Below are 576,716 nucleotides of genomic sequence, written 5' to 3'. Positions count from 1 at the left end.
GCACATCAGTGACCTGTATTGAACAGTTAAATGCAGTGCAGCATCTAGTAGATCCTTGAGCAATGTGCGCTTCAGCTTTCAGTTTTGTCTGCCACTAAGAGTTATGCTTGCCTCCTTGTAATGGTCCCTCCAGGCTTGAAATTAGCCCAATTTACGCCACTGTGTCTCAGTCTTGATGCTGCAAACCAGCTAGTTTCAGCACTCCCCGCTACGGAGAAGCCATACGGCAGAGCAAGCCAAGGACATAAGCGAATATAAAAGTTGTCAGCTTACATGACCAAGTAGTGTTGTGTGTAATGACTTTAGCCCGACATTGTTAACGCTGAGGAGGCTGCCTCCGCCATGCTCGATAAAAGTAAATAAAAGGCCAGATAAAGTGCTGATGGAATGCAGTGTGTGTGTGTGTGTGTGTGGATGCAGAGGTATAAAGTTTGCCATCAAATCATTGGCTTCTATTACAGGCAGTGTTTAGCAACAGAGACACCCTCGGCTCCATTCACCTTTTAAGACTTTCGGTGTGTCACTCTGACTCTCATTCATCACTCCACAGGCACTTTCTCATGAGTTACAAATATTGACTCAAAAAATACACTTTTGATCATCTGTGTATCCAACTCATATTGTCAATTATTTATTCATATGGTAGCTTTTTCCTTTTATATTATTTTCTATTATTCAATACTTTGGTGCTTACTCACCATTCTCATGTTCACATTTGATCAGATCAGTTTAGTTTAAACAAACTTCCGGGTATTGTGTTTTGTTTCAAGAGTGAATTGGTGTAATTTGCATAGTAACTGACTCTGTGATATTATGCTAATGTTTGTTCATAAAAAAAATAGCTTGATACACAGCAATTATGTGACAAGACACATCTAGAATATAGTACAATATTTACATACTCACAGAAGGGAAAAGGAAAAACCTGTAGAAACAGTTATCTTCCACATTAAGCTCACTAAAAATAGTCTATTCTTTTTTTATTCTGTCGTCCCATTACTTCCATAATAATAGCCAAAAAGTCAGATCATTTTTATGTTTGTGTAATGAATGTGTTGTTTTAAAATCACGCCATTCATGAAAAACACACCGCACACAATCAGACGCTATCAATCACTCCCTCAGTCAGATCAGAATAATCTTCTGCAGTTACATTTATATTCTCTTTCAGTGGTTCTCAAACTTGTTACATCAAGTACCACCACAAAAAAATACTTGGCTCACCAAGTATCACTATAATGACATTAAAGTACAGTTGCGGAGTGGTCATAATAAATGAGGCCGTTGGCCACTGTAACATTACGCATTGTTTGAACATAAAGGGCTCTATTTTTGTAGACTCTGCAACGTGCACCGAAGCACAAATAGTTCGCATCTTGATATTTGTCCCAGCGTAAAACAATCGTCGGCGGGGATATACTGTAGATCAATGAGGTCAGCGGACATTTAAGTCGTCAGCAATTTTCACCAGCTCATTCTGTATTTATAAGGGTATATTGCTCATGTTCGATACAACAGTCGTGCATGGGTGGGGGTAGATTCATGTCGTCCCCAGACATATTTAAATCCGGAATCCACAACTTTTTTTTTGTTTAAAAAAAAAAATAATAATCACCCAAGCCAATACTAGAGGAGATGGCAAAATGCTTATTCAGCCTGTCAGCTCCTCTAACATCTCGCTGTATTCTTCAAAAGTAATTTTTTTTTATATTTAGTGAATGCCCGATTAATTTCCCGCGCTGGCCCAGTTGGTGGCGCACCGAAAATGACGTAAGGAAATGACAGCATGGAAATGAGGCATTTTGCCGAACAATGGGCAGAGCGTAGTTGTAAAACGCTCGTTAAAAATATTATTTTGCATTTCTGTAGCATAAAATAGTCAGACAATAATAACTGTGTAAACGAAAACAATAATAAAAATTGCCCAAAAATGAAAATCTACCTCTTTTCGAGAAGCCGTTGGCTGCCAGCAGCGGTGTGGGAAGTCACATGGTGACCCAGCACTCCTCTCGTTGTGATCTGTTTTTTTATTTGTTTCATTGATCTCATTTCTTAATGCGTGTGTAAGTTAACTTGCTAATGACAAGCACAGAAATTTAAATTGTTAGTAAATTGAGACAAGATTATCATTATTTCAGAATTTATACTTTTTGTAATATTTTTGTTTGGTGATGTGCTTTGAGATTTTGGGGTACATGTGACTGCATATATGTACAGTTGTACTCATGATTTTACATACCCTGGCAGAATTTGTGAAATGTTTTTTTTTTTTTTAAATATGACTAATGACTGAACAACAACCATCATTAATTTCTTTATGGTTATGTTTTGTTCACTGATAATGCTTTTCTTAAATACTTGACAGTTTAATTTTAGTCCATTAAAATAAAATTAAATGTGTTTCACCTGGACCTGGATGTTTTCTTTAAGGAGTTGTACCCATCTTACAAATTCTGCCTGGGTACTCAAACATATGAGCACAACTGTGTGTTTTCTTATTTACGAAATAAAGGTAAGGTTGTGAATTTCAAAATAAGATCACGTAAATAAAAAAAGTATTATGTGTTCAAATAAAGTGCTTAACTTCGGAATAATTCTTTTTTTTTTTTAAATAGCAAACTACAGATAATACTTCATGTTTTTGATCATATGGATAGAAGCAAACTCATGCACTGTAAAAATGCATTATACATAGGTAGAAAGGTTTTGCACAATTTTGAGGTCAACTTTGGGGATGCGCATTATACCCAAGAAATTATGTTAATTAGGTCCACAAAAAGAAGCTTTTTTGCAGCAGTGGGAAGTTTAGCAAATATGACTGCATACGACAACCCATGTGAGAGGTTGAGGCAGTGTTGCGTGAAGAGTTAATCTAATTCATTAAGACTTACATGGCATATTTGCTTGACTGTCATTTTGTGTTTCCAGGGGCAGCTCTGGTGGTTCCACATCACAAAACAACTGACTTCCATTGTTATGTAATAAGATGTTAAATTAGATGCCTATAATCACCCAATCTAAAATCCACGGGCACAAATAACCCTAAGTAAGAGTTGGTAAGAGTTAAGAGCTTCACTCGGTTGATTTTTGGTTTTGTGTTAGGAGCCAAAATTTGAGTATGAGCGCCTTCCCCTCTTTAATGTTTCAGATCATAAAACAAATGTAGAATGATTGCAACCCTAGAGAGGATAAGCAGTATGGAAAATGGATGGATGGAACACTTACAAGGAGCCACTGTAGGCCAAAATTCATACCGAGATGCTCCCACGCAGCCTAACAGGCCAATGCAACTGCAGTTCACTCACAAGTTCACACCACTGAAAGGCACACACACGACCCTACATTTGTTGTGACTTTCAACTTCTCCCAACATACAGAAAGTACACTTTATTAAACTATTTTGTTGATTTACATTATTTTGGATTATGTTTTTTTTAATATATATATATAATAAAGTGAAATGTTTTCTCTATTAAAATGTAACCAAAAAATTGTGTTTTGGGGGTGGCTGGAACAGGTAAATGGCATTTCAATGAATTTTAAAGGAAAAAATTGATTTTGACGTGAGTCCATTGAGTTATGAGTTTGGTCACAGGATGAATTGAACTTGTAACTCACAGTACCACTGTATTTATTTACCAAAGCAGTGACAAAATTCTTAAATCTTTTTAATGAGTGAGTTTGGTGAAAATATAAGGTATTTTGTTAAATGGAGACAGAAATGAAACAATAGTGGAGAAAGAGAATTCTCTATCAGAACTTTACATCAGCGAAGTCTTATGATCCTGCTAATTCAGTGGTAATACGTCAAGTGCACACTATGTAGTTGCATCGGGAGCGGCCGTGGACAAAATCAATTGACAGATTCTACTGGATTTTTGTAGCCTAGATAGGAAAATAATGGACATCTTCTCATACATCCCAGCCATAACGTACAGGAACCTTCAATGCTAACGGAAAAGGAATCCATGAAGTAAAAAGTGATGGACTGTCATCTTTATCTTTTACCCCTAACCACTTGATGGATACATGCCCAGATGATATAAGCTAAAAAGATTAAAATGACTGTGTTTACCTACTGAAAGCCAATATATCACTTGCAAGATGACAAGATGACTGCTATCATTGACGGGTGCCCTTGGAGGCCCATATTGATAACAGACTCATTTGAAAAGAGCATGTTGAAGGTCTGCACCACCCACAGGCATACTTTTCACATGAAGTCACAGTTTGTACTCACTTTTAAATCCCATCCTATAAGGCATCCAGAGATGCATAATGACAGTGTCGTTTGGAACATAGTCTGAAATACAAACTCATCCTCCGCCGACTGCTGTGAGAGAACCTGAACACCTTTTCCTCCGCTCCATTTACTCCCAAGAGTTGACTCATAACAGAAGGGCAAAGAAAATAAAGTTTCACCCCTGTTCATATCCTTGGCTCCAAGTGCAAGTTTATATGATAGATTATAGGGCTCGCCGCATTCATTTTGCGGGGTCTTCTTTTATTTCTTTTGTTTGTGTGTGTGTGTGTGCACATGCGTATATGTGTGTGTGTGTATGCCTGTGTTTGTGTGTGCATGTGCACATGTGTGCATTCAGGCATGAATTCATGTGTGATATAAATCATTATTATATAAAAAAAGAATAGACTGCAGTTGTGTGGGTTGTTCTGCTATTATTACATACAAACTTCACCTAATGGATAATACTTTTGAATATATTTTCACAGTCATCCATCCATCCCTTTTCTGGACCGCTTATCCTTAAGAGGGTCGCGGGCGTGCTGGAGCCTATATCCGAGCTATCTTCGGGCAAGAGGCGGGGTACACCCTGAACTGGTCGCCAGCCAATCGCAGGGCACATGTAAAAAAGAACAACCATTTGCACGCACATTCACACGTATGGGCAATTTAGAGTCTTCAGTTAACCTACCACGCATGTCTTTGGGATGTGGAAAATCGGAGCACCTGGAGAAAACTCAGGCAGGCACGGGGAGAACATGCAAACTCTACACAGGCGGGGCCGGGATTTGAACCCAGGTTCTCAAAACTGTGAGGCAGATGTGCTAACCAGTCGTCCACTGTGCTGCCTAAAATTATTATTATTATTATTAATAATAATAATAATATTGCTTTGGCATATTGTACTGAGCAGCCAGGAAAGAGATGTATGCCACTTTCTGATGTTCCTCTTCCAATTCTCAGGTTGTCATGACATTTAAGGTAAAAACAAACAAAAAAACAAAAGTAGAGGGTAGTTAATCATTTAAATGCTCATGACGCTGAAGTCTTTCCATATTTGCTTAAAACTCCTGAGCAATCCAGACTCACATGACAACAGTGGTCTGAAGTCCATGTTTCTGTTCACCTTTATACATGATGAAATAGAGAACATTTTTGTTGAACTCCTAATTGTCTAAGTTCTGGGGTGTGCGGTTTTGGTGGCTGCTTCTACGAGCACATACAATATAGAGAGTGTCCCAAAAGTTACGATACACTCAGAAGTGGGTGGTAAGGTGATACATTTACTCTGTTACATTTACTCCAGTAACATCTTGGATAAATTGTACTTGTCAGAGTCGTTTTAATGAAGCATAGGTTTTACTTTTACTCAAGTATTTATGTTAAGAAGAAATGGTGCTTAAACTTTGTTAAAATAATCTACATGCTGCTCGCTACTTTCCTTTATCAATAATTGCGTGCCCGATCTATTTTTAGACTTTCGTCGTGACATCCGTGCGCGACTCATGTTTACATTACAGACTACGAAAAACAACATTTTTTAACATGCAGCGTAGTTTTGTCACTGCAAAAACTTGGATATTTCAGCCAACTTCCAACTTGACAAAAAAACCTTGCAGTAAGTTGCAGATGTTTTAGCTGTTGCTTTGGCTATGCACATGGCAACATTAGCCCTATTTTATGGTCACAAGTAACTGTAAAACATGCATTTTCTGGGGTACCTTCTGCCCTTCCCCTCTATCTTTCTCTGGAAGGCCCTATGCATGTGTTGTTGTTTTTTTCAATTAAAAATTGAAATTGTGGCAGGTGAACATGAGTTTGAATGTGCTCTGTTACTTCTGAACACACAACACTAGTGCAACGAGGTTTTTTTGAAATTTATTTTATTCAAATTTTATTTAATCAGGTAAAATACCAGTTAAAACTGAACATGTCTTTTGCTATGGTGGCCTGGATAAGAAGGCAGCAAGTTAAATGTCAGGTTCAAGTCAATCACATTCAAGTTTATTTCGTTGTTTATTTTCACCTCCCCTCACAAAAATTAATCAGGTTAGTTGTAAAAATTCTACGTCGCATCAATGGTAGAAAAAGTTCTGAAATGATTTATCTTTGGTCAAAATTATTTTTCAAACCAAAAACCTGGCATTTGAACATGGGTGTATAAACTTTTTATATCCACTGAAGCTTTGTTTCTGTTTTTGTAATCTGCCTGGTGAGTCCACGGTATTGTGCTCTTTAACAAGGAGAAACAATATAGTATAAGACTATTTCTTGGAGCTGAATTTACCTTAATTTGTTATTTTACATTTGTTATTTTAAGATTTTATCTTGCGTGGCTGTTTTTTTCCCCCCATAATGAGTCACTTTGATTGGCTCACAAGGGTTTGTGTACAGTCATGTGACTGCCTTGTGCCGTCTGATTGGTGAATTGGAGTCAAATGACACTCGTGATCATGTTGGATTGGCACAACTGCGACCTATGCGGAAGTCGAAGATGAAGTCTAAAAATAGATTGCGCATGAAAATAATTGATCTATAAAAGTAGCGAGCGGCATGTCGATCATTGTAACGGAGTAAAAGTATCGATTCTGCGTCACATAAATGCTCAAGTAAAAGTAAAAAGTACGGTGCATTCAAGCTACAATTTTACTTGAGCAAATGTAACGGCGTAAATGCAGCGCATTACTACCCACCTGTGGTATTTCATTTCAGGTATCATTCGGACAGACATGAGGCCATCACCATTTGACAGCTTTGGCTTTGCACTTTTTGATAGCATATCATTCCTTTGCCCACGGTTTATCACTCTCCTAAGCAACCGCTGAATCGAGCTTTTGTGGATGGGGATTTAGAGTGCAGCACTCCAGATTGACTTTCCTTGGCTTCGCGCGAACGCTTGCTCTAAGAGTTAAATGTTTTCATCAGTGGTTTTTGTAGCAGGCCTTCTGCTGCTTGGTTTGTAAAGACCAGATCCTGTTTCGAGAAATTTGCCATGGATAACATAATTCTACTATGGGCTGGAACAGTGTGACAGCCAAGTTTCTCAAAATGACACTGAGCTGCACTTGGAGACAGAAAAGCTTCTTACCAGGTGGCAATTTTGTAAAGCTGCTCCAATATCAGTTGGCTGGCCATGGGCAGGGGAATGTTATAATTAATTACAAGAACTGCAAAGCCTAAGCTATCAAATGCTGATGGCCTCATATCCATCCGAATGATACGTAAAACAAAATAAAAGTTGTATACTGACCTATGAGACACCCTATATATATATATTTTTTTGTATTTGATGACTGAGGAAATCTGAACCAGTGATAATATATATGTATATATATATATATATATATATATATATATATATATATATATATATATATATATATAAATTCTTTTTTTGATGTTGGAGCATGATGGATCTATTTAGAATCACATTATGGACCTTTACTCACACGCTGCTGTGTAATAAATCAACATTAACGTTTTTGAGTCTTTCACCATGTCAGTTGGCAGAGTGTCTCACTGCTTGGGATGAATAAATTTTTTAATGAAAAAAATGCAACCAACACTGGCTTGAACCTGAGGCAGAAAGACAGTTGCTTGGTCTCACTAGTGTGGTCATCCAATGTATCCACTCCAGGCGTGTCTTCGTTACCAACTGAGCGGGGAAAGACTGTGTGAACCTATATTAGTGGTATTAAAATGCAGCCGCTGAAGGAAAGAAATTGCATTGACAGAAAGCTTTCAAAAAATGACGTTCTGCTTATTGCAAGATAATGTTTTTCTATGGCAAACAACCATATTTTTGAGGTGATGGCCCTTGCTTTCACGGCAGCATGTCTCCTTCAATGGCCCTTTCACAAAGCTCTCAAGTATACCTCGACAAAACCAAGAGGGATCCACACTGAAACCTTCATGTTAAAAGACAACCACTCTGCCACCTGAGCAGAGCAGAGTAATCATACTGTAATAAAGGCCAACCACATCAGGTGGATAAGGGAGTCTGTGTGTGTGTGCGTTGTGTGTATACATAAATGTTAAGGTGAGTGCCGCATTGATATTGGGGGCATCCACACACACACACACACACACACAAACCATTGCTCCCACCATCGTAATTTTGAAGCAAAGAGCGAGAAAAGGTGACAAAATTACGTAACTGTTTAACTATCAAAGCTGTGGGTGATTGATGGGGGGGAGAAACACCTACTTACAGCCGTGCAGCGCGGTAAACCAGCTACTGACGAAGTTGAAACTTTCCATTGTCAATATTATTTAAGATAAGTATTGTAAGTCCTTCGCTGAGTCAGACCTTAACCTCCATGGCCAATTTACTTCGGTATGAATAATTAACCCACAATGCATTGCGCACTTAACACGCATTTAAAATTGTATTCTTAATGTGTAAATAAAAACAACAATCAAATGCATTTTTTACAAAGGAATATAACAAAAATTGTGTGTTGATAGTGAAATTGTGCATTTCTTGCACTTTTATGGTACTGTACCGTCACTGTGCATTGTAGAATCAACAATCACCTCCCAATCGGTTTCTTCCACTAACTGAGAAATCAGGATTCTGTGAGAACGATTAAATGCTATTGAATGGCTGTACTGCGCTTTTTTGAGTCATCAACCACAAATCAGTACTTGCACAATCCAAAGAGCAAGCAAATAAGTGTCTGGAGCATTTTCAGTACAATGAGTTCATATATCTGATTTTGAATAGCCCATTTCATGCATACTATATTGTGTAATGTGTGATCTATGGAGTACTTTGAACTGGATTAGTTGTAAATTAGTGTTTCTACAGATTTGTGCCCAGTAATCAATGTCAGTGGACACTGAGAGGTCTTTTATATATTTTGTGACTGGTAAATGCATTAAATTAGTACTTGAGATTAATTTGTATACTTTTGAAAGGAGTTTTATGTTTTGTGGAAGTAATTCTACTATTTTCTGACCCAAAACGGGTAGTTCTAAAGTATTCGCGTGTATTGAGAGTCTTTTTAGGATTGTTGTTCCAACTTTATAGTATTGAAGGAAGTTACCATCTCTAATTTGAATTTCTTGGAATAAGTCTTCACGTGACGTGAATACATTATTTTAGAATAAGTGATGTAGGCGGTCAATTCCACTTTGTTCCAATGTGCTGCAGTAAAGGGGTGTTTTGTCAAAATCAGATCGTGCCAGATTGGGGACGAATAATCTGGTGCTAACTGATATTGCGTGGTTTCTAGACTTTTCCACCAAGCCAATAAAGTGGCAGCAATAATCGGATTCTTAAAACAATTGTGGCGTTTGAGATTTGCGCTGATAAATGAGAGGTCTGAAAGTTTGGTGCTATTGCATTCTATCTGTTCTTGTTCCAGCTAAGATTGTTGTTCAGCATTAGGATGTAACCATTTAATGAGGTATTGTATTTGGCCAGCTAAGTAATAGTGTTTGAAATTGGATGCGTCAAGTCCCCCTTCTGGTTTACCTTTCTGAAGGGTAGCTAGGCTGATTCTATTTTTCTTATTTTTAGAGTAAAATTTTTAAATGGCAGAGTCGAGCATTTGGAACCATTTTAACGTAGGCTTGAATGGGATATTTGGAAATAAATAGTTAATTTGTGGTAACGTTTACATTTTTACTGTAGCTATACGTCCTAAGTGAGATAGGTAGGCTGTTCCAACGTTTTAAATCATCAAAAAAATTTTCCAGTAGAGGCATGGGTGAGTTGTACAACGTTGCAATCCAGTGAATCCTGTATATGAGTCACCGAAGCCAATTTGTGAAGTACATCAAAAAGAAAAGACCAGTTAACTTTGTCATAAGCTTTTTCTGTGTCTAGTGACAAGGGAAGAGTTTTTAGGTTATTACGCTGAGACATACTTATTAGGACCATCAGTCGCCCGACATTGTTGGTGGAGCTCCGTCCTTTAATGAAACCTGTTTGGTCAGAATGTATTAATGACGGGAGAATTTTTTCTAATCTGTTGGCTAAAGCATTAGATATGATTTTGATGTCCGTATTAATTAGTGACAGCGGTCGGTAATTAGCTGGAAGAGTGGGGTCTTTCCCTGGTTTCAGTAGTAATTTTATTGCAGCTGTATTCATATGGCTTCTAAACAGGCCTTCATCTTTTATCTCTATCACCATTCTGAAAAATAGTGGTTCTAGTATACACCAGAAATGTTGTAGAATTCAGTGGAAAACCCATCATTGTCTGGAGCTCTTCCTGTTGTCATATCGTTTAAGGCCTTATGTAACTCTGCGAGGGTTAATGGGGCATCTAAAAAAACTTTCTGAAGTTAATTGTGAGATGTTTAGGTTATTCAAAAAAAGTTTCAAGTTTTATTCGTCTTATTATGGGATGAATATAAGCTACTGTAGTAGTTGTAAAATATATCATTAATATCCTGTGGTGATTGAGTACATTTGCCATTTGAATCTTGAACAGATGTAATTAGTGTTTTTTCTTTGTTACGTTGAAGTTGGTTTGCAAGACATTTTCCTCATTTATTATTGTGCTCAAAATTAGTGTATCTAAGCTGTTGTAGTGGGAACTCCGTTCTTTTTGATAATATACAATCAAGTTGTTTATCATAAAGTTGGTTCCTAAGTAGGTCTGTTGGATTCATTCCGTATTTCTCTGCGAATTGTTTGATTTTCATCTCCATTTTCAAATATTTGTTCTTGTTTTTGCTTGTAGGAAGAGTATGAAATGATTTTGCCTCTGATTTCAGCAATCCCTGTTTCCCAAAGTAAGGATGGAGTATAGTTGTGGAATCATTCATATCTAGAAAATCTTCCCCTTACTTCCTTACAAATATATCAAACCCTGGATCTTTCAGTAGAGAAGTATGAAAGCGCCAGGTTTAGAAGGTATCATGTTTGATTCAAGTTTGATGCAGAGAAAAATTGGAGCATGATCGCTAATTATTATTGGATGTATTTTGGAAGTGCTGTTTTGAACAATTGAGCTATTTGTGAGAAAGTAGTCAATTCTTGAGAAGGAGCGGTGAGCTGAAGAAAAGAAAGTGTATTCCCTTTTTGTATTTTTTTTTTATCCTCCATATGTCGGCGAGTCCAAAATCATGCATATATTCGACTAATATTTGGGAAGACTGTGATTGGAATTTTTTTAGTTTGAGCAGTCTATGGTTGGATTAAGTACTATATTAAAGTCCCCACCGATAATAACTGTTGAATTAGTTTACAAATTGGTCAGATGTGAAAAAAATGTGTGAATAAAAGTTAGATCATCAATTTTAGGAGCGTATACATTAACTAACCATGTATACTGTAACTGCACCATCTATACGTGTGTGGGAAAGGTAGATATTTCTCAGAAATATTATGTCTAATGGGAACTTTCTGTGTGGCTGGTAATATGAAGTTGTGTTAGCAAGTATTATGTATTGAGTTATTGAACGTGTTGTGTTGTATATGACTTCAGCATAGAAAAACCATGGAACCGGAAGACAAGGTAATATATCAGTGAGTTAAACATATAAGCACAGGTAACATACGAATACATGGGCAGGGAGGAGGGAGTGAGCATTCGGAAAGTGGCGGAGCGACGATGGTATCTTGGCGTCAGCAGAGAATGGAAAAAAAATATACAAATATAATCAACAATAATCCGCCCCATAATAAGAGAAAAAACAATAGATGAGGAGTAAATTAAGACTCGGGGTTGCTAATCTGATTTTGCAGCGTAGCCGCCAAAATTTCGTCTGGGAAATCTCGCCGACTCTCGCGTTGTCAGAGCATGTCGCATCTTCCAACCCGCACCTTCCTTCCACCTTCCCCTAATCTAAATAGGTTCCTCACAATCTTCCTCTGGTGAACATTACCTTCATCATCATTGACCACCACGCAAAGAACACTAAACTGGCGACGTATTCAAAAAGAGGCCCCTACAAGATATCTATTTGCAAAATCGTTACATGTGGAGATCCGTTTCATGTTGAGATCCCTGATCAAATTTAATTAGTCTCCCATCCTTCCTTCAAGTTTCCTCATGTTGTTTTCTCCTTTTCTTCCTGTCACATGCGTTGAGTACTTTCTTTTTCTCATTGCAGCCTTCTAGCCCTCGGTCCCTTGGCACTCCGTCAGACACCTCCGAAGATAGTTGTACTCGTGGTGCTCAGTGATTGCTTTGCCCTGACATCAGTGCAACTGTCACTGCTTATGAAAAATTAGCTCTCCCTCTGCATGGCCCACTCCAGTGAGCTCGCTCGTCTGCCTTCAGTGGAGCTTCAGTCTGTTGTTGTTGCTTTGTTTTGAAAATGGGATACTAGCCTATGCTTTGAATACTAATACAGAGGATATTTTAGTGCTGTACCAGCCTGAGGTTTTCTTTTTGTACTTGAACACAAAATAATTGTTGAGGGTGAAGCTTATAGTAAATGGAAGACGTAAAGATAGTGTGGACATTGCAGTGGAGTGAGAATACCAATCCTTTTATGAGATATATTCCACCTATGACTTGCAATTTATAGTGCTGTGCATGAGGCAGACAGCATCTTATACTCTCTGTTCACCTCCTAATAAGTAAAAAAATAAATAAACAAAAACAAACTAACATGGTTTAAACCCTGCACTTATAGAGGACAATATTCTATGTTCTAATAAAATATTATATTTTAAAAATCTGATCAAATGTCTATAATCTCTATGATTATGAATACCGAAATGTTCAATGACTGTGTATATGTCTAAATGTCTCCTGTTTGGCTAGCAACATTTTTATTAGTTCATCAAACTGTGATAGTGGTCACACCTACCCAGGTGCTTTAAAATAATAATTGCAAATCATTTTGGCCATTTGACGTGCACAAATGGCCCGCAACCCTAGTGAGGAGAAGCGGCTCAGAAAATGGATGGATGGATGTGCACAAATGTCTTTTGGTCACTCTTTTGCAAAACTTGAATGGTGAGGACACTTTTTTCAGTGTAAAGAGCTGACGTTATACTTTTTTTTTGTTATCTCCTTTGAACAACAGAGTGTCATAAAATTGTACGATGTGGGGAGGTGAAGCCTATCCCAGGTGACTTTGGGCGAAAGGTGGACTACTAAACGTAACTGGTTGCCAGTCAGTCGCAGGGCACATGTTGACACTGACAACCACTCGCAATCATAGTCACACCGTCACTGAGTGGGAACTGAACCCACGCTGCGTGCACCAAAGTCAGGCAAATGCACCACTGCACCATCAGTGACACCTTTACACATATGACTTCCAAAATATCCTTCTCACCCAAGTTCCAAACACCTGCAATTGAACACACATTTCACCTTTGTTTCCTATTGGCCTTTGATATGACTCAACATTATTGCAATTTTGCTGACATAGTTGTTCTGGTTATTTTTATTATACAGTGTATTGGGGCCACACGGAAGGGAAAAACATAAAATTACAAGACAAAATGTGAAATCATACATGAATAAAGTGGTAATATTACATGGAAAAACAGGACAAAGCTGCAACTTTAGCAAGTGAATGTCAAAATTCTCACACAAACGTAAACACCTCAGAGTTTCTCTCTAGTGATCTATACGGTGTAATGAAGCACTTTTCCAGACATGTTTTGTTTGATTTTAACAAATTATTCAAAATATTTTCTGTTTATGTGAGAAGGGGTGGTGCCATTGTGTTGTCATTGACAAAAATCAGCAACAATTACTGGGGGATAGAAGGGTGCAGCAAAAATATTTCCCTGTTTTGAGCCGTTATTCAAAATGTGAATCACTGCTCACATTGTGGTTGACTCAGATCAGTGTATGGAAACAATATCAGCTAACTGCAGGGTGTAATAACCTTACACCACATATGGGTACAGTAGAAACACTCTTACAGTTGCTCAAATACTATATTATTGATGGATCAGGAAATTGTGCAGGATATGTAGCTGCAATTACTGTAAGTAAAAGGTAGTGAGTAGCAAAATATTACCCTCTGTTTTAACTATTATTATTAGAATCCTGTCAGTCATTGTTGACACTGTCGATGATTGCTGCAAATCAGTGTATAGGAAACATTATCAACTCACCATGGAATGTATTCACTCGCAAATTACCATGTGACAGAGGCCTACTGTGCAAAGAAAAGGCCTTACACCATCAATTTTTCACCCCAAAATGAAACAATAAAATATGTTGGATTGCTTGGACTCAATTAGAACAGGTTTTTGCTTGTTTCTATTTTGTTCACCTGCCCCTGTGTATTTCTGTTTTTGATTGTTCCCAGATGGCGAGTGTGGGGATGTGAAGCAGGGCGAGGTGCAATAGAAACATTCATCAGTTCATGCACTATATAGTGATGGTTATTAGGAGCAGTGGCGGTTATACACCCCCAACTTCCCACACACACACGCACAGAAATAAAAATTGCATTGTAATACTTGTAAGAATAAATCAATTACAACATTATTAAAATATTTAGACAGAACTGATATTGCAACAATGCACAATATAAAAAGGTAGCGGTCCACAAACGTTTTACTGCCACTGACCGTTATCAGGTTAAGACATACTTTGAAGGAGCGGCATAGAAACAAAAACAAACCTTTAAAGACATACCAAACCATTACACTTTTATTATTGTCATCCAGCGTGTTGTAATTCTCCTAAATTACATGAAGCCAGTGCCTGAGCAAGATGATGAACATGATGGAGATGAAATTTAAAAATTCATTTTCAAGGCAGACTTAAAAAATAATAATAATACAAATTGGACATTGGGCGGATACGTCAGAAATGCTTGCAGCTGGCTCGCTTGTTTCAACTCCATGAAGGATTTATTTGCCACTTCCTGAGCGGTGGGCTGTCATGATGATAATTTTATTTAAGACGATATATTTTCCCCAAAACTATCATGATAAATAAGGATATTGTTGTTTTTTTATGCCTCTGAAATCATAAAAAAATAAGGCCCACCCTTATTATTTTTTATTATATAGTTTTTTTAACTTTTAAAACAGTATTATTATTATTGTTATTGTTACTATTTCCTTTCCTATTTCTCAATTCAATAGTTTTTTTGTGTGTACAGTGGCGGTGTATCTCAGTAGGCCAAGAAATGTCACACACTGGGCCCAGGTGATCTTCAGAGGATAGCTAGAGAGTTGAGATAGAACTTAAATGTGGAGTGTAAGTCTTTACAATGCATTTAATGATTGTAGTGCTACATTGCAACAAATTGGTGAACAAAGGTATTGAATGATAGATAGATGGATGATAGATAAATATTTTATACGTTCTGTGAGGAAAATTTGATTGTCACACCAGCAACGTAGCCGTCATCAATCTACTGTATATACCTTGGTAATACCCGCCATCTCGTGGTGACAATAAATAGCACATCCATCCATTTTCCATACCACTTATGCCTGGATCAGACTACAAGACAAATTTGGTCTTTTACGATTACACTATGTCAGACTACTGCCATCAAATCTTTCCATATCTCGGGCAGACAGTGGTAACACTACACGAGATGTATTCTGCCACCACCGCATCCCGTCTTTTACGATCACTGGGCTTTATCTTGTCAAATCAAACACTGTCGGAGAGGCGGAACCAGAAAATGTGACACCAGTCAACGCTACCAGATAAACTCATTACCATGGCGACGACAACAACAATGCACCACGTCAATGTATTGTGTCAGGGGGAAAAAAAAGAACAAAATGAGAAAAAACATTTGGTGGTCATCACCGGTGCTCGGGAGAAGAAGTTCATTCAAGGAGTGCTTGAGGTATGTTCACGTACTTTTAGTACAATACAGCTCGCAAGCAGGCAACAAAACGTTATGTAGCCTAGCAAGATAGTGCTAGCACTACGGCTGTACGTAAACATGTCGGTGTTCCGTGGAATCATGCGCTAAAGCTTCAGTAAACATTGGTTTGTGCGCGTGAATAAATGGTGACAACGGCAAGCAAGGGAGGCGATGCGCCGGTCACAATACGCAATCCTGTTGGTCAACGTCAAGGTGCGCTGTCGGAGAGTTGTTGTTGATATGTCAGAAGATATCCAAAAAAAATCAGACTTGCTAGACTTTTTATTTTGGCATCATTGAGGCAAATTGTTGTTCCCGACAAATTATGTTGGGCCCGATCTGGGAAATCGGCTGCGATAGATAATCGGGGCAATATTGGGGCTAAAATCCTGTAGTCTGATCTAGGCATTGTCCTCATCCAGGGTCGTGGGTGTGTTGGAGCCTGGGGTGTCGGGAAGGGATAAGAAAAAGTGAGATGTTCTCACGGTGATTCCTCGAAATGAGCAAGGTGAATGGCACTGTTTGGTGGGTAACGAGGGAGATGATTCGGCCATCCAGGGCTGTGACTTTCTACGGGGACGGAAGTGGTTGGGGAGGGATTTGGAGCTGGTGAATTATTGCTTCATGAATGAAGTTGTCATTGGCACCGGAATCTATAAGGGCAGTAATGGGAGTGTACTGAGCAGAAACTATCATGCAAGCGGGAATGGTCATGCGAGACGGAGAGCTTGAGGGAATGGAGGTTTGGCTCACCACGACGCTCTCGGTCACTTTTTACTTTTACTTGAGTCATATTATTCTAAAGTCACAGAACTCTTACTTGAGTACAATATTTTGCTACTCTACCCATCTCTGATCATGACATAACCGCCAAGTCAATGCCCCACGTAGGCCGCCACATAGGTACTGGAGGCACGTCTTTTGGAGTTGGATCTATTTTTTTTTTTGTATATCTGTGACCCGGAAATAGGTCAGTTGCATTCTCTGCCTGCATTGCACCACAATGCCAGTAAATAACAGCGGCCAACATCTAACCTTCTGTGTCCCTCTGATGAGCTCATTTCTAATCCTATCCAGCCTGGTCACTCCTAGAGAGGTCGTCAACATCTTCATTTCCACCATCTCCAGCTCTGCTTCCTGTTGTCTCTTCAAGTGCCACTGTCTCTAATTCATACATCATGGGTGGTCTCACCACTCTCATAAAGTTTGCCCTTCATCCTAGCAGAGACTCTTGTGTCACATAAACCACCTGCCACCTTCCTCCACCCATTTCAACCTGCTTGGACCCATTTCTTCACCTCCTTAGCACACTCGCTATTGCTCTGGATTGTTGAAGTAGTTAAAGTCCTCCACCCTCGCTATCTCTTCTCCTTGTAGCCTCACTCTTCCGCCTCCACACCTCTCATTTATGCACATATATTCTATCTTACTTTGGCGGATCTTCATTCCTCTCTTTTCCAGTGCATGTTTCCATCTTTGTAAATGTTCTTCCACCTGCTCCCTGCTTTGACTGCAAATCACAATGTCACCACTGTTCTGCTGCCCTCATACATGTCCTGTACTATTCCAACATACTTCCCTGCCACTCCAGACTTCTGCATGCAGTACCGCACTTCCTGTCCGGGGACTCTGTCATAGGCTTTCTGTAGATACTCAAAGACACAATGTAGCTCCTCTATAGTTCCCACAATTCTGCACATCACCCTTGTTCTTCAAAATGGGCAGCAGCACACTTTTCCTCCATTCCTCAGATATCTGCTCACCCACTAGAATTCTGTTGAACAACCTAGTTAAAGACTACACAGCCACCTCTCTCAGAGGCTTTCATACCTCCATGGGTATGTCATCAGGACCAACTGCCTTTCCATTTTTCATCCTTTTAGTCCCTTTCTAACTTCCCCCTTACTAATCATTGCTACTTCCGTGTTCACCACACTTGCCTCTTCTACTCTTCCTTCTCTCTCATTTTCCTCATTCATCAATTCCTCAAATTATTCTTTCCATCTATCCAGCACAGTACTGGCACGAGTCAACACACAGTATCTGACATTTTCATGCACATTCATCTCTAGCCACCAGATATTTTTTAAGCTCAGCTACGAGTTGCTTGTGACTCAGCATATGCCTAGTTTTAGCACTTACCTCATTGCATTTATTGTTTCTTGTGTCCTCCTGGTTCTAGTCACTTGGCTAATGACCCTTCTCATCTGTAAAGTTTTGGTAATGTCTTATTGTATCAATTTGGGTTGTATTTTGTCGCTAGGCATTTGTGTGTTTTCACTAAAAGTAACAGTACTCTGCTCTGAGATCCGTCACACAAACTCAGAACCTATAACAGTAAGTAAACTATCTGAAATAATCTTGCACATAAAACCCATTGTTTTCCCTATTTTTACATACAAAGTAGAACGTTAAAAACTTATAACATGGGCATGTTATATAATTACAAAGTCATTGTCTCACAATTACAAATTACACACAATTAAATAAGTACCATTCCCACGTAAATGGGTATTGTTGCTAATAATAGACATTTAGTCACTCGCAGATTTTAAGGAGTGTCAGTGACAAACAATGTCATGATGTGTTTCACACATGACCTTCGCAAGTGTTTGAAAAGGATCCTCACCATGTCAGCTTAAACAGATGATAGGGGGATTGTTGTACATTAATTAAAGGTCCCTGCTTCACACCAGTTATTGTCTTCCAGACAGCCCAAGTCCCTGTTGAGGACTTATCAAAGTTTCACCATCATTTCAAGTTTCCTGACACATCCATTGCAGAGACCACTCATTTTAACCTCTTCAAGGCCAGTCAAACAAGCAGGAGGTGATTATGATGACCCCTCAAGGGACACCTTCACCCAATCAGAATCAGAAATATCTTTATTTGCCAAGTATGTCAAAAACACACAAGTAATTTGTCTCCAGTAGTTGAAGCCGCTCTCGTACGACAACAAACATCCATTTGACAGAAAATATTTTGAAAGATAAAAACACAGTATGGTGAGTCACTGAGCAATGAAAGGTTACAGGTAATGTGGTAATGCTGATACAATGTTTTTAATTTTTATTTATTTTTATTTTTTTACAATTGTGCAAATGATGCAGAATCCTCTAGCAATTTAGAGCAGTTTGAAATGACCAATAGAGCGATAATCTGATACAGTGACCATTGTGCAAATGGTGCAGATACTTCTCAACCACGAGTGGCCAGTATTGGTCAACAACAGATATGCAAACAGTGCGGAGTGATGAGACTACTACAGTGAGTGCACAAAAAAATTATAATTGGCCTGACTGACAACAATCTGAAGACAACAATTGTTACAATGGAATTGTAAGTGAACTGTTCAACAAGTTAATGGCAAGCGGGAAGAAGCTGTTGGAATGTCTGCTTATTTTAGTTTGCGTTGTTCGATAGCGCCTACCTGAGTGAAGGAGCTGGAAGAGGTGGTGACCAGGATGTGGAGGATCCAAGAGGAGCTTGCACACTCTTGTCTTAGTTGTTGTCAATTATGACTTTTGTTCCAATCTGAACCATTTGAGTTCTGTGTAGGGTTGGGCATCAAGAATCGAGAACCGATTGGAAAAGTTCTCCCCGAATTGTTCAAATTTAAAAATTTTCAGTTTCAATGCCTTGTCCGCCGACCCCGAAGAAGTGGCAAAAACCAACGAAGAAGCGGTGAATATCAACAAAGAAGAACGCGCACGAAGACGTGCTTGTGCCCGACGGCAGCGGCGGCAAACAAAAGTGTGTCTTAACGTTGTTAAAATTAATGACCAATCGCCACAGTGTAACACTTGGAATTAGATTATATTGTGCAAAGGAGCTGGCACAATGAACGACTGGTTAGCACATCTGCCTCACCGTTCTGAGAACCAGGGTTCAAACCCGGCCTCGCCTGTGTGGAGTATGCATGTTCTCCCTGTGTCTGCATGGGTTTTCTTCCACATCCCCCCCCACAAAAAAAATAACATGCATGGTAGGTTAATTGAAGACTTTAAATTACCCGTAGGTGTAAATGTGAGTGTGAATGATTGTTTGTTTATATGTGGACTGTGATTAGCTGGCGACCAGTTCAGGGTGTAACCCGCCTCTCGCCCCAAGATAGCTGGGCGAGGCTCCAGTTTGCTCGCGACCCTAGTGAGGATAAGCGCATCCCCAAAACATGCATGAATTGTCCGCAATGAATGAATGAATTAATGTGCAAAGGAGGCTTTCACGATGTGTCGCGTCTGACACGAGGATAAGCCTACACCGCGTGGAGCTTCATTGAAGTCAACTCTCAGTCAATTAGATGAGTGAAACAATAAATCTATGTCAACATGTTGTCTATGCCAACATTGAGACAGCTAACAAGGTAAACGGTTGGTCGGACTTTTGCACAGATGGTTTTTCGTGTTTATTTTCGCTTAAACTTCACTGTAGCAACTTTACATCACAATAAATTGGGACAAAAGTCAAATAAACGTCTCACAGTATAACAAACACTAACCTTGTGCCTCATCTGTGGGTAAGGTAAGGAAGGAATCAATGTTTTATAGTATCTGGTTCCATCCCCAAAAAATAAAAAAAATAAACAAAGTTACTTTTCGTGCCAAAATGCTGAGTTTCGGTGCATACCCTTCAAAATAAAAGGCTACAAACTTAAAACAGGAAGTCAAGTTAAAACTTGCACATATAAGCCATTTCACATGATAAAACAGTCTGAAATAACAATTTTAACAATGCTATACTTAACTTTTAGCTGAAACATTAATTAATGAATATTAAGTCAATTGTGTTAGTTCCACACACATTGCCTTTTAGTTCATAGATTTGATATTGATACTGGTTATGAAGAACCCCAAGTTATATGTTAATTTTAGTGTAAACTGCAGGCTACTAAGAAAATCGATGTTCATAATTTGGACACCCTTTATTTAAACCATGCAAACCTTTTTGACCCAGCCCCCTAAAAGAATCGGAATCGAGAATCATTTGGAGCCAGAATCGAAATAAGGAACTGGAATCGGGACTGGAATCGCAATAAAGCTTTCAATTGGTATGCTTATATGCTGCTTGGACGAGTCTATGTTTGGAATACATGCATTCTTCTGAACTTTTAAGAGACTCAATTAAAAAGTAGCCATAGACGTGAAGGTGTGTTGCTTATAACTTATTAACATAAAGTGAGCAGACTTTGCAGTCTGAACCATTCATGGCCATTTTGACAGTGTCCCGCTAGCCTGAAGCCGCTTCAGATCGCAACTTGGGTCTGCTGTGAGCGTGCTATGTTACACAAAATGTTTCCAATTTGATGTTGGATTTTTTGGACTAAAAATATAAGAGAGGTGATAAATTTACCTGACAACTCAATGAGAATGGTAACATGATGTTCGTGGTTTGTGTTCTTCCAAGCTTAGCCATGCAGCCGTCCGTGTACAGGACACACATCACCGTTAAAAATATTTAGCCTTGATTTGAAGTAGAGTGCTGTCCACTTCCTTCTTTTTAACTTTTGTTGCTAACCAAAGTTAAATAATCTGGCCAACAAGCAATAGTAATCTTCTTTAGCACGAGGCTGCTGTGTCCTGCTACAAAGCTTGTGAGAACAATGTACACGTGAGCAAAACATTGACTGACTATTCGGTCACACCTCCTGTCACTACACTCTCTGATTGGCTATTCTTGTCTTGCCGTGCCCAGTTGTAAAATAGTGTTTAAAATTAAATTAGAAGCATTATATGGGGCTAGATATGGGTGATTTTCTCCCCAAAAAGTCATTTTAATAATATTCTACTGTCGGTTCATACAGTTTAAACATAAATGACAAAAAGTGTTTGTTTTTTTTTAACTGGAAGTTGTCACTTTAACGATTTGTCTTCATTAGAGTCACGCCAGCGGCACGGTGGACGACTGGTTAGAGCGTCAGCCTCACAGTTCTGAGGAGCGGGGTTCAATCCCCGGCCCCGCCTGTGTGGAGTTTGCATGTTCTCCCCGTGCCTGCGTGGGTTTTCTCCGGGCACTCCGGTTTCCTCCCACATCCCAAAAACATGCATGAATTGGAGACTCTAAATTGTCCGTAGGTGTGAATGTGAGTGCGAATGGTTCTTTGTTCGTATGTGCCCTGCGATTGCTGGCAACCGGTTCAGGGTGTACCCCGCCTCCTGCCCGATGACAGCTGGGATAGGCTCCAGCACGCCCACGACCCGAGTAAGGAGAAGCGGCTCAGAAAATGGATGGATGGATGGAGAATCACGGCATGTTCGTTGGGTGGAACGTTAACTTTTAATAAGACTGGACAAAACCAAAGGCTGGTTTTATACACACACAGTGCCACCAGAAAGTAATCACACCCCCTCACGTTTTACACATTTTGCTATGTTAGACTTATTCTGAAGCTGATTGGAGTATAGTTTTCTTTAGAAAAAAAAAATAAAAATCTAGATTTAAGTTAATATGTGAGTCAATGCAGGTGAGTGACTAATTTTGCCAATATTGTGTGTGGGGGGGGGAATATATATATATATCCATCCATCCATTTTCTGAGCCGCTTCTCCTCACTAGGGTCGCGGGCGTGCTGGAGCCTATCCCAGCTGTCATCGGGCAGGAGGCGGGGTACACCCTGAACTGGTTGCCAGCAATCGCAGGGCACATACAAACAAACAACCATTCGCACTCACAGTCACACCTACGGGCAATTTAAAGTCTCCAATTTATGCATGTTTTTGGGATGTGGGAGGAAACCGGAGTGCCCGGAGAAAACCCACGCAGGCACGGGGAGAACATGCAAACTCCACACAGTCGGGGCTTGAACCCGGGTCCTCAGAACTGTGAGGCTGACGCTATAACCAGTCGTCCACCGTGCCGCTATATATATATATATATATATATATATATATATATATATATATATATATAAATACACACTGTATACGGTATAAGGCTATGAACATAAAGTAGGTTTATGTGCTGGCAAAGGAATCATTGAGTATGGGAATAATGCTTGTGCAATGGGAAGGAGAGTTCTCTTAAAGGAGCTGCTCACTGGTGCAGAATGTCCTTCTCACACCAATGAATCATGGACTTTGATACAAATGATGCTAACCCTGCTCTTTGGTCATTACAACTCTCTTGACTTAACATGCCCCAGTGATGCATGCTATACCTTGGTCACCAGGGAGGACACGGCAGAACACAGTGAAACATGGTGCATTTGATAAATAGAGGCAGCTTTACATGGTATGACTTGTTTACAGGATGGCCATCACAGACAGAACCCCAAGAGAACATCTGTGAGATCATGCTGACAAGCTGCAAAGGCAAGACAGGCTGTGGAGACGAACATACCTCACCAACACTGTCACAGTGGGGCAGTCCAGACATGTGATGGTATCGCTATCGCTAAACATTTGTCAGTGATAATGGAATAATAACAAGCTGTGAAACGTTTTTTTCTTTCTCTTTTTTTTTTTAAAAAAAAGGGAATGTGTTATATTTCATGCTGCCTTCAATGTCTTTGGTTAAGACAGTCATATAAACATTTTGTTGGACAGAAGCTCAGCTTGAAATATTTCCAAGGGAGAAGGCAATAAACAAGATTAAGCAGGCTGACTCTCCATACTTATAGGGTTCCGAAAGTGGCACTAGTTCCATTCTGCAGTTGGAGTGGCCGGACAACGCACGTGCTTTAAATCAGGGGTACTCAATAGGCCCAGGCCACACGCGGATCGCCGGCCGCCTAATTGTGGCCCCCAAACTGTTACAGCCCTTTCCAAGAACAGACGAGATTGGTTGTTCTCATAGTAGTATGGCCGCAGGCCACACTTCACTTTACAAACAGTAGCTCAGTGCACAGCCGAACAGCCTTTTCATTGGGTATTTGAGGCTTGGAGCATGAGGTAGGCGAAGTCACGCTTTAACTCAAAGATGTTTCCCTTAAAGTTGTGGTTGGGTCAGCATGTGTAGACCAGGACTTTTTTTCCATACAAACAATAAGCAAACAGCCTGTAGAGTCGGTGCCAAAGTCATTCATTGTTAGGGTTGGACATCATTTGAATTTGAGCGATTCCAGTCTCGATTCCGGTTCCAAATGATTCTCGGTTCTTTTAGGGGGCTGGGTCAAAAACGTTTGTATGGTTTAAATATAGGGTGTCGAAATTATGAACACCCATTTCCTTAGCAGCCTACAGCATAAACTAAAATGAACATTTTACTCAGGGTTCTTTGTAACCAGTATCAAAACTATGAAATAAAAGGCAATGTGTGTGCTCAGCTAAAAGTTAAATATAACATTGTTAAAATAGTTATTTGCAACTGTTTTATCATGTCAAATGGTTTATATGTGCAAGTTTTAACTTGACTTCCTGTTTTAAGCATTTCTTTTATTTTGAAGGGTTCACACTTTGGCACAAAAAACAACTTCACACGACAGAGGTAAAAGCGAAAGTAAAACGAAAACGAGTAATGAATGGAACCAAATGCTCAGTAAAACGATTCTTTTACCGACCCACCGATGAGACACAAGGTTAGTGTTTGTCATACTGTGAGACAACGTTTTTCTGAATTTTGTCCCAATTCATTGTGATGTAAAGTTGCAAGTTTGACCATTGGTGAAGTTTTAGCTCAATGTTCAGCTTGTAATGCGATTGCTTCTACTTTCTTTCCAGTATGGTAAAGTAATTTATATTTCATTTTTAGGTCTGTCATCAGCTCTTACGTTGGTTTGAAGACTAAATTAAACGTTAAAAACCATCAGTGCAAGAGTGCAACCCACCATTTAACTTGTTAGCTACCTCAGTGTTGGCACAGACGTTTCCCTTGACTTGACTGAAGTTTCGTGCGGTGTAGGCTGAGCCTCGGAGCAGGAGGGAACACGTCAGACTTCTGCACATCGTGAAAGCCTCCTTTGCCCAGTATACGACGTGCCTATGTGGCAGCCATGTAGGAAGGGGCGACATTCTCATAGAAGGCAATGCATGGACATTGAAATTAAGTCGTAACTTCCTAATTTCTCAACTGATTTTTATGATGGTTAGTAGGCTTTACACGATCAGGATTTTAAGGGCATGTTTACGTCCAACCGTTCGTGATACCGCTACCTTGCTAGGCTACATAACATTTTATTGCCTGCTTGCGAGCTGTATCATATTAAAAGTACGTGAACATACCTCAAGCAAGCTTTAAACAAACGTCCTCTCCTGTGCTGAGCGCTGGTGACCACCAACACACGTTTTTCCCCATTTTGTCCTTATAATACAAAGTCGGTGCGCTCTACTCGTGTTGTCGTCGCCACGGTAACGAGTTAATCCGGTCACATTTGAGTGGACAAGATAAAGCCCAATGATCGGAAAAAACGGGATGGGGTGGTATCGGAATACAAGATTTTATTGCAGTCGTCTGACATAGTGCAATCGTGAAAGAGCAAATTTGTCTTGTAGTCTGATCCGGGCATTACGTGTTGTCTGTCTCAGGCGTGTTGTCTGTTCTACACCACCGACATGTTTTTTTTTTTTTTTTTAAATAACTTCATTGGCCGTCAGATATTTACAGTAATACGTCAAAAGACACGCGACAAGGCTAAAAATGAACTAGCCTTTGGATTCAAATATACTGTGCACGCGGCGATGTGGAGTTAATGTCTTTTGCGGTGCTGATCAATGATGTCATTGATCGGATCAGCAAATTATGACATTAAAGCCGATCAGAATAAAATGCTAAATATCGGCCGATACCGATCAGCCGATAAAAATCGGTGTAAAGTCTAATGGTTACTCTTTTGTCAACGCCCAAACCTATACTATCAGTGCACAATATTTGAAAAATGCCAATCAAAAAATGGTTAAAAGAAATGTGCAGCAACAGAGCAATTCAACTCTCAAATCACAATGTCACAATGTCCCATTTTCTGAATTTTTTTTCTGAACAGAAGAAGACAACTTTCATTGGATCAGTTTGTTGTGCCAAAATCAACCAATGAATTAGAAAAGAAACAGACAAAAGAAAAACAACAACACCTGAATCAGAATTTCCTTATGTTATTATGAAGGAAGCCTCTTCTTCAATGAGGAGCTGTGTGATCAATAAACTGTTATTATTGTTATTATTTCTTTATCATAGTGTTTTCAGTTATTTCTATTATTATTTCTCTTATATTTATTTTTAACCATAAACTGATTAAAATAAATAAATAAATAAATAAGTAGAACTTCAACTTGGAACTGGAACGGATTAATTGCATTTCCATTCATTTAAATGGGAAATGTGGTTTAGGAACATTTTCGGGTTACAAATGGGGTCGACGGAACAAGTTCGTAACCCAATGTTCCACTGTATATATTTTCTTCTGTCTTGTGGGTCTTTGTGTTTACATTTAAAAAGAAAAAGAGTTCTTAAACACATCCTGATATGTTTGTTTTGGATTCATGACACGGGTCATGTTTTCTTTTTATTCAACTATTAATTTTAATTTATGTAAAAATGGAAATTTTATTTTTCTTGGTATTTTAGTTGTTTTTAATGAAAAGGGCATTGAATGTTACAGTATTATTGCATGTGACCTGACCAACCTCACTCAAAGGATCGTTAACTCTTTGAAAAATCTATTTGAGTCCCTTTAGAATTTGTATTTGAGTAACCCTGCTCAAAATGAACACTGTCAGGGCGACAGGGCTATCGTCATTCAGATCCGATCCACAATGTTTTATCGTACAATGTTGGACATTATCCCCCAAATTTGCAGAATCACCATGATGAATTGGGTTGCTATGATTCTGTTTCTTTGCACGTGTTGACTGTTAAAAAGCCTCAATCTCATGTATTCATTCATTCATCTTCCGTACCGCTTATCCTCACAAGGGTCGCAGGTGTGCTGGAGCCTATCCCAGGTGACTCTGGGCGAGAGGCAGGGTACACCCTGAACTGGTCGCCAGCCAGTCGCAGGGCACATAAAAACAAACAACCATTTGCACTCACATTCACACCTACGGGCAATTTTGAGTCATCAATTAACCTACCATGCATGATTTGGGGATGTGGGAGAAAATAGTAGTACCCGGAGAAAATGCACACAGGCATGGGGAGAAAAAGTAAACTCCACACAGGTGAGGTCGAATTTGAACCTGGGTCCTCAGAACTGTGAAGCAGTCGTGCTCACCAGTACTCCACCGTACCGCCAACCTTAATCTTATCCATCCATCTTCTTCCGCTTATCCGATTCTGTTCATTACTTTTATGGACAAAATTTCTTGCCGACCTCATGTATAATAACATTTTCCAGATCACACTCATGCAGGTATGCAAGGAGAGATTCAGTGTGAAGGAGTGCAGAGTGCCGCACCACTTGGGCTTGGGTGATGGGGTATGATGCCTTGCTCAAGGGCACCAAAACAATAACCAGCAAGCAGACTAGGATCTCTCTAACAACTAGCTGCCATTTTTACATTTTCTGTTCGTATAGTGGTACTCAAATCTGTGGCATCTGACTCCAAGTCCCACCGCACCACAGCTTGAGAGCTATACAGTAGTTTAAGTCAGGGTTTTCCCACACATTTTCTGATGAAGACCCAAATAAAAGTGTGTGTTTCCTCCAGTATATAACAATATACCACATATTGCAATGTATAACCACAACAGCAACACATAAAGGAATAAAAGAGAAGAAAAAGGCAAAGAAAAGCCTTGCTAAGAAAGGTGACCAATAGCTTAGAGGGCTGGTAGAGTTTCAGAGATTGTGAGGTGAGAAAAAACCTGCAGGGGGTGACTACATCTGCAATATTGGTTGGGACAGCAGGGTGACACATAATTTGAAGCCTAACTGCTTCATTACCAAAACTTTGGTTTAAACCAACTTAATTAGAACCAATGCTGGCTTGAATGCATTTTTTTCAACCACATTCTAATAGCAGGTACTGATCCTCCTAAGTCTTCCTGCATTGATCCAGATTCTAAATCTTATATGAAGCTGCAACATCTGTAGTCACAAAGTACCCTTATGTCATGTCAACCGCACCACCGACCACCATCACACCTCTGAATTCTGGATTGACCATGGACATGATGTAAGATGCATCTTCAAACTACAAAAGATCAACAAAGCGGCAGGCCCAGACCTTGTGTCCACATCCTGCCTCAAAGTCTGCGGGGACCAGCTCACTCCAGTCTTCACACAGATCTTCAATAGATCTCTGCAACTGTGTGAGGTACCATCCTGTTTCAGACGCTCCATCATCCCAGTCCCCAAGAAACCTGCAATCTCTGATCTGAATGACGATAGCCCTGTCGCCCTGACATCTGTGGTCATATAGTCCTTTGAACACATTGTGCTGGCCAACCTCGAGAGCGTCACAGGACCCCTGCTGGACCCCTACAGTTTGCCTACCGAACAAACAAGTCTGTGGAAGATGCAGTCAACATGGGCCTGCACTTAATCCTAGAACACCTCAACGGCACGGCGACCGACGTGAGGATCCTGTTCGTGGAGTTCAGCTCTGCATTCAACACCATCATCCCCAAACTCCTCTCCTCCAAGCTTCTCCAGCTCAGCGTCTCGCTTGCCATCTACTGGTGGATTCACAGCTTCCTGACGGGCAAGACACAGCAGGTGAGGCTGGGGGATACCACCTCATCCACACGCACCGTCAGCACCGGGGCACCCAAGGATGTGTCCTCTCTCAACTGATCTTCTCTCTCTAAATGAACGACTGCACCTCAACGCACCCAGCTGTCAAACTCCTAAAGTTTGCAGACGACACCACAGTCATCTGCCTCATCAAAGAGGGTGGCGAGTCTGCATATCGACAGGAAGTGGAGGGGCTGGAGCTTTGGTGCAGCTGACACAACCTGGAGCTGAAAACGCTCAAGACTGTAGAGATGATCATAGACTTCAGGAAGCATCCTTCGCCACAGCTGCCCCTTACGCTGTCCAACTTCCCTGTGTTCCTGGGAATTACAGTCTCTCAGGATCAAAAGTGGGAGACCAACATCAACTACATCCTCACAATGGCCCAGCAGAGGATGTACTTCCTGCGGCTTCTGAGGAAGCACGGCCTGTTGAGGCAGTTCTACACAGCAGTCATCAAATCAGTCCTGTGTTCAAACTTTGACTCCAACGGACAATCAGGACTGCTGTTAAAATTGTTGGTACCCACTACCCACCCTTGAGGACTTGCATGCTGCCAGAACTAAGACAATAGCATGCAAAATCATGTTGGACCCTCACATCCTGGTCACCAACCTCTTCCAGCTCCTTCCCTGAGGTAGGAGCTATCGATCAATGCAAACTAAAACAAGCGGACATTCCAACAGCTTCTTCCCTCTTGCCATTAAATTTCTAGAGGCAAAGGGACTCTCTGTAATGTGTTTTTAAGTCAAAATGGCTGTCTATTGTTGTACTACAGCGGCTCCAACTACTGGAGACAAATTCCTCATGTGCTTTTGACGTACTTGGCAAATAAAGAGGATTCTGATTCTGATTCTTGCATTTTATCTCAGATTATTCAGTTAGATTTCATCCTCCAGAACAAACATTCACCTGCACCTCAGTCGTTTTATGAATTTATGCATAAAGCAGTACAGATTCACAAGATACTGTAGCATGTGTCGATGTAAAAGCAAGACTCCATGCAGTCACAGCACATTAGGTGCCCCCTGGGAGCAGTACCACCCCCCCCCCCCCCAAAAAACAAAACAAAAAAAACAAAACAAAGCTCATCTAGACTGATCACAATACATCAGCGAATGCTGAGTTACTGCAGCAGCCATTTGAGTAGATGTGTGATCTTGGCACATAGGAGCAGTTTTAAGGCATCCAGTGACATCATTATAATGTTGTGTGCTTACATCATGACGAATCAGCAGCATTGAATGCAATCCTATTCGTGTCAGCTATCTGAAAAGCAACCCTGCAGAGAATGAAACTGAGATGACAAGCCAATAAAATTAATTTTTTCTATCTATGGTCTGTGCGTCATGTTTTTGCAAATAGGATTTGACAAGTAGTTTTCCAAGGAATGTCAATGCCTTTGCTGGGTCATGGAAGTGTGGAAAATATTTAAATTTGTGCCATTGTGGTATTGACATGTTTGGTCATTATACTGCTTTAGTGTGCCTCCAATGTGTGTGTGTGTGTTTTACGTATATGTGTCATTCTACGGATGTGGTGAAATGTTACAAGCAATTATTAACGGCAAAATACATTACAAAGCATCAAATATTAACACACAAAAGTATCATCAGTAATCAGGGATAAACATCCATCCATCCATTTTCTGAGCCGCTTCTCCTCACTAGGGTCGCGGGCGTGCTGGAGCCTATCCCAGCTGTCATCGGGCAGGAGGTGGGGTACACCCTGAACTGGTTGGCAGCCAATCGCAGGGCAGATAGAAACAAACAACCATTCGCACTCACAGTCATGCCTACGGGCAATTTAGAGTCTCCAATTAATGCATGTTTTTGGGATGTGGGAGGAAACCGGAGTGCCCGGAGAAAACCCACGCAGGCACGGGGAGAACATGCAAACTCCACACAGGCGGGACCGGGGATTGAACCCCGCTCCTCAGAACTGTGAGGCTGACGCTCTAACCAGTCGGTTAACCAGTTATTTTGCAATAAACCATGTAAACGCATTTTTGTGGTTTTTGACCAGCGCCGAAGTGTGACATTTTAGCAGTCATCAACGGAAATAGGGACAGTGTGAAAAATATCAGCAAAATCATGCAACCACTTCGCCAATATCTGCTAAAAGGTTGCGTCTACCACTCAACAGAAGTTAATGACATTCCACGGCGAGATTTCTTAGAGGCACTTATTAGAAATAGACATCGTGCTCGTAACTTTGTCGGTCAAAACGCGTTACAAGCAAGCGGCCACTCAATTTCATAACTGTAAAGAAACAACGACCCTGCTAAAGCTACTGCTCCTGTGACACGAAAACAGCCGCGCGTGTGTTTATAGACCAAAAAACAACAGCTTTGTCATGTAGCTCTTAAATTGTAGCTGCCCAAATTTAGATATGTGTAGCCCACTTCTAACTTGAGAAGTGAGAACACACACACAATCACTAAGTCTGGTCTGGTATTGACCGCTGCTCTCCGTTATTACCCCATTCCGTCAGTTCATTCTGTATTTTGGTTATTCCGTTAAAAGTTGCTACTGAAAAAAAAAAAAACATCTGAAGGATACAGACATTTAATATGCAATTTATTAACATTTAACATGCTCTAATTGTTCTTGACCGTCAATTCCTTTTTAAACTAGTGTACCAAATTTTATTTACTGCCCAGCCGAAATGTGCTGTATTTTTGAGTGAATGGATGATTGAAAGAGAGTGGCAGAGAGCTCACAGAGACACTCTTTCCCATCTTTCCAATGGGTGACTGAGCCTGTGATGGAGGATATGGACTGCTGCTGCAGAGTCATCAGTCAAAGACTTGATAAATGAATATGTGGGATGCTGTGATGAGGGAATTGAACAGAGTAAGAGAGGAAATCTGAGCTTTCGCTTTGGGTTCACGGGTCTACCTCCCCATTCTTAATGAATCATGGCGTTGATGTGTGAAGGAAACAGAAAATGTGCCATTTAGGGAGAGAAACTATCAACCTGTGCTGTCTTATCCATTGTCTGGGATTTGAGCAACAAAATCAATTTGTCATGACACTTCGCCGATACAAGTAATTCCCTCGTTCTCTCCCCTCAGCTTTTGTCTGATATGCGCACCAAATACAAGCCCTCTGCTTCCATTTTGGACCAGACTAACACATGCTTCATGCTCATCTTTCATATCTAATAAGCATACTGCACACAATATGTTGTTGCTGTGGAAAGTCGAGCCTGTTTGTCCAAGAGAAAGTAAAAATCTGGCAATGCGGATTGACGGTCATAGTCCAGGGCAACATGTTTCATGGAAATGTGCCTCATAATGTGTCTCCACACAGTACTTGGGAGGAGGAGGAGGGAATTTATTATCAGGCAAGAGATCCAGTCATGAAGGCCAGCCTGACAGTTTTCCCTCGGTTCAATCAATCACGTATCCTCCGTAAAGAGGCACCACCACAAGGGGCTCTCCGAGGCTTTGCCAGCAGATTAGTCACAGCCAAATCGCATTTCTCTGCCTGCACCAGCACAAAGATGGAATGTTGAAGTAAGCGGGAGGGAAGAGCAATAGGTGAAAGGTAAGTAAATGTAAATGATGGAAAGTAAGAGGAAGAAGAGAGAAAGGAGAAGGCGGAAAAGGATGTTTAGTGGCTAAATTATAATTATGACAAAAAGATACCCAGAAAAAAAAGCCTGAAATCTAAACAGGTTAAAGGCAAATCTACTTAACTAGTAACCAGCAATGGTGAGATACAGAAAAAGAGACTTCATACGGGGGGCACAACCATTTATACTGCATATTACTGTTTCACTCATACATAATTAATAAACGGCGGCACGGTGGAAGACTGGTTAGAGCGTCTGGCTGGCAACCAGTTCAGGGTTTACCCCGCCTCCTGCTCCAATGATAGCTGGGATAGGCTCCAGCACGCCCGCGACCCTAGTGAGGAGAAGCGGCTCAGAAAATGGATGGATGGATGGATAATTTACTAAACATTATAGACCACCTAAAAGATGATATGTGGTTGACATGGCAATGACAGAGACTCTGTCTCTTACTACAAGCCACTACGGGGTTCGTGTGGACGTTGTCTCGTGGGTGCTGGCCTTCTGCTTCATCGATGGGGGTCTCCCACCGCACCATTCGACAGTCGCACTGTCTTCCTCATTTTCCCACATCCGTCCTACCATTTTCTGTTCTCTCTTATCTGGTTCTCTTGGTGAGTTATTGCATGTCCTCACTGGGTGCCCCCCCCAACCCCCGATCTACAAATAACTGTTGTAATGTTACTTGTGTTTAAATATCTAGACTGTCTCACTATTGCTGTGGTTCTCACCCCTAGTCTCCTTGTCCACTCTGTCCCCTAAAGCCCTTTTCTGTCCGGCTGCATTTTCAATAAACATCAGATGAAAAAAAAAAATTAAATTAACCAGAGGGAGTATTTCAAACTCCCCTGTTGGACAGCAAAACTGTTCCAGCACAAAGGCATACAGATCCACCATTCTGCAGCTGAACAGGACGGGTTTAAAAAAAAAAAAAAGTAGTGGGTGCTGGCTGGCTGCCTGATGGGCCCGACCTGCGGGAGCCATGCCTCTTAATCACTCACCCAGCACACACTCACACCACTCACTGTAAATATTTTTCTCACTGGTCACATGTGGGCACACATACATATCCAGGGGTTCCTGGGGTACTGGTATGGAGTCGGGAGGGTGCGCGTGTCGGACCGGGTTTCGGCACGTCAGTAGTTTCCCTGTCCGGGCGCCGGTGAGGGGTGGGGGGGGGGGGGATTTGGCTGGGGGGGTGTCATTGGGTCCCTGCGGCCTCTCCGGGTGGCCGGTTGGCGTGGTGCCTCGGTGGGGCCAGCGGACCGCCCTGGGTCCCTCGGTGTGAGACGTGTCCCGTCCGCCAGGGCTGCTCTCGGTGGCCTCCTGGGCCCGAACTCACCTCTCGATTGATTGGGTGATGTCTTCAACCACCGTGTTGCAGGCACAGCAATTACCGGACACTTCTGTCAGTCTTTGTGCATGCAAAACGGTGTCAATTCACTTGCATGTGTCTGCAGGCACACAACCCTGGGGCTTTTTCGCTGGGTGTGGGGTCACTCACTTATTGCGACAAATAACTCATCAATATGCGAATTGCTTGGGTATCCCCTCACTCACACTCTTGTCCTACAGACTTTTATAATTTACATAGTCAATCCCAATACACTTCAGTAGTACAGCCGGGTTCACGATCCTTGTCCTGCATGCTTCTTCTCCTGTCCTATCTTGTCCTGTCCTTCCCTCACAGGGTGTAGCACTACTGCCCCATACAACACTCATCTGTTTCATTGTTCTGGATATATAAGGATTTACTTTTCTCATCTTGTTTCCAGTTAGTGCTTTGTCTTTTGTCTTCTTTTCTCACTCCCCTCAAGAAACTTTGTTCTGTTCGACTGATCGTCTCTGATTCTCAATAAATATCAATTATAACACGAAGAAAACCACAGCGCCAGCTTAAAAACTCCACTGAGACAGTAAAACTGTTGCGGCATTAAACAGATACAGATCCTCCATTCTGCTTGGCCTCAAAAAAAAAAAAAGAAGTTACTCATTAGCTACTCAGTACTTGAGTAGTTTTTGTTCTCTGTGTGTGTTTACTTACTCTTACTCAAGTAATTTTTTGGAGGGCTACTGTTTACTTTTATTTGAGCCATATTTTTCTAAAGTAACAGTACTCTTACTCAAGTACAATCTTTGGCTACTCTACCCACCTCTGTCCATCACAATAAGAATTTGTTGAGTCAAATTTTACATATCCTTTTACTTTCAGTCTAACAATCTTTTCTACATTTACAATGCAAACACTTCACTAAATATTATACATTGTTAAATCAACCTTTTATACATTAATTCCATAACAACTATGAAAATGCTAATAGTATTTCGTTGCAGAGAAACACAGTTGGAACTGCAAAAACTGATTTGTTAATACAAGTTGTTTGATTTTATTCTCTGATTTAAAAAGATTGATTCAAGAACATGTTTTTAAATAAAGGTTTTGCTCAACAACTTTTCATTCTATCCAGCTTCACACGTTACAGCATAATGTGTTCAACTTTGGTGGTTGTACTTTATATAAGCATGCTGTTAAGTGTTGAGTGGATAAGCACACATTTGACAATCATCTTAAAAAGTGCATTAGGGGGACTCAATAACTTTTTTTTTTTTTTTTTTTACAATTGGTGAAAGAGCCATGTTGTCTTCTGGGACCACAATTAGAGCTATGCCATGCACAATAAAAGGTCTCTCATCTTAAATGGAAATGGTTCTAATAGACCATTAATTTCCCAACTAAAAACCACTAATGCAACAACCATAATGTCTACATTTATACAAGGCAAATAAAACTCATAATTCTTCAAATTGTGCACTTTTCCAAGTGAGAATCCCCAATAATTGTTTAATGAAGCAAAGAAACGTTGTCCTCCCATCGTTGCGCCCTTCACGGCTTCTGGGAGAGCCAGCTGGCCTGGAGACAAGCACTCTGGTCAGGATGCAGCCATGGTGACGAGATTCCTGGGGAAAGCTTTGGGAAGCAGAATGTGCCGCTGGCAGCTGGGAGTGAGGAGCTTGACAACATGTCATGGTCCACTCCAGCACCATCTGGGCTTACAGTTCAACCTGGAAGTTTGTTTTATATCCCTATTTTCAATTGTTTTGTGCTTCATCGATAAAAGTAACAAACAAAAACTTACAGTATTTTTAAAAATGTAAATTACGTAAGATACTTCTTGACAAAATGCATTTCTGCATTTCGTCTTGTTCCCCCTCATAAATATCTCCTCAATAGATGTTTAGGTTCCAGTCGTCGGGGCAAGTCTTGGATTGCGATGTGACGGATCAGATGGTCATTGTTCTCCACCTGCTACCTTCTTCTGGTCATATAATCTCTCTTTTCATTGCTCAGGGGAAACAACATTCACTGCCTTTGCAGCTGTGGCCATGTACCTGAATGATGTTGATTAACCAAAACAGTCATTGCATATGGAATTTGGAATGCAACCACAAGCACGTATACACCTACATTCGTTAAAACTCAGAAACATATTTGTGGTGTGTGAAAGCTCATGTCCACAATATACTGTGTTTGATTGGATGTTACATCTGCAACGTTGCAACGTCTTGCACCATCCATCCATCCATCCATTTTCCGAGCCGCTTCTCCTCACTAGGGTCGCGGGCGTGCTGGAGCCTATCCCAGCTATCATCGGGCAGGAGGCGGGGTACACCCTGAACTGGTTGCCAGCCAATCGCAGGGCACATCGAAACAAACAACCATTCGCACTCACAGTCATGCCTACGGGCAATTTAGAGTCTCCAATTAATGCATGTTTTTGGGATGTGGGAGGAAACCGGAGTGCCCGGAGAAAACCCACGCAGGCACGGGGAGAACATGCAAACTCCACACAGGCGGGGCCGGGGATTGAACCCAGGTCCTCAGAACTGTGAGGCTGACGCTCTAACCAGTCGGCCACCGTGCCGCCACGTCTTGCACCAATGATTTAAATTTTGTATTGCCGCAAAAACAGCAGCCAATCACTGATAAAAACAAGATGCCAAATGCCGTACACTACGCGAGAGTTCTTTCAGGTTCTCCCGTGCTGCTCGGTGTGCAGTGGACAGTAAATTGACAGTTACATAATTAAGATTCACTTTGATTTTGAATCATCATACTGTTGTCAAATCTGCAATATTATTTAACCATTTGGCAATTTCAACGTTTCAAACAAACCCAGTCTGTAACCGCTCGGATTGCAGTGCCCCCCTGAATTCCCTTTGCAAATGTTTTTTTAGATTAATCTGGACTGCAGGCTAGTACGAGTACTGCACATGCACAATTGAAATTACCAGCCCAAGGAGTCTTTTTTCAGTAGCTTTGAGCAACAACCAAAGTACCAGCGTGCTTTGAGGTAAACATCCTTTCAGGTCTGCAAACACAACAAAAGGTTAAGGACCAGGTTTTATGTCATGGGCTTTGTCCATCCGGTTCTCTGGAAGGGTGCATTATTAATGAAGTTTAGGTATTGATGTAGTGTCTTTAATCATGCCAAGGAAAGCAGATCAGTCTGTTCATTAATTAATCCTCAGGTGGAGAATGCTGACCCAGCCCAAACTGCCAGGTCCATTATTTTACCAATATTAATCTTTCCATACTATCTTCTCTATCTACTGATGCACTTATTCGCACCCCATTACTCGTGTAAATGTGCATAGCCATACATTTATGAAAAGACACATGATATTCCAAACACGTGTACTACTAATGGCTACTGGAACAATTTTTTTTCATTTTCTTTTTATAAACAAGCATTTCCACATTATTCCCCAAGGGAGACATTTTTTGTTAAACTCTATTAACCTCTGCATTGAGCAGAGTGCAGGTTCATAGTCTCGGCCACTTAAGTTTGGGCATGACCTTACTTTGGGCTTATAACTGACTAATGTGCCATGGCTTGGCTGCTCTCCAGTGCAGATTCTTATCTACCCAATCAGCCCTGAGTGAGAGCAAATAGGACAAGGAGGGCAAGACCAAGTCATGACTTTTCATACTTTCCAGGATATAAATCTATTTCTTCATTAGCTGTATCGGCACATGACAATGCAATGCATTATAGCCCTGTCTTAATTGGACCATATGCATTATAATTACAAACTATAGTCTACTATCCATTTGTTTTTTACTGCTGACACCGTTCAGGGTCATTGGTGAGCCGTCACCTATCCCAGTTGCAGTGGCGGAGCTAGACTTTTATCCTTAGGGTGGCCAAGGCTATTTCAGGGGATCCACAGACTATGACAATGAATTTGTTTCTCGACCAATGAATTGCCATTCGAGTCTCCAAATGTTGCAATGTACATACTAAGCACACAGGAGATGAGGTTTGTGTGGGGAACTAGACCACTGTAGATGTAAGTTTAATATTCAAACTTTCAGCTACTCAGTGGTTCCCAACTGGTTTTGCCTCAGGACCCAAAATTTTAATTAATCATTAAGTCGCAACCCAAATTTTCAACATTCTTTAGCAACTCAAATATATTTTACAAAAAAATAGACCAGTAATACAAAAGCCTTTATGCACTGCTGAAAACATGAAAATAGTTGATATATATATATATATATATATATATATATATATATATATATATATATATGTATGAAACATGAACAAACATGAAATATGAAATATAAAGGCACACTTTTCATGAAGTAAATAAAAAGGCAGACTTCTTTTTTTGTTGTTGAAAAAGGCAGACTTCTTGAATCAAATAATAAAACAAAACAGACAAAATACTGAAGTAAAAAGGCAGAATTCACATGAATTACAGGTAGGCTATATCTATTTTAAACAAGCTACACTGGTGATACTGGTGAAATTACACATATCAAACTGAAATATAAAGGCAGAATTCACTTGAATTACATTATTTGACCTTTTTAAACAAGTTACACTTGTGATGCTCATTAACGGCATTTTTGTGATGTCCTCAACTCCTGAGGTTTTCGTTGAAAGCACTCCACTAGTTTGTCTTAAATGTGTTTTTAGCTAGCCTGTTGTGCAGTACATTATGCATGAAATAAGATGCTGCATACAAGAGGAAAAAAATGCAACAGCAACACTTGACACTGTAGCGGTGTCAGTTTTAAAGCTTTTAAACAAACATATCAGTATACCAACAGTTTAGAGACATAACAAAGGGCAAAACATGAAGGATAATCCCCCAGCCTCCTTCACGTTTTATTTCATTTAAGCCAGCAGAGCATGCTGGCCGATTGTCTGCTAGTTTCATTCCTCTAAAATCATTGGAGGAACACGTAAATATAAGCAGCAACCCGAATTAAATATAGACGTTAATGTGGAGTGGCTGTTGGAAGCTGACACTGGTCATATGTAGACGCCATGAGATGTAATCAGAATCAGAATCAGAATACACACAAGGAATTTGTCTCCAGTAGTTGGAGCCGCTCTAGTACGACAAGTCAATTGATAGAGAACACTTTTGCGACATAAAGACATTGACAAAAACAGTCACTGAGCAATAAAGGGTTGCTAGTTATCTGGTCATGCCGGTACAAATGTATTTGTTATTTTTTTGTGCAAAAATATGTCGTCTAGCACGTAAAGCAGTTTGAATGAATGAATGACTAATATAGCAATAGTCCGGTGCAATGACCATTGTGCAAAGGGCGCCAAGTCTTCAAGGAATGTATGCAATTTAAAATGACTCGTAGTGCGATAATCTGGGACAATGTTGATGGTGCAAATGTTGCAGATACTCTTCAATTAGATGCTACTCTGGCATGAGTGGCCAGTATTGGTCAACAACAGATATGCAAATAGTGCAGTGTGGCGAGACTACTACAGTGAGTGCATGAGTAATATATAATTGGCCCGACAGAAATGTGACAACAAACTCATGACAAAAAAAAAACTTGTCCATGTGCCCGTGTTTGTGTGTTCCAGCGGGCGAGAGAGACTGGCACACTGCACTGGCTGCTTATTGAAACACTGCATGCGCTGGGTGATAAGTTTTCGTTTTTACCGCCATGAGATGTAACTTAATGTTAACTTGAGCTTGATAACCGTGGCTTCTAGCAAAACGATCTCCGATCTGAACACAAAAGTGATTTTAAACAGTGACTCATTAGGACACGACCGTAAAACTTTCTTCAGGATGAGGTCGTGACGTAGACTGGCTCTGGGGCAAATCCTCTTCTTCTATTGACATTCTTCTACTTATCCTGTGGATTACAACTCCTTGTGGTACATAGCGCCAACTACTGTACAGGAGGGACTTAGCAGTCAAAAGTCATCACAGATTTCAAAATGCAAACGACCTCTTTCGACAAGACGTGCAGTGCCGTGATATGTCAGTCATCTGGGGGGGAGGCACCTGGGGGTCCAATCAGATTTCGGCGGGGTCCAGTGATACCCCAGTCCAGCACCTGCCCAGCTGACACACGCCAGAGGAGGGACTTGGGTCTTCCCTGGGCCAAGTTCTTCCACGAACCCACCTTGCATGTTTTTGGAATTCTTGTGGAATCTGAAATACCTGGAGAAAAAACACAAAAGCACTCAAAATTGTGCAAAATGTTTTTCTTTTCCCCCCAAATTGTGCCATTTAATGAGATGGCCTCTCAATATAATGATCCCTTCAATATCACAGTAGCCTTCAACCTTTGTCACAATGTATAGGATTTTTATCTCAACTGCATATCATCAATACTGCGCATCTCAGGTTTAATTTTTGTCTAGGAGTAATTAACCCCCCCACCCCCACCCTCTTCACACACACACACACATACACTTATTCCCAAAATGAATAAATACAAATTTAAATTAAAAAAAAAAACATCTAAGAAATAAGATCCACATAAGTATACATAGCCCTTGCTCAATACTTTGTTGATCCACTTTTCATAGAAATTAAATACTTTTTGAATAGGATGCCTCACCTTTCTTGGCAGCACATCTAAGCTCCATCAGTTTGTATGGGGATTGTCGGTGCACAGCTATTCTCAAATTTCTCTAGAGATGATCAATTGGATTCAAGTCTGGGCTCTGCCTAAGCCACTCAAGGACATTCACTGAGATGTCATGAAGCCACTCCTTTGACATCTTGGCTGTGTGCTTAGGGTCATTGTCCTGTTGAAAGACAGACATCGCCCCAGTCTCAAGTCAAGAGTTAATCATTTGACTCTGTACATTTTTGCAATCATCTTTCCCACAGTCCTGAATAGTTTCCCAGTTCTCCGTCCTCCCACTGAACAACATCCCAAAAATATGATGCTGCCACCAATATGCTTCCCTGTAGGGATGGTATTGACAATGTGATGAGTGGTGCCTGGTTTCCAAACGTCATGGTGCACCTGTGCTGTTAGGCAGAGGGAGATAAGCTACTGGACTAGTTCTAGATTCAATAAGTGGTAAGACTAGCAAAGAAAGTGCCAGAGACGAAGCAGTTTGAACATGAATGAAGTTTACTTATATCAACAAACAACACAGTGGACAATATGACAATTAACATAAAAGTTTGGGTAGGCTTTACACGATCAGGATTTTTGGGGCCGATCACCGATCAGAGAGTTTAAAAAAACGATAACCAATCACCGATCTGATCACAAGATGGAGGAATGTCTCTATTTACTGTATATACTTGTGTACTTAATTGCTCAAAAAATTATATTTACAATAAATAATGTATCTTTGTTTATCTATTTATGCCAGTGAGGCATAGTGACAGACAGAACAAATGAATGGTCTTCTATTAGATGGCAGGAAGTAAATACAGTAATTAATGTATCCACTTTTTGTGAGATTTTTGTTTTTTGGTGTGCCGTGAGATTTTTCAATTGTAAAATATGTTCCTTGCCTCCATAAAGGTTGGAAATCACTGCTCTAGTCAGATCGTGTATTCTAATCAGTCAGGTCAAACCAACATGACAGAAAGAATGGCTGCAAACTTAATGTAATTAAATTATTAAAATTTTAATGAAATTACTTCACCCACACCAAAACTTTAGAGCATGATTCGACAGAACGGCGGCATGTTTACGTCCAACCGTTCGTGCTACCGCTAGCTTGCTATGCTACATAACATTTTATTGCCTGCTTGTGAGCCGTATCATATTAAAAGTACGTGAACATACCTCGACCTCGACCATACCTTTCAAATGTCCTTTTTTTGACAAAAATCCCAAGCGTCCACAAGCAATGTGTGTTGAGTTGCACACACAGCACTTTCAAAGTTCCATAAATCCATCCATCCATCCATTTTCTGAGCCGCTTCTCCTCACAAGGGTCGGGGGCGTGCTGGAGCCTATCCCAGCTGTCATCGGGCAGGAGGCGGGGTACACCCTGAACTGGTTTCCAGCCAATCTCAGGGCACATAGAAACAAACAACCATTCGCACTCACAGTCATGCCTACGGGCAATTTAAAGTCTCCAATTAATGCATGTTTTTGGGATGTGGGAGGAAACCAGAGTTCCCTGAGAAAACCCATGCAGGCACAGGGAGAACATGCAAACTCCACACAGGCGGGGCCGGGGATTGAACCCGGGTCCTCAGAACTGTGAGGCTGACGCTCTAACCAGTTGTCTACCGTGCCGTCCCCATAAATCCAAATAGAGGAAAATTCCAGTTCCTACCGCGACCTTGGTGGAGCAACAAGTTTACATTGAAGGTGAAAGCACAATTAGTCCTGGTAGCGGTCCTAGGAATCGCAAATCCATTGGTAGCTCGCCACTCGGAATCACCGAGATTCGTGTCTGAATCCAAAGGGTTTCTCTAAGGGGAAAAGACCTGCCCAAAACTTGTCCAGTTAACATTTTTAATCCTTCAAGGTTGACACCCTTCCTCTGGTAAGGGTCAATAATCAAAGCTCTTCTTAATAGTCTGACATTGCAATATTGTGCATACAATCATGTCTGGCATTCAAGCCAAAGAGTTCAGTCTTTGCCTCATTACACCTGAGATTTTGTCTCTTGTGGTTTAAGAGTATATCAGGTACCTTTCGGTAAACTCAGAGGTGGTTTGCCATGTGCCTTTTACAAAGGAGTGTGTTCCCATTGGGCCACTCCACCATACTGTTCTATTATTTTCTCTGAGGCACGCTGGAGCGCTGGAGACAAATTCCTTGTGTGTTTTTGACAGACTTGGCAAATAAAGATGATTCGGATTCTGATTCTGATCAGTCACCTCCCTGACTAAAGCCCTTCTCTCCCAATTTCTTAGTTTAGACAGGTCGTGCACTCCAGGAAGTCTTCTGGTGGTTACAAACTTTAATTAATGGATAATAGAGGCCAATCTGTTCATTGGGACTTAAAATCAGCACCAAAAAATAAAAATAAATAAATACAATCCAGTACCCTCCCCCAGATGTGTGCCTCATGCAGCGTAGAATTCTGAGGGGAAGAAATAATTCAATACATTTTGGAAAAGGCTGTCACATAACAAAAAAAGTAAAGCACAGTAAAAACTTACCGCATGCATTACATATCTACATGTAATTATCGCCTCCTAAGACAAACAGAACCATTTTTGTTCCTCTCAGCTTCTTTCAATGAATCAAGCTGAAAACCATTATTGTTATAAGGATAGCAAGATTTCTTTCTCACTCAAAGTAAGTTGCAATCTAAAAAACTGGGCTATTCGACATTTAGAATTAGAATCAGAATCATCTTTATTTTGCCAAATATGTCCAAAAAAACACACAAGGGATTTGTCTCCGGTAGTTGGAGCCGCTCGAGTACGACAACAGACAGTCTATTGACAGAGAAGACTCTTGAGACATAAAGACATTGAGAAAAACAGTCGCTGAGCAATAAAAGGTTGCTAGTAATCTGGTCATGGGGAAGGAGAGTTCATTTATTTATTTATTTTTTGGGGGGGGGGGGGGACAATTGTGCATATTTCTCATATTTCAGCATGTTATCGTCAGGTAATGAGATATTGTTGTTATATTTTTACACTTTCTTTCCAAGCCAGAATTAGTTCCAGAAAATGTCACGTTGTACGCTTTATGCATGAGTGCACATCACATTTAAATTCAGATTTGATTCAATAGGCCTATATGCACTCCTGACTCCCAAGGTAGAGAAGGAACACCCAAGAGAATTTAATAAATAGGATTTGAAGAACTGGTGTTCATTTTACCAAGAAATGTTGATGAAAAAGAGTGTGAGTAATGCCCTCAGGGAAAAGATGAGGAGATTAGACAGAAACAAAGTTGCTCTGCTGTTGAGTGGGAATTCATAGCAAAGTCTTATTTTATAGTCTGAAGTTACAAATCTCTCGAGGAAATTCCTTAATCGCTTAAGAAATGCAACGCTCTGTGTGTCATCCATACTGTATCTCGGTTAGAAAACCAAAAGATTACACAAGGTGGCACGGTGGAAGACTGGTTAGAGCGTCTGCCTCACAGTTCTGAGGACCGGGGTTCAATCCCCGGTCCCGCCTGTGCCTGTGTCTGTGTGGAGTTTGGTTTCCTCCCGAATGGTTGTTTGTTTATGTGTGGCCTGCGATTGCCTGGCAACCAGTTCAGGGTGTACCCCGCCTCCTGCCCGAAGATAGCTGGGATAGGCTCCAGCACACCCGCGACCCTGGTGAGGAGAAGCGGCTCAGAAAATGGATGGATGATTACACAAAGATGCCAATTGTAGTCTTTCCTAACTCACATCCTCCTGCTTCTCCTGAGCTTTTCACTGCCAGACATTGTGTATATTCTCTATAGAATGTTCACAATGGTCTCCAGGGTGCAGAAGAACATACATGAGCATACATCTGTCTTTGAGAAAGAAACATCATAATCAGACCACCTCAATGCCAAAAAGAAACCCCAGACATTCCACTAATAGAAATGTGATCATCCTTATCGAGCCTGAAGGGTGGTCCGCTAAATACTTTTTCTATGCTTTATCCTTATAATTTGCTCAAAATAAGGTCATCTGTGACTGAAAGACCTACATCTTGCAACCTACATCTTGCACAGCTAAGACATGTAATTAATATGACTGCAGATATTAAGGATAACGCCACCGTTGCATAAAATATATAAATGAAATGAACAGAAAACAAATTAAAAGGGCCACAAAGTCAGAAAATAGAAAACTCATCTTACAATTTTAGCAGAATAAACTAAGATTCAGTATTGTAAAACATCCCATGTTATGGAATCAGATTCTTGGAACAGAATAACTAAAGTGATGAAGAAAGTATAAAGTACAGTATGAAAAAAGGGGATACTTCATCTTCTAAAGCATACCATATCATGTGTCATACATGGCAGTATTCTGACAAGGATATGCATGACTTCAAATCTGCTCACAGATGCTGACAGAATTAACAAGATGAATTGTAGGCACGGTGACCGACTGGTTAGAGTGTCAGCCTCACAGTTCTGAGGTCTGGGGTTCAATCCCCGGCCCCGCCTGTGTGGAGTTTGCATGTTCTCCCCGTGCCTGCGTGGGTTTTCTCCGGGCACTCCGGTTTCCTCCCACATCCCAAAAACATGCATGCGAGGTTAATTGAAGACTAAATTGCCCATAGGTGTGAATGTGAGTGCGGATGGTTGTTTGTTTGTATGTGCCCTGCGATTGGCTGGCAACCAGTTCAGGGTGTACCCCGCCTCCTGCCCGATGATAGCTGGGATAGGCTCCAGCACTCCCGCAACCCTTGTGACGATAAGCGGCTCAGATAATGGATGGATGGATGAATTTTAGGGATTAAACGGGTATACTCTTTGGTCATATTCAGCCCAATGCAACAAAACTGAAAGGTGCTTCACAGTGTAGATGGAAAATGATCATGAAGATATTGCAACTTCAGACCTTTTAAAGGCAAATAAATGAAATGTTTTGTGGCTGCAGTAAAAGGCTGTCAAATAATTTCTATAGCGTGAGAATGACTTCAGGAAATCATTAACTGCAATAATTCCATTTAAGTGTTAATAATTATACTTTGAGCCTCTGAAAGTTCAGCAATTTGTATAAAATGGCTGTGATTACTAAATGGTAAATGAAATATTCTCATGAAGCATCTTAAATTCTACGTGGAAGTCTATACTATAGTTGCATCTTGATTGTTTTATTTCAAATGCTTTGTGTTGGTAAAAATAACAGAACTCTCCTCCCCCACACAAAAAAAAAAACAACAAAAAAAACTCTTGGACCGTGTATCTATATCTCTCTTACACAAGCAAACCATACCATAGTACTGTGACTGGTGTCCGGGTAAAAGGGTGCTTCAAGGTTAATGTAGTTTTTGTTGCATCTGTCCTATCTTCCTATGTAAGTGGTTGTCGCTCTATCATTTTCATATTCAAAAAAAACACTAAACGTAAAAGCCTAGTGTCCTTGGTATTTTGCAGTCTCCAAAGGAAATCTGGAAAATAAGTGCTCATTTTTATGCTATGTTATAAAATTTGATAAAGGTTCATGTGATTTAAAAAATGAAATGTGATGCTGCCTTTTTTCCTTACTATTGCACCTCGAAATGAACAAAGATGAAAAAGAATGTATTAATTTGAATGTGCATAAATTCCCAGTTGCTGTGAATTAAAATTAATGTATGTTAACAATGTCATTATTAATTTAAAACTGTTCAAATCTGTTTTTGATTCCCAGTTATGCTTTAGCTCTCTGATGTTCTTTGTTAAACAGGATACATGTGCAATATACATGACTTTGACCTATTTAAGATAAGCACAGAGGAGGTTAAAACAAATAACGTGAGCAATTTTGTTTACTCAGCTCCTTTGCTGTGCTCGGCACCTGATTGGGAATGATTTCTTAAACATCAACAACTTTCAAACTGCCTTTTCCAGCAATACCAGTCTTACTAAAGACCTCTTTTGTCCCTCCATTTTCATCTCATGAATGTTCGCCTGAAGATCAATTTCACCACTTAAAAGCAGCAACATGAATGACTAATTTAGTTAAGGCAACTCAAAAATCAAGACTTTTTAAAGTAGCATGAACCAGGATTAATTTAACCTGTTCCAATGAATAACTTATTGGGCAATTAGTGGTAAATCAAACCCCTCTACTTTTCTTTTTTTTTCCGGCTTTTGGACAGCTGTACCCATCCGCAATTTAGGACAGTGTATGTGGAAACATGAAATTCCTCTTGTTGCTTTTCTTTCTGTCTGCATTGGCACCATTGGCAGCCGTGGCCCAATGGTTAAGATCATCACCTGCCACCGTGGGGGACCTAGGTTCAAAACCCCGACTGGACCATCCGCCAACATCCCCCGGACTCACGGCTGTGGTGTCCTTGAGCAAGACACTGATACCCTGAAATGCTCCCCGGGCGCTTCAGCTGCCCCCTGCTCCAGTGTGTTCCACTAACATGTGTATGTGTTCACTGTGATGGGTTAAATGCAGACAACAAATTTCGTGTGCATGCATGCATGTTCATGACAATAAAAGATGATTCTTCTTCTTCTAAAGTTATGGTCGTTGTCATGATTATAAATAAACATGATTAAAATAAGCAATACATGTCAATTTTTCGTGTGCATGCATGCACTTCTATGGTCTTGAGTTGGGTTTGAAAAAGCACATGATGTAGCTATCAGATTTAAGTTGCTAATTTCTACCAATATATGCTATTTGCTCAAATGAAACCCCATTTGTTTGAATGGAATATAATAGATGTTTGTCTCAAAAGCACCCCTAAATAAACAGCATGTAATTGAATCATTTGAAGCATAATCAAATGTCTAATATCTCAGCTGTCTGTTAAGTCATAAGCCACCATCATGCACCATGATGTTATGAAATGTTTAATCTCAGAAAAAGGAAGGGGTCCTCTCACCATTGCACTGCATCCTCTACACCTATGAGTGGAGGACCTCACAACCGAACTCTCACCTCACCTCACAAGTTTGCTGACAACACAGTTCTCCTGTCCCTTCTGTCCGGGCCCCACTCAGTGGTGTTAAGTGGTGTGACACCGCCAGGAGAGGCTGGTGATTATTTCCAAAAGCTTGAGCGAGCTAGCTGGAGTTATTCAAGGATCCTGTTTGTGGACTTCAGTTCTGTGTTAAACACCATCATCCCTGAATGCCTCTCCTCCAAGCTCCTCCAGCTCGGTGTCTCTCCTCCCATCTGCCAGTGGATTTACAGCTTCCTGACGGGCAGGACGCAGCAGGTGAGGCTTGTAGAAACCAACTCATCCACACAAGCATCAGCACCAGGGTTGTGCTTTCTCTGCTGCTCTTCTCTCTCTACATGAACAACTGCCCGTCAATGCACCCAGTTATCCAACGCCTGAAGTTAGCAGATGACACCACAGTCATCTGCCTCATCAAAGACAACAATGTGTCTGCATATTGTCAGGAAGTGGAGCGGCTGGTGCTCTGATGTGGCCAACCTAGCGCTGAACTCACTCAAGACCATAGAAGTGATTGTGGACTTGTTAGGTATGTTAAAAAAAACACACAAAGAATTTGTGACTGGTAGTTGGAGCCACTCTAGTGTAACAACAAACAGCCACAATGACAAATGATACATTTAGGACATAAAACACACAATGAAGAAACATAGAGCAATTAAGGGAGTCAATAATGTGTTAGTGCTGATACAGTGACAATTGTGCAAATGAAGAGTCCTCAAGCAATTTAAAGCAATTTAAAGTGACTATTAGTGTGATAATAATCTGGTATGCGAAGGGTCCAAGAGAATTTTGCCTGCCCCTATCCTAGTGCTGGCAACATGCAAGTCCTCAATGGTGGGTAAGTGGGTACTGATAATTTTTCCGGCTGTCTTGACTGTCTGTTGCAGTCTGTTTTTGTCCTTCTTTGTAGCAGCACCAAACCAGACTGTGATGAATAAACACAGAACCGATTCCATGACTGCTTAATAGAACTGCCTCAACCACTCCAGAAAAAGATGTGCTTCCTGCGGCTTTTGAGGAAGGACATCTTCTACTGGGCCTTTTTGAGGATGGAGTTGTTGGTCTCCCACATCAGGTCCTGAGAAACTGTAATTCCCAGGGCCTTGAAGGTCAGGATGGTTAACAAAGGACATGTTGGACAGCATGAGGGGCAGCTGTAGCAAAGGATGTTTTCCGAGGTCCACAATCATCTCTACATTCTTGAGCATGTTCAGCTCCAGGTTGTGTTGGCCGCACCAAAGCTGAAGCCGCTCCACGTCCTGTTGATACGCAGACTCATCACCGTCTTTGATGAGGCCAATGACTGTGGTGTCGTCTGCAAACTTTGACAGCTGGGTGCGTTGAGGTGCAGTCATTCATGTAGAGAGAGAGAAGAGCAACGGAGAGAGAACACATCCTTGGGGGCCCCCAGTGCGTGTGGATGAGGTGGTGTCCCCCAGTCTCACCTGCTGTATCGTGCTTGCCAGGAAGCTGTACATCCACTGGCAGATAGCAGACGAGATGCTGAGCTGGAGGAGCTTGAAGGAGAGGAGTTCAGGGATTATGATGTTCAACGCATAGCTGAAGTCCACAAACAAGATCCTCACGTAGGTCTCTGCACCGTCAAGGTGCTCCAGGATGAAGTGCAGTCCCATTTTGACTCTTTCACCGACCTGTTTGCTCGATAAGCAAACTGCAGGTGTTCCTGCATGGGAACTATTGAAGATATGTGTACTGGAGCGAGCTGGTCCGCACAGACTTTCAAGCAGGAGGGAACACACGTTCCGGGTCTGCTGCTTTGATCCTTTGTTGCTTGAAGACAAATTTCATGATGGTGATGCAGTTGGGTGGGTGTGGGGTGAGAAAGTGTCCTTTTCAAATCTGCAGTAGAAGGTATTCAAGTTGTCAGCCAGTCCTTTATTGTTCTCCGCTTGCGAGGACAGTCTCCTGTAGTTGGTTAAACATTATAATCCTCGCTAGACTGACCCAGAGTTGTTAGCAGAAAACTCATTTTCTGCAAAATTTCTCTTGACGATGTTAATTTCCTTTGTCAGCTGGTTTCTGGCCTCATTGTACAGGGTTCTGTCCTCACTATGATACGCATCCTCTTTGGTCTTTGGCGAAGTTTGGCAGTAAACACAGCTTGCCATTATTCAACGTGTGGAATGTCTTTGTTGGTTCACACACATCTTCACAGAAGCTGATATACAACCCCCAATTCCAATGAAGTTGGGACGTTGTGTTAAACATAAATAAAAACAGAATACAATGATTTCCAAATCATGTTCAACCTATATTTAATTGAATACACTACAAAGACGGCGGCACGGTGAACGACTGGTTAGAGCGTCAGACTCACAGTTCTGAGGACCCGGGTTCAATCCCCGGCCCCACCTGTGTGGAGTTTGCATGTTCTTCCCGTGCCTGGGTGGGTTTTCTCCGGCACTCCGGTTTCCTCCCACATCCCAAAAACATGCATGAATTGGAGACTCTAAATTGCCCGTAGGTGTGACTGTGAGTGCAAATTGTTGTTTGTTTGTATGTGCCCTGCGATTGGCTGGCAACCAGTTCAGGGTGTACCCCGCCTCCTGCCCAATGATAGCTGGGATAGGCTCCAGCACGCCCGCGACCCTAGTGAGGACAAGCGGCTCAGAAAATGGATGGATGGATGGACACTACAAAGACAAGATATTTAATGTTCAAACTGATAAACTTTATTGTTTTTAGCAAATAATCATTAACTTAGAATTTTATGGTTGCAACACGTTCCAAAAAAGCTGGGACAGGTGGCAAAAAAGACTGAGAAAGTTGAGGAATGCTCATCAAACACCTGTTTGGAACATCCCACAGGTAAACAGGCTAATTGGGAACTAAAAGGAGCTTCCCTGAAGAGGTTCACCTCTTTGTGAACAAGTGCGTGAGAAAATAGTCCAACAGTATAAGGACAATGTTCCTCAATGTACAATTGCAAGGAATTTAGGGATTTCATCATCTACGGTCCATAATATCATCAAAAGGTTCAGAGAATCTGGAGAAATCACTGCATGTAAGCGGCAAGGCCGAAAACCAACATTGAATGACCTTCGATCCCTCAAGCGGCACTGCATGAAAAACCGACATCAATGTGTAAAGGATATCACCACATGGGCTCAGGAACACTTCAGAAAACCAATGTCAGTAAATACAGTTCGCCGCTACATGCGTAATTGCAACTTAAAACTCTACTATGCAAACCAAAAGCAATTGATCAACAACACCCAGAAACGCCGCCGGCTTCACTGGGCCCAAGCTCATCTAAGATGGATTGATGCAAAGTGGAAAAGTGTTCTGTGATCTGACGAGTCCACATTTCAAATTGTTTTTGGAAATTGTGGACGTCGTGTCCTCCAGGCGAAAGAGGAAAAGAACCATCCGGACTGTTATGGACACAAAATTCAAAAGACAGCATCTGTGATGGTATGGGGCTGTGTTAGTGCCAAAGGCATGGGTAACTTATATATCTATGAAGGCACCATTAATGCTGAAAGGTACATCAATTCTTACTATAGTGGTTTGCAGCTGAGTGTAAAGCGGTTTGCATACGAATCAGCATCTTCAAATCTGAGGCCACGGTCCTCAATCGGAAAAGGGTGGCGTGCTCTCTCTGGATTGGGGATGAGTTCCTGCCTCAAATGGAGGAGTTCCAGTATCTTGGGGTCTTGTTCATGAGTTCGGGAAAATGGTGCGAGATATTGACAGGTGGATTGGTGCAGCATCTGCAGTGATGCTGACTCAGCATTGGTCTGTCATGATGAAGAAGGCGTTTCACTGAAAGGCGAACTTCTCGATTTACCTGTCAATCTACATTACAAAATTTACCAATGGTCATGAGCTGTGGGTCGTCACCGAAAGAACAAGATATATAAACGGCAAAAATCCTCTGTAAAGTGTTCATGCTCTCAGTCATCCGGGAGAGGCTCAGAATAGAGCCGCTGGTACTCTGCATCAAGAGGAGACAGATGAGGTGGCTTGGGCACCTGCTGAGATGTTACGGCATATGCCACCGGGAGGAGGCCCCACGGAAGCCCCAGGACCCTCTAGAGAGGCTTTTTCTCTCAGCTGGCCTGGGAAGGCCTCGGGAGCCCCTGAAAGAGCTGGAAAAAAGTGGCTGGGGAGAGGGAAGTTTGGGCTGGCTCTGCGACACGACCCTGGAGAAGCGGAAGAAAATTAATGGCAAGATGGATGATTGGATGGATGCATGGATGGAGGGATGGAGGAATGATGGATTGATGGACAGACTTCATGATCTCAATCTGCATGTTTTTATTAACGAAACTTCATTAAAAAGTCAAACATGCAGTATTTGCCTACTCCGTTTGTCTGTCTGCCATCTTGTTTAAATCGTACCTTCCTGTGAGGTATAACTGCACCATATTTGGTCAAAATTTCTAACACGTTTCATGAAATCATTAGCATGTCTTTCATGTCAACCAATTAGAGCAGCGCCACTGATTGGTCGCAATGGATTTCAGGAAAAGTAATTACTATCATATAGTAAGCTAATTTGGAGCTGGTCTCCATCACAACTACTGGACATTGTATCAGGGCTGCTGTTTCGGCACCCTGAGTCCAGCCCTTCAGTGTGTGTGTGTGTGTGTGTGTGTGTGTGTGTGTGTGTGTGTGTGTGTGTTTGGGGGGTGGGGGAGGGTAGGGGGGTTCACAAACTGCCTTCCCTCTCCTCTCTGCATCTGGGTCTAACTCGCAACCCGAATCCTGACACATTGTCACAGAAGATGTTATCTACATGAATCTACTGTATGCATTATTTATGTTTGATATACACGGGATACATCTTTTTTGAAAAGCACACTATCCTAATTCACATCACCTGTCCAAAGTTTTTTTTAGGTTGAAGCTAATGGTTGAAGTTCTTGTAGTCACTAAATGATTGAACAAGTGGTCGACAGCAGTCTTTTGGTAAGAGCATGTGCATGTTCAGTGAAACAGACATTTAAAATCCTGTTAAAATAAGACCCTATCACTGAAGCTGATGCAACCAATGCCATTGACTCATTGCTTCATTGCATCATCAGCACTTTTGCATAAGAAGGCTTTCGTTGTGTTCACACATTGGTTGTCCAGGAAATCAAACCAGTGATCCATGAAGATCTGGGAAAGAGATACACAAAGGAACAGGACGAGAGTATCTTTTACACAGCCTAAAGTCCCAATCCTATGGTTAAAGTGCTGCATTCTCAAAAGATTAGAGCTTGTGGCCTTTTGTTTTGTGCGGGGGGGGCGCGCCGGGGCTCGGCATTTTGCCGCGGGGGTGTGCTTCGCATGCCGCCGGTGATTTAATTTAATTAATTTATTTATTTATATAATAAATGGTTCCTTTACTGGGAGTTGGGTTCCTTTCCCGATTTTCACCCATAGGGTATGGGGATGGTGTTTGTGGTACTGTGGGCGACATTTCTGTGGGTTTTGTCCTGGTTCATTGTGGTATGAGGTTGCTGCGGTGAGTTTTGGCTCGGTGTTGAGCTTTTTTTATTTTTTATTTTTGTCGTCAGCGCTTGCCTTGGTTTGGGGACTGGAGTGGATGCTGAGGACTGTCAGTGTGGGGGGTTTGCCTTTTTGGCTGTCTCTGTGTTGGCATGGACGTGTTTTGTTGTTCCGCTCACCCGGTTGACTGGGAGTTGGCATTGCTGGGGCTCCGTGCGGTGTGGGCTGGGGCTCTGGGCGCGTCGGGCATTGCACGTCGTGGGGGCCACCTTTGAGCGGTATGGTCTTGTTCCGGGTGTTGCACTGGAGCGGCTGGTCATTGACGCGCTTTAGTTCACCGCCACGGGGGCGTCTTCGTGCGCGCTCTTCTTCATTGCTTTTCATTGCTTCTTGGTTGGTTTTCGCCACTTCTTCTTCGGGATGGACGGACTGTGGGCGTCGGGGCTGGAGGGCGGGGTTTTTGGGTTTGGGCGATTCCGGGGCGGTTCCGGGGCGATAACTACAGGGGGATTACACTCCTCACCAACCTGATAAGGTCTATTCAGCGGTGCTGGAGAGGAGGGTCCGTCGGGAAGTCAAATCTCAGATTCAGGAGGAGCAGTGTGATTTTCGTCCTGGCCATGGAACAGTGGACCAGCTCTACACTCTCGGCAGGGTCCTCGAGGGTGCATGGGAGTTCGCCCAACCGGTCTGCATGTGTTTTGTGGACTTGGAGAAGGCATTAGACCGTGTCCATCGGGAAGTCCTGTGGGGGGTGCTTCGGGATTATGGGGTACCGAACTCCCTGATACGGGCTGTTCGGTCCCTGTACGGTCAGTGTCAGAGTTTGGTGCGCATTGCTGGGAGTAAGTCGGACTCGTTTCCGGTGAGGGTTGGACTCTGCCAAGGCTGCCCTTTTTCACCGATTCTTTTCATTACTTTTATGGATAGGTTTCTTTGCGCAGCCGAGGCGTTGAGCGGGTCCGGTTTTGTGGCCTCAGTATTGCATCTCTGCTTTTTGCAAATGATGTGGTTCTGTTGGCTTCACCAAGCTGTGATCTCCAACTCTCACTAGAGCGGTTCACAGCCGAAAATCAGCACCTCCAAGTCTGAGACCATGGTCCTCAGTTGGAAAAGGGTGGCCTGCCCTTTCCAGGTCGGGGATGAGATCCCGCCCCAAGTGGAGGAGTACAAGTATCTTGGGGTCTTGTTCACGAGTGAGGGAAGAATGGAACGGGAGATCAACAGGCGGATTGATGCAGCGTCTGCAGTGATGCGGACTTCGGTCCATTGTGGTGAAGAAGGAGCTAAGCCAAAGGCAAAGCTCTCAATTTACCGGTCAATCTATGTTCCTACCCTCACCTATGGTTACGAGCTGTGGGTCATGACCGAAAGAACAAGATCCAGGATACAAGCGGTCGAAATGAGTTTCCTCCGCAGGGTGTCCGTGCTCTTCCTTAGAGATAGGGTGAGAAGTTCGGTCATCCGGGAGGGGCTCAGAGTAGATCAATGTTCAAATTCTGAGGTTTTCACTGTAGTTTTGAGTATTTGCCCCAACCAAATTCTAAAAAGTACTATTATGTACCACTGCATATTAAGAACATCTCAATGACCGTTGGACTGAGCATCCAGGCTCCTCTCAATAAACCCAGCTAATCTTCTTGGCTTTTATGATATTTGATTGATACTTGAACATACATTATTTTGCTTTTCAAGCTTCACGTTTTTTGTTGGTTTTTTTTGTCACTTTTGGTCCAGCGATAAAGAACACTGATGCCATACATACACTTACTCAGTAATTTCTTTCTTTTCTTTCTTTCTTTCTTTTTTTTTGGAATACTTACCAAGTAAGAGACTCCTCTTGAGAACCTTTTTTGAAACCAACAAGGCCATACACAACCCACCATGTGCTACTTGAATTGTATATTGGAGGTCTCTTGCTTTATGATTCACTCCATTGCTTGGTGCAAATGATCATCTTGCATTGTGCCTAATTGATAGTTTCCCATTTAGCAGAGCTATCATGTGTGCCTTTCAGTTGAATTGCGCATGTTGCTGCAGTTAAAAGGTTAATCAAATGATCTTTTCTGTATTTAATGCTTGGGGAACTTTGTGACATGATGGGATGCATGAATACACGCACATCACTTTTAATCATGTGCATGTGGGAAACTAACACTCATCATAGCTGTTTGTTATTTAAATATATTTAAATTTGTAATTGGTTAAGATTGATGTGCATCTATTAACTTTATGGCAGCTGGAGTGGGGGGCAAAACAACCCTCAGACACTCATATGGTTGTTTAATATTATTAGTATGCTTTTAAAATGCATGTTATAAACCCTTAAAAGTAGTTTGTAAGATCTAACAGATTTATTGTCAAACTTAAAAGGCCAAGGTGGAAAGATTTTGGTGTGTACACCAACACAAAGGATTCATGGCAAAGAAGAGTTTAAAAAAACTTTTGTCCCTTAGTGGAGATAATAATAGCATCGTGTGCATTTTAACCAAGTATTCCATGTAGCTGTGACAGTAAATGTCATTTAAAGAACATATGGTATTTGTGCTTGTCGTTATTTCTGTTAAATGTGAAAAGAGCTTCAAATATTCAAAATCCATCCGACGTTCTACTTTTCTCCAAAGCTGCCTCCATTCTCCAGTGATTCTAAAATTGGAGCCCATTTCTGGGCAATTGTATTCAGGTCCAAAGCTGAAAAGGGCTGGCATATGCAGTTGCCCTCGAGGGACTCTTTTAGTGTTGGCCGTCTAATTAGGTGTGGTACCAGCTTGGCTCACCAGTATTTTCACATATGCACATTCACCAACCAGACAGTGAAGCAAATTTCAACCATTACTTGAATTAAGTGTTTGGGGTTAAAGTGCAATGGGCAGACTCTGGGAGAATGCGCTAGAGAAAATACAGAGAGCGAGCAAGAGGGAGAGAGAGAGAGAGAGAGAAAGAGAGAGAGTGAGAGAGAGAGAAACAGAGATAGAAAGACAGACAGAGAGAGAGAGACAGAGAGATTGCATGAAGCGTCGAAAAACAGTGTACGGTAATCAGGGACGTACTGGGCCCAAAAGTCAACCTGGGAATTTAGATGGAGAGGGCCCTGGTGAGCACAACTGAAGACTTAATTTGTTTTGTTCCTCTTGCCTTGGATCGAAGTCCCGAATACTAACCAATGAGCGGTGACCGTTATTTTAGGTCTCATCATTTTTGCTGTATACACTGTATGCATAATACAATTGCCTACCCAGTACAGCAGCCTACCGGTCTCTACCGGTCTGGTTATTGCTGTTTCCTGGCTCCATTCTCTTCCTTCTCCCCCAATAAGACCACCACATCTTCCTCCTCCTCCTTGTTTTCCAAGACCAGCACCATCTCTTCGCTGATACCATGGGGTCACCCATTCCCTCAATCCTTCACCCCTGATGCTGCTGCTGCTAACAATAATAATAATAATAATAATAATAATAATCAGTTACTGTATGTTCTTAATACAACAAAGGCAATCCATGTAAGAAAATGCCATAAATCACACACAAGCACACACGCAGACCACGCTGGAGGGTTTTGGCTTTCTTATATCAGCGTAATCCCACTCATTTGTTCACATACTGCATCAAATAATTTGTAAATTTTCCTGAATTGCTTGAAGTATAAATCCCAAAGTCAGGTCACGGAGAACGGCACATGTGGGTGACTGGTTAGCACATTTGCCTCACAGGTCTGGGGACCGGGATTCAAATCCCGGCCCCACCTGTATGCAGTTTGCATGTTCTCCCCGTGCCTGGGTGGGTTTTTTCTGGGCACATCCAAAAAACGCATTGGTAGGTTGATTGAAGACTCTAAATTGCCCGTAGGTGTGAATGGGAGTGTGAATGGTTGTTTGTTTCTATGTGCCCTGCGATTGGCTGGCGACCGGTTCAGGGTGTACCCTGCCTCCCGCCCGAAGATAGCTGGGATAGGCTCCAGCAGCCCGTGACCCTAGTGAGGATAAGCGGTAACAGGAAATGGATGGATGGATGGATGGATAGTCTGTAATTATGTTTTGTTAAAAGAGGGCTGTGTGTACTGGAACGTATACAGGAATTATTCCATTAAAAACAACAATGACAACAAAAAGACACTTGGAATGGATCGAAATTCCCAATTGTCACCCTGCCCCAGACTGGAATTGAACACAAGTACCATAACCTTTAACTTTAGCTTGTCTTTGTCTTTATCTATTTGTTGCGATGGCTGTATTTGGTAATCTGTTTGATGGCATTATTTGGAGAGCTCTGACCATGGGATGTTTTTTGACTGGCTACTGTGAAATCATTTTGAAGCTTTGCCAGACATGTGAAATTAAAAAGTGTATCGTAAATCCATGTTACATAATTTTTTTTAATTTTGTTGGTCACTCGTGGTATTTCCCACTCAGTGACTGTAGAAATGAGGGTCAATGGTTGTCTGTCTTTGTTTTCCGTGCCATGTGATTTACTTGCAATTAGTCCAGGGTATAATAATAATAACAATGATTTACTGTAGTCACTGATGGTGTAGTGGTACACTCGCCTGACTTTGGTGCGGGCAGCGTGGGTTCAGTTCCCACTCAGTGACGGTGTGAATGTGAGTGCGGATGGTTGTCCGTGTCTATATGTGCCCTGTGACTGACTGGCGACCAGTTCAGGGTGTAGTCCGCCTTTCGCCCGAAGTCAGCTGGGATAGGCTCCAGCGTCCCGTGACCCTAACCAGGATAAGCGGTGTTGAAAATGGATGGATGGATGGATTTACTGTATATGTAAATAGCTTGTTTCAAGGATCCAAGGACGTAGTCTGCCTTTCACCCAAAGTCAGCTGTGATAGCCTTCAGCTCCCTACGACTCTGAAAAGGGATTCATGGATGGCTGCCACTTTAATACTGTATGTCTCAAGTCCATTTTGTCATAAAAGAAGAAGAGTGAATATTTGGCATGAAATCAAGCTTTTGTTAATGTGAAGTGATTCACCTTCCAAGTAGACAAAGCAACCATCCTCTAAATGTTTAGCGCAGTGTTGAAAAGCACAAGCATGAAGTCTGCTCATACAGTAAGTATTGTGAAGCCTCTGTGTAATACAGAAATGTACAAGAGCTGTGTGTGCTTAATACTAAAATAATGCTTGTTTTTAAACTTTGTGACTATATTAGTCACTTTTTTCTTCAGGGTGGGAATTTAGAGTAAGCCCAAGGCAAATATGCTTTTGAATTCAACTGCCTCCTCGGATTGAAATCTAATGTCCCTTGGTACATCTCCTTCTCATTTATCATACTAGCCAAGTGAACCATATAGTAGGATCCTTCATGAATAAAAATGTCCTTTGGGAATTTACTGTGTCAAAGAATACAAAGGTGCTGAGGGGGGAAAAAAATCTAACAACTCTTTCACTTGCAATCAAATAACCAAAAGCAATGTACACCATGGATTGTTCATTAATGTGGTTTGAACAATTCATTTGTCACTTACCTTTTTATAAAATGCCCGGACAATCAGTGTATTGTATGTTCATTTGACATTCAATTGAGAAGAAAAAATTGTTTGCACTGTACAGTATATCACAATGAGCTAAGCTAAACATGTTAAAATACTACCTACCAGAGGTGGAAGTTGGTCACACAGGTGTATGTGCGATTCACAAGCAAGTCTCAAGTCATAACCTTCCCAGTCTCAAGCAACTCCCAAGTCACTGTGGGGAGAAAAAAAAATCAAGCAAGTCGCCACAAATTTTCAATTTCAAGTCGAGTCAAGTCATAACTTGGTTTAAGCAAGTCGCAAGTCATACAATCTTGCTCCAACAAAACAGCATATTGGAGTTGTAATAAAATGTTTTTTTTTTCAAAAATCATAACACTAAAAAAAGTATTCATACCTAATAGAAGTTAAATGAACAACAACTGAGATTATTATTGATTTAATTTCTTGCACTGATTTGTTTCTAAATTGTATTTTCAACTGAATTTAACTCAACTTTTCTGTTTACTTTGTGGTGACAGCCTTGTAACTCTTACGGTTCTTAAGAGAACACCATTAAACAAAAGCCATATATAATGAACATTTTCACAACATTTTTCACCTTTAATGTGATTCTCTTTTGGAAAAAAAAAATGGAAATTATTTCGAGAGAAGTAAAAATAAACAGAGATAATGTGGTTGCTTTTGTGTGCACATGTCATAACTAGGGATGTGGCTGTTTTCAGAATTAAACAATGTAATTTAGAAGCACTGACCGTAGACTATTGCCAATTGTTATTAGATAAAAGATTATGTTTTATATGCTGTGGTCTCAATTTTAAAAAACATGGTGTAGACAGCTTCATCACAGAGCCGACACAACAGATGACAGCTAGGATAGGGTCCAGCACGGCCACGACCCTAGTGAAGATAAGCGGTATGGAAAATGGATGGATGGATGGCACTTCAATAAACACGTTCAGCAGTATAAAAATTATATTAACACAAAGCTACTCACAATGTGTACTTACTAATGGTGGAACGCACTTTTGTCAACTATTTTTTACTGTGATCGTAATGCAAAGTGATCCGATACAGCACCTGGCATCTTCTAGCGCCGACTCTTTCGGCATGCCCGCAAACGTCTCTGCACCTTTTTTTTTTTACCTGTACAACTGACCGCTAGCTACGCCGCTTCACTTCTTCTAAATTCAGCAGTTGGCCTTATATTTTAGGCGCTACTTTTTGCACTAGAGTGAACACTGCTTCGCCTCATTAATAAATGAAAGAGAGAGAAAAAAGAGAGACTTTTGTGTGATTATTAACTGAAACAAAAGGTTCGGACAATTATCATAAACTGTAGTTACGTTACTTAGCTGTACAAAAACATTCAAAATCACATCATTTTTATTTTTAATCGTCCCAAACCAGCCTATGAAACAATGTTTGGCCAGCTAGCTAAACTGTTAAATTAGCTTACCTGAGTTTTGTAGTGACGGATGAAGTTCGACGTCGTTGTTGTTGTGCGTTTAAAGCAAGAGTTGCAAGAGATGCAGTTTGCCATCCTCTTTTTGTAGACTTCATCAACAAACATAATATAATAACTATCCAAATTGTATCATCTTTGGAGCTCCTTTCATCGGTCTTCATGTAGGTGGTTACGTCACACTGACAAGTGCGCAACAACGCAGAATGTGTTGCCAGTTTGGCGGAAATTACCCAAAATGCTTCTTTCTTTCATAAAAAGGCAAATGGTCATAATTAGAATGCAGATTTCCAACTCTAAACAAGATGACTTGTCAAGTTATGGAGTTCAAGTCAAAGTCAAGTCAGGTCTCTTGGCTACCAAGTCTAAAGTCAAGCAACCAAGTCGCATGTCATGAAACTGGCAACTTGAGTCGACTCGAGTCAAGTCATTTGACTCGAGTCCCTCCATCTCTGCTACCTATAGTAGGTAGATTAAGGTTTGTCCCCAAAGTTTAGTTTTTGTCACAATGAAAATTATATTAAAATCCAATCAAAATGAAGGTTGAACAGCCTCCTGTAATGGATTGTGTTTATGGGGTCCACTGTATAAACAAGCTCAGTCATCTTGTCATCAAATGCTAAAATAACTTGTCCTAACTGTAGGAGGAGAATAGGAGCAAAAATCCGAAGAATAGCTAGCTAGCTTCTTTGCTTTTGAAAGGAGGTTGAGGTCCCAGCCAGCGAGGATTTCCGGAGGGAGAAGCGGCATCGTCCAGCTGCACCCAACCATAACCCATTGAAGAGCCGTGGCGAAGAGGCAATTCTTCTTAAAAGTGACACTATACCCTCAAAGTACACTTCAAATAAAGTTTCCCTAAATGGTTTGGTTTTTCAGGTAGTGATCGTCTATGTTCGAGGGTTTGTTTCTTTTACATTATTTAACACTACAAACACACAGCTTAACTACTTTCCTTTCTTGGCAGTGTGAATTTGCATATTACCAAATATTTAGTTCGACCTGAAACATTTAGATTTGACATTTAAAATGTATGTTTAATATTTATATTTAACATTCACTTTTAATATTTATATTTAAATTTATATGTATATTTAACATTAATATTTAGATACTTTTTAACATTTAAATATATATTAGATTTGATATATTTAGATTTGAGATTTAGTTATTGAATTTAATATTGCATTTAATATTTTATTTTTGATATGGATTCAACATTAAAGTTGACAAATATTGTTTTAAATGTGCAGAAAAGTGAAAATTCCCACCAGTTTTCCAGTTTTTTTTAAACGCTGTTTGAAGCTAAATGTGACAAAATGTTGCTCTTATTTTAATTGTGAGCCGCTTAACAAACGGCACCTCGTACCACCTAAAAGTTAGCATTCTAAACAGTTGGTCCCTGCAGAATGTGTAATATCCACAGTGTGGGATATTTATCCATTTCAATCTGCTTATCTGGGGTTGGGACAGCAACCGAAGCAGTGAAGCCCTCACTTCCCTCTCCCCTGCCACCTTGACCAATTATTCAAGGTGGATCCCAGCCTCGACAGCCAGCTTCGCACCCTCTCTAAGGGAAAGCCAGGACACCCTGCAGACGAAACTCAATTTAGACACTTGTATCTGTGATCTTTTTCAACATGTGGAGTGTCCAAGTAGAAGTAAAAGAATCATTCATTCATTCAGCTTCCGTTCCGCTTATCCTCCTATTATGCATTAAAACTAATCTGACAAGTACAATTTATCCAATGATGTTATTTGATTAAATGTAACGGAGTAAATGTACCACCTTCCTACCCACCTCTGGATATTACACATTCTGCAGGGACCAACTGGATGAATGGATAAATATCCCACACTGAAACACTGTATAGTGTTGGTTTGAAAAGGAGTAGGAAATAGTTGAAACTTTAAGTAGAGTGTTTGCTAATGTTCTTGAAGGTAAATCTAAATACATACTACATTTCAAAACTGATTGCTTTGAGAGGATGCAACATTTTGGTCAATCTCTGGCCATTTTTGTATAGGTCCATGTCCAAGTAACATCAGAATAATGATTCTGAAGTGAATTGTGCCTCCAGTACAAAATAAATCACACCGTTATCAATCACTACGCTCCTGCAATTTTTTATGGGAGGGTTTACAAAAAAATAGAAAATATCCCAAACAGTCTACGATAATTTCAGTTGCAGCAGTAGGTTTGAAAAAAAAAAATAATAATAATGGTTGTGACAGCCCACCACTACCCTATTTCAGGAATAATAACTACTATTGTAGTGCCAATATGACAAAAGTAAGATCAATTGTAAAGTTTCTTACAAAACACCAGAATACTGCAGCTCTTTTGATTCAATGTAGTGTGTATATCAAGAGGAGTATTCCGTATCGAAGAGAGAGGAAGTCTTCTCTCCTTGAGAAGAGAAAAACCAAAAACTCATCAGTACTAAGGATTTTCTTATCATAGCAAAGGAGTCCAATTTACAGTCAGGAATGTATGAGGTGGAGTCCAGGTTTCGCTGCTGAAACATTCTTTTTTTTTAAACAGCAACACCTTGAACCTTACCTTCTTTTTGGTGGAGAAATGAAAATCCTAGGCAAGATGACTGTGTAAATTAAGGTCAAATGTTAAATAGATGTGATGGCTTTGCTTGGACAACTCATATGCTCATGACAGCAGTTTCCAATTTCACTTCCAATTTTTAGTTGAGAAAAATGTGCTTGTCGCCAAGGATGTCTGTTTCAATCAATTCATTGTGAAGTTGATGTCAGGTGTGAATAACTCGTTACCGTGAGATTACTCAACGCTTGGGAAGTGTGTAGTTCAGCACATCATTCTGGAATGTATAGAAACCCTACAGTTACATAATTAGCTTTTATTAACCTTCACGCCTTCTTCGGTTTTTGTTCGGGAGCAAGGTGGATCCAAATAGCCATCGAGCCAAGAGGGATAAAGCACTGGGATTTTTTTCTTTTTTCATGAATAGAGTGATTGTCGTAGAACTCATGGGTCAACCATTTTAACTTTTTCTTCTTATTATTATTATTATTTTTTTTACATTTTACAAATAGAAGTTATTTTTTGCACCTGACAGTTAAAATGCACAAAAACCTTTACAGTTAATATATGTACTGTATAATGCTAACAGTTTTCTCCTACAAGAGATGCTTCCAGGGGCTCCCACCGTAGCCTGATTTTACTGCTCTGTGTATGCATGTATGTATTTTAAATGGATTACGTCGTTAACTGGTAAGAAAGAGATTCCAAGACCAAATTAGGTTGAGTTGGCTCATGTCTGATTATTAGCAAATCCAAATGTTAAATAAAATGGTCAGCAGTATTCTAATGTTATACTTAATAAAAAAGACATGCATGAGTTGAAATGTGTGTAAAATAAAAAGAAGCCAACAAGTTGTTAATTTGACATTTTCTTTGCCTCGACGGGCCTTTTTATGGTGACCAGTCATCCGGATTCCATCAGATGCCCTATGATGTTGCTCATGCCTTCTCCTCCCAACCCGCTGTGAGCCTCCTTGAGGGAAAAGTCTAAACAAAATGAAGAGGCTGTGGGAAGACATGGAGCCCAGCAAGTCACAGGTCAATGTGACCAGAGGCAAAATAAACAAAGACTGCGGCATCTTCATGGTGATGTTAGTCCATACATAATTAAGCATCACATTCTTGAGGATTAAAAGGAGCGTGAAAATGCATCCGGCTTTGCAAGGAGCTTCTCATGCAGCCAAAAGCTATGTTCATCATAAAATCTTTAATGTTTTTAATAGGCATCACCCACCATTTGTCTCAAGATAATCAATGTGAATACTCAATGAGGAAATATAAAGGAAATGTCAACTGTGTTTAACTTCAAAGAAGCTAAATTTTTTTCTGTATTGTATAATATAATATCATACTGTATGATACATTTTCAGTTTTAGCTGTGTTTCTCCAACTATTGCTTTTGTTGCTAACGGCCAACATGTTAGAATGCACTCTACAAATGCATTTAGTGCTTTGGCTTGATAAATAGTCAATTGGAAGTTGAACTAAGCATTGAAAAAGCACTCTTGAATTAATACATTATTGTCAGTCAAAAAGAGAATGCTATGGATTTAGAACTAAATTTGCTTTCTTGTTTTTAATCTCTTGATCTCATTATTTTGGATCATTATAATATAAATGATGCTTTACACTGCACTCAAAAAAACAGGATGTAAAATTGTAAAATAAATAGAAATGATCTAAAATTCATGGATATGTAAACAGTTCCCCCTGTTCGGTTCATGTTCTCACAGTAAAAATTCGGTCATGCGGCTTCGATCCGTTTTCCTCGCCGTGATCTGTTGGAGGAGCCTCAGTAAGCAACTCCCGGCATTCCGTACCGGTAACGCACGCAGCTGAGCTCAAGAGCTAGACCCACCACAAGTTCAATTGGCAGGAAAGTTACGAGCGCACCTCTTTTTATTTTATTTTTGTGCATCCTTTTTCTTCAACCAAACCTGCCTCCGTGCCTCCCGAGACAACTGAGACAGACCACCCCAAAGACCCACGGATCTACGGTCGTGAGTAGGACACCGCAATCGTTGCCAGAATGTGCAAAATTAGTGCCTTATAATTTTTGGGAAAATAATAGCTTCACACAAGTCCCAACTTTGTACTCGCTCAACACAGTGCAACCTATTCACGCTCATTTTTAGTCCAGCAACACACGATGTCCTATCTTCCCTTTTCATTTCCCCTTAGTGTTATTTTCTTTTTGTAGTTAGACCCCTCTGTGTGTTTCCCTATCGATCCCTCGTAGATTTCATTAAATATTCTACAAAATTCCCCTTCTTGTTGTGTTTTGTGTGTCTGGAGTTCAATAATGAAACCTCTGTAATCTAGAATTCATCCATCCATCCATTTTCTGAGCCGCTTCTCCTCACTCGGGTCGCGGGCGTGCTGGAGCCTATCCCAGCTGTCATCGGGCAGGAGGCGGGGTACACCCTGAACTGGTTGCCAGCCAATCGCAGGGCACATAGAAACTAACAACCATTCGCACTCACAGTCATGCCTACGGGCAATTTAGAGTCTCCAATTAATAATCTAGAATTCATATTTCCTAAATGTAGCAACCTTCAGATTATGAGACTGATAAGAGGTTATTCGTAAGGTGGTGCCCTTTACGAGACAAAATTAGTTTGATTGTGACGTTAAAACGTAAATCGAACCCAGGCGTTCACCTTCGACAAATGTATTCCTTAAATAAATTACGTTTTATCCAACGCCAATATACGCTACAGTAACCTACAGATTTCTGCCAAACTGCCACTTCTTTCGAAGTGAGTTGAGTCACCTGCCACCATACACTGCTTGTATCTCAAGTTTGCACTTGCAAGTCAAAGCAAAAAGTTGTCCGACCAATGGCTCGTATCTCGAATAAAACGCAATCCGGGTCACTTTGGCTATTTATACCAAATGTATTGTATTATATATTATAATACACAACAAAACAAAAAGTAAAAGACATAACACAAATATGAATGAAACTGTCAAGCCAAGATGAAAAATGTATATATCATATTTTCTTATCAGTTTTTAATACTTGGAGCCTCAAAATTTCCACTTAAATTATTTGTTGTGGTGTTAAAATCGTCCATGTATCCATTTTCTGAACCACTTATCCTCACTAGAGTCGCGGGTGTGTTAAATCCTCTCTGTAAAGCTTTTGCCTCTCACCTATTCACAAAGACCAAATAAAATAAGGAATAAGTGTGTTGACCCCTGATGGGACAAACCGAGAGTCACAACAACGACAACAATATAACTGGCTTAATTAAGTGTTTAGACTGATGAAAATATATGCATATTCACACATATCAGTTTTGCATAATTACTTGAGAAAAATATTCAGTAAACATTACACATACCCATGTCTGATTTAAGTAATCAAAAACTGGATATAATTATCCTCTCACCTGAAGTGTGCCGTGTTAAAATTACATTGGAACCATCTTTAAGCATTAAGGAACAGAAAAAAACAAAAGCAATGTCTTCATGCCAACACTTTGCTACTGCACTTGGCCTTTTTTCAAAATTTTCTAGCAGGGTCTTTTGTCAGTGGGTGGTGAAGGAGACTCGACTTTTCGGTGCAGCTCATCTTTTTTCAAGCTCAAAGTGCCTCTTGGGATGTGTGGTAATGTCGTATTTGAACAAATTGCTTGTGTTGCTGCGTTTTAAAACTGTTGGTTGGCACTTGGCACCTTTCCGTACCTTTAGAGAGTTGTGTAAAATAACACACCATGCTTTGCTTTTTGCAATTTCCCCTGGTACGTCGTGCAGTCGTGCTCATAGTATGTGAAACAGACCAGGTCAATACACCACCATGTACTGGGGTGAATCGGCATACAGTAACAATAGTAACATAGTAACTTTCTAAAACAGTTGAAAGTAATCAACACACCCCCAATTCTTATTTGCTAGTTCAGATCGATGTTTAAGGAAATTGATCCCAAATAAACAGTGTGTGACTATCGATACATAATTTGTTACCACAGTATTGAGACGACCATCACTAATGCTAGAGTGCTTTTGGAACTGTAGCGTGATAAACTCTTGCAGGAGGGCGGTTAAAATGATCTAAAGCAGGGGTCGGTAACCTTTGTGACATGGAGTGCCAGTTTGAAATTTTCTTCTCAACGGGTGTGCTATATGACAGAAAAGACAAAAAAAAAAAACATTTCTAACATACCTACCTACAATCAGCTTCCCATGCTTTGCAATGTAATGCACAATGCGATAGCTTGCTTCTGTCCCATGATTTTTAACAGTGGCAACAACTTTGAGGGAGCTAGCTTGTTTACCAAACCTGTACACAGCATGTTCAATTGACTCTGCTTTGTCTGCTTGGTCTCTGAAAGTCTTCTCATGATTTGTCCTAGTTTTTGCCTTTTTATCTGTAATGCGTGAGTCTTCGGAAATGTAGGCTACATCGCTGCGGGGATAGTGCGCGGACCTGTCACTCAAGCCCGTGTGCGGTCAATGCCCATATTTGGAAGTGCTGACGTATGAGCCTACAAGGAAGTCGTAAGACTTTCCCCGCCGACTTTCTTGTGGGCTGTTTGTGCTACATTTGCACTTCCTAATATGGGAATCCGCAATGGCTGAACCAGCGGCAGCTTTCTTTGCGCTTTGCCGGGGACCTTTCATACCGAACAAGTGCAGTGTGAAAGGGGCTTAACATCCAGCGTGCCAGCCAGTGTTTATGCCATGGAGTGCCACCCGTGGCACACGTGCCAAAGGTGGCCAACCCCTAATCTAAAGGGTGCAATTGTGAAAGTACCCTTAGAAAAAAAAAGAGTTGAATTTTATAAATCCTTTAAACAAATCTCAGAGCCACCTCGTCCACCTTGGTAGAAAATACATTGTTTCGCAACTCGACCCTGTTCAAACTAAAACTTAATTCTTAACTATTGCTAATACCTAATGTAAAAAAAACTTTAAAAAGTTGGATTGCATTTTTTCCCAGCAGCTCATTAAGCAGGAAAAGCCAATAATGTCCCACCAGCACTAGCTGCAAGACGTGACATGACCACAAATCCTAGCATCGCCTCATGACTATCAATTCAAATTTCTCCAGAAGTACCACACTGATTAAATCATGTGAATGCAATAAAACAATGTCGTGCTTGAAGTACAAATATTAGCAAGAAGCTGTTGACACTCCCTTTTACACTTTACGTTGCACTTCGTTCTGTATCAGGGTGCCTTTATAAGTGATTGAATGGTGTTCTTTCTGTGAGCTGCTGATGTGAATGTGGCTATTGCTGTGAGATTGTGTGTCGCTTTCGTGCTGCTGTGACGGACAGACTGTATGGTGTGATTATTGATTTTTCGTGAGTCATACCATTGAGTGCACGCTAACTTCAATTCAATCAAACAACAATCAAATCCTCGTTCAAAAGATTTTGTTGCTGTCAGTTTAGGCTTAGTTTTTGCATATGGCCTTGTAGTCACATTGTCCTGCCATTTAGTAGTTAGCTAAGATTTGCATGTCTTGAGAGATACAATGAAGCTCCGGATATTCGCAGTTCAGCATATGCAAATTCACCCAGGTTTTATTGTATTTTTATTGTCTTTTTTATTTTTATCCTTCATTATTCCCTGAGCGGCACGGTGGAAGACTGGTTAGAGCGTCAGCCTCACAGTTCTGAGGACCCGGGTTCAATCCCCGGCCCGGCCTATGTGGAGTTTGCATGTTCTCCCTCTGCCTGTGTCGGTTTTCTCCGGGCACTCCGGTTTCCTCCCACATCCCAAAAACATGCATTAATTGGAGACTCTAAAGTGCCCGTAGGTGTGAGTGCGAATGGTTGTTTGTTTGTATGTGCCCTGCAATTGGCTGGCAACCAGTTCAGGGTGTACCCTGCCTCCTGCCCGATGACAGCTGGGATAGGCTCCAGCACGCCTGCGACCCTAGTGAGGAGAAGCGGCTCAGAAAATGGATGGATGAATGGATTATTCCCTGAAAAACTTGCTTATTTACTGTTTTTGTGCTCAGGCCATAGACAAATATTGCTTAGGCACCATCTGGTGGCAACTTGGTGCCAACCATCTCTGCTGAACTTAGGGGAGGAGCTTAAAGGTAAGGTATGCAGTTTTCTAACTGGTAGCAAAATTTTAACGTAGCCTCAATTTACTGCCCGCTCCCGCGTGTCTGTGCCCAAATAGACACCCTCAGCATAGCACGCCAAGGATGCTACATTGCTATCATGACATTTTCAATGATGGAATATTGCCAAACACAATATGTTACCAGTTTGGTGTTGTGTTTCGTGGAATGTAAAATAAATTATAATAATTAAATTATAACAGATGTGATAAACTGAACTGACAATCCGGTGAGATTGGTGATGTTGGCAGTATTTTTCCAAGCCCAGCCATGCAGCCGTCTGCATAGAACACCACCATTATACTGATTATTATTATTATTATTATTATTATGATACTTGATTTGTCTCGAAATCCTTTTTTTTAACGTTTGTTGGGAACCAAAATTAAGTAATCTGGCCAAGAAACTATTATAGTCTCCTTTCGTAAGAGGCTACTGTGTGTCAATGTGAGGCTGCTTGTGTACGATGCGCATGTGCTCTTGGGCTCTACAGTCCCTGATTGTCTATTCTTGTGTTGCCGTGACAAGTTTTAAAATGATTAAAATTAAATTTCAGGCATAAAATGAACAAGAAAGAGATTAATTTTCAAAAGATCTCTTTAATAGTATTCTACCGACAGGTCACACAGACAGTTTTAGCATATATGATAAAAAAGTGTTGTCGTTTTTAAAGTTTCATTTTGTCCAGCCATAACTTTGTCTAATAGAGGAAGAGTACTTTGCCCCCATCTCACAGCATCCATCCATCCATTTTCCATACCGCTTATCGTCACTAGGGTCGCGGGCGTGCTGGCGCCTGTCTCAGCTAACTCTGGGCGAGAGGCGGGGTACACCCTGAACTGGTCGCCAGCCAATCGCAGTACACATATAAACAAACAACCATTGGCACCTGTGGACAATTTAGAGTATTCAATTAACCTACCATGCATGTTGGAGGAAACCGGAGTATCCGGTGAAAAAACCCACGCAGGTACAGGGACAATATGCAAACTCCACACAGGCGAGGCCGGATTTGAACCCGGGTCCTCAGAACTCTGAGGAAGATCTGCTCACCAGTATTCCACTGTTCCGTGAATCTGAGTGCAAATCACCACCTCACCTACGACCCCAATGAGGATAATACAGTAGGTACGAAAATGATCCCATGGTTCTCATCTTGCAATATGCTATAGAAAGTATGTGCATTGTGTAAATTGATCTGCCAGTTTGGTGACTATTAATTGTTAATGAAAGTGCAAGGCCGAGTGTGAATCACAGGATGTTGACATCTGATATCGGTTGTCATCTTTTAGCGCATGTCGACTTGTTTCTGTTGCGCTTCACTGGATACTCATTAACACCCATTCATCATTTAATTGTCAGGTTTATTTATTCGTTACATACAGATTATAGATTACATACATCACCCCAGAGCATGTTGGGCTCACCTGTAAATTGCTGTCCTATTTACAATGCGGTTCAAGGGATGTCAACATAACTTTAATGTCAAGCAGAATGCAATTCAGATGTTGCCATTTGGGTGGTAGCTACTCGGGTTGCACATTTTACAAAAATCCCTTGATTGACTTGAGGGAAAAATGATTAGTTGTTATTTTTAGAATCTTATTTTCAATAAAATGGAATAATCTATCTTTGAATCCTCTGAACTCTTATTCGATTTCTGTCAGGTCCCCTGTCTGCATTATCATTCTCAACCTGCCTCCAGCCCACTTCCTGTCTCCATCCCTTCTATGCCTGCTTCTGATTTTGTTTTCTGCCTGCCTGGACCTTGCACCTGGTTCTCTCCAACTGTCCCCGACTGGGGGCCTTCTCCTCCTGCCAGAACTATCCGCCACAAATCAATCAACTATTCTGCACCATAACCTGCTGCTGGTCACTCGTATGTGCACCTGCGTCCTCATCACACTCATAGCTGTAAAATTTCAGTGTTGTATTGAGAAGACACTTTTTTTTTCAAAGGCAGGACCAGCCTAAGACTGCTGGACAACTACGCCGTGCGGTCAAACCCGATTGGTCGAGACCATCGTATAAAAAAAATAATTGCGGACGCACCCCTGCACATTGAGCAACTGGATATAGGGGCGCCCTGACCAGGGAGCCTGTATAGGCGTTTAATGCTGTATATAAGTAGCTGGCACCATGTCCAGTGTCGGTTGTTGAATCACCTTAATAATGAATAATAGCACTGCATCAGAAATCATGAGTCTGGGGTCTCTATTAACGATAAGACCTCTTTCTGGTTGGCTTGGCTCAAGTGAACCAGATCAGACTCTGAGGAACCCAAAGCCATAAAAATGAACTGAGTTTATCACAACTAGCAAGCACATCTGCCTCACTGGCTGAGGTTCTGGGTTCAAATCTCAGCCCTAACCTGCCTACTTTGTGGAGTTAGGGTTAGGTGACTCAAGATACTGTAGGTAGGTTTATGTCCATGATCACATCAATACAGTTTTACATAAATGTTTTTTAACCCGCAAACTGTTGTTTGATATCCTATTTAAGACATAAAGTTTGTAAAATGCATGCTCTTTGTTCTGTTTTTATTTAACCTCATTCAACCGTCTGTGGAATATTTCTTTGTTTGTGCAAGGAACTGAAATAATGACAAGATCCAAGAGGCTGCAGGTAGCTAGAGTCAAAGGCCATATCAATGTGAGTTATTTTGTCAGCAGTTGCTTGTTTTTTATTTATGTATTTTTCTGATTGTTCCAAGTCACCTCTGACAGCGTGGTGTGAAAAATAGTTGATTTTGTATTTATTTAGTCTTTATTAAAAAAATATGACCATTTCTGAAAATAGGCTTACTTAAAAGTGGCAAACGTATGACTCCATAGTCCTCTGAGAGGCAGGGCACTGCTGCCAAAATAAACAACAGAAAACACACTTTAAATCATTATTACTGGTAACAAAGAGGGTCATTTAAAAAAAACAACAAAAAACAATTGGATAACTGTGACAACCAGATCTCTGAGAGGCATATTTCTCCATAAACCTAAGAGTGATGCAAATTTTTTATCCAACATAGCTCATAACACCTACCTATAATGACAGAACCTCTTTCCTCCATGTAAGTCAATAAATTATTCATCCTCTGGCAGTGTCTCTTCTATTATTGAAGACTTGCCCGATGGCCAGTGATGGAGCAAACAAACAAATTTGAATTTCACAGTATGAGGCACAGTCAAGATGACACTAAATAAGTCGTGCTTCCATAAATGGTCGTAGGTAAAATAAATGAATAAATGAATAATAATAATAATAAGGCACGGTGGGCAATTGGTTAGCACATCTGCCTCACAGTTCTGAGGACCCTGGTTCGGGTTCGGCCTCGCCTGTGTGGAGTTAGCACGATCCCTACTACTCGACAACGCACGGCTAACAAAGTAGGCAATTCCTGGTTGCTAAGCAACCTGCTAAAAGTAGCCATTTTAGTTCTCGACATCTGCGGTGTAACTTTAAACCAAAATAGGCAGGCCATAACCACGCTGTCGTCTGTGCTCCTAACGGTTTATGCTCACACACAGATTACTAGCATGTTGATGAACGACAGGCTATAGGAAATTGCTCCCTTGCTCGACAATTTAACAATAGATAAAATTCTCCCACATCTGGGACCCCTCAGCTTAATTGAAATTATTCGGTCTACGGTCCTGACAGGCCCCACTAATCCGCCCCACCTCGGGTTTTTCCTTCCAATCTCCACAGCTCTGCCCGTCAATCCTGAGTTCCGAGGAAAACTCTTCCTTGCCTCGCTCATTCAGCGATGCTCTCAGAGATGCCACTTGGCATATTGAGGATTACACTGGGTATAACCTGCTGTCTGGCAGCGACGACAACCAAATTGTGATTTCTGAGTTTTTCAAACAGCACAAATTTGAATTTGACCCCAAAAGGCTTGAACAATTTAAATTTGAAAGAACTCAGGCAATTGGCATGACCAATGCTAAGACACCAGAGCCCCTGTTTGCACATGCACCTGCTCTGCTACAGACCTTAACTTCAACCACTACATGATTTTCAGCATAGCCTCCCTGCTCTACCAAAAGACCCAGGAGCTGCGGCACTGCTCAGAAAAGCACTCCAATGCTTACCTGAGGTCTTCCGGTAGAAAGGAATGGCTGAGCTCGAAAATAACCCAGCTCAAACCGTGTAGGAGCCCCCCCCCCTCTGACTTTACCGGACATCCTTGTTTCCTCTTTTGCTTAGTCTAAGTTTTCTTTCCTTCGTCCAGACTAACACACCTGTCCTTCACCTTTTCTTTTGGTTTGCTACTTGTACTGGTGCACATTTGTCTTTTTTCTTTTTTTGAGACTCCCTCTGTTTCGCTAGGAAGGAGCTGGGCTGAATTGTTTTTCTTTTTTTTCCTTTTTTTGTTCTTTTCCTATTTCTAGAGAACGCTGCAAAGACGCTACATTAACGCTCGTGTTGGCTTTTTCTCTTTTTCTTTCAACTGTGCAATCGCCTGACTTCACCACACACCCAAATTGACATCTACAGTGGGTATGGAAAGTTTTCAGACCCCTTAAAATTTTCACTCTTAGCTATATTGCAGCCATTTGTTAAAATCCATCCATCCATCCATTTTTTGAGCTGCTTCTCCTCACTAGGGTCGCGGGGTTTGTTAAAATCATTTAAGTTCATTTTGTTCCTCATTAATGTACACACAGCACCCGATATTGACAGAAAAAAATGGAATTGTTGAGATTTTCGCTGATTTATTAAAAAAGGAAAAAGTGTAATATCACACAGCCATATGTATTCAGACCCTTTGCTGTGAAACGCATATATTTAACTCGGGTGCTGTCGATTTCTTCTGATCATCCTTGAGATGGTTCTCCACCTTCATTGGAGTCCAGCTGTGTTTGATTATACTGATTGGACTTGATTAGGAAAGCTACACCAATATATATATATATATATATATATATATATATACATATATATATATATATATAAGACCTTAATGCTCACAGTGCATGTCAGAGCAGGTCAAAGGAACTGCCTGAAGAGCTCAGAGACAGAATTGTGGCAAGGCACAGATCTGGCCAAGGTTACAAAAAGATTTCTGCTGCACTTAAGGTTCCTAAGAGCACATGGCCTCCATAATCCTTAAATGGAAGACGTTTGGGTCGACCAGAATCCTTCCAAGAGCTGGCCGTCCGGCCAAACTGAGTAATTGGGGGAGAAGAGCCTTGGTGAGAGAGGTAAAGAAAAACCCAAAGATCGCTGTGGCTGAGTTCCAGAAAACCTGTCGGGAGATGGGAGAAAGTTCTAGAAAGTCAACCATCACCGCAGCCCTCCACCAGTCGGGGCTTGATGGCAGAGTGGCCCGACGGAAGCCTCTCCTCAGTGCAAGACACATGAAAGCCCACATGGAGTTTGCTAAAAAACACCTGAAGGACTCCAAGATGCTAAGAAAAAAGATTCTCTGGTCTGATGAGACCAAGATATAAATTGTTGGCCTTAATTCTAGTGGTATGTGTGGAGAAAACCAGGCACTGCTCATCACCTGTCCAATACAGTCCCAACAGTAAAGCATAGTGGTGGCAGCATCATCTTGTGGGGGTGTTTTTCAGCTGCAGGGACCGGACGACTGGTTGCAATCGAAGAAAAGATGAATGCGGCCAACCTTCTCCAAAGTGATCAGGAACTCATATACGCTACTGTAGTGTATATTAGTCAAATAAAAATGTAATTAATTTAGGAGAAAAGAATAAGCCGGAAGCGACGCTTGCGTTGCTACCTTTTTATCAGTCTCGTAATCTGAAGGTTGCTACACTTTATGAAATTTTTAGTTCAAGATGACAGAGGCTTACTTAAACTCAGAACACACACAAAATACAACCAAGAGTGGAATTTTATAGTATATTTAGAAGAAGAAGAAGAAGAAGAAGAAGAAGAAGAAGAATCATCTTTTATTGTCATGAACATGCATGCATGCACACGAAATTTGTTCTCTGCATTTAACCCATCACAGTGAACACATACACATGTTAGTGGAACACACTGGAGCAGGGGGCAGCTGAAGCGCCCGGGGAGCATTTCGGGGTATCAGTGTCTTGCTCAAGGACACCACAGCCGTGAGTCCGGGGGATGTTGGCGGATGGTCCAGTCGGGGTTTTGAACCTAGGTCCCCCACGGTGGCAGGCGATGATCTTAACCATTGGGCCACGGCTGCCCCCATATATATAGACCGTGTATTTTTTTTTAAAATCATTTTGATTTAATGACATTTACAAGGGATCTAGAGGGAAACACACAAAGGGGTCGAACTAAAGAAAGAAAATAACACTAATAATGGTAAAAAGAAGGATAATAGGCGTACGAAAAGGGAAATAGAACATCGTCTGTTGGACTAAAGTTGAAAACGCACAGAGGCAGATTTGGTTGAAGAAGGGAAAAATGTAGAAAAATAAAGCAAAACAAAGGAGGCGGAAGACGGAAAATGGTTGTCCGTCTCGCCTCCTTGGGAGAATATGACCATCTCTCTTCCTGCCATTTTTGTGGCTCTCTGGCAATTTCAGAGCGATCACGCTTGGCTGGAAGCGGACCTGGTATCTTAGTAACAGCTGCTCTGATCACCTAGCGGTGGCCCACGGATAGGCTGGGATCGCCTTCGCGGTTGCTGAGCCGTGTGCCCGAACAAAGAAAGGTCACGGGGATGGGGTGGCCGAAGGCCAGCCCATGGCGGGCTAGATGCCACCACGACAAGCGCTAAAAAGCCAGAGGAGAGGGAAAAAAAACACACGAGAAGCAAAAACACACGAGCACCAGGGTTAAGTACCCCAGGGGCGTGTCGAAGAGGGACGGAGAAGACCACACCCATCAGCTTGAATTTTGTCTACAAATTTGATAAAATGGGTTTAAAACCATATGTTAATATAAAATAACCTCAACTTGGTACTCTCTTTACTCAGAGGTCAAGCATATCAGACTGACTGTCCCAGCAATTGTTCCTATTCAGAGGTGGAAACATCTGGCCTTTGATGCTTGGGAATTCAGACTTCGAGGGTAGATGTTAATTAGTTTAGGGTCCCCGAGGAGTCTTGTTGGGGAAGTCTCACAGCAGGGCGGCTTCGAAGGATGCAGTTTATCACGCCTTAGGGAGTCACTGTGTCACCTCAGTTTGCGGGGAGCATGTCCACTACAAAAAAAAAATAAAATATATATATATATATATATATATATATATATATATATATATATATATATATATATATATATATATATATATATATATATATATATATATATATATATATATATATATATATATATATATATATATATATATATATATATATATATATATAGCGGCACGGTGGCGGACTGGTTAGAGCGTCAGCCTCACAGTTCCGAGGACCGGGGTTCATTCCCCGGCCCCGCCTGTGTGGAGTTTGCATGTTCTCCCTGTGCCTGCGTGGCTTTTCTCCGGGCACTCCGGTTTCCTCCCACATCCCAAAAATATGCATTAATTGGATATTCTAAATTGCCCGTAGGTGTGAGTGCGAATGGTTGTTTGTTTGTGCCCTGCGATTGGCTGGCAACCAGTTCAGGGTGTACCCCGCCTCCTGCCCGATGATAGCTGGGATAGGCTCCAGCACGCCCGCGACCTTAGTGAGGAGAAGCGGCTCAGAAAATGGATGGATAGATATATATATATGTATATGTATACATGTCAAAAGTAAACCCGTATTCTTTTGAAATAGCAACATTATTCTCATAATTGTATGAGTATTCTGTGGTTGCAGTTTTGTCTCAATACTCAATTGTTTTAGCGACGAACCAATAAAGCAATGTGTGAATTGTTTTGTGTACTCAGTGTAATGATTTCCCTGGATATTACAACATTCTTTATCACACCCAAAATTTAGAGTATAGTGCGCATATTGTTATGGGGTGTCTGAGCACTGGAGTTATTCACCATGAGCCTTAAATGAGATGCAGATGCTTTGTGCATATATGCACTGAAGATTAATTCAGCAGCACAGTGGAACAGTGGTTAGCTGTGTCTCCCCTACAGTAATGTGGCATGCCTTTTAGTTTAAATAAATTTGCCAGACCAGTCTGCACCAAGCTAGGCATTCCGGTGCAGCGAGGGCGTGTCCTCGGCGATGCGCCTGATGGAATGACAATTTGGGGGCAGAAAGTTGATCTAAACTTCTAAGTCCTGGTGAAAGCTAGACCATTGGTCTAACACGAGTTTGGTGAATTTGATCGGGGAATGACAGGATCCACTTTGATTGGCGGCGACTGAAGTCAGCTGTAAACACTCCCACAGTTACGCCGCTCGCCGCATGGAATTTACAGCGTTCACAAAAATAGGGCCCCTGTGGAAACAAAGCAACAAATAAGCGCAATGTGTGAAGGTATCCCATCAAACATATCATGACATGAGTAGATCCAGGCAGTGACACGTTTTAAGCAAAATCAGGCATTGTCCTAGAGCCTACCTACACTCACAAGCTGTTCACCACTATTACACACACATACACACTTACTCAGAGCCAACATGACAGCTTGGCCCTGCGATGCAGAAAGTGATAAGCTCATCTCCAAGTGTATGTGGTGCAGGGGAAAAAAGAGAGAAAATGAAAATGAGAAAATGAACGAAAGAAGGAAATGAGAGCAGTGGAGCCAGAAAAAAATGATGGAAGGGGGGAGCGAGGTAGGGTGGAGGGCTGAGGTGGAGGGGGAAGGATAAGACAGGATAGAGAGATAAAATGAGAAAACAGCAAAGCTAGCATGGGACATTGAGGATTGAGGACCTGAGCGAGAACGAGCGGATATTGAAGATGAGTAAATGATCCTCATTTGGACTCTGGCGCGTAATCACAAAGTACCACTTGACAAGAGATACAATTCCAGGTCTGCCATTTGGAATACGAAAACTGAGACATTTGGCATGTAATGAAGACCCTGTAATCTGAGGCCTAACTGCCAATGTGTCAGCAGAAAATATATGCATGGTCATAAATAATCTTTAGCTAATGCGTCACCAAAGAGTTTCAACCCCTCCCATCTGCTTCACACCTCATAGCTCTGCACCACCGACCAATTTCCCAGCGCATCGATTGGTGGTCAATTCCAGCCTGGGAGAGAGATGCAACTCTTCTTCTCCATGGATTTTTATGTCACGATGACTGACTGCAAATAACCACTCCACCATCATGAGCCTCTTTCCTAAACACACTTAGCACTCAGATGCAGTTATGTGCTTTATGGGCGGTACACATGAGTTCTATGTGGCCAAAATGAGACCAAAGTTTAGGGGGGAAATATGTCGCTTGTTATAGCAATTGTGAAAGGTTAACAGTGCGTTTAACTATGCACGATAAGTTCAGCTCATTAAACCTGCCTGTGGCTTTCCTGGCACATACATTATTAGAAGCGGACTTCTAAAATGATGTTGTGCACTTTAATTTGTATTTTTAAATGTATGTTTTGTTTTATAATGCAACCTATACAGCAATTAAGCTATGTCATTGAGATTTAACCAAAATACTTCAACACAAATACTTCTTTGCATTATTTTGTGCTATATTTTTTACTCATTCATATGATTATACCCATACACGTTTGTCCTTCTAACACCAGAGATGATAGGAGTTAATTAAGGATTTATTTATTTATTGCTTTATTTTCTGCAATAGTCCCTAGGCATTGAGTCTAGAGTAGACCCAGTAGATCCAACTGTGGTGTAAAAAGCTTGCTGTCCGTTTCCACTGGCACTTATACAATACTGGAGTGGAACTGTATAATACTGGAACGTCCTGATTTTTTAAGAGTCAGACGGACATGTATGGGATTGTTTGGTTTTAGGAAAAGTCTATATTTTACTGAGAGCCATTCTAGTCTTTCTTGCTACGTGTGTAGATCAGTGAGAACACACACTAATGACAAGTTAATTCCGAAAAACAATCTGACCAAGCTTCACACTGACATAATTGTCATTGGACCAAGCAGCAGACTTTGAGGAATTACCAGGTGGCGGCATGCTTGTGTAAAACGTACAGTTTAAGATTAACATGAATGTTGCCATACCAGCATTTTTAGCAGAATAGGACATTATACCTGTAGAATTTTCATTAAAGAACAATAACTTCATGGGGCTTTTCCTGAAAAGGAAAAAAAGGTTTCACCTGACTTTGTGGGCAGCGTGGATTCAGTTCCCACTCAGAGACGGTTATGAATGTGAGTGCGAATGGTTGTTCGTATATATACAGAATGTGCCCTGCAACTGACTGGCGACCAGTTCAGGGTGTAGTCGACCTTTCGATGGAAGTCAGATGGGATATGCTCCAGCACCCCACAACCCTGAACAGGATAAGCAGTATTGAGAAAGGATGGATGGATGGATGGATGGATGGATGGATGGATGGATAGATGGATGGAGGATGGATGATGGATGGATGGATGGGTGGATGGATAGATGGATTAAAAAAAGGTTTGACTTTCTCCTGATTAACTTTATCATAAGACTAACTAGATTGTCCAATCAGCCTCCGAATATTTGCTTTTTGTTGTCTTTCCTAGATAAGTATGTGAAAACAACTGTTAGGTGAACAAAACATCTAGCTTGTCATGTTGGAATATTGTATGTCCGAACAAAGAGGAACCTGACAAGGGTCCCCACTTTCACCAATACTATTTGCAATATGCATCAAACCACTAGCAACCGCTATACGTCAAAGTGATTGTATTAAAGGCATCTGCTCGCCAATGGCAGAACACAAAATCAATTTGTATGCAGATGACATTCTTCTTTATTTATAAAAACCAAAGTCATCTCTTCAAGCCGTCTTTAATCTCATAAAACATTTTCACAATTATCAGATTACTCTATCAATCAGACAAAATCGACAACACTCCCAATAACGAGCAAACTCGTGGAATCCTGCAGATCAAATCCCAGATTACCCCATTCCGATAGGAAAATTTTAATATTTAGGTACCAATATTGCGCCCAAAATAACCAGTCTAAATTACACACCACTTCTGGGAAAAATCTTAGCTTAAAACGCTAGAATAATTTTTCTATATCAATACTGGGAAAAATAGCGACTAAACTGTAAACTATTTATTCTCAATGATTCCATTTAAACCCACATTAAAATGGTCAGGGAACTGGCAGTCATAGTAACGGGGGGAGGTGGGTTTACACTAGGCTTATGGCAGTGCTCCTGTGGCCCCTCTGGGTGGATGACTGCTCGGGGTGGGGGCACCCCTCTCATGCCCGGTGGCTGCTCTCCCCTGTTGGGCGTCCCTATCCACCCTCCTTCCCACTAAGCGGGGGACACTGTCTCGCTTTCTGGCTGGGCGGGGACTGGCAACATTGGGAGGCCCTGTGGGTTAGTGGGAGGTGTCTCACTTTCCTGGGGGTGGGGGTGGAGCAGCAATGGCTGACGATTGGCTGGGGGTGTGGCTTTGGGACCCTGTGGCTTCCTCCGGGGTGTGGTTTTGATGCGCCTCGGTGGGGCCGGTCAACCACCCTTTGACCCTCAGTGTGGGTGGTGTCCCGACCACTGGGCCGCTCTCGGGTGGGCTCCTGGGCCCGACCCCGCCTCTCGGCTGGGTGGGGTGGGGTCCTCAGCCCCCGCGGTGCAGGTGCAGCAATTACAGGTCACTTCTGAAGGTTAATGTGCATACCAGACAGTGTCAGTTCACTTGCACATGTCTGCAGATATTCAAGTCTGGGACTTATTCACTTGGTCTGGGGCCTCTCACTCATTGCAATAAATAACTCATAACTATGTGAACTTCCTGGGTACCCCCTCACTTGGACTTTCTTTCTAAAGATGTTTAGAATTTACATCGCCATTCCCACCGCACTTCAGTTGTACACTTGGGTCCACTATCGCTGTCCTGCATGCTTCCCCTCCTGTCCTTGTCCTGTCCAGCCCTGTCCTATATTGTATTGTATATTGTTCCGGCATAATAGGGATACAGATCCTTCTTTCTGCTGGACCTGACAGCCGAACAGGACGGGAAAGAAAAATAATATTGTATTTCCACATTTAATGTTGGATGGAGACAGTAATGCAACACTGTTCACTACATAATCATCAATCAATCAGTCCTTCTTTACGATTAGGCAATGTCAACCTCACTGTGAATTCCTTTGAAAGCCTCTCTCTATTTACTCATCCTTTAATGAACTGTCTCTCACCCCACCAAAACGGTCATTGATTCATTAGCATGGCATTGATGCTCATTCTGCCAAGGATGGGGTGGGGGCTGGAGCCAAGCCAATAAAACAGACCTTTTGAACCCTGTAAAGGTCTCAAGTCTCACACATGGCTAACACGTGGAGTCAACCTTTCACACTCACATCTTCACTTACCGGCAATTAAAAGTCATCAGTTAACTTACACTGCATATTTTTATGCTGTGGCAAGACGCCTCAGCAAATGGGGAAAAGTGACTTACAGAGAGAAACAGCAGTAACCACTTCAACACCAAGTTGACCTTCAAAATTTATTTTTATTTTTATTTTTTTAATTAAGGAGGAACCTGTGAAGTCAAATCCAATCAGTTCTGTGATGCTGGTCACTTTACAATTTAGAATTAGAATTAAATTTTCCTTTCAGCAATAGTAAAAATAGAAATGATCTTTTCAAGACGATGGCATTTAGTAAGTAAGTAAGTATTTTTTTTACTCATGTAGCACTTTTCACAGAGAGGATAAAATACAAAAAACAAAAAAACAAACAAAAAATCATTTTAATTTAACTGGATATACAGTATATCATCACTTTCAGGCAGAAACCTATGTGCAAATTTGGTCAATAATATTGGTCAGTCTCCACTTGGGTGTGTTATTTTTACAAAATATTGACCAGTCTAAAGTGTTGAAATGGCTTGCTCTCTTTGCTCTCTCTCTCTCTCTCTCTCTCTCTCTCCACAAAGCAATGTTAAAGACTAAATAAACATGCTGGGTTTTTGTTTTCCTGAAATGTGATGGTTTTGTAGATGCGAGGATTGTCAATTCCTGGTGGAATTACTTGCTGAAACATTTTAACCGTTTTTAAAAACGTCAGCAGCAGAGCCAGCTTTTAGCTCAAATGGGAGTGCATTGCACAATTTGGAGACAATGCTCCATCATCTTTAGTTTTTAACTTTGTGGGACAGACAGTAAGTAAAAGGCCGTCAGCAGACCACAGTGACGTAACAGCACGATGAAATGACAAGAGATCCACTACGTATGGAGAAGCCTGACCATTTAGGAATCTATAAGTGACTGTTCAAATTCTGTACTGAATCCTAAAATGAACAGGGACCCATAATGCAAGCGATGTGGCTGAACAAATGGGATCTCGACAAAAACCTAGCTGTAGCATTCTTAACTAATTGGAGACGTTCTAATGGAGTTTTGTTAAGACAGGTGAAGAGAGAATTGGAATCGTCAAGTTGTGAGGAGACAAAAGCATGATCATTTCTAGTTCAGAATGGCATAACATTGACCTAAGTTGAGAAATATGTATGAAGTTGGAAAAAAAAAACGTCATCAAAACCCTGGTCGAATATGACCCCAAGTTTTCTCAAGCGAGGGCGCACATTTTTAGTGACCCTAAACAGGCAGAAACTTTAGGAGGTAAACAATCTAAAGCAACACTCAAGTCTTTGTTTTCACCGCATTCAACTGAAGCAAGTTGCAAGGCATCCAGTCCTTAGTTGCAGTCTAGCAATCATGCAGTGCGCTTATCTCATCAGCATTATCAAAAGATTTTTCGCTTGTACTTAGTACTTTTGGTTGGTTGGTTGGTTTTTAAAGGTTGTATCCAGGGATGATGGGCAATAACAATACAAATGTATTGAGAAAAAAATCCAGCATTTGCTTAGAATACTTACAATTCACTTTGAATAACATTTAAACCACCATAAAATAATCAGTTACAACAGAAATATAAGTCAAATAAAACACAATACCCATAAAAAAAAAAAACAAACACAAAAAAAAACATACCAACAAATCATACGTGTGACTCACCGTGGTGCATGTGCAATAGTTCATAAAAAGTATTTTTCTAAACAGACAGGTTTGTTTCATAACACATTTCGCACATTCCGATTAGTTTTTGGACGGTAAAAAATAATTCTTAGTTATACAGTTTTAACTGTACAGTACATGCAAGGGAACAGTTAAAAAGTGAAAACTTTTTGTCACTAAGCAGACATTCCAGTAACTGATTTTCATCAGACAGCAATGTTATGTTTGATGCTGGCAGTTTGTTGAAAGGCTGTGTGGAAACCTGCTTTGCATTATAGAGTGAAAAGGCTCCTTTGCTCTTTAACCCGCGCCAATGATTTAGGAGGGCTGGTCATGCTCTGATTTCATTAAATTCATTAAATGCGCTTCAACTACTCCCTTGCTTCATTAATGAATCAAAGAGGTAGGTTAAAGATAGAGCTATGCTAATAGGTCGTGTGTGAGACAGGAGGAAGATTGAGGTAGGCATGGAGTGTGAGAGAGCGAGCGAGAGGTGCTATGAGCAAGCTGGGGGAAGCGAGGTCGGATTCAGAAGTCGTTAAGGTCAGTTAAGATGAGGTCCCCTGCTGGCTCCGTGACATTCAGGTCATCATCACAGAGCTGTGAGGACCAGAGAGGCGGTAAACAGCAACACGAGTGCCTGAGTGGGTTGTGTAATGATGCCCTGCTTTTTGGGATCATCCGAGTTATGTGGCGCACAAATGCTCCATGGAGGATATGGTACTGTGCAAAATTTTCTATAAACTTGCAAGTGCAATGTTCATTGATACAGTATTATGTTTAAAATAAGGAGATGTGTGTGCATGTACAGTAAATACTTCACGTCCACTATAAACATCCATTCATTTTCTATATGACTTTTCCTGTTCAGGGCCACAGGTGAGGTGAAGGCTGAAACCGGTTGACATCAGGTGATAGGCAGACTGGTGCCCACTCAATCAGACAACTATTCAGGTGAGTAAACCATTACAGCATCAGTGACTACACGGTTGACAGATTCTCTGAATTTATTAGCAATGTTACAAACGACTTGACATTTGCAATCAATACTTTTGGCAACCAACCGCATGAACCGATCCATGATTCTAAAGCATGTTTGGTTTAATAACAGTGTGGGGAAATTAAAAACAGAGGCACAACTCAAACAATGAGGTAATCTATTCAGTTTGTAGCTCTAAGTTGTTTCTATTGAGTCCTAGGTCCTAAGGAATTTTGTTCCTTCACTACAATACGAACCCAAAAGAAGTCTAAGCATGCATAGAATAAAAAATGATTGCAAAAAAAAGCAGAAATATTGACTTTTAAACAACCAAACAATCAGTATCCATTTGCAGAGTTGGCACATCATGTTACTTGATTTTTGTGGTTTGAATTTATTAGGGTTGAGCAATATACACTCTTCTGGAGTACTGAAGCGGTAAGGCCAATTTCTTTGTTTTTACTGTCGACTGAAAACATGTCAGTTTGATGTAGAAAGATGAATATGAGACAAGGGATCAACATTTCAAATTATTCTCATTTGGATTGGATACACCACACCAGAGGCAGGTAGGAACTTGTTACATTTACTCCGTTACAATTTCTCATTTCTCAACATTTTGGATAAATTGTACTTGAATGAATGTACTTGTCAGAGTAGTTTTTCTATCATACTTTTACTAGAGAATTTATGTTAAGAAGAAAAGGTATTTTTTTTCTGCGGTACAATGATCTACGTGCCACCCGCTACTTTTATCAGTTATTGCATGTGCGATCAATTTTTAGACTTTCGTTTTCAACTTCCGCGAAGACGCCGTTGCACCCATTGGCTTACATTGGTTTCTTTCACACCATTAGCCGCAAGTGTGATCGATTTTGAGTTGCTACTGTTTATGTTGCGACAGCTGTGCTTTATTTGTTTTTCACTTTTGCTGCATGTGCTTAACATGATTCAACACAAGTGCATCAGAGTGCAAAAAGTTCATTTTCTACACGAACTAGTACAAAGCTGAGTTCACCATTCCAAAAATGAACTACTTTCCTTCATAGTTCATAATTCAAAATTTGGAAATAAGTTCACTGTTCCAAAAATGAACTAGTTCATAGTTCTTTTTTTTTACATGATATTGCTCACGGACTATTACCCTTAAAATACTGGCATTTCATTTGCTCATTCTTGCCACCCCAACAGTCCATACTAGTAGCCAGCTGCAGCTTTCACCCTGCAATATCAAAAACATAAGACAAACAAAATATTTTATCTCCTCTATTCTTATATAACAAAACAAAATAAATTCCCTATTATGACAATGAGATTACGCAGTTTTTTAACTAAAGCATTCTGATACAAATAATAATTTTCCTTGTAATCCATTTTTACAACGGTGTACTGCATTACAAAATAACCAGAGAACACAATCCCATTTACACAGTGCCCTTGAACACACCTCACACACGCAGGCAACTGCGATGTGCATGCCAAATGTAAAACATGAATGGTGGTTGCCAAATACAGCGTTTGTCCACCGACATATGGAGGCTCGTATATAATGTGTCCAGTTGGGTTTTGTCCTGGAAGTTCCCAGCAAAACCTGGCACTCTTGAAATAAAATGAACTTTCGTTTGAAAACCCTTCTTTGGCACCAGAATGAGCGCGTTCTCAATAACGTTCATCAGACGGAAATGAAGTTCAGTTCACATTTGCCCAAAATATGAACTTTCATTCATTAAACCCGTTCAGGTACAACACTGGTGGCGGATGTGTGTGGACATTGGATTTAACATGAGTTTTAATGTGCTTGGTTACTCCTGAACAAAGCCGGATCCCATTTTTAAGAGGAAGTGCACCTTTGTGCAATCAGATTTATTTGTATTTATTTTATTTAACCTTTTTTAACCATGTAAAAAAAAAAATACAGTTGAGACCAAGACCTGGCCAAGAAGGCAGCAACTTTAACCTCAAGTCCAAGTCTATCCAAGTCATCTATTTTCACCTCCCCTCTCAAAAAGATACAAAAATAAATCAATTGAGTTGTACAAATTCTAGGTCACATTAATGGTGGGAAAAAGTCTGAAAATGATTTCTTTTGGTCTAAATTCTTTTACAACACAAAAAACCTAGCATTTAATCAGGGGTGTGTAGACTTTTTATATCCACTGCAGCTTTGTTCCTGTTTTTTTTGTAATCTCTGCCTGGTGAGCCTATTGCTGTTTAACAAGTGGAAACAAAATAGTATGACCATTTCTTGAAGCTGAGTTTGCCTTAATTTGTTATTTTTTATTATGGTTTAGATTAAGTGATATTGTTCAGCAACGCCTGAATTTGCAGATGCATATTTTATTTAGTTATTTTTATTTTATTTGATGTTTAAAAATAAATAAAAATAAATCAGAAGTACTCAGTTACTAAGTACTTGAGTAGTTGTTCCACTGAGTACTTTTTTACTCTTACTCAAGTCATTATTTTGAGGACTACTTTTACTTGAGTCATATTATTCTAAACTAACAGTACTCTTACTTGAGTACTACTACTACTATATCCACCCCAGCACCACACATTTTTCCTGTGAGCAAAACCTTTGAAATATGCCACTGCCAGGTGTGTTTTGTTTACCAGGTGTCTTGTGTGTTATAATGATACAAACAATAAATAGTGCTGAATGTCATTGCTCAGTTCAATATTTGAATCATGCATGTGAAGACTAGATTTACATGATAATACAGTAAGAGATGTAAGATGGCCAAAGACAGTACTGTACAACCATTTGGAATGTCCAGAAAAAGAAAGGCCTTTTTGTCTTAAGTGGTTGACTCCTTTCACTGCTATAGAGAAAAGATGTTATCTCCAAAGAACGCAGCCTCTACAGCTTTTCTCACTCTCCATCCCTCAGCGTCCTTTCAATGTGGGAAGGGAATACTACTGTTTTATTCCACCCTACCCTGCAGATCCAACACAAACCTCTGAATCTGTAACACCAGTGTGCTGTTTAAAATACAGCAGCAGCTAATCTTAATCTTGCCAACATTATGCTCTGTTTTAAAGAGCTGTATGTCACACAGACAATGAATCGGGTGACAGCTACATTAATGTTACTCTACATGCAAAAAAAGTAGTAAAAAAATAAAAATAAAAAAAGAATACGTACTTTTCCACAATCCCAAAAATTTGTGGTTATTTGAATCACAATTCTTTTTTTATTTTAGTTGAAATGAATTTCAATATGATATTTTTTATCTGGTCAATAAGGAAAAGGAATATGCAGAAATCCAAAAAGTGAAAAAGAATAATAAAAAAATAAAGTAAGGGAAAATACGTTATAGAATATAATAGAGACACGAAAGAGAAAACCTAGAAATAAGCCATTTTCTCATATTTGGAGAGAGGCTGTTGCTGACCAATTATAGAAAGAACCTGCCACTGTGAAATGCATTTCACAGGTCTGCATCCATTCACACTTCGAGCTCTCCACAATCATTCTATTCTTCATTTAATCTGCTATATTATAAATATACTACTCATTTTTGAACATGCTTATCATTCATGATATTGATGCTGATCATCATTAAAAAAAAATAAAAAAAAATTTGAATTCCTGATTTTGTGGGTTTCATGAGCTGGAAGCCCAAATTATGTAAAAATAAACAAATAAATACTTGATATTGTTTGAATTGTGGGCCCTGAATCTATAATCTATGAAAGTTTAACTTTTTGAATGGAATTATGGAAATAAATAAACTTTTCCATGATATAAAAAATGTTTGGTAAGGGTCTGTAGTCTACTCAGGAAGTCATAAAAAGACATGATTTTTGAAATCCAATTCAAACTTAAAACAACACAATTCACACACCGTCGTAAAACATTTTCAAGATAGACTGCAGTGTGTGTGTATGGTGAGCAGTGCCCACCCCGGGCTTAGAGTGGGGTCAAGGGTCCTTCAGGAGGCTTATGTATGGAGGCCCAGTCAAAGCAGTCAAAAGTATAAAGACATGGAACAAATTAATGATACAGTGCTCACCTTGGTGTACAGCAGTCGCTAACCGTGAAGAAAAAGACCTGTTATGAAGTTGTTTTATTTGTCATGTTATAATAATAAAAGTGCTTACAAAACACAATACATGCATGAGTGCAAGAGGGGAACTTGAATGGCTTTTAATAGTCTGCAAAGTTAATGTCTTAAAGTGTCTGCTCAAAAAGGATGGGGGGGTGGGAAAGGGCATTGGTACTGGAGTCATTGAGGAAATTGTTGATCGTGCAAAACCCACAGAGTGGACCAAATATGAAAAATACATAAGATAGCTTCTATACTGCGTTCACAACTGTTTCTATATACAGTTTACTGTTGGTATAGACGTCTCTGATGAAATACATCAAAGTTGTGTGCTTTTCTTTTGGCTTAGCAATTTCTTTTTAAGATGAGTGTGACCATTTGTGATCATCTATCCACATTTATTCTGATGTCCACCAGCATGTAATGGTTTCTTACTGTGCAATATATATTATATATTAATATACGTTAAGTTTCATGGAAATCACTGGGGAAGTCTTTTCCTGATCCAAATGTACAAACAAGCAAGAAGGAGGAAAACTACGGTCCACCTCTTGCCTTAGTACTACTTACTCAGTAGTGGTCAAAATGGAGCAAGAAAATGTTCAGTTCACAAGATATTGTCATATTTGCTTTCCTTAATGAGATGAAATATTTTTACTTACTGTATTTTCATTAAACATCATATTAAGACAAAGTACAGATAGTAGTTTAATATCAGTGTGGTGTCAGAAATGTAGAATACTTGAAACCACCCTGACCCATTAAATGAACAAAGCGGCAGTGACCAACCCTCAGAAGTATGCATTAAACAACTACCTGCAGAAAGTGGAGGGGATAGTTTTAATGTACAGAAAGGAAAAGTGCATATCTGGCACATTTGCATTGACACACGGTATGTAAATTATGCATACAGCAGTTACAAATTAAATGTCACAATGGGAAAAAAGCCAAAACAGTTTTTAAGCTTGACAGAAATCATTATATGCTATGAAGCTAAACTCCATCCACTGTCATGATGCTTTTCGGGCTTAGCACCCAATTTGCTTATCACCTCCGGCTGTTTAAACCCATAATGGTCATTTTCACCATCTTCCAAAAGTTTAATGGGGATTTTAATTAATCCACTGTACATTCAAAGACTACATTACACAGAGCAATAGAACATGGAGATCATTACTTGTTAAGATAACCCATTTTAGGTATCACTCCATTTTAAAAAGTATTTTTGCAAACTGGTCCAAATTCCATCTCATTAATTCAAAACATACATGCAGACTTGAAATCAATATGGAATTGACAATGTCATTTGGTATACAGTATGTAACTCATTATTCACATATTTCCATATAACCTACCCCTTTTTTGTGCTTTAACAAAGTAGCTTGCATTATTGAATCCATCTTCATTTCTCTCAGGACATCCTATTTGAAAATTCCTGTCCCTGTTGAATTTTTTTGAATAAAATTTCCATTGTTCCAGCATTTGAATTGGACAAAACCCACATTATGGCCAGCCAGTATGTTGAAACCAATACCCTGGCTTACTGCCACACGGGACGATGTAATTTAAATTACCCAACAGTATGACTACAAATGAATACATGTTTCTCTGGGAGATTTAACTGCTCAAATCCCTTGTGAATTGTTAGGTATTTGTCTAACCATCTAACACATTTCACAGCATAGCAGCATCAACTTTAGAAGACATTAAAAGATAAATGAAAGGGGGAAGGTTTCATGGCTAAATGTCTGGGGAGAACACTGCAGTTGACAACGATGTAGTAACATCAAACACTTTCGTGATTGTCCACACAAACAGAAACAACCCTCACAATGACACACGAGGAGGCATGAGATGTTCTTCTTTTATTATGGAACCAATTAGCTCATGCATACCGCTAACAGACATCTTCATGAATTTTACATAAATCTCAGGCCTCCCTCTGCTTCCACCCACCAGGCCGGAATCCCTGGAGCAGGCGAGCGAAATGCTGGAGCATGAGAATCACTCAGGCATGACAAGTATAAAATCACATTTGCAATGTTCCATATGTATACCTATAAGCTTTGATAAAATAATGCTCTGTACTAGCTTGTTGATTTTCTATTGGAAACAAGTGTTGCACCTACGGGCACGTGGAGCCCGTACTTAAGGGTGCTCAAGCCTCCCGAGAAATATTAGTGGTAATAATTACGTTTTGTTATTTTCTAGCATTATCTTCTAACCTTGAGAGGCAGAGAAAGTGTGTTGCACTCTTATTTCAACAGCATGCATGGCAGCCACTACTTGTATAAGGCCCATAATGCAGTGCAATAGCTGGTGGGTAGTCACAGAGCTACTCTTTAGTGCTCATATAGGTCATTTAAATCGGGTTTAAGTGGTGATTTTTGAATATAAATCAGTAGTTCAGAATGCAGTGTAGTGACTCTGACCCAGTTGCCAGAACCCCCCCCCCCCCCCCCCCCACCTTGATAAACTGCCTTCTTTCAAACGGCCCTGCTGTGAGACTGCCCCAAGGAGACGCCTCATGGACCATAAACTAATTAACATCTACCCTTGAAGTCTGAACTCCCAAGCATCAAAGGCCCCCAGATGTTGCTGCTATTCACCTGTCTGTGAATAGGAACAACTGCTGGGACAAGGCGACACCCACTGGCGTCGAGAGGAAGTGCAAAGTCGATCCCGGGGGACTCTCATTTGATGTTTAACCAAGGATAAATGTATGTTTTGATATTTCTCGAACTCTGCAGAAATCTTCCAAATTTGTGCCTTGATGTCTGTGTCAGTGTGTCAACTTTACAAGCGCAATTGCCAGATTTTGAGAATTGTTTGTCTTGATTTGACCCCAAGCAGCATGAAATGTGATTTGAACCATAAGCAGTTGTTTTGCCAAAACTAAAGTATAAACAGTCAGTCCGATATGCTTGATCTCTGAGTAAAGAGAGTACCAAGTTGAGGTTATTTCATATTAATATATGATTTTAAACCCATTTTATCAAATTTATAGACAAGATTCAAGGTGATGGCTGTGGTCTTCTCCGTCCCTCTTTGACACGCCTCTGGGGTACTTAACCCTGACTCCCACCCTCTCTCTGGCTCTTGTGTTTTCTACTCTGACTTCTTAGCTCTTGTCTTCCACTGCCACCCCTCCCCATTGCCCTTTTCTTTGTTCGGCCATGGGGATGGAGACCCGGCTCCCTAGCCTTTGTGGACCGCCGCTGCTAAGCCTCCGGAACAGTGGAGCGTATCTACCCAGATACGCTCCCAGCCAAACGTGAGTTTTCCGAACGTGCTAGCGGACCCCGGCAGAGAGAAACGGTCATAGTCTCCCAACAAGGTGTGACGAACAACAATTTTTCTTCTTCTGCCTCTTTTGTTTGTTTCATTTTTGTGCATCTTTTTCTTCTGGAACCAAGCCCATCTCCGTGCTTCTGAGAGGCGCCCAGAGAGAGACCACTCCCAGAGACCAGTTCATTTACATTCGTGAGTAGACACGGCAAGTGATTGCCAAACTCTACAATATTAGTGCCTAATAATTTCGGGGAAATTACTAGCGTCAGACAAAATCTCAACTTTGTCCTCTCTCTCTCTCTCTCTCTCTCTCTCTCTCTCTCTCTCTCTTGTCCGGAATGGACACGTTAAACGCTTGTGTTTCCCACTTTAGTCCAACACACGATGTTCTATTTCCCTTTTCGTACCCCTGTTTTCCTTCTTTTTGCCATTATTATTGTTATTTTCTTTCTTTAGTTAGACCCCTTTGTGTGTTTCCCTCTAGATCCCTTATAGATGCCATTAAATATACTATAAAATTCCACTCTTGGTGGTATTTTGTGTGTGTTGTAGTTTAAGTAAGCCTCTGTCATCTAGAACTAAAAATTTCATAAATTGTAGCAACCTTCAGATTACGAGACTGATAAAAAGGTTTCTCGTCACTTTCCCTACATTTTATACATATAAAAAGTGACATGGTTCCCTTTTATTAGATAGAATAGTTTGATTTTAATGATTAAACTTAAAATTATGCAAAACCGGAAGTAACGCAGGCGTCGCTTCCGGCTTATTCTTGTCTCCTAAATTAATGACATTTTTATTCAACTCATATACGCAGATTTAAAACACACATTACTGTCCATATTTGTTGTCCTAATTGTGTGGCTAGTTTGTTTTCAGGTATCTCATATGGCGAGGGTCAAAAATCATTTGGGGAAGCAGTTGTTTGTTAGGTTTAATGTTTCTTTTTAACCATGAAATTTAAAGCTTTATTGTCAAATGACTATACACATAAATTTGAATTGTTTTTCATAGCTCAGCATGTTAAACATGGCTGTACAGTGTATAATAATGTCTGTGACTTCATTGTAAATTATTACGATTTACTTCACTTTAGCTAAATTATTATTATCACTGTCTGAATTGCCTAATTGGATTGATTTTCAAAGTAAAACTGGAATTTGATATGAAGAAATAGAGGTTATCTGACACAACAGAGGTTTTCAGAGGTTAAGAGGCACCAATTCCACTATTCTTTTCTTTTGTAGTTTCAAACCGATTTGACATCATTTTGGTCGACAGTATTGTTTTATTAATGTAATGTTGAGCTTGTGGCTTGCACAATTTAATGGGTTGGTGCTCGTCAAGACAATTTTAAATGTAAATCAATTGTGTGTTTTTGGGTTATCGTGGTGGTTTTCATGAATTGCTGTAGCAGCCTTCAATGCCCCAAAATAAAATGGAATTTAAAAAAATGAGGTGGCACGGTGGACGACTGGTTAGAGCGTCGGCCTCACAGTTCTGAGGACCCGGGTTCAATCCCCGACCCGCCTGTGTGGAGTTTGCATGTTCTCCCCGTGCCTGCGTGGGTTTCCTCCCACATCCCAAAAACATGCATTAATTGGGGACTCTAAATTGCCCGTAGGTGTGAATGTGAGTGCGGATGGTTGTTTGTTTGTATGTGCCCTGCGATTGGATGGCAACCAGTTCAGGGTGTACCCCACCTCCTTCCCGATGACAGCTGGGATAGGCTCCAGCACGCCCGCGACCGTAGTGAGGATAAGCGGCTCAGAAAATGGATTGATGGGGTAAATTGACTGTAAATTGCATTGCTTGGTTGAATTTGGAGGTCTATGACCGGAAGCAGTGTACGTGTGCAAAATGCAGCTGTAACTTCCAATGCAGTCAGAAGATATTGTCGCCTCTAGAGAATAGTTTACAATCCATTTCTCATTTATCACAAAAGAATTCTATTTGTGCGATGGTAACAGTAAATGTCTATTGGATTTTCACTGCTTTCTCATTTTATAGTTCAGGTTGAAATACTGTGTGCAGAAATGGGTGTGCTGTGAACATTCCAGGCTTGGGGGCTGATAGCTATTCAACGTGCTGCAGTCCCAATTTTACATAAAATTGGGACTGCCTTTGTTGTTGATGTAGATTCACAAAAAGATGCATGCAATTTCCATCACTCAAGTAGAGTTGCCGAACACTCAGCACTTTGTATTATTTGGTTATATGCAGTCCATATATTGGTCAACAAAAAATTATTATGTCTAATTTATTGATGGCTTACATTGTACTACACTGACACGATCTACTTATGACCATTAATGTTACTGAAATATTTATTTATAACATTGCTATTGGAAGTGAACTTGGAATAGAAAAAAAAGTATGACATTATGTTTGAGGTTTTCTTGGATTCTATGCTACCAAAGTGGTTAGTTCTTACAACACCACTGATTACCACACAACCAGGGCTTGACATTAACTTTTGTGCTCACCAGCCACTGTGGCTAGTGGGTTCCTGTAGTAAATAAGTAAATATACATTTATGGATGGGAGGGTATACAGACAGAAGATTTTTGCCAATCGCATGATTGAAACACTGTCGACGGGGGACATCATTTTTGACGTAATGTGTACAACCTGCCAAAGTGGCTAGCTGGAGTGGTGGTTTCACCCGCACTGCTGAAATTCACCCACAATTGGCGGGTTGGTGGATGTTAATGTCAAGCCATTCACCTCCGGTTTAAGCACAATATTTATAACAGAATTAGCAAAGTTAAGGTGAAATCATTCAATATGACTTATAGGTTGTCAAGCATGCCATTTCACCCCTCTGCTGCACAAATGCAAAGATGAATATGATGCAAAGATGAGTATGATGCTTTCAACCCAGGACATCAGCTCCAAAATATTTCTGGGATTGGTATAGCTGTTTTTAGCGTGTCTACTTTTTTGTTAAAAGCTGTCAAGATTCACAAGCACACAAATCTAAAGTGCTCTGCAGCGCCACTACCAAGCAACTTCATTTTGGTTTCACTATAGCCAGTATGAAACGTAAAGCAGCACTTAAATCCAAACGTGTGTTTATAAATCTAGAGAACAACTGGCTGACTGCCTTGTGTTGTTTTACGCCAAAAAATTACGAGGCCAAGACATCCTATCCTTTAAACAGTACCAAATTAAATTTTTTAAAGCATCCCAGATAAAGCCAGCCAAGCTTTTGGGTGGCTTGATCCAAATATGCAGATTTATCAGTGCAGTCTTATAAACTATAAGCACACAAATGTCACACCAATGATCAGATGATGAAATTAATCTGAATTAAAAAGAAAGATTTTTTTTTTTTTTTTTTTTTTTTTACAAAAAGTTATAATTGGTTTTTGACATGGACCCCAAATGATAATAATGCCAAAGCCATGCATGTGTTCTCAACTAGAAACCCACACATCCAGAAACACACTGGCACACAAACACATCCAAGGCGAAGCGTGGTAGAGTGCTAATAGGCTTTGCTGACGGCTCTCAGGCTCACCTCCATCAGAAGGATGATTCCTGTCACATACACAGCCATCCAATGTGGCATTTAGACCTTTATTTGACCCGCCAGAATTAAAACTATGAGTCACGCAGTGGAAATCTGTCCCTATTCGCTGATTATATTCTTTCGTGTATCTCTCATGATACGCAAAGTGAAAAGACATAATGGTCAACGGTTTGTTTCAACAGAATCAGAACCAGAAGACGACTGGTTTTTGCTCGCTTGGTACTATGGCTGCAGTGTACAGTTGGCGTCTCCATTGAGTATGCGAGCTTGTTGTTGGATACTCAATGGCGACCACTATATGTAACATTCTGCATTTTTAACATTTTGTTCAGTGATTCTGTCACGTATCACAAGAGGGAACCAACGTATCACTTCCTGGTACTTGTACTACTCTTTGAGAACCGCTGATCTCGGTGAACATAATGACTTTCAGAAAGTGAAGGGGAAGTATACATATTGACCTTTACACACTTTTTATCTTGGTTGACTAAATCTACTGCAGTTTCCATCAACAAAAAATAAAATAAAACTAGACTAAAACCGGCGGCACGGTGAACGACTGGTTAGAGCGTTAGCCACACAGTTCTGAGGACCTGGGTTCAAACCCCGGCCCCGCCTGTGTGGAGTTTGCATGTTGTCCCCGTGCCTGGGTGGGTTTTCTCCGGGCACTCCGGTTTCCTCCCACATCCCAAAAAACATGCATGAATTGGAGACTCTAAATTGCCCGTAGGCATGACTGTGAGTGCGAATGGTTGTTTGTTCCTATGTGCCCTGCGATTGGCTGGCAACCAGTTCAGGGTGTACCCCGCCTCCTGCCCGATGACAGCTGGGATAGGCTCCAGCACGCCTGCGACCCTAGTGAGGAGAAGCGGCTCAGAAAATGGATGGATGGATAGACTAAAACCAAAACAATTGAGATGACAAACTTATGACTATAAGTCAACTCCATTTTAGTCCAAAGACTGACTAAAACAAAATCTAAATTTGCTGTCAAAATTAACACTGATTGAAAGGCACCAAGCCTGCTCTGGATAATATGTGGCAACAGGCATGCAAAGAAGCCTTCAAAACTGCTGTCACACATGGAGACAGTGGGAATTTCCGAAATGAAGGCCACCGATACGAAAGTACCGCGTAGACTGGATGAGTAACATACTTGTATTATTTGGGTGTGATTGTCTCACGTTAAACCGACATGGGATCGACTTGTGGAGAGAAATTAAGTTTTTCATATTTTTTCTTTTTTTATGCTTGTCTGTCAAAATATTGCTTTACGCGAAACCGTTTCAAAAGGTGAGGGACTGCTGCACTACAGTATGTCATGATTTATGTACAAAAATATTCCTTGTTTAGTGTTGTTTTGCCAGTTAACATTTTGAATCTTTTTTTTTTCAATTCATCCATTAATCAATCCATTAACTTCCTACTGCTGATCCTTTTTAGGATCATGCAGGAGCCTGTCCCAGCTGACTTTCAGCAAGAAGCAGGATACACCCTGCACGGGTCATCAGTCAATCGCAGGGCAATGTTGTTGTTGTTTTTTTTTCCACCCTGACCCTGAACAGAATGATGGGCGGACGGACAGACGGATGGATAGATGGAGATGATTGTGAGATCGCCTCATTTTGTCTTCGGGCTTGTGTTACAAATGCATAACACACCGTCGCCATCCCATAAACATCTATCCATGCATCCATCCGTCATCTTCAATACCAACTTGTACTTTTCAGGGTCACAGTAGGGGATGGAGTCTAGCTAAGCTGACTTTGGGGGCATGAAAGTCAGCTGTGAGAAGTGCTACACTTCCAATGTGGACCAACATCCTCAAATCCAGTCAACCAAGGCATAAATACAATTTCTTATTTGCAGCACAAAGTGACACAAAGCGTAGGTGTAGTATTTAATTTATGACCGACACTGTTGTCATATTCTCTCACTTCATCAACTGTGTTTTAGACACAAATGTACTTCCACCCATCTGTGCACCCATGCTGTTATGTTTTGTCTTAAAATTGGTCATGGTCACAAATATTGGAAATGCTTTCCTAGTTGAATAATGTCACCAAAGGTCAGTAGCATCCTCTTTGGCAAATCCTGTTCCTGCTGTGATCTATCTCAAGAGAAAAGTAGCCCACTTGTAAGCCAACAAAGTTACTGATCCGTTGCTTGTAGAAACTCTTTCTGGCTGAACTGTCACTTTGTTCACGAAAGCAGTTTTCTCAATTCTTGAAAATCAGGCATCAGAAACAGAGGAAATGACTAATGCTTCACTGACGCCAGCATCATCTCACTTGCTTATGTATTTTCTGTCAAAAAAGTCCAAAAATTCCCCAGAGCCCAGTCTGTGCCTGCTGCCAAGTTTTCTTTGATGCACCATGCATCCTACACTCTAACCCTTTAGATTTGATTTTAATCTGTTTTCATTTAACAACCAAACATAATCTCTCTAGTATACTGTACTAAATTATTCACTTTCGTACCGCTTATCTTCACAAGGGTCGCGGGCATGCTGGAGCCTATCCCAGCAAACTTTGGGCGAGAGGTGGAGTACACCCTTAACTGGTCGCCAGCCAATCGTAGGGCACATGGAAACAAACAACTATTTTCACTCACATTCACACCTACGGGCAATTTAGAGTCTTCAATTAATGCATGCTTTTGGGATGTGGGAGGAAACCGGAGTGCCCGGAGAAAACCCACGCACCCACGGGGAGAACATGCAAACTCCACACAGCCGGGGCCGGGATTTGAACCCCGGTCCTCAGAACTGTGAGGCAGATGTGCTAACCAGACGTTCACTGTGCCGGCACTGTACTAAATTAACAATGTAGTAATGCACAGACTGGAGTGTCTTTGAAAATTCAGCTGGCAGCCTGGATGAATATACGGACACTGTCACATCCTATATCAGTTTCTGTGAAGAGGTTTGTGTTCCAACAAAATCATTTCGCACATTCAACAACAATAAGCCGTGGTTCACTGCTAAACTTAAGCAGCTTCGCCAAGCTAAGGAGGACGCATATCAGAGCGGGGACAGGGCCCTGTATAATCGAGCTAGAAACCAGCTGACCAAAGAAATTAACATTGCAAAGAGGATCTATACAGCAAAGTTGGAAAAACAGTTTAGCGCAAACGACTCTAAATCAGTCTGGCATGCATTCCAGTCGCTGACTAATTACAAGCGACGATCCCCCCAAGCTGAGAACAATAGCACACTAGCCAACGACTTGAATACCTTCTACTGCAGATTTGAAAAGGACAGTTTCACACCACACACCAACCCGGCCGCACCCGCGACCACAATCACACCTCTGACCTCTGCGTTAACCATCCATGAACAGGATGTGAGACGCATCTTCAAACAACAAAAGATTAACAAAGCGGCAGGCCCGGACCACGTGTCTCCATCCTGCCTCAAAGTCTGCGCGGACCAGCTCGCGCCAGTCTTCACTCAGATCTTCAACAGATCACTGGAAATGTGCGAAGTTCCATCCTGCTTCAAACGCTCCACCATCATCCCAGTCCCCAAGAAACCTGCAATCTCGGGTCTGAATGACTACAGGCCTCTCGCTTTGACATCTGTGGTCATGAAGTCCTTTGAACGTCTTGTGCTGGACCACCTCAAGAGTGTCACAGGTCCCCTGCTGGACCCCCTGCAGTTTGCCTACCAGGCGAACAGATCTGCGGATGATGCAGTCAACATGGGACTGCACTTCATCCTAGAACACCTCGACAGTGCAGGGACCTACGCGAGGATCCTGTTCGTGGACTTCAGCTCAGCGTTCAACACCATCATCCCTGAACTCCTTTCATCCAAGCTTCTCCAGCTCAGCGTCTCACCTGCCATCTGCCAGTGGATTTACAGCTTTCTGACGGGCAGGACACAGCAGGTCAGGCTGGGGGAGGCCACCTCATCCACACGCAGCATCAGCACTGGGGCGCCCCAAGGTTGTGTCCTCTCTCCGCTGCTCTTCTCTCTCTACACGAACGACTGCACCTCAGCGAACCCGACTGTCAAACTCCTGAAGTTTGCAGATGACACCACTGTCATCGGCCTCATCAAGGACGGTGACGAGTCTGCATATCGACAGGAAGCGGAGCGGCTGGAGCTGTGGTGCGGCCGACACAACCTGGAGCTGAACACGCTCAAGACTGTAGAGATGATCGTGGACTTCAGGAGGCATCCTTCGCCACAGCTGCCCCTCACGCTGTCCAGCTGCCTTGTGTCAACCGTCGAGACCTTCAAGTTCCTGGGAATTACAATCTCCCAGGACCTGAAGTGGGCGACCAACATCAACTCCGTCCTCAAAAAGGCCCAGCAGAGGATGTACTTCCTGCGGCTTCTGAGAAAGCATGGCCTGCCACCGGAGCTGCTGAGACAGTTCTACACAGCGGTCATCGAATCAGTCCTGTGTTCTTCCATCACAGTCTGGTTTGGTGCTGCTACAAAAAAGGACAAACTCCGACTGCAACGGACAATCAAAACTGCTGAAAGGATTGTCGGTACCCCCCCTACCCACCCTTGAGGACTTGCACGCTGCCAGAACTAAGACAAGGGCGTGCAAAATCCTCTCGGACCCTCCCCACCCTGGTCACCAGCTCTTCCAGCTCCTTCCCTCAGGTAGGCGCTACCGATCAATGCAAACTAGAACTAGTAGACATTCCAACAGCTTCTTCCCTCTTGCAATCAACTTCTTGAACAGCTAACTTACAATTCCATTACAACAAGCTGGCAATTTTTTGACTTGAGTTCGTTGTCACATTTCTGTATTATGTATTACTCGTGCACTCACTGTAGTTGTCTCGCCGTGCTGCACTATTTGCATATAGTGGCCACTCATGCCAGAGTAGCATCTGCTCCATTTGCACACTGATTGAGGAGTATCTGTAACATTTGCACAACCATTGTCCCAGATTATCGCAGTACTCGTCACTTTAAACCGCATACACTCCTTGAAGTCTCAGTGCCCTTTGCACAATGGTCATTGCACCGGACTATTGCGATATTAGCCATTCGAACTGAGGACTCTGCATCTTTTTGCACAATTGTTGTTTGTTGTTGTTTTTTGTCAATGTCTTTATGTCTCCAAAGTGTTCTGTAAATTGACTGTCTGTTGTACTAGAGCGGCTCCAACTACCGGAGACAAATTCCTTGTGTGTTTTGGACATACTTGGCAAATAAAGATGATTCTGATTCTGATTTTGATTCTGCGGTCCAGCATGTTGGTTACAAACTTTTTGTTTTTTATCAGCGGCAGCGCACATCACAGCACCTGTGCAGGGGTTCAGGAATGAACTTGTACAAAATACCATCTTAATATACACAATAATTAACGCAGTCATTAACACAGTAATTAACACGGCTGATAGGAGGTGGCTGAAACACATAATTCCCAGGTGTGACATTGGTTATTATGTTATTTAGTGACTGAGCGTGGAATCGTAACTCTTTGGATCTTTGCTTTTTATTTTGCTCCCTATTTTTGATAAACTGTAGAGCAGATACAGACATGGAGCAGTGTCAAATGAGACCAGGGAAGGGCAAAGGTGCTTTCATGTTTGGCCTTTGTCTCTCATTCCTCGCCTGCGTAGACCAATAACAAGCTCTTTAGCCACAGGTGCTCTCCAGGGAGGCAGATCTGAAGACCCTTCATCTCAGCACACTGGACATTGTTCCCTAGCAGTGTAAAACATTCACATACTGTAGTACTGAAGATCAAATTGCAATCAAAGCACCTGCACACTCGTTTACCTACTATATCTGTCAGAAAATATATATTTCAAATCTAAATGACAAGTTTTCCCCTTTAGAGTTACAATTCCTCTCTCAGTCTGTAAATAACCATCCTTTTTCCATACCGCTTATCCTCACATAGTGCCGCCTATCTCAGCTGATTCTGGGCGAGAGGCGGTGTACACCCTGATCTGGTCCCCAGGCAATTGCAGGGCAAATATAGACAAAAAAATCATTCACACTCACATTCACACCTATGGGCATATTAGAGTCTTTAATTAACCTACCATCCATGTTTTTGGGATGTGGGATGAAACGGAGTACCCGGAGAAAACCCACACAGGCACGGGGAGAACATGTAAACTCCACATGCACAGGAAGGCCAGAGCCCGGATTTCACAACCTCTGAACTGTGAGGCGGATGTGCTAACCTTTCGTGCTAACCTTTCGTGCACCGCCCTCTGTAAATAACCTTAAGACCAATTTCCCTCCTGGCCATAAAAAAACCCACAAGGAATCAGGTCAGATAAGTAGGGAGGTTGCTCCAGCACAATGATGTTCTTCTCGGATGCTCAGGGCATTGTAAGTAGGTACGTTGTCATGGTAAAGCGGCCACAAAGTGTCCCAACCCTACTCTCGCCACAAGATCTCTTTATAGCTGTGCTGGTTCCAAGCTGAAGGGGAAAACTTAATTTAATTTGTTTCTGAAATACTAACTCTTGAACGACACCAGTCCTGGAACTTTTCTATACCTATCCACTTATTCTCACTTATAAAGATATTCCTTCCTATAACCCCAAATCCAATGAAGATGGGACGCTGTGTTAAACATAAATAAAAATAGAATACAATCATTTGCAAATCATTTTTGACCTATATTTAATTGAATACACTACAAAGACAAGATATTTAATGTTCACACTGATAAACTTTATTGTTTTTAGCGAATAATCATTAATTTAGAATTTTATGGCTGCAACACATTTTAAAATGAGAGTAGTATCAGGTTATACCACTGCTCATTTAACCTGAAGAGATGTTGGTTGCACTTTCTTTTCACTATTAATGTTGTATTCATATTATGTCTGTTGAAAAACAACATCAGAAGTGGCAGGTAAACCTGTTAATTCAAACGGAATATATATTAGTTGCACTTTAATTAATTAAAGTGTGAATGCATTTGACATTAATTGTTGTTTATTATTTATTTATTATATCCATAATTAAGTTTACCTGATTTCCTTTATTGTATCCGTAATTAATTTTACCTGATTCCCTTACAAGAAACAGTAGGATTCCATGAAATTTCACCTGCACTGTCCAGTATCACATTTCACAATCAAATGAGTAGAATTTATAGCGAAAAGGTTACTGGATCGATTCCAAGTCACTGAATCATTTCGGATCCGTCTAAATGAAGCAATATCGTCCTTCAATCGAATCGGCAACCACAAAATGTGATACAAATTGAATCGTTGTAAAAAACGAATCATTACACCACTTCTACTTACGGTATCTCCTTCAACTGACCTACAACTGTACATCTAGCCGAGTTTATCTACAAATACCGAGCTTCTTCCATCCATACTGATCTACTTACTGACAAATACCTGCCCCACTCTCCCAACACAGTCTGACACCTATACATTGGTCCGTCATGTCAGTTTTGTTGCATTTAGTTACATTTGGTCACAATTTATCTTGTTACTTCTACCAGCAGTCACTTCATCGGTAAACACAAATGAGCCTATTTGATCAGCAGTTATACATGCCCAGGTCATAGCACTAGCATCACAATGTTTGATATAAGATGTGGTATGCTTTGTATCATGAGCTGTTCTTTCCCTTTAGCTTCTGATGCTTTTGAGAAAAGTGTTCTTTTTCGCCAAGGAATGGATTTTGTGATCATCTGCTTTTGTTGTGTTAATGTGACTTACTTTGAAGAATAACAGTTTTAAAGGCAAAAGCATATACAATTCTTCAATGGTTATCTAAAATCAATAGGGCATGCTTTTCATTTATTGAAGAAAAAAAGTGAAGGTAAAAAGCCTCACAAACAAGCAGCAATTGAATGTGGTTGCAGTGAAGCATTTCCAACAATGAAACCCTGAATTTGGTGATTGATGTCTACAGGCTTCAAACTTTGGACAATTACTGACTACAAATAATTACTAGTATTAAAAATCATATGGTTTATTTAGTTATGAGAATTATCCCTAGACCTTTTTTTATGAAATCCCTGAAATTGAAGAAAGTCTACCCTCCAGTTGCACAAATCCATTGTGGTGGCATATCAAAGCAACATTATAAAAATGGTCACTGTCCAAATACCTCTGGACCTAAATCTGTAAACCATGTGGCATTTTGTAGCAAAAACTGGTTTCGTTGATGAAATATTCATTTATAAGGGTTTAAATGCTATATTGTCTCTTCTACGGTATATGATGACTGAAAGCTTGAGCCCCGCAGATATTTCGATTAGACTTGCCACTCTATTTCTCACCAGTGAAAACTTTCTAAATTCCACCGTTCTAAATCTATCATTGTCTCCTGTATAGAATTTTCGGATTTACCAGTTCTGAAAAGATTGACTGGATCTGTCACAGAAGTTGAGAGCTTTTATTGCAACAGATTCACTGAATAATGTCATTCATTGAAGGGAATAGAAGGACTTTAGATGGATTTTTAAATCGTGCACCTTGTGAGAATTGTGTTATGCAAAGAAGGCTCTGAACAATATCAATATTCAGAGATTGAATAGACTAGTGGAACTGATCTATGATTATTATGGATTAATGACCCGGGTGCAGAACTCACTGTGTAACTAAGCGAGGCCTCTGCTGTCTTTTTCATACAAGTCAAGTTACTTTAAGGAGAGATACTGATATTCTCTGAGACTACCAAGGTGCTGTCTGATCTCCAACCCCAATTGCTCTTTTACTGAAATTCACAGGGAGGAAGGAAACTGGACGCTCAAACCTAACCCTTAGCTCCAGCTACTGCCGGTGCCCTTACTTGCATACTTGCTTGGGCTATTATGGCCTTCAGCACTTTCACAGCTCTTAGAATTCACTCTGCCACTTGTAACGGATTTCCACTTTTTTCAAAGGTGGGCACCAGAGGCTTCTCGTAGCTGGCGGAGGGGTATAACCACATGCTAACAGGTTGACCTGTAAATTGTAGGCCCGTTCCTTGCAAGCTGACCGTCTTCAAGGCAGTGTAATAGGATTTATGTGTTAGAGATAAAGAATAACTGAACATTAGAGCTGCTACATTGTACGTCACCAAAAAGAGGATTTGGATTTAAACACCATCCAAATAATATTAACTAGATATTAATTTAACTCAAAACAAACAGAGGATTGTTTGTTTTGTAGATTTTCACATTACTTGACACTGAAAGATAATTAATTGTTAGTTATTGCACGTTTGTGTTGACTGATAATTACACCACAGGAATGAGGAATTTTTGGATAAATGTTGTTTGTTCACACCTTGAGAACTCTTCTGAAAATAAAATAGTTAGCTTAACAACAGACTAACTGTAGTTTCACAAATATCAACATTTTATTGACCCCTGAGGAAAATTGTTGTAATTTTTAACTCTGCCTTGTTGATTTTAGCAGGGTTAGGGGCCCCTACGTCAGGCCCCTGCTTTGACAATTTTTGGTCACAGTCATGTGCTCCGCCCTTGCACGGATGTACTGACAGACCCACACCGACAGTACATGCTGATGTCACATGAACCAAACAGTAGTTTTGGTTTTCACTAAACTAGTACAACTTGTTTTTATTTACGAGGAACTGTCTCTATATGAGAAAATATTTACATATCCAAAGCATACCAAAATGTGTATACAAGGTGTTATTAAAGGGGCCGAATGTTGCTGCATTGCCCTGCAACATTGTTTCTTCTGCTTGTTCTCTGATTCTGCTTTTAAACCTTCATTAGACCGAGCTTGTACTTTCCATTCGGTCTTTGTGGTGTTGCTTGTTTTCTTTTATAAATGTGTTGCGCAGTAGTTTCAAGAGCACTATTAACACTAACTGTGTGCAAACAAAATAAACCTGTCAGTGTTTCACAGTGAGTCGCTTGACACGGAAAATAGTTTCACCAGCTCGTGTTGAAATTAATTGTATTCGTAATTGTTATAACCAGGTAGGTTATGCTATACACTGGTCAACCTCCGCTATTTTGGGATCTTTAAATAATTTTCGAAAAAAAGGGAATCCATCCATCCAGACTTGAACCACTAAACTCAGAACTGTGAGGCAGATGTGCTAACCACGAGTACACTGTGCTGTCCCATTGGAAACATTGATCGTGGCAGTAGCGATGTGTCCACCGCATGCATCCCATGCACAGATCTGAACACTAATTAACAAGTGTAATTTGGCCATTGAATGATTTAATGAAGTGCTGCCTTCCGGTGTGAAAACAAAAAGGCTTTAATTGTCTTTATGGGTGCACAGGTGCGCTTCGCCCTCGCTTTTTTCTTTGAAAATAAAACAGAGATTCAGGTCTCAAAAAATCTGGTTCCCCGGTCGTTATGGTAACGCAAAGCCATTCTTCCGACACATCCCGCAGCAGAGGGGGTGAGGCAGGTTGGGGTGAGCGGTGGCTCGTTTCGATCACGCTTTTCGTCTTGCTATCCCTGATACCCTTTTGTGGTTGCATCATGAAAAGCCAAATAAAAAGGACAACACACTCAGTCAATCCTCCGTCATAGGCCCAATGATATAGCGTTTCCTCAACTTTCTCAGTCTTTTTTGCCACCTGTCCCAGCTTTTTTGGAACGCGTTGCAGCCATAAAATTATAAGTTAATGTTTATCTGCTAAAAACAATAAAGTTTATCAGTTTGAACATTAAATATCTTGTCTTTGTAGTGTATTCAATTAAATATAGGTTGAACATGATTTGCAAATCATTGTATTCTGTTTTTAACACAACGTCCCAACTTCATTGGAATTGGGGTTGTACAATGATGCATTACTGCATGCACAGTTGCATGTAAGCATTGTGTTTGCGTCCCTTTTATGCTGTCATCCCAATTTAGGCATCTATCTGTCAACGTTCACATCAAAGCGGCCCTGATGGGTCTCACAACCTATCCTCATAACAACAGGAGATGTTGCCTTATTAAAAAATAATACGAGCTGTTTCTTGAGGCAGAAAATGTCTAGAGGAACATCTGTGAAACAAGTTGTTTATTAAATATGTAGGAGCAAGATTCAAAATTCCTTTTTGCATGGGATGGCAGGGCTCGAAAGAGAATCCAGAGTGTGGGCCCCCAAGCTTATTCAAGTGCTGCCATCCTCTCTATCTGACAGCCAAAAGAGAAGCAACCCCTCTCCATCCTCCTTATTTCCACTAGTCTGGAGGGAGAAAGCCATCTTAATGTTCCTATCACTGTCAGAAATTAGTGACTCAGGACATTTTCCTGATAATTTAAAAAAACAAGTGGCACAGCATTACTGTTTTGTTTTTCTTCAAAAATAAACTGAAGTATAAAAGCATTTGTGTAGGATAAAGAGTTCATTAATGCTGTTTTTGTTCTGAAGAGGCGACCCCTGGAGACGCCCCAGACAGAAAAAAAATGAAGCGGGAATGGTGGGACCTCACCAGTATTGCTGCAGTCAGTAGCTTAAAGGAGCTGCATTTCAAAAGTTTCTTTACTGCATTTCAATACAATTTTGACTTATTCGTGAGAATTCTTACATAAACCAGACATTGTCTCATAGAGCTTCTCGGAAAAAAATTATGCAATTTTACAACCGGTACAAGAACAGTGAATAAACGTTTTAACTACCATTGTCTTTTTAAGCAGTTTCACACAGTGTCCTTTGATTATTTAAAAACAAACAGAAAAAGCTGTTATTTAATATTAACTAGACAATGCTGTTGTTTAACATGAAAATATTATACATTTCCATCATCATTGTATTCCTCTATTCTGTGGTTACCATGGTCATCAATATCGTATATATAAACAAGATTTATAGGGTTCCTCCGACTTATTGACATTTCAATGCTGCAGTGGAAATTTTTGTTGGTAAAGTACTTGACATTGTTGTTATTTTGCTCTAAACAAAGGATTACTATCTACTGAATTGACTCTTTATTTAATGAAGAAAATGAACAAAACACCCCAAATTATTCATACTCTGGCCAAGATAAGTGCAATTTTATATTATAAATGGCTATATGAAAGATTTCAAGAAGCTTTGTTAAACGACATTAATTTACAAAAAAGATTACTCTTTTCATTTGTTCTATATTTTGTCAAAAAGTTCCATGTCCCAAATACTTCATGCGCTTTGTTACTCAAGTCATTCAGTGCAAGATAGAATGACCACTGAACAGCATCATTTAGAATGGTGCAATTTTACTGGCTTGCCTGATTCTTTGGAGCATAATAGAAACGGCAGCACCGCGCTTGGAAAAAACTTTAATAATATACGTTTTGACTTTAATTACATGCTGAACAATGACTTAAAAAAAAGAAGAATGAACCCTGGATATGAGTGCACCATTTGACATGCACATGCTCTAGTCTATACAGCCAAAGAAAGGAAAAATAAATATTTACCTCAAAGACAAGTCAGTAGATACCCATTTGTTAAAGATGATTTTACTCACACAACACATCTTCTCTCTGAGGATGAGGGTGACCCTATCTGCAGACGCTAACATTTAATAGAAATTGCACACCAAGCTGCTGCCTGCAGTGTTTCAATGCTAAAATACACACAATGGCAAATGTAGGCATTAGCTTCCTGTTGGGACTAAACAATCACATGCAAATGACGAAAAACATCAACAACGAAAAAGGCAATCTCTGTTTTCCAATTTGACTCCAAATTGGAATTTAAGAAGGCCCCAGTGGCCATGTTGAGCTTGTTGTTATCAAAGGCAGAACTTCCACGCTGAGTCACACAGGGACGTGTGCTTTTCACATTGCTTTGAAGAGAGTGAACACATATGGGCTGTATATTATCGATATCCATACAGAGTGCAGAGACAGATGCTCATGTTTGCACAGTACTATTTCCATTTAAAAAAGGTGAAGATGTCATGAAAAGGAATGAGCAATAGTGTAAACATCTGAAAGAGTTTTTGCTCTCTTTTGCGCCCAGGATCTGCTGCATAAAAATGTGGCGTGGGTGCAAAATGTTCCCCTGGTGTTGACACCGTTCAGATAGGGAGATTCCAATAAACACAATAACTTTCCAAAAGTCTGGTAGCCTTTTAAATTGGACGACTATTTTTGGATCACAACAGAATAAATGTATCCAGATGAGTTGTCCATCCATCCATCCATTTTCTGAGCCGCTTCTCCTCACTAGGGTCGCGGGCGTGCTGGAGCCTATCCCAGCTGTCATCGGGCAGGAGGCGGGGTACACCCTGAACTGGTTACCAGCCAATCGCAGGGCACATAGAAACTAACAACCATTCGCACTCACAGTCATGCCTACGGGCAATTTAGAGTCTCCAATTAATGCATGTTTTTGGGATGTGGGAGGAAACCGGAGTGCCCGGAGAAAACCCACGCAGGCACGGGGAGAACATGCAAACTCCACACAGGCGGGGACGGGGATTGAACCCCGCACCTCAGAACTGTGAGGCTAACGCTCTAACCAGTCGCCCACCGTGCCGCCCAGATGAGTTGTCTCAAGGCTTTTTTTTTTCAGGTATGTGGGGACTTATGATTGAAGCATTTGGAGTTTTTCATTGGTCTGCTTCACCTTTTGGACCTTGAATAGCATTTCTCAGCAGTGGTGAATTGAAAGGCTTCATTCTGAAGTGCTTAGCCCTGGTATGCTTGACCAGCTGCCTTCTATTCCTCCATCAGTCAGAAACATTTGGCCAGGCGTGTGTGAAAACCTCTGTTATCACATGAAGAGTTTGCTCTCTAACCACAGGACATGTCCAAGCACATTATCATCCGTCACACTGTCCCATTTAGGATCTTTTCCTTTGAGTCACAGGAGGATTCCAAGGAAACAGGCAAATGCACTGATTGGCTCTTGCATGCTGATGGGATGCTGTTGGGAATCTGCACTGAATGTTGCCGTTGGTGCAGTTTTCGCCACCACATTACACATCAGCTGCACGCTATTGAGGTTAATAGTGCAGTTTTACTGTACAGTGGTAATACATTACACACTTTTTCGAGGGTTCTCTGGCATGAAGCCAATTTAATACATATCTAGACCCACTGGTTGGAATTCGATTCAAAGACAATATCTTTAAGGGTGGAACAGTTCGATATGATTCGGTTCAGTGATTCAATATAATGCGATAGTTAACATTTGTTGATGGAGACAATCATAAAGAACCCAGTTCTATAAAATTACATTATTAAATGACCACACATCAAAGTCCAATTCAAGTCAAATCACTTTATTTATTTTTACAAATGGACAAACAACGACTGAACATTTTGTTGGGTCAGAAAATTAAATGTACATACAGTACATAAAAACAACATACTCAAATTATCATAACTCCTTCAGCTTAGTCTATGAATTCCAGAGGTAGATAGAGTGGATAAGGGAGACTGGGGTAAAGTGAATTTTTTTTTATATATGCTCGCCTCGAGGTACGTCAAAATGATGATGCAGTAAAATGTACACATTTCCCATTAGTTCAGGGTGTTTCCTCACAATGGAAATGACAAGAATGTATTCAGGACAAAGGGCAATATGATATAAAAAAGTGATCTTGTGTCTCACTTTACCCCAGGTTTGGGGTAAATCAAGACAGACAAGGGAAATCCATCCATCCATCCATCCATTTTCAACACCGCTTATCCTGGTTAGGGTCGCGGGGCGCTGGAGCCTATCCCATTTGACTTCGGGCGAAAGGCGGACTACACCCTGAACTGGTCGCCAGTCAGTCGCAGGGCACATATAGACACGGACAACCATTCGCACCCACATTCACACCGTCACTGAGTGGGAACTGAACCCACGCTGCCTGCACCAAAGTCAGGCGAGTGTACCACTACACCATCAGTGACACCAGGGAAATCAAGGGGGTAAAATAACCTGCTTACTTTTTCCACTTTCATCAATTGTTTTTTTTTCCAAATACTGTACTGGAAATATTGATAAAACAAATACAACACAATGTAACTCCAAATGTTTTACTTAACATTCAAATGTCAAATGTCATCAAAGTTAATTCACTTTAATACAACAATTGATTAAATTGAAAGCAGAAAACTGACTTTTACATGCAAAACAAATAAAATAATTGTTGGTGAACAAAACATGCTTACCACAGCATTATGAGGTCATTTTCTTCCTGGCTAAGGTGAAATGGGAGCTTTAAAAAATGTGGTCAGATGACCACAAATTTGTATCGTTTGCTAGATACAACCATTGTCTCTGAACAGGTTATTGTGTCATATTTTGTGTTGTGTTTTATAATCAGCAATTGACAAGCATCCAATGCCAACTATCTACTGCTGGCAGTTTCCGTGGAGCATATTTGACATGCTCTGATCATGTACACTGTATTCCAAATTATTGTGCATATAGACATTTGACTTTTTGTTTTCCTGTGAACATTTTTGTATATGTAATACTGTATGAGGATTCGACAACAGCAAGGAGGCAGTGGGATAATGTTTTGGGCTGGAATAATGGGTTGGTCTCTTTAGGGTGCCTGAAGGTGTCAAAATTGCCTCTGCAAAATATGTGGACTTTCTAACTGCAGCAAAATAATTATTGTGTCATCCCACACGGAAATGAGTATACAGGGAGGGAAAAAACTCCTGTTGTGGCCACGATCCTCCCCTGACCTAAACCCTATTGGGGACCTGGAGAACATCCTTGAAAGGAAGATCCACAATATGTTTGTGGATGGCAGTATACATTCTTGCAGACTCAAATTAGATATAGGCAGAAACTATCCATGGGCTTATAAATTCAAGGGATGAGCAAGTTGTGATATTGGAAGTGGGGTTGCTATGTCAACATGTAACTTAATCAGTTAAAACAAAAAAAATACAGATTTTTTTGGTTGACATTGCATTTTAATTTCAACCTATTGTTATTTTTTATACTATTGCACGTAAATTGGTACTGGCGGAACAGTGGACGACTGGTTAGCACATCTGCCTCACAGTTCTAGGGACCCGACCGGGTTCACCTCCGGCCTCGCCTGTGTGGAGTTTGGATGTTCTCCCCGTGCCTGCGTGAGTTTTCTCCAGGCACTCCGGTTTCCTCCCACATCCAAAAAACATGGGTGGTCGGTTGATTGGAGACTCTAATTTGGCCGTAGGTGTGAATGTGAGTGCGAATAGTTGTTTGTTTATATGTGCCCTGCGATTGGCTGGCGACCAGTTCAGGGTATACCCCGCCACTCGTCCGAAGATAGCTGGGATAGGCTCCAGCACGCCTGCGACCCTAGTGAGGAGAAGTGGTACGGTAAATGAACAAACGAATTAATTTGGGACTCGTCTTGTGATTTATTTTGCAAAACTGTCCTAATGGTAGTTTTGTTCAGTATGTAAACCACACCAACTATTTAGGAATATATAATGGCATAATAATTTGCAACACAGTGTAAAGTAAAAGTTTAATTTCTCTCTGACATTTTAGTGCAGGCATCTGTGTGAATCCTAAGATGTAATTGTGAAATCATTAAAAAGGTTATTGTGGCTAATGAAATTGATCAGAGTTGCATTTTTTTTCCAAATCAATATTCGAACAACGCTTCATTGGTGTCTCATTAGTTTCTGTTACTTTTCCTTTTCATTGCTCATAGATGCCTCAAAGTGAGCCATATTTGTGTGTTCAGCATAGATTCAGCATTATCACCCTCTGTGGGACCATGCCCCAACCATAATACTGATTGATAGCACCACTTACAAAATGCTAGAGATGCATTTAATGGGTAGTCCAACATTTTTATAATTAAAGGAATACCTAAGTGTCTTACCCTAAGCTCTCTGCGCTATTAAATGCGGCCAGAATGGAATCGTAAAGGGATGTAGTGGAAAACAAATAGCAGTCTAAATCCATCAGTGGACAAAGAGAAATGATACAATTGTCCTTATTCCTCCGTATGTATGATCCCATCACAATACGGTTCCATGATTGTGTGACACAAAATAGCAGATGTTCGAAGTACAAAGATGTAGGGAGATGCAATAACAAAACGTGTCAGACACAAGGAAAAATAAGGTTGAAGAAGATTTAATAGATGAAGAAAGTCCAAAATGTATCCGTTTTTTTTGGTCATAATTTAACAGCTTTCCAATGTATATTTTGATACAGTGCAAGTGATTTAAATGGAAAATAAACATGGCTAGAAAAGCTCATGGCGGCATGATGACCAACTCGTTAGCACAGCTACCTCACAGTTTTGAGGTCCCGGGTTCAAATCTGGCTTTCCTGTGGCGAGTACTTTCTCCCTGTGTCTGCTTTTCTCCGGGTATGCCGGTTTCCTCGAGGTACACTGGTTTTCTTCTCATCCCAAAAACATGCATCGTCGGTTAATTGAAGACTCCAAGCTGTCCGTTGGTGTGAATAGTTGTTTGATTATACTGTGTGGGCCCCGTGATTGGCTGGCAACCAGTTCTGCGTGTACCCTCACTCTCGCCCAAAGTCAGCTGGAATAGGCACCACTCACACTGAAACCCTGGTACTTACTGTATCTTACAAGGAATACACACACGCTGCCCGATTCTGACTTTTGGTCTTCTCGTACACCTTTTTTTTAAACACTTCAGCTGGTTCAGCTCATGCTGACACAGTGGTAAAATGGTCAAAGTCATCACCTCACAGCAAGAAGGTTCTGCTGACCGTGGAGGTGTACGACGCTCCATTTGTCAGTTTTGCAATTGACTGCTGATCTGTCAGCTGCTTCTACAAGATTTTTGTATCCGAGCAATGGGTTGTTGAAAGCTTTTTCGTTTAACTTACATGTGCGTCTTTTGTGGACACAATGCAATACTTTTTCACCAAAAGAGGTACTGCTGTAGTGCCATTGCACAAGTTAATTAAGTTATTATGTAGTTCCAACTCCATTGTTTGACTATGGAAAGAGTTCTATTGTCACAGGAAAACCTTTATGCTGGCCAACAGCCAAACATTGTTCATTATACTGAAATGCTTTAATGTGAAAAACAGTTCCATAATCAGATTTGGCAAAGTTAAAAAAAAAAAAAAAAAGTGAACAGGTGAGCTAGTTGTTAAGTCAGTGTGTTGTACACTTGTGCGTGCATGTGTTTGTGTGATAACTGGAGTCAAGATTTATTGAATATGGAAACATCACCTGCTGTGTGGTCTATGGTACATGCAGGCTTGACTCCATTTCTCTGTGGGAAGCTGCTGATGCTTTGGACTTGACCTTGTCGTGGGGGTCCCACCATCCACAGTTGTTGTCATTACTCATTTCGATAGAATTAGGCACTGCGTAACATGACGGCAGCATGCTGGGAAAAATGAATACCAATAATATTCCGAGCATAGGCAACATTTGTTGTGGTCACATAGGCACTCACAACGGGTCAGTTTAATGCGGTGATACAAAAAGCCTAAGGATGTTGCTACAGAGGCAAACACGCTACTCACACGAATTGTTAAGCTAATGAGGAGCAAGGTAAGGACATATTCTGCTTTGCTCTCTCAGGGCCTCAGTGTTGGTGACGGATGTCAGAGGGTCAAGCTATTGTGGCTTGTTGCTGCATGGATGCATTATAATTAAACCTATGTAATCGCATTTAAAATGCATCATCTTAATTTCATTTATACTGAAGCCACAGCCGCTCCTGATGCTGCATCATCAGTAGATGAATGAGGTGAATGTGTGAAAGTGATTATGGTACCTTAAAGGTAGAAAACTACTCTACAAGTGAAATCATTTACCACTTTGCTTGTCATTCAAATGCGAGAAAGCGAGACAGCTGAGTCAAAGATATAAAAAATGAAATGGTGTTGAGAAGATATGACCATTTTCCACAATTGGATGAACAAATTAGCATACAATATATCTTTGTTGAAACGTACTGATGACTAGCTGTAATTATACACCAAGCAGAAAACTGTTTTTGCTCTCAGCGTGTCTGTGCCTTGTGGAGAATTTGCAGGAAAAGCTGTAATTTAAATTTTACATGATTAGATATTTGAGTATTCTTTGTCAAGTACGTATTCATATCAAATGTGCTGCTATATCCTTAATTACTTGAGAGATTTTTGTCAAAATGTGGAATCGCTCCCAAATGCTGTGAGGTTTCATTACACCATGATACACACATTCAAGACACCCTGTGCTGGAGTAGCAAAGCACCCCGAGAAAATAACAGAGCCTTCCTTACGTTTCACATTTGTGTGTGCTTTTCTTAAAAGGCTTCATTTCAGCATCAGAAATCTCAACACTCAGTCCATTAAAACCAAATGATAGCAATCTGCTTTCCTCTTGAATGCGCTTTGTTTCTTTCTTCCATCATCTCAAATACAACACAAAGTCAGTTGGGGAGCTATGGTTGAAAAAATTGACATGTGTAAGTCCAATGTTATAAATGATGCTTTCATTGGCTGCTTGGCTACATCCAGTACATTTAATAGGACACGCAAGAAAACACAGCGAATATAATTATTCGGTATATAATTCATAATTCAAGTTCAAATTATGGGAAAGTCTGACATGTTTTGGCTCACTTCTGCATTGACTCGGTGGCACGACAGGGGGTGAAAAAGTCTTATGACTACGTGAACGGACTAAATCTAAATTCATGTCTCCGGGTTAGGGGGGCATACATTTAACTTGCTCCCATTGTGCTGGCAACTCACGCAACACCACTGTTTGTCTGCTCAATGTTTTTGAAATGACTTCAACATTTTCTAAAATTACGCAACAGGAATGATTTCCCTTTTTTCAAATCTAACTGCCTTTTGGGGTTTAAATGATGGGCAGATAAAAACATGGTTACATTCTTAAAATGAGTTTTCAAATTAGTAGATGAAATGTATTATTAAATGCATGGTACCTGATAAAATGTGACACCGAATGCAGCATTCATTCATGCCCTGCGGAACAGGAATCCCGCACGGCTTTCAGCATGCAACTCATGGAAACCGTCTATAGAAAGTATAAAAATTCATGTTGTGAGACAAGTTTCATACTTTTCATTCTTGTGCTTTTAGCATACCTTTTCCGCATTCACCTCTGCCAAACGCCTCCATCGAAGAGACTCCATTTAAAAGCCGACATTAACGAAATAGTTGCTCAGATGATAATTGTGTCGATGATGGAGGAAATAACTCTTCTACCCACGTACCTTGGTCTCTTATATGTGATAGAATTGTCGTTTGGATCGTCCACAAGCTCGGGCATAACAAGGAGGTCGCGCTCTCCTTCCCCATTCAATTACAGATGGACGTAAATCAAGCTGTTATTCCAGACAGTTTGGGCATCTGCTGACCGCTTTATTATGACCTTGTTCATATTTGCAAAGGGTACTTTTCCGCTGTTGCCTCTGGATTCCTTGCCCTGTCTGAATTAAACAGAGACAGTGTTGGCTCATTAAGGTGCCATCTGGTGGAAAGGAAAATGAGGAAAGAAAGCGGAGCGTGCACCTCCAACTGGGTCTAATTATCTTCCATTCACAAACGGCAATGGATGACATCGACTTGAAGTTGTTACATGAGAGAATGCTAATGACACAATGGGCTTTTCATTCTTTTTCTATGAGCATGGAACATTGCAATGTCGACAGTTTCAGGATTCACATATTTTCAGCCCTCCAGAAGTCAGGGATGCACTTTTTTGTACCACTCATAACACAATGTTGATCATATTTGAATGCACTGCTAACATGCCGCCAGCGTAGAAGAAAAGCAAAGAAAGTAGCAGCTTTTGACCCACTGAAATCATTCAAAATTAAATCAGAAAAAATAGAGGTGAATCTAATGTTACCACAATGCAACATACATTTGGAACCTGGCCTTGAATGCTCCATTTGTTAAGATCTGACAAAATCCTGCTAATTGTTTTATTTAAGTTTAAAAAAGAAGAAGCTGTCTTTACATAACTAGAGCAGACTGCAAAGGCAAAAGCTGCATCTTGCTCCCTGGGATTGGCTGGTGAACAGTCAAGGGGGTACCCTGCCTCTTGCCTAAAGTCAGCTGAGATAGGCTCCAGCGCACCCACAACTCTAAAGACAAGCGCTATTGCAAGGTTCTCCAACCCTCAGGCCGTAGAACGGTGCCAGTTGAGAATTTTTTTTTTTCTATTATTGATCAACATTGACTGAAAGAAGTTTTATTTTCGCCCAGGCGAGACGCTTCTGACGCTGTCTCTTGTTCAAGAGTGGTTTGACACAAGGAATGCGAAAGCTGAAACCCATGTCTTGCATACGTCTGGGCCTGGTGGATCTCGAAGCACTGACTCCAGCTGCAGTCCACTCTTTGTGAATCTCCCCCACGTTTTTGAGTAGGTTTTGTTTCCCAATCCTCTCCAGGGTGCGGCTATCCCTATTGCTTGTACAGTTTTTTTCTTCCACATCTTTTTCTTTCTCACCTGTGCGTTGTTTGTTTATATGTGCCCTGCGATTGGCTGGCAACCGGTTCAGGGTGTACCCCGCCTCCTGCCCGAAGTTAGCTGGGATAGCCTCCAGCACTCCCGCGACCCTTGTGAGGATAAGCGGCTCAGAAAATGGATGGAAGGATAGTTGTAATTATCCATCCATCCATCCATTTTCTGAGCCGCTTCTCCTCACTAGGGTCGCGGGCGTGCTGGAGCCTATCCCAGCTGTCATCGGGCAGGAGGCGGGGTACACCCTGAACTGGTTGCCAGCCAATCGCAGGGCACATAGAAACTAACAACCATTCGCACTCACAGTCATGCCTACGGGCAATTTAGAGTCTCCAATTAATGCATGTTTTTGGGATGTGGGAGGAAACCGGAGTGCCCGGAGAAAACCCACGCAGGCACGGGGAGAACATGCAAACTCCACACAGGCGGGGACGGGGATTGAACCCCGCACCTCAGAACTGTGAGGCTGACGCTCTAACCAGTCGGCCACCGTGCCGCTGAGTTGTAATTATGTATACCAAAAATTTTTTACAAACATGTAATTGTCGTTATTTATAGCGTATAAGGCGAGGGATATAACATAATTTCTCGTGTATAATGCGCATTTTTTCACCGTAGAAAATGTCAAAAAACAATGGTGCGCATTATACATAGGTATAGGGGAAAATGGAAAAACACCCTGCCATTTTATAAATGTATGACCCCATCTGGAGGTTATGAAAAAGCGGTACATGTTAATTTCAATATGCCACTGCCACCTACAGGTTATGAGAAAGGTGTACACTTTCATTCTAATATGCCAGCACCACCTAGAGGCTATGAAAAAGGTGTAGCCTATACTTTCATTCCAATATTACAGTGGTACATATGACTGCATAATATGTACAGTTGTGCTCATAAGTTTACATACCGTGGCAGAATTGATGAAATATTGTGTTTTAAAATACGACTGATGACTGAACAACTAGCATCATTCATTTCTTTATGCTTAGTTTTGTTTGATGATAATGCTTTTCTGAAATGTTTGACAGTTTAAATTGAATCTTATTAAAATACAACTAAATGTGTTTCACCGAGCTCTTTGTGTTTTCTTTAAAGAATTGTACCCATCCTAATCAAACAATCAAACATATGAGCACAACTGTGTGTTTTCTCTTTTACCAAATAAAAATAGGGCTGTGAATTTCAAAATAACGGTAAATAAAAAGAAAGTATTACGTGTTCAAATAAAGTGCTTAACTTCAGAATAATTATTTGAAAAAACTAACAAAATACAGATCATATGGGTAGAAGCAAAATCATGCATTGTAAAAATGCATTATACATAGGTAGAAGGTTTTTCCAGAATTTTGAGATCAACTTTGGGGGTGCGTATTATACATGGGTGCACATTATACATGAGAAATTACGGTACTGGTATTTAAAATACAGAACTAGCATTTTGTGCACTGTGATGTCTGTGCTTTCATCTTTGATGAGGGTGTGCCAAGGTGCATTTTTAACATTACACACCGTCTCATCCTCCACTATTTGATTGATTGAATTAAAAAATCCAAAGGCATAATTTTTGCTACACCAGCTTTCTGGTATACTCAGGTACTTTGCCATGTGATTGTGAATTTGTTGAACCGACAGCAGAGATGCATTCATGTTGATGGCTCGCAGAATATTGTCGATGACTTGCTCTGGGTTCGATTTGTTTACCAGTGTCAGCTCGTTCCTCTTCTCTCTGTCTTTGGCGCTCTCCCCCAACAAGGTACTGATCCCCATTCCGATCTTACATCTGCGTACAATTCCAACTGCTTTCAAATGACTTTTGTGCTGAATGTGACGGTTGAGGTAGTCCAGCTTCCACTCTGTCCACACTTTTACTTCCGAAAACTCGCTTGCTACTTTGGCTTCGCAACACTTTCTGCAGACCAGACCTTTCTCGCTCGAAAAAGAGAAAATCTCATCCAGTTTTACCGCTTTTTCTTCTATTTGCACATACTCCGACACCCATTCCATCTTAAAAGAACACCATTTCTTTTTTACTTTGGCTAGGTTTGAGGATATGTCACTGCCCGTTCGTTTCGCCATTATTATCGAGGGTAAACATAAGAAGCGTGTCTAGCTCGTCTTCGCTCTACGTTGACCGCTTGGCGAGCTAAAACACTGGTGGCGGGCGGCGCATTAGGACGCTGTCATTGTCAACAACGTTGACAGCCTGCGTAAGTATGTATGTGAATTGTGCCATTGGATGTAGCACCCAGTCACCCCTCACTCATTGAATCACATTGCAAAATAGCACAAACTGAATAGTTGTATGTTCTACTTTCAATTCAGGTTGGATTTTTATTTTTTGTGCACAACGCAGAATGTCTGTGCGCAGAGACCACATCATCATTGCGCAATTGCGCACACGCGCAGCTTGGAGGAAACAGTGCTTGGCACCTGCACACAGTGCCAAAACTACCTGTGCCTGGTTTAAGGACCATGGTATCCCTGTTCTTGATTTGACAGCAAACTCGCCTGACCTCAACCCCATAGGAAATCTATGAGGTATTGTGAAGAGGAAGATACAAATGCAGACCCAACAATGCCACGCTGCATTGCTGCAGTAATTCAAGCAAAAGGACCCCCGACTAAGTATTGAGTGCTGTACATGCTCATACTTTTCATGTTCATACTTTTCAGTTGGCCAACATTTCTAGAATTTTTATGTGTTTGTCTTAAGTAAGATTCTAATTTTCTGAGATACTGAATTTGGGATTTTCATCAGTTACAATCATCAAAATTAAAATAAACATTTGAAATATATCAGTCTGTGTGTACTGAATGAATATAATATACAAGTTTCACTTTCTGAATGGAATTACTGAAATAAATTAACTTTTTCATGATATTCTAATTATATGACCATTACCTGTATATATAAACAGGGAAGTGATTCATGACAGTGGAGTTATTATGTGGAGTGGAAAACTGCAGCATAATATCACTCATTCTGAATTTCTGTCGAATGACCAATGAGCAGCCAGTATCAGGCAACGTCATGCAGGCAAGGGAGGGACTGAACTCAACTGAACTGAATGTACTGTCAGCCATGAGTGACTCGAACTTCGTCGTTCGGAATCCGCCAAGGAGAGATGTACTAGTACGAATGCGGTGAACTGTCCTGCCATGAGTGACTCATGCGGAATTTCACTTCGTACTATTATGCAGAGTGATTTGTTTGCGCAAAGAACGACGTATTACGCAGCGAACATACTCATATGTGGTTTTAACCGTTCGTCGTCATGGGGATAGCTTTCACTAGCATAGAGGCTAATGTTGAGTCAGTCAAGCACATTAAAAAACAAACACACATATTTCAAATAAATCTAAATTAATAATAAATGTACATATGTAAACATACATATCATCCCCTCTGTGTCTCTAATGCGATTATTAAATATCCCACATTCTGGCTGTTTAGACCTGCATAGAGTAACTCTCTAACATGGACGAAAAAGTGTCAATTACAGTTTCTAGAAAAGACCACTCAGACAGCTACTTCTGTTTGACCCAGTTTTGTATCCGCCTTGTCCATATTTGGCTAAGACCGCCTCCTTTCCTCTGATTGGTTGCCTCTGTGTAGAAAATCCACTTGTGACAGCACACGTGTTTGTTATGTTGACAGCGCTGCCTCGGGAGCGGAGAGGTAGGCGGAGTTCTTCACTCGTGCCATAGCGAAGCTCGAGAAATCCAAATCACCTGATTTCAGGCCGCTCGTCTGAAACACAGGAATGTGTGGACGATTTGAATTCATATTTTGCATGTTTACAGAGGCACCACAGAGCCAATATTACATCCCAAATACTAGAAACAAAGTTGCACCTTTAAAGTTTTTTTCTAAATAATAATAATAATACCGTAAAATAATAAAACACACACATACAGTATGTATATATATATATATATATATATATATATATATATATATATATATATATATATATATATATAATGCAGCCCTATGGGGCGCACAAGCCAGTGCAAACTGTAGGCCGGTCCCAAGCCCTGCTAAATACATAGCGTTGTGTCAGGAAGGGCACCCGGCATACAGGTAAAAGGAGAAGTGGAAAGTCGGTTCTTAGGCAAAAAGAGAAGAAGATAGCACAGAGCTTTAGAACTGAATGGGGGGACTTTGAATATTGGAACTATGACAGAAAAAGCTCCAGAGTGGCTTGACATGATAATGAGGAGAAAGGTTGATACATTGTGTGTCCATGAGAGAAGGTGGAAATGCAGTAAGGCTAGAAGCTGAGGAGCAGGGTTCAAATTATTTTACCATGGTGTAGATGGGAAGAGAAATTGAGTATGGGGTTATTTTAAAAGAACAGTTAGCTAAGAATGGCTTGGAGGTGAATAGAGTGTCAAATCGAGTGATGAAGCTGAAACTTGAAATTGAGGGTTATGCATAATGTAATTTGTGGCTATGCCCCACAGGCAGGATGTGACCTAGAGGTGAAAGAGAAATTCTGGAAGGAGCTAGACGAAGTAGTTCTGACCATCCCAGACAGATAGAGTTGCATTTGGTGCAGATTGTAATGGACATGTTGGTGAAGGAAACAGGGGTGATGAAGAAGTAAGGGGTAAGTTCGACATCCAGGAGAGGAACTTAGAGGGACAGATGGTGTTAGACTTTGGAAAAAGGATGGAAATGGTTGTAGTAAAAAAAAAAATTCCAGAAGCGGCAGGAACATAGGGTGACCTACTAGAGCGCAGGTAGAAGCACACAGGTGGATTACATTTTATGTAGACGCTGTAATCTGAAGGAGGTTACTGACTGTAAGGTAGTGGTAGGGGAGAGTGTAGCTAGACAGCATAGGATGGTGCTGTACAATATGACTCTGGTGGTGAGGAGGAAGATGGAAAAAGACAAAGACGGAGCAGAGAACCATGTGGTGGAAGCTGAGAAAGGAAGAGTGTTGTGCGGCTTTTCAAGAACCGGTGGAGAGGAGGAGCATCCAGAAGACTGGACCACTACAGCCAAGGTGATCAGAGACACAGGCAGGAGAGTACTTGGTGTATCTTCTGGTAGGAAAGGGGAGAAGAAGACTTGGTGGTGGAACCTCAATGTACAGGAAATTATACAAGGAAAGAGGTTACCTTAGAAGAAGTGGGACACTGAGAGGACCGAGAAGAGGAGATGAATACATGGAAATGCGATGTGATCTACAGTGAAGGTAGAGGTGACAAAGGCCAAACAAGAGGCATAAAATGAAAAGTATGCCAGGTTGGACACTAAAAAAGGGAAGAAAGACCTTTCCAGGTTGGTCAGACACAGGTATAGCGATGGGAAGGATGTGCAATAGGTTAGGATGATTAAGGATAGAGCTAGAAATATGTTGACTGGTGCAAGTAGATGGAAAGATGGAAAGAATACTTTGAGGAGGTGACAAATGAGAAAAAATAGAGAGAAAGAAGTAGCAATGGTTAGTCAGGGGGAACTCAGTCAGGCACTAACGAGGATGAAAAATGGAAAGGCAGTTGGTCCTGATGACATACCTGTGGAGGTATGGAAGCACCTCGCAGATGTGGCTGTGGTGATAGAAATGTGTTGAGTAGTGAGTATATTGGTAGAAGGATGATGAGGATGGAGCTGCCAGGCAAGAGAGCTAGAGGAACACCAAAGAGAATGTTGGAAGGGGAGGATGCAGGAGGCTTACATGTAACAATATTCACAATACCGCGATATGGTTGCGGTCTTGTCTTGGTAAGAAATAAAGACCTGTTGTGTTTCAAATTTAGTTTTGGGCTGGCTATGCGCAGCCACACCGCTGAGCCAGGCTGCTCGAGCCAGACTACTGTGCTCGGAATAATCTTCCAAACGAAATGCAATAACAGTAATCACTTTTTGCGTAACTTGTAATGTAAGGCATTATGGCAATCTCCGTAAAACAGCATTGTACCTGTTAGTAATGCCTCTTACCACGCATTGGAAAATTTTCTTCAGTCACTTTTTGGACTTACAAAAAGCATTTTTGTATTCAGCCCATATTGAGTGTTTCTGTCTTGGTCCTGCCTTCTTGCATGGTCTAACTTGACTGGAATTTCAGTAACTGATGATGCGTCCCTCGACAGATGTTAACAACCCAAACTAGTCATGATTTCACTCAGTTTGGCTCTGACATCGAGACGTTTGTGTACTGTAACCTGAAGCATGTGAGTAGAGTAGTAGTTTCTTCATACTTGTGACTCTTTGACAGCTTTCCTGATAACGTACATTAGCTTGCATCCGAACGAGAAAGAGAAAGTGATATTGTACGCTGCAAGAATATTTTTTCCCCATTGTTACAAATCCTAGATCAGACTGACTTGCTGCAGTGTATCAGCCATCTGCTCTATGATGCAACTCATCTGTGCATTTTTGTACAAATGTCTGCAGAGTAAAAAATTAAATAAAACACTTATTTGGACTTATCGGCTAACAGATTGAATTGACCATTTTACCTTGTTGGAAAAAAAAGTAAGTTTTATGAGTAAAAGGATGAGTCCATTGTCTTCTCAGCTGTACCACAGTTTTAAAAGAAATCAAATTCAACTTCCAATTTGAGAGTTTTCATGTTGTGTTCACAGTTTGTGTTGGAATGCATGCTCATCATCATCAACGTATGCTTCTTTGTTTTAATCCTCCTCCTGCTGTAGTTGTTTCACTACATTAGACTCAGTTGTCTTTTATGACAGATGTAGTGAGGTCAAAACCTTCCCTCACTTTTAGAAAGAATGGTGATCACACCTTTATTGTTGTCGACCGGTACAGTTGTTTCTCTTAAATAATACAATTGTGTTCACTTCGGTTGACATTTGTCAACGTGTACATTTACCTACTGTATATATTTAGAATAAGTCACTGATAGTGTAGTGGTACACTCGCCTGTCTTTGGTGCGGGCAGCGTGGGTTCAGTTCCCACTGAGTGACAGTGTGAATGTGAGTACGAAAGGTTGTCCGTGTCTATATGTGCCCTGCGACTGACTGGCGACCAGTTCAGGTTGTAGTCCGCCTTTCGTCCAAAGTCCGCTGGGATAGGCTCCAGCGCCCCGTGACCCTAACCAGGATAAGCGGTGTTGAAAATGGATGGATGGATATATTTATTCATCCATCCATCCATTTTCTGAGCCGCTTCTCCTCACTAGGGTCGCGGACGTGCTGGAGCCTATCCCAGCTATCATCGGGCACGAGGCGGGGTACACCCTGAATTGGTTGCCAGCCAATCGCAGGGCACATACAAACAAACAACCATTCACACTCACATTCACACCTACGGGCAATTTAGAGTCTCCAATTCATGCATGTTTTTGGGATGTGGGAGGAAACCGGAGTGCCCGGAGAAAACCCATGCAGGCACGGGGAGAACATGCAAACTCCACACAGGCGGGACTGGGGATTGAACCCTGCTCCTCAGAACTGTGAGGCTGATGCTCTAACCAGTCTCCCACCGTGCCATATTTAGAATCATTGAAATGTATTATTTCTATTAATTTGTGTTTTCTATCAAAAGACAAGAAAACGTAGAATGTAAGTGGATGTCAAAGCAGCAAGTGGTCGAAAAACGTTTGAGTGGCTGTTTTATCCATTCTTCCATTGCGGGGTGCTGGAGCCTATCCCAGGAGGCATCGGGGAAAATGCGGACTCCACCTTCCATAGTCCGCAGGTTCTCGCACATTTTCTATTCAGGGTCCAGTACTCCGGAATGCCCTACCCGTGCATATTAGAGCTGCTGCCTCAGTAGAAATGTCTAAATCCCGACTTCAGACTTATTTCTATTCTTTAGCATTTAGTTGAAGCGCATGTAGGTCTGTTTGACTGCCGCTGGTCCTATTTCCTCCACTTTCGTCTCCTGCTCGGAGAGAGGGCTAGGTGACGTTGACCGACTCTGAGGCTGTTGCTGTTTGGGTTCTGCACAGACCAACTGGGACAAGATGTGAGGTGGGCCACTTCCCCCAGAGTCATTGCCCTGGAGAATTCTGCTCCGACCGACCGGGTCAGGTCCTGAGGCAGAACCACCAAAGGCGTCTACCCTGCGGCGCCTTTTCTCTTTAAATGGACTCGTATGCCATCTAAATGAACATTGTATAACATCTTGCCATCTTATGAACATATTACTGTCATGGTCTGTGTTTTGGTTTGTGTTGTGTTTAGTTTTGTTCCTTGTTTTCCTGTGTTCCATCTTTGTCGTGTGCTCATTTGGTTGTTGTGTCCACCTGTTCTCGTCTACCTTGTGTCAACCAATCAGCTCTCTCCAGCCACTCGTGGTTGTCCAGGTGTTCCTCGTTCTGTCGTCAATCTGTTTGTATTTAGTTCCCTGTTTTCTTTCAGTTCTTGTCGGTTCATTGTCGTTGTCACATGTCTTTGCAGTATGTCATTGTCAGGTGTCATTGTCTCTGTCTGTGCCATGTCATAGTTGCCAGTTGTGTCGTTCAGTTATTTCACCAGTCATGTCTTGTTTCTTGTTTAGGGTTTAATCAAATGTTTCTTTGTTACTTTGTGTTTAGATTTCTGACTTTATTAATTTAGCATTTAGACTTTTCCATGATCCTTGTTTTCCTTTGTTTTTGGAATTAAATATAATTTTTAATATACTCCTGCACTACTGCGTTGCCTCCCTGCTTCCCTGCACTTGGGTCCTCCATGTTTTTGCCTTGCCTTCCTCGCCTTCGACCACCCCGAATGTGACATGTACAGGACCAGACAATGTGATAAATGTTGCCCACTTGACATGATTGGAAATGGTTACGACAATGGCTGCAAGAAAAGCTTTCAGCTGTCAGTAAAGCACATTTTGTACGAGGTAAAAGCTGAAAAAAATGCCTTGTCAATACACGTGAATCAAAATGCAATGCATATTAATATTTTTCATACATTCTGATTATGTAGTTCGGATTTTATATGCACAATAGTCATCCATCCATCCATCCATCCATTTTCTGAGCCGCTTCTCCTCACTAGGGTCGCGGGCGTGCTGGAGCCTATCCCAGCTGTCATCGGACAGGAGGCGGGGTACACCCTGAACTGGTTGCCAGCCAATCGCAGGGCACATAGAAACAAACAACCATTCGCACTCACAGTCATGCCTACGGGCAATTTAGAGTCTCCAATTAATGCATGTTTTTGGGATGTGGGAGGAAACCGGAGTGCCCGGAGAAAACCCACGCAGGCACGGGGAGAACATGCAAACTCCACACAGACGGGGCCGGGGATCGAACCCGGGTCCTCAGAACTGTGAGGCTGATGCTCTAAACAGTCGCCCACCGTGCCGCCGCTCAATAGTCAAATGAATGTAAATCTTTTTAGGTGTAATGAGCGGAGTAGTAGCATTATGAGGCGACGCTACAAATTTTCCACTGAATGAAATATCTTTTTAAATGGCCTTGGCGGGGAGCTGAGCTTGGGCTGCCTACGGTCAAAGTTACAAAAAAGCTACAAGGCTCACTTTGAAGCCATTTCTTGGAGGGGTGAAACACAGGCCAAGGGATAAGTCATTAAATTTGGGGGCGTTTCTCTTCTGCAGGTTACACACAAGGCCATTTTGCTAGAGAGGATAAGGTTTGGCTCATAAAATTATATGCCCCCATTCTGAATGATGAAATTAATAATGCACTACAACAACTTCACAACTTATGAACTCCTGTGGAAAATATTTCCAAGAGTAGTTTTCATTTTCTAAAGTCCAGAAAAATAAAATGTATCTCCTTTTCACACAAATTAGGACTAAAAAAAAATTATCAAAGCAATTGTTACTAATCACTCATCGAGCCTTTTGAGATCCTCAAGGAAAACAGTTAAAAAAACCGAAATTATACAGAGGAATGAAACCAAATAAAGATATAGGGCAGTGCGATTAGAGTGAGTAGGCAATCTTGAACAGGTGACTATTTAAAAGTGGTGAAAGAGACTGAGTTTTGGAGGTCTGGTGGCAAAGAGTTCCAGAGCTGGCGAGCAGAGCTTTTGGCAGGTGGGACAGTCAGGTGGATGGAGGAGGAGGAGGATCTGAGGGTGTGGACTTGAGTGGCGATGTAGAGGAGGTCAGATATTAGATAGATAGATTATGCTTTTACGATTTGAATGTGGAAATGTTAGTCTTAATTGTTATAATGTTAAAGAGCTTTTTAAAAGCTGGAAAATGCACTTTTTGTGGTGGCAGCTGGAGTTTTACTCAAGTCTTTATTTTCCTGAATTGTGAATACAAAAGGTAAAAAAATTAAAAAACAAATACACCAAAAATTATTCTTTGACCTAATAAACACAAAGCATTATATATGAGTGAACTGTAATTGAAAGCGATAAAACTAAAAGTTTATTTCAAATATTATTCGTAAATAGTATGCTAGGTTTTTTTTTTTTTTTTTTTAACATTACTTGTTAAGCCTGATGAAGGTGAACTTTTTCATGTCAATTTTTGCAACCATTTTGTTTTGTTGTTTTATGATGTTTATTTGTTCAATGCAAGTTTCTTTTAAACATACAAGGATGGTGCAGTTTATTTTTCCTTTCTTGCTACCTAACTGTACACGTCAATCGTTTTGTATCGTTAATTTCACACACCTTTAATGTCCAATTAGGTACTACATTAATCTTAGTACACAGGACCCTGCTCATAGTACTACCACCACAAAAGTGTGAATACTGTACATTAACTACACGGGACAGGTGTTACATAACATAAACGTGTATGGTAGATGTTGTACTGTAGATTCCTATGATATACTGTATTGTCTGTTCATATACAGGCTGCCTGTGCTGTTTTGACAAGCCACAAGGCGTGTGCGAGTGGCGACAGATTCCACAGAATCTGATATAAGGGGGAGGATAGCAAAATGGATAAATGATTCTGGAAAATTGTGATAATGCTGTCGCGCATCATTCTGTCTTGTACACTATCTTGTAGACGTACATGCTGTTGTTGATATTGCGGAGGTGGGACTCCCCTTTCCAAAGCCACCAACACAATTACAGCGCAAGAACAACACACCAGGACCCACAGTTAATTGATCTTGTGAGTAATGATAACTACTAATTACTGTATAATAAAGTATTTTGAATTTAACAGAATAACATACAGCACAGTTAAACACAGTAATCACAATGTGCACAAAAAGAAACTTGTTGAACAGGGTAATCTGCTTGCGTTAGACGCTGGTCGTTTTGTGGTGATTGGGGACGAGCACTAGGAAGAGACATTTACTCCCACAGTTGGTGACTATTTCTCATGTCACTTATTTAAAGAACCAATCATTGTAAATCTTAGAAGATTGTTTTTGTTGAGCGATTCAGCATGCTGGAGAACCCCTGAAACATACACCATCGAGAAGAGGAAGATACCAGTTGCTGAGGCAGATTTTTGTTTGTTTTACGTCGTCACTGAGGAATGTACACACGAGGAGCCTGCAGGTTTTTCGTACCGTGCTGGAGCCTATCCCAGCTATCTTCGGGCGAGAAGCGGGGTACACCCTGAACTGGTCGCCAGCCGATCACAGGGCACATACAAACAAACAACCATTCGCACTCACATTCACACCTACGGGCAATTTAGAGTCTCTAATTAATGCATGTTTTTGGGATGTGGGAGGAAACCGGAGTGCCCGGAGAAAACCCATGCAGGCACGAGGAGAACATGCAAACTCCACGCAGGAGAGGCCGGATTTGAACCCGTGTCCTCAGAACTGTGAGGCCGATGTGCTAGCCAGTCGTACACCGTGCCTTGAAATACATTTATTTTTATGTTTAATTGTTTGTGCATTTTTTATTTTTCATATAATGTGCAGCACTGTGTGTGCAGCTGTGGTTGTTTTAAAGTGCTCTATAAATAAAGTTGAATTTAGGAACTAAAATTGGTAATTTAAAATATACAATTTTGGTAAATTGGTAATGGAGTAGTGTTTAAAAAGCTGAGTTAAATAGATGTGTGGAATACATTTTTAAACTACTTATCTTAAGTTACATTCAATTTAAATGTTCTATGCCATTCCATTAAGAGCTCAAATACAACTACAGTGTGGATGGTCAATGAGAATGTGATTACCCCCCCCCCCAAAATGTTGAAGTTCTGCTGATAAAGTTGTCAGAAATACACTATGTATGACTTTATTTTATTATTTTGTCGGGATAACGTATTTAAATTGCATTACTAATGTATATTTTAAAGCCTAGTGTTTATTTGATAAGTCACCTTACCTTTAAGTGCAATGCAAAAGCTCACCGTACTTTTAAGCAAAAAAATAATAATAATTAAATACTTCGTCTATGTTTTTGGTATGATTAGTTTTTGTTTGAGTAAGAATGCTTACACAGGATTGTAGGATTTCAGGATTTTATTAGCTAATTTCAAGTAGCCAATTTTAGAAAAAAAGATATACTAGTTTTAAGATTATCTGCCTTAATTTTTTGCTTAGAATATTTTTTTTTTAATCTTATTCTAAACAAAATACAAGGCCATTTCATTTTAAAATACGTTTTAATCTTATTTTAAGATTAAATTGACTTGCTGCTTAGAATAAGTGTTGTAATGGTATTTTAAGATTTATGTCGATCTAGATATTTTGCTTATTTCAAGAAATCTAGGTCAGTAAAATTCACTTACTGCACTGGCAAACAATTTCACTTGTTTCTAGTAAATATACACTAAAAAAAAGTGTATTGATCTAGTATTAAGGAGATGTATTGTTGCAGTGTTTATACAGTGGGGAAAGTACTCATGCCAAAAAGCATACGCCCAAGCCCTCTTTCATCGCGGGGCTAGTTTTAGCCCAGCCCGAAAAATCTGGCCAGCTGAGATGGTGAAAAAGTGTTTTCATCTCAACGATTCAGTACTAAATCTTAATGTGTTTCGAAACAAAAAAGGAAGATGACTTCAGTGGAACTTTAAATGAGAGTGGAGTTCAGCGGCGACTACTAAGTAAACATGCAACCAGGAAGTTCAGAAGACAAAAGATGTTTCTTTTCCGATGCAGTCTGTCATGTTTCATTTACAGTACACAAGATGCATGCACACAAGGATTACTGCATTTACAGGTAGCCAGTGTCACAGGAAGGAATTAATCCCTCCATTAACTGGACTGTGTAACAATGTGTCCCTTTCGGCCCTGTTTCCTAAATACCGAGTACTTTGTTGTGGCACGGATGCCTGACGCATGTCGTGTTTAATAGCCATTAGCAGCACAATGAGCACACAAAAAAAGAGCTGTATTCATTTCCAGGGACTGAAGCAATGCATTTTGCTAAAACACATGATATATCATCCTCGTCGATACTTTTGATTTCAGATCAGGGTTGTGTGAAGCGAAGACTGGAAGGTGCGACAACATGCCTCCAAGGGCTGCATGGGAAAATTAATGTGTCACACTCTTAAACGGAACTAATTCACAGTGGCGTGGAGTTACAGTCATGTCTCAGACAAGCTCATTCGAGGCATGCACTTGTTTTGGAGAGCTGCTGAATGCCGCGGACATTCTCGGATTTCTCGCTTTGCAGACTGGGCGGTGTTTGCAGCCTTTCAGGCCTCCCGTTCTTAGCCTCCATCCCTGAACAACGCAACAGACTTAAGAGGGATCGACAAGGACTTCATTGGTCAAAATGAGATTATGGGCCTTGACATAGTCAGCAGTTGACTTTGAGACCGTGACACCAACGAGCCGTAGCTTACGCTGTTCATCATACGGATGGTGGTGTAACAGACAGTGGTGTGATGAAAGTAAGACTCCATAGTACGAAGGCGGACTATGAGGCTACTCAAGGGCATTCTATGCAGGAAAAAGTCAAAGGAAAAATAAAGAAAAACATTTGTACATTTGAATTGATTTCTCAAAAGAGTTCATATTCATCCACATGTAAATATTTGTACATTTAAGAGCCATCGGCGAAATGATATGATGGGAGTCATACGAGGAGCATGCCTTTTGAGTTTGAAGTTTGAAGATCTTCATCTCAAAGCCACATTTCAACCAAACAGTACCGTTCACTTGAGTTCACCACCGCATGGTTGAGTAAATCCTGATCAGGCTGAGCTATGTAAACTGTGTGACACGATAGCAGTAAAATAGCATGTAACTCTTCAATGAATTAACAGGTGTCCACTGATCTTTAAATGTCTTCAATTTGATTTTCCACAATTAAGGCCTTAATTATCCCTAAAAATGACACTTGATCCTTTAATCCACCATTCAAAAGTCAAGATACCACAGACTCAATTAACATCCCTGCTTTATCTGCTTTGCCCTGTCATGTATTGCACAAATGTGTAATTACAGTTTTTGCAGTAACCATCATCAGCATTATGGGTATTATTGTATGTTAATGTGCACCTGCAATATTTGATATAGCAAGTCCAAAAACGTGCAGAAAACCAAGAAGCTGTAACATGGGGAAGAGAAATAAGCAAGTGAAATAAACAAGCATATCAGCGACACACACGCCTCTCTCATTGGGCCTCATTTGCGGAATATTCTTGAGAAAAAAAAAATGTGTTGTTCAGTCCCTCTTAGCCTCTTCTATGAACAAAAGTAAGATGTCTTACACGCATTATTGGAGAATCAGATTTGTTTGTTTTACTATGCGTGCGCCTAACCTAACCACTCCCCGTGACCCTAACAGGGAACAGCGGTATAGAAAATGGATGGCCAGTTGGATACCCAAACCACTTTGGAAAAATAAACTGTAGAATATTTGTGTCAAAATGTGATGCATGTACCTTTGGTGTATTTCGATGCCAACTTTTGCGATGCTCATGTTGCTAGTAACACACCGTTTGAGTTTGTCATAAAACAGTGGATCCCAAAATGAGTGTGAGGTAACATTTCAGGGAGTGAGAAGAGTTAGGATTGCGTTATGCTACTTTCAGTATTTCTTCACCCTATCTTTCTTGTTAATTATTTTTCCTCTGGGGGGGAAAAAGCCCATTTGAAGTGGATAACAGCGAAAACCCACTCTCAATACTCTTAATTGAACTTATGGAGCAGCCAATTTTGGTCAGTGTCTCCGATAACACACTTTAAACCTGAGCATTAGTCTGTAACACTGAGGCCAACTCCTGTTTAACAGTCTCGTCTCTTGATTTAATAGTAGCTGGTGCTTTCCTTTTTGTTTGTTCTTGGATTTGCAAAATAAAATAAAAAAATAAAAATCAGAATAACTGCAGAGATTGAATTATTTTGTGACAGGAAACTACCCATTTCCAGTGAAGTGTGCAACGCAGCAACAAACAGTATGCTGGGTGATGCAGCTTGGAAGTGTTGTGTTCTGTAAATGGAATACTAATAAATAAACATGAACCTTTGAGGGCAAAGTTGAGGGATTTATTAGCGATAAAGGAAGCGTATGCATGGATTTTCGGAGCAAACCACAACTAGTCAAACCACTCGGTTTAATATTTATACGCTACACAACTTTCAATCAAGGTTATCATAGTTAGTGATGTCATCATTAAATATTTTTTTTAAAAAAAGGCAACAATTAGATAACGTGCTTTGGATTAAACACTGTAGAAGGGACAAGGGAACTACTTAGATGCTGACATTTCTGGGTATCTTAAACAAGTTATTATTCCTACTACAACTGGTTACATTTCAAGTTGAAAAAAAACAAGAAAAAAAAAAAGAGGTACCGACCCCAAGAGTCTCTTCTCTACAGCACAATCCAGGATTTCCGTCCAGACTTTTTAAATGTGTATACAAGCAGTCAGTCGGCACCATGTTAATAATAGGAGTACAATATCAACTGCCATCATTTTTTAAAAACCTCTTCCTGATATGTATTCTTAATAATTCCATACTTTTATCACAGTTTGGCTTTCACATGTTAAGCTACAATCAGATTGATAAATAGAGTTACTTGTGTGTGTGTGTGTGTGTGTGTGTGTGTGTGTGCTAAGAGACCCACAGTCTTCACAGGAGCCCGAGTGTGGCAGTTGAATATGTACTGTCATCCTCCTGAGGTGTAAAAGAGTACACACGCAGGGAAAACAGGTGGGTTAACATAATGTAAATCTTTTCTTGGGTGTTTTCCTTCTTCTCTTTTTAGAATGAGTCCATGGCCTTGAATTCGCTGAGGGCTTGGACAGGGGAGATGTGTTTCTTCTGAGAGCCACGTCGCACGCGAGTCTGGCACTCCTCCGGCTTCTCCCTTTTCACGAGCGGCTTCTTCTCCGGAGCCTTCATGCGCCAGGACACCACGGGTGAGTTGACGGCGGCCGTCCCGTACACCTTCTGGTACTTGGTGGAGGCCACGTATGAGGCTTTGACCGTCAGCACCACGGCGTTCATGAGGTTCTTGGCAGCCTGGATGAGGGAGGTGGCGCTATCCAGCTGCAAGAGAAAAACACTTAAGGTCAAGTCTAATGAGTCAGTTCTTCGGGACGTTGGCTCGTTTTGAGCATGAGGAAGTATTAACGCTGCTAGGTGGAAGATCTTCGCCGCAACTGTCAATTAAGTTGGATAAAACCAAGTGCTCGTTATATGACGTCTTCCTTTTGAGGCTCCTAATGAGCGGAGGCAGGGTCAGGTGTACTGTTTCCGTCTGTTTTGTTTGGCTGACATTTAAGGGTCACCGGCCAGTGGGCCTCCTTGGACCACATGCAGGGACAAGTCAACTGTTTAGTTTTAATGAGTGTGGATTCCAGTCAACCACCATGAAAAGGTTCAAATCTCAGCAGGACGCGCACATCCCACGAGATAAACATGTATATGAAAGTCCAAAGAGATAATGACGAGGGTGCAGGGAAACCCAAAGATCAGCAGATGAGTCTCTCTTAATCGAATTAGACCCAAAAAAAAAATCATTGTTGACAACTGAAACAAAGTTATGTTGTGACAAGAATGAATTAATAAACTGATTTGATTGCAGACTTGGGCAAAGTATGGCCCAATATATATATATATATATATATATATATATATATATATAGAGCGAGCAGTTTAAGGATGTTTTCTTTTGTCATGCATTTTTCGTTGATTTAATTGTTAGTAAAAACAAACAAAAGGATTACATGCAAAAAGATGATATTAGAACATGCGATGTGATTTATTAAACCTGAGATGATTTGCTAGCTTTGTTTTTAATACCGTGTCTGAAAAGCAGGTGCAAACTGTACAGCTCTGTATAACCATGGCAAGGATAGACAAAACGAGAAACGACAAGGAGAATGGACCTTTTCTGCTTCTGTAAATGTTTTTGGAATGCCAGAAATAAAAATTATTGTGACACATTGTCTTTTCAGCAATTAAATGTTGATGCTTCTGATAGCTCTACTGCTGTGTTCACACCCGACGTGAATTGGACCAATCATGCGACGTGATTACATATAAGGTCAATGCAGTTCACGTGAATGGGCGTGAATCCATGGCGGGCGGCGCGTATGACGCGTTTGAAGCGACGCGAGTGGTGCGAACACACGAATATTCGGCTCCTTTGCCCATTTGCTTGCCGTTGGCAGATTTGAACTACAAGCCACAAATCGCCATCGAGAATGGTGAGGACAGGGCCAGCCAGGGAGAGGGCACGTGCCACTGGCCACCGTGGTCGCTCAAAGTGCTTTGTACGCGGCCGCTAGTCGCAGGCTGGCGCGGCTGGAAAGGGGAGTAATCTAAGGGAAAAAACAAAACAATAATAAGAAATAAAAAGGAACCAACCGGCACCTATGTAGATGAAAACACTCATCCATAAAATCCAAACTATTGGGGTGATTGTTCTGATATTTTCAGAGTTGGAAGTGGGCATAAGTAGAGATGTTCACATAAATTTCGGTCATGATTGATAGTGGTTTTCGCCAGATGTGAGAGTTGGGGGCCGGCGGGCTAGGAAGGGCAGTAATTTAAGGAAAGGTGAAAGAAAAAAAAGGCACACCGCCTTCAGATACAAGCACGGCGAAAAACCCCTCCTGAGGACCGAGGTTGGAGGAGCATTAAATGTGACACAAATGAAGTGAATGCATGTTCAGTGTGTATAAATACTCCAGCAATCAAACTCGTGCGAGGGACGCGGTGACACGAGACAAAATGAATTTTCGCATCAGGTGCGAACGTAGATAAGGTTTGACTTGGAGCCAGTCACAAGAAGGAGTCATGCCATAACAAAACTGCTTTGAACTCTACATTTCCTTGCGTCTGGGTCATTTCAGATCACTGTGACAATCGGTGTTGGCCTCTCCCAGAGGAGCGATAGATTTATTTTCTGTAACTCATTAATATGTTTGTTTGGCTCTTCTGTTAACACTTCCAATTCCATGAATTCAAAACTCCTTTTGCGCTTGCGGGGATCTGCCAAATTTTCCAAGGTGAAAACCATAAAGGCTACACAAAGTGCAAAACCCTCTTTTTAATAAGGCGGTCTTCACCACTTTTACACCTGTTGTCAACAGTGAGAGAGCGAACATGCAATTTACCATCTGCTAATTGGGATTTTAGTAGATCAGGCCCTATGTCATTAAAATGCACAGTTTGCTAATATGTGCTGATTTGTTTTAAAATTGTTCTTTAGTGATAAATTGTTAACATGCTAAAGCAAAACAGGCTAATTGAACACAAGTTGAACAATGATAACAGAGTTCATGATATAAAACGCCTCCCACACATTTGATCGAGTATTATTCGATGAAATTGGCTCAGAAACAACTGCATCAGTATTCATTCGCAAGAGCTATCGCTTTGGTCCTCTAACCTTCACTGTGACCTTGACCTGAATGTAGTGGGAGGGCTGCAGCACAGCGTATAAAACACTGCTTAAGTGTAGTGATGGCCCAAAGGTGGCACTGAGGAGTAGGCATACTTACCCCAGACACAATGAGCTCCCCGCCCAGGTTCTGCACTTCAGCTTTCACTTTGCTGCATATATTGAGCTGATGACAGTACAGTGCGATCCTCTGTAGGTAGGCAAGGAGATCTTGTTTGCAGGCTGAGTCAGGACACTGGATAGTAAAAAGAAAAAAATAATAATAGTCACGAGTTGCCGCTGGCTTGTTACATAGCAGGCACGTGTGGGATGAAATGCTTTCCATTGAGGGGAAACTCTTCTCTGACTTGTTCTGTGCACCACAGTGTTGACATTGCATTTTGGTCGTGCAAACAATGCGGCTGGGATTGAGGTTACTTAAAACGTCATATTGCCAACATGGAGCCTATCATATGTTAAATGTGCAGCAGGCTAAAGTCCTGTTGACATCATGCCACTGTTCAGTCACTCTGTCAATGACTATTAAAGTTAGCAGGAGAACTTTGACCTTGCCGTGAACCTGATCATGACCTGAAATGTTGTCCACATGACGCTTTCATCAGTAAAAAGCTAAAAGGCTAAAGAATGTGTCAATATCAAGTGTTTTTGTGCAATATTTGGGTACGTCATTTAAAAGCAATCTCTGCAGAATCAAACAAAGGAAGCATCATATCTTGCCTCACTTGTAAAGGGAACTGATTTATGCGTGTGCTTTATGATTTAAAATTAGGTTACATATTTATATGCTATATACCGTATGGTTTTGTATGTATTGGGCAGATGGCTAATCCGTATGGCTGTCAAAAATGATTAAGGCCAGAATACATTAAACACAAATTGGCTAATTGACAGAACGTAATCTATATATATTATAACCTAATAACATTTTAAACCCATTTTAAAACAGCATCTTTTTTTTTCTTTTTTTAATCTCCGGAAATATAAGTTTAATTGTTTCCATGTTGTGTCCAATTGAAAGCAGCAAACTATTCAGACAAAAACAGCAGGGCTTCATCATTTTGCCAATGATAACTCGGCAGTACACCACACTGAGGGAAGTCAAGATGATGTTGATGCCAGGCAGTTTGTTTCTGTGGCGGCGTGATGAAGGACAGCTTCGGAGGAAATTGGAGTTCTGCTGCAGCGAGACAAAGAATCATAAAATACTGATTCCTGCTGATTCTGATGAACAACAGTCTGCACCTACAAGGCTCGGTAGCGATATTACCGGTGGTAAGTCTCGCCACATTAAGTCCTGTGACTATGAATAAAGATGAGAGAGCAACTGGTGCAACAGCTGGCCGCCTGTTTCTGTAGCAACGATGTGTCTACAGCTTTAAAAAGTAAATACTTTTTAGCACATTTAATGAACATCTAAGCGGCACACATTTGCTTCATCGTTTTATCACCTTACAATGTTTGAGCATATGTTATTCTTTGGGTTAATAAATACAATCTAGGTAAGTATTCAGCAGTCCTCCAACAAACATGTCCGTCTGACTTGTTTGATTGAAAATAATGATGAGCAAAGCCATACTGTTACAATCCGGCTCCTTCTATTGGTCACTGCACCACAAGTGGACTGTAACAATGAAAAGTCGATTTATTTATTTATTTATTTTTTTCTACATGCAGCTTTGTCTTGATTCAGATATCAATATTTAAAGGCCTCTTGGTCCTTCGTCCACAAAGTTTGATGGAAATTGGTTGGATAGTTTTTTGTGCAATCTTGCCAACTCCTTTTGGTGGAGGTTAATATACCTGTACATTTTGACCAGCAGCAAAGAATCTGAAAATAACCACATCAGGTCTTCAGCTATCACACAGTTTGCAAATATTACTTGATCTCTATTCTGGAATTCTTCCAGAGTCTTGGCCAACTAAGCCCCTGGTGAGTTTTGAACTGCATCAGCTACTCCAACACTGTGAGCATAACTGGGAAACAAGAGCCTACTTTTAGACATTTAATATTAAACAGGCCTAACTAGAGCATTCAGAAGCACTGTGTGGGGAAAGGCACAGCTTAGCTTGTGGGCTCGGGCAGTCGGGGAAGGAAAACATATCGCTGTGATGTGAGTACACCCCCACCAGTACAGTTTCCTGCCCACTCACTTTGAGCATTATCAAATGAACATGCTTGAGTCCTTCATTCAAAGTGCACTATACGATGAAAAACACAGTTGTTTTTTTTTAAACCTACAAGTGTCGTTTGACGTAATGGTTTATGTTGTTTGCAGCAAAGACTACTTTGAGAGCAGTCAAGCAAGGGGCTGCCAGGAGCTTCCTGCAAGTGTCTGAATGTAGCCGGGAGTGCAGCTGAATCTCATAGAGCAGTCAGTGAGGCACAAGGAAGCATCTCCTTGGGCGTGATCACTGGTAACTGCACTTAACACTACTGGCACATGAACACTTCAACACATACATATTGCTGCCTCAGGCCTGTTTGACGCACACATGACACAATTGTTCCCGTTTGTACTGTTGACTTACAGTCCATTTTTACCACAGGCTGCCTGTCGAAATAAACACTATGGCTCATTGACTTACCAGGCACTCTTTGTTAGTGCGGTAAGTTGCTTTCTCATCAGACTTTGCCTCTCTGAATGTTTTAGAATTATTGAGTTTGTTTCAGGCTAGAGGCATCAGTTATGTTCCTTTTGTAATTATATTTTTGTGTAATATAATGAACCGAAAACAAAAAAAATGTGTTCCTGGTGGATAATTCAGGAGTATGGTGTGAACTCTGGTGTCCAAACGACTGAATCTTCCGTGTGTCCTTCCTCTTCTTTTCCATTGTAATTATAATACGTACACATACGTACTCTTATTTATATTTCATGTCAAAAAAGCATTAACACAAAATCAGCATAGCTGTTAAAGACAAATTGAGTGTATTTGAAATGAAAGCAGAGTGACAGAAAATATGCCTTCCAGCTGACTGGACCACTGCAGTGATGTTAAGCTGTCACCTTCTTTCGTCAACAAAGCAAGATGTTTTTGAATTTGGACATCCAGTATCTGAGACGAAATAAATACTGTATGGCTGCTAAGTTATATACAATACAAATTTTTTTTCTAGTGGAGGTCCGTGTAAGATTTTAGTTTCAGTGACTAAGCAGACATTATATGTTTATTTTTGTCCTTTCTTGCTATGTATCCTCATCTGTTACAGTGACACATTTAGGGATGACCATATTGCTCAACCAATGAATGACCAGCAGTGGTTTACTTTACCCATATACAACCCCAATTCCAATGAAGTTGGGACATTGTGTTAAACATAAATAAAAACAGAATACAATGATTTGCAAATCATCTTCAACCTATATTTAAGCCACAGTCTGCAGTCCAGACCTGTCTCCCATTGCAAATGTGTGGAGCATTATGAAGCGTAAAATACGACAACAGAGACCCCGGACTGTTGAACAGCTGAAGCTGTACATCAAGCAAGAATGGGAAAGAATTCCACCTACAAAGCTTCAACAATTAGTGTCCAAAACGTTTATTGAATGTTGTTAATATAAAAGGTGATGTACCACAGTGGTAAACATGACCCTGTCCCAGCTTTTCGGAACATTAAATATCTTGTCTTTGTAGTGTATTCAATGAAATATAGGTTGAACATGATTTGCAATTCATTGTATTCTGTTTTTATTTATGTTTAACACAACGTCCCAACTTCATTGGAATTGGGGTTGTAGTATAGTGTCGATACAGTGACCGGTACAAGAAATATCTCGTACCTAGCAGAGATGGGGACTTGCGTTATTGAATTGGACTCACTGTTTGATGACTTGTGACTTGACTAGACGAAAACTAAAAGCCTTGAGAATTGACTTGGACTTGAGAGTTATAGACTCGGGACTTGACTTGAGACATGATGACTTGAAAGAGTTTATTGTTGTTCATTTTATATGTTCTGTACCATCTAAAATTAATTGGTTACAGTATGCAAGTGCACGCTGAATGGTTTCATGATTTAAGGATTAGCCTGACATTCAGTCAAACCCCTCCCTCACCACGGAGAAGCATGCCCTCTCATATCAGACCAGCGACACAACCACTGGAGGGAGAGGGGTGCGGACGTTTTGCAATAAAAACTACAAGTGTTATGTAAAATGGACAGCCAGACTAAAAGATGTCCAGTAAATAGCTGTAGATTCTTAACCTGTTCCAAAACACATTCAATAGCTTGCTCACATTAGCTAGATATGATCCAAAGTTCAGGGTTGCTGACGTTCAGTCATGACTCTCGAGTAACACGTAAACATGATTTGAAATAGTTAACATTTGAGCAGTTGCAGTGGAAATGGTTTTAAATCGGGGCAGATTTCAATTAAAAACAGTATAGAACATGGAAAAAATAGCTAACTTATAGCTAAAATCCACAACATTTTTTTTCTTTTTTGTTTTAAATATTTTCACCCCAGCCAATACTAGAGGAGATGACAAAATGCTGATTAAGCCTGTCAGCTCCTCGAACATCTTGCTTTATTCTTCATTAGTTAATTTTTTTATATTTAGTGAATGCCCAATTCATTTCCCGCGCTGGCCCAGTTGGTGGCCCCCCAAAAATGACGTAGAAGAAAATGACGGCAGTAAGGCATTTTGCCGAGCAAGGGGCGAAGTGCAGTTGTAAAACGTTTCGGTAGCATAAAATAGTCCTACAATGAAATAGTCATACAATAATTACTGTGTAAACGAAAACAATAAAAATTGCCGCAAATGAACAACACCTATCTCTTTTCGAGGAGCCGTTGGCTGCCAGCACCGGTGTGGGTGGTCACATGGTCACAACCCAGCATTCCTCTCACCCTTGCTGATCTGTTTGTATTGCTTTTGTTGATCTAATTTCTTTTAACATTTGTGTTAACTTAAGTTAACTTGCTAATGACGCAGCGATGTAGTTTGCGAGAACTGGTATCCACTTGATTATAACTTTGAGTGTTGTAACGCTGCTGCCGCTTCACCACCTGTCGTGACGTGGAGAGGTTCTCCCAGCCAGCTGCCGCGACTCCCTGAGTCAATACAGTATGTTAAAAGATGCTTGCTTATTTGAACGGCAGGTAAGTGGCACAAACGTACGTACGTATGCCGCCCGTGTACATGTTGGCCACAGGCTTCCCTTTTTTATCCACAGGTACATTATAAATATAGTTAATTATTATTGTAAAAGGCGGCACGGTGGACGACTGGTTAGAGCGTCAGCCTCACAGTTCTGAGGTGCGGGGTTCAATCCCCGTCCCCGCCTGTGTGGAGTTTGCATGTTCTCCCCGTGCCTGCGTGGGTTTTCTCCGGGCACTCCGGTTTCCTCCCACATCCCAAAAACATGCATGAATTGGAGACCCGTAGGCATGACTGTGAGTGCGAATGGTTGTTTGTTTCTATGTGCCCTGCGATTGGCTGGCAACCAGTTCAGGGTGTACCCCGCCTCCTGCCCGATGACAGCTGGGATAGGCTCCAGCACGCCCGCGACCCTAGTGAGGAGAAGCGGCTCAGAAAATGGATGGATGGATTATTGTAAAACACAATAATACGTTGACTTTCTAAATGTACGTTATTTGAATGGTTTAAGGGGCATCCAAAAATGTATGTGTATGTCTCCACATTAATAGGTACTGTAACACTGTAGTGGTTAGACAACGTAATCGTACACTGGATATTGAACTATTGACAGTTTCGATCATCTGTTTTATTTACCTCGCTAGTTTCAACAGCTATACTATACACTACTTTGGTGTATATTCATCCACGAGGAGTTAGGAGAGGAGCAGACGGGGACAGTTGGACTCGGCACAGCCTACGTCATATCGAAGCGATTTGTTGTAATGCTGAATTCCAGCAGTAGGGGGCGCCACAACTCACAGATAATAGCGAGATAATAGAAAATTAAAGTACATGGTCTAAATTAGGGCGGCACGGTGGGCGACTGGTTAGAGCGTCAGCCTCACAGTTCTGAGGTGCGGGGTTCAATCCCCGTCCCCGCCTGTGCGGAGTTTGCATGTTCTCCCTGTGCCTGCGTGGGTTTTCTCCGGGCACTCCGGTTTCCTCCCACATCCCAAAAACATGCATGAATTGGAGACTCTAAATTGCCCGTAGGCATGACTGTGAGTGCGAATGGTTGTTAGTTTCTATGTGCCCTGCGATTGGCTGGCAACCAGTTCAGGGTGTACCCCGCCTCCTGCCCGATGACAGCTGGGATAGGCTCCAGCACGCCTGCGACCCTAGTGAGGAGAAGCGGCTCAGAAAATGGATGGATGGATGGTCTAAATTAGCTTTTAAAATGAGGTAAGTTTTAAGTTAAAAACATTAAATGGTATAAATATGGTTTTAAAAGTAAATTAATGAGTAAACATTTTAAGAAAGCTCATCCAAAAAACATTCAGATCACATTTTGCATGTGAAACAATTTGTAAAAAGGAAAAGAATTGAGATATGCAAACAGATGTTGCCATTTTGTCAGGTTTTTTTTTAAAGGAAGAAATAATAATAAATTGAAAAAAAGTCAAAATCCAATTTTGATCAAAATTATGATATTACTATTATTATTGTATACCTACATGATAATTATTGAAGTAGTATTAGAGAACCTACTGTATGTCTGTTAGGGAAGGCGCAAATATCATATGATTAAAAAGAATTGCTGTTTAATTCCAGTCACCTCTCCCAAAAAATAAACGCATGGTAATGCAGCCTCAGTCTGAAAAAGGTGCTCTCACTGAATGAAATGCAATATGAAATACTGAATGTGAAAATAGGCGGAAAATGAAGCATTTCAAAGGTAAAATGGGTTGAGGTGCCTCAAGTTTTTTCTATGTCAAGTGCAGTGCTTAAATGACTGTGGAAGACCCCCTTGCTTTGGAACACTGCCGACTGCTTCACACATGCTCATCAATAGGCCTGATGTGGAGTCATTGTGACAAGGTTTGTTACTTAAGGGACCTGTCTGAAAGCATTGGAGCTGAATTCTAACTGTCAAGGCCCAGTGCTCCCGACAAGTACAGGTTACACTCAATAATGTGCAAATGCAAAATACATGTCGTCTACATGTGGAATAAAGAAGTAAGTAAGTAATCAAAGTTATGTTGTTGGTTACATAATCACATGAACGCGATAAAATGGAACAGTGGTGGCTTTAACTGCAATAACCTTTTTTTTTTTTCTTGAGATGGCAATTTTTTTTTTCCATGTAGGAAATGGAATGAGGTAATAAGTTCTTGCAGTCACAGATAGATGGATATTATAAATGTATGTTCTGATTGACAGTTTAACGATACACATTTAAAGGTAGGAGCACAATTAAAAATAATGTTAGGAGACAGATATTTTTGGCTTTTCTCCGGGCACTCCGGTTTCCTCCCACATCCCAAAAACATGCATGAATTGGAGACTCTAAATTGCCCGTAGGCATGACTGTGAGTGCGAATGGTTGTTTATTCCTATGTGCCCTGCGATTGGCTGGCAACCAGTTCAGGGTGTACCCCGCCTCCTGCCCGATGACAGCTGGGATAGGCTCCAGCACGCCCGCGACCCTAGTGAGGAGAAGCGGCTCAGAAAATGGATGGATGGATGGATTTTCAAATCCGTTTCTACCTATATTCAATTGAATACATTACAAAGACAAGATATTTAATGTTTGCACTGATGAACGCTGTTTTTTTTTTTTTTTTTTTTTTGCAAATATTCTCTCATTTTAAATTTGATGCCTGCACATGTTCCAAAAAAGCTGGGTCAGGAGCAATTTAAGACTGGGAAAGTTGAGGAATACTCCAAAAAACATTCCACAGGTGAAAGGGTTCATTGGAAACAGATGAGTGCCATGACTGGATATAAAAATAGCATCTCTAAAAAGCCCACCCGAATGCGGAGGGAGGCTACCCTCTCGTCCACCGGGGTGACCCCAACCTACAGGCGCCAAGCCGGGGGGCAATAAGTATGCCCGCACCTGCTCGGCGCCTCTCACCGTGGGCAGCGTGATATGCTCTGGAAAGCAGGACATTGTGACAAGAGGGGAACAGTGGTGCTTTTCACTCGCATTGCCTCTGGCCAATTGAGTTGCTTGGCACACTCAAAGGCCAATTAAAGGGACATTCATTCTGCTCGGAGCTGACAGCAGGTTTGTTCATAAATAGAATATTAATGATATATTTTTTATCAATTGGTTTTATAGCCGGCACTGGTTAGAGCCTCTGCCTTACAGTTCTGAGGAATGGGGTTCAATCCCCTGCCCCGTCTGTGTGGAGTATGCATGTTGTCCCCCTGCCTGCGTGGGTTTTTTCTGGGCACTCCGGTTTCTTCCCAAATCTCAAAAACATGCATGGTAGGTTAATTGAAGACTCTAAATGTCCGGTAGGTGTGAATGTGAGTGCGAATGTTTGTTTGTTTATATGTGCCCTGTGATTGGCTGGCAACCAGTTCAGGGTGTACCCCACCTCCTGCCCAATGAAAGCTGGGATAGGCTCCAGCACTCCTGCGACCCTTGTAAGGATAGGCGGCTCGGAAAATTTATGGATGGATGGATGGTTTTATAGCCTGTATGTTTTTATTTAGCAATACTGTTCTCAACAGTGTCAATTCAAGCAATGCAGCCACTGTTTATTTCCAACACAAATTATTTACTAAATCCACTGCTGGTAAAAAGAGGACAAAATTTATTATTACCTTAATATAAGACCTACACTGATAAAGCTGCCATGCCTTTACAATGTAACAGCTAAGTATTTTATTCCTACTTATCAAAACTCCATCCAAAATAAATTGGCTCAAACATTCAAATGTCATTTTGTGGCTCTCAGTCATATACTGTTACATGTATATGGTGACCTAAGGATTTAGCTCTAGGTTGGTTCTATGCCAGGGTGAGGCCAACCTGTATGAGCACAAATTGGACCAACAAGCACTGGCATAAGGGGTTAAACCTCTAAAGCTGGCCTGGCCAACCCACGGCTCGCGAGCCTCATGCGGCTCTTTAACTAGTTTCATGCGGCTCTTCAGGAGCTGTCACATGACATGCGTCAAAAATGCTTGGCTGGCGCTGTCATTCACTCCCCCTACAGCTGGATGGCACACTGACCATGTAAGCCTGTTTGAGTGACGTCAAACGAGCGACGAGAGAATCTTTGGTGTGACATAATTTGTGTTGTAAACAATTTCCGTCAAGTTACCTCTTGAAATGGCAGGGAAAAAAAGCACAGCCAAACGAAAATATGAAGAAGAACACAGGACGTTTTTGCCAGAGTGGGAGAGTTTATATTTTTTTTGTTAAACGTAATGGCAAGCCGATCTGCCTTATATGTCACGCAGCATTAGCGCATTTCAAAGCTTCAAATCTTCAGCGTCACTTCAGCTCACTCCACCCTAACATCGAACAGGAATTTCCAAAAGGGACTGAACTTCGCAAGAACAAGTTGGTCGCTTTGAAAAGCAAGGCAGAAAAGCAGGTGCAGTTTTTCAAAAAATTTACAAAACACTCGGAGACAGTAACGCTTGCATCATATCAGCTGGCTTGGAAGCCAGACTGTTTGAAAGCCCCGCTCGTCACAGATGAGGCTGTGGCTGAGTTGGAGATGATCGACCTTTGTGAGGAGGATCAACTGAAAGCTGTTTTAAGGGAAGGGACCGTTGAGTTCTGGAAAAGTGTGCCAATTGAAAAATACCCCAACATCAAACGAGCTGCGCTTAAGATACTGTCCATGTTTTGGTCAACGTGTTTTCTACCCTGAAAACATGTGAAATCAAAGCATCGATCTGTTCTGACTGACACTCATTTGAAATAATTGCTTAGAGTGGCAACAACAGAATACAAGCCAGATTTGAAGAGGTTTGTTCAAGATAAGGAATGCCAGAAGTCTCACTAAGCAGCATAGTAAGAGAAAGATCTTATTGAAAATTATTCTATTATTGTTTGTGGACTTGCTTGAACTGAGAGTTTGTGTGTGAGAGACAGTGCACACAATGTTAACTGTTGAAAATTACTGATATTATCATGTTGGTGTGGTTATTTTCATTAGATCTGGCTGAGCAGAGGTCTGTGTATGCGTGCATACATGATTAAAAGATGATGTTCATGTGTACCCGTGTATGTGGCTCTTTGCAGTAACACATAAAAAAAAGTGGCTCTTAGTCTCTGACTAGTTGGCCACCCCTGCTCTAAAGATTGCTCAGTTCTAGATCTCAAGATGTTATTGGGGCCAGTGTCACTGCATGAAATATTACCGACCAGACTTTAGCAGCGTTGATATTGTGAGGTTTATTTGATTGAGGAAGAGTTCAGTCTTGAAGTAAGTCTCCCTCCTGAAATGTTTTAGTTTATTCCCCATCATATCTTCAAAGAGTCTCATGATCACATCCATGGTGATGCAAATGACACTCTGCTATATATTTCAGGGCTAACTCAGGTGCAATGTTTACACTTAACAAAAATATAAAGTCACCAGGAATGCAGGACACAGCAGGTGAGCCTGGGAGACACCACCTCATCTACATGCACCACCAGTGCCGGGGTGCCCCAAACATGTGTCCTCTCGCCGCTGCTCTTCTCTCTCTACACGAATGACTGCACCTCCACGCACCCGGCTGTCAAAGTTCTGAAGTTTCCAGGCGACAACATGGTCATCGGCCTAATCAAAGACGGTGACGAGTCTGCTGGAGCTGTGGTTCGGCTGACACAACCTGGAGCTGAACACGCTCAAGACTGTAGAAATGATCGTGGACTTCAGGAGGCATCATTCGCCACAGCTGCCACTCACGCTGTCCAACTGCCCTGTGTCAACCGTCAAGACCTTCAAGTTCCTGGGAATTACAGTCTCTCAGGACCTGAAGTGGGCGATCAACATCAACTCCGTCCTCAAAAAGGCCCAGCAGAGGATGTACTTCCTGCGGCTTCTGAGGAAGCACGGCCTGCCACAGGAGGTGCTGAGGCAGACCTACACAGCGGTCATCGAATCAGTCCTGTGTTCTTCCATCACAATCTGGATTGGTGCTGCTACAAAAAAGGACAAACTCCGACTGCAACGGACAATCAAAACTGCTAAAAAGATTGTCGGTACCCCCCTACCCACCCTTGAGGACTTGTATGCTGCAAAAGCATGCACAATCGTCTTGGACCCTCCAAATCCTGGTCACCACCTCTTCCAGCTCCTTCCCTCAGGGAGGCGGTATCGAACAATGCAAACTATAACTAATAGAAATTCCAACAGCTTCTTCCCTCTTGCCATTAACTTCTTAAACAGTTAACTGCAGTTAATTCCATTGTAACATGCTGCCAATTTTGTCTTGAGAATGTTGTCACATCTTTGTCGGGCCAATTATACATTATTCGTGCACTCACTGTAGTAGTCTCGCCACACTACACTACTTGCATACCTGTTGTTGACCAATACTGGCCACTCATGTGCTTGAGAAGTATCTGCAGCATTTGCACAACTGACACTGTTCCAGATTATCACACTACTAGTCACTTTCAACTGCATACATTGCTTGAAGTCTCTTCAGCATTTGCACAATGGTCACTGTACCAGACCATAGTTCTATTAGTCATTTCAAACTGCTCTAAATTGCTAGAAGACTCTGCATCATTTGCACTATTGTAAAAAAAATAAAATAAAAATGTATCAGCATTACCACATTACTGGTTACCTTTTATTGCTCAGTGACTGTGTTTTTATGTTTATGTCTCAAAAGTGTTCTCTGTCAATTGACTGTCTGTTGTCGTAATAGAGCGGCTCCAACTACCGGAGACAAATTTCTTGTGTGTTTTTGACATACTTGTCAAATAAAGAGGATTGTACAGTTGTACAGACGGTTCCACGACCCCTGTCCTGCATGCTTCCCCTCCTATACAAAATACCTATTGCTCTCAAATATTGTTCATCTGCCTAAATCTATGGTGATTGTGTCAGATTGTTGATTGTGGTCTGTGAAATGTTGGTCTTCTCTTTAATGGCTGTGTGGAGTTGCTGGACATTGGCAGAAACCGAAACACGCGGTCCTTGCGTCCTTTACAATAGGTGACATGTCCGTTGAGTATGGTGGCCGTGCAAGATATAGGATGTTTTCAGCTTCCAGGAATTGTGTACAGATCCTTGTAACATGGTTGCATGCATTATCACGCTGCAACATACAGTAAAACTGCAGGCACAAGGGTCACAGGTTTGAGTTCTGCTACAGACAAAAAAATTTAAATGGCAAGTAGTTGTTGGAGAGAGCAAGTCTGCTTGCTGGTTACTGTCGAGATGACCTTGACCAAGGCCTTGCCCTGCCTCCACTGTTCAAGTGGTGCAGCATTGTGTATTTCACTCTGAATCTATGTGTATGGGTGTGATTTGGTTCTTAGAGGTGTGAAAGAAAAAGTATACATCGTAGTGTAAGTTTAATTGGAGTTTGCATGTTCTCCCCGTGCCTGCGTGGGTTTTCTCCGGTAGGTTAATTGACGACTCTAAATTGCCCGTAGGTGTGAATGTGAGTGCGAATGGTTGTTTGTTTATATGTGCCCTGCGATTGGCTGGCAACCAGTTCAGGGTGTACCCCACCTCCTGCCCGTAGATAGCTGGGATGGGCTCCAGCACTCCCGCGACCCTTGTGAGGATAAGCGGCTCAGAAAATGAATGGATGGATGGATTATAATTAGTAAATAAATAAAAATAGAGAACGCTCAAAAGAGAATAGAATAGAATGTACTGTTGTTCATATCTCGGTTTTGTGGTGTAAATTTTCGGTTCAAGTCCTATACATTGACTCTCAAGAAAATCAATCCTGTCTTGTATACAGTATATTGTATTATTATTATACATTGTTTTTATTAATTAGATATATATCTTTGTTTGTCTAGCTATGCCAGTGGTGTTTAGTGACAGGCAGAATAATTAAATGCTCTTCCACTGGATGGTAAAAGTTACAATAAACCTGTGTATCCACCAGTTGTCAGTCATACAAGTCAAGGCTCCCTGAAAACTCAGCTTTGTGTCCAAGCCGGATTATACACTAAGTACATTTGTGACTAAATTGACACAAGATCAGAATTTTAAGATTCATACTTTTTATGATTTCTTTGTCTGGTTGTTACCGTAAGATTTTTGTAATTTAAAATACTGTAGGTGCCTTGGCTCAATAAAGATCACTGAACACTGATCTCCCGTTATTTCTTGTGTATAATGCGGAGCCATGTCTAATGCGCACCCCCAAAGTTGACCTCAAAATTCTGGAAAACCCTTCTACCTATGTATAATGCATTTTTACAATGCATGATTTTGCTTCTACCCATGTGATCAAAACATGAAGTATTATCTGTATTTTGTTAGTTTTTTCAAAGAATTATTCTGAAGTTAAACACCTTACTTGAACACACAACACTTTATTTTATTTATTTGCTCTTATTTTGAAATTCACAGCCCTACTTTTATTTCGTAAATGAGAAAACACACAGTTGTGCTCATATGTTTGATTACCCAGGCAGGATTTGTAAGATGTGTTTCTTCTTTTAAGAAAACATGAAGGACCAGGCGAAACACATTTAATTTTATTTTAATGGGATTCAAATTAAACTGTCAAGCATTTCAGAAAACATTAAACAAAACATAACCATAAAGAAATTAATGACGGTTGTTGTTCAGTCATCAGTCATATTAAAAAACAAAAACAAAGCAATATTTCACAAATTCTTCCTGGGTATGTAAACATATGAGCACAATTGCACATATATGGAGTCATATGTGCCCCTGTCATATTGGAATGAAATGTAGTCTCCACCTTTTTCATAACCTCTAGGTGACATACTAGAATGAAAGTTTACAGCTTTTTCATAACCTCTAGATGCCGGCATACATTGCTAAAATGTGAAAGTCTTTTTCATTTTCTCCTATACCTATGTATAATGCGGACTATTGACTTTTGACAATTTTTGGGGGTTAAAAAATGCGCATTATTCATGAGAAATTACGGTAATCAATCTCCTAAATAAAAGATCAAATTATCAAATGAGTCTTATATGATGCACATAGACTGACATGTTTGTACAAACATAGTGATTTCCAGCGAGTTGTAATCTCTCCAACTCAAGATCTCTGGTTTATGAAATTAATGACTTGTAAATCCTTTTTATGCACCAGAGATTTTGTGTTGGAGAGATAGATTCGATACGCTGGCCTAGCGTTTGTCTGGGATGTTATTTGAGCAATGAAAGGCACTCAAAACAGGTATTTGGTGCCAGTCACCAATCTCTTTAAGTTCCTGGCGAGTGTAGCAAATGTTTGCAGAAGCGAGTGCATAAACAAGGAAGGAAATAGTACAAAAAGGGCACGGAATGGGGGGGCGGTATGCTGCTACAGTGATATTATGAATCCCACTTGACCCTAGTACCCTAGTACGAGGCAAGACGCGCCCCGTTGCAATATGCAAGAGACTGCTTGCATCACTGGAAGAACATGACACAAATGGTGTATCCTGCCTAGTCGACTACTCAAGTGGGAGTCAACGTGACGCCGCAACTATGAGCGCCGCCATCTAGGCTAGGATTAGCGCTATTGTACAATTCGGCTGAATAGTAAATGAGAAAAAAAAAAGAGTTGCGCTTGCCGAACCATCCATCCATCCATTTTCTGAGTCGCTTATCCTCACTAGGGTCGCGGGAGTGCTGGAGCCTATCCCAGCTGTCTTCAGGCAGGAGGCGGGGTACACCCTGGACTGGTTGCCAGCCAATCGCAGGCCACACATAAACAAACAACCATTCACACTCACATTCACTCCTACGGGCAATTTAGAGTTTTACAATCAACCTACCATGCATGTTTTTGGGATGTGGGAGGAAACCGGAGTGCCCGGAGAAAACCCACGCAGGCACGGGGAGAACATGCAAACTCCACCCAGGCGAGGCTGGGGAATGACCCCAGTCCTCAGAACTGTGAGCCAGATGCTCTAACCAGTTGGCCACTGTGCCGCCTTGCCGAACCAAACGGGGAAAAAAAGTATAATTTCATTACTTTGAGGCAAAGCAAAAACTGCTGTCTTGTTTTACTTAGAATATTAAATACAAACCTCAAACTGACTCAATAGATTTCTGTTTTCTCTGACTTACTTTTTTTAACCTTTAGTAAAAAAAAAAAATAAACATCCAAGCAATACTGTGTATTACAGATTAAATTACTTGATTACATTTGCCATGTATTATGCAGGAGCAGCTTTGTTGGCAAAATATCCACTGCACTTGTTCCAGAATATTTTAAAATGTTGATGGTAGCTCAAACATTTGCTTTGCGGTAAATAAAACAAAGCTAGTTCAGTGATCATGAAGCAACAATAATTTCCCCAAGAATTTACTCGCTAAAAGCAGTTGCTATTTTTGTAACAAGAGCTCGCCTTAATTGTTCAGTGAGTCTTGTGCCTAAGTCTATTTTCACTGCTTATTAGAGGTAGATGAAATGAACAACATTATGCATTACCTCCAGTGGTGCCAGCACTTTAACAGCCTTCCCACTTAATTTGTACACACATATACACAATGAACACGCCTATTTATTTTTCCTCCCACCTTCCCTAGGCACAGCACTGATTGATTAGATATTGAAAGTGGTCTGTCAGCATGTTTTAGAGAGGTACTCATCTGATAGTGGATGCAACACCTCAGCTATGAGCTAATTATATTAGAGACATAGCTTGGTTCTGCTGTCTTGCTCTTAGTGTTGGCCCCATTGGGACACAAAGTCATGTAGCAAAGCAGCCCACCACGACAGTCTGGCATGTCAATTCCCACATCAAAGATTACCAATTGCTATGCACACTTACTCCAACTCTATATTTGCTTCACTGACAGCTGTAATGATGTCAGGAGTGGCTTTAAGACTGATGGAAATGATAAAAATGGCAGGCAAACAGAGTTGCACGGCTACCTGATCAGCGACAGCACGGGCCAGTTTGTCCATCCTGGATCCTGCCTCTGCAATCTTTTTGGCTGCATTGATCACATCAGAGGAGTTCTTGAGAGGGCCTTTGCCCCTGGGAGGGAGGGGAAAAAAATGAAATGCAGTTGCAGAGGACATCCAGAGTAAATGCTATGACAAATGTATCTCGCTCCTATGTCTTGTAAGCTTGAGGATATTGAGGATATTGGGAACAAAAACTGCAAGCTTTCAGCAAACATAAGCAACAAGACTTCAGTAAATACTAAAAGATGATCTAATACAAGTCTGTTGTCACAGTCACAGTATAAAGAAACAAAGCATTTCAATAGTACATATTGAGTCCAAAACATTAACCCCACCACAAAATACATTACAATTACAGTGGAGAAGAAAAAAAAAAAGCCTCTAAACGAAGAACTTCAGAATTCAGTCCAGCATCATGCAAGTCGGCATGCAACATGTCAGCAGATCATGTAAGACCTCAGTTAGGTGAATATCAATAGATGTATTTTGCTTGTTTAGTTATTTTGTGGCATGGTCGAAGAAGAGCAACATACACTGGATGTTAAGTCAGGCAAGTGAGTGATGCTACTGAGATGGTCAAGTCAAGAAAATGCTACCATTAGCTAGTTGCTTATAAGCATTGTGAAGGTTAAGGTAGAGTGTTTTATTGTGTTCAAGTTTTACATGAATTGTGGTTAACTTATTTTTCTGATATATGTTTGGAACAATAAAGAGGCATGGTCGACAAGTGGTTAGCACATCCGTTTTACAGTCATCTGGCCTTCCAGTGTGGAGTTTGCATGTTCTCCCTGTGCTTGCATTTGTTTTCTCTGGGTACTCCAGTTTCCTCCCACATTCACAAAACATAAATGCTTGGTTTCATTGAAGAGTAAATTGTCCTTGTGAGTGAAAATGGTTCTTTGTCTATGTTTGTATATATGTGCCCTGTTATTTGCTGGCTACCAGTCCAGGGTGTACTATACCTTTCGCCCGAAGTCAACTGGGATAGGCTCCAGCACACCAGTGACCCTAATGAGGATAAGTGCTATAGGAAATGGATGGATGGAACAATAAAGAATGTTTAAAAAAATTAACGTGTTTAAGCTTCTGGATTGTAACTCAAGCGTTATTCTGTCATCATTCATCATTAAAGATAAGAGAACATTTTATTATTTTGATGTTATTAAAAAAATTTCATGACATTTTAATTCATATTGGCTTTATATACATTTATTTTTTATATTAGACTCATGACGGTAAACCAGTTTCTTTCATCATTTCTATTTGGATTATCTATAGTTCCAATATAACCAATGGGAAATATTTCCACTGTGAAGAAATCTGAGGTCAATCAATGCCTTGTTTGGTATTTCAATCAATGTCCTTTAATTTGAAAAAAGATCATCATTTCGTCTTTAAAAAGTTTGTATTCATCTAACATGTATGGGTTTCAGTAATTCCCCCAAAACAAAAAAATTTGCAGGATTTAAATGTTAATTTTGTAATCTGGATTGAACATAGTCTGTATGTAGAGTATAATGGCTGTATTGCAACTCGCAAGAGCAAGTGGACTTGTTAGAGCCTTCAAGTGCAATGCTTGACACATCAATGTTCGTGGTGAAATGAAAAATCCAAGGGAAGGGAACAATAAGCAAAACCGCGGAGCTGTGAAGGGCTGTTAAATTATATTGCTTTCACCCGTCACTTGTTACCTGGTGAAGTCTGTCATTTCCATCATGATCATACACATCTGCTTGGCAAGCACAATAATATCGTTGCCGTTGTCATCCCATTTGGCCACTTCTGCGTCAAGTTTGCACTTCTCCTGTCTGAAGCTCTCTACCTGCTCGGCAATCTTGGCCTTCTCCTCCTGCGGAAGCTGCGCCATGATGGCCTACAGAAAAAAAACACAATACTTTACACGCAGAAAACAGGTCCTTCTGTAATAATGAATCTGTCTTACACATTGGCTTAGAATGAGGAAAATGCCAGAGGAGAACAATTTAGGTGAAGAGGGGAGATAAGGATAAGGAGCAGAATTCAGGAAATGGGTGAATAGGAAGAGGGATTAGTGAAAAATAAAATAATATCGAGGAAGAATCAGCTGTAGCAGCATTTGTTCCATTTTTATGTTAATAAAGTCTCCCAAAGTCTGTGTTTCATAAAAAAATTAAGTTCTAAACTTTACCTTTAATGATTGGACCTTTTCAAAACCCTTGACATCCTATACCCACAAAGAGCTAATCTGTCTTCTCTTACACTTTTACTCTGCTATGCGGATACATTTGTTCTCCAAGCGGCCTTTAGGGGCAGGTCCAAAATTGCATAAATCTCGTGGCAAGGTCATAGATGCAGTAAGAACCCTGTATTATTTGGGAGGTAAATGTATAATTATCTCACGTATTAAACCAGACGATGAATAATTCATTTTTTTCAACATTATGTCTGGGAGGTGGGAGTACCCTCGTTTCCATTTTTCGATTATATTGACTCAGGAAGCAGAAATAAATTAGTACAGTTCAGAAAAAAAGCTACGCTTGTTTTTGAAACCTTATCTAATATTAATGGTCCTGCAAGATTTTGTATTCTTACTGAAATAGTCACCCTACGTTTAAATTTGATTTCCTCGCAGCAAAGCTGTTGTGTGGGGGTGCCGGGTGAGCTCAGTGAGAAAGTGCATCACTTGGTTCATGACGCCTGCTAGAAGTGTTAGGAAGAAAAACTAAACAAAAAAATAAAAAATAAAAAAAAAAGCAAATGCCTTGTCCGGCAAGTTTTTTCTTTTTCTTTCTTCAAATAAATTCGTGCGAGAAAAAAAACAGAACACAGAAAGATGCATAAAACAGATGCAGCGTCAATGAGCACTGGCCTTGTGATCAGTATGTGTGCACAGTGCTTAGCTTGAAATAAATAAATAAATATAAAAAAAAGACAGAACAGCATAATACAAACAAACAAAATTGAGCCCCTCAAGACCTGTTTGAAGTTCCGCGATTACTGATGCCAAAACACACAAAATCAGTGTGAGTGTGATCCTTTTAAATAGTATGCTGGGTGAGAAAACTGCTCAAATCTACATCATCTTGACATACATTGCATTGCAAGTTGTTTATTGAATGTTATCATTCTACAGATACATACTCCGATTATTTCATCCTTTTCACACATCCCTCAATTAAACCATGTGTTTCTGTCTCAAATCCTAACCACACAACCAGATTTCCTACATTCAAGTTATATAATATTTATTCATATTGAAATCTTAAAATTACAGGCACGTATGTGCTTAAATCGCAGGTGTTCAGTTCCCATAATGAACGTCTTACTTTGTTGCTACTGTGCACTGATCACCCAAAGAGCACTTTTGATTTCACTCTGTTACTCAGATATAAACTATCATTCCTTGACCTTGAAGTTCATACTGTATATATTCAGATTATGAAAATATCAGTCTTGGAAACAAACTTCATTGTAACAGTAACCAGTGCTCAGTCAACACAAAATTTTAAGTAGTTAAAAAGTAGTTAGTGATAGTGATTCACATCGGTTACATTATGGCTCGTGGTGTGGGATTCCCACTCAGTGTCCCATTCAGTGACTCACTAGTCATGTATTATTGTTAGTGATGCAGCAAAATGAAAATTCTTGGCCGAAACCAAAAGCCGAAAATAAGAAACTCAAGTCCGAAAACCGAGAGCCGAAACTCCAAAATAAATTATTATGAGTGCTGCCACCCTGTAGAAATTGAATTCAGGAACAAATTGTTTGAATTTCCCTATTTTTTAAATTATGTCAAAAACATGCCAGCGGGACAGTTATTGCAGTATCTTATGTAATAGGAGGGAATCTGCATAATATTTGGTTGCGCAACATAATCACTAGTCTATAATTGCACTGTTCATAAATTATTCATTTATTCATTCATTTTCCGCCGCTTATCCGAGGTCGAATCACGGGGGCAGCAGCCTCAGCAGGGAAGCCCAGACTTCCCTCTCCCCAGCCACTTCATCCAGCTCCTCCGAGGGGATCTCGAGGCGTTCCTGGGCCAGCCGAGAGACATACTCTTGTCCTGGGTCGTCCCTGAGGTCTCCTCCCAGTGGGATGTACCCGGAAGACCTAACCAGGGAGCTGTCCGGGAGGCATCCTAATCAGATGTCCGAGCCACCTCGTCTGGCTCCTCTCAATGCGGAGGAGCAGCGGCTCAACTCTGAGCCCCTCCCGGATGATCGAGCTTCTCACCCTATCTCTAAGGGTGAGTCCGGACACCCTGCGGAGGAAGCTCATTTCGGCCGCTTGTATCCGGGATGTTGTTCTTTCGGTCACGACCCACAGCTCGTGACCATAGGTGAGGCTTAGATTCTTCTTTACCACAACAGACCGATACAAAGTCTGCATCACTGCAGACGCTGCAACGATCTGCCTGTCGATGTCCCTCACTCCTGAACAACACCACAAGATATTTGAACTCCTCCACTTGGGGCAGGATCTCATCCCCGACCCGGAGAGGGCACTCCATCCTTTTCCGACAGAGGACCATGGTCTCAGATTTGGAGGTGCTGATTCTCATCCCAGCCGCTTCACACTTGGCTGCGAACCGCTCCAGTGAGAGTTGGAGATCACGGCTTGATGAAGCAAACAGAACCATATCATCTGCAAAAAGCAGAGATGCAATACTGAGGCCACCATACCGGACCCCCTCTACGCCTCGGCTGCGCCTTGAAATTCTGTCCATAAAAGTTATGAACAGAATCGGTGACAAAGGTCAGCCTTGGTGGAGTCCAACCTTCACCGGAAATGAGTTCGACTTACTGCCGGCAATGCTTACCAAACTCTGACACTGGTCGTAGAGGTACCAAACAGCCCGTATCAGGATGTTCGGTACCCCATACTCCCGAAGCACCATGTGTTTTTCCCTCAGCAACCACCAGAGCTGCATTCCGCTTGGCCAACCGGTACTCATCAGCCTTAGGAGTCCCACAGGCCAAAAAGGCCCGATAGGACCCCTTCTTCAGCTTGACGGCATCCCTCACCGTTGCTGTCCACCAAAGGATTCGGAGATTGCCGCCACGACAGGTACCGACTACCTTACGGCCAAAGCTCCGGTCGCCCGCCTCAGCAATAGAGGCGTGGAACATGGTCTACTCGGACTCAATGAAACTCCTTCTGACAAGGGATTCTGCCAGACGTTCCCACCAGACCCTCACAATATGTCTGCCACGTCAGACCGGCATCTTCCCCCACCATCGGAGCCAACTCACCACCAGGTGGTGATCAGTTGACAGCTCCGCCCCTCTCTTCACCCAAGTGTCCAAGACATGCGGCCGCAAGTCCGATGACACGACCACAAAGTCGATCATCGAACTGCGACTTACGGTGTCCTGGTGCCAAGTGCACGTGTGGACACCCTTATGCTTGAACATGGTGTTCGTTATGGACAATCCGTGGTGAGCAGAGATGTCCAATAACAGCCCACCACTCGGGTTCTGATTGGGGGGGCTGTTCTTCCCAATCACGCCCCTCCAGGTCTCACTGTCATTGCTCACATGAGCATTGAAGTCTCCCAGCAGAATGATGGAGTCCCCAGCGGGAGCGCTCTCCTTCACCCCCTCAAAGGACTCCAAAAAGGGTGGGTACGCTGAACTGCTATTTGGTGCATATGCACAAATAACAGTCAGGACGCGTCCCCCCCCCATCCGAAGGCGGAGCGAGGGTACCCTCTCGTCCATTAGGGGTGAACCCCAATGTACAGGAGCCGAGCTGGGGGGAAATAAGTATACCCACACCTGCTCGGTGCCTCTTACTGTGGGCAACTCCAGAGTGGAAGAGAGTCCAACCCCTCTCGAGAGGACTGGTACCAGAGCCCAAGCTGTACTTCTCGACCTCGCACACCAGCTTGGGCTCCTTCCCTGCCGGAGAGGTGACGTACCACGTCCCTAGAGCCAGCTTTTGTAGCCGGGGATTGGATCACCAAGGTCCCTGCCATCGGTCACCGCCCAACTCACAATGCACCCGACCCCTATGGCCCTTCCCACAGGTAGTGAGCCCATGGGAAGGGGAACCCATGTTACCCTTTCGGGCCTCGCCTCCGAGGCCCACCTCCAGGCCTGGCTCCAGAGGGGGGTCCTGGTGACCCGCGTCCGGGCAAGGGAAACCGTTTTATTTGTTTTTAAACATCATAGGGGTATTCTGAGCCATGCTTTGTCTGGTCCCTCACCCACGACATGTTTGTCTTGGGCGACCCTGCCAGGGGCATAAAGCCCCAGACAACTTAGCTCCTAGGATCATTGGGATATACAAACCCCTCCACCGGCTTCAATATTTATTTTATTATATTTATTGCATCAACATTGTAATGGTGGACACATTTGCAGCCAAATGTTTCGTGCTACATACATTTATTTTAAAAAATAGCAGTGGTAGTGGGTTTTCATTAAAGACAATATTAGGACATGGAGCTGTATATCCAGGAACACAACTTGTCGCACCACTCTATAGTTTGGCTCTGTTATAGGTGTTCATCACTTAGCCCTGAGGTGGCAGCAATGCACTAAATGTGCCCAGTCGGCCAGAAATCGAGAAGAAGAAGAGACAAAGAAGAAATGTTGTTGAATGTATACTGTGTGATCTGTAAATAAAGTCAATACAAAAATAAATACAAGACTAATTTTCGACAATGCCACATCGACCAAACCTGACCGTCCAGAACTGGTAGCTCAGACAGTGATGGGCCGGCCCACTGTGAAACTATTTGCGTTATTGCTCATGCAACAATGCTAGCACTTAATGATCACGTAAACAAACCCCCATGAAGCACTTTCTATTTCGTCCGTGATCGGCAGACGATCTCCTTATCTTCCTGCCTCATTCACGGAGTGAACACAAAAGCGCATGCGCTTCACCTGCCAGGAAAAGGAATAAATATCTTGTGAGGGATATGTTTAGATGCATAGTGCCACTTTGTACTGGATTCAGTTGTGATTAATCTGTTCTTAGTAAATGATCCCATTAGAGCCTACTAAAACAGCAGTGTATTCATAGCCTTGGAAAGAAAGGAATTATAATGAGCCACGATTTGTACCTGGTATGTGGTGAAGTGTGTGTGTGTGTGTGAGGGGGTGGGGGGGGGGGGATTAGGTGCTAGCATGATGATGGTAGCCCCGCGGTTCCCATAATTCATTGCGACATGCAGATCTTAATTATTGCAGTGATAAAGATGTTAACCTTTGTTGTTAATGTGTGTTATGTTATGTTACCAGTAGTTTGTTGAATGTGGACCTTATTTAGCTTTCACTTTTATTTAACCTTCATGGTTGATTTATGTTGCACTACGTCATTATCAAACTTCAGGTTGTGTGTAGTACAATGACCTCGCAGTCAATTCAACCGAATAGTTAGGAAAGCTTTGTGCATTACTTGTTGATAGCTAATATATTTATTGTCAATCTATAATGTATTCATGCGTATGCCAGTCGCTGCATTTGCTTGTGGCATAACATCTCTATTTTATTATTTATTTTATTTCGGTGGCAAAAGTGTTTTAGTTTGATACAAACCGAAAATGCATTTTTAGGCCATTTTCTGCCCAAACATTTTGGCGGCCGAAGTTTCGGAGCATCACTAATTACTGGTGTGCTGTGAAACAAAGTAGAGCTCTGACTAGTTATGTGTCGTTCGCCAATGATTCATTCAAACAAATCTTTTGAGTGAATATGACTCATTTGTTCGTTTCTCAGTTCAGTTGAGCTCAGCTGCGAGCATGGTGGCTGAACAGAGATTTAGAATTAGATAAAGATTGAAAATAAATTTACAATAATAATAACAAATGGAGCGGCACGGTGGACGGGTGATTAGCACATCCAGCTTAAAATTCTGAGGTTGGGGGTTTGAATCTAGGCTCCGGCCTTCCTGTGTGGCGTTTGCATTTTCTCTCCATGCTTGCGTGGGTTTTCACTGGAAACTCTGGCTTCCTCCCACATTACAAAAACATGTTTCTTAGGTTAATTGGATACTCAAAATTGTCCGCAGGGGTGAATGTAAATGATTGTTTGTCTATATGTGCCCTGCGAGTGGCTGGATACCGTACCGGTGTCAAGTCAGTTGAGATAGGCTTCAGCTAACCCGTGACCCTAGTGAGGGTAAGCGGTACAGAAAATGGCTTTACATCTATATTTTGCTTTTTTTTTTTTTCATGACTGTGTAACATGCAATCAGACTAAATTTTTCCTATTTTAGGTCAATTAGGATTACCAAAATTATTTCTATTTTCTAAATGCCAGTATACTGAGAGGATTTTTTTCTAGACAAATATGTACAATAAACAATACAGCCATGCTCAAAAATATTGGTAACCAGGGGGTGCCAATATTTATTAGCAGGACTGTATGTACACATACCGTACATACTATTATTATCCCCTATGTGCCCCATGAATCGGGCAGGAAGATAAGAAGAAAATCTCCCTCTCCTATCCATCCATCCATCCATCCATTTTATGTCATCATACTTGTATAGTGCTTTTCAGGACACTTAGACGCTTAACGCAAATGAGATAATAATAAACAACAGTGAGAGGGGGGTAGGTGGGAAGTGCGGGAGGCGGTGTTCAAGCTGCGGTCAACCACAAAGACAGGATCCCGTCCACCAGGGGCGTAATACAGACAAATTCCTGGCGGGAGCCAGGGTGGATGCAGCAGGGATGGTGAAGGAGTCCAGAGCCTTCCACCGAGACGACGCTCTCCGTGGAAGGAATGCCTCCAGGAGCAGAGCCTGAGGAACCGCACGGATTATGGTGCAGTGTCACGACCGATGCCGGAAACTCGGAAAAGAGCCAACGATAGAGATGGACGGTGACCGCGACTGATGGGTGGAAGAAGGTTGGCAGGATCCACCGCAGTGGGGCAGATGTTCAGAGGTACAGCGGCTGAAATAAGTATTTAACACGTCACCATTTTGCTCACTAAATATACTTCCAAAGGTGCTATTGACCTCAAAATTTCATCAGATGTTGGGAATAACCCAAGTAATCCATACATACAAAGAAAGTGGAACAAATGAGATCAGAAATTAAGTTGTGTGTAAAAATGTAAAATGACCAAAAGTAACACATGAAAAAAGGGAAGTCCTAATTGATGGCCTACAAAAAGGTCTCTCAGGGTGTGAGTCAAGACACATCTCATGATGGGTAAGAGTAGAGAGCTGTCTCAAGACGATTGCAAACTAACTGTTGGAAAACATAATGATGGCATTGGTTACAGGTGCATATCTAAGCTTCTGAATGTCTTAGTGAGCACGGTTGGGAAGCCAATGGAAAGCCAATCATACCACCATAAATTTGCCTCGATCCGGTCCTCCTCGCAAGATTTCTGACAGAGGAGTGCAAAGAATAATCAGAAGATTTGTCCAAGAGCCAAGGACCACCCGTGGAGAGCTTCAAAAAGACCTGGAATTAGCAGGTACTGTTGTCACAAGGAAAACAGGGAGTAATGCACTTCGCTGCCATGGCCTGCATGCACGCTCACCACGCAAGACTCCATTGATGAAAAAAAAGCATGTCAAAGCTCGTTTAAAGTTTGCTGAACAACATTTGGACAAGCCAGTTAAATACTGGGAGAATATAGTCTGGTCGGATGAGAGCAAAATTGTGTTTGGATGCCATAAACCGGTTCAGGGTGTACACCGCCTCCCGCCCGAAGATAGCTGAGATAGGCTCCAGCGGCCCGCGACCCGAGTGAGGATAAGCGGTAAAGAAAATGGATGGATGCCATAATGCACACCACGTTTGGAGGAGAAATGGCACTGCACATCACCCTGAAAACACCATAGCAACAGTGAAGTTCGGAGGTGGGTAACATGATGGTGTCAGGATGCTTTTCAGCAAATGGTACTGTAAACTTCACATTATTGAAAGAAGGATGAATGGGCAAATGTACCAAGACATTCTTGACAAAAATCTGCTGCCATCTACGAGGATGATGAAAATGAAAAGAGGGTGGACATTTTAGCAGGATAATGATCCAAAACATACTGCCAAGGAAACTCTCAATTGGATTCAGAGAAAAAATAAATAAAGCTGCTAGAATGGGCCAAAATCACACCAAAGCAATGCATATGACTAGTTTGTCCATAGAGAAGGCTTCTTGAAGCTGTCATCGCAAACAAAGGCTATTATACAAAGTATTAAAAAAATACCAGCTGTTCAATACTTTTTCCCTGTATCCTTTCACATTATTACACACAAATTAATGTCTGATCTTATTTGTTCTACTTTTTTTGTATGTGTGGATTAGTTGGGTTGTTCTCAACATCTGGTGAAATTTTCATGTCAATACCACCTTTAGAAATATATTTAATGAGAAAATTGGTGACGTGTTAAATACTTATTTCAGCCGCTGTAGTTGCTGTTTATTTAAAATCTCCCTACATTTCCTAGTCTCCAATATTTGTAAACTCTGCAATATGAAAGAAAAAAGGCAACTCACCGTCGCTCAGTAAGTGAATATGTAACAGAGTGATTGTGACCTTTAGGACTGACTCATGAACTGAATGATGAAACAATGAACGAACGTCTTTGCTGCAACCAACGTTTGGCATCAATTATTCACTTAACGGACAATTTTACATTGAACAGAGGGCTGCTGGTGTCATAATGGCAGTGGTCTGTTGAGAATCTCTGGTGTGAAAGTTTTTATGTTTTAACTGACAACTAAAGCAAGTAAAGAACCACAAATAACATCTAATAGTGTGACTTCTAAAAGGGAGAAAAAGTGAAACTAGGATTCAAACGTTATCTTCTAAATTTAGGTATCGAGTCTGGGAAAGAGTGAGGGAATTATTTGGTACTTCAGCTCACTTTGAAATTAGTGTGACAAAAGAGAAAGGAGGACAAGAGCGAAGAGCTGACAACAAAAAATGAGAACGGCAAGGTAAACGTGAACCAAATGGGACATCGGGGGGAGTAGCAAGGAACTGGGTGGAACCCTCCCTCGCTCCCTCCTTCTGCACTCTCTAGAATTCACTTATCCTCAAATCCCTTCCCCGACTTCACTGATAACAACAAGGAGCGGGCCTCGAGAGCTTAACATAGTGGCAAATCCAGCCGAGGGAGTGCCAATACACTGTGAGTCAACGTCCTCGGGGATTAGAGTGCTTTCCGGTTTTCTTCACCGAACACAGCATCCCCAAATGACTTTCATTTTGGTTTATTTGAAATAAATTGCCCAGAAAGTGGAGAGTTCAATTTTATGGATGACCTATCAACACTGCGATCCAATCAGCGTACTAAGTGATGTTGCAAGCGTGCTTACGGGGTGGGTGGAGTGATTCACTGTATTATCCATGCCGTGTTATAGGAGCAGCATCTACTGTATATCTGCATCTGCTTAGAGAAGACCAAATTATCCAACATAAACAAGCGTTTCCATCTCATTGTACATGATGGCTTCAAACACATTACGGATAAGTAGAACAGCAGTGTCAAGGGAAGAATCACATCAAATCCCCACAGGTAAAGGCTCCTGGGACTGTCCCGGAAGTGATTAGATACCGTTTCTTTCTACAGTATGCGAAACACATTCAGTAAGCTATCATATGTCTTGTGTGTCTGGCAGGCCGTAGAAGGATCATGACTGTAAACCTCAGTAGGCGCATGTCGGCCCCTATGACGGAAAGGGATTATGTGTCCTCTTGTCTGTTTCAATATAAACACATTTCAACAGTATGCACTTAGCATTACCATGAGAGGGAAGGGAGCGTTGTCCTGACATGACAGGCTGGGGCCAACTGGGCACATCACCAGTGGTTTGCAGCAAACACATCTTTTATGGATGTGCTACTCTTCTGCATGTGTAAATGTTTAGCCTCTGAGGGCATAAGAGTGTCTAATGGCGGGAAACATAATATCAGTTAAGACTGTGAGAGGGATAAGGCCACAAGTATTGTAATGCAAATTAAAGTCTACATTGCACACATTACTTTTGATAATGCTTATTGGCTCAACGTACACATATGTACAATAAACCATGCATGTGTACAGCTGTTGCACTGAGCCACGAACCACATCACTCTTACATCCAACTTACTGTATGTCACAGCCTTTACACCAACAAGCTATGACAAAGAGACATGTTTTGACTTCAGACTACTCCCAAAATGAGCTGCCCACTCATAGCGAAGCTGCCTGCCAGGAAAACTAGTTTGGTGCTGTGAAACAACTTTGCGTGGCAGAGCTGGTGCATTCAAGCTCAGATGGCTCGACAATGTTACACTGCAGGAGCCTTAGTGGGAGTGTACAGTACATACAAACGACTCAAAACACTTCACACCCCGGACCCCCACAGACTCCCTGGAGCTACATTTGTGATCCAAATGCCAGGCTCTGTCCTTTTGTTCCACGGCTAAGTTTTTAACTTGCTGATCTTAAAACATTTTGTTTTTGGATTCCTTGGAATAGTTGAACTAAATAAATTAAAAGACAAAACTTACACAGGTTTCTGCACAGTATCAATATGAGTTTTACATGGCACAAAACACCACAAAACAACAAGGGATTCAATGGTGTGATTGTAGTAAAAAAAAAAAAAAAAATAGAGCCATCACAACATCATTGCCGCTCTGTTGCGGCATTCCAACTGTTCCTTGTACTTCCAATAGTGGTACCAGAAGTGCAAAAGTGGTGCAATATCTCCTGTACATGTAAAAGCGTCCATGGACTCAGAATTTCCATTTAGATAGCTAATGATCAAACAGGAGCAATTTTACTGTCACACTACCTAAATTAACAACTCAAAAAAGGTCAATGTTTGCTCACCTGTTAAAACGGTTAAAAAGGCCCCAGAAAGCAAGATATTGTTTTCTTCTAGTCTGAGATTTAATTCAAGGAAATACTAAACTGTCAATACACTAACAAATAAATGTGAAAATAAATTTGCAAAAGAGCAGAGAGTTTTCTTGGTTACAATTACTAATATGTTTCAGAAGTGGTAATGGCATGGGAGCAAAGTGTACCTTACCTATAAAGCGCACCGGATTGTAAGGCGCAATATCAATTAACGGGTCTATTTTCATACATAAGGCGCACCGACTTATAAGGCGCATTTAGCGAAACAAAACAGTCAGATAAGTCACTTATACACACACCATAATATTATGTTGAAGAACAGTACGTATTACTTCACGAGGCTCCTGACTACGGTAGCCGTAATGCTCCGACAATCCATCAAGCGATGCGGTTTCGTAGTTTACCAAAGTCGTACTAAAACATTTTGACAGATTTTTGAGCACCGTGTACCACATAAAATCGGTTTGATGTCAGTAAGCATAACCAGAATTAATACATAAGGTGCACTGGATTATAAGGCGCACTGTTGATTTTTGAGAAAATTAAAGGATTTTAAGTGCGCCTACGGTTTTTGGAACAACTTTATGTAAATTTTTCACATTTATTCATTGAGCAATTAAAAGTGCTGGGTTTAGCATAATCTCTTACATTCATTCATTCATTTATTTTCCGTACTGGTTATCCTCATGAGGGTCGCGGGCGTGCTGGAGCCTATCCCAGCTGACTCTGGGTTGAGAGGCAGGGTTGACCCTGAACTGGTCGCCCGCCAATCGCAGGGCACATTATAAACAAACCATTCGCACTCACATTCACACTTGCGGGCAATTTAGAGTCTTCTATTAACCTACCATGCATGTTTTGGGGATGTAATGGATGAGAAAACCCACGCAGGCACAGGGAAAACATGCAAACTCCACACAGGCATGGCCGGATTTGAACCCGGGTCCACAGAACTGTGAGGCGGACATGCTCACCAGTCATCCACTGTGTCTCCAATCCCTTACATTAAAAATAATGTTGTGTTATGTTGCTAATGAAAGTAACCAAAATAAAAGATTGTTGAGCAGATTTTTAGAAGCCCAGTTATGCTACTTTTGTGTAGTTACTTCAGGTTTAAGTATATTGGCTTACACTGCAGTAGGGAGAGTAGGACACCTGTCAGCGCCTTGGCAATGCAGTATGGCATAGCAAAAGACAATGCATCCTGATGATATGGTCAAAAACCACTCAGTCATAATATGTTTGTACCATAGTTTTATTTATTAGTCTGTTCTTTGTGCATGAACCTGATACACAGGGCATGAAGGCCAAGGCAGTACAATGCTGGCCTGTGCCACAGAGAAAGGCAGAGAGCCAAGTCACACTCTTGCCATTTACAATTCATTCAACATATAATACACGATTAGATTTTTTTTTTTGTACTGCTGTGGGAAAACAAGTGTTGATATCCTCTTAATGGTCATTACACTGGACCCCAGTGAAATATAACCAATGTGCAACAAAAGCCCGACTGTGGTGATTTGCCATCTGAGATTAATTTGGTAAGGATGAATGCAATTTTACACCATGTTTGAATACTAGAAATAATCGCACTTGTAAGAATACAGTCTATTCACATTGTCTTAAATCAATCAAGCTGGATGAATTGAAAAGCCTCAGAATCAGAATCAGAATCATCTTTATTTGCCAAGTATGTCCAAAAAACACACAAGGAATTTGTCTCCTTGTTCCGCCTGGGAACAGTTACTATTACTTGGTTATGCTCAGTCACTTTTGTGCAGGTGTTATCTAAAAAAGATTTCCAGGTTTTTTTCATGCCAAGATAGGGTATATTTGCCCCGTTGAGGGACACAATAATTGAGAAGGGGATGTTTACTTACCCGAGCACTCTGTCCAGCAATAAGCTGATCATCTTCAGTCTGGACACTGGTCCTACTGCGAGTATCATAGTCTTCTTGTTCAAAATCGGAATCATCTTCAAGCTCCTCTGGTGTCTGTGACAATAAACGGCAAAAGAAAGAAAAGGGTCAAACCCTACAGACAACATACACTACCCAGTTATGTACAGTATTTTTATTTTTAATTATGTATGCAGTGGAAAATTTCAAATTGTATGCTGCTGACGTAGTGCAATACAGAATTCGAACCATCCATCCTTGCATCCATTGTCTGTACCGCTTTATCCTCACAAGGGTCGCGGACGTACTGGAGCCTATCCCAGCCATTTGCGCACACATTCACACCTACGGGCAATTTAGAGTCTTCAATCAAACTACCACGCATGTTTTTGGGATGTGGGAGGAAACCGGAGTACGTCGCGAAATCCCACGCAAGCACGGGGAGGACATGCAAACTCCACACAGGCGGGGCCGGGATTCAGAAATGTGAGGCAGAATTCAAACCAAATGTACACAATTTGCACAAAACTAATGATGTTTGCATATTGCTCAGAACCTCAGTAAGCATTACAAAAAAATATGTTCAGAAAGCCTGATTACTGTAACTCTACACATATAGTATTTTATTTTTTGTTGTTGTTGACAGTTTGTACATAAGAAGGACATGTGTTTTGAATGTGAGAAATAAGAATAATATACACTTGAAGAGTACCAATCCCGTGTCATCACTTATCAAACTTAAGATCGTGTTGTTTTATTTTCAAAATTTGTACACTCATTAAACAAAAATGATTTGTCAAGCTGTGACACAACTGATAAAATTAATGGTTCATTGGATGGTTCATTTTTTTTTACAGTGTTAAACCTATTTTTAAACTTGTTAAAATGAATATTATTTAAAAATGGCCTGTACTTCATTTTTGACACTAAAACAGACTGTATGTATTCACGATTTCCTTCCAGAAACAGTGTTTGAAAATACAAACAAACTGAAGGTCAACTAGTTCCACTACTTACTTTTTTTGATCGAATGTATGTCAAAGACCAAAACGAACAATGAATGAAACCCGATTCCAATAAAAGGACTTGCTCGTGCTTTAAAATATGTACAAATTGTTGCAGAAGTGCAGTATTTACGTATTTAGCAGACAAAACTCCTCAATAGATGACTAATGCTATGTCTAGAAGAACATTAGAACGGCATGAAAAATCGCAGCCCCCTCATTAATTTAAATAGGTCACGATGTGCAATGTAATGTGACATTGCACCATGTTGTACAATCACACATCATCACCTGCTGATCCCTATCTTCCAGGGTATATGAGTAGATTCTTCAGTAAAAATTAGAGACATATTTATTGTGATGAATTAACTGATGCATGTTCTCCCCGTGCCTGCGTGGGTTGATGCACCCTTCCAGGCTCACTTTCATTGACCTCTCGGCATTTTACTATTTTTGAAGAGGAATAAGGAATTTTAAATTGAATTTGGCTGTTTATACAAAAATTTGAGCTGGGTCACTCGGCTTTTCTGAGAAGGCAGAAATTAATTCATCATAACATTCAATCACAATTTTTCTTTCTCTTCAGGACTGTGAGTAAATAACTATACTTTTACATCTCATACTGTATGTATGTAATACACTTGACATTTTTTTGTGTGAAACATTTGATTTAAAAAGTCATGGATAACAAATCTAATAATTGAGCATTAAACACGATTTGGGTGGTGGTCTAATACATTTGTTAAGCAAATTTTTTTTGTCTCACTGCAACCTGAAGGCATGCCTTCATGAATACATGATGTGATTTATCTTCTTGGCTGGACGGACAAAACAAATAGTAATAACCATGGGAAATGGTGGAAACACTATTCCATACAGCTTTACATTTAATCTATTCATATTTTCCTGCTACTCTATTATGTGCATGCACGCCAACATAAAGGAACGACAGAGCTATACTTTTAAGAACTTTCCTTATACTTTTATACTCTTCTCAATACCGACCTTCGAATTTTAAATACTGTGGCAAATTGCTTTCTTCATCTAATGGCAGCTCATAAGATCTGTGCTGTGAAAAAAAGAAGAAAAAATCTGAGGGAGCTTTATCTCAGCTCAAGTGGGGGAAATAATAAGGCCTATAACAATATGTGCACATAATGCATTATAGTTGTCACAGGCATTTTTACCGATATGATAGTCAGACAACAGAAAAAAGTAGTTTGCTTGTAAGAAGAATTTGAACATGGATGGGATTATGATTCCAGCTGGTCCACGGAAGTTCAAAGCTGCCTGTTTTACATTATTTACCAGCATCAAATTATTTTCCGTAATTAATTTTTTTTCATGCGCTGCACCGGGAAAGCTTCCAGCCTGCATAAAGTTGAATAAATGAATTACATGGTGACTAGAGAAGGGCCAGCTCGGGTACAGAATGCAGTTAGTTTCATTTGAGAGTGTGAGCTCGTAGAACTGCTGTGATCATGTTGTTATTCAGCGTTCTTATAGTGATACACAGTTAAATGACCTGCGAGATTTATTGCATGGATGTGACATCTTTGAAATGAGATCGATTAATGTAAAATTTGTCAGGGTTGAAATTTTATTCATCCCGACCAAGGAGACAATATTATATGGTACCTACAAATACAATGGTACTCATAAATACATGCCACTGATAACAAATAAGTTCATAATAGAAAAAAATCTGTACAGCATGTCTTGTATGTATCACTTCAAATGGATAGTCTTATCATTCGTCATTATGAAATCAATCATTAGATTGGGATGTCATGAACATGGTTAGGGCGACGGCGAGGAACGCAAGGCAAGAACATAGTGGACCCAATTGCAGGGAAGCAGGGAGGCAAGGCAGGAGTGCGGGAATCTCAAAATAATAATATTTAATCACAATGATAAAACAACTGGCGACTATGACAAAAACAACTGGCGACTATGACAAAAACAACTGGCGACTATGACCTGGCAAGACATGTGACAACGACAATGAACCGACGAGAACTGAAAGAAACCAGGGAACTAAATACAAACAAATTGACGAGACAACGAGGAACACCTGGACAAGACGAGTGGCTAGAGAGAGCTGATTGGTCAACACAAAGTAGACGAGAACAGGTGGACACAACAACCTAATGAGCACACGACAAACATGGAACACAGGAAAACATGGAACAAAACTAAACACAACCCAAACCAAAACACAGACCATGACAGTACCCCCCCTCTAAAGGAACGGATCCCAGACGTTCCCCAAACAACAACCAAAAAGTCATCAACCCAGGGTGGGCGGAAGGGGGCCTGGAGGAGGGTACAGAGTCCACCCCTCAGGTCAGTCTGGTGGCCATCCAGGCCACCCAAGGTGAGGTGCTTGGCTGAGCGGGTCAGGAGGTCGTCCAGGACGCCAAGCACCAGGGTCTTTACAGGGCCATTCAGGCGGACGGCCACGGTGCCGAACCCAATGGTAATGCAGGGGCCAGGCAATAGGGTTGGGTGGCGGCCGCTGGACGAGCGCCGCCGGAGCGAGGTCGGGTGGCGGCCGCTGGACGAGCGCCGCCGGTGCGGGAGCCTGGCGCAGCTGCCGAGGAGCCGGAACGGGAGCCTGGCGCAGCTGCCGATTAGCCGGAACGGGAGCTGCAGTCGCTTCCTCAGCCTGCCGCCATTGAGGTGTGGGAGTAGAGGGTACGGGAGTGGAAGAGTGCACAAGGTCTCGGGAAGGTGAACTAGGAAAAAAAGTTGGTACTGAACATGGCTTGGGGGCAGGTTTGACTAGACGTGACTTAATTGGAGCCGTGGAACAACGTGTGGGAACAGGTGAAAAATCAAGTGATTTGTGAACACGGGGGAAAAAACGAGGGGGCAAAATTTGACCTTTACTTGGGCACCTCCGTTGGCCACCACGCGGCGGTCCCGGGTAGATGGCCAAACGGGTGCCCAAGAAAAGGTCCGAGGGAAAGGATTTGGACTCACTGGGGTTGGAAACGTGACAAAAACTGACTAGGACGGGATAAACTAGGGAAGGAACCAGAAAAATCTAAATCTGTGTCAGAGTCAGAATCCGACAGGAGGTTAACTAAATCAGGGCCATCTTCACAATCAGAAAAATCTGAATCTAAAGAAACGTGGATGTACAATAGTAGGGCATGGTGAATAACTAGGACAAGTGGGGGGACCCGAGGAAAAGGACAGAAAAGACTGAATGATAGGGCTTACTGGAGGAGGGTAGGTATGGATGGCAGGCTGAGGACGGTGGGAGGCAGTTTGGTGGCGTCCAGGGTGACCCCATGTTCTTCCCGCTGGGTCCTGTTCTGGTCGGTTCATTCTGTCATGAACATGGTTAGGGCGACGGCGAGGAACGCAAGGCAAGAACATGGTGGACCCAATTGCAGGGAAGCAGGGAGGCAAGGCAGGAGTGCGGGAATCTCAAAATAATAATATTTAATCACAATGATAAAACAACTGGCGACTATGACAAAAACAACTGGCGACTATGACAAAAACAACTGGCGACTATGACCTGGCAAGACATGTGACAACGACAATGAACCGACGAGAACTGAAAGAAACCAGGGAACTAAATACAAACAAATTGACGAGACAACGAGGAACACCTGGACAAGACGAGTGGCTAGAGAGAGCTGATTGGTCAACACAAAGTAGACGAGAACAGGTGGACACAACAACCTAATGAGCACACGACAAACATGGAACACAGGAAAACATGGAACAAAACTAAACACAACCCAAACCAAAACACAGACCATGACATGGGATCTCATGATGTAAACAGGAGACTTCAACCAAGTACACTATTGTAAAAAAGTCCATTAAATTTGTTGTTTTAGCAATGCGATAATGACCATGCAGTTGTGGTCAGAAGTTTGGATTCTTCATGGACAAGAATAGCATCGTCAGTTGGGGATTTAAAGGAGTTATTTGATGTTCCTTTTCCGTTCCACTTTTCCTCACTAGAGTCACAGGCGTGCTGGAGCCTATCCCAGCAATCTTCGGGCGAGAGGCGGGGTACACCCTGAACTGGTCGCCAGCCAATCGCAGGGCACATAAAAACAAACAGCCATTCGCGCACACATTCACACCTAAGGGCAATTTAGAGTCCATCAACCTACCATGCAACATACATCTTCAAATAATTTAAAATACAAATATTGTTTTTATTCATTCCTCTCCCTTCCAGTGCATGCCTCCACCTTTCTAAATGTTCTTCCACCTGCTCCCTGCTTTCACTGCAGATCACAATGTCATCTGCAAACATCATGGTCCATGGGGATTCCAGTCTAACCTCATCTGTCAGCCTATCCATCACCACTGCAAACAGGAAGGGGCTCAGGGTTGATCCCTACTGCAGTTCTACCCCGCACCTTAAACTCCTCTGTCACACCTACAACACACATCAGCACTATTCTGCTACTTACGTACATTTCCTGTACTATTTTAACAAACTTCTCTGCCACTCCAGACTTCTGCAAACTTCTTCTGCCACTCTGGGTTTCCTCCCACATCCCAAAAATATGCGTGGTAGGTTAATTGACAACTCTAAATTGCCCGTAGGTGTGGATGTGAGTGCGAATGGTCGTTTGTTTGTATGTGCCCTGCGATTGGCTGGCAACCAGTTCAGGGTGTACCCCGCCTCCTGCCCAATGATAGCTCCGACCCTAGTGAAGATAAGCGGTACGGAAAATGGATGGATGAATGGCTTAGAGATATTGAAAACCCAAAATTCATTTCATCTCAGAAAATTACATCCATCCATCCATTTTCTGTACCGCTTCTCATCACTAGGGTCGTGGGCGTGCTGGAGCCGATCCCTGCTATCTTCGGTTGAGAGGCAGGGTACACCCTGACCTGGTCACCAGCCAATCGCAGGGCACATAGAAACAAACAACCATTCGCACTCACATCCACACCTTTACACATCGTGTAAAATGTTCAATATCGGAAACTCATGGTGTTACACCCTAATCAGCTAATCAACTAAAAACCTGAGCCTTTAAAAGATCTTTCAGTCTGGGTCAGTAGGCTACACAATCATGGGGAAGACTGCTGACTTAACAGATATCCAGAAGATGGTCATCGACACCCATCACAAGGAGGGTAAGCCATAAGGTAAGATCTTTGCTAAAGAAGCTGGTTCTTCACGAAGTTCTGTATCCTAGCACATTAACAGAAAAGTGAGTGGAAGGAAAAAGTGTGGTAGAAAAATGTGGAACAGGGATAACCACAGCCTTAAAATAATTTTCAAGTGAAATCCATTCAAGAATTTGGGGGAGCTTCACAAGGAGTGAACTGCAGCTGGAGACAGTGTATCAAGAGCCACCTCATAGAGGAATACTAGATATGGGCAGCAAATGTTGCATTCCTCGTGTCAAGCCACTCCTGAACCAGAGACCACATCAGAAGCATCATACCTGGGCTCAGGACAAAAAGAACTGGACTCTTGCTCAGTTGTCCAAAGTCCTCTAAAATTTTGTGTTTCATTTGGAAATCAAGGTGCCAGAGTGGAAAGAATGGAGAGGCACAGAATCCACGTTCCTTGAAGTTCAGTGTGACGTTTCCACAGTTAGTGATGATTTGGGGTGCCATGTCATCTGCATGTGTTGGTCCACTGTGTTTTCCACAGTCCACAGTCAATGCAGCCATATACCATGAAATTCTAGAGAACTTCATGCTTCCCTCTGCTGACAAGGTGTTACTGTGCTTGATTGGCCAGCAAACTCCCCTGACCTGAAAATCTATGGGCTGTTGTCAAGAGGAAGATGAGAGACACCAGACTCAACCATGCAAATGACCAGAAGGCAAAGCCAAGCAACCTGGGCTTCCATTTCACCTACTCAGTCCCACAGGCTGATCGCCTCCATGCCACGGCGCATTGATGCAGTAAGTTGTGCAAAGGGAGGCTCAACCAAGTATTGAATCCATAGAAATGAACATATGTTTCACAAGCCTGACATTTTTACTTAACACATCCTTTTTTGATTGCTCTTGAAAGATATCCTAATTTTCTGACACACTGAATTTCAGGTTTTCATTATCTACAAGCCGTAATGATCAAAATTACCAAAAATAAAAGCTTGAAATATTTCACTCTGTGGAATGAATCTATATAAAATAAAAGTTTCACTAAAATAAAATATAAAAAAATAAAATATAGAAATTTTTCACGCCATACATTTTTTTTTAGATGTACCTGTATGTTATACATATAAAATATATACATAACCCCCCCCACACCAATATGGTAGAATAATTGATATTGATATTATTATTATAATATTTACATTCTTACCCTGAGCACACACAACTATAAAGTCATTCAGTGGATTGCTGACTTCCGCCAGGGCTAAACTAAACTTAAGCTTTACTAAAGTTGTTTGCCCATCTGAGCAGGCTACAAACATACTGTATGAGAAAAGGACAGTATGGTTCTTGACGGAAGATTCCATTCCATTTGTATGATGATGAAAATCAACTGGTGAGCATGAATTTCCTTTTTCCATATCACCTATATCCAAATCCTCAAGTTTTTGCATTGTTCCGTATCTGTCCTACTATGTACCGCTGTAATATGTATCAGACGTTGAAATAACAGAGCAAGTGGTGGCCTGCAAGTTTTGCACAGTACTTGTTTCTACAAAGGAAGATTAAGCAATAGACCAGTTACAAAAATAAAGTTAAAATATTCTGAGAAAATAAAAAGTAATTTGACGAGATTAAAGATAAAGTTACAAGTAAAAAACTTAATGGCGGAAGAAAATGTAATATTAAGAGGAATACAGTAAATTGTATGAGAAAAAAAGGAAGCATACTTTTATTTGAATCAGGTCATGCTATTACGAAACTTGTTTCTTCTAGAGGAGCAAAGTGACATACCCTGATCATGAGGACAGCTTTTCTGATGTCCCGGACACCATCGTAGACCAAACGGGATGCATCGATGAATTCATTCTCCTCAAAGGCCTGTGGCGGGTTTGTACTCAGTGCCTCGATTGCTACCTCCACTTGTTCAGCAAAACGAGGCATGACTTTAGGAAGAAAGTGGGAAAAAAAGATTTAGAAACTTTACAGAAAGCATTAACTTAATATTCCATTTGCTATCGTGAAAAAGGTGGCTTTGCATTCTATAAGTCCCAAAGATTTAAGCAATGGTATGATGCATTTCGTTTGGATGAATATTTATAGACACTCGAACACGAAGACTCTGTCTTTACTGCAGTAAAAAGAGTCACACTAAGCAAAATAAAACTGGCATAATGCAACCTCCAGTGAGAGAGTGTAAATACCATCCTGGCAGTCAGAAATCAGAGCAAAACAACATCATTATCTTATAATAGGAGTTTGACCTGCCATCTTAACATTTGGACTCAAGACTCAAGTGTTCTGCACACATTTTGATTGGAGTATAAAGCATGGTGAGTAAGAAAGAAACAATCTAAATACCAGTTAAAGTGAGATCTGAAAATCAAGGCTTTTTATAGGTATTAGTGATTGTTCATTCTACAGTTCCCCTTTATTATGCAGATTATGTAAAAACTCAAGAAACATTGGTTGAAGTTGCAGTTAATTGGAATTGGAACGTTTTCCCATTTTATTAACATTGTGAAATTAACACACCGCAGTCCCTGCTCACTTGTGCAAGATTAAATCTATGGTCGAGAACGATGTCACTAGAACATCATTCTTGCATGTTGCAGGTGTTTGTGTGTGTGTGTGGTGGTTGGACTTTCCTGTTTGTGTGGTACACTTTTAAGCTTTCTGTGCTATTTAGTCCAAAGAAGAAGAAGAAGAAAAAACACTCAGCCTATCAAATCACAAGGCCCAAAATGGAAAAATGATCAAAGCATTTTGAGCGGTCAAGCAGTGCAAGAAAAATTCCTATTGTGTAGAAAACAGAGGTGAGGGAGGTGATGATTGTTATGCGTTCGATTGAATTTTGCTGAAATTAAATAGAAATTGTAAAGTACAGAAGGACAACACTGGAGGCTGGTGATAAAAATAAAATAAAAATAGTAATAAAACAATCTCAGGCACATTAGCAATAATTTTACATCCACCTAAGTCGTTATGAAACGTAACATTAATGGTCTCTTCTTTTCAAACTTGTTTCACCTTAATTATACTCCTCTTTTAAAAAAGGAGGGGATGACCTCCAGTGTTGAAATACGCCACCACGCTCTTTCACACATGAACTACCGCTTTCCAGTGCTCCCCGTCACACAAAAGTATAAATGTTTAAAATCTATAGACTCTTTAATAACGCTGTTCTATTGGGGAAAAAAAGACAGAATTGAACTAGCCAATCTAGAGGAATTACAACACAAAATTACAGGCGGACGAGATGCCCCAAATAGGTCTTTTTAGTACCTTGCAAATGAGTTTCAATACATTGCTAGATGGATCCATCAAAGCAACCACACACTATCATGATTATAATGGAACAATTACATTTCAAAACCATCTCACTCTCAGATTGATCTTTCCTCTAAACAACTAACAAACAACACCCCTGCTTCAAAAGTCTTGTAATCTCCACAACTCTAACAGTCTTGTGGAAAGTCAAAAAGATTAACTCCACTACCACACCAAGCACATTCACTCCAATATGGCAAAACCCTGACTTCAAACTCCAAGGCAAACCTCTCTATTATCACACAAAGGCTCAAAAAGGTCAAATCATCTTCATCATCTTTTCCACAACCAGTGCAACCTCAACCAAAAAAAAAGAAAAACATATTACATAATCCCACACAAAATTGTGAAACATCAATATCTAGAGTACCTGCAACTTGAGTCCATAATTAAAGAAAAAATCGGGAGGACCCGAGGTTAATTATTCATTATGCAATCAATATATTTTCATTCTTCTTCTTATTATTATTATTATTATTTGCCACTATAATTATGATTTGCATCATTATTTTATTCCCTTACACCCCATCATCTATGTTGATTACTAAGCATATACTGCCAAAAACAGCCACACACACAATCACCTTGTCACAAATGTATGTCCATCCATCCATCCATTTTCTGAGCCGCTTCTCCTCACTAGGGTCGCGGGCGTGCTGGAGCCTATCCCAGCTGTCATCGGGCAGGAGGCGGGGTACACCCTGAACTGGTTGCCAGCCAATCGCAGGGAACATAGGAACAAACAGTCATGCCTACGGGCAATTTAGAGTCTCCAATTCATGCATGTTTTTGGGATGTGGGAGGAAACCGGAGTACCCGGAGAAAACCCACGCAGGCACGGGGAGAACATGCAAACTCCACACAGGCAGGGACAAATGTATGTGTTAAGATGATTTGTCTGTCTCATAGTAATCTGTTAATAATAATAATAATAATAATAATAAAATCATTTATTTTTCTTCTGACCTGATCATTTATCAGTGATTTTCCAGATGGAGTTAATTAATATTTTTTTTTCTTGAAGTAAGGTATTTTGAGAAACGGCGCTTTTGCAAACATTGATTATTATTATTTTTTTTATTATGAGTTAAAAGAACAATGTTGTGTAAAAACTGTCACAAAGTAACAGTGTTAACAAGGGTATAAAAAGGAAAAACAGAAAAACAGCAAAATGAGCATTAACAACAAACAATTTTGGCAGTTTAATGGTTGTTCCTGCACATAAATGTGATTATAATAATCTCTACTACTTTCGCTACGCTGTAGATGACTGAATTGAGTCAATTAGTCAGCTGGCATCACATGTGCACATATCTGAGGCATACCTCTTTTGGCGTTAAACTATGTTTCATCAAACATAAAAGGTGAATCAAAATCTCTCACTTTCTTCATTTTTAATTTAGTTTAATCCACTTACTGGAGCAGCGTAAAAAAAGGCTTTTGGGAATTTCGGGGAAGGCATTTTAAATCGAAATATTTAAATGTTCTGCAAGCTCTTAATGAGCAAGGTTGCTGACGGTAAGGAGTAATTTCACTCATTCCTGTTGAGAAATGAAGAAGGGAATTAAATGTGACCATGTAGGAATGCATTTTTTCACCCTCCAGGCTTAGGCAGTTTAAAGTAGGAAGTTATGCAAGAACAATGAAGAAGCTCTAGTGCAGAGATGGCGTGCCCCTGTGAGGTGTTTAACAAGCTCTAAATAGCACAACCCATTTTTGTAACTTTTTTTTTTTTTTTACCTAATCCTCAATTCCACACGAACAGTTTGGATAGTGAACTGAAAAAGCAATCATATACACATAAACATCAGTCCTTAGTGCATGGCAATTGTTTTGCCTGTATAACTTTGTGCATAGGGAGTCTCTAAAAATTATATTGCCAACCCTGAAAAATGCTTTATTACTTACCAACACGTTTATGAATTGAACACACTATAAAGACCACCACAACCAGGAAGCAAAATGAACCCAACTGAAATACAATACGAAACAAATAAATCTTTAAAAGCTGGCCAAAAACTAGGCACAATTTATGAGTAAAGAATGTTTTATTACATAATGTACACATCCATCCATGTTCTATACTGCTTGTCCTCATTGGGGTCACAGGTAACTGGAACCTAACTGAGTTGACTTTAAGTGAGCTGCGGGGTATACCCTGGACTGGTATTCCAACGGAGTTTCAAAGATCTCCTGACTGAGGCAGACGTGCTAACCACTAACTCACCGTGTTGCCATAATACATTCGATACATTATATTTGTTTTCATAGTGTCCCCTGTTCATTAAAATTCCTGCAGTGAAAATATGCTGCTCAAAGATTTTTGAACAGGAACATGTCACATAAAGAAACATGTTTGCTTCATTAGGTATTTATGCCCTTAGAAATATCCTCATCATATGCACTTTTCATTATAAACTAAGTGCTCATTAAGAGACCAATCTTATACCACCAAGTTGTGAATTTACTTCCCCTTCTGGCTAAAACAACTTTTCCGAGACATATAAAAACTAATATGAATTTGATGAGAGACTTATGGGCTGAGCAACATGATCATAGCAAACCTGCACAGAGTGCACAGCAAGGGTCTATTGAGGATAACACGTGCTTGACACACTGACCATAATATTTGCCACTGAATTCAATAATTATGAAAAATATATTTAACAAATATTACCCATATATGCTTTGAACATATACCAGTACAGTACAAAGAATTACTTTTGCTATCTGAACAAAAAAAAACTTTAAAAATGTTTTTACGGAGCATGGGGGGAAAAAAGAATGAAGAACTTTTTCTCATTAGAATGATAAACTTTTTCGTTAGAATAAGAAACTTGCTCATTCAAATGAGAAATGTTCTCGTAAGAATCAGAGACTTTCTCGTTAGAATGAGAAACCTCATCCTAATGAGAGAGTATAGTCCATTGCATGTGTGCACGTATAAAAGAGCCTTATACATTTCGGTTTGCATTTCTGTGTGAAAATGACATTGCAGGAGTTAGATCGGTTATATTTTGACCTGGGACTTTATTACAAGGACATTGCTGTTTGCTTGCAAGTCGTCACCATTATGTTCTGTCTGGGAGAAATTTAAAACAAAAAATTTAAGTCTTGTGTTCTGTATTGGTTGTAAATAGTTGTAAATTAATAGTAAGTACTGTAATTTCCCCCAAAATGGTCAAAAGTCAATAGTGCGCATTATACATAGGTGTAGGAGAAAATGAAAAAGACTTTCACATTTTACAAATGTATGCAGCCATCAAGAGTTTATGAAAAAGCTGTACACTTTCATTCCACTATGCCACCGCCCCCTAGAGGTTATGAAAAAGTTGTACACTTTCATTCTTGTATGCCACCTAGATGTTATGAAAAAGGTGGAGACTTCACTTTCATTCCAATATGACTGGGGTACATATGACTGCATATATGTACAATTGTGATCATAAGTTTACATACCCAGGGAGAATTTTTGAAATTTTGTTTTGTTTAGTTTTTTTAAATACGACTGAACAACAACCATCATTACTTTATTTATGGTTATGTTTTGTTTAATGATAATGCTTTTCTAAAATGCTTGACAGTTTAATTTGAATCCCATTAAAATAAAATTAAATGTGTTTCGCCTGGTCCTTCATGTTTTCTTAAAAGAAGAAACACATCTTACAAATCCTGCCTGGGTAATGAAACATATGAGCACAACTGTGTGTTTTCTCATTTATAAAATAAAAGTAGGGCTGTGAATTTCAAAATAAGAGCAAGTAAATAAAAAGAAAGTATTATGTGTTCAAATAAAGTGCTTAACTTCAGAATAAGTCTGAAAAAAAACCTAACAAAATACAGATAATACTTCATGCTTCGATCATATGGGTAGAAGCAAAATCGTGCATTGAAAAAAATGCATTATACATAGGTAGAAGGGTTTTCTAGAATTTTTAGGTCAACTTTGGAGGTGCGCATTATACATGGTAGGCTTTACACGATCAGGATTTTTGGGGCCGATCACCGATCAGCGAGTTTAAAAAAACCATAACCGATCACCGATCCGATTACAAGATGGAGGAATGTGTCTATTTCAATGACCTGTTCATTTACTGTATATACTTGTGTACTTAATTTCTTAAAGAATTATATTTACAATAAATAATGTATCTTTGTTCCTCTATTTATGCCAGTGAGGCATAGTGACAGACAGAACAAATGAATGGTCTTCTATTAGATGGCAGGAAGTAAATACAGTAATTAATGTATCCAGTTTTTGTGACATTTTTGTTTGTTGGCGTTCCGTGAGAGTTTTCAATTGTAAAATATGCTCCTTGGCTCCGTAAAGGTTGGAAATCACTGCTCTAGTCAGATCGTGTATTCTAATCAGTCAAGTCAAACCAACATTACAACATGACAGAAATAATGGGTGCTAACTTATTGTAATTAAATAATTTTTAATTAAATTACTGCACCCACACCGAAACTTTAGAGCATTTGACAGAACAGCGGCATGTTTACGTACAACCGTTCGTGGTACCACTAGCTTGCTAGGCTACATAACATTTTGTTGCCTGCTTGTGAGCCGTATCGAATTAAAATTACGTGAACATACCTCAAGCAAGCCTTAAACGAACGTCCTCTCCTAAGCACCGGTGACCACCAACACACGTTTTTTCCCATTTTGTCCTTATAATACAGTCGGCTCGCTCCTCTCTTGTTGTCGTCGCCATATCTGGTCGTATTTGAGTTGACAAGATAAAGCCCAATGATCGTAAAAAACGGGATGCGGTGGTATCGGAATACAAGATTATATTGCAGTAGTCTGACAGTGCAATCGTAAAAGAGCAAATTTGTCTTGTAGTTTGATCCGGGCATTACGTGTTGTCTGTTTCAGACATGTTGTCTGTTCCACACCGCCGTCAGATAGTTCCAATACTACGTCAAAAGACACGCGACAAGGCTAAAAATAAACTAGCTTTTGGATTCAAATATACTGTGCACACGGCGACGTGGAGTAAATGTCTTTTGCGGAGCCGATCAATGATGTCGTTGATCGGATCGGCGAATTATGACATTAAAGCCGATCAGCTGATCATCATAAAATGCTAAATATCGGCCGATACCAATCAGCCCGATAAAATCGGTGTAAAGTATAATACATGGGTATGCATTATACACGAAAAAATTATGGTATGTCCTGTAAATAGGCTACCGTTCGCAGGAAGCTACTGTACGACAACCGACCAACACAGCAGGAAGCTACTGCTAGAAGGTAAATAAGCTCCTGTTCACAGGTAGACGTTTCTCATTCTAACGAGAAACTTTACTCATTCTAACGAGAAACCTTTTCATTCTAACGTGAAAGTTTCTAGTTCCAATGAGAAACAAGTTTTTTTTTTGTTTTTTTTTTTCCCCCCCATGTCCCTTTAGGGGCTCCATACATTTTGGAGTAACAGACGGTATTAAATGACTTTACTTCTGTTGCAATGAGCCCAAAATGTACATGCATGACGTGTGGGCCACTATGAGAATATGTGTTATTACTCACTATCAATCCCTGGCTAAATCCCATTTAACATGCCCTGATGTAATAACTAGGAGTAATGCCACACCACCTCTTGAAATGGCATGCTAAGTTAGGCCGTATATCAGTTTTTTAATCTACCCTCTCCAGGCACCACATTAATGATTGACTTTAAAATGTGTCACCCTCTTTTTGCAGAGGAGATTAGTTTAAACATGGGGAGTTACAGTGGTTGGCAAAAAGTGTCTTGTAAGAAGATGGGAGGAAGAGGGTGGGAGAGGAAGAGTTCGACCATAACCACTTTCCCATTAAGCTATTGATTTCTCCTCCTCTCAAGGACACGATTCAATCCTGGGCCATGTGTAGATTGTCTGTCAGGAATCTATGGCTCAGCTTTACACACAAGAGTTGTGTTCCTTGGCCGCCAGTATTTGGCCGGCCCATTAATCCAATCACACTCAATATACGAGAGAGAAGGATGGGCAAATTGAGACAAGGTCAGAGGTCACGCAGTCGTGATATGTCTCCTGGTGTTGATGTGGCCCTTGTCAAAAAGATGGACAAGTAGTCATGGAAGTAAACAAATGCAATTAAATGAGAAACAACCAACCACATGGCGATATACACATACTGGGTGAAGGAAGTCAGGGAGGGAAGGGGGGGACATCACATCAATGAATTCCACAAAAAGCTCGAAACACTTAGTGAAATCATTGGTGACAGCTATTGATTTTTTTGGAAGAGTCGAGTTAATTGGACTTGGTACCCTCTAAAAGTGTGTGGTCGCACATCCTTTTCCTTTGTTCAGCTACATTTAATCATCTTTCCCTCAGCTATAGATTTCCCCTTGACTGTGATCAAATCCATAGACTTCAGGTCTTTGAGGGAGCGAGGGAAGCAAAAGTTCAGGAGGCTCAGTAAGTGCTTCACAGTCCAAATCAGTTGTGCATTGTAGCCCTTAAAAACACTGCAGCTAGAACCACTAAACTTAGACCAGGAACAGAAACACAAGTTGTTTATCGAAGCGACAACATAGGAAAATCATGTTTTATTTCCATCCATCCATCCATTTTCTACACCGCTTATCCTCACGAGGGTCGCGGGTATGCTGGAGCCTATCCCAGCTAACTGCGGGCAGGAGGCAGGGGACACCATGAACTGATTCACAGCCAATCGCAGGGCATATTTAAATAAACAACCATTCGCACTCACATTCATACCTACAGACAATTTAGTGTTCAATTAACCTACCCTGTATGTTTTTGGAGGTGGGACGAAACAGGAGTATCCAGAGAAAACCCAAGCAGGCACGGGGAGAACATGCAAACTCCACATAGGTGAGGCCGGATTTGAGCCCGGGTCCTCAGGACTGTGAGACAGATGTGCTAACCAGTCGCCCACCATGCCATCCATGTTTTATTTATTATTATTTATTTCCCTGCTGCATCTCAATTACACCATGCAATTAAGAAGACTGTTACGTCTTCTAATTTTCACCAGATATGGGAGTTTTTTTCCATCCATCCATCCATCCATCCATTTTCTGAGCCGCTTCTCCTCACTAGGGCGTGCTGGAGCCTATCCCAGCTATCATCGGGCAGGAGGCGGGGTACACCCTGAACTGGTTGCCAGCCAATCGCAGGGCACATACAAACAAACAACCATTCACACTCACATTCACACCTATGGGCAATTTAGTCTCCAATTAGTGCATGTTTTTGGGATGTGGGAGAAAACCGGAGTGCCCGGAGAAAACCCACGCAGGCACGGGGAGAACATGCAAACTCCACACAGGCGGGGCCGGGGATTGAACCCCGGTCCTCAGAACTGTGAGGCTGACGCTCTAACCAGTCGGCCACCGTGCCGCCGGGAGTTTTTTTTAATGGCCAAAAATATTCACTGAACCTGAATATTTTCAGCCAGAAATGACCCAAAAAGGCATTTTTTATCACCGGTTTTATCAGGAAAACATGGAAGGTCGGGTGAATGCGGAGCGAGGCAGGGAGTTTAAGGCGTACCGCACATGGATTTACCACAGCCACAATCTCATAGGGGCCAATGAAACGGGGGGACAGTTTTTTGGATTCAACCTCGAGTGATAGATGATTTGTACTGAGCCACACTTTCTGACCAACCGGCGTATGTCGGCCTGTACTGAAGGGACTGCAATCTCATGCTCCTGCGATGGGAACAGTGGAGGTTGGTAGTCTAAGGAGCATTGAAAAGGGGACATGGCCAAGGAGGTGCTGGGCAGCGAATTATGGGCATACTCAACCCAGGCAAGGTGGGTGCTCCATGAAGCGGGACGAGACTGGGATATGCAACGGAGCGCCGTCTCCAGCTGTTGACTGGTGTGCTCACATTGCCCGTTAGTCTGAGGATGATAGCCAGAGGATAGACTATCACCTCTACTACCAAGCGCTGTGCAAAACGCTCTCCAAACATGCGAGGTGAATTGGGGGCCCCTGTCAGAGACTATATCAGATGGGATCCCATGCAGGCGGAAAACGTGCTGGACCAACAGGTCGGCAGCCTCCTTGGCAGATGGAAACCTGCCCATCACAGTGAGAATGACTGTGTTCTCATTTGACGGGGGAAGCCCAGAAACGAAGTCCAGGGAAATGTGCGACCAAAGGCGTCTGGGATTGGGAAGCGGACGCAGTAAACCAGTGCTATGTTTAGAGGATGTCTTATTTTGAGCACATACTGTCCATGCAGAGACAAAGGACCGGGTGTTATCTTCCATGGTGGGCCACCAGAAGCGTTGACGGAGGAAGGCCAATGTTCTGCGGATTCCAGGGTGACTGGTAAGTCGCAATGAACGGGCCCACTGTAGCACATTGGGGGCAGACCGCATCAGGGACAAACAGGGAGTTCCGGGGACCCCATCAGGATCAGCTTGTTCTTCCTTGGCCTCATTCACCAGCGTTTCTATTTCTAATGTGATTGAGCCCAGAAAAAAAACGGGGAGACAAGATGGGATCTGGATCATTTTTGACACTCTCAGAGGCGAACTGGCGGGACAGGGCATCCGCCTTGGTGTTCTGGGTCCCTGGGCGGTAGAACAAGGTAAAGGTGAATCGGTCAAAAAACAATGCCCACCTGGCTTGACGGGAGCTCAGCCTCTTAGCAGAGCGGATGTATTCCAAATTATTGTGGTCGGTCCACACGATGAATGGGTGTTCGCTGCCTTCCAGGAAATGCCACCATTCCTCCAACGCCATCTTCACTCCCAAGAGCTCCGGGTCTCCGATCCCATAATTTTTCTCCGCCTGAGACAACTTGCGAGAAAAGAAGGCGCAAGGGTGGATCTTACCATCAGTCTGAGATCGCTGAGACAGCACCGCACCAACCCCCGCCTATGTTGCATCGACCTCAACTATGAACTGCCTCTGTGGATCCGGATGAACGAGGATAGGAGCTGAGGAAAAAAGTTTATTTAGCTCACAGAATGCCATGTCGGCCTTTTCAGACCATTGGAAGGACGTTAGGGTTGATGTGAGCGCAGTGAGGGGTGCTGCTACCCGACTGTAGCTCCGAATGAACCGCCGGTAGAAGTTGGCGAAGCTAAGGAATCCCTGCAGCTTCTTTCTTCTTATGGATGCCGTCGGCCACTCAGTGACTGCAGCTACCTTGCCTGGGTCCATTTGAAGCTGCCCCTCAGCAATGACGTAACCCAAAAAGGTGGTCTTTGGAACATGGAACTCACACTTTTTTGCTTTAACAAAGAGCTTGTTCTCAAGGAGTCTCTGAAGTACTTGTCGAACATGTCGTTCGTGATCTGCGACGGAACGGGAGAAAACCAGGATGTCATCCACGTACACAAAAACACATTTTCTGATCATGTCACGGAGGACGTCATTGACTAGTGCCTGGAAGACAGCAGGGGCATTGGTCAGGCCGAAAGGCATTACGAGGTACTCGTAGTGCCCTCTATGGGTGTTAAATGCTGTCTTCCACTCGTCTCCCACCCGAATGCGGACAAGGTAGTAGGCCTGGCGCAGATCCAACTTGGTGAAAACTGTTGCCCTGTGAAGGGGGGAAAAGGCAGAGTCAATAAGGGGCAAGGGGTACTTATTCTTAATGGTGATGTTATCAAGGCCACGATAGTCCACACATGGACGGAGGGTCTTGTCTTTTTTGTCCACAAAAAAGAAGCCTGCCCCCACCGGTGAAGAGGAGGGCCGGATAATACCTGCACCCAATGACTCGCTGATGTAGGTCTCCATGGCCTCCTGCTCTGGACGAGAGATGTTAAAAAGACGGCTGCTAGGTAGCTGTGCACCGGGCTGTAGTTCAATAGCGCAATTGTAAGGCCTGTGTGGGGGTAGAGAGGTGGCATTGTCTTATCTGAATACTGGAGCTAGGTCATGGTAAATTGAGGGGACACCTGATAGGTCAGGGAATTTACTCCGACTTCGGCCACTTGGGGGCACCGCAGCAGATCGCAAGCAGTTCTCATGACAGAACTTGCTCCATGAGGTGATCTTGGGCACGGTCTAGTCGATGATGGGGTTATGGAGCCTCAGCCAAGGCAAGCCAAGCACGATTGGAACTTGAAGACAAGGGAAAACATGAAAACTTAAAGTCTCAAGATGGTTACCTGACAGCTTGAGGGAAACGGGAGCAGTCTCTTGCTGGATATGGGTGATCAGCCGCCCATCAAGGGCAGTGGCATTCTTGGGAGTGGTCAGAGCCTGTACATGAATTTTCATCTGTTTAACTAGGCGGTGGTCAATTAGATTCTCATCACCTCCAGAGTATACTAGGGCTAAAACGGGCAGAGACAGATCATTCCAGCAGATGGTAGCAGAGATCTGAAAACGGACAGAAGAGGAGGAACTTGCATTCTGACTCACCAACTCCTCCTTTATTGGTGAGTCTGCCAGTTTGATGGACATGTGGGACAGTTTGCAATGTAGTGGCCCACCTCGCCACAGTACAATTACAGATTAGAGGTTCTCCTGAGTGTTTTCTCCAAATCTGAGAGTTTTGTTCAGCCAAGTTGCATGGGTTCACAGATCTCGGGAAGCGGGTCTGATGACGAAGTCTGCAGCTCAAAGGAGAATTTGAGAGTGGAGTGCTGTGGAGAAGGAAGCGGGGTAGGCTGAGTCTGTGACCTCGAGTTGCGTTCCCTCTGCCACTCACAAAGACGACAATCCAGTCTGATAGAAAAATCAATCACCTGATCGAGGGAGCTTGCCTCATCCCTGGAGGCCAACTCGTCTTTAAGAGACTCATTTAGGGTCCCCCGAAAAACTTCATATAGCCCCTCATTATTAAAGTTACTCTCGGCAGCGAGAGTCCGAAAAGTGATCGCAAATTCAGCCACAATGCGAGAGCCCTGTCGGAGTGACATCAGCCGTTTAGCAGCCTCCCTCCCGCGCACCGGGTGGTCAAAAATCTTCATCTCCATGGAAAAAGAAGAGTATGACGCGCAGACGGCTGACCGTTTCTCCCATTCCGCCGTGGCCCACGAGAGCGCTGTACCCCAGAGACAGCCGATGAGGTAGGCAATTTTAGCTTTGTCGGTGGAGTAAGACTGCGGTTGCTGTGAACACTGGACCAAAAAGCCGTGACAAGACCCTAGATTGCCGTCATAAGGGGCTGGTGCGGGTACATACGGTTCACACATTACGTGGGTGAGGGGGGCAGTGGGAGCGGTGGATGCTGCAGCAGGCGGCTGTGCGCAAGGCTGGAGTGAGGCAAATTGGTTTTGGAGGGATGTGAGAGCTTGTGAGAAGTCACGTACCTTTTGAATCAGCAGGGTGAGGGCTTGGTTCTGTTGCTCCAAAAGCATGCTCTGTCCGGTAACTGTTTGGCGAAAGGGATCCGTCTCCGCTGGGTCCATGACAGGCCAGACTATGCTGTCAGGATTCAGGTTGCAAGTTGGACCCAGATGCAGAGAGGACAGGGAGATGAGTTTGTGAATAAAGGTTTATTGCAGCTTGGAAGCGAACAAAGGAACTCCGAGAACTAAATCCGGGATTGGCAGGGTTCCAATGAAGACCGGTCTCGCAATGAGGACCGACCGTGTTGTCGGTGGGCCACAAGAGGTGAGCACTGATTTGCAGGGAGCAAGGGCAGATGGCTGACTGGGGACAAAGAACAAGAATTAGGTAAAGGTAACTCACTGGGTCTTCGGGAAGCAAAAGATAGGCAAGGTGGCTGGGCTACGAAGTCGATGTAAATTGCTGATAGTCTGGCGACGAGTGTGGGAGTCCCACAGTGTTTTAAGAGCAGTCAGGTGTAATTAGGATGACAAGGTGCAGCTGCTAGACTCCAACACGTCAACCCTGCAAAGCACTCATGACACACACACACACACACACACACACACCCAGGCTGGACTCAGGGTGCTGAAACAGCAGCCCTGACAGACAGTGTGTTTAACAACTTCAAAAATAAATTTCATAGGGAAGCATATTTTTCAGTTAAAGCGCTGAGGAATACAGTGCATGACGCACTGTATGTTTGTGTAGATAAGATCTCTACATAATGATGGCAATAAACTCAAATAAAAGTAAATTCACATAGAACACAATTACAAGTCTGGGTTGCTACTAACTCAAGCTTGACACTTCATGGAAGATGAATGAAACAGCAGCAGAATTGGATCGTCTTAATGTGAGGCAAGGTTATAGTCATCTAAAATTAACCTTAAGTGTCCAATGTACTTTATCAATTAAATACCCCAATCAAATGAAGAGACTCATGTAATAATAGAAGAGATTGTGCCTAACATATAACTAGTGCTGGAGGAGGTCTATTCTGGGGGGTGTCAGTGCCACTCAGAGTGATGACTGGGTAAGCACGTGACTCACTGCTGTTGCAATTTATCAGCAAGATGCAATGATAGATGATTGCATTACCAACTATCCCACATGGAGAAGAAGAAAACTTTTTTTTGACTTTTTCAAGAACCTTTATTTAGCACACCTTTTGACAAAAAAAGATCTCAATATGCATTTACTTTAAAAACATGAAAGGGATATCACCAGAAACATAATTAAAACAAAACAAATGAAAATTTACACAAAATAAAAAAAAGAAAAATTAAAAATTCAACACCAGTGATCCATATTCATCTACTGAACACAAAACATTCCCAATAGCCCACCGATCCACAAAATCCTCCAGATTATTGGTAACCGTATAAAAGGTGTGCTCCACCCTTAAACGGGCTGCCACCAACCCTCTCAAACAGGAAAGCGGATCAGTCCAACTAGCTCCAACAATCTTGTTTTTCCTACTTCTCCATATGGTCAATTTAGCACTTGCAAACATAAAATTCATTAACACCACAGTTTTCTTTCTTTTTCTGGAATAAATTGGTCCAAAAATAAAAAGATGGAAAGAGAAAACCTCTCCCAACCCCTCCACCCACTCCTTTAACATTTTAAAGAAAACAGCCAACCGGGGACATAGAAGCACTAAGTGGTCCAATGTCTCTGGGTGTAAACAAAATGGACAACCTTCCCCAGTGCTAGGGTCAAAGTGAGCTCTGTATCTGTTCGTAGCTATTATTCCATGTATAATCCTCCATTGGATGTCACCCATCCGTTTTTCAACAGGAGGTTTATACAGGACCCACCAGCTTCCTTTTGGGGAAAATTCCGAACCAAACACCTCTGTCCACCTCGACTCTCTGACTCCAGTGAGCGATCCATTGTTCAGCACCTTTACACAACTCTCATACAGCCGCTCTCCACTGCAAGAGCTGAAGTTCCCAAGTTTTGGAGTTTTTATGGACAGTACGATTCCACATTGCTCCCTCCATTCCCCACCAGCAGGAATCACGCCAAGAGGAGGAAAAACGTACTCAGCCCCCTCACTCCACTAGTGAGCTAAATCACTGTTCGTATAAAGTCCTGGTGTTTTTCTGACAGCGACTGCCACACCTCCTTCACCAGACCCTGTAGAACCCGGTTGGAGTGGACACCAGTCTTCTCAGCCAGTGTCTCTGGGGATGTCCTCATTAGGTGTCCCATCGTCACAATCCCTGCCTCCCTGAAAGCGCTTCTCATTGTGTCAGACAAAAAGGCACTCAAAGGTAGAAAACTGTTATTGAATAGTGGCTCTTCAAACAACCACAATCCAGGCTCTGCAGAGCCTCGAGTAAAGTCCAAAGTCTGCCAAGCATCAAGGACAGAGCTGTAAAAAGGTGACAGTCCATCCAAACCGGAGCTAGAGGACAGCAGAAACAGATGTTTGTCATAACCTAGCCGTCCGGCGCTCCGGAGCAGCAGACGAGCAACGGCTGACCAGCAGATTGAGTCTTTGTACAACAGCGTCTGTGCCGTCTGTAAACGAAAACCACCCATCCTGGAGGCAATGTCTATAAGGCCCTGCCACCCTTCCGTCACAGGGAGATACAGGACTGACGCTCTCATCCAGTGATGACCAGACCAGAAAAAGTCCACCAGCATCTTCTGTAGCTGTTTAATCAGTCCTGGTGGGGGTGCTAACACCTGAAGTCTGTGCCACAAAAGAGAGGCAACAAGATTGTTTACAATCAGAGTTCTTCCCCTGTAGGACAGCTGAGGTAGCAATTCTTGAGCAAAGTTAAATCCCCCTTTTTTGGCAGAAGAGAGATCACCGCACGCCGACAGGAAGCTGGAAGAGTTCCTCTCCCAAAGGAGTCCTTGAAAACCTCCAACAAGTCAATCCCAATTATATTCCAGAAGTGTTTATAGAAATCTGCTGGTATTCCATCCAAACCTGGGGCCTTACCAGAGGTCAAATGGGTCACCGCAGTCGTCAATTCCTTCAGAGTAATGTCAGAACCCAGGACATCTTGTGCATCAGATCCCAGCTGAGGGACACCCTGAAGTAGTGTCTCTGTAGCCTTTCCATCGCACCTTTCTGCCTCAAACAGGTTGGAGTAGAAATCCACCGCTAGCCTTCTCATTTCTGCAGAATCTGAACTCAGCGTCCCATCAGGCCGCTGTAGGCACACCATTTGTTTCCTCTGTCCAAAAGATCTCTCCAGGTTAAAAAAGAAGGAGGTGGGTGCATCGATGTCCCTCAGTGTGGTAAAACGTGACCGGACCAGAGCTCCTTTAGCCTTCTCTTGAAGAAAACAAGTCAACTGCTGTCTTTTTTTATTTAACTGCTCGGTATTTTCAGCAGCCACACTCTCCAAAACCTCAATGTCCTCTTCTAGTTTCTCTATAGCCTTCCTAGTATTAATACTAGAGAAGGATGCGTACTGTTGGCAAAACACTTTCACTTGACTTTTTCCTACCTCCCACCACTGAATTAAGAAGGGAAAAAACTCTTTCTTGGCTCTCCAATTACTCCAAAACAATTTAAAATTTTCACAAAAAACAAAATCATGTAAAAAATTTCACATTAAAATGCCAGAATGATTTCGGCTTGTCCATGTGGGACAAAATTAGTTCCAATAATACCAAATGATGATCTGTAAACCCAACTGGGGAAATTTGACAATTATCTAAAGCGGGATCAGTGCAACAGTTCCAGTCCCCCCCAACTAAAACACATTCTACTTTATCACAGTTGTCCAAATTTTGCTTTAGTACTTTGAATAAACTCAAACGGTCCCGCCCACAATTTGGTGCATATACATTCACAAATTTAAACATAATGTTTTGGATTTCTGCTTTAACCATTACAATCCTCCCTGCAACTATTTCTGTGATCGCTAAAACATTAACACTAAGAGTGGGACTAAATAATATACCGACCCCCGCACTAAGATTAGAGCCATGACTGAGAACGTACTGACCGCCCCAACATAGCCCCCAGTCCGTTTCATTGAAATTATCACTGTGTGTTTCTTGCAACATAGCGATATCTATTCTTTTTTGTTTTAGGATTTCTAACACTAGCGCCCTCTTCTGTGCATTTCTACCCCCGTTAATATTTAAGGATGCAACACGTCAAGAATTCATATTAATAAAAGAGAGAAAAACAACCAGCCAAAAGACAACAGCAGAGAAAACACCCAGTGTTGTAGTTCCATTTCTAATTTAATAATCAACTTTCAATTTTTTCTGTCTTTTACCACTTAAAATTTTCCTAGCAGCAGTCACATGCTTCCTCAGGCGATATCTCTTCTTGTCATGAAGCAAGTCTGTTCCTACCACCTTTTGTAGGGTACTCACAGTCTTCACAAACTTTCTAACATCTGGAAAATATTCTTGTACATCAACCGTTTTACCGAATGTATCCTCCAAAAACTCATCTAATTCTTTCAAAGGGTATAAATCCTTACTCTGGGAAACGCTGTCAGCAATTGAAGCACCATCAGTCACCATCAGTCTCCAGCCCCATAACCTGGCTACCATCACCATGCTGAACCTGGTCTACTATATCATCATCAGTGTTTACCCTGTCAGCAGCCTTCAGCTGCTGTCTCACATCACTAGCCTGTGCCATTTTCATCCGATCAACAATACTATTCTGTTCTATAATTTGCACGTCATTCTTACTTTCATCATTCTCAATAATAGCAATTTGTCCCTCTACCTTCGCCGCCACCGATCCACAGCTTTCAGCAAGGGGTAGCTCCGCCGTCGAGATGGCATTCACACTAATAGGGCCCACTCCAACGGAGTCAGGCTCAGCCGTCCGCTCCTCAACGTCAACGACCCCTTCCACAACCGGACCTGCCTGGGCGTGATCCTCGGGGCTATCAACAGCAGCAGGTCTCACTGTAGCATTGTTATGCGGGCACGCCACCCGTTTATGACCAACATCTCCACACTCAAAACATTTGATGCTTCCCGAGCTCGCATACACCATATACATTCCTTCCTCATGACGAACACGGAAAGAAACATCCAACGTCTGCATCTGAGAGTCTAAAAACATGAAAACCTGTCGTCTAAATGACTGAACATATGCTTCAGTTTTTCATTCTTACATCCTAACCCAACATTACGAAATCCGCTAGCAAACTTAACAAAACGCTTCAGCTCCCGTTCCAGCACCTCGTTCGAAATAAACGGAGGGACGCCCGAAACAGTGATCCGTGTTGACGGTACGGCCAGCGGGGAAACTGGGATAAACTCGTCATTTAGAATTAATCCATTCTCTATAAGTTCCGTTACATATTTTTGTTGCTTAAAAAACACGACCACCGCTTTATTCATGCGGGATGCATGTGAGATATGCATATATCCCACCTGTTCGCCAACAGCCAGCAGAACTTGCTCCACCGTGAAGCTAGGCTGTGGCACAATCCGCACGCCGTGCCTCACAGACGGTGGCGTCTCAGGCGGCGCCATCCTCGCCACGAGGCACGGACAAAACCTTACGGAAAAAAACCTAACCTCTATTAATACACAAAAGCCTACACCGTGAAGATACAATAATCACACTTCTCTGAAACACACCACCACAGAAGAAGAAGAAAAGAAGAAGAAGAATAATCTTTTATTGTCATAAACATGCATGCATGCACACGAAATTTGTTCTCTGCATTTAACCCATCACAGTGAACACATACACGTTAGTGGAACACACTGGAGCAGGGGGCAGCTGAAGCGCCCAGGGAGCATTTCGGGGTATCAGTGTCTTGCTCAAGGACACCACAGCTGTGAGTCTGGGGGATGTTGGCAGATGGTCCATCTAATCCATGGCACACGGATGCAACAAGGAAAACAACAGATATACTGTTCAAATGCATAGGAAGCCCAGCTACGAGTCACATTGAGTTATCGCTCCCATGATGCTTCAAGAGACCACGCACACATCCATTCAGGCAAGCTGTGATTGGTCCGTGGCTTCACACAAGCGACATTGGTGTTTCCTCATTACATCGCCAATCATATACGTTTTATCACACATGTACTGCACTCACTGACGTTTAACATACTGTCTTATATATTAAATGAAAGTGTGTGACATTTAGTCTTTCTTATCAACCAGAAAAGCCACGAAAAGTGCACAGTGGAGTCTGGTATGTACGATGCCACAACCAGCATGTAGCAGTGTTGAGTTGAGCTTCATCGAGCTCTAGACGTCACGTGACTGTCAGTGACGTGACGTAGTCAGTGCCTCACCAATCACGAACCTCACCGCACGTCACTGAATCCAGGGTGTTGTATTGCAGCCAATAAACCGATGTGGGACACTGAAAATCCAGGCAGGTGTGTTTATAATTTACTGACGTCATTGGGAGACTGCTAAAAGCTGTGTGACACACCACTCAATTTGCATCAAAATTTCCAATACGATCAGTGGCAGCTCTGCATTAGGAGCAGTGTTCAACCAGACAAACCCTTAACTGTTCAGAAACTTTTAGTAACATTGTAATATTCCTACGTAAACTGAAGCTAACCATTATACAATGAAACTAAATAAGACTAAATTTACTAACGTACTGACCCTTTGAATATGACTGACATGTAAAGAGGCAAAAGGAAGGTTGTCTGCAGAGTAGAGACAATGTGACCAAGTGGCATTTTATAGGTAATTGCTGGATTTTGGTAAAACCTTTGAGCCGTATTTTTCCACAAAATTTTGGTTAATTTCCAAACTGTACCACATTTCAAGGTTTCACTGTATTTTATATAATTAATGTGAAGAAAAATATGTCTCTCCATCCAGGGACGCCCGTAGTTTTTCTTTCAAACAGCCTACAAAAACCACACCAACTGACAATGCCATTTTTCACCTTTATCACACCTTTTTTTTTTTAAATATAAAATAATAATGTAATATAAAAATACTACTGGATACAATGAGCCTTTATGTACAAGTGAGAGCCTTAATGTACTAACCAGTTTCAGACAGGAGCTTGATGGACTCCAGCACACGCTCAGTGTAGACGCCTGGTTCATAGTTCTCCATCTCTGCATTTATAATGTGCACAACTCGAGCAGCTCGGCCCCTGATCGCTCCCGCAGTTCGGTCTAGTGTGTCCACGTCTCCCTCTTGAAGTGCTATGACACATTTGTTTACATCCTCTAGGATGTGGTTTTCTTGGAAGAGAGGCAAAGAAAACTCAGTGGAATCGAATGACTTTGTTGTTATTTGACCATACAATACCGGTTAATACCTGAAACAGACAGGAAGTCATCCACAGAGGTAATGTCATCCACGGCTTCAGTCAAGATCCGCACTTGTTTCTCCCACTGGTCCTTGAAAACATCCATGTTGTCCTGGGCCACTTTACTCTGTGGTCTGGCGGCCAAAGTCAGGGCAGCATTGATAACCTGTCAAGACACAGAAACTGCTCAATTCCACTGGCTCTCAGCCGCTAAAGTAGAACATGTACAACTTGTAATTTTATTGTCGTCTTTCAAGTATTTTAATTTGTGGCCAGTTAGAAGATTTCTTCCCAATAGATTGGGGTTCAAGTCTAGGTTAAGAGGACTAATGGTACGCTCTTCCTCAGCCTTTTAAAATAGTTTGCTCATATAAACCTAAGTGAAGCATTTTTCAAGCACTTTCACGACCACTCTACCTCTGTGGCGCATGGTAAATTGACACAAATACAGTACAACCTCCAAAGTCGAATGTCCTAAAAGTCAAATTCAACCAAAATATGTGGGGGAAATACGCCTGGATAACAATGTCTGCATAGCTCCTGGACGTCCACATACAGTACATTGCAAGACTTTAGGTTATCCCATGAGATTAGTGACCTGTAAAGGATTAATTCTATGAGTGCGTTATGACTTTTTTTTAGGGACTGGCACTACACAAGGGTATTGGTGATGCAAAGATGAGAAATATGATGCAGACTATAGAAGTTTAGTGTAAGAAAGCGGTAGGCCTACACAAGTTTCTGTCTGCTGCTTAGTACAAAAATAAGATGGATTTATTCTTCAACCCCCTCTTTTGAGGATAAATGACCAGCAATAAACAGAATCAGAATCAGAATCATCTTTATTTTGCCAAATATGTCCAAAAAACACACAAGGAATTTGTGTCCGGGAGTTGGAGCCGCTCTAGTATGCCAACAGACAGTCAATTGACAGAGAACACTTTTGAGACATAAAGACATTGAGAAAAACGGTCACTGAGCAATAAAGGGTTGCGAGTTATCTGGTAATGCTGGTACAAATTCTTTTTTTTTTGTGACAATTGTGCAAAAAGATGCAGAGTCCTCTAGCACTTAGAGCAGTTTGAATGACTAATATAGCAATAGTCCGGTGCAATGACCATTGTGCAAAGGGCGGCGAGACTTCAAGGAATGTATGCAGTTTAAAGTGACTAGTACTGCGATAATCTGGGACAATGTTGTTTGTGCAAATGTTGCAGATACTCCTCAGTCAGTGTGCAAGTGGTGCAGATCCTACTCAGGCATTAGTGGCCAGTATTGGTCAACAACAGATATGCAAATAGTGCAGCGTGGCGAGACTACTACAGTGAGTGCATGAGTAATGTATAATTGGCGCCACAGAAATGTGACAATGAACTCAAGTCAAAAAATTGGCAGCATGTTGCAAAGGAATTGTAGGTTAGCTGTTTAAGAGGTTGATTGCAAGAGGGAAGAAGCTGTTGGAATGTCTGCTAGATCTAGTTTGCATTGATCGGTAGCGCCTATCTGAGGGAAGGAGCTGGAAGAGCTAGTGACTGGGATGTGGAGGGTCCGAGAGGAATTTGCACGCTCTTGTCTTAGTTCTGGCAGCGTGCAAGTCCTCAAGGATGGGTATGGGGGTACCGACACTCTTTTCAGCAGGTTTGATTGTCCGTTGCAGTCGGAGTTTGTCCTTTTTTGTAGCAGCACCAAACCAGACTGTGATGGAAGAACACAGGACTGATTTGATGACCGCTGTGTAGGACTGCCTCAGCAGCTCCTGTGGCAGGCCGTGCTTCCTCAGAAGCCGCAGGAAGTACATCCTCTGCTGGGCCTTTTTGAGGACGGAGTTGCTGTTGATTGCCCACTTCAGGTCCTGAGAGACTGTAATTCCCAGGAACTTGAAGGTCTCGACGGTTGACACAAGGCAGCTGGACAGCGTGAGGGGCAGCTGTGGCGTAGGATCCCTCCTCAAGTCCACGATAATCTCTACAGTCTTGAGCGTGTTCAGCTCCAGGTTGTGTCGGCCGCACCACAGCTCCAGCCACTCCACTTCCTGTCTATATGCAGACTCATCACCGTCTTTGATGAGGCCGATGATTGTGGTGTCAAACTTCAGGAGTTTGACAGCCGGGTGCGTCGAGGTGCGGTCGTTCGTGTAGAGAGAGAAGAGCAGCGGAGAGAGGACACAACCTTGGGGTGCCCCAGTGCTGATGCTGTGTGTGGATGAGGTGGGCTCCTCCAGCCTCACCTGCTGTGTCCTGCCCGTCAGAAAGCTGTAAATCCACTGGCAGATGGCAGGCTAGACGCTGAATTGGAGAAGCTTGGAGGAAAGGAGTTCAGGGATGATGGTGTTGAATGCTGAGCTGAAGTCCACGAACAGGATGCTCACGTAGGTCCCTGCACTGTCGAGGTGTTCTAGGATGAAGTGCAGTCCCATGTTGAGTGCATCATCCGCAGACCTGTTTGCTCGGTAGGCAAACTGCAGGGAGTCCAGCAGGGGACCTGTGACGCTCTTGAGGTGGTCCAGCATGAGACGTTCAAAGGACTTCATGACTACAGATGTCAAGGTGACATGCCTGTAGTGATTTAGACCTGAGATTGTAGGTTTCTTGGGGACTGGAATGAAACAGGATGGTACTTCGCACAGTTCCAGAGATCTATTGAAGATCTGTGTGAGGACTGGCGCGAGCTGGTCCACGGCAACTTTAAGGCAGGATGGGGACACATGGTCTGGGTCTGACGCTTTGTTAATCTTTTATTGTTTGAAGATGCGTCTCACATCCTGTTCGTGGATGGTTAACGCTGAAGTCAGAGGTCTGATTGTGGTGGGTGGCGCGGCTGGGTGGGTGTGGGTTGTTAAAGTGTCCTTTTCAAATCTGCAGTAGAAGGTATTCAAGTCGTTGCTTCGTCTACTATTGTTATCAGCTGGGGGTGATTGTGGCTTGGTCAGCGATTGGAACGCATGCCATACTGATTTAGAGTCGTGACCACTAAACTGTTTTTCCAACTTTGCTGAATAGTTTCTCTTTCCAATGTTAATTTCTTGAGTCAGCTGGTTTCTAGTGCGATTATACAGGGTCCTGTCCCCGCTCTGATATGCGTCCGCCTTAGCTTGGCGAAGTTGCTTAAGTTTGGCAGTGAACCACGGCTTGTAGTTATTGAATGTGCGAAATGACTTTATTGGTACACACACACATCTTCGCAGAAACTAATAAAGGATGTGACAGTGTCCGTATATTCATCCAGGCTGCCAGCTGAATTTTCAAAGACACTCCAGTCTAAACAGCTTTGACGTTCTATCTTTGCTTCATTGGTCCACTTTTTCACTGTTTTCACAGCAGGATTCACACATTTAAGTTATTGCCTGTATGTTGGTATTAAGTGAATTAAGCAGTGATCAGACGAGCCCGGGGCTGCATGAGGTATGGCGCGGTATGTGTTATTTTGCGTAGTATAGCAGTGGTCTAAAATATTATTTTTCCCTGGTAGGACAGTCGATGTGCTGCTTGTATTTCAGGAGTTCGTGGTTGAGTTTAGCTTTGTTAAAGTCCCCGAGAATAATGAGGGGTGAGTCCGGGTGTTTTTTTTCAATTTCATTTACTTGTTCAGCGAACATTAGCAGTGTGGCGTTCGTGTTAGCTTGAGGCGGAATGTAAACACCGGCGATAATAAATGATGCGAACTCACGAGGCGAGTAGAATGGCTTACAGTTCAAAAACAGCGACTCTAAATGCGGGCTTCAGTGTGTGCTGAGCTTCGTGACGTCCGTACACCATTTTCCGTTGATATAGAAGCATATCCCGGCACCTTTTGTTTTTCCCGATGATTCCATGTCGCAGTCTGCCCGGTGAAGATGGAAGCCGGGAAGCATGACGACGCCATCGGGTACAGCCTCACAAAGCCAAGTCTCCGTAAAGCACATGGCGGCGGAACGTCCAAAGTCTTTACTGGTCATTATCAGAAGATGAAGCTCATCCATTTTGTTGGGTAGGGAGAGTAGACTGGCGAGGTGGATCGACGGAAACGCCAATCTGTATCCACTCTTGCGGAGCTTCACTTGGATGCTGGCTCGCTTCCCTCTGTGGCGTCGCATCCGTCTCCATGCCCCAAAGATTGCGGTTGCTGCTCCTGTGAGTAACTCAGGGAAAAAACCGAGCGGATTTGCGAAAGTTGGTGAAAGAAAGTCCGGAGTAGCCTCCTTGATGTTTAGCAAGTCTCCCCTTGTGTAAGTGAGTCGTGTAATGTCTCCAAAGACGAACGAAAAACACAAAAACAATACTAGAGAGCACGTAACCGAGGCGTCCACACGGGTAGGCGCCATCTTGATTATATTATAGTATTACACATATATATATATATATATATATATATATATATATATATATATATATATAAACACATTAATATTAGTTTTCCCTGTTGACATACTGTACCTTAGCTCTGGACTCTGCAGTATTGGACTGTGCAGTATTGGACTGTACAGTCTCCAGGGTCAGCATTCTTGTTTTTTGTAGCCTTTTTTATTTAAATGTTCCTTTACTTGAAATTACTGTAACTGAGTGCTCTTGTGTCATTCAAGTCATTTTTAAAATATGAAATTGTAGTGTGCTGTCTTGTAGGAATCCTGGTGAATGTAAGGACCATTGTTCTGTGTGAATGTAAATCAAATTGTGTATCCCTCAGTACTACAAAGGAGACCCTGCATGACCCAATAACCATTTTACTATGCCAAAGGCCAGCACTGCTTTGTCCTTGCCTCTTACTTAACGAAAGGCACTCAAAACAGGTATCTGGGGCCGGTTGCCAATGTCTTTAAGGTTCTGGGCAGGCATAGCTAATGTTCGGAGAACAATCAGAACAAACAAGCAAGGAAAAGAGCACAGAAGAGGAGAGCCATATGCCGCTGCAGCATTATTAAGAATCATACTAAGTACCGTATTTTCACGACCATAAGGCGCACTAAAAAGTCTTAAATTTTCTCCAAAATGGACGGGGCTCCTTATAATGCGGCGCGCCTTATGTGTGCACCGAGTTCCAAAATCTGTAAATGTTGTGTGAGTTTGATGAGCGCTCCGCTTGACTGACTGGGAGCATTTCTTGCCGACACGCTGCTTATATAGAGGAAAGGCGGACGTGACTGAGGACAGCATGAGGACGTTAAAGGGGGAAGGGTGCGCGTGAAGGAGGACGCTAGAGGCACGCCCCCAGTAGGTATATAGTGCCGGTATGTGCATTGTGCAAAACAACATCGGTTTGGCTAAGGAGCCCCGAAAATGGCACCTATGAAGAGACACGCTTACGAAGCACAGTTTAAACTGCAAGCTATCAGTTACGTGGAGGAACAACACAATCGAGCAGCCGCGAGAGAATTCAAGATCAACGAATCCATGGTTCGCAAGTGGAGGAAGCAGATAAATGAGCTTCGCCAAGTCAAGAAGAAGAAGCTGAGTTTCCGCGGAAACAAGGCGAGGTGGCCCGAGTTGGAAGACCAACTCGAGCAATGGATTAATGATCAAAGAACAGCCGGGAGAAGCGTCTCTACAGTCACCATTCTACTGAGGGCAATAATGCTTGCAGAAGAACTGAAAATCGAACAATTTCAAGGAGGTCCGTCTTGGTGCTTGGCGCCATCTATCCATCCGGGCAAGGACTACCGTGGCGAAGCAGATTACAAAGAAAAGCTGGCCATCTTCCGCTCCTACTGCAGCAAAAAGAAATACATCCAGCCCAACCCCATCACCAACATGGACGAGGTGCCGCGGACTTTCGCTAACTTTCGACATCCCGGTGAACCACACTGTAGAGAAGAAGGGGACCAGCACGGTTGCGATACGCACAATGGGGCACGAGAAGTCGGCTTTTAGTGTTGTGCTTGGTTGCCATGGTAATGGACAGAAACTGCCACCTACGGTGATTTTTAAGAAGATGCTGCCTAAAGAAAAGTTTCCAGCCGAAGTCATTGTTAAGGCCAATCAAAAGGGCTGGATGGACGAGGAGAAAATGAGAGAGTGGCTGAGTGAGTACGTACACTTCCGAGACCGGATGGTTTTTTCCACGCGTCACCGTCCCTATTGATCTGTGACTCCATGCGCACCCATCTTACAGCCGCTGTGAAAAAACAAGTGCAGCAAATGAACTCGGAGCTTGCCATCATTCAGGGTGGCTTGACGAAGGAACTCCAACCGCTGGACATGGGTGTAAACAGGGCGTTTAAAGTAAAGTTGGGAGCGGCGTGGGAGCGATGGATGACAGATGGCGAACATAGCTTTACTAAGACTAGGAGGCAACGCCGGGCGAGTTACGCCACCATATGTGAATGGATTGTGGACGCCTGGGCTAAGGTATCTACTTTGACTGTTGTCCGAGCTTTCGCGAAAGCCGGCATCATTGCTGAACAGCCCCCCAGCAACGTTGCAATGTTTGATGGAGAATTTGCCCAACTGTTCATTTCGGATACAGAAGATGAGGACTTTGATCGACTTGTGGATGAGGATTGATCACATTGTTAAATACTTCAATAAAGTAAAACCAAACTCAGTTTTGCTCCTGCCTTTTTTAAAACATACGCTAGCATGCATGCTAGCGTATGTTTTACCATGCCTGCGCCCAATAATATGGTGCGCCTTATCTATGTGTTAAATATAGAAATAGACCCCGTAACTGAGACTGCGCCTTTTAATACGGTGCACCTTATGGTCATGAAATTACGGTACTGGACTTGGCAAGACGCGCCCCGCTGCAATATGATTGGCTACTGCTTCACTGAAGAACATGGTGTGTCCTGCTTAGAACTGGAGTGGGAGTCAACGGGACACTGCAACCGTGCGCGCTGCCATCTTGGCTAGCATTAGCGCTACTGTACACTGAATGGACTATGAACCGAACGGGACATATACACTTGCCCCCACTGAACAGGGGGAAGGCAAAGTGGATATTATTATGAACTTGCATGTGGATATGTATTGATCGATGGAGATCAGCTTCAAACGCAAAGGTTTATTTTTTTATGCAATATGTCCTGGTTAAAATTTGCTCAGTTAAATGAGGAGTTTCTCCCTTGTTGTACAAGAGGTCTGTGCATTATACAGTCTATAACCCTCATCTTCTTATTTGTTTCTCACCTCACAAAGTTAGGTCCTCTGTGAAAAAGGGCAACTCTTAACCCAGGAAACAATGTATTGATTTTAACTTCCACTGGTGCATACATCCTGAGAAACAGCACTGTAAAATCCTCCGACGCATTATTGATGGATGGCTCCCCCATTTTGCCAACCTGGATTCTTTTAGTCTCAGCTCCATTCCATTTGTTAAAAAAGGTATCCTTTTAAAATGCCTTTTTAGACATAAACACTCAACACAGGGTTTGTACAAATGCTTTATGACATGGTGAAAGAACTTACCTGTGGACAAAGGCTGTCAATTTGAGTTGCAGCCATTCGAACCAGCTTGACTCCCTCTTCATTATTAGAGATGGAGCAAGCCAAGTTGGCCACCTGAACAATAAAAGACAAACAAAACATAAAAACCCATTCGTGATATTTAATTCATCCATGCATTTTCTAGAGCGCTTGTCCTCATCAGGTTCATAGGTGAGCCGAAGCCCAGCTGACTTTGAGGCGAGAGGCGTGGTACTCCCTGGGACTCGTTGCCAGTCAATTGCATTGGACATAATGGCAACTCTCAGGTTCACACACTACCCATGGACAATTGGTATCCACTCAACCTACCCCACATGTGGGGGTGTACCAATCCGATCTTTGAAATCGGAAATCGGTCCGATGGTGGGCAAAAAAGTATTGGATCAAATCAGCAGCAACGAACAGCAGGAACGGCGATTGTCAACAAAACTAAACCACAGTTGCATCAAGAAGTTCAAAAGTTTATTGTCGCACGTGGAGCAAGCAAATGATGTTCCCACCATATACTGACAGTAGAAAAAAAAATATAAATGAATTGAACCGTTTAAAAGTATGATTTGTATGTATTTTTTATTGAGATTATTTTTCATGGTTTTCAAATGTAAAACACACGAGCATGAGGGGGAATACAAACTCCACACACAAGAAGGTGTGAGTCGAGATTTGAACACAGAAACTCCAGACTGTGAGGCAGACATGCTAAACCACTACCTCACCATGCTGCCTTGTGATATTTAGATTAGGGTTTTCAATGTTTTGCCTTTGTTCTTGATGTGCAGTCTACCAAATGTAATTGACTACAGCACATGCTCAGTTAGTTCATTATTCTGTTTTGTAGTCTATGAGGACAGCAGGTAGTGTCGCAATGTGCTATGAAAAAGGATGTATCAAATGTCGAGTTCCAGAGAACTAATGTCTAGATGCCATGCACAGATAAATTCAATAGCATTACCACAGAAAACATGTACAGTATGTTAACAATGATGAAGTAGAGGAAGAGCTGGGAGACAAGGCAAGGAATAAACCCTTCAGTTGTAGCAAGATAATGTGATTTATTACAAGTTCTAATCATCAACTTAACAAATGCAGATATAGAATGGTAAGCTTGATAGAATGACATTTCGAGCACCCTTGTGATGCATGACCAGTATTGAGAGAACAGATTCGCTTGGTGGTGTAACGAGGCACTTTATATTTGTGAAATTTTAATTTCCAGACACAACTCATTGCAGTCCATTTAATTGCAGGTCAGGCTAATCGTGATACCCATTTGCCCTGGCATTATATGTGATATTTTGTTGTTTGTGACATAAAACCGAGTTTAAAACCTCCAATAATAATAATCTTTTACATCTCTTGCATATTTTTTATGAGCAAGTGAAGTCAACATACACACAGTATCAGTCCTTCTTTATTTTCACAATATTAGACCGTATAATGCAACAAAAAACTGTGGTGCGAATATGGCCAGTGTTTGAAAGAGAGCCAAACACATGGCTGTTAGCAGCAAAGGTGCCAGTCTATATTAGCACTCCTAGTGCTCACATGTCGCTGTTTGAGGCAAATTGAACTAAATCAAATTTGTGTTAGACGACTCTGGCTTAGAGCTCTGTCTCTTTCCTCATGACAGCAATGAGCGCATTGATGGATTGCCGTCCTTTTTTGCAAGCATGTGTGCGGATGGGTTTCAAGTGTCTGTCTGTGGGTGAGCAAGAGAGAAAGGAGGGAAGGGTGCACTTTTCACATGAATTTGAGTGGTTAAATGAAGATGATAACATTGGAAAACATAATAAAATGATAAAATGTTTTCAATTTGGAAATGCATTTTTATGGATTTGCGGGGAAAAAAATTTCTTACTCCAGCTGTTCTTGCAAAAAAAAAAGGTCAAAACAATTCACATAGCTACAGTTAGTGGTGTCAGAAAATATGAAAGGTATCATATTCTATGCATTTGTCCTATTTTCAGTTTACTTTAAAGAACCAAAAGCAATCCCTGTGCTTATTTCTACACAGGCTCAAGTGAGTGTGAGAGGCAACAAGCTTTGTGGAGGCTGGAAAGAAGCCCAATAGACCCACTTCCACTGCCTCTTAACCAACACACAGTGCTGGAACTGGTCCAAAGCGGCAACATCAGCCAAACTCCTAATTGCAATTATCTAAGGAAGTGCCTCTCCTTTTTTTCTGAGATAGGAACTCAAACCAGTAGAGAAGGTGAGATGGCTGGAAAAGGAGCAGTCAAGGGAGCATTCCCCTCTGAATGTCCATTCTTCATTTTAGCGTTGAACTATTGATTTTGTCATTCCGCGAGGCCCTGAATAATCTCTTCAATTCTAATTTGATGAAGGCCTCCACTGCATTTGAAAGGATGGGCAATCTTTTGCCATGGTATCTAAATCAACCAAATGGAACAGAGTAACTGGAAATTGATTGAAATGGTTGCATCAAAGAGCAAGAAGGTGGCTAATAAATCAAAGAGTGTCCAAACTATCTATCTTTATTGCTAGTCTACTGTACGTACAAAGTCACAGTCTCCATGTGGATGAAGGATCTGCGGATGAATCCCTGAGCTTTTTGAACAATAGATGTGGCAAACAGTAGGGGTTAAAATACTATACACCCAAAAATACACAAAGTGCTAGTTTCATCTAGAGAACTCATACAATTTCCAGCATTTAAATGGGTAATATTATGGAAAACTAACTTTTGTTTTTACACAAATAGTCATCAATCAAGTGCTAATTTCCATCCATCCATTTTCCGCACTCGGAAAAGGTGTCAATTCTGGTCTTGTTGGACCTCAGTGTGGCTTTTGATATGGTAGATCATTATATACTGCTGAACAGGTTGGAAATGTGGGCAGGACGAAATGGAACAGTCCTTAAATGGTTCAGGTCCTACATGGAGGAAAGGAGCTATTTTTTAACCATTGGAAGTGTTCAGTCTCATCGAATAGCAATGACCTATGGGGTCCCTCAAGGGTCAGTGCTTGGACCCCTCCTGTTCAGCCTGTATATGCTACCCTTGGGTCAAATTCTTCAGAACTTGAATTTTGACTATCATAGCTATGCAGATGACACACAGTTATATCTAGCAGTGTCTCCAGATGACTACAGTTCAATTGAGGTGTTGTGTCACTGTCTAAAACAGATAAATAACTGGATGAGCCAAATTTTTCTTCAATTAAAGCACAACAAAACTTCGATAATTGTTTTTGGAAATAAAGAAAAGAGAATTGCTATTAGTAAATACCTGGAGTCACTCTCTTTAAAAACCAAAGACCAAGTCCGAAACCTTGGTGTTCTGATCAAATCAATGACTAAAACTGCCTCTTACCATCCGAAGAACATATCCAGAGTGAAGGCTTGCATGTGTCAAGCAGACCAGGAGAAGCTCATCCATGCTTTTATCTCAAGTAGATTTGACTATTGTAATGGTCTTCTGACTGGACTCCCTAAAAAGAGCATTAAACACCTGCAGCTTATTCAGAATACTGCGGCTCGGATTCTGACGAGAACAAAGAGGTCAGAGCATATTACTCCAATTCTGAAGTCTTTACACTGACTTCCAGTCAGCTTTAGAATAGATTTTAAAGTGCTGCTACTGGTCTATAAATCACTGAACGGTTTAAGTCCTGAATACAGGAATTAAATTCTAATGGAATATAAACGCAGTAGGGCTCTGAGATCGACAGACTGAGGTCAAATAGCGGAGCACAGAGTCCATAGCAAACATGGTGAAGCAGCATTTAGCTATTATGCTGCACACAAATGGAATAAGTTGCCAACAGAAGTGACGTCAGCCCCAAGTGTGCATGTTTTTAAGTGCTGGTTAAAAATTCTTCTCATGCTTTTTAGAACATTTCCACTTTTAAATGATATTTCTTGCATTGCATGCTGTTTTAATTGTATTTTTATTTTGTTTTATTTTTTTCTCTTAGTTTTAAATGTTTATAAGCTGTTCTTTTTCTTTGTTTTAAAATGCATTTAATCAGATAAAGCACATTGAGTTACCTTGTGTATGAAATGCGCTATATAAATAAATTTGCTTTTCTTGCTTTGCTATCCCAGCTGACTCTGGGCGAGAGGTGGGGTACACCCTGAACTGGTCGGCAGCCAATCGCAGGGCAAATATAAACAAACAACCATTCACACTCACATTCACACCTATGGGCAATTTAAATGTTAACGTACATTACCTATAAGTATTAAGTTGAACCAACATCAAGTTTGTCAAGTATTTCATTGTCTTAAGATACTGGGCATTCTTCCTCAGAATTCATCATCTTGAGAGCAGAGAGAGTGCAGCTCATTCTATCATCTACGTTTGTGTTCATGCCTCTAAAGAAGGAAGGAAAGAGACAAAAAAACATCAGATGTACCTTCCAAAAACAAACAAAACAATGTAAAAATGCATGTCGTTTCAATAGTAAATATATTGCAGCAACTTATGTTTAGTCTTAGGTTTTGTTCTAGGCATCGATCACTGGTATCTAACATAAGGCCTGTGGGCCAAATCCGGCCCGCCGCATCATTTTGTGGCCGGCACAAGCAAATCATATGCGTCGACTTAATGTTTTGTGTTAAAATACTAAATTGCAAATTGTCTTTACTGTTATTAATGTTGAGCTATTGTAAGCATTTTTTGTTGTTGTTACGACTCCCCCTTTTAAAATAAACGGAATAATCAGTGGACAAAACGTTTATAATGGCTCTCAAATTTCTTTTGTATATGTAATAATATGAGGCAAACATACATTGATATGGGCTTACAGTCATGATGACCCGCGGAGGGAAACCATAACTATGACGTGGCCCATGACAAAAATGAGTTTGACACCCCTGCTAGATGGTCAGCTAATACTATATTGGGCAAGGTCCTTCATTCAAAGCTGTCTTCATTGTTCAACATGTTTGAGAGCCAGGTAACCCCATTTTGCACACAGCATATTTAGCAAATACCTTTTGTGCCTGATACAGGCATGAAGCACACCAGTGTAACTTCATTGATTATTCATATCTTCACACTTCGACATGATCAGTCAGGATCTAATCATGTTCTACACACCCAAAAGGATTTAAGATTTGTTTTTACAAATTATAACATTTGAGTGACACAAAATTAAAAAGTGTGAGAATAAACGAGAATGGGCTGAAGGTTTTTTTCAAGGCAAATATGATTAAACTACAACTCCGTAGTATTCTTTTCGACTGAGAAGTGCTAGATCATCAATTTCTAGTTTCTCTAATCGGACAGATGTAACATTTAAAAAGCTATGTGCCAAGGTATTGATGCTTTCTTTTTGGAGGAACTGTAGAAGACAATACAACAATTCATGTAAAACACACATTTGCCTAATTTACAAACCAATGACAAGCATGTTTCAGAATCAGAATCAGAATCATCTTTATTTGCCAAGTATGTCCAAAACACACAAGGAATTTGTCTCCGGTAGTTGGACCCGCTCTAGTACAACAGACAGTCAATTTACAGAACACTTTGGAGACATAAAGACATTGACAAAAAACAACAACAAACAACAATTGTGCAAAAAGATGCAGAGTCCTCTATGAGCCTGACTTTGCACCTTTTTCTTTCTAAAAAATGATTTTTTTTTTTTTCAAACATCCCACTCCATAACTCCTTCGTTATGCTAAAGTGCGCAATGACAGTGACCTGGAAGGGCCTGATTGGGAGGAAGGGCCCCCACAAGCTGAGCCAGTGTGGTGCTTTCTTATTGGACTTTTGTCCTCATCACGGATCATCCAAAACAAACACTGAAGGTTTTGAAAAGTGAACAATCTTGCATTTGGCATCAGGACAACCTCGGCCGCAGTTCAATATTCGACTATTCTTTCTTTCTTTCTATCTTTCTATCTATCTATCTATCTATCTATCTATCTATCTATCTATCTATCTATCTATCTATCTATCTATCTATCTATCTATCTATCTATCTATCTATCTATCTATCTATCTATCTACAATAAGGTTCAATAAGGTCAGTTGATTGTCAAACTGTTAACTGTGTTTTGAATTACCTATAATTGATGGGGAAAGAAATGTCATAGCTTCATCAAAATTGAAGAATGAAACTGTACTATTTTTGGCCCATGGTCCCATGGTATCATTACAAACACACAAAATGTGAATGTGAACCAAGAAGATTTGCAGCTAAAAGACTAATATGAATCCAATAATATCCCCAGGTTCACCCAATGCTATACAACTAATAATCCATCCATCCATCCATTTTCTGACCCGCTTCTCCTCACTAGGGTCGCGGGCGTGCTGGAGCCTATCCCAGCTGTCATCGGGCAGGAGGCGGGGTACACCCTGAACTGGTTGCCAGCCAATCGCAGGGCACATAGAAACAAACAACCATTTGCACTCACAGTCATGCCTACGGGCAATTTAGAGTCTCCAATTAATGCATGTTTTTGGGATATGGGAGGAAACCGGAGTGCCCGGAGAAAACCCACGCAGGCACGGGGAGAACATGCAAACTCCACACAGGCGGGGCCGGGGATTGAACACGGGTCCTCAGAACTGTGAGGCTGACGCTCTAACCAGTCGTCCACCGTGCCGCCACAACTAATAATAATAGTATTAATAATTGTATTAATACTAGTAATCATTGCTAAATTAACAGTCCTTAAACATGATGACATGTTTTGATTTTTGTTGTTGGTGCAGTTGAGTTTTTACTTTCACATAAACATGACTTCTCTTACGATGCTTATATAAACATTGGTACCAACAAATGAGAATGTTCAGACATACACACATACATACACACTAACACTGAGAGCAAATAAATCAGTCGGTAAACATTCCAACAGGCTGCAGCATGTATCAGGGGAATACAATATGCAGACTGGGAAACAATCACAGGCCTGCACAAAGGCTTGCCATTGTCATGAGTTGACAGCTCCCAGCAGTCGCCCACTTCTGTACATACACTGCATGACCCGGAGGGGACAAAGGTAAGGTAAAGCACAAGGCACTTGGTAACGCCTCAAGGTAGTTGAGTCAACAGGGGAAATAAAACAGTAAGGGTTGACGACCCACTGTTATTTACTCTGAACAATGCCCCGGAAAATCAATGCCTATTACGAGCGTACGTACATTGCCCTGGGAAGAATGGCCACCGGACAAACTCCTACATCGAAAGACATCCACGGGGTATATGAAATAATAATAATAATATGATAATAATCAAGCTTGTTTTTCACGATAGAGGATGTCATGGCTACACTCCTAAAGACTGATCTTTAATGGGTTTTGTCATGTTAAGTATCCAATTAGTAATACACACAAAAAATATATATATTTATATATACTTGACTAGACAAGAATATTTGAAAAAGACAAACAAACAAAAAACCCATTTACTCTCTTAATCTCATGGCATGGACAGAGCATGACCTATGAATTTAGGGAACAGTTGTTTGATTACTGGCGGCACGCTGAACGACTGGTTAGAGCATCAGCCTCACAGTTCTGAGGACCCGGGTTCAATCCCCGGCACCACCTGTGTGGAGTTTGCATGTTCTCCCCGTGCCTGCGTGGGTCTTCTCCGGGCACTCCGGTTTCCTCCCACATCCCAAAAAACATGCATTAATTGGAGACTCTAAATTGCCCGTAGGTGTGACTGTGAGTGCAAATGGTTGTTTGTTTGTATGTGCCCTGCGATTGGCTGGCAACCAGTTCAGGGTGTACCCCGCCTCCTGCCCGATGATAGCTGGGATAGGCTCCAGCACGCCCGCGACCCTAGTGAGGAGAAGCGGCTCAGAAAATGGATGGATAGATGTTTGATTACTTACTATTGCTGTTGATTGCTGTGCTCCTTTTTACCATTTCTCTTTCCATGCTCGTATGAGAGACAAACTCTCTTCTCTCTGACAGAGGTTCTACCCTAAACAAAGTTGAGTTGTCTGCGTCATGCCTAGACACTGATACTTGTACATATGTGCACGCTCATACACACACATGCACGCAACCACGCATAGACACACACACAAATACCGCTAATATTGTTGATGAGTAATGAGATGAGTGGGATTCTGAAGGAATTTTTTTTTTTTTATCACATCAACGTTTCCTGTTACATAAGATTTACTAAAGGTTTGTGCATGGAAAGAGATGTGCAAGTTGATCTACTAAAGGCGCGCAAACAAGATTGCATCTGCAAAAAGCACTAAATTACCATGCAGTTCATTTTGCGCATTGTGGGAGGAGTATATGCAAATAGAAGAATTCAGCACACACAATTTGATTAATCAAACCCACGACCAATTGCGCAGGTTGATTTTGCGAGCGCATCTGAAAGGCAGGTGCAAGGTGGTGTGAGCGTAGCACAGCCAAAATGAGAGTTGACGTGAAGAACATTTCTGCTCGTGTAAGCTTTTTGGAAATGCCAACAATTGCAAAATATCCTTCAGCAATGCAATTTTGGAGCTTCCGAATGATCTAAGGGCTGACTTGGAGCCAGTCAAAAGAAGGAGTCATTGCCATATCAACAATGAAAATACTCCTTTAAACCCTGCCTTTCTGTGAGTCTTGGTCATTTCAGAGCACTGTGACGATTTGGTGCTCGCCTCTCTTAGAGCAGTTTATGGGGTAGACTGTGTGAAGTTTTAGATGTAACGTTAGACAGGATGGGCACAATACAGTACCTGTAGATCTAATTACAGTACACTCGGGGCTTGGTGAATCAAACCAAGCATGACTTTTATTCGGTTCCTGGATTCCTCAAAATTATCGGCGTGGTCAATTTAGCAATACGTTTGTTTGCGTTTTCTACAAACACTTCCAATTCCATCATTGCAAACTTCATTTTGCGCTAGCAGTGCTCTCCCAAGTAGTTCATGGAGACCAAAACCACTAAATGAAAAAATAAAAAAAATCTCTGATGTAGTTTGCTTGGAAGATTTCAACTATTAAAGGGGCTCTAAGCAGATATCCGTGTTTTGTTTCTAAATACATTAAATGTGTTTGAAGGTAAGTGCTTAAAACATCTGCAAACACAACAATATTATCCTGGATTGTTGAGATATAGCTTAAGCACCTTTTTCACATTTGAATTTAACTGATTTTGTGGGCAGGGTTAAACACAGCCTTGTGACATAACGGGCCTGGGCCATATACTTTCCAGTGCGAGTTCCCTCCCCCACCATATGAGGACATAGTGACGTAATTTCGTTTGGCTGCTCAGTTTAGTGTTAGCTATGCTTAGCTTCCAGAACAAGGCCCATTTACCACGCCAGTGTGCTGTTAGCAAGCTAATTATAGCTATAGCCTGAAAAAGCGTCTTCCAGCGCTGGAAGCCTCAATTTACAGAACAGCTCGGTGACGTTTTTTTTAAGCTCCCCAAAAATGAGGACGCGATGACGAACATCAACGTGCAGTGCGCATTTTACAATGGATTATTTTGTAAACTCTCACCAGAGTCAAATTTGTGGGTAACCTGATACGAGTGAATAAAAAAACGATGGATTGACTTTTTGAAGACACGCGGATGGCAAATTGAACATCAACACTACCACCAGCCAACTCTGCAGTGTGCATTTTATGACAGATAGTTTATAAACTTTCACCAGAAACAACATGGCTTCGTGGGTAACTTGAGACTAGTGAATGGGGCAGTGCCGACTGTCTAACTACCTGGGCTTCCTCATACCGTCCCTCTGTCGTCAGGTGCCGTGTTCGACTGTAACATTATGTCACCAACAACGAGGGTAAGTTGACTTGTGTGCTTATATTTACGAGTCCCCAATAGTCCACAATAACCATTCAATTTTGAAGTTGAGCCTCCTAACGTTATTGTACATCGTACAAGCTATCACCCTCTAAGTATGTTTGATTCCTTTTGGCGCATACATTTGACATGCCCACAGTGTCTGAGAGTTGAGAGGTGGCCCTTATTATTCAAGTTTTGAAACCTGATTTTATGTACTTAGCGATTTTCTTTTATTCATTCAAATTTGGCAGTCTTCTCTGTGGTGTGTCGAATTTACATTTTATTTTTTGGGCCTACTTGGTGCCACTTTTAACTCTTGTCTTGTAGCCACTGTTGAGTTTTGCAGCCTTTTTTTATACCTGTTGATTACAACGTAAGAAATCTGTTAGCGCAAAGATGCATTTTAGCGTCAGTTATTTGGGATCTTAGTAAATCAGGCCCATAGTGTGTATTTGCTTCAACAACAATGTATGTCAAAAGAAACTGTTCCCACAACGAGACACCTTCAAGACACAATCACTACTGATTATGCTCACTTTTGATACTATCATTTTGCTTGATAATGCAAGCAAACCATATGGTGGATGACTGCTGAGCACGTCTGCCTCACAGTTCTGAGGACCCGGGTTTAAAGTGTGTACATGCGGCACGGTGGGCGACTGGTTGGAGCGTCTGCCTCATCCCTGTCCCCGCCTGTGTGGAGTTTGGATGTTCTCCCCGTGCTTGCGTGGGTTTTCTCCGGGGACTCCGGTTTCCTCCCACATCCCAAAAACATGCATGGTAGGTTAATTGACAACTCTAAATTGCCCGTAGGTGTGAATGTGAGTGTGAATGGTTGTTTGTTTATATGTGCCCTGCAATTGGCTGGCGACCAGTTCGCCCGAAGATAGCTGGGATAGGCTCCAGCACGCCCGTGACCCTAGTGAGGATAAGCGCAATGGAAGATAAATGAATCAATGAATGTGTAAACCATAAGTACAGATATCTGGTTCTTGTTGAGAAATACATGTATGTCCAGCAAATGGACCACAGGTGAAGCAATGCAAAGATACTGGGGTGCTAACATCACAAGTCAACCACTCTATTGACTCAGTGTGTTGGGTTGCAAAATAATAATGAGAGGATCTTGTTTGGAATATCTGTTTCAATGCCAGTGTCGTAATGAGCAGAATAATTTTGCTTCTGTTACAATATTGAATTTAGTGATAACAGACATGTTAACCTACTGTAACCAATACCCATTCACAAGAAGTCACATGTTCAAAACTATTTGTTAAAGTAAGGCATTCAAACTTCTTGACTTTGAATGGAACCCAAAATAATGATTTTGTATCCTGGTGATTCAATACAAAATATGCTTTCAAGCCACTTAAAATGAGCTGTGCTAATCACTAACAACTAATGTTAGAAAATAATCATGAAGCAATTTAAATCATAATTAATTATCAGATTATATTCTTTCAAACTAGGCAGAAGAAATACTTATTTTTTAGCTGACAAAAGTAATTTATCAATAGTAAAATATGTAACCTGACTTTGTGATGCTCCCAGAGTGTATATAATTTACAATCGGAGCTGATTGAAATCTGTGGAAATGCAATCTACTTCACCATCACCGTCATCTCCTTGACAACCACAGCTGAGTTTGCATGGAAGCCTGACAGAGAGTGATTTTACAGTCCTCTTTCCTCAGGAGTCGTGGCTGAGGGTTAGATATTTCAGCTAAAAGAATGTGGCTGGTTCGCTGATAAATATGATTATGTTTCTACAGGCTATTAGGGAGGGAAATCAGGACTGCTAGTAGGAAGGCATTAGAATTGTACATGCGATAACGAGTGGGGGCGGATGATGACACAGTTCAAATAAGCATGATGACGTGCGTGCGGCCACATACGTACAGACGCACTGCACCAGAGAGAGGAGTGGAAGCACCTGATGTAACACAAAAGACGATACTAGCAATCATATTGCAGTATTCTATGCTTTGGTTGCTGATCCCCTCTATAGTGCTAAATGTGAAGGAGCCATGATTACTCAAGTGACCTGCTCCACAGGCTTCAAAATCTGGATGTCTTAATGAAGAAGGCCATATGAGGAGAGGGTGGGCTCCTTGAGAATAATATCCAGAATATAAAATTTTATCAAGCTCAGAAAGGGACACAGAGAGGTAATAGAAAGTAATATAAACAAATCATAAAGGCAGCTGTACATAATGAATGTTATACTGTATGTGTGTGTATCTTAGTGTGTGTGCATGCATGCGTGCATGCTTGTGTGTGTAGGCACCACGGGAATGGGGTTGCTCTGGTACACCCTATAAAGCCAAGAACACAGCGTGTCTAAGGTAGCACAAGCACCGTGCTTTAAACTCATTCAACATCTTTTCTTTTTGTTGAAGCTCTAGTGAAACCACAGGAGCCAGACTGCCTTTTTTCAGACTTCCTCCCTCTCCCCGAAGAAGCTATTGATTTCTCTTTGCTTCCTCTCTTTCTGTCCTGTCCTCCATATGAGTGCTAGCCAAGCAGTCGGGCTTGGCACAAAAACATAATTATGAAAATGGACTCTGGGTTGTTTCGTTTAATCTATCTGTACTTTTCCCCGGTCCATCTGCAACAAGGGCTATTCAAATCAGTTGCAAAGGGGAGGAATTGGAAGTGATCAACCCCCTGCATTATAAAGAATAGTCGCCATCTCAATCATTCCTGGCCCAAGTGATCAGAAATGCACCCAGTTCAGTCCAGACTCATGCTTTACGGTCTGCATGTGCTTCAACATAAAATGAGATGCCTCTTGTCAAATACCGACCGCCATCAATTTACACATTGTGGCATTCCTGGTAAAGGGCCTTCACTCAGACAGCAATTCACCTCTCCTCCTCTTGTTAAACCAAAATGGAGCTACCAGTTGTCAAGACAGTCAAAAAAGGTTGTGATGGAAAATACCTATCCAAGGATTCATTCATAATTTAAGATGTAAATGATACAATGCCTCTTTTTAGACTTTCATTGGCCACTTACTACACCTGTCCATTCATGATATATCAATGCAAGAGCTCTAGCCAAAACAATGTTCAATTTTGAGAGGTATTAATTTGACATTATGTTTATTATTGTGGTGGTTTGCAATTGCCAGCACATTATATCAACTGGGATATAACCTTATTCATTTAACCTTTTGGAGCTGCTTGTACAAATTGACAGATTCTTTATGATTATATTTTGGTGAGAATCTGTATAAAGTTCAGTATATATTTTTCAAGTTGGTACAGTTGACGAGTGATTGCCAACCACTGTTCCACAGCACATAAGGGAGACTCCAGACCTCCTCTTTCATCTGTAACCGCTTCGTACAACAAAGACCATGGATGCATGGATCTATATGTTTGATGGTTTGTTTTTTGCTTTTTGTTTTTTTTTAATTTGTATTGCTTTTTTGTGAAATGGCCTCTCTGAAAAGTAATTTTGGCCCTCTGTGAATAGTACAAATCCAGGGATTGATTCCCCCCCCCCAAAGAAATTTAAAAAAAAGAAGGAAACAAATTTTATTGTGAAAAAACATCTGCGAATAGGTGAAGCCACGGCTGCCGAAACACGAGTATTCGCGAGTATCTTTGTTCATCTGTCTATGACATAAAGTGACATAAAATAACTAAATGCTCTTCCACTACATGGCAGAAGGTACGATTAACCTGTGCTTCCAACTGTTACCATTCATACAACAGAATAATAGCTTTGTAGTAAATTTGTGACTACGGTATGTGAGATCATCCTTATTTCAGCATATATACTTTTTGTGACATTTTTGTTTGGTGGTGTGCCCTGAGATGTGTCTCGTTCAAAATATTTGACTTGGCTCCATATAGATTGGGAAACACTGCAAGAGACATAGACTAATAAGTTAGTTCCACCTTTGCATATTTTTGATACTGTTGTTCTGGATCCTGCAGACTTTGTATCGGTCCGTTGTGGTAAAGAAGGAGTTCAGCCGAAAGGCAAAGCTCTCAATTTACCAGTCCATATACGTTCCTACCCTCACCTATGGTCACGAGCTGTGGGTCGTGACCGAAAGAACAAGATCCGGGATACAAGTGGCCGAAATGAGTTTCTGCCACAGGGTGTCCGGACTCTCCCTTAGAGCTAGGGTGAGAAGCTCGGTCATCCGGGAGGGGCTCAGAGTAAAGCCGCTGCTCCTCCATATTGAGAGGAGCCAGATGAGGTGGCTTGGGCATCTGGTTAGGATGCCTCCTGGATGTCTCCTTGATGAGGTGTTCCGGGCATGACCCAGGTCATCGCTGTAGAGACTATGCCTCCCGGCTGGCCTGGGAATCCCTCAAGATTCCCCCAGAAGAGGTGGATGAAGTGGCTGGGGAGAGGGAAGTCTGGGCTTGCCTGGTAAAACTACTGCCCCAACGACCTGACCTGGGATAAGTGGAAGAAAATGGATGGATGGGATGGATGGATGGATATAAATGAACTGTGTAGGGGTACCTAATTAAGTGTCTCCTTCAGATAATAAAATTGATACGTTTTCAGCCTTATTCAGTTTCAAAGAGAAAGCGTATGGGACCATGCCAAATCTCCTACAAAATGTGAAAACAACAAGACCTTGACATTTCTCTACGTCACATACTTCTGCTTTCTCACATCAATCTGATGCAGAAGAAAAGCACGATTAGTCTTGCCGCATAATAGATGCATGCGGTGGGAAAGGTCAACAGTTGTCAGACCTTAATGCCTAACCTTTCAAGTGGGGGATGCGAGAGGGAAGATGAAATTAAACCAAATGAGCGGTGGGAATAACTTTTTGGGACACTAAATATTTATGTAAATCAATAAATGCTCGTTTTAAATCAACATGTGAAACATGTTGGGAAAAATGCAAAGATCACAGTTCAGGTAGCACACAAACACATTCTTGATTCGTGAATATGATTAGACATTGCTTATCCAACCAAGTTTATACATTTTAGTTGAAATAACACAGTGACAAAAAATGCGCATGGTGCAAAGAGCTATTTTCTTACAGGCGAGACAATGTACATGTGAAGTGTTGAGAAACCATCTTTATGAACTTAACAGTACAGAAAAAACTGTCTTCATCGTCAAATAGTTGTCTTTTACATATAGTATGAACAGTATTTCTTGTTATTCCTTTTGAAATAGCCCTTTTGTCAATAATGCCGTGTTCACATACTCTGCAGCTAGTATTTGATTTATACTACTTTAAAAAATATACATATGCTGCTGTAGTGCAGTTCAGTGCTATAAATGCATTTAGTACAACCTCTTCACTGAACAGATTTAGATGTGAAGACATAAACACAAAACAATAAAAAATTAATATACAAAGAGACCCAGAAATGTTTTCTGTAAAATGTTTCCCAAAAATATCCACTTTTCACACTTTAAACAGTCGAGGGATCACGTAAAAGAGGCCATAAACTTATGTATAGGAACAAATAATGTACAGACCCATCCATCCATCCATTTTCTGAGCCGCTTCTCCTCATTAGGGTCGCGGGCGTGCTGGAGCCGATCATCGGGCAGGAGGCAGGGTACACCCGAACTGGTTGCCAGCCAATCGCAGGGCACATACAAACAAACAACCATTCGTACTCACAGTCATGCCTACGGGCAATTTAGAGTCGTCAATTAACCTACCATGCATGTTCTTTGGGATGTGGGAGGAAACCCACGCACGCACGGGGAGAACATGCAAACTCCACACAGGTGGGGACAGGGATGAGGTAGACGCTCCAACCAGTCGCCCACTGTGCCGCATGTACAGACCCTTTCCAAAAAATTTGAACATCATGTAAAAGTTTATTTATTTCCATAATTCCATTCAAAAAGTTAAACTTTCATTGATTATAGATTCAGGGCCGACAATTTAAACAATTTCAATCATGTATTTGTTCATATTTACATAATTCCAGTTTATAAAACCCACAAAATGAGGAATTCAAAAAATGTGAATACTGTGAAGAAATCAGCGCAAATTTTGCAGCCCATAAATGTTTTACACTGAGTGTCACACACTAATCATCTACTAAACCCAAAGCACCTGCACAGGTTTCCCCAGGTGTCATTAAATTGCTTCAGTTCAACATTGGGTTCAATATGGGGAAGACTGCAGACTTGACATCTGGCCAGAAGACCATAACTGATACCCTCCATAGGATGGATAAGACACAAAAGTTCATAGTTAAGGAGGCTGCCTGTTCACAGAGTGCTGTGTCCAAGCATATCAATGGAAGGACAAAATGTGGTAGGAGAAGATGCACCAGCAAAAGAGATGACCGTGGGCTTCAGCGCATTATCAAATAGAGAAGATTCAAGAATCCAGCAGAGATCCAGAAAGAGTGCAATGAGGTGGGAGTCACAGCCTCAAAAACCACCACATTCAGACACATTCGGGAGATGGGGTACAACGGTTCCTCGGGTCAAGCCAATTCTGAGCCTGAGCCAAAGTAGGAAGTGTCTCAACTGGGCCAAAGAGAAGGAGGACTGGACTGTTGGCAAGTGGTCCAAGGTCCTCTTTTCCGATGAAAGTGTGCCTTTCATTCGAGAATCAAGGTCCAAGAGTTTGGAGGAAGACGGGTGAAGAACAGAACCCAAGCTGCTTGAGGTCCAGTGTGAAATATCCACAGTCAGTCATGATTTGGGGTGCAATGTCCAGTGTAGGTGTTGGTAAACTCTGCTTTCTTAAATCCAAGGTCACCGCAACAGTCTACCAGAATGTTTTAGAGGACTTCATGATTCCTTTTGCTGAGGATCTGTATGGAGATGCAGATTTCATCTTCCAACAGGACCTGCCCCCTGCCCATACCGCCAGAAGCACCAAAACCTGGTTTGATGCCCATGCCATCACAGTGCTGCACTGGCCACCCAACTCGCCGGATCTAAACCCCCTTAAGAATCTTTGGGGTATTATCAAGAGGAAAATGAGGGGAACCAGACTCAAAAACAAAGAAGAACTGACAGCAAGCATCAAGGCAATCTGGGCTTCCATAACTCCCAGGCAATGCCACAAGCTGATGGCCTCAATGCCACGGTGCATCGAGGCAGTGATTAAAGCAAAGGGATTTCCAACCAATTATTGAAGATTAACGTATCGTTTTCAAAGTACCATATTTTTGATTCATTTAATGTGACCCTAATTTCTTTCTTTCTTTTTTTTCTACAAAAACTGAGAAGAAAATGGTGATATTTTTCCCCACAGTATTCTGAATTCCTGATTTCATGGGTTTTATGAGCTGGAAGCACAAATTATATAAAAATCAACAAATAAATACCGGTACTTGAAATTGTTTAAATTGTGGGCCCTGAATCTGTAATCTATGAAAGGTTAACTTTTTGAATGGAATTATGGAAATAAATAAACTTTTCCATGATATTTAATTTTTTTGGAAAGGGTCTGTATTTCTTATACTAGTTTTACATGGAAGAAAACTGAGCACTATGCCGAATAATACTCCCCAGAGAAGCTGTCAACGTCTTTTTTAGACAGCCTACTGGTTGAGACTAAATCAACTGTCACTGTTCTGGTTGCATCCACTAGTTTCTTCAAGTCTTCCTCAATTGCTTCAAGACAAGATTGAGCAACACTCTTTCCATACAATCAATTTAAAATTCAGCAATTACCGTAATTTCCCGTGTATAATGCATATATTTGTCCCCCAAAACATGTCAAAAGTCAATAGTGCGCATTATACATAAGTATAGGGGAAAATGGGAAAATAACTTTAACATTTTATAAATGTATGCCGCCATTTATTGATTTTGAAAAAGCTGTCCATTTTCATTCCAATATGCTACCGCCACCTACAGGTTATGTAAAAGGTGTAGCCTAAACTTACATTTCAATATAACAGGGGTACGTACGTATGACTGCATAGATGTACAGTTGTGCTCATAAGTTTACATTCCCTGGCAGAATTTGTGAAATCGTTTTTTTTTTTTGTTTGTTTTGTTTTTAAATACGACTGATGACTGAACAACAACCATCATTAATTTATTTATGGTTATGTTTTGTTTAATGATAATGCTTTTCTGAAATGCTTGCCAGTTTAATTTTTATCCCATTAAAATAAAATTAAATGTGTTTCACCGAGCCCTTCATGTTGTCTTTAAATAATTGTACCCATCTCACAATTTCTGCCTGGGTAATCAAACATACAGTGGGTACGGAAAGTTTTCAGACCCACTTAAATGTTTCACTCTTTTTTATATTGCAGGCATTTGTTAAAATGCCCGCGACCCAAGTGAGGAGAAGCGGCTCAGAAAATGGATGGATGGCATTTGTTAAAATCATTTAAGTATTTTTTCCCCTCATTAATGTACACACAGCACCCCATATTGACATATAACCATAATTGTTGAAATTTTTGCTGATTTATTAAAAAAGAAATACTGAAATATGACACAGACATAAGTATTCAGATCCTTTGCTGTGACATTCATATATTTAACTCGGGCGCTGTCCATTTCTTCTGATCATCCTTAAAATGCTCCTACACCTTCATTGGAGTCTTGCTGTGTTTGATTATACCGATTGGACTTGATTATGAAAGCCACGCCCCTGCTTATATAACACCGTACAGCTCACAGTGCATGTCAGAGCAAATGAGAATCATGAGGTCAAAGGAACTGCCTGAAGAGCTCAGAGACAGAATTGTGGCAAGGCACAGGGCCAAGGTTACAAAAAGGAGGAATGGCAGACGAGCCCCAAATCCAGGTGTGAAAAACGTGTTGCATCATTCTCAAAAAAGACTCATGGCTGGAGTAGCTCAAAAGGGTCCTTCTACTAAATACTGAGCAAAGGGTCTGAATACTTATGGCTGTGTGATATTTCAGTTTTTCTTTTTTAATAAATCTGCAAAAATTTCAACAATTCCGTTTTTTTCTGTCAATTATGGGGTGGTGTATGTACATTAATGTGGAAAAAAATAACAAATGATTTTAGCAAATGGCTGCAATATAAAAAAGAGTGAAATATTTAAGGGAGACTGAATACCTTCCATAACCACTGTATGAGCACAACTGTGTGCTATCTCATTTACTCAATGAAGGTAGGGCTGTGAATTTAAAACTAAGAGAAAGTAGATAAAAAGATTAGCTGTTCAAATAAAGTGCTTAACCAGAATAACTATTTGAAAAAAATAACAAAATACAGATAATACTTCGTGTTTTTATCATATGGGTAGAAGTAAAATCATGCATTGTAAAAATGCATTATACATAGGTAGAAGGGTTTTCCAGAATTTTGAGGTCAACTTTGGGGGTGCGTATTATACATGGGTGCACATTACACATGACAAATTACAGGAATTAATTAAATGCTTGATTAGTGTGCCTATCCCTAGTGTAAATAAAGAAAACAGAACAATATTAAATAGGTATTCCCATCCACAGTCCACAACAGCCAAGTCAAAGTGGCTTTTGATTCCAAGGCTTTATAAGTTTAGACTCCATCAGACGTTGCTGGGACTTTTGGCTTGTCCCACCAGAAGATTAAAAAAAAATGTTTCTTCATTTGGAGTGCTGATCCACTATAAAATGTGAATAATAAATGTGGAACTTAGGCACTGTATCATAAAACAGTAGGAGTTAGAAGACTGTAACAACCTTTGCTCCTTCGGGAGTAATGCTTGAACATTTCCTTTGTAAATAAGACTTTCAATCTTCACTTTCCACCTTGAAAAGGCTGCTTTGTAGGAAGAACTCATTAAAACATGGACCTGTCATTGGAAACAATGGCCTTAATGCTTCTGCCTTATTACCAGCCGGGACCCAGCCTGCAGCATTTAAGGCTATTTCCATAACATATATTAAACAGAAGGCAGGCTGTAGGAGTCGCGATCAGGCCACTTTCACAGCTGCCATCCCAGGAGTGTTGTTACCGCATTTGGTAATTGAATATTCGTAACCTGGCCTTCTGCTGAACCTATACTGACACCAAGCTGGGTTTATAATCATGATGCTGAATTTGTAAGATGGATTCAATTCTTTAAAGAAAACATGAAGGACCAGGCGAAATGTTTATTTCAATGGGATTAAAATTCAACGTTCAAGCAGATCAGAAAAGCACTATCATTAAACAAAACATAACCATCAAGAAATTAATGATGGTTGTTGTTCAGTCATCAGTCATATTAAAAAAAAAAAAAAAAAAAAACATTTCACAAATTCTGCCAGGGTATGTAAACTTATGAGCACAACTGTACATATATGCAGTCATACGTACATCCCTCTGTCATATTGGAATGAAAGTGTAGGCTACACTTTTTATAACCACTATGTGGCGGAGGCATTTTGGAATGAAAGTGTAAAGCTTTTTCATAACCGCTAGATGGCAGCATACATTTATAAAAAGTATTTTACCATTTGCCCCTATACCCATGTATAATGCGCACTATTGACTTTTGACAATTTTTGTGGGGAAAAGAATGCACATTATACACGAGAAATTACGTTAAATCTTTTTCTTACAGTTATCATGGCATGATATGACAATGATCACTGTTAGTGGAATTATGACAATATGACTAAAGGTTAACAAAATAACATCAGATGTACACTTCGCACATCACAAGCATTACAAAACGTTTTCTTTTGAAAACAACAAATGTACAATGAACAACCTTATTTACCCTATATGCAAGACCCAACGAAATGTACTAAAAATGAAAAAGGTGACAGTCGATCCATCCATTTTATGATCCGCTTATCCTCACTAGGGTCGCGGGAGTGCTGGATCCTATCCCAGCTATCTTCAGGCAGGAGGCGGGGTACACCCTGAACTGGTTGCCAGCCAATCACAGGGCACACATAAACAAACAACCAGTCACACTCACATTCACACCTACGGGTAATTTTGAGTCTTCAATCTACCTACCATGCATATTTTTGGGATGTGGGAGGAAACCGGAGTGCCTGGAGAAAACCCACGCAAGCACGGGGAGAACATGCAAACTCCACACAGGCGGGGCTGGGGATTGAACCCTAGTCCTCAGAACTGTGAGGCAGACGCTCTAACCAGTCAGTCCGCCGTAAGCAAAGCACAGCAAATTTATTTATATAGCGCATTTCATACACAAGGTAACTCAATGTGCTTTACATGATTAAAAGCATTTAAAAACAAATAAAAAGAAGCTGCGGCACGGTGGCCGACTGGTTAGAGCGTCAGCCTCACAGTTCTGAGGTGAGGGGTTCAATCCCCGTCCCCGCCTGTGTGGAGTTTGCATGTTCTCCCCGTGCCTGCGTGGGTTTTCTCCGGGCACTCCGGTTTCTTCCCACATCCCAAAAACATGCATTAATTGGAGACTCTAAATTGCCCGTAGGCATGACTGTGAGTGCGAATGGTTGTTTGTTTCTATGTGCCCTGCGATTGGCTGGCAACCAGTTCAGGGTGTACCCCGCCTCCTGCCCGATGACAGCTGGGATAGGCTCCAGCACGCCCGCGACCCTAGTGAGGAGAAGCGGCTCAGAAAATGGATGAATGGATAAAAAGAAGCTTCTAAAGATTTTGAACAAAGAGGAAAAAAAAAAATAAAAGTACAATTAAAACAGCGTACAGTGCAATAACTATTATTTAAAAGTGGAAATGCTTTAAAAAGGATGAGAAAAAAGAAGAGTTTTTAAGATGGACTTAAAAACATTCACACTTATTATTCCATTTGTGTGCAGCATAACAGCTAAATGCTACTTCACCATGTTTGCTTTGGACTCTGTCAATCTAGTCTGTCAATCTCAGAGCCCTACTGGGTTTATATTGCATTAGCATTTTATTCATGTATTCAGGACCTAAACCGTTTAGTGATTTATAGACCAGTTGCAGAACTTTAAAATCTATTCTACAGCTGACTGGAAGCCAGTGTAAAGACTTTAGAACCGGAGTAAAATTCTCTGACCTCTTTGTTCTGGTCAGAACCCGAACTGCAGCATTCTGGATGAGCTGCAGCTGTTTAATGCTCTTTTTGGGGAGTCCAGTCAGAAGACCATTACAATAGTCAAGTCTACTTGAGATAAAAGCATGGATGAGGTTCTCCTGGTCTGCTTGACACATGCAAGCCTTCAGTCTGGATATGTTCTTCAGATGGTAGAAGGCAGTTTTAGTAATTTATTTGATATGATATGAAAGTCAGGTCGGAATCTAGCAGAACACCAGGGTTTCGGAATTGGTCTTTGCTTTTTAAAGAGAGTGACTCCAGGTATTTACTAATAGGAATCCTCTTTTCTTTCTTGCCAAAAAAAATTATCTTAGTTTTGTTGTGGTTTAATTGAAGAAAATGTTGGCTCATCCAGTTATTTATCTGTTTTAGACAGTGACACAACACCTCAATTGAACTACTGTCATCTGGAGACACTGCTAGATATAACTGTGTGTCATCTGCATAGCTATGATAGTCAAAATTAAAGTTCTGAAGAATTTGACCAAATGGTAGCATATACAGGCTGAACAGGAGGGGTTCAAGAACTGACAACTACAGCAAACAGTGCAAGTATTGTTGAAGTTCTTATTGATGATTTCAGAAATGTTTTGCTGTCTAGGCCTGACTAACTCTTGGTTAAAATTACAAAGACTCTGTAGAGGTCATAGTCAATTTGGAGTTTAGTTTTTCTCCACATATGTTCTGCTTTCCTACACTTTGATTTAGAAGTCGTTACCATCATAGTGCTCCTCCATGGTGTTCAAGGTTGCCTCAAGATTGTCTTAGTTTTGATAGGAGCGACAGCATTCATGACATTTGAGATTATCCAGGTGAAATTATCCAAAAGTTCATCAACTGTCAGCATTCACAGTTTGTGGCACAGCTATAGTCTCCATAAACTTATTGGCAGTAGTCTCATGTATGTACCTTTTCCTAATAGACATAGAGGTTGTCTGAACTTTTGGAAGAATCTGTAATTCAAAGAATACACAAAAAATGGTCAGAAATAGCTATATCCTTAATGTCAATTGATAGAATTTTAGGTCTAAGATGTGACCTTGAGTGTGGATTGGACTCTTAATATGTTGACAGAGGTCAAATGTGTCTAGTATAGCAGAGAGTTCTTTTGATTTTTTCTCCATGTTATTGTCAACAACAAGAAACAATAACCTTTGGGTCACCTTTAACTAAAAAAACTGAGATATTCAAAATGGGTAAAATCACCGAGTATAATTACACTGAAATAATGACTTAAAAATAACAGCAATACATCGCATTTTTTCCCTATTCGAAACTTGTTCAGAAAATTAAAACTTGCTGGTGTTGTCTCATTTAAAATGGTCATCCAACTACTTTCGGTTAACCACGTTTCATTTAATAACAAAAAGTCCAGGTCATAGGTAGTAATGATGTCCTTAATCAACATTGATTTATTACCCAGTGACCTGATATTGAAGAGAGCTAGTCTCGCAGAGATAACTGGAGACAATGGTTTGATAGACACATTTTATCCTCACTAAGTTTGTTGTTCTACTTTTTTTGTACCATTTTTCTTTGACCAACTTTCTGTCACTTGTAATTACAGGGATGAAAAATGCCTGATCTTCATAAAGGTCTGACTTATTCTGGAAAAGACCCCGCAGATATTAGTCAGATTTGCAGATAAGATTCTTCATGGGTGGAGGAGGGGCCCTTCACATCTTAGTGGACGGTGGTTTCAGCCGAGGGGGGTGGGAGGAAGATCTTGGTGTGGTGTGCGTTGGATTCCAATATTGACAATAGTCTTCATCATATCTGTCACACCTAACAGAGCATTTACGCTAGTAGAGAGTGAGTTTTGCATTGGGCTTTGCTCCAATGGGGCAGGGAGGGGTGTGGGAGATTCAACGTGCTGGCTCATCTCATTTGTCATTCGTTCCTCCGATTGTTTAGATCACGCTTATGAATTCGTCTGCGCCTCGTGTCGCCTTATCTCCTGTTCCTCCGATTGTTTGAGAACAACTGCATCTTTTTGTTCTTCAGCCGTGTCAACAAAGCCAGTGTTTTCTTTTTGGGGCGCTGAATGACTTACACAGTAAAAAATGCCAACAACTTAACCACTTGTCGATTTAGACAGAAACGGTCTGCCTTGTAAAGATGTCTGCGCTCCCAAAAAACGCGGAAATTGTCAATGAAATTCATGGATAGTGCAGTACTGAAACGTTCATCTCCAACTCGTACCGTTGGAAGCGGTCCACTTTTGAAAAACTCAGAATCCAAACGTTGCAGTTTTGTTAGATCAATGAACTCTTCAACCTCTGATTGCTCCGTGACAACATCTAGGGCCCTTGTGTGTATACTGACAGATTTGACAGTTGGGTGCTCATTCGTGATCTCCACGATTTTTTTTTTTGAGATATCAGACACCATGTTATTGGTAAAACACAGTACTTTGGTGTTCTTCTCACTGCAAAAAACGTTTCACATCCTTGACAGCTCCATCACCAACTATTAAGATGTGGGGTGCCATTTTTTTCTTGTATGATTTAGTTTCATACCTTTCAGTGGTGGTGGAGGATGAGCATTCTTGGCCAGGGTCTTGCAAAAGTGGCTCAAATCTATTTGTAAGTCTGATGTCAATGTTTTGCATTGACTCACGTCCTTTTTTTCTTGCCCTTCGCTGTAGTGAACGTCCATGGCCGCTTACTCGGGGTTGAAGCAGCACGCAATGCAGGCTAGCCGAATTCCTCGGTAATCTGCTGGTGTTGTGTCCTCCCTTTTAGATGTTGTCCCATATTTTTGGGATTTTCTCCCAGTAAATTCCAGGGAGAACTGCTGGATGATTGTTAAATAAATTGTAGAAGTTATCATTTATTTGCTAAGCTTGCATTAGTATTATGGACCATTTTGAGAAAGGAAGATGTCTCGCCTTTAAGATGACTCAGCAGGAATCATCAGAGAGAAGGGCGTCTTGACCAAGGACGTGGCAGGTGTTGGTCTCATGTCTTCACCTTGAAACCCTCCTCTTAGTGTGTTGTGTCTTGTAAGCTTAGTGTGTTATGTCTTGTAAATCAGAAACCTCCCTATTTCAAATAAATACAGGAGCGACGGGAGAGATTGTTTAGAGCGTGATGAGAGGCTGTAATCTGAACAATCTCCCATACGCCCTCCTCATGAGAAAAAGAAACAAGCGTCTTCATTCCTTTTGTGCATTTTTATAGGTGTTGGGTGAGATAGATCCAATAATGATCCATGATCGTTTCCACAGTCGACATCCGTCCTCTTTCTTGAGTTAAGTGGTTGTCTGTTAGCAGACTTCTGCTCACTATTTTGAAACATCGGTAGAGTGGTTTCGTTCCCCGACTGTCCATTTACATCCACATACACAGAGGGCGCAGAGATTGTTTTTTATTTTAACATAAATGAAGCAATCTGGAAGACTGAAGAATACAATAAGGCGAAATAAACAAATCATTAACATTAACATCCATAAACTAATTAGATAATTGTAGGCGCGTTTCCTAATTAATATAAGATGTACTAGTGGATCAGTTCTTGTCGCCGATGTTACGTGTGCTTCGCGGTTCCGCTGGGACCACAACCAGGGTCAAGACCCGCAGCGCCTCAATGTGAAAATACAAAAAAACAAATACGACACTGGCTGATCTGATGAGCAAAAATGTTGCTTAAACGTAATAGTAGCAATAGAAGATGTCTCCTCCAGAGGTGGGTAGAGTAGCCGAATATTTTACTCAAGTACGAGTACTGTTACTTGACAATAATGTGACTCAAGTAAAAGTAAAAAGTAGTCCTCCCAAAAAATACTTGAGTAAAAAGTACACAGTGAAATAATTACTCAAGTACTGAGTAAATAGCACAAACAATTAAAAACAACAACAAATACATTTGGAATATACTGCAAGGTTTTTTCTCAAGTTGTAAGTGAGCTGAGATATCTATGTTTGAGTAGACAGTGCCAGACAAATACTACAATACATAACTGTTGTTTTTGTTCGTCTAAATGTAAACAAGAGTCGCGTGCCTTTGCCTTCATGGTAATGACGACATTCCCCAAATGATGGCCATTTCGACATGAAGATCAGCCGGCCTGGCTTATCTAGTGTTAATTTATACCTGTGCCCGGGAAGCCCAATAGAAGACGTTGTGTGAGGTCATGTGATTTTCTTGTGTCGTTTGATTGGGGAACGAGACTTAAACGTCACGAGCCCTTAAATTAGATTGGCGCAAACAGCGCCCAATGTGGAAGTCGAAGTCTCGTGCAGCAAATAGTTGATAAATAAGCAATAATTGATAAATAAAAGTAGCGAGTGACATTTAGATCATTGTAACGGAGTAAAAGTACTAGCTGCCAGCGTTCAAGGAGTACGAAACAGCCTAAACAGCGACAGCAACGGTGACCCTCCCCCGCCTCAAGAAAAACTCATCAGATCTATATGATTCACGTATATGGCCTATTTTGAGTTCAAAACAGCTAATTTCACTGGACGATGACTGATTTGCATGTATGTGAGTATAAGCATGATTTCAAGCTACATTTTGAGCTAAAAAAAATTCACAGAGCTCTAACTCTTACTGTATATTCAAATTGGCAATTACAGCTCTTTATCCACGTGCTAGCCATTTCTTCTTGAGGCTCCAAACCATACAGAAATGCTCTCTGTTACTCGAGGGCTGACGTCAGGGTTACCTAAACTGCAAGATAATTACCATTTTCCCTCAACGTCAGAGTGGACATACTCTGGTTGTGATTGCGGCGCCTCTTTCTTTATCGCTGACATGCAACATGCACAAACACAATCAAACAAGCACTCCTCACTCATTTGTCCCTGAAAGTGGCAGTGCACATAAACATAGCATAACACATCTATCTATCTATCTATTTTCTGAGCCGCTTCTCCTCACTAGGGTCGCGGGCGTGCTGGAGCCTATCCCAGCCATCATCGGGCAGGAGGGGGGGTACACCCTGAACTGGTTGCCAGCCAATCGCAGGGCACATACAAACAAACAACCATTCGCACTCAGTCACACCTACGGGCAATTTAGAGTCTACAATTAATGCATGTTTTTGGGATGTGGGAGGAAACCAGAGTGCCTGGAGAAAACCCACGCAGGCACGGGGAGAACATGCAAACTCCACACAGGCGGGGCCGGGGATTGAACCCGGCTTCCTCAGAACTGTGAGGCTGACGCTCAAACCAGTCGGCCACCGTGGCGCCATACCATAACACATTTCACTGAATATGTTGGTTACGGGTTAAAATAACTCACATTTGAAACAGTATATCCATTCATCCATTAGCTGAGCCGCTTCTCACAAGGGTCGCGGGAGCGCTGGAGCCTATCCTAGCTGTCATTGGGCAGGAGGCGGGGTACACCCTAAACTGGTTCCCAGCCAATTGCAGGGCACATATAAACAAACAACCATTCGCACTCATATTCACACCTACGGGCAATTTATCATGCATGTCTTTGGGATGTGGGAGGTAACCGGAGTGGCCGGAGAAAACCCACGCAGGCACGGGGAGAACATGCAAGCTCCACACAGGCGGGGCCGGGGATTGAACCCCGGTCCTCAGAACTGTGAGGCAGACGCTCTAACCAGTCGTCCACAGTGCCGCCTGAAACGGTACTTTTCCTTTCGGCTTGTCCCGTTAGGGGTCGCCACAGCGCATCATCCTTTTCCATGTAAGCCTATCTCCTGCATCTTCCTCTCGAACACCAACTGCCATCATGTCTTCCCTCACGACATCCATCAACCTTCTCTTTGGTCTTCGTCTAGCTCTCTTGCCTGGCAGCTCCATCCTCATCATCCTTCTACCAATATATTCACTATTTCTCCTCTGGACGTGTTCAAACCATTGAAGTCTGCTCTTTCTAAATTTGTCTCCAAAACATCGAACCTTGGCTGTCCCTCTGATGAGCTCATTTCTAATTGTATCCAACCTGGTCAATCCGAGAGCAAACCTGAACATCTTTATTTCCGCCACCTCCAACTCTGCTTCCTGTTGTCTCTTCAGTGCTAGTCTCTAATCCGTACATCATGGCTGGCCTCACCACTGTTTTATAAACTTTGCCCTTCATCCTAGCAGAGACTCTTCTGTCACACAACACACCTGAGACCTTCCTCCACCCGTTCCAACCTGCTTGGACCCGTTTCGTCACTTCCTGACCACACTCATCATTGCTCTGGACGGTTGACCCCAAGTATCTAAAGTCCTCCACCCTTGCTATCTCTTCTCCCTGTAGCCTCACTCTTCCCCCACCACCCCTCTCATTCATGCACATATATTATGTTTTACTTCGGCTAATCTTCATTCCTCTTCTTTCCAGTGCATGCCTCCATCTTTCTAACTGTTCCTCCAGCTGCTCCATGCTTTCACTGCAGATCACAATGTCATCTGCAAACATCATGGTCCACGGGGATTCCAGTCTAACCACATCTGTTAGCCTATCCATCACCACTGCAAAAAGGAAGGGGCTCAGGGCTGATCCCCGATGCAGTCCCACGTCCACCTTAAATTCGGCTGTCACACCTACAGCACACGTCACTGCTGTTCTGCTGCCATCGTACATGTCCTGTATTATTCTAACATACTTCTCTGCCACTCCAGACTTCCGCATGCAGTACCACAGTTCCTCTCTGGGTACTCTGTCATAGGCTTTCTCTAGATCTACAAAGACACAATGTAGCTCCTTCTGACCTTCTCTGTACTTTTCCATCAACATCCTCAAGGCAAATAATGCATCTGTGGTCCTCTTTCTAGGCATGAAACCATACTATTGCTCGCAAATACTCACTTCTGTCCTGAGTCTAGCCTCCACTACTCCATAACTTCATTGTGTGCCTCATCAACTTTATTCCTCTATAGTTGCCACAGCTCTGCACATCACCTTTGTTCTTAAAAATGGGCACCAGTACACTATTCCTCCATTTCTCAGGCATCTTCTCACGCACTAGAATTCTATTGAACAAGCTGGTCAAAAACTCCACAGCCACCTCTCCTAGATGCTTCCATACCTCCACAGGAATGTCATCAGGACCAACTGCCTTTCCATTTTTCATCCTCTTTAATGCCTTTCTAATTTCCCCCTTACTAATCATTGCCACTTCCTGGTCCACCACACTTGCCTTTTCTACTCTCCCTTCTCTCTCATTTTCCTCATTAATCAACTCCTCGAAGTATTCTTTCCATCTATCTAGCACACTACTGGCACCAGTCAATATATTTCCATCTCTATCCGTAATCACCCTAACCTGGTGCACATCCGTCCCATCGCTATCCCTCTGTCTGGGCAACCTGTATAGATCCTTTTCTCCTTCTTTAGTGTCCAACCTTGCATACATGTCATCATATGCCTCTTGTTTTGCCTTTGCCACCTCTACCTTTGCCCTATGTCGCATCTCAATGTATTCCTTTCACCTCTCCTCGGTCCTCTCAGTGTCCCACTTCTTCTTAGCTACCCTTTTTCCTTGTATGATTTCCTGCACTGTGAGGTTGCACCACTAATATTTGTATGTTTTGCTTTTCTGTGTATGTGTAAAAGTTGTTCAAAGGTTTATAATTACCATAACATCTATACTGATTCTATCAGCCTGTCTATGGCTTTTCCCATTAAATTTTAGCACCAAGCTAACAGACGTTCGTTGTTTCTTCTTTTCGTTTCCTCAAAGTGATGTTCTACAATACCGTCCCATTTCTTGACAAGGAGGGACTAAGAACAGGCTCTAAGGAATACTTTAAAAGGTGTGTCTTAATAAGAAAGAAAACTCTGCACCCACCTCACACCACATGATAATCACTCTGGATAATCTGTCTGTGACAAACGAGAATATGGCCTTTGCTGACTTTGATCGCAAGTGAGGAAAATTGCTACATTTTTTCCAGATTGTCGGCATCTCTGTACCCCACTTAATATATGTGACGCAGCTATCAACATCCTGCCTACAAAACAACATGGTGTAAACGCAAACGCAATAAGATTACTGTTCCAAAATTGAAAACAATATCTAAATCAGTGTCCCACTTCTTCTTTGCTAACCTTTTTCCTTGCATGATTTCCTGTACTGTGAGGTTCCACCACCAAGTCTCTTTCTCTCCTTTCTTGCCAGAAGATACACCAAGCACTCTCCTGCCTCTCTGATCACCTTGGCTGCAGTGGTCCAGTCTTCTGGAAGCTCCTGTCCACCGAGAGCCTGTCTCACCTCTTCCCGAAAAGCTGCACAACACTCGTCCTGTCTCAGCTTCCACCACATGGAAGCTGTCTAGCCACACTCTCCCCTACCACTACCTTACAGTTGGTAACCTCCTTCAGATTACATCGTCTGCACAAGATGTATTCCACCTGCGTGCTTCTACCTCCACTCTTGTAGGTCACCCTATGTTCGTGCCTCTTCTGGAAAAAAGTGTTCACTACAGCCATTTGCATCCTTGTTGCAAAGTCTACCACCATCTGTCCCTTCAAGTTCCTTTCCTGGATGCCGTACTTACCAATCACTTCTTCATCACCCCTATTACCTTCACCAACATGTCCATTACAATCTGCACCAATTACGACTCTCTCTCCGTCTGGGATGCTCAGAACTACTTCGTCTAGCTCCTTCCAGAATTTCTCTTTCACCTCTAGGTCACATCCTCCCTGTGGGGCATAGCCACTAATCACATTACACATAACACCCTCAATTTCAAATTTCAGCCTCATCACTCGATCCGATACTCTTTTCACCTCCAAGACATTCTTAGCCAACTCTTCTTTTAAAATAACCCCGACTCCATTTCTCTTCCCATCTACACCATGGTAAAATAATTTAAACCCTGCCCCTAAACTTCTAGCCTTACTGCCTTTCCACCTGGTCTCCTGGACACATAATATATCAACCTTTCTCCTGATCATCATGTCAACCAACTCCCGAGATTTTCCTGTCATAGTCCCAACATTCAAAGTCCCCACATTCAGTTATAGGCTCTGTGCTTTTCTCTTCTCTTTCTGCCGAAGAACCCGCTTTCCACGTCTTCTTCTTCTTTGACTTCAACCCACAGTAGCTGAATTTCCAACGGCGCCCCGCAGGTTGACAGCGGTGGAAAGACCGATCCGGTATGGAATTCTTTGGATGAACGCTCATATTTGTTTGGCAAGGTTTTAAGCCGGATGCCCTTCCTGACGCAACCCTCTGCATTTATCCGGGCTTGGGACTGGCCTACAGTTTGCACTGACTTGTGCCGCCTGAAACAGTACAATTGTTTGAAATATTATCACGAACTATCCGTAAATATCCCTCCTGGGGATATTTGAAGAAAATATTTCCAAACCCGGACCGGCAGCCAGACAGACAAACTGACAACAAATAAAAAAAAAAAAAACATCTGTGAAGTTGACAGTGAAAAGAAAAACATCCAGGCATAATGGTGACAATAATAGGTTAAGATAGAGATAAAGGTCCAAACATGCTGTTTGTACTAAATGGATAATGACAAAAGGAAGACCTTCAAGAAAGCTCTCTCACCCAAACAAAACAAAAGATCACAGTCATTTTCCATGGTGACAGCAATATGCACTTCTCTCCTTCTTTTGGAAAGTTTGTCTTTGTCAAATTTGCACCTTATAAGCCATTCCTAACATAAAAAAAATTATGTATTGGCGCATGAGCTGACTTACGGAATTTGGCGTTTTGACAAATAATTTATATGTTGCAGCACAAAAACATCTGTGGCACACTTTACTTTTACAGCACAGTAATAGAAAATCTTAAAAAAGCATAATGAAAGGTTAATGGCCATGGAAATGTTAATACCATGGATTTCAATGTTCTAAGTCATGTAATTACGAATTGTTTTAGATATCGCCATCAATCCATTTCCTTCTGACCATGAGAATTAAGGGTTTAGCAATTTTAGGGTAGACTCTGGACTGGTTGCCAGTCAATGGCAGAGCACATATAGACAAAAACCTTCTGAGCCACAATAACACCTAAATGCCATTTAGACTAGGGGTCTCAAACTCATGGCCAGTGGGCCTCAACAATATTTTGTGGCCCCATACTTGACATAAAATTTTAGTGTTACTACAGCTTGCACATTTTTCTCATACACCTTTTTGCCAAGTGGAGTGGATTGCGATTATATATATATATTTCAGTAGTGTGTATTAGAGTATTTAAGTAGTAAATGTGAGAGGTAATACTGAATTATGGCCCTGATGGTCCCTCATACTGACGTGTCTTTTATGCAAAGAGAGCTCATGCATTCGGACACACCATTCAGTGGTTAGTAGCATTCTGCTGACCCCTTCTCCTTTGATGTGCAAAACGCCCCCCCCCCCCCCAAAAAAAAAGAAAACAAACAAAAAAACCACAAAAAAACAAAAACATAATAAAAACCGTTAAGTGGAGTTTATTGACCTGCAGTGCAATTGAGAACTCAAAGCAACGTTCAGCGAGGTGAGTGAAAAACCACTCCATCTTGGGCAATCTTTGAGATGAGCATCTCAATATTCAAGTGGACCATGTGCCATTTTGGGAGCGCATATCTCTGTGAAAAGCTCTTCTTCACAACAAACTTTAATAAACTTAAGCAGCTTCGCCAAGCTAAGGAGGACGCATATCAGAGCGGGGACAGGGCCCTGTATAATCGAGCTAGAAACCAGCTGACTAAAGAAATTAACATTAAATTAAAGAAACTATGCAGCAAAGTTGGAAAAACAGTTTAGCGCAAACGACTCTAAATCAGTCTGGCATGCATTCCAATCGCTGACTAATTACAAGCGACCATCCCCCCAAGCTGAGAACAATAGCACACTAGCCAACGACTTGAAATACCTTCTACTGCAGATTTGAAAAGGACACTTTCACACCACACACCCACCTGGCCGCACCCGCGACCACAATCACACCTCTGACTTCTGCGTTAACCATTCATGAACAGGATGTGAGACGCATCTTCAAACAACAAAAGATTAACAAAGCGGCAGGCCCGGACCATGTGTCCCCATCCTGCCTCAAAGTCTGCGCGGACCAGCTCGCTCCAATCTTCACTAAGATCTTCAATAGATCTCTGGAACTGTGCGAAGTTCCATCCTGTTTCAAACGCTCCACCATCATTCCAGTCCCCAAGAAACCTGCAATCTCGGGTCTGAATGACTACAGGCCTGTCGCTTTGACATCTGTGGTCATGAAGTCCTTTGAACGTCTCGTGCTGGACCACCACAAGAGTGTCACAGGTCCCCTGCTGGACCCCCTGCAGTTTGCCTACCAAGCAAACAGGTCTGCGGATGATGCAGTCAACATGGGACTGCACTTCATCCTAGAACACCTCGACAGTGCAGGGACCTATGCGAGGATCCTGTTCGTGGACTTCAGCTCAGCATTCAACACCATCATCCCTGAACTCCTTTCATCCAAGCTTCTCCAGCTCAGCGTCTCACCTGCCAACACACCGACACAACCTGGAGCTGAACACGCTCAAGACTGTAGAGATGATCGTGGACTTCAGGAGGCATCCTTCGCCACAGCTGCCCCTCACGTTGTCCAGCCGCCTTGTGTCAACCGTCGAAACCTTCAAGTTCCTGGGAATTACAATCTCTCAGGACCTGAAGTGGGCGACTAACATCAACTCCGTCCTCAAAAAGGCCCAGCAGAGGATGTACTTCCTGCGGCTTCTGAGAAAGCACGGCCTGCCACCGGAGCTGCTGAGACAGTTCTACACAGCAGTAGTCGAATCTGGTTTGGTGCTGCTACAAAAAAGGACAAACTCCGACTGCAACGGACAATAAAAACTGCTGAAAGGATTGTCGGTACCCCCCTACCCACCAGTGAGGACTTGCACGCTGCCAGAACTAAGACAAGGGCGTGCAAAATCCTCTCGGACCCTCCACACCCCGGTCACCAGCTCTTCCAGCTCCTTCCCTCAGGTAGGCGCTACCGATCAATGCAAACTAGAACTAGTAGACATTCCAACAGCTTATTCCCTCTTGCGATCAACTTCTTAAACACCTAACCTATAATTCCATTACAACAAGCTGGCAATTTTTTTGACTTGAGTTCGTTGTCACATTTCTGTGGGGCCAATTATGTATTACTCGTGCACTCACTGTAGTTGGCTCGCCATGCTGCACTATTTGCATATACTGGCCACTCATGCCAGAGTAGCATCTGCTCCATTTGCACACTGATTGAAGAGTATCTGTAAGATTTGCACAACCAACATTGTCCCAGATTATCGCACTACTCGTCACTTTAAACCGCATACACTCCTTGAAGTCTCAGCGCCCCTTGCACAATGGTCATTGCACCGGTCTATTGCAATATTAGTCATTCGAACTGCTCTAATTGCTAGAGGACTCTGCATCTTTTTGCACAATTGTTTTTTGTCAATGTCTCTGTCTCCAAAGTGTTCTGTAAATTGAGCGGCTCCAACTACCGGAGACAAATTCGTTGTGTGTTTTGGACATACTTGGCAAATAAAGATGATTCTGATACTGATAAGTCAAACTCCAGGTCCAAACTTACTATTGACCATCTTCAAGCCATACTGAGGGTCTTAACTGCTTCCTACCTCAAGTCAAATGTGGCTCAGTTGTGTAAGAGGGAGCACTACCAGTTCTCTGGCAGAAACAGGTCGGCAAGAGAAGCCAATGTTCTGAAACACCGTTCATGTTTTAAAGAACTCTAAATGATCTGAACTGCTATTAATAAATTGAGAAAATTGGATCTGTTGTTCTGCCTTTGAATACTTATCCTCTTATTTTGTGGAACACTTGATGCGGTCCACCCTCACCCAAACTCTCAGGTGGGCTCCAACATGCTGCTATTTGAACAGATATAGCAGACTAAAAAAAAAATTATAATAATAAAAACTATAAACAATTTTAAAAGTACAAAAACATTAATGGCTATTGTTGCCTGCATAATTACTGGTTATAAAAAATATTCAGTCATTCTCAGTAATCTCACATGAATGATAACTAAATGTAGTATAACATGTTACCGTATTGTAATAATATTAAAGGGAGTTACATTTAAAAATGATGGAATTTGGGGTCAAATAAAAGTACATGGAAGTCAAATGCCCCTGAACAATTTTGAATTTGTGATGTATACAACAGGCGGAACGGTGGACGATTGGTTGGCACATCTGCCTAACAGTTCTGATGACCGGGATTCGAATCCCGGCCCCGCCTGTGTGGAGTTTGCATATTCTCCCCATGCGTGAGTTTTCTCCGGGTACTTCGGTTTCCTCCCACATCCCCAAAACATGCATGGTAGGTTGATTGAAAAGTCTAAATTGCCCGTAGATGTTAATGTGAGTGCAAATGGTTGTTTGTTTATATGTGCCCTGCGAGTAGCTGGCAACCAGTTCAGGGTGTACCCCGCCTCTCGCCCAAAGATAGCTGGGATAGGCTCCAGCACGCCCGTGACCATAGTGAGGATGAGCGGTACAGAAAATGGATGGATGTCTACAACATACGTTACACCAGTTGTGAATCCTGCTGCAACACACTCAACCAACGTGACTGAGATATGCTGATAAGAGTAAGAGAGTGGAAGGCTTCTTCTGCCCCATTAATCAAATGATAATACGGGCCTCGACCGTCTCCATTGACTCCACTTTCACTGAGCATGCCACGGATGCATTCAGGCAACATAGCCGATGACAGCAATGGATGCAGTCAAAGAAATTTAAGAGACAGTGACTGCAACAATTGCAGTGGTTTCCATAGTTACGGAAGCAAGTCACCTCCCACATTTGCAAGTGACACAGTGCAGAGGAAAAATTATGATGAGTTACAATGGGTTGTTGAAAACTCAATTTATGGAAGTGTAATTTATATCCATGTTGTAAAATCATCTCAATCACAATTATGGTTGGCATGAGTTGTAACTGTAAAACTATATTAATGCTCCCCTTCATTGATTTAGCAACAAAGCAATCAATGACTCATTTTGAAATAAAGGCAAGCAGATAATCAAGTATACGACTGAACAATTAATTAAAACATTGTTTGGGTAAGAAAATACAAACTGTGCTTTTATATAAATCAATTAATATTGACAGAAAAACATAAGTGAGCAGATGTTCAGATTTCAAAGTGTTATTATATGACCTAAATCCCAGCAATTTAGCAAATTATTCAAGTCAATTTAGCTAAGAAAACAAATGGGTACAAGAAACCTGAAAACATATTGTGAAATGAATGATATTACACCCTGACTGACTCTTTATGGCTTAAATTTGGATGTACTGTATAAACGTAGCTTAATTCAAAGTGTCAAGAAGACACTTACTCTAACCACTTTGTCACTAATGGTTTCATGTCAACTTTCAAGTATTTTTAAGAACCAGGGCAATAAATGGCCTTCTCTCTCAAAGAAAATCTATTTTTGATTCATAAACACGTAAAACAAACAAATAAACAAACAAAACACTGGAATAAGTCGAAATTGTTACACGAGCATACAGTAGAATACATTTTGAAACATACAGAAAATGTCGTGACTGGCTGGATTTGGCCTGAAGGCCTTGAGATTGAAATCATCATTATGTGAATTACAGGCACAAAACTGGATGATGACTAAGTGCATCGTAAAACAAATTTAAAAATACATCCAAGAAAAAAGAACTGACTGGTCCGTATTGAGTTTAATGTGACAGCCCATTCGTAACTCGCTGGTGGTAGTCCAATTAACTCTTCCAAAATTAAGTTAATTAAAATTACAAGTATAAGTTATACTTAAGTTATAAGTTATAGGTTATAAGTTAATTAAAATTAATAACAAAATGAAAGCGAAACCATTTACATAAGAATTTCATCAGGTTAGATGCTCAAAGGTGAAAATGGAGCTCTCGAGCTATGCAGTGAGTCAATCACATCCTGTCAAGATCCATCCATCCATCCATCCATCCATCTTCTACCGCTTATCCAAGGTTGGGTCGCGGGGGCAGTAGCTTTAGCAGGGACGCCCAGACTTCCCTCTCCTCAGCCACTTCATCCAGCTCTTCCAGGGGGATCCCAAGGCATTCCCAGGCTAGCCAAAAGACGTAGTCGCTCCAGCGTCTCCTGGGTCGTCCGGTGGGATGTGCCCGGAACAGCTCACCAGGGAGGTGTTCGGGAGGCATCCAAATCAGATGCCCCAGCCACCTCATCTGGCTCCTCTTGATGTGGACGAGCAGCGGCTCTACTCTGAGATCCTCCCGGATGACCGAGCTTCTCACCCTATCTCTATGGGAGAGCCCGGACACCCTGCGGAGGAAACTCATTTCGGCCGCTTGTATCCGGGATCTTGTTCTTTCGGTCACGACCCACAGCTCGTGACCATAGGTGAGGGTAGGAACGTAGATCGACTGGTAAATTGAGAGCTTCGCCTTTCGGCTTAGCTCCTTCTTTACCACAACGGACCGATACAAAGTCCGCATCACTACAGATGCCCCACCGATCCACCTGTCGATCTCCCGTTCCATTCTTCCCTCACTCGTGAACAAGACCCCAAGATACTTGAACTCCTCCACTTGTGGCAGGATCTCATCCCCGACCTGGAGAGGGCACGCCACCCTTGTCCGACTGAGGACCATGGTCTCAGATTTGGAGGTGCTGATTCTCATCCCAGCCGCTTCGCACTTGGCTGTGAACTGCTCCAGTGAGAGTTGGAGATCACGGCTTGATGAAGCCAAAATAACCACATCATCTGCAAAAAGCAGAGGTGCAATACTTAGGCCACCAAACCGGACCCCCTATACGCCTCGGCTGCGCCTAGAAATTCTGTCCATATGAACAAAATTGGTGACAAAGGGCACCCTTGGCGGAGTCCAACCCTCACCGGAAACGAGTCCGACTTACTGCCGGATATGCGGACCAAACTCTGACTCCGGTCGTAGAGGGACCGAACACCCCGTATCAGGGGTTTCGGTACCCCATACTCCTGTCAAGATAGATCAACAAATCCCAAATCGCTTCATATGCACTAACACTTAAAACTGTTTCTTTAGTTCAGCTTTGTAGAGTAGATAGTACAAACATCTCATTCTTTGTGACACCACAGGGAATGTAACTGCTCTGTGGTGTACGTCACATGCGGCATAGGAGCAAATACTCTGTTGCTAGCCCACGTCTCACAGGAGATATCCACTTCAGTCTAATCTCCAGGGAAATGGCCACAAGAACTTGGCTGTCAGATAGCCTGCTGGCCCAGAACAGCACAGGGTCGAGTGTGGAAACATCCCAAACAACAAAGAAAGGCTGAGCCTCTTAAATAAATGTATCACATTCCTATTCCAACGTTCACATTAGCAATGTTTTGCCGTGAGGGAGCGTATATTTTAAAAGTAATATTACAGAACAGCTGTACGCACCCAATAAAAAGGCATCAAGCATACCTCGTCGGTCGCTAACTACTTTGGAGAGCTTAATCTATTCTCATCTTACTTTGGCCTGCCACACACCAAGCGAGGCAGACGAAACTGAACTGATGTGCAGTGTGCAGGGTTCGGCACCTAGTTTTCATAAGTGGCCGACCGTTGGCCACTAGTTTTGCTGTGATTCGAAATTGTAATCACTGGTGAAGGACATCACAATGTCACAGTTGTAATAGCCAATCAAAAATGCACATGAGCTTTCACACACACACAAAAAAAATTCTGGGTCTTAAGCGTAAGCGAGACTCAGCCAGCCTGCAACCGTACTAATACGACCGTCCAAACGGTTTGGTTCGAATGTTTCGGTTGGGTCTGCATATGTCCTGCTCAGTTCGGCACAAGCAACTCGTTTTTTTTCCCCCTCATTTACTATTGAGGCAAAGTGTAAAGTAGCACTCATGCTAGCCAAGATAGCGGAGCGCATGCTTGCGGCATCAAATTGACTCCCTCTCGAGTAGCTGACTAGGCAGGACAGATCGGGCACATTCGGAAATTCAATCTAATGCCCTAACTCTACTGTTACTTTTCTGCACAGTCCAACAACGTTTCCAAACAGTCCTCAGTGTGTAGCAGAGCAGCGCCAGGGTATATTTCCAAACACTCCCATCATTTGCGTCACGCTCTTCCAGCAATGCAGCAGGCAATCATCTTGCAGCGGGGCGTGTCCTGTTTAATACTGTACTCGACTGGGATTCATAATGACTCTGCAGCAGCATACAGCGCTCCTCTGCTGTGCACTTTTTGGACAATTTCCTTGCATTTTTATGCACTATCGGTTCTGCAACTATTCGCTGCACCCGCCAGAACCTTACAGAGACTGGCGACCGGCACCAGATACCTGTTTTGAGGCAAATTGCATAACATCCCATACGAACGTGAGACCAGCGTAGTGTGTCTGCTTCTCTCCAATGTCGGATTTCTGGTTCATAAAACTGACTTCAGTTGTTAATTTTATGCACAAGAGATCAACTCGCTGGAAATTGCTTTGTTCGTACAATCATGTCAGTCTACGTACATTATATAAGACTTATTTAACAACTTGAGTATGTATTTAGGAGAGTAAAGATTAGATCAGTCATGGTCCACTTAAAATTGCGCTCGGCCACATCACCTGGTGTCGAGCGAGCCATTCGTAACTTGCCAAACCGTTCACTTTTATTGGCATGGCCATCCTATTCAGGGAGATGTGTCTATCATACGAATACTAAGGTAGGGAACAGTCAGTTCCATATCTCACTGCAATGTACAATTGATAGGAACTAAAAAGAAAAGGACAGTTGCAAAGGCATTTAGACATTCAATTCCCATTAACACCGTTGACCAGCAGACATATGAGTGTCAAGTTCTGTCCATACATAAGCATTAAACAAATGAAAGCCTCCTTTCAAACAGAGACCTCGTTCAAACGTCTGGTTGATTTGAGCCTGATTTTGCTATTCAAATTCCGCAAACATGAGAAGTATATGACTCACTGTTATAGCAGACTGAGCATAGTATACGTGTGCATGAGTCTCAGAGGCACACATGCATGCTCATACACACACAAAAGTAACGCATCACTTCCCGATTAATTATCTTTCAATTTATCATCAAATGTGAAGCCCTCTGTAAAGGCAATTTAAAATGAAGCCTCTCATATAAATCCACTTCCAATGTTCGTGTCCAATGGCGATTGATGAACTTCAATGTTGGTTTATTTGAGCATGTGATCCATAAGTGGCACAAGCACTAGAAATAGCCACAGCAGTTCGGAATGTTTGCATATCTGTGTTTGTGTAATTGAGCGTGATAAAACTGAAATTAAGTACATCCATTTGCACATGCGATAAACACAGCCTTGAGCATATGTATCATTTTATGCAGCTATATACACTGAAGAGTTATATGCATTTAGCCCAGGTCTGCTCCCATAGCACGCTGTTTGAAGTAATCGGCTTCAATTCCATGTCTGATATATGGTTTTTGCTTTTTGCCCCCCCCCCCCAAAAAAGAGGCATTTACCTGTTTTAATTTTTAACAATGATGATAATCGTAATCGAAGCTATGACCCTAGTCTTCCTTTCGCCCTAAGTCAGCTGGGATAGGCTCCAGACCCTGCGACGCTCAAGAGGATAAGTGGTATAAAAAAATGGATGGATGGATAATCAAGGCTTTAAAAAGTTACATAAAATATAATATGTTTTTTTATATTATTATCAGACTGGCTTATGTAACACCACATAAATGTAAAAAACATTTTGGGATGATGAATTTCCTCACCCTGAATCCATTGTAATAGCTGTCAAAATTTACATATCGCCGAATTCTTTTTTACACCTCACTGGAGGGAGCAGAAGCCTGTGAACATTGAAGAACTATGATGGTTGGTGAAAGTATGACAGAGAACCATACCTCAGAAAATGAGCCAGAGCTGATCTACAGTTCGCAATGGGGCATTTCTTGTACATTTTTGCAATTTACATTGCTATGCCTGCTTGAAACCTTTCACTCATTAGATCAGTTCCCAAGTGTCTAAATGTGTCTGTTAAACATTTTGGTCAAGGATCAAATACACCACAGTCTCTTTTTAGAGATTTTATTTCTACTCATGGACGTGGGACTGTGAAATTACACTTGCCATTTACTGTGTGGAGTTGTGCATCTGAACACATCACAAACACATACCCCACTGCGACCTCACAACAGGCAAAATCTTAACGGCATGCTTATAGACTCATTTTCGCATAAGAATCTCACAAATGATTGACTTGTTGTATGCAAGTCAATTTAGTCAGTGAGTCTTCCATAATGTCCCCTTAAAGCACTGCTTCTCAATTGTTTTCTGTTACGACCCCCCCAGGAAGAAGAAAAAAAATTGCGACCCCCCCCACCCGCAGCCCCGTGAGTACACCTCTATATAACATTGTATATAAATGATAATCTAATCTAATCCTTATAAACATTGAAGAAAGTACAAAAGAAAGAGATATAGACTGACATCTACTGCAGTGGATGTGCAATTACACTTTATTCTCGTATGGCAAATCATGTTCTTCACGGTCTCACACGCCCCCTCTGGCATCACAACACGACCTTCCAGGGGGTCGCGCCCCACTATTTGAGAAGCACTGCCTTAAAGTAATATCACGGTTGGCATAATGTCTACTCAGCTCAATTTGTTATATTTCGTAGCTGTGAGAGTAGTTGCGTGAGAGGTGATGCATCCCATCATTATTACCGAAAGAAGCTTTGCGTAAAGATTTTACGATGTTTATGCATTACCTAACATCCATCCATCCATTTTCTGTCCCGCTTATCCTCACTAACAAGAAAGACAAAAACTGATCTGACAGAACAATTTACCCCCAAAAAATCCCAAGATTACAACCAAAACCGCTTATGGATATTTGAAAACACATCCTTATGTAGTTTTACATTGTTAAGGAGTAAAAGATTTCCCACTTCAGTGACAGATGCAAGATGAAAGTGCAACTTAGCTTTATTACCCACAAGGTATTTGTTTTCATAGTGAGAGAGAAAGCACAGTCTGATACAGCGTTTGATGACTGAATAGGAAAAGAGAGCTTATATTATGATAGCCACATGCAAATTTAAAACATTTATATTATTACATGTGATTTCAAAACACAAAAATAAGGAACTACTGAGGAACCGGAAATTTTTTTTGGCACAACCCTGATACTAACTTAGAAAAACACCAAACTTAAAGAAAAGAACACAAGATAAGCTTGAGCTTGAAAATATATTATTCTCCTCTGTCACTGACGAAGCAAAATCCATCCACCATTAAACAATGTTTGCTTAATATATATATATATATATATATATATATATATATATATATATATTTATATATAAATATATGAAGTGCCTTTTCAGCAATATACGGTAAGCGATAGTGACAACTGTCTTCAGCATGGGGGTTTTCTCACCTTGTCTTTTACTATGGTCAGTACGGAATGATTCTCTAATAGGTCGGCATATAGTTGTCTGTGTTTTTATCCGCACATTACCAGACTTTGTTTAATATGCTGGAAACAGTATTCAGAGGTGGGTGGGTAGTGTTTCTATGTGCCCTGCGATTGGCTGGCGACTGGTTCGGGGTGTACCCCGCCTCCCGCCCGAAGATAGCTGGGATAGGCTCCAGCACTCCCGCGACCCTAGTGAGGATAAGCGGTAAAGAAAATGGATGGATGTATGGATGTTAAGAAGAATGGATACTATTACTCCCTTTACAATGATCGACATGTCGCTCGCTACTTTTATTTATCTATTATTGCGTGCGGGATCTATTTTTGGACTTCATCTTTGACTTGCACAGAGGGCACCGATGCGACAATCCAACATGGTCACTAGTGCCATTTGACTCCAATTAACCAATCAGACGGCACAAGGTTACATGACCGCACACTAAGCCTTCACGGGCCAATCAAAATGACTCATTTTTGGGGGGGAAAAAAACCCAAAAAAAACAGTTGTGCGAGTGTTTAATTACAGACTTCGAAAAACACCAGTTTTATAATGCAGTGTAGTCTCGCGTATGCTCAAATGTGGCTATTTTAACCCACTTCTTATTTGAGGAACCACTTTGCGCTAAGTTGCAGATGTTTGTATTGTTGACAGTGCATATAAAGACATTAGCCCTATGTAATAGTCATAAATCCCTGTAAAGCATGCTTTTTGGGGCTACGCGTCATGCTGTAATCTTAATCTCTCTCTCTCTCGCTAACTAATTTAAGAAGTAAAATGAAAGTCGCTCTTACTGGATCAAATTAGACTTTGCAGATATACCTGATGTTGTGTCTAGTGAGGGTATATCACCTTGTGAATCATTGTTTTGGCGTATGTCATTGAATGTCCCTTAAAAGGAAACGGTATTGTACCTCAGATTAGCAAACATCCTCTCATGACACACAGCTGTAAATACTCACATGCCCTATTGCTTTTAGAAATGACTCTTAATTTCCAAAAGCTATAACAATTTACCTTCCATGATGTGTGAAAGAACTCCCTGTAGATACCAGTAAAGCAATAACACCAGGTGGGTGAATGCATATGGATTGAATTAACCCAAAACAGTAGGTTATACTTGTAATGGACTGCATCGTATCTTGTAATGAACACAATCATTAGAGCAATGAGCGTAATACAGTATGTTGTACTTGTACCGCTCACTAAAGGGGGTTAGAAGCATGAATAGATCCTTGGGTGGTAAATGGGTGGTAATTAACTGTTTTCTTTGCTGTGTGAATACTGTACCTAAGAATTGGAACACAGAATATTATGTTGTTTTAGCTCTTTGGGTACAATAACTATATGTTTACAAATGCTTGGTAGACACTTAATATTATCTAATATTATAAAAAAAATTTGGACAAATGGAGGCCTCACACCATCCCTGTACTTAAAAATGGTACATCCAAATCAATACCACTTGGTGCCAAAGCACTCATCCAATCTTAAACTATAATTTTCCATTTGATGAGGAATAAATGCCTTTTGAATTACTGCTAAGGACTACTGAATATCTACTGATGCCAATATTGTCGTTGAGTTTCAGGTTGGGATAGGAATGTGGATATTACTATGTCAAGAAGTAGTCAAATTTACACATAATTTACCTGCATTGTTAGAGATTTAAAAAATAAATAAATACAAAAACTAAATTATTTTTTTGCTTCAGACATTTATGCACATGCGTGGTCAGAAGTGGTCAGATTCAGTGAGCGAGCGTCTACATAGTGGTGTAGTAACCAGTACCGAAACATTATTTTGGCAATTATCAATGGTGTTAACGGCAGCTGTGGCATAAATCTTACAATTGGTGGTGGTCAAATACATTTGTTAGGCACTGCAGTTGTCATATTTTTTATTCTCTATTTTAACAACTGAAAATTATTTCATGAATTTGAAATTTTCTGTCCAATGTAAGATTCATATATGTGAAAGGCACATGACAAGGTTTCATGATGACCTCATATAACTGGTTCAAAACATTCTACTTCAGCTATAATAAACCATCTGGGACAAAACCCTCTTTCCCCCCTTCACTCATCTAATTAATCAGAAGTGGGCTGCGCCTGACATCCTTAGCTTGCGTTATTCTGCATTTGTACGGTGGTAAAAAAGCTGTGGATCTAATTAGGAGGGATGATCTATTTTCCATAATGAGAATTGATTGCCTTTCTTCTGCACCACCAAGCATTTTCTATCACTTTCGCAATTTTGAACTGAAGTCCCGGTCTCTCTTGCTTGTTCTCTAACGCAGACACATTTCAAAGCTGTACATAGAAAAGGACGAAATGAAGCACTGCGTGATTAATGGAGCTAATTTCCAGAAGATTTGATTTGGTGATGACAGCCCACTTCAACTCAAAAGCCTTTTTATTAGCAGATTTAAGCCCGAGTGATGAAGTTAAACTGCTTTCCGATAGTTGTCTCACTGTATTTTCCTGGTCACAAGTAGTTTTTTTATTGACTTTATACTTTCTTAAAAAAATAATACAATAAATAAAAATAATAATGATAACAACACTGGTCAACAAAAAATATATATATTGTCTAAGATTTATTTAGTTGATTAAGGACAATTTTTACGTCCTGAATCCAAATATCACATTGGTTTTGCTTATTCAGGTCAAGATTTTGAACTACATTGTTTACATGTACAGGTATTTTCGCTTTATACAATATATTAGGGGTTCTCAACCTGGAGGCGTGCCCCCCTAGGTCGGTGTGAGTCGGTGAGAAGGTTACCTTTATCAATGTCTACTATTCTGTTTAGAGTAAGCAAAGTTTGTGAGAAAATATTTTCTCTTCGATTATCTCAGATGAGAAATATTAACAAAGATCATCCCATAATGTCACACAAAATGTAACTGATTAAGTACGAAAATCTGATTGAAAAAAAATTAACTTAGAAGAAAAACCTGACCTGAAGATGTCATTTGGATTCAGCCTTGCAAAATTGTCCTAACTCAGTTGAAAACACAAACAAATTACAAAAACAAAAAAACAAAATGTAACCCTGTGTAATTTGATACTATTTACTATCTGTACCTGGGACTTCAGTGCTGACATAATCTAGCTCTTTTACCACCACTATCACGTTGCAATTATGGAAACTATCAATATTATACAAAAACAATACCTTAAGATGTCTAGCGTTTATGGAATTTTTTTTCATATAGTGCACTGCTATCTACAGTTGTGGCATTTTATTGACAGTTAACAGTTGAGCGAGCGTGGTTTCAGCGGAAACGACCAGAGCATTTTGAAAGTGAAGACACTGCTGATTCGTTAGTAATATACAGCATGTAAAAATAATCTTATGATGTACATAAACAACATAAGAAACCTGATGTACTTTTTTGAGGGGGACAGGTAATTCTTGAATGCCAAAACAAAAGCTTGTGTTTTCTGAGCAAGCACAGACATTACTGCATTCGCCATGAAACATTCTTACCGCCAACAGCATTCAAAAGTTTTTTTAGGTAAAGACGTGTGACGATTTATTGGCTTTTAGTGGCATCATCTTCGATTGCGCTGTCCTGCTTGTGTTCCTCCCTCCATAGCGACTCAGGCAAACACAGACGCGTGATCATCTGTGCCACAGATATGAATAGAAAAATAGATCCGCCAGCGTGCTGTGCCAACCTGGCTCAGCGACGTGTCTACGTGTTGAGGCCTTAAAAAAACTTTACTCCCAGTTCCATTGTTATTGTACGCCGTGGTTGCAACCGTATGCAGCTCAGTGTACAGATACCCTTTTTACAGAGTTTTGGTTTTCTAGCAGTCCACAAACATGAAATGACATTTTGCTCCCACTAGCTTAGCACCCCCACAGGCATTCAGCTCAAACGGGCATGTCGTGTCTACCTATTGTTCCTAGTTTACTTCCGTATTTTTAGCGTTCTTGTTCTGACCCAGTACTTTGTTACTTCCCATCTCTGGAGGACGGTAAATTGCTGACATCATTGTGGGCCAGCTCGCTGGCCCTGTGGACAGAATTTGAAATCTAATTGGTTAATGACACAAATCCTAATGTAGTTTAAGGCCGTGGGCAGATTAAACTGACATGGCATCACATACAGGCTAAATCGAATTGAACAAAAAATCCCACATCCACATACACTAATGGAAGCAGTTCCGCCAAGAGAATCACAATAAAATAAAGAGAATAGACTGCCGGGAACTCTATTCCAGTACTTCCGATAGGGTTGAGACCAGCAGAGAAGGTCTTGCTGGCCTTAATGGTCCACCATTGCAATAATAACTATATTTACTATTTTGCTGCAGTATGAGTGTCATTGTGCCTGTCAATGACCATCTGGGTGTTTTATTTCTTTTTATATGTTGCCTTATTTTCCCAAACAACCACAAAGTTATCTACTAATTACAATGAATTGCTTTATATAAAATGGCTTACTAAATATTCGGCATCATGAAGGCCTATGAAGAAGCGACATGCAGTGTGCCCAAATTAGACATCTTGTAAAGCAGTGAGCCTATGCTATAATCTTGTCGCCTCCCATAGGTGTCAGAGCATCCTAAAGCTTTGAATACAAAGGCAGCCGCTCTATGTAGCTTCACAAGCCGGTGCTGATGCTGTGTAAACATCGCTGCCGCTGTTTGCCACTGATTTAGCACATGTTAATATTACATGAGACAGGGGGGCCTTTTGATGATGTAAGTGAACACTCAAACTGGGGCTTTTCTCTTCAGGGAAGAAGTAGATGGGCGGTGGAGTAGGCCCTTGGGAGATTTATTTCACTTCCACATTAGCAATCCAGCTTGTAAGGAATTTAACATGAATAGAATTGTTTTTGTTGTGGTTGTTGTTGTTGTTACTTTTCTGAATTTACGATGGTTTAAACTAAGGGCATTAGTAGGCAATTGGCTGAAAAATGGATAATGAATGCATGTGTATCATTGGCATTCCATAGTCCACTGAGAGCTCAAAAGTCTTCTTCATTGTGAATTTTTTAACAGTTGGCAACAGTTTGAAATGTGAATACAATTCTACTGGACTGAAGTGATACCACACTGATCCGAAATGAACAGTGTGAGCGCTTGGAGTTTGAGTTGGATTTTTTTTTTTAAACAGGATTTAAAAAAAAAAATCTTTTAAGTCGCGCGTGCCATTGTTAACAAAATATTAAATTTTAAAATACTGAATGGCAAGGACCAATTTAAAAAAACATTTTTATTTGGGAAATATTATGGATAGGGTGCACATTTTTGGATAATTTTGGTCTGGTTCTCAAATGAGCACCAGAGGTTGTTGCTTGGTGCTCATTTTTTTTCATGATGCACCGAACTCAGAGTTACTTAGTTACTCGTTACTTAGTTATTTTCTCTACAAATAAAGAAGAAAAACATGCTTTTATGGTTGTTTAATGACCTTTTAACAGTTTTTTTCCCCTCTCATTTTAGGTCTGTTTACATGTGCTTCACATTTTTTAGTAGGGCTGGGCGATATGGCTGAAAAATGTATCACAATATACAGTAAGTAATTCATAGATTAGATTAGATAATTCATTCCTGGACAAAAAAAAGGCTGAATTTCGATAATTTTATTTTTAAATGAAATATTTAACCTTTAAAAAGAGGTCAACACAACTATTATCCCTGATTTTGTGTTTAATCATTTTTTAAAATCAGGCAAATTTGTCAGTTAAACATGCAGATTTCAGAGGACTTTTACCTTGGAATACAAGGTATTTCCCATCTCCTGAAGTAGTCCTGTCGTGGAACTGACTACAAAGCCCCTGCAGCCCACTTCTAAGTAACTGTCAATGTGGAGGAGTAGCCTCTAGACTCTGAGCCCCTCCTGGATCACCAAGCTTCTCACCCTATCTGTAAGGTAACGCCCGGACACCCAGTGGCAGTAACTAATTTCGGGCGCTTGTATCCGCGATCTTGTTCTTTCTGTTACAACCCACAGCTCGTGACCACAGGTGGAGGTGGGAATGTCAATCGACCAGTAAATTGAGATTTTTGCCTATCGGCTCAGTTCCTTCTTCACCAAGACAGATAGACGCAGTGTCCGCATCACTGCAGATGCAGCACCAATTCACCTGTCTTTCTCCTGCTCCATTCTTCCCAAAATATTTTAACTCCTGCACTTACGGCAGGATCTCTTCCTCGACCCGGAGAGGGCACTCCACCTTTTACTGACGGAGGACTATGGCCTTAGATTTGGAGGTGCTTATTCTCATCTTAAACACTTCACACTCGGCTGTAAACCGCTCTAGCAAGAGTTGAAAATCACAGCCAGATGAACCCATCAGAACCAAATTATCTGCAAAAAGCAACACCTCCACTGTGCCTAGAAATTCTGTCCATAAAGTTAATTAACGGAATCGGTGACAAAGGACAGCCTTTGCGGAGTCCAACCCTGACTGGAAATGAATCAGACTTACTGCCGGAAATGCGGACCAAACAAACCGGTTGTATAGTAACGGAACAGCCCGTTTTAAGGTGTCTGGTACCCCATACACTTGAAGCACCCTTCACAGGACTACCCGAGGGAGACGCTTGAATGTCTTCTCCAAGTCCACAAAGCACATGTAGATTGGTTGGGTGGACTCCTATGCACCTTCTGAATCCTGCTGATTGTGTAAAGCTGGTCCACTGTTCCACAGCCATGACAAAAAACACACTGCTACTCCTGAATCTAATATTCGACTTCCCAATGAACCCTCCTCTCTTTTTAAGTAATCCCTTTGGTATTGCGAGATCAGTCCATTTATGGGAAACACTCGATCAACCCAGGACTCCACCAGGTAGAGTGTCCCCCAGAACTGGGCTGGTCTAATGATAACAATAGGATACTTTATTCCATCCATCCATTTTCTGAGCCGCTTCTCCTCACTAGGGTCGCGGGCGTGCTGGAGCCTATCCCAGCTGTCATCGGGCAGGAGGCGGGGTACACCCTGAACTGGTTGCCAGCCAATCGCAGGGCACATAGGAACAAACAACCATTCGCACTCACAGTCATGCCTACGGGCAATTTAGAGTCTCCAATTCATGCATGTTTTTGGGATGTGGGAGGAAACCGGAGTACCCGGAGAAAACCCACGCAGGCACGGGGAGAACATGCAAACTCCACACAGGCGGGGACGGGGATTGAACCCCACACCTCAGAACTGTGAGGCTGACGCTCTAACCAGTCGGCCACCGTGCCGCCCAGGATACTTTATTATTATTATTAGGCCCAAAAGAAGGTCATTAAAGAGCTTGCTAGTGCCGCCGAAAGAACCATTCAGTGGCTGTGGCTGAAACGTAAGGCGAAGGTTCGGGGTGCCAAATGAGCATGTGGTGCTTCCCAATAACACACACACAGGTCTTATCAGCCTGTGGTGGGACAGCCTTGTGTGAGGGTGTCGTGTGACATCTCCAACCCTTTCATTTTGAATCCTGATGTCAGCGATTGAAACAACCGGTCCTAGTAAGCATTCTGCCATCAATTTATCATTGGTATAAACTTCAGCATAAGTATGTACATTACTGTTGAACACAAACAATTTTGAAATTATTATAATGGATATCATCTGAGTACTTTCAGTCTAGCAAATTCTTTCAAACTCCTACTTGTACTGTATTCAAAAACAGTTTGTCATAACATATAATGGAAACCAAAAATAATTGTTCCGGAGCCAAAATTCAACCTCATAAAACCTTTATTACCTGTCCTTGCAGTCTTTGAACTCACATTTTTGCCACCATATAATAAGACTAAATAAAGCTTCAACAAAACAAAAATGATTAACCTTTAATAATGGTGTTGCCTTATTGTGGTGTTGGCACTATTGCATTATATTCTGACTGGACAAATATGTTTTTACTATTCTCCGTGACACAATAAGTTCCAATTTTGGTCCACAAGGCATCACTAGCACCCTTCTGTGGTAGCGTCACAAAAAACCTAAAAAAAAAAGCAAAACACACCTGGAAAGTGAATCCATGAGACACACACTCACTGAGCTGAAGTCTCACAAGATATGCTGACATCTTGATTGATGTCACATCGCGATACAACAAAGACTTTTCAGGAGCCTACTGATGCCCTGATCCAGTTGTGGAAGGATTCCCATTAACTCTTCAGGAATACTGTATGTCCAGGCTATCTCGGTAGTGCATAAAACAACATGCCTCCATACACATTACTGAGTCACATTATCACATCTTGAGGAAAGTCACAGAACTTTGATCAGCATTTGTTGTAATTGTTCTACATTGGTTTTGACCATGATACTAATTACAGCCCTTAGTAGGATATTGATCGAGGTTTCCCTATCATGAGCCGATTTCTCACATTTTATGCATGGTGAGAGTTGGTTGAAATACAAATGATCCACGTTTTTGAAGTATTCAACTTTGGCGGTTCCATTGTGTGTTTAACTTTATAGGACTTAGAAAACTTTGCACCCAAGAAAGAAATGGTGAAAAATAATGACAAGATGCTCGTCTTGCATTTCATCATATAGATCACCTCCCTGTGTGCCCTCTTACAGTATAGCAGGGGAACAGGGAGCAGCCTCTCAAATGGGAATGTATGTGAAGCTCAATGCCACTGGAATTTTTACCCATCAGGCATTCTGTGCACAAACAAGCACAAGGTGCACACAATTACACATTTACCTTTTTACCTGTGATTATATACAGTCCCCTCCAAAAGTATTGGAACAGCAAGGTCAATTCCTTTGTTTTTGTTGCATACTGAAGACATTTCAGATTAAAAGATGAATATGAGACAAAAGTTCACAATTCCAGCTTTTATTTCATGTAATTTACATCGAGATGTGTTAAACAACTCAGAACAGAGAACCTTTTGTTTGAAGCCACCCAAGTGAGCAAAAGTATTGGAACAGACATTATTAAATTTAAACCTAACATTTAATATTTCGTGGCATAACCCTTACTTGCAATAACTGCATCAAGCCTGCGGCCCATTGACTTCAACAGACTGTTGCATTCTTCAATGCTTTTCCAGGCCTTTAATGCAGCCTCTTTCAGTTCTTGTTTGTTTCTGGGGGTTTCTCCCTTCAATCTCCTCTTCAGGAGCTAAATGGATGCTCTATTGGGTTATGGTCCGGTGATTGACTTGACCAGTCTAAGACCTTCCATTTTTCTCCCCGATGAAGTCCTTTGTTGTGTTGGCAGTGGGTTTTGTGTCATTGTCTTGTTGCATGATGAAGCTTCGCCCGATTAGTTCGGATGAATTTTTCTGTAAATTGCCAGACAAAATGGTTTTGTTGACTTCAGAATTCATTCTGCTGCTACCATCATGAGTTATATTATTGATAAAGACTAGTGACTCCTTCCAGAAGCAGCCATGCAAGCCCAAGCCATGACTTTATCTCCATCATGCTTCACAGATAGGCATGTGTGTTTTGGATCATAAGCAGATCCTTTCTTTCATCAAACTTTGGCCTTTCCATCACTTTGGTAGTGGTTAAAACCCTTTAAGGTTCTGTGCAAACCGTTTGGTAGACCACACTTTGTGTCACTATAGCTCATTGAATAATGTATAGAGCTTAACTCAACCTGAATGAACTGTCGTTGCCACTTGGTTTAGTTGTGCTCTGCTAAAAAAGAAATCCTCTAGATGGCACTGCATCTTTGAGCAGTATGCTTTTTCAGCATCTCTTCAAACAGGACCGAGAAAATTCATCACATTAGGACACATTTTGGCATGTTGAAAGTTAAGAATTTTTTTTTTACATATCGTTTTGTTGTTATCCTAAGTGAGTAAAAAATGCAAAGAAAAAAAATTCCACTCCTTTTCTCTTGGTGCGGACCAGAAAGGGGTTTAATCTTGGTCTCATCAGTCCATGAAACTGTGTTCCAAAACTTTTGTGGCTATGCACTTCTTTGCAAAATCCAATATGGCCTTGCGATGCTTTTTGCATCTTGTAGTATGGCCTGTATATTTCTTCTCTCCAAGTCTTCTTCATACAGTGGATTGTGATACCTTCCCCCCTGCCCTGTGGAGGTTGGCTGTGATGTCACTGACTGTTGTCTTTGGGTGTTTCTTCACAGCACTCACAATGTGTCTGTCATCAACTGCTGTTGATACCCTTGGCCGACCTGTTCGATGTCTGTTGCTCAGTACACTACTAGTTTCTTTTTCAGGAGATTCCAAATTGTTGTATTGGCTATGCCCAATGTTTGCGCAATAGCTCTGTTCGATTTTCCCTCTTCTCTCAGCTTCAAAATGGTTTGCTTTTCTCCCTTTTGTCTGGTCTTCATGTTTGCTTAACAGCAAATGTGGTTTTCACAGGTGAAACCCAAAGCCAAAAAAAAGCACTGTTTAAGCAGTCAATCTAAAAGGTAACACCCTCGCTGCTAGAAACACCCATCAGTCACATGTTCCAATACCTTTGCTCACTTTAAAAGTGGGTGGGTTCAAACAAAAGGTGCTCTGTCCTGAGTTGTTTAAGACATCTAGCTGTAAATACCATGATATAAAAGCTGGAATTTTTAACTTTTGTATCATATTCGTCTTTTGATCTGAAACCCAAATGTCTTCAGTATACCACAAAAACATAGGAATTGACCTTGCCGTTCCAATACTTTTGGAGGGGACTGTACCTCACATAACTTAATTGTAGTCCCTGGTGCCAATAGACCTCTCCAGGGTTTGACCAATATTCTTTAGTCTGTCAAGGATCATTGTCCATCCATCCATTTTCTTTTGCTGTCACGGGGTCGGGTCGCGAAGGCAGCAGCTTAAGGAAGGAAGACCAGACTTTCCTCTCTCCATCCACTTTGTCCAGCTCTTCCGGCGGGATCCCAAAGCTGTCCCTGGCCATCCGGGAGACTTATTCTCTCCAGCGTGTCCCGGGTCGTTCCCAGGGCCTCCTTCCGCAGGGACATGCCTGGAACACCTCACCAGGTAGGCGCCCTGGAGACGGCTTAATCAGATGCCTAAGCCAACACATTGGCTCCTCTCACTGGAAGTACCTTCACTACAGTCCTGCCCCAGTCTTCTGCTTTTGCTGCTACGTTGGCATACCACAGCTTTTTCCTTTCAAATCCTGCATCGATAGTTTCCCCCCAAGGGACTGTCAGCTTGACGATGAAGTCACACCGGTAGGATTTGAACCAGGGGACCAGGTCTGGGCAATGGTTTCTTGCTGCAATTTTGGGTCAGAGGGTGAGCCAATGACTTGGATCTACACGCATTTCCCAATACCAGGCTGTGTTCAGTGGGTGATGATGATGGTGATGGACGGGTGTGCATTTTCTCCCCCGCTTGCATGAAGGATGTTAATAGCAGGAAGAATGTCTGGGCTTGTGGAGGCACAGCATTGGTGGTTACCCTCTTGCTTTCAAGTTCAGCGGCCAGCACTTCAGCATTTGGTGTGACTTATGCTTCGTGTATCTCCCTTGAGCAAGGCTGAGCCTACATCGAACCAGGATGTGTTTGATGGTTACTGGGGCGCCACACTCGGGAACAGGATCTGTCCTCTCCTAAATAGAGTGGTAGTTTTGTTGGAGCACTGCACTTGTAGAAACTCAAGATCATAGTAAAATGATATTCTCAGTATGTTTTATAAATGTGTCCTCAGACTGCAAACCTAACATTAATCATCTTGTGTCAAATAAAACAGGACCCTTGTATGGTTTTCATATTAGGGAGGAAAAGGGACATGCATGGAAGCTGTCACTGTATTGTTCATATAAAAATTCATCAGAGATAAAAGGGACATAATGGGGCATCTAAAGTGAAATGACTTAGCCCCCATGGGCTCATGACATCTGATTCACTGTATATCATATTAGAGCCTACTAGCTTGAAGCTTGGCACTACAGGGATACACCAAATTTTCCCCTTTTACTCTCTTTTAGAAATTCCCAATTTTGTTTAATCCAGTTAGTGTCATATCTAAAAGAAAAAAAAAACCTTAAAGAAATTCCTCTGCCACTTGTTTATCACTTTCACTGAACATCTTGCCCTTGCTTCTGTCTCCGAGCTAACTACAAGTTGCTCTAAAAAGATTTGGTCTGATGTTTCACAAATACTGCCACCAATCATTGTGTTCTGTGAGGATAATGGAGCTGCGAATCGGCTTCTGGAGGGTGGAGCAGTCTTTTATGAACACATACTTAGTGGCAGTATAATTTCTATTTGTCCCTTCCTCTTTCCCTGTTAGAGACATTAGAGATGTAACACAAAGAATATAAATGTCATCTTGAGGTTAAAAGATTGGTTGATTGCATCCTGGAGCACAGTTGTTATTCTTCAGAAAAAATGGGCTGATGACCAAATTCCCCAGAGGCATTAGCACTGACTGAGAAATATTACAAAGACACCAAAAGGGAAATCTACTACGGATGTCAGTGTTTGCAATCAGGATAAAAGTCAAAATGTATGTAGTTGATCTGTACACAGTCTGTGTTTATTTTTTCAGTGCTACATTTGTAATATGTTTTAAATCAATATCATTTCTTCATTATTATTTATTGACAACTCAAAAGGTCGCAGCAAAATAATTGGTTTTCGTGTATATAAAAGATTACCGTTCAGACGCTTCATTCGATGAAGTCTTGCATCGGAAAGTTACACAGGGTATTATTAGCTACTTCATTGAATTAAGATTTCCATTGTCATCTCCTGACCAGGCCATAGCTCAGTGCTTTGCTCAAAGAAAATGCAGTACTTTACTATACCATTGTTATATGATACTATTTCACTATGTGTAAAGTACAGCATGCGGTTGTTTAAATAAATGCCACAATGTTGTGCTTGCTTCAGAGCTAAGATTTTGTCTATTGCATTTACAAATCGATTGCAGTTGTCCCTTACACATCGCATGTAAATACTCGGACCATTCACAAAATTCTGACAAGTTGCACTAAACCGTTGCAAAGGTCCATCCATCCACCAATCCAATTGCAATAATACTTGTCCAAATTTGTGGGTGAGCTGGAGCCAATCCCAGCTGACATTGGCGAAAGGCTGTGTACACTGGTCAGCAGCCAGTTGCAGGGACTGTATAGACAGAAAACATTCACACCTATGTACAATTTAGAGTCTGCGATTAGCTTAACAAGCATTTTTTTGGAATGTGGGATGAAGCCAGAGTCCCCGGAGAAGAAAAAAAAACCCATACAGACACACACACACACAAACCTGAGAAAGTGCCAAACTTCACAAAGAGATTCAAACCCCAAACCGGATGACTATAAGGTAGAGGTGCTAAACACTCCACTATACCATGCTTCCCTTTGCCAAGATACTAATCCTCCTTCCTGATTGCTGCTCCCAGAATGGGATTCATTTCACCGTCTGCTTATTATTGTGAGTGTATTTTGCAGTGGTGTATAACTGCAATGTATGTAAATAATCTTGTGTCGTGTTACCCTCCTCGCTCATCTATGCTTCATACGTAAATCTATGTCTCTCTCTTAAATGCACACTGAGGAGGATGAGCTATAATCTAGGAACCACTAATGTATCCTTTGCGGGCACACTATGTTTGCCATTATGATTGTGTCTTTTTGTTCCTCGCCATTGACATATACAAATGCACATATACCAACTGGATTGTGAATGGAGCAAGACTTCACAAAATAGTGGTTATTTTGTTTTGGTCCTGTTTGATCGCATTTTGCAGCCTTTTCCTGTTATTTAGAAGTGTAATTAATTCTGAAATGACTAGCCCACAAGATTGCCTCTTCTCTTAACAGTAACATATATAGAGTATAATAAAAGATGTGGAACAGCAGTGTTGATCAGATTTGAGTGTAATAACTATAATTCCACTTGAAACACAAAGAATAAAAAAATTATTGGTAAGGAAAAATCCAGCCTTAACCTTCTTATTACAATGTTCCAATATGTTTGCTCACATGAAAAAAAATTGTTCAGTCCAAAACTAATTTAAAATATTTGGCCACAGTGTTTACTCAGTGTATGGACAGACTATGGATATCGTTCACTGAGTGCGTTCTCTCTATTATATCACAAAATGAAAGCTTAAAGCAACAAAAGTGATAAGAGATATTTTTTGAGGTGCATTTATTTTATCTTTCGAACAGATTATTTCCAAAGAATCCCCAAAAACTTAGTGTCATAATTTCTGGACTGCTACATTGTAATTTTTCAGCGCATATTCATTTTCTCAGTTTGAAGGGGAAGCATCGTGCATCCTTTTATGCATTTCAGTTACTACATATTCCAAAATCAGATTTTTCCTGAGACGACAACTTTGTATCAAAACAAGGTTTCTTTCATGTTAACCATGTTGGATACTGTTGATCTGTTTGTGATCCATCTACATGCGAGTTAACTATCCCGTGAAGTAAATACTTAATGCGCTTCCTTCAGAATCACATGTATTCTATCTCTAATATTACTAAAGAATGAAGGCCAATTAAGTATTGGTTGATTTCAATATTGTACTAATTATGAATAATCCCGGAGTGTATTCTTTTGCCCATGACTCTGTTCATGTTTTTAAGGTCATTGCTGTAAATCTAAGGAAGGAAGGAAATGGTAATGCAACAACAAAGGTAAAATGACTAAGCTTAATTTAAAAAGCTATGATAAAGTAGGTAATAGAAGCATCTGCAGTGGTGCTATGAGAATTTTAATCTTTTCCAAAAGTTACAAAAACTTGTAACTTGTAATGTCATGGATTGCATTGTTTCAATGTGAATACATTATCCTAGTAATTAAAATGTAAGCATTATACTACAGTTTATATTTTTTATGCATGCAGGTTGAATCTAACCGCAACTGGTTATCATCTCGATATCAGATAACACTAGGTTCGTGGGCGTGCTGGAGCCTACCCCAGCTGATTGTGGGCAAGAGGCGGGGTACACCCTGACCTGGTTGTCAGCCAATCGCAAGGCACATATAAATAAACAAACAACCATTCACACTCACATTCACACCTACAGGCAATTTTTTGAGTTGTCAATTAACCTAGCATGCATGTTTTTGGGATGTGGGAGGAAACCGGAGTACCCAGAGAAAATCCAAGCAGGCACGGGCAGAACATGCAAACTCCACAAAGGCGAGGCTGGATTTGGTCAGAACTGTGAGGCAGACGCTCGAACCAGTCATCCACCGTGCCAACTGTATCATATCTGACATAATTAATCTGATAATTTTATCGGACAATCGCTCCTCATTCAACCCTTTACAGTGCATGACTAATTGTCCCCCAATTCAAAACTGAGTGTGACAGTCTTGAAATGGATTAAATACAGTTGTTGTACATTTGTGACTGAGTATTTTATTCATATTTTAGAGTTATTATAACTTTAAACAGATTCATTACTCTTCATGAAAAATAATGGTTGTAATAAAACCGTAGCCTTGGTGGGGTCAATGCTAATCTCTTTGAAGCTGATAGTAATTACAATTTTGTAGTTTCTAAACAAAACCTGACCTCCTGCCTATAGCTCAAAGGACCATTAATGGCTGGTTCAGTGACTTGTTTGGCAATCCACCCAAAAAGTTTTTAGTAGAGCAGAAGTACAACTATCATACACAATTGCTAGTGAGCATCTGCAATGGAAAAGTAAAAGTGCAACCTTTCATTTATCATGTTGAAGGGTTCAGCACATGCCACAAGTAAGACTTTAGAATTAGAAGGTAGTATTAGGACTTACAGTACATCACACTATTTAACTTATGACTGGAGAATGGTCTGCATCGGCTGTTTATAATATAAGCTAGAGCAAGAAGTGTTGCACTAGCACTGTACTTCACGAGAAAGACTAAGACTGAGTCAAGGTCAGACAAAAACTTTATTCTGACGTTAGAAAATGATGGAGCGTAACGTCCTTTCTACGTCCAGGAATTTCTGGCACATGCACATTTTCCCTGCAGTGGCAATAAAAAGGAACTATGGCAACTTTTAAAAGATTGGATATTCATCTTGTACTTAAATTAATAATAGGAATATATCAGTGAGGGGTGTAGTGATGGAAAGCTGGGAATGCAGCATCACTGAAATATTATGAGGATATAAAGTATGTACTGAAACGTGATTGGGTTGTTGTATAAGAATGAAAAAAAAAATCACAAATGTATCCATCCATCCGCCATGGTAAAGATGCAATGTGGCATGCGGTAAGAGAATAAATAAATGCTGAGACCATGTGACCTTTAACATGAGGACAGATTGAATGTAAATCATTTTCATCAGTTTTTATAAATATGTAGACTACATGTATGGATATGTACAAGAGGTAATGATCCATCCATCCATTTTCTGAGCCGCTTCTCCTCACTAGGGTCGCGGGCGTGCTGGAGCCTATCCCAGCTGTCATCGGGCAGGAGGCGGGGTACACCCTGAACTGGTTGCCAGCCAATCACAGGGCACATCGAAACAAACAACCATTCGCACTCACAGTCATCCCTACGGGCAATTTAGAGTCTCCAATTAATGCATGTTTTTGGGATGTGGGAGGAAACCGGAGTGCCCGGAGAAAACCCACGCAGGCACGGGGAGAACATGCAAACTCCACACAGGCGGGGACGGGGATTGAACCCCGCACCTCAGAACTGTGAGGCTGACGCTCTAACCAGTCGGCCACCGTGCCGCCGAGGTAATGATTAATTCCGATAATTACTCTCTACTCCTAGACTCAAAGCTCAGAATAACTTCCTGCTCGAGCAGAATAGTTTCTCATCTCTGTGCGCATGCTTATCTTACAATGGTCAAGGGACTTTAGCAATGGGAGCTCAAGTTAAGTGGAGTGAAAATAAAGGGTATACGGGATTGAAAGAGAAGTATTCATTTTTGTAAACTAAGGCACTTTTGCTCCTTCATGGGAATCAGAATAGTGAAGCAGTAAAAGACTCACCATGTGGTAAACAATGCGAACATTGCTTAAATTGTTGCTGTTCAATGACAATAATTTACAGGCAACATATTTGTCTTTTGTAGCGTTTGGGGTGTATTTTAATGTGAACAATCAAAACAACTCAACTTTCAGACAAAAAGCATTCACATCGCATCACATTGGAAATAATGCCTGGACTTGTGATAGTTTATTGGTGAATTTATTGGTGAAATCCAGGGCTATTGCCAATAATATGATAAATCAGCGGAGTAACTCATATTTTCCCATCTGTACATGTGTGGATTAAGAAAGAAGCTTTTTTTATAAGATTGTAAGACAACTTTGCATATTCACACGGTAATGCTGTTGCTTAACAAATTTTAATATCAACTAAAGTTGTGAATCCACTTCATGAAACAAATACATGAAAACACACAGGTATGTAACTTAACTGCAACAACATTATTTTCCTAGAGCCTGTGCTATCTCCTATTTCCTCATACAGTGGCCTCCACTAAAATAGACGCTATGTTTCAATTACACAGTCAACTCGAAACAATTATAGGTAGAGTTTGTCATTGTCCAACTTTGAGCAAGACTTAAATGTAGCCTCACTTCACTCCTCCCCCTGTCCCCAGGTTTCCGAGCCCAGCCACGTCCCTGACTAACGTGAACGTCTACGAGACGTGCATTGTACGAATGTTTACGCTTGTTTTGTCTCGAGAGCTGTCCAATTTTCTTCTTTTTAACTTTTGTTGATAACTGGAGATAATCCGGCTATATGAGGTTGCTGGGTGTACCGACAGCAAGGCTGTGGCGTGTGTGTGCACAAGAAAATGATGGACACACTATTCAGTCATGCCTTCTGTGTCTACTGTCTCTGATAAGCTGTTCCTGTCGCGGCCAGACAAGCTTTACAATAATAATTAAAATTAAATTAGAGGCATAACGTGGGACAAGAAAGGGATGATTTTTCAAAACATCTTTTAATAATATTCTACTTTCAGGTCATGCAGACAGTTTTAACATAGATGACAAAAAGTGTTGTTTTTTAAACTGCAAATTACATTTTTAAGTCCCTTTCCTGAAATAGATGGCTCTCTTTATCCCCTCAGGATAGCAGATGGTAAAAGTAATTCCCTCAGTTCATAGATATTAGCTGTTGCTAACACACAGGAATTAAAAAGTTAAGAGTTAGGGCTCCCGTCAAATAAGCATGTGACCCTTACTACGAGACACTTTATATTGCTACATTGCTTGATGACTCTTCATCATTTGCACATTTGTCGTTGTATCGGTATTCCCACCTTACTAGACACCTTACATTGCTTAGTCACTCTCTGTACTTATGTGTTCATGTCCTAAATGTATATTTTTTTTTATCGTGGTTTGTTTGCTGTACAGTCGAAATAAAGTGGCTCCAACTGAAGAAGTGACTTTCAGCTTTTCCTGGTCAGGGGTTGTCATAACGAGTCACTTGCTTCATTTGTTTGGTAACTATCGGAGACAAATTCTTTGTGTGTTTTTAACACGCTCTAAAGAATAATCCTGGCTAAAAATCCCTAACACATATATTTACATGTATATATGAGAGCATTGCTACCGTAATATTCATTTTCCCTGTTTGTATTTAATATGTTGCAACCTGTACTCCCAGCTAGTGTTTTTTTCCAATGCGCAGTGCATATTCAAATTGCCTCCACAAAACTGTTACATTTGCATGGATCAAAGTAAAGATACACAGATATGTCAGTCTCTACGATGTAGTCAGAATAAAGTGATTTTCACCTGCCAACACACGGCAAATACACACTTAAAATAAGCTATTGCAGAGGCAATGTCTCTTTAGCATACTAATGACTGCAGAGTATCTGATGCCAAGTGCTTTACTAATAAAATAAAATAAAATAAAAACAACAAAGACGAAGGTGAAGACATAATCATCCGCCATAAGAGTTGAAGAATGAATCAAAAGGTTATAGTCGATTTCATCTGCCCTGGTGTCCTTGGTTGAACAAAGTTTTAAGGTCGGGCATAAAGGAGAGACTTTAAGGGCGGCATCAGTCAGGTAGCCTCGCTCATCAGCAAACAGCCCGGGTGGACCAAAAGGTCACTCAAATCACCCTCAGCTGAAGTCAATGGAAGCGGAGGTGTCGTCTTAAGTGACAGTATGTTAAGCAAAAGGTTACTTTGAATGGGCCATGAGAACAAAAGGGAACTCCCATTCAAGGGCAGCGGAATTTATCACATGGTAGTTACGTTTAAGCTTTTTTGAAAACTTTTGGAAGACCTTTCTAGAGCTCAATTTTCACTTTCACGTTCATACAAGGGAGAACACAATCACAAGGACTTGCAGTTTCTTCATCAGGAATATTGAACTTAACATGAAATAAATACATACACACGTATACTTCACTGCCTAGTAATGAGGAATGCATCAAGAGGGTCATATGGAAAAGCGGCATAACTCCTATTAATGGTTAAACAGAAATCATCAAGGAAGAGAAACATCAGCGTGTGTGGGATCTTTTTAAAAGTGGTCCTAATGCCAATATAACTACATATTCCTTTAATTTAAAAGTGGGCCTCAAATGTGTTGCTTCAGCAGACTTTAAGCAAGTACTCAATGCACTGTTGTTTTTTTAATTTCACCCTATACCTATGTATAATGCGCACCATTGACTTTTGACAATTTTTTTGGGGGGGGGGGGATATGCGCTTTATACACGAGAAATTACTGTAAATGTATTTCAATGTAGACTAAATGCATTTAAATTATTTTTCAATTGGTTTTGTTTGAATTGCCTGATTACTGGGGCTTTTGTCAGTTAAAATCTTAATTGTATCCCGCATGCTCTGACCTGCTTCATTCTATATTTGCACATGCTGTATCTCCTGGTGAATAAGAATCTCTGTGTGTGTGTTTGTGTGTGTGTATGCGTGCATGTGTGGAGGGGCAATAGAGAGAATGTATGTACATGTATAATTTATGACTGACCTCTACAAGCTTGTTGGCATGTTCACGGAACACCTGTGCATACTCCTTGACCTCCTTCTCATTTCCACTCTTGGCCGCTTCAATGAGCACCAACAGAGGGACGTTGGTCTCCAGGAATGAGTCTGAGATGTGGTCCATCACTGCCTTTCTCAACTGGAATACAATACAGATGGAGGGAGGGGAGAGGGGAAAACAGGTCACAATATTAATTTATTAACTTTATACTGGAATAATTATGATAAACTTAAAATAAATTTTTTGGGGGGAGGAAGAGAGAGACAGAGAGAGTGAGAGCGAGAAAGAGAGAGAGCGAGTGAGTGTGTGTATGTGTGTGAGAGAGAGAGAGAGAGAAAGCAAGAGTCAGAGAGAGAGAGAGAGAGAGAGAGAGAGAGAGAGAGAGAGAGAGAGAGAGAGAGAGGAGTAAGACTGAAAATGTAGAAAGTAACCCTTATTTGGAAAGAGTGCAGATTGCTTACGAGGCGTAATTTTTACCATAAGTGCCTTTTTATGAGGGGAAGACATTGCAACTTTTATGTTTGTTTATGGAATCATTTTGCAGCCAAGTGGCAAGGGACTGGTTGTTTAATCAGAGAATAAATGGACCCCTGTGGTACTCACTGGGATGTCTGATGAGATGCTGGAGGGAACAGTACAGAAAGCATGAGAGACAGGTGCTTTATCTTATAGAGGGATGATGGGGTTAGTCATGTAAGACCCCTACTAAAGCACACAGGAGGAGAAAAGTAAAAACAAGCATTTTCTACAAACATACTGTACATACAGTATTTAGTGGAAGGAGAGAGACACATTTGTTACCATTTTTGGCATTTTAAAAAGTTGTTTGATGAATCATCATGCCAGACAATGTAATACAAATTTCACACTTTACTTGAATTTACTGTAGATATCAAGGAAAGTGCTGAATAAAGGTCATGGCCAACCATTATATTAAATGACCTTTTCCTCACAATTGTCAATTTGACATAGTAAAAAAATGCAGATACATATACTTATTTTCATCATGTAAGTCACTATGGCATCAATGGAATGTCAACCGCCCGCCTCTTCAGCGCCATCCATCAACCAGGAAGTCGTCAGTTCACCAACAAACAGATGGACAAAGACAAACTATACTACTTCATATTTCTTAATAGTTTGGCCTGAAGTCTGCACGTCCAAATGCCATTGACAAAATGACTAAACAACAAAATTTACTGGCGCCCAAAACATTTGATGATACTGTATAATCAACTGTATGGTAATAATGTTAATTAAGAAATGAAGAAGAGTGATCTGAAGTTGCATAAACAGATTACTGTGATAAATGAAGTAAATGAAAAAAAGAAGGAAGAAAAAAGAACTCGCATGTCACCTGGTATAATTTCAAACTTGTTTTCACTCCACAGAGGGGAGGAAAACACATTATAAAGTCTTCTTTAAAACAAGATAATCCATCATTAGGACCTCTGGGAAAACTGCATTAAACTTAGTCTAGTGGACATGACATGGCTGCTCAAGCTGTAAACAACCTGAAGCCAATGTAATGTACCAACTAAGCACTACTTTATCAAGAACGGTATAATCCTGGATCAGTGATTTAAAGTGCCGCATTGCCAGGTACAGAACATCATGGTTTATATTCTTTGGCTCACTGGAACGGTGAATGTTGCATATGTTTCACCGCATCACTGAGGTTGTGTATCATTGCTATCCAGTCATCTGGCAGTAGAGATGTGGAATGTGGGCAGATATAAATCTCACATTTGCCGCACGATCTTTGATGATGTTTGCAAAAGGCAAAGGTGTGGCATTATTACTCTGTGCTTCTGGGTAGAAAATTTACACAGGCTTTTGCTGTCATTAGCTTGCCAATGCTACCGCTATGGTAAATGTTCAGCATAGAACAGGTTCAGCTGCGAGTAATTACGAGGAATAAATGACACGGTTGACAAATGGATTATTTTGGGCAATAAAGAGCATACATTTACTGTCTCTAAGGTATACTTCATACGAATTCTAGGTTTGGAGCATATTCAGGGATGCGTTAAAGCAACAAAACAACAACAACAAAATCCTTTAAAATATAATTAGCACATGTAAATAGATGTAATGGAACATGTAAAAAACAAACTCATTCCACCTAGTAAAGTTGGAAGGTGAAGGTTGTGGAATTTGGAATTCCTCCCAAATTTGAACTTGCACAATAACTTGGAGGTCGAACCATCACCATAGGGCACAAGGCTGAAGAAAAAATTGAAGTCTTGGCGGTTGGGTCGACGCTAACATTAGCCAGTAATTAGCTAGCCACTGACAGGCTAGCCGCTGTGTGCAATCACACCTGATTGGTGAGTGTCAATGATTGAGTTTAGCTTTTTTTCATGAATTGTTGTGTTACAACATGTACAGTATGTGATTTCCACATTTAAAATAAACTGAAAGCTAGCGCTACCAGTGGACTTTTGGGGCTTAAAATCCACAACAATAACGTTGAGGATTTTAGTCTGGCATTACACCTTGTCCTTATCTCTCAATCTGATATCGGATCTTGTGCATCTTGTGTATGCTGCAATTATCAAGAAAGAGCACAAAGATTAACCACAGCAAATCACACACGATGTTAAGGTGGTAGAAGCTCAAATGGTAAAGAATATTTTTGAAGGATACCATTAAAGTATGTAGCTTATTAACAAGTATTCTCTGAGGTTTGACGATATGATGAACATTTCTGCAAGTGTCCTTGCAAATGTTTGGATTTGCCGAAAAGCAGAAGTGGATAGGAACGTGCTACATTTACTCCGTTACATTTACTCAAGTAACATTTTGCATGAATTGTACTTGATGTATTGTACCATACTTTTTACTTTCGCTCGAGTTTTTATGTTAAGAAGAAATGGTACATTTACGCCGTTACAATGATCTTAATGCCGCTCGCTACATTCATTTATCAGTAATTGCGTGCACAATTTATTTTTAGACTTTCATTTTCGACCTCCGCATCGGGCGCCAGTGCTAAAATCCACCCTGATTACCACAGTGATGTTTGACTCAAGTTCACCAATCAAATGCCACAAGAAAGTCACGTCCACACACAAAGTCTAATATTGGGCTTCACGGTCCAATCAAAGTGACTCATGACAGCCACGCGCGACTCATGTTTACATTACAAACTATGAAAAACAACAGCTTTAACATGCAGCGTAGTTTTGTCACTGCCCAAACTTGGATATTTCAGCCCACTTCTAACTGGAGAAAACATCTTGCGGTAAGTTGCAGATGTTTTTGCTGTTGTTTTGGCTGTGCATATGGCAATATTAGCCTGATTTTATGGTCACAAGTAACTGAAAAACATCTTCTGGGGTACGTTCTGTTCTCTCTCTCTTTCTCATGCTCTCTTGCTCTCTCTCTCTCTCTCTCTCACGCACACGCACACACACTTTATCAATAAGTCCGCTCAACAAACAGCTTCTTCATTGAATCATTTTTGTGGATAAAGCAAATAATGTTTCTCTAAGGCCCAATGCGTGAGTTGTTTTTTTTCCACTTTTCCAAATTGAAATGGTGGCAGGTGTGTGTGGACTCCCATTGAACATGAGTTTCAATGTGATCTGTTATTTCTGAACACAGTCACATGCCAGTTATAAGAGGGAGTGCATCCTAATGCAACCAGATTTATTTGTATTTAAACTTTATTTAACCAGGTAAAAGACCCATTAAAACTGAAAATCTCTTTTGCAATGGTGACCTGGCCAAGCAAGTTACGTCAAGTTTATTTCAGTTGTTTATTTTCACCTCCCCTCTCAAAAACATACAAAAATAATCAGTTGAGTTGAACAAATTCTAGGTCACAGTAATGGTGGAAAAAGCTTTAAAATGATTTATCTTGGTCAAAATTATTTTACAACACAAAAACCAGGCATTTGAACAGGGGTGTCAATACTTTTTATATCCACTGGAGCCTTGTTCCTGTTTTTGTAATCTGCCTGGTGAGCCTACAGTATTTTGCTGTGTAACAAGTAGAAACAATATAGTACAAGACCATTTCTTATAGCTAAATTTGCCTAAATATTTTTATTTTAAAAACTGTGAAGCAGATGTGCTAACCAGTCGACCAACGTGCCACCAATTTTATTTCATGAAGATGTATTTATTATGTTTTAGATTAAGTGATATTGTTCAGTCATATCTAAATTTGCACATACATATTTTATTTATTTTTATTTTTATTGACATTCATACTCTGATTAAAAATAAATAAATCAGAAGTTACTCACTAGTTACTACTTGAGTACTTGAGTAGTTTTTTTCACTGAGTACTTTCTTACTCTTGCTCAAGTAATTATTTGGAAGGCTACTTTTTACTTTTATTTGAGTCATATAATTCTAAAGTAACAGAACTCTTACTTGAGTACAATATTTGGCCACTCTACCCACCTCTGCTGAAAAGAAACTACTGCATGTGTAAGGGGGAAACATCACAATGATTAATTACTATTTTTATAAACAATTTCTTGACTTCGTGATTGTCATTACATGAGAATAGTGTCACCACAGTGACCTCAGAGAGCAAATTCTCTACTCAATTTTTAAGAAGATCATTACATTTTACAGGGCTCTCTTATGTCTTATGTCAGTGATACGAGATTACTATAAAAGGTGGCTGTATCATGAGCTTGCCCAAAAGTTGATTACCACTTTTTTTTTTTTTTTTTTGCTGAAAACTGTGGTAAGTTAAAAAAAACATTGCTTTTATTTATAGAAACATTCAAAAATCCATTTATTTGTTCATAATTATTATTATTATTACTACTAGTACACATACAATTTAATATATTGTACTTTTCTTTCATTGTTGGTATGCAAATTGTTTTGATTTTTAAACTTTCTTTGTTAATTGGTGGGGAGAAATCAGGTGGTTCTTTCATTCACTTGAATTGCATCTTCAGGAAGGTGAAAACTTGAATCTTGACAAGGCTTTGAAAAATGGTACACATATATCAGAATCTGACTGTTCACAGTTGCACTTTGGTTTGTGTGTCGCCTGTTCTTGTGATTCAGAACACATTGTGTCGGATACCTTGGGGTCACCAAAGGAACGGTTCTTATTAAAATGTCAAAAGCAATCACAGCATGAAGGGCTGGAGTCACAGCTGAGAGGAAGCAGCCTGAGCAAATCAAAAATCAAGTAATAACTCTCAAAGAAAATATCTATCAACGAGTAGCGCATGAGAGAAGAGAGAAAAGTACTAAGGCTGAGTAATTCATCATCAACAGGCTCAAGACAAACATAGGACGTGTTACGCATTTGATCACTTTATAGAAGCTGTATCGACAATATTTTAAGATTGGATTGCAGCAATTTGAAATTCATTTGAAAGTCCTTGAAAAATGGATACTTTACAAAACGATGGTCAAATGACAGTTGATGTAATGTACTGCCTGCACAACAATATGTATACTGAGAGAATCTAATGGGAGGAAGTACAAAAGCTACATAAAAAAATCTGCTCAATTTTGCTCAGTACAATCTTGCAAAGGAGTTTTTCGTACAGTGGTATTAGAGCATAATGGGTAATTAATCATTGTGATGTATTGGTATTGTGGCGTAAAAACGGCATTGCCTCATACTGAGATGTGCAGGTTACCTTGTATGTTTTTTCTATTTATATCAACATTTTCAGTAGCAGACATGCAAGCCATGCTTACTTCAAGTGAAGGACATAATAATATCCTCCACCACAATCGGTTTCTCCACCCATAACTTGGCAGTAGGGCTGGGCGAAGAGGCGCAATTTCCAAGCAACACTCAAAATACACGGAGGCACTACTAAGCTAACTAAGCAGACCTGAAGTGTTAGCGCAGATTAGCATGAGCTAAAACTGTCAATAGCGTTAGCTTCAATAAGCACATACTCAAATGTCTCCATGGGGAAGGGAGCTGTTTGTGCTTAACTATGTGTCCGCTGCATGCACAGCTTCTTGATGAAGTGTTGCCTCCACGAATGAAAACAATAATGATTTTACTGTCTTTTGGGGCTATCCTTTTTCTTGACACTTTGGGCAAGTACTAGTGGCCCCGTGGAAAACCCCTGACTCAGACACTGGTCATCATGGCAATGAAAGCTGGACTCAGGATTTGCCCTGCAGTAGATGAAAGTTTCAAGTTTATTTAGCAAGATCTAAAATGCAATCCTCTGAAACTCCAGTGCTACCTCAAAAACTTCTGACGACTAAACAAAAGCACCCCCCCCCCCCCCCCCAAAAAAAAATCTTGAATTTGTGGATTGCGGCAGCTGTTCTGCCTTAACACCATAACCCATAACAATTAGGAACAGATGTACCAATCAAGCATTAAATGACAAAAATAGAAATGATTTTAACATCCCATTGAGGAGAGCAAGAAAAAGGGAGCCAAACAACATGTGAGACTGTTGTGCCATGGGGAATCCTAGAATTAGCCATCAGTCAAAGTAGGGCCCACAGAGATGACTTGACAGATGCATTCATTACACACTGAAGGATCAGGGATAAAACATAAAATGGGCTCATTCCAAACAGCGTATTTAGCTTGGTTACTAAATGCATACAAATTAAAGCAGCAAGCCATTTTGAATAGTCAATTTTCTCTGAGGTAGAAATGCATCCTTGTCTATACTTGTCTCTTATTCTTGTTTCACCCTCCTTTGCACTTGCATTTATGATTACAGTTGCAGTTTAGAATGCAAAACTAAGAAAGTTTGGGGTTAAAAAGTAACTTATATTAGAATGTATATTTTGCTACACAGCCAACAGCAGTCAAAGCTAAATCATCAACTCTTCCTGACTGCAAATCTCTCACAAGGCCTGACGGCTTAAAATATTCCAGCACATCAGATGTCAGTATTTAGGTGTAGGCATATAATACTTCCAAAGCATGTACTTCAAATATTTACTGTAAATGCAAGACCCAAACTCTTGAGAGTATATGAACATAATATGGAAACTTGAGATGGGCATAATAGTCAAGTCATTGATTGAGAATTATATCAATTGTGTGATCATTGTCTTGAGTCATCATTTCTTAAAGCAATTGAGTTGAACTGTTGATTCAGCATCAACAATTTTGCAGGATAAAAAACAACAACTAACATCAGTAGTGGGAAGTCGAACAACATCCATGAAGACCTCCTCTGGGCAACATTATTTTGCCCAGTGGAACACTGGCATTGAAAAGAGAGTTCAGAACTTTCAAAGAGGGATTATCGCATCAAAATAAAGATATAATTTAAATGTTCAAGTTTAGACGATTGAGTGAACGTTAATTCAAGCTTTTAAGCATAACATACAATACAACATTTTAAAAACACATGAGAGTTACGGGTGAGTTGGAGCCTATTCTAGGTACACCCTGCACTGGTCGCCAGTCAATTGTCAGGCATGTGTAGATTAATAATTATTTCATACTCACACCGAGAGGAAATTTCGAGTCTTACCTAAGAACCATGTTTTGGTAGGTGTGAGGTAGTCGGAGTACCCAGAGGAAAACTACACACTTGGATAATATGCAAATTTCACACAAAGATGTTCCAATAGCAATTTTTAGAAATCGTGCTAACCACTACATTGCCAAGCTGCCTGACTGGAGGCTAAGGCTCACTTTTATAGATCAAGTCAAAGAATAAAATGCAATTCAATTGCTTCACTTTACAAGTGTACAAGGATTGTGAAAAAAATTTCATTTAACTTTTATTTCATATTTCTTTTTCTTTTTGTCCACCAAGGAGCCAACGAATATAGCACGTGTGCCAAGATAAGAGTTGCTAGCCTTGAAAATCTGCCTCAGAAAGGTTAAAATATTTTGCAGCATAATGAAATAAATCTGGACATTCTTTTCAGGTGGCCAAATATTACTGACTACTGCATCTAACTTCAAAATTGGTTGGGTAAAAATAGCGAGCTAATCTTTATTTTCATCATTGTAGATAAGACATTTTTTTCTGTGTTTGTGTAATATCATTGCCTATGTTCTCAACATCCATCCATCCATCCATCCATTTTCTGAGCCGCTTCACCAGGGTCGCGGGCGTGCTGGAGCCTATCCCAGCTATCATCGGGCAGGAGGCGGGGTACACCCTGAACTGGTTGCCAGCCAATCGCAGGGCACATACAAACAAACAACCATTCGCACTCACATTCACACCTACGGGCAATTTCGAGTCCCCAATTAATGCATGTTTTTGGGATGTGGGAGGAAACTGGAGTGCCCGGAGAAAACTCATGCAGGCACGGGGAGAACATGCAAACTCCACACAGGAGGGCCGGGGATTGAATCCCGCTCCTCTGAACTGTGAGGCTGACGCTCTAAACAGTCGGCCACCGTGCTGCCTGCTCTCAACATGAAGTAGCTATATGTCAGTATTGTAAAGTTGGAAGTACCTGAAAGCAATCCATCCATCCATCCATTTTCCTCCGCTTATCCAAGGTCGGGTCGCGGGAGCAGCAGCCTCAGCAGAGAAGCCCAGACTTCCCTCTCCCCAGCCACTTCATCCAGCTCTTCCGGGGGGATCCCGAGGCGTTCCCAGGCCAGCCGAAGGACGTAGTGTCTCCAGCGTGTCCTGGGTCGTCTCCGGGGTCTCCGCCCGGTGGGACGTGCCCGGAACACCTCAACAGGGAGGTGTCCGGGAGGCATCCGAATCAGATGCCCCAGCCACCTCATCTGGCTCCTCTTGATGTGGAGGAGCAGCGGCTCTACTCTGAGATCATCCCGGATGACCGAGCTTCTCATCCTATCTCTAAGAGAGAGCCCGGACAACCTGCGGAGGAAACTCCTTTCGGCCGCTTGTATCCTGTATCTCGTTCTTTCGTCACATTCCACAGCTTGTGACCATAGGTGAGGGTAGGAACGGAGATCGACCGGTAAATTGAGAGCTTCGTCTTTCGCTTCGCTCCTTCTTTACCACAACGGATAGATACAAAGTCCGCATCACTGCAGACGCTGCACAGATCCGCCTGTCGATCTCCCATTCCATTCTTCCCTCAATCGTGAACAAGACCCCAAGATACTTGAACTCCTCCACTTCAGGCAGGATCTCATCCCTGACCCGGAGAGGCCACGCCACCCTTTTCCGACTGAGGACCATGGTCTCGGATTTGGAGGTGGTGATTCTCATCCCAGCCACTTCACACTCAGCTGCGAACTGCTCCAGTGAGAGTTGGAGATCACGGCTTGATGAAGACAACAGAACCACATCATCAAGCAGAGATGCAATACTGAGGCCACCAAACCGGACCCCCTTTACGCCTCGGCTGCGCCTTGAAATTCTGTGCATAAAAGTTATGAACAGAATCGGTGACAAAGGGCAGCCTTGGCGGAGTCCAACCCTCACCGGAAACGAGTCCGACTTACTGCCGGATATGCGGACCAAACTCTGACTTCGGTCGTACAGGGACCGAACAGCCCGTATCAGGGGGTTCGGTACCCCATACTCTCAAAGCACTCCCCACTGAACCCCCCGAGGGACACGGTCAAACGTCTTCTCCAAGTCCACAAAACACATGTAGACTGGTTGGGCAAACTCCCATGCACCCTCAAGGACCCTGCCGAGGGTGTAGAGCTGGTCCACTGTTCCACGTCCAGGACGAAAAGCACACTGCTCCTCCTGAATCTGAGATTCGAGTTTCCGATGAACCCTCCTCTCCAGCACCCCTGAATAGACCTTACTAGGGAGGCTGAGGAGTGTGATCCCCCTGTAGTTGGAACAAACCCTCCGGTCCCCCTTCTTAAAAAGGGGCACCACCACCCCAGTCTGCCAATCCAGAGGCACTGTCCCCGATGTCTACGCGATGTTGCAGAGGCGTGTCAACCAGGACAGCCCCACAACATCAATATGTGCAATAACTATACCCACACCTACTGGCGCCTCTCAACGTGGGCAACTCCAGAGTGGAAGAGAGTCCAACCCCTCTCGAGAGGACTGGTAACAGAGCCCAAGCTGTGTGTGGAGGCGAGTCCAACTATATTTAGTTGGAACTTCTCGACCTCACACACCAATTCAGCCTCCTTCCCTGCCAGAGAGTTGACATTCCACGTCCCTCGAGCCAGCTTCTGTGGCCGGTGATTGGATCACCAAGGTCCCTGCCTTCGGCCACTGCCCAGCTCGTACTGCACCCAACCCCTATGGTCCCTTCCACAGGTGGTGAGCCCATGGGAAGGGGGACCCACGTTACCATTTCGGGCTGTGCCCGGCCGGGCCCCATGAGTGCAGGCCAACTCCACTATGGCCAAGACCAAAGACCTGCCAAAGGACACCAGAAACAAAATTGTAGACCTGCACCAGGCTGGGAAGACTGAATCTGCAATAGATAAGCAGCTTGGTGTGAAGAAATCAACTGTGAGAGCAATTATTTGAAAATGGAAGACATACAAAACCACCGATAATCTCCATTGATCTGGGGCTCCACGCAAGGTCAAAATAATCACAAGAACAGTCAGCAAAAATGCCAGACCACACGGGGGGACCTAGTGAATGACAGCTGGGACCAAAGTAACAAAGGCTACTATCAATAACACACAACGCCGCCAGTGACTCAAATCCTGCAGTGCTGCCCCTGCTTAAGTCAGTACATGTCCAGGGCTGTCCGAAGTTTGCGATAGAGCACTTGGATGATCCAGAAGAGAATTGGGAGGATGTCATATGGTCAGATGAAACCAAAATAGAACGTTTTGGTAAAAACTCAACTTGTCGTGTTTGGAAGAGAAAGAATACTGAGTTTCATCCAAAGAACACCATACCTACTGTGAAGCATGGGGGGCAGGGGGGTGGAGGGAACATCATGCTTTGGGGCTGTTTTTCTGCAAAGGGACCAGGACGACTGATCCGTGGAAAGAATGAATGCGGCCATGTATTGTGAGATTTTGAGTGAAAACCTCCTTCCATTAGCAAGGGCATTGAATATGAAACATGGCTGAGTCTTTCAGCATGACAATGATCCCAAACACACCGCCCGGGCAACTAAGGAATGGCTTCGTAAGAACCATTTCAAGGTCCTGAAGTGGCCAAACCAGTCTCCAGATCTCAACCCCATAGAAAATCTTTGGAGAAAGTTGAAAGTCTGTGTTGCCCAGCGACAGCCCCAAAACATAATTGCTCTAGAGGAGATCTGCATGGAGGAATGGGCCAAAATACCAGCAACTGTGTGTGAAAACCTTTTGAAGACTTACAAAAAAATGTTTGACCTCTGTCATTGCCAACAAAGGGTATATAACAAAGTACTGAGATGAACGTTTGTTCTTGACCAAATACTTATTTCCCACCATAATTTGGTAATAAATTCTTTAAAAATCAGACTGTGATTTTCTGGATTTCTTTTCAGCGTGCAGTTAGCTAGCTAGCTATGTGTACACTCCTCATATGTGTCGCTGATTAAATATCCCAAAAAGGAGGAGGAGAAGAAGAGGTGGATTCAGAGTTTCACCAGAGGCAACAGGGCTTCAGAGATAAGCTGTTACAAGTGAATGGGGGAAGGGCCAACTGTCTCCCTCCCTGGGCTTCCTCCCATCCCTGCCAATCAGTTGTCATGGTTAGCACATTATGTCCCCACCATGAGTGCAGTTGGCTTGAGTGCTTATTTTATTATTATAGTCCACAGTAATTATTCAGTTTTGAAGGTCAGCCTCTGTATGTGATTTTACATCATGTAAGCTACCATCATTTTCATAGTGGATGTAAACACTTATATCTTCAGTTGTGACATTTGTTGTTTGTTAGTTGTGTTTACAGTTGAGTGGGGAATGGTTTCAGCGCATTCAACGGTCACAGCTACAGCGTTTGTGAGTGGAGATATTGGCTTGTATTTAAAGCCTCACTTTATATACTGGGTGATTTTTTTTTTTTTTAAATCATTCAAAATTAGCAAGGTTCTTAACACTTCTCTGTGGTGTGTCAAATTTAAAAGCCATTTATTCGTGCTTTACAGAGTCTTAAGTATCAAAATGAATGAAGTTAATTAATAAAGTTAATGACAGGCCTGGCCAACTTATGCCTAAAAAAGCTCATGATAACTAAAAGAACATTGATATTGTTTTCACTATATTCACTTCTTCTTCTTTTCCTTTTGGCTTGTCCCTTTCGGGGTCGCCATAGCACGCCATCCTTTTCCATGTAAGCCTATCTCCTGCATCCTCCTCTCGAACACCAACTGCTCTCCTGTCTTCCTTCACGACATCCATCAACCTTGTCTTTGGTCTTCCTCTAGCTCTCTTGCCTGGCAGCTCCATCGTCATCATCCTTCCACCAATATACTCACTATTTCTCCTCTGGATGTGTCCAAACCATCAAAGTCTGCTCTCTCTAACTTTGTCTCCAAAACATCGAACCTTGGCTGTCCCTCTGATGAGCTCATTTCTAATTTTATCCAACCTGGTCACTCTGAGAGCGAACCTCAACATCTTCATTTCCGCCACCTCCAGCTCTGCTTCCTGTTGTCTCTTCAGTGCCACTGTCTCTAATCCGTACATCATGGCTGGCCTCACCACTGTTTTATAAACTTTGCCCTTCATCCTAGCAGAGCCTCTTCTGTCACATAACACAGGTGACACCTTCCTCCACCAGTTCCAACCTGCTTGGACCCATTTCTTCACTTCCTGACCACACTCACCATTGCTCTGGACGGTTGACCCCAAGTATCTAAAGTCCTCCACCCTTGCTATCTCTTCTCCCTGTAGCCTCACATACAAACGTTTTGTATGTCCACCAATCCATTCACTGTCTATAGTTATAATTAGGGTGGCAGGTGACCAGGAACCTATCCAAGCTGACTTTGGGTGAGAGTCCAGTCACACCGTGGACTATTTGTGAGTATTCCACCATGCTGCCATCTTTGGAAGGTACTAAGCTGAATTTTACTGTCAGGGCATGCATTTGGCAGTATGGAATACAAGGTTGACATGTGCAGACTGTACAGTGGCGAACAAAATGCTTAGTATTCTTTTATATTCGCCGCAGAAGGCCAGATGAAACAATGCCACACATTGCTGGTGGTGTCATAAGGCGTGTTTGCTCCAACCTGCTTTCATTTCCCAAACGCAGACTGTCATTTGTGCTTGTCTACACATTAATTGATCCCACCTTTTAACTAAAGTGGCAGAAACATTTTAAATGCCCACACAGCAGCTGTGCTCCTCCCCAATGGAAGGCCCTGCATTTCAATGTGGCAATATGACACCTGATGTTTTGTATTACACTATCAGAGCTCTTTGTAATGCCTATATGCGTGCTTTGCACCCATTCTGTCAAGCCAACTCTGGAGTCAATAGAACATCCTCTTTAAAATGAGTACCGCCTGCCAGCTAGTCAGACGGCTTCATCAAATGCCCCCCTGGGAGGAAGGGAGTTATAGTTTCCCATCTGGAATAATTCCCTGGTCTTCAAAAGTTGCAGAGGACAAGGTCGCAACTCTTCTGTGCAAGTAGAGAGAATGTAGCATGACACCAAAATTTCATTCAGGAGCAAACTATGAACGTGTGTGAAGGTGGGAAAAAAACAATGTTCAATTCAAATTCGATCCAACCTTCTCTTAAAGAAGCATTTTTGAAGAGAATTTCTACAAAGAAAAAGTGTGCGGTGAGTTTCCTGTCCTCCATTATACAGTAAGTACTGTGGAGGTGTTCAAAGTCGGAAATAATGACTCATCCTGTCATCCTATCCTTGTGTCCTTTTCAATATGATTCATGATGAGAAACATTTCTTGGGTTTTTTTAAATCCGAAGTATATCAACCTTTTGAACATGTACAACACTTTTTCTTTGCAATCTCAGGCAGATAATTAAAACTATCCATACATGCAACGCACAATACTGTCATCTAATTACAAATTTCTGTTATTCCTTAGTTACATTCAAATTAAAACTTTTACATGCTACTATAATGTACAAGGTAATGCTAGACAATCATTTTTGCAGTATTACTTTATTCTTGTTATATCTTGTTGAGAAGAGGTTCTAGCTTGAAAACCAAAAAACAAACAAAAGTTGAAGTTATTTTTTTTTATTCAGAGAGGGCAGGCAGGGATAGGTCACCACGCTCACACAGAAATAAGACTGCTGCAAAAAATTTGCACATGCTGTGTTTCTTATTAATAGAACTGTTGGGCTTTCTTTTCTTTTTTTAACTTTCTTTGTCTTGGTATAAAGCATGTATAAACACTTGTGGAAAAGGGAATGTCATGATGTGCAGTTTTGACACAAACTAGAGTTGAAAACGATGTCACATTAAAGGAAAGATTGCATGTTTTATTTATGTATACTTTTCCCATAGCAGTGGTTAATTTATTTTTACTTTGTTATGTTAAAATATTGCTTGAAACATTTTCTGTAAAGTTAATGAAGATTTTATGATGGTAGAGGGCTGGGCGATTAATCTATTTTACACAGTCAGTGTTTTCAACTTCCATAACAACCAATCAAAAATATGTGTTTATGCAATTTTATATGAACATTTACACAATAACCGAATGGGATATTGTATAATGTTGGCCTTTGATCAATCTTAATTTAGCGTTTTTGTTTAAAAATAAATAAACAAAAATTAAAGAACAAGTAAATAACACTAACCTGCCGACGTAAGTCTCTGGTCTTCTTGGTCATCTTGTCAATAGCTGAGTTTAGTGGATCCCCTTTCTCTTTTCTGCCAGTCTGTGAGAAAGAAGAAATAAACAACATTAACGCAGTTCTATTGTTTTAACCATTCAAACAGAACATATGTGATGTATTCAGTGCAGTGCATTTTGAAAATGCACTTCATCAAAAAACACTGACAGACTGACTGTCAGTTCTCCATGACGCATGAGTCAGTTTTCAATGTTACCTAGCAACTGTACCTATCAGGCAGAAATCAATTTAGCTGTTGCCAGTTCCCCCAAGGATCACTTCCTCGCATTGCCAATTGTCGCTAGCGGCTTAAAGAGGGAGTGTGCAACCACTTGTGCATACGACTCTACTATTTTGTTAAATAAGCATGATTCAAACTGAGGTGATTTCTCGTAATCATCCAACGCATGTGTTCTGAAAACATCAGGACATAGGGCAAGCTGTAAATGACTATGGCCTCCAGATTAATGATACTAAGAATATAGTGTATAGAAATAGAAGAGGATTCTATTAGTGTCCCAAAACATAAATCCTTGTTTTGTTTCTAAATACATTAAATATGATAAGATAAGTGCTGAAAACATGTGCAAAGACTGAGAACAATATAGTACTGAATTGTTGAGATATGACATCCCTTCTAAACGTTCCTGATTTTGTGGGCGGGGCTACGTCAAGAGGTTTAGGGGTATACTTTCCGTCCCCCACTATATAAACACCAAGCACCATTATTCCATGCGGTGGCCATCCGGCGGAATTGCCACTTGATGAACATGAACCCAGGTCTACCGGTATAGCCATCAAAGTATGCCCACAACTTGACCAAATTAGATCTTCCCTGAAGTGCAAAGTGTTATTTGGACTAACATATCTCTGCCGTCTGGCCGCACGCACGTTGTGTTGCAAGGCAGCAGCGAACCGCACAGGATCTACCACCCCGCTGTCCCAAACCAGCCCGACAGCAGTTAGAGTACACGGCGTAGGTCCCACGCAACGGTGAAGGGCTTTCAGCCACTCGCGTCGCAGCCGAGTAAGAGGAAGGGGGGAATCATCTGGCTGTTGCCACCGAAGGCGTGCACCAGGGAATTCCCCTCCCTCTCCTTCTCCTCAAGACAAATCGCAGCTGACAAGTCCTTTCGTCGATTAACGGCCTACTGAATTTCAACGGAAGGAAAGGCGCGCAATGACTCTCTGTGGCCCGTGAAAGCGAAAGCAACGTGAATCGCTCTTCTCCCCGCAGATAGATAGGAGCCGTGATAGAAGAAATATTTGATTTACAGCTGAAAGTGGCATTTTCAGAGCACCCAGCAACACGCCCACAGGGTCTGGAAGCTCAAAGAATGTCTCAATTTTGAAGCCTGATTTCACATACTTTGTGATTTTTTTAAATGAATTCATTCATTGTCCGGCTTGTTAACATAACTCTTTTTTGTGGTGTTAACTTAAATATTTGAGTGCACCCAAACAGTAAAATATTTTTTCTGACTCTTGGGGTGTGGTTTTAGGCAGCAGTTGAACTACAGTTATCCAGCATAATGAAATTAATAAACAGACAAAAAAATAAACATGAGCCGAGACCGCTCTTAGACAACATTTCATCGACAGTTTATTTACCCAGACAGTATGTGGTATGATTTTTTTTGAATGACTAATTATTATACAACGTAATATATATACAGGCATATTTTCTGTGTTACATTTATCACAGTACGCAAGCATTCTTAAAACAGTTAGGAATGTACAAAAGTTACTTTAAAAATGTCTGTAAAATTCAAATGGTTTTAAAATAGAGGAGGGGGGTTAGAGGGTGTGTGTGACTCTGGAACCGATTTTTAATAATTCCAGTTTCTCTGTATGGTAGCACTTGTTCTGTAATTGAAAAAGGAAACAACAGTACTGTACAGTATTTACTTTTAAATCCATCTAAACATACAGTAGAGTTTGTGAGAACCTTGCTCCTCGTAAGGGATTCACATCAAACTCATGATTTTCTTTGTTCAACATTGAGAAGGTAAAATATTTCTGTTATGCGTTTCAAAGGGTACCAAGATGATCAACAGATAAAAAACACTGATCTTCCGACAAAGCAATACCAGCATACAAAATTAGTTGTGTTGTTGCTAGGCAACCATCCTACAGCTTTGCCCCGCATAGCATGAAGGCCAGCAGCAGCTCATAAGCCTTTGCAGGGGTGTGCATACCTCTTAGCTTCATCCAATGATGAATTAGCTCCAGAAGCATCATGCATAACTGCAGCAAATAAATAGTAATTTGGCTCCTACATCATACTAGAGTAAGTCATCCCATTTTGTGAAAACCAATTGCAGGATTAGCGACAAAACCACCGGATCCTATCTTAGATAGGATTCATTATATTACATATTAGGGCAATTTGATTGAGACTGAAAAGGGAATCAATTGGGTATTCAGTGGGTGTCCTTTTATGCTTCATACCCATACAAGCAGTCATGTGAATGCATAGTTGAGCTCTTGTATGCCAAAGCAGAGGACATGACAAAATTAGTCATTTTGCTGCTGCCTTAAAAGACTAATGCGTCCTTTAGGCACCAGTGGGACGAAGGAGATTAAAGATGCTCAGCACCCAAAATAAATAAATAAATAAATAAAAAGGAGCTTAACAGGAACATTTCTGAGTGTACTGCATAGTCACACCATTTAATGCATAATCACCAACCTTAATTGAACTGGGAAAACCAAAAAAGGGCCAGTCTGTAAATGACAGATACATATCTCCTCATTTTTTTTTAAAGCTTTAATGCATTCACTGCTAAACAATTACTTTTATTAAATGTCTCACAACCACGGTTTACATGAGTGTTTCTTAAAACTGTGAACAATTTCATCTAAGTAAAAGGAGATTAAAACATCAAAGTACTGCCTGCCCAAAGGGAAATGCATTACCTGCCTCTTGTTATGTTAGGATCCTGCTGATATTAAGGTGTCAGCAGGTGAATCTCTTATAATTGCTTGAAGTCTCATTTTACATCTTTGTGATCATTACAACACACAATTGTGGGGAGGGGAAGGCGGAGTAATCATATGCTGCAAAAACGTATGAAACAACCAATTAAAAACACCACACATGAATTTCCCTGTCACAAATGTTAGAAACAAGATGGATCAAAATGGTGAATCATAGGTTAGTCAATGCGTCACGCTAATACTCAGCCTGGCTTAGGCAAAAGGATATGTAAACCAGTTTTGGCTGACACGCATATGTGCGTGACAAATAAAGTGGAACGGACAAACAGAGTCACCACATTATATGTCTACATTTTTTGATCTGTGTTGGCATTCCTCCACTGCCACTCAGGTGTCTCCTGTAAGCAATTGTGCTCTCGGGTACACTGGTATTAAAAACTTGACACCACAGTTGGCTGTTGATTCAATTGTCTCCCATACGGAGAACCCTGATTGAAATGTTTTGGACTGCCACGTAAGGGAATGTTAATGATTGTTATTTACTTGAGAGTTAACACATGTCCAAATGATGTTTCTCTGCATATAGCCCCAAGCTGCCCTAATCCTTTATCTCACCACCTTACAGTATATACTCTCCCATGAAAATCATTCAGGCCACTTCCTAGAAATAAGCGAGTGTGGATGGAAATGGAGAAACAGTTTAAGGGCTCTATTTTCATAGCCTGTGCAATGTGTGCCAAAGCGCAAATGTTGCCGCATCTTAAATTCCGTGCAAGCACAAGACTCGCTGGCGAGTTTGTTGATTTGGGAGACCAGTCTGAGCCGAGGTGGGTGTACCGACGCAACGAGGGCGTGTCCTTTAACAGCCGCCTGGTGCATGTGAAAATTTTGCTGACTGAAAGTCGGTTTAAACTTGCGCCTGCTCAGACCACGTCTAAACTTAACCCTTCCCAATTTAAATGTGCTCAGGTTACGCCGGTGCACAAAATTACCAAAACCAGGTCTAGCCCCCCTCCTCACAGATTTACACCAAGCGCAATGCTGGATTTGCGCTGGTCATGAAAATAGAGCCCTAAGACATTAGCAAATTACCCTTGCCCACTCAACACAGTGGATAGAGATGCGCACGCTGGTGGAATGGTTGAAGGACCTGGGCATATTTACTTTGCTGGGCTTTGCTATTATAAGATGTGCAATTGAGTGGTAAACCGGTGAATCAAATGACCACAGTGTCTGTGCAGGCAGGATAATTCTCTATGTCAATAATTTCTCTTTAATAAGTTATATAAAATTGCATAATGCTGATTATGCAACTGTCCAAGCTGAAACATAAAAGCTAAATAAATAAATTAATCAAGGACTTAAAACCCTGTTCCAGAACATTTGTTGTGAGTGGAATATTGGATTATAACATATTTACTAGCAAAAAAAGTCCAATAAACCGGCAACAATTTAGCAGATGAGTAAGGTCGTCCTGCACATGTTGTACTGAGTTTAAGTATTTTGCAATATTGAAAACAACATTATAGTTCAAGGCACAGCAGCATTAGTGAATGTGAATTAGTGAAGCCTAAATGCTAGCTTTCTTGTGCAAGTAATTATTGCTGGCTGCATATAAAAAAGCCAACACACTGGCATGATGAATTTCAACCAAATTTCAAGTGACTTTTCATGATGGCATTGTACTGTTAATTTGTCCAAACAATGTGGAATTTTATTTTTTTTTTTTTTTAAACCCACAATGGCATCTGTGTTAATATTTGAATGCTGGTGCTCACACAACCAACTAATATAACAACTGACTCAATTAAAGAATAAACAAACTTAGATCACTAAAATTACAGTGTAGTAAATTTTAATTTGCTTGGAAAAACTGTTCTGGGTTTTCTGGCATTGCTATTCATTGAAAGCATTCCTCCCTATCTCCCTCCATCCTTCAATCCATCCATCCACAACTTGTCCTCATTAGGGTCATGGGTAAGCTGGAGCCTAACCAACTGACTTTTGAGCAAGAGGCGGAGAAAACCCTGGACTAGTCTTCAGCCAATCACAGGGCACATATAGACAAACAATGACTGACATACACATTGACACCATTGCACAATTTAAACTTAAGCTGCGTATCTTGTGCTCAATGAATAGCTTTTGTATCCAAAATGTATCTAATCCAACAAGAAGAATGTCATTTTTGTTGGTTCTCACATAACAAAAAAAATGTACAACACATGCTTTTCATTGGATAGCAAGAATAAGAAGAATGCCCAGAAAAGAACACTGATAGAAAAAATAAAAACAAACCAAAATACAGTCAATCAATATTTGTATGCATTCACTCAATAATGCTGTCCACAAGTCTTTCCTTACAAATTATTGCAATAAAAAGTGACAACGGCAGAGGAACGATAAAACAGAGGACGGGAAGGATGAGTCTGGTGGCTCATAGGCAATAACATGGCAAATCAAAGAAATGGGCAGTTAAATCAGGGGGAACGCAGTAGACAGGTGAGGGACGAGAAGGGCTATTTTGTCCCATTGTCTCCTAAAATCAATGTGTTAAATGATATCAATTCCGGCTCCTTGTCAATTCAATTAGGCAGGAGTGAGAGGTACAATTACTGTCCGATGTGGTTACATTGACTGTGGAACACTTTAAAAGGAAGCCAAGCTGATAACGAGGGGGTGAGAAAGTGTTTGTGTGAGCCTGGGGTGGAGTTTGATAACAGTGCTAACATGTTGCTCAGGTTACCAACAGATAATAGGGAGCTAGATGCTCATTAAGATACGCTGAGCTCCCTCGACTGTAGCGCCATGGATGGGTCTGTTTTGACTTGTTCTCATTAAGTGGACACTAAAGAGGCACAGCAATGGATCAGCTAGTTTGATTACAGGATACTCCAAAGGAATACATACTTGAGCGCTTGTTGTTGTTATTTGCATTTTACATGTTGAAAAATAGGGGAATCGTCAACGACCAAAAGTTGTGTTCAGCCCAAAATTATCTGGAATTAATATGCTTGAAGAAATATACCACATACACATAATTAAGACAGAAATAAAGATGGTTACCTTCAATAAAAAACAGTGCTTTACTGTATAAAAAGGATTTGAATGATTGAACACAACAATTAATGTACAGTAGACGTAAAATTAAATGATTCTTTATATTGTATGAGTTGATGTGAAGACACTTTTTTTTTTTTTTTTAGTCCACTAACAACATTCTATACACACTGCAGAGGAGCTCAGCAGATTCAGCAAACTTAGCTCCATGTGCTGTTTATAGTAAAATATTTTTTTCTCCTCCCTCTCACATGATTGCCCAAAGTATCTATAACAGTGCTGCTTGGGCCTGGAATACTGCTGTCACTTCGACTTAATGTGTAGTCATTGAATGGCATGTGCTCGAGATAGCTCCACAGTGCCTTCTGGTACTTACGTATGTTTCATGGCTGATGCCTGTTTGCTTACTTCTCTCATTACCCAGCCTCGTGTTTAGACTGTGGGCCTGTCCTTGACTATTAGCATCTACGGTCAAACAGGATATGGATGTGAAGAAGCATGGGGCGTTTCATCATGCTCATGTATGTATGTATGTATGTAGTTCGGGGAACGGTAAACGTAGGCTGAAATATGAGCACCGTAACTTGTCTAAAAGCATGGACTGAATTGTTCAGAAGGCCTGGTACACTGTCTAAACAGACCTTAACACATAGAAATTGTTTTTTTAGATTAGCATGTCAAATAAAATTATAGTTATTTACTTATATTCCTGAACAGAACAAAAGGTTTGAGTTTTCTTTTTTTTAATTTTTTTTTTTACTTTAAATGGTAATGGTATGCTTCAAGTGAAATAATCTGCATTAAATCACTTCATTATGCTGATTCTAATATAATATAATGCATATATAAGATGAATAATATATGTGTAGATTCTTATTACACACACATGCACACACACACGCTGAATTAATTATATTCTCACATTCAAAGAAGAGCAGTCATTCATTCATTCATGATGATGGCATGTCGAAACATTGCCTATGTTAAAGTATTTCGTTGTGTTTCCTTAGCAGTCTTCATCTTAATGTAGGTAGTATTTTTTTTCAGTGTGTCTGCCAATTATCATCCTCCTTATCATAACAGTATGGGATTTCTTTCTTCTTCTTTTTTTTTTTGTCCTGTTCGGCTGTTAGGTCAAGCAGAATGGAAGATATGTATCCCTTTTACGCTGGATAGTTTTACTGTCACAGTGGAGTTTTTAAGCTTCCGCCGTCTCAGTATTATAATTGAAGTTTATTGAGAATCAGAGTCGTACAGAACAAAGTTTCTAGAGGGGAGAGAGAAACGAAGACAAAAGACAAAGCACTAATTGTAAACAGGATGAGAGAAGTAAGTCATTACATTATCTACAACAATGAAACATTAAATATGAGTGTTGCATGGGGCTGTAGTGCTACACCCTGTGAGGGAAGGACAGGACAAGATAGAACAGGACAAGGACAGGAGAAGAAGCATGCAGGACAAGGGTCGTGAACCCGGCTATACAACTGAAGTGCGGTGGGATTGACTATGTAAATTATAAAATCTATAGGACGAGAGTATGAGTGAGGGGAAACACAAGCAATTTGCATATTCATGAGTTATTTGTCACAATAAGTGAGTGGCCCCACACCAAGTGAAAGAGTCCCAGGGGTGTGTACCTGCGGACACATGCAAGTGAATTGACACCGTTTTACATGCATAAAGCCTGAAAGAAGTGTCTGGTAATTGCTGTGCCCGCACCGCAGAGGCTGAGGACCCCACCCAATCAATTGAGGGGCGGGATCGGGCCCAGGGGTCCACCCGAGAGCAGCCCGGTGGAGGGGACACGTCCCACACTGAGGGACCCAGGGCGGTCCACCGGACCCACCGCGGCTCCCCGACAACTGGCCACCCGGTGGGGGCTGCAGGGACCCAATGCCAGCCCCCCAGCCAACCACCCCCCTACCCCCACCGCGCCACACGCCCCGTAGGCGGGAAAGTGTCCCTTTTTTGTTGGAAAGGAGGGCAGATAGAGGTACCCGACAAGGGAACGATAAGGGGGGGGAACCCAGGGAGGAGCCGCGGGTCATGAGAGGGGAGCCCCAACGCCAAGCAGTCATCCAGCCTGGGGGGCCCGGCCTCAGGAGCACCGCCATGCAGCTAAGTGAGAACCCACCTCCCCCCCGAGTGGTGTGGTGCATGAAAATCTGGAGAGGCCAGTGAGCCGAGGGATGGGGGGGGCAGGGCTGCCAGGCACTGCTGCCTAACAGCCAAACCCCCACCCCCCCCCACCCACAACCCACCGTCCCCCAGAGATGGGTGTATGTGATGCATTTAAAATCCAGGGGAAGGGGGGCAGGCAGGGGAGGGGGGGTCAGGGCGCACGGACCGGGAAACAGCACAGACGTACTGAAACCCGGTCCACACCCACACCCTCCTGACCCCATACCAGTCCCACACGAACCCTTTGATATGTACATGTGCCCAGATGTGATTAGTAAGAAAAATATATACAGTGAGTGGTGTGAGTGTGTGCTAAGTGAGTGATTAAGAGGCTGCCCCACCCGGACACGCCACACCGACAGTTCTCCGCCCCCCCTCCCCAGGAGGCCCCACAGCCTGCAGGGGACTACCCGAGGGGCGACACAGGGGCCCCACCAGCAGCCAGAGCGGGGGACCCGGTGGGCGCCAGCTGGCACTGCTCCAACACCCACGGAACATGGACAGGTCACCATCACACCACCAATACTCCCCGGGAGGTCACCCCAGTGGTTCCCCCCGACCCCAGAGACCGGGAAGGAGTGAAGAAAGTCCCACCCCCACAGACGCCGGAACCGCAAACACAGGGACAAGAGATGGGAAGTAAGTACAGTATGGGATTTCTAAGAATCAACTTCTGCTTTTGCTGTGATTGAGAAACATGGAGTTGCAGCACTTCTCTATCATGAGTAAATGTAAGCAACTCTTTGCGTGATACCGGAGGGGGGGACTCTCCAGAGACACCACGACTTGCATAACGATTGCCGTAAAATTGTGATAGGGTATGGATGAACATATGATACTGGCTTGGGAGTTCCACAAATACATTATCCAAATACATAGAAAGGAAAGGGTTAAATTGTGCTGGGAACTGAGTCAAGGGTTTTAACTATATGTTTAAAAGAAAAAGGAGGAACGGAGGAAATGCCTGTTTATCAGTGCAAATGCAGGGGATGAAAAAAGCCTTGTCCTGCAGCAGCAGCATGGCCAGCGAGCGCGTCGCTGCCTACAGTCTCCCTGAACTGAATAGCAAGTAGTTTGCGAGGGAGGGACTGAAGAAAGAGGAGCTGGGGAGAGGAGACATGAGGGGTGGAGGGAGAGAGAGAGGTTGGGAATAGGGTGGAGAGGGTGAGAAAATGAGAGTGGTATGATATTTGTGAGAGCAGAACTGTGGGAAAGAGAAAAGGAGTCAATGGGGTGAGAAGAGGGTCTGAGTATCATTGATGTACCTTTGTTACACTGCAGAGGGAGAGAAAGGCCTTTTATCACACACACTTTGTCTAGGATCATGCACCTGGCTTTGCGGGTGGGATGAGTTGCATCCATCCATCCATCCATCCATTTTCTGAGCCGCTTCTCCTCACCAGGGTCGCGGGTGTGCTGGAGCCTATCCCAGCTATCATCGGGGAGGAGGCGGGGTACACCCTGAACTGGTTGCCAGTCAATCGCAGGGCACATACAAACAAATAACCATTCGCACTCACATGGGATGAGTTGCATTCTATTTAATTTTAAGGAAGTGTTAAGTTTCAAGTATAATGGCATAGAAGAAGCGGCACGGTGAACGACTGGTTAGAGCGTCTGCCTCACAGTTCTGAGGACTGGGGTTCAATCCCCAGCCCCGCCTGTGTGGAGTTTGCATGTTCTCCCCGTGCCTGCGTGGGTTTTCTCCGGGCACTCCAGTTTCCTCCCACATCCCAAAAACATGCATGGTAGGTTAGTTGAAGACTCGAAATTGCCCGTAGGTGTGAATGTGAGTGTAAATGGTTTATTTGTTTCTATGTGCCCTGTGATTGGCTGGGAACCAGTTCAGGGTGTACCCCGGCTCCTGCCCGATGATAGCTGGGATAGGCTCCAGCGCTCCCGCGACACTTGTGGGGATAAGCGGCTCAGATAATGGATGGATGGATGGATGGATGGATGGCATAGAAGAAGCATAAAACAAGGAATCCGTCAATCCAATTTCAGTATCTGTTCTTAATGCTAAGAGACTTAAACCTATTTCATCACAATTCTCTTCCTTCTATTGCGTCATTCCAATTTCAGTGAACAGCGGATCAGAACAAACAAGGGACATGAACTGAGGGATTTCTTTGAGGACAGGCAGGGGCACAAGCTAGTATTAGAAGTGAAGTGTTGGCGGCAAAGGGTCCGAAACCTTAATATCTAACCTATTTTTATCTGTTGACTTACATTCTCTGCACTCCAAGTATCCTCAAATAATGTTGTTCACTGATTTTTCTGACTCTGAACTTAACATAGCACAGTCAAGATCAAGCAAATGAGGCATATTTTGTGTGCAATTAATTATTTATGGCATTCATGAAACATACAGCCACGACATGTGACTGAGAATGTGCACTGCTGAAATTACCCACCTCAAAATGTTTTGTGGATTACCAATGCAACTTAATTGTGAAGACAGAAGAAAAATACACAGTGGAACCTACAAAGTCCTCAACAGTCTGTTCCAGGGCCACTTTCAAATTGCTCTAATTTTAAAATGGAGAACATTTGAAGTAATCTGTTCCAAAGTCAAAACTGTCATCATCATGTTGTACAGACAAGCAACATTTTAACGTTTTTATCTGTCATAAAAGTATAAGTAAACCACTATAAATAATAAGACACAACTGATATGTTAAACTCACAAATCTTGAATGACAATATTAATATTAATATTCTACTTATTATTATTGGAAACGTATTGTTTCATTAACCATACTGTATTGAGCAGCCAGGAAAGAGTTTTGTGAATGACCGACCACGTGGCTAATTTGGGAGGATCTTAAAGAGGAAAAGCCTGCTCCACTTACTAGATTTCTCCTTTATTTGTACATTTCCACCATTTATTATTGTTTAGTGTTCATTTTGCATCCTTTTAACTATTTACAGTGTTGTAGCTGTGTCATTCTTTAGGAGAGAATATCGGCCCTTTTTGTTGTACTGTGTATTTATTTAGAACATAATCAATTATTTATGTATTTTTATGTCAAATTATTTAATTATGTTTTATGTTCAATCTCATGTAAAGCACTTTTGTTACAGCTGTTGTTATGGTTGTTGTTAAAGTGCTATCTGTAAATAAAGTTCCGTTGAGTTGTTGAGTAATTTGTAGAGACAGACCAAGCTAGCTCGGTGCTGACTTCCTTTAGTGCGGGCATGGCGAGGCTCCGATTTTGTCAAAATTGAGTGTAGTTACCTGTCTTGTGTGCATTCCATTCCACATTTTCATGAATTCCAATCATTCACTTGGAATTCTGAAAGTATTCAACTCTGGAAGTTCCATTGTGTCCGGAAAAAAAAAGTAGAAATAATGTAAAATATGTAGTCTAAGAAATAAATCCTGACTTACAATACAAACACCTACTTCACCCCCGATCCTAACTTGCTTGATGGTTTCTTTGCACTCACTACTCTTAACTGTCAAAAGCAGCTCACTGTTTGAGCTCTTAACCAAACTGTGCACAATTGTGCACAATTTTAAGCCAGAGCAGCTCCACAAACCTGAACCGACTGACAGGGAAACAAGCTTTTCAGACACACTGTGGTTCCATTACATTTCTCCCCCATGTCGCGTCCAAAAAAAGATGTAATGCTGGCATCAAAAAAAAGAAACAAAAACAGGCTTATGTATATCACCACTGCGTGTTTCCTTAGTTCACTATACTGCGGGAACAAGAAAATGTGTATACCCTAGCACTCAATGTAAAGATGATGGTTGTCAAGGATCACACGAGCTTGGGAGAAATACATGCTTCTGGTTAATGGATAATAACTTGGATAATGATGAGTCAAGCTGCTCACATTGGTGGGCAATGAGTGGAAGTAGCTCTAATAGGGGATTATTTGGGGAAATTGTCCTCAAATCAGGCAGCCACCACTATATGATCAAACAGAAACATGCAAGTTGCAACAGGATGACACGAGCGATACTGCATACCGTGAGCACGGCGGAGACAGACACTGTGTGCAAAAATGGTACCATGCTTGATTCCTGGATTCCATTGCTGTAATGATGTAGGGTACACATTCCTCAAAGCCTGATACTGCGAGTAGAACCAGTGGCATTATTATGTCACAAACACAGCATCCTTTTATGAAGCCGTTGTCAGGCCACCCACAAAAAAAGGATATTTGCTATAAATAGCAGCAAGGGAGGCAAACAAAAAACATGATATTGGCCACATTATGAGCTGGGCTAAGGGCTTGGAACTCGTTTATGTGGTGAGTATAGTCAAGTATTATTGTAATCTCCATCTTACTACTTAAAAATGCAGTTCAACAATGGTCAAAGCGCGGCGCCTTATTTTCTGGAAACAATATGCAGATTAGCGGCACGGTGGGCGACTGGTTAGAGCGTCAGCCTCACAGTTCTGAGGACCCGGGTTCAATCCCGGGCCCTGCCTGTGTGGAGTTTGCATGTTCTCCCCGTGCCTGCGTGGGTTTTCTCCGGGTACTCCGGTTTCCTCCCACATCCCAAAAACATGCATGAATTGGAGACTCTAAATTGCCCGTAGGCATGACTGTGAGTGCGAATGGTTGTTTGTTCCTATGTTCCCTGCAATTGGCTGGCAACCAGTTCAGGGTGTACCCCGCCTCCTGCCCGATGACAGCTGGGATAGGCTCCAGCACGCCCGCGACCCTAGTGAGAAGAAGCGGCTCAGAAAATGGATGGATGGATGGAATATGCAGATTACGCCCTTGAAACGAGTGGATGCCATTTATCAAACTGTTACTGAAACACACATGCAACCCAAGACATGAATCAGTCCACATTTGAATTATTTAACCATCCATCCATCCATTTTCTGAGCCGCTTCTCCTCACTAGGGTCGCGGGCGAGCTGGAGCCTATCCCAGCTATCATCGAGCAGGAGGCGGGGTACACCCTGAACTGGTTGCCAGCCAATCGCAGGGCACATAGAAACAAACAACCATTCGCACTCACAGTCATGCCTACGGGCAATTTAGAGTCTCCAATTAATGTATTTAACCATCACACTAAATCAAAAATAAACACTGATATGATCGCAGACTGACAAATGCTGCCACTAGTCTGCTCAAAAAGTTATTTGTGTTGACACAACCAAATATACTGTACCTAGTGGCTCCTTGCCTATTGAAAGACATTTTTCAAACCGACTTAAGACTCTGCAGCTGTTGTTTTTTTTGTTTGTTTTGTTTTAATTGTTCGATTCTTATCTGTTGGCGGCACGGTGGCCGACTGGTTAGAGCGTCAGCCTCACAGTTCTGAGGACCCGGGTTCAATCCCCGGCCCCGCCTGTGTGGAGTTTGCATGTTCTCCCCGTGCCTGCGTGGGTTTTCTCCGGGCACTCCGGTTTCCTCCCACATCCCAAAAACATGCCTGAATTGGAGACTCTAAATTGCCCGTAGGCATGACTGTGAGTGCAAATGGTTGTTTGTTCCTATGTGCCCTGCGATTGGCTGGCAACCAGTTCAGGGTGTACCCCGCCCCCTGCCCGATGACAGCTGGGATAGGCTCCAGCACGCCCGCGACCCTAGTGAGGAGAAGCGGCTCAGAAAATGGATGGATGGATGGATGGATTCTTATCTGTGTAAAGCACTTTGTTTTTAACTGTGGTTGTATTTAAAGTGGCGGCACTCGATCGACTGGTTAGAGCATCTCCCTCAAAGTTCTGAGGACCGGGGTTCAATCCCCGGCCCTGCCTGTGTGGAGTTTGCATTTTCTCCCCGTGCCTGCGTGGGTTTTCTCCGGGCACTCCAGTTTCCTCCCACATCCCAAAAACATGCATGGTATGTTGATTGAAGACTCTAAATTCCCCGTAGGTGTGAATGTGAGTGCGAATGGTTGTTTGTTTACATGTGGCCTGCGATTGGCTGGCAACCAGTTCAGGGTGTACCCCGCCTCCTGCCCGATGATAGCTGGGATAGGCTCCAACGCTCCCACGACCCTTGTGGGGAGAAGCGGCTCAGAAAATGGATGGATGTATTTAAAGTGCTTTATAAATAAAGTTGAGTTGAGATGGCTGCTGCAGTTACAATTTTCCATAGTCCATTCAATTTAGTAGGTCTAGACATGCTGTGATGTATAATAGTATGGCTACAATTGGTGCGGCATATGGCTACTGGGGACAGCCACACAAAATGTCATTATAATGTCTTAATATATTTAATATTCACTGTTTTACATATATTGCCATCACTGAGCTACAAATCTGTGATTCTTAACTGGGCACCCTAGTCTTGTTGGGTCATGGAAAAGTAAAAAAATAAATAAATAAATAAAAAAAATTAAAAAAAATATATATATATATATATATATATATATATATATATATATATCCTCGTGCTTGTGTAGTTTCCTTCCACATTCCAATAACATGCATGGTATGTTAATTGGAGACTAAATTGCCCATAGGAGTGAATGTGAGAGTGAATGTTTTTTTTTTGTCAATAGGTGCCCTGTGATTGGGTGGTGACGAGCTCGGGGTGTACCCCACCACTCGTCGAAAGTCAGCTGCTCAGTTTTTGGTTAGTGGAGATGTACAGTAAGTGGCCTTATTAATTTTGTTCAATTTTGATTATTTTATAATGATTACTCTATAATGATTACTCATCAGTTCCTTAATGATGTGCTCTTAAATGCACTTTGCACATGTACAGTATGTATATTTATGTTTTAAAAAAAATACATACACAACCAGCCACAACATCATGACAATTTGCACAAAATAATGCTATCCAATACAATAATTGTAGCAAATATTCTGTCTTCAGTTTTAAATGACAATGCCAGAGAGGTATTAATTTAATTAATTTAAAGTTCAATTCTATTCTGTTCTGTTACAAGACAAAAGTCATACGACAGACCCACAAGTACTATTTTTCAGGCAGTGGAGCTCTCTTTTTCATCATTAGATGATGAAACGATTGTGAAATTCACAATTCGCTGTGAGAAGCTGGGTGAAGAATCGTTCACACTATGTTTATCAAAGTGTTCCTCATATTGAAGAAATTTGTCTCATCGTATCCGTATGACCACAAACCATGTTTATTTTTTTCAAACAATTTACTCCAACAATGTTGCGTCTTCTGCAGCTGAAATGGTTTGTTTATGATTCGGAGGGCCCTCGCGCTTTGAGGAAATATGTCACCCACTAGCACAAGGACAGCTTAGAGGCTGTGGATTTTGTTCTCTTGTCAGAGGATTTACCTTCCATTGTCTGTTGCCAGAGAAAGCCGTCTGCTTTTTAATCAAGGCTGGAGTTTTGAATCCTAGTGGCTTCATGATGTGATAACAACTGTTTTTCTCGCCTCTTCAGGCCACACACAGGATTACCTACAGCCACACGGAAAAAAAATCCATGGTGTATGTACAAGGATCTTGTTATCTGAACATTGTGACTTTGTGTAAATAAAGTATGTCAACTAATGACTCAGGCTGTATTATTAACTCCAGGCGTACTGTGCTTTTTCTTTGGCTATTTTATGAAACCTATTCCAAATTATGTGCAAGCGCTAAGAAGCGGCGTTAAAGGAGATAATAGAAAACACTTTCCAGATGTATGAGTAACATGTTTGTAACATGCTTTTGTCCAAATACCACAAGGATGAAGAATTACAGCACACTTTCACCCAATTTTTACAGCCCCTATTAAAACAGCCTGGTTTGAGGGTGCGGTCCAGTCCAAAACCACCATGCTTGGATGTCCAGATAACAATGCTCTACCATGGTGCTAACCGGCTTCTACTTGAGGGGTGTCTTTTCCCATTGAGAGGAACATTTGTCAACGTAGTTTGAAGATAAGTGACACATTTTTGGGGGTTTACGCTTCATGTTTTATTCAAACATGTCATGGTACGTAATACGCACTGACAAATTTGCATATGTTTTTAGCATAGTGTAGTGCACCATTTTCTATCTGGCCTTGCTTTGGAATGCATCATTTTGGGGGGTTTGTGTACTTATTTTAGAATAGATTCAAATCAGCTAAAATCATACAGCTGTAAAAGTCCAGTATGAGCCTCAACTTGAACTTTTTCGTCAGATTTCTAACTCAATTACGAGTTAGAAGAGAGTCATAATATTTTAATTGAGCAACTTTCTACCAAGCAATACTGTTCAGCAGATCAGTTGGCCAAGTTATGGTTTGGCATGGGAAAGCCAAATCAGGTTTCTTTTTCTACTTGTCAAGTTTCAACTTCTTCTGTAGTCCGGACTGTGAGCTGGTTTAACACGTCACATAAGTAAGTGCTTCTCCACCCCGTCAATCACCCACAGCTTTGCTAATTAAACAGTTGCGTAATCTTGTCACCTTTTCTCGCTCTTTGCATCAAAATTACAATGGTGGGAGAGGTTGTGTCTGTGTGTGTGTGTGTGTTTGTATGCCCCCAATATCAAACCGGCACTCTAGGTTTTACACGATAAGGATTTTTGGGGCCGATCACCAATCAGCAAGTTTAAAAAACCGGTAACCGATCACCGATCCGATCACAAGATTGAGCAATGTGTCTATTTACATGACTTGTTCATTTATTGTATATACTTGTGTACTGTATATAGAGTACTGTATCTTCAAAATTATTCTCTAGCATTTTAGACAAAAGTTAAAACATCAAGGACCTCTAGGGGGTATTCAAGGATTGGCCACTGACATAAGTTTAGGTCAAATTAACATTATAACATATATAATGGGTGCTAACTTACTGTTATTAAATTACTTTAACAAATACTGTTAATGACATGCTTACTCTAACTTTCTCACTGTCCCGGCTATATGAACAGGTGTTGTCCAGAGTTTGCGTCCGTTCGGCTTCCCCCCCCCCGACGCTGCGTTGCTTGAACACGGCATGCTCCTCCTTGTGTACATACTTCAGGTGCACGATCAAATTTCTTGTGTTAAAGCATTTAGATGACGTTCCCCACGACGCACTTCAGTTGTCTGAGACACCGCAAAATAGTCCCACACCGACGACGTGTTTTTTCACCGACAAGATTGAAAAAACTTTATTGGCCATCAGACAATTACAGTACTGTACACAAGACACGTGACAAGGCTAAAAATAAACGCGACGAAGACGCAGATTTACATTTCTTGTGCGTAGCCAATCGATGACGCCATTGATCGGATCGGCGGATGACATGAAAGCCGATCAGCCAATCAGCATAAAATGCTAATTATCGGGCGATACCGATCACACCGATCAGATCGGCGTAAAGTCTACGGCACTCACTTTAAAATTTACGTACACGCCCACACGAAGGCACCCACACGCACAGACAAACACACACACAGTTTCCTTCATGGACCACAATCGGCATCCATCTATCTATCAGCTAAGAGTCTTTCGAGAAGTGTACTGAGAAGGGTGTGCTTGTTTACATTTAGGAACTTACTGTACTGTGTTGGCATGTTAAGTCTGCACTAAGTTGCTCATTTAATGTGGCCTCAACTACACGAATATTTAATTAGTTTAATATTTATATATTGGCACGGGAAAGCCAAATCAGGTTTCCTTTTCTACTTGTCAAGTTTCAACTTCTTCTGTAGGCCTGACTGCGAGCTGGTTTAATTATTTGAAGAATCATCTTTTATTGTCATGAACATGCATGCATGCACACGAAATTTGTTCTCTGCATTTAACCCATCACAGTGAACACATACACATGTTAGTGGAACACATGGGAGCAGGGGGCAGCTGAAGCGCCCGGGGAGCATTTCGGGGTATTAGTGTCTTGCTCAAGGATACCACAGCCGTGAGTCCGGGGGATGTTGGCGGATGGTCCAGTCGGGGTTTTGAACCTAGGTCCCCCACGGTGGCAGGCGATGATCTTAACCATTGGGCCACGGCTGCCCAATATTATATTTAATATTCTGTAATTTCTGTGGCGTGGGTAATGGGTACGGTGAAATTAATGTTTTTTTTTTGTACTATGGACAAGTGACAGCTGCTGAAAGTAGCTAAAACGTTACTTTATTCTAACTTAGTTACTTTTGAAATTAAGTAATCACTAAACTAACTAAGTTACTTTTAAACTCAAGTAATCAGTAAAGTAACTATGTTACTTTTTCAAGGTAACTGTAGCAACACTATGTCACAAAACATTTTGTTGTTTTCTGTGGGACTGGAAGGGATTAATGGTATTTCATTTGATTTCAATGGAGAATGATGATTTGAAATAGTGTTTTGAGTTGAGTATATATCAGGGTTTCCCACACATACATTTATTTGTGGCGGGCCACCACAAGTGAATTTTGGCCACCATTAATTGATTTTGCCGCTGTCTGTTCGTCCTCGCTGTGAATGTAGCGCGTCATTACACGCTGGTCAGTCGGTGGCGGTGTTCAAACAGGAAGCATAGTGTCTCGAGCTGTGTTCGACAAGTTAGCCTTCTGGATGTAAATCTAGCAATTTAAATTGATTTAAAAGGCAATCAATGTATTGTACCGACACTAGTGGATAACATACTGGATTTAAGCACGGCAAGCTTCATATGGAGGTGTATATGTGTTTTATTTCCAAGAAAAACAAACAATTCCTTTTGTCAAGCCTACTCTTTTCTTTGTCCTTTCTCTTTTTTGTTTCCTTTTCTATGCCCCACATTTTGTCACTCCTTTCCATAGTGTCTCTTGGAGTTGTCTCTCAATGAGACACCACAGTATGGGTGTGCGTATTGTTTTTTTAAGCACTTTGACGTTTAAGACGTCGGTCTGTCTGGAGGCTGGCAGATGAGAAGGAAGCTAGTGAGAATATTTCAGGCTCACGTTTGTGCTGCAAAGAGCAGGTTTGTTCATTTATTTAGCTCTCTATGTATTATTAACACTATTCCTAAAAAAAAATCCTTGTGAAAACCTCACTGTGCTTCGTTTGTAGCCATTAGTATTTAACTTTTTAGAACAGGGATTCTCAAACTTTGTGTCCAGGTGGGGCCTTCTTACAGTTCCAAGGACACAGATCGGCGTTCCCGTCGATCCACCTCGCGAATGTACGCTCCCTACCCAACAAAATGGACGAGCTTCATCTTCTGTTAAAGACCAGTAAAGACTTCGGACGTTCCGTGGCCATGTGCTTCACGGAGACCTGGCTTTGCAACGCTGTACCCGATGGCGCCGTTATGCTTCCCGGTTTCCACATTCATCGAGCGGACCGCGACATGGAATAATCGGGGAAAACAAAGGGCGGAGGGATATGCCTCTATATCAACGAAAAATGGTGTACGGACGTTACGGTGCTCAGCACACACTGCAGCCCGCATTTGGAGTCGCTATTTTTAAACTGTAAACCATTCTACTCGCCACGTGAGTTCGCATCATTCATCCTGACTGCAGCCTACATCCCGCCTCAAGCTAACACGAACGCCGCACTGCTAACGCTCGCCGAACAAGTCAACGAAATTGAAAAAAAACACCCGGACTCACCCCTCATTATTCTCGGGGACTTTAACAAAGCTAAACTCAACCACGAACTCCCTAAATACAAGCAGCACATCGACTGTCCTACCAGGGAAAATAATACTTTAGACCACTGCTACACTACAGTAAAAAACGCATACCGTGCTATTCCTCGTGCAACCCTGGGCTCGTCTGATCACTGCTTAATTCACTTAATACCGACGTACAGGCAAGAACTTAAATGCGCGAAGCCTACAGTGAAAACAGTGAAAAAGTGGACAAATGAAGCCAAGATGGAACTTCAAAGCTGTTTAGAAAGCACAGACTGGAGTGTCTTTGAAAATTCAGCTGGCGGCCTGGATGAATATACGGACACAGTCACATCCTATATCAGTTTCTGTGAAGAGGTTTGTGTACCAACAAAATCTTTTCGCATATTCAACAACAACAAGCCGTGGTTCACTGCTAAACTTAAGCAGCTTCGGCAAGCTAAGGAGGACACATATCAGAGCGGGGACAGGGCCCTGTATAATCGAGCTAGAAACCAGCTGACTAAAGAAATTAATATTGCAAAAAGAAACTATGCAGCAAAGTTGGAAAAACAGATTAGCGCAAACGACTCTAAATCAGTCTGGCATGCATTCCAATCGCTGACTAATTACAAGCGATGATCCCCCCAAGCTGAGAACAATAGCACACTAGCCAACGACTTGAATACCTTCTACTGCAGATTTGAAAAGGACACTTTCACACCACACACCCACCCGGCCGCACCCGCGACCACAATCACACCTCTGACTTCTGCGTTAACCATTCATGAACAGGATGTGAGACGCATCTTCAAACAACAAAAGATTAACAAAGCGGCAGGCCCGGACCATGTGTCCCCATCCTGCCTCAAAGTCTGCGCGGACCAGCTCGCTCCAATCTTCACTCAGATCTTCAATAAATCTCTGGAACTGTGCGAAGTTCCATCCTGTTTCAAACGCTCCACCATCATTCCAGTCCCCAAGAAACCTGCAATCTCGGGTCTGAATGACTACAGGCCTGTCGCTTTGACATCTGTGGTCATGAAGTCCTTTGAACGTCTCGTGCTGGACCACCTCAAGAGTGTCACAGGTCCCCTGCTGGACCCCCTGCAGTTTGCCTACCAAGCAAACAGGTCTGCGGATGATGCAGTCAACATGGAACTGCACTTCATCCTAGAACACCTCGACAGTGCAGGGACCTACGCGAGGATCCTGTTCGTGGACTTCAGCTCAGCGTTCAACACCATCATCCCTGAACTCCTTTCATCCAAGCTTCTCCAGCTCAGCGTCTCACCTGCCATCTGCCAGTGGATTTACAGCTTTCTGACGGGCAGGACACAGCAGGTCAGGCTGGGGGAGGCCATCTCATCCACACGCAGCATCAGCACTGGGGCGCCCCAAGGTTGTGTCCTCTCTCCGCTGCTCTTCTCTCTCTACACGAACGACTGCACCTCAGCGAACCCGACTGTCAAAATCCTGAAGTTTGCAGATGACACCACTGTCATCGGCCTCATCAAGGACGGTGACGAGTCTGCATATCGACAGGAAGTGGAGCGGCTGGAGCTGTGGTGCGGCCGACACAACCTGGAGCTGAACACGCTCAAGACTGTAGAGATGATCGTGGACTTCAGGAGGCATCCTTCGCCACAGCTGCCCCTCACGTTGTCCAGCCGCCTTGTGTCAACCATCGAGACCTTCAAGTTCCTGGGAATTACAATCTCTCAGGACCTGAAGTGGGCGACTAACATCAACTCCGTCCTCAAAAAGGCCCAGCAGAGGATGTACTTCCTGCGGCTTTTGAATCAGTCCTGTGTTCTTCCATCACAGTCTGGTTTGGTGCTGCTACAAAAAAGGACAAACTCCGACTGCAACGGACAATCAAAACTGCTGAAAGGATTGTCGGTACCCCCCTACCCACCATTGAGGACTTGCACGCTGCCAGAACTAAGACAAGGGCGTGCAAAATCCTCTCGGACCCTCCGCACCCCGGTCACCAGCTCTTCCAGCTCCTTCCCTCAGGTAGGCGCTACCGATCAATGCAAACTAGAACTAGTAGACATTCCAACAGCTTCTTCCCTCTTGCGATCAACTTCTTAAACACCTAACCTATAATTCCATTACAACAAGCTCGCAATTTTTTTTTGACTTGAGTTCGTTGTCACATTTCTGTGGGGCCAATTACGTATTACTTGTGCACTCACTGTCGTTGTCTCGCCATGCTGCACTATTTGCATATACTGGCCACTCATGCCAGAGTAGCATCTGCTCCATTTGCACACTGATTGAGGAGTATCTGTAACATTTGCACAACCATTGTCCCAGATTATCGCACTACTCGTCACTTTAAACCGCATATACTCCTTGTAGTCTCAGCGCCCCTTGCACAATGGTCATTGCACCGGTCTATTGCAATATTAGTTATTCGAACTGCTCTAAGTGCTAGAGGACTCTGCATCTTTTTGCACAATTGTTTTTTGTCAATGTCTCTGTCTCCAAAGTGTTCTGTAAATTGACTGTGTGTTGTACTACAGCGGCACCAACTACCGGAGACAAATTCCTTGTGTGTTTTGGACATACTTGGCAAATAAAGATGATTCTGATTCTGATTCTCATAATTCTAACACCGATTAAACATCTCTTTTCTAAGAAAAAAAGTGTCCAAACAAGTAAAATCATAGCTGAAGTAATATAACAATAAGTTGCTGTTTTTCCCATTGTTTTATTGCAGAGCCATTAAATCAATTCAACATGTATTAAGCAGACTCATAGTCTATTACAAAACACATACATTACGGGAAACAATAAGCCACATAAATGTAAAGTACATCAGGGAATATTTTATATTTAATGATCATAATTTGTTTTTACCCAATTCACTTGCAAGATCAAGAATCTAAGAAATTTCACCAGCACATCTCACAGTGACACATATTTCTCGCAAAAAAGTTACTGAATTGATTTCCACCCACTGAATCGTTTCGGATTGTATCATTCTAAATGAAATGTATAATAGAATATATATATATATAATTTATTTATTATTATTTTTTTTTCAATATTTATTTTTCAATTTTCCAGACCGCTTATCCTCAGTTCGTTTCAGCTTGCGCTCACAAACAGATGGCCGGACATTATCCTTCAGGAATTTTTGGTAGACAGCAGAATTAATGGTTCCATTTATCACAGTGAGTCTTCCAGGTCCTGAAGCAGGACAACAGCCCCAGACCATCACATAACCACCACCATATTTTACTGTTGCTATGATGTTCTTTTTCTGAAATGCGATGTTACCTTTTCGACACTGATAGATCTCAATTACTTTATTCCTCATTTGTTCCTGAATTTCTTTGTATCTCGGCATGATGTCTAGTTTTTGAGGATCTGATCTACTTCACCTTGTCAGGCAGGTCCTATTTCAGTGATTTCTTGATTGAGAACAGGTGTGGCTGTATCAGGCCTGGGTATGGCTAGAGATATTGAACTTAGGTATGATACAGTTATGTTTTTAAAAAGAAAGGGGGGGGGGCAGTCACTTGTCATGTAAATTTAGATTTTTTTTCCTCCCTTAATAATAAAAAACATTTAAAAATTGCAGTTTGTGTTTACTTTTGTTGCCTTTCACTAATGTTTAAATTAGTTTGATGATGGGAAACATTTAAGTGTGAGAAATGTAAAAAAATAAGAAATCAGGAAAGGGGCAAACACTTTTTCACACCATTACACGCACACACACACACACACAAACACATCTCTCTCTCTCTCTCTCTCTCTCTCTCTCTCTCTCTCTCTCTCTCTCTCTCTCTCTCTCTCTCTCTCTCTCTCTCTCTCTCTATATATATATATATATATATATATATATATATATATATACACACACACACACACACACATGGTGGAACGGTGGGGGCGACTGGTTAGCACATCTGCCTTACAGTTCTGAGGACCCAGGTTCAAATCCGACCTCGCCTGTGTGGAGTTTGCATGTTCTCCCCGTGCCTGCGTGGGTTTTCTCCGAGTACTCTGGTTTCCTCCCACATCCCAAAAACATGCATGGTAGGTTGACTGAAGACTCTAAAATTGTGAATTGTGATTGCGAATAGTTGTTTGTTTATATGTACCTTGCGATTGGCTGCCGAACAGTTTTGGTTCCTGCCTCTCGCCCAAAGTTGGCTGGGATAGGCTCCAGCATGCCCGCGACAATTTGTTTTTGATCATTTAAGTTGATTCATGTCAATTACAAATGCATGAGGGCGTTATCTTTCACTTTGATGAAAACATATGTGGATTCAGTTAAAAGATGAATATTCTTCAAGATGAAGGGTTTAGTGTGCTAAACATGAAACATAAGACATATCCTTCCTTGAACTCCGGATTCATTTGCCTCCATTCTACTACCCTAATTATTGAGACGCACAAGTCAACATTTTCAAGAATTTCAGCCTTTTACATCACAGCCTCAATTCTGCTCTTCATCATTTCAACAAGAGAGGGTAATTGATACATGACACTGCATGAATGCTTCTGCTCAGGGTGAGGCAACGGGCCACAGTAGTCATGCTTTCAAAAATAGGGACAATGCTCCTTTGGACAGCCAAGTTAAAAATTGGGCTTGGTGGCTTTTGGGTGGATTTCTAGGTCAATGCACAGCATAACAAATCTCAACAACAAAGTCAAAGATTATGTGTATGGTTATCTCTGAAGTCAGAAGATAGACACAAAGAGCAAAGCAAGCTTGAAAGGTAACTGTATACAGTCGAACAGCTTAAAGCTGCACACATTCCGGATATTGAACAGTTATCATCTGTGACAGCCGTCATGGGAGATGTCAGCACACCTCACTAGACCTCATTAAAACCAACATCAAAGGAGTGCCTATTTGAGTGTGTTTTACGTTTTGGACCCCTTTTCTCAAAGGAAGGACCATGCTCAATAAAGGGTGTTAAGAGAAGAAGAACAATATACCATGGAGGTTACCACAAAGTAAGCAGACTCACATCCAAAGCAATAAAACTCCTTTGGTGTCGCAGTCTTGTTATCCAGTACTACCAAGTATTTCAGTGCCATGCATGTCATAGACAATGTGACAGCTGAGCGAAAGACAGCCGGTAGCCACATTAAGTGATGTTTAGCAGGATTATAGGCGAACTAAACCCTAGATGACAAAACTGCCGTGTGCATAACTTCTTCATCTGATGCTGTTTATTTAAATTCATTTAAAACACTGCATCTTCTTGCCTACAGGGGGGCACCATCTTTACTTCATTACGTGTGCAAAAGTTGTGAGAATATGACGTGTATCTGCCCATCCTTCCGGGAAAAGGGAGTAACTGAAGTCATAACTAATGTAGCTACTAGCTTGTTGCCTGACGTTTAAGCAAGCCTGGTTTGTTAAAAATGGATCTTAACCCACAAGGCCTATGAATGTGGTTGGATGTTTGTTGGTCGTCAGAGGGGCTGTAGGCCCAGAAAGGCAGCAACGCTTCCGTCAGACTGTCCCATGTCAGCTGTGGCTGGCTACACAAGCAGCTTACCACCACTTGGGTGGGACTGTGGAGTGAATGAATAGGTGTGTGCAATTGCATCTTTGAGTGCCTTGAAAAGTGCTATATATTATTATTATTATTATTTATTAATTCACTAATTTTCCGTACTGCCTATCCTCATTAGGATTGCGGGCGTGCTGGAGCCTATCCCAGCTATCTTCGGCCGAGAGGCGGGGTACAAAATGTGTAACTTTTATTCCTTCACCCATTCCCCATATAACCATCCATCCATTTTCCGCACCACTTATCCTCACGAGGGTCGGGGGCGTGCTGGAGCAGCTGACTGGGTGAGAGGCGGTGTACACCCTGAACTGGTCACCAGTCAATCGCAGGGCACACAGAAACAAACAACCATTTGCACTCACATTCACACCTACGGGCAATTTAGAGTCTTCAATTCACCTACCATGGATGTTTTTGGGATGTGGGAGGAAGCCGGAGTACCCTGAGAAAACCCACGCAGGCACGGGGAGAACATGCAAACTCCACACAGGCGAGGCAGGATTTGAACCCAGGTCCTCAGAACTGTGAGGCAGATGTGCTAACCAATTGTTTACCCTACCACCAATATTATTATTATTATTATTATATACACATATACAATATACTGTACCAGGAAGTTTGGTCATCTAGGGATTATCTCCCCTTTGTGATTATTTTATTTCTTTTTTTAGGTGTCTCGGTTTACTTGCTGTGAAATACTGGCAAGTGTAGAGCTCTAATCTTGATTTAGTTTAAAAACGGATGTTTGACACTGATAGCGTGACTGCTCTGTGTTGTAACATAGGTAAATCACTGTCTGCTGCTTCTGTCACTAGGGGATCACCTTGCTTCGGAAATCGCTCGAAGCAATTCAGACGACCATTAAATCTCACTGTGAGTCACTATTCATGCACACATACGAGTAAGAGGGAGCAATGAGTATTTAGCTGGGTGAACTCTCTGTGAACTCTCCGTGAACTCAATGCTGAAAATTAGTCTCTGCTTTTTCAATATTGCAGTGTATATAAATATCACCCCGAATGCATTGCGGTGCAAACCTTTGTTCTTTCTTTAATTGTACAAATGTTTCATTGTTTATTTCATTGTTCCAGTATGTCTTAAGGTACATTTCTTTGTTTGTTTTGTGTGTCAAGCCACCACCAATGTCTCAAAATGTTGAAGATGGATCTGCAGAATTTTTCTGTTCTGGAACACTGATGGTGCATGCAGAGGGAAAATGCGCATCACAAATCGTCATAATCATCGTACTTTGGGAAGTTTTAAACAACCATTTTCCTTCTGTCAAACAAATACTGTTGTTAGAAAAGTAATTACATTGTTACACCTGTTCTGTTAACCACTGTAAGTCCATCCATCCATCCATTCTCAACACCGCTAATCCTCGTTAGGGTCGCGGGGCGCTGGAGCCTATCCCAGCTGACTTTGGGGCGAACGCCGGACTACACCCTGAACTGGTCGCTAGTCAGTCGCAGGGCACATATCGACACAGACAACCATTCACACTCACATTCACACCGTCACTGAGTGGGAACTGAACCCACGCTGCCCACCCTAAAGTCAAGCGAGTGTACCACTACACCATCAATGACCCTCCACTGTAAGGTTATTTGTTAATTTAGCATTGCAGAGAGACCTAGTGGTTAGCACCTCTGCCTTACAGTTCTGACATTCGGGGTTCTAATCTCAGCTGAGATGGGCTCCAGCTCACCCACGACCATAATATGGACAAGTCCTATAGAAAATAAATGGATGATGTATTGCACATTGACTGAAAGTTACAATCAGAAGACTCCTGCTTGCTACACACTGATTTATAAAAAGATTGTGTATGTAATAAAAGACAAACATGGTGAACAAACAAACTCATGTCAGCCCTTTGTCCACTGAAAGCAACCTCAATCTGCTGAAGGTTGGGGTCCCTTGTGTATACAGAACCATCTCTTCCAACGCCACAGACAGCCACACTAAATATCTCTACCACAATCCTTTCCCAGCAGCCCATCGACATTATCTCTGAAATGGATGGGCCAATTAGTCATCATCATCTACATTGTTTTGTTGGGCTCATACAGTCAAACTGATTCAATAAATTATTTAAATAATGGGCTTGTAATCATAGATGCAGATTTTTTTGGGGGGGTTGTTTGTTTATGTGATCACTCAAATGAATTCATCCTAACAATACACTGTAACCTCAAACCACTGCACAACAGAAAAATTACCAGAATGAACTGGGGTTTGCACCATATGTCCTATATGTTGCATGTGTTCACAAAGAAAGGCCACAAAATGGCTTGTGAGAGTAGTGTCTGGGTTCTTGTATTGTTATAAAAATACATTGAAACTTGCAAAAGAGAAGGTAAAGGTTCTACATGATGCTATCCATGAATCCATTTATTCATTCATTTTACATACCGCTTATCCTCACGAGGGTCGCGGGCGTGCTGGAGCCGAGCCCAGCTAACTCTGGGCGAGAGCCGGGGTACACCCGGAACTGGTCGCCAGCCAATCGCAGGGCACGTATAAACAAACAACCATTCACACCGACGGGCAATGTAGAGTCTTCAATTAACATACCATGCAAATTTTTGGGGTTGTGGGAGGAAACCGGAGTACCCGGAGAAAACCCATGCAAGTACGGGGAGAACATTTAAACTCCACACAGGCGAGGCCGGATTTGAACCCGGGTCCTCAGAACTGTGATGCAGTTGTGCTAACCAGTCGGCCAGCGTGCCAGAATGAATTTATGCATGGTTTATTTTTACTGACTTGAGTTCAATCATAGTAATGCACATGGCAGGAGGTTAAGGGCAAATGTTAACGTTTGGTCAAACACGAAACCAGTGAGGGATCGTTTTCATTAAAAAAGTGTTTTCATATCATTGACCATGTTCCTGTAATACAGTGCTCCCCAACCTTATTTGCCCCGGGGACCAGTTATATTATATATATATATATATAATGAGAGTAGACTTTTAACTATGTAAAAGTAGTTCTGCCTGTGTCGAGCAGAAACCTAAGACTGTATCTGTATAAGAGCGGACTTGGTGCGTGAGAGTTAACTGTTGTGACAAACCCGTATTTTAAGTAGGACTCCTGATATAGTGCTGTTTCGTTCGCACACGTTTCATTCAAAAGAACAAATCTTTTCAGTTAACGTAATGAGCTGAATTAGTTTATGAAATTATTTCGTTCTCTGAGCTCTGCCGCCGTTAGCCAGATCGCTCGGACCGGAAACAGAAGTGTTCGAGCCGGCTGGGAGCGGAAATGGAAGCGTTCTGTGCAGTCGCGACGTGTCAATTGAGATGTGCAGCTGTTGCGGTGGCGAAGATCCAGTCAATTTTCAAAATAAAACACACTGACACACGAATTGCAGTACAACAGAAATTATATAAATTGGTCATTCTTTCTCTGCGGCCCGGCAACAGATGCCACACGGTCCGGTACCGGTCCGCGGACCGGTGGTTGGGGACCACTGCTGTAATAGATATGCTGAAATACAGTCACACAGATTTTCCTCGCACATCCCAAAAACATGCATGAATTGGAGACTCTAAATTGCCCATAAGAGTGAATGTGAGTGCGAATGGTTGTTTGTTTGTATGTGCCCTGCGATTGGCTGGCAACCAGTTCGGGGTGTGCCCCGCATCCTGCCCGATGATAGCTGGGATAGGCTTCAGCACGCCCGCGACCCTAGTGAGGAGAAGCGGCTCAGAAAATGGATGGATGGATGGATATTCAGGATTTCAGGAAAATCACAACCTCTAACTCCACTGATCTTTCTTTTCTTTTACAAACCCCAATTCCAATGAAGGAGTGATGTTGTGCAAAATGAATAAAAACAGAATGCATTTTGCAAATCCGTCTCAACCTATATTCAATTGAATACACTACAAAGACAAGTTATTTAATATTAATTAATATTAATCAAACAGGGAACAATAATCAGCAACAGTAGGTATGAGAAAAACCGACCCATTAATTATGAACCGATGGGTTGGATCAGGTAACTGCTGTGTATGTCTTGAACTCTGAGGGGCAGTGTGGCGATGAAATACAAATTTCCAGTAACAAAGAAAGTAGAAGAAGTGACGATCAAATATTGTTATTATAACTCTTTTTTCACAGAGTTTTAAGAATATTTATGTCAGAGAATATTGTTATGTTGCCTGTTTGTATGTGTTTATACAGCTTATGTGTACCATCCCTCCATTCTCAACACCGCTTATCCTGGTTAGGGTCACGGGGCGCTGGATCCTATCCCAGCTGACTTTGGGCGAAAGGCGGACTACACCCTGAACTGGTTGCCAGTCAGTTGAAGGGCACATATACACACAGACAACCACTCACACTCACATTCACACCGTCACTGAGTGGGAACTGAACCCATGCTCCCTGCACTGAAGTCAAGCGAATGCACCACTACACCATCAATGACTGCGTTTGTGTACCAAAATTATTTGGAGAAATATAAGTGCCGTGAGTTTGATGCTGATTTTCGTTAGCTGGTCAATGGTGTTTTTCATTCCTTGTGTGTTGGCTTTGAGCTAGCGATTTTTGTGAACAAAAACGAATAAAGAAACTAAATATGTGATGTATTTGAATATTCAATAGGTGTAACTCTTTTGTCATGTCTGTTCAGTTTTACAGTGAAATTCAACAGGAGTGTCAATAAACAACTTTAAGCAAGCAACTTTTCACTCTTACTCCTTGCTACTATGTTAGCACCTGAGCAAACTGTTGTTGTGATCACGTGGGCTCTGCGTGCTGTCCAGGTGCTGCTGGATGTTGCTAGTATAGAATGGACTGCTTGTAAGTGTGGTAAAATCTGATATTTTGTCAAATCGGATCCTTGTTTTTTTTGCTGACATCAGACCAATTTCCGATCTCAAAGATCGGATCGGGACACCCCAAGTTTAAACTGATAAACTTTATTGCTTTTTGGTGGATATTCACTCATTTTGAAGTCGATGCCTGCAACCCATTCCAAGAAAGATGGGACAGAGGCATGTTTACTACTGTGTTACATCACCTTTCCTTTTAACAACACTCAAGTGTTTGGGAACTGTGGACACTAATTGTTGAAGCTTGTGGAATTCTTTCCCATTCTTGCTTGATGTACTACTTAAGTTGCTCAACAGTCCGGGGTCTCCGTTGTCGTATTTAGTGCTTCATAATGCGCTACACATTTTGAATGGGAGTCAGGTATGTACTCACACTCTTTTACTATGAAGCCACACTGTTGTAACACATGCAGAATATGACTTGGCATTGTCTTGCTGAATTAGGCAAGGACATCCCTGAAAAAGATGTTGCTTGGATGGCAATATATGTTGCTCCAAAACCTTTAGGTGTGAATGTGAGTGCGAATGGTTGTTTGTTTATATGTGCCCTGCGATTGGCTGGCGACCAGTTTAGGGTGTACCCCACCTCTCGCCCGAAGATAGCTGGGATAGGCTCCAGCATGCCCACGACCCTAGTGAGGAAAAACGGCGCGAGAAATGGATGGATTTGAAATGTGGACTTGTCAGATCACACTTTTCCACTTTGCATAAGTCCAGTCCATCTCTGATGAGTTTGGGCCCAGAGAAGCTGGCAGCGTTTCTGGGTGTTGTTGATATACGGCTTTCGTTTTGCATTTATACGAACTAGCACTAAGAAAGAATCGATGGTAATTCAAATTGACCTGCGAATCTGTCTGAAAAAATGAATGCCGAATGAGAATTTTCGCCTTTGAATGAGCACAAATCAAAGAATAACGTACCATACGTTATTACGTACTTTATTTACTTTACTTTATTTTGACAAGCGCTGCAACACTGACATGCTGCATTTAAATTCTGTGTCTGGCCATTCTGCAGCCATTTTGACTTACTGCAATTGACTTTTTTTCAAGATTATCGCACTACTAGTCACTTTAAAATGCTTACATTGAATAGTCCCTGCACCATTTGCACAATGGTCACTGTATCAGATTATCACTCTATTTGTCATTTCAAACTGCTCTAAATTGCTAGAGGGCTCTTCATCATTTGCAGAATTGTAAAAAAAAAAATAAATGTATCGGCATTATCACATCACCGTTAATATTTCATTGTTCAGTGACTCGGTGTGCAGTGCACAACAGTTTTTTTTTTTTATGTCTCAAAAGTATTTTCTGTCAAATGGCTATTGTGGTACTAGAGCGGCTCCAACTACCGGAGACAAATTCCTCTTCTGTTTTTGATATACTCGGCAAATAAAGATTATTCTGATTCTGTACATGTGCATATGAGCTATTGTAGCTAGTGCAGCCTTTAGCCATTCCCATGAATTACGGAGTCATGTCCCCCGAGACAATAATCTCCATGGAACTAAGTGTCCTATGGCCGTGCATGAGGAGCTGCAGAGATATTAATGGCAGACCGCAACTGCAGCAGATGAACTGGATGAAGTTGTGCAAGATTCGTTTAACATATCGTGGCAGATGATTGATGAGAGCCAGCTTTTTAGCCGCTTGTAAGGAAGCAGATGTACCCAGCCATCATGGATTTACGTATTTTACGGCACCGAGACCGACTCAAAAGAGACCATGGCCACGATACAGCGAGGGATCCTGGCTTAAGTAAGCCACTTTAAACTAAAAAGAAGTGTTTTGGCAACAACTTTTTCCAGAAGGAAAAGTGGTTGCTAGAGTCCGTCAGTGTAAATGTGTCAGTCTTTTGTGGTGTTGTGATGAAATCTGCAACCTAAAAAGAACTGCGACCAGGGGGCTTGATAGTTTTCAAATAATCAAATTGGATTTTTCATTTGTCAGACAATGACATGTCTTTATTTCAGTAATGATTCAGTTGTGAATGGCTAGTCATTCGTTACAGTCATTGGGAATAGTGATTGGGGATTTCGATGCCGAATCCTAGGTCTAGTATCAATCCAAATTCTAATGAAGCTGGGATGTTGTGTAAAAGGAAAATAAAAACAGAATACAACGAATTTCCAAATCATTTTCAACCTATATTTAATTAAATTCACTACAAAGACATTTACTGTTCAAACAGATGAACTTTATTTTTTTGAAAATATTCATAGATGGCTGGGCGGCATGGTTCAGTTGGTAGAGTGGTTGTCTCCCAATCCAAAGGTTGTAAGTATGATCATTGGCCCCTGTGACCGTGTCAAACTGTCATTGAGCAAGATACTGAACCCCCAGTTGCTCCTGATGCTGTGTCATTAGTAGGTGAATGAGGAGACAGTGTTAAAGTGTTGAGTACTTTGAAGGTAGAAAAGTGCTATACAAGTGAAAACTCATTTACCAAGCCCATAGATAGATTTATAGATATGCATTGTAAAACATTGTTGAGTCACCATTTATTTAAAATCTAAATCCCTGTAATTATAATATTCATGAATGACTGAAATCTGACATGTTCAATTTAATGACATGTCAATGAATCTCTAAATAAAATGAACTCAGTGAGTACAAAAGGTCAAGTGAAAAAAGCATACAGACCTAAGCAATGGAAATCTTTGCAATTGATCATCGTCTAATTAATTGGCTAATGACACAAGCCAGTGACTGTGTCCCTAGAAGTGTATGAGATATCCGAAGAACAAGAATATGGCTTTCAACTAACTAACCATTTACATCTGTATGCAGAGAGGACAGTCTGGACCTAATTGACAATGATGGAAAATTCAGGACAATGGGATTTGTTGATCAAATAGACAATGCCATACTCTCACCTCTAACCATTGGCTTATTGTACTCTAGCTATGGAATACAATTCATATTTCAAAGTTCTCTCACTGAGGTCAAAGAAGGCAGACATTATTTGGCCCGATATAAGGGAAACAGAGGGAGAGAGAGAAGAAGAGGAGAGAGAGAGAGAAAGAGAGAGCGAGAGAGAGAGAGAGAGTGCAAGAGAGAGAGAGAGAGAGGGAGAGAGAGAGAGAGAGAGAGAGAGAGAGAGAGAGAGAGAGAGAGAGATTAGTTTCATTAAAGTGCTGGGTTTAAGCCCAGCCCATTCCGAATATGTAAAATGTCTTAGGCACAGAGAAAAAAAAAGAAAATCGCAGCAGGAGAACGACAAGGAGGTAAGAAGGAAGAGGAGGAGGCGAACGGCATGACCAAGTGAGTGAGCAATCAAAGCAAAGAGAGCGAAAGGGAGAGCAACAGAGAAAGTGAGAGAGAGAGAGAGAGAGAGAGAGAGAGAGACAGAGAGAGCGAGAGAGAGCTCTCCGAATTGTGAGTGGCTTACGACACTCAGTGAACAGTCTGTGTTTCTGCATGCACTGTCAGTGTACCGGTCTGCTGCGAGGGATTGCGCGCTCCTTTGGCTTCCATATTTACCGCCCCTGCTTGCCCACCAGCACTAACCTTCAGCACCCTCTTCCATCCGGCTGAAAATCCCCCGGAGAACAAGGGAGGGAGTGAAACCTGCAAGCCACTGGGGATGCAAGAGGCTGTTTTTTTGTTTTTGTTTTTCTTTAAACCCACATCTGCAACTGACATGGAATACTGTCAAATAAGAAAACAGTGAACTGGGTTCACCTCTTTAAGTCTTTTTTTTTTACCTCTGTCGACAGCATCCATCACTGAAAGCATGATTAACCGCTTGGACGGATTAAAACCTTACAAATTAATGATTGCTCCCAGAGATGGGTGATAATATGTATCCCGGCAGACCTGCTGAAACTTAAGCAAGTGGAGGTGGAGAAAAGCAGAAGATATTTTTTTTAAAATGTACTCTTCACCTCATGATCATTGCAGCAGAGGACTGCGGAGGAGCTGAAGAGATCGAGCTCATACATACAGACTGGGGAACTTGCGCTTTCTACCATCTCCCCACTTGGATTCCGTCTCTTTCACTTGAGGAGAACTAAGACATTGTAAGCCTGCCAAGGATCTGGTGTCCGCTGAAAGGAAAGAAGGGAGGGGGTGATGGTGAATTTGTACCACAGTAGGGTCCTTTTTAGATCCACACATAATTAGTGTTGGGGCACAAAGCGGGACGCTGAATGGAGATTGTCAGCTTTTGGATAGGGGTGAGTAGGAATCTTTTCAGATAAGATTGATCTATGAGGACATTTTTTTCATCTTTCCTCTCCACCCACCGTTTGATCTCTATCATAAGCAAAGAGACTATCATTTTGGACAAGGATTTCCTCTGCTGACCAAATGAGAAAAAATTAAACCCGTGTTGAGATAAAATACATACAAAGAAAAAAGCAAACAAAATAAATAAAATATGATGTTCTACATATGATGTGATAGGTGGACAAAAAATATCCAGAGTGAATGGACATTTGCTCTGTAAAATCCCTGGATATTTATGCTGATGGATTTCCTTCTAATTGGACTGTATTTAAAGTGGCCAGTGAAGAAGCCCCCTGGGTTGATACTGTGTTCGTTGGGCATTTTTTTAAGAATGGTTCCCATGGTGGAGGGGGTTTGTCCGAGGCTGTGCCGCTGCGACAGCAAGCTGCTTTACTGTGAGGGGTTGAACCTCACAGACATTCCCCAGAATTTGAGCAGCGCCATGGGCTTGTCCATGAGAGAGAACAACTTGACTGAACTGCGTGAAGGCCAACTGGCTGGCCTGTCACAGCTCACCTGGCTCTACCTTGATCACAACAACATTGACATTGTGGAGGAGACTGCATTTGACAAGCTAAGGCGGGTCAAAGAATTAGACCTGAGCAGCAACCGAATTGAGGGCCTGCCAAATGGTACTTTTAGGCCCCTCCCAAACTTGCGTATCCTGGACATCTCATACAACAGGCTGCAGGCTCTTGAGCCTGACTTGTTTCATGGCCTTAGAAAGCTCACCAATCTGCATTTGCGCTACAACGCTCTCAAATTTGTGCCAGTACGGATTTTTCAAGACTGCCGCAGCATGCAGTTCCTCGACTTGGGATACAACCAACTGCAGAGTCTAGCACGGAACTCCTTCGCTGGACTCTTCAAGTTGACAGAGCTGCATCTCGAGCATAACAAGCTGGGCAAAGTCAACCTAGCCCATTTTCCTCGGCTCATCTCTTTACGTATCCTGTATATGCACAACAATCGAGCAACAATTGTTGTCAATACCCTGGACTGGACATGGCATTTCTTGGATAAGATTGACTTATCTGCCAATGAAATTGAGTACATTGAGCCACATGTCTTTGAGAGTGCACCCAACCTCAAGGTATTGATGCTAGACTCCAATCGGTTGACTTCCATGGACCAGCGCATCTTGGATTCATGGTCCTCCTTGAACAGCATTACCCTGGGAGGGAATGATTGGGAGTGCAGCCGCAATGTTTGTGCCTTGGCCTCTTGGCTGAGTGCCTTTCGGGGGCAACGTGACAATTCATTGCTGTGTTCAAGCCCAGACACTGCACAAGGTGAGGATGTCTTGGATGCTGTCTATGCTTTTCAGCTCTGTGAAGATCCCCCACTGGAAGTTACCTCAGCGGGTCTGCATGCCTCCACAAGGGACCTGGTCCAAGGTGGCTCCGTGTTCCTTGGCCCATTTACCCCCAACCCTTATGATGGTGAAGACGGTAAAGGGGTCCCCAGTTCTTTCACTGTCACAGTGGGACATGACGACCTGGAGAGTACCATGCAGATCCACAAGGTTGTGACTGGCACTATGGCACTCATCTTTTCCTTCCTCATCATTGTGCTCATGTTATATGTGTCATGGAAGTGCTTTCCAGCCGGAATAAGACAACTGAGGCAATGTTTCAGCAGTCAGCGTCGTAAACAGAAGCAAAAGCAAAGCATGCAGCAGATGGCTACGATTTCTACACCAGAGTACTATGTTGACTATAAGCCTAACCATATTGAGGGAGCTCTGGTTATCATAAATGAATACGGCTCCTGTACTTGCCAACAGCAACCTTCTCGGGAATGTGAGGTGTGACCTGGGGCTGACAGCACGTCACCCCCCCATGATTAACTGACGATCGGCTAATAATGTTTTTGATACACTGAAACGGAAGGATTAAATGTATATTTTGGTCACACTTTACACAGCTTCTCACTGTGATATGGAATGAGTTTGCTTCAAGCAGCTGATCATTTTGCTGTTTCTTTAGTGATTTGATGCTACAAGGCAAAATGGGCTCCTGACGTTTGGAACTGTTAATGTAATAGCAACACTGAGAGGAATACATTAGAAGCTGCGCAAACTTTTTTTTCCCCCTTGAGTGATGTATATTTTAGCTTTAATGTGTCTTTCTACTTCATTGACATGTAATTAAGCTGTGGAAACAAACAAAAAAAGAAATAAAAAATATTTGTATTATGGTAAACAATATTTGACAAGGATCTAACATATATAAAAACATATTTAAGTTGGATTAAAAATGTAAAGATACAACAACGTGTAAAAATGTTTAAAGAAGTGGAACTGTTAAAAAAATGCTCAAGATATTTCTTTTGTAAACTAAAAAAAATATTTAAATAAATGAATTGCTATTCACAGTGAAAACACTTGTATGTGAGACGCTTATCACAAAGGATGGATGACAACATTGCTTGTCAAGCAATACCTCTGCAGTCCTTTGACCACAAAACAAAAACAACAAAACTAGCTAACTAACTAGATATGAAAGGGGCAGAGAGATATTTGCATCTCAAATGTAATCTCCATGATTTACATTTTACTCAATCTATTTTAAATGACGTGTGTTGATTTATGATTCACTGTGTTGGTTCACGAGCAGTGTAGTTTGATCCTCTTTTGCTTTAAAATAACTTGATCAAGTAATTACATTATGATCATTTGGCATATCTGTGTACCATCAAAGTAAAGAAAGCAGAATGTCAACTATATAAATCACTCATTGCTAATGAATCTTTGGCTTTCCTGGTGGCTTCACTGAATCAAGCACGTAGAGGACAACTACCATTTAAAGCAGACTTACTTACATTTAAAATGCAGATTTAAATCACTAAAATAGGGTAATCCACCAGCTTCAAGGGAGACACTGACTTATAATATTCTGTGTTTTCATGTTATGTAAAATGTTTGTTGTACACATTTCCATGTGTATATACATATAGATACTTTTTTTTGGTGTTGTGTACATGTTTTATTTCCTGTGTCATTTGACGTGAGCTGCTGTATTTTGTGGGAGGAGGTGGGGACTGTAAAATGGAGACGGAGGATCTCAACAACTGCAGAAAGAGGGGACAGACTGCTCTCTAGTGTGCATATATTTACAGAGTGTGGCTGCCTTTTGCCTATTGTACACTAGATTCTGACTCTCAACTCCCACAGCAGTGGAAGCATATGATGACTTTACAATGGATTTTGTGAAAAAAAAAAAAAAAAAAATCAGCATCATTTCGTGTTATTTTGATATAAATTCAAATTATGTTTACAAAGTGTTATTCAAGAGGAATAATAAATCAAACAAACATGTTTTCAGAATTCACCCAAGACAATCTTTCTAATAATGGTGAAAGGTGATGCATATGTTTTGAACTCAACAAGGCCAGTGGGCACATAATAGTATCCACTTTTACTGGGTTTGAGCAATCACTTTACTTTTACTGGGCTGTTTATCCTTCTGTGGATAGGTTGTGAAACTGAAATGGAATTTACGGCAGAATTTTGTGGTTTTGTGTGGAGGGACAAAACAAAATTGCAACCTCTGAAAATTTTATTTATACAGTATACTGGTAATTATTATTATTATTATTATTATTATTATTATTAGATATTTGGGGGGTATTACCCACTTGCTTCAATACTTTTCTGAAATTAAAATTTTCTGAAAAAAAAGTACATTTCAAGATGTGCCCTATAAAAGAGTTGATAAATGCCAGTTGGGTAAACAATGATTTGCAACCAAAAGGAAGTGTATTTGTAAAGAATATGTCCATATATACAGATCATATATACAGTATATATATATATATATATATATATATATATATATATATATATATATATACATATATATATATATATATATACATATATATATATACATATATATATATATATATATATATATAAATATATATACATATATATATATATGCTACATGGTAGAGAGAATGGAGGTGCAAAGTGAAAGAAAATTTGTCTTTTGGTTATTCAAATATATACCTCACACAATATTCAAGTTTTCAACCCAATCCATCCCTGTCAACATTGAGGGGGTGAACTGTTCAACTTTGAAGTAATTCATCAGTGAACATTTATCAGGGAAGGATAATGGTTATTAGTTGCCATGTGAGATTTATGATCCAGTTTATATTTGACCCATTTGAAGATTCGACATGACTGTTAATCATAAGCTGATACCCTGTAAATGCAAAACGCCGCATGTACAATGGGGTATCCGGATGAGGAAATAGATTCAAATTATTCTCTCGTCATCATATCTGTCAAGTAATTTTGTCCTTAGCTGTCCTTCAAAGTATGTCACCGTCTGTTCAACATGCGACTGATGAATCTTAAGAGTGTGAAGCTTCATTTATTTAAATATTGGATGGTGCCTGCCATTGAGGGGAATGTTGGCACCACAATTTATTTCAGTTCACTTTTTTCTTAAATAAGCGATGAGAGCAAAAGGTTATGGAGAACATCTGATCATTGAAAAAGCTTGGCTGACATTAAACTACTTTCAATTTATCTCCATTCCTGCTCACCTTTACTTTTCCTTCACTTTTGTCCCATCTCTCCCTGTTTTCCTCTCTGACAATAACTGTAAATGTGGGGGGAAATGGAACACTTCATTGAAATGAAAACAAGATCATATGTCTGCTTGACCTATGCCTGGGGGGATAATTCTCTGAGGGGAGCTACTGTATATGTTGGCTGACTAGATAAATGAAGCTCAATGAAAACCAATGGCGTTGAATGGTGAACTAAATACCCAACATGATGAATATAGTTCTTGTTGCTGGATAATTCTAATCTAATTGATATTATTGTATAGTATGAATACTAACTTCACAAGGATACAGTCAGTTGGCACTCAGAGAGTGATAGGGCAAGTGACTGCGTGACTTAGCTTGGAGAAAGGGGTGCTGACTTGCTCAAGGGCATCTTTCCATCAATTAGCTGTACTTTCCTATTGTCCGCAGTGGGATTCATACTGTAAACATCAGGTTCCAAAGTCCAGCTCCTTCCAGATGAGCTACTGCCGCCCCACCATAACAGGGTGTTCTGATGACTGTCAGACACATGACACATTCTGCTTCTTTCTCAGCATTCAGTGTTATGATCCCAGCCGCTTGCCAGCTGCATGACATACAATACATGCCCATTTGTAGCTTTAACCGCACAACTGAGCACATGCACATGCAATCTGCACACAGATCCAAAAGAGACAAAGAAATAGCTTGATGTAGGTCAATAATGTAGCAAATTATGAGAGATCATGTGAATTTACAATGGTATGCAACTACTGATACAAAGAGTAAAAGGTCACAGCAATCCAGACATGAAACGCGGTGAAGCGCACAAAGAGGAACATTCTGTTGAGTGTGAACACCAGGTAAAAGGTCAAATATTAGATTTCAAGGACCCTAACCAATACAAGTAGTTACAAGCTGAAATGGGTACAGTGAAATATGTCTATCCATGGAAACCTGGCTATGAGGTCTTTTTAAACGCTGCAGCATAAAAAATGTGGTCTATGAATCACTTGGTCAGTAGGTCTCGCTCAAAAAATAGCATACAAAAGCTGTCTTAGTGATAGAAGTATCTCATCTTTCAAAATAACGCACCACAATAATGAGGACATATATTGGATGATGTTTTAAACTGGTTAATAAAAAAAATCCACAATGATTAAGAACGGGCCTGAAATAGCTGCGAATACTGAAGTTGGAATTTTTGGTCCTTGATGGTTCTCGTCAGTTCTTCAACCGGCCTCCCAACACAAACCTGCACATCATATTTTGACAGCTTGATCCGCCGAAAAATTGTGAGTATTTAACCAGTTCGAAGGGACAACGGATTTGTGTCACAGCGTGTGCGCTCATGTCACTACGTCACTCCGCAGACAGACCTTTAAGAAATAGCTTGCAGCAAACACCTTGACACAAAAACAAAATCCTTGAAAAAACAAATTAACCTAGCTTCCTGCGAGGGGTATTGATTGAGCAACATTTTGCCGTGTCATTGGGACTTGGGCTGTGCTGCATAATAAACATTTAACACCCCCTCATAACTAGATGCAGAGCTAAATCACGGGTGGCATGTACTGCAGTGGGCTGCAAGGAGATGGTGATGACAAATGGCAATGCGTGGGTGCCGTTGCACTGCTTCTTTTATAACAGGTGGGTTATAATCAGGATCACCACACTAAGAATGAACAGTACTGTCTTTGAGCCTTAAACCGTTCTCGGACCAGTTCTCTCATTGTTCACTCCCGTCTAAATGTCACCTTCTTTTCAGTAGGATATTACTACATAAAAAGTCGAGACATTTGTTTACAAACCCTGCTCATGGATGCTGTGAATACATTAAAAGAAATAAGCAAAATATGATAAAATATGTAAACTACACTTCAAGCATTGCAGGGAACGTATTATTTTTAATAATAACTAAATCTGAATATATAATACTTCTCGCACAACAAGCCCTCCCACCTCCTATAAAATGAGCAAACTGTCAGAATATTAACTTTATTAAAACAGACACAGGTCCAATAGGGCACTTTAATTACATTCATTACAGGGGCTAATTCTGCGGGCGGCCTATAGCAAGCGGCTCATTTACATGCAGTATGGGTACCGCTGAATAAATAATAATGACGGCGGAGTCATTATTCTTACGTACATATGGCACAGCAGGTAGACCTGTGGCTGCAGCTGCAGAGGGGGAAAGTGCTAAGAGAATGGGGGCAAGGTTGGAAGCTGAATATTCATTACACTGACACAGATGAAGGTAAAGGAACTGCAAATTAATGGTCATCGTTATTACCGGTATTATTATCATTGTTTGGTCATTATTATACATGATGTGTTTTGTTTTCAATTTTCTAGGCCTATGCCGATTTTTCCTAATGCTTTGCCTCACTCTTAAAATAAATGATCAGGGTCAGTCTGTGAGATAATACGTGGCAACAGCTGGGTCTACATCTGGGACTCCATGTAACCAGTCTAATAGCACATGTGGGTCAGTCCCTAATATTCAGAGTATTATGGTGGCTGAAATAAAAAAAAAAGCTTTACGCAGGACTGAACTGATGATTTTTTAAAAATTAATTATTAGTATCCAAACATAAAAAAATACTTCTAATCTTGTTTTGATAAAATCTTATTTATATTTAGCTCGTTCAAGCAATGAGTATTTTATTTTTTCATTTACAGTATGTCGTTAAGCCACCAATTATTTATATGATGGCCAAATTTTGAGTTGAAGTCAAAACTACTTTTTATTTTAAGAGAAGTAAATAAGAAAAAAAAAAACATCAACTTTCGTTGTTTTTCACATTTTTGGTAATTATTCATAACTCTGATCTTAAAAGAATTCTGGTCAGCGCATGGTAATGAATTATATATATATAATAAAAAACAGTTTCTTGTGTCATTTACCAATAAAAATTAATTAAATACAAGTGTTGTCAAAGTATGAATATTGTGTCTAAACTGTCCCAGTGAAAGGGGAAAAAAATACACTCAAAGTTAAGGATAGCTTCAAGTGTCATTATTACAATGTTGTGTGTGTGTGTAATTAATATGAAAACCATTTGGCTGTAATACGTATTGAGAATTGATTGAATGAAAATGATTTTGCCTATTGGGTTTCAAGTCATCTAGCTGTTGTCTCATCAATGACAAATCTTATGCTACTGTGAGTTTAAACAAAGCACGTGTCATGGTGAAGGCAGAGGTACATGTTCTGAAGAATTCCATGCGTTAGGCTAAATTTTGGATTTGTCAAGAAAGAAGGCAATTTGTCCAAGATTGATGCAATTTGCAAACTACGCTGAGGCAGATTGAACTTGAAGGGAATCACATCAGCTTGCAATCGGAGTAGACTTGTATGTATATGTATTTCAATGTTTATCTTTAATGTCATATTGTGTATCACATCAGGCTCGGTGATGGTGATTAGACATCCTTTCTAACATTTGAATGATATGTATTTTGCGGCCATTGTTGATACAATTGTAAAATCCCCAAATGAACATTTTTTTTTAATTATGATTTTCATTGCAGTCAGCTATAATTTACATGACAGGGTAATTGCCATTTTGGGTAAAAGCACAGTCTTTTTAAAAGCTATAAATGTGTCATTTTCAAATGAATATTCCAAATTCAACTTATGAATAAGTAATTTTACACTTAAACTAACACAGAATAATAAAAAAAGGCAGTTATCAGCCCTTCTTGTTCACAATTTTGTGAAATGAATCACCATGACAACTGCATCATGCAGCCCTATTCGTAACCACATCGCCTCATACAAACTGAATCGTAGAGATGCTTTGATTACATATTTCAAAAGCAGCAGAGCAAAACTGTAGGCCCTCCGTTTTGAGCAAAATGTTAACACAGGTTAAAGGAAATAAGAAGAGACAGCATTTATCATTTTGCGTTTATCTGATCAGTGTCAGGGTGAATAAATGCTTTTCTCCCCACTCTCTGCTACCTCTTTCCTCCCTGTCTGAGAGGGCAGATTGGCATCTCAAGCCGCAAATGAGATTGGCTGCATAAATGGGACTGCTCCATTCTCCAAGTGTCAACTGAGGAAACTATGTTTACTGTTTACCAAAGCACTGTGCCTAAATGTATCCTGGGTGCAATAAGTACTTAAGAAGTGCTTTCTGGTAAAGATTCTTACTTGGGTGTTTATAGAGTGTATTGAGTCCAGTGAATACAAAAGGTGCACTTACCTGTCATTGATGAGGCAGTGACCCAGAAGGAATGTAAAAGAAGACAAATGAGAAAAAAAAGGCTTGTTAATTTGTGTATTCTGGATGTATTTATGGCATCAAACAACATTTAGCTCTATTAATATATATCATTGAATGAAAAAAAAATAAACAATGTCATCCTATTCACATCAAACATGATGAGAGAGTTGATAATAAACCTGCAGTACTGAAAATAATAGTGAAACCAAATTAGTAAACTCCAAACGTTGAAGTGAAGAGGAAATGTGTTCATACATATTGCACAATGTACTGTATATGTATGCACATACGATCCAATATGTCAACCATCTAACCTCCTCCTGCAGTAGTGCGATGATATCATCACAAATGCAGATGACAATACAGTGGCAGAAGCAATGAAAACCAAGGTGAAGGAAATGAAAAGAGATACAAATCTTACAGCTGTTTCGAAATTTAAATGGCAAGCACAATTAATGTACGGCTCTACAACTGGTTGTATAAATTTGTTGCTGTGGAAAATAGTGGTTTTCATGTCAGGAAAGTACAGTAGAGGGTTCGTGGGTTGAGTGCCGATTGCTCAGTGAAACAGAAAACTGTAGAAGAATAGCAAAAATATGTGTATCACTATTCAGAAAAGAACAGAATGTATTATTCTATGTTCACTGCAGCCTGCAGCCCCTCAATCAAAACAATGTCTAACCAAACACTAAATTATCCAAGACGATTATTCCATTATGTTGGAAAATGTCTCATTTTGTGTGCAAAACATTTATTTTGTAAGGTAGAGCTATTTATGGACCACACTGAAAACGTAAGGTCATTCATAAGCATGTTATTAACTAGAAACAATCCAGTAGAGGTTCTCTTTATGTAAAAACATAGTCGTTTTTATTAGACCTTATTTTCATCAGGTTAAACATAAGGAGATTACTAACATAAAACTTTAATATTAACATTTTCTAGGCATAGAACAAAGATAGAGGATTGAAGTGTCTTCGCAAAGATCTGCCTCATTCGTAATGACTGTTCTGACCATCATAATCCATTAAGTGTCAACTTGAGCAGCAATAATTCAATCAATCTCATCATAGAAATGGTTGCTCTGAGGCCATGCTGTGCGGCTTACTGATGGTGTGCTAAGAATGACAAGGCACATTAAAATGTTCTGGAGCATGCAATCCCACCCCTCACGGATCTAACCCCACCCTGAAGAAAAAAAAAAAAAAACATTTGCTGCGGTCTGCATGCACCAAGGACATGCAACAGTAAGGTCAGGATCAAACATCGGTGGAATACAGAACAGGTTGTGGAGATTCTGAGAACCCGCTCATTGTCTCCTTTCTAAAGGTAAAATGTCTCCAGAAAGAAAAAAAGAAGACTACACCTCTGGAAAACTTGTACAAGCGGCACACTGCAAAAGGGCACCTCAGGAGAAAATGTGACAATCAACATTTGCATATCAAACTACAGTAAAGTATATACTGTATTTTAGAATACTGTAATTTCTCGTGTATAATCCACACCAATGTACAACGTATAATATGCACCCCCAAAGTTGACCTCAAAATTCTGGAAACCCCTTCTACCTATGTATAATGCATTTTTACAATGCATGATTTTGCTTCTACCCATATGATCAAAACATGAAGTATTATTTGTATTTTATTAGTTTTTTCAAATAATTATTCTGACGTTAAGCACTTTATTTCAACACGTATTTTTTTTTTATTTACTTGCTCTTATTTTGAAATTCACAGCCCTCCCTTGATTAGTAAATGAGGAAACACACAGTTGTGCTCATATGTTTGATTACCCAGGCATAATTTGTAAGATGTGTACAATTATTTAAAGAAAACATGATTGGCAAGGCGAAACACATGAAACAAAACATATCCATAAATAAATTAATGATGGTTCTTGTGCAGCCAATAGTCGTATTTAAAAAATCAAACAAACAAAAAACAATATGGCGGCACGGTGGCCGACTGGTTAGAGTTACACCTTTTTTATAACCTCTAGGTGGCGGTGGCATATTGGAATGAAAGTGTACAGCTTTTTCATAACCTCTATTTGGCCTCATACATTAAGAAAATGTGAAAGAATTTTTTTTAATTTTCCCCTATACCTGTGTAAAATGCGCACTATTGACTTATGACATTTTTTGGGGGGAAGAAAATTTGCATTATACACGAGAAATGACGGTACATTTTTTTTTAATGCTTATTTTTTTTTCTTGACTGTAATGTTAAATTTTACCCGTTTGCAGATGTCCCATCACTTTTTAAACATGTTTTTTTCCCTTCCATCCACCTACTGTACTTTTTTTTAAGGTAGTTTATTTTCTCACTGGTCTCCCCCTCCCTCTGGCCTCCCCTGCTTCTCTTGTGAATTAAATGCTGTTAAAGGACCAGATAAGTCAGCCGTGAAGACTGGAGCATGCACAGACAGCCTGTCACGGTCAGCAATCTATCGAAATGTATCCATGCAATAAGAATTTGGTTGCCAATAAAAGAGTCCGGGTGTGTTAATCCAACGAAGAGTCAAACACAGTCAGAAAATAAAATGTTTACAGACATTTTAAAAGTCTGGTCTTCATTGATTGGATGCAATAGTCCAGTTTTCTTTAGTGCATGTTAATGTTTTTAGTGTTTTTAAACCTCAAATTCCTCTCTCTAGCGAATTTGGATGCAGCATGCAATGCAGAATGTAGATTTGATTTTCCTTCAGAGTGATTAATAATAAAGACATGCTTTCTCCATACAGTAACTCTATCTCTGTATTGTAAAAATGTGTAATTTTATTCCATCACCCATTCCCCATATAACCATCCATCCATTTCCCGTACCACTTATCCTCACTAGCGTCACGGACGAGCTGGAGCCTATCCCAGCTGACTCTGGGCGAGAGGTGGGTCCTGAACTGGTTGCCAGCCAATCGCAGGGCATATATAGACAAACAACCATTTGCACTCACATTCACACCCATGGGACAATGAAGAGTCGCCAGTTAAACTACCATGCATGTTTTTGGAATGTGGGAGGAAGCCAGAGTACCCGGAGAAATCCCACGCAGGCACGAGGAGAACACGCAAACTCCACACAAGGGAGTTGAGATTTGAACCCGGGTCCTCAGAACTGTGAGGCAGATGTGCTAACCAGGCGGTCATCGTGCCGCCTCCCCATATTGCCATTGAGGAAAATGTATATGCAGCAGTATGTGTAGACCACTGGGATGGTGGTACACTATTTCAAACATGCAAGTAGCACGTGGAAGGTGGAAGACAGCATCACCCAAAAGACAAACCCTGTGTCATACATATATCATACAGCCCATACAGTATTACTAAAGGTATCTAGTGTCGGCTGAGTCATTAATTCAAAAGCAACATGCATTGATAGAATTGCTAGACCTGTAAAACTACCCAAATTGAAACAGCGCTAGTATCCTATAAACATGTGTCAGTAAAATTAGAGGCACAATTACAGCATACTGATACATCAATCATACAGTATGCATGCACCCTTCGGGCTGGTGTTGTTTCCTCCTCTGTCGATGGCATTTGGGACCAGTGTGTGGGAGTGGATAATGATTGTTGTTTTAAATGAAGCACAAATGAAGCCCATGGGTACTCTATGACTATGGTAGGATGTTAGATGAAAATATATTTTGTCCAGTTAGTGCTACAAAATTGGCTTACATGTGAGTCCAACTTTGAGTGATTTTATTTGTATGTAAAGAGAGAGTCACTTGGTGAAAGTTAGTAAATAGTTATCCTTACTGCTCCCTTTCTTATTATACAAAAACAATTGTATGACTAAAAAGGGAATGATTAAAACTCAAGGATTGAGGATTTATTTAGAGTGGGATTTTCCTTTGAAATTCTACTCTACCCAATAGCCCTGACTGAAAGAATATGAGAGAGTGGCGTAACATGCTGTGCACAAGTAGCACTTGACAGGTATTCTCACAGCTTCTTTAATTTTTATTGTAGACTTATTGGCAGCATTCCAGACCACTTTATCAAGTTTAAAGGTACATTCTGCTTTTGATGATTCCACTGTAGTGCCAAGTATTCTTTATTTGTTGATGACAGTCTTCACTGTGGACAATTATATTTCTAATTGGTTAGGTCGGTACATTCTAGCCTACAGCTGTCAATAATTTCATGTTCTTAGCGAACCATGGCTTTTGGAGTAAGATCCATCCATCCATCCATTTTCTGAGCCGCTTCTCCTCACTAGGGTCGCGGGCGTGCTGGAGCCTATCCCAGCTATCATCGGGCAGGAGGCGGGGTACACCCTGAACTGGTTGCGTCTGCCTCACAGTTCTGAGGACCGGGGTTCAATCGTGGGTTTTCTCCTGGCACTCCGGTTTCCTCCCACATCCCAAAAACATGCATGAATTGGAGACTCTAAATTGCCCGTAGGTGTGAATGTGAGTGCGACTGGTTGTTTGTTTGTATGTGCCCTGCGATCGGCTGGGAACCAGTTCAGGGTGTACCCCGCCTCCTGCCCGATGATAGCTGCACGCCCGCAACCCTAGTGAGGAGAAGCGGCTCAGAAAATGGATGGATGGACAACTAAAACTGCGTGGGTTTAAATCTCAGCTCAGTCCTGTTACTTAAATTCCATCCATCCAGTCTCTGAACCGCAGGGCATATTTAGACAAACAACTATTCGCACCTATGGAGAATTTAAAGTCGTCAGTTAACCTACCATGCATGTTTTTGAAATGTGGGAGGAAACCGGAGTACCCAGGGAGAACACATAAACTCAGGATAGGAAGGCCAGATTTGAACCTCAGAACTGTGAGGTGGATGTGGTAACCAGTTGCTCACCGTGCCGCCATTACTTACGTTATGTATTTTTTTTAATTTAAAAAATACAGTGTGTTGAATTGCTGTAATCTGCTTAGTGTCAGCCTTGCTTTGGGGGGAAAAATAGGTGACTTACTTCTCAAAGTAAGTCAAAAGACCAAATTGCACTCTGCCATTTTTGCATACCTTACAACATGTCAGAGTGCCTTAGAATATTGTAAATGAAATATTTGGGTTTTTAAGACCAACAACATTGAAACTGTGAACAGACAAAGGAGAGCATCTAACTTTCAACGTTTCTTCAAGGAGATCAGCTCTTTTTAAAACCACCAGGTATAGATTTCATTCTCTGGATAAGTTTCCCAATATGTGACACTTTGGCTATTAACATTTGGGAACATTTACAGTGCTCCTTTTGCATTCAACTTGATACTAAACTAATTCATAAATAAAACAAATAATTGTTTTGTAAGAACAAATTCAACAGATTTTGCTAAATACTTTCTACACAATTATAGAAATCATCTTTTTAGAATCTGCCACATCCAGAAAGAGACACCCGAGATAGGTGAAAGTCAGTCGTGTTGCCAGCAGCGAGAATATTAACCGAGGGCAGGAGAAATGGTATCAGGGGTTAGGGTTAGGTCTCTCTCGGGACAACTTGATGGTTTGGATTTTGCAGAGTAGATGATTTGTATTTTGCTGATGTCCTCTCTCTGCTCTCCCATGCACAACAGCAGATGCAGGACAAGACAAATAGTCAGGTACAATTCTACATGAATTGACCTTAACATAAACCAAACCAAACCACACTAAGACAAAGGTAATTAAAATGAATTAAATAACAAGGTAGAGATTTAGCTTAAGTGGAAAGCTTCACCTGCTTGGGAAGCAATGTAGATAAACCAGGAGGGACTGACACAGATGCAAGAATTAGCAAAGCAAGGGCAGCCTTTAGCCAGCTAAATAATATCCGGAATTCAACAAAAATACAGTTTCTCTCAGATCAAAGATAAGGATCTTGAACACAACTGTTAAACCAGTACTACTGTATGGGGCTGAAACATGAAGAACCACCATAACCATTAATATAAGAATAGGCAAGTAAGCAGCCCATAGAACAGGAAATACAGCAGAGACGCTGGTGCTGCTTAGAACACATTCTTCTAAAACACCACACAGACAGCACTCAACTGGAACCCACAGAATAGAAGGAATCAGGGCCCTCCATGAAATAACTGGCAACAGGACCTAGAGGCTGATGTCAGGAGGTAGGGCTATTCCTGGAGGGAAGTAAAAGGGACTGGCACAGGACTAGCCTGGTTGGAGGAATCTTGTGGCCTATGTCAAAGAGGGATGATAGGCGTACTTCAGTGGTCCATGCCTGGGTCATGGGGGCAGCAGTCAAAGCAGGGAGGCAAAGACTTGCACCTCTCCTAGTCATAACAGGGGGACGTCGAGGGGTTTGCAGGCCAACTGTGAGACATAGTCCCTATAGTCAGGTCAGTAAGGTCTCCTCCCAGTTGGACATGCCTAAACATCGCACCAGGGGATGAGTCCAGGAGGCATCCGAAATGGATATCCAAACCACCTTAACTGGCTACTATCAGTGTAGAGGCACAGCGGCTCTACTCTTAGACTCCTACCCAGATCAGCAATGGTGAGTTTAGTTAACCTGTGGATAAAGCTAATTTCAACTGCTTATATCAGTGATAATGTCCATTCACTATCCAAAGCTTGTGACAATAGGTGAGCATAGGAACGAACGCATCTACCTATAAATTGAGCGCTTTGCCTTTTGGCTCAGATTTCTTCCCCATGACAGAAAATACAGCAAACACATTATTACAGACGCATCCCAAATCCATCTGGCAGTCACACAGTCCATTTGGGCCTTGCTTGTAAAAAAGACTAACAAGGGATTGTTATTTTTTTTTTAAAATGACTGAATTAGGTCGGTAATACCAAGTACGGATTAATGCAAAATCAATCAGCACCATATTTGCGTACCTAAACGCGCCCGTTGTGACTGTGCAGGCAGCCGGAGTGGAAGAATTGGCCAATTTCCTTGCCGCACTTCAACCAATCAATTCCACACAAGACTGTAAGGATGTCACTCACGCCTGACTACACTCATGTTCACAACAAACCAACAAGAGACAGACACAGGCACCACAGTCCATATAGAGCAGATTAATCCACTTGATGGGAGCTCGGCAGCGACGTTAAATCACGGCAGAAGGAGAGGAGTGTACTGATTATAGCTTCGCTGGAGACGGGGAAAAGTTTTACACTTCAGAATTAGTAGCAAGCTACCTGTCGATCGGGGAGGACAGTCTATGGCTGCAGGTACGCGTCCAGGAGAACTGGCAGGGTGGTAGCAGACTAGTCCATGCGGGAGTGCTTTGTGAGGCACACCAGAATGCTATCCAGCCACAGAGCATGGAGGGGAGCCAAAGTAGCCGTACAAAGGTGAGCCCCACTGACAAAGCTAGCTTTTGGCTCACGAGTGGTGATGCAGTAGCAGCAGACAGCTAAAGGCTGTTAAAACTACTGTTTCGGGGTCGCAGAGTGTTAGATTGAGCAAATCTCAAACCAAATATAACAAATGGTTTTAAAGTCCTGCATTCATATGAGACAATCTTTAGTAAATCGATAAAAATAGGTACAAAATAGCGAAAACAGCGGAGGTCAAACATACTGTAGATCGTAATACAATTGCGGTTTATTTTTGTTCCTTGTGCAGTTCATTGAAAATAAATGTGCTCTGTATTTTGTAATACTTTATTTATTGTTTGTATTATTTATACTTTATTATTATTGGAAAAATATTGTAATGAACCTTGTTTGTCATTCACTACAATCTTATACCTTTATTTTTAATCCATTCACTTCTGCTCATTTGTTTTAGACTTCGGATGTTGTTTTGTTATATTTGTCAAAGTTTATATATTGAAAAGTGAATGTTAAATTGAAATTTTATTATTGAGCAAATTATTTATTACCACAGAAACACAGAAATTGGTACCGCTGAATACCGGTATCGATTCCGAGGTACCGGGAATTGGTACTGTACCAGGTCAAATGTGAAAGGCACCCATCCCTATATATATAACGTATCAGTGATTGGGTTCATAATGAACTGATTATTGATTATATTATATATTATATATTTTATATTATATTGATTTCAAATATTATAGATATTCAAAAATACAATTAGTTTTTGTACCTGTGCAATGCAATAACATAAACTAAGGTTGCACAGCCATGCAATAACAACACATTAAACTAAGTTTGTACATTATATTTGTTTAGTTGCTATCATTGTATATGGGAGCTTGACAAAACAACAGAGACTGAGAGTTAAAGGTTTGGAAGATAGAGAGTGTGCAATGCCAAAATCCAATAGAACCAGATGGTCCCCAGAATGAGTATCGCCGAGAGCAACCTACCTTCCCCCTTCACAATTTACAGTCTGCATGCTACCACACCAAACCTCCACCCCACAGTAGATACAATGGCACTGTCTTCTACATTGCATTATTAACACAGTTACATCCAACAGTAAGGTACCCATTAGGCTTTTACCTTAAAACACATTTCCATTTGAATGGGCGTAATCTTGAAAAGCATGAAAAAAAAAGGATTAAGTCAACAAGGAAAACAGTTTATTTCCCACAATGAAGCAAAGCACAAAGTAATCAGTGGGAACAATGTCTCTTACCCAAACACACACGCACACAAAAAAAGCACACAAACACATCCCACACTCACACTGAGACAAACTTGTTTTGGGCTGCTGTCGAGGAAACACATCGATCAATCAATAATGGTTAGGCCAGCTTGTTGAAACACATGCATCACCAAAATTCACTGAAACTCCAACATACACAGTTGAAACATAATCATGTTGCATTTCAGTAGCTTTAATCTTTCGCCTGTGTGTCACAAAGGAAAATGCTTTCAGACAATTTTAATATGCCGCATAGAGGATAATTCTAAATCAAAATAAGCACTTTGTTACAAAAGCTCACTAACAAAAGAATGTTTTAGTTTCAAAATCTCTAAATGAGGTTAGACTGTTTTTTTTTTTCAACATGAACTTTTGGGGAATTATTTTGTCCATTAAATGGGAAAAAAAAAGAAAAAGTACATAAGACAAATCTGCTTTGCTGAGTGGGTACTGGAGTGGTTTGGTCAATACCAGCCATAAGGGGCTCAGTAGGGGGTGGAGAGATGGGATATGCTCTCCAGTTATTGTTGTTTGAGAGGCCACTGAGCCTCTTGATCCCTGGGTAATCTCCAGCTATCTGTCTGAGTTATCACCTCTCCTCAAAGAGGTCACCCCAGCGGATTCCACCTGAGCCCCCCCTCCCCTGCACATAAAGAAAAACAACAACCCAGAATCACACAAAATCAACCATGTCCTTGTTTTAATAATGTTAAAATATAACTAGCATTATAATAGGAAGTGAGAAAACCTATAATGATATAATTATGACATGGAATAATAAACACAAATAGTGTGTGTATACTCTCAAGCCACATTGTCTTTGTATTAAGACGTTGGCCAAAAATTGGTGCATGCTCACTGGTTTTAAATATTCAGAAGTTTAACAATTGTAACAGGAAAATAATACTTATATCAAGATATGTCTGATACTTGTGGTTTCATGTGTATTTGTTGAAATTTTACACAAAAACATACTTTGATTTCTTTGATGTCACCTTTCTCTCCGTTGTAAAGTTGTGGGATTACCATTTGTGACATATTTCCTCACAGGTGATTCATACTGTTTGTCAAACATTTGCTGTATTTCCCAAAATGCTAGCTTTTCAACTGTTTTGAAAGGCAACCTATTTCTTTTTTTTTTTTTTTTTTTTTGTAACATAAACATTCTGGCGGCACGGTGGCCGACTGGTTAGAGCGTCAGCCTCACAGTTCTGAGGTGAGGGGTTCAATCCCCGTCCCCGCCTGTGTGGAGTTTGCATGTTCTCCCCGTGCCTGCGTGGGTTTTCTCCGGGCACTCCGGTTTCCTCCCACATCCCAAAAACATGCATGAATTGGAGACTCTAAATTGCCCGTAGGCATGACTGTGAGTGCGAATGGTTGTTTGTTCCTATGTGCCCTGCGATTGGCTGGCAACCAGTTCAGGGTGTACCCCGCCTCCTGCCCGATGACAGCTGGGATAGGCTCCAGCACCCCCGCGACCCTAGTGAGGGGAAGCGGCTCAGAAAATGGATGGATGGATAAACATTCTGTAGGCGCAATGTTCCGTTTGTATTTACCAAAACACAGGCAGTGACTCTTTAATGTCGGGATAAAAACAAATTTGGTATACTGTGGGCTCACCTTGCTATCCGGGTTGAAGCCAAAATATTCGCCCACAGGTCTGTTACATTGCACTTTGCGAATTGGAATCATCAGCTGTGTTCAATGTTATTTTTAGTACATGCCACGGGCCACAAAAAAATGGACGATGTGCTGTAGTTTGGACATCCTGTTCTGAAGTAATATTTCACACGAACTGCCAACATGTGTTTATCGTTATGTGTCTCAAATGATATTTCATGATTTGCAACATATTTTCTGAAGATTCTAATTCTGTAAGGATTTTCAGCTTTGGAACAGGACAGTCTGCGATTGGCTGGCGACCAGTTCAGGGTGTACCCCGACTCTCGCCCGAAGATAGCTGGGATAGGCGCCAGCACGCCCGTGACCCTAGTGAGGAGAAGCGGTACAGAAAATAGATGGATGAATGGAACAGGAGAGTCACGCCTCGAGTCCCACAGATAAAATGGCATCTAGTTGTTGCAGATGCTAGCCTTCATCTGCAGTCGAGGAGCCCTTGAGCAAGGTCCCAACCCCCATCAGCTCAAATGACGTAGCACTGTTTCCCCCTTTCACACTTACATCTCTCTTTGGATACTTGCATGTATGATCTGGTTGTTTGTTTGGTGTATGACACAAATACATGGCAGAATGTGTTAATTTCCCACTTGAGGATGTATGGATGTATGGTTGGATAAACAAACAAACAAATAATCAAATAAATAAAGCCTCATTTTAAGGCATATGTCATTTAAAAAAAAATTAATGTTATCAAATATGGTACAGTGTATCGAATTTTTAGACTTTACATTGATCTGATCGGCCTGATCGGTATCAGCCAATATTTAGCATTTTATGCTAATTGGCTTTAATGTCATAATTTGCCGATCCGATCAATGATGTCATTGATTGGCTCCGCAAAAGACATTTACTCCGCGTCACCATCGTGTACAGTATATTTTAATCCAAAAGCCAGTTTATCTTTAGCCTTGCCTTTTGACAAAGTACTGTAAATATCTGACCACCAATAAAGTTTTTTTTTTTTTTTTAAATGTCGGCGGTGTGGGACAGACAACATATCTAAGACAGACAACATGTAATGCGTGCATCAGAAAACAAGACAAATTTGGTATTCTATGATTGCACTATGTCTGACTACTGCAATAAAATCTACAATAAAAATATTCCGATACCACCGCATGCCGTTTTTTATGATCATTGGGCTTTATTTTGTCACCTCAAATGCGACCGGATACACTCGTTACCATGGCGGCGGCAATCAAGAGTGGATCGCTCCGACTGTATTATAAGAACAAAATGGGGGGGGGGGGGGGACATGTGTTGCTGGTCAACGGTGCTCGGGGAGGACGTTCTTTTAAGGATTGGTTGAGTTATCTTACTTTTAATACGATACGGCTCGCAAGCAGTTAAGAAAACATTATGCAGCCTAGCAAGCTACTGCTAGCACTAACGGTTGTACCGGCGTTTTGTCGAATCATACTCTAAAGTTTTGGTGTGGGTGAAGTGATTTAATTACAGTAAATTAGCACCCATTATTTCTGTCATGTTTTCATGTTAGTTTGACTTGACTGCTTAGAATACATGACCTGACGAGAGCAGTGATTTCCAACCTTTATGGAGCCACTGAACATATTTTACAACTGAAACATTTCACGGTACAACAACAAACAAAAATGTCACAAAAAGTGGAGGCAATTTCTCTATGTACTTCCTGCCATCTAATAGAAGACCATTCATTTGTTCTGTCTGTCATTATGCTTCACTGGCATAAATAGATGAACAAAGATATATTATTTATTGTAAATATAATTTTTGAGCTATTAAGTACAAAAGTATATACAGTAAATGAACAGGACATTTAAATAGACACATTGGTCCGTCTTGTGATCGGATTGGTGATTGGTCATCGTTTTTTTTTTAAACTCGATGATCGGCCCCAAAAATCCTGATCGTGTAAAGCCTCACAATTTTCACACATTTCGGGAGTAGTGTAGGGAAATTCCATCCTTTGCATCACTCACTGAACAAAACAGGTAATCGTTTGCATCACTGAGCATGAATAGATCCATTGAATGAAGATGGAGTGACTGACCCATCAAGAATGCCACAGTCTGGTGCCGTGGGTCAAAACCCAAATGTAACCATTTGGGGGGAAATTCACATGATTTTGACCTCTGAATAGGTGTCACAGTGGATGGGTGACCACATTGTGTCCCATACTGCTGTGCTTTATAGCCAATACATCACTTGCTATTATCTAGTTTACATCCCGGTCACACTGCAACACTGTGGACCATTGTCTTGAGGTTTGGTGGAAAACGGGCAGCATCGGTCATGATTAAAAGATCAATTCATCATCTAAACCACTGGCGCTTGACAGCATTTTCAGTATCATCAAAAGGTCTTTGTGGTGCCCTTCCAAGAATCCCATGCTCACAGAAAAGTGGACAACAAAATACTTTTCATGTGTTATCATCATAGAGAATAGCATTATCTCCTCTTAACATCCTTTGTGAAATGGGGAAGGCATAAAACCATAGCTTCAATTTGCTATGTTTTAATTGCCTTTTACCACAAATGAGCTCAAAAATATGTATATTTAACATAGTCCGTTACCAGTTGATGATAATGGCACACATACTACTGATGGCGCAGCCTTAGTTGACCTCCTTAAGACGCAAAATTTGGTCTACAAGTAAAGTAAATTAAATTGTCGCTACTCTGCCAAAAAAGTGCACATTTTCTATGCGAGCTGATCCAGTTGATTGTCTGTGCCTGGCTCTACTTAATAATAAAAGGGGAAAAACAGAAGGGATGAATAAACTGGATCTGATTTTTCTATGTGCTGTATTTATGTAGCCTAAAAAATACAGACGCGCGCGCACACACACACGTTATGCATCCTATTCCAAGTTCAGTGTTAAGGTAGGCGGTTGCACTGACCAAAACAATTTATGTTATGTGAACCCCCATCAAACTTTCATGGGCCTAATTTTTGCTGGAGATAACAGTTCTTGAAGTCCCACCCACATTTCAAGCCTTGAGGATGTAGAGCAAATGCAAAAATAAAGCTGCAAGCCTCCTTTTTGCTGCATATGCCTGATATTTGCACCGTCACTTGCAGCAGTGGGGAGGTTTGTGCAAGGGCATTTGGATAGGTTTAAAAATGAAATACATAAATAAATAAATAAATAAAATAAACAAAACCAAAACAAACAACGGGGGCCACGCAGAGCAAGTCATGAAGACAAATGCCTTACTTTTAAGAGGGCAAATTATTTGTTTGGTGGGGAGAACAAAATGGTTGAGCTTGCTGGCACGTGCCAAATAAATGTAAATCCAACATGTTTGTACTTACTCGTGTAGGTTCAAACTAATAAGCAACTACATAAAAGCTCCCATCACAACAGACTAGATTATACCACTCGTAGCGATTTGGGCTATTTTCACACTGCAGGTAAGATTATAATTGTTTTACCCAATGTGAGCTGTATCTCATTTTTTCATGTCAGTGTGAACGGTATAATTTCATTTTTTTTCCGCAATATGACTCAGGCCTCTTTCGTACGTGGATATAAATTAGATGTCTATTATATGAATGCAGTCTCGATGCTCAGGTCGCGCTTATCCGATCTATATGTCATCAAAAGGCAAAAACTGTCACAGTTGTTCGACTAAACAGACACGCATGACAAGCAATGGCAGAAGAAGGAACAGAAAGCAGTCAGTGGTGAAAAAAGGATGCATTAGAACTCGATAAATATATGGGGGCCTGGTCAGTTCAAGCAGAAAATCCTTGAAATTGCCACAAATGCATTATGACTAGCCCGATATTGTGATTTCCGGGTTTGTTCATGCGAAGTTCACGAGGGCACTTGTGATGTTAATTTCAGAACAACAGCAGAGGGTGCTATTGTCCAACATGGCCGCCCCTGAAATATGTGAGAAATTATGAATGTATCTGTTTAGTTCTTATTCCAAAAATGCAATATTAATCAGAATATATTGTTTGGACTACTTTGGGCACATATAACATATGCTTGCCCAAAATTCTGTTGCATTTCCTTACCCTTTAACAAGGCTTGCTTTTTGTTTACAAAATAAAGTAAGGTCAAGTGAGCAATGGTTTTGGTTTGGTGTTTTTGTTTATGTTATATAATCATGAAACCAGTTCAGGGTGTACCCCGCCTCCTGCCCGATGATAGCTGGGATAGGCTCCAGCACGCCCGCGACCCTAGTGAGGAGAAGCGGCTCAGAAAATGGATGGCTGGATGGATTATATAATCATATGGAGGTGTGTGGCAAGGACAGAAAACAACACATTATTGAATAATGATCATTATCTAAACATCCTCTGAGTCGCTTTGTGGTCGACAGTGGTGTTGAGACAGATGAAGACCAATCTGAACCCAAGGCAGTATTAAGAAAAATGGGGTTATTAGCCCAACTTCATGAACAACAATTATCGAGGGAAGGTGAGTACAGTGGATTTATATCCAGGTTGCTAAATAAAAGATGAAATTTGCTAATCCTGCCTTGTCTTGGAGAATATCTCATGCCTTTCGCTGTGGCTTAAGGCCTTTGATGGAATCTCTCAAATAAACACGAGCCAAATTGTTTCTTTGAAAATATCAACATCCATAGAGGATTCTAGATGGTTGAAGTTTTGCGTTTCGCTGCACAAGGTAGGCGGGGTGCTTTGGCACTGTGCTCCACTTGACTAATTAAAGTCTAAACAGTGAATGTATAAATACAGATGGGAACTGCCATTCAGCTTTGACTCCAGAATGAATGCTGGATTTACAGTCAAGTCAGACGTCCAACTTTTCTCTCAATGCTCTCTGATCTAGTCACACTGGAGCAGACAAGACAGTGAAATTGTGGTTGTGTTTTAATAGGACAAACAAGGAAAGCATAAATAGACATTAAGCAAGACAGACACAGAAGGGGATAAAAATATAAATATACCCTAAGGTGCAGAGTTGCCTTACCCCAGGCTCTAATGCTGTGGGCCCATAACAATGATACCATGAAAGGTGTAATATCCTATAGCCTACTTTACAGGAAACATGTAACATTGCATTTAAAGTTAAAAGCACAAGTAAAAGAATACAACATTAGCATTTTGATCGGCGGCTAATTATAATGGGATAAAAATAAAAGAACCACACTTTATACTTTCCCCTGAGAGGAAATTGAATTAATACTAGTTGGCATTTACAGCCAAAGTTTATGAGCATTATTTCAGAGAGTTGCAGGGAGGAGACCACTGTGACACGAAAAGTCAAATGTGCAAAGACAGAAACACCTTACAGAAGCCGAACAATGTGTGGAAATCAGCCGAGTACATCCACATGATACTCTAGGAGAACAGAACAGTTCACCCACCACTATGTGGCTCAGTGACAGAAAGTCATGACCACAAGCTGTCACACTTCCACACAAAAGCCTGGAGCAAATAGTGACATAATCACTTAAATGTCTGTGGAGTGTATGACTCTCAGGATATCTGGACTGAAGGGAACCTACTAAACATAGCAACGAGGTTAACAGTTCAAAAAGTTCAATAGTGCTTGTTTTCTTTGCATTGATGTTTCACAGAGGATTACTTCAATTAGGTGTCAGCTCACTCATAACATATCCATCCATCCATTTTCTGAGCCGCTTCTCCTCACTTGGGTCGCGGGCGTGCTGGAGCCTATCCCAGCTGTCATCGGGCAGGAGGCGGGATACACCCTGAAGTGGTTGCCAGCCAATCGCAGGGTACATACAAACAAACAACCATTCGCACTCACAGTCACACCTACGGGCAATTTAGAGTCACCAATTAATGCATGTTTTTGGGATGTGGGAGGAAACCGGAGTGCCCGGAGAAAACCCACGCAGGCACGGGGAGAACATGCAAACTCCACACAGGCGGGGCCGGGGATTGAACCCGGGTCCACAGAACTGTGAGGCTGACGCTCTAACCAGTCGGCCACCGTGCCGCACTCATAACATATTTTTGTTATAATTAATTGTTAAAATGTATAAGGATTTGTGCTGAACTAAACTACAACATGCCAAGCAAGTACCTGACCATAATTGTGATGTTTCTTTTAGGAAAATACAAATGTCCTCAATCAATGTAAATATTTATGCAGTTACATTATCAGTTACAACCAAATATTGTGCATGAAACATCAGGATATAAAATATTATATTTGATGTGCTTCTCATGCATCTATATCTCTATAAACTAAATGATATGCCTGTCATATAATGGGCTCTTTAAACTATATTGTTTACACCAAAACACACGAACCAATGTCTGTGACATGTACAACTCTATAAAATAATATTGATTCCCACCCACGACACTCACAAGTTGTGGGCCACAATCATTAATTGTGTGGGTGGATAATGTGCACCACAGCTGACCTTGCCCAAAGATGAATGGGACAATGATATAAAAGATCTGATCAAATTCCTCACAGCAATTATATCTAATAGTGTACCTTAAATATCGGACAAATCCATTAACTTTTAATTGTATTGGAAACGAGCACAATAAATAAATCAATACAGCTATTTAGGGAACACTGCACCATATGTGGACAGCTCTTAGATCAATGGCCATGTACAGATCTTGCATGTTGGACCATACTTCATTCACTTTTTTCCCCCCCTTTTCAAGACATACATAATTATTACAAATATCACCCATTAATAATGCAATAATGATAGCCATGCATGGAATATTTTATCAAAATGGTTTAAATAAATAACATGTCCACAGGTCATCTGATTTTACTTAATTCAAGACAATAGCTGATTACATTGCAATGCATTATTTGAGCTTGTACTACAGTAAAAGCATTTATTCAAATTCTCACATTTTTGTTCTTTTCTTGCAGCCCGTCTTTTGCACCCACCGGTTTGAATAAAGAATGATACGTGTTTACATTTCAGCCCTGAAGTACAAATATGATGTGTGTGTGAGGTGAATACATCATTCACTTCTCTCTTTGTAATCAACTTATGGCCTTGAGCTTTTGTGTGACTGACAAAAGATAAAGTTCACAGTGTTGATCCCATCACAAGCATACATCCCAGAAATACAGCAAAAGAGTCACTTAGGTTCTAGCTTAACAAGTAAAGATACACACATCTCCACACTAATATCTGAATACAAGTTCTTGAAATGGCAGATTACTGCTAGTACTGACAAATCAAGGAAATGTCAGAATGGAAACAGAACGCTCATACGTGGAATTGAGAGACAGTATGCATCCATTAAATGTGTCACCTCATCTGTCATATTTGTCAGCCCTGTCATAAATCGTCCCTTAAACGAGCATGATGTTCTATTTCTATTGGAACCGTTTGAGAGAGGTGCTGATTTATTTCACCAGTGTTTCCGGTAACTGTAATGCTGTTGAAATGTACTGTTATAGTAACATTTTATTACCTCCAGTTCACTTTTCTGCCTGACCTTTTTAAGGGGGCTCACTTCTGGGGAAGGCCATTTGACAACATTTCCTTGATTGATGATGGGGAACTGTATTTAACTACCGGTATTTATTTTAGATGTCAGGAAAAAACAACCTCAAATTACTTTTTTCCATTTACAGTTCCAGTTCCCTATTTCTGATGTTTTTGCATACTGATCTGACCGAAATATATCGGATCATCAAACACATTTTTAACGTCACTAAGACAAACCATGTGAACATAAAAAGCGGTTCCAAAATGATTATCTTATTTATTAATTTGGATTGTTTTCCCTTAAAAAAATAAAATCATCATAATTGGCTTGATGAGTCAAAATATTTAGGTGTGATGAATATGCAAAACAATTTTATCAGGAAAGGGGCACATATTTTTTCACAGAACTGTAGATGATTATTTCAACAAGAAAAAAAACACACATATTTACGAATTATTTTCAAGAAAAGGAAAAATACGGTAAGTGTAACTGGGAGGCCAAACGAACCCTTTTCACATACAATTTGTTGACATCATGTTCTTCTTCTTCAGGCCATTAAATGAGACCGAAAGAACTGCACAACTGCTTAAGTAGTGCACCCAATTTTACTTCAGTTATTTCGAGATGTTATTTATCCATAATCAATGCTACACATTTTTCACAATACACACACACACACACACACTGTACTGTTCTTCTAATAAAGTAACAAACAGGTTTTTCTTTTCATTTCCATGATAGGTTTCCACATGTTGCTTTTAGTTCATGTGCATCTTACTAATTTGACAGTCTGCAGCCATGACTTGACTTGTCCAAAGGGAAAATATTTCCAGCCAGTTTCTAAACAATATCAAGGATGAACTAGCTCCCTTAAACTTGCTTTGCTGGTAACATGACACAAGCCTTTGCGTTAAGCATCCAAGTCAGCTAGAGCAGGGTTCGAGACTGCGAACAAATTGGTCGCTTATGTGACCTTTTTTTTTTAGCTTGTGCGATTAAACAATTCATCTTGTCGCGATCTCCTCCTCCGTGTGTGCACGAGAGAGAGAGAGAGAGAGAGAGACCGTCTCATTTATTGTCATGAGTTCCATTTGAGTTAAAAGCGACCCACTGATTGGCTGCCTGCTGCAACATAATTGACTCCTTCTTCCAGCTCGGACACCACATTTACGTGTCACAAACAGGCTAGTATGCCGTTGTGTCTGGCCAGTGGAGTAGCCACCACGTACCTATATTTACGCTGGGCCGCTACTTATTCATTTTAAATGACAAGTGTGAGCCTTTAACGCATCTGGACTATTGGTGAGCAAGCTAGTTCAAGACCCCGACTGAACCATCCGCCAACATCCCCCGGACTAACGGCTGTGGTGTCCTTGAGCAAGACACTGATAGCCCGAAATGCTCCCCGGGCGCTTCAGCTCCCCCCTGCTCCAGTGTGTTCCACTAACATGTGTATGTCTATGTGTTCACTGTGATGGGTAAAATGCAGAGAATAAATTTTGTGTGCATGCATGCATGTTCATGACAATAAAGGTGATTCTTCTTCTTCTTCCCATCTCCCGACTGCATCTCTGGAGCTCAGCCACAGTGATCTTTGGATTATTCTTTAACTCTCTCACCAAGGCTCTTCTTCCCCGATTGCTCAGTTTGGCCGGACGGCCAGCTCTAGGAAGGGTTCCGGTCGTCCCAAATGTCTTCCATTCCAGGATTATGGAGGCCACTGTGCTCTTAGGAACCTTAAGTGCAGCAGAATTTTTTTTATATAACCTTGGCCAGCTCTGTGCCTTGCCACAATTCTGTCTCTGAGCTCTTCAGGCAGCTCCTTTGACCTCATGATTCTCATTTGCTCTGACATGCACTGTGAGTTGTAAGGTATTATATAGACAGGTGTGTGGCTTTCCTAATCAAGTCCAATCAGTATAATTGCAGCTGGACTCCAATGGAGGAGGAGAACCATCTCAAGGATGATCAGAAGAAATGGACCGAGTTAAATATATGAGTGTCACCGCAAAGGGTCTGAATACCTATGGCTGTGTGATAGTTCAGTTTTTCTTTTTTAATGAATCTCCAAAAATTTCAACAATTCTGTTATTTTTCTGTCAATATGGGCTGCTGTGTGTACATTGAGGGAAAAAATGAATTTAAATAATTTTAGCAAATGGCTGCAATATAATAAAGAGTGAAAGATTTAAGGGTGTCTGAATATTTCCGTACCTACTCTATCTATCTATCTATCTAAACATATATAGCATAGACATAATGTATGTATATACTGTATGTGCAAAGTAAAAAAGCCGAGACTCCTTTAAAGAGGACTGTATAGGAAAACAAATGATTATTAAAATAAAGTGCAACTGAAAAAGTTGGTCACACCAGTGCTACTAGTGCAACAGTTAGTGTAGAGCTCTGTATAGTGGATAATGTCCGCATGTATTTCTTGCAACGCATCAACAGTGAACAGTATGCATCATAAGGGCTATCTTTAGCCAGCACATCCCCTCATTAAGGGGTCAACAAAATTCCATTTCTCATGATTAATCAGCTGCTGCTAAATTAAAGTGTGAATTATAGCTTTTATTCATTTTCATGGATGTGTCTTAAATCCTCTAGTCTCAGATGAAAAAGATGAAAAAAATAAGTACGGTAATTTGGCAAAAAGGTTTCTTCAGCATGGCACCGTGAGTATAGCAAGGATAATTAAGGTCTCGTTAAGCTCCAGCTCACAAGAGAAGAAAATGCAGCAAAGACTTGAATTTTAGCCTGAGTGAAATTCCTTATTTAGATCCTCTGTTTTAATGGCAGGCACTCTTCCTCTCCATCCTTCGAGCCCTCTGAAGGTGAATACTAAAGTGAGTATAATTAAAAGTGTATGGCAAAAATCTTCTTAGTTATATTGAGTATCAGTAGATGAATATAGTACGTGACATAGTAACAGGTGACAGTAAAACATGAATGTCAGCGGTGGCCAACCAAAGACATCACATATTGTGCTTGTTGTCCTATGAGCATACTACCTTCATCATAGATGACAGAGATCCGATCAAAGACAGACGAAGGAAATGTTCTCCTTCTTTCCCAAATTCCATCTCGGTTATTTCCCTTTTTTCTACTATGGTATTGCTCTGCAGTGTATACTACTGACCAAATGCTTGAAGTTCCATAATATCTCACATCTATCCATCCCCGTAAAGCCAGTATCATTCAACATTTAACAGTTTGTTGCAATGCATTTTTTTCTTCTTAAAGGAGACATATGATGGAAACCTACAAAAAAAATAATAATAAATACAAAAAATAAAAAGTTGTTGGGTCTCGAGTGTCTGCCCCACGCATCAAGTGTGAATTTCTGTAAGCAAGCCATTCAGATTCTGGCCCAATTATGACATCACAGTCTTACATAACCCGTACGCCGAGTTTCTCCACCCATGACCTAGCAGCTAAACTGGGAGAAGATCCGCCATCTTCATTCCTCGCACCTATCTTCCAGACTGCTTTCCCTTTTACACGTGTCCATCATTTTCTCATTCCTTCCTGGGTCTGCCTCCATTGCTGGTGTCTGTGATCTCAGTGTGGACACAGTCCTTTCACATGATGAGGCTGCTCAGCTATCACACACACATCAAATCAGTGTAAAGAGATTGATTTTGTGTGGTGAAATGTTTATCAAAGCAACACACATCGAGCTGTGCACAGGACCACAGAGCTTTTCAGATTCTGGCCCTTTTTCAGATTCTGGCCCTTTCACATGAAAGGTCTTCTTTTTTTTTAGGAAAATGAAAAAAGAGGGAATAGGTTAGTTTAAAATACAGACACGTTCTCTTTTAGGTACTTTGTTGTAACAGGCCTGTGTTCATGAAAGGAAAATATGGTGACAGGTCTCCTTAATGCATTTCCTCTATTCAACATATAACTTCCAAGCTAACGACCGCCTGTTTTGCTCCTTAAATGAGATCTAAATATTTGCTACCTTTTATCAGGCATTGAATCATATTGGGCAACTTCAGTGGATTTCCAGAATGCAACGTGCCTACATGGCTCGTGGAAACAGACCTATGCAATTGCTTTATAAAGTTAAACACAATTATACGATGATGTAATCTTTTTTTTCCATTTTTAGTTTTATTATAAGTATTTATGATGCTAATGAAATGATTAAAACAAAACAAACAAACAAAACCTACTAAATTACTAAAGTTATTATTACCGCTATATACTTATATACTAAATTTATTATTATTTCACCTTTGTGGAACACTGATGGCCTGAAACAATCTGTTTTGGGCCATTGTTTGACCTCCAATTCAGATTTGTTTTCCCCCCAGTGGTTTCCCATATGAATCAGTGACGTGCAGTCAGGGTAGGCAAGTGAGGCAGAGCCGCACTGCCCCCTGGTGGTCTTTCCTTTCCACTGCATGTGAATAGTAAAACAAAAACCTTATGATTACATTAAATTGTTCCATTTTAGTTCTATGGTCCATGCTTTACATTGATTTTCTTTTTCAATCCAATAATTTCAATGATTTCGTCATTTAAAAAAAGATGAATTTTCATATTTCAAATGCATAGGAAGCGCAGTTACGAGTAACCACTCCCATGATGCTTCAAGAGCCCACGCACACATCCATTCAGGCAGGCTGTGATTGGTCCGTGGCTTCACACAGACAGACATTGGTGTTTCCTCATTACATCGCCAATAATATACGTTTTATCACACATGTACTGCACTTACTGACGTTTAACAGACTGTCAAATATATTCAATGAAAGTGTGTGACATTTAGTCTTTCTTATCGACCAGAAAAGCCACTAAAAGTGCACAGTGGAGTCTGGTATGTACGGTGCTACAACCAGCATGTGGCAGTGTTGAGTTGAGCTTCATAGAGCTCCAGACGTCACGTGACTGTCAGTGCCTCACCAATCATGAACCTCACCGCACATCACTGATATGAATGAAACAAAATGTAATTAATCACTTCCAGGGACCTACTATTAAAAATCACAAACCCTTTAACTGTAAAGGAATTTGTTTTCAAATTTCAATTTAAACTATCAATATGATACTCTTAAAGGAGACATTAAGCATTTTGTTCCTAGGTGTTTTAATAGAATGTACTGTATCTGAGATTTTTAGGGTAGGTAGTTACTGTATATGTCATGCTGGATTTGCTGTGCCATGCAATTTTGTTTTCTACTACTTAAACAGCCCAGAGTCTGAAGAGAAAAGTGAAGTCGAAGAACCATTTGTAATCACTCGTTGAGTCAGTTCCTGTCCAACACACTCCAGAGACTCAACTATTAAAACCATTAAAAAGTCAAGTGTCCATAATATGTCCCCTTTAATGGACACAAATGAAAGAAGAAGTTAACCATTCTAATATCAATTTGAAAGCAATAAATGACTCCCTAACTACTCAACTTTAACGATGAGTGCCTGGTAAAAATGTGTTGCAGAAAATCTACCTTTGATACCAAGTACTAACTAGGCAGTCAGCAGCTGCTGCTTTAATGCACGCTAAAATTCACTCTAGTGAGGTATGATGACATTTTGCTCAAGATGGTTATGTATGTTAGCATATTTCCATCCATCCATTTTCCATACCGCTTATCCTCACGAGGGTCGCAAGCGTGCTGGTGCCTATCTCAGCTGACTTTGGGCGAGAAGCGGGGTACACACTTAACTGGTCCCCAGCCAATCGCAGTGTTCGCGAATTTAAAGATCTGAAAATATTTGGTTGATATCAAATTCTATGACCTTTAAATTTTACGTACACGATATTGTGATGGTTCAACACTATATCAAGTGGTTGTCCAGTATGTGCCGGCACGGTGCGCGACTCGTTAGCACATCTGCCTCGTAGTTCTGGGGGCCGAGGTTCAAATCCCGGCCCCACCTGTGTGGAACTCCGGTTTCCTCCCACATCCCACAGACATGCGCGGTAGGTTGATTAAAGACTCTAAATTGCCCGTGAGTGCAACTGGTTGTGTGATTCTTTGCGCCCTGCGATTGGCTGGCGACCGGTTCAGGGTGTACCCCCCTCCTGCCCGAAGATAGCTGGGATAGGCTCCAGCAGCCCGCGACAATTGTGAGGATAAGCGGTAAAGAAAATGGATGGATTGATGTCCAGTATGTAATTACAGCTGTTTTCTTCATGTTGGAACTGTGCATATTTTGCTTGACACACCTCTGTTTAACAATAGCCATAAGAATAGGACTTTACAAGTAAGTCCCAGGCGAACTAACATACTCTGGAGTGAAACCTGTAAATATAAAATCTCTTTTTTTTTTTTTAGAATCGAATTCAGATTCTGACCTGCTATTTATAGGACCCACATTTGGTATCAACAGTTGTACTGTAAATGTGTGTATGTATAGTGTTTATAAACAATGTGAAAATAAATAGGTTGTAGGAGACATAAGCCACTAAAATCAACAAATTCATAACCATGGTGGAGGTGGTGGGTTGGACAATGTTACATCTGTTCTCCTAAGTGTATTTCTTGTGTGTAGGTGCAACCGACTGCATCTAGGGCAGATGAGAGAGGTACCTATGTGTGCACTCTAAACATAAGATCACATGTATCCATGCACGATTTGTTAATTAAAAAAGAACTGCCCAGGGCCCACCTTTAGTGGCAAATAGGCTTAGTTGCAAGATGCCGAAAGATAAGGGAAGGAGTGAGTGAGTGGAGGAAGCGAGGAACTGGTGGGGGAGAGAGAGACTAAAAGAGGTATTGAAAACAAGTGAGGAGATGCAGATTTGTTTAGGCTGCGATGACCCACATGGTGTGGACTGCTTGCTCAACAGCAGACAAAAAGCAATCATTATTCTAGTACTGAGGTGGATTATTAAGGCTTACCAGGAATTTTATCACTCTTCCATAACGTGATTTATGGTATTAGCATAATGCGAAAAATGATTAGACATACTTTTGCACGGAATTGTATAGGGTAATGGTGTAATTATTATTATGAGTTGTCACATGCATGCTATACCTTATGCACATTGTTTATTACAAAGATTTAGAGATTGGTGCAACCAAGGGCATGATCAGATTAAATGTTTTTTGTTGCATCCAGACAAAAAACAAGTCTCAAGAATTATTAACTCAATCACACATCACTAGTAGTGATCACATGTTGATATCATACTGTGTTACGAATAAAACATCCTCTAAATTCACACCCAACGTACAATGATGAGCATGATGAGGAGGATTTTTGTATTTGAGTTTCACTGACACAATCTTGGCTGCCATCTGCTAATAGCAGTGCTATTCATCCCTAATTTACTGTACATCCATCCATTTTCTGAGCCGCTTATCCTCACAAGGGTCGCGGGCGTGCTGGAGCCTATCCAAGCTATCATCGGGCAGGAGGCGGGGTACACCATGAACTGGTTGCCAGCCAATCGCAGGGCACATAAACAAAAAAACAAAAAGTGGGTAAGCCTGCCTAAAATCGTAGAAGCATCAAACCCATGTTTCAAAACGCATACAAAATATTGTTTGACAAATAAAAAACTATTGACACAACCAAAGACTGACTAGCAAAATATGCAAATTCATTATTGCCAATGCTAATGTGGCTGATGCGCAAAGATTTTGTGTGTTACTATGTACTATGTTACTATGTACTGCATGTGTTCATCAGTGGTGTGGGTTGGTTGTCTGATTGCCCCGTTTGACTGTCACGTATAGTAGTAGTGAATAGAATGATTAAAGTATAGAAGAACCGAGGCCTGACAATCCCCTCTAACTAATATTTACTATCTTTCAAATTTAGGGCTTATTTGTAAGGACTTTGGCTTTGGAACCAGAGGGTCTAAATTCAAGTCCCGCTGCAGTCAAGAATGTTAAATTGCAACCAGTTGTGAGAGCGATGCTAGTCTGCTTCTGGACTACTATCGGCGTGCCCTTGAAGAAGGCACCAACCCCTACTTGACATGGACTGAAATTGTCCTGCTGGATTTATTCAATCATCAACTGGAGGTGTTTTAATTACCTGTAATATTTAATTATGAATACAGTAGATTGTAAGTTTTATATGAGAGCAGCTGCTGAGCAGGCATGTTTAGAATCATTTGGGAATTATGACAAATGAATTAAAATTGCAATTTTACTCTCATAAATTATGACTTTTCCCACAAAAAAAATTATTTCAACTTAATTCTCGTCACTTTTTCCCAATAATTTGACTCTTTTTTGCGTGATCGTTATACTCCTTTGTTTGTCAAATCGCATGATCGCCTTCCCAAGAAATATGGGACCGACATTTAATACAGTTAAAATACTTTCTAAAGGTACCATTGTAAAAGCCTGTAATACTTCCAAAAGACATGAAAGGAGCCAACGAGAGAGCCTGTGGAGTTTGTTCACCCCCACAAACAGCCTTAAGGCTTTCTTAAATACATGGGCTACCGCTGACCAGATATTGTATGTACACCATGGAGTTGAGCTACAGACAATAACAACTTCTAGTTCAGTCAGCCCTCAGCAGACCTTGGCAGCATTGGTCAGTGTGTGATCCACCCTGAGGTGCAAGTAGAGAAAAAAACAGAGCAGTATTGTATAAATCAGGGCAACGCAAGCATGGAAGAAACTGTATAGAATTCTTATATGTCCTAATGGCCATATGGTGCTGTACATGCCTGTGCATGTGAAAAAGACATACAGGGGAAGCGAGAGCAAGCAAGATACTGTACATCCTTTATCTGTTCATGTAACTAAAAAAAAACAATGCGGAAATCTAATGGTATTCACTAGGGCTTCACGATATTGGGAAAAAATTACAATCCAAATAATACAGGATCAGTGTTGGGAAAGTTTATTTTCTAAGCAAACTAGCTCAAAGTTCACTATTCCCAAAATGAATTAGTTTAGTTCATAATGCGTAATTAAATTTTTTTAACTAAGTTCACCGGTCCAAAAACAAATGACTTCATAGTCCACCCCAAATATGTTGCTGACGGGCTATTACGCTCAAAATACTGGCATTTCATTTCCCCACTGTTGCCACCCATTCAGTCCACACTTGTACCCAGCTTTCACCCTACAATATCAAAAACTTGAGTAAAAACTTGTTGTTTGCATGGTCTTTTTTAAATGAAGAATTAAAACAAAAACAGGACTTATGTCCTTAATGTGCAAACAAAAACACGCAACACAGTATGACAGCAATGCTGGTGAAAGGACATTAATAACTTTTTTATTCCCAGCAGCTCTGGCTGACTATATTAATAAAATATTTTATTTTATCTACTCTTATTTTACAAAACTAAATAACTTCCATATCATCATAGTGTGATCATACAATGTTTTAACTAAAGCATTCTGATACAAAAAATATTTTTTCTAGTAAACCATTTTTACAATTATGTACTGTATTACAAAAGAACCAAAGAACATATTCACTACCATTTATGCAGTGTCCCTGAACTCACCTTGCCCACTCATGCAGCTGCAGCGTGCCTGCCTAGTTTCACTCTGAAGAGTGAAATAGGAAACGCAGCAGGTGTACATTGTTTACCATCCTCATTCATAGTTATCATACAAGGAGATACGTATACTACACTCTGGCCTGCTCTGTGTGTTGTTTGAAGTGTTATAATTTACCGTAACATCGGAGCTACTATAATTAGCATGTCCAAACAGGATAAATGCAGAATGCAGAATAAAATAATAATAATAATATCCATCCATTTTCTGAGCCGCTTCTCCTCACTAGGGTCGCGGGCGTGCTGGAGCCTATCCCAGCTGTCATCGGGCAGGAGGCGGGGTACACCCTGAACTGGTTGCCAGCCAATCGCAGGGCACATAGAAACAAACAACCATTCGCACTCACAGTCATGCCTACGGGCAATTTAGAGTCTCCAATTAATGCATGTTTTTGGGATGTGGGAGGAAACTGGAGTGCCCGGAGAAAACCCACGCAGGCACGGGGAGAACAAGCAAACTCCACACAGGCGGGGACGGGGATTGAACCCCGCACCTCAGAACTGTGAGGCTGACGCTCTAACCAGTCGCCCACCGTGCCGAATAATAATAATATATATATAATATTTGTTTGTTTAATAATTTTAAAGAAGACAGTGTGTAGTCCACACAAAGTCTAATAGTCAGCTGGCAAATCTTAGTGTTTTGGATGAATGCAAACAGAGTAGAATTTTAAATACGTTTAAGTTAAGGTTCAGTTAGCCTTGTTAAAATGTGTTGGTTAGTGTGTATTACATTACTAGTGAAGCTCCCGATGTGAAAAATGCTACTTAAAATATTGCTATGAATAGAAATGTATCACGATAAGAAATTTCTGTCGACAAAGGGTTCAAAAAGTTATATATTTTGAGCCATGCTAATATTTTCCATGCCATAGTTTATCAAAAGCTCCATTCAGCACAGCCCTGAGTTCGCTTGAATTCTGAGAGGGTATGAAAACAGCAAGGGAGTTTTCAGGTTGTATGATGAAATTGGACTGGATGGTGACTTGAGTTTCACAGTGGGTGCTGGAATGAAGCTATCATTGTAAAAATAATCGGTTTTCTACGATTATGAGTTCCTGTTCTGCACCGTTCCCTTCAGAGGTGCTTATATAAAATCCCAATTTCCATGACCTTGCCCTTAGCTTGTGAAGAGGAGGGAAAGGTTGACAAGATATTTTTTTCTAAAACCCTCGCTTTGCCTTGTGACCCTTTTTTTCCACAAAAGTTTTGATTTTGGTTTCATTTATACAAGAGATGCAATTGATACTAGTTTTAGATATTTGTATCTAGTTTGTTGAAAATGACATACAAAAACCAAGATGTTGAGCTTGCAATCAAATGAATTTAATCTCAAAGATGCTTTGTTTATTTATCATCTGATGAAAGTTCCAACTTGAACACCATTTTTTATTCTTGATAAGCCTAACGATGTCAATTATGTCTTTACAAATGTTTATTTAAGGATGATGACATGTTCATATTGTGTGAGCATGACCAAAAGCTGTTTTCAATCCCATACTGCAGCCTTCCCCTGTGGTCCCAGTCCTCTTGTCAACTTAAATGGAACAGGTAAAGCACTGAAGCCTTGTGGGGCAGGCCTCATAACTCGTTGGTACGTGACTTTAAATTGGCTTCTTCTCCCGCTGTTCCACACCAGTAACTACATTCCCCAGCCAACAACAGGAGAAGTGAATGTAGATAAATAAACAGAATGTCTGAGGGAGAGAGTTGTAGCAATTTGCATCCAAGTTGTTCTGCTGTAGTAAAGATGTATGTTCATCTATGGTGTATAGTTATGGCACAGCAGCCTCAGCAAATCAGCATGGGTGGAATACATACTTTTTGTCCAACCCAAGTCAATAGCACATGATATCTTACACCTTGCATCTAATATCTGCCACGCAGTCAATGTTATGCTTCCACATTGTGCCATTGACTGTGGATGAACTGTCTTTTAACTCTTAAAGTGTCAATGATGATATGGTTGAATTTCAAGTCAATATCAATTCACTTGTGATCATTTGCAGGGTGTATTATGCCAAAGTTAGCTAGGTTAAGATACAGCTCCACCTGCTCAATGAACAGGAAAAGCACTTCAGGAAAATGCAGAGCTGGGTAACTATGATGCCAAGTCAACACATCATCAATCTCTCAAGATTCAAATGTGTCTACAACATCTGATTGGGTAGACTGAATCATTATGTGACCTCTTGACATCTACAATGCTTTCTTCTATTCCAGCAACATCCATCCATCCATCCATTTTCTGAGCAGCTTCTCCTCACTAGGGTCGCGGGCGTGCTGGAGCCTATCCCAGCTGTCATCGGGCAGGAGGCGGGGTACACCCTGAACTGGTTGCCAGCCAATCGCAGGGCACATATATACAAACAAACATCCGCACTCACATTCATACCTACGGGCAATTTAGAGTCTCCAATTAATGCATGTTTTTGGGATGTGGGAGGAAACCGGAGTGCCCGGAGAAAACCCACGCAGGCACGGGGAGAACATGCAAACTCCACACAGGCGGGGCCGGGGAATGAACCCGGGTCCTGAGAACTGTGAGGCTGACGCTCTAACCAGTCGGCCACCGTGCCGCCTCCAGCAACATTAGATAGGTCAATGTTTGGTGAAGCCTTGAACACAGTAAAAATGTGTTTAATTTCTGTTTAGGAAACCAACCACACTGTAATAAAGAACCTATAGAATTTACCGCGGCACGGTGGGCGACTGGTTAGAGCGTCAGCCTCACAGTTCTGAGGAGTGGGGTTCAATCCCCGGTCCCGCCTGTGTGGAGTTTGCATCTTCTCCCTGTGCCTGCGTGGGTTTTCTCCGGGCACTCCGGTTTCCTCCCACATCCCAAAAACATGCATTAATTGGGGACTCTAAATTGCCCGTAGGTGCGAATGTTGTTTGTTTGTATGTGCCCTGCGATTGGCTGGCAACCAGTTCAGGGTGTACCCTGCCTCTTGCCCGATGATAGCTGGGATAGGCTCCAGCAAGCCTGTGACCCTAGTGAGGAGAAGTGGCTCAGAAAATGGATGGATGGATGGATAGAATTTACCCAATAAATTTAGGGTAACAATTTGCAGCCACTTTCATTAGGTAAATTTAAACCATATATTTTGGGTGAAGAATACCTTAATTCAACAGGTATAAAATACTTTAAAAACTTGGATAAAGTTTACCACACATTTGTGATTACGTTCCAACCACAGCGGCCGAGTTGTGGGGGAGGGATCACGTGGGAGAGTTCTGACGCCCACATTATAGCTTGTATACTGTGTGTTCATCAACATCCGTGTTCTCTCATAGTATATTTATTTCACTGATGTAAGTCTGCCCATTTTGGCACTGTCAAGACTTTTATAGCAAATGCAGTGTCAAAAGACTTACAGAATTCTGATTCTGATTCTGAAAGACTCAACTGGCTAACCATTGGGCTGCCTTCAGAGAAATCGTTGACATTTCCCCTTTACATTTTAAATAGTGTTGAGGGCATGGGCGTGAAATCATCTTTTTCTATACAATCCACAGACACGGTTTTAAGAAATGAAATGCACATATAGCCTGCTAACCTTACCCGACACACTCATCATAGAAGGAGGAACAAATGTAAGTAATGATCAACGTTTAGCTGAGCTTGTTTTACCATAGGGTGCCTTTTTCTTTGTCGTTTGTTTCTTTTTGTGCTGGTTTGCTACCTAACAACCAATAAGAGTGATCAACTGTCACTGACGGACGACACCATTTTGCACATTGAATCTGGCCAAAACACAGTGGATGCAAGCCACGCATGAAAACTGCTCACCGACGACAGCTCATTAATTTACTGTTCACTTTACTGTCCACAACTATCCACATATTTACCCCATATTTTAGGGTACCTTACCTATCTAAAATAATAATGTACATTTTAGATGATTTTCACGGATTATATTTTAAAATCGTTTTTTATAGTACACGAATGTGATTTCAGAAAATGTAATGATGCACTTTGGGCACTTTTTTTTTATTTTTTTAAGGTCCCGTATTTTGTCTATTTAGACCTCCATAGAGTGACTCTCTAACATGGACCTAGTATAAAAGTGTCAATTTCATTTAAAAAAATACCTTGGTTTTGTCATACAAGTGTCATGAAAAGGCCCCTCTAACAGCTACTTCTGTTTGACCCAGTTTTGTATCCGCTTTGTTCATCCGCTAACACCACCCTCTTTCTTCTGATTGGTTGCCATGCCTCCAGTGCTGGCTCGGGAGCCCAAAGGGACGATCTTCGATAGGGATGCAGATAAGCTCGAGAAATTCAAATGACCTGATTTCAGGCCTCTCAGCAGAAAAACATCTGGAACTCAGGAATGCCTGGATGATTTCAATTCATATTTCAGATGTTTACTGGGGCACCATATAGCCAATATTACATCCCAAATGTTAGAAAATGTTGGTTTGGCACAATATGTCCCCTTTAATTCATATGGTATGTCTATACTATACTAGTCTCTAACTATTCCCCAGGAAATATAGTTGTAAGAAAAAAATATGTGAACCCTTTGGGATTACGAGGTGTGTAAGAAAAGTTTCAGGACCAGCATCGCAAAAGATATACAGTATTTCAAACCTGAATTACAAACTACGAGTTTTATCCTTCAATGTAATCGCCCTGGAGTATTTAACCGTGTCCGCAGCCCTTGATTTTTTTCAAAAAATCTCTAATATAATATCCTCTGTCTCAGGTCGTGAAGTTATGAGCAGAGTCAGTGATGATAAGAGCAGTAAAACCAGACTTCTCGGGAGAGTCATCATCAAAACTTGAAAATCTTCAGTGGAAGAATCCGACAGCACCAAGGCAGAAGAAAGCAAGACAGTCAAAGTCCAAAGTAAAAGTCATGTTGATTGCATTCTTGGATGTTAGGGGCATCTTTCACTGCACCTTCGTTTGACAGAATCAGACAATCAACCAGCGTGTCAACAAAGAGATCATGTGGCATTTGCTTCATCCAGTGTGCGAGAAAAGGTGTACCGTAATTTCTCATGTATCATGCGCATTTTCCTACCCCCCAAAATTGTCAAAAGTCAATAGTGCGCATTATATATAGCTATAGGGGAAAATGAAACAAACAAAAAAAACTTTTACATTTTATAAATGTATGCCACCATCTAGTGGTTATGAAAAAGCTCTGCACTTTCATTCCAATATGCCATCGCCACCTAGAGGTTATGAAATAGGTGTAGCTTACACTTTCATTCCAATATGACAGGGGTACGTATGACTGCATATATGTAGAATTGTGCTCAGAAGTTTACATACCCTGGCAGAATTTGTGAAATATTGTTTTTATTTTTTACTATTTTTTTTTTTTTTTTTTTAAATACTACTGATGACTGAACAACCATCATTAATTTCTTCATGGTTATATTTTGTTTAATGATAATAACTTTTCTGAAATGCTTGACAGTTTAATTTTAATCCCATTAAAATAAAATTAAATGTGTTTCGCCGGGCCCTTCATGTTTTCTTTAAATAATTGTACCCATCTTACAAATTCTGCCTGGGTAATCAAACATATGAGCACAACTGTGTGTTTTTTCATTTCCTAAATCAAAGTAGGGCTGTAAATTTCAAAACAAAATAAACCAAAATAATTATTTGAAAAAAACTAACAAAATACAGATACTTCATGTTTTGATCATATGGGTAGAAGCAAAATCATGCATTGTAAGCATCCATTATACATAGGTAGAAGGGTTTTCCAGAATGTTGAGGTCAACTTTGGGGGTGCATTATACATGGGTGCGCATTATACATGAGAAATTACAGTAAGTTGTGCAGGACAACTTGTGGCTTCTCACCAAGACAACGCACCGGAGCACAATGCCCTGAGCATCTTACAGTTCCTGGCTGAGAAGAACAATGCCGTGCTGGAGTAACCTTCCTACTCACCCAACCTTCCTCTGTTACTTTTTCCCTTCCAAAAATCAAAGGGGGTCATCAACAGGACCCGTTTTGACGAAATCAAGATGGGCGTGATCACTGAGCTGGGACATTTTTGTAATATTGCATCTCTATATGGATTGTTAATGTGGCTGTATCTAATATATGAGTGTATAAATCTAGCAGAATCTGATCATTGTAGATTTCAAAGTTATATGTGGTGCTGTGGGACCTTGAATAATTCTAAAAAGTTATTCATCTCACATTTGTCGAATAGGTCCTCAGAGTTAGCACATCTGACTCTAAATTGCCCGTAGGTATGAATGTGAGTGCGGATGGTTGTTTGTTCATATGTGCCCTGCGATTGGCTGGCAACCGGTTCGGGGTGTGCCCCGCCTCTCGCCCGGAGATGCCTGGGATGAGCTCCAGCACACCTGCGACCCTAGTGAGGGTAAGCGGAGCGGAAGATGAATGAATGAATTAATAAAGGCATGACTTTGAGGAGATTGTAGCAAGAAGGCACAAACCAAAAATATTAAATGTGAGTCATTCCAGTGAGGAGAAGAAAATGAGGGCTGTCTCAAAGACAAGACCTCAAGCCTATAGATGAAGTCATTATAGTAGTAGCTTACCACCTCTCGGGCGTGACTGTGGAGTGAATGAAAAATGTGTGCAATTGTAAAGCGTCCTTGAGTGTCTTTAAAAGCACTATCCATCCAGCCATTCATCCATTTTCAACATCACTTTTCCTGGTTAGGCTCACGGGGCGCTGGAGCCTATCCCAGCTCACTTCGGGCAAAAGGCGGACGACACCCTGAACTGGTCGCCATTCGGTTGCCTGCACCAAAGTCAGGAGAGTACCACTACACCATCAGTGACCTAAAACCAATATATCAGTGGCATGCATTATTATTAGTAGTAGTAGTAGTAGTATGAGTAGTCGTATAGAGTAGTACAGTATATGAGCAAATTTCAACATCATTTTCCAGTTTGTGTGGAACTGAATTTGTCATGTGTGTGTGTTCCGGGTTTTGTCTTCACCCCTGTTTCACACACACCTGCTCCTGTGAGCATCTTCACCACCTGTCCCTCGTTCACCCTAATTACCTATTGTATTTAACCTGTTGCCTTTCTTGGATTGCCTGCCTGTGTACCGACCTATGCCCGTCTATTAAACCTCTCTTTTTGGAAACTGTCCATTTGTTTGGGAGTCGTGCATTTTTGGGTCCTATCCTCTGTTCCGTTCATGACAGAATTATCGTATCATAACACACTATCCAACTGCTAAACCTGAATTCAACATTTCATCACACTCTCATGCATGTATTACAGATTCTGCAGGTTGGCAGATATATCAAGGTGACATTCCATGCAATAGTTTATGTATTATACTTAAAGTTAAAAAGTCTAATCATGAACCACGAATATACTGTAAAACATAGTTAGTTTATTATAGTAAACTGGGATGTGTGACCTTTTGACTTGTCATCTTCTGGGATAGGTTTGTTCGAAATACAGAATGATCATGATTACGTTGCCGTATTTTCACGACCATAAGGCACACTTAAAAGAAAAACCAAGTGCAACTAAGACTGGGAGGCAACGCCGGGCGAGTTACGCCACCATATGTGAATGGATTGTGGATGCTTGGGCTAAGGTACCTGCTTTGACTGTTGTACAAGCTTTCGCGAAAGCCGGCATCATTGCTGAACTGTCATGGTCTGTGTTTTGGTTTGGGTTGTGTTTAGTTTTGTTCAATGTTTTCCTGTGTTCCATGTTTGTCGTGTGCTCATTAGGTTGTTGTGTCCACCTGTTCTCGTCTACTTTGTCGTTGTCACATGTCTTGCCATGTCATTGTCGCTCAGGTATTTCACCAGTCATGTCTTGTTTCTTGTTTTGGGTTCACTCAAGTGTTTCTTTGTTACTTTGTGTTTAGATTTTGGACTTTGTTAATTTAGCATTTAGACTTTTTCATGATCTTTGTTTTCCTTTGTTTTTGGAATTAAATATTATTATTTTGAGATTCCCGCACTCCTGCCTTGCCTCCCTGCTTCCCTGCAATTGGGTCCACCATGTTCTTGCCTTGCATTCCTCGCCGTCGCCCTAACCATGTTCATGACAGAATGAACCGACCAGAACAGGACCCAGCGGGAAGAACATGGCGTCACCCTGGACGCCACCAAACTGCCTCCCACCGTCCTCAGCATGCCATCCATACCTACCCTCCTCCAGTAAGCCCTATCATTCAGTCTTTTCTGTCCTTTTCCTCGGGTCCCCCCACTTGTCCTAGTTATTCACCATGCCCTACTATTGTACATCCACATGTTTCTTTAGATTCAGATTTTTCTGATTGTGAAGATGGCCCTGATTTAGTTAACCTCCTGTCGAATTCTGACTCTGACACAGATTTAGATATTTCTGGTTCCTTCCCTAGTTTATCCCGTCCTCGTCAGTTTTTGTCACGTTTCCACGTTTCCAACCCCAGTGAGTCCAAATCCTTTCCCTCTGACCTTTTCTTGGGCACCCGTTTGGCCATCTACCCGGGACCGCCGCGTGGTGGCCAACGGAGGCGCCCAAGTAAAGGTCAAATTTTGCCCCCTCGTTTTTTCCCCCCTGTTCACAAATCACTTGATTTTTCACCTGTTCCCACACGTTGTTCCACGGCTCCAATTAAGTCACGTCTAGTCAAACCTGCCCCCAAGCCATGTTCAGTACCAGCCATTTTTCCTAGTTCACCTTCCCGAGACCTTGTGCACTCTTCCACTCCCGTACCCTCTACTCCCACACCTCAATGGCGGCAGGCTGAGGAAGCGACTGCAGCTCCCGTTCCGGCTCCTCGGCAGCTGCGCCAGGCTCCCGCACCGGCGGCGCTCGTCCAGCGGCCGCCACCCATCCTTGCTCCGGCGGCGCTCGTCCAGCGGCCGCCACCCGTCCTTGCTCCGGCGGCGCTCGTCCAGCGGCCGCCACCCGACCATGTTCCGGCGGCGCTCGTCCAGAAGCCGCCACCCGTACATGTTCCGGCGGCGCTTGTCCAGCGGCCGCCACCCGTCCTTGCTCCGGCGGCGCTCGTACAGCGGCCGCCACCTGACCATGTTCCGGCGGCACTCGTCCAGCGGCCGCCACCCGTCCTTGCTCCGGCGGCGCTCGTCCAGCGGCCGCCGCCCGTCCTTGCTCCGGCGCCGCTCGTCCAGCGGCCGCCATCCGGCCACGTTCCGGCGGCGCTCGTCCAGCGGCCGCCATCCGGCCACGTTCCGGCGGCGCTCGTCCAGCGGCCGCCACCCGACCACGCGCCGGCGGCGCTCGGCCAGCGGCTGCCGCCCGACCACGCTCCGGCGGCGCTCGTCCAGCGGCCGCCACCCAACCCTATTGCCTGGTCCCTGCATTACCATTGGGTTCGGCACCGTGGCCGTCCGCCTGAATGGCCCTGTAAAGACCCTGGTGCTTGGCGTCCTGGACGACCTCCTGAACCGCTCAGCCAAGCACCTCACCTCGGGTGGCCTGGATGGCCACCAGACTGACCTGAGGGGTGGACTCTGTACCCTCCTCCAGGCCCCCTTCCGCCCACCCTGGGTTGATGTCTTTTTGGTTGTTGTTTGGGGAACGTCTGGGATCCGTTCCTTTAGAGGGGGGGTACTGTCATGGTCTGTGTTTTGGTTCGGGTTGTGTTTAGTTTTGTTCAATGTTTTCCTGTGTTCCATGTTTGTCGTGTGCTCATTAGGTTGTTGTGTCCACCTGTTCTCGTCTACTTTGTCGTTGTCACATGTCTTGCCATGTCATTGTCGCTCAGGTATTTCACCAGTCATGTCTTGTTTCTTGTTTTGGGTTCACTCAAGTGTTTCTTTGTTACTTTGTGTTTAGATTTTGGACTTTGTTAATTTAGCATTTAGACTTTTTCATGATCTTTGTTTTCCTTTGTTTTTGGAATTAAATATTATTATTTTGAGATTCCCGCACTCCTGCCTTGCCTCCCTGCTTCCCCGCAATTGGGTCCACCATGTTCTTGCCTTGCATTCCTCGCCGTCGCCCTAACCATGTTCATGACATGAACAGCCCCCCGGCAACGACACTGACTGACAATGACGAGAGGGAACCCGGCGTGTTTGTTGGAGAACTTGCCCAGCTGTTCATTTCGGATACAGAAGATGAGGACTTTGATGGATTTGTGGATGAGGATTGATCAAAAAACAACGTGAGTACATTGTTAAATACAAGTACAACCGAACTCAGTTTTGCTCCCGCTGCCTTTTTAAAAACATTGTTTTAGCGTGCATGCATGCTACCGTATGTTTTAAGCTAGCGTATATTTTACCATGCCTGCGCCCAATAATACGGTGCGTCTTATGTATGTGTTAAATACAGAAATAGACCCCATAACTGAGACTGTGCCTTTTAATACGGTGTGCCCTATGGTCGTGAAAATACGGTACTTGTATGTAAAGTAACAGAAAACTAATCCATCAATCAAACATCGTCTGAACATTCTATAAGCCTCGGATTTGATTTATCATGACTCTTGTATGCCGATTGTGTGCCAAAGCACTGCGTAAGTGTTTTTAAAGGTGCTGTATAAATAAAGTTATTGTCTGGTGTATAAAGTATACATAAAGTCTGACAGCTGCAATACTACAAAATGGAAAATATTTTTGTGGGTCACATCGTTTTATAAAATGTACACAGCTGAACTACTAATATGGAACAACATCATTGTGTTACTACATCAGCAGAGGTATGCCTATCTGCTGTATCAATCCCAAAAAAAAAAAAAAAACAGCCACTTGTCATTTTGTAAACAATCTCATGGAGGATGCAGAGGTTTGCTTGTTGCCAGGTTACGGTCTGCTGGAAAACGCAAGCTGCAAGCTCATCGGGGATGTGAAGGTTGTCCACAGGCTGGTCAGGCGATTACTATATATCAGCGCGCAAAAAAAGCCTGCTGGAATAATTCCTAAAGGAGACTGAAGCCTTTATGTCTCCTTTTGAGCTTGCTTGTCTCTTTAGACAACACCAGCTGTAGACCATCTCTCGAAAACTTTCCTTTGAGGGGATGTCATTCAGCCATTATTGTCTTCTTACTTTCCTAATTATTGATGCTCTTGCCAGTGAGCAATTTCATTAGATCACCTCCTACGCTACTTTGTTTCAGAGTTCAAGCATTCAATCTCAAAACACTTTCTCTGCCATTCAGCACTCCTACCTCAAAGTCACCCAGGGAGGTGTTGGATAACACAATGGACTCTTACCACATGAAAAGAAAAATGACCAAATTCATTTTTAACAGAGAAACTAAATGAGTTAAATCACATCCCCAATCCCAGACCAAGCACATTCTGCTCTCTGCCTGCCTGATTATGTTTAAAATGTATGACTTCGAGTGGGAGGGTAAACCAGCTGGGCTGCTTGACATGTAACACAGTTTCAAGAAATAAAATGGTGACCCATGTATTATGCTTGCATTCACTGCAACAGATATTTTCCATGATCAAAACATACCAATTAACTGATGAATGAGGATAGATCCCTCATGAATAGACAACATGACAGCACTCCACTGACTCCACAGGGATGTGTAAATATGTGCAAGAGCAGCAACAAAATGTCTGTTGATTTCAAAACAGAGGTTTGAATTGCATTCGTCAGACACATGGGTCTTATTGGATATTTTATCAACATGTAAAGTTTGCAACCAGAGGCGAAAAAAAGGTTACATTGTGTCTACACAAACATTAAACATACATACATAGTAGGGGTTGAACGGCTCACAAAATCCACCGTATGGTTCGAACTTTGGTTTTGTGGTGACAGTTTTTGGTTCGATTTGGTATACGTTGACTCTTAAGAAAATAACTATCTTGTGTATATAGATTAAAAGTGAAAAAATAAACAGGAAGTATGTAGCATTAGGAATATATATATGTATATGGCAGAGTGAATGACTGGTTAGCACGTCTGCCTCACAGTTCTAAGGACCCAAATCCGGCCTCGCCTGTGTGGAGTTTGCATGTTCTCCCTCTACCTGTGTGTTTTTTTGCCGGGTACTCCGGTTTCTTCCCACATTCCAAAAACATGCATGGTATGTTAATTGAAGACTCTAAATTGTCCATACCTGTGAATGTGTGTGCAAGTGATTGTTTGTTTATGTGTGCCCTGCGATTGGCTGGTGACCAGTTCAGGGTGTACCGCGCCTCTTGCCCGAAGATAACTGGGATAGGCTCTAGTACGCCTCCGACCATACTGATGTATGGATAGATAGATATACCCATCCATTTTCTGAACTGGATATATACATACATACATACATATATATATATATATATATACACATCCTCACTAGGGATGTTTGATAGAATTTTCAGTAGGATACTTGTGTACAAAATTATTCATTAGGTGGAGCCCTACATTCAACTCCCCCATGATATTGTCTCCCCTGTGCGATTAAGCTGCAAAATATTGCTCATCAAAATTCGAAAGTTGCTCCTCAAATGAAAAAAATTATGAGCAAAACTGCTCCTCAAACAAAAAAAAATACTTCGAGCTTTGGGTGTGCGTGTTGCTCAAGTTCTTCAGCGAATCATTATCCACAAGAAGTAGAAGTCCTGGCTTGGTGCTTGCCAATCAGAAGAATAGTAAGGTGGTTTATTGTTCCATAAATACAATGGACAAAAGAAAAAATATATAGATATATATACAGGGGACCGTCCAGTTGCAATTATGACAAAGTAACTGGAGCGGCGTGTCCTCCAACACTACAAGGCCTGCCTTCCACCATCCTTCGACCCGCACCAGTTTTCCGACAGAGCAAATATATTGACAGAGGATGCAGTACCCATTCCACTCCACATCACCCAAAGCCACCTCAAACGCTAGGATAGCTATATCATAATGTTCTTCATCAGCTTCAGCTCAGCCTTCAACACAAACATCCCCGGTTGAGATAATTTCTGCTAAAAAAGAATCAACCAGGTATTAAATCTGAAGGTTCACATACTTTATTCCATCCTGCACTTCGACGTTTGCACATTGTGTTCAGTAAAAAGATGGAAACTTTCCCAAACAATTCTTTGTGTGGGATTAGTGTGTGTGCGTGTGTGTAATACTAAACGGTTCATATTATTTTTGTTGCAACTGTAAATACTAGACTTTACACCGATCTGATGGACCTGATCGGTATCGGCCGATATCCATCCAGGCATCCCTCCACCCATCCATTTTCTACCGCTTATCCGAGGTCGGGTCGCGGGGGCAGTAGCTTTAGCAGGGACCCCCAGACTTCCCACTCCCCAGCCACTTCATCCAGCTCTTCAGGGGGGACCCCGAGGCGTTCCCAGGCCAGCCGAAAGACGTAGTCTCTCCAGCTGGGTCATCCCCGGGGTCTCCTCCCTGTGGGATGTGCCCGGAACACCTCACCAGGTAGGCGTCCGGGAGGCATCCGAATCAGATGCCCCAGCCACCTCATGTGGCTGCTCTCAATGAGGAGGAGCAGCGGCTCTACTCTGAGCCCCTCCCGGATCAGCTGCGAACTGAGTGCGATCGGCCGATAATTAGCATTTTATGCTGATCGGCTGATCGGCTTTAATGTAAACGGTGTGGGACAGACAACACATAATGCCCGGATCAGACTAAAAGACAAATTTGGTCTTTCATGATAGGTGGGATAGGCTTCAGCACGCCCGCGCCCCTAGTGAGGAGAAGCGCCTCAGAAAATGGATGGCTGGATCATTGCACTATGTCAGACTACTGCAATAAAATCTTGTATTCCGATACCACCGCATCCCGTTTTTTACGATCACTGGGCTTCATCTTGTCAACTCAAACACAACACGATGCACTCGTTAGCATGGCGACGACAGCAATATTGGATCGCGCCGTGTGTTTATAACAAAAAAAAAAAAAAAACGTGTGTTGGTGGTCACCGGTGCTCAGGGCAGGAGAGGACATTTGTTTAAGGCTTGCTTGAGGTATGTTCACGTACTTTTAATACGATACCGCTCGCAAGCAGGCAACAAAACGTTATGTAGCCTAGCAAGCTCGTGCTAGCACTAACGGTTGAAAACGAGCATGCAGGCGTTCTTTCAAATCATACTCTAATGTTTTGGTGTGTGTGAAGTAATTGAATTACAATAAAGTAAGTTAGCACCCATTATTTCTGTCATGTTTAAATGTTGGTTTGACCCGACTGATTAGAATACATGATCTGACTAGAGCAGTGATTTCCAACCTGTCTGGAGCCAAGGCACATATTTTACAATTGAAAAATCTCACGGCACACCAACAAACAAAAATGTCACAAAAAGTGGATACATTAATTACTGTATGTACTTCCTGCCATTTAATAGGAGACCATTCATTTGTTCTGTCTTTCACTATGTGTCACTGGCATAAATAGAGGAACATACATTATTGTTTGTAAATATATTTTTTGAGCAATTAAGTACACAAATATATACAGTAGATGAACAAGTCACTTAAATAGACACATTGCTCCATCTTGTGATCAGATCAGTGATCGGTTATCGTTTTTTTAAACTCGCTGATCGGTGATCGGCCCCAAAAATCCTGATCATCTAAAGCAGAGTAAAGACTGGCATTTCAAGTTCAGTTACATGTCAATTACAGGTTAAGGACAGGTTAATCATTTGATTTTCTTGACAGATTAAACTTTTTTTTCATGAATTGATTATGAGGTAGCACGGTGGACGACTGGCACCTCCGCCGCACAGTTCTGAGGACCAGGTTTCAAATCCGGCCTTGGACTTTGTACGTAAGACTAAACACATCATGCATGGTCCAGTGCTATCAATGGAAAAGTTAGTATAAGTGTTTGATTTGACATTTTATTTTAATTTATTTATATTAACATTTTATAGTAATTACTTTTTTTATTAACATTTTATAGTAGGCACGGTGGACGACTGGTTAGAGCGCCTGCCTCACAGTTCTGAGGACCGGGGTTCAATCCCCGGCCCCGCCTGTGTGGAGTTTGCATGTTCTCCCCGTGCCTGCGTGGGTTTTCTCCGGGTCCTCCGGTTTCCTCCCACATCCCAAAAAAATGCATGGTAGGATCATTGAAGACTCTAAATTGCCCGTAGGTGTGAATGTCAGTGGAAATCGTTGTTCATTTATATGTGCCCTACGATTGGCTGCCGACCAGTTCAAGGTGTACCGCGCCTATCGCCCAAAGATAGCTGGAATAGGCTCCAGCACGCCTGGGACTGTAGTGAGGATAAGCGATACATAAAATGGATGGATGCATTGATTATGATTAAGTTCCTGGTCTTGTCCATAAAAGGTCGTTGTTGTAAAATGTTGATCATATTTTTAAAAAGTAACCTATTCTGTCCTATTTTAATTAAACACAAACAATCATCAGTCTTCATGAAAGGCTACACAAATCAGATAATATTTATTTGTGAGAGGCTGAAATCAGAGAATTTGGACAAATCTGAGGTAAACAATGGCTCTAAACAGTTAATCGAGTATCAAAATAGTTGTTAATTTGGTATCAATTAACCGATTGTGACACCTCACATCTATCTATCGATCTATCTATCTATCTATCTATTTTAAATGGCTTTAGTTGGTTCAGGGCGGCACGGTGGCCGACTGGTTAGAGCGTCAGCCTCACAGTTCTGAGGACCCGGGTTCAATCCCTGGCCCCGCCTGTGTGGAGTTTGCATGTTCTCCCCGTGCCTGCGTGGGTTTTCTCCGGGCACTCCGGTTTCCTCCCACATCCCAAAAACATGCATGAATTGGAGACTCTAAATTGCCCGTAGGCATGACTGTGAGTGCGAATGGTTGTTTGTTCCTATGTGCCCTGCGATTGGCTGGCAACCAGTTCAGGGTGTACCCCGCCTCCTGCCCGATGACAGCTGGGATAGGCTCCAGCACGCACGCGACCCTAGTGAGGAGAAGCGGCTCGGAAAATGGATGGATGGATAGTTGGTTCAGCATCCTTAGCTTTTGTTCTGACCATAACCCTTCCCTGGATTAATTGTCACTGGCTTCTCATCATTTCTAGTCTGTAGACACAGAGTGGGTTTTGTTATATGTGTCTTGTGCAGAAAAGAATGGAAGCAAGTAGTTTGCTGTCAAGTGTTGCATTAGTAGCTCTGAGTAATCACTGATGTATAGGCACACTTCACTCCTGGCAGTGCCACTCAAAAGACAAGGAGCCATAAAGAATCCCTGCTTCAGACCATTCATCCACTGGCTCTACACTAACCCTATAATTTCAGACAAAGGCCTCAGGTGGGAGTGGCATTAGTTTGCAATTCTCTCTATGATAGCATTATGATAGTGTGATAATATGAAGCAGAGTGTGAACCACTGCAATGTTGTGCCTCAAATGAAATACAGTAAACCCCTGCATATATGCAGTTCAGCAACAGCAGATTCACCTATTCGCGGATTGTTTTTCCAATATGCTTTTTTTTGGGGGGAACCAACTCCCGTTTTTTGTAGAAAATGCTTATTGGCAGTATATCCCCACTTATTCAACAATTTATATATATATTTAAAAGACGTTGCTTGGATGGCAGCATATGTTTTTCCAAAACGTGTATGTACCTTTCAGCATTAATAGTGCCTTCACAGATGTGTAAGTTACCCATGCCATTGGCACTAACACAGCCCCATACCATCACAGATGCTGGCTTTTGAATTTTGCGTCCATAACAGTCCTCTTTGGCCCGGAGGACACGACGTCCACAATTTCCAAAAACAATTTGAAATCTGGACTCGTCGGACCACAGAACACTTTTCCACTTTGCATCAGTCCATCTTAAATGAGCTCGGGCCCAGAGAAGCCGGCGGCGTTTCTGGGTGTTGTTGATAAATTGCTTTTGCTTTGCATAGTAGAGTTTCAACTTACACTTAAGGATGTAGCGCCGAACTGTATTTACTGACATTGGTTTTCTGAAGTGTTCCTGAGCCCATATGGTGATATCCTTTACACATTGATGTTGGTTTTTGATGCAGTGCCACCTGAGCATTTAATGTTGGTGTTCGGCCTTGCCGCTTCCGTGCAGTGATTTCTCCAGATTCTCTGAACCTTTTGATGATATGGACCGTAGATGAAGAAATCCCTAAATTGCAATTGTACGTTGGGGAACATTGTCCTTCAATTGTTCGGGTATTTTCTCATGCACTTGTTCACAAAGAGGTGAACCTCGCCCCATCATTGCTTGCGAATGACTGAGCAATTCAGGGAAGCTCCTTTTACACCCAATCATGGCACCTGTTCCCAATTACCCTGTCACCTGTGGGATGTTTCAAACAGGTGTTTGATCACCTTTTCTTTTAACAACATTCAAAAAACATTTGGGAACTGAGGACACTAATTGTTGAAGCTTTGTAGGTGGAATTCTTTCCCATTCTTGCTTTATGCACAGCTTCATCTGTTCAACAGTCCGGGGTCTTCATTGTCATATTTTACGCTTCATAATGCGCCACACATTTTCAATGGGAAACAGGTCTGGACTGCAGGCAGGCCAGTCTAGTACCCGCACTCTTTTACTACGAAGCTATGCTGTTGTAACAGGTGCAGAATGTGGTTTGGCATTGTCTTGCTGAAATAAGCAGGGGCGTCGATGAAAAAGACGTTACTTGGATGGCAGCATATTTTTCTCCAAAACCTGTATGTACCTTTTAGCATTAATGGTGCCTTCACAGATGTGTAAGTTACACATACCATAACAGATGCTGGCTTTTGAACTTTGCGTCCATAACAGTCCAGATGGTTCTTTTCCTCTTTGGCCCGGAGAACACGACGTCCACAATTTTCCAAAACAATTTGAAATGTGGACTCGTCAGTCAACAGAACACTTTTCCACTTTGCATCAGTCCATCTGAGATGAGCTCGGGCCCAGAGAAGCCGGCGGCGTTTCTGGGTGTTGATAAATGGCTTTTGCTTTGCATAGTAGAGTTTCAAGTTGCACTTATGGATGTAGCGCCGAACTGTATTTACTGACATTGGTTTTCTGAAGATTTCCTGAGCCCATGTGGTGATATCCTTTACACATTGATGTCGTTTTTTTATGCAGTGCCGTCTGAGGGATCGAAGGTCACGGGCATTCAATGTTGGCTTTCGGCCTTGCCGCCTACATGCAGTAATTTCTCCAGATTCTCTGAACCTTTTGAAGATATTGTGGACCGTAGATGATGAAATCCCTAAATTCCTTGCAATTGTACGTTGAGGAACATGGTCCTTAAACTGTTCGACTATTTTCTCACGCACTTGTTCACAAAGAGGTGAACCTCGCCCCATCTTTGCTTGTGAATGACTGTGCAATTCAGGGAAGCTCCTTTTATACCGGTTTATACAGGTGTTTGATGAGCATTCCTCAACTTTCTCAGTCTTTTTTGCCACATGTCCCAGCTTTTTTGGAACGTGTTGCAGCCATAAAATTCTAAGTTGATGATTATTTGCTAAAAACAATAAAGTTGATCAGTTTGAACATTAAATATCTTGTCTTTGTACTGTATTCAATTAAATATCGGTTGAACATGATTTGCAAATCATTGTATTCTGTTTAACACAACATCCCAACTTAATTGGAATTGGGGTTGTACATAAATATTATTTTGTACAGTTTCAAACATTTAAAACTGGTAACACCCTGAGACAAAGGATGGTACACCCCAAAGACCAGACACCACATACACAGAAAATCAATCTGGTGTATGCGGGTCAACTGCAATGAGGAATCCACAGATACATACGTTGGGGAAACCAACAACCACTGAGCAGACGCATGCCACAACACAGACTAGCAAACTCTTCAGGTCAAGACTCAGCTGTCTACCTGCACCTCCAGGAGAAATACCACTCTTTTGAGGACAAAAATGTGCTTATTCAGGACAGGGAGGATATATGGTTTGAAAGGGTGCGAGAGGCCAAATACACGAAGGTGGAAAAACCATCGCTTAACTGAGGAGGCAGGCTTACGACATTAAGCTTATAACACCTTCCTTTCGTCCATTCCAAATAAACTCAATAATTCTGCCTCCAACAACAATCATGGCCTCCTTGACCGTTAGGCAACGGCACTACCACTTGAATGAATTAACTCATTCAGTGCCAGCCGTTTTCACAGCGGCCGACTCCTCAGTGCCAGACGTTTTTCAGGATTTTGATCTTTCAGAGCCCAAAGAATATTGTTTTCTAGGGCTATGTAAACATAGAACCTACCAAAAGAAAGAAGATTCTCTTCTTTCATCAGAAAAAATGGTATTTCCACCTTTATTTGCTCTTTAGTAATCAGTTGTAGAACATAGGTTAGGTTTGACCAAAATACTGTACCTGTTCCGAGGTAAAAAAAAAAAAAAAAAAAGAAAGGAGAAAAAGACCTTTTAGCAAAAAGATAAATTTCAAGCAGAACTTTCACTTTGACACTAATATTTTTTGTTTTTGTGCCACCTCAAACATCTCAACGGGGCTTTCTTTCTACAGACCTGCAAACACCAAAGGCAGGAAAAAGGTGACCAAAAAAAAAAAACAACAACTGGGGGGATCCCGGGCCCCCGCAAATATTTTCTTTCATAATTTTAACACAAATTAAGCAATCTGGAAGACACTTAAGAGTACAAGAAGGCAAAAAAAAAAAAATGTCTTCATGCAGAAAAACTTATTTACACCACTCAAGTACATGTTGATGTACAAATTTAAGATTAAAATTAGATTTGCCTCATTTCTTTGCTTTTTTGTTCCGGCCTCAAACTGGAGTCAGGCCCATCTCCACCTGCACCTGATGCCTACTTCAAGCTGTGCCACATGAATAGCATCCTCCTCTTTAAGCACTCTCATTCTGGAAAATCATTGACTAAAATCATTGTCTGTTTCACTTAATTTTTCAGTATTACCAACTTCAAAGGCTAATCCCAAATGCATCCTCCAGGAAAATATTAAGCAAAATATTTTTCTGTTTTTCTTGTCCATTTCTGAATTTGAAGTTAGTTCATTCTGTGTTGTGACATAATCCCTAACATCGCTCCGTCGTTTAATACAACCCCGATTCCAATGAAGTTGGGACGTTGTGTTAAACATAAATAAAAACAGAATACAATGATTTGCAAATCATGTTCAACCTATATTTAATTGAATACACCACAAAGACAAGATATTTAATGTTCAAACTGATAAACTTTATTGTTTTTAGCAAATAATCATTACCTCAGAATTTTATGGCTGCAACACGTTCCAAAAAAGATGGGACAGGTGGCAAAAAAGACTGAGAAAGTTGAGGAATGCTCATCAAACACCTGTATAAACCGGTATAAAAGGAGCTTCCCTGAATTGCACAGTCATTCACAAGCAAAGATGGGGCGAGGTTCACCTCTTTGTGAACAAGTGCGTGAGAAAATAGTCGAACAGTTTAAGGACCATGTTCCTCAACGTACAATTGCAAGGAATTTAGGGATTTCATCATCTACGGTCCACAATATCTTCAAAAGGTTCAGAGAATCTGGAGAAATTACTGCATGTAGGCGGCAAGGCCGAAAGCCAACATTGAATGCCCGTGACCTTCGATCCCTCAGACAGCACTGCATAAAAAAACGACATCAATGTGTAAAGGATATCACCACATGGGCTCAGGAAATCTTCAGAAAACCAATGTCAGTAAATACAGTTCGGCGCTACAGCCATAAGTGCAACTTGAAACTCTACTATGCAAAGCAAAAGCCATTTATCAACACCCAGAAACGCCGCCGGCTTCTCTGGGCCCGAGCTCATCTCAGATGGACTGATGCAAAGTGGAAAAGTGTTCTGTTGACTGACGAGTCCACATTTCAAATTGTTTTGGGAAATTGTGGACGTCGTGTTCTCCGGGCCAAAGAGGAAAAGAACCATCTGGACTGTTATGGACGCAAAGTTCAAAAGCCAGCATCTGTTATGGTATGTGTAACTTACACATCTGTGAAGGCACCATTAATGCTAAAAGGTACATACAGGTTTTGGAGAAAAATATGCTGCCATCCAAGTAACGTCTTTTTCATCGACGCCCCTGCTTATTTCAGCAAGACAATGCCAAACCACATTCTGCACCTGTTACAACAGCATAGCTTCGTAGTAAAAGAGTGCGGGTACTAGACTGGCCTGCCTGCAGTCCAGACCTGTTTCCCATTGAAAATGTGTGGCGCATTATGAAGCGTAAAATATGACAACGAAGACCCCGGACTGTTGAACAGATGAAGCTGTACATAAAGCAAGAATGGGAAAGAATTCCACCTACAAAGCTTCAACAATTAGTGTCCTCAGTTCCCAAATGTTTTTTGAATGTTGTTAAAAGAAAAGGTGATGTAACACAGTGGTAAACATGACCCTGTCCCAGCTTTTTTGGAATGTGTTGCAGCCATAAAATTCTAAGTTCATGATTATTTGCTAAAAAAAATTAAATTAACAGTTTGAACATTAACTATCTTGTCTTTATAGTGTATTCAATTAAATATAGGTTGAACATGATTCGCAAATCATTGTATTCTGTTTTTATTAATGTTTAACACAACGTCCCAACTTCATTGGAATTGGGGTTGTACATTTAACATTAACATCCGTAAACTAATGAGATAATTGTAGCCGCGTTTCCTAATTAATGCAATGTATTAGCGGATCAACTCTTGTCGCCGATGTTACGTGTGCTTCACGATTCCACTGGGACTACAACCCGCAGCACCTCAACGCCAAAATACAAAAGACCAGTGCAACAAATACGACACTGGCTGATCTGATGAGAAAAAATGTTGCTTAAACGTAAGAGTAGCAATACAGGATGTCCGCTCCAGAGGTGGGTAGAGTAGCCAAATATTGTACTCAAGTAAGAGTCCTGTTACTTGACAATAATGTGACTCAAGCAAAACTAAAAAGTAGACCTCCAAAAAATTACTTGAGTAAGAGTAAAAAGTACACAGTGAAATTATTACTCAAGTACTGAGTAAATATTGAGGAACTTCTGATATTTTTAACCAAACCTTGAACAATAAATATGTCCGTGTGTGTGCGTGTGTGTGTGTGTGTGTGTGTGTGTGTATGAACAGTCAAAACTACAACATCACTTGCAATTTACTGCACCGTGTTTTCTAAAGTTATACGTGAGCTGAAATATCCACATTTGGGCAGACAGTGTGAGACAAACACTACAATACATGAAAGCTGTTGTTTTTCTTCGTCTAAATGTAAACAAGAGTCGCGTGCCGTTACCTTCATGGTAACGACGACCTTCCCAACATGGCCGCCACTTAGGCACGGCAATCAGCCGGCCTGGCTTATCTAGTGATAATACCTATGCCAGGGAAGCCTAACAGATGTTGTGTGAGGTCATGTGACTTTCTTGTGTCGTTTGATTGGTGAACTAGACTTAAACGTCACTCGTGCTTAAATTGGATTGGCGCAAACAGCGTCCAATGCGGAAGTCGAAGTCGTAGTCTCGCGCGCTAAATAGTTGATAAATAAGTAATAATTTATAGATAAAAGTAGCGAGCGACATTTAGATCATTGTAACGGAGTAAAAGTACCGTTACTTCTTCACAGCAGAAGCGGCGGATGTGTTTTTCCTGGTCTCGTCAACTCCTGTGACTTATCCAAGCAGGTCCCGAGAGCACAGGCGGAACCTCAGGCCAATGCGCTTGCATATTAGTCTGGAGTAATATTCAGAAATTACATCTGTGTGTGGATGGTGGATGTGTGGAATGGATTTAGCTGCTAGCGTTCAAGGAGTACGAAACAGTGTATGACAACAGCGACGGCGACCCTCCCCCCCTCCACCCTTCACCTCCAGGAAAAAAATCATTGGATCTATATGATTCACGTAAATGGCCTGTTTTGAGTTCAAAACGGCGAATTTTTCCGAAAGGTGACTGATTTCCATGTATGTGTCAATAAAACAACAACAAAACACTAAGAAAGGGCCTTTGATGGCAAAATGTAAAAAAAAATATGTCCAAGTATATCACTAAAGTTTTCACGTGAGAAAAATGTGTGAATTTTGAACTATACACAAGTGTGTGTTTGTATGCGTGTGTGTGCGTGTTCACCCCTAACAAATGTTTTTGCACTGCTACTCCTCCACAATCGCCATAGTCATCTTTGAAAGGTGACAATTTCCTTGATTTCTTTTTATTTGGTTTACTTCTAGGAAGACTCTCTTCAAGCGTCAGCTGTCGAAATTAATTTTCAAGTTGCTTTCTCTTTCCACATTCTTCCTCACGTCTTCTCTCCACCCCTCTTCTTCGGCTGGTTTATATTGGCTGATCTCTTATCCAAGGCACCACTGCCATCTGTTGGCGGTTTTCGGTAGAAAACAAATGCATGGTTTGGGGCGTGCCTCTAACTTAGAAAATAAATAATTGAGTTTTCCACACAAACACTGGCTAGTCCATCCAAATTAAGCCTTGTTACATGAACTGATGAAACCTGCTTGGATGACAGCCGAAACATCTTCTAAGACAAACAGAGCAGACCAGTTGCGATCGATTGAATCCCCTAAGAATGAAATGACTTGGACGAATGAGAATATTCACAGGCATGACAAATTTAAACATTCAATCCTGACAATTTAAGTGAGAGCAAAAAAAATAATAATAAAATAAAATCAACTGGCGAAAATGCCTTTCATCGTGAGGGAAAATGCATTACATCTTTTAGAAAAAGAGAAGACGTCATTCTTCTCTTAAAAACAAAATAGAAACAGTTTGTCATGGCATTGCCCTGGATTTTGTGAAAAATAAAAAAAAATTAATTAAATGTAATCGATCATTTTTATTGTAGCTAATCGAAAACCCCATGTCTGATTTATGTTATCTAGACATGCACCCAATTTCACTTCATGTTTTGCATTAAAATTATTTATTTTATTTCAATGGCTGGAGGGAGGGAGAACAGAAACGTTGACAAAATGTCAGATGCAGCGGAAGTAGATCCAGGAGTCAAATGACTCAGAATAGTTGCACTATATTGAGGTTACTACGATGCCGTTATGCTTGCAGGTACATATGGTGTGTCTGTGTCAATTCACCTTCTGACCTCTGTTTGACTTCCACTGTTATACACCATCTTTGATCATCCCTGTGCTGTTTTACTATTTTTTTTTTTTGAGATCCCAATGACCCATCAGTGACTAGCAGGGATCCTTCTCTGCAGGAATGTGGGCAATATTTTCACCACTGCTTCATATAAATATACAGAATCAGAATGTACAGGTTCAGTTTCTAGATTCCCAATCACCCATAGTTAATCCCAAATCAATCTAAACGGAGAGTGATCAAATTGGACCCCAACAATATATGCTGGAAAACTCCAAAACAATAATCACATTGCTTTCGACCAAGGGTCCCCAACCACAGAGCTGCAGACTGGTACCGGGCTGCACAGACAGTGAGAAAAATTATGTTATATTGATAATCAGAGTCTGAAAGAAATTGTATTTTGAAAATTAGGTGCATCCATTTGTGCTTAAGTCTAAAGGCTCAAATGAGAAAAATTCAGCCCACAAGGTAGCAAAAATGACTAAAACAGCAAATTTGTTTGGAGAACTTCTTCGAAAAGAGGAACAGGTCAAATAATGTGACAGAAGAAGAGCCTACAAATGCCAAGAAAAAGAAAGCTGTATTTTAAAGACAATATTGACAGTCCTACTCAAGGTATGGGTTTATTGCTAGTTGACTCACACAAACCAAACCTACTCTGCATAATACAGTATGCCACGACATGCTAGCAAATGAGGCAATGAAGCCAACAAAACTGTATCGCCACATAGAGCCCAAGCACCCGGCATTAAAAGACAAAGCTTTAGAATTTTTAGAAAAAACAAATATGACACCAAGATAGGACTGGTTCGTGGAAGAGAAACAAGCGGACGGCTCCTACTAATTACAACTACATTTAGCGTAATTGTGAATTGGATGTTTAATCATTTATTTAGATTTGTTCCTATGCCAGTCTGTCAAAATATGTCTTCAAGTGAAACTGGTCCAAGGTGCAAAACAGGTTGGGGACCGCTGTATTGAAACATTTGATAGTCAGATCTAACAAGGCCATCCATGTTCATCATAGGGAAAGCAGATCATCTCATCAGTGGGCATCAGTCAGTCTTATTGTGTTCAGCTACAGAGTTTTGAGGCCTGGAACACTGCATTGATTGCTTTGCATGACTAAATCCTGGTATCAGAGCAGTAAAAATAAAGTTTTTAAGTTCCTTGTTTACGATAATCGTCCCTCTTGGGAAATAGGCCACCAATAAGATTCTTCTAGCCACGGCCCAGTCCCTCCACTTCTCTGCAGTTTATTTTTTGTCCAAACATGTTTCAATCAAAAATATACAAATTATGCAACTTTAAGTATTAATACTATAATCTTAGCATCCAAACTCGTACATTTGCATTTTATTTTTAACATGCAAATAGTGCAAGTCAAAATATATGATAATAATAACAATATGACGGAAGAGCATCCAGCAATCATACAAACTGCTAATTTAATGACCAAACGGGCAGCTGCAAAATTATTATTTATTTGCGGCAACTTTTATTTTAAAATAAATAGGTTGCTGCTCAACACAAGCAGAGCTACTTTTACGGAGTTAAAGGTCTACTCTCATTGAGGAGCTACGGAACTGCAGTCTGGTCTGGCTGCCTACAACAACTCCGACTCCCACTCCTGCATCGCGCCCACAGTGTGGACGCGCCACGAACGGTGAAGGAGGAAGCAGAAGTGAGGCAAGCGTGTGTATGCGTGTGTGTGTGTGTGCACGCCACAGCCGGTCCGTGAGAAAAATGCCTACTCTAAACCGGTCTGCGGTGCAAAGAAGGCTGGGGAACACTGTATTAAGGGGTCTAATTTTTCTCGAGACAGTGGCTCAGTTGCTGATATAAAGATGGAACGAGGAGCAGCTCGAGTTATTTGTTAGATAAAGAGCTGCGGGCGACAGGCAGCAACTTGGACTTCTCAGCAATGTAACCTACTCTTTTTACTGTGCACTTCTAATTTGACAATCACACTCTGCCCAGCATTAAATGACAACATAAGATATATCAAAAGTCATTTTTGTCTGTTTTTATTTTATTTTTTAATCTCAACCAACCGTGGACTGCTTGTGGCAGTTTGAGTTGCCATTTATTGGGAGCATAGTTAGTTAGGTTAGCGGATTCATGCAAACTACATGCTGTAAACAAACCCAGTTTTAGTTGAGAAAATTAGGCCAAGTAAAAAGTCTTTACATTTTGGTGACGATCCAAGATGCAGGCGGACATGTCTGGCTGGTTAGAGCGTCTGCCTCACGGTTCTGAGGTCCAGGGTTCAATCCCCGGCTCCGCCTGTGTGGAGTTTCCATGTTCTCCCCGTGCCTGGGTGGGTTTTCTCCGGGCACTCCGGTTTCCTCCCACATCCCAAGCAGCAACGGATTTCGCTCATTTGATGGTTGCGTGAGTTCTCTGCAGGGAGTGTTCGCCGACGATGCAAAAATTTTGCATGTAAGGTGAATCAAAGACTTCACATTTTCTGCAGTTGTGAATATTGTCTTTCTCTATGTATCAGCCTTGCAACTACTTGCAATCTAGCCAGGGTCTACCCTGATTTTTACCCTATGTCTGCTGGGAGAGGTTCCAACTCTGCTGTGCATCAGTGTTATTCCTATGGAGCATAATGTAGTGTCTTGTGTCCATTATCATGTTTAATGTGTCATGCGTTATAAAGTATATAGCATTGAGCAGTTTCACTTACATGAAATAATATGCATAGAAGCTGTATAGTTAGCAATTTAAATCCCATGAAGGCCAATGCAATAAGTAATATTAAAACAAACTTCATTATGACAGCAGTAACTAATGGGTGTATTAAACAAATTAAAAATACTAATATTATAATAGGTGATTTTACCTCTTTTGAATATCTCTGTTTTTTTAATTAAAGGTGACCCAAAGGTTATTGTTTTAATAATTTATATACCTCCAAGATAAAATCGAAAATTTATGGAGGATATTTCAGAACTGCTGCCAGTTATTTGTACTGACTACAACTATTTTGTCATAACGGGAGACTTTAACATTCATGTTGACAATAACATCGCACTAAAGAACTATCTGCTATATTATACACATTTGACCTCTCTCAACATATTAAGAGTCCAACCCACACTCAAGGTCACATCTTAGACCTGGTCATCTCTAAGGATGTTGAAATTCTATCGATTGACATTAAGGATATGGCTATTTCTGACCATTTTTGTAGATTCTGTGAATTACAGATTCTTCCAAAAGTTCAGACAACCTCTATGTCTATTAAGACAAGGTACATAAATGAGAGTACCGCCACTAAGTTTATGGAGACCATTGCTGTGCCACAAACTGTGAATGCTGAGACAGTTGATGAACTTTTGGATAATTTCACCTGGAAAATCTCAAATGTCATCAATGCTGTCGCTCCTATTAAAACTAAGACAATCTCGAGGTGACCTAGAACACCGTGGGGGAGCACTATGATGGTAAAGACCTCTAAATCAAAGTGTAGGAAAGCAGAACGTAAGTGAAGAAAAACTAAACTCCAAATTGACTATGACCACTACAGACAACGACTTTGTAATTTTAACCAAGTTAGTCAGGCCTACACAGCAACCCTTTTCTGAAATCGTCAGTAAGAACTTCAACAATACTCCCACTCTTGTTTGTTGTGGTTGACAAGCTCACAACCCCCCAAATCCAGAACGCCTAACAGCTGATAAATGCAATGAATTTGCTTATTATTTTAGTGAAAAAATTCAATCCATCAGGTTAATATCAGCACAAATCAGCAAAATGATAAAATCATACTACATCTGAAGCCTCCTAGGAAAAACTATTACCATGTCAGAATTTGATACAGTTGACCAAAAAACTGTAGAGAAAACGGTTCAGCAGCTGAAACCATCAACAAGCTATCTTGACTCAATACCATCTGACTTTTTAAAACCTAATGCTCTTAAAGTAGCTGCCATTAAGCCTCTTCTACAAAATAAAAAGCTGGACGCTTCCATGTTAGCAAGCTGTAGAGCCATCTCAAATCTCCCTTTCATAGCCAAGATTGCTGAGAAATTTACTTATCAACTCAGCAATTCTTGAACTTAAATGGACTTTTTGACAAATTTCAATCAGGTTTCCGAACTCACCACAGTACAGAATCTGCTCTTATCAAAGTGCTCAACGATATAAGGTTGAATACTGACTCAGGAAAGGTGTCAATTCTGGTCTTGTTGGACCTCAGTGCGGCTTTTGATAAGGTAGATCATAATATACTGCTGAACAGGTTGGAAACGTGGCTCGGACTAAACGGAACAGTCCTTAAATGGTTCAGTTATTTTGTCACTTTTGGAAGTGTTCAATCTCATCGAATGGCAATGACCTATGGCAGGGGTGTCAAACTCATTTTTGTCACGGGCCACATCGTAGTTATGACTTCCCTCGGAGGGCCGCTATGACTGTGAACCCATATAAATGAAAGATTACCTCATATACTGTAATTACACACAGTATACGGAAAACATTGATGAATAACCAGTTTTGAAATCAGAAGCCTAACTATTATTTTTTTTTCAAAGGGGGATTGGTAACAAAAAAATGCTTGCAAATATCTCCATGGTATTACACCAGAACACAATGAGCAATTTTGATTTGCTTTCACGGGGCACATAAAATTATGTGGCGGGCCGTATCTGGCCCCCGGGCCACCAGTTTGAGAGCTGTGACCTATGGGGTCCCTCAAGGGTCAGTTCTTGGAACCCTCCTGTTCAGCCTGTATATGCTACCCTTAGGTCAAATTCGGCAGAACTTAATTTTGACTCTCATAGCGATGCAGATGACACACAGTTATATCTCGCAGTGTCTCCAGATGACTATAGTTCAATTGAGGTGTTGTGTCACTGTCTAAAAGAGATAAATAACTGGATTAGCCAACATGTTCTTCAATTAAAGCATAACAAACCTGACACAATTGTTTTTGGCAATAAAGAAAAGAGGATTGCTGTTAGTAAATACCGGGAGTCACTCTCTTTAAAAAACAAATACCAAGTCCGAAACCATGGTGTTCTGATAGATTCTGACCTGGCTTTCAACAGTCATATCAAATCAATGACTAAAACTGCCTTCTACCATCTGAAGAACATATCCAGAGTGAAGGCTTGCATGTGTCAAGCAGACCAGGAGTAGCTCATCTATGCTTTTATCTCAAGTAGACTTGACTATTGTAATGGTCTTCTGACTGGACTCCCCAAAAGAGCTTTAAACAGCTGCAGTTCATTCAGAATGCTGCAGCTCGGGTTCAGACCAAAACAAAGAGGTCAGAGCATGTTACTCCAATTCTGAAGTCTTTACACTGGCTATAGAATATATTTTTAAGTTCTGCTACTGGTCTACAAATCACGAAATGGTTTAGGTCCTGAATACATGAAAGAAATGCTAATGGTACATAAATCCAGTAGGGCTCTGAGATCAACAGACTCAGGTCAAATAGTGGAGCACAGAGTCCAAAGCAAACATGGCGAAGCAGAATTGAGCTATTATGCTGCACACAAATGGAATAAGAAGTGACATCAGCCCCAAGTGTGAATGTTTTTAAGTCCAGGTTAAAAATTATTCTCTTTTCTCATGCTTTTTTAGAGCATTTCCACTTTTAAATGATGTTTCTTGGACGGTACGCTGTTTTAATTGTACTTTTATTTGTTTTTTGTTTTAAATGTTTGTAAGCAGTTTTTTTTCTTTGTTTTTAAATGTTTTTAATCATGTAAAGCACATTGAGTTACCTTGTGTATGAAATGTGCGATGTAAATAAATTTGCTTTGCTTTAAAATACTAAAACTGAAAATATTATGGGTGCAGTGCGAGCTGGGTGGTGGCCGAAGGCAGGGACCTTGGCGATCCGATCCCCGGCTACAGAAGCTGGCTCTAGGGACATCGAATGTCATCTCTCTGGCAGGGAAGGAGCTCGAGCTGGTGTGTGAGGTCGAGAACATCCGACTAGCTATAGTCGGACTCGCCTCCACACACAGCTTGGGCTCTGGTACCAGTCCTATCGAGAGGGGTTGGACTCTCTTCCACTCTGGAGTTGCCCATGGTGAGAGGCGACGAGCAGGTGTGGGTATACTTATTGCCCCCCGGCTCGGCGCCTGTACGTTGGGATTCAACCCGGTGGACGAGAGGGTAGCCTCCCTCCGCCTTCAGGTGGCGGGACGGGTCCTGACTGTTGTTTGTGCCTATGCACCAAACAGCAGTTCAGAGTATCCACCCTTCTTGGAGTCCTTGGAGTGGGTGCTGGAGAGCGCTCCCGCTGGGGACTCCATCGTTTTGCTGGGGGACTTCAATGCTCACGTGGGCAATGACAGTGAGACCTGAAAGGGCGTGATTGGGAGGAACGGCCCCCCCAATCAGAATCCGAGCGGTGTTCTGTTATTGGACTTCTGTGTTCATCACGGATTGTCCATAACGAACACCATGTTCAAGCATAAGGGTGTCCATACGTGCACTTGGCACCAGGACACCCTAGGTCGCAGTTCGATGATCGACTTTGTGGTCGTCTCATCGGATTTGCGTCCGCATGTCTTGGACACTCGGGTGAAGAGAGGGGCGGAGCTGTCAACTGATCACCACCTGGTGGTGAGTTGGCTCCAATGGTGGGGGAAGACGCCGGTCCGACGTGTCAGGCCCAAACGTATTGTGAGTGTTTGCTGGGAACGTCTGGCAGAATCCCCTGTCAGAAGGAGTTTCAACTCTCACCTCCGAAAGAACTTTGCTCATGTTCCGGAAAAGGCGGGTGACATCAAGTCAGAGTGGACCATGTTCCGTGCCTCCATTGCTGAGCCGGCCGACCGGAGCTGTGGCCGTAAGGTGTAAGCTGTTGTGGCGGCAATCCCCGCACCAGTTGGTGGACACCAACCAAACACAGGGCAGATATAAACAAACAACCATTTGCACTCACAGTCACACCTAGACTTTTCAATCAACCTACCACGCGTGTTTTTTGATATGTGGGAGGAAACCGGAGTACCCAGAGAAAACCCACACAGGCACAACATGCAAACTCCACATAGGCGGGGGATTTGAACCCGGTCCTCAGAACTGTGAGGCAGATGTTCAAACCAGTAGGGCACCGTGCCGCCCAAGATGCATTATTTTAACTAAATATGTGTGTTCGATTCAGAGACGAAGTAGCCTTTCCAGTTGTTTTCCCCTGTGAGTAGCTGGGAATAGGGATCTGCCGTGAACAGCAAAAATGTGCAAGTAATTTTTCTTTTACAACTCCAAAAGCACTACTTTTCTACTAGACAGGACTATTCTGTGTAAAAGAAGCTCCTCCCCTCACTTTAACGTCGTTCCTTGACACCAAGAAGCCACAGGATGGTGCCAAAGCAATACTTTTATATTAGACAGGGTTTTGGCCTAAGCACAAAACCATAAAATGAGTTTTTCTGCGAATAACAGAGGTTAGGTTCCCCCCCAAAATTTGTGAATAGCGAATTGTGAATATGCATGGGCACACTGTATTATAATAAAGTAGTATTAAGGAATTTAACTGCCAAAGGCTTTACTATAGCTGGAGCCTAACCCATCTGACACTTGGTGATGGGTGAGGTACACCCTTAGACAGATTGCCTGATTCAGGCAGACATGCATAATCACAGTCACACGTACGGCCGTTATGAGTCGCCATTTTACCTAAAAGTATGTTTTTGTAATGAGGTAGGAAGCCGCTGTCATCAACTTTTCTGCATACAACAAGCATAAAAAACTACACAACAATCGTTATGCAAATGTGGTTCCATATTGTAACAGAAAAGAAAATAGGCTCATAAGCAAGTTAAATATAAATGATGTCTACTACTACAACTTTTTTCAGGGTATGATGTGTTTTTCCCTATTACAAATGCATTCCATGTATCCTTGCGGAAATTCTTGGAACATTTTGTAAATAAATAAAGGCAAGAACTCGAATTAAACACGAAGACGTTCTTCTGCAATTAGCATGATGATTTATCCAAGGGCCTTTTTAGGAGAAAGTATGCCTTGAAGTACGAAGCCTTTTTCGAGAATGTCTTTTGAAAACTGTGAAAACACACACATGTATTAATAAATGCTCACTTAAAGTGCAACAAAAAGTCAGCACACCCCTCAGGTCATTTGCAGAGCATTTGGCTTTTAAGTTAAGAGTTTAATAATACATTGGGTAAAAGGTGGCTGCAGTAAGAACCTGAATAAAAGCACCACAAAGATTTAAAGAGAAAGACAATAAATATTCTTTACAAAAGCAGGGTTTCCCACATACACATTTATTTGTGTCAGGCTGCCATAAATAAATTTTGGCCACCCCAGATTTTGGCTTTTGCTGCGTGGAAATTGTGCCTCGATGTGCTCCTTTTGTGTGTCTGCTAATGATCCATAGTATCAATTTCTTTTCTGATACAATACTGGGAATACAGTCCCTCAAAGGACCGAAGTATCAAAAGTATCAAAATGTAATTTTGAGCATCGATCTTCTGGTATCAGAATCATCGACATGTGAGACAGTATTGATTCTTCGCCTTGCCAGTGATGCTGCCCCAACCAGCTTATAATAGTTTCTCGTCACAGCACACTTAGTGCTGTTTTTGTTTATGTTTGTGTATTTTCGTTTGGAAACACCACTCCATGTTGGGAAAAGCCTGCGTACAGTCATGAAGATCTGAGTTTAAGATTACACCGAGAAAAGACTATTACTAAAGTTGCAGCACCGAGCACGGCGAGTCCCCCCACGTTTAACCTAAATCTGTTGACTCATTTGTCCAGAATTATACAGTTTTAAAGTTGTGTAAATGATCTTTGTGAAACAAATAAGGATATATATGCAACTGTTAAGCCTCATGTCCACCATTAATATAAAACAGTGTCAGCTCAGCGTCCCACTTCACTTCATACTGCCACGGGATACTGTAAAATCACAAATTATTCATTAAAATATTGACAACAACTACATTGTTACAAAAAAATAATTTCAGCTCAAACCATTTTATATTCAAATCACATTCACAAAAAAACAATACATAGAATACATGTAAACAGATGCATCCCTGCTGTAATGCTTTGCTTTTATCTGAATGTTTCCATTGTCTTTTGAAATTATAGAACATAAATTAATTGTTTAGTCAGCCACTGATTGTTGCAGACAAACTCCATATTCACAGTAAAATATTTTGCATATTTCAATCACTCTGAGTCTTTATGATATAAAAAGCTATAGTATGCAAATTACGTAAGACTAAACACATCATGCATGGTCCAGTGCTATCAATGGAAAAGTTAGTGTAGAGCCCTGTAAGTGTTTGATTTGACATTTAATTATATTCACATTTTATAGTAATTATTTTTTTTATTAACATTTTATAGTAGGAACGGTGGATGCCTGGTTAGAGCGTCTGCCTCACAGTTCTGAGGACCGGGGTTCAATCCCCTGCCCCGCCTGTGTGGAGTTTGCATGTTCTCCCGTGCCTGTGTGGGTTTTCTCCGGGCACTCCGGTTTCCTCCCACATCCCAAAACATCCGTGGTAGGTTAATTGACAACTCTAAATTGCCCGTAGGTGTGAATGTGAGTGTGAATGGTTATTTGTTTGTATGTGCCCTGCGATTGTGGGAAACACTGAAAAGTCAGAAATGAATACTGAGTACAAACACAAAAAAAGAGGTATTGTTTTGTCATCTTTACACTTATGATGATGTGGAAGACTTCAGGAGAAGTCCAGGCAGGAAGGACCACTTCTGCGGGCAGCATGGCTCAGGTGGTAGAGTGATCGTCTCCCAACTCGAAGGTTATAGGTTTGACCCTCGTGTCGTGACCGTGTCAAAGTGTCCTTGATCAAGATACTGAACCCCCAGTTGCTCCTGATGCTGCATCATCAGTTGGTGAATGAGGAAACAGTGTTAAAGCGCTTTGAGTACCTTGATAGTAGAAAAGTGCTGGACAAGTGAAAGTCCTTTTATGTTCATCTAAAATACTGGGCTTCTTTTTACCATACATACAAAAAAAAACAGGCACTTCTTATCTGATTGGGCGGATTATTTTAATTCACCAATGTATCTTAAATAGCTCAATCACACTCTGTCTTCCAACCACACTAGACCACTGCAGTGCCAGAGTTAATGCTTAATTGCTCGTGGTTCCCTGAATCTCCAAAATTAGAAATGGGGGCAGAGCTTTTGACTGCAGGCTTTACATTGCTCACATTTGTTTCTTGTATTACATATACAGTACTACAGACATTCAAGAAAAGTTATTGCGGGTGCAGACAGATGTGAATGGCTGGACAAAGATTAGCCAAAGAGGTCTCTATTTAGTATTTCAAATAGCTCACATATGCATTGGAAATTAACACCTCAAAGACCACAATTAAATCTGTTTTCAAAAGAGACGCCAATTAATCAGGAGAATAACTGGCTCTCAGTGGGGAAAAGGGTCAGGAATAGAAAATAACTGATGCAAGCCAGACAAAATGTGATTTTAATTAAATCCTGTCTCAAAGAAGGGAGGATATTTGAATCTGATATTATGGAATAATGTTTATTCAAATGTTTTTTCAGAAGCTTAAGCAGCCTATCATGCAGCTTGATTATAATATCAAAGAGGGTCTTCTTCTTTTCCTTTTGCCTTGTCCCTTTAGGGGTCACCACAGCGCAGCCTATCTCCTGCATCCTCCTCTCGAACACCAACTGCCATCATGTCTTCCCCTACGACATCAATCAACCTTCTCTTTGGTCTTCCTCTAGCTTTCTTACCTGGCAGCTCCATCCTCATCATCCTTCTACCAATAAACTCACTATTTCTCCTCTGGACATGTCCAAACCATCGAAGTCTGCTCTCTCTAACTGTCTCCAAAACATCGAACCTTGGCTGTCCCTCCGATGAGCTCATTTCTAATTTTATCCAACTTGGTCACTACGAGAGCGAACCTCAACATCTTCATTTCCGCCACCTCCAGCTCTGCTTCCTGTTGTCTCTTCAGTGCCACTGTCTCTAATCCGTACATCATAGCTGGCCTCATCACTGTTTTATAAACTTTACCCTTCATCCTAGCAGAGACTCTTCTGTCACATAACACACATGACACCTTCCTCCACCCGTTCCAACCTACTTGGACCCATTTCTTCACTTCCTGACCACACTCACCATTGCTCTGGACGGTTGACCCCAAGTATGTAAGGTCATTCACCCTTGCTATCTCTTCTCTCTGTAGCCTCACTCTTCCCCCACAACCCCTCTCATTCATCCGCATATATTCTGTCTTACTTTGGCTAATCTTCATTCCTCTGCTTTCCAGTGCATGCCTCCATCTTTCTAACTGTTCCTCCACCGCCTCTCTGCTTTCACTGCAGATCACAATGTCATCTGCAAACATCATGGTCCACGGGTATTCCAGTCTAACCTCATCTGTCAGCCTATCCATCACCACTGCAAACAGGAAGGGGCTCAGGGCTGATCCCTGATGCAGTCCCACCTCCACCTTAAATTCATCTGTCACACCTACAGCACACCTCACCACTGTTCTGCTGCCCTCGTACATTTCCTGTATTATTCTAACATACTTCTCTGCCACTCCCGACTTCCGCATGCAGTAACACAGTTCCTCTCTGGGTAATCTGTCATAGGCTTTCTCTAGATCTGCAAAGACACAATGTAGCTCCTTCTCACCTTATCTGTATTTTTCCATCAACATCCTCAAGGCAAATAATGCATCTGTGGTACTCTTTCTTGGCATGAAACCATACTGTTGCTCGTAAATACTCACTTCTGTCCTGAGTCTAGCCTCCAGTACTCTTTCCCATAACTTCATTGTGTGGCTCATCAACTTTATTCCTCTATAGTTCCCACAGCTTTGCACATCACCCTTGTTCTTAAAAATGGGCACCAGCACACTTTTCCTCCATTCCTCAGCCATCTTCTCATGTGCTAGAATTCGATTGAACAAGCTGGTCAAAAACTCCACAACCACTTCTCCTAGATGCTTCCTTCCCTCCACAGGAATGTCATCAGGACCAACTGCCTTTCCATTTTTCATGCTCTTTAATGCCTTTCTAACTCCCCCCTTACTAATCATTGCCACTTCCTGGTCCACCACACTTGCCTCTTCTACTCTCCCTTCTCGCTCATTTTCCTCATTCATCAACTCCTCGAAGTATTCTTTCCATCTATCTAGCACACTACTGGCACCAGTCAACATATTTCAAAGAGGGTCAGACAGCTGGAATTCACTGATTCCAGTCTTGGATGTACTGTACAGCATAGACAAGTACAAATGGTAAGATATGACTCAAAAAGGCGCTTTCACACCTATGGTTTGTGTTTCCTGTACTGCATCATTTGATAGAAAACACGGGTTCTGTCCTTTTCACAGAAAATCTAAGCGTACCGTAATGCATTACAACAAACCCCATTAGCTCGCTGTCTTGTCTTGCTGGAATAGTAAACAGAAATAAGGTTTATATGGGGATTGAGCAAAATAATGGCAGTAAACACGAACAGAGAGCAAGCACAGAAAACAGCATACAGGTACATTAAACTGAAGACATGTTTGTTAAGTCAACTGTTCAATCGTTCTGTAGTAACGTAATGGTTATGCCATATAGGGTTGATTGTGCTGGGTTTATTTCCAAGTTGGAGTGGATCGAAGTCAGATTGATTCATCACCACCAACAAACTGGCCAACTACATTTGGAAACCTACCGAGTTTGGGCCACACTTGACTTCGATTAATGAGTTCATACCAGAACAAACAAACACCACAGAAAGTGGGAAACTTCATAGACAAAAAGGTGCCAGTGTGATGAGTGAGTGATTATAATTATCAGATAATTGAAGCTGTAGCTCATTATTTTGTTTCAACATTGTTTTACATAAAAATGTTAAAATTTCCCATGCAAGGGCAGAAAAGAAATTCAGAAATTCCATCCTACTAACCGAGAGCGAAATGCTAAATAAGGGATTCCACTGTCCCCACAGAGCCACATGACTGATTCCGATCTAATGGAAGCACTGCATTTAAAACCAAACTCAATATAAACCACCCCTCTGGGAGGCCCTCAGTACAAAAAGAAATAACTTCCTGAAATCTACAGGGATACCATTCAGGGCCCCCTTTCAATTGAATCTAAAGTGACAAGCTGCATATTTCTTTTGACAGGGCTCAAGCATATAGATAGATGACCATTGAATATAACAGAGGCTGAAAACGTATTCAAAACCCATATACGGATTGTGATGAGTGCCATAACAATACAAAAAAAACCTGGGATTTGTTGCAATCACACAACTTTGACACGTGACTTCACAAAAGTCATTCTGTGGGGGGGGGGGAACATCCATCCATTTTCTACACCGTTAAAGACAGAATACAAGAAAGATGTCTACCTGTACTGTCTGTAACACCACGTGTAAGGATGATTTGTGAGCACAATACCCAATGTTAACATACTGCTGCAAACAGCCAACATACTCTTTTTAGATTTCAATGGATCATAACGTAAAAATATAAGTAAAATATAAAATGTGATGGTTTCATTCGACGAGTGCTTCTCAAATAGTGGGGCGTGACCACCTGGGGCGTCGCATTGCAATACCAGGCGGGGCGTGTGAGACCATGAAGAAAAAGGATATGCCATACGAGAATATGTCAGGTATTTGATGTTTTGGTGTGGATGAACTTGATTGGCCTGGACAATCCTTACCTCAACCATCAACTTTTGAATGAAGTAAGATCAGAGACTGAGAGCCAGGCTTTCTCATACATCATCACCGTGTGCCCTCATAAATGTGCTTTTGAAATAATGGTCAAAAATTCCCATAAACACACTAATAAACCTTGTGGACAGCCTTCCCAAGAAGATGTTAAGCTCTTATAGTTGCAAAGAGTGGACCGACGTCATATTGAAACCTATGGACTAGGAATGTCACTTAAATTCATACAGTATGTGAGTCAAGGCAGGTGAGTGAATATATATATATACACTGTAACCCACCCCACAAACATTAGCTGCACTCTTCACCACTGATTTGAAAAGGACTCTTTCTGCCTCTCGTACTGGCTAATTGTTATTTGCTAGAAGTTGGTCTCAGCACCTTCATTTGTGTGTATCGCTATCTTTGTTGATGTTGAATATTAAAATTTAATTTCTGTTCCTCGTGCTGACAGAAGGGATTTGTATGAGTATTTACTGTAATTACCCTTGTTAAGAGGTAAATTGTGCTGCTGTGCCCTTGTTCCACATAGTTGGGTCCACAAGTTTGAATGCTGATGGAATTTGTGTTTCCTTTTGTTCTATAACAAAATTCTGTTTTAGTGACTCAGAGTTAGATTAGTTCTGTACTTTATTTAGTTAGGACCCATTGTATTACCGGTAGGTTGTATGTGCTGTAATTCATGTTGGTAGCTTAAGTATGTTCAACCGCTGTACCTAATTAAATGACGACCATGTTTACATACGACTGCTATTTCAATGTAAATCCCTTTCTCCAGTTATCGAACAGCTCGTAACATATGAACATAACATAAAATATTAACTCCTATGCCACATCTGACTGGTGTGAAAAAAGTAAGGTGAGATGTTAAATAAAACACCAAAATAGATTATAAAAAATAGTCATCAATCAATCCATCATCTGTAACGCTTATCCTCACTATGGCCTCACTTCGGGCGAGAGGCAGGGTACACCATAAACGGGTCGTCAGCCAATCACTGAATAAAAAAAACATTAATTTACAGTAGAACTATAAGAAAATATTGATAAATGTCCACTTTGTGTTTGCCTTCCACCCTTTCAAAAAGATAGTGAGAGGTTGACATCAGTCTTCAATACCATCAAAACCTTGATTTATTGTTCTGACTCGGTCCATATTTCATAATAAAACAGCTATTAAAGGTGTTTCCGGAGAACCCTCAGTCAGGATCTTAGATGGACAGGCACTATAATAGAAACTATGTGATTTATGGATGCATGTCCTACAGACTACCAATTCAATTTGGATTTGGTACACAATGCGACCTTGTGGCTGTATTATTTAATTAAAAAAACAAACAAAACAAAAAGAAACAATGCTGGACATAAGGGAAAAGAGCAGCTCAAAGTTTGTCCAAGTGGATGTCAAATTGTCAGAGATGAGAAGAGGGCAACCTCCTTGCCGTTATTTACTCCTGGTTGTTTACCCATGACAGAGTGATTCAAGCAAAGGGTTAATAACTTGGTGTGACCTCAGCACTGACAGACTATTGTCAGTTTCTCTTACACCACCATTCAGTAAAGTACTTAACAGCACTTCCAAAAAGATAAAAATCTGTGTTTGGTAATTAGTTTGCGACAGTGCTGTGATGGAAGCATTGTACAGTATATGCTGCCTTTAGGTCCAATCCATGAGCACAATGTACACTACAATCCCTATGCTGAGGACATCATGGTTTATGTCCTTTTGTTCTCCAAGAATCAAACAGTAATATACAACATAATACCCCACCAATACAAAATGCAAATGTAGTCTAATTTATTTCACCAATATTTGGAAAATAAAGTCATCTTTTAAGACATCTAGATTTGTCTAGGCGCACAAAAGTACTATTTAAATGTCTTTGGATTACATCGGATAGACAATTGAATGAACTTTGTGTTTCCTTTCTTCTAGATGTCCTCACACAGCACTGTTCTGTGCCACATTATTTTTATTTAACTCACTGGTGGTAATGTTGTGTTGCTCGGATTTCTTGATAGTTACGGTATGTAGTGCAAGCAACAAACTGGCCTATACACACTCACCAAATCAGGATTCAGCGCACCTAACTGTGGCCATGTAAACAAAACTGCATGGAATGGCTGCTACGTGGGTGTATAAAGGTACCTGCGGCTAGCTAGTGGTACCACCAGTTAAATGTGAGGCACTTTTATTTGTATAAGTGGACAACTTGTCTGGTGATTAATTGAGCTGTCTTGTCTATAAGAGTGAAGGCCACTATTTGGAAAATTACAGTCTTGACATGGTTAATGGATCTATCAGCTGCACTACTCAACAACAAAGCACACGGGACATTGACACTGACACAGTCAAGCTAAAGTAGCTAGCATTGCTTAAAGGAGTACTCTTGATAAAATGGGAACAAGTAAGTGAGCCTGCATTTGATAGTATCCCAAAGTCTAATTTGTTGTGGATGAGGATTAAATCTGACCTGCAGACAGATATTCATCCAGCTGTTTCTGTTTTTTTTTTTTGTTCCGTGCACAAAAAGAGTAATCTTACCCTTTCCCTGGCATTTTAATAGCAGTGATGTCCTCCAAGAGCTCATGAGTGCATTTCATTGCATGTCTTAAAATATTGTATAAACAGTTCTTGGTCATTATCAACATTCATATTATTCAACACTGTCTGTGTGTGTCTCCCTTGATAAATTTCCCAATCATATCAAACTTTAAAAAGAGTGGTAGGTATTTAATTTGCATTGCAAACCATAGATGATACTTCAGAATCAGGATCAGCTTTATTGGCCATGTATGTTACAAGACACAGAAGTAATTTGTCAGTAAAATAAAGCAATTTCCCTTGGGTGTGAAAGGAACTATGAGGTGTGATGTTCATTTGCATTTACAAGATTAAACTAGAGAAATACTGGAATTCAGAAGGACTCAACTTGAAGGAAATACAAAAGCGGAAAATATGGAAGCTTCCTCATTGCTTGGAGGATATTACAAACCATCATTCATATCCTTTATTAAATGATTAAAAAGTACCTACATTTTGTTTTAATGGTTGTCATATTTTATGGTGTTGGTTAATTGTGCATGCTGTCCATATATATATATTTTTTTGCTTTTGTTGTATACTAAAGAAATTTGGGTTTCAGATCAAAAGATGAATATGAGACAAAAGTTCAGAATTCCAGATTTTATTTCATGGTATTTACAGCTAGATGTGTTCAACAACTCAGGACAGAGCACCTTTTGTTTGAAGCCACCCACTTTTCAAGTGAGCAAAACTATTGGAACATGTGACTGATTGGTGTTTCTAGTTGCTCAGGTGTTGCCTTTTAGACTGATTGCTTAAACATTGGATAGTGCTTGTTTTTGGCTTTGGGTTTCACCTGTGAAAACTGCATTTGCTGTTAAGCAAACATGTAGACCAGAGAGAAGTCTATGGGAGAAAAGCAAACCATTTTGAAGCTGAGAGAAGAGGGAAAATCTATCAGAACTATTGCACAAACATTGGGCATAGCCTATACAAAAGTTTGGAATGTCCTGTAAAAGAAAGAAACTTCTGGTGTACTGAGCATCAGACATCAAACAGGTCGGCCAAGGGTATCAACAGTAGTTGATGACATAAATATTGTGAAACACCCAAAGACAATAGTCAGTGACATCACTGAAACAGGGGTGAGCGTATCACAATACACTGTTCGAAGACGGCTTCAAGAGAAGAAATATACAGGCCATTCCACAAGATGCAAACCACTTGTCAGCAAAAAGAATCGGAAGGCCACATTGGATTTCGCAAAGAAGTACAGAACTGAGCCAGACTGGTAGACTGGTTAGAGCGTCAGCCTCACAGTTCTGAGGACCCGGGTTCAATCCCCGGCCCCGCCTGTGTGGAGTTTGCATGTTCTCCCCGTGCCTGCGTGGGTTTTCTCCGGGCACTCCGGTTTCCTCCCACATCCCAAAAACATGCATTAATTGGAGACTCTAAATTGCCCGTAGGCATGACTGTGTTTCTATGTGCCCTGCGATTGGCTGGCAACCAGTTCTGGGTGTACCCCGCCTCCTGCCCGATGACAGCTGGGATAGGCTCCAGCACGCCCGCGACCCTAGTGAGGAGAAGCGGCTCAGAAAATGGATGGATGGATGAATCCAAGATGAACCTCTACCAAAGTGATGGAAAGGCCAAAGTATGGAGAAAGAAAGGCTCTGCTTATGATCCAAAACAGACAAGCTCATCTGTGAAGCATGGTGGAGGTAATGTCATGGCTTGGGCTTGCCTGGCTGCTTCTGGAACAGGCTCACTCGTCTTTATTTATGATATAACTCATTTATATATATTTATATAACTCAATTATGAAGTCTCCAAAAACATTTTGTCTGGCAATTTAACGAAAAATGCATCCAAACTAATCGGGAGAAGCTTCATCATGCAACAAGACAATGACCCAAAACCCACTGCCAACACAACAAAGGACTTCATCAGGGGGAAAAAGTGGAAGGTCTTAGACTGGCCAAGTCAATCACCGGATCTTAACCCAATAGAGCATCCATTTTACCTCCTGAAGAGGAAACCCCCAGAAACAAACAAGAACTGAAAGAAGCTCCAGTAAAAGCATTTAAAATGAAGAATGCAACAGTCTGGTGAAGTCAATGTGCCGCAAGTCAACATCCAAACTTCATTGGAATTGGGGTTGTAATAGTAACCCTAATAAGTAAAGAAATATTGTTTAAATATACATACATTTTACATTTTCAGTACAGAGCTGTCATCACGTCTTAAGTTTTGTATAAGGTATTATTGTACAAGAGAAAATTAAAATTTAATAATTTTAATTTACATACAGTTTACCTTTTCAGTGTTTATACACAACTGCCAGATATTTTTGTTTTACTTTTGTACTCCATACATAGAAGTTATGTGCAAATGTTTATTTTCAGGTGTTTTATTTCTTAAAAAATGTGATGTGAAATATAACATACATTATCTTTTCATGGCATCAAAAATAAATGGTTAAAACTTGTCAAAATGTACTCTCAATTATTTATGCGTTTTTACTTCTTAATGAATCAAGATCGGAACATTTAAAACAATATTGAATCGAGCTGCAACCAAAAATAATTTATATTAAATCGAATCACGACATAAAGAATATTGAATCATACATATACATACATATTGAGTCGAATTGTGAGTTTCTTAATAATGCCCAGCCCCACACAGCAGACTATGCTTTTTGGTTTCTCTGATGGACTGTGCTAGGCCCAGTAGATTCCACACCTAAGTAAATAACAACAACTGTTCATTTCACAAATGCTCATATTATTTTTTTCCAGTATTGGTAATTAAGATAGCTATAATTAATTAGATAAGTAAGAGAGACTTGGTGAGGCTTGCATGTGTGATGTGTTTAAGGGCTATGAGTGGCCACTATCCCTGAGAAGCCAAGACGTGAGTCATCACCCTCAGGGAGCTTCTTTGAGAACAACTTTCTTATAGACATTAATTGTATCGTTTCCCCTACTGCACTAGCCTCAAGGTAGGTTGCCTTTTTTTCCTAACCCTATTTTCACTTATATATTTGTCCCTCTTGCGTCTAGATTTACCCCCTCAGTCTCTTTGTGTTGCATCTCCAGTTGAGTATGCACACTGACTCTCGATCGCTGTTGTTTTGCGTTGCCTTTCTGCATAGTCTTTGTTTGACTCCCGGCACTGTAGCAGAGACTGTGATCTATTGTCTTTGACAGCTCCTTGTGGCTACTACAGCAAACTAGAACAGCAAATCATTGGGCATCAAGGATTTTAAAAATACGTATTGTTTATTTTGGAATACATGAAGGTCCATCAGAAGTATATCATACTATTGTGGAGTGGTGTGAAGTACAGTGTAGTATCTGTTATCTAAATAACATCTATGACTACATGATGTTATCAAATTAAAATATCTCCAGAGGCACTATAATAAATTCAGAGCCATGCTTGGATCCCACATTAATTCAGGAGACAAATTCAGTGTGTAGATCTAAGAGCGATTTATGTCCACGATAACTTCATCGGCATGTATTCCAAAGGTTTAAATTGACACGAATGAGAAATATTTGATATATAGAGGTTAATAGGAAGAACCCAGAACAAACTACTGTGTTGAGGTTAGAGATCAGGGAATTGGCTATCTAAAAGGAATAGCAGAACTGATAATTGTACTACCATTGATCCAAAGCTAGGACATAACTATTTCAAGTTAATACTTAATTAGAGCATTCCACCCATTTGATTCTCACACCTTCACTTTATGAAACTATTTATATTGCACTGTGCTATGCTAATGATTGACTGCTAACCCAGTGTCACCTTGGCTCCTAACAACTATCACAGACTTCATTGACACTTTTCTCTATAAATAGCTTTGATATTCATGCCGGGCGGCACGGTGGCCTGACTTGTTAGAGCGTCAGCCTCACAGTTCTGAGGACCCGGGTTCAATCCCAAGCCCCGCCTGTGTGGAGTTTGCATGTTCTCCCCGTGCCTGCGTGGGTTTTCTCCGGGCACTCCGGTTTCCTCCCACATCCCAAAAACATGCATTAATTGGAGACTCTAAATTGCCCGTAGACTGTTAGTGCGAATGGTTGTTTGTTTCTATGTGCCCTGTAATTGGCTGGCAACCAGTTCAGGGTGTACCCCGCCTCCTGCCCGATGACAGCTGGGATAGGCTCCAGCACGCCCGCGACCCTAGTGAGGAGAAGCGGCTCAGAAAATGGATGGATGGATATTCATGCCTTTCTCACTTGTAACTCTATGTAAGCCTTAAATAGGAGTAAAAATAATGTACCAATCAACAAAGAGCATATGTTCTTGAATTGCATTTAATTTTCCCAAGCAGTCTAACAAGGTAAAAGGTTCAAATGTTAATTATTAAACTAATCTAGAATAGATATATGCAAGGGGCAAACGTTCCCTCGTATGGTTCACTCAATCTGATCTTCGCCATATGCACTGTACCTCATGTGCCTACAGGGCAGAATAATTTATGTCCCGCTGCCTAAGCACTGACATGTTGTATCACTGAAACAGCATGTTGCATGGCTGCACAGAGAGGGGTGGGAGAAGGCATGATAACAGTATTAAGTGAGGAAACATGATTTATATGCTATATAAATCAAGAGAGCTCTTTAGGGATTTTCTGTAATTTTGTAATATAACTTTTGATTCCTTAGTAGGTACGTTCCAAAATAAAACCAGACCATTTGCATTCCATTTGCCAGGCTCCTTTTATAATGCTTACAAAGGCACATTTACCCCCAAAAAGTATTATTGACTAAAAAACATTGTCAAAAAACTGGATTGTTGGATTTAGATAACAAATACATCCACACAATTAGTCGCAAACATCTTAGACCTTTTGTTTAAAAGTTTAGTAGTTTAAAATGTTTTGCTCATCGATACTGGTAACTGGCTAAACATGGCTAGAATCGTTTGAGGTAAAATGACTTTGTTAAAGACTGTATGAAAGAAAAATGTTTTGAGTTGTCTAATTTTGAAAACTGAAGCACCAATGGAATTATGCCACACAAAAAGTGTAAAACACAAATGATGTGATTTGTGAAAACTAAAGCCAACCCAAGTATTTTTCCATAATTCAGAAAATATACAGCATGTTTAGAGAGCCCTGCATGGGTTTCAGTTTTAACAGCAACTGGAAGAGCTTCGTAGTTCCTCCGAGGTCAAATACACTTTCTCGCTCAGCAGTGCCAGATTGTGGCTTTAGTTTCAATGTACTAAACCAAGCCTGTTGAAAGGTTAAACTATCTGGCAGCGACAGTTTCACTGGAAACGGCACATACCCTCTGGTTGATCCTCACATATAATACTTAAGAATATGGAGATGCTCCATTTAGGTTAAATATAAATGATTACATTTATCTTTGTAGCATGTGCTTTTAAAATTTTTTCCCCAAAGATTTGTGTTTACAGATTACTCAGGAAAATCAATACGCTATACCCAATATAACACTAATAATTGTAATAGTAATATAACTCTTTTTTACATTTTTACATTTAAAAGCTGTGATTATCCATTGATAAATGTTATTTTCTGACAACTATATTAAGTACGGCAGCACGGTAGATGACTGGTTAGCACTTCTGCCTCACAGTTCTGAGGATCCGGGTTCAAAAATATCAAATATATATATATATATATTATACTTCCTACGCATCTGTGATGTAAGCGCGTTGTGTCACATAGGCCCCTGTGTGGTTCTATCTTTGCGACGGTCTCTGCGGTAAAACTGTGATTCGCAGATTTGCCTTTCAATGTGTTTTTTGAAGCGCAAAATACCAATTTGAACTCATAAACTGCGATGTGAGACCGTTTTATTCGAGCTTTGTACAGACACGCGCGCGCACACACACACACACAAAACTCAGCTACGTTTGTAAGTACCCACAATGTTTAGTTACTTCATAAATAGCAGCATTCCTGCTGCAAAAAAAGCATCTGATAAAAGTGCACAGTTCAATATGACGACATTTTAAAAAAGAAACTGTTTTAAGAGTCAGCCAAATTTAACTGTGGAGTATGTTCTTGCCAAAGCCGTTTTATAACAAACACCAAATGGTTCAAGTTAGCGGTTAGATGATAGTGGCCTATTAAAAATAATACTATCTCAATCATATGAAAAATATTGTCCTTAAAGCTTGAACAAACGTTTCTACGTATATGGTAGAAAGTGTACAAATGAAATGGAACGGAATGGGCTGCTAGGTAAAAGAAGGAAATCAAAGAAAGGATTTACTGTAAATGCAAACAGTTACACACGCTTTCTCTGAATTGTGGCCTGCATACTTGATTTCCCATTGCATTTAGCCCTCTGGATCCATAACCCTAACATATGTAGCAGTTAATACAGTTAGAGCCCAGGTCTTTGCTTGCATGTCTGCCCACTTAATCATATTAGAGTTGATTCTATAGTTTGATCAAGCTATCAGTGTCAATCGCATTTGCGCTACTCAAAGAAGCAAGCCCTTGAAGGGAATTGGCATTGCAGAGGGTGGGGAGGGGTGCAGTACAAGGGCTGGCAGCATTCTAATGCAATAGAGTTGCCAGATCTGAAAGCTTTTTATTGCATTAATATGTTCCTGGATAATTCTATCGGGTCCCCTGATATGACCTTTAAACCCAATTACAGTCTAATTTCATCGATCAGCTAAATCCTAGATGGTGATGGGTGTGTGTTCAGGTGTTTTGATATGGGTGTGCTCCGAATAACAACAAAGGATTGTGTTTCTTGTTTCCCATAAAGTAAGATTTACCGTAATTACCCGTGTATAATGCGCACCCCCAAAGTTGACCTCAAAATTCTGGAAAACCCTTCTACCTATGTATAATGCATTTTTACAATGCATGATTTTGCGTCTACCCATATGATCAAAACATGAAGTATTTTTCAAATAATTATTCTGAACTTAAGCACTTTATTTTTTTATTATGTTTTTTTTAATTTGCTTGCTCTTATTTTGAAATTCACAGCCTTACTTTTATTTAGTAAATGAGAAAACACACAGCTCATATGTTTGATTACCCAGGCAGAATTTGTATGATGGGTACAATTCTTTAAAGAAAACATGAAGGGCTACGCAAAACACATTTACTTTTTTTTTTTTAATGGGATTCAAATTAAACTGTCAAGCATTTCAGAAAAGCATTATCATTAAACAAAACATAACCATAAAGAAATGAATGATGGTTGTTGTTCAGACATATTTAAAAAAAAAAAATATATATATATAAATTCTGCCAGGGTATGTAAACTTACGAGCACAACTGTACATACAGTATATGCAGTCATACGTAGTACCCCTGTCATATTGGAATGAAAGTAAAGGCTACACCTTTTTCATAACCTCTAAGTGGCGGCATATTAGAATGAACGTGTACACCTTTCTCATAACCTGAAGGTGGCGGTGACATTGGAATGAAAGTGGACAGCTTTTTCATAACCTCTCGATGGCAGCATACATTTATAAAATGTGACATTTTTTTCCCATTTTCCCCGAAACCTATGTATAATGTGCACGATTGATTTTTGACAATTTTTTTGGGGGAAAAATGCACATTATACATGAGAAATTATGGTAATTTTAATAGACAGAGTTAGGCATGCTACTTGGAAAAGTAATGAGTTAAGCTATTCTTCATTAAATGTTGCTTAACAACACTGAACCAGCGAAAGTTGCTCCAGTAGATAAGTTAAAATAAAAGTAGCTAAATAACATCAAAGCTACTTCAGTTGCGTGTACTCTAAACCTGGATAAGTAGAGTTTACTTGGAACAACTCAGGAAAGCCCTAAAGTAATCACAATCATTGCTCATCCATTGATTTAACTTAGGTTGTTAAGTGCACTTTAAATCTAGATAAGTAGAGTAAACTTATTCTGCTTCTCATTTAACTGAGCTTGTCAAGTACACTGTAAACCCTGGATAAGTAGATTCTACTTATTGTACTACAAATTTAACCCAGTTTGTTAAGTACACTGTAAACCCTAGATGAGTACGATATTAGACACGGTTGCCTATAAGTTACTGTAAACTTTAATTTCAGTAAGTAACTGTCAACAGTGTCAAATCAATGTTTTTATTCATCGTGGTGCTGATGATCGTAATGTCACTCTATTGCACACATCCCAGTTAGGGTTTCATGAAAAAAGTGCAACATACAGTAGATGTAATGTCCGAGTTAAATAAAACACACATTCCATGAACTAGAGGTAACATAAGCACACATGATCAATGTTACGTTAATCCTTATCGTTCATGAACATTTATAATCAATGTCTTTATGACAGCAAAGTTCAACATTTCATGGTGCAATGCATGCTGGGAGCCTCACGGCTTCACAATTCTGCTGCATGCAAAATAGTGACGTCAACCAAAATGCCATAGTGCAATGGAAACTGTAGTGAAATATTGTATACTCTTGACTACAACAACAACAGAAAAATCCAATCACCATTTTTTTTTTTTTTTAAACTAATGAGAAAGAGGGATGGTGGCACGATGGAAGACTGGTTAGAGCCTCTGCCTCACAGTTCTGAGGACCGGGGTTCAATCCCCGGCCCCGCCTGGGTGGAGTTTGTATGTTCTCCCCGTGCCTGCGTGGGTTTTCTCCGGGCACTCCGGTTTCCTTCCACATCCCAAAAACATGCATGGTAGGTTAATTGACGACTCTAAATTGCCCGTAGGTGTGAATGTGAGTGCGAATGGTTGTTTGTTTGTATGTGCCCTGGCAACCAGTTCAGGGTGTACCCTGCCTCCTGCCCGATGATAGCTGGGATAGGATCCAGCATGCCCGCGACCCTCGTGAGGAGAAGCAGCTCAGAAAATGGATGGATGGATGGATGGAGAAAGAGGGGGGTCCCAAAGCCCCACCCCTTCATATTTAGTATCATTGGAAAGCTCTAAATGTCAGTAGAATCCAGTGGGTGGGAGATGTTCAAGTTTACAAATGTCCACTAAAGAGTATAACTTTGAAATACTGGCAGTCAGGAGGGTATAATCACTTTAAAGTATTTCGCTGACGTGTGTGGAATGTCTCACACTGTATTTTGTCTTACAAAGTTCAAAATCAGATCCCATCGATCGATGCCACTGTCAAAACTAGCTTAAACTAGATTTTTGGTGGACCTGTGCATGGGCGTCGGTGGGGTCAATGTACCTGCCACGTTTGAGCTCAGACACATAATTACAATAAGATAAGCAATGAAAGAGTACAACTTACACAAATTTAACAAGTAATATTGGTAAATTAGTTATACAAAAAAGTTGGTTTGAGTAAAACCTATTGATTACATTTTAAAAAAAACACAATTCCAGTAAGTAAGCACATGAAAAAGTTCAGTTTAAACAGAATTAACAACTATCCATCCATCCATTTTCTGAGCCGCTTCTCCTCACTAGGGTCGCGGGCGTGCTGGAGCCTATCCCAGCTGTCATCGGGCAGGAGGCGGGGTACACCCTGAACTGGTTGCCAGCCAATCGCAGGGCACATCGAAACAAACAACCATTCGCACTCACAGTCATGCCTACGGGCAATTTAGAGTCTCCAATTAATGCATGTTTTTGGGATGTGGGAGGAAACCGGAGTGCCCGGAGAAAACCCACGCAGGCACGGGGAGAACATGCAAACTCCACACAGACGGGGACGGGGATTGAACCCCGCACCTCAGAACTGTGAGGCTGACGCTCTAACCAGTCGCCCACCGTGCCGCCACTTCATTCTAAAAGATGGGTAAAATCATGATTCTTACTACCACTGAAATATGAATGTGTTGGAATAAAACCGCGACAACACTATATAAGTGTATACTTGGTGTATGAATGTGTCCATAATTCGGTGAATGTGAGCCTCCGTAAAGCGCTTTAGGCACCGTAATGGTGTCGGTAAAGCGCTATATAAGTGCACTACTACAAACTTAGTGAGGATAAAATATGATCCAAAGGTTATTGCAAAGGTTATTGTTTTAATAATTTATAGACCTCCAAAATACAATAGAAAATTTATGGAGGACTTTTCAGAACTGCTGTCAGTTATTTGTACTGACAACAACTATTTTGTCATAATGGGAGACTTTACCATTCATGTTGACAATAACGTGGAAAACATTCTAAAGAACTTTCTGCTTTATTGGACACATTTGACCTCTCTCAACATATTAAAAGTCCAACCCACACTCAAGGTCACATCTTAGACCTGGTCATCTCTAAGGATGTTGAAATTCTATCAATTGACATTAAGGATATGGCTATTTCTGACCATTTTTGTGTATTCTTTGAATTACAGATTCTTCCAAAGGTTCAGACAACCTCTATGTCTATTAAGACAAGGTACATAAATGAGAGTACCGCCACTAAGTTTATGGAGACCATTGCTGTGCCACAAACTGTGAATGCTGAGACAGTTGATGAACTTTTGGATAATTTCACCTGGAAAATCTCAAATGTCATGAATGCTGTCGCTCCTATTAAAACAAAGACAATCTTGAAAGGACCGAGATCACCGTGGAGGAGCACAATGATGGTAAAGACCTCTAAATCAAAGTGTAGGAAACCAGAACGTTAGTGGAGAAAAACTAAACTCCAAATTGACTATGGCCTCTACAAAGTCTTTGTAAGAGTTAGTCAGGGCTAGACAGCAACACCTTTCTGAAATAATCAGTAAGAACTTCAACAACACTCGCACTCTGTTTGCAGTGGTTGACAAGCTCACAACCCCCCGAATCAGATAGCTCCAGAACTCAGAACAGCTGATAAATGCAATGAATTTGCTTATTTTAGTGAAAAAATACAATCCATCAGGTTAAATATCAGCACAAATCAGCAAAATTATAAAATGACATTACATCTGAAGCCACCCAGGAAAAACTCTATTACCATGTCAGAATTTGATACAGTTGACCAAAAAACTGGAGAGAAAACGGTTCAGCAGCTGAAACCATCAACGAGCTGTCTTGACTCAATACCATTTGATTTTTTCAAAGCTATTTTGCGAAGTCTGTGCTCGTTGATTTGCAGCAAATAATCAATTGCTCAGTTTCCTAAAGGTCTTAAAGTAGCTGCCATTAAGCCTCGATTGTGATTGGCTGGCAACCACTTCAGGGTGTACCCCGCCTCCTGCCCAATGATAGCTGGGATAGGCTCAGCACGCCGGAGACCCTAGTGAGGGAAAGCGGCTCAGAAAATGGATGGATGGATGGGAATTCATGAAAGAAATACTAATGGAATATAAACCCAGTAGGGCTCTGAGCTCGACAGACTAAGGTCAAATAGTGGAGCACAGAGTCCAAAGCAAACATGGTGAAGCAGCATTTAGCTATTATGCTGCACACCAATGGAATAAGTTGCAAACAGCCCCAAGTGTGAATGTGTTTAAGTCCAAGTTAAAAACTCTTCTTTTTTCTCTTGCTTTTTAGAGCATTTCCACTTTTAAATATTTCTTGCACTGTACGCTTTTTAAATTGTACTTAAATTTGTTTTGGTCTTTGTTTTAAATGTTTATAAGCTGTTTTTTTTCTTTGTTTTTCAGTGCTTTTAATCATGTATAGCACATTAAGTTACCTTGTGTATGAAATGTGCTATTTAAATAAATTTGCTTTGCTTTGCTTTACGTTTACTATAAACAAACAATGTATTACAGTTGCAGATCCGGTCATCATTCTCCTCAGCTACCTTGAGCTTTTTTTTCGGTATCAAATATCAAATTAATTATTTAAATAGACCACAACAATATGGCCATGGGGATTAACTTGATGCACAGACCTCTGCAACCTCCTCTCCCATTTGCATAGAGTTGCACACTTTTCATAATACATACAGCTTGGCACAATTCACAGGCAACCTCTAGGGTTGGCATCAGCACAAGTTTACCTATGGAGTACGTAACAGAAGAGTTTTCATTTGAGGAAATGTAGTATGTATGAACAATACCCCACAAGTGCTACGTAATCACGAAATTAGATTTGCTACTGAAAAACTATTTGGTTTTAACAAAACAGCAACACTACAACTACGCTACTGAGAAATGTAATAAAGCTAGTAACGTCGCTATTGGTAATGCTGCTACTGCCCAACACTGGTCATGGACATTATCTAACATTACAGCTAGTTTTTCCATTTACAGTGGAACCTTGACATAACAGACCAATAGGGGGAGTGGGGGTCGTCCAAGATAGCCGATTGTTGATTACATTGAACCACTTTTTTTTAGGTGATATGCAACCATTATTATTGTACAGTACAAAATTATTGTTTTGTAGTTTATTTTTTTTTGTGGCCTACAACACCCAGTATAGTCCAAAATATTCGTAAATAAATATAAAAAAATTATGACAATGTTTGAAATTCTCCCATTTTATCCAAACTTACCATACCGGTGTGCTTGGTCATGGTGACATTGTTGATGTGCAGTACTCATCATAGGCAAGTCACTTTCATGAACCACGAGGAATTTGTGTGCTTCCTAGTTCCAAATCAATTGCCAAAGGTGAACGGCTTGACAAAAAAAAAAAAAAACTGTTACTGTAAAAAAATAAAAAAATATACAATAGATATCACCATCATCACAAGACTGCCATGTGTCAATGCCCCACATTCAACATGGTCGCCATATAGGCACAGGAGGCACGTCTTTTGGAATTGGATCTAGTCATATTGTACAGTATATCTGTGACCTAGTCTCTGCCTGGATTATGCCACAGTGCCAGTAATACAACAGCGGCCAATCCTGGCACTAACCGAAATCGTCAACGGCATTTTAAGTGACAAATAGACACTATTTTTGGACACATTCTTCAGTTCCGAAGGTCCATTTCATCCTATATTCGTTATATTGGGGTCCGTTATATCGAGGTTACACTGTATGACAAACACAATATATTGGAGAAATTATATACTAAATAGGGATCCCCCAATAAAACTTTTCCCTCCACAACAAGTACGAGGACAAGCACTTACTGTTGAGTAAACGCCAATACCAAACTGGTACTTTCTAATAACATTACATCTAGCAATTGTGATGAATTTTTTTCATTTTAATCAATTATTGTTCAAAAACACAAAACACAAACTTATCTGAAACATGGCATATGTTTTACTCAAATATAACACGTTTTAGAGTAAAAATGCACGTAATGTCAACATTCTTGCCACACATTTCACTTCCAGTAAATTTAGTCCGTAACACAAAGCATTTTAGTTTTAAAATCTAACCATGGCAGGCTAACTGAAGGGATATATGTCCACACCAAAAAAGTGAGGGGCAGATATATGGGCAGGCATTAGCTCTAGAATTGCTGCAGTTATCCAAGTAATGGAAGAGTTACCAAAGTAATCATTCTTTTAATGATTACATTTGCAGTTTCAATTTACAGGCCTGTCCATGTGTACTTATATTTGCATGGCTTAAACTTAGAGCGCATATAGATATGCTACTGGCACAATCAACCAAGTAGATTCTGGGGTCCCGCAGGACGGAGGAGCGCCGGGCCGGGGTAGCAAGCAGGGGTGGGGTTAGACGTGCCACACCATCCCTCTTCCACTGCAGCTTCCTGACGGGAGCAAGGCTGGCTCGGCCAGAGCCAGTAGCACGAAGCGGGCGACGGTGCTCGAGAAACTTGCTGTTTGCCCAAGCAGAGTTCATCATCCATTTTGTAGAACATAATTTGTATTTGGCTAAAAGTGTTGTCATCCATGTTTACCTTCAAGTATCTACACACGGCTGACAAGGCTCCTACTTGAAGGAGTTCTATATGTCAAGCTTGTTGAAGTGGTATCGGTGATGTAGTATCGGATCATGTTGACAAGTCAGTGTGTTTTTCATGTTTTTATGTCTCAAAATTATTCGTTGTCATTTGACTGTCTGTTGTTGTACTAGAGCGGCTCTAACTACCAGAGACAAATTCCGCGCGTTTTTGACATACTTGGCAAATAAAGATGATTCTGATTCTGATTCAGATTCTGTTACTGCATCAGCATCAATACCGATTGGTATCTGTGTATCCCTAATACTAAATAATATAGAACACAAACCAAAAAATAATTTGTGTATTGATACGAAACAAGCAAGTCAGTTGTGCAGGCTTCAGCTAACCCGCGGTCCTAATGAGGACAAGCGGGATAGAAAAAGGATGGATGGGTTATTAGTGTCAAAATGAAAGTAAAGTTGATTGTTAAAGTCAAAAACTACTAAAAATGTTTTATTGAATCTGAAGAACAGTTCAGATTTCTCAGAGTCAGTTGTAGGAACTGTTAACCTTCAGATTATGAGACAGACATCTGACCCTTGAGTGAGATGAATAAAATGTTTGTTAGCTATATATTTAATATGAATATAGTCCATATTTAGGATCCAGCCTTGAGTGGGCAAGAATTTTGAATTGCTCAAAGTGGGAGGTTAATTGGATTGCAGCTTGTTGAGAAGTGCATTAGAGAGGCCAGGGCATGCTGTGGATAACCTGTGATTTATTACTGGGTCTAGGAGTTTGGAGGGCCAGTAATGTGGGGCAATAGGAAAATAAGACTAAATTAATCGAAAAATAAAATAGTATAAGGTGTGTTCAGTCAAATTAGTGTCCGGGAAGAAAGATTAACTCTGGCATTAAAACAAGTATCAGATCAGCTTTAAATGTTAAGATTTAGCAAAAAAAAATATATATATATATATTTACTGTGATCAATTGAGAATTATTCACACACCTTTTGTCCACTTTAAATCTAACTGGTATACTTGAGGTGGGAATTCGGTATCCCTGAAGAGTGAGGTGAGCACATGGGGATACTGTCATGTGAACATGTTACACCAAAAGCCCTGAATACCAGAAAAAAAGGAAGAGTCGTGAAAAAAATACAACAGAAAATGAGAAGTTATGAAAACAAAAGTAAAATGTTGAGCAGTGTGATGAAAGAGATGCCCCGAGACATTGTATTCTTTCTGCTATGACATTGTCATACATCACTGTGCACTAGAATTGGCTGATATAGACCTTGATAAAACAAAAAAACTCACTGTCAATATTGAGGTTATGGTTGCAAAAAAAAACAATAAAAAAAGAAATGAGTTGAGAGACAAAGACTCAAGTAAATAGAAACCACCTTTTTTTTTCTTTATTACTGTATAAATGCTTGTAAATCTTCTACCCAGTGAGAAGTGAGGTGAGGTTATGTTTTCATTTTTAATGTCAGGTTAAGAGCTACATCTTTAACTTGAATATCAGCCACTGCTAAGATATTAGGGAAACCAAGGAGAAAAAACATGAAAAAGTAGAACAAATGTGTCATGTAATGAGCCGCGCTGGGTTTCTCAGCGAAAAATAATGTATAGGTAGAGAGTACTGAATATGAAATAAAATTATTATTTCCAACATGTCATTGTGTCTATTTTATAAAATGAATAAAAGTGTATAGAATATTTACTAATATATTACTTATATTTAATTATATATATATATATATATATATATATACACACACACACACACACACACACATCCATCCATTTTCTGAGCCGCTCTTCCTCACTAAGGTCGCGGGCGTGCTGGAGCCTATCCCAGCTATCATGGCCAGGAGGCGGGTACACCCAGAACTGGTCGCCAGCCAATCGCAGAGCACATACAAACAAACAACCATTCGCACTCACATTCACACCTACGGGCAATTTAGAGTTGTCAATTAACCTCGCAAGCATGTTTTTGGGATGTGGGAGGAAACCGGAGTGCCCGGAGAAAACCCACGCAGGCACGGGGAGAATATGCAGGGATTGAACCCCGGTCCTCAGAACTGTGAGGCAGATGCTCTAACCAGTCGCAACACTTTTGTTTTTGCTCCTATTTTTCGTGAGCTGGACTCAAAGATCTAAAACTTTTTCTACATACACAAAAGGCCATTTCCCTCAAAAACTGTTCACAAACTGTCGCCGAGGATGGGATAGCCAAGGTCCCTGCCTTCGGCCACCGCCCAGCTCACACTGAATCCGACCCCTTTGGCACATCCCACAGGTGGTGAGCCCATGGGAAGGGGGACCCACGTTACCCTTTTGGGCTTTGCCTGGCCGGGCCCCATGGGTGCAGGCCTGGCCACCAGGCGCTCGCCTTCGAGACCCACCTCCAGGCCTGGCTCCAGAGGGGGACACCGGTGACCCGCATCCGGGCAAGGGAAACCTAGATCCATTTATTTTATTTGTCATAGGGGTTCTTTTAGCCGTGCTTTGTCTGGTCCCTCACTTAGGACCTGTTTGCCATGGGTGACCCTGCCCCAGACATAAAGCCCCAGACAATTTTGCTCCTAGGATCACTGGGACACACAAACCCCTCATCACTATAAGGTGACGGCTCAGTCAAGACTAGCACTTGTGTTTTTATAACACTTGATTGCAGGGAAGGAATATTTGGTATTGGCCTTTTATTTCTTCCACATCTTTGCATGTCTTACTATGGCCTTCATTTGTGCTTTGTCATGAACACCTAAATGTCATACTTGGCATGTCATGAAGGCAGCATGCACAATAAACAATATACAATGTGACTGCACGGGATAAGTCACCCCAATTGTTGAATGAGCATTCTACATTGCAACTTCCATGGGGACTGTGAAAAAAGGCAATCCGTCTTCCACTAATGATCAGCCTACTGCACCACCCCACGTTTGGTTTTATGTGCCACATCCAGCAAACAGTGAGGTGAGTGTGCTCACTATCACACTCCCTAAATCCTACTCTGTACTGCTCACAGAATTGCCCAGTTGCCCCTTTTACCTGCCATGGCTTCAGGCTATGGCTATATTCTGCCCAAGCTCTCTTGACCCAAGCTGGTAATGCATTACTCCCTCGATCCATTGATAGATTGGCTCTGTCTGAGCTGCCGTAACTAAATCAGCTGCGCCTGATGATTCAGCACCAGCCAGGGAGCTGGGCATGCTGTCACCAATCACAGATCACCAGCAGCTAAGACAGGTATGGACATTCTCCTGTCACTTGAACCTAATTTATGGCCAGCTACCACATTGATTAACCTTGTGCTTTGGTTCAAGCTTCCTACAAAAAAAATGCTGCCTTTGGATACTGGGTGCAACTGAAAAAAGTGGGGGGAGCTGCTTACATTTCTTCAGAAAGAGTTATGCAACTCATAATATTGCATCTTTGTTGACAATAAAGCATAAGTAAGACTTTAATTAGCATTGACGTGTGAATCATTGGCATGATATTCATTGTACAAAGAATTGGATGAGTTTATCAATTGCAAGTTCTTGCTTGAGCACTATGAAAACAAAAACCCCTTGTGCTTGATTAAATTTGTGAATATGATATCTATGACAATCAAGATTTTAATTATAACTATATGATATATTATATTCCATGCCATATACAGCGGCCAAGGTCAAACATCCCAATCACAATCATATGTGTTGTGGTTACTGTTGGTACCAAAAGACATTTTTTTTTTTACCAACAGTCTAATGTATGAGAAGCGATTTTTGTTTTGTTTTTGGCATGTGCTTCTCTTTGATTTACTTGCTGTTCCAGCAGTAATCACTACAATCCAACTCTTATGTCTAATTACACTTCCTGTGTCACATAAGCTTCTGCGACTTCAGAAATGGTTTTGGGTCTTTTTCTGTCAGACCTAATTCAGTGTCGTTATTGGCTCATGTCAACAACATTTTAAAAGTGTAATAGCACCGTATCACCAATGTGGAATAACTGCAATGTGACACTTTTGAAGCGAATGTCTTGTATGCATGGATAATTGCTTGTCCACAAAATAAGACAAAATATTTGATGTGGTTGCTTACACAATTTGTATTTTGATATACTCCTTACTATTTTGTCATAGAATAAAATAACTTCCCAATTAAGAAATTATAATTAGGTATTACAATTAGATAAGGATTTTCCTTGTAAAGCTGTCAGTGTAATACTTTCACACTTGGCAGAGGTAATATACTGTACAAAGCGAAATTCCTCAAATCAACACATATATCAACATCTGAAAAATCTTCCCTCTCTGGTCCGATTTTTGGCCTATAAATTAAAATTATATTATTATTTTACAACTGGTAGTGGGAAATCAAGAATAGCCAGAGACTGTGGAGACAGGAGGCGTGACCAAATAGTGTGTCAATCTTTTGCTCACGTGCAACGTCGTGTTCACGAGCCCCGCGAGGACACAGAAGCCTCCCACAAAGGGAGACCATTATAGTTTCTTGGCTGGATTATGTGACCACCATTTGCCTCATGCAGTGCAACACATCTCCTTCGCATAGAGTTGATCAGGTTGTTGATTGTGGCCTGTGGAATTTTGCTCCACTCCTCTTTAATGGCTGTGCGAAGTTGCTGGATATTGGCGGGAACTAGAACACACTGTCGTATACACCGATCCAGAGCATCCCAAACATGCTCAATGGGTGACATGTCCGGGGAATATGCTGGCCATGCAAGAACTAGGATGTTATTCCAGGAATTGTGCACAGACCCTTGCAACATGGGGCCGTGCATTATCATGCTGTAACATGAGGTGATGGTCGTGGATGAATGGCACAACAATGGGTCTCAGGATCTCGTCACGGTAGCAAGGTGCATTCAAAATGCCATCAATAAAATGCACCTGTGTTCGTTGCCCATAACATACGCCTGCCCATACGATAACCACACCGCCACCATGGTTCACTCGATCCACAACGTTGACATCAGCAAACCGCTCAACCACAGAACGGCACACACCCTGTCTGCCATCTGCACTGGACCGTGAAAACTGGGATTCATCCGTGTAGAGAACACCTCTCCAATGCGCCAGACGCCATCAAATGTGAACATTCGCCCACTCAAGTCAGTTACAACGACGAACTGCAGTCAGCAACCGATTGTCACAGCAGCTGTCCGGGTGGCTGGTCTCAGACGATCTTGAGGTGAACATGCTCGATGTGGAGGTTGGGCTGGTGTGGTTACACGTGGTCTGCAGTTGTGAGTTGGATGTACTGCCAAATTGTCTGAAACGCCTTTGGAGACGGCTTATGGTAGAGAAATGAACATTCAATTCACGGGCAACAGCTCTGGTGGACATTCCTGCAGTCAGCATGCCAATTGCACGCTCCCTCAGAACTTGCGACATCTGTGGCATAGTGCTGTGTGATACAACTGGACATTTCACAGTGGCCTTTTATTGTGGCCAGCCTATGGCACACCTGTGCAATAATCATGCTGTCTAATCAGCATCTTGATATGCCACACCTGTGAGGTGTGATGGATTATCTTGACAAAGGATAAATGCTCACTAACACAGATTTAGATATATACATAGATACATATAATATTTGAGGGAAATGGCTTTTTGTGTATGTAGAAAAAGTTTTCGATCTTGGAGTCCAGCTCACGAACAATGGGAGCAAAAATAAAAGTGTTGCATTTAGATTTTTGTTCAGTGTATGAACTGAACTAGTTCATTTTTGGAACGATGACATTGGAATACATCTTGGACGTTTAAAAAATAAAAAATAAAAAATTGCAATGTTTTTTTTCCAATATCATGCAGCCCTAGCTCAGTCGAAGAATGTGACTTGAGGGCACGAAGGCAGCAGGTTGAGGTTCCTCCACAGTCTAAACATTGCTACTGTTTTGCAAAAGCCAGTCTACTTGAGCAAGCAAGGCAATGAACCTCCAAACTGATCAGAGCTCTCTTTTGTATGCAGCCCACCTTGTTATGATTTATCTCGACAGGAGCAGAGTAGATTACAATCAGTCACAGCATACAGTGGCTGAATGTTTAACTTTTTTCAATTATCAATTAAAAACTTGCTTTTGATACCCCTCGAAATGTACATCCCGCCATGCATGTTTTGGGCTTCTATAGTTCCCTGCTTGCAGACAGCGTGAAAAAGAAACCTTGCCCAATATTAACTCAACAGAGAGAGGGGAATTGTGTTTCCATACGGTGAGGCTGCATTTAAATTCATTCTGTCTCTATCTATTGACAATTTTATTGAGCAAAACATTTTAATGTTATTAAGGAAGACTAAGTGAAGATCAGTGATGGTAAACCTTATCCTTTTACCCTTCTTAAATGACCAAAAATGCAACTGAATAAGATGAACTTTAAAAACAGATCTGATGACAAAATCACTGCATATCGCATTATATAGGTACTGGGAATGGCAATGAAATCTGGCAACACTTACATTGTTCATGTATTCGCTCAGCAAGTCTTGGAGGGCCTGTCGAACAGCATTGCACTCAGCCACGATGCGTTCGCGTCGGTCATCACGTGTGCACGAAGAGTCTGCCATTAATGCGGCACCACTGATAATGCTCTCCAAGCGCTCCTCCAAAGAAGGCCGGAAACGGGCCTCACTGAATGTCAGAGGGTCCAGGATTATTTTGTTCTGTAAAGCAAAAAGAGAGAATGAAGGTCACTCATTTTGATGATTGAATTCATTATGTATACAGTTAATACCTTAAGTAATTGCAGATCTTAGTTTTAGAATGTAGGCTTAGTTTCGGTTTAACTGTATATGACGGTATATGCATAGTCACAGCAGAACACAAGTGGTGACAAAGTAAGTGCATGGTGAGTAACCAACACAAAATAATTTGTGAATTATGCAACAGCTGGATTTGGGGATCCTCTGCCATTCCTCCTTGCAGATCCTCTCCAGTTCTGTCAGGTTGGACGCTGAACGGTGGACAGCCATTTTCAGGTCTCTCCAGAGATGCTCAATTGGGTTTAAGCCAGGGCTCTGGCTGGGCCATTCAAGAACAGTCACGGAGTTGTTCTGAAGCCATGCCTTCATTATTTTAGCTATGTGCTTCGGGTCATTGTCTTGTTGGAAGGTGAACCTCCGGCCCAGTCTGAGGTCCTGAGCACTCTGGAGAAGTTTTTCGTCCAGGATATCGCTGTAATAGGCCGCATTCATCTTTCCTTCGATTGCCAACCAGTCATCCTCTCCCTGCAGCTGAAAAACACCCCCACAGCATGATGGTCCCACCACCATGCTTCACTGTTGGGACTGTATTGGACAGGCGATGAGCAGTGCCTGATGTTCTCCACACATACCACTTAGACTTAGACTTAGACAAAAAGTTCTATCTTGGTCTCATCAAACCAGAGAATCTTATTTCTCACCATCTTGGAGGCCTTCAGGTGTTTTTTTTAGCTCCACACAGGCTTTCATGCGTGAGAAAATAGTGGAACAATTTAAGGACAATGTTCCTCAACGTACAATTTCAATGAATTTAGGGATTTCATCAGCTACAGTCCACAATATCTTCAAAAGGTTCAGAGAATCTGGAGAAATGACTGCATGTAAGCGGCAAGGGCGAAAACCAACATTGAATGCCCGTGACCTTCGATCCCTCAGGCGGCACTGCATCAAAAACCAAAATCAATCTTCTTCTTCTTCTTCTTCTTTTCCTTTCGGCTTGTACCTTTAGGGGTCGCCACAGCGTGTCATCCTTTTCCATGTAAGCGTATCTCCTGCATCCTCCTCTCGAACACCAACTGCCCTCATGTCTTCCCTCACGACATCCATCAACCTTCTTTTTGGTCTTCCTCTAGCTCTCTTGCATGGCAGCTCCATCCTCATCATCCTTCTACCAATATACTCACCATTTTTCCTCTGGACGTGTCCAAACCATCGAAGTCTGCTCTCTCTAACTTTGTCTCCAAAACATCGAACCTTGGCTGTCCCTCTGATGAGCTCATTTCTAATTTTATCCAACTTGGTCACTCCGAGAGCGAACCTCAACATCTTCATTTCCGCCACCTCCAGCTCTGCTTCCTGTTGTCTCTTCAGTGCCACTGTCTCTCATCCGTACATCATGGCTGGCCTCACCACTGTTTTATAAACTTTGCCCTTCATCCTAGCAGAGACTCTTCTGTCACATAACACACCTGACACCTTCCTGCACCCGTTCCGACCTGCTTGGACCCGTTTATTCACTTCCTGACCACACTCACCATTGCTCTGGACGGTTGACCTCAAGTATTTAAAGTCCTTCACCCTTGCTATCTCTTCTCCCTGTAGCCTGACTCTTCCACCACCACCCATCTCATTCATGAAAATATATTCTGTTTTAATTTGGCTAATCTTCATTCCTCTGCTTTCCAGTGCATGTGTCCATCTTTCTAACTGTTCCTGCACCTGCTTCCTGCTTTCACTGCAGATCACAATGTCATCTGCAAACATCATGGTCCACGGGGATTCCAGTCTCACCTCATCTGTCAGCCTATCCATCACCACTGCAAACAGGAAGGGGCTCAGGGCTGATCCCTGATGCAGTCCCACCTCCACCTTAAATTCATCTGTCACACCTACAGCACACCTCACCGCTGTTCTGCTGCCCTCATACTGTCCTGTATTATTCTAACAAACGTCTCTGCCACTCCAGACATCCGCATGCAGTACCACAGTTCCTCTCTGGGTACTTTGTCATAGGCTTTCTCTAGATCTACAAAGACACAATGTAGCTCCTTCTGACCTTCTCTGTACTTTTCCATCAACAACCTCAGGGCAAATAATGCATTTGTGGTACTCTTTCTAGGCATGAAACCATACTGTTGCTCCCAAATACTCACTTCTGTCCTGAGTCTAGCCTCCTACTCTTTCCCATAACTTCATTGTGTGGCTCATCAACTTTATTCCTCTATAGTTCCCACACCTCTGCACATCACCCTTGTTCTTAAAGATGGGCACCAGCACACTTTTCCTCCATTCCTCAGGCATCTTCTCACGCGCTAGAATTCTATTGAACAAGCTGGTCCAAAACTCCGCAGCCACCTCTCCTAGATGCTTCCATATATCCACAGGAATGTCATCAGGATCAAATGCCTTTCCATTTTTCATCCTCCTAAATGCCTTTCTAACTTCCACCTTACTAATCATTGCCACTTCCTGGTCCACCACACTTGCCTCTTCGACTCTCCCTTCTTTCTCATTTTCCTCATTCATCAACTCCTCGAAGTACTCTTTCCATCTAGCTAGCACACTACTGGCACCAGTCAACATATTTCCATCTCTATCCTTAATCACCCTAACCTGCTGTACATCCTTCCCATCTATATCCCTCTGTCTGGCCAAAATGTATAGATCATTTTCTCCTTCTTTAGTGCCCAATCTGGCATGCATGTCATCATATGCCTCTTGTTTGGCCTTTGCCACCTCTAGCTTTGCCCTATGCCGCATCTCAATGTATTCCTTTCGCTTCTCCTCGGTCCCCACAGTGTCCCACTTCTTCTTAGCTAACCTTTTTCCTTGTATGATTTCCTGTACTGTGAGGTTCCACCACCAAGTCTCCTTCTCTCCTTTCCTGCCAGAAGATACACCAAGCACTCTCCTGCCTGCCTCTCTGATCATCTTGGCTTCAGTGGTCCAGTCTTCTGGAAGCTCCTCCCGTCCACCAAGAGCCTGTCTCACCTCTTCCCGAAAAGCTGCACAACACTCGTCCTGTCTCAGCTTCCACCACATGGTTCTCTGCACTGCCTTTGTCTTCCTAAACTTCCTTCCCACCACCATGGTGGTGTGTCATCTTACACACCACCATCCTATGCTGTTTTGCCACTACCTTACAGTCGGTAATCTACTTCAGATAACATCGTCTGCACAAGATGTAATCCACCTCCGTGCTTCTACCTCCGCTCTTGTAGGTCACCCTATGTTCCTGCATCTTCTGGAAAAAAGGGATCACTACAGCCATTTACATCATTTTTGCAAAGTCTACCACCATCTGTCTCTCTCTTTCTGGGATGCTCAGAACTACTTCGTCTAGCTCCTTCCAGAATTTCTCTTTCACCTTTAGGTCACATCCTACCGGTGGGGCGTAGCCACTAATCACATTATACATAACACCTTCAATTTCAAGTTTAAGCCTCATCACTCGATCTGATACTCTTTTTACCTCCTAGACATTCTTTGCCAACTCTTCTTTTAAAATAACCCCAACTACATTTCTCTTCCCATCGAGACCATGGTAAAATAATTTAAACCCTGCCCCTAAACTTGTAGCCTTACCGCCTTTCCACCTGGTCTCCTGGACACACAATATATCAACCTTTCTCGTAATCATCATATGATTTATTCATGTTTTATACGGTCACGCATATGGAAGTCTACAAAACACAAGGCTACATTAAGGTGAGTTTTAATTATTTTTTTAAATCTGTCAGTATAAATCAGCCATTAGTACATCAGCAAAATGTTCTGTAAAAAAAAAAAAGGCCCCATGATGTACGTCTATTATGATTTTTAAGAACACACCATACCTAAAGAGAAACAACCAATCAGAGACAGAAGGTGTGACTGACGAGGTGTCAATCACCGGTTTCCTTGGGCTTAAGGAGCTATATATATATATATATATATATATATATATATATATACACAATAGTCCTCTCAATTGTCTGGCATTCAACACAGAAATAATTTTGGTAATCCTAATTGACCTAAAACAGGTCAAGATTTAGCCTGATTTCCTGTCAGATAGTGAGAAAAAAAAAGCTTTGTTTTTTTCTTTTCATCTAGTGTCTGTAAACATCAGGTTTCAACTGTAGATCTTTGTCTATCCTGAGAGAGAAATGTGAAACTCATTTGTTAAACCTCATTGTTTTCCAGTTTTTGTGAACTGGTTATCTCTAAGTTTTTCGAAGGCTACAAGCCTAATACACAGAGGACCTGAAAAATGAAAGATGTAAAGAAGAAAAGAACATGAAGGCATACTGAGAACATTCCCAGAGGGCTTTACTCCATTGTTATTCAAGCATGATGTCAGGTACCAATTATCATAGGGCATTGGGAATAGTTGGGGTAGAAAGATTAGAAAAGGTTTGATTGGCAATAGCTTGGAGGTTTTCAAGTTAATTGGCAATGGCTCAAGACCTTTTCCATCAGACAACCATGAAACGATTGATATTGTCAGTTCCCCCCTCTGCAATTTTTAACATCATAAACAATTATTTACGATTAATTCTGAGAGCAAATAACATTGTATCTGTGAGAATCTCATGCATGAAATGAAAACAAAGAGCTATATGATTTATTCATGTTTTATACTGTAAAGCATTTGGAAGTCGAGAAAACACAAGGCTACATTAAGGTGAGTTTGAATTATTTTTTTTTTAAATCTGTCAGTATAAATCAGCCATTAGTACATTAGTAAAATGTTCTGTAAAAAAAAATATATATATATATATAAATAAATAAATAAATGTCCCTCTCTGGCCCCATGTTGTACCTCTATTATGATTTTTAGGAACACACCATGCCTAAAGAGAAGCAACCAATCAGAGACAGAAGGTGTGACTGACGAGGTGTCAATCACCGGTTTCCTTGGGCTTAAGGAGTTTTGCTTAAACTATGACAGAATATCCACCTGTGCTTCGCAACAAAAAATAAAAATAAGAAATTTTACAGATCCTGAGACAATACAAGGATGAACATAGAAGCTGTCTGTCAGAAGTGGAGAGGTCACAGGCGGCTGAGAGGATTGAGAACCAGTGCGGCATTACCAATATTTCTGCTTGGCAGGTAAGTTTCTAACCTTGTTTTTTATTTTTAATTGATTGTACATTCCCAAAAAAAAAAAAAACTTTAAAAACTAACACTTTATTATGAATAATTACGAATAGGTCAGGCTCCTATATGATATCATCTTCAGAGAAATGACTCAGTATAGTTGTTTGCATAATTTATTTTCTACTGAAACTACTATAAACTGTCCAAACAACAGAGAGGGAAAAGGAGAAATGCGTGCTGGCAGGTTTAAAAAAAATAATAATCGCAACGTCATTTTGTTCCAATATCATGTAGCCATAGTCAAGAACATTACTGCAGGATAGTTATTGCAGTATATTATGTAATAGGATAAAAACAATTCTGCATCCTGTTCAATTGCACAACATACCGTATTTTCACGACCACAAGGCGCACTTAAAAGTCTTAAATTTTCTCTGCAATGGACGGGGCGCCTTATAATGCGGCGCGCCTTATGTGTGCACCAAGTTCCAAAATCTCATATGTTGTTGTGTGACTTTGATGAGCGCTCCGCTTGACTGACTGGGAGCATTTCCTGCTGAGACGCTGCTTATATAGAGGAAAGGCGGACGTGACTGAGGGCAGCATGCAGACGTTAAATGGGGAAGGGTGCCCGTGGAAGAGGACGTTCAAAGTGAAGTTGCGAGCGGCGTGGGAGCGATGGATGACATATGGCGAACACTGCTTTACTAAGACTAGGAGGCGAGTTATGCCACAATTTGTGAATGGATTGTGGATGCTTGGGCTAACGTGTCTGCTTGCACTGTTGTTCAAGCTTTCGTAAAAGCCGGCATCATTTCTGAGGAGCCGCACGACACCGAGACTGACTCCGACAATGACGAGAGGGAACCTGGCGTGTTTGATGGAGAACTTGCCCAGTTGTTCATTTAGGATACAGAAGATGAGGACTTTGATGGATTTGTGGATGAGGATTGATCAAAAAAATAACGTGAGTACATTGTTAAATACAACCGAACTCAGTTTTGCTCCCGCTTCCTTTTTAAAAACATTGTTTTAGCGTGCATGCATGCTACCGTATGTTTTAAGCTAGCGTATGTTTTACCATGCCTGCGCCCAATAATACGGTGCAACTTATGTATGTGTTAAATACAGAAATAGACCCTGTATTTCTGCACCTTTTAATACGGTGCGCCTTATGGTCGTGAAAATACAGTAATCATTATTCTATACTTGTAATTTCTAATACATTATGGCTTCAATATTTGTTATTTTAATCTATTTCTTCGGGTTTGGCTCTGTTATAGGTGTTCATCACTTAACCCTTAGGTGGCACCAATGCACTTAAACATGCCCAGTCTTCTGGAAATCAAGAAGAACAATGACAAGAAGAACAAGAAGGAGAAAAAAACCATGAACAAGAAGAAGATGCGAAGAAGAAACGTGACGGACGTCATGTGGAACGAATACAATGCGGGGATATGTAAATATAACAAAAAGAAATACAAGACCTACTCTTGAGAATGCCACACTGTCCAAACCCAACTGTCCAGAACAGTTAGCTCAGACAGCGACAGCCGGCCCACAGTCATGGGTGATCGCTCGCGCAATGATAATAGCTAGTAGCTGCTGATGCTAACGTAAACAAAACCCCATGAACTCGTTTGTGAAAGGCAAACTACAATCGAACGAACACAAAAATACAAGCACTTCAACTGCCACCATGATCGCGCCGCGCACTGCGGTGTTGTTTTGGTCACCTCCCCCTCCGTCCTGCTCGGAGAGGGGGCTAGGTGGCTTTGACCGAATCTGAGGCTGTTGCTGTATGGATTCTGCACAGACCACCTGGGACAAGATCTGTGGTGGACCATTTCCCTGGAGTCATTGCAAAGCAGGATTCTGCTCCGGCCAATCGAGCCAGGTACTGAGGTAGAACCACTTCCCTGATGGCATCTGTCTGTGGTGCTTCACCTCTTTAGATGGAATCTTATGCCATCTTAATTAACATTGTAAAGCACCATACTTACTGTGTGATAAATGTTGCCCACTTGACGTCCGTTGCAGCCTGGTTATCCTGAAAGGGGGATCCCGTCCATCTGCGGTCCCTTCTCAAGGTTTCTTTTTTTCCCAAATGGGGTTTTGAGTTTCTCGTTGTCGGATTGAGGGGTTTAGATCAGGGGATGTTGTCAATCAACCGTGGGCCTGTGAAGCCCTTTGAAACTCTTTTGTGATTAAGCGCTAAACAAATAAACTCGACTTTGGTCAGAGATGAGAAGAGGAGTGGGATTAGTGAAGTGAGGCTGCTTTCAAATCTTGAAATACATTCCTAAATAAACATCTGACATTTTTATAAGTACACTAGCCAATCTAATAAAAACTATGCATCTGTAAAGTTGACACCCCATAAGCGAAAATAAAAGTCATTTTTTTGTCAGTGCCACACAGCAGCGACAGCACATTGTGTCTGAGAAAAAGCTAAGACTTGTAAAATGCATCTACAAGATACAGCATATGTTTATGCCTCCTGGTTCACAATAGAGAGTGGTCTGTCATCAAATCTTTAAGTCTCTACAGTAAGTGAAGGTATAATTTGACGGTGGTAGAATCAGACAGAACCTTCAGTTTACCCGTCAAAAGTTGAACATTAATTTGACTCCACATTGGGGGGAACTAACTTCATCCAGGGTCCGGAATTCTCACAGGGTGAAAACAAGGTATTTGAAAATCTGTTCTTATCTTATCTTATCTGTAATTATATATGTAAGTTGAATCAAACATTTTATATACATAAATGAGTAAAATATTTAATGCCCTCCCCAATGGCTAATTGTGGCGAAGCGAATATTGCCCACGTTCGACACGCTGGCGAATCAATATCGCCTGCGTCAAAACTCAAAAGCTCTTCTTGATAAAAGTTCAAGTGAGCATGCTCATTCTGCTGTATTACAGAATTATATTTTTGCAAGGCATGACGTTAAATCAATAAGTGAATATATAGTTTATATTCCATGTAAAGACAGCAGGACAAAAGCCTTACCTTTAAATAACACCATTGACAAAACCATTTTGAATAAGAACAATAAAATGACTGGCAGAGTCATTTTAAGAGACACAATGACAAACTACATTTGTCAGAAACTTATGCAGAAGAAAGGTTTTGAATGTTCGGGGCAACATTAAGGGCACAGATATGAATAAAAGAATACCGTAGCAGGATGTTACAGGCGGCATAAAGTGGCTACGTGCTGTGCATGAAGTTAATATGGGCATGTCACAATGAAATACAAGTTGCTTTCCTCTGAGGGGTAAACATGCAACACAAATCTCTCCTTAAAATCAAAATGTAAAGCATACTTAAATCATTCATAGAGACAAAGGATGCAACTGGAGCAAAGAGATGAGTAACAGCATGAAATAGAAAGAGGAAACACAGCAGGAATTTAATCTAAAAATGCTGTTCTCCTAAAATAGTGAGTGCATACCTCATTGTGCTGACTGCTTCTAGTTAAAATACATGGTTATTATTCATGTGAATATGTAATATCTCCTATAGAACTCATGCTTCGAGATGGTCAGTTCCATAGGATAATGCTATGAATGTCAGTTCTAATTTTTACTGACAAACTGAATTTCTATATGGGTTGTCAACATTCCCTCTTCTGTAAAACAACTACCAGTATTTTTACAAGCCAAAAGCCTTCCTCTGGGTTAGCACTGCAAGACATCTCATTTTTCATTTTTTTATTTGCAAAAGAAATAAACACTTATAGCTGACAAAATACTGTTTTAATAAAAAGTCCTTGCTAAGACTTTGCAGTAATTCAAACAGAACAGTCATATAGGCTTAGCATATTTGTTCATATGCACTTTGACAAGCTCTGATGCACTAAAGTATATTTCATCTATACCCATTAAACCCGACACTAACAACTTGCTCTGTGCTCTGTCTCATATATAAAATAAACACATTGCATAAAAACACATAGCCTGAGAGGGTAAATATGAAAATATATATTCTAAATTATTATGCTCACAAGTAAGATATTGAAGAGAGAACTGACTTTGCATTCAGAACGGTTTGGGTTAAATGAATGTTTGACCAAATGTATACAAGATTAACAAATTTGCACAGTGCATCAACAGGGGCATCAGGGCTACTTGTTACCCAAGGGATGGTGGTTAATAAGTGCCCATTCTTGCTGGTAGAGACTGTTAATGTGGACCCAGAAAGAAGTGGACGGAAACATTCAGTGTCTCTTTGTCTGAGGTGATCCGGATTTTGGCCTCAGGCAGGTTTCACTAGACATTATCAAATATCAACTGATGGCTCGTTTGACCAATATGATCTTTTGCAAGTAGCCAAAAATATTACCATTTAGTATCGCTACGAACAAATCAGTGGTGATCCAGATTGACTCGCGAATCCCAAAGAAAAAAATGAATCCTGCATCAGAATTTTCCCATTTGAATCAAAACAAGTCAAAAAATAAAATACTTTATTCTGACAGGCGCTGCAATTCTTCCCACAGGTGCTGCCATTTTGGCTCCTGCGGATGTACTCCTTGCAGCTTCACTGAGATCTTCATAAAGTTTGTTAAAAAAAAATAGAAAATCTCTCTGCTGAAGGAGGACTGTGTTTAGCCTAGTTCTCCATTGAGCGGCACGGACAACATGGAGCCTGCAGAAGGCGACGTGGCACAGGTTTAAAGGGAGAAAGTTTATCGAACACAGCGTGAAGCTACCGCGGCTAGGTAGCCAGCATACTGAGGAGCAGCAGGCTCGCTGGAAAGGTGGCAGCTTCGTCCAGTCCGCCAGGATTTATGGCACTGACGAGCGCAAAACAGACCCGGGATTCTACCTGTGGCCAAGATACAACGAGGGATCCTTGTTAAAGTAAGCCATTCTCAACTAAAAAGAAAAACTTTTCTCTACGGAGACGCGGCAGCTAAAACGCATCAGTCAAAATGCACCAGTGTACTCTCTTACAAGTTCAATAGATAGTTTTCAAATCATCAAGGTAGATTTTTTTATTTGTTGGACTATTACTTTGGAATAGTAGAAGGAGTAACAATTTGATTGTTATTCGCCGTCATTCATTACTTTTAATATAAATAGCGCTAGGGGTTTTCGGGTGTGACTTCGACCACTACTATTAAGTGAAAAATGGGATGTACTGGCTCATAATTAATCAGTAGAAAAAGTGCTTTTGTCATGTTGTGCGATGATATGTAATGTTTCCCTCTTATCAAGTTTATATTTAGCCACCCCAGTTTCTGCGGCAATTCAGACCAGTGAGAAAAAAGGAAAAGCAAAAGAAAGGGTTCAGGGAAATTTTTAAAGATTGTTGTTGTTTTGAACAAACAATATTATGTTGTGGTGTAAGCAGCACGGTGGGGTATTTGGCTAGCACGTCTGACTCACAGGTGGAGGTTCTGGCATCAAATTGACGAGGGCCTTTCTTTGTGGCATTTGCACGTCCTCCTTGTATTAACATTCGTTTTCTCTGAGTGTGTTAACATTGGTTTGCTCTGGGTACTCCAGCTTTCTCCCAGATTGGGGGCCGTTCTTTAGGAATAATTGTCACAACAAGCCAGAATTAAAGCAAAAAATATGCACAGCTAATATTTTAATGCTCACTGCACCTGAGGTCTTGTGAGGTACAACATGCAGATATTCCCTATGACATCATGCGTGATAGCAGAGCTCCGCAGTGGCCTCAGTATTATCGCGCTGCCACTCCGTTATACTGAGAGGATAATTATCTTTGAAATGTGAAATTAATGTTGGTCTGTTTGACGAAGTTTAATCGAAAAGATTATCAAAGCTTAATAAACTACTACACCTCTGAAACAGCTATTAAGACAAAAGTACTCAGTACTCAGATAAAGGTTTTATGTTGCTATGAGACATTCACAAGTAGTAGGTTATTTTTACCTTTCCACAGCAACAAACACACAAATATGTAGAAGCACAAGGACGTGCACATCAATCTATTATTTTTGGGTTGGTGGAAAAGATTGAGGTTGCTTGAACTTGTACAAGAATCGTGATATCTTTGTTAAAACTGGCTCACAGTTGCCACAGCAGTTGCCTTCATAGCTGAGGCCAGGACTGAAGTAGGCAAAGTATTGATACTTGTCTGTCACCTATTGACCTCCGAGCAATAGCTGTGGGAGAATGAAAAATGCAAAATCACAAGTACTTTTAACTCATCCAGCGTGACAGACCCCATCTCTAGTGTTTTACACTAGACGAAAAAAAAAAAAATTATTCCATTTACACGTGTCTTGAAAGCTAAATAATAGTTCCGGTATGTTAAAGAAAGAAAAATCCCAAACTGGTCAATAAATAAACTTTAATGTACAAATGTGATTAAAAAAAAATCAATCAAATCAATACAGAAAATTAACAAATGCAAATTGGGCATAGATTTTGGATGGGTCCAACAGAGTTATTTTAAAAAACAAACCAACAAATCTTGCATGGACAAAAACGGATGGTACCCTTGATATTTCATTGCACCAACCTTTTGAGGTCTCAGCCACAGGTCATGGGTCCCGAAACAGAACAAAGACCCAAAACACCCAACAAAGGCTAAGAACAAAATATTAACTTATTATGAAGTGGCCCTCACTGAGCACTGATCTAAATACTATTGAACATTTGTGGAAGGAGCTGAAACATGCCGTCTGCAGAAAGCACCCTTCAAACCTAAGACTGCTGAACCAGTTTATTTATGAGGACTGTCCCAAAATTGTGCACCGATCTGATTGAGCATTACCAAAATCATTTGATTGCAGTGATTGTCTGAAATTTGTTTTGTTTTGGGGTAGTAATGTCCAAGGAGGTGTAACTCAGGTTTGGAATTCAGGATTCTCTCAAGGTCAATGAGAATTGTCCTCAGGACTTCCTCGGTCACTAAATTGAGTTCCAGGTTGGGATGCACAATAATTATCTGACCTGGTCCGATATTGTAAAAAAATTACGTCACACTGATTGGTTCGATACCTAAAAAAAGCACTGATAACAAGTGCCGTGTCATTCAGCAGCTCGCTGGTCGCCACTTGCCAGCGGTCACCAGCCAAACGGCTGCTGTTGCATTGGCTCGTGACAGTAATGGATTTTTTTTGTTTTTTTTTAAAAACAGAATTCTTCACCTACGACACCAAAAATAGTCAATATCCTCAGTAAATTAGCATATGATTGCCAACACTTGCTGAAATTATGATCATGCACTGACTTTTGACTTTAAGCGCGAAGGTAATAACTAGGCTTTACAACGACCTGATTGGCTTGATTGGTATCGGCCGATAATTATCATTTTATGCTGATCGGCTTTAATGTCATAATTCGCCGATCTGATCAATGACGTCATTGATCGACATTTACTCCGCGTCGCCATCGTGTACAATATATTTGCATCCAAAAGGTAGTTTATTTTTAGCATTGTCGTGTGTCTTTTGACGTAGTACTGTAAATATCTGACCGCCAATAAAGTTATTTTTTTTAAAAACATGTCGGCGGCGTAAGGCAGACAACACGTCTGAGACAGACAACACGTAATGCCTGGATCAGACTACAAGACAAATTTGGTCTTTCACGATAGCCCTATGTCAGACTACTGCAATAAAATCTTGTATTCCGATACCACCGTATCCCGTCTTTTACGAACACTGGGCTTTATCTTGTCAACTCAAACACGACCGGATACACTCGTTACCATGGCGACGACGACAACAATAGATTGCACACATTTATTGTGTGGGGGGAAAAAATAATAAAATAAGGAAAAACGATGCTCGGGAGAGGATGTTCATTCACGGATTACTTGAGGTATGTTCACGTACTTTTAATATGACAAGCTAGTGCTAGCACTAACGGTTGTACATAAACATGCCGCCGTTCTGTTGAATCATGATCTAAAGTTTTGGTGTGTGGAAAATAATTTAATTACAATAAAGTAATTCAATTACACTAAGGTAGCACCCATTATTTCTGTCATGTTGTAATGTTGGTTTGACCTGACTGAAAACTTAAAACTTATGTCAGTGGCCAATCCTTGAATGCCCCCTAGAGGTCATTAATGTTTTACCTTTTGTCTAAAATGCTAGAGAATACTTTTGAAGATACTCAGTATACAGTACAAAAGTATATCCAGAAAATGAACAAGTCATTTAAATAGACACATTGCTCCATCTTATAATCGGATCAGGGATTGGGTACGGTTTTTTTAAACTCTCTGATCGGTGATCGGCCCCAAAATTCCTTATCCAGTGTCTGCTCACTGGAAATAACATCAATTGGAAATAACATCAAAACACACAATGCCAGCTTGCTTGATCAGCACCAACACTCGCACAGCACTGTTAGTCCAGCAACAAATCCAGATCTTTTAAAAAACATTAACATGAATAATCTCCCGTTCTTATGATGTTTAAAATATAAAACATGAAGCATCAAGTTATCGGTTATTGCTGTGAAAAACAGTTATTGTGAATCCCTAGTTCCCACTGCTTTCCGCAGTACCTGCTTAAGGGAACGCACAGTGCTGTGAAAAAGCATTGTACCGCCTTCTCAAATTCTCAGATTTTTGTATTTCTTCTCCACTTGAATGTTTAAGATAATCAAATCAATGTAAATAACAGAAAAAGACAACCTAAGTAAACATAAAATACCGTTATCAAATGGTGATTTTATTTATTTATTTTATTATATAAAAATATTCAAAGCTTCCTTGTCCTGTGTGAAAAAGTAATGGCCCCTATTGTTAAATCATGAACTAACGGTGGCTAATCACATTTTTGGTTGATTTTCACTGACCACATCCAAGCGAAGTTTGAAAGTACTCAGCTCATAGACGTTGCCATCAGATGTGTGTGATGTAGTACTTTGACAGGATGTCACCATATGCAAATGAGCCACACTGTTTTTCTTATTCGAATGTGTTTTATCTTTATTGCAATAAAAGTGACCTAAATGGATTTGCAATAAAAGTGACCTAAATGGATTTACACATAAAATAAAACAAGATACATTTTGGGAAGAAAACACTTCACTGTGTGCGCGGAAGGTGGGCACAGTATGACGCCGACACAGTTACCCTGTGTGCTGGGTATGAACTCTAGGCCTTATCTGACTACAACCAAATAAGTGGAGTATAAGAAGGGACTGTGTGGACTGTGGTGAAAGTGGGATTATGATGTCTCCTGCCTCCAGCTGAGCATAAAAATGATTCAGGCAGATGCTGGAGCCCAGTTTTAAACACCCCAGTAACGTTCATATAAATGCAAGCATGGGAGTGCCGAGGTAGTGTTGACATGGAAAATAAATGCCAGCTTCGCCTTCAGACCTAATGGAGCTGACAAGGGGAAGTAATGGCCATTGTATTGAAACATATCAGTGAAAATCTTTAAATAGATTCCACATTAACTATCTGCCATCCTCCTTCTTTGGCCGCATCAACATATCCTCTTGGAAAATGCAAAGACAGTGGGGGAGTTATCACAGTATTTACATGACGTCTCCCTTCATTATAACTATCATTAATATAAGTGCAATAAAAACAACAGTTAATCTGTAATTACATGACAGTAACCAATTAAGACTTCAATTTGTTTTCTTCTGTGTACTGCCTTGTGCTGTATTGGTGAAAAAAGGAGAAGTTCATCAATTTGCACAAAGGGAGAAGAGCGTGTGTGACATACATCACTAAGACACTCTGTTACATGAAAGAATGACATTTTAGGGCTAATATGCAAGGTGTCACCAGAAAAAAAGACTACATAACACTTAATTACTAATAACACATATTAAACACATTCCAGTTCCTCTTTGTTCTTTATGTATTGTCATTATAAGATCAATGTATGTTATGGTATAGTGATGTCACGATAGCTGACTTTGATACTATACTTACATAAAGTACCTCAATACCGGTACTGAAACGATACCACGGCAAACACCTCAAACATAAGCAAAAAGCAGTGGAATGAAAACTGACAAAACAACTTTAAATACAAAAAATATGCATTAATGAATTAGCCCATTCTTAACATTAGTCATTTTTAAAGGATTGAATCTGTAACAGACATGCTCTTGCCCGATGCTCTTTTCCCTGACCGCGTGGCAAGCATTGACACTGCCAGCGCACCTAAAGTGTGTATTTTCTTCTTTCTTTCCTTTTTCTTCAAACCAATCCCCGGAAGGTCGACCCGCCTGCCTGATTTGTTCAGCACACGTAAGTCCAACTTGCGGTCTACTAAAAGTACAGATTAGTGCATATTTGGGTATAAATTAATGAGAACAGAAATCCCCAACTAAATGCATTTGTCACTACCTGCTCATTCCACCCTTGCATCACAAGTCAGTCTTCTTTGACAATGTTCATCTGTCCTTTGTTTTGTTTTCCTGCATTGTTTCCCTTTGTAGATTCCCCATGTTAGCTTCCCAGCCTCTCCGTGGGCCACCGCTAGGCAATCAGAGGAGCTGCTACTAAGGTACCAGGTACGCTTCCAGCCAAGCGTGATCGCTCTGAAATTTCCAGCGAGCCACAATAAAAGGCAGGAAGAGAGACGGTCAAACTCTCCCAAGGAGGCGTGATGAACAATGATTTCGTCTTCCACCTCTTTTGTTTTGCTTTATTTTTCTAAATTTTTTTTCCTTCTTCAACCAAGTCTCCCTGAGACGCGTCCTGAGAGCGACTATCACCCACCAGCTTGAGCCTACGGTGGTGAGTAGACACGGCAAACTTTTGCAAGACTACAATATTAGTGCCTAATAATTTCGGTGAAATGACTAGCTTCAGACAAAATCTCAACTTTGTCCTCTCTCTCTCTCCCGTCCGCACTGGACGCAGTAAACGCTCACGTTTCCAACTTTAGTCCAACACACGATGTTCTATTTCCTTTTTCGTACGCCTATTTTCCTTCGTTTTATCATTATAAGTGTTATTTTCTTTCTTTACTTAGACCCCTTTGTCTGTTTCCCTCTAGATGCCTTGTAGATATTAAATACACCATAAAATGCCACTCTTGGTTGTATTTTGTGTGTTCTGAGTTTAAGTAAACCTCTGTCATCTAGAACTCAAAATTTGTTGAGCAACCTTCAGATTACGAGACTGATAAAAACGTTTGTCCTCACTTTCCCTAAATTTTATACCTAGAAAATGTGACGTGGTGTCCCTTTACGAGACATATTAGTTTGATTTTAACAATTACATTTAAAATTACGGTAAATTTACGGTATGTAAATTAATTACATTTTTATTCACCCAATATACGCTACACATTTTTCCAAACAAATTGACTTTTAGTTGCACCAGACATAAATGAACAAGAAACTAACAATGGTTCTAATATTTTTCCTTGACTGACTTGACTTAATTATTTATATTTATCCATAATTTACTTTACTGCGATTGGCTGGCGACCAGTTCAGGGTGTACCCACCTCTCGCCCAAAGATAGTTGAGCTAGGCTCCAGCACTCCTAGTGAGGAGAAGTGGTACGGAAATGGATGGATGGATAATTTACTTTACTCATACATAATACTGTTTAAGCGTTTAGTGTGTAGTATTCTTGTATTTGACTGCATTTGATTTATCCCATTGCAAACAACTCATGTGCACCCACTTAGTGGCCGCCCAGGGCTGTTTTTCATTGCGTACGGAGCCACGGCACTAGAAAAGTGGCCCTGTTGGTTCCACTTGGATAGTAAGTGGTTTTCCCTTTAAATTTAGGTGGATTTTTATTCTTCTTGAATGTGGGAGAAACCCCGGAGACTCGGAGAAAACTCACGCAGACACGGGGAGAACATGCAAACTCCACACAGGCGAAGCTGGATTTGAACCCGGGTCCTCAGAATTGTGAGGCAGATGTGCTAACCAGTCAGGCATTGACATAAAAGTCGAACCATATGGCATTACAACCCATGTTTTTATGGAAAATTGAGCTGATAATTCACACAAAAAGTTAAATATTGTCAGGATATCTAGTCAAACTTCATCAAAGTGAGCCTCAAAGGGATTAACACCACAAGTGTGTTTGGCTTTTTCAATGGCATTGTACAACAGAAGGGTACCAGAAAATGGCAAAAAGGAAATGTATGATGATGACCATATAACAAGAAATACTGTGACATCGAAAAGCAGTACCTGGTCCATAGTACAATCAAAGTGTATATGTAAGTGTATGAGTAACAGTCCTTACTTATTGTATTTATTATCCATCAGTTGAAAGCCTGTTACCATATCTGAACCTGGGTTGAATATTTGTCCTTGTGCAGTTCATGCAGAACAGCAGGCAAACCAAAATTTAATTTGGTTAAACTTAAACAACTTAAAAGAAAAGCCATGCTTAGTCTGAGGAGTCTTACAAATTCATCAGTTTCCTTTGACAAACACATACCTCCATCATCATTGGAAATCAGACAGGGAATGTCTAATTGAAATATGAAATGTCTGCAATTTATTTTTTCTGCTTTTCTGCCTTGCAAAGTGATAACCCCAAAACTTCAGCCCCAGCTATCTCTTCAACACTCACTCATTCTTCTAGATGTTCCCTCTTAGCCTCCCAATAACCTAGCGCTCAATCGCTATTGTCCTTATTTCCCCAATTCAGCTGTGCTCAAAAAAGCACGCCATGCGTTAGCTTCTGCGCCTTCAAAAAACATATTCTCGCAATAAAAAAATGGATTTGTGAAAATATTTCTGTGCCATAGAAGCATTTACATATTTTTTTTAAATAAATGTGCACTTTATGAAAGTCAAACCAAATAATGTTAATGTACCAAATGTTAATAGTAAGGTATCGGTTAAAGTTAAGCAGTGGAGGCAAATACATATTGAACTTTTACAGAAAGACCCTTTTGAAGGCAGTATGATACTAACTACGTACATTATACTGACTTAATCAATTCCTAGTGATTTTTAGACTGCCTGTGGCCAAGGATAGATGAATGAATATAAACTTGCAAACTATATTGCGATGTCAAAAATGTTATCTTGCTTTATTTGCCTCAAGCAATTTATAACAAAGAACAAGAGTGCAGACCGGCCCCAAGGCCTAACTGTTAATAAAATATCTCTCTAAATGTGTGTGTGGGTCTGTGTGTGTCCGCATGTGTGTGTGACAGGGTTTTGCAAAAATTAATTTATCGATTTCCGCACTTTTTGGAAGGATGGTGGATTGGGTAAGGAAGGAGTCATTAAATCTTGGCATAGTTTCAGATGAAGAGAAGATCGAGCATTTCTCTTCCTTTTTTGTTTCCACTTTGTTAACAGGCTGGTCTTGGCAGAGCACTCACTAAAAAGTGTTTTCATTCAGTGGTTTCTTCATCGGCCCACGTCTAACCGCTCCAAAAACATTTCATCAGTTTTTGCATGCATGACACAATGTCACATGATAATTACAGCAGCAAGTTGATCTACTGTGTTTGCCCTACAGTTTAGCCAAAAATTATAGATTCTCTTGCCAGATTTTGAGTTAAAGTGATTTCTTATTTGTTCAGTTGGTGTCGTACAGCTGGAAATGGCATGGTAGCATATCACTGTATGTTTTTTTTTTTTAAATACTACTTTCAATATCTTCTACATTTTGACAAGAAAGTATTTCTAAATACAGGTGCTGTATAAACAATGTTCCAACTCTTTGGTTGATAAAAATAATCAACCAAAGACGCCCCAGCTTCCTTGATGTGCCGGCTCAACAACTCAGTACACCAGTTGAGTAACATGCATGTGATATGGTGTTCATTCACTAATAAGTTCGATAGGAACACTATAGACATTAAAAATTTGTGCTGGGATCACTTATAACAACACAGGTTATACTAACATATCAACTCACAGGTTCCTACAGGTGTTTAGACACTAAAATATAATCCCACCGCACTACTCGACAGTAGCACTGCCTTTCTCATTTTCCCACATCCTGTCCTCTCATCTGGTTCTCTTGGTTAGTTATTGCATGTCCTCACCAGGTGCCCCCCCTTCAACCCCTCCCTCCCACCCCCCAATCTACAAATAACTTCTGCAATGTTACTTCTGTTTAAATATCTAGACTGCATTTTTTGTAAATGTATTCAAAATAAAAAACTACTTAATAAAAGATATCACATGTACATAAGTATTCATAGCCTTTGCTCAATACTTGATGCACCTTTGGCATCAATTACAGTCTTTCTGAATATGATGCCGCATGCTCGGGACACCTATCTTTGGACAGTTTCGACAGTTAGTCTTTGCAACACCTCTCACACTCCATCAGGTTGGATGGGGAGCGTCGGTGCACTGCCATTTTCGGATCTCTCCAGAGATGTTCAATCGGATTCAAGTCTGGGCTCTGGTTGGGCCATTCAAGGACATTCACAGAATTGTCCTGAAGCCACTCCTTCGTTGTCTTGGCTGTGTGCTTCGGGTCATTGTACTGTTGGAAGGTAAACCTTCGCTCCAGTCTGAGGTCCTGAGCACTCTGGAGCAGGTTTTCATCCAGGATGTCTCTGTACATTGCTGCATCCATCTTTCCTTCAATCCTGACTAGTCTCCCAGTTCCTACTGCTGAAAAACATCCCCCCACCATGATGCTGCCACCACCATGCTTCACTGTAGGGATGGTAATGGTCAGGTGATGAGTGGACCCCGGTTTCCTCCAAACATGACGCCTGGCATTCACGCCAAAGACTTCAATCTTTGTCTCATCAGAAAATAATGCACAAAAATATTTAAGACCCAAAGGAGGTCTCGCACACAGATATTGGTCAGGTGATGAGCGGTCCTTGGTTTCCTCGAAACATGACGAATGGAATTCATGCCAAAGAGTTCAATCTTTGTCTCATCAGACGAGAGAATTCTATTTCTCATGGTCTGAGAGTCCTTCAGGTCCCGTTCCGCAAACTCCAGTCGGGCTGCCACTGGCCACTCTGCCATACAGGCCTGATTGGTGAAGTACTGCTGAGATGGTTGTCCTTCTGGAAGGTTCTCCTCTCTCCACAGAGAAACAGTGGAGCTCTGACGAAGTGACCATCAGGTTCTTGGTCACCTCCCTGACTAAGGCCCTGCTCCCCCAATTGCTAAGTTAAGACGCGCGGCCAGCTCTTGGAAGACTATTGGTGGGTCAGAACTTCTGCCATTTACGGATGATGAAGGCCACTGTGTTCATTGGAACCTTCAAAGCAGTAGAACCTTTTCTGTACCCTTCCCCAGATTTGTGCCTCGAGACAATCCTGTCTCGGAGGTCTACAGACAATTACTTTGACTGCAAGCTTGGTTGGCACCATATATAGACAGGCGTGTGCCTTTCCAAATGAGTTGGAAAATTTATGTTTTATGTATACCAAATATTACTTCTATTAGTTTTATACAACTTTCACATGCTTTATTCTTCCATGTTGTGACTGCTGGCTGTTTTTCGGACGTTTTGTGCGTCCTGGTTGTTCCCAGCCATGTTGTGACTACTAGCTAGCTGTTTTTCGACAAAGATAAGTTGAGTGCAGCTGGACAAAGATAACTGTTTTGCTTTCCTTTGCTTCTCTGTCTCTCTCACTTCTGTATAACGGAGGTGATTGTTTTGCTTTGACTTCAGTAAGGGGTGACAACTCGTAAGACTTATACCTTTTCCTCTCTTTGCAAAGACTTCTTTCTTTTTTGTAAGAAGAAGAAGAAGAATCATCTTTTATTGTTATGAACATGCATGCATGCACACAAAATTACTCTCTGCATTTAACCCATCACAGTGAACACATACACGTTAGTGGAACACACTGGAGCAGGGGGCAGCTGTAGTGCCGGGGTAATAAAACCCAACAAAGACAAGATCGCTTCCTTTCTTATTCTGTCAGAAAAAGATATGCCAAAACACAAATCATGTCCAATCAACTGGATTTACAACAGGTGAACTCCAATTAATCTGTAGGAATCTCAAGAATGAGCAGTGGAAACATGATGCGCCTGAGCTCAATTTTGAGCTTTGTGGCAAAGGCTGTGAATACTTACTGTATGTACATGTGATTTCCTAGTTTTTTTTATTTTTAATATATTTGTAAAAATGTCTAAAACAAAAATTTCACATCATTATGGGGTGTCGTGTGTAGAATTTCGAGGGAAAAATTCATTCCATTTTGGAATGAGATTGTAACAAAACAAAATGTGAAGAAAAAAAAGTGAAGCACTGTGAATACTTTCCAGATGCACTGTATTTCACTTCCTTAAGTCATAGACACAAATTTATTATATTCCTGTTTATTTGTTTTTTTTAAACTTCTTTCTGTGCATAGTTTTCTCATCTTATACTTTTCAACCATCCATTTTCTACTGTATCCTATAATATATTTGTTTATTCTCATTCATATATATTTTTTTATTTGCTGTTGTCAAGCTGCTGCAGGTAAATACCACTTTGAATATTAAAATACAGGTAAATACATTCTACCAAGTGTGGAGTCAATAAAGTCATATCTTCTATGACCAAAGACAGCACTCCAAGAAGCGCTTCATCAGTACCACCTGATTCAACTATGAGGACAACCTGCTGAATTAGTGTTTACTACAATTAAGGGTTCACGCATCACCACCACTGAGGACGAGGACCGGCAGTAAATTTCATAGCAGTAAATTCAATGCAATTCTGACTTGGGAGGAACAGGCAGTTTTTGGTAGGCAAAAACAGTTTCCATATGAGTTGACTATAAAATGGTCTTAAATGCATGTTTTATCATTGCATGTTTGATATAATTGAGTTTTCATTTAATAACAATGTTAATAAAACAAGAGACAATGTGACTATGCACGCAAGTGTAAATTGGGAACAGCCAGCCAGTGTTATTGGCAAGGAAGGGTTTGTCATCTATCCGTGGCGTTTTTTTCTGAAAACCATACATCTGAAAGTGGTTTAAAGCCTTGAGCCGTGACTTATATGCCTTTTGTTGCCATTGAGGTTAAATGTGAGACAAATGCACACAAAAGCAGGAACAATACACACATTATATGATGTAAAAGACTGGAAAGGTGATAAGAGTTCATGATGTGGAGCTAACACGATAAAGATATAATGCCAGTGAGGCATATAAAAGCAAATAAATGCTGATTTGGCATTATCAGAGAGGCATCCGCTCATTAAATGGGAAGAGACGTTTTCCACATTAACTCCAACAACAATCCATGAGTGACTGGGCACTGCCAACCTTCAGCCACAAAAAAAAAAAAAAAAGGCATGTGAGGTAGAAATTCTCGCATAACATCAGGCAATGGTCAAATTCATAACGGAAGAAGCCTCTGGAAATGTACTGTATCTTAACTGTCCCAGGAATCCAGGTTTAGCGCTTGCTGCAGGTTGACTAGCTTCTAAATGTATCATCACTTCTTACAGATTTAGGTAGGGATATTATTATTTTATGTTTCACAATGGTTAACTTATTATTACACCTTTGTGCCAGTTAAGAACATAAAAAATGTTACTTAAAACTTTCTACAGTTAATCTTTTTTTTTTTAATGATGGCTACAGTTTTGAAGCAGATTTCCATTTTTTCCGATTCAAAACTATTTACAAATACCAAACAAGTGAGAGTTTGAACAGCTTCTCGGAATGTTGCCTGATACATGTTTTCATCTGTATTTGTAAAACACCCTGCAGGCAGAAACATGGTGACATAATTATTACTTGCTTCAGAAAGTTATTACTGTAGAAATAATCACTTTATATGTACTGTATTGCCTTGGAGAATTACCACAGAATGGTCTTAAAATTGACATATCATTCCCTCTTGCAGTAGTGATTGATCCGACATACTGTCATAACATTATTTATTCCCATTCCAGAAGCCACATGGGGATGTTAATGAGCCGCCGTATATTTTACAATTACAACTTGTCTGATTGGGTAATTGCTTTGTGTTGGTTACTTTTCCTACACAATGTACTACTTCTGTATTTTGTAATTTGTGTAGTTGGTTTAAATTGTATCCACATTCATATGATTGATCAAAAGACAGAACATTTGTGTGAATGATGTCTTATTATGATAAAGCATATGGCGTTTTATGATAAAAAAAAATAAAAACATATCTACATTGTGACATACATCCATCCATCCATCCATTTTCAGCAGGGAAGTCCAGACTTCCCTATCCGCAGCCACTTCCTCCAGCTCTTCCGAGGAGATCCCGAGGCGTTCCCAGGCCAGCCGAGAGACATTGTCTCTCCAGCGTGTCCTGGGTCGTCCCCGGAGTCTCCTCCCGGTGGGACGTGCCCGGAACACCTCACCATAGAGGCGTCCGGGAGGCATCCTAATCAGATGCCCGAGCCACCTCATCTGGCTCCTCTCAATGCGGAGGAGCAGCAGCTCTACTCTGAGCCCCTCCCGGATGACCGAGCTTCTCACCCTATCGCTAAGGGAGAGCCGGGACACGCTGCAGAGGAAACTAATTTCGGCCGCTTGTATCCGGGATCTTGTTCTTGTCACGACCCACAGCTTGTGACCATAGGTGAGGGTAGGAACTTAGATCGACCGGTAAATCAAGAGCTTTGCTTTTCGGCTTAGCTTCATCACAACGGACTGATACAAAGTCTGCATCACTGTAGACGCTGCACCGATCCGCCTGTTGATCTCCCGTTCCATTCTTCCCTCACTCGTGAACAAGATCCCAAGATACTTGAACTCCTCCACTTGGGGCAGGATCTCATCCCCGACCTGGAGAGAGCATGCCACCCTTTTCCGACTGAGGACCATGGTCTCAGATTTGGAGGTGCTGATTCTCATCCCAGCCGCTTCATACTCGGCTGCGAACCACTCCAGTGAGAGTTGGAGATCACGGCTTGATGAAGCCAACAGAACCACATCATCAAAAAGCAGAGATGCAACCCCCTCTCCACCTCCGCTGCGCCAAGAAATTCTGTCTATAAAAGTTATGGACAGAATCGTTGACAAAGGGCAGCCTTGGCGGAGTCCAACCCTCATCGGAAACGAGTCCGACTTACTGCCGGCAATGCGGACCAAACTCTGACAGCATCCCCCACAGAACTCCCCAAGGGACACGGTCGAACGCCTTCTCCAAGTCCACAAAACATTGGTGCAGGCCCGGCCACTAGACGCTCGCCTTCGAGCCCCACCTGGCTGGGCCTGGCTCCAGAGGGGGCCCCGGTGACCCACGTCCAGGCAAGGGAAAACGCAATCCAATAATTGTTCTCATCATAGGGGTCTTTGGAGCCGCGCTTTGTCTGGTCCCTCACCTAGGACCTGTTTGTCATGGCTGACCCTGCTAGGGGCATAAAGCCCCAGACAACTTAGCTCCTTGGATCATTGAGACACACAAACCCCTCCACCACGATAAGGTGACGGCTCAAGGAGGGGTGGACAAACCTCTGTAAATCTATTTGACCAGGACTAAATCCATCCATCCATTTTCTGAGCCGCTTCTCCTCACTAGGGTCGCGGGCGTGCTGGAGCCTATCCCAGCTGTCATCGGGCAGGAGGCGGGGTACACCCTGAACTGGTTGCCAGCCAATCGCAGGGCACATACAAACAAACAACCATTCACACTCACAGTCACACCTACGGGCAATTTAGAGTCTCCAATTAATGCATGTTTTTTGGGATGTGGGAGGAAACCGGAGTGCCCGGAGAAAACCCACGCAGGCACGGGGAGAACATGCAAACTCCACACAGGCGGGCCCGGGAATTGAACCCGGGTCCTCAGAACTGTGAGGCTGAAGCTCTAACCAGTCGATCACTGTGCCGTCAGGACTAAATCGATTTAAAATAAATAAACAGAGATAATCATTGGCTGCAAGCTTCAGTCTGAGTTTAAAAGAAAAGATGACAGTGAAGAATTTGCCTTCAGGCTTCAAGCTCCAATTAAAACAAGTATGGATGTCTGATTCTTGTTCACCAGTGACTCAACTCTAGTAGCTTGCCCCTACAGTTCTATTTGTACCATAAAAAGAGAGGCAAAGGCTAATTACAGTTCAACAAACAAACCAATGTTTCTTTAGCCCCTGGCCATCTCCCATGATTTTAGCTGAGTGGTCCTAGTCATATTTCATTTGACAGGTCCATCTTTTCATGTATTAAACTTGCTCTGTTGTTTTTGGCACATCTTGACTACTTTGACCACTTGTTTGTGCATCTCTTCATACAGTATTTACTTTTTTTCCACGAGTAGTTTAAATGGTTGAATTCTCCTCTGTGAGTTCTGACATGAAGCTATAGAATGTCAACAAATGAATGTGTGCGACGTGAGCAAGTGAGTGAGTGAGTGAGTGAGGTATTGGGAGTGCACAGATTCATAAAGCACTTTCCATTGCCTCTCTGAGGTTGCCTCATGCACAAAAAGAACGTGACAAAATGGCAGCAAACAAACAATGGATTCACATGTAAATGACTTTTGGGATGCTACATGTATCCAGCTGTGCAGTGACAGGTAATTGGTTCTATTAATGTGAACTGAATGACATGCTGAGATGCTTTTTTATTGCGCTATCCACTGCTATCCATTCACAATGCATACACTAACCATGAAGACCCCAAGCACTGTGTGTGTGTGTCCCAATATAGCCAGATGAATAAATTCATCTCAATCTGCTTTAAACAATGGAAATTGCAATCCCATCAGAATATGAAAGAAAGAAAGCTGAAAGAAAGGATAAGGGGACTAACCCTAATGCTGGTTAGCACATCAATAAACACATATTTATTTATTTTATTTGAAGCTTTTTTTTAACCGTATTTGAAGCTTTTATCGCAAATTTTGGCCTGCAAGACAATGCAAAGAAAATTATAAATTAACCAAGTGAGGACTCATAACTCAAAAATCTCTGGGGTAGTACTTTTTTGTTGTAGCTTTTTCTTTTCAGCAAGTTGGTTGGTGTTCGAAGTGCAGTCCTCAACTGTGTAATTTGTTCATTATTGTCCATTTCCCTCTTGTTTGTCTGTTTCACACGGTGTGCAGCTGGCTTCAAGAATACAGTTTGTGTTGAAAATGTTTTTTTTTTCAAGTTAAACTTGGTTTGTAGAAGAGTCATCATTAAATTGATTTAAACAGAAAATCAATCAATTGATGTAATAAAAAGATGCATAAGTTTAGCTTTTGATTTGATGTCATTCCTATCCTCCCCACAGACGTGGCATCACATGCTTTGATTTATTAAGGAGCATCTAAATTGGTCCCATTTTCCTTTCTTTTAGCTATGCATTATGACGTTTCTGTTCCTTAATATAGTAAAGGATGAGATTCATTCAATTTAAACATTACAAGTTATAGACAGAGGATTAACAACAACCAAAAAAAACTAATAATCCTTCCCTCTGTCGTCTGATGTTTAATGGAAAATCCCATACAGGCCGCAATAAAAAAGCATCTCAGCATGTCATTCAGTTGACATTAATAGAACCAATTACCTGTCACTGCACAGCTGGATACATGTAGCATCCCAAAAGTCATTTACATGTGAATCCATTGTTTGTTTGCTGGCTGCCATGCACACCCTGCATTGTGCAAACATGTAAATCCGGTTAGCCAATTCAGACTGAGGATGAGCACATACTGGATAGATCGGAGAGTTTTGCATGAGAATACAATAATGCTACCAAATGGTTTAGGAAAATGCATGAACGCATACCAGTATTTCAAACACCTCTTTTGGCTTCAGTGGCATCTGGAAATTACAGCAGCAAGAAAGCTAGAGGACAAGCAGATAGAAATAAAAGGCTCTATAAAACCAGTCAGTTCATCTTTCATTTCTGCCGCAGGCTCAAAGCAACCATCTACCATCGTATGCGTGCTGCACTGTGTAACCGACAAGGTTATCATGCAGGTTTGCTAATTCCACTGGATTTTTCTCAAGGGGGGGGGGGGTGATGGCATCTCTCTGGGGTCAATATCCTCAGGCTACAACTCTGAAAACAGGTCATCTCATCTCAAGGCTCTCCAAACATCTCAGAGTCAGGAGATAGCCTCCGTCACACATACTGCAAAACACTGCAAGATGATGCAGGCACTTTGGCTCAGCTGAGAAGGAACGAGCTCTCTGTTTCTAAGGACTTAAGGGAAATGGGGATAAAAATGGAAAAGACAGGAAGAGGGTGGTGAACTTGAGAGAGGGGATTTGACAAAGGTAAGAACACACTGCCATCTCGTGGCCATTTTATGAACTAGAGGATAATATCTTTGAGCAGCCGCATGTCTTTGCATTGATCATCCAAAGGCAAATGTGACTGAATAGTGGCGCAGCAATGGCCCTGGCCTTGATGTAAAAATAAAGACCGATCTTAAAATATGTTGATAGTGAATGTCTGCTCGGGGCAGAGAAAATGTAATCAGCTAGTGACGAGGATTCGGTATTAGGTCATGAATTTTGATGCAATCACAGTTACATTTAACACCATCCCCGCCTTCATTCATCTAATAAAAGACAACAGCTGCAGAGGAATAAGAGCCTTGCTTTATAGAAGTCATACTTGAGCCGGTGCTGTCTTTCCTTTGCTTCTGCTCAAAATGGGCTTTGCATCTGCTTTTCACTCAAATAATGCTGAGTACAACAGTGCAGCGCAATTGAAAAGGGGAGGCCAAGAGAGTAGAATTTTAGAAGACGTATCAGTCATTTTCTGATTCTGGCTCAACCAAAATTGACCAGAGAGATCTTTATTGGATAATAGACATGGGCAGTGCAGTTGCTAGGTGAATGGGATAGAGTTTTAGTCTGTTCCGACCTGCAAGATATTGATCATTCCTTAGAACCATTTACGATGCAGGCAGAGTGAGACAAAAAGCAGCATATTAAAAGACTACAGTAAAAGAGTACACAAGTAGGTATTTTTAATACGTATTTTTCTATGTCCCCACAACTCAATTTGAAGTGAATTGCTACATAGTAGTTTTGAGCTGCGACCTAGAAATAAATCGACAGTATGTTTGTGTGCTACACTGTCTTTCCCCGCCCGACACACCCCTGGGGCTTCGACTCCATCTGTCCTCCCTCAGATTCCCAAATAAAGACTTATTCCAACATGACAGGGCTTTCCCCTCTATGCTGAGTTTAAAGTCACACATCCGCGAATGCTGTACTTGTTACACAATTCTAGATGTCAGTAAAGGGGGGAAATGCAGTTTTTCTCTCTTCCTTCTTTTATTCATATGGTGCCCTTTCACTCCATGAATCAGAATCTGAACATCATATTAAAGAAAAAAAGATAATCTAACCTTTGTGTCACGGAATGTTCCTAGCAGCTGAGTCATAAATGTTCTAGCTGATGCCCATTAGAAAAAATTGTATAACAAATAAAACATTTTTTTTAAGCTTTGTACTCATGGGCTAAAAAGTGTATAATGTAAGTGATGGAAGGTCACAATCACTTCACATTGAGCCTTGCATTAGCAAGTCTATACAAATTGTAAGTATAATGTCACAAATTCAAAATAATCTTGTATAAAATGATGTATTAAAAGGATGTATACAATTTTTTCACAATGGCAATCCTTGTTGGAGGATGTTTTGGATATGACAGCGCTTTCAACACTTACTGGGGAGAGTTTTTACTTATTAGTGCTTGATATTTCAGATCAACTACCAGTATATGCTAGCACTAGAATACCTAAAACTGGATTACTGAATTTAAATAATATGAATGCACACATGGCTTTGGTGCATTGCTCAAGGGCTTGTCCACAGTGATTGGAAGCAATTTTGGAGGCATCGTGTCTTGGGTCACTGAAACTAATGAACAGCTATTTTTGATGAGCAATTGATGATTTGAAATAAATAAAGGATGCAGAACTCTGGGTTGACTTCCAATTTCTTTAAATTTCAGGACAAGTTTTGAATATAATGGAAATTAAATTAATCTGTACTGGCAAGGTTAAAGTAACACTAAAGCCAGATGTAAAAACTTAACCACCTAATAACACCAACTTTCACGACGAATGAGGATGGGGTAACGCAACAATAAACATAACAATAGTGTAAAAAGACATTAACCACTAACGTAAAACTTTAAAATAATAAAAAATGCAACCTTTAATAACAGTGTCAAGTGACAATATGTATAGCGGCGCCCCAGTCAGGCTATGTCTAGCATTTCACAATCCACCCAAGAGCATTCATCTCAAAACATACAGAGTAAATCATTTAACACTAACTGAGCTGCGCGCTTTGGTACATTGGGGTCTCACAAATTTGCTAACATGTAATTGTGTGTGTGACAGGAATAATTCACCTAGTTTTATTTATGAGTGGCGGATTTATCATTAGGCAAAGAGTAACTCACCTGCGGTCCCATTTCCAAAGGGCCCCAAACTAACATATAGGAGGGAAAAAACAATATCTTCAATGAACCTGGAGAAAAGCACAGGGAGAACCTGTACACAAAGCCGGAGCAGGGATTCGAACCCTTAATCCTCAGAACTAACTATTACTACTAGTCCAAAGTTCTGCCGTCTATTATATAGTAGGTACTGCACCTCACCACAAACAGTTGTATGCTGCCGGGGATTAATATGAAAAAAAAAAAAAACAGATTTGGTGGAAAAATGGGGTCAAGAGAGTCCTCAGGATGTTTTCTACCCCTAATTAAAGAGCACAGACAGCAGCCATTTGTATTCCTGCTGACTTGTCTGTAATTGTTGGGTAGCTTGCGGCCTGCAAGAACAGTGCACACACTTTCACAATAGATGAGAGGTATCATATATTTTTTCCTTTGGACTATGAAAAGAAGGAATTATTGCTGACTGTGGGAGCAATATTATATTTCCCAAGTAAGCGTGACCTATAAATTGAACATAGCCAAAAAGGTTCTTCTTTAATTGATGCTGTACTGTAGAATTATTTTGATGATCAACCGAGTCCCTCCTTGCAATACTGTATCAAATGATCATCTGTGCACACATCTTTACATATCCAACTACCTGGTGTGCATGAGCATAAAGAACAAATTGTAAAAGCTTTGAGTCACAGCTTCCTGTATCAGGTTATTACTATTCTAAGAGCATCTGACCACAGTCTGTGTCATGTCCCTGTTGTAAGTTAGGAATTAGACACGCACCAGCTACAGGCGGGCATAGAGGGCTAAGTAAAGGGCAATTTGTCTCATTTAATTGCTGACTGACTGCCTGTCAACTGCATCAAATTATGCAGGTCTTTTGCTTTTCTAAAAGCCGAACTGAAAAAACGAACTGAAAAAATTAACTGATGTGATGATTAAAGGCCATGGCCTTGGGAGAGGAAATAGTACAGCTGATTCAAAACAAACTAAAGTTGTTTTTTTTCTTAAAAATTGCAATACCACAATTTAAAAATTAATTGAACTGTTTTTTTTCATGTATCTTCACAGCTGTGGAAATAAAACAGATGGTGTATACCTGAGCTTTCTAAAAATGAACACAAAGTGTCGCAATTTCAAATTATGAAGAAAGAAATCATAAAGTGGTCACAATGCTTCCACAGGTCACATAAGGGAACAGGGAAAAAACATATTTCTAGAAGTTTGAAAAAAAACAAATGTTTTGCATCAATTTAGCGCTGGCTTTCTTTGGGTTCTCAAATTGCTGATAATGTATGTTAAGTGGGGGATACCAAAAGCACAACAAGCATCATTGAAAAGGCCCTACATAGAGAATTGAAGATTTTATGGTGGCATATAACACTCTTAACTGTCAATTTAACCATTGTATAATAAAACTAATAAAAAAAATACAAGCAAAATGATTATGGAGTTAATCTTTTTGATGATCACAGAGGCAAAGTGTCATAAGAAGCACTGTATGTGACAACATGTGTGATACTTTTAAATTAAAATTTTGTTCGCCTTATGAGGTATACAGTCCCCTCCAAATGTATTGGAACGGCAAGGTCAATTCCTTGGTTTTTGTTGCATACTGAAGACATTTCAGATCAAAAGATGAACATGAGACAAAAGTTCAGAATTCCAGCTTTTATTTCATGGCATTTACATCTAGATGTGTTAAACAACTCAGGACAGCACTTCTTATTTGAACCCACCCACTTTTCAAGTGAGCAAATGTATTGGAACAGACATTATTAAATTAACTTAAAGTGAATAACATTTAATATTTTATGGTATAACCCTTACTTGCAAAAACTGCATCAAGCCTGCGACCCATTGAATTCCCCAGACTGTTGCATTCTTCATTTGAAATGCTTTTTCAGGCCTTTACTGCAGCCTCTTTGAGTTCTTCAGTTCTTTCCTGGGGTTTCTCCTCTTCAGGAGATAAAATGCATGCTCTATTCTGCTTCCACTTTTTCCCCTGAAGAAGTCATTTGCTGTGTTGGCAGTGTGTTTTGGATCATTGTCTTGTTGCATGATGAAGCTTCTCCTGATTAGTTTGGATAGATTTTTCTGTAAACTTCCAGACAAAATGGTTTTGTAGACTACACAATTCATTCTGTTGCTACCATGATGAGTTACATCATCAATAAAGACTAGACTAGTTCCAGAAGCAGCCATGCAAGTCCAAGCCATGACATTACCTCCACCATGCTTCACAAATGAGCTTGTGTGTTTTGGATCATCAGCAGATCCTTTCTTTCTCCATACTTTGGCCTTTCCATTACTTTGGTAAAGGTTCATCTTGGTCTCATCAGTCCATAAAACCTTGTTCCAAAACTTTCTGTACTTCTTTGCAAAATACAATCTGTCCTTCAGATTCTTTTTGCTGCTGAGTGGTTTGCATCTTGTGGTATGGCCTGTACATTTCTTCTCTCAAAGTCTTCTTCGAATAGTGGCTTGTGATAGCTTCACCCCTGCCCTGTGGAGGTTGGCAGTGATGTCACTGACTGTTGTCTTTGGGTGTTTCTTCACAGCTCTCCCAATGTTTCTGTCATCAACTGCTGTTGATACCCTGGGCCGACCTGTTCGATGTCTGTTGCTCAGTACACCAGTATTTTCTTTCTTTTTCAGGACATTCCAAATAATTGTATTGGCTATGCAATAGCTCTGATCGATTTTGCCCTGTTCGCTCAGCGTCAAAATGGTTAGCTTTTCTCCCATAGACAGTTCTCTGGTGTTCGTGTTTGCTTAACAGCAAATCCAGTTTTCATAGGTGAAACCCAAAGCCAAAAACAAACACTGATTCGAATGCTCCCGGACACCACCCTGGTGAGGTGTTCCGGGCACGTCCCACCGGGAGGAGAACCCGGGGACGACCCAGGACACACTGGAGAGACTACATCCTTCGGCTGGCCTGGGAACGCTTCGGGATTCCCCCCGGAAGAGCTGGATGAAGTGGCTGGGGAGAGGGAAGTCTGGGCGTCCCTGCTAAAGCTACTGCCCCCGCGACCCGACCCGTGATAAGCGGTAGAAAATGGATGGATAGAATTCTGAACTTTTGTCTCATATTCATCTTTTGATCTAAAACCCAAATGTTTCAAACAAAGGAATTGACCTTGCCGCTCCAATATTTTTGGAGGAGACTGTATTTATCCAGACTGGCACTGGCATGTAAATATTGTGAAATGACAGACTGATTCCTTTAGTGAAAGATTGATTTTTAGTCATCCATCCATCAATCTTTGTATTCTGATTTTCCCTCATCAGAGTAGCGGATAAGTTGGAGAATATCCCAGCTGACTTTGGGTAAGCAGCGGGGTACACTGAGAACTGGTCAACAAATAGCCATTCAGACTCACATTCACACATATGGAGAATTTAGAGTCTTCAATTAACCTAACATGCATATGGTTGGGATGTGGGAGAAAGCTAGAGTACCGTCAGAAAATCAACATAAGGACAGCGAGAAAAGGCAAACGGTACACAGGAGGGCCTGAGCAAAAAAATAAACTATTAAACACAGAATTGTGAGACAATTTGTTAACCACTACGCAAAGTTTTATTCAATGTACTGTATATCAAAATATTACTAAATACCAATACAAAGGGACATACATTTCTGCATATTGAGGAATCTTTGGTCATCTGCTGCTAAAATATCCACTCATATATTCTACATGGCAATCCTTCAATCTCAGGATTACATCTTAAAAGAAATGCTGATGCATAAAACACTTTTGCCTCACTCAAAAAAACAGTAATATAGTTACCAGCGATTGACAATTCTTTTAAGTAACCTTTAGAGGATATTTCAACAAGGTATTGATGTAATTAACTCGAGAAAACCAGCACCATCTCAATCAACTGGCAGAGACCAACCATCACATGCACTGCATATTAAATTGCAGTCCTTGCTATTATCTCACTGACAATAAAGAAACACTAGGTGGCAGCAATGGATAATAATTTGGATCACTTTGTTCTCAGCTTCAAGAGTGTTATGGACAAACATGTTCAAAGTAGAAACAGAGGTTGAAATAAGACCACAATTTCATCAAATGAAGTTTTGACTCGGCATTTGGATTATTTCAACTGTATCCTTGTGGAAAATTACTTTAATGCATTTATGTGGTTAACTGCTTTGTAAAGTAAGCATTGCTGCATTCATTTAGCGGAAGCACCAAGGTTGATTTGTGAGAATCAGTTCCTGCATCCATGAGTCACCTTACCATCTCTGTTAGTTTGAATGTGCAACTGTTTTTCCCCATTTTAACGCTGAGAATGAAATTATAAATTATTAGATTTTATAAAAATCTCTGTATGATTATTAGGTACAATTTCACCTTAAGGTATTTTGGTTGCTCTCTGGTTGTTGTAAAAAAGTAAAATCTGGGTCAGTTCTTAGGTTTCTGAGGTACATCTTATTAAACCTTTTAACAGGCCCATAACGAATCCTATTTGTATAGCCTACTCTCCATAAAATCTGAGAGATTATGGTGATGTTTAAGTAAGTGGAATATGAAGATTGGATGTGTTGATAAAAAGATCAGAAAAGTCTCATCAATCATCATCTAAATGAATCAAATTTGACATCAATGATACTACACTGCATTTGTATAGTAGGGTGTATGTTGGGCATGTGTACTGTATGTTGGAACACATTGCATTGATGGGAAAAGGGAAGCAGTGAACTCACATCAAACTCATTGAGGGCAGCAGCCAGTTCCCCGATGCAAGCATGGCTGTGCTTATCGTCGGAAGGGGAGGTGGCCTGAGCGGCACTGGAAATGCCTCCGATGGCCTCCTGCACTTGCTTGAACACGTAGTCCCGGTTGGCACGTGTAGCCGCCACGTCTGGGTGGCGCAGAAAGGCCTGTGAGGCAGTGTACAGCATGGTGGCGTTCTTCTTCAGAGCTCCACGAGCAGCTGCCATTTCATCTCGACACTGAGGGTCCTTCAGCTCCTGAGGAACGTCTTTGAGTTAGCACTTAAAACCAAGTTAGCGTAGAAAAAGTTGCAAAAAAAAGTTTCATTTGAGATTGTTGATTTAAATTCAAGATATTTAATTTTTAATGAAAATCTGTTGAAAAACTTGTTTTGTTCCATGTTTTTCAGAGGGCAGCAGTGCCACGAGGGGTTACAACGTCTGCCTCACAGTTTTGAGATTTGGGATTGGAATTTCGGCTGTGTGTAGTTTGCATGTTCTCCCCATGCTTGCATAATTCAGGGTTCTTACGCTATTCAAATTTCAAAATTCCATACTTTTTCCAGAACCAAATTTCCAGACTTTTCTGACAAAATTGTAATAATTTGTGACATTAAAGAAGACGTGGAGGCAAGAACCGATGCGCAGCAGAGGACGGTTACTTCCGCAAAGTTCCTTAATCCCTGATAATTGTACAGCTCGACGGTCATTAACCTTTACACCATGGTCACTTGGCAACGAAAATACTTAATGAAACTACCAATTCATAATTTCATACGTTGTGTAGTCAAAAAAGAAAGTTTTACTAAAACAATTTATTTTCTTCTGTAACACCTGAGGGCTTGACTATGAAGAGTCATTGCAATGTCACAACCTTTTAAGGGAATGTAAACACTATTCAGTACTCCAGCAAAAATATTTTCTAGTTTGACAGGTATGACGATAACAATCAGTTTTTACTATTACACATCTTCTTCTTCGTTTCCTTTTGGCTTGTCCTGTTAGGGATCGCCACTATGCGTCATCCTTTTCTACTACATGGATGCAGGCTGCATCCTCCTCTCTAACAATATTCAGTATATGTGACGGTTGATGCAAGCTGTCAGGCTGGCAACACTGTACTCTTCGTCTTCGTCAACTAGACGGCAGCATGAAATTGTGGCAGGGTATCATTCAAAACATCAACAATGAAGTGTTCAGTTTTTGTCAGTTTTTGTTCCGGAAAGTGCCTCAGTGTTTTCATCTACTATTTTGTTGTTTTCTTTAAGTTGATTTCATCCTTCTTGTAATACACCCCTATGGGGGGCACAAGCCAGTGCAAACTGTAGGCCGGTCCCAAGCCCGGATAAATGCAGAGGGTTGCGTCAGGAAGGGCGTCCGGCTTAAAACTTTGCTAAACAAATATGAGCGTTCATCTAAAGAATTTCATACCGGTTCGGTCGTGGCCCGGGTTAACAACGTCTGCCACCGGCACCGTTAAGCAGGTGGAAATTCAGCTACTGTGGGTCGAGGACAAAGGACAGGTGGAAAGCGGGTTCTTAGGCAGAAAGAGAAGAGGAAAGCACAGAGCCTAGAACTAAATGTGGGGACTTTGAATGCTGGGACTATGATAGGAAAATCTCAGGAGTTGGTTGACATGATGATTAGGAGAAACCTTCATATATTGTGTGTCCAGGAGACCAGGTGGAAAGGCAGTAAGGCTTGAAGTTTAGGGGCAGGGTTGAAATTATTTTACCATGGTGTAGATGGGAAGAGAAATGGAGTCGTGGTTATTTTAAAGGAAGAGTTAGCTAAGAATGTCTTGGAGGTGAAAAGAGTATCAGTTCGAGTGATGAGGTTGAAACTAGAAATTAAGGGTGTTATGTATAATGTGATTAGTGGCTATGCCCCACAGGTAGGATGTGACCTAGAGGTGAAAGAGAAATTCTGGAAAGAGCTAGATGAAGTAGTTCTGAGCATCCCAGACAGAGAGAGAGTCGTGATTGGTGCAGATTGTAATGGACATGTTGGTGAAGAAAACACGGGTGATGAAGAAGTCATGGGTAAGTACGGCATCCAGGAAAGGAACTTGGAGGGACAGATGGTGGTAGACAAAGGCAGAGCAGAGAACCAGGAAGAGTGTTGTGTGGCTTTTCGGAAAGAGGTGAACAGGCTTTCAGTGGACAGGAGGAGCTTCCAGAAGACTGGACCACTACAGCCAAAGTGATCGGCGAGACAGGCAGGAGAGTAGTTGGTGTATCTTCTGGCAGGAAATGAGAGGAGGAGACTTGGTGGTGAAACCTCACAGTACAGGAAATCATACAAGGAAAGAGGTTACCTAAGAAGAAGTGGGACACTGAGAGGACCGAGGAGAGGAGAGAGGAATACATTGAGATGCGACATGGGGAAAAGGTAGAAGTGGCAAAGGCCAAACAAGAGGCATATGATGACAAATATGCCAGGTTGGACACTGAAGAAGGAGAAAAGGATCTATACAGGTTGGCCAGACAGAGGGATAGAGATGGGAAGGATGTGCAGCAGGTAAGGGTGATTAAGGATAGAGATGGAAATGTGTTGACTGGTGCCAGTAGTGTGCTGGACAGATGGAAAGAATACTTTGAGGAGTTGATGAATGAGGAAAATGAGAGAGAAGGAAGAGTAGAAGAGGCAAGTATGGTGGACCAGGAAGTAGGAATGATTAGTAAGGGGGAAGTTAAAAAGGCATTAATTATGGGAACGAGTAGTGGAGGCTAGACTCGGGACGGAGGTGAGTATTTGTGAGCAACTGTATGGTTTCATGCCTAGAAAGAGTACCACAGATGCATTATTTGCCTTGAGGATGTTGATTGAAAAGTACAGAGAAGGTCAGAAGGAGGAGGAGGAGGAGGAGGTGTGACAGAGGAGTTTAAGGTGGAGGTGGGACTGCATCAGGGATTAGCCCTGAGCCCCTTCCTGTTTGCAGTAGTGATGGATAGGCTGACAGTTGAGGTTAGACTTGAATCCCCGTGGACCATGATGTTTGCAGATGACATTTTGAAGTGCAGTGAAAGCAGGGAGCAGGTAGAGGAACATTTAGAAAGATGGAGGCATGCAGTGGAAAGGAGAGGACTGAAGATAAGCCAAAGTAAAACAGAATATATATGCATGAGAATGAGAAGGGGTGAAGGGGGAGGAGTGAGGCTACAGGGAGAAGAGATAGCAAGGGTGGAGGACTTTAAATACTTGGGGTCAACAGTACAGAGCAATGGTGAGTGTGGTAAGGAAGTGAAGAAACGGGTCCAAGGGAAAGCCAAGGTTAAATGTTTTGGAGACAACGTTAGAGAGAGCAGACTTCGATGGTTTAGACACATCCAGAGGAGAGATAGTGAGTATATTGGTAGAAGGATGATGAGGATGGAGCTGCTAGGCAAGAGAGCGAGAAAAGACCAAAGAGAAGGTTGATAGATGAAGTGAGGGAAGACATGAGGGCAGTTGGTGTTAGAGAGGAGGATGCCACGCTGTGGTGACCCCTAACGGGGACAAACCGAAAGGAAAGGAAGAATATTACATCCTTCTTGTCTGCGAATTGATTTAAATCTTAGGGAATTAACTCTTTGTGCTGCTTCTCTCTTCATTTTTCTCTCTATTCCTCAGCAACATCCCATTCATCAAAGTGTCATAATTTCCAAATAAGGTAAATGGTTAAATCACTGATAAATTCACTTTCTGTCCTCGGAGTACTTCACGTTTACTCATCAGAATATCTGACTGTCAGGTTGATGTTTGCTCGTATAATCTAACGGCTAAGGGTGCTGTGGATTAATTTGGAACAATGTAATGATTTTTTTTTTACATAAATTACTTGACATTATCAGCCGATGGAATTTTTTGAGCTAATCAGAATCGAGTATTCAACAAGACTATGGTAAAATATTGTGTGCTCTCACACAAACATTGAACCTGTGCTTCCAAGCGCCTTAAAAATAACACCGATCGATCTATATATTTTGTTTAGCTATTCAGATTATTATTATTTAGTTTTTGAAACTCGAGCTGTTGCAACAGTCTTGGAAATGTATATTTCCCCATACAATAGTTTCCATTTTCCATACTTTTCAAGACCTGGAAATTTATTAACTCAAGTTCCATACTTTTCCATACATTACATACAGTGGGTAAGGAAAGTATTCAGACCCCCTTAAATTTTTCACTTTTCTATATTGCAGCCATTTGCTAAAATCATTTAAGTTAATTTTTTTCCACATCAATGTACACACAGCACCCCATATTGACAGAAAAAAAAAACGTTGAAATTTTTGCAGATTCATTAAAAAAGAAAAAGTGAAATTTCACACAGCCATGAGTATTCAGATGTTTTGCTCAGTATTTAGTAGAAGCACCCTTTTGAGATAATACAGCTGAGTCTTTTTGGGAATGATGCAACAAGTTTTTCACCTGGATTTAGGGATCCTCTGCCATTCCTCTGCCATTCCTCCTTGCACATCCTCTCCAGTTCTGTCAGGTTGGATGGTGAACGGTGGACAGCCATTTTCAGGTCTCTCCAGAGTTGCTCAATTGGGTTTAAGTCAGGGCCATTTAAGAACAGTCACGGAGTTGGTCTGAAGCCACTCCTTCGTTATTTTCGCTGTGTGCTTATAGTCATTGTCTTGTTTGAAGGTAAACCTTCGGCCCAGTTCCTGAGCACTTTGGAGAAGGTTTTCGTCCAGGATATCCCTGTACTTGGCCGCATTCATCTTTCCTTCGATTGCAACTAGCCGTCCTGTTCCTTCAGCTGAAAAAAAAAACCACAGCATGATGCTGCCACCACCATGCTTCACTGTTGGGACTGTATTGGACAGGTGATGAGCAGTGCCTGGTTTTCTCCACACATTCCACTTAGAATTAAGGCCAACAATTTCTATCTTGGTCTCATCAGACCAGATAATCTTATTTTTCACCATCTTGGAGTCCTTCAGGTGTTTTTTAGCAAACTCCATGCGGGCTTTCATGTGTCTTGCACTGAGGAGAGGCTTCCGTCGGGCCATTCTGCCATAAAGCCCCTACTGGTGGAGGGCTGCAGTGATGGTTGACTTTCTAAAACTTTTACCCATCTCCCAACTGCATCTCTGGAGCTCAGCCACGGTGATCTTTGGGTTCTTCTTTACCCCTCTCACTAAGGCTCTTCTCCCCCAATTGCTCAGTTTGGACGGATGGCCAGCTCTCGGAAGGTTTTTTTTTTTGTAACCTTGGCCATATCTGTGCCTTGCCACAATTCTGTCTCTGAGCTCTTGAGTCAGTTCCTTTGACCTCATGATGTTCATTTGCTCTGACATGCACTGTGAGCTGTAAGGTCTTATATAGACAGGTGTGTGGCTTTCCTAATCAAGTCCAATCAGTATAATCAAACACAGCTGGGCTCTAATGAAGGTGTCGAACCATCTCAAGGATGTTTCGAAGAAATTAACAGGAGCTGAGTTAAATATGTGAGTGTCACAGCAGCAAAGGGTCTGAATACTTATGGATGTGTGATATTTCAGTTTTTCTTTTTTAATAAATCAGAGAACATTTCAACAATTCAGTTTTTTTTCTGTCAATATGGGGTGCTGTGTACATTAATGAGGGGAAAAAATGAACTTAAATGATTTTAACAAATGGCTGCAATATAACAAAGAGTGAAAAGTTTAAGAGTTTCTGAAAACTTTCCGTACCCACTGTACTTGTGTAGGAACCCTGGTAATTTGTTTTCCTGAAACTCCAGCTTCCTCCCACACTCAAAGAAACACGCATGTAAGTTTAACTGAATACTCTTACCGGTAATTGTCCATTAGAGTGAGTGTGAGTATTAAAGGTTGTTTGTCTATATGTGCCCTGCGACTGATAGGCGACTTGTCCAGGGTGTAGTTTGCCTATCACCCAACAGCTAGAAAATACTTCAACTCACCTACGACCCTAATGAGGACAAACGATATAGAAATTGCATCGATTGATGTTTTTCGGAATCATTCTGATGATTTTTCCACATAAGCACAAAATTAGTTATACACCGGTCAAAGGTTTCGTTGAAAAGATTTATTTAGTCAATGAATATATTCCAATTGAAAATCACAGGGGCAAAACAATGGGCAAAACAATGTGTTTGCTCAGAATACATTTGAGAAATTAAAAATGTTCAAAATGTAAAAAAATAAATAAATAAATAAACAATGTAGTTCTCTTTAATACTGAATGTATATTAGGATATCTATATTTTGTCACTTTTATGTGTCATTTCCAGTCAATGATGAATTTGACACAAATGTAAACCCTAACCAAGGTCCATCCATCCATCCATTTTCCGAGCCGCTTCTCCTCAATAGGGTCGCGGGCATGCTGGAGCCTATCCCAGCTATCATCGGGCAGGAGGTGGGGTACACCCTGAACTGGTTGCCAGCCAATCGCAGGGCACATACAAACAAACAACCATTCGCACTCACATTCACACCTACGGGCAATTTAAAGTCTCCAATTCATGCATGTTTTTGGCATGTGGGAGGAAACCGGAGTGCCCGGAGAAAACCCACGCAGGCACGGGGAGAACATGCAAAATCCACACAGGCGGGGCCGGGGATTGAACCCGGGTCCTCAGAACTGTGAGGCTGACGCTCTAACCAGTCGTCCACCGTGCCGCCCCTAACCAAGGTCATGTTCGTATTTTGAAAACACTAAAAACATCTGAGAACTACTGAATTGTTGAGTTATAGTTTAAAACACTTTTCCCACCATCTCAGTTATCTGGATATTTTGGGCGGGGCTGACGCAAAGCAGGGACCAGCATGAATCTGTCCTCCCCAATTATATAAACCTTAAACACCCTTATTGCATTGGCCATTCGGCGGAATTGACACGTCCTTATTTTTCATTACTTGGCCCAGGTCCACCAGTATAGAGTACAGTTGGTCATCAAATTATGCCTACAACTCGAAATAATCCATTTTACCTGAAGTGTAACATGTTTTATGTTATTTGGGCTACAGTGTCTCTGTCATCTGGTCCCATGCGTGTTGCGTAACGAGGAAGCGGCGAACCGGACAGGATCTGCTAGCCTCTGGCCCCTTGCCAGCCCGCCACCAGTTAGAGTAGCTGCCGGAGGGCCAGCGCAATGGCGTTAGGGTCATCAGCCACACAGTTGCTGGCCGCGACGTCATGGGGCGAGGAGGAAGAGGGAAAAAAATATAATCCAGGGGGACTGTGGTGCACGCACTGCCGTGGCCACATGTAGTGCACGCTTTGGCGGCCACAGCAGTGTGATGCGTGATGAATTTCAATGGAGGGAAATGAGGGGAAATTGTCCCATGGCGAAGCAACCGGTCATTACGCCGAGGCTCAGAGGCTGCCTCTCTGCAGCCCGTGAGAGTGTGTGCAATTTGCGTCGCTGGGAATTCTCCTCTCCCCGCTTTTCAGACGGGAGAGAAGGCATGTATTTGACTGACAGCTGAAAGGACAGGGTTTTCAGAACATTCAGCGACATGCCCACAGGGTCTGGAAGCTGAAAGAATGTCTCAATTCTTGACCATTTTGAAGCCTCATTACACATACTTTGCAATATTTTTTATTAATTCAAATTTGTCAAGCTTATTAAAAATACTCTTCTCTGTGGTGTGGCGTATTTCATTTTTTGGGTGACTTTGGGGGGGATTTGAACTCAAAATTTGGCCAAAATATAAATATTTTTTGGTTTAACTGTACAGAATGTGAGGCCACTTGTTGTTAAGCATAATTTGTGGAGCACACTCATAAAACAAATGACACAGTGACAGCAACCATTCACAATTTTAGAGTTCTCAGTTGTGAGTTTATCTACTATCTATGTTTTGTGGCTGTGGGAGGACGCGAGACAACCCTAACAGACTTGTATAAGCACAGTGACAATATTCAAACTCTAAACAGAGAGACCCATTCCAATGCAGTCTTGCAGTAAACATTTCACCACTGTGCTGCAAAAGTATGTGAGATTTCCTGAGTCGGAATACTACTCCGAAGTCAGAAGAGGTTTTTTTTTTTGGTTTTTTTAAAGCAAGATTAAGAGAGCAAGTGCATCAAGATACCTGCTGCCTCCGGGCTGCTACATAATTAAGCTTCACCATCTCTTTCCCAAATTCTTTGAAGCGGTTTGCCAGGTCCTGTTCATTGGTTGCATTCTTAACTCCCTCCAGGGCCTCCTCCACCTGCCACACACACAGGCAGATAATGGATCACACAAAATATGTTGATGTGTGCAGAACATTTTCAACAAGGCTTTTGGGGAGTATATTTTAATGACATAATCATCCAAAACTCCAGGGCGTTTATTTGGTTGAATGAATGAAAATGATTTTCTACCAGCATGATATCGCAAGTGGATTTAAAAAAAAAAAAAAGACAATAACCATTAAGATGTGCAATTTAAAAGGGTCTCAATTCAGCAACCACCCTCCATTATGTGGGAACATTGTGATTCTGGACTCCTTTCCATTCCTAATGAATGTGCTTTACAAAATGTAATGGAAAGGAGAGGAGTGAGAGAGAACTTTAAAGAGGCCTTTGATTACAAGGCTTATGTTGGCTTCAGCTAAGCTCCTCCGTGGCTCTCAAGAATAGAGCAGTAAAAAGACACTGAGAAGAAAGCGTTGGGTGGAGGAAACCCAATGTTTGTTTTAATTATACTTGTAATTACATTTGGTTTTATTATTCTTACATTCCAAAGTTCTCGTTTATAATTTCAGTTTTTTAAATGTTGTATGATATCATTACAATTGTTTGCATAGTTGTTGTTTTTTTTTTCTTGTTTTGTTTTCTATTTATTTATGGCTTGATGTTTACTGTGAAGTACAATGTTTGGAAATGCACAGTATCCAGGACATTGTTGTATTGTTTTGTATGTTGGACGACAGAAGACACATACTCAAAGTATAGGGGCTATATCTCATTAGCAAGAAGAATATGAAGGCCAGGCTGGAATTGGTTTAAAAAAAAAATAAATAAATAAAAAAGAGAGAGAGGAGAACTTCTGGGAGAAAGTTTTATGGACTGATTAACCTTTACAAAAGTAACAGAAAGGCTAATGTTTGGAGAAAGAAATGATCTATTCATGATTCCAAACATAGAAACTTATCTGTGAAACTATGTGGAAGTGATAATGACTTGGCCTGCATGGCTTTTTCTGGGATGAGCTCACTAATCCTGATAATGTAACACATGATGGCAGCAGCTGAATAAACTCAGTAGTCTACAGAGACATGGTGTCTGCCAACTGCAAAGAACGATAGAATAAAATGTTTTGGGTGATCTTCCTCATGCAGCAAGATAATGACACCTCCCCCCAAAAAAAACACTTGTTAAAACAATAGACAGGTTTATCAAGGGCCAAGAATTGGAAAATTTTAGACTGGCCAAATCAAAATCCAGATAGAAACCCTTTAGAGCATGCATTTTAGCTAAGCAATAGACTGAAGGGAGTAACCCCACCGCCTAAAAGAAAAAAGTTCTGAAAGAGGCTGCGGTGAATTCCTGCAAAAGCATCACAAAAGGAGAATGCAAAAGTTTGGTAATGGCAGTGGGCCATTTTATTTTACGTCTATCTCATCTAATATAATATATATGACATGTAAGGTGTCACACACCCAGTTACACGAAGCAAATGCAACCTAAAAACCACATTGCAACTTCATCATCAATCTTACAATTTTAAGGTGGGCCAGCAGCCTCATAACATCAGCCATGTCGGCAAGGATGAGCAGGCGTGTGACAGCAGACAGCAGGGCCCGGGCAGCCCTCACCATGGTGCCACGTTTCACTGAGGAACAGGGGTCATCAGCAAACTCTGAGGAGGCAATGCGCATAGTCTCTCCTGGAAAAATAATAACAATTTAAAAATACAGATCGATATCGTATAGTTATGTTACTTTGCACACTATATATGTAGTTGTGTGCAAACAATAGGATGTGGATGGTAGATATGTATATTAATATGTTAAAAAAAATCTTTGAGCTGAATTAAATGTGTTTTAGCAACGCTAAGAGATTTTAAAACCTCATTCCAGAATACGTAAACTAAGGTTGTTTTCTGTGATTAATTTCAAATCAGTCGAGCACGACTTTTGGTCACACCAAATCAAATGAACCACACTAAGGTGAAAAACAAACTACATTATATTTGAAACTACAGCTGCCACCAATAGGCGACTAATCACGATGACGTTGATAATCAAAATCGTCTACAATTAATTTAAAAGTCGTCGTTTTTTGTTTTAAACATTTTTTTCACTCCATTCCTACCGCTTGCTTGCGCTTTTTGTGAGCCTTTAATGGCCGGTAGTCGTGACGCACATGTGCAGGAGATGTCATCCAGTGACATACTGTCATGGGCTGTTCTTTAGTTTCGATTATATTTAGTTTTGTTTCATGTTTTCCTGTGTCCTGTCTTGGGTGCTTGTTTGGTTGTGTCCACCTGTTCTCGTCAACCCTCTACCTAGTGTCGCCCAATCAGCTCCCTCTCGCCACTCGTGTCTTGTCCAGGTGTTCCTCGTCTTGTCAATTAGTTTATATTTAGTTCCCTGCTTTCTTTCAGTCAGTGTTGCTGCATTGTCATTTCTCAAATGTCGTTTGTCTTAGCCCATGTTTCCATCTTTCCTGCCATGTTAATTAGTGGTCAGTATTTAGGTTTCCATTCTTTCTTTGTTACTTTGATTATAGATTTTTGGACTTTGTGATATTAGTATTTAGATTTTTACATGTGCCCTGTTTGCCATCTTTGTTTCTGTAAATAAATGTTTTTTTGAAATGCTTTTTGGGAGGCAAGGAGGCACTCCCTCCTTGCCTCCCTGCAATTGGGTCCTACACTTCTTTGCCTCCGGTTTTCTCCGGGGACTCCGGTTTCCTCGCACATCCCAAAAACATGCTCATTAGGTAAATTGAAGACTCAAAATTGTCCGTAGGTATGAATGTGAGTGCGAATGATTGTTTGTTTCTATGTGCCCTGCGATTGGTTGGCAACCAGTTCAGGGTGTACCCCGGCTCTCGCCCGCAATAAGGTGGGATAGGCTGCAGCATACCCGCAACCCTAGTGAAGATAAGCGGTGTAGAAAATGGATGGAATGGAAAATGGGCTTTAACATGCTGACCTTGTTTACGGACATCATCAACGGCAGCAATGAGCTCCTCTTTGAGATCTTGGCTGTCTTTAGCAATCTGCTCTCCCTTCTCCAAGAAGTTTTGAGTAGCCTGTTCAACTGAGACTGCCAAGACATGAGCCTTCTTGGAGCGTCCCTTTTTCTTACTGGATGGTCCTTTGTTGCTTGTGTTTACCAAAGTAGTCACCTAGGAAGCATAGAAGAGGAAAAAACAGTCAGACAGAGACAGTATCAGAGAGTTTGCAGTACCTCTAAGGGTCTACAAGTAACAACTGTCCATTACAAAGATCTATTCAGTAATCGTAAGAAAATGGATGGATGGATGGATTACACCTAGATAGCGCTTTTCTAGGCACTCAAAGACGCTTTACAATTTCACGCATTATTCATTCACTCCTTAGTCCCACACTGGTGGTGGTTAGACACTTGTCTGTAGCTATAGCTGCCCTGGGGCAGTCTGACGGAAACGCGGCTGCCATTCTTTGCGTCTGGCCCCTCCGACCACCACCATTCATTCACTGGCAATGTGGGTTAAGTGTCTTGCCCAGGGACACCACAATGACATGCGACTGGGCAGGGATATGAACCAGCGACCCTCTGGTTTCAGGGCGTTCTCTTACCCTCTCCCATGCCGCCCACAACTTAGTGAACATTAGCTCTGTGCATACCCTAAGTACATGACAATAAACACTGTCAACTATGTTTCTCAAGCAGAACCCTTTTGGAGCTTGTATTTTGCTGAGACAGAACTCCTTAAAACATACTGCACACAATCTGCTGTAATCTGTCTGACAGGATAGGAGGTATTTGATGCCTTCACTCTATAAATGTGCCAAAAGTAAAGTATATTCCCTCTTGGTTGCAATATTTTAACAAGCTTTATCAGCATGTTCTCAATTTTTCAGCAAATGGAATTCATGATTTACTTTTTTACATACATGCTCATGCCCCAACAGAGAGTTTGTTACAAAGTGCAATGGCACGGTTATTTAAATCTGTTTGGAATTAATATCTCATTATTAATGAGACAAAGGAAACCTGTGCACAATACACACTCCTCCTCATGTTAGTGCTGAATATTTAACTAAATTCCCTTACTTTGTGGCAAATCAAATCAATAAATAGATTGTTATTTTGTTAGAGTTTTCTTGCAAAATTTTGCCATAGCAAAAGTCTGCATGGATGGAGCTCAACTTCCCATACCCGTCCGTCTTCATGATCTTAATTAGACTGCAAACTAGTTGAGACTGAATCAACAGTGCTTTTGCTTGCTTGTTTAGAGTGAAGTAGTACTCCATTTTACCTCAATTGCTTCAAGACAATTACTGGTAATCAACAATCGATTCTACACAATTGAGAGAACTCTTAACAGTTAATATACTGTAGATATACTGTACAAGGCCACACTCAAAAAAGTCTCAAAATTAAACCAGGCTGTTTATTTTTCGAAGTCATTTCAGGTCGAAAGTTATGCTTCACTGAAAAAAAAAAACTACAAATAGATAATATGGCAGTTCCATCGGTAGTTAATGATTCATATGTTATTGTGATAAAACCTAATCATGACCGAAGAGAATACTCTTAACAACAATGTCCAGCTCCAGAAACATATAGTAAATATAAAGTCACAGAAGGCATCCAATCACTGTTAATGAAATCCAATTTAATTGATTTAGCACTATAACTGCAGAAGTAATATCACAAAGTACTTGTAGTACACCTACATCCTTTGAAAAAGGATTTCATTCTTGAGATATCCTACAGAGCAATAAGCAATATATTGGCCGATCATACCATTAAACAGTACTGCCAACAGTCGAAAAGTACTATTTGTAAACTAATGGGGCCAGGAAAGGTACATCTTTAAAGATAATACTGAAGGATAGACGATTTAAATGATTTAATTATTCTGCTGCTTTAGGGGCTGTGTTAAACATGCAGGCTATGGCACAATGTAGCCAAGTATTTTGAAAGGATTTCATAGGATTTCAGAAAATATTATTCATAAATTATCAACCGCACTCAGTACAGCACAGACCACAGCCAAGGCTAAATCATCCTACCCTGTTGGCCAATAGCGTAGTGGCAAACAAAGGAGGAAAATGTCCGAGTGGTCAAAACACAACAGAGCCGATTGTAATCTTGTTCAGAAAATAAACCTGGTCATTTCTCATTTCCAGTCGACATGTAACAACTTCAGACCTGTAGGTAGCAGTAATGCAAATTACAAAGTGGTCAACAACTGACAAATGAACGAATGAGAGGCAATATAAATGTCTTTTGTGGCTCTTTTTCCCAGAATGAAAAATAACAAATTTCTGAACGTTACCTCAGATCCATACAAAAATGTATAGTTTCTGTCATATCTCAAGCAGTTTTAGTTATGGACACAATAACAATTTTCTTTTTTGAGTTTTGACGATGATTATACTTGGTTTTGAAATCTTATTAATTCGATTTCTGTAATATAAAAAATACAAAATTTGTTTTGCTAGACTTTGGCGTGTACTCAGTTTTGTAATATTGTAACATTATATTTAGGCCTATTTGTTTTTTTGTTTTTTTTAATCAATTTTGTGTGTGCACAAAACACATTTGCAATCAATGGCCCACATTTGTGGGAGTATTATGGAGTATTGTGTGCTATGGAAAATACTGATTCTATTTCATCCCTGCTCACTGAATAGTCCCTTCGCGCATGCACCGTTCAATTACGCATACCAAAAAAGTCACGTGTGACACCCGATGACCCGGAACGGGTGTAAGTTCCGGTGTCACACGGGGCTCAGTTCCTCTTTTCTTCTCGCGTGCCTTTTCGAATACTGCTGGGTACAGCGACTGGAAACAAATAGGAATTGTCTATCGGACATAATTTCCCCGTCGCTGGTAGCCTTGTGACTGTCAAGTCGGCACTGCAAAGCTTCGCTCTCCAAAGGCTGCGAAGAGGATTTGGTTTGTGTTGAGAAATTGTTTGTTGCTGCAGTGGTGTCTCTTTTGTTTTGTAGTAGAACGACTCTCTAACCTGTCCCAATGAGGCCATGGTAGGGTCGTTGACTCTATTTGTTCTTTGCGACAGAATGGTTACCGCACCGTTGAACGTGTTGTGGTTTAACTACTGATTGTCCGATTTGGCCTGGTGTTCAGGGCGGTTTTCGCATCCCCTATCCCATCTTATGACGTTGCGACTTCTCGACGCGAGCCACCGATGGGGTGTCCCAGCTCTGCTGGGTTTATAACTTTCGACGGTGGCCTTTGCTGGTGACAGCTTTCGCCCCCCCTATATATATATAAATATATATATATATACACACACATTCACACAGGGCTTTGCTGTGGAACATACACTGCAAGCACACAGAAAGCTACAGCACGTCGTACCTTTCCACCAGGACTGTCCCATTGAAGTCAAAGCTCCTTGATGTGTTGTTCTTCAACAGTGTCTTAAAAAGCTTGATGTATATTTAATTATGCCCTGAATAACCTCATAGCAGGCACTTTGGTTCAGGGAATTTATCTACCTTCATTCAGATTTAACAGTGCTATCTTTATGAATATATAATGCTGTCTTTGCACGCAGATGCCAGAATATCCCAAGAACAAGCTCGTGGGAAAAACAAAACAAAGACTTTGAGATTAACACTGCATCTAGGTGGGTGTTGAAGTTCTTAGGTTGGCATCAGATTCACCCTTATATTGCCCATGGGTACAGTTATTTTTCAGCACCTAAAATATAAACTGCCTTTGGACTGAGGTAAACCTAGCAGCTAGTTACGCTTTTCAAAATACTGCATTCGCTGACTGGCATTGTTGTGCTTTAAATGATACCAATCAATGGTATGCTATTTGGAGCTTATATATTTAACTTTCAATAGTGACTTGTAATATTTTAGTTTTCCAAATGACAACCACAAGATTTTGACTTGATTGTGAACATAGCATGGAGGAAAAGCAAGATACTGTTTACATGCTGAGTGATAACATCAGGCCGCTCCGACACTACAGCTTTTATTAACGCTGCCAAGGCATCCAAGTTCACTGTCTTTTACACAGTGACACAGGCAGAAGACAGACATTGTGGCTGGATAACTTTTGGAGCATGATCTGCTCTGACAGCCATCAAATTCATACTTGGCTTGCTGCAGCAATGACGCAAGTACAACAGACTGCAAGGAACAATAGCTCAGTTGATATGGAAAATGCATATATTTACAAATATACAATAAATACACCATAAATTGAAAGTGAGAAAAAAAAATCAAGAAATGTAAACAAAATGTGTCTGACACAAGCACTAAAACTCCATATGCACAAATCTTGAAGGGAGAAAAGATTAATCTGTTGCGACCTCATCGCAGAAAAGTCCTACAAGGTAAGGTAAGGTAAAAAGACAATGACATCAATTATGATGTGCATCAACAGCAATAGCTTATACTGTAACAAATTCAAATTGTACAGTTGGTAAATTTACAGAATGGAGTCAAATACCTTGAGTATTAATGTAAACCCTTCTTTTCAGAAAAAAAATAACTAGTCCACTAGTAATGTTTGCCCAGTTCACTTCACTATGAACTGGTAAGTGCCTGTTTTCATCATGTGAATTAGTAACTTTGCTTGGATTTTTTATTTTTTTTTGAAAGACCATACTGCGGTTATTTTATTAACAAGAAAATACAACAGGATTTGAAAGGTCGTACATTGGTGATCAAGCTGCCACAGTGGGAAGGCTAACCTTTCCCTGCATGGTACGTGAGGGCTTGGTGTGCATTGTGCTCCCATTTTATTGCTCATCAATCCCATTAAATGCCATGTGGCCTTTTCTCTCAGAACACTGGCCGGTGGATTCTCCATTCAGCTGTAAATCCCTGTGGCCCTTTGTAGATGTTTAATTTTCTGCCTTCAGCCTCCGATACACGTGAGTGAAGGCTTTGACTTTACACAAGGGAATAGCGTGTGTGTGCGTGTGTGTGAAGGGCAAGTCAAGTTAACATTACATTAGCCCAAATGACATACACATAAATTCAAAAGATCCAAAGAAATTCTATTAATCCAGTATATCTTACTCTATACAACGTTGCCGTACATAGGGTTCTTAGGCCGAAATGTAACGTGTATAGTAAGGGAAAGGCTAATGGGGCGAAAAGCAACATGACGATGACAAGTTGCATATACAGTAAATCATTTACTTAAGGCCATATTCTCTCATTTGGGTAAGAGGGAAAAGGCGTGCAGTTGCACACTTTCTGGCTGGGCAGATTCTCCCATCTACCTAAGTCTGTCATTTACACACCTTGATGCCAGATTTGCACTCTGGGTGGTGCAACCCAAAAATGTGTGGCGTTCCTTGTCAAAGCTGTTCTTCTGCGAATTCTCCAGTCAAGCAATACAAAAAGTATTTGGACAGCCACCGATTTTGCAAGTTGTGCCAATTAAAAAGATGAGAGAGATCTGTAATTTTCATCATAGGCATACTTCACCTGTGAGAGACAATGCGAAAGAAAAGCCAGGAAATCACATTTTATGATTTTTAAATAATTTATTTTTATATTCTTGCAAAAAATAAATATTTGGACACCTACCAGCCAGCAAGAATTCTGGCTCTCACAGACCTGTTACTTCATCTTTAAGAAGATCTTCGATACTTCACACGTTACTTGTATTAATGACACCTTTTTGAACTCCATATTTCTATAAAAGACACCTGACCACACAATCAAACAGTCAGACTCCAACCTCTCCACAATGGCCAAGACCAGAGAGAGTACATGCCCGCATTGCATCACGTGACCGACGAATTGGCCCGCGCAGCCCCTCTGTGTCGCTTGACGCGCACATGGCAAAAATTGTTGGTGCGCGTAGAATGCCGCGTAGATCATCTCTCGTGATTGGTCCGTTATAGGCACATGCTGTGATGACGTACTCAGCGTGCCCCTTGGTTCTACATACCATCTAAGCCGCCGCCTTCTCAATCGATTTTGCAGCATAATTAAACGTATCATCCGGTCATCTAGGGCCATTTCTTTGAGCAGACTACGGTCACCATTGTTGTTGCTCTGTTCCTTGTTACAGAAAGGAAAGTAAAAACGGCTACTGGAAATGGCCACAAAATACAGAGGAAACTCCACCCTGTGGGGTCCTAGCCAATACCAGCCGTAGCAACACCCTCGACTTGGAGGAGAACTGCAGCACACTTTCAAAACAGCGCGCGTGGGTTGCGCTCGAGTATAAAGGCAAACTACGCGTGGGACAGCCGCAGTCACGTTAGCGCGGTCGCCGTCCGCGCGAGTATAAAGAAGCCTTTAGTAAATCATAATGTTCCAGCAATGGTAAGCTATTTTTAGAACAGACGCGCTGGCTCCTCACGTTCCTATTGGCACCGTGTTGGTGATCCCTGCTCTTAAATAGTCCATCCATCCATTTTCTGCGCCGCTTCTCCTCACTTGGGTCGTGGGCTGCTGGAGCCTATCCCAGCTATCATCGGGTAGGAGGCGGGGTACACCCTGAACTGGTTGCCAGCCAATCGCAGGGCACATACAAACAAACAACCATTCGCACTCACATTCACACTTATGTGCAATGTAGAGTTGTAAATTAATCTACCACGCATGTTTTTGGGATGTGGGAGGAAACCGGAGTACCTGGAGAAAAGGCACGCAGGCACGGGGAGAACATGCAAACTCCACACAGGTGGGGCCGGGGAACACACCGGCCGGGGATTGAACACACCTCAGAACTGTGAGGCAGACGCTCTAACCAGTCGTCGTTACATAGTGCTACAAAAAAATATAAAATACAAAAACAAATGTATTTACAATTAAACTTAACTATTTCAGGCTTAACTTTTATTTACTAAACTAATTTAAATTTTAAAAAAAATTAATTACTACAAAACACGAGACAATATAAGTTAAATTATGTACGAACAAAAGAAAAAAAAATCTCCATCCAAATAATTGTTCTACAGCCAAGGTATCACCGGAAATAATGAGACAAAGTCAGCACCAAGTGTGGGCTCTCTGGAGTCCTTTAGATTACACCTGTGATGTTTAAATAAAGAATGAAATCACACATCTACTTTTGTTCCCCATTCATCCTCTTGCTCCGTCTTTCTCATGAACACATTCAACAGAAGCGATGAGGCAGGCTCACTGTCGAAGTGCTTTGAAGATCCGAAATGCATCAGCTGTAATCTGCTTGTAGATCTGTTCATCATCACCATGCCTTTGGCTATGGTATTAGATCACAATCATCTCATTGCAGTGCCTGAATGAACCAGTGTCAGTGTTAGTGCTTGGCCCTTTAGTAGCACTGTCCTCGACATCACAAGGGATGCATTCATTTTAACCTTGAGCTCTCCACGTCGCCCACAGCTCTCAAGCATGAATAATAAAATGTTCAACTTTTTTTTTGTTTGTTTAAGTCTATGACTTAGTGAGAATATATACTTTCTACCAGTTCATCAAGTTTTAGGCTCGTGAGATTTTTATCTGAAGCAGTCAGCTCTGATGTGATGTCCTTTCCATGGTGGATCAGAAGCATCTGACAACCAGCATCTGTGCTTGGCAGCTGTTCAGAACCCTGGAGCAAACCATATGCTGACAAAGCAAGGTAGAGCAAGATGCCTGAAGACAGATGAGTGGCTCTTTTGGAACATCCCATGTAGTACGAAGATGGCTGAAAACATGGTGCGAAATAGGGGTGGTAAAAAATATCGATTCATCGATGCATTGCAATTCTTCCTTTTGTAATTCAATATCGATTCAGCACATCCTCTGAATCGATTCACCTCTTGGCCAGTGGGGGGTGCTTTGTGCTTGATTCAAATTGCATTGGCAGTAGCTGCACTCGACCAAACAACAACAAAATGCCGACTAAACAAGCAGCCACGGCGGCGGCAGTGTAAGTAAATGACTTCTACTTTTAAATCTGATGTTTGGGATCATTTTGGATTCCCCCCTAAATCCAGACAAAAGACACCTGAAAATATGATACGCAATACTAACACGAAAACACGTCAGAAGTCTCCATCCCAAAGCTGTACAGAGTAAAGACAGCGTTCTTGTAATAGTGAAGACAGCAGAAAGAGTGTCTTCTATATGATGACTGGACTTCCAGTGCAACTAACCACTACATACATAAATACAGTCTCCTCCAAAAGTATTGGAACGGCAAGGTCAATTCCTTTGTTTTTGTTGTATACTAAAGACATTTGGATGATTGACTTGGCCAGTCTAAGACCTTCAACTTTTTTCCCCCTGATGAAGTCTTTTGTTGTGTTGGCAGTGTGTTCTGGGTCATTGTCTTGTTGCATGATGGAGTTTCTCCCGATTAGTTTGGATGCATTTTTCTTTAAATTGCCAGACAAAAAGGTTTGCCAACCTCCACAGGACATGAGTGAAGATATCACAATCCACTGTTCAAAGAAGATTTCGAGAAATATACAGGCCATACCACAAGATGCAATCCACTCATCAGCAAAAAGAACCGGAAGGCCAGATTGGATTTTGCAAAGTACAAAGATGAGCCACCAAAGTTTTGGAACAAAGTTTTCTGGTCCAGTGAATCCAAGATTAATCTTTACCAAAGTGATTGAAAGGCCAAAGTATGGAGAAAAAAAGGATCTGCTTATGATCCAAAACACAAAAGCTTATCTGTGAAGCATGCTGGAGGTAATGTCATGGCTAACATGGTTGCTTCTGGAACAGGCTCACTCGTCTTTATTGATGATGTAACTCATGATGACTCGGCAGAATGAATTTTGAAGTCTACAAAACCATTTTGTCTGGCAATTTATATTATTATACATGGGTGCGCATTATACACGAGAAATTACGGTAAATACCATGAAATAAAAGCTGCAATTCTGAACTTTTGTCTCATATTCATCTTTTGATTTGAAACCAAAATGCCTTCACTATACAACAAAAACAAAATAATTGACCTTGCCATTCCAATACTTTTGGAGGGGACTGTATCACTTCTCACTTCCTTTCTAACGAGTGGGAATTAGGGTCAGATGTTCTGCAGACTAGAGCCCTGCAACAGAAGCCACACAGGGAGGGACCAATATACACTTGACCTTTTGCAGTGTGAACACAACTATCATGTTTTTCTTTACTTTTGGACTATATGCACAAATAAGTTCTGTGCAAACTTTTATTTTCAGATATTTATTGCTTACAAAATGTGACGTGACATATGTCGTATGTTTACATGGCATCAAACATAAAATTGTCAGAATTTTCTCTTATTTGTGTATTTCTGCTTGTTACTGAATCAATATTGGAACAATTCAATATTGAATCAAATCGAATTGAAACCTTAAGAATCCATATCGAATCGTGAGGTTCCTAAAACTCGTTCACTGCCATTAAATTCAAACGACGGCTATTAAATTCAAATGTTAACATGGCGGCACGGTGGACGACTGGTTAGAGTGTCTGCCTCACAGTTCTGAGGACCGGGGTTCAACCATTCCACTTAACATGGATATTTGACTTCTAAAGCAGTCAATCGCAGTGATGTGTTTAAGTGTTATGCAAAGTACTTTTAAAAGTAATTAGTTATAGTTACTAATTATTTTCCCCAAAAAGTGTAAAAATTGGCAACTGAAATACTTCTTGATAACTGTATTAAGTTAACAGGGAAAGTAATTTTTGTTTTTATATTTAAAAATCTGACTCCGGTGCTGATGATAATTTTATTCATGAGGGCTTGTCGTGTCAGCTTCAGCTTCCCCTCGAGCCCCTCCCTTTCCCTAAGAAGGTCACTGCCTTGGACGGGCATCTCATCTCCCGTTACCCACCAAACTGCATCATTCACCCTGCTCATTTCCGGAAATCACCATGAAACCATCCAGCTTTTTGTCATTCCCTCCCCAGAGACTCCGTTAGTCCTTGGTATCCCCTGGCTCCAGAAACACAACGCTGACATTGATTGAACTCATCTGTCCATCACCATTCTGTCATTCCCATTGTCTTCTTTTGGCCATTCCTCCCTCCAGTAAACCGCCGCCACCAGCCACACCTGTCGATCTCTCCCGTTCACGGAAGAATACCATGACCTCTCGCCAGTGTTCAGTAAAGATCTTGCGGTTTCACCTCCCTCCCCCACCGCCCCTATGACTGCGCCATTGACCTCCTGCCCGGTCCCCCTCTCCCTTCCAGCCGCCTGTTTAACCTGCTGACCCCACTGCTGACCTCTCGAGTCGAGGTCAACAGAATACTTCGAAGACCTCCTCAATTCCACCGACACGCCTTCCCATGAGGAAGAAGAGTCTGGGGTCACTGAGGCGGGCTCTCCTATCTCTGGGGTTGAGGTCACACTGCTCAGCCTCCCTGGTAAGGTCTATTCAGGGGTGCTGGAGAGGAGGGTCCATTGGGAAGTCGAATCTCAGATCCAGGAGGAGCAGTGTGGTTTTCGTCCTGGTCGTGGAGCAGTGGACCACCTCTACACCCTCAGCAGGGTCCTCGAGGGTGCATGGGAGTTCGCCCAACCAGTCTACATGTGTTTTGTGGACTTGGAGAAGGCGTTCGACCGTGTCCCTCATAGAGTCCTGTGGGGGTGCTTCGGGAGTATGGGGTACCGAACCCCCTGATACGGGCTGTTCGGTCCCTGTATGACCGGAGTCAGAGTCTGCATATCCGGCAGTAAGTCTGACTCATTCCCGGTGAGGGTTGGACTCCGCCAACGCCAAGGCTGCCCTTTGTCACCGATTCTGTTCATAACTTTTATGGACAGAATTTCAAGGCGCAGCCGAGGCGTAGAGGGGGTCCGGTTTGGTGGCCTCAGTATTGCATCTCTGCTTTTTGCAGATGATGTGGTTCTGTTGGCTTCATCAAGCCGTGATCTCCAACTCTCACTGGAGCAGTTCGCAGCTGAGTGTGAAGCGGCTGGGATGAGAATCAGCACCTCCAAATCTGAGACCATGGTCCTCAGTCGAAAAAGGGTGGCGTGCCCTCTCCAGGTCGGGGATGAGATCCTGCCCCAAGTGAAGGAGTTCAAGTATCTTGGGGTCTTGTTCACGAGTGAGGGAAGAATGGAACGGGAGATCAACAGGCGGATCGGTGCAGCGTCTGCAGTAATGCGGACTATGTATCGGTCCGTTGTGGTAAAGAAGGAGCTAAGCCGAAAGGCGAAGCTCTCAATTTACCGATCTATGTTCCTACCCTCACCTATAGTTCACGAGCTGTGGGTCGTGATCGAAAGAACAAGATCCTGGATTCAAGTGGCCGAAATGAGTTTCCTCCGCAGGGTGTCCGGGCTCTCCCTTAGAGATAGGCTGAGAAGCTCGGTCATCCGGGAGGGCCTGAGAGTAAAGCCGCTGCTCCTCCACAATGAGAGGAGCCACATGAGGTGGCTGGGGCATCTGATTTGGATGCCTCCCAGACGCCTCCCTGGTGAGGTGTTCCGGGCACATCCCACCGCGAGTAGACCCCGGGGACGACCCAGGACACGTTGGAGAGACTACGTCTTACGGCTGGCCTGGGAATGCCTTGGGATCTCCCCGGAAGAGCTGGATGAAGTGGCTGGGGAGAGGGAAGTCTGGGCGTCCCTGCTAAAGCTACTGCCCCCGCGACCCGACCTCGGATAAGCAGTAGAAAATGGATGGATGGATGGATGCTTTTTTTTCCCCGATGCCTTTCCTCTTCCGAGCGTAATTACGATGTGGGGAATCGTGAGCTACTAATCATCATCTGGGCCCCGGAGGAGTGGAGGCACTGGCTGGAGGGGACTATCGTTCCGTTTATCATATGGACCGACCACAAAAACATCGCTGATCTTCGTTCCACCAAGCGGCTTAAGCCCCGGCAAGCTCGTTGGGCCTTATTTCTCAGTCGTTTTAATTTCAGCCTCTCCTTCCGCCCTGGTTCCCACAACGGCAAGCCTGACACACTCTCTCGTATTTTTTCACCCCCCTCCAGCCCAGCAGAACCGGAACCCATCCTTCCTTCCTCTTGGTTCATTGGGGCTGCCACTTGGAAAATCGAACAAACTCAGAGAAAGCTCAGAGAACCCAACCTGATCCCAAGACCGGACCCACTGACCGTCTCTTCATGCCCAACTCCGCCCTCTCAGAAGTACTTCAATGGGCCCATCACTCCAAAATAACCTGTTATCGTGGAATCACACGAACCATCAACAACACTTCTGGTGGCCCGGCCTGGTCAAAGACACCCGTAAGTTCGTCCTAGCCTGCTCTGTCTGTGCCCGAGGTAAAGCCTCACATCAACCCCTAGCTGGTCTGCTGCACCCTTTACCCATTCAGAGCCCACATTTCCCTGGACTTTGTCACCGGCCTACCCCCCTCTGAACGTAACACCTTCATACTCACCATCATAGATGGTTTCTCCAAGTGTGTCCATTATGTACCGTTTCCCATGTTGCCCTCTGCTTTGGAAACCGCTAACATATTAGTCCTCCACGTATTCAGACTTCATGGCATTCCAATAGACATTGTCTCAGACCGAGGTCCTCAGTTCTTCTCCCAGGTCTGGAAGGAGTTATGCAAGGCGGTGGGCACAGCAGCCAGTCTGTCTTCCGGCTACCACCCCCAATCCAACGGCCAGATGGAGCGGGCAAACCAGAGCCTGGAATCTGCTCTTCACTTTGTTGCCGCTCGGAATCCCGCCTCCTGGAGCACCTTCCTTCCATGGGTGGAATTTGCCCATAACACCCTTACCAGCTTCACCACAGGTATGTCTCGATTCATGACCTGTTACGGTTTCCAACCTCTTTTATTTAAGGAACAGGAGCATACGGTGGCGATTCCCGCTGTGAGGGAGCACCTACTACGGGTCAAATGGAAGGACGTCAGGGCTGCTCTTACTCGTTCTGCTGAGAGGAACAAGCGGCTGGCAGATCTCCATCGGTTGCCCACCCCAGCTTGTGATGTCCAAGTTACTTGCTGTCATGAGTGAGATGCCATGTTTTTTCCTGCAGTCCCGTTTTTTGGAGCTTGGGTGGCGCTTCATTCCTCACCTCCCTCTACAACCCCCCACCCCCCCCCCCCCCCCAACTCTCCCCCAGCAATCAGCACCACCTTGGCCGCGCATCTGTCCTCTATCAGCACTCATCACTGCCTGCATAAAAGCCTGCCGGATCCAGGAAACCATCGCCAGAGTATTCACACATTGTTGTGGTACACAGGCCGACCCTTGCACGCTCGTACGTGATTCACTCGCTTTCCCCAAATCATTATTACCTCCTTGTGTTCTCCTTCGTCTCCAGTGCTCCTTCCGTACCCCCCGCCTCGCTGTCTGCTCCAGCCACGCCCCCAAGCTATCCCACCTGCTTACGTATCCGCTTCCTGCTCGCTCCTTGTCTCGACGGTCTATCATCTCGCCTGGGATATCCTTACATTGAGCCAACCTTCAATAAACCATTCTAATCTACTCCCTCCGCTTCACTCTGCTTTTGGGTCCAATCGAAAGCTGATACGATTAGTATCGTGACATGAGACACTTTATTATACCTGCTTGATGCTATGTTTCACTACTTGGGTATTTGTCTCTTACTAAAGTGTTGATGTTAGCGTTTAGCTGAAGTACAGTATGTCCATGATGGAATTTTCTACAGTGGCTCAAACGTGTTCACCAACCTTTTAGCTCTCAATTGTGTTATCATCAAGTCAAACAGGAACATTTTCTCTCCATTAAAATTCAACGGGACACCACCGTTCAGTGGGCTGCCTAAGGGTGAGCCAAATGCAGCCACAGCGTGTGACGCGCACCGGTCCCCATGGATACATTTTTTCCCTCTTCCTCCCCCCTCGCTCCCGCAACGTGCGGTGGAGCAACTGTGGGGCTAGTGCCCCGAACATTGCTGGACCTATATACTTATATACTATATTTTATGTTTGTTTGTTTGTTTTTTAAAGTCCATGATTATTGTGATACTTGTCCTTCTGTTGTTGAAGTAGTGGTGTGAAAATGTCCTGTTGTTGCAGTAATTCAATCACCCTCTGTGTCAGCGAGACAAACCCCTTGTCTGCTTTTACATCTGCCTTTTGTGGTGGAAAACAGCGGCATTTTGAGACTCGGAAGTTGTCTATTTCACTGAGTTTTCTCCGAAAAAAACGAATAACCTACGTGCAGGTTCCGTGAAGGCAATAGCTAGTCGATAGCAATCTTAGCCGTTTCCATTAGCAACACGCAGCAACAAAAACAGCTTGGACATAGGGCTGGGCTATTATGGAAAAAATAATAATCATGATTATTTTGACTGATATTGAAATCACCATTAATAAACACGATTATTCATTGATACTGAAACTGTTTATTTAACTACCAAAACTCAACTTTAAATATACATGAAAAGAAGAACCAGAAAGGGCTATGGCTATGAAAGGGAGATTTGAGATGGGTCTATAGTTTGCAAATATGGAAGCGTCCAGCGTTCAATTTTTTTTAGCAGAGGCTTAAAGGCAGCTACTTTAAGAGCTTTAGGAAATTCGCCTGACTGAAGTGAGCAATTGATTATTTGCTGCAAATCAGGTACCACAGACTTCGCAATAGCTTTGAAAAAGTCAGATGGTATTGAGTCAAGACAGCTCGTTGATGGTTTCAGCTGCTGAACGGTTTTCTCTACAGTTTTTTGGTCAACTGTATCAAATTATGACATGCGAATAGAGTTTTTCCTGGGTGGCTTCAGATGTAGTATAATTTTATCATTTTGCTGATTTGTGCTAATATTTGAACTGAATGATTGTATTTTTTCACTAAAATAACAAGCAAATTCATTGCATTTATCTGCTGTTAAGAGTTCTGGAGCAATCTGATTCTGGGGGTTGTGAGCTTGTTAACCACAGCAAACAGAGTGCGAGTATTGTTGAAGTTCTTCCTGATGATTTTAGAAAAGTGTTGCTGTCTAGCTCTGACTAACTCTTGGTTAAACTTACAAAGACTTTGTCTGTAGAGGTTAGAGTCAATTTGGAGTTTCGTTTTTCTCCACTTACGTTCTGGTTTCCTACACTTTGATTTAGAGGTCTTTACCATCATTGTTCTCCTCCACGGTGTTCTAGGTCGCCTCAAGATTGTCTTAGTTTTAATAGGAGTGACAGCATTCATGACATTTGAGATTTTACAGGTGAAATTATCCAAAAGTTCATCAATTGTCTCAGCATTCCCAGTTTGTAGCACAGCAATGGTCTCCATAAACTTAGTGGCGGTACTCTCATTTATGTACCTTTTCTTAATAGACAGAGGTTGTCTTTGTCAATGTCTTTGTCTCCAAAGTGTTCTGTAAATTGACTGTCTGTTGTACTAGAGCGGCTCCAACTACCGGAGACAAATTCCTTGTGTGTTTTGGACATACTTGGCAAATAAAGATGATTCTGATTCTGATTCTGATTCTGAACTTTTGGAAGAATCTGTAATTCAAAGAATATACAAAAATGGTCAGAAATAGCCATATCCTTAACGTCAATTGATAGAATTTCAACATCCTTAGAGATGACCAGGTCTAAGATGTGACCTTGATGTGGGTTGGACTCTCTTAACAAGCAACACAGGGTGCGTTCAGGGCGCATTTACAATGCAGGAACTCACATACACAACCCACGCCGTGACACATTAATCGTTTTTCTTTGATTATAACATTTTAATGATCGTGAGAAGCCAAAATCAAAATCATGACCCAGCCCTACTTGGACATAAAAGTTAGCTTCGCAGCAAAACTCACTTGATCTGGCGAGCTGTCAATACGACGGCACTGCCCGATGGCGTCACTTCTAAGCGACACACAGTAAGTGAACTACAGTTCCCAAAGGACTGTTTGACCTTCTTTCTGTATCCGTTCTATCTATGTCTGTATCCTTAATAAATACATTTTAAAACAATGCTGAAAGCTTATGTATTAAGCTAAACGACAGACAAAAACAAAGGATATTTTTACGAGAATTATAGTTAGTTTTAGTTTTGCAAACGTAAAATGGCGTTTTAGTTAGTTAACCTTCATTCATTTTCCATGCCGCTTACCCTCACTAGGGTCGCGGGCGTGCTGGAGCCCATCCCAGCTATCTTTGGCCGAGAAGCGGGGTGCACCCTGAACTGGTCACCAGCCAATCGTAGGGCACATATAAACAAACAACCATTCGTACTCACAGTCACACCTACGGGCAATTTAGAGTCTTAGTTAACATTTATTTTAAACATTACATTTTTTTATTTCATTTCCTTTACAAAAATAAATGTTCAATTTTAGTTTTAATTTTAGTTTCTTAGTTTGTTTTCATTGACTATAATAACCTTGCGCTATACTGATAGTAATCAGTCAGGTTGTAATGAATGTGGAAGTGGCCCTTCCGCTGGCAATGGGCTCTGTCGCTGTCTCGCAACACAACGTATGTGGTGTCAGATGGCAAGACACCCAAATAACACAAAAACACAATTACACTTTCGGAAAGATAGTTTCATGGCCAATTGCACAATATACTGGTAGAAGTGGGTGAAATTTTTAATGAACAAGGAAGTGCAATTCCCCCGAATGTTCCCTGCATGGAAAAAGGGCACTTGGTGTTTATATAGTGAGGAGCCATATCCTGACGTCACGAGGATACTTTTTAGCCCTGCCCAAAAAATCTGGAACACTTAGGAGGTGAAAAAGTGTTTTAAACCATATCTCAACAATTCAGTACTATAATTGTCTCAGTCTTTGCATATGTTTTTAGCACTTATCTTCATCCATCCATCCATTTTCTGAGCCGCTTCTCCTCACTAGGGTCGCGGGCGTGCTGGAGCCTATCCCAGCTGTCATCGGGCAGGAGGCAGGGTGCACCCTGAACTGGTTGCCAGCCAATCGCAGGGCACATACAAACAAACAACCATCCGCACTCACATTCACACCTACGGGCAATTTAGAGTCTCCAATTAATGCATGTTTTTGGGATGTGGGAGGAAACCGGAGTGCCCGGAGAAAACCCACGCAGGCACGAGGAGAACATGCAAACTCCACACTGGCGGGGCCGGGGATTGAACCCGGGTCCTCAGAACTGTGAGGCTGACGCTCTAACCAGTCGTCCATCGTACCGCCCCCACTTATCTTCAAACATATTTAATTTATTTAGAAACAAAATACGATTTTCGTTTTGGAGGTATTTAAAGTTGCTAAAAAAACACGCACATGCTCATCCATATGAAGTCTGCGATGTGTAAATCAAATGGCTTATTTCCTAGTATCGATACAATCAATTGATTACCTTTTAAAATTATTTAAATCGATATAATGTATTTTCGTCCAGAAGGCTAAATAGCCAAGGACAGATTAATCCAATTGGACTGTAGGGAATATAAATCGTTACATCGATATAAAGCAACACTAGTTTACATCTCAGAATCTAGAAGGTAATTTATCCTAAATTGTAAGTACTTAACAAGACCAATTTCTACAGTGCCTCAAGAAGCCAATGCTTGACTCAACCTTAAAAAAAAAAGACTACCTCTTTGCTAAAAGTAAGATAACTTTGAAAATTTCATGGTTGTAATCAAACTTAAAGGAAAAGCATAACATCCTCCCTTTCATCCAAAATGTTTTCAGCCATACTCCCTTTCAGTTATCTTAACAGACTATGACAGTGAGTGCAGCATGAATTCTGAACCATTTAAAGTAAGTTAATGTAGTGTTAGAAAGTGAATGCTGTATTTGCAAAGAACACCCAAATGATTCTTATTCATTCATAAGACACAGCGCTAATACATTACAGATGAGGTCTGAGATCGAACACTAATCATGTCGCCATGAAAATAATCGGGTAACTACTTACCATGAATGAATCCATTTCAGAGAATAAAAGCAACCAGAGTAAACATAGCCTGTCAAAAAACAGAAATGCTGTGACAGCTCTCTCTCACTGTGATCTCTCAAACAGAATGATACAGCAGAGATATTGCCCGACGTCACAAAATATCCTAATAATAATGGAAATTCCATCTAAGTGGCAGAATTAGGGCATTCAGCTCATGAGATTAATCCATTTGCCAAGTGGTCGTCATGCAATTTTATCTTGTAACATTTCCTTTGTTTTACGCAAATGTCTGTAAGAAAAAAAGAATTGGCCAAAAGAGTCTACATATTAAATTTCAGGCGGCTGTGGTTCACTTGGTAGAGCGGGCCGTCCAGTGAGCGAAGGGTCAGGGGTTCGAATCCTGGCTCTGACTGTCCACTTGCTCCCAGTCGACCTGGCAGCGCCTTGCATGGCAATAGCCATTGGTGTGTGAATGGGTAGATGTGAGTCTCTATAGGCACCGTGATGGTGTATATAAAGCGCTATATAAGTCCACTCCATTTAATATATAGAATATATTTTAAGATCCAAAGGATATAATTTCCTTTATTCGCCAACCACAAAACCTTATCGAAACAACTTTGTTGTTTGCCCCTCTTAGGCGTAACCTGTGAAATTAATTTCCGCAAAAACTTCATGAAAAATGTCTCTGAAGTCACCTAAAAGACAGTTGTGCAGGAAGTCATTTGAAACCTGAACAAGTATTGCAACACCTCAGCATATATTGTCAGACTTCAGCTCAGTAAGAATCTCAATGATTAACTCCACCAGTGTGCTTTAATTTTTCTTTTTCATATTTACAAACCATTGAGTTAATGTGTAGTGCAAAATTAAGTCCCTAGGTATCTTCAACTATGAACCTGCCTCATACTCTGGCATAGGTTTTAAGAAGACATGCAAACACCAAAGGCATGAAAAAGGTGACCCAAAAAAATAAAAAGAATTTTCGGGGAGATCTGGGGGGATCCCACGACTCCCAGCAGAGATTTATTTTTATTTTAACATAAATTAAGCAATCTGGAAGGCTTTGACGATTTACGTAAATGCATACATGCAAATCAGTCACCTTTTGGCTACTTTTATTTATCAATTATTGCTTATTCATCAACTATTTTGTGTGCGAGACTACGACTTCGACTTCCGCATCGGGCACTGTTTTCGTCATCCCATTTAAGCGCTAGTGACGTTTAAGTCTAGTTCAACAATCAAACGAAACGAGAAAGTCACATGACCTCACACAATGTCTTGCATTGGGCTTCCCGGACATAGGTCTTCACACGAGATAAGCCTGCCCCGCTGATCGTTGTGCGTACGTGGCGGCCATGTTGGGAAGGTCGTCGTTACCACGAAGGCAACAGCGCGCTACTCTTGTTAACATTTAGACGAACAAAAACAACAGCTTTCATGTATTGTAGTATTTGTCTGGCACTGTCTGCCCAAATGTGGATATTTCAGCTCACTTATAACTTGAGAAAACACCATGCAGTAAATTACAGATGTTTTTTTTGTCATTTTGACTGTGCATACACACACAAAGCAACATCAGAATTTGTACATTCACATTTTATTTTGTAATTTTTTTTTTTAATTGATGTTCACGCTGTGGTTAAAAAAAAATCCGAAGTTACTCAGTATTTACTCAGTACTTGAGTAATAATTTCACTGCATACTTTTTACTCAAGTATTTTTTGGGAGGACTACTATTTACTTTTACTAAGTACTCTTACTTGAGGACAATGTTTGGCTACTCTACCCAAATCTGCAGCGTAAATCCTCTATTGTTACGCTTACGTTTAAGCAACATTTTTGCTCATCAGATCAGCCAGTGTGGTATTTGTTGCACTGGTCTTTTGTATTTTCGCATTGAGGTGTTGCGGGTCGGGTCCCAGTGGAACCGCGAAGCAAAAGTAACATCGGCGACAAGAGCTGATCCACTAGTACATTTTGTATTAATTAGGAATTACAATTATCTAATTTGTTTACAGATGGTAATGTTAAATGTGTTAAGTGACGGAGCGCTGTTAAGGATTATGTCACAACACAAAATGAACTAACTTCAAATTCAGAAATGGCCAATTAAAACAGCAAGATATTTTACTTATTTTTTCCCTGGAGGATGCAGTTTGGATTAGCCTTTGAAGTTGGTAATATTGTAAAATGAAGTGAAAGAGACAATGATTTTAGTCAATTCTTATTCAGAATGAGTGTTTAAAGAGCAGGATGCTCTTCATGTGGCACAGCTTGAAGCAGGCATCAGGTGCAGGTGGAGATGGGCCTGACTCAAGTTGGAGGCAAGAACAAAAAAGCAAAGAAATGAGGCAAATTTTATTTTAATCTTAAATTTGTACATCAACATGTACTTGAGCAGTGTAAATAAGTTCTTCTGCGTGAAGAATTTTTTTTTTCTTCTTGCCTTATTGTACTCTTGAGAGGCTTCCAGATTGCTTAATTCATGTTAAAATAAAAAAATATTATCTGCGGGGGTCAGGGGATCCCCCCAGACCCCCCTTTTTGGTCACCTTTTTCATGCCTTTGGTGTTTGCATGTCTGTAAATGGCCTATTTTGAGTTCAAAACGGCAAATTTCGCCAAAAGGTGACTGATTTGCATGTATGTTTAAGAGAGGCTTTGTCATGATAAACCAGAATGCCATCAGTGCGATCTCATGGAGTGTCTGCTTGTCTGTGGTCCAGAGGCCACATTTTATTTTATCTAACCACAATGAATTATCCAATTGCTGTAAAAAATAAAAATAAATAAGTACCACATTTATATCCGAAAACACTTAACACATCCAGTGCATTTACTGAAAAAGATGACTGATCGAGTATGAGGACAGTATACTCCTTAGTTTAGCATCTCACTTTTATTCTGCGGCACAGAGGACACAGTTCAGGGAAATGCCCAAAAATAAATCCCAGGCTTTAGAAACTGCTGCCTTTCAGTTATGCAATTTATCAAAATTGATTGAAAAAAATTCACATAAGACTTAAGCTATCAGAATGAATCCAGGGGACATAAAAGAGTCATAAAACAAAAAAGAAGAGTGATGGGTAGATAGATAACATCCTGTCAGGAAGTTTTGTGTTGTCTTGGATGTGACAGATACATTTAATATTTTCTAGATCAATTTTCTACACAGTTTATCATTTGTTGTATGACAGCAGATAAGACCCTTTTTATTAAGACGATCCTGACCTCACTGTCGTCAATATGTAATAGTCTGTGTTAAATGTTAGATTTGCATCACGAGGTTCAGGGAATTACCTGTGTAACGAGGGGCTCCAGAAGTCTCTCCACAGTCAGCGTGCGGATTTCAAGACTCTTTGGGTCCCATTTCAACAAGATTGGGGAGGTGGCAGTCGTCATGGTCTCTGTAAAGTCAAAAGTAGGTAGAACAGTCTTGAAATTTAGAGTTACACTGGGATAAAATAATACTCTTTCACACAGGTACCATGTGCTTTACTGACACAAAAATAAAGGAGGATAAAACAATTTAAAGCAAGAAATTAAGATGATATAATGGTTTATTTTTTTAATATTACAGTACACGTCAGAGTTGAAGACAATTGGCACTATGACTGCGAACTGAGTGTATGGGTGTTGCCCTTTTGCTTTATGGTTAATAGAGGGAACAGCTAGCACGTGGTTGTTATGGTCTGAAAGCAGAAAGGCAGTTACAAAATTGAAAAATGAGATAATCAGAAAGCTCTGTTGTGGTGTCTAATTTTATACTACACTACCACGATAAACGACAGTATTGTTTTTTGATTTGATTTTTTGATTTAATGATATTACAGCATAATAAATAATTATACACACCTTACAAATTCTGCCCTGGTAATCAAACATATATGTAATATTCTCTCATTTACTAAATAAAAGTAGGGCTGCCCGCGACACTGAACAGGATAAGCGGTACTGAGAATGGATGGATAGATGTAGGGCTGCATTTCACAATAAGAGCAAGTAAATTTATACATGGTAAAATAAAGTGCTTAACTTGAGAAAAATAAAAAATAATTTCCCCTGTTCTGTTTGAAAGAAAGATTAAAATATATGAGAACACTAATGCACTAACTTAATTCAGGCAAACTTTCACTGCCAACGGACCCAGGGTGTTATGTCTTAAATTCTCCCGGTACACAAAAATTCGCCCGGTCCACACAAAGACAATCAGCCTGTTTTTGTGTGTACTCTTCCCGACCATGCACGTCAAACATCAGACAATCTTATGTCATAAGATTATCCTATAAGATTGTCCTTCGGTCTGATGTGTGTTGAGAGTGGATTCATCCCAATTGCAGGTCGGGGCCGACAATCTTAAATAACGAATGCATTCAATATTTACGACCAAAACTCTTCTTGTGTGTGGGGACTGCCGACTTCTCCTGAGTCAAGACGTGGTAAATTATGACATTGAACAGAATCTAGCCTCACATGAAGCGCCATGACTATACAAAAGTAAAAGACCGTAAAGAAAAACAATCATGTCTGACCCGATGTCATTTTTTGGTGTAAAAGTGGTTTCCCCAGACGGCAAAAAAATTTTTTAGGACATCGCCATTTTACAAGCCTCCCAGGTCTTGAAACCTTCGGGAACACACGACAAAAATTGCCGCATACCCGGAAGTGTTTCTTCTTCTTCAATTTTGTGAGATCACGTGTGATCGCGTGAGACTTTGAGATCGTCGGTGGAACAGAATCTTTACGTGTGTGGTGTTCTGTGTTGAGATTATCGTAGCACACCACAAACAATGCGACCAAAACTGTTAATGCCACATTTTTTATCTTTATGTGTGCGGTCTGTTACAAAAAAGCCTACTGTATGTGTGTACCAGCCTTGAGTGAAATCTTTGGGCCAACATTATTTTCCACTTTCTAATTTAACATTAAATTCTGTATTTAAAACTGTATTTGATGATCTTCCATTCAAGCACATAACAATAAACCAGACCCTGTGCACCAAAACCTACCCAAGCTTATCCCCATCCCTTGCTGGTTTGTCTCCAGACCCCAATCCGCCCTCTGTGAGGCCACACGGACATGGATTAAGTTTACTTTCATGGGCGTACAGTATTAACAAATGAGGTTAATACATGATAAGCATTAATTTGGCAAAGAAATAAAGTTAAATTAAGCAAAGAGAGGTTTTAGTATCTTTCACATTCTCTTTTTCAATTTATATTTGCACTAACACAGAGATTACATCTCACAAATGTAATAAAATCATCAGATAATTGTGGACATTGACTGATAAGTAATAACTAACCAGTGCCTGATGTGCCCTACATAATGTTCTTCTTCGATCTAGCGATAATCTGATGATAATCTGAAGATAGGACCTAAATGTGGTTGATAATGTACAACCCCAAATCCAATGAAGTTGGGACGTTGTGTTAAACATAAATAAAAACAGAATTCAATGATTTGCAAATCATGTCCAACCTATATTTAATTGAATACACTACAAAGACAAGATGTTTAATGTTAAAACTGATAAACTTGATTGTTTTTAGCAAATAATCATTAACTTTGAATTTTATGGCTGCAACACATTCCAAAAAGATGGGACAGGGTCATGTTTACCATTGTGTTACATGACCGTTTCTTTTAACAACATTCAATAAACATTTGGGAACTGAGGACACTAATTGTTGAAGCTTAGTAGGTGGAATTCTTTCCCATTCTTGCTTGCAGGCAGGCCGCACTCTTTTACTACAAAGCCACGCTGTTGTAATACCTTTCAGCATTAATGGTGCCTTCACAGATGTGTAAGTTATCCACACCATTGGCACTAACACAGCCCCATACCATCACAGATGCTGGCTTTTGAACTTTGCGTCCATAACAGTCCGGGTGGTTCTTTTCCTCTTTGGCCCGGAGGACACAATGTTCACAATTTCCAAAAACAATTTGAAATGTGGACTCGTCGGACCACAGAACACTTTTTCACTTTGCATCAGTCCATCTAAGACAGGCATGCCCAAAGTCCGTCCCGCGGGCCAAATCCGGCCGTGTCCAAATTTTCTCCGGCCCGGAGCATCATGTCATAAAATCAATAATATGTGGCCCGCCAGCACAGTTTACCACAGTAAACAATGCACACATACAAAAAAAAAGCCATTTTATATTTCACCAGAGGGTGGCAGTAGACCTGTGGCCGCACTCTCGTCGCGTGACCACTGTGTGAACTTTTACCCCTGCGGTATTTGTAGTATATTTTAATAGTAACACAATCAGAGTTCCTTTGCACAGGACAAATGGTGGGAGACCTGTATTCACTCAAACTATCTTTTCTTTGTACTTCTACTGTTTTGATAGCACAACAGCGCTTTTTCACAAGAGCCCGTGACTCAAATGAAAATTCTACAAAGGCGAGCTATGAGTCTCAGTGAATTGATTTTTTGTGATGATCAAACCACAGTTTTGTCAAATTTCTGTCATCTAATTTGACTATAAACAGCCTTTTTGTGAAAACACACAGATCAAGCAGAACAATGACTGACACCAATATTTTTTTCTCAAACATCTGAACATAAAACAACACTGAGAAAGTACTTCAGGCAGAAAAAATATTTATTTACAAGTATAACTATGTACACAATTTACATTAGACAAAAATGCAAGAACAAATTGGGCTTCCACACTTGCACTTTCTTCCTCCAAATTCTCCTCCTCTACCGTTTGCGCAATAGTCCAGGTTGTTATTACCTTGCGCATAAAATCTAGCAAAGTTTTATCCACATCTGGTTTTTATTCTTCTGTGGCAGTGAATGGGATCTTGTGTGGCTGTCATTCTCCTTGAAACCAGTCCATACTTCTGCTCGAAGCACAACCTGTGCAGTTTAGAAATATAACTATTACTATAAAAATACATTGTTGAAATTGCTGTCGTGGGACGAGGAGGAAAAAAAAACCTTTCAATTACCTTTTTTGTCTGCACTGCGTACTGGAATGGGAGTCGAATGTCTGCTGGATGCATAACCTGTTTTTAAAAATACATACGATGACTACAGAATACTTTTTATTGATGTGTTTTGCAAGGGTAAAAAAAAACCAACACATTACTTTTCTTCATCACAATCCTAAAAGACGTTCGACTCGCGGGTCTTGAATTTCTGTAAGATGGACGAGCTGTAAATGGAAATTTTAAATCAGTACTGGCAACTAATGTTACATTGTAACATGAACTAGTGGGACTGAATTATGTTTTTATGTAACAAGGATTGAAGGAGCGTGTTTGGTCGCTAAATGTAGCAAACGCTAGCTGCAAACGAGTTACCTTAGTCTTCGCCTGCGTCGGACTTCGTCGGAGGAAGCTCAGGATGAAGCTTGACTGTTTATCCAAAAGGGAGTTCACTCATCTGACAATTTCGGATCCCATTTATTCAAATCCTGGTTGGCAGACGATCAGCCGGCAAGTGGCCGAGATTATCTCGCCATATGTATGGGCCGGCATTTTGAGCAATAGTTTTGCAACAAAGCGATCGGCTCGGAGTGTCATCCTTTATTCCCCCGCATGATCTAAGGCGTCATTCCTCTCGATTGCAGGAATATTTTTCTTGCCTTGGCGTGATAAATTTGTAGTACCGAAATCTTTATTTTTTAATTTTTTTATTTTGTCTTCTCTCTTTTCCGCCATTATGTTTGCACTATACATTATGTCTTCTCATTGTCTCTGCACCCCCCCCCCCCCCCCTTTCTTATTCCTCTTCTTACTCTGAGGGACGTTCACCTCAAGGCATTGTTGCCCTCTACAGGGTGCTATTCCTCATTGCAATTATCCAGATGCTTGACGATCACACATAAACTGCACAAGACCCTCCACCACCCATCCCAGTTAAAAAACGCCATTGACATCTTCAGACAGCATTGGCAGGGAATAGATGGATTCTTAATGACGTCTTTGGACGGCATTGGCAGGGAATGAGTTAAAGGAACCTGTTTGAACTTATCAGTATAAAAGACACCTGTCCACAACCTCAAACAGTCACACTCCAAACTCTACTATGGCCAAGACCAAAGAGCTGTCAAAGGACACCAGAAACAAAATTGGAGACCTGCACCAAGCTGCGAAGACTGAATCTGGAATAGGTAAGCCGCTTGGTGTGAAGAAATCAACTGTGGGAGCAATTATTAGAAAATGGAAGACATACAAGACCACTGATAATCTCCCTCGATCTGGGGCTCCACACAATATCTCACCCCGTGTGGTCAAAATGATCCCAGAATCCCAGAACCACACATGGGACCTAGTGAATGAAATGCAGAGAGCTCGGGACCAAAGTAACAAAGGCTCCCATCAGTAACACACTACGCTGCCAGGGGCTCAAATCCTACAGTGTACCCCTGCTTAAGCCAGTACATGTCCAGGCCCGTCTGAAGTTTGATGGAGAGCATTTGGATGATCTACAAGAGGATTGGGAGAATGTCATATGGTCAGATGAAACCAAAATATAACTTTTGAGTAAAAAAATCAACTTGTCATGTTTGGAGGAGAAAGAATGCTGAGTTGCATCCAAAGGACTACTACTACTGTGAATCATGCTTCAGAGCTGTTCTTCTGCTAAGGGACCAGGATGACTGATCTGTGTCAAGGAAAGAATAAATGGGGCCATGCATCGTGAGATTTTGAATGAAAACCTCCTTCCATCAGCAAGGGTATTGAAGATGAAACGTGACAGCCTGACAATGATCCCAAACAGCATGACAATGATCACAAACACAACGCCCGGGCAACGAAGGAGTGGCTTCGTAAGAAGCATTTCAATGTCCGGGAGTGGCCTAGCCAGTCTCCAGATCTAAACCCCATAGAAAATCTTTGGAGGGAGTTGAAAGTCTGTGTTGCCCAGCGACAGCCCCAAAACATTACTGCTCTTGAGGAGATCTGCATGGAGGAATGGGCAAGAATAACAGCAACAGTGTGTGGAAACCTTGTGAAGACTTACAGAAAACGTTTGACCTCTGTCATTGCCAACAAAGGGTATATAACAAAGTACTGAGATTAACTTTTGTTATTGACCAAATACTTATTTTCCACCATCTTCTTCTTCTTTTCCTTTCGGCTTGTCCCGTTAGGGGTCGCCACAGCGCGTCATCCTTTTCCATGAGAGCCTATCTCCTGCATCCTCCTCTCGAACACCAACTGCCATCATGTCTTCCCTCACGACATCCATCAACCTTCTCTTTGGTCTTCCTCTAGCTCTCTTGCCTGGCAGCTCCATCTTCATCATCCTTCTACCAATATACTCACTATTTCTCCTCTGGACGTGTCCAAACCATCGAAGTCTGCTCTCTCTAACTTTGTCTCCAAAACATCGAACCTTGGCTGTCCCTCTGATGAGCTCATTTCTAATTTTATCCAACCTGGTCACTCCGAGAGCGAACCTCAACATCTTCATTTCCGCCACCTCCAGCTCTGCTTCCTGTTTTCTCTTCAGTGCCACTGTCTCTAATCCATACATCATGGCTGGCCTCACCACTGTTTTATAAACTTTGCCCTTCATCCTAGCAGAGACTCTTCTGTCACATAACACACCTGACACCTTCCTCCACCCGTTCCAACCTGCTTGGACCCGTTTCTTCACTTCCTGACCACACTCACCATTGCTCTGGACGGTTGACCCCAAGTATTTAAAGTCCTCTACCCTTGCCATCTCTTCTCCCTGTAGCCTCATTCTTCCCCCACCACCGCTCTCATTCATGCACATATATTCTGTTTTACTTCGGCTAATCTTCATTCCTCTTCTTTCCAGTGCATGCCTCCATCTTTCTAACTGTTCCTCCAGCTGCTCCCTGCTTTCACTGCAGATCACAATGTCATCTGCAAACATCATGGTCCACGGGGATTCCAGTCTAACCTCATCTGTCAGCCTATCCATCACCACTGCAAAAAGGAAGGGGCTCAGGGCTGATCCCTGATGCAGTCCCACGTCCACCTTAAATTCTTCTGTCACACCGACAGCACACCTCACCGCTGTTCTGCTGCCCTCGTACATGTCCTGTATTATTCTAACATACTTCTCTGCCACTCCAGACTTCCGCATGCAGTACCACAGTTCCTCTCTGGGTACTCTGTCATAGGCTTTCTCTAGATCTACAAAGACACAATGTAGCTCCTTCTGACCTTCTCTGTACTTTTCCATCAACATCCTCAAGGCAAATAATGCATCTGTGGTACTCTTTCTAGGCATGAAACCATACTGTTGCTCGCAAATACTCACTTCTGTCCTGAGTCTAGCCTCCACTACTCTTTCCCATAACTTCATTGTGTGGCTCATCAACTTTATTCCTCTATAGTTGCCACAGCTCTGCACATCACCTTTGTTCTTAAAAATGGGCACCAGTACACTTTTCCTCCATTCCTCAGGCATCTTCTCACGCACTAGAATTCTATTGAACAAGCTGGTCAAAAACTCCACAGCCACCTCTCCTAGATGCTTCCATACCTCCACAGGAATGTCATCAGGACCAACTGCCTTTCCATTTTTCATTCTCTTTAATGCCTTTCTAACTTCCCCCTTACTAATCATTGCCACTTCCTGGTCCACCACACTTGCCTCTTCTACTCTCCCTTCTCTATCATTTTCCTCATTCATCAACTCCTCGAAGTATTCTTTCCATCTACCTAGCACACTGCTGGCACCAGTCAACATATTTCCATCTCTATCCTTAATCACCCTAACCTGCTGCACATCCTTCCCATCTCTATCCCTCTGTCTAGACAGCCTGTATAGATCCTTTTCTCCTTCTTTAGTGTCCAACCTGCCATACATGTCATCATATGCCTCTTGTTTTGCCTTTTGCACCTCTACCTTTGCCCTGTGTCGCATCTCAATGTATTCCTTTCGCCTCTCCTCGGTCCTCTCAGTGTCCCACTTCTTCTTAGCTAACCGTTTTCCTTGTATGATTTCCTGTACTGTGAGGTTCCACCACCAAGTCTCCTTCTCTCCTTTCCTGCCAGAAGATACACCAAGTACTCTCCTGCCTGCTTCTCTGATAACCTTGGCTGCAGTGGTCCAGTCTTCTGGAAGCTCTTCCCGTCCACCGAGAGCCTGTATCACCTCTTCCCGAAAAGCTGCACAACACTCGTCCTGTCTCAGCTTCCACCACATGGTTCTCTTCTCTGCCTTTGTCTTCCTAATTTTCCTCCCCACCACCAGAGTCATTTTACACACCACCATCCTATGCTGTCTAGCCACACTCTCCCCTACCACTACCTTACAGTTGGTAACCTCCTTCAGATTACATCGTCTGCACAAGATGTAATCCACCTGTGTGCTTCTACCTCCGCTCTTGTAGGTCACCCTATGTTCGTGCCTCTTCTGGAAAAAAGTGTTCACTACAGCCATTTGCATCCTTGTTGCAAAGTCTACCACCATCTGTCCCTCCAAGTTCCTTTCCTGGATACCGTACTTACCCATCACTTCTTCATCACCCTTATTACCTTCACCAACATGTCCATTACAATCTGCACCAATTACGACTCTCTCTCTGTCTGGGATGCTCAGAACTACATCATCTAGCTCCTTCCAGAATTTCTCTTTCACCTCTAGGTCACATCCTACCTGTGGGGCATAGCCACTAATCACATTACACATAACACCCTCAATTTCAAATTTCAGCCTCATCACTCGATCTGATACTCTTTTCACCTCCAAGACATTCTTAGCCAACTCTTCTTTTAAAATAACCCCGACTCCATTTCTCTTCCCATCTACACCATGGTAAAATAATTTAAACCCTCCCCCTAAACTTCTAGCCTTACTGCCTTTCCACCTGGTCTCCTGGACACACAATATATCAACCTTTCTCCTAATCATCATGTCAACCAACTCCAGAGATTTTCCTGTCATAGTCCCAACATTCAAAGTCCCCACATTCAGTTCTAGGCTCTGTGTTTTCCTCTTCTCTTTCTGCCGAAGAACCCGCTTTCCACCTCTTCTTCTTCTTCTTCTTTGACTTCGACTTCGACCCACAGTAGCTGAATTTCCAACAGCGCCCTGCAGGTTGACGGCGCCGGTGGCGGACGTTGTTAACCCGGGCCACGACCGATCCGGTATGGAATTCTTTGGATGAACGCTCATATTTGTTTGGCAAGGTTTTAAGCCGGATGCCCTTCCTGACGCAACCCTCTGCATTTATCCGGGCTTGGGACCGGCCTACAGTTTGCACTGACTTGTGCCCCCCATAGGGCTGCATTTTCCACCATAATTTGCTAATAAAGTCTTTTAAAATCAGACAAAGTGATTTTCTGGATTTTTTTTCCTCATTTTGTCTCTCATGGGTAAGGTATACCTATGATGAAAATTACAGGCCTCTCTCATCTTTTTGAGTGGGAGAACTCAGACAATTGGTGGCCGACTAAATACTTTTTTGCCCCACTGTGTTTGTGTGGGGGAGATGGAAGAGCTTTTTTTATTTTTTTATTTTATAAGATGTACTCGGCCCAAAATTCACTCCGGGAATTTAGATGGAGAGGCCCTCGGTGCGCACAACCGAAGACCGATTTTTTTTTGTTCCTGCTGCCTTGCAACGAAGCACTGAACACTAACCAGTGAGCGGTGACCGTGATTTCAGGTCTCATCATTTTTGCTGTATACACTGTATGCATAATACAACCGTCTACCCAGTACGGCAGCCTTACACACAGCATCTCTACCGGTCTGGTTATTACTGCTTCCTGTTCCATTCTCTTCCATCTCCCCCAATAAGACCACCACATCTTCCTCCTCCTCCTCGTTCTCTAAGACCAGCACCACTTCCTCACTGCCACTATGGGGTCACCTAGTCCCTCAATAACCCCTCTGCGAGTGACTTTCACCCCTGATGCTGCTACAAATAATGATATTAATCATAACAACAGTAACTGTATGTTCTTAATACACAAAAGCAATCGAATCAAATGCCATATACCACACACGCACGCACACGCGCATGCACACACGCAGGGGCGCGCAAACACACACACCCACTCACACACACACACACACACACGCCCAAACTGTTGGAAGGTTTACGCTTTCTTATATCAGAGTAATCACACTCATTTGTTCACATATAAAATCATATGTAAGTATCCCTTAATTGCTTCAAGTGTAACTCTCAAAGTCAGGTCACAGAGACATGCAACAAGAATCAAAGATGCTTGCAATACATAAGGACTAAAGTATTTAACAATTTCATATACCAAATAATTTGCATAACAAATGCGTGGCCTGCTAGGTCTAATATTTTGCCATTTTCCCACTGTGCCCACCTGTAGTCGTGCTGCTGGATCATTCGTCCACTGAAAAGATCTGTCAGCTTTGCACATTTTGGTTCACGTTGGGTGTGGGGGTAGGGCAGCGGAGTTGACCCGCTTAGGGCTTGTCTGCTGCTTAACAACAATTGTTGGTCGCACCGGACATGGCACAACAGCAAGGGTCTGACGAAGTTACAAATCATAAAAAGGCTCCAGCCTGCAGGCTATAATCTATACCGGTACTCGAGCCGACGGCCGGGACACTCGGCTTGGCGTACACAGCGCACGCGACCGATGCCCTAGTGCATGGCTTTGTTTACATAAGGCTACCCTATAAGTCATCTTGTATTTGGTCATTCGTAGTCTGTAATTATGTTTTGTTAAAAGATAGCTGTGTGTATTGGAAATTATACAGGAATTATCCTATTTAAAAAACAACAACAACAACAAAAAGTTGCTTAGCAAGGTCGGCCTGGAATGGACCGGCAGTTCGGGAGTTGTCCCGAAATTCCCAATTGCCACCCTGCCCCTGCTTGATAGAGTGTTAAGAGTTTTTGTGGCTCTGCAGCGGCTGGTCATTAAAACCCAGAAATGCCACGTTGGTGTTCAGCTGAGTTGAGTGGGTGGGTAACAGCCACAAAGTGTCAAGGTACAGTATAATATATGAATATATTTTCCAAATAATACATCATACTGTCAGCGATTTCAAATCCTGTTGTTTACAAGCAGTTTTGGTGTTCAAGGGCTTTTGCATTCAAACAACAAAGCGCATACATAGATATCAACCTTAAACCATGTCACACTCATTTTGAGCTACAGTGCCATGAAAAAGTATTGGCCCCCTTTCAAATTCATATATTTTTGCGTAGGTTCCCCACTTTACTGTTTAAGATCATCAAACAAATTTAAATATCAGACAAATATAACCCAAGTGAACTTAAAACAGTTTTTAAATGGTGATTTATTTTGTTAAGGAAAAAAAAACTAGTCAGTTACCTGGCCCTGTGTGAAAAAGTAACAGCCCCCTAAACCTAATAACTGGTTGGGCCATCCTTCGCAGCAACAATTGAAATGAAGTGTTTTCTACAACTGGCAATGAATTTTTCACATCTCTGTGGAAATATTTTGGCCCACTCTTCCTTGCAGATTTTTTTTTAATTCAGCAAAAATGGAGTGTTTTCATAACGGCCTTTTTAAGATCACGCCACTGCATTTCAATCGGATTAAAGTCTGGACTTCGACTAGGCCACTCCAAAACCTTCATTTTGTTTTTCTAAGCCATTCAGAAGTTGACTTGCTGGTGTGTTTTAGATGGTTATCCTTCTGCATAACCAAAGTGCACTTCAGGTTGAGGTCACAAACTGATGGCTGAACATTCTCCTTCAGGATTTTCTGTTCAAGAGCAGAATTCATGGTTCAGTCAATCACAGCAAGTTGTCCAGGTCCTGAATAGGCAAAACAGCCTAAGGCTATCACACTACCACCACCATGTTTGACTGTTTGTATGATGTTCTTTTTCTAAAATTCTGTACACTCTACATTTACACCAGATTTAAGGAAAAGTTCTACTTTTATCTCGTCAGTCCATATAACATTCTCCCAAAAGTCTTGGGAATCATTCTGATGTTTTTTGCAAAAGTAAGACAAGCCTTTATGTACTTTTTCGTCAGCAGTGGTTTTCGCCTAGGAACTCTGCCATGGATGCCATTTTTGTCCAGTCTCTTCCCTATTGTTGCATCATGAACACTGACCTGAATTGAAGCAAGGGAGGCCTGTAGTTCTTTAGAAGTTGTCCTGATTTCCTTTCTGGCCTCCTGGATGAGTCATTGCTGTTCTCTTGGGGTAATCTTTGCAGGCTGGCAACTCCTGGGATGGTTCACCACTGATCCATGTTTTTTCCATGTGAGAATAATGGCTCTCCCTGTGGTTCGCTGGAATCCTAAAGCTTTAGAAATGGGTTTTTAACCCTTTCCAGAAAGATAGATTACTTTATTTCTCGACAAAGCTGGAATTTCTTTGGATTGTGTCATTTTGTAGCAGCTTTTTTTTTTTTTTTTTTTGTGATTTCTTGATTGAACATGTTATCAGGCTTGGGTGTGATTCATGAAAATTAACCACATTAGCCACAATTAATTTATGATTTAACAAGTGGGATAATTACTTTGTCAAACAGCCAGGTAACTTTTAATAGTTTTATTTTAATTAATAAATGAAATCATTTAAAAACAGCATTTCAGGTGCACTAATCTTGTACATTTTGGCAATTATTGCAGTGTTTACTCATGACCGGGGATCGGTTGGTCCCGGAGTGGTCCCTCTCCTCGCATCTCAGAAGGAAAACGGAGCAGGCTCGGTTGAAGAAAAAGAATGCAGAAAAATAAAAACAAAAGAGGCGGAAGAAGATAATTTGTTGTCCCGTTGAATGCACTTGTAACTTTCCTGCTTAGTGAGCTTGCTGTGGGCTTCGATCTTGCCCTCAACTGCGGTTGTACTAGGTTTGGATGCAGGGCATGATTTCTCAAAGCCGCATGGCTGGCTTTTTCAATCGGACTTGTCTGGCCCTTGCTCGAGCACGTGGTTTTGTCACCGGGTGACAACGGAACAAAGAAAGGGGGAGGGGGTTGGCCGAAGGCCACCCCGTAGCTGGGGAGATGTGAGAAAGAGCCAGGAAGCAAGGCAAGAGAGAGGGAGAGCGATAGAGCAAAGGTTAAATACCCAGGAGGCGTGTCCAAGAGGGACGGAGAAACCTGGAGAAGACCACACCCATCAGCTTGAATCTCGTCTACAATTTTGACATATAAGGGGTGTAAAAATCATATTTTAATATAAAATACTCCCAACATTGTACACTTTACTCATAGATCACACATATAGAATGATTGTTTAAATTTTAGTCTTGGCAAATCAGGTGTTTATGGTTCAATCACATTTCATGCTATTTGGTGCTTCAAATCAGGGCAAACAGTTCTCAAAGTCTCGCAGCCGCATCTGTAAAGTTGACACACTGACTCCGACATAAAGGCATACATTTGGAATATTTCTGCAGAGTTTGTGAAATATCAAAACGGAAATTTGATCTTCAGTTTGAAACAACTTTGAATGGAGCTTCACGGGTTGCAGTACTCTCAAACGCCAATGGGTGGCGCCTTGCGTGCACATTTGGATATTAAGCAAATAGTTCATTGCTTGTATTGTCATTCCATTGATCTTTCCCAGCTTGGGCTCCCGGAGAGAGGATCCCAACTTTTGGCTGCTGTCAGTTCAAATGAAGAAAATAGCTCTTTGATGACTGTAAACCAAGATTTCGAGGGGACCTGCTAATTAATTTAGGGTCCAGTAGGCATCTTCTAGTGGTTGTCTCGAACAGCAGGGCCACAGGGAAGAATGCAGCTTATCAAGTTGTGGGGGAGGTTTTAGCAACTGAGTCATGGGGGAGGTTTTAGCAACTGGGTCAAGAGTCACTACACGCGTCTATTGTGTTGGTCAAAAAAGAAAACAACGGGGGCAAACGTGTGGTGGGGGTGATCACCGGTGCTCAGGAGAAGACGTTCGTTCAAGGATTGCTTGAGGTATATTCACGTACTTTTAATACAATAAGGCTCGCAAGCAGGCAACAAAACGTTATGTAGCCTAGCAATGTAGTGCTAGCATTAACGGTTGTATGTACAGTTGGTACGGAAAGTATTCAGACACCCTTAAATCTTTCACTCTTTTTTATATTGCAGCCATTTGCTAAAATATTTATTTTTCCTCATTAATGTACACACAGCACCCCATATTGACAGAAAAAAATTAAACCGTTTACATTTTTTTCAGATTTATTAAAAAACAAAAACTGAAATATCACACAGCCGTAAGTATTCAGACCCCTTGCTTAGTATTTCGCAGAAGCACCCTTCACAGAAGCACCATTCGCAGAAGCACCCTTTGAAGCTAATACCTCCATGAGTTTTTCACACTTGGATTTGGGGATCCTGTGCCATTCCTCCTTGCAGATCCTCTCCAGTTATGTCAGGTTGGATGGTGAACGTTGGTGGACAGCCATTTTCAGGTCTCTCCAGAGATGTTCAATTGGGTTTAAGTCAGGGCTCTGGCTGGGCCATTCAAGAACAGTCACAGAGTTGTTCTGAAGCCACTCCTTTGTTATTTTAGCTGTGCTTAGGGTCATTGTCTTTTTGGAAGGTGAACCTTCGCCACAGTCTGAGGTCCTGAGCACTCTGAAGAAGGTTTTTGTCCAAGATATCCCTGTACTTGGCCGCATTCATCTTTCCTTCGATTGCAACCAGTCATCCTGTCCCTGCAGCTGAAAAACACCCCCACAGCATGATGAGAGGCTTCTGTTGGGCCACTCTGCCATAAAGCCTCGACTGTTGACGGTTGACTTTCTAGAACTTTCTCCCATCTCCCGACTGCATCTCCGGAGCTCAGCCTCAGTGATATTTGGGTTCTTCATTACCTCTCTCACCAAGGATCTTCTCCCCCGATTGCTCTGTTTGGCCAGATGGCCAGCTCTCGGAAGGGTTCTGGTCGTCCCAAACGTCTTCCATTTAAGGATTATGGAGGCCACTGTGCTCTTAGGAACCTTAAGTGCTGCATAAATGTTTTTGTTACCTTCTGAATCTGTGCCTTGCCACAATTCTGTCTCTGAGCTCTTCAGGCAGTTCCTTTGACCTCATGATTCTCATTTGCTCTGACATGCACAGTGACCTGTAAGGTCTTATATAGACAGGTGTGTGGCTTTCCTAATCAAGTCCAATCAGTATAATCAAACACAGCTGGACTCCAATGAAGGTGTAGAACCATCTCAAGAATGATCAGAATAAATGGACAGCACCCTTAGTTAAATATATGACTGTCACTGCAAAGGGTCTGAATACTAATGGCTGTGTGATATTTCAGTTTTTCTTTTTCAATAAATTTTCAAAAATTTCAACAATTCTGTTGGGGTGCTGTGTGTACATTAATGAGGAAATGAATGAACTTAAATGATTTTAGCAAATGGCTGCAATATAAAGTGTGAAAAATTTAAGGGGGTCTGAATACTTTCCGTACCCACTGTAAACATGCCGGCGTTCTGTCGACTCATGCTCTAAAGGTTTGGTGTGTGTGAGAAGTAATTTAATAAAAAATTTAATTAAAATGTAATGAATTAATTTAATTCCAGTAAGTTAGCACCCATTATTTCTGTCATGTAATGCTGGTTTGACCTGACTGATTAGAATACATGACCTGAATAGAGAATACTTTTGAAAATACTCAGTATACAGTGCACAAGTATATATAGTAAGTGAACAAGTAATTTAAATGGACACATTACTCCAATCTTGTGATCGGATTGGTGATCGGTTATCGTTTTTTTTAAACTCGGTGATCGGTCCCAAAAATCCTGATCGTGTAAAGCCTACTGTTCATAAAAAGTACTTAATTACTATTTGTTTACAGGCACCTCACACACTTTAGCTTTCATAATGTATTGTCTAATATTGACCGTCCAGAGGAGAAATAGTGAGTATATTGGTAGAAGAATGATGAAGATGGAGCTGCCAGGCAAGAGAGCTAGAGGAAGACCAAAGAGAAGGTTGATGGATGTCGTGAGGGAAGACATGATGGCAGTTGGTGTTCGAGAGGAGGATGCAGGAGATAGGCTTACATGGAAAAGGATGACACGCGACAACGGGACAAGCCGAAAGGAAAAGAAGAATGTATTGTCGAATATTGATGTGTCTGCCTTTCAAGTGAAGCCATCATTCATGGACTGATTTTCTTGTGTGTTTCTTAAACGTGCAACAGTGAAGTTGCATTTACAGTCATCTTTATGTCACCAAGACACAACACAACATTAAAACGCTGCAATTTACTGTTTCATGGCGGACATGGGCGCTGAAAGCTACATATATCTTTCTTCAGTTCGCAAAGATGCAAATTACACAACGGAGAAAAAAAAAACGCTGAAACGGGCTAGCTAAAACTTGCCTTAAAAAAAACATGCAGCCAATCATGCAGAGAAGTGTGTGTGTTGACTCAACAAGGAGGGGGATGAGCTCGGCGGCAGCCCCACAGGCAGAGTGGATTAGAGAGACAGCAGCAAAGCGGCAGATTCTGCACGCAGTCCAAACAAGTATTCACAGCGCTTCACTTTTTTCACATTTTTTTATGTTACAGCCTCATTCCACAATGGAATAAATTCTTTTTTTTCCCTCAAAATTCTACACACAACACCCCATAATGACAACATGAATTTTTTCTTCATAATATTTCACAAATGTTATTAAAAATACAAAAAATAAGAAATCACAGGTACATAAGTGTTCACAGCCTTTACCACAAAGCTCAAAATTTTGTTTCGGTGGATCATGTTTCTTCTGATCATCCTTGAGAGGTTCCTGTCTGTATAAGGTCCCACAGTTGACAGTAGCGTTGGGCATCGAGAACCGATTGGAACCATGACTAACATTCCGGTTCTCCCGTAATCATTCATATTAAAAAATTTCGGTTCCCAGTTTTGATGCCTAAAGTCTGTCGACCTTGATGAAGAAAGTGGAGAAAACCAATAAAGAACCAGCAAAAACCAACGAAGAAAAACGCACACAAAGACGTGCTTGTTCCCAACGGCAGCGACGGCAAACGAAAGTGTGTCTTAACTTTGTTAAAATAAATGACCAGTCGCCTCAGTGCAACACTTGGAATAAGATTATATTGTGCAAAGAGGCTTTCATGATGTGTATAAGTCTGAAGTGCTTCCTCCCGCTCCGAGCCTCAGCCTCGACCGCGTGGAACTTCAGTGAAGTCAACTCTCAGTCCATTGGGTGAGTGTGAAACAATAAAATACATCTATCCCAACACTGAAGCAGCTAACTAGTTAAACGGTGGCTTGCACTCTTGCACTGATGGTTTTTAGCGTTTATTTAAGTCTTCAAACCAACGTAAGAGCTGATGACAGAAAAAATATATTTAAATTATTTTACCATACTGGAAAGAAAGTAGAAACAGTTGCATTACAAGCTTAACATTGAGCTAAAACTTCACCAAAGGTCAAACTAGCAACTTTACATCACAATGAATTGGGACAAAATTCACAAAACGTTGTCTCACAGTATCACAAACACTAACCTTGTGGATAGGTAATGGAATCAACATTTTATGGCATTTGGTTCCATTCATTACTCTTTTTCTTGCCGTTTAGTTTTACTTGCATTTTTAAAATTCACCAGTGTCGTGTGACGTTACCTTTCCTGCCAAAATGCTGAGTTCCGGTGCGTACCCTTCAAAATAAAAGGCGGCAAGCTTAAAACAGGAAGTCAAGTTAAAACTTGCACATATCAATCATATGACGTGATAAAACAGTCGCAAATAACTATTTTAACAATGCTATATTTAACTTTTAGCTGAAACGTTAATGAATATTATGTGAATTGGGATACTTCCACACACATTGCCTTTTAGTTTAATATTGATACTGTATATAAAGAATCCCGAGTCAAATGTTAATTTTAGTCTATGCTGTGGGTTGCAAAGAAAATGGATGTTCATAATTTGGACACCCTTTATTTAAAACATGCAAACTTTTCTGACCCAGCCCCTAAAAGAATCAGACTCGAGAATCATTTGTAACCGGAATCAAAATGAGGAACCAGAATCGGGACCGGAGTTGCTCAAATTCAAACGATGCCCAACCCTAGTTGACAGTGGATGTCAGAGCACAAACCAAGCTTGCAGTCAAAGGAATTGTCTGTCGACATCTGAGACACGATTATCTCGAGGCACAAATCTGGGGAAGGGTACAGAAACATTTCTGCTGCTTTGAAGGTTCCAATGAGCACAGTGGCCTTCATTATCCGTAAATGGCAGTCCTACCCACCAGGACTCTCCCAAGAACTGGCCGCCCGTCTTAACTGAGCAATTGGGGGAGAAGGGCCTTTTGTCAGGGTGGTTACCAAGAACCCGATGGTCACTCTGTCGAACTCCACCGGACTTCTGTGGAGAGAGGAGAACCTTCCAGAAGGAAAACCATCTGTGCAGCACTCCACCAATCAGGCCTGTATGGCAGAGTGGCCAGTGGAGTTTGCCAAAAGGCACCTGAAGGACTCTCAGACCATGAGAAAGAAAATTATCTGGTCTGATGAGACAAAGATTGAACTCTTTGGCATGAATTCCAGGCGTCATGTTTCGAGGAAACCAAGGACCGCTCATCACCTGACCAATATCTGTGTGCGAGACCCCCTTTGGCTCTTAAATATTTTTGTGGATTATTTGCTCTACAAAATAAATTGTTGTGGTCTATTCCTATCATTATTTTATAATCTAAAAATACAGACCCTTTCCAAAAGATTAGACTATCATGGGAAAGTTTATTTATTTCCATAATTCCATTCGAAAAGTTAAACTTTCATAGAGTATAGATTTAGGGCCCACAATTTAAACAATTTCAAATAATTATTTGTTTATTTTTACAAGATTTGGGCTTCCAGCTCATAAAACCCACGAAATCAGGAATTAAAAAAATTAGAATACTGTGAAGAAATCACCATTTACTTATAATTTTTTGTAGGGAAAAAAAAAAGAAATTACATGAACTCAATGAAAATATGGTACTTTCAAAACAATATGTTAATCTTCTATACTTGTTTGGGAATCACTTTGTTTTAATCACTGCCTTGATGCGCCGTGGCAATGAGGCAATCAGCCTGTGGCATTGCCTGGGAGTTATGAAAGCCCAGATTTTCTTGATGCTTGCTGTCAGTTCTTTGTTTTTGGGTCTGGTGACCCTCATTTTCCTCTTGATAATACCCCATAGATTCTCAATGGCGTTTCGATCCGGCGAGCTGGCTGGCCAGTCAAGCACTGTGATGGCATGGGGATCAAACCAGGTTTTGGTGCTCCAAAACATTCTGGTAGACGGTTTGCGGTAACCTTGGATTTAAGAAAGCAGAGTTTACCAACACCTGCATTGGATATTGCACCCAAAATCATAACTGACTTTGGATATTTCACACTGGACCTCAAGCAGCTTGGGTTCTGTTCTTCACCCATCTTCCTCTGAACCCTTGGAACTTGATTCACGAATGAAAGGCACACTTTACTTTCATCGGAATAGAGGACCTTGGACCACTGGCCAACAGTCCAATCCTTCTTCTCCTTGGCCCAGTTGAGACACTTGCTGCGGTGGCTCGGCCCGAGGAACCCAACAGTTGTAGCCCATCTCCCGGAAGCGTCTGAATGTGGTGGTTTTTGAAGCTGTGACTCCAGCCTCATTTCACTCTTTCTGGATCTCTGCTAGATTCTTGAATCTTCTGTGTTTGATAATCTGCTGAAGCCCACGGTGATCTCTTTTGCTAGTGCATCTTCTCCTGCCATATTTTGTCCTTCCACTCGACTTTCCATTTATATGTTTGGACACAGCACTCTGTGAACAGCCAGCCTCCTAACCTATGAACTTTTGTGGTTTACCCATCCTATGGAGGGTATCAATGATGGTCTTCTGGCCCCATATTGAACCCAACTGAGACAACTGAACATAACTGAAACAATTTAATGACACCTGGGGAAACCTGTGCAGGTGCTTTGAGTTTTGTAGATATGATTAGTGTGTGACACTCAGTTTAAAACAATTCTGGCCTGCAAAATTTGGGCTGATTTCTTCACAGCATTCTAATTTTTTGAAGTCCTGATTTTGTGGGTTTTATGACCTGGAAGCCCAAATTATGTAAAAATAAACAAATAAATACTTGAAATTGTTTAGATTGTGGGCCCTGAAACTATAATATATTAAAGTTTAACTTTTTGAATGGAATTATGGAAATAAATAAAATTTCCATGATATTGTAATTTTTTTGGAAAGGGTCTGTCTTTGATAGTGTTGTTTTATTTTTTGTACAGTGCCATAAAGAAACAATGCTAAGGGATACATGTTTCTTTTACATCTGAAAATAGGGTTACACAAATGTCATTTTATACAATTGGGTTGAGTCAAGGTTCTTTATGATTAATGTCTTCATTAGCAAATGTAAACTATCACATTGTTTCCGCACCAAATCGAATCATAACGCTCCTATACTGAACCAAATCGCATCAAATTGTTCCGCCCTTAATGATATCGTTTTTTAATCGTATCACAACCTGTCTCTAGATATGTATGGAATGGAACTTCCTTCCCGAATTTTATCCCGACCCTATATATTACCCAATACTGCTTGGGAAGCCCCAAAATCTTTTAGCACTTTTTTAGAACATGATGTTCAGAGTTTTTGCTTATCATTCAACATCCAACACAATTGAAATGACATTTGATGATTCTAATTATTATTATATTGAATAATCTTTAGTTTTTTCTTCCTCTGTGCTTCGCTGCCATCCACTTGTCAATGATTTCTTTTTAAGGTCATCTATTCCAACAATGATGACGTTTAGGCAATTGCAAGATAAATTAACAGTGACTCATGCAAAACGTCTTGCGGAGTCCAAAAATAACCTTTCCCTATAAGGAAATACTGTAGAAAGTGGTACAAACAGTGCTTCCTCTAAGCCCACAACCCTCCATTTTATGGTGTAATTTTTAGTAAATAACATCTTATTTTGACTTCAGAGTCGCATTTCAAATTGCAGTACATACAGTACATGTGTTTTAAGTTTTGAATAATGGGAAGAAAGTTGCCCAGAAGAACACGTTCCCTGATTCTCACACCACATTTCTAGGATTAGTCATGAATATAAAAATCACAGAAACGCCTCTGGCCAGCATATATATTTTCCGCAAGAGGAGAGAAGAAAAGCAGTCATCGAACAAAAGAAAAGTCAATGTGCCAAGGCAGAACACAAACACTGGGAGGGTAGGCACTCGGGCGGCTGGGCCCCCCATACTGGCTTCAGATGCCGCCAATAGTTGGGATGAAGAGCATGAGTATGAGAAACAATTGAGGTTGAAGAATGGCAGCAAAACAGGTAAGTGTGACTTAATGGCCTCTAGCATAAATCTTTGCACAGTTGTAGTTGGCGAAATCAAAGAACAGAAAAATAATTTTCAACAAATAGGACTGTCTTTACATAAAAACTGTTGGATGAAATAACCCTGGATGTGTGCAGACAAATTATGGACAGTTCACCAAGCTACATTGTTAGTGCCCATTCATTAAAATATCGGTATTACTGCTGTAGCATACAACAATATAAATGTAAAAATTGGAAAAAAATAACTTTGTTACTGAGGTGAGAAATTAACTAACTGCAGTTAAGACATGCCATCAATAATGAGTTGTGTTTGAATAAATAAAACACACATTTCACCAATCACAAATATCTCAGATTAGAGGATCTGACTATAAGCTTATCCCACCATGTGGAAACTATTCATCCATCCATTCTCTGAGCCGCTTATCCTCACAAGGGTCGCGGGATTGCTGGAGCCCATCCCAGCTATCTACGGGCAGGAGGCGGGGTACACCTTGAACTGGTTGCCAGCCAATTGCAGGGCACAAATAAACAAACAACCATTCGCACTCACATTCACACCTAAGGGCAATTTAGAGTTTCCAATCAACCTACCATGCATGTTTTTGGGATGTGGGAGGAAACCGGAGTGCCCGGAGAAAACGCTCGCAGGCACGGGGAGAACATGCAAACTCCACACAGGCTCTGCCCCCTCCACCTCTTCTGTCCTCCGCCCACCTGAACTCTGAACTCTGACGCCCCACAAACATGCACATGCACACACACTCAAACACACACACACACACACACCAGACTCAGGTTCACACCAGCCACTTTAGCAGCATTGGGGTTTTGTCATCTAATTTCTTGTTTCGTCTTATTTGCCTTGGTTCTCTGACCTTGACTATGTTGCACACGTCACCTGATCTTTGATATTTGCACATTCAATTAATACTTTTTATCCTGTATATACCATAGTTTTATTTAGCTTTTTTTAAAATGTTGAAACATCTTGTCGCCCCCGTGTTATCTGCTAAGTAATGCAATTTTCACACAATTCTTAAATTTTAATTCTTGTCGGCGGTGTGGGAAAGACAACACCTGGATCAGACTACAAGACAAATTTGTTCTTTCACGATGTCAGACTACTACAATAAAATCTAATCCCGCATCCCGTTTTTTACGATCACTGGGCTTCATCTTGTCAACTCAAACGCGACCGGATACACTCGTTACCATGGCGACGACAACAATAATTGATCGCGCAGTGTGTTTAAAAGAACAAAATGGGGAAAAATGTGTGTTGGGGGTCACCGATGCTCGGGAGAGGACGTTTGTTTAAGGCTTGCTTGAGGTATGTCCACGTACTTTTAATACGATACCACTCGTAAGCAGGCAACAAAGTGTTATATAGCCGTAAGCTAGTCCTAGCACTAACGGTTGTAAGCGAACATGTAGGCATTCTGTCGAATCATGCTCTAAAGTTTTGGTGTGTGTGAAATAATGTAATTACAATAAAGTAATTTAATTACAGTAAGTTAGCACCCATTATTTTTGTCATGTTGTAATGTTGGGCCGACACGGTGACCGACTCGTTAGCACATCTGCCTCACAGTTCTTGGGGCCGGGGATCAAATTCCGGCCCCGCCTGTGTGGAGTTTGCAAGTTCTCCCCGTGCCTGCATGGGTTTTCTCCGGGCACTCTGCATTCATAGTCTGCATTCTACTTTTGTGTTCATTACCACTGTTAAACTCAAATTACAAAATAAGAATACAATAAAAGTAACAGGGCGGCACGGTGGACGACTGGTTAGAGCGTCTGCCTCACAGTTCTGAGGACCGGGGTTCAATCCCCAGCCCCCGTGCCTGTGTGGGTTTTCTCTGGGCACTCCGGTTTCCTCCCACATCCCAAAAACATGCATGGTAGGTTAATTGAAGTCTCTAAATTGCCCGTAAGTGTGAATGTGAGTGCGGATGGCTGTTAGTTTCTATGTGCCCTGCGATTGGCTGGCAACCGGTTCAGAGTGTACCCAGCCTCCCGCCTGAAGATAGCTGGGATAGGCTCCAGCAGCCCGCGACTGATTAGAATACATGATTTGACCAGAGCAGTGATTTCCAACCTTTATGGAGCCCAGGCACATATTTTACAATTGTAAAATCTCACGGTACACCAACAAACAAAAATATCATTAATACTACATTAATATACATTAATTAATTAATTAATATACATTAATTACTGAAGAGGCGGCACGGTGGCCGACTGGTTAGAGCGTCAGCCTCACAGTTCTGAGGACCCGGGTTCAATCCCCGGCCCCGCCTGTGTGGAGTTTGCATGTTCTCCCCGTGCCTGCGTGGGTTTTCTCCGGGTACTCCGGTTTCCTCCCACATCCCAAAAACATGCATGAATTGGAGACTCTAAATTGCCCGTAGGCATGACTGTGAGTGTGAATGGTTGTTTGTTCCTATGTGCCCTGCGATTGGCTGGCAACCAGTTCAGGGTGTACCCCGCCTCCTGCCCGATGACAGCTGGGATAGGCTCCAGCACGCCCGCGACCCTAGTGAGGAGAAGCGGCTCAGAAAATGGATGGATGGATAATTACTGAAGACCATTCATTTGTTCTGTCTGTCACTATGCCTCACTGGCATAAATAGATGAACAAAGATACATTATTTATTGTAAATATATGTTTTGAGCAATTAAGTACACAAGTGTATACATACAGTAAATGAACAAGTCATTCAAATAGACACATTGCTCCATCTTGTGATCGGCTCGGTGATCGGTTAGCGATTTTTTAAACTCGCTGACGGTGACAACCCCAAAAATCCTGATCGTGTAAAGCCTAATTAAAACTTTGCAAGCCAAAAATAGAATCAGATGCACACACAATCAAGACCATATTTTGCCTTAAACATCAAATAAAGTGGAATGTCTAAATTCAAATGACTAGAAGGTTGTCCAATTCAAAATTCAGGCAATATTTTGGTGAAAATGTGCCTTTTAAGTTGTGCAAAACATCAGCGCTAGAACCACCATCATCTCCCTCACTTTATTAAATTAATATATTATATTCCATCCATTTTCAACACCGCTTATCCTGGTTTGGGTCGCGGGACGCTGGAGCCTATCCCAGCTGACTTAGGGCGAAAGGCGGACTACACCCTGAACTGGTCGCCAGTCAGTCGCAGGGCACATATAGACATGGACAACCATTCGCACTCACAATATATTATATTATGATATTTAAACTAAAGGAAATTCCTCAACCAGTACATTTACTTACCACAGTGTATGGGATATTGTCAGGGATAACTTTAGAGAGGCTATAAGAGTATTATAAACACATCATTTGCTAATCACGGTGGGTTTGGTTGTGGTTTTAAGCAGTCAAAACAATAACTGCATTCTTTCGGGCTGCACCTATTTACTGCTGACACTGAATTTTCAACCACTGCTGGATCAACTACTTTATTGTCCCAGCTAAAACACTAGAGCGCCTCTTTTTATTCGTATAGGTCAGAGTGGACACTTAAAAAAAGCAAATGAATCTGTTAAATATCACATCAATAAACAGTTCTGATTATCCAAACCAAATTATTAATTCCTCCGAGCAAAAGCCAAAGGGACATTTGTGTTTTTTGGCATTTTAGGCAGTTTCAAATCCATAAATTAGTTACATGCTACACATCAAGAAACATAATTACAGCACTGATGCACATTTGCTATCAGCTTAAAATGGGGTTAGGAGCATTACAAATGACAAAACTGTTATTATCGTTAGTTCTGGATTCTCTCAGTGGTCTTATCTCTATCCCTTTAGAACTCATCAAATCCAACACTTGTGCTTCAGCAGCAGTAAGAGATGGCTGAAAAACAAACGTCATCCTGTCCCAGCTTGCATGGCTACCATGGCTACCTTAAATCCCTGCCCCAGCGTAATGCTAACAGGGGTTTCATGGGGCTCAGCCAACATTGGCTGCTGTCCCTGGAGACAGGAAGCACAGTGGCCATTGACTGCATTGTCACATTCATGAATAATGCTTTTTTCCCCCCATTCTGAGGAACCAACAGCCTTTATACTGCCAATGACAAACACTAAAACTGAACCCAAATACTAAGATGAAAGATCCCAGATCACTATTGTCACTATAATAATAACCTGCAACTGCAATTTTTATGGCCTGTTCGAACTTTGGGACTAGAGGCTGCTGTTGTGTGGGAGGCTCTGAATACTTGACGAGCTTCAGCCTTAGCATCTTGGCCTTTGCTAAAATGTTCATGTTGTGCATTGTAAATAAACAAGGGAGTATGTTTATGCCTGAATGTGTTCTCTTTATTTTGAGCCGAACTCCAAAAATGCTAATATCAATTTCTATGACTATCTTGAAAATGAGCAAAAGAATAAAGTTTTTTGAGCAGATTTGAATAAATAAAGATGCATAAATTATTTATTTAACATTCATCAAAAACTACAATAGCAGGGCAAATACAGCCAACTGAAAAGAATAGGATGAATTAATTGAGTCATTGTTTTGTTTAAATATTATTTTTAAGGGGATGATAGCTAAATTGCCCCTAGGTGTGAATGTGAGTGTGAATGGTTTGTTTGTTTCTATGTGCCCTGCGATGGGCTGGCGACCAGTTCAGGGTGTACCCCGGCTCTCGCCCGAAGATAGCTGGGATAGGTTCCAGCACGCCCGCGACCCTAGTGAGGATACGCGGTCAAGAAAATGGATGGATGGATGGATGGATGGATGGTAGGAGCTCTATTTGAATGTGCTTAACTGCTGTCTTCATGTTGGTGTTGTCCTGAGTAGAATAATGCTACGAGAAGGAGTTGTGCTATATTGGAGGTCTACGTGGATCCAGCTCAAATTCCACTAACTGACAACATGATGTCATTTGTAAAACACAAACTAGCCGAGATTCAATTCAGAATTCCTCTGCTGGTTGAAAGTGTACACTACTTAGTAGTACACTCCATTTTAAGCAACATAATTTTTAACAATCAATTCATAGATTTCACCACTATTATGCCCACCCCTAGTCTGCATTCTACTTTTGTGTTCATTACCACTGTTAAACTCAAATTACAAAATAAGAATACAATAAAAGTAACAGGGCGGCACGGTGGGTGACTGGTTAGAGCGTCTGCCTCACAGTTCTGAGGACCGGGGTTCAATCCCCGGCCCCCGTGGTTGCGTGGGTTTTCTCCGGGCACTCCGGTTTCCTCCCACATCCCAAAAACATGCATGGTAGGTTAATTGAACTCTCTAAATTGCCCGTAGGTGTGAATGTGAGTGCGAATGGTTGTTTGTTTATGTGTGCCCTGCGATTGGCTGGCAACCAGTTCAGGGTGTACCCCGCCTCCTGCCCGTTGATAGCTGGGATAGGCTCCAGTGCTCCCGCGACCCTTGTGAGGCTAAGCGGCTCAGAAAATGGATGGATAAAAGTAATAGTACCTTCACTTTAGAGTGCCCCAAATGTACCACTTTTTCCAGTTACGAGGTATTGCTTGGTCGATTTTGTGCTTTGCCACCACTCAAGTGAAGTCTGTGTCCACGCACGTGTGTGCATCTGCGCACACGCATGCGTGGTTTTGAAATGCGGGCGCTCGCATCCTCAAAGCTAAGTTTTCTGACGGCGAGCCAGTAGCTGCACAGTGACAGAAAGTTGAGCAGCATAAATGGAATTAGTTCCAAAGCCTAACGCCACCGCGGCGATGTGGGGACATTTTGGATTCAAGCCAGATGAACGCAGCCATCCAGCTAACACCAACAAACCGGTATGTCGAATTTGTATGAGGTCGCAACAAAGACAACAACTTAAAACCTCAAAGTGACAAAATCCATTCAGCTTGCAATTATGGAACCCTTTGCCCAACAATGGAAATGCAAACGTGACAGCGTATGGCACACATATGCACACATTATATACAGTATAGCCTACTTACTATTGTAAGAGATGGAGCCATTGAACATGTTGACAAAGCAGCGTTTAAAGAAAGGCAGCAGACTTTGGAAAGGAGTACAAATCTTCAATCAAACCAGGTTGCTTTGATCCATTTGTTGTGCTGTTATTAATGTTGCTATACTTTGCACGTTTACTTAAGCAACTAGAAGTTTGATTGGCAGTAAATTGCCTGTTAAGGCATTAATGACTGTTTATGCCAAATGTTTGTTTTTTCAGAAGTAGCAATGTAGCAACTTTTTCAGTTGGTCGCGCACCAGCACATGATTTTGTCAATATTTTACTGTGAACAGGTTTGTCCGCAACAAGCAGTGGCAGACAAAACAGGTCAATTAAATTACAAAAAACAAGCAAAGGCTTTACTTTTTTAAAATATTTTGATCGACTCAAAGGGGTCAGTTCTTACAGCGAAGGCTCCTAACCCTCTTCCCCTGGGAAAACCACTTAATTTTGTGCAATACCACAACCATATGATTGACATACATTTAAAAACGACGGCATAAGTGTACCACCACCATATAAAAGGATTGTTTATGATTATTCACACTATTTTGCAAATTATTTACTTACAAAAAAAAAATTACCTATTTAAATTCATAATCCTCATTACTTACAGAACAATGATTGAGACCTCTCTCTCTCTCTTTCTCTCTCTCTCTCTCTGGGAGCATTTACTGTAGCATGCTAGGAACTTGCATGAAGAAAACATGAAGGTTGAACCATGAAGACAGTACTAACATGGTAATGTGCTAATTTCAGCATGTTAGTAACTTTGGTAATACATGTATAGTAATACATGTACAATAACTCTCTCTCTTTCTCTCTCTCTCTCTCTCTCTCTCTCGCTCTCTCTCTCTGGGAGCGTGCAATAGGAGGAGATTCCAGGGGGGGAAAGGTGTCTTTCAACAATTAAAACATGCACTTGCGCAAATGTGACAAGATGAAATTTTTAATCGCACAAGCTGAAAAAGGTTGCATATGTCAAGCCCTGTATTCTGCTCTGATATCACTATATCAGTGGCATAAAAAACATTGATACTATCGGAAAATATATCGTCCTGAAAAACATAAATAAAAAATCTAAACCCATAATATATATTGAGAGAGAGAGAGCAATGGATAACACAAAAATATTGTCCACACAGTATAAAAAAAAATAGAGTAACAACTGTAATAAAGATCTGTAATATAGCAGGACAGTGAAGCAAGGACCGTCATGTAGCATAAGATTACTGTATCTGTATACTGTATTCGGTGATGATAAGATGCAGGGATTCATTGTACCAGGGGTGGGACTCCTTGTTTCCAGACATGTGCATCCTGGGACTCACATAGGTTCAAGCTGTTAATGATCTATGAATGACACATCATAAAACCAGTTTATTTCAATAGATTGTCTTCTATTATGTTTCATTCTGTTTGTATATAATATGGTGCTATTTTTCTTATTAAAAACTAAAAATAATAGTGGTATTTGGGGGCATGGGGCCTAAAATGAATTAATCACATTTCAATAAATTTAAATCAGGAATATGGATTTTAAATAAAAGTAAATTGAGTTACGAGCTTAGTCCCGGAACTTGATTTAACTTGTAAGTCACGGTATTACTGTAGTTATGCAAACCCATTTGCTCAATAAGTTAACTACATAAGACATTCAAAATGGTCATTGATAATCGCTAATAAATATGACAACAGATCAGGTCACCAACATACCACGATCAAAACTGTATCTCTAATCATTTTATAATAATGTGAAATTTTATAATACTTTTCCCCTTTTTCATTTCACATTATTACCCACAACTTAATTTCTGATCTTATTTGTTCTACTTTCTTTGTATGTATGGTTCACTTGGGTTGTTCCCAACATCTGGTGAAACCTTCCTGTCAATAGCACCTTTGGAAATATATTTAATGATATATTTAATGAGAAAAATGGTGACGTGTTTACTTACTTATTTCACCCGCTGTTAAATACTTATTTCACCCGCTGTGTGTGTATGTGTGTGTGTGTGTGTGTGTGTATATATATATATATATAAACAACAGTGTCAATACGATATTTGAATATCAATATTTGTGTTGGCATGAATGTGGAAAACAATGACAGCTAATCATGAACAGATAACTGAAAGACATATTTAGGAAATTAAGCAGAACCTGCATGTAACCATTTCAAGCAACAACAGTTGGTCCCAGCTGGAGTGGAGTTGGATTTTACTCCCTTTCGCATCATTATCTGTGCAAGAGAATTGTGCTGCAATAGGTCTGTGCATATAACTTGTCACAAGGGCTGCGCAAAAAAACTTGACAAAAAAGTAATTGAATGGGTTTGGGTAGGAGCCTTTGGAAGCAGAACTGTTTCATTACACTACTTGTCAGCAGAAGCATAAAATACACAAACTTAATCTCCACGAATGCAGACTGTCCAGTCCGGCTGACGAAAGAGAGAGTTCCAAAACATCGGCAACCAGACAGCCCCCGTGTCACTAAGAATTTGAGCATGCCCCTTTGCCAAACATAAGCCCAGACTCTAAATACAGCCACTCAGAGGCCCCTGGGATTCCATATCTCCAGTTACAGGAAGAGAATGGTCATCTTCACTGGGTCAAAACTGCGCAAACAGAGAGGAACTTGGACAGAGAGAGCTGTGCAATGGGAAAATAGCAGTTCCTCGTAATATGAAAAGACATACGAAAGACTGATTGCATTACTCATAGGTTTTTACGTGGAGCAGAGCTTCAAAGTTTGGTCTGTGTTTGCGTACACTAAAGTCCCTTAGTTGCAATACACTGAAAGTGATATTAACCAAAACAACTGGCAAGGTAAACAAGAAGGGAGCATGTTTCTTTGAGAAAAAAATAAACGTGGTAAACTGCATAGTGAGTAAAACGTATAGAGTCCAAATTATATTTGTTAAACACAAATCTTGCGAGAATATAAATGAAAGTGAATTAATTAGGTCTTGTATTGATTGTGCTTTCATAGCGTTTGTCAGTTTCCACTCTTCTTAAAGGAACCGCGTAATGTTACGCTTGTCAACGCAGGTCGCCTTTCTTGATTTTCTTCAAATGAATAGATCAAAAACATGGGTGAGCCATTCAAAACACATTAGGCACAATACGTCGGCAGCTGACCTGCCAGTCAAACGGTTGAACGGTCGTTTGGAAGTGGGACGAGCGCAGAAGTAGCAAGTTAGCTTAGCCACGAAAGTGGCTAGCAGCCTAGCTTGCTTCCGCCAGAGTAGGTCGGTACTACGAGGGGAGGCAGGCGTTCAGCACCGGGCTCCCTGGATAGCAGCACCCCCAGTGCCGACGCCAGTGGGCGACACTGATTTTTCCGCTTAATTTGAACCACCCGGCTTAAAACAACAACAACCAGATGGGAGCATAATGCAGGCGACAGGACTTTTTGGTTGTTGTCTACGCCGGGTGGTATTGAACAGCTTTTCAAACTAGCCGAGGTACAATGAAGAATGAAGCCGGGCGGACCTCGCCTAAGCTAATGTTAGCAACACGGCGGGTGAGTTACTGCCACGATCGAGGGTTATGTTAGCGAATGCACCTGGCACATGACAAACTCATAACCCACCTTCAACCTTTAGAGATGGCACGTGCAGGTCCACAAAGTGTGTAAATCGCCTTGCGTGGTAGTGTATTCCCAAAATAAAATCCTCCTCTCCGGTGGAAAATTGCCTCAAATCCGGACGCTCTCCTCAATCCTGTGGTGCTGAATTTGTTCTTTTCGCCTCTTTTGACGGGATGTCTGATGAACAACAAGCTTTCTCTTCTCTAAAAGCTCCCTGCGAAATAAAGACCGCTCCCAAAGCGCCAGCCACAACAACGGAGTAGGCAGGTGTAACCGATGATGCACTACTAACGGGAATGCTTGCAATATAGTGGGACTGTGTAGCGCATCCCACGCTTGTCAAATCAGAAGCAGCTCCGTCGTTTGGCGCATGCGCAGTCCAACATCTGAGGAGGCTGCCTGACAGAAGCACATTGAAGGGCGCATACTTGAGCCATTCCTATGGTTTTAGGGGTTCCTGATAATGAACTAATGTAATTGTAGAAATCTATACTAGAGTAGGGAATATATAATTTAAACTGGAATATTGTGCTTTAATAAGCCGATCAAGTTATTTATATTGTGGATATATTTGCATGCTTATTCTACGTTCTGTACCCATCCATCCATCCATTTTCTGAGCCGCTTCTCCTCACTAGGGTCACAGGCGTGCCGGAGCCTATCCCAGCTATCATCGGGCAGGAGGCGGGGTACACCCTGAACTGGTTGCCAGCCAATCGCAGGGCACATACAAACAAACAACCATTCGCACTCACATTCACACCTACGGGCAATTTAGAGTCTCCAATTCATGCATGTTTTTGGGATGTGGGAGGAAACCGGAGTGCCCGGAGGAAACCCACGCAGGCACGGGGAGAACATGCAAACTCCACACAGGCGGGGCCGGGGATTGAACCCGGGTCCTCAGAACTGTGAGGCTGACGCTCTAACCAGTCGTCCACCGTGCCGCCCACGTTCTGTACCAATACTGTATATTTGAAAAATCGTAATATTACGATTGCTTAATAATTAGTAGCAGTAGTCGTAGTAGGAGGAGGAGGAGGTGGAGAAGGAGAAGGAGTTATTAAGATACTGTACTGTATTCCATTTCAGTTTGCTATTCTATTCCTCTCCGAATTCAATCTATCTATCTATCTATCTGTAATTTTTTCAAAGATTTTGGAGGGCCATCTCGTTGTTGGTAATGTACCTGTTGTGCCATTTTTTCTTCACTTGATGATGACTCCTCGCTGTGTTCAATGGTATATTAATGCCTTGGAAATTCCTTTTGTACCCTTCTCCTCACTGATACCTTTGAACAAAGAGATCCTTCTGATGCTGTGGAAGCTCTCTGTGGACCATGGCTTGTGCTATAAAAACAGCTGACAAATATGTCTGGAAAAGATCAAGAGAACAGCTGAACTTTAGTTGTGTATGATTAGAGTAACTTTAAAATGCTGGCAGGTGTGTGCTGACTCCCATTCAAAACTTTGAATGTGATTAGTTAATTCTGACCTCAGCTACATCCCCAGTTTTAAAAGGGTGTTTACATTTATGCACTGTTGTTTATTGACTGGTACAGGTTATATGTCACATAAATGTTGGAACAAGTTTTGAAATGATTTATCTTGGTCTGATATTCTTTATATCACAAAAACCTGGCATTTGGCAGGGGTGTGTAAACTTTTCATATCAACTGTATCTGTGTCTTTCTGTCTATCTGTCTGTCTCTATCTATCTATCCATCCATCCATCCATTCTCTGTACCGCTTATCCTCATTAGGGTTGTGGGCGTGCTGGAGCCTATGCCAGCTATCTTCAGGCGAGAGGCGGGTTACACCCTGAACTGGTCGCCAGCCAATCGCAGGGCACATATAAACAAACAACCGTTCACACTCACTTTCACACCTAAGGGGGAATTTAGAGTCTTCAATCAACCTACCACGCATGTCTTTGGGATGTGGGAGGAAACCGGAGTACCCAGAGAAAACCCACGCAGGCACGGGGAGAACATGCTAACTCCACACAGGCGAGGCTGGGATTTGAACCCCGGTCCTCAGAACTTTGAGGCAGATGTGCTAACCAGTGCTTCATCTATCTATCTATCTATCTATCTATCTATCTATCTATCTATCTATCTATCTATCTATCTATCTATCTATCTATCTATCTATCTATCTATCTATCTATCTATCTATCTATCTATCTATCTATCTATCTATCTATCTATCTATCTATCTATCTATCTGTCTATCTCTCTATCTATCTATCTATCTATCTATCTATCTATCTATCTGAATGCTACCAGAGATGTGCCCTATAATACACTGTAATACACACAGTAACATATTTACTGTTTGTTATTTTAAATCATCCCTAATAAACAGGGGCAGTGATGCCCAAAACAAGTGCAAGCTGTAGTAAAATTCACTCAATTGTGAGAATAGAAAAGTTGTCCTTTATTCAAGTCTCCTTTTACCACACTAGACACAGACTTCATTCTGATTATTATTGCTAGGTTAGAGTAACTGCATGTTGAATAAAAATCATTGTTAGACTGGTGCCATTCTGAAAACAATCTTTTTTTGTGACCTGATGTGTGTTTTGCTGAAATTTGCCATACCTGAAAATAGCTAAAGTTCTTCCATCCATCAGATCCATCCCTCCTCAGTGACCTTAAACCACAGCAGCTGTCTCGGGAAATAGTGGCAGCAGACTGTGCAAAGTATTCCCATTATTCATCTGACAGACATGTTTTATGAGGTCCACAGAGCTGTTACAGGCAAGATGGGATATGCACATAGTATGTCTACAACGAATCATTCAGTGACAAATGTCTACATATCCTCCATTGGATCATTTTAATGACAAGTGTAGGTGAAGCCCAAGTTCTTGTCTCTGCACTCTGGCCTTAACACTGTGGCTTGAAGCCATGTGAGGCAAAACATCAGCTACCACAATTTATGACCTTTTTGCAGTTGTAGTTGCTAACTTTGCCTCAAGGCTTTGCCTGTCTTCAGCGTAGTAAATGCATGATGACAGATGCTCCTCCAGTTCTCCTGTTTATCTCTCACTCCAGACCGAGCTCACTTCTGCAAAAGGCGCTACCATCAAGTTAGACAAGTAAAAATCTGACATGACCTTATTTTGCTGAACAACAACAATTATTTAAAATAATTGAAATCAAACTCCAATTTGGGCACACATAGCATTGCAAGACATTTGCAAAGGCACCTACCTACCTTGGTGATAGAATCAGTTTCATTTCACTGTCAGTGCAAAGGCGATATTTTTCCTTGCCTGGTCGATTAAACTTGAGAACAATTACAGAGTCTGGAGTCAGGAAATCACTGTGAAGTAATTACTCCCCAGGAAATTGGATTACATGGCTCTCCTGCAAACATAGCTGAATTAGAAGGACCCTTGATCCTATGCAGCTGTGGCAGATGAACTTACCAAGCATTAACAAGCTAAGAGTCACATTACCACAGTCACTGCGGTGACATGAACAATACAGGTATTTTAATACAACTGTCAGGCATGATAGAATCATATATGTCTTACAGTGGAAACGATACATTAGAGTCCTTTGATAAGGGTTACAATGGAGTTGGACTCTAATTGTCTTTGTACTGTATAAACAAATCATTTTTGAAGATCATCTTTTGTACTGTAAAGCTTTGCATTCCTTTGTTGGCTCAAGGAAGTACCTCCCTTCCACCTGGTGGCCAGGCACTTGATGAACTTTAATCACAATTTGTCTAGGGATTGGGCTGTACCAAACTCTGAAATTCAATGAGGTCATCACCACACCCAACCCACTGTCCAATGTAATCATCCAAAGTTTTGGGAATCTGAGAAACAGGAAAGAGGGCTTCTGTTTTGTTTTGTTTTTGGGGTGGGGGGATTTCTATCTCATAAATTACGGGTATATTCAAAAATGGTCATATTTCATTTTCAGCTGCGAGAGTACAGTACATAATAATGGGAAAATAGATGAACACTGAATAGAAGCTGATTGTCTGAGGGTTTAAGTTCAGTTTTAAGTCTCAATTTTCCTGTTTTAAATACATTTTAACTGTGTGTGTGTATAAAGGCTGTAAGCATTTGTCATAGTTAAAAGACAGGTACATATGTTTAATTTGGTGGTGTAGCGGTTGTCTGTTCGTCTCGCATGGTGTCAATTCCCGGTCAATACCCTGTTAAGAAAAATACAATGCAACTGATTGGTGGGCAGTCAAGAGTCTGCCTTTTGCCCTGCGGTATAGAAAATGGATGGATGTGGTGTATAACTGCATTGCAAATTACAGTGGAACTTTGGTTTTCCTATGCCCCGTTTTCATAAGTTTCGGTTTTTGACCTTTTTTTCCCCTCCAAAATGTTGTTCTGGTTTTCATACATCTACTTCATTGGTTTGAAAATGATCCGTACAATACTCATCTGCCTGCCCACGGGATTCAGCCACTCGTTAACTGAAATCAAGCACCCCTATAATGCATTTGGCGTGCATGCGCAACTGTTTTGACTATTTTTTTGTAAGCCTTGTGAACGCGTTGTCATGCTGCATTGCATTATGGACGTATTGGCCATTTTCTGGTGTGTTTACTACTCGGAAGTGCCCTGTCATGGTGATTTCTGTCTGTATTTCTGTTAACTTCATTTTTGTCTGACAAAATTAAGTATTGTCAGACGTTGCTGTGTTACGGGGTACAGCACTTCAGCAGCTACTGTATAAGCTTTTTACCAGTATCGTAAACAAACAAACTATAATGTGGTAATAGGGATCGTGACTTGCATTGGCTTAAATGCCAATATTTCGTTCAATAAAAGGTAAAAGTGATGTTTAATGTTCATTTATCAATTTTCATTCACTCATTTATATTTATTTCACATTATTTTCTATGTTAAACAATAGTTATTCTCAATAAAACTTATTTTTGTTTGTATATTTAGGTGTCTGGTACAAATTAGTTGGATTTACATTTGCTTTGGATTTTGTCTGATTTTGTTTTAGTCAGACGTTTCTGAACGGATTATCACCACAACCCAAGGTTTCACTATACCATAAAATTTTGTATATTGAGTGCACGGGTATGTAAGCCGCACCTACTAAATAAAAAACACTAATCTCTAATCTAATCGCTAAACTAAAGTAGTTATAAATGTTTCCAATGAGCAGAGAGAATATACAATATGCCAGCGAGTTTTGTTGTATTTATATGTTACTGCCGTGTTTATGCTAAACTAATAACAATGCTAACCTTTGCTAGCCAGTCTATGGCGTTTCCAGTTTGTTAGCAATACGCTAATGGACTTATGTTAGGCTAATGATAATTGCAGTGATGCTATGGTGAAATTGCTTTGGATGAACAACAGAAACAACTTGGAACAAGAACACATTGCCTGTCATTTGGAGAACTGTTTGTCAGCAGCCAAACTAAACACTGCACATTCAGGGAGGGCAGAATACATACAAATCCAAGAGAAAACTAAGACTGCAAACCTGACCGTAGGAAATACAAACCGAATCTGCACAACCAAAATAATATGTCACATTTTCGGCATGATGAGGGCGTGTGCTTGATCTGAATATCATCCAACTGCTTAATGTGTGCAAATTTGATTTAAAACATAAATAGTTAACACTTCAGCATGAAGCGTACTGAAAAATTCATGAACAAAAAACACGATTTTGGTATGTTAATGGGGAAGGAAACGCAAAAATTTTTGGGGGCAAGAATATGTTCGTCTAAACACAGTATTCTAACTCATATTTCATTCATGGAATACGAATTAAACTGAAAAATTCCTACATTTTCAGCAATCCCAGGGTGCCGCCATGTTGCGCAATATTCCCCTCTGCTGTCAACTGAAATTAATGTCACCAGTGCCCTCATACTTGCCTTGCAAATGTCATGAGCAAGGCTGGAAATCAGGATAGCAGTATGTTGTCCCCATGTATGTCGCAATAACTAGCGGGTTTGGGTTCATGATGGTTCAAACAATATTCTAGCAAGTTTGGGTTCAAACCATCATGTAGTCAACCCATAGTTCTGCTAGTTATTTCAGCATACACGGGCAGCCCGCTATCCTGATTTGCAATGGAAGCGCGAGGGCACTTGTGACGTTAATTTCATCCAACAGCAGATGGGATGCCCAACATGGCGGCACCTTGAAATTGGTGAAACATGATGAATTTATCCTTATAATTCTGAGTCCATGAATGCAATATTAAACAGAATACTGTATTTAAACTAGTGGGGCACATACAACATATTCTTGCCCCCCAAATTTTTGTCTTTCCTTCCACTTTAAAGAATAGCTGAGAATAAACGAGAACATGACACTCCTGAAATCAGCGAAATCTATAGCTGCATCTTTGTTTAAGTTAATGCTGGGGGGAAAAGTCACAGCTTTTAGTCTGAACTTCGTGGTAGTGCAGTGGAGTGCAGTTCAACACCAATTCAAACCACAACAATGAGAAAATGGGCATTATTATTTTTGTAAAGGCATAAGTTTTGATACATCTCTTGTACTGGATCAGTAGGCATACTGGATGGAGTGGCTATAAGTCTACTGTACATCCAGTATATCCAGGACCAAACCTGAGACTCTTCTATATCCTAAGTACAATGATTAAGGAGCATTTTTCCATTTAATATACTGCAGCTTGAGTTTTATTTACATGTCAACGCCTTCTTTTCACTTCCGCTTTCTTCTTTAAGCATATGATCACATCCACTTAGCTAATCACAGCTGCAATCACCATATCATGTCTTCCTTCCATGCTGCCACTCATCATTATCTTCACTTCAGTACGAAGGCAATCCTTCATAGGCCGGGGGCTGCTGCTTCAAATTTTATCACAGTCTCAGTGGAATTTAGGAGATGGAAAGAGCCTTCTCAACGGGAAAATCAACAATTCTGACTGAAAGTTGGCTGCATTAGATTGCCTTTCAATGAAGACTGCAAGACCAAGGATGACTACATGTTGTTCATTACACAGGAGGTTTGGTCTTAAACAAAAACTGAGCTCATGGCTCATTGTATTCCGAATACAAAATTATTACTGAAAATAACTCCTTTGTTAAGGAGAAGCGGCTCAGAAAATGGATGGATGGAACTCCTTTGTTAACTGCTCTGTTTTTGCTAATGGCATCTTAAGTCATGAATTTAAGATTCTTCATGATTTATTACATGAAATTAAATTCATTATTCCGACTCATGTCAGACACAATACATCACTATGTTTAAAGTTTACCACAGAGTGTGAAGTCACAATTTGTAGTGTGTGTTCTCAGTGGTATGGATCACCAAAGTCTGCAACATGAGGACATCACTCTGCCACAAAGCTAATCTATAACAGTTGATATGGATGCTAACAGATATGTATAAATCTTTAGAATATTTGACCACTCCTGTCATTTCTCTATGTGTGAGCTTGCTCATGGACATAATGATGGCAGAGTCTAAGAATGTGCATGCTTTTGAGGGTTAGAATACTAAAACATATTATAATATCCATCCATCCATCCATTTTCTGAGCCGCTTCTCCTCACTAGGGTCGCGGGCGTGCTGGAGCCTATCCCAGCTGTCATCGGGCAGGAGGCGGGGTACACCCTGAACTGGTTGCCAGCCAATCGCAGGGCACATTCAAACAAACAACCATTCGCACTCACAGTCACAGTCACACCTACGGGCAATTTAGAGTCTCCAATTAATGCATGTTTTTGGGATGTGGGAGGAAACCGGAGTGCCCGGAGAAAACCCACGCAGGCACGGGGAGAACATGCAAACTCCACACAGGCGGGGCCGGGGATTGAACCCGGGTCCTCAGAACTGTGAGGCTGACGCTCTAACCTGTCGGCCACCGTGCCGCCTATTATAATATCATATCTTTTTAATACTCCGTTTCCTGTGCCTTACCGGCAATCTAATAAAATGCTTGGAGGGACAGCTCTGACAGAAAAATAACAAAATAACTGCAGATTATTCATTCACCCGGGGAGGAAATGGCATATTTGTGATCATGTTACCCTTTCGGGCAGTGGGAGAAGACAGTGGCTTGATTAGGTAAAATCCAAGATTGCTGGGAGTATTTTTTTTTTTTTAGATACGGTCTTTCTGAGATGCACACATTACAATCGGCTTTAGCATATCCATCCTAAACACAGTCCTGAGAAAAAAAAGGGATATTTTTAACAGTGAGGATTCTAACAAATATAGTAGATTGTTTGTCATTCAAGACATAAATGTTCAGCTTCTTAAAATTTTTTTCATGGAACAGGAAATGCAAAGTGCACAAATTGGATTTTAAATGCATTTTATCGGAAAAAGGTTGAAGCTCAGCATTATTTAGCCATATACGACCCTGGTGAGGAGAAGCGGCTCAGAAAATGGATGGATGGATGGATATCCATCCATCCATTTTCTACCGCTGATCCGAGGTCGGGTCGCAGGGGCAGTGGCTTTAGCAGAGACGCCCAGACTTCCCTCTCCCCAGCCACTTCATCCAGCTCTTCCGTGGGGATCCTGAGGCGTTCCCAGGCCAGCCGAAAGACGTAGTCTCTCCAGCGTGTCCTGGGTCGTCCCCGGGGTCTCCTCCCGGTGGGACGTGCCCGGAACACCTCACCAGGAAGGCGTCTGGGAGGCATCCGAATCAGATGCCCCAGCCACCTCATCTGGCTCCTCTCGATGTGGAGGAGCAGCAGCTTTACTACTGACCACCACACCAGTCTGCCAATCCAGAGGCACTGGCCCCGATGTCCATGCGATGTTGTAGAGGCGTGTCAACCAGGAGAACCCTACAACATCCAGAGCCTTTAGGAACTCCGGGCGAAACTCATCCACCTCTGGGGCCTGTCCACTGAGGAGCTTTTTAACCACCTCGGTGACCTCAAACCCAGAGATAGGAGAGCCCGCCTCAGAGACCCTAGACTCTGCTTCCTCATGGGAAGGTGTGTCGATGGAATTGAGGAGGTCTTCGAAGTATTCTCCCCACCGACTCACAACCTCCCGAGTCGAGGTCAGCAGTGCCCCATCCCCACTATACACAGTGTTGATGGTGCACTGTTTCCCCCTCCTGAGACGCCGGGTGGTGGACCAGAATTTTCTCGAAGCCGTCCGGAATTCTTTCTCCATGGCCTCACCGAACTCCTCCCACGCCTGAGTTTTTGCCTCAGCGACCACTAAAGCTGCATTCCGCTTGGTCAGACGGTACCAATCAGCTGCCTCAGGAGTCCCACAGTCCAAAAAGGCACGATAGGACTTCTTCTTCAGCTTGACAGTATCCCTTACCGCCGGTGTCCACCAACGGGTTTGGGGATTGCCGCCACGACAGACACCGACTATTTTACGGCCACAGCTCCAGTTGGCCGCCTCAACAACGGAGGCACGGAACATCGTCCACTCGGACTCAATGTCCCCTGCCTGCTCCAGGATGTGGGTGAAGTTCTGCCGGAGGTGGGAGTTGATACTCCTTCTGACAGGGGATTCTGCTAGACGTTCCCAGCAGACCCTCACGATACATTTGGGACTGCCAAGTCGGACCCCCCATCGGAGCCAACTCACCACCAGGTGGTGATCAGTTGAGAGCTCCGCCCCTCTTTTGGACATGCGGCCGCAAGTCCGATGAGATGACCACAAAGTCGATCATCGAACTGCAACCTAGGGTGTCCTGGTGCCAAGGGCACATATGGACACCCTTATGCGTGAACATGGTGTTCGTTATCGACAATCCATGATGAGCACAGAAGTCCAATAACAGAATACCACTCGGGTTCTGATTGGGGGTGGGGGGGGGGGGAGGGTTCCCAATCATGCCATTCCAGATCTCACTGTCATTGCCCACATGAGCATTGAATATGAACTCTCCAGCACCCCCTCCAAGGACTCCAAAAAGGGTGGGTACTCTGAACTGCTGTTTGGTGCATATGCACAAACAACAGTCAGGACTCGTCCCCTTACCCGAAGGCGGAGGGAGGCTACCCTCTCGTCCACCGGGGTGAAGCCCAACGTACAGGCGCCAAGCCGGGGGGATAGTCTTTTCTTATATTATCCCATAGTTTGTTATATTATCCCATAGTTTTGTGTGTGATGATTTTATTCAATAGTCCTTTGTTCTTGTGTGGCCTAGTAGCTAAATTGTTTTTTATTCCTTTCTGTCATATTGTCTCGGTGGCTGTACCAAGATCCCTTTAAACACCGGCGAGGATGAATAAAGCAAACTCGCTCGGTGAGTAGAATGACTTACAGTTAAAAAAACAGTGACTTCAAGTCCGGGCTGCAGTGTGTGTTGAGCTCCGTCATGTCTTGTGTAAGTAAGTCACGTTATATCTCCAAAGACAAACAAAAAACACAAAAACATAAACAGTAAGCGAGAGCTCGTTACCGAGGCAACCACTCGGTTAGGCGCCATCTAGTCACTTATTTAATGTTCTTTAACACTATTCCTAAAAGATTTCCCTGCTGAAAACCTCATGGTGTGTCGTTTCTCGCCATTAATTTTTGATTGTTTAGAACAGGGATTCTCAAACTGGGTCCAGGTAGGGGCTCCTTACAGTGGAGCCATTTTTACAAAGACACACTAATAATTCTAGCACCACTTAAAGATCTCTTTTTGAGGGAAAAAACTGATAGAAACAGTAAAATCATAGCTGAAATAATATAAATAACATTAAGTTGCTGCTCCCCTTTGTTTTATTGCAAAGAAATACAAGTACATAGGAAAATCTTTGCATTTAATGATTATAATTAATCTTACCTGTTCCCCTTACAAGAAACAACAGGAATCTAGGAAATCTCACCTGCACGGTCCATTATGCATGTACTTATTCCACAGTCACACTGGTTGAATTTTTGTTTAAAAAGTTACCAAATCGATTTCAAGCCACTGAATCGTTTTGGATCGTATCGTTCTAAATGAACCAATTGCATCCCTGAATCGAATCGCAACCACAAATCATGATGCGGATTGTTGAATTTTACTGAAATGCAACCACACTATCGCCATTTTACATCTTTTGCGTTTTCATTTCTCTTATCAATTCAGCTTTCCCCTTCTCGCACCAGCAACCAAGCTCCATGTCACTTCCGCCTTTTTGGTGACTACGTAATGACGTTGTCACGTCCGTGATTCGGTCGATTACAGCAAACAATCTGTGATTTGCAGTTTTGCTTTTTAATGTACAACCCCAATACCAATGAAGTTGGGACGTTGTGTTAAACAAATAAAAACAGAAAACAATGATTTACAAATCATGTTCAACCTATATTTAATTGAGTACACAACAAATACAAGATATTTAAAGTTCAAACTGATAAACTTTACTGTTTTTAGCAAATAATCATTAACTTAGAATTTTATGGCTGCAACACGTTCCAAAAAAGCTGGGACAGGGTCATGTTTACCACTGTGTTACATCACCTTCTCTTTTAACAACATTCAATAAACATTTGGGAACTGAGGACACTAATTGTTGAAGCATTGTAGGTGGAATTCTTTCCCATTCTTAGTTGATGTACAGCTTTAGCTGTCTCCGTTGGCGTATTTTACGCTTCATAATTTTCAATGGGAGACAGGTGTCGGGTACCCGCACTATTTTACTATGAACCCACCCTGTTGTAACGTGCAGAATGTGGCTTGGCATTGTCTTATTGAAATAAGCAGGGGTGTCCATGAAAAATACGTTGCTTGGATGGCAGCATATGTTTCTCCAAAACCCGTATGTACCTTTTAGCATTAATGGTGCCTTCACAGATGTGTAAGTTGCCCATGCCATTGGCACTAACACAGCCCCATACCATCACAGATGCTGGCTTTTGAACTTTGCATCCATAACAGTCCGAATGGTCCATTTCTTCTTTGCCCGGAGGACACGACGTCCACAATTTCCAAAAACAATTTGAAATGTGGACTCGTCGGACCACAGAACACTTTTCCACTTTGCATCAGTCCATCTTAGATGAGCTTGGGCCCAGAGAAGCTTTTCATAGTAGAGTTTCAAGTTGCACTTACGGATGTAGCGCTGAATTGTATTTACTGACATTGGTTTTCTGAAGTGTTCCTGAGCCCATGTGGTGATATCCTTTACACATTGATGTCGGTGTTTTGATGCAGTGCCGCCTGAGGGATCGAAGGTCACGGGCATTCAATGTTGGTTTTCGGCATTGCCTCTGACAAGCAGTGATTTCTCCAGATTCTTTGAACCTTTTGATGATATTATGGACCGTAGATGATGAAATCCCTAAATTCCTTGCAATTGTACAAAGACCTCGCCCCATCTTTGCTTGTGAATGACTGAGCAATTCAGGGAAGTTCCTTTTATACCCAATCATGGCACCCACCTGTTCCCAATTTGCCTGTTCAACTGTGGGATGTTCCAAACATGTGTTTGAGGAGCATTCCTCAACTTTCTCAGTATTTTTTGCCACCTGTCCTAGCTTTTTTGGAACATGTTGCAGCCATAAAATTCTAAGTTAATGATTATTTGCGGCGGCACGGTGGTGATTTTTATTCAACATGCAGTTACTCTAACCTAGCAATAATAATCAGAATGAAGTCTGTGTCTAGTGTGGTAAAAGGAGACTTGAATAAAGGACAACTTTTCTATTCTCACAATTGAGTGAGTTTTACTACAGCTTGCACTTGTTTTGGGCATCACTGCCTCTGTTTATTAGGGATGATTTAAAATAAACAGTAAATATGTTACAGTGTGTATTACAGTGTATTATAGGGCACATCTCTGGTAGCATTCAGATAGATAGATAGATAGATAGATAGATAGATAGATAGATAGATAGATAGATAGATAGATAGATAGATAGATAGATAGATAGATAGATAGATAGATAGATAGATAGATAGATAGATAGATAGATAGATAGATAGATAGATAGATAGATAGATAGATGAAGCACTGGTTAGCACATCTGCCTCACAGTTTTGAGGGTCAGGGTTCAATCCCCGGTCCCGCCTGTGTGGAGTTTGCATGTTCTCCCCGTGTCTGCGTGGGTTTTCTCCGGGCACTCCGGTTTCTCCCCCACATCCTGAAAACATGCAGGTTAATTGACAACTCTAAATTGCCCAAAGGTGTGACTGTGAGTGCAAATGGTTGTTTGTTTGTATGTGCCCTACGATTGGCCGGCAACCAGTTCAGGGTGTACCCCGCCTCCTGCCCGATGATAGCTGGGACAGGCTCCAGCACGCCCGCGACCCTAGTGAGGAGAAGCGGCTCGGAAAATGGATGGATGGATGAATGATTATTTGCTAAAAAGAATTAAATTTATCAGTTTGAACATTAAATATCTTGTACTTGTCTTTGTATTCAATTAAATATAGGTTGAACATGATTGTCAAATCATTGTATTCTGTTTTTATTTATAATTAACACAACGTCCCAACTTCATTGGAATTGGGGTTGTAGTTTATGAGAAGCAAAATACAAATTTTGACACACAAATAGCCATGCGAAAACGCTTACGTTAACAGTTTGCATGTTCTCCCCGTGCCTGGGTGGGTTTTCTCCGGGCAGTCCGGTTTCATCCCACATCTCAAAAACATGCGTGGTAGGTTGACTGAGGACTCTAATTTGCCCGTAGGTGTGAATGTGAGTGTGAATGATTGTTTGTTTCTATGGATGGATGGATGGATGGATGATTGATTGATACCAGGACAAATAGCACCATATAAACATAACTATAACAATGCAGCAGACGTACTGTATTTTGTTGAGGAATTCAATAACAGTAGCAGTAACTAAAATCAGTACATGGAATGTAAAGTTATTTGCAGGATGAATGTTTGTACAAAGGACAGTACAATGACTTACAGTGAAGTTTATGTATGCGTTCACTGTCTGCCTGCAAGAACAATATCACCATGACAGTGTGAAAGGTCTTCCCCGCAATCCAGCAAGGAAATCCACTCAGTCTATTAATTATTCATGCCTTTTTTTTCTTGATATCTGCTGGGAAATTCATGTGAGGATAGCAAATAAATAAAGCATTGAAACTATCCCTCATTCAACGTCTTCCTATTGACTCTTCATACTTCACCGTTGAACTGCAACAACTAATCAATAGGACAAGATGAGAGAGGACAGAAAAGGGCAGGACAGGAATGGATGTGGGAAATGAGCAAGGCAGTGCTCCTGATGAGTGATGTTTTTAGAATGTCTAAACACCTGTAAGAACCTGTGAGTTGATATCTTAATATAATCTGTGTTATTATTAGTGGTCCCAGCACAAACAATTAAAGCCTATAGCATTATTATTATTATGAGTGAAAATATTGGTAAAGTCACAAAATACAAAATCTACATTCCAATAACATAAATTAACTAATTCCCAGCGAGAAAAAGTCGACATAGATGAAGCAATTTCCAAAACAACAAAGTCACAGTTATACATAAATTGTGGTAAAAAATATAGCCAGCGATGCATGATGTCTAATTTAGTGGACAGGTCATTATTTTAAATTTCCTTCCAACAGAAAATTATTACTTGGAAATTTCAACACCTGCAGTACTCCTTCGTTGTTACTTAATGTCACCATACATATATATTTTTTACCTGCAAGGTTATTTTAAAATAGAAGGAATGGAGCAATATTCCTTCACTGCTTGCACTTTTGGCGTTCTGTTGGCCATCTTGGCATTGATCTTTTTTGTTGTTGCATTTACAAAGCTTAGTCAGACGGTAGCAGTGTATCAGATGAGACCCAAGCGTCCACTGTAGTGGCTCATGCGCAACTTTGACATCAAGATTTACGCATAGAAGATTAAAGCTTTTGAATAGCGGTCTATTGTAGTGACAACTATACATGAAAGGACTACATTAGAAAAACCCTTGTTGAGTACACCTGTCATCATAACAATAGTTAAAATCCTGCCTAGTACAGAGATTGACATGGTTTTTGTTTCTGTTTTGGTCTTATTGCTTCTTCAAAACTGTAAACAGTAGTGGAATGCAGTGTCACCCATCTTCTTCTTCTTTTCCTTTCAGCTTGTCCCGTTAGGGGTCGCCACAGTGTGTTATCCTTTTTCATGTAAGCCTATCTCCTGCATCTTCCTCTCAAACACCAACTGCCATCATGTCTTCCCTCACTACATCCATCAACCTCTTTTGTCTTACTCTAGCTCTCTTACCTGGTAGCTCCATCCTCATCACCTTACTACCAATATGCTCACTATCTCTTCTCTGGACGTGTCCAAACCATCAAAGTCTGCTCTCTCTAACTTTGTCTCCTAAGCATCGAACCTTGGCTGTCCCTCTGATGAGCTCATTTCTAATCCTATCCTATCCTGTGAACCTCAACATATTCTGTTCCGCTACCTCCAGCTCTGCTTTTTGTTGTCTCTTCAGTGTTCTGTCTCTAATCCGTACATCATGGGTGGCCTCAACACTGTCTTATAAACTTTGCCCTTCTTGTTAGCAGAGACTCTTCTGTCACACAACACACCTGACACCTTCCACCACCCGTTCCAACCTGTTTGTACCCCTTTCTTCACTTCCTTAGCACACTCACCATTGCTCTGGACTGCTGACTCCAAGTATTTAAAGTCCTCCACCATCTCAATCTCTTCTACCTGTAGCCTCACTCTTCCCCTTACTTCGACTAATCTTCATTCTTCTCCTTTCCAGTGCATGCCTCCACATTTCTAACTGTTCCTCCACCTGCTCCCTGCTCTCACTGCAGATCACAATGTCATCCGCAAACATCATAGTCCGCGCGGATTCCAGTCTAACCTCATCTGTCAGCCTAGCCATCACCACTACAAACAGGAAGAGGCTCACGGCTGATCCCTGATGCAGTCACTCACTGCTCACTTCTGTCCTGAGTCTAGCCTCCACTACACTTTCCCATAACTTCTCATCAACTTTATTCTTTATTCTATTTCCCACAACTCTGCACATCACCCTTGTTATTAAAAATGGGCACCAAAACACTTTTCCTCCATTCCTCAGGCATCATCTCACTCACTAGAATTCTGTCAAAAAAGCTGGTCAAAAACTCGACAGCCACCTCTCCTAGATGGTTCCATACCTCCACAGGAATGTCATCAGGACCAACTGCCTTTCCATTTTTCATCCTCTTTAATGCCTTTCTAACTTCCCCCTTACTAATCATTGCCATTTCCGGCTCCACCACACTTGCCTCTTCCACTCTTCCTTCTCTCTCATTTTTCTCATTCATCAACTCCTCAAAGTATTCTTTCCATCTATCCAGTACACTACTGGCACCAGTCAACACATTTCCATCTCTATCCTTAATTACCTTAACCTTCCCATCTCTATCCCTCTGTCTGGCCAACGTGTAGAGATCATTTTCTCCTTCTTTCGTGTCCAACCTGGCATACATGTCATCATATGCCTCTTGTGTGGCCTTTGTCACCTCTACCTTCACCCTACATTGCATCTCAATGTATTCCTTTCTCCTCTCCTCGGTCCTCTGGGTCCCATTTCTTCTTAGCTAACCTCTCTCCTTGTATGATTTCCTGTACTTTGAGGTTCCACCACCAAATCTCCTTTTCCACTTTCCTGCCAGAAGATACACCAACTACTCTCCTGCCTGTCTCTCCGATCACTTTGGCTGTAATGGTCCAGTCTTCTGGAAGCTCCTCCTGTCCACCGAGAGCCTGTCTCACCTCTTCTCGAAAAGCTCCAAAACACACTTCCTGTCTCAGCTCCCACCACATGGTTCTCTGCTCTGCCTCTGTCTTCTGAATCTTCCGCCCCACCACCAGAGTCATCTTACACACTGCCATCCTATGCTGTCTAGCCACACTCTCCCCTACCACTCCCTTACAATCAGTAACCTCCTTCAGATTACATCATCTGCACAAGATGTAATCCACCTGCGTGCTTCTATCTCCGCTCTTGTAGGTTACTTTATATTCCTGTCTCTTCTGGAAAAAAAGTGATCACTAAAGCCATTTCCATCCTTTTGGCAGAGTCTACCACCATCTGTCTCTCCATGTTCCTTTCCTGGATGTCAAACTTACACTTACCCATCACTTCTTAATCACCCCTGTTTCCTTTACAAACAAGTCCATTACAATCTGCACCAATCAAGACTCTCTCTCTGTCTGGGATGCTCAGAACTACTTCATCTAACTCCTGCCAGAATTTCTCTTTCACCTCTAGTCCAGATCCTACCTGTGGGACGTAGCCACATCACATTATACATAACACCCTCAATTTCAAGTTTCAGCCTCATCACTCGGTCTGATACTATTTTCACCTCCAAGACACTTTTAGCTAATATTTCCTTTAAAATAATCCCTTCTCAAGGTCTCTTCCCATCTACACCATGGTAAAATAATTTAAACCCTGCCCGTAAACTTCTAGCCTTACTGCCTTTCCTCCTGCTCTCCTGGACACACAATATATCAACCTTCCTCCTACTAATCATCATGTCAACCAACTCCCGAGATTTTCCTGTCATTTTCCCAACATTCAAAGTGCCCACATTCAGTTCTAGGCTCAGTTCTTTCCTCTTCACTTTCTGCCTAAGAAACCACTTTCCACCTCTCCTTCGTCTTCGACCCAAGCTGAATTTCCACCGTCGCCCAGCATGTTGACGGCGCTGGTGGCGGACGTTGTTAACTCCGTCCACGCCCGATCCTGTATGGAATTCTTTGGATGAATGCTCATATTAGTTTGGCAAAGTTTTAAGCCGGATGCCCTACCTAACACAACCCTCTGCATTTATCCGGGCTTGGGACCGGCCTGGAGTTTGCACTGGCTTGTGTCCCCCATAAGGCTGCATTCATCCATCCATCCATTTTCTGAGCCGCTTCTCCTCACTAGGATCGCGGGCGTGCTGGAGCCTAACCCAGCTGTCATCGGGCAGGAGGCGGGATACACCCTGAACTGGTTGCCAGCCAATCGCAGGGCACATAGAAACAAATAACCATTCGCACTCACATTCACACCTACGGGCAATTTAGAGTCTCCAATTAACGCATGTTTTTGGGATGTGGGATGAAACCGGAGTGCCCGGAGAAAACACACGCAGGCACGGGGAGAACATGCAAACTCCACACAGGCGGGTCGGGGATTGAACCCCGGTCCTCAGAACTGTGAGGCTGACGCTCTAACCAGTCGCCCACCGTGCCGCCAGGCTGCATTCAAGGCAATGCAATTTGTGAAATACAGCTACTGTGGTTTTTAATATGTACTTTTCATTTCATGCATAACACTAAATACAAAATATATGAAAAGCATGTTAATCTTATATTAATCAGTGTTCAAGTGAATAAATATTATAATACTTGCCACAATCTGGCAAAAATTAATGGTCATGCTATGAAATATTTTGTTGTCACTGACAATTTAATAAAATTTTATAACTAACTGAACTAACATTAAAATTCAGTGCTCAGTGATTGGAAATACTTAATGATCAATTATTTGTTAAAAATGGTCATGAATATGCTCACTGAATATTCTAAACTCGTGTTTCCATTGGATATCCATCAACTTCCCATGGTCAAAGTTTTGTCTTCTTTACAGCATTATAACAGCTGTTTGCAGCCAGGTAGTACGCTCTATTTTGCCTCAGTGGTTTCAAGACGGCGGCACGGTGGCCGACTGGTTAGAGCGTCAGCCTCACAGTTCTGAGGACCCGGGTTCAATCCCCGGCCCCGCCTGTGTGGAGTTTGCATGTTCTCCCCGTGCCTGCGTGGGTTTTCTCCGGGCACTCCGGTTTCCTCCCACATCCCAAAAACATGCATGAATTGGAGACTCTAAATTGCCCGTAGGCATGACTGTGAGTGCGAATGGTTGTTTGTTCCTATGTGCCCTGCGATTGGCTGGCAACCAGTTCAGGGTGTACCCCGCCTCCTGCCCGATGACAGCTGGGATAGGCTCCAGCACGCCCGCGACCCTAATGAGGAGAAGCGGCTCAGAAAATGGATGGATGGATGGATGGTTTCAAGACACAGATATCAACAATCAGTTAATTGCGCACAACATGACCTAATTACAAAGAATCAATCGATTAACTGATTATGACAACCACTCCTAATTCAAACCGTACTAATATGACTAACTTATAACTTCTTTGAAACTGAATCAACATGATGTATCATATTATTGTCCGCATGAATGCCTTAAAGGAGGAGTTTATAAATTTAGCCTTCATTTGTAAAATCCCCCTCGAAAATTTGAGTCTGACCAAAATCATGCCCTCTACTGACATGGACGAGTGTGATTCTCAAACTTGGCCAGTTATAATGGCATGCAATTCTCAAGTTTGGCTCAACAAAAGAGCAGCACTAGCAATACTAAGCTAGGATTAGCACTTCGAATAAGCCAATGCCATGCCTGCTTTGTTGGTAGCCTGACTTATTCGTAATATATTAATCGATTTGAAGTTTATTTTTTGTGGGGGAATGCAAAGTAAATAAAAAATCAAAAGAAGGTGGTAAACGTACCTGTCTAGCAGAAATGTAGCTCATTCCACATGGCCTCTGAATCCTCTCACCTGCATGAGGTCCTTTAACTCTGCTTCTTTTATTTCTGTTAGTAAACCAATGGACAGTGCAAACTTCCCAATCAAGTTAAGAGGCATCCAATATTTTTCACGTTTTTTTTTAAAACAAATTTGTAATCATCAGCCTAATATGTGCTGTAAGCAGATTTTAACAGAGCCAGGCTAAATCCATGTGAAGTCAAATGTCTTCCCAATTAGCATGAAACTCATCACTAATCCTCTAGTTCAGTAGCTAGCCTGGAGTTATAATTATGGGTATCACTGTGAAGTATTAGACCCAAGGGAAAAAAGTTGATGGAATCGTGTTATTTGATAAATCTTCAGTTTTATTTCAGTGGGTATCCAAAATTAACACAACAAAGAGGTCCACATTGCTAAGCTTGACGTTTCATGCTTACAGATAATTTTGTCAACTGTGCAACCAAAGTGTCAATAACCATAAGCATGTACATGGAGAATTGTACCTACACGTCACTTATAGGAGCTTTCCTAATCAATAATGTGTGGCTCACAATTTCTGTTCTTGTTCTTATCAAAGGTATTTGATGAGGTGAGGTCTCAAGTTCTTCCACAGCAAACACATCCAAGTTTGCCTCGATGGACCTTGCTTTCTGCATGATGGGACACAGCCAAGTTGGAACAGGAAAAGGACATTTAGACTGTAAATCTCAGCAGAGCTTCTTGAAACTTTCAAGAGTTGTATTTCATGAATAATAAAATCTTTAAGAAAATGTCTCGGTATAAAGAGTCCCACTGATTTTTATATTATATAAAATAAAACTGTCACTAAACCCCCATAGGTTTGAAATAAGACTGCATCCAAGATGAGGTATGCTTTTTTGTGATTGCTTTTCCAGTTTTATGGTGTTTCTTTGATTAACTTTATTTATTTTACACAAAGTTGGAGAGATGTGATTAGTGATCTCATTTGCAAAGCTGGAAATTGGCTTTTTACAACCGGAGTAAATGTGGAAAACAATTTGGTGGCTCTGAGATTTACAACCAAATTTATTTTACAAATGTCTCATTACGGAGAGGCTGAGTGTTAAAGAAACAATAAAGTTTCCGTGTAATTGCCTATAAACAGCAAGGTGGACTTCGTACTGAGTTTCATATTGTTAATGGTTAGTGAAGCACATTATGTTCATGTGCCTGAAAATAACCCACTGAATTCATGTGATTTCCTGAAGGACAAAGCTGATTTTTATAAAAATAAAATAGAATTGGAAAAAGCCGTAAATCGTTGATTTCAGGGTCATAGCAGAGTGAGAGAGAGAGATCACTGTCTTTTTTTTTAACACTCCTTTTCTGTGACTGGAGTTCATATGTCCAAAAATCCCTTAAGAGATTTTGTTGTCATTTCCACGTACTGTCATTTTGTCTTTTTGATGTGTGCTGTTTTTTTCTGAATGGTATACAAGCAACTGGTTTGATTGCAGTTGAGGATCTTAAGCCCTCATACCTGTGATCTACATCATTGTGTCATTTGTAACTATTTCATTCAGAATCAGCTTTGCTATGTGTGTGTGTGCGCGCGCGCGTGTGTGTGTGAGTGTGTTTAAATTGAATCTAATAATACATGATACACACACTGGGGGAAATCTGTCTGGTACACTGGATGTCTACTTTAATTACAAAAAGCTAATGAAGAGAACTCCTTCAAATGTGCTCAAAGTAATATGTGTGTTAGCTAGTCTCCAGGGATGGAATTATGACGTTTCATTTTTGAGATGTCTGGCACCATTATTCGTCTATGAAAAGTCACTGCCAAAATATAATATAAATGCAGTACTGCACATTGTTACATTGCCACTAGGTGGTAGAAAAATGTTATGTGGTAGAATAATGTGATGTTAGTCCTCCATGAAAACTCTTTATGAAGACATTTTTGTAAATTGTTTCATTTGTACATTATTTTTCTCATTCTAACATACAGGACGAACTGAATTTGAAAACTTGAAGACAACATTGCTCATTTTGATGGTGGCCACATACAGCTGAAAGTGTCACAGTATAGGGCTTTAATATTGGAGCAGTTTATTGATTTCATGAACCCACCTTATTACATACATCAGTGGCTCTTGACACTCCACTCACACTCCGATTGATTAGAAAGGAGGAAAGCTATTTTGTGATGAGGGGAGCTATTTTGTGATGAGCAATTACTCACTTGAATGGTGACTCTTTAGCTGAGCCAGGCAGATTAAAGCAAAGTTATTGTTCCCATTCACATCTCGGCCACAAGAGGGTAGAATAGCTTTAGGGAATCAACTTCATTGAGACAAACCACAGTGACATACACAGGTACAGTATATTGCATTCATGAACAAGGCAACGTCTACCTCTATTCTAAGATTGAATGACCCGTCTTTTATTTACTTTTGTTATATTGTTTAACTGATTAATGGCTTTGTAATTAATTAATCGTGATTGATGTACTTCCACCGCACATATATACACAGCTTAATTTAAACAGAAGCATATTCTGCATTTGAATAGATTAAACAAAAAACAAAACTAGAAAACAATGCAAAATAACCTCAATGAATAAAAAATTAAATTAAATATAAAAATAATCAATAAATCATACTTTTAAAGTTCAATTCTGTTATTTTTTTACTGTCAGTATATGGTGGGAACGGCATTTTTTTCCCTCCACGTGCGGCAATGCACTTTTGAACTTCTTGATGCAACTGGGTTTTAGTTTTATTGACAATGTTGTGGCGGATAGGAAACATGTAGTGAGGCTCGAGGTGCTTCGCTGTCTCTGTGTGGCTGGTTGGGCTCGCTGTTCCTGCTGTGCACGTCTTGACCTCTGAAGGCCAGTGTGATGCATGCAATGAGATACAAACTTGGAGTAACAAAGAAAGTAGAAGTCACGATTGAATATTGTTAATTTAACTCGTTTTTCAGAGTTTGAAGAATATATGCCAGAGAGTACTGTTATATTGCCTGTTTGTTTTTTCTTTATACAGCGTTTGTCTACCATTATTTTGAGAGCTACAAGTGCCGCAAGTTCAATGCTAATTTTCATTAGCTCGTCAAGGATGGTTTTCATTCATTGTGTGTTAGCTTTGAGTTAGCAATTTTTGTGTGAGCAAAAAGGAAGAAAGAAACAAATGGAATGTGTAGGTTTAGGTGTAACTATGTGAGTTTAGTTTTACAGTGACCTTCAACTGGAATGTTGGAAAACGACTTTAATCAAGCAACATTCACTCTTAAGGCCTCTTTATACTCCCTCGGTCGTGCGGCCGACAACGCCCGCATTGCATCGCGTGACCGACGAATTGCCCCGCGCACCCAACAAAAATAGTTGCTACGCGTCGATTTGTCCGTTTTAGTCACATGCTGTGATGACGTACCAGCGTGCCCCATGGTTCTACATACCATCTACGTCGCCGACTTCTCGATCGATTTTGCAGCATAATTAAACGTATCATCTGGTCATCTAGGTCCATTTGTTCTGTTGTGGTCGCAATTGTTGTTGCTTTGTTTCTTGTTACTGAAAGGAAAGTAAAAATGGCTACTGGAAATTTTATTATTATTTTTTTAAATTGATAAATAATAATATAATAATTATATATATATATATATATATATATATATATATATATATATTCAATTAACCTACCATACGTGGGAGGGAACTGGAGTACCTTGAGAAAACCCACACAGGCAAGGGGAGAACATTAAAACTCCACACAGGCAGGCCTGATTTGAACTCAAGACATCAGAACTGTGAGGCGAATGTGCTAACCAGTTGAAGATTTGATTGCTATAGAAAGTTTCGTAAAATGTACAAATATTTTTGGCTTTGTAAAGCTATTATAGCAAAAATTATGGTAAAAAAACAGCTGTTAATTTGTTGGTTTTGACAACTGAATTAATGTAAATATGAGTGGTATAACTAGTCATTCATTATATCTATGTATTGATTTGTATTCCTACGATCTAATTGGATCAATCTGTGCTCGGCAAGTTAGCCTTCCGGATGTAGTGAATATTTCGATTTAAATCGTTCTAAAAGGTAATCAATCGATTGTATTGATACGAGGCAATAACACACTGGATTTAAGCACGGCAGGCTCTATCGGGAGGTGTGTATGTGTTGTATTTCCTAGAATAAGGCTTGTAATTCCTTTTACTTTGCTTGTTTTTTTTAGTTAGCACTGTCAAGGCTACGTTCTTCTTCGTCTCTTTTCTTCTTGGCTTCCTTTTTTGTGACCCTTATCTGGTCACTCCTTTCCGTAGTACTAGTGGTTGGTTGAGACATCACAGTATGTGTGCGTGTGTTGTTTTTTAAGCTTTTTTTTTTTTTCTAAGTTTTTTTTCTAAGACGTCCGTCTGTCTGATGGATGGCAAATGAGGAGGTGCCTAGCGAGAAATTATCATTAAGGATGCGTGTGTGTGACTTGCTGCAAATCATCGTGCACTTTGAATCCTTTCAAGCTGCTTACCTTAGCCTGCTAGCCGCTAACAATGATAGCAGAGTACCCTCTGTCATGGTCTATGTTTTGGTTTGTGTTTGGTTTTGTTTCATGTTTTCCTGTTTTCCATGTTTTTCATGTCTTGTGTGCATTTAGTTATTGTGACCACCTGTTCTCGTCAACCTTCTATCTTGTGTCGACCAATCAGCTCCCTCCAGCCACTCGTGTCTTGTCCAGGTGTGCCTCGTTGCCTCGTCAATCTGTTTGTATTTTGTTCCCTGGTTTCTTTCAGTTTTTGTCAGTTCATTGTCATTGTCTCTGTCTGTGCCACGTGTTACTCACCAGTCATGTTTTGTTTCCAGTTTTAGGTAGTGGTGGGCAAGTGAAGCCTCATGAAGCACGGAGGCTTTCGAACAATTGTGCCAAAAAAGATTAAAAGCTTCAAGGCTTCAGTGATGGTGACATCTGGTGGACAACTGAAGCCATAGCAACCTCTTAAGAACACAACTGAAGCCCTGGCACTGTTTCCCATGACAGCAATAAAAGTTCAGAAAAGTCTGGATGATCATTCAAGTGTTTTGTTCATTCATACCAAATAATGATAAAATCGTCATTACAATAAAATATGCAGATGCTCTCCCCGATACTCTAAAACACATTCCAGATTAACCCAAACAATAAATGCAAATTATATTAAATGTAATTAAATGTAAGTGGGTTTATTTAAAGCTTTGAGCTTTATTTAACAACTGTACTAAAAGTCCCTAACAGGATTAGAGAGCCTTCCTACTTTGCAACTTTGCTGTTTCAGGCTCACGTTTGTGGTCCAAAGAGCAGGTTTGTTCATTTATTTACCTTTGTATTATTAACACGATTCCTAAAAGATTTTCCTCATGAAAACCAATCAGTGCTTCATTTCTAGCCATTACTGTTTATTTTTTTAGAACAGGGATTCTCAAACTTTGGGTCCAGCTAGGGACACCTTACGGTGGATAATTTTTTTTCAAGGGCCCCCTCATAATTCTAACACCAACTAAACATCCCTTTTCTAGGGGAAAAAATGGCCCAACAATAAAATACCTGAAATGCTATAAATAATGTGTTGTTTTTTGCAAAACAATACGATCAATTAATCAACTTTTACTCAGCAGACGTTTACCCAATTCCCTTACAAGAAACAACAAGATTCTGAGAAATTACACCTGCACTCTCCAGTATGCAGGTATTTATTTCACAGACACACTGGATGAATTTTTGGCTAAAAAGTTACTGAATTGACTTCCAGCCACTGATTAATTTATGATCGTATCGTTTTAAATGAACCAATGTCGTCCTTTAATTGAATCGGCAACCATGAATCGTGATACTGATCGAACTGCCCACATGAGCATTGAAGTCCCCCAGCAGAACGATGGAGGCCCCAGCGGGAGCTCTCTCCAGCACCCCCTCCAAGGACTCCAAAAAGGATGGGTACTTTGAACTGTTGTTTGGTGCATATGTACACAGGTGGTGAGCCCACGGGAAGGGAGACAACACAGTATGTGTGACTCACCTCGCCCTGCATCTTGAAGCCACAGATATGTATTGGTAGATACGACACGACCACTTTGGCTCCGGGCCGAAGTCGGCACTAAGCTAGGGAGGTCAAAGTCGTCAGCCCATTCCATGTGTGTGGACGGAAAGACTGGTGGCAAAAAAGACTGAGAAAGTTGAGGAATGCTCATCAAACACCTGTTTTGAACATCCCACAGGTGAACAGGCTAATTGGCAACAGGTGGGTGCTATGATTGGGTATAAAATGAACTTCCCTGAATTGCTCAGTCATTCACAAGCAAAGATGGGGCGAGGTTCACCTCTTTGTGAACAAGTGCGTGAGAAAATAGTCCAACAGTTTAATGACAATGTTCCTCAACGTACAATTGCAAGGAATTTAGGGATTTCATCATCTACGGCCCATAATATCATCAAAAGGTTCAGAGAATCTGGAAAATGCATGTAAGTGGCAAGGCCAAAAACCAACATTGAATGCCCGTGACCTTCGATCCCTCAGGCGGCACTGCATCAAAAAACGACATCAATGTGTAAAGGATATCACCACATGGGCTCAGGAAAACTTCAGAAAACCAATGTCAGTAAATACAGTTCGGCGCTACATCCGTAAGTGCAACTTGAAGCTCTAATATGCAAAGCAAAAGCCATTTATCAACAACAACCAGAAACGCCACCGGCTTCTCTGGGCCCGAGCTCATCTAAGCTCATTACACCCCTCGTAAATAGGAAGTGCAGGCAGTGTGGGTTCAGTTCCCTTGAAGTGCACTGCAGGGATGTGTGGTCAGAGATGGCATTGAAGGCAGAGCCTCACCTGCATCATGAATAATAAAAAAGTAAACAAATAATATTTAAATAAAACTTCTTTCAGTCTTCCCTCATCTGTGATTTATATTGATTCTTTTTTCCAGAATCCAGTAATGATTTTAAAATGAAAATGTGTAGTTCCTGTACAAATACAAGGACGTGATACAAAGTGCAGTAGTGAGCAGCCAGACCAACCTCAAATTTCGCAGTTCCTCACTAAAAATAGCACGGAACAACAGCGTCATCCATTGATAAAATTATAGTACTACAGCACGTCACCCACGATATGGTCTGTACCTCAGTTTTTGGGCTACAGTTCAGTGCATTTCCAGTACGCCATTTGTGCAAAAAGACAACTTTTTTTCTCTCGCAAAATTATCTATTTATTTTGCTTGTCTGCAAAACTTCATTTTGCAGTGTACTGAATAATAAGTTAACTGTTATTTAAACACAATTCTTTCCAATGATAAACTGCCTGCTATTCCTTGACTAATACACACAACAAAAATTCCTAAATTGTGCATGTTAGGTTCACTGAAGACTCTAAATTGCCCATAGGTATGAATCTGAGGGTGAATGATTGTTTCTCTATATGTTCCCTAGGATTGGCTAGCGTTCAGTCCAGGATGTACTCTTCCTTTTGCCCAAAATAGGCTGGGATTGGCTCCAATTCATTCTTGACCCAAATGAGGTCAAGCACCATAGAAAATGGATTGATGGATATTGAAATGGTGTGAATGAATTATTATCATTGTGTTCCTCACCTCTTGTCCAATTTCATCTGGAATGAACTCCTTCTCCCAATGAGAATGTACTGTACGTTCCCATCACTATAGCTAATGAATGAATGATTCAAGTGAACCCTTTGACTCTGCAGCCACCTTGCAGGCTTCATTTTTACAACTTCCTCAATACTGATAGAAATGTGATGATGTGAATAAAATGGCCTGATGACGTTTCTAATCTAGAGGTGAAGCATCATTTTTCATTAGAAAATATTTTTGCTCTCATACATTATACATTTACATTGGAGCAGCAGTAGCTCATCTGTAAGGACTTAGGCTTTGGAACCGTAGGGTCACAATTCAAACCCTGCTGCAAACAAAATGTAATTGCAAGTTGTTAGGGAGATGCTACTCTGCTTCCTGGTTGCTGTTGAGCTGCCCTTCAGCAAGCCACCGTACACGTTTGCTCAAGTAGTGCTGCACTGTTTGCTTTCACTCTGACATTCTTTGATTTGATTTGGTTGCATACTGTATCTGAGTTGTACAACACAAAAATATATAGCAGAGTGTAAACTGAACTACCCCTTGAGGGATTATAATCCATCCATCCATCCATTTTCAACACTGCCTATGCTGGTTAGGGTCGCAGGGCGCTGGAGCCTATCCCAGCTGACTTTGGGCGAAAGGCAGACTACACCCTGAACTGGTCGCCAGTCAGTCGCAGGGCACATATAGACACGGACAACCATTCGCACTCACATTCATACCGTCACTGAGTGGGAACTGAACCCACGCTGCCCGCGCCAACGTCAGGCGAGTGTACCACTACAGGGATTATAATCAGTATATTAAAAAAAACGAACATTTTCTCACATTCTATGTGTGACGCAAATTGAGAAGCTAAATTCAGTAGATATTGTACAACCCCAATTCCAATGAAGTTGGGACGTTGTGTTAAACATAAATAAAAACAGAATACAATGATTTGCGAATCATGTTCAAACTATATTGAATTGAATACACTACAAAGACAAAATATTTTTTGTTCAAATTGATAAACTTTATTGTTTTTAGCAAATAATCATTAACTTTGAATTTTATGGCTGCAACAGGTTCCAAAAAGCTGGGACAGGGTCATGTTTACCACTGTGTTACATCACCTTTTCTTTTAACACCTAATTGTTGAAGCTTTGTAGGTGGAATTCTTTCCCATTCTTGCTTGATGTACAGATTCAGCTGTTCAACAGTCCGAGGTCTCCGTTGTCGTATTTTACGCTTCATAATGCGCCACACATTTTCAATGGGAGACAGGTCTGGACTGCAGATTCTTTTACTACGAAGCCACGCTGTTGTAACGTGCAGAATGTGGTTTGGCATTGTGCTGCTAAAATAAGCAGGGGCGTCCATGAAAAAGACGTTGCTTGGATGGCAGCATATGTTTCTCCAAACCCTGTATGTACCTTTCAGCGTTAATGCTGCCTTCACAGATGTGTAGGTTACCCATGCCATTGGCACTAACGCAGCCCCATACCATCACAGATGCTGGCTTTTGAACTTTGCATCCATAACAGTCCAGATGGTTCTTTTCCTCTTTGGCCCGGAGGACACGATGTCCACAATTTCCAAAAACAATTTGAAATATGGACAGAACACTTTTCCACTTTGCATCAGTCCATCTTAGATGACCTCGGGCCCAGAGAAGCCGGCGGCGTTTGTGGGTGTTGTTGATAAATGGTTTTTGCTTTGCATAGTAGAGTTTCAAGTTGCACTTACGGATGTAGCGCTGAATTGTATTTACTGACATTGGTTTTCTGAAGTTTTCCTGAGCCCATGTGGTGATATCCTTTACACAGTGATGTCAGTTTTTAATGCATTGCCGCCTGAGGGATCGAAGGTCACGGGCATTCAACGTTGGTTTTCGGCAGTGATTTCTCCAGATTCTCTGAACCTTTTGATGATATTTTGGACTGTAGATGATGAAATCCCTAAATTCCTTGCAATTGTACATTGAGGAACATTGTCCTTAAACTGTTCGACTATTTTCTCACGCACTCGTTCACAAAGAGGTGAACCTCGCCCCATCTTTGCTTGTGAATGACTGAGCAATTCAGGGAAGTTCATTTTATACCCAATCATAGCAACCACCTGTTGCCAATTAGCCTGTTCACCTGTGGGATGTTCAAAACAGGTGTTTGATGAGCATTCCTCAACTTTCTCAGTCTTTTTTGCCACCTGTCCCAACTTTTTTGGAACGTGTTGCAGCTATAAAATTCTAAGTTAATGATTATTTGCTCAAAACAATCAAGTTTTTCAGTTTGAACATTAAATATCTTGTCTTTGTAGTGTATTCAATTACATATAGGCTGAACATGATTTGCAAATCATTGTATTCTGTTTTTATTTATGTTCAACACAACGTCCCAACTTCATTGGAATTGGGGTTGTAATTGAATTATAACAATTCACATACACAATGATGGACATACTGTACACAAATAAGACATAACATGCGACTATTTACATGAGCGGGACGAGTCAGTGCAGCTACTGTTTCCAAATTCCATGATGCACTGATTGGCTCATCCCTGTGGGGGTGCGCCAGTATTTTAGAGTGGTTAGTATCATGTCTGATACACATCAAAGCAAGACATACAGGGATTTATATACCATATATGTAATTCGACTCCTTACATCCACACTGAGCTCTGTGGATTATCCAGATTATGTAAATTTTCTGTAATATTCTATTAGCATTGAGATCACCCCTTTTCCCTCCTGTAAAAATGTTGTAAAGCGTTACTGGATTCACAGGGAGAACAAGGATATGGAGGAGAACATCTTTTATTCATTCATTCATTTCCAGTATCCTCACAAGGGTCGCGGGCGTGCTGGAGCCTATCACAGATAACTCTGGGCAAGAGGCGGGGTAAACCCTGCACTGGTCACCAGCCAATGGTAGGGCACATATAAACAACCAAACATTCACATTCACATTCACACCTACGGGCAATTTATAGTCTTCAATTAATCTAACGTGCATGTTTTTGGCATGCAGGTTGAAACCGGAGTAACCGGAGACAACCCATGGGGAAAACATTCAACGTGCTGATTTGAACGCGTGTGAGGCAGATGTGCTAACCAGTCGGCAACCGTGCCACCAGGAGAACATCTTGATTTAATCAAGGAAATCATGTATTCACCATTCAAGGAAGCTCTTCAGTGGTTAATGTCAACTGTTCAGAGAATCTGATTCTGTACTATAAACCTATTGAGCCAGATTCAGCAAAATACTTTATTTATAACATACATTCTCCACTATAAATACATTATTAGACTTTACGCTGATCTGATCGGTGTGATCAGTATCGGTCGATAATTAGCATGTTATGCTGATCTGGTGATCGGCTTTCATGTCGTCATTCGCGATCCGATCAATGACGTCATCGATCGGCTCCGCACAAGGCATTTAACTCCACGTCGCCGTCGCGTATGATTCCAAAGCTTGTTTATTTTTAGCTTTGTCACGTGTCTTGTGGCGCAGTACTGTAACTATCTGACGGCCAATACATTTTTTTCAATGTTGTCGGTGAAAAAACACGTCGTCGGTGTGGGACTATTTTGCGGTGTCTCAGACAAACAACAAATAAGTTATTTGCAGTCTGTGCACATCTGAAGTACGTTGTGAGCAACGTCATCTAAATGCTTCAACACAAATTTGATCGGGCACCTGAAGAATGTACACAAGGAGGAGCATGCCGCGTTCAAGCAACGCAAAAAAAAAAAAAAAAAAGGAAAAGCCAAACGGACGCAAACTCTGGTCAGCATCCATCCATATAGCCGGGACAGTGAGAAAGTTAGAGTAAGCATGACATTAACAGTATTTATTAAAGTAATTTAATTGCAATAAAGTAATTTAATTACAGAACGTTAGCACCCATTATTTCTCTCATGTATTGTTGATTTAACCTAAATTTATGTTCGTGGCCAATACTTGAATGCCCCCTAGAGGTCATTGATGTTTTCACTTTTGTTTAAAATGCTATGGAATAATTTTGAGCTGGGATGGGCTCCAACACGCCCGCGACCCTAGTGAGGATAAGGATGGATGGATGGATGGATGGATACAGTACTCAGTATACAGTACACAAGTATATACAATAAATTAACAAGTCATGTAAATAGACAAATCGGTGATCGGTTATCGTTTTTTTAAACTTGCTGATCAGTGATCAGCCCCAGAAATCCTGATCGTGTAAAGCCTATACAATATATTAAGTAGTACGGTTGTAATATATTTCAAAGTTATAGTATAAATTAAATAAATTACTAAATCAAATCAATTCAATTAAATATAGTAAAAAATAAAAAAAGTATAAATTCTCCAATATAAATACATTATATTAAGTAGTATGGTTGTCAGATATTTCAAAGTTGTGGTTTTAACTGTTGATAATTCTGATGAGTTGTTTTCTTTATTTGTACAGAATATTTATCTGTTTATGTGAGGTGAGATGTTACATCTTTGAACATGTTTACATTGACTACATTTATGTAATTGTAGTTTATATATGTACAGTTTTACATTGCATAGTGAATTGTTTTGCTGCGAAAGCCACCGGGGAGGATTGGGGGAATAAAGGCCTGTTACAACTATATGTTGCATCATTCGTGTAAGAACTTACTTTCCTGCAGTCAGTCGGGCCATTCAGCACAATAAATGAGTATAGCATTTAAAAAACAGTTTTAAAGAACTGTTTCAGAGCAATTTTAAAACATTTTTTAGAAAAGTAATCAAATAGATGCTGGACTCCATGATTATCGCAATTATTGCCGTTTGTTCTGCCAAGCAGGAGTCGTTTGTCTGAACAAGAACTACCTGGTGAATGTTAGGAAACTTGATGAGTCGATAATAGCTAAAGGGGAAAAACATTAAAATTCATGTAGATCCTGACATTTACATTAATTTCTTAAGAAATTTTAAATGGAAGATTGTGGTAGAAGGCACTCCCAGCAACTGTCTGTAATTGTAATGTAGCTATTAAGCCTGGTCTACTAAAGGTAACCCGTGTATGAATAGAGTTAGATATTTGCCATGAAGGGTGACTTCTTCAGTGTAGCGTGTCAGTGGCATGTGACTTGCATCCATGGTCAAGACTTCAACTGTTCATTTAAACTCCTCTAAACTTCATTATGCATTTGCAGGTCTAAAATTGTATCCCATCCATGCTGAATGTCAAGTCAATTGTCCTCTCATTTGCAAGACCTCAGACCTATGACATGCAGATGTGCCAGAAGGCGAGATTTTACAGTACTTGGAAAAACATGTTGTTGTGTCATGTTGTGTATTTGCTGTGAAGCATAACATGCAGGGGCATAGTTTAATCACTGAATTGAGGTGTAGTAGAAACTAAAGGTGAACCCATAAATTGCTGCAGCACTTTTTGACTGCACATGATTGAGTTCTGTATTCTATACCCATGAAAGCAATGTTTGATGAGAAAATCTTTTTTCTTCTTCTTTTCTTTGGCTGCTCCGTTACTCACCTCATTGACATCAATGTAGCCAATCAGTTACTTTGTGCTTCTACAGGTTTGATCTTTTTTCAGTAATAATTATCGCATAATCGCTGTATATCGCAATAACAGGTTACAATGAGATTCCTACCACTATTCACAATACTGTCAGGACTGCAGCTGATTATTATTATTTTGAATTAATTGCAATATATTGTAGATGTACAGCATTTTGCCTCAATATAATACTTAACGCATTATTTTTATGTTAAACCTTGTCATCTAATAATATATTGTGATGTATATTGCATATAGTCTGCGATTCCATCCCTGGTCAAAACACAGAGAAGAAACGGTGGTATAACGGAATATATATATATATATATATATATATATATATATATATATATATATATATAGCCATCCATCCATTTTATGTACTGGTTTTCCTTCCATCGCGGGCTTGCTGGAGCCTATCCCAGCTATCTTCGGGCGAGAGGCGGGGTACACCCTGAACTGGTCGCCAGCCAATCTCAGGGCACATATAAACGAACAACCATTTACACTCACATTCACAACAATGGGCAATTTAGAGTTTTCAATCAACCTACCACGCATGTTTTTGGGATGTGGAATGAAACTGGAGTGCCCGGAGAAAACCCAGGGACGGGGAGATCATGCAAACTCCACACAGGCGAGGCCAGGATTTGAACCCCAGTCCACTCTATATGGCGGCACAGTGGCCAGTTCTCTCTGTGCCTGCATGGATTTTCTTCGGGTACACATCCCAAAATCATGCTTGGTAGGTTAATTCATCCATCCATCCATTTTCTGAGCCGCTTCTCCTCACTAGGGTCGCGGGCGTGCTCGAGCCTATCCCAGCTGTCATCGGGCAGGAGGTGGGGTACACCCTGAACTGGTTGCCAGCCAATCACAGGGCACATACAAACAAACAACCATTCGCACTCACAGTCACACCTACGGGAAATTTAGAGTCTCCAATTAATGCATGTTTTTGGGATGTGGGAGGAAACCGGAGTGCCCGGAGAAAACCCACGCAGGCACGGGGAGAACATGCAAACTCCACACAGGCGGGGCCGGGGATTGAACCTGGGTCCTCAGAACTGTGAGGCTGACGCTCTAACCAGTCGTCCACCGTGCCGCCAACATCAGAATAATTTAAAAAAATGAAAAATAAGCAGAGGGAGTATTTCAAACTCCCCTGGTGCACAGCAAAACTGTTCCAGCACAAAAGGCAAACAGGTCCACCATTCTGCATGGCCATGCAGCTGAAGAGGACAGGTTAAAAAAAAAAAGAAGAAGACTGAATAGCTCGTAGGTGTGAATGTGAGTGTGAATGGTTGTTTCTTTGCATGTGCTCTGCAATTGGCTAGCGACCAGCTGGGATAGGCACCAGCACGCCCGCAACCTCAGTGAGAATAAGCAGTATGGAAAATGGATGGATGAATGTAAGAATCAGGTCTGGATATAAATAATTTCACACTTAACTGTACATTGAGTATGAAAAATGCATTCATGTGTAGTCCATATATGTAGTCCTATGCAAGTTGTTCAAACTTAATACTAAAAGCAACACAAAGTACTTTATTAGAGCTATATTTAATAGCCAAACATATACATACCGTATAAACAATAAAATGACAGCAATCACATGCTACACTACAACATAAACCAGCTCATTACAAACCATGAGGTCTACGTTTGCTGTATGTAACACATGCTGTAACCATGGATTTCAATAACAAATACAGATGCCAGTAAAAACTGGGGAGGTAAAAGCCGTAGAGTGGCTAAGAGTTTCTTTGATCCGGCTAGAAATTTAGCATTGATTTTCCACTTGGCCCGGATGCAATAGTTAAGAATAATGGAGGGTCCTCGATGGGTTAGAGGAAGAAAATGAAGAAAGGAAAGGTCAAGAGTGGTGATCCCTGATTATGTATAGGAAAGAAAGAGTACAGAAGAGAGTCAAAGTACATGCGATCCTCTTTTATGATGGTCTAGTGGAGTTGTGTGTGTTTTTACCTGTTGTGGTTAATTGGAAAAACAATATTTTCTACTACTTTTGAGAAGAAATTACTCTTAATAAGGCTGAAGTGATTTGCATTACAGCATTTGTTGTTTAACTCAGTATGGGATCTTTCTTACACACGTCAAATGAGGTCACCACTTGTTTTGAGTTAACCACGTGAGACTGTGTGTTCATCATGATTTCCACCTTGGACATCGGACAGTGACAGAATTGGTATTTGATGCAAGTTTGTAACAAGGCAATACATCACAATGTTGGTATTTTATCCCAATCTATGCGCATGTGGGTTGGTTCATGTGTTCATTAGCTTATTTCAGCACAGTGATATGGGCCAGCTGAAGGTAGCGGTAGACACCAGTGGGGGGAAAAAAACTGGATACAGGTACAAAATTAGAAATGCCCATCAATATATGTGGTGTAAATGCAGTCATAGGGGTGTGTGTCCTAAAAGAGACTAGAGATGAGGGGAGTGTACTGATAGGAAACACATTTTATGGAGAGGCCAAACTCAACAACTTTGATTGCGACAACCACAAATCTTCAATGTAAAATGAGCCTTGCATCTCACCTGAAATAACACAAACCCAGACTGAATATAAATGACATTATTAGCCCTGACCTTCATTGGTCCTCATGACATCAGCTTTTTCGAACAACCTTCAGTAAACTACACAGTGCCAAATTAAAAATGCATGAGCTCTCTTTTCACGGTCATTCCTCACATCTAATTACAGTATATATATATAATCAGCAATAAGCAGCAAGAGAGCAACACAAATGTTTATTCCGTGGAATATAACTTGCAAGAGTTGGCATATTCTATTCAAGCCAATAGCTCCGATCCGATACAAAGAGGATTTTCATTTGCCTCGGTCCTACGTTTGGAACTCTTTAACTCATATAATGTCAGAAAATACTGCAATTAAACGGTGGTACCTTTTTTTGTTGTTGCTCAACACATTTTCTTGATCATGTGAAATACTCTAAATGTATTGTTCCCAATTAACACGTTGTCTACTCGTCAGCTACATCTTGAGGTATCCATCCATTTTTAATACCACTTATCCTGCTTAGAGTAGAAGGGAGCTGGAGCTTGCTACTTGCTGGTTAAAGAAGTGTAGATTGCAGACTCCACTCTGCTCACACTGTTGGTCAGGTAAAAATATTGCAGTCACCACCACAACAGTGGTTTAAAACTTTTTGAACGAGATGTCAAAACCCTTAATTGTGATACTGTAAGCTGACCTGGCACTCATACTCCACCACAGTAATGACTAAACTTAATTTAATTTTGCTGTTACATTCATTGTGAAGTAAAAAAGAATCCGACTCATCATTAACAAAGCTTATCTGCATATTAGTTATCGGCAGTACTGTCTTTCTGTTTCTGTCCTTTTTTCTTCTGTTCAAACGAAGCTTGAACACACAAAATGAAATCAGAAATGAACACTTAAACCCATAGTTTAAATCTAGCCATAGTTTGAGTCTGATTTCCGGGTTGAATCAGTCGGTGAGGCTATAATATTTTTACGGTGAGGTTATCACATAGGGACTCTCACTGACGAAAACCAACCCTCACAAGACATGGTCGTAAAAGTATCATACAAGGCTGTATCGTGACTTTTTTTTCTTTTGTGTGTGAACAAAAATTAAAACCGTGTTATACACATTTATCAGCCTGGCTAGACTGCTAAAGCACAACTCCCCAGATCTAAACACGCATTGTGTCCTTTTGACATTTTTGCAGTGAACATATTGTCAGCGAACCTTTTAATAAATTCTCTTGATCAGAAATGCTTCGCTGGACTGTAATGTCAATCGATTCTGCGCTTGTATAAGTCTACAACAGACAGCCTTGTTGAGTGAAAAGTGCAACACATTATTTTGTATCATTTGTCTATACACACAGTAAGGCAAACGTAGCAGTTCACAGTTATAAGAGATTCAGATGGATGGATGAAATTAGTGAGGGTTTGATGGTTTATGTATTTGTAAGTTTTTTTTTACAACCTTCGGACTGAAATGTTGGATATCACAGACGAGCATTCTTCTGGTGGGTGTTATAAATTGTGCTACCAATAACTAGAGAAGTTACAAATCAAACAGATATAGAAATAATGAAATGTCTTTACTGCATTTGACCCTTTTTTTAATGTAAGATCATTTTACATCCAGTTCCATTGGATCTAACATAAAATCTGCATTTCGCTGCAAATTGATCTATTTTTAGCTTTTACACTCTTGAAGAAATAAATCACTCACTCAGTGATTTCACAGTTATTATTATGGTTTAGGTTTATGGATTAGGATTATCCTAACCCTGGCCTATTTGTTGTAAAATCATAGCACATTCCGTTCCATTTTTTTTTTTTTACCCCACCCAAATAAATCCAGGTGATTGATTGATTTAACAGGTGTCAGTTGTTTGAGACTTGGTTGAGGTCTTTACATTTTTGGCAGCATGGAAAACTACATTATATTACAAAGAGAGAGAGAAAAAATCATTATCTGGCAAATTGGACTTGAAAATGGTGGAGAACTGATGTGGAAATATAGCAGGTATGTTATAGGTTGGAAAAAAATCATCATGATGAATTCCCTGCTGGGATATTTTTAGTTGGCTCAGCTGAGTAATGATAATGGGTTTAATGTTTTAATGCAGCTTCAGAAATGATTAGAATGTCCCTTGATAACGAGCACTGCTATTAGTGTTTATGTCTAAATGATACTAATGCGACATCCATTCCAGGCAAACGGCTGTCATAATCTCCAAGTCTCCATCAGGGCTAAAGGTACTGCGGTCTATTATTGGGGATGCTAAGCAAAACAAAACAGTGAGGACCATGTTCGGGAGGTGATGTTATTATACTGCTGGAAAAAGTGCATATTGAAAAGTCTCACAGACACATACCTATCAGGCTTTTTGTCAGATAATTTCAAAGCCATTTTGTAACTAATTTAGCTTTCATAATGAATAGTCAACTGTTAACAAATAGTTTTGTAGGTTCCTCTTGAATAAAGTGACATAAATAATTATGTCGATTTCCGTATAGGCACGGTGGTTAGAGCGTGTACCTCACAGTTCTGAGGACCGGGGTTCAATCCTCGGCCCTGCCTGTGTGGAGTTTGCATGGTCTCCCCGTGCCTGTGTTTTCTCTGGGCACTCCTTTCCTCCCACATCGCAAAAAACATAAACTGTAGGTTAATTGAGCACTGTAAATTGTTCGTAGGTGTGAATGTGAGTGCGAATGGTTGTTTGTTTATATGTGCCCTGCGATTGGCTGGCGACAAGTTCAGGGTGTACCCCGCCTCCTGTCCGAAGATAGCTGGGATAGGCTCCACCACGCCCGTGACCCTAGTGAGGATTAGCAGAAAATGGATGGATGAATGATTTGATTCTATAAAGACTCTCTTCAAGCGTCAACTGTGGAGATGTCTCGACATGTTGCTTTCTCTTCCCATGTTGTTCTTCTTTTCTTCTTCTCTCACCCCTCTTCTTCGACTGGCTGATATTGGTGGATCCAAGGCAACGCTGTCATCTGCTGGCAGTTTTCAGTAGAAAACAAATGCATGCCACCTTGATAATTACAGTGCAGCTGCACCAGACTCTGCTCCGCCCAACCCTGTGAAAGAGGGTATATTCATTAACGGTAGTGAATGTATTGATTCTATTTCACGAGTATATTCGTCAGTGGCACTGAATGAGCTAACAAATATTAGATTATATTAGCTGGTTAATATACAGTACAGTTTGGCTGGTCTCTAAAGAATTGCAGGTTCTTATTATTGTGATCCTAATACTCATTTGTACCAAAGTAACTCTGATTGTTTCCAGAATAGATTCCTGGCTTTTATCTGCAATACCAATGTGACAGGTCTGTCTTGTCTAGAATGTTCTTGTTGGTGCTCTACTGACCACTCAGTGTGTATATATATATATATATATATATATATATATATATATATATATATATATATATATAATTAGTATATAGTATAATAATTATAATTAGATTTTTTTAACTATATTTGAATCTCTGTGTTTAATGAGTCCTATTAATCAGATAAACTCCAGTGTCAAGTCAGCGCATAATTCAGTGGATTACAAGATAGAGATGCACTGTATTTATGTTTTATCAGACATACAATGCCATTAAAAAGTAGTGAGTTAAGAAATTCACAATCTATTGGTAGGTTCCACTTTTTAACTACTATATACTGCTGTCTATGGCAGTTTTCTAATTAAATGGGTTCCATTTAAAGCATTAGACATGTTTTGGTGCAGCAAAATATTAGACATCTGGCAGAATATGATTCACAGCCCGCAAAACAAACACTACATCAATATGACATCAGAGGGTATACAGTATATCAAGGGAAAATGAAGAAGGGAAGATGGCAAGATGAAGTGCTCTCACTTTCAGGCTCTTTGATAAGATCTTACAGGCAATAACAGACCCCGAGGAGGAACTCAACACCATCCATCAGGCAGTTTGGAGGTTAAATCCCCATCAGAGGCTGAGTATATTCTCTCTTAATGAGGCCAAATTACCTGAATAGCTGTTCAAACAGTTTTTTGGATGGCATTGTTTTTTGGACCCACTCTGGAATTTTTTAATCAGCTCACTTGCACAATGTTTTTTTTTCATCTATTATAGTGATTTGTCTACAAAAAAGGCTTCCGTGTTTTGAAGAGAGAGTTTATTCAGTTCAGTGATTCACTACTGCCAAGCAATCAAATAAGTAATGCTATTTATAACTAAAATAGGTGATAAAATGTGTAGACACTGTAAAACAATCATTTACTTGAACTTGTTGGTACTCAGTTGAAAGTGGAGGCCAGAGCCAAAAAGTCTGTCAGATTGAAAAAGACAGATGATACAGTGTCATACTGTGGGTGTCTATAGATTCAAATTACATCAAGTCAATGCCAACCTCCACACACAGCAATTGTTTTTCATCGCAACTGCACCTGCTGGATCTCGTCGGTCACTGCTCAACTTGACCCCAATGCAAGCGAACTGTAACAATTACAGTATCAGTGGAAATACATTTCTGGACCTGAACCAAAACTTGATAGATCCTGGCTTAGCCACCCCGATACCAATTTTGTGTGACATTGTTGTGTTGTTTTTGCACAATCCTACTGACTAACCAACTTTCCATCCATCTGTTCTCTACTCTGCTTATCCTTTTCAAGGTAGAGGCGCAATGAAGCCTTCCAGCCAACTTTGAGCGAATGGTGGACATTCACACCTACGGGCAATTTAGAGTCTTCAATCAACCTACCATGCATGTTTTTGGGGTGTGGGAGGGAACCGGAGTACCCGGAGAAAATCCACGCAGGCACAGGGAGAACATGCAAACTCCACACAGGCGGGGAACCCCGTCCTCAGAACTATGAGGCAGATGTGCTAACCAATCGGCCAGCGAGCCCGCCAATCAAACCACATAAAAAGAAATAAAAGAAACTGTCACATTTGAAAGATGAGTATAGCGATCGTGGAGCAGTATCGTTGCAAAAACAATTATAATATATATATATATATATATATATATATATATATATATATATATCCATCCATCCATTTTCTGAGCCGCTTCTCCTCACTAGTACGTCTCTCCTTGGCGGATCTACGAATGAAGAAGTTCAATAAACGAGTCACTTGTGGTTGACAGTGCATTCAATTCATCAGTACATTCAGGATACTTCAGTTCCTCACCCGCCTGCGCGGTGCTGCCTGAGCTCAACTGGAAAAAAAAAAATCCCACTGTTGTGTATCATTTCCCTGTTTATGTATAGTATTTATATATACAACCCCAATTCCAATGAAGTTGTGTTAAACAAATAAAAACAGAATACAATGATTTGCAAATCATGTTCAACCTATATTTAATTGAATACACTACAAAAACAAGGTATTTAATGTTCAAACTTATAAACTTTATTGTTTTTAGCAAATAATCATTAAATTTGAATTTTATGGCTGCAACACGTTCCAAAAAAGCTGGGACAGGTGACAAAAAAAAAGACTGAGAAAGTTGAGGAATGCTCATCAAACAGCTGTTCGGAACATCCCACAGATGAATAGGCTAATTGGGAACAGGTGGGTGTCATGATTGGGTATAAAAGGAGCTTCGCTGAATTGCTCAGTCATTCACAAGCAAAGATGGGGCGAGGTTCACCTCTTTGTGAACAATTGCGTGAGAAAATAGTCGAACAGTTTAAGGACAATGTTCCACAACGTACAATTGCAAGGAATTTAGGGATTTCATCATCTACGGTCTATAATATCATCAAAAGGTTCAGAGAATCTGGAGAAAACACCTGGACTAATCCAAAGTGGAAAAGTGTTCTGTGGTCCGACGAGTCCACATTTCTTATTTGTTTTTGGAAATTGTGGACGTGGTGCCCTCCGGGCCAAAGAGGAAAAGAACCATCCGGACTGTTATGGACGCAAAGTTCAAAAGCCAGCATCTGTGATGGTATGGGGCTGTGTTAGTGTCAATGGCGTGAAGGAACCATTAATTCTGAAAGGTACATACAGGTTTTGGAGAAACATACGCTGCCATCCAAGCAACGTCTTTTTCATGGACGCCCCTGCTTATTTCAGCAAGACAATACCAAACCACATTCTGCAGGTGTTACAACAGCGTGGCTTCGTAGTAAAAGAGTGCGGGTACTCGACTGGCCTGCCTGCAGTCCAGACCTGTCTCCCATTGAAAATGTGTGGCGCATTATGAAGCGTAAAATACGACAACGGATACCCCGAACTGTTGAACAGCCGAAGCTGTACATCAAGCAAGAATGAGAAAGAATTCCACCTACAACGCTTCAACAATTGGTGTCCTCAGTTCCCAAACGTTTATTGAATGTCGTTAAAAGAAAAGGTGATGTAACACAGTGGTACGTGTTGCAGACATAAAATTCTAAGTTAATGATTATTTGCTAAGAACAATAAAGTTGATCAGTTTGAACATTAAATATCTTGTCTTTGTAGTGTATTCAATTCAATATAGTTATTCAATTAGATATAGGTTGAACATGATTTGTAACTCATTGTATTCCGTTTTTATTTATGTTTAACACAATGTCCCAACTTCATTGGAATTGGGGTTGTACAATTATATACAGTACACTTAATATAATTTGATTGCTTTGTTGGCCTGATCGACCTCGAACATGCATGTCTGTCAAATAACCAAATAATGTGTCTGTGTAAATGTCTGGTTGTTAAATGAGTTTTGTTGCACTGAAATACAAACAATAAGAAAACAACACTTGAGGAAAAAAAAAGTATAAAAGTATAATTTGTTTGCAAATCAATATTGTAGTGATAATGCTAAAAATATTAATTGTAATAGACAGAGTAGATACAATGTATGTGTAACTATATACGTTATTTTAAATTTCTTATTAATCTTTTAAAATAAATCACCCCCCTTAAACTCCCTGTCTCTTCAGCTTGCCTTGCCCTGGCGAATCTAACTCGCTTGTCGGTCTCCTGTCCTGATTTATGTTGTAGTCTGTTAAGATTATGGAGACACAGTCCGACCCACGACCCATGCGAGTGCTTGTTTTCATGTGCTTGACAGATTCAACGTTAGCCGTTAGCTTGAAGAAACAGATCACAGTGAAAGCTATCGAGGACGTCAGGACGAACGGTTAAAATCACTCATGAGTATGTTCACTGCGTTGTACCAGGACCAGATGCTTACAAATAAAAAAGAAACAACAACAAAAAGAGGCATTGTAGTGTTAATACTTAGATTTACTTTTAATGGGATAAGTGCAGTTTTGTTGATCACCTTTTTTTTGCCAGTGCATCAAAGTCTGGTGTTAGTTTTGTTGTGGCAATTCTCAGAACACTTCTGAGGTGTTCATCACTCAGCTGGGATCTGTAGGATGTTTTGTTGGTGTTCATCACACTAAAAGTCTGTTCACACACATATGGAAAGCCAAACACCACCAGCATCCTCTGGGCCATCTTCTGGATTTTTGGAAATTTGTCATTAAGCTAATGAAGCATAAAACTCATCTAGTTTGGGAGTTGTACTTCTCTTTTAAGACCGTATCACATTGGAGATCAATCAGTTCCATCGGCGCTGTTTGTTTCTTAACAAATTAGACAACCTTTGACCGGAGTTCAGTGAAAAAGTATTATGTAGTCCATTCTATATTAAACAGTCAGCACTCTCTGTCAACTTCTTTTCTTTGTCCCACTCATGGTGGAAGAAGGGTTCAGAGCAGTAGCAGAGTAAAAACATAACATAATGTCTCACTGTACCAACTGCGCTACGTGGTGGAACCTCTGGGCATTACAGGACAACCAGGTGGAACCACTAGGTATTACAGGAGAACCTGGTGGAACCACTAGCCATTACAGCACAACCTGGTGGAACCGATCGGCATTACAGGACAATCTCAAATGAATGCAGTCATGATTTTGATATTATTTGGGCGATTCTGTACCAATCTTTGGCGGACCGGATTGAAATGAGCAACGGGCCGGATGTGGCCTGCGGGCCGTAGTTTGCCCATCCCTGTAACTAGTACGTCGCTCCTTTGCAGATTGCGAACGAAGAAGTTTAACGAACGAATCATTCGTAGCTAATAGTGCATTCAGTTCACGTTCAGTTCATCAGTACATTCAGTTCAGTTCAATACATTCAATTCATGCGTACATTCAATTCATACATACAGTGGGTACGGAAAGTATTCAGACCCCCTTAAATTCTTCACTCTTTGTTATATTGCAGCCACTTGCTAAAATCATTTAAGTTCATTTTATTCCTCATTAATGTACACGCAGCACCCCACATTGACAGAAAAAACGGAATTGTTGAAATTTTTGCAGTTTTATTAAAAAAAGAAAAACTTAAATATCTCAAAGCCAGAAGTATTCAGACCCTTCGGATCTTTCCAGAGATTACCAATTGGGTTTAAGTCAGGGCTCTGGGTGGGCCATTCAAGAACAGTCATAGAGTTGTTCTGAAGCCACTCCTTCGTTATTTTAGCTGTGTGCTTTGAGTCATTGTGTTGCTGGAAGGTAACCCTTCGGCCCAGTCTGAGGTCCTGAACACTGGATTTTTGCAGATTTATTAGAAAAGAAAAACTGAAATATCACACAGCCATAAGTATTTAGTAGAATTTAGTAGAACCCTTTTGAGCTAATACAGCCATGAGTCTTTTTGGGAATGATGCAACAAGTTTTGGGGATCCTGGATTTTGGGGATCCTCTGCCATTCCTCCTTGCAGAGCCTCTCCAGTTGAACCTTCGGCTCAGTCTGAGGTCCTGAGCACTCTGGAGAAGGTTTTCGTCCAGGATATCCCTGGACTTGGCCGCATTCAACTTTCCTTCGATTGCAACCAGTCGTCCTGTCCCGGCAGCTAAAAACACCCCCACAGCAAGATGCTGCCACCACCTTGCTTCACTGTTGGGACTGTATTGGGGAGGTCATGAGCAGTGCCTGGTTTTCTCCACTCATACCGCTTAGAATTAAGGCCAAAAAGTTATATCTTGGTCTCATCAGGCCAGAGAATCTTATTTTTCACCATCTTGGAGTCCTTCAGGTGTTTTTTTTGTTTTTTTTAGCAAACTCCATGCAGGCTTTCATGTGTCTTGCACTGCGGGGAGGCTTCCGTCGGGCCACTCTGCCATAAAACCCCGACTGGTGGAGGGCTGCAATGATGGTTGACTTTCTAAAATTTTCTCCCATCTCCGACTGCATCTCTGGAGCTCAGCCACAGTGATCTTTAGGTTCTTCTTTACCCCTCTCAACAAGGCTCTTCTCCCCCAATTGCTCAGTTTGGCCAGACGGCCAACTCTAGGAAGGGTTCTGATCTTCCCAAACGTCTTCCATTTAAGTGTTATAGAGGCCACTTTTCTCTTATGAATGTAAAGTGCAGCAGAATGTTTTTTTATAACCTTGGCCAGATCTGTGCCTTGCCACAATTCTGTCTCTGAGCTCTTCAGGCAGTTCCTTTGACCTCATGATTCTCATTTGCTCTGACATGCACTGTGAGCTATAAGGTGTTTTATAGACAGGTGTGTGGCTTTCCAAATCAAGTCCAATCAGTATAATCAAACACAGCTGGACTCCAATGAAGGTATAGAAAGGATGATCAGAAGAAATGGACAGCACCCGAGTTAAATATGAGTGTCACAGCAAAGTGTCTTAATACTTATGGCTGTGTAATAAATAATAAATCCACAAAAATTTCAACCATTCTGGTTTTTTTCTGTCAATATGGGGTGCTGTGTGTACATTAATGAGGAAGAAAATGAACTTAAATGATTTTAGCAAATAGCTACACTATAACAAAGAGTGACAAATTTAAGGGGTCTGAATACTTTCCGTACCCACTGTACATTCAGCTCATCCCTCCACCACCTGCGCAATGCTGCCTGATGCTGGCTGCTCATTGGTCATTCGCCGAAGTGAGTGACAACACTGGTGAATCGCAAATGACATGGCAGTACGTAGTTTGGTGAAAATGTTCGAGAACGAAACAACAGTACATAGACCAATTGCTCGGAAATCTGCGAGTGTCCAACAATAATTTTCAATGTAGTATTTCCTTTACATTTTACATGGAATTCAGCATAATTGACCATGACCTTTATCTGTCTTATCTTGTCCAGCTACTGTATTGCTGAAATGTTGTGTATTCCTTTGCACTGCTCTTTTTGTCCTTAAAAAAGAGGAATATGTGATGCATAGAAGATGTCTAGCTTCAGCTAATTTGCAGTCTTAGTCACTGCATGGTCAGGCTTTAGAATACAATGGAAGAGAAAAAGAGAGAGAGAGAGAGAGAGAGTGTGTGTGTGTGTGTGTACGTGTAGGTGTGTGTGTGTGTGCGTGCGCGTGTGTGCGTGCATGCGTGTTTAAAACTGTGCCCCTCACACAAAACCGCTGACCCGAGCCTGGCCCCTCTAGTGAAATTGGTCTCGAACTGCCACTGAATAAGCGGCACTTGACTGCTTGGTGCTGGCATGGTAGACGACTGGTTAGCACATCTGCCTCACAGTTCTGGGGACAGGTGTTAAAATCCCGGCCCCGCCTATGTAGAGTTTGCATGTTCTCCCCGTGCCTGGGTGGGTTTTCTCCGGGCACTCCGGTTTCCTCCCACATCCCCAAAAACATGCATGGTAGGTTAATTGAAGACTTTTAATTGCCCGTAGGTGTGAATGTGAGTGCGAATGGTTGTTTGTTTCTATGTGCCCTGCGATTGGCTGGCGACCGGTTCAGGGTGTACCCCGCCTCCCGCCCGAAGATAGCTGGGATTGGCTCCAGCAGCCCACGACCCTATTGAAGTTAAGCGGTAAAGATAATGGATGGATGATTGCTCGGTGATTGGTAAAGTTATCTATACGGCGGCGGGCCAGCGGCGCCTATGTGTTTGCCGTTGTGTCCATGTGTCCATGTCCTATAAGCACATAATCAACTGCTGCCTCCGCAAATTAAAATGCTGCCATTCACTGTAAAGGAACCCACTGTTTTGTCCACACTTGGGACTCTGCGTCTGTTAAGCAGAGGGCGCAGTGCACTTTTACAGCTGAGCGGCAGGGAATACGAAAAAAAAAAAAAGAAATGGGGTGGGATAGGGCTGCCTTATTTGCATGAGAGGAAGACAAGAAATGTATATAAAATATACTATTATTCTTGATCTTTGAGGGGTTATCAGGAAAGCATTGTTGCATGTTATGAAGACACATGGGATTGTGAAAAAAGTACATATGTCTCCTTCGAGACATTTCGACATTCCAACAGGTGGCCAATATTTTGTAATTCCCCCAGAGATTATGAATGATGGCTACGTGGAGTGGCTGGGACTGCTTGCTCTTTTCACTTGGGGAACAATTGATTTGTTCATGTTCCAAGGGGGGAGAATAGATGCAGGTAGAAAGAAGACAGCGCTGTAAAATGTTTTAATCCATGGAAATGCCATGACCATGTTCGGCACACACCGCTCCTATTTAATAATGAGCTTTTCGCTAATTTGCCAATTAGGCAGTTTTAGCCCATAAAGCTTTCAAAAAGTGTGTAAAGGCTGCAATTTAATTCAATACTCCTGTCCCCCTCAATCTTTCAATCACCATAAACTACTGTTGTACTTCCAGACCTCACAATTCATCTCCAGCTCATGACAAGGTGCTGTTTTCCCCCGGAATATAAATTATACATTAACCTTTGAAATGACTCTGGGCTTTGTGGAAGTGTCTTGAAGGGAGAGTTGATCTATGACTTTTTACTCACGATGTGCTTGGCTTTAATTGCAAATGCTCACAAACAGTATGACTGCTCGTGAGTTTGCTCAATAGCGACAAAGTAAAATACAGCATTAATGTGATCAGTCTAAACTATTTGGGTCTAGAGTAGTGGTTCTTAACCTGGGTTCGATGAAACCCCAGGGGTTCGGTGAGGCAGGCACAGGGTTTCAACGGTGGACAAAACACACACAGTGTGTGCTTGCGTGTGGCCATAAAAGCACGGCGTTCAAAAAACGTATAATGGTGGCCGTTTGCGTAATGCAGTGGAAACAGCAATACTTAGACGTGAATAGAAAGCATACTAGATACGTCAGTGCGCTGCAGCAGCCCGGCTAAATGATGTGCCTTCATCGCGGTCACGTTGGTGGGGGCAACGTTCCCATCAAGGGCAATGCATGTTTATTGAAAATAAATAATAAATTGCTAATTTCGTAACCGATTTTCATGAGATTTACTTTTTTGTGAACATCAATGCATGTACTATTAATACGCAACATTTGAAAAAAAAGAGCCAAAAAAAATACTACTCTTCCCTATGAACCCTTTTCAAGGATTGTAGCAAGAACACAGAAAAAGAATGGACTTTGTTGTGAAAATGATATGAGGGTGGCACTTGCCAAGGAGAAATCCAACAGCAAAATTCACATTAATTTACGGTAATATTTTATGGAATTGAACTATTTTGTGGGGTTTTTTTTTTTTTGTGTGAAATTCATGTTTTGTTGGTATTGTTCTTTGAACATAATGATTTTGTGTGTAACTGATGCATGGTTCATTTTGTGCACAAATAATATATATATCCGCAAAGGTTGAAACATGGCAACTGGACTGTTTGTGAACAAACAAACAAGAACAGTCCAGTCACCATGATTCAACCTTTGCGGATTACCATGACATGGACGACAGAGAATCTACACAGAAAATAAAATATACAGTATAGCTCTTTTGAATTTGAAATAAACCATCTTTTTTTTCTAATTAGGAAGGGTTCTGTGAATGTGCGTATGACACTTGCAGGGTTCCATACCTCCAACAAGGTTAAGGACCACTGTTCTAGAGCCTTGCCAGCATTGGCAGTGTACATGTCATGCATACAACACAAACACAGACGCACATCAAAAAAGAGCTACAGTACTTACATATTGCCATGAAATGACTTATTGTTTGCTGATAAACCGTGATTCAATTTTAGATCTTTTATTTTCATTACGACTGTGTTTAGTATCTCTCAGAGTAGTTTTCTGGGTGCATCGAAATTGGTGCACACCGCAACGGCAAACAATCAAAGAAAGAGGAAGATGTGAAACGTAAAAGGACAATACAGGAAGACACGAGAACATTACTCCAACAGCGAATAACAAGATGACACTAAACACAAAATTGTGTTTGTTGTTCGTTTTTAAGAAACATTTTTACCTGTCCTGTCGAGCTGCATGGTCATTCAAAATGATGGATCTGTATTCCTTTTGTGCTGGAACAGTTTTCCTGTGCAACAGGGGAGTTTGAAATACTTCCTCAGCTTATTTTTTTATTTTTTTTAATCATTCTGATGTATATTGAAAATGCAGCCTGACAGAAAAGGGTTTTAGGGGACAGACCGAGGGACGGAACAGACAAGGGGAATAGGGGTGCGAACCACAGGAGGACAATAGTTGGATAGTCTAAATATTTGACTACAAGTAACATTACGAAGTTAAATCGTGTTCTTAATTTGTGGGGGTGGGGGGGACACCCGGAGAGGACATGCAACAACTAACCAATAGGACAAGATGAGAGAGGACAGAAAAGGGCAGGACAGGATGTGCTAAATGAGCAAGGCAGTGCTACTGATGAGTGTTGCAGTGGGATGCTTTTATAATTTCTTAACACCTGTAAGAACCTGGAGGTGGTATTTTAATACAACCTGTCTTATTATTAGTGGCCCAGTTAAAGCCTATTGCGTGTCTATGGAACTTATTAGTGAATGAACACCATATCACATGCAGGTTAATTAACTGGTGTACGGAGTTGCTGTGCTCACATATCGAGGAAAGGCACGGCAGCCCAGAGAAGACCAGCACAGATGTGGCAGAACCCGGCCCGGCGTCGTCCTCATCATGCCTCGTGCCAGTCCTCCAGTGAACTCTGAATGAGATGTGAATGTGCCCAATGTACGAAATATGTACAGTGTGAGTAATAAAAATGTGCGGTGTGTGAAGTAAGAGGCTAGACTCCTGAGTGCCCAGACTGACACCCCTGCCCCGCCCTGCCCCCCCCCCCCCCCCTCCCCCCTCCAGGAGGAGGAGGGCGGAACAGGCCCAGCATCCCCAGAGGCCCACACCGCAGATCCGGTGTTTGTTGTCAGTTAAATACTGTAGATGACTGTCATCTTAGTCATTTTACACAAATGACAAATTGTAGAGTTCCTAGTTCTATGTTTTAGTAAGCCCGTGTATCTGTTACTTTTCCCAGAGGGTAAATTATTTACTTTCGCAATGTGATTACAGTGATAACCATGATAGAATTGCTATAATCGGGATATGACTTTTCCATTACATTTTATCATCATAAAAAAGTGATAATGTTAATTCTCAACAGAGTTTGATAGAAAAAAAGTTTCTATACATCTTTTACTTGTTGACTTCCAAATGTCACACTTTTCATATAATCATATAAATCACTTTTTTTAAAATTTAATTTACAGTGGATGCTGTAAAGGGAAAGGTGCTTGTGTCGAAACCTTTATTTGCTTGATAAATACCAAATGGCTTGACAAATGGCAATGTTGATGTGAAATAAATCAGTCAAAATGTATGAATGGTGCTTGAGATATGTACGATTGAACTGCTGTAGATGTAATGTGGATGTTAAAATGAGTGTTGTTGTACCATACTGCACAGAAGGGGACTTAACAGCAGGAATGTGGACATTTACAATGTTTTTCTGTTGTTAGTTGATTACTAAAGTCTTTTACAGTCTGAGCACATCAGCAATGTTTACAGGGGCATTTGTCTTGCCAGTGGGCAGTTACATGGCCCTTGTCTTGGGGACATCTGCCTCCACTCTCAAACAATCTTTCGCCAGTTCAATGACATTAGATTGTGGAAGCATATACAATCGCTATTTCAAAGTGTAAGGAGTGTTTTGTCACACATTGTAAACTATAATCTCAGTACCATTACGAATGGTGAGTTTGTTTTTTAAATTATTTTCTAACATTGTCTTGAAACCATGAGAAGCAGACAAAGACACGTTTGTTTGGTCCTAAAAATACTGCATTTACGGTGGTTTGAACATTTCCACATCTTTTCACATCACATCCACAAATATACTGTATTTCATTAGGATTTCATGAAAATTAAAAGTACAAAGTGGCAAAAATTGTAAAATGGAAAGGAAATGAGAACTGGTTTTCAAGTATTTTTACACCCGAAAAAAAAACAAGAAAGAACTTTACCCCCAAAATAAAACTTCTTCTTTTCCTTTGGGCTTGTCCCTTTAGGGGTCGCCACAGCGCGTCATCCTTTTCCATGGAAGCCTATCTCCTGCATCCTCCTCTCGAACACCAACTGCCCTCATGTCTTCCCTCACGACATCCATCAACCTTCTCTTTGGTCTTCCTCTAGCTCTCTTGCCTGGCAGCTCCATCCTCATCATCCTTCTACCAATATATCAGAATTAGAATCATCTTTATTTGCCAAGTATGTCCAAAAAACACACAAGGAATTTGTCTCCGGTAGTTGGAGCCGCTCTAGTACGACAACAGACAGTCCAATTGACAGAGAACACTTTGACACATAAAGACATTGACAAAAAAACAGTCACTGAGCAATAAAGGATTAATAGTTATCTGGTAACCAACCTGGTCACTCCGAGAGTGAACCTTAATATCTTCATTTCCGCCACCTCCTGCTCTGCTTCCTGTTGTCTCTTCAGTGCCACTGTCTCTAATCCGTACATCATGGCTGGCCTCACAACTGTTTTATAAACTTTGCCCTTCATCCTAGCAGAGACTCTTCTGTCACATAACACACCTGACACCTTCCCCACCCGTTCCAACCTGCTTGGACCCGTTTCTTCACTTCCTGACCGCACTCACCATTTCTCTGGACGGTTGCCCCTAAGTATTTAAAGTCATCCACCCTTGCTATCTCTTCTTCCTGTAGCCTCACTCTTCCCCCGCCACCCCTCTCATTCATGCACATACATTCTGTATTACTTCGGCTAATCTTCATTCTGATGCTTTCCAGTGCATGTGTCCATCTTTCTAACTGTTCCTCCACCTGCTCCCTGCTTTCACTGCAGATCACAATGTCATCTGCAAACATCATGTTCCACGGGGATTCCAGTCTAACCTCATCTGTCAGCCTATCCATCACCACTGCAAACAGGAAGTCACTCAGGGCTGATCCCTGATGCAGTCCCACCTCCACCTTAAATTCGTCTGTCACACCTACAGCACACCTCACCACTGTTCTGCTGCCCTCATACATGACATCTTCTCACGCGCTAGAATTCTATTGAACAAGCTGGTCAAAAACTCCACAGCCACCTCCTTAGAAGCTTCCATACCTCCACAGGTATGTCATCAGGACCAACTGCCTTTCCATTTTTCATCCTCTTTAATGCCTTTCTAACTTCCCCCTTACTAATCATTGCCACTTCCTGGTCCACCACACTTGCCTCTTCTACTCTCCCTTCTCTCTCATTTTCCTCATTCACCAACTCCTCGAAGTCTATCTCGCACACAACTGGCACCAGTCAACATATTTGCATCCTTAATCACCCTAATGTGCTGCACATCCTTTCCATCTCTATCCCTCTGTCTGGCCAGCCTGTATAGATCCTTTTCTCCTTCTTTAGTGTCCAACCTGCCATACATGTCATCATATGCCTCTTGTTTGGCCTTTGCCACCTCAACCTTTGCCCTATGTCGCATCTCAATGTATTCCTTTCGCCTCTCCTCGGTCCTCTCAGTGTCCCACTTCTTCTTAGCTAACCTTTTTCCTTGTATGATTTCCTGTACTGTGAGGTTCCACCACCAGGTCTCCTTCTCCCTTTCTTGGCAGAAGATACACCAAGTACTCTCCTGCTTGCCTCTCTGATCACATCAGCTGTAGTGGTCCAGTCTTCTGGAAGCGCCTCCTGTCCACCGAGAGCCTGTCTCACCTCTTCCTGAAAAGCCGCACAACACTCTTCCTGTCTCAGCTTCCAGCACATGGTTCTCTGCTCTGCCTTTGTCTTCCTAATCTTCCTCCCCACCACCAGAGTCATCTTACACACCACCATCCTATGCTGTCTAGCCACACTCTCCCATACCACTACCTTACAGTCGGTAACCTCCTTCAGATTACATCGTCTGCACAAAATGTAATCCACCTGCGTGCTTCTACCTCCGTTCTTGTAGGTCACCCTATGTTCCTGCCTCTTCTGGAAATAAGTGTTCACTACAGGCATTTGCATCTTTTTGCAAAGTCTACCACCATCTGTCCCTCCAAGTTACTTTCCTGGATGCCATCCTTACCCATCGATTCTTCATCACCCCCATTTCCTTCACCATCCATTACAATCTGCACCAATCACGACTCACTCTCTGTCTGGGATGCTCAGAACTACTTCGTCTAGCTCCTTCCAGAATTTCTCTTTCACCTCTACGTCACATCCTACCTGTGGGGCAGAGCCACTAATCACATTATACATAACACCCTCAATTTCAAGTTTCAGCCTCATCACTCGATCTGATACTCTTTTCACCTCCAAGACATTCTTAGCCAACTCTTCTTTTATAATAACCCCGATTCCATTTCTCTTCCCATCTACACCATGGTAAAATAATTTAAACCCTGTCCCTAAACTTCTAGCCTTACTGCCTTCCTACCTGGTCTCCTGGACACACAATATATCAACCTTTCTCCTAATCATCATGTCAACCAACTCCCGAGATTTTCCTGTCATAGTCCCAACATTCAAAGTCCCCACATTCAGTTCAAGGCTCTGTGCTTTCATCTCCTCTTTCTGGCAAAGAACCCACTTTCCACCTCTTTTTCTTCTTCGACTTCGACCCACAGTAGCTGAATTTCCACCGGTGCCCTGCAGGTTGACAGTTTTAAGCCGGATGCCCTTCCTGACGCAACGCTCTACATTTATCCGGGCTTGGGAACGGCCTACAGTTTGCACTGGCTGCCTCCCATAGTGCTGCATTTAAATCTGGCGCAACTACTCTCCAAAAAATAAATCTTTGCATGAACATGATTTTATCTTAGTATCCTAAATCCATCAAAACAAATCATGTACATTCAATTTATTTTCATCATGTCATTTGAAAAAAGTACACTTTAGTAGGCACAACATGATCTTAATATCTTATCATTGCTGAAACCTGTTTCTCTCTCAGAACTGTTACATGTTAGTGCTAACATAGTTCATTTTATTTTAATCCATTTCAAGTCGTAAATTTATGATACCAATCATTGGAGCATATTTTACATGTGAAATACGCTATGCCATATTTATTGGTTAGTGTCTCAAATGCAGAAATATTTATGTTTGGTATTAAATTTTAAAGTGTTTTAAGAAATATTTAATGAAATTGCCCTTGTCTCTACAAAGTCAGTGGCTGCTGGTTCCAGATATTTTACACTTTATTTTCAGCGTGGGCATGTTACTTTCTCCCAGTAGGTAGCAAAGTGGTGACCACACACACACTTCAGCAACAGCAAGTAACGATTTGCAATGAGTCATCAGCCTCAAATCAACAGCGTGCCCTGCACTGTGCTCACAATACCAGCCCGACTGTCCTGTGACATATTAGATTAATAGTCAGTGTCGGACAAATCAGATGAAATTGAACTCCCACCACCAGTGAAAGCAACCAGACACATTAGCTTGATAAGATGAGGTGACGACAATGCTAAAGGTTTGATGAGATTAAAAAAGCACCGTTTAACAAGAAATAATCATTACATTTTTTAAAACTCTAAAATCCATCCATCCATTCATTTTTGATCATGCTTGTCCTCATTAGGTCCGTGGGTGAGCTGGAGCCTATCCCAGCTGACTTTAGGCTAGAGGCACCGTATGCCTTGGACCGGTCGGTAGGTGATCTAATACATCCATCCATCCATTATCTGAGCCGCTTCTCCTCACTAGGGTCGCGGGCGTGCTGGAGCCTATCCCAGCTGTCATCGGGCAGGAGGCGGGGTACACCCTGAACTGGTTGCCAGCCAATCGCAGGGCACATAGAAACAAACAACCATTCGCACTCACAGTCATGCCTACGGGCAATTTAGAGTCTCTAATTAATGCATGTTTTTGGGATGTGGGAGGAAACCGGAGTGCCCGGAGAAAACCCACGCAGGCACGGGGAGAACATGCAAACTCCACACAGGCGGGGACGGGGATTGAACCCCGCACCTCAGAACTGTGAGGCTGACGCTCTAACCAGTCGGCCACCGTGCCGCCTGATCTAATACAGTGAACTGATAATCTGTTCGTCAAAGTGTTGTTGTTCAAATGATATTTCATTGCAAACACAGTTTATTTACAGTACATTTCTACATAGTCTCAGTTAGAGTAGACACAGCACACATTTTGAATTTCATTAAAAATACAGTGGGTACGGGTCTTCAGACCCCCTTAAATTGTTCACTCTTTGTTATATTGCACCCATTTGCTAAAATCATTTAAGTTATTTTTGTCCTCACTAATGTGCACACACCACCCCATATTGAAAAAAAAAAAAAACGGAATTTCTGAAATTTTTGCAGATTTATTAAAAAAGAAAAACTGAAATATCACACAGCCATAAGTATTCAGACCTTTTGCTGTGACACTCATATATTTAACTCAGGTGCTGTCCATTTCTTCTGATCATCCTTGAGATGGTGCTACACCTCCATTGGAGCCCAGTTGTGTTTGATTTTACTGATTGGACTTGGTTAGGAAAGCCACACCCCTGTCTATAAAACACCTTATAGCTCACAGTGCATGTCAGAGCAAATGAGAATCATGAGGTCAAAGGAACTGCCTGAAGAGTTCAGAGACAGAACTGTGGCAAGGCACAGATATGGCCAAGGTTACAAAAAAAATCTTGCTGCACTTAAGGTTCCTAAGAGCACAGTGGCCTCCATAATCCTGAAATGGAAGACGTTTGGGACGATCAGAACCCTTCCTAGAGCTGGCCGTCCGGCCAAACTGAGCAATCGCGGGGAGAAGAGCCTTGGTGAGAGGGGTAAAGAAGAACCCAAAGATCACTGTGGCTGAGCTGCAGAGATGCACCCGGGAGATGGGAGAAAGTTCTAGAAAGTCAGCCATCACTGCAGCTCTCCACCAGTCGGGGTGTTGTGGCAAAGTGGTCCGTCGGAAGCCTCTCCTCAGTGCAAGATACATAAAAGCCCACATGGGGTTTGGTAAAAAAAAAAACCTGGAAGATGGTGAGAAATAAGATTTTCTGGTCTGATGAGACCAAGATCAAACTTTTTGGCCTTAATTCTAAGCGGTATGTGTGGAGAAAACCAAGCACTGCTCATCACCTGTCCAATACAGTCCCAACAGTGAAGCATGGTGGTGGCAGCATCATGCTTGGGTGTTTTTTAGCTGCCGGGACAGGACGACTGGTTGCAATCGAAGGAAAGTTGAATGCGGCCAAGTCCAGGGATATCCTGGACGAAAACCTTCTCCAGAGTGCTCAGGACCTCAGATTGGGCCGAAGGGTCAACTGTAGAGGCTCTGCAAGGAGGAATGGCAGAGGATCCCCAAATCTGGGGGTGAAAAATCCAGGATCCCCAAAACTTGTTGCATCATTCCAAAAAAGACTCATGGCTGTATTAGCTCAAAAGGGTGCTTCTACTAAATACTAAATACTTATGGCTGTGTGATATTTAAGTTTTTCTTTTCTAATAAATCTGCAAACATTCCAACAATTCAGTTTTTTTCTGTCAATATGGGGTGCTGTGTGTACATTAATGAGGGGAAAAAATAAGTTAAATGATTACTTGAATACTTTCCGTATCCACTGTACCTCAATATCAAATGGCACTGCATGTATTACCATTGTCATATCCTGTTTTGATTCTCCGCCAGTGTGTCATTTCGAGGTTTTCATTTCCTTTCCAACTCATAGTGTTGCCTCCCAGCTTGTTTACAGCACTAAAAGGTCAACAGCAATAGCTTTCTCCCTGTGTTGCTACTAATTGCTGATCAGCATCATTGTCATGAGTGGACCCAGAGCTGTGACAAACACGGATTATACCATGAGACTGGGACTCAGTACAATCAACAAAAGAGTGTGCGGTCCCTGCCAAGCAATCACTCATTAGTGATGACAATATTTGCAACACAGAGAGGGGTGAAAAAAAAAAAAAAGCGGCGATATGGACTTTCACCCTATTGGTATTCAAACTGAATAAGTTTCTTGCAAAATAATCGCTCAAATTTAACAATATTGACTGAAAACACTGACTTTTCTGCCTTTGCCAAATTCAAGAAGGTTTCTGCATTATCATGTCCTAGTAATGTTCATAGTAGGAATAATAACGGTGGGACTACTGGTGAGCAAATCTGCCTCACAGTTCTGAGATTTGAGTACAAATCTTGGCTCTGGCCTTCCTGTGTGGGGTTTCCTTGTTCTCCCTGTGCTTCTGTAGGTTTTCTTCTGGTACTCCAGTTTTCTCCCACATTCCAATGACAAGCTTTTTAGATTAATTGAAGACTCTAAATTGTCCATAGGTGTGAATGTATATGTTCCCTGTGGTTGGCTGGCAACCAGTTCAGCGTGTAGATCACTTCTCGCCCAAAGTCAGCTGAGATAGGATCAGCTCACCCGCGACCTTAGTAAGGTTAAGCAGAATTAAAAATAGATAATACAGCAATAACAATAGTAGGTCAATCATATGAATAGAATGCTAAAAAAAACACTGGTCACTTGTCCTCAGCCAGTTTAGCAACCTTTATTCCAAATACACTAAGTACGGTGCTTGCTTGCTTCTCTGTAAAATGACAAGTTTGAAGATTAGTTGTGACTGAAGTGAAAATGAGAATATACTTACTTCAGTTATGACAAAATACTCTGGCGAGCATGGTTCTAGGCTTTCGTCTCTTGCTTATGTCTCGGACAATGACATTAAGAAGAAGAACAGCCAACAGACAGCTGAAAACAAGTACTACTTACTACTACTTTTGATCTTTGCCCTTTGTCTACAATGAGTCAAATATCAAGATGAATGGGGTTCCTGCTTAATTAAAGGAAATATTATAAAACAATAATAATATAATAGATTAGTTCATCCATATATTTTCGATAGTGCTTGTCCTCAACACACACACATATATATATATATATATATATATATATACACCATGGCAACGATGATTGAGAATTATGGCGGGGGCTGACTACTTTAGCCCTCACAAACGAAATATCAAAATGAAGAAGGTTCTTGCTTTGTAGTAGAAAAAGAAGAAAGAATATCAGTGAAAAGTGAGACACAAAGCTGAAGTCAAGCCCTATCATGAGGCTGACTTTTGGTACCTTTTTGTCAAGTATCTAAATAAATAGGGTTCTTGCTCAGCGTAATTGTTTCTACAATGACGATTGATGGTCTGACAGCAAGGGAGGGATAACAACCACAATGCATTGTAAAACATTGCATTAAAACAGAATAATCCAGCACCATGATGTCCATCCATCCATCCATCCATTTTCTGTACCGCTTATCCTCACAAGGGTTGCAGGCATGCTGGAACTATCTTCGGGCGAGAGGCGGGGTACACCCTGAACTGGTCGTCAGCCAATAGCAGGGCACATATAAATAAAGAACCATTCACTGTCACATTCACACCTATGGGCAATTTTGAGTCTTCAATTAACCTACCATGCATGTTTTTGGGATGTGGGAGGAAACCGCAGTGGCCGGAGAAAACCCACGCAGGCATGGGGAGAACATGCAAACTCCCACCATTATGTCATGTGCCAAAATATGCTGTGCTTAAACATGACAAGTCAAATGGTATTATACACTGCACTGATCATATGATTTTACTAAAACATAACTACCATGGGCAAAATCAATTCGCCCTTTTCAATGTCCACTAATGATGTCTTATTACCTCGCACTGTGCGCCCTCATTCTCTCTGAAGATACGTCCATCTTCCTTTCATGCCTCTCTATCTAGCTCACATCCAGACCCATTATCATCATCATCATCCTCATCACCACCGCCATCACCTTGGATCCCGGCCTCCATCCTGACAAACACAATGATGCAGAGCCCCACTTTTGGAGTCAGGTCACTCGCTTTCTTCATAAGTCTTCTGGGAGCTCGGGTGCTATTGTATGGCTGCACATTTTCCAGGTGCGGAAAGCCTTGACGGCTTCTGAACACAGTCGAGAAACAGCCATTGAAATTCTGGATAATGGTTGTGATGATTGCAATGGCTGGCCACATCCTGCTTTACTCTGAATGCAACCAGCATTTTCAACATCTTTCTTTCTGCACTGACAAATATATGCTTCCTGCAGAGGTTATGGACATGGATTGTGATTGTTATTAAAATCCAAATGCACAGCAATAACTAGGTCACCTAAACATGGGTTTGACTTACTTTAATCTGCCAGACTTTTAGAATTCATAACAACAAAGGCATTACTGGTGAACATTAAATGAAAATAACTCGAACAGAAGAACATTGCAACTGTCAATGCAAACTGTATATTTGTTTTTAATATTTGTGTACTACGATTGGCTGGCAACCAGTTCAGGGTGTACCCCGCCTCTCATCCGACCTCACCTGAGATAGGCAGCAGCACCCCTGCGACCCAAATGAGGACAAGTATTTGGAAAATCGATGGATGGATAGTTGTGCCTTAATCTACAATCAGGCGCAGCTTCAGGAACATTTTTTCTCTAATGACAGACTGAATCACAACACTGAGAGCAGTTTACTCATCATCAAAACAATATTTCTTTTGGTATGATTGCACAAGATGTTACCCAGATGCCGACAGTTAGGTATATAAATTTGCATTTCATGAACAACAAAATAGTTTGCTGGAAAATGATGACAAAGGATTTGTCCTGAAGGATTTCTGGTTTCGTCAAAGCCCCATCCGAATTAAAAATAGTTTGGGGTGAGATTATACATCCATCAGGTTGGTACGATGGATACTGAATGCATCAAGATTTTAAATTAAGTAAAATTCCCTTTAAATTTTAACAAGTCGAGTTTAGCCAGAATTGTCTGGAAAAATATGACTCAAGTCACATATAAAGGGCAGTACTCTTTATCAGTGTTTAGCACATCTGCCCTACAGTTCTAAGGTTCTGGGTTCAGCCTTCCAATGTGGCATTTGTGTTTCCTTCCCAAGTGTGTTGGGTTCCTCCAACATTCAAAAAAGCATTTCATTGAAGACTGGAGATTGTCCACAAGTGTGAATATTAGGTCGAATGCTTGTTTGTATATGTGGTGTGCACTTGACTGGCGACCAGTCCAGGGTGTACCCTGCCTTCCACCCAAAGTTAGTTAGGGATAGGATCCAACTCACCCATGACCCAAACCAGGACAAGTGGTAAAAAAAAATGGGTGGCTGGAAGTTGCACAAAACCACTACATCACCATATTGATCTGAGACTTAAGGTCATTGAGCCTCATTCTCTAATAAATGCATAGAAATTTTCTCACTCTGTGCATAAGTTGATCATATATGCAAAGTTACCGTCAGATTTATGACATGTGCCCTGGCCAATTTTCTTCACACCCATGTGCATACGTTAATGAATCGGAATTCATTCTAAATGACGAGCTCGTGCCCATGGCATCCTATCTGCGTAAAGCGCGCCCCTATTTCCCTTTAAAAGGACGTCTGTGTGACGCATTTCAGCCAATGCGTGTTTTTTTTCACAAGAGGTGGCTCATCCAAAACTTTCTTAATCTCTATCCGATATTGAAAAGGTTGATATCATCGGCAAGCTTGCTAAAGAAAGAAACTGACATATAATAGTCCTGTTAACTATTTATAATTCATTTCAAAGTTAAATTACAGAAGGTGGCCCATACAAAAACAATTTAAGAACTGAGAATGCGCAAACACTTCATAGATTACATAGTAAGGAATAGCAGAGCAAAGAGGCATTTGTAGTTGATAAGATGCATGAAATTGCATTGGAAGCAAAAAGAAATATACGAGCCATATATGCCGACTGCAGTGCGTCATAATTCATGCCAGTGGCGTTGTGAGTGTGTGAATATTAATTGTTATTTAGGAGAGTCAAAACATGAGCAAATTTGTGGTTTGAGTTATTATCGCCAAGGTTATTATTATTGTTTTTATGAATGACTATAATTCAAATATGTTGTGCATCTTGGGTGAAAGATGTGTGTTTGACGTATGTTCGATGGACGCTCCTGTATTATTTGTGCGTACGCATGGTCTGAGGATGTTCTAAATTTCTTTGCAGAGTACGAACAAAAGCAAGTACGGAACATATTGATAAATCACAGGTTTGTGCATCAAACGTGCATACGCACAATTTAAGCACAAATCTGCGTGCACACGGTTAGTGAATGAGGCCCATTGAGCATATAATGGATAAACTCCATTTATGGGTTTGCTTTTTCTTTTGCTATTTTATAATGGCACCACAGAGCGGTACCAGTGATGGCAACACACATTTCTGTCTTATACAATACTCTATGGCTAAAAGAGTACAAGCCTAATTTATTAAATTTACCGATACAATATGTTATGGTCAGCCAATGGCCGAAGAATGGATCACCACGCAAACGCAAAAGGTTTGAAACATTTGCACAGGTTTAATTCAAACTCAGAGGCACAATAATAAAAGTGGGTCTGGTGATTGTTTTCTGCACAACCAAAAGACTGTAGATGAGCCATCATTGCTGTGACATCAGCAATGTGTGCAGTGATGCCGCCACAGCAAACTGTGATTCAAATGCGTCAATATTTTTCATGCACAAATTTTGGGGGAAATTCATTAATCATGATTAATATGTTTAAGTCCCATCACTAAATAATACATACAGTATCTCTGGTGAGTATGATGTGTTTTATTGAAAGAACGTCAGAACCACAGTAGCACTTTTTACAAAAGAGCACATTTGACTTGAGTGAGCCTGGTTTATAAAAAATGGATCAGTAGGAACTGCGACCGTGTCATGCTGAAAGTGTACAGATTCGTTTTCGTTTAATTAACTGCCTTTTAAAAGGTCTACTGGGCACAGCCGCTAATGCCGGAACAATGACGTCATTATAACTAGCCTGGTAGGCTTGCGACATAGTTGAATGTTGTGATTGAAGAAAAAACATGGTTTGTCATGAACAGTTTTGGCCACCAGCCACAATTTTAGATTCAAAATCTTTCCCATCCAAGTACATTCATTCACGGGGGTGTTTGTTGCTAAGCAAATGTTCTCATTCGTCAACAGGGTGGGGGTGTCTGGTGGAGCTGGAGCGTTCTGATCGAACTTCTTCCCCATTGATGTTCATTCGTCAACGAGGGGGGGGATTAGGCTGCTGAGCGAAGGCCCACGCTGGAAATACACCCACTGCCCGTGACCCCTATCTTGTTAAGCACACTGTAAACTAGTGATGTTTCCGAGATGTGCATAGTCTTTGAAGTGTGTGTCGGGCAATGGAAGGGGCATTTCTGCAAAGCGCAATCAAGGCTTGCTTCATTTATGGGCAGACCCGGAAATGATGACATCCGAAGCATCGCTACCCAACAGTACTACAGTATTACGTAAATGATTCGGGAAGTGCTTCAGATTTTATTCAGATTTCAGATTAGAGAGAGAGCGAGAGAGAGAGAAAGAGAGAGAGATGTGCGGTCAGGTCAGCGTTTGGATATTTTATAGTTTGTATAGGCTACTAGTTTGGAGAGTTTATAGCGTTTATTGAGATAGCTTGGACAGTGGAGAGAGCGAACCAGTGTAACAAATTACAACTCGCACGGTGCCAGATGTCACTCAGTAGTCACGTGAGTTTGAACTTCTGGCAAGACAGCGCAGGATAAACAGTTACTTAAACTTGTTACTTAAGACATATTAATTAGTTATTTTTTGAAGAACTGTATTACACTTTTATTCAAAGGTCAAGTGTTGTGTTCCAAGGAAATAGGGTACAATAAACAACACGTTACTGGGAGAGGAATAATTACTCTACCCCAATTTACATAATCCTGCTCTTAATGAATCACTTAAAACAAAATAAAAAACTGTTGAGAAACCATTATTTCTGAATAAAAAAAAAAAATCCTGTTCTCTACACCATTGTCCAAGTTACACAAGCAAATGCAGTGCCTTCTTGCAAAAATGCAATGTATCACAAAGTGGTTCAGGTACAGTTGACACATCAAGAAATAAACCATTATTCGCACCAGTTGTCTGAAGTGTTACGATGCCTCATGAAGCTTAATCTCACCACCACTATCGTAAAACCCAGATAAGTATACTGTTAGACATTTCATAGAGTTTTTACATTAACTTGCCACACTGTTGTCTATTAGTTACTGTAAACTTCAATTGCAGTAATTAACTCACTACAGTGTCAAATCAATATTGTTGTTCATTGTGGTGCTGATGCGGGGCTGTCACTCTATCGCACACAACCCACAGTCAGGGTTTCATGAAAAAAAGTGCAACATAAATCTAACGCAAGAGTTCAACAAAACACACATTCAACAAACTACGGAAAAAATAAACACACATGATCAATGTTACATTAATCCTCATTGTACATGTAAAAATAATAAACAAATAAAGACTAACTTCTTTATTACGGGAGCAGTTCAACATGTTCTGGCACAATGCATGCTGGGAGCCACACGGCTTCACAATTCTGTTGCATGCAAAATACAGTAACTGCGTGACGTCAACCGAAATCCCACGATGTAGTGGAAACTGTAGTGAAATCGAGAATCGAAAACCGATTGGAACCGAGACTAACATTCCGGTTCTCCCGGAATCGTTCAAATTTAAAAATTTCGGTTCCCAGTTACGATGCCTACAGTCTGCGGACCCCGAAGAAGAAAGTGGCAAAAACCAACGAAGAAGCGCTGTAAACCAACTAAGATGAACGTGGACAAAGACATGCTTGTACCCAACGGTGGCGAACACAAGTGTGTCTTAACTATGTTAAAATAAATGACCAGTCACCTCAGTGTAACACTTGGAATAAGATTATATTGTGGTCAGGAGGCTTTCACGATGTGTAGAAGACTGAAGCGTTCCTTTCTGCTCCGAGCCTCAGCCTACACTGCGCGGAACTTCCGTCAAGTCAATTGGGTGAGTGTGAAACAATAAAATATGTCTATGTCAACATTGAGGCGGCTAACAGGTTTAAATGTATTTTAGTCTTTCAACCAACGGAAGAACTGATAACAGACAAAAATATAATATAAATTACTTTACCATACTCGAAAGAAAGTAGAAATAGTCGCATTACAAGCTTAACACGGAGCTAAAACTTAACCAAAGGTCAAACTAACAACTTTACGTCACAATTCAATTCACATTGTCTTACAGTATCACAAGCACTAACCTCGTGTCTCATCGGTGGGTAGGGAAAGGAATCAACAGTTTACAGAGCATTTGGTTCAGTACATTACTCTTTTTGCATCTCGTTCTACTTTCGTTTTTACTGGTGTAGTGTGAAGTTATTTTTCGTGCCAAAAAGCTGAGTTCCAGTGCGTACCCTTCAAAATAAAAGGCTACAAGCTTAAAACAGGAAGTCAGTTTGAAACTTGCACATATAAACCATTTGACGTGATAAAACAGTTGCAAATAACGATTTTAACAATGCTATATTTAACTTTTAGCTGAAACATTAATTAATGATTATTAAGTCAATTAGGTTAGTTCCATACACATTGCCTTTTAGTTCATAGGTTCGATATTGATATTGATAAGACGATCCCCGAGTCAAATGTTCATTTTAGTTTATGCTGCAGGCTGCTAAGAAAATGGATGTTCATAATTTGGACACCCTTTATTTAAACCACGCAAACATCTTTGACCCAGCCCCCTAAAAGAATTGGAATCGAGAATCGTTTGAACCGGAATTAAACTGAGGAACTGGAATCGGGGCCTGAATCTCTCAAATTCAAACCATGCCCAACCCTATGTATAATCACTTCAAAGTATTTCACTGTAAGGTGTGTGTTCTATCCCAGATGAGTGTGGGCGAGAGGCAAAGCAAAATTTCAATTCTTTGATTCACCGAATGTGCATGCTTTTGGAGATGAGTTATTTTTTTAAATAAAATAAGGACAGAATGCGCTCCTGGCGCCCAGTCCAGGGGAGTACTCAACCAAAGTCAGCTAGGATAGGCTCTAGCTCACCGGCGACACTAATGAGGATAAACAGTTGCCCTATTCGACTTTTAAGAATCTTAAAAAGCCTTTTCTACAACGTCTGAAGGCTGCACATGTCAACAAAGGTCTTTTGTTATTTAAAATGTTACTTTGTCATTGCCCACAGTTAATGGTTTTACAATGGTTACAGACCACTACATCATTGGTAATGGCAACATTTGTTTTGAAGCACTCCAAAAATGATTCAATCAGGAAAAAGGTCATATTCAATTTCGATCAAATCTTATCTAGGTATATTTAATTTTCACTTTGTTGCATCTAATACATGAAACTCTTCCCCGACTGTTACTTTACTCCTAACATCTGATTTCCTCCTTTGATTGCACCGTAATTGCTTTAAATGACTCTGCTTTACCGTCAAAGATTGTTAGTTTAATTGCTAAGCACAGGGGTAAATAATAATATCTAAGTAATCTGGAATGTTGTGCATGGCAAGATCCTATTGGTGTACAACAAGGGATAATTTTAGTAATTTCATGATGACTAATTTGAAGTACTGAAGTATGTTTTGGCTGAAACACATTATTACAAAACACATTAAACATTGCATTATACAAAAAAAAGGCTTAATAAATAGGGAAGATGTGATGGAACGTAATCAATGTGTTTCTCAATGTACAGGACTGAAAGGGGATAATAAAATGTTATGTGTGGATTTTACCTTTTTTTTTTTTTTTAGCTCCCTATTCTGTCATTGCTTGGGAGTGACAGCAAACCATTAAGTGCTACTGTACACTGCATATGCTCCTGGCTCAATTCGACTTTGGATGCATTTAAACATTCACGTATAACCAACCCACCAACAAGAACAATAAATAAAATAATGTTGCAAATGTGTACAGTATGGTCAACAGGTACCGGTACTTCTATTTTCCCCGAGTGGAGCAGACGGGTTACAGTCGGCAATGGCTTTTATGAAGGATGTGTATGGGAGTGCTGTAATAATACTGTATTGACCTTTGAATTTGACATACTGGCATTCTCCTGAGTAGCTGAAAAGTTTTGACAGTGATATAAGCGAAGAGATCGGCAATGGGAATCTCCAGGGACACTGCACAGCACATATAGCGCAAGCACAATAATAAACACAATGTCAAATGAATACTTGTCTGGCAGTGTCAATCACAACTGTGTATCATTGTCTTTGTAAAGCAAAAGGTTTAGTACTAACCACAGCTAAATGGTTACAGGCAGGCAATCCCATTGGATAGATCTCTTCTTCCATGAAGTTCTGCTACCAATAAATTAAATGAATGCAACTATCTTCCTTGACATATAATTTCAAAAGTAGATATCCAACAATTTGTTGTGCATTTCTAATAATATGACGAGTCGATTATACATTTATGCGGTTTCTGTGATCTGCGACAAAAAATTAGTTGGACACCCTTGCTCCACGTTAAATGAAAAGTAACATGTAAGGCAAAGAAAGGTTTGCCTGCCTGTAACCATTTAGCCGAGGTTAGTATTAAACCATTTGCAGCCTCACTTTGAGTCGCACGACATCTGTGAGGACGTGTCTGGCACAAATTACACTCATGCACACATAACCTGCAAATGCTGTACACAGCTGCTAATGCCTTTCACCCTCCCACTAGTCCCCTGGATTAGTGGAATACTGCTCAAACCTGCCAAACTAATGCATCTAGGCTTCACTGGCAGAGGGGTACTGTTAGTGTAGCTGACACCTAATCAAAGAGAAATGTCATCCTCAGTTTGTATGAGGTCTCACTGCTTTTATCTGACATTCAAGCCTTTTGTGAGCCACAGTAAGAGTCTTCACAGTGCCTGGACCGCTGCGGGAAGCACATAATTACAGACAAAATTACTGTAGCTCATCATGCACAACACAGAATATGTTCTAAAGTGTTGTTAATAAGTAAGAATGTGAAAAAAGAAAAAGTATTTTAAAAAAGACTGACATAACACTGATTTATCTTACCCCACATAATACACTCACTAGCTTTTGCCAATTCCTGGATAAATAAAGGATAAACAAAATAAATACAAAATAATACAAAAATGCTTGAAGTATCTCAGCAGTATTAGAAGTGTAGACTATTTGTAATTTTGGTACAGATTTTGTCTAGAAACATGAAGTAGACACACGATTTGCTTTAGCAGGCCACACACAAAAAATGTTGTGGCTGGACAAATCTGGGCCCCAGACCCTGAATTTGGCACCTGTGCTATAGGGAAACACCTCATCTTACATTTGTATAATTCATGTGCATGAGACTCCAAATGATCTTCTTCAACAAAAAAACATTGATTGACTAAAGTAAAACAAACGTATGATGAGTTAATAAACTTTCCCAATGTTTACTTGCCTTCTTCACTCGAAAGATACACATCAAGTCAAATTCTAAATGTGGCATGCACTTGGATGCTATATAGCAGAGCAGTGAGGCAGTGCAGCTGATTGGCTTCATTTCGTCTTAATACGTGAAGCATGAAACTACCGCTGTTTGCGCTTCATTTAGTCTCTGTGGGAGAATGTTTTTAGATCCAAATGTTCTGTGTTCTGTTCCTCCTATCGAATCAACAGACATGGATTACAACAGGATACCCCTCATCCCACAACACAACCAAGCTAAACGACATCACAGCTCTTGCCAAGGCATACAGTACACTCAGAAAACTAGAGTATATTACAACCCCGATTCCAATGAAGTTGGGATGTTGTGTTAAACAAATAAAAACAGAATACAATGATTTGTAAATCATGTTCAACCTATATTTAATTGAATACACTACAAAGACAAGATATTGAATGTTTAAACTGATAAACTTTATTGTTTTTAGCAAATAATCATTAACTTAGAATTTTATTGCTGAACATGTTCCAAAAAAGCTGGGACAGGGTCATGTTTACCACTGTGTTACATCACCTTCTCTTTTAACAACATTCAAGAAACATTTGGGAACTGAGGACACTAATTGTTGAAGCTTTGTAGGTGGAATTCTTCTCACTTCAGTGGCATTCAACTTTAGAGTTTCCACTATAAATTTAATTGGTCCAAGTTATGGTGTCTCCAAATTGCATTGTTTTTTTTGTTTTTTTTTAATCCAAATGTATTCCAATTTGACTAATCTTCCAGAAGCACGGTGGATGACTGGTTAGTACATTTCTTCGGGTACTCCGGTTTCCGGTGCCATGGGATGGCTGGCGACCACTTCAGGGTGTACCCTGCCTTCCGCCCGCAGTTACTGTAGCTGGGATAGGCTCCATCATACCCGCGACCCTAGTGAGGATAAGCGGTGTAGAAAATTGATGGATGGACTAATCTTCCTTTCATCTGATTAACACTATCCACTGGGTACAAAGCAGGCTTGAGAGCTAATTTCAGTCTCTCAGCAGTAGTTGATTATTTACAGTCATTGGTCATCCATCACTGTGATGCTGCGAACCCGAATAGAGCCCATATGATGTTTTATGCGTGCAACACAATGTTGTTGGGAGGCTTTCATAGGGCGTCAGTGCCTGTTTTAATCGTGCAAAAGAATTGTTCAGCAATGAATATTAAGTGAAAGGGCAGCATGGGTAGTTGTCATGAACGGAACAAAGGACAGGACCCAAATGCACAACTCCAATTCAAATGGACAGTTTCAAAAAGAGTCGTTTAATAAATGGGCGGAGGTCAGTACACAGGCAGGCAATCCGAAAAAGCAACAGTATCCAAAAAACATGAGGCAAAAAAGAAAGGTCAGTAATCAGAACAGGGTCTAGGCTTACTATAAGTTAGTGACGTGTAAACAAGGAATGTTGGAACCTGACAGCAAGGTATAACGAACTGGCGACCACAAAGAATGAGACACGAGGTTAAATGCATGCGGTAATTAGGGTAAATAAGGCACAGGTGGGGAAGATGCTCTCAAGAGCAGGTGTGTACGAGACAGGGGGAAGACAACTACCATAACATACACCCATGACAGTACCCCCCCCCCCGACCCCACCCCCCTTAACGGAGTCCCAGGGTGCGCAACATGGAAGTCCCGAATGAGTGAGTCATCAACGATAAACCCAGACAGCACCCATGAACGTTCCTCAGGCCCGTAGCCCTCCCAGTCCACCAGATATTGAAACCCCCTCCCCCTCCGAGGAGATGACAACAGCCGCCTCACTGTGAAGACAGGGCCCCCGTCCACGAAACGGGGGTGAAAGGAGGCCTGGAAGGCGGGACCAGAGGGGACTCCCGGGCGGGCTTGAGTGAAATGCAGGGTGGACCCGCATTGCGAAGCAGGATAAGCAGCTTGCTGCCCTCCACCTTCATCTAAAGGGACTGTCAGAGCCTCAGGACACTATGATGAGACAGGTGGCCTCACAGTTTGAAGTTTTAATGTATATGGTTCAGAAGAAGGAACCAGCTGGCACAGCACCCGTACCACAGTTTCCATGTGAAGCAGTCACCACGCTTCATTTTTTTAACCACTTAATGAGGCGTCTCCGCTAAACTTTGTGAGTTCACACATTACGCGTCTGATTAGCAAGGGCAGGGGCATCGCCCTCATCTCCAAATCCGTTCTCAACTATAGCTCTAGCTCGAACATCGACTTTAAAACTTTGGAGGTTCTTATGCAATTTACAACACCGTTGCCCTTCTATCTCTGAGTTGATCTTGCTGATCTCAGCCAGGTCTACCCAGTTAGATTTATCTGGAAGGCCAAGGCGATCCTGCGAGACTCCCAACGCCCTCTTTTCACAGAGTTTTGGCCACTGCATTCAGGAAGGAGGTGGACCTTTTCCAGGAAGGCAAAGTCAAATAGAGACCTGAGATTGTTCGTACCATCTGCTGTTAAGTATAGAAATCAGTTGTGAGTTAGCACACCGTCCACCATACCATGATAACAACTGTGTTAATTGTATTTTATGTATTGGTACAATTCCATTGTTGTTTTTTTAAACTGTATTTTTGTTTTCTGTCTTTTATACATTTATATTTTAAATGTATTTGATTGTGCTCTGCTGCTGCAAACCAAATTACCCCTTGAAAGAAAGATCTTGACCAAAAAAAAAAAAAGCATACTACAACCTCATAAAAGACAAGGTAAATAAAAAAAACTGGTATTATGAAGTTTTGTTAGTGTGTGTTTGGACAAGCAGAAAGTCCCAACAATTTCAGTGTTCCATCTTTGCCTTCATTAGGGTGTGGCCTCTTGAGCATATCGGGAATATGGCCGGTTAGTCTGTGTGTGAAATTCTCTGTGTGTGTTTTGGCCCACTGTAGCTTCTTGTGAGCGTCCTCACTTTGTATTTGTGTTTGACTGTTTGTCGTTAAAAAAAAAATTCACTTTTTTGGAGCGGCAGCGTATCTGAACCTCAACACAAAGCAAAAAAAAATATTTTAAAATGAAAAAATAAATGGCCACAATATTGAGTGACCACAATGCAACATCTTTTCACCTCACACAAGCTTACTGTTTTTGTAACACTGCCGACAAACAAACAAACTGCGCTGACCTCCTGGCTTGTAGATGAGGACACCACTCACAACATTATGTTGCTGTGCTCCAAATATGTAAAAGAGATTAACCTCTTGGCTGCCTTTGCCTTTTCATGTGGGAAAATTCCATCCTACATCCCATGCAGCTTTAGCTTTCATGCTGCGGGACCAAGAAGGCATGTACCGTCTCTCAGTCCAGTCAGCCTAAAAATAGAGAGATGGCCGCCTGCTGCTACACCACCCAGGGATGTGTGAAGATTAATGATGTGAACAGTCGCTGAATGGAGGCTGCCATTTACCAAGCCTGCTGCCAACTTGATTTGACCTGGTGCCGACCTCAAGATCCCTCGCTTTCTAATCGGAACCATTTTGTAATTCGGTGGCTTTTCAAGCTCAAAAACCTGTCCTTACAGCAGTGTTGCTCTTGCTCAGCCTTGTGTTCTATGCAGATTTACATGAAAAATACATTCATGGTGTCTGTTGAATAAATGCAGGCCTATTTTAAAAAACATAATCCCCAGAGTGTTAGCAGACTAATTGGACATCATATTGACTGACGGGTGAGACTCATCATCATAAAAGTTAATTGCAGACTCATTTTTCGCACTGATCTAAAAAGTGGAGTGGGATTCATTGATGATTAGCTCAGTACAATCTATGATGATTATGCACGTCATGTAAAAAAAAATAATAATTATTATAATTAATATTATATATTAAATTGATAGTAAGTATTAATAGAAAAATATTTGGGAAGTATTCAGACCCCCTTAAATTTTTCCCTCTTTGTTATATTGCTAAAATCATTTAAGTTAATTTTTTCCTCATTAATGTACACACATCACCCCATACTGACAGAAAAAAAACGGAATTGTTGAAATTTTTGCAGATTTATTAAAAAAGAAAAACTGAAATATCACATAGCCATAAGTATTCAGACCCTTTTGCTGAGTATTTAGTCGAAGCAGCCTTTTGAGCTAATAGAGTCATTAGTCTTTTTGGGACTGATGCAACAAGTTTTTCACACCTGGATTTGGGGATCCTCTGCCATACCTCCTTGCACATCCTCTCTAGTTCTGTCAGGTTGGATGGTGAACATTGGTGGACAGCCATTTTTAGGTCTCTCCAGATATGCTCAATTGGGTTTAAGTCAAGGCTCTGGCTGGGCCATTTAAAAACAGTCACGGAGTTGTTCTGAAGCCACTCCTTCGTTATTTTAGCTGTGTGCTTAGGGTAATTGTCTTGTTGGGAGGTGAACCTTGGGCCCAGTCTGAGGTCCTGAGCACACTGGAGAAGATTTTCATCCAGGATATCCCTGTACTTGGCCGCATTCATCTTTCCTTTGATTGCAACCAGTCGTCCTGTCCCTGCAGCTGAAAAACACCCCCACAGTATGATGCTGCCACCACCATGCTTCACTGTTGGGACTGTATTGGACAGGTGATGAGCAGTGCCTGGTTTTCTCCACACATACCGCTTGGAATTAAGGCCAAAAACTTCTATCTTGGTCACATCAAACCAGAGAATCTTTTTTTCTCACCATCTTGGAGTCCTTCAGGTGTTTTTTAGCCAACTCCATGCAGGCTTTCATGTGTCTTGCGCTGAGGAGAGGCTTCCGTCGGGCCACTCTGCCATAAAGCCCTGACTGGTGGAGGGCTGCAGTGTTGGTTGACTTTCTAGAACTTTCTCCCATCTCCCGACTGCATCTCTGGAGCTCAACCACAGTGATTTTTAGGTTCTTCTTTACCTCTCTCACCAAGGCTATTCTCCCCCATTTGCTCAGTTTGGCCAGACGGCCAGCTCCAGGAAGGTTTCTGGTCATCCCAAACGTCTTCCAATTAAGGGTTATGGAGGCCACTTTGCTCTTCGGAACCTTAAGTGCAGCAGAATCTTTTTTGTTACCTTGGGCAGCTCTGTGCCTTGCCACAATTCTGTCTTTGAGCTCTTCAGGCAGTTCCTTTGACCTCATGATTCTCATTTCCTCTTAGCTGTAAGGTTTTATTTTGACAGAGGTGTGTCTTTCCTAATCAAGTCCAATCAGTATAATCAAACACAGCTGGACTCCAATGAAAGTGTAGAACCATCTCAAGGATGATCAGAAGAAATGGACAGCACCCGGGTTAAATATATGAGTGTCATAGCAAAGGGTCTGAATACTTATGGCTTTGTGATATTTCAGTTTTTATTTTTTAATAAATCTGCAAAAATTTAAACAATTCCGTCTTTTCTGTCAATATGGGGTGCTGTGTGCACATTACTGAGGCAAAAGTTAACTTGCAGCAAACGGCTGCAATATAACAAAGAGTGAAAAAGTACAGTACTTTGTTATACAGAATCCATGCCTCCATTTTTTACACCGCATATCATCATTATGGTTGTTGGTGACCCAGAGCCAATCCCAGATGACTTTGGTTGAGAGGTAGGTCATGGTAGGTAGGTTATGAAAACATAATCAAAAACAAAATTAAAAATAGAAATAATTCAACATTCAGGAAAAACCTTGCCACAATCTAAACCATTGAAACCCTGCAATATGGGACTATCCAACTAATACTTGCTGGTCCATTAATTTCATTGGGTTCTATCTATTTAGCTCTATTCAGTACCTTATGGTTAATTTTTTTATTTTGATAATAATATGAAATGGCTCATCGTCATGCATGACATCAACCAAAATAACAAAACAAAACAAAAAAAATAGGGTCGGGGGGAGGTTGGAGGTTGCTTCGGGCATGCTTATAACCAAATAAAGAATAGTAGGATCAAATTAAACACACACACACACGCACACGCATGCACGCACGCACACACACACACACACACACACACACACCGGAGTACCCAGAGAAAACCCATGCAGGCACGGGGAGAACATGCAAACTCCGCACAGATGACGCCCATTTGCTATTATGTCAGCATAAGGTGCCATGGCTGCCAGATTTTTGGAGGCTGCAATAGTTCCCCAAGCAAACATACACTGTATTCAATCACCTGCCTTGACTCAGATATGAAATCAAGTGAAATCCCATTCTTAATCCATAGGGTTTAATATGAGATCGGTCCACCAGCTCTTAAACTCTTCTGGAAAGGCTTTCCACAAGGTTTATGAGTATGTTTATGGGAATTTATGACCATTTTTCCAGAAGTGCATTTGTGGGGTTACACACTGATGGACGAGAAGGCCTGGCTCTCAGTCTCAGCTCTAATTATTCCAAAGGTATTCTATAGGGTTAAGGTCAGGATTGTGCAGGCCAGTCAAGTTCATCCACATCAAATTCTCTC

General features: G+C 41.2%; 2 protein-coding genes and 1 long non-coding RNA gene across 7 annotated transcripts; 1 reads left to right on the top strand and 2 right to left on the bottom strand.

Annotated features, from left to right (window-relative positions):
* Window positions 1–130,504: 130,504 nt before the first annotated feature.
* ctnna2 (catenin (cadherin-associated protein), alpha 2) lies at window positions 130,505–504,143 on the bottom strand. 5 transcript variants are annotated; one of them, XM_061772273.1, is made up of 18 exons: window positions 503,805–504,133; window positions 473,336–473,442; window positions 452,282–452,477; window positions 450,842–451,008; window positions 449,228–449,347; window positions 441,177–441,443; window positions 406,908–407,111; window positions 276,401–276,481; window positions 261,814–261,966; window positions 199,909–200,001; window positions 192,539–192,695; window positions 192,261–192,461; window positions 172,464–172,615; window positions 164,539–164,652; window positions 151,536–151,717; window positions 149,809–149,914; window positions 133,989–134,123; window positions 130,505–131,526 (listed from the first exon to the last, which is right to left on the bottom strand). In XM_061772273.1, the coding sequence occupies exons 2-18, from the start codon at window positions 473,435–473,437 to the stop codon at window positions 131,239–131,241; spliced, it is 2,718 nt and encodes a 905-aa protein (XP_061628257.1). In that variant the 5' UTR covers window positions 473,438–473,442; window positions 503,805–504,133; the 3' UTR covers window positions 130,505–131,238. The 5 variants fall into 5 exon arrangements, with proteins under 5 accessions (XP_061628257.1, XP_061628258.1, XP_061628260.1 ...); XM_061772274.1 differs by lacking the exon at window positions 503,805–504,133 and adding an exon at window positions 470,049–470,097; XM_061772275.1 differs by lacking the exons at window positions 130,505–131,526; window positions 133,989–134,123; window positions 149,809–149,914; ... (1 more) ...; window positions 164,539–164,652; window positions 172,464–172,615 and adding an exon at window positions 185,652–185,804 and having other exon boundaries at window positions 503,805–504,141.
* LOC133477481 (uncharacterized) lies at window positions 183,151–184,180 on the bottom strand. The gene is made up of 3 exons (XR_009788378.1): window positions 183,899–184,180; window positions 183,704–183,825; window positions 183,151–183,537 (listed from the first exon to the last, which is right to left on the bottom strand). It is a non-coding gene; the product is annotated as an uncharacterized LOC133477481 (long non-coding RNA).
* On the top strand, window positions 309,722–314,016 carry lrrtm1 (leucine rich repeat transmembrane neuronal 1). Its single transcript, XM_061772271.1, has one exon. The coding sequence runs from the start codon at window positions 310,920–310,922 to the stop codon at window positions 312,495–312,497; it is 1,578 nt and encodes a 525-aa protein (XP_061628255.1). The 5' UTR covers window positions 309,722–310,919; the 3' UTR covers window positions 312,498–314,016.
* Window positions 504,144–576,716: the final 72,573 nt, after the last annotated feature.

This window comes from Phyllopteryx taeniolatus, chromosome 4, assembly GCF_024500385.1.
Source record: "Phyllopteryx taeniolatus isolate TA_2022b chromosome 4, UOR_Ptae_1.2, whole genome shotgun sequence".
Classification (NCBI taxonomy): domain Eukaryota; kingdom Metazoa; phylum Chordata; class Actinopteri; order Syngnathiformes; family Syngnathidae; genus Phyllopteryx; species Phyllopteryx taeniolatus.
Note: the sequence above shows the minus strand (reverse complement) of the source record. Positions and strands in the feature narration are given on the sequence as shown.

Excerpts from the sequence above, each read along its gene's own strand:
- lrrtm1 (XM_061772271.1), top strand. The coding sequence starts at position 310,920 with ATGCTGATGGATTTCCTTCTAATTGGACTGTATTTAAAGTGGCCAGTG.
- ctnna2 (XM_061772273.1), bottom strand. The coding sequence starts at position 473,437 with ATGACGACTGCCACCTCCCCAATCTTGTTGAAATGGGACCCAAAGAGT. Across the intron at positions 449,348-450,841 it reads TGCTGGCCCACCTTAAAATT|GTGGAGGAGGCCCTGGAGGG; the intron begins GTAAGATTGATG and ends TGTGTGTGGCAG. Across the intron at positions 164,653-172,463 it reads AAGCTGTCCTCATGATCAGG|ACACCAGAGGAGCTTGAAGA; the intron begins GTATGTCACTTT and ends TTATTGTCACAG.